Source organism: Bos grunniens, chromosome 2, assembly GCF_055505025.1.
Source record: "Bos grunniens cultivar Pamir isolate PY7600 chromosome 2, Bosgru_T2T1.0, whole genome shotgun sequence".
Taxonomy (NCBI): Eukaryota; Metazoa; Chordata; class Mammalia; order Artiodactyla; family Bovidae; genus Bos; species Bos grunniens.
In genome coordinates this window covers 52,167,717-52,713,157 of record NC_141166.1, presented here as the reverse complement: position 1 = coordinate 52,713,157, position 545,441 = coordinate 52,167,717, and the positions used below count along the sequence as shown (strand labels likewise).

The 545,441-nt window shown below is 38.1% G+C and overlaps 2 protein-coding genes and 1 long non-coding RNA gene across 15 annotated transcripts; 1 reads left to right on the top strand and 2 right to left on the bottom strand.

The window, feature by feature from the left end:
* The first annotated feature begins 116,189 nt into the window (after nucleotides 1–116,189).
* On the top strand, nucleotides 116,190–279,090 carry SLC39A10 (solute carrier family 39 member 10). Of its 13 annotated transcripts, none has more exons than XM_086366790.1 (14): nucleotides 116,190–116,577; nucleotides 151,555–151,629; nucleotides 155,517–155,620; nucleotides 185,002–185,115; nucleotides 222,285–222,393; nucleotides 239,828–240,852; nucleotides 242,739–242,946; nucleotides 252,174–252,343; nucleotides 254,608–254,796; nucleotides 259,758–259,878; nucleotides 261,101–261,469; nucleotides 262,579–262,659; nucleotides 270,768–270,958; nucleotides 276,315–279,090. In XM_086366790.1, the coding sequence occupies exons 6-14, from the start codon at nucleotides 239,839–239,841 to the stop codon at nucleotides 276,471–276,473; spliced, it is 2,502 nt and encodes an 833-aa protein (XP_086222916.1). In that variant the 5' UTR covers nucleotides 116,190–116,577; nucleotides 151,555–151,629; nucleotides 155,517–155,620; nucleotides 185,002–185,115; nucleotides 222,285–222,393; nucleotides 239,828–239,838; the 3' UTR covers nucleotides 276,474–279,090. The 13 variants fall into 13 exon arrangements, with proteins under 13 accessions (XP_086222916.1, XP_086222982.1, XP_086222957.1 ...); XM_086366782.1 differs by lacking the exon at nucleotides 151,555–151,629 and adding an exon at nucleotides 221,707–221,821 and having other exon boundaries at nucleotides 116,450–116,577; XM_086366856.1 differs by lacking the exon at nucleotides 222,285–222,393.
* LOC147378102 (uncharacterized) lies at nucleotides 148,599–162,825 on the bottom strand. Its single transcript, XR_015151313.1, has 2 exons — nucleotides 162,549–162,825; nucleotides 148,599–148,925 (listed from the first exon to the last, which is right to left on the bottom strand). It is a non-coding gene; the product is annotated as an uncharacterized LOC147378102 (long non-coding RNA).
* Nucleotides 279,091–279,199: 109 nt separating the features above from the next.
* Nucleotides 279,200–539,014, bottom strand: DNAH7 (dynein axonemal heavy chain 7). Its single transcript, XM_086366894.1, is given in 66 exon segments — nucleotides 279,200–279,487; nucleotides 281,920–282,023; nucleotides 285,619–285,796; nucleotides 287,580–287,732; nucleotides 290,802–291,032; nucleotides 295,434–295,571; nucleotides 297,719–297,904; nucleotides 307,249–307,410; nucleotides 313,175–313,375; nucleotides 315,502–315,663; nucleotides 316,372–316,548; nucleotides 323,194–323,286; nucleotides 327,499–327,693; nucleotides 328,635–328,761; nucleotides 333,263–333,598; nucleotides 334,333–334,466; nucleotides 338,533–338,723; nucleotides 346,992–347,146; nucleotides 354,732–354,895; nucleotides 364,522–364,707; nucleotides 366,975–367,155; nucleotides 369,566–369,912; nucleotides 372,343–372,673; nucleotides 378,022–378,251; nucleotides 380,203–381,075; nucleotides 384,253–384,472; nucleotides 385,688–385,814; nucleotides 388,099–388,267; nucleotides 389,003–389,158; nucleotides 391,493–391,690; nucleotides 394,755–394,979; nucleotides 396,511–396,642; nucleotides 397,134–397,310; nucleotides 397,671–397,853; nucleotides 399,963–400,112; nucleotides 404,753–405,001; nucleotides 411,359–411,457; nucleotides 414,661–414,873; nucleotides 424,804–424,931; nucleotides 425,052–425,154; nucleotides 428,249–428,417; nucleotides 433,277–433,386; nucleotides 436,691–436,818; nucleotides 436,821–436,902; nucleotides 446,041–446,181; nucleotides 448,399–448,597; nucleotides 450,991–451,184; nucleotides 460,621–460,807; nucleotides 462,683–463,368; nucleotides 465,024–465,170; nucleotides 467,561–467,785; nucleotides 472,504–472,582; nucleotides 474,815–474,942; nucleotides 475,961–476,233; nucleotides 481,997–482,176; nucleotides 482,781–482,964; nucleotides 486,025–486,144; nucleotides 493,679–493,804; nucleotides 495,579–495,654; nucleotides 497,826–498,006; nucleotides 500,077–500,164; nucleotides 511,410–511,557; nucleotides 512,294–512,402; nucleotides 517,508–517,570; nucleotides 534,364–534,426; nucleotides 538,754–539,014. Coding segments are annotated over 66 exon segments (12,072 nt in total). The 5' UTR covers nucleotides 538,769–539,014; the 3' UTR covers nucleotides 279,200–279,280.
* Between the last annotated feature and the right edge of the window lie 6,427 nt (nucleotides 539,015–545,441).

Here is a 545,441-nt window from a genome sequence, read left to right as displayed (position 1 = left end):
GGGGAAGGGTTCAGATCATATTCATATTTGTCCCCCTTCTTTTTAGCACATATCTTGGCACATAATAGGCTTTCCAAAAAATATTTGATGTCAGGATAGAGTTGTAAGTCAGAGACATCCACAGAGTATATCTATCAAGGAGCCAGTAGAATCAGTGATTATACTCTGGAGTCAGACTGTCTAGGATTAAATATTCATTCCATCACTTACTAGCTTTATGATCTGATTCATTATAGAAAAAAAGAGAAAGAAGTGGCATAAATACACTAAATTAAATGTGATATGTAATAAATTTAGCACAGTACCCAGAAGATAGTAGTTCAGTTCAGTTCAGTCGCTCAGTCGTGTCCGACTCTTTGTGACTCCATGAACCACAGCACACCAGGCCTCCCTGTCCATCACCAACTCCTGGAGTTCACTCAGACTCACATCCATCGAGTCAGTGATGCCATCCAACCATCTCATCCTCCATCATCCCCTTCTCCTCCTGCCCCCAATCCCTCCCAGCATCAGGGTCTTTTCAAAAGAGTCAGCTCTTCGCATCAGGTGGCCAAAGTATTAGAGTTTCAGCTTTAGAATCAGTTCTTCCAATGAACACCCAGGACTGATCTCCTTCAGGATGGACTGGTTGGATCTCCTTGCAGTCCAAGGGACTCTCAAGAGTCCTCTCCAACACCACAGTTCAAAAGCATCAATTCTTTGGGGCTCAGCTTTCTTTATAGTCCAACTCTCACATCCATAAATGACCCGTGGAAAAACCATACCCTTGACTAGACGGACCTTTGTTGACAATGTAATGTCTCTGCTTTTTAATATGCTGTCTAGGTTGGTCACAACTTTTTTTCCAAGGAGCATCTTCTAATTTCATGGCTGCAGTCACCATCTGCAGTGATTTTGGAGCCCAGAAAAATAAAGTCAGCCACAGTTTCCACTGTTTCCCCATCTATTTCCCATGAAGTGATGGGACCAGATGCCATGATCTTAGTTTTCTGAATGTTGAGCTTTAAGCTAACTTTTTCACTCTCCTCTTTCACTTTCATCAAGAGGCTCTTTAGTTCTTCTTCACTTTCTGCCATAAGGGTGGTGTCATCCACCCTTATGAAGATAGTAAGTACTCAGTAAATGCTGAGTTATTTTGTTGTTATTTTTTGTTATTATTAGTAGTATAGATCTCAGTATGTACCAACTTTAATCTTCATATCCTTGTGGCTTACAGAAAAAAAAAAAATAGGATGAATGATGGTTCTATCGGGTGAATAACAACTGGATAAAGATTGTATAAAAGAGTGTTGATAAATGACTAGAGGGAGATTGTAGGAGCTGTACTTCAGGGCTCTATCTTTGGTGTCTTCTAACCAATATTTTTATCAGTGACTTGGTTGGAGATTTTTCACATTAAAGACTATCTGACATACATGGTATAAAATGGCATCTAAGATTCCCTGATTCAAGCTTTCTCAGCTTCTCACTAATTTTAGTGAGAATCTGTTAAAAAAAAAAAAAAAAAAAAACAGCAAATTATCAAAATGGTAAAAACCGAAACTGATGATCCATGGATTGTGGGAATCCAAGAGGCATCTTCACTATCAATATGACTTAAAAAACTTTTATATTAATTTATCATAACCAAAACTTTCCTGAAATGTATTCATTTTACCCAACTAATGTTTATTGATTTCCCACAATGTGTTCAGCAGTTTTCTAGGAACTTGGGATCTATCAGTAAACAAAGATCCCTATCCTCATGGAACATTGGGATGAGCACACAGTAATCATAATTAGTAAATTAAATTAAATACATTGTGTTAGATGGTTTTAAATGCTATGAAATAAAATGGGAGGTGCGGTGGTGGATATGTGCAAAAGATAGGGGTTGCAGTGTTAAATAAAATGGTTAGGGAAGGAAGGCCTCATTGAGAAAGTGAAATAGGAGCCAGAGCTTAAGGAAGATATGAAGGAATTAAGGAAGTTGGCTATGGGGACAATTGAAGGAGGAACATTGCAGGTAGGGAGAAGAACTGGAGGAAATGCTATCAGGTGGAAGGAACAAATAAAACAAGATAAATTGTGTTTTTGCATGCTTTTCCCTAACTGGACAAAACATAAAGTGAGCCACAAGAGTCTGTTTTATTAACAGAAAAGAGGAATAATATGTACATTGAATAACAGAGTCAGAATCACAATTGAAGAAAGGCCAAACTGAATAAAATGAAATGTAATAGGGATAAATATACAGTATTGCAATTGAGTTTTTAAAAAAAGAAGTACTTAGCTATAGTCTCTTGGACTGGAAGGAAGTCCAACCAGTCCATCCTAAAGGAAATCAACCCTAAATATTCATTGGAAGGACTGATGCTAAAGCTGAAACTCCAATCCTCCGGCCACCTGATGTGAAGAACTGACTCATTGGAAAAGACCCTGATGCTAGGAAAGATTGAAGGTGGGGGGAGAAGGGGTGAGAGGGGATGAGATGATTGGATGGCATCACCCACTCAGTGAACATGAGTTTGATCAAGCTCTGGGAGATGGTGAAGGACAGGGAAACCTGGCATGCCGCAGTCCATGGGGTCACAAAGAGGTGGACATGACTGAGCTACGGAACAACTACAGTTTGTTAAGGACACAGCTCAATGGCAGGATGTATCAAAGCCCTTGGGAATTATAGTTGATTTTTTTCCAACCCAGTTAGAGTCCACACTGGGAGTAGCTGCCAAAATAGCTCTGATATTAAAATGCCTCACTACATTTAGTGTCTGAAAGCAGGAAATTGATATTTTGACCCACTCTCTGTGGTTGGTCAAGTCTGGAGTATATTAATAAATTTTGTGGTCCACACTTAAAAGTACACTAAAAGGAGTGCAAAGTGAAAGTGAAAGTTGCTCAGTCATGTCCGACTCTTTGCGACTCCATGACTATACAGTCCATGAGATTCTCCAGGCATGGAGTGGTAGCCTTTCCCTTCTCCAGGGTATCTTCCCAGGGATCAAACCCAGGTCTCCTGCATTGCAGGCAGTTTCTTTACCAGCTGAGCCACAAGGGAGTGCAACCAGAAGACTAACTATGGCATCTGATAAACAGTTTATGGCAATGAAACTGAAAAGGAAAGGCATGAGATAAAGATGAAAACATGTTTGGTGGTGGTTTAGTCACTAAGTCATGTCAAACTCTTGCGACCCCATGGACTGTGTGTTTCCTGCCAGGATCCTCTGTCCATGGGATTCTCCAGGCAAGAATACTGGAGTGGGTTGCCATTTCCTTCTCCAAAAACATGTTAAATTGTTATAAATAATAACTGCCTACATGGAGTACTTTGTTTTTCTTGTTAAATCTTCACAATATCCAGAGAGGTAATTGCTGTTATTACCACCTTTATTGTCACCTCTCTTTTTAAATGTTGAAAGACTCAGAGAGATTGAGGAGAGGCCAGGTTTGACTTGCTCTCTGGGGCCTGGCTCCAAACTAAGTGCACTCACTCAGCTTCAACACTGCCTCACAGAGTCCCCATTTAAAGCACTTCATTACCTTCTTGTTCCTGGATAGACAGACTGAGTCCCAAGTGTTCCTGGTTGCCAAATGACTGGCGATTAACTGAAGTCAGTCTTATTTCTTCCCCATTTACTTTTTTGTCTTCTCCTTTTAGCTCTCAATCCCTGCAACTTCCAGCAAATTTCATTCTTCCTTCTGCATCAAAAATATAATTATGAGTATCTATTAAGTACAGCAAGAGTTCCAGAAAAACATCTATTTCTGCTTTATTGACTATGCCAAAGCCTTTGACTATGTGGATCACAACAAACTGTGAAAAATTCTGAAAGACATGGTAATACCCACAACCTGACCTGCCTCTTGAGAAATCTGTATGCAGGTCAGGAAGCAACAGTTAGAACTGGACATGGAACAATACACTGGTTCCAAATCGGGAAAGGAGTATGTCAAGGTTGTATATTGTCACCCTGCTTATTTCACTTATATGCAGAGTATATCATGAGAAACGCTGGGCTGGAAGAAGCACAAACTGGAATCAAGATTGCCGGGAGAAATATCAATAACCTCAGATATGCAGATGACACCACCCTTATGGCAGAAAGTGAAGAGGAACTAAAAAGCCTCTTGATGAAAGTGAAAGAGGAGAGTGAAAGAGTTGGCTTAAAGCTCAACATTCAGGAAACTAAGATCATGGCATCTGGTCCCATCACTTCATGGGAAATAGATGGGGAAACAGTGGAAACTGTGGCTGACCTTATTTTTGGGGGCTCCAAAATCACTACAGATAGTGATTGCAGCCATGAAATTAAAAGACGCTTACTCCTTGGAAGGAAAATTATGACCAACCTAGACAGCATATGAAAAAGCAGAGACATTACTTTGCCAACAAAGGTCCATCTAGTCAAGGCTATAGTTTTTCCAGTAGTCATGTATGGATGTGAGAGTTGAACTATAAAGAAAGCTGAGCCCCAAAGAATTGATGCTTTTGAACTTTGGTGTTGGAGAAGACTCTTGAGAGTCCCTTGGACTGCAAGGAGATCCAACCAGTCCATCCTAAAGGAAATTAGTCCTGAATATACATTGGAAGGAATGATGTTGATGCTGAAACTCCAATACTTTGGCCACCTGATGTGAAGAAATGACTCATTTGAAAAGACCCTGATGCTGGGAAAGATTGAAGGTGGGAGGAGCAGGGGACGACAGAGTATGAGATGGTTGGATGGCATCACTGACTCAATGGACATGAGTTTGAGTAAACTCCAGGATTTGGTGATGGACAGGGAGGACTGGCGTGCTGCAGTCCATGGGGTAGCAAAGAGTCAGACAAAACTGAGTGGCTGAACTGACTCAATAATGGGATTGGGAGGTGTGAATAGAAATAAACATGAATAAACTATCATATCTTATATCTTAGAAATATATATATATATATATATCATTGGGCTTCCCAGGTGGCACTAATGTAGCAGACATAAGACATGCAGGTTCAATCCCTGAGTCAGGAAGATCTCCTGGAGGAGAGCATGGCAACCCACTCCAGTATTCTTACCTGGAGAATCCCATGGACAGAGGAGCCTTACAGGCTATAGTCCATGGGGTCACAAAGAGTCGGACACGACTGAATCGACTTTGCACACATGAACACACTCTGCAAGTTAAATAAACAGGATGACAATATACAGCCTTGTCCTACTTCTTCCCCAATTTGGAACCAGTCAGTTGTTCCATGTAAGGTCGTAACTATTGCTTCTTGACTTGTATACAGGCTTCTCAGGAGGCAGGTGAGGTGGTATTCCCATCTCTCAAGAATTCTCCAGTTTGTTGCAATCAACACAGTCAAAGGTTTTAGTGTAGTCAATGAACCAGAAGTAGATGTTTTTCTGGAATTCCCATGCTTTCTCTATGATCCAGTGGATGTTGGCAATGAGATCTATGATTCCTTTCATAAACCCAGCATGTACATCTGGAAGTTCTCAGCTCACATACTGCTGAAGCCTAGCTTGAAGGATTTTGAGCATAACTTTACTAGCATGCAAAATGAGTTCACTGGTATGGTACTTTGAACATTCTTCAGCACTGGAAAGAAATTGACTTTTTCCAGGCCTGTGGCCACTGTTGAGTTTTCCAAATTTGTTTACATGTTGAGTGCAGCACTTTAACAACATCATCTTTTCAGATTTTAAATAGCTTAGCTGGAATTTCATCTGAGCTTTGTTTGTAGTAATACTTCCAAAGACCCACTTGACTTCAAACTCTAGGATGTCTAGCTCCACGTGTGTGACCACACCATGGTGGCATCATTAAGATATTTTTGTATAGTTCTTCTTAATCTCCTCTGCCTCTGTTAGGTCCTTACCATTTCTGTCCTTTATTGTGCCTGAACTTGCATAAAATGTTCCCTGTGTATCTCCAATTCTCTTGAAGAGACCTCTAGTCTTTCCCATTCTACTGTTTTCCTCTACTTCTTTGCATTCTTCATTGAAGAAGGCTTTCTTATCTCTTCTTGTTATTCTCTGGAACTCTGAATTCAAATGGGTTTATCTTTCCCTTTCTCCCTTGCTTTTCACTTCTCTTCTTTTCTCAGCTATTTAAAAGACCTCCTCAGATAACCACTTTGCATTTCTTTTTCTTTGAGATGGTTTTGGTCACTGCCTCCTGGACAATGTTATGAACCTCTGTCCATATTTCTACAGGCACTCTATCTACCAGATCTAATCCCTTGAATCCATTCATCACCTCCACTGTATAATCATAACAGATTTGATTTAGGTCATCCCTGAAAGGCCTAGTGCTTTTCCCTACTTTCTTCAATTTAAGTCTGAATTTGGCGATAAGGATTTTATGACCTGAGCCACAGTCAGCTCCAGGTCTTGTTTTTGCTGACTGTTTAGAATATCATCTTTGGCTGCAAAGAATATAATCAGTCTGATTTCAGTATTGACCATCTGGTGATGTTTATGTGTACAGTCATCTCTTATGTTGTTGGAAGAGGGTGTTTGTTATGACCAGTGTTTTCTCTTAGCAAAACTCTGTTAGCCTTTGCCCTGCTTCATTTTGTACTCCAAGACCAAACTTGCCTGTTACTCCAAGTATCTCTTGACTTCCTACTTTTGCATTCTAGTCCCCTGTGATGCAAAGGACATCTTTGTGTGTGTGTATTACTTCTAGGGCTTTTAGGTCTTCATAGAACCGTTCAACTTCATCTTCTTCAGCATCAGTGATTAGGGCATAGACTTGGATTACTGCAATGTTGAATGGTTTGCCTTTGAAATGAACAGAGATCATCCTCTCGTTTTTGAGATTGCACCCAGGTACTGCATTTTGAAGTCTTTTGTTGACTATGAGGGTTACTTCATTTCTTCTAAGGGATTCTTGCTCACAGTAGTAGTTATAATGGTCATTGAACTAAATTCACCTATAGCTCAGTTGTTAAAGAATCCACCTGCAATGCAGGAGACCTGGGTTCAATCCCTGGGTTGGGAAGATCCCCTGGAGAAGGGAAAGGCTAACCACTCCAGTATTCTGGCCTGGAGAATTCCATGGACTGTGTAGTCTGTGGGGTCGCAGAGAGTCGGACATGACTGAGCGACTTTCACTTTCAGTTTCACCCATTTCCATCCAGTTTAGTTCACTGATCCTAAGATGTCGATATTTACTCTTGCCATCTCCTGCTTGACCAGGTCCAATTTACCTTGATTCATGGACCTAACATTCCAGGTTTCTATGCAATATTGTTCTTTACAGCATCGGACTTTACTATATATATCTATATGTGTATATATATATGTATGTGTATATCTACTTGCCTCTTTTCTTTTGAGTTGTCTTTCTCCTTATCATTTTACTTCCTTCTCTGTTCAGATGTACCTATCTAGGCTTTTACCCAACAGAGATGAGTTCTTGTCCTGGAAGGAGTAAATAGAAGACCCAGCTGGGAATACTTTCATCTGGATCTTAAGCTTTATTTTTCCCAGGCTTCGTACCTTTGTATCTTTGCCTAGAATGCCCGTCCCCATTGTCTGATATAAAATTCTTACCCATCCTTCAATATTCAAGTTAAACCAGTCTCTTCTAAAACACTTTCCAATTACCTGAATTAAAATTAAATTCTCCTTTCTCTCACTTTCTTAGCACCTTTCTCAATCACTCTTTTAGCATGCCTTGTGAAATTATCCATATATGTCTATCTTCCTCCTAAACTGATTTCCTCTGGAGACCGTGGCTTTTATTTTACATTATTTCTGAATTCCTCAGCACCTAACACAGGTAGCAGACTATAGGAGGTGCTCAATAGATGCTCTTTTAATCCTGAAACTTGATTCTCTGAAAGCTGTTTGATTTCTAAACACCACATTGCCTGGAGCCAATGTCTTTTTTCCACTCTCCTAACACTAGTTTTATGATCTGTAACTAGACCTATCTAGACTCTGAATCAATAGCTTGTCCCCCTCTCTTTCTTGGCAGATGTCTTCTGGCTTGAAATATCCATCAGCTCATTCCTGTCATAGCCCTCAGCACACCGTTTCATCCTCTGTGTGCGACATGTATGCGTTTCTACTTTCATACCAATTCTACTTATTTTTAATTTTGAGAGCTGTAAACTAGAGGTCAACATGATTGAACTGAATTAGACAATTTTTCAGAGTTATTTCTATGTTAATCTCAACATTCTCCATATATATAGTCTTGGCAGACAATATCAGCAAAAATTGATGAACAAGCTGCTTTTAAATGGATCTCCCAATTAATGGCAAGACTAGAAAGTTAATCAGGTTGGAAGAGGATTTACTTCAGGCTCTATGAGTTTTCTGAAAGTCATTCTGAATTAGCAGATAATGGGGCGCTTTCTTTCTTTGATAGCAAATTTGTAATTGAATTCAGCTGAAGAGTAACCCCAAAGGAAATGCACTTGTGTAGCATAATTCTGATCTTTTATAAACAGATAAGTTCTTAGGACCAGAAAAAGCAGTCCAAATTATACTTTCTCTCTCCATTTTCTTTCTGATCCCATCTTTCTGGGTTTACTTCTATCCTTACTGAATCAATCCTTTACTAGTTCTTTCCAAAAAATCTGTGACTGATAAGATAACACACTCTTTTTTCTAAAAAGTGACTTCTTTTACCTTGAAGTTTAAATAATGCTTTGATCTCTTTTGTCTTACATCTATTACTAACTGAAGTCTAGTGTCTATTTGATTACCATGCCTTTGGAAGTAACCTGTCTTTTTGCTCCATGTAGGTTTCAATATTTTCCACTTGTAAGTTATTTTCCCTTTTACTTTACATTTCTAAGTATAATTTTTAAACTTATTCTATTCATTGCAAATCATTAAAATCTTGTTTTTAAAAATTCTTCTAGATAACTATGAGGCATAAATTAGAGCTTAACAGTCTGATCTCCCTTGCTCTTAGCTATACTTTTTTTAAAAATCTTATTTTATATTGGTGTATAGCTGATTAACAATGTTTTCATAGTTTCAGGTGGACAGCAAAGGAACTCAGCCATACATATACATGTATCCATTCTCTTCCAAAGCTCTTAGACATATTTTCATACCTTCAAGTCTTTTTTTCTCTATGGTGTTCTGGGTAAATTCATCAGTACAATATTCCAATTTATTAATCCTCTGTTCAAGTTGTGTTCAATTTAGAGGCTTGATGTGTTCTGCACTTTTGATTTGCCGGCTTATTTTTAGAGATAAATATTCTCCCTCTCTCAAATTTACTTATAGTTTCCCAACCTAGCAGTTTGGGGGTCATCTGCACAATCTTCCAGGGAAACCAGCTCAGAAACTTTCATCAAAGGCTTAGAGCTCCTGCCCCGGGGTGAAAATAAATGCACAGCTTGCTCAGATCATTCCTTAATCTGTCTCCTCCTGCCTTCCTAGCCAAGCATCTGGTTTAGCCCAGCCCTGTAGCAACTGTCATTAGCAACTCTTTATAGCCATCCTAAGAGAGAACCATCAGGCCTCTAGTTTCAGTTGATTCTCCTGGGCCTAGTAGACTACCTTATGTGCTGTTTCATTCTTCCTGTATCCAAAAAACACAAACCCTGGCGGGCCCCCAGCTTTAGCGCCTCTCAATATTTTCATTCTGTTGTTGTCCTGCACCTGGGCACGTCTTATCTTGACCACGGTTATGTCATTTTAGTTTTGTTTTTACACATTTTCATCTCTGAGTGTGCAGCTGGAGTTAGGGGGAAGAGTGACTGAAGTCTGTCCCCCACTATCACCTTCACTCCAGCTCCTCTTTTAGCCATTCTGCTTCTCTTACCTAAAACTTCCCTTCCTCTACCAGTTTAAGTTGTGGGTATTAGCTTATGAGATTAGAGTTCCTGCCAAGGAGCCCAAGATCATGATATTGTTCCTTAGATGCGAACAATCACTCTTGTTTGTGTCCATAAACTCTTTATTCACAGTTAAATATTTGATAAAGGTGTGGACATTGTTCTCTACTGATAATAGGACAGTAGTATCATTTCACACAACCAGTCAGCAATTCACATCTATTAAATCTGACGAGTTAACAAGACAGGGGTGCATGACTCCTGTGTTAAGGGAATTTCACACTGCACAAGATCTGAGAAGCTTCAATTATGAAGAGCCTGACACTGAATTAGTTAGACAGTTGAAAGAGATGCATTTTCTCCTTTATGTTTTCACCTGGGGATATAGTCTCTTAGTGGAAACTGCAACATTTCAATAGATGGTAGATAGATACATAGATACACATGCACAAGACTTCTTAAAAGGGGAAAATGGGAACTTGTTTCCAAGTTGAATCTATATTACAAAAATACTATTTCTACATAGATTATATGTTTAAACTGGTAGAGTTTTAAGAAACCTGGTGAATTTGTCAGTAATTGGCTGGTTACAGAATAAACTGGTAACCCATAGCAACAATCACCACTCTCAAACAGCACTTTCAAAAATAATTAAGAATTTAACCACCACTTTTAAAATATTATCTAATTAATACTATGTTTTCAAATACTTACATAGATTTATTTGTATGGGAGAGATGAAAAAGAGAAACAGTATTAATGGAGAATGGAATTAGTTTAAAGCTCTGGTCCAGAATCTCCTACTTTAGTCTTTCAGTATCACTTCAAATGCATCACATAATTTCTCTGCCTACAAAGAAGAAATGCTAACATTTGCCAAATCATCAACTGATAAACACTCTTTGAACAACTAGGATAAAGACTCAGTGTAAATACAGCAGAGCTCTATTTTTACTAACATTTTTCAAAGCTTCTAAAATTTTTAATCCACTTGGAAATAATTGTTTAATTACCTGAAAAAACATGAATACCTGACCAAACTAAGATTTTACACCCTGTGGGAGAATTCACATAGAGTTGTCCCATGAATTTACAGGAGTAAATTGGACCCATAAACTTGGAGCCTCAGGTCAGGCTTACTCCAGTCTAAAACTTTTTCCAACTGTAAGGAGAATTTAGCCTTGTTTTATGAGATGAAAAAGTCATAAAACATACTGCTCTTACACAACTGAGTGACTCAAACTGCTATTTTCTCTCAGCAATTATCATATGAGCTGCTGGAATCAAATGAACTCAGGGAATGCTGTAGGCCACTGTAAGATGCCTGTGTTGGTGTTTAAATGAAATAGTTAAACACTGTCAAATGAAGAGCTGTGTTATGAACAGTGCTAGCATTTAAAATGGAACCATGCCTACTTATTCATCACCCACGCCTGTGTGTGTTGGAAGGGGAGAAGAGTGAGTTTAGACTGGCCCACATTTGCTTTCTTCATTTTTTACCACATGTTTATTTTTTAAACAGCTCTTCAAATGTCACTAATGATTGATGACTGCAAACTTGCCAAAATCAGGATTCTTTCCTTGAATTTGCAGCATAAATGTCTCCCTTTTCTAAAACATCTTATACATGTGTTGAGACAGAATACAGCATTTCTCAGATTCCTCTAATAACCTTGGATGAATCTTTCTCCATTTTTACATACTGTAAAGCTTCTTTATTCACTCTTCTCTACTTTGTTTCCACTGTCATCTATATTGAAAACTCCCCAAACTAAATATTTAGCCCAACCCCTCTCCCAATCTCTAAATTCACATTTCTAAAGTTTTTACTGATTTGGCCCAGAAATCCATCAATTCAACATTATCCCTGAGTACCCTATTATAAGAGCCATCTGATAACTATTTAATATCACTCTGTGTTAAGTCTTTGTCTAGTGCTTATTACAATCAAATCTTTCCTACTGGTTCTGTTATTGTTCTTGCTGTTGTTCATTGTTGTCTCTATTAACATGAGACCAGACATATTATCCATTGTACTCATCACTCAATTCTGAATCTGTAGAATATGTCTGGCACATGGTAGGAGCAAAATAAATATTTAGTTAATAGTTGGCTTCCCTGGTGGCTTAGATGGTAAAGAATCTGCCTGCAGTGCAGGAAACCCAGGTTTCATCCTTGGGTTGGGAAGATCACCTGGAGAAGAAAATGCAACCCACTCCAATATTCTTGCCTGGAGAATTCCATGGACAGAGGAGCCTGGTAGGCTGCGTTCCATGGGGTACCAAAGAGTCAAACATGATTGAGTGACTAACACTTTCACTTTCCACTGGCTAAATTAATAACCTTTTGTTAAAATTATTAATTCTTCTTTCCTAATGGCACTGTTATTTTTCTAGTCACCCATGTATGAAATATAGTTAATTTACTTCATCTTTCTCATTCTCCTAGTCACCGTATCACTTAGAATTGCATTCAACTACAAGAATCAGAGACCAAAATAATACTTCCTTTCACCCCCACAATGATTTTAACCAGTAATTTAAAAAAATTATATTTACCTAAGTAAATACTTGAAAGTGCACTCACTTTACTGTGTGAAATATGTACTTACATATACCTAAACTGATATGTCCTCAAGGAGCCAGGATTTCCCCCAGTCTTTCTGCTAAGTTGTCCTTGCATATGGCTTTTGTCTTGACCATAGTCTAAAATGGCTAGTCGAACCCCAAATACAGTGTCCATATTCTGAGCAGAAAAGATGGGTAGGGACAGTAAATGACAACTATGAATGCCCACTGTGTTACTTTCTTTTTGAAAAGTTTTCCTGGAACACCACTCAATTTTTTCTGGATACCACTATCTACAAGGAAGGCAAGGAAATATCAATTTTTAAATAAAAATACTGAAACCATTCCTCCCACAGTTGAAGCCTGTTATAAGGAAGTTAATGGAAATGGGTATTGTGTAGGCAACTAGTCACTGTTTGGAGTTGTATCAATTCTATATTTGCAATCTCCCCCTCTCAACCATTCCATTCTAATTTCACTTCAAAAGCCTTAATTCAAGTTCCTTGTTATTTCCCACCTAAACTACTTCAGTAATCTCTTAACTGATCCTAATGGCTTCTCTTTGCAAGGCTGAGACGTTCAGAACCTTAGGGATATGGCTCTGCCTTCCTGTTCTAGACTTGTTTATCACACTTCCTCCACACACACTTAACACTCCTATCAAACAAGATATAATGGTTAATTTTATGTGTTAACTCACCTGGGCTAAGGGATGCCTGGACAGATGGCAAAATGCTATTTCTTGGTGTGTCTTTGAGTGTTTCTTGAAGACAGCAGCATTTGACTCAGAAGAATACCCTCACCAATACAGGTAGACATCATTCAATCCATTGACTGCGGGGAGCCGGCGGGAGGCACTCCGCCCATGGCAAAGGTCATGAGGAAGGAGGCTCGACATATGCAAAGGCGGGATGGAGACTCAGGAGTCCCCCTGGAAATCCTCGAGCATCTACCCCCATAACCAGAGCCTGCCTACTTTACTACTTTGTACTCTCACCTACACCTCTGACTTTACAGGGGGCTGTCCTCCACCACCTCTTTTGGAGAAGGAGTTAACTTAGAGCTCCAGTTAATAATAATTCCTGGGCGTGATAGGAGTGTTTCAACCTACAAACTCCTCTGAAGGTTCTCTAGCCTGCCTGACAGGCTTGTCCGGCCGCATGTGATTGCTCACAGCCTCCCAACCATGAGAGGCACGAGATGCTTTAAACCTTCTAAAAACAGGTTCTTTAGAGAAGTTAGAAAACTATTAGTATAAGTATAGTGGGCTGATTAGAAATTGTATTGGTGAAGGGTTTTTCATTTGTTGAGCCAATGCTTACTGCTAAGTCTCCACATCCCCTGCCCTTATACACATTAATGAATATATAGAAGAAATAAGTATTAACCTTTGATATTAATCACGTTGGACCTTAGGCTAAGTGAATTCTTTACTTAATTAAAACCCACTACACCCTCACTCTATAGGAATGTAACTTTATCTGGTACCTTCAGAAGGTGGCATCTGTTTTAAGAATAATCACCCCTGGAGAAATAAGTGTTCTGGTTGACTGACCGCTGTCACAAGGAGAGGGTCATAAATTGTCAGCAGGCCCCCCTGGCCAGAAGATGATGTAACACCCCTAAGACCTCTGTATACATTTGTATGAAGCACCTGACTTTAATAAAAGTCAGGACTGCTGTCCCCGCATGACTTTTGTATAACATCTCAGTGTATAAAAGTAGACCATGGAAAATAAAGAATTGGGATCAGTTCCTCAAAAGACTGGTCTCCCCATGTCTCTGTCTCTCTCAAACTCTGGCTGAGTTTCTATCTGGAGTGCGGAGCCTGCCATGCTTACTAATTATGCCTGGGCTTCTAAGATCTGACCGGGGAGGCCTCAGTGTCTCCTCTCCTTCGGGAGAATGGAAGGAAGCCTGCGGCCTACGTAAGTGGTGTAAGCTTCTTGTCTTGAGGTTTTATTGGTTTCCCGCATAAACCAAGCTACTCAGCCTCTTTTCTCCACTGAATTTTCCTGCTGAGCTATCCTCATTCTATTACTCTTTATATCTCTAATTAATATCTAATTGAAGCTATTGTATCCTGATCCTCGCCGACGCAGTCCCCGCTTCGAATACCCTGGATCAGCCGGGGCTGGACCCTGGCAATTGACAGCTCAAATAGAACAAAAAGCAGAACAAAAGTGAACTCGCTCTTTGCTTGAGCTGACACTTCCTCTTCTCCTGCCCTCAGGCATCTATACTCCTCTTTCTCAGACTTTCAGACTTGGACCAGGGCTTACATCATTGGTTTTTATGGTTCTTAGGGCTACACCACTGGCTGGTTCTTCTGGCCCTCTAACTTTCAGGCAACGGATCATAGGACCAGCCATTTTCCTATCTATCTCTTTTTCCTTGGGCCTCCCTATTCCCTAAGACACAACAGTAGTGAAATTATGCCAATTTAATGACCTTTTAGTGTTCACATGAAAGAAAGAGTCACATGTCTCTCACTTTAAATCGAAAGCTAGAAATAATCAAGCTTAGTGAGGAAGGCATGTCAAAAGCTGAAATAGGCCAAAAGACAGGCTTCTTGGACCAAACAGCTAAGTTGTGAATGCAAAAGAAAAGTTCTTGAAGGAAATTAAAAATTCTACTCCAGTGAACACACAAATGGTTAGAAAGCAAAATAGCCTTATTACTGATGTAGAGAAAGCCTTAGTGATTTGGACAGGAGATCAAACCAGCCACAACATTCCCTTATGCCATAGCCTAATCCAGAGGAAGGCCCTTACTGTCTTTACTTCTATAAAGGCTGGGAGAGATGAGGAAGCTAAAGAATAAAAGCTTGAATCAGCAGAGATTGGTTGACAGGTTTAAGGAAAGAAGCCTTCTCCATAACATAAAAGTGCAAGGTGAAGCAGCAAGTGCTAATGTAGAAGCCACAGCAAATTATCCAGAAGATCTAGCTCAGATAATTAACAAGGAGGCCCCACTAAACAAGATTTTTCCATGGAAGAAGATTTAAAACTCTTATAGCCAGACAAGTCATTGTCTGACTTCAAAGCTTCTGAAGACAGGCTCACTCTCTTGTTAAGGACTAATGCAGCTGGTGAGTTGAAGTTGAAGCTAATTAATGTTCATTTACCATTCTGAAAATCCTAGGGCCATTAAGAATTATGCTAAATCTACTCTGCCTATGCTCTATAAATGGAGCAACAAAGCCTAGATGACACCGCACCTGTTTACAGCATGGTTTATTGAATATTTTAAGACCACTTTTGAGACCTACTGCTCAAGAAAAAAAGATTCATTTCAAAATATTACTGCACATTGAAAGCAAACTTAAAGTTACCAAAGGGAAAAGGGGGGCCATGGGAGGGATAAATTAGGAGGCTGGAATTAACATATACACATGACTGTATAAAAGATAACCAACAAGGATCTATTCTATAGCATAAGGAACTATGCTTAATATTATGCAATAAACTATGAAGGAAAAGAATCTAGAAAAAATATATATATATAACTGAACTGCTGTGCCACATACTTGAAACTTATATGATATTATAAATCAACTATACTTCAATCAAAAAATTTTTTAATCAGTTCCTAATCAAAAATTGTGAAAAATAACTAGTAAATGAATAAGTAAATATGATAAATTCATGAAAAAGTATTGCTCATACATAATGCACCTGGTCACCCAAGAACTCTGATGGAGATGTATTGAAGACTAATGTTGTCTTATGCCTGCTATTGCAACATCCATTCTGCTGCCCATGAATCAAGGAGTACTTTTGATTTTCAAGTCTTCTTTATGAAACACATTTCATAAGGCTATAGCTCAAATAGATAGTGATTCTTCTGATGGATCTGAGCAAAATAAATTGGACATCTTCTGGAAATGATTCACCATTCTATCAATAGATGCTATAAAGAACATTTGTGTTTCAAGGGAATAGGTCAAAACATCAACAATTAACAGGAGTTTGGAAAAAGTGAATCAACTTTAGATTAGAATCATAACCCTCATGGATGACTTTGAGGTGTTCAAGACTGCAGTGGCAGGACTTCCCTGGTGGTACAGTGTATAAGAATCTGCCTGCCAATTCAGACAACATGGGTTTGGTCCCTGGTTTGGGAAGATTCCACATGCTGTGGAGCAGCTAAGCCGGTGTGCCACAACTACTGAGCCCATGCTCTAGTTCCCAGGAGCCATGACTACTGAGCTCACATGCTTCGACTACTGAAGCCTACACGCCCTTGAGCCTATGCTCCACAACAGGAGAAGCCACCGCAACAGGAAGCCTGTGCACCTCAACAAAGAGTAGCCCCCGTTTGCCACAACTAGAGAAATTTCTCATTCAGCAGCAAAGATCCAGTGCAACCAAAAAATTAATTAATTAATCTTTTAAGACTTCAATGGTGGAGGGAACTGCACATGTGGCAGAAAATAGCAAAAGAACTAGAATTAGACGTGGAGACTGAAAATGAAACTGAATTGCTGAAATCTAATAATCAAACTTGAATATATGAGGAGTTGATTCTATGGATGAGCAGAAAGTAGTTTCTTGAGATGAAACCTACTTCTAGTTGAAGAAGCTGTGAAAATTGTTAAATAGGCAAGAGAAGGTTTAGAATATTACAAAAACTTATTTAATAAAACAGTGACAGGGTTCAGTTCAGTTTAGTCGCTCAATAGTGTCTGACTCTTTGCAACACCATGGACTACAACACACCAGGCTTCCTGTCCATCACCAACTCCTGGAGCCTGCTCAAACTCACGTCCATCGAGTTGGTAATACCATCCAAGCATCTAATCCTCTGTCATCCCATTCTACTCCTGCCTTCAATCTTTCCCAGCATCAGGGTCTTTTAAAATGGGTCACTTCTTCCCTTCAGGTGGTCAGAGTATTGGAGCTTCAGCTTCAGCATCAGTCCTTCCAGTGAATATTCAGGACAGATTTCCTTGAGGATTGACTGGTTGAATCTCCTTGCAGTCCAAGGGACTCTCAAGAGTCTTCTCCAACACCACAGTCCAAAAACATCAATTCTTCAGGGCTCAACTTTCTTTATGGTCCAATTCTCACATCCATACATGACTACTGGAAAAACCATGGCTTTGACTAGACAGACCTTTGTTAGCAAAGTAATGTCTGCTTTTTAATATGCTGTCTAGGTTGGCCATAGCTTTTCTTCCAAAGAGCAAGGGTCTTTTATTTTCATGGCTGCAGTCACCATCTGCAGTGATTTTGGAGCCCAAGAAAATAAGATCTGTCACTGTTTCCATTGTTTCCCCATCTATATGCATGAAGTGATGGGACTGGACGCCATGATCTTTTTTTTTTTTTTTTGAATGTTGAGTTTTAAGCCAACTTTTCCACTCTCCTCTTTCACTTTCATCGTGAGGCTCCTCAGTGCCTAGATTAACTCCAATTTTGAAAGAAGTTCTACTGTAGGTAAAATGCTATCAAACAGTAGTGAATGCTACAGGGAAACCATTCATGAAAGAAAATTAATCAATGTGGCATACTTCGTTGTTGTCTTATTTTAAGAAATTCCCACAGCTAGCTGAATTTTCAGCAACTACCACATGGATCTATCACCAGCAAGCAATATCAAGGCAAGACTCTCCACCAGCAAAAGGAGTATGGCTTGCTGAAAGCTCAGATGATGGTTAGCATTTTTAAGCAATAAAGAATTTCTTTTAAATATATATTTATTTATTTATGGCACAGAGGGACTTTAGTTGAAGTAGGTGGGAACTAATTCTCTGACTAGGTATTGAAGCCAGAGCACCTGCGTTGGAAGCATGGGGTCTTCGCTGCCAAAACACTAAGGTGGTCCCAGCAATAAAAATTTTTTTTCAATTCAGTCTCTCACTCATGTCTGACGCTTTGTGACCCCATGGACTGCAGCACTCCAGGCCTCCCTGTCCATCACCAACACCCAGAGTTCACTCAAACTCATGTCCACTGAGTCTGTGATGCCATCCAACCATCTCATTCTCTGTCGTCCCCTTCTCCTCCTACCTTCAATCTTTCTCAGCATCAGGGTCTTTTCAAATGAGTCATTTCTTTACATCAGGTGGCCAAAGTATTGGAGTTTCAGCTTCAGCAACACTCCTTCCAATGAATGTTCAGGATTGATTTCCTTTAGGATGTAATGGTTGGATCTCCTTGCAATCCAAGGGACTCTCAAGAGTCTTCTCCAACACCACAGTTCAAAAGCATCAATTCTTCGGCCCTCAGCTTTCTTCACGGTCCAACTCTTACGTCCACACATGACTACTGGAAAAACCATAGCCTTGACTAGACAGACCTTTGTTGGCAAAGTAATGTCTCTGCTTTTTAATATGCTGTCTAGGTTGGTCATAACTTTCCTTCCAAGTAGCAAGGGTCTTTTAATTTCATGGCTGCAGTCCCCATCTGCACTGACTTTGGAGCCCAAAATAATAAAGTCTGTCACTGTTTCTACTGTTTCCCCATCTATTTCCCATGAAGTGATGGGACCAGATGCCATGATTTAAGTTCTCCGAATGTTGAGTTTTAAGCCAGCTTTTTAAAACACTCTTCTCTTTCACTTTCATCAAGAGGCTCTTTAGTTCTTCTTCACATTCTGCCATAAGGGTGGTGTCATCTGCATATCTGAAGTTATTGATATTTCTCCCAGCAATCCTGATTCCAGCTTGTGCTTCATCCAGTCCAGCGTTTCTCATGATGTACTCTGCATAGAAGTTAAATAAGCAGGGTGACAATATACAGCATTGATGTACTCCTTTCCCAGTTTGGAACCAGTCTGTTGTTCCATGTCCGGTTCTAACTGCTGCCTCTTGATCTGCATACACATTTCTCAGGAGGCAGGTCAGGTGGCCTGGTATTCCCATGTCTTTCAGAATTTTCCACAGTTTGTTGTGATCCACACGGTCAAAGGCTTTGGCACAGTCAATAAAGAAGAAGTAGATGTTTTTCTGGAACTCTCTTGCTTTTTCAATGATCCAGTGGATGTTGGCAATCTGATCTCTGGTTCCTCTGTCTTTCATAAATCCAGCTTGAACATCTGGAAGTTCACAGTTCAAGTATTATTGAGGCCTGGCTTGGAGAATTTTGAGCAATACTTTACTAGCATGCGAGATGAGTGCAATTGTGTGGTAGTCTGAGCATTCTTTGGCATTGCCATTCTTTGGGATTGCCTTTCTTTGGGATTGGAATGAAAACTGACCTTTTCCAGTCCTGTGGCCACTGCTGTTTTCCAGATTTGCTGGCATGTTGAGGGCAGCACTTTCACAGCATCATCTTTTAGGATTTGAAATAGCTTAACTGGAATTCCATCACCTCCACTAGCTTTCTTCATAATGATGCTTCCTAAGGCCCACTTGACTTCGCATTCCAGGATGTCTGGCTCTAGGTGAGTGATCGTACCATTGTGATTATCTGGGTCATGAAGATCTTTTTTGTACAGTTCTGTTTTCTTGCCACCTCTTCTTAGTATCTTCTGCTTCTGTTAGGTCCATATCATTTCTTTCCTTTATGGTGCCCATCTTTGCATGAAATGTTCCCTTGGTATCTCCGATTTTCTTGAAGAGATCTCTAGTGTTTCCCATTCTATTGTTTTCCTTTATTTCTTTGCTTGATCACTCAGGAAGGTTTTCTTATCTCTCCTTGCTATTCTTTGGAAAGTGAAAGTGAAGTCGCTCAGTTGTGTCCGACTCTTCGCAACCCCATGGACTGTAGCCTATCAGGCTCCTCCGTCCATGGGATTTTCCAGGCAAGAGTGCTGGAGTGGATTGCCATTTCTTTCTCCAGGCGATCTTCCTGACCCAGGAATTGAACCCAGGTCTCCCGCATTGTGGGCAGATGATTTATCGTCTGAGCCACCAGGAAAGCCCCAATTCTTTGGAACTCTGCATTCAAATGTGTGTATCTTTCCTTTTCTCCTTTGCCTTTTGCTTCTCTTCTTTTCTCAGCTATTTGTAAGGCCTCCTCAGACAACCATTTTCCCTTCTGCCTTTCTTTTTCTTGGGGATGGTCTTGATACCTGCCTCCTATACAATGTCATGAACCTCCATCCATAGTTCTTCAGGCACTCTGTCTATGAGATCTAATGCCTTGAATCTATTTGTCACTTCCACTGTATAATCATAAGGGATTTGATTTAGGTCATACCTAAATGGTCTAGTGTTATGTGTATTTGTTTTTAGTTATGAAATAGCTAGACATAATGTTATTGTACACTTAACATACTACAGTACAGAGTAAACATAACATTTATGTGTCCTGAGAAACCAAAAATATCTGTGTGGTTTGCTTTATTGAGACATTTATTTTATTCCTGTGGTATGGAATGGGACCCACAATATCTCTAAATGTACTTTATAATGTTGATGTGCCATAGTTTATTCAATAACTCTCCTATATGTGTGTATTTAGGTTGCTCTCAAAATTCTGCAAGTATAAACACTGCTGCAGTGAATAGCCTTGCACATATATATTTTCTTATTGTTGGTGGTGTATCTTCAGAATAAATTCCTGAAAGCAGGATTGTTTGTCAAAAGTTAGACCCATATATCTTGCTAAATTTTCCCTCAGAAGGATTGTATCAGTATGTATTCCCAGCAGCAGTGTATGAAAATATGTGCTTCCCCACAGTCTTGCCAACATAATGTATTCTCAAACTTTTACTATTTTTTATTTATTTTTTTATCTATTTATTTTTGGCTGTACCACGTGGCTTGTGGGATCTTAGGTCCCAACCAGAGATAGAACCCTGGCTCCCAACAGTGAAAGCTCAGAGTTCTAACCACTGTACTGCCAGAGAATTCCTATTCTCAAATTTTTTAAATGTTTCCAATATTCTAGGTTAAACATGTTATATCCATGCTCTTTTGATTACCATTTATCCAATTTTAATAAGTTCAAACATTTTAAACATCGTGTAAGTAACCTGTTGATTTGTTTCATTTGTATATTGCCATATGTTTATTACTATAGTGTTAGCTAACACATCTATCACATCACATAATTATTTCTTTTTTGTGGTGAGAACAATAAAGATATATTCTCTTTGCAACTTTATAATACACTATTGTTGACTATAATCACTATGCTGTGCATTAGATCATTTTTATATCTTGTTTCTGTGTATGTGAATTATGTGTTCATGTCTGTTTCTCTTTTTTTCTGTCGGACCTTTTGGCCCTTTGTTTCTCAGTTCTCTCTCTAGTAGGAGTATTAACCCTTTATGGTACATGTTGGAGACATTTCCTCCAGTTTGTCAGTTGGCTTTGTCTTTTGCTTACAGCATTTTTTGCCAAGCCGAGAAATGCTTATGTAATCAAATTACCACTCTTTCTTTTATCACCTCCGAGTTTGAGCCAGTTAGAAAGCTTTCCTTGCTTTGAGGCAAAAGAGAAATTCATCCACCTCCTCATTCTTCTAATACTTTGTTCTGTCCTTTAGTTACTTGTTTTGATCTCCACTACCACCACCAATAATTTCTCCCTTCTTCTTTAAACTTCAAACTCACTGAAGGAAACCTCATCTTTATTTTATGATCCCTCAAGTAATTAACCCATCACCTTCTTTATATTAATCTTTAATAAAATAAAAAAGTTTAATGAATTGAATTGAATTTACATGAAGATATCAGCTATACTGAAACAAACACCGTATTTCAAAAGTTAGTGGAGGTTTAAACAAGTCAGTTATCAGATTCTCCAAAAGTGAATAGATTGATTTACAAAATAATGATTCTGGAAGGAAATGTAAAGAATAGCTTACTGAAGCCCTTTGTTTTGCAAATAAGAAAACTAACATTCATGTAGCTTAAGTGCCTTATCCCTATCTTATAGCCAGGTGATAAAGGATGGACTCATTGGTCTATGAAGTCCAATCAAATTCTTACTCTAATAATCTTCCCATCCCTACAGTCCCAAACTTTCTCAACTTTTCTTTCTAATTAAGTAAATCTGGTTTTCAGTATTTCACTAATATAGACTAGACATAAAGTTGATAAGGAGTAAAAGATTTTTCTAAAAGGTTAAAAGACGCTGCCAGCCTTTGAAATGCCTAGGTGTGGTTAGGTTGCACTTTGAAAAAACACCATGGATTTTTATTCCAACAAGAACTTTCTTCCAAATACACTCTTACTAGAAAGGCAACTACGTTGTGTGTGAAAGACAGGATTTCCTGTTGATAAATAAGGAACCAAGTGCTCAAACACAGCTCAATAAATATATTTCAAAATAGTGGCCACAGGCCAAATACAGCTAATAGACCTATTTTGCTTGAAGTAGTCTTATCCAATACTGAGCAATGTTATTTTTACATTAAGAAATTACTTATAAAAATACCCATGTTCACTGTTTCCTAAAAAATTAGAGGAACTGGCAGCTTTGAGCTCCCATTTCTGCAGGATATAAATCGGCCAGAATTGAAAAGTGACTGATTCTTTTGGACATATTATGAGCTCTTTAATTTACCACCATCTCTACCACTTCCCAACACAACCCACTTCATTCATTTCTGTTCTGCCTAAACCCTGCAAGCAATGGAATTTGCAATCATTGATTGGGAGTTTAGTTTGGATGCTAATAGGTAATTAACTCAGTTTTGATTGACATTATTTAAATAGTAGGTACCATTTATTAATCACTTTAGGTGCCAGGAATTTTTAAGTACTTTATATACATAACATAATTTAAATCTTACAAAAAAGTTCTGGGAGGGAGGTGAAATCCTCCTATTCCACAAAAAAGAAAACTGAGGCTCCAAGAACTTAACTTGATTAAGAGTATGCTGCTACAAAGTGACACTTTGCACAGGAATCCAAAGAACTTAGAGACAGCAGATGGTGAAAACAGACGGAGTGAAAATATAGAGGAGATTCAAGAAGTTTGTGCAAGAGAAGGTCGTGGAAAAACTAGAAAACATAGTAGAAAACTTACAAAAGAGTAAAATAGTATAGCAAAGTAAGAGAGCAGAATATGAAAGTAAAGTTATAAGAACACTCAGCAAGAGTAAAGCCAGAGCTGTAAAGTATTCAGACAAGCAGGAAGGTGAGACTAGAAAAGATGCTGAGGAGACAGCGAGATTCACGGCAAGAAGAGTGAAGTGGTACATCTGTCTTAGAGGAGGGGACCACAGGCACACTTGGCCCATTGGATAGAAAGCAAAGTAATTCTCTGGCTTCCTTCACACTGAGTTAATCATTCATGATCTGCTTAGCGAACCTGTTTCTAACTTCATCCACAGCAGTTGTGGATTTTCTGAAGTACTTTAGAGTGCAGGCAAACATCACTTGGTCCTGTTTGCTGCCCTATCTGCCTAAGCCAAATGCCAGCATTTGAAATGCCTAGGTGCAGTCAGGTTGCACTTTGAAAAAACACCATGGATTTTTATTCCAACAAAAACTTTCTTCCAAATACACTTATACTAGAAAGGCAGCTACATTGTTTGTGAAAGATGGTCACAATCTCGGTGCTAACCCACACTCATTCCTCAGTCATTTCCTGAAACCTATTCCCCTTCTGTTCCTAACCTTCTCAAGTTCAGTTTGCAGTTACCTTTTTCTTTTGCCATTCTTATTCTTCCTTTGTTTTCAGTGGTATGCTGTTCAAGAAACAAAGAGCAAGAGAGGATGGAGGAAGGCAGGGAGGTGGGAAAGTAAAAAAGAAAGGAAAGAAAGGAGAAAAGAAGAAAAGAAAGGAAGAAAAATAGAAATAAAATTCCTGGTTTGTAGTGTTTGCCTGCTCCTATATTTCAGCTGTTACTATTTCAGCTGTGGCCAATTTCAAGCTCCCTATGTGATGTCACTGAAAACCATGTTAGTGAAAGATGTGAAGTTGGGCTTCCCTGGTGGCTCAGCAGTAAAGAATCTACCTGCAATGCGAGGAGTCACAGGAGATGCCCATTCGATCCCTGGGTCAGGAGTATCTCTTGGAGGAGGGCACAGCAACCTACTCCAGTATTCTTGCCTAGAGAGCCTCAAGGACAGAGGAGCCTGCAGACTACAGTCCATAGGGTCACAGAGTCAGACACAACTGGAGTGACTTAGCATGCATGCACATAACACCTTTTATAGTATTCCCATCATACTATACACTATCTATACTCACATAGATACATCGAGTATAAATAGTAATAACATGCAATTGTAAATTGATACCCTTTAATATTTCATAATGGCTATGCTTAACAACCATCTAACAAAATACCTGAAAATGTCACAATTGGCTCTCTTGACCTAGCACACACCACTGCTTGTGTGTCAAACGTCTAGAGGACTTGAGACATTTAGGTGAGCTGCTGCTGCTGCTAAGTCACTTCAGTCATGTCCGACTCTGTGTGACCCCAGAGACAGCAGCCCACCAGGCTCCCCCATCCCTGGGATTCTCCAGGCAAGAACACTGGAGTGGGTTGCCATTTCCTTCTCCAATGCAGGAAAGTGAAAAGTGAAAGTGAAGTCACTCAGTCGTGTCCAACTCTTCACGACTCCATTGACTGCAGCCCACGTAGAGATCATATTTTAGAATTTTTTTATAATTAACTTTAATTTTTGACCTTGAGACCCTCTAAAAGAAAAACACACTTCTCCTGCATGCCTCCTCTACTCTCAGTTCTCTACAATCACAAGTCCAGGTTGGTATCTATGGTTCTTCCCAACTGACTGTAAACTGGCAATTCCCAGGACCTCCTTCCTCAAGTTGAATTAATTTCCTAGAGCAGTTTGTTGAATTCAAGAAAACAATTTACTTACTAGATGCTGGTTTATTATAAGAGAATGCAACTCACAAACAGCCCTTTGGAAGACATGGGGGCAAAGTATGGTGGAAGATGTGAAGCGCTTCAATGCCCAGCACCCTCCAAACACCCCTATGTGTTCACCAACCCAGAAGCTCTCCAAACCCCGTCCTTTTGGGTTCTTATGGAGGTTTCACTACATAGGCATGACTGATCAAATCTTTGGCTATCAGTGACTGATTCAACCTCCAAACCCTCTCTCCTCTCCAGAGAAGATAGAGGGGTGGGCCTAAAAGCTCCAACCCTCTAATCACATGGTTGGTTCCACTGGCAAACAGCTCCCATCTTTATAGACTTTACAGAAGTTACCTTATTAACATAAACTCAAGTGCAGTTGGAAGGGGCTTGTTATTTTTCCTCTTTATGTCTCTAGAGCTATTTCAGGAATGGAGGACAAAGAACCAAGTATTATAATAAAGGTGTCTCATTGCTCTCATCACTAAGAAATTCCAAGCATTTTAGGAATTCTGTGCCAAAATTGGAGATGAAGACCAAACATATATTTCTTCTTATAAATCACAGTATCACAGACCCCCAGTCTGTCAGAATGCAATAAGAAAGAGCAAATTTAATCTCAGTCTTTTCTTTGTACCACCTCTCCTATAAATTGTGTCACCCAGTTCTGAGCTCTTTCCAAGTATTTACAGGGAGACAACTGACCCATAAGGCACCTGGCTCCAACCATTCTCTGCTGCTCTGTGCCTTGACTGGAAAGCTAAGGGCCAGAGGTTTTTCAGTGACTTACCCAAGGCCACACCACTACCCAGCAAAAGAGTCTAGGCAGCAACTCAGGTCTTCCAGCTCTGAACCAACAAAGCACAGGAAGCTCTTTTCTATCTAATTCCTGCTCACATGCTTCTTTCTATGGTATTCCCCAGCTCTCAGCCTTGCTGGGTTTTTCGCTTATGCTGTTTTCATCACATGAAAGCCTTTCCCTCATTAACTTGCTCCCATTCTAAACAAGAGCTGATAAATTCCAACTGATCTTCCAAGTCATCATTTACTGAGGAGTCTGTCTGCTCCTTTGGACTTCAGTGCATGCTACTCTTAGTCCTTATCACATTTTATTGTCATTGTCTGTGTTTTGTCTCACCTGTTGAACAGTGAATTCCTTGAAAGGCAGAGTCAGTGTTTTGCTCATCATTAGCACAATGCCTAGCAGAAATATTTATTTTATTAAAATGACCTTAAAAATGGGTAAGTCTCATTTTGTAACTTTTAAAAAGGATCATTCATTGTATGAGTAATCTATTGACTACAAATGTAATCAGTGGTCTAGTTAAGGAAGATATTAACTGGATTTCAGCAGGTCACATCTACCCCTGAAATAAAACTTGAGGAATCACCCCAGTGCATATCATCTGAAACTACCTGCCATAAAGCAGGGGAGTGAGGCATTCTCTGTTTCCTCCTTCCCAGCAGCCTTTGCAGTGAATCCACCTACCCTTGGGTTTTAATCCAAGCTACTATTCACTCACTGTTTAGCTTATCAACAAAAATACACAAGTACCACCCACAAACAGAAGAAAGTTTTCTATTTTAATTATTAAGGAAATCACATTTTTATAATTCTTAAGATAGTTACAAGGAAGAACAAAGCCCAGCCAGAACACTTGACTAAATTGAGTCAAAAAAGGCTAATTATGATATAAGATGAACCAAAAGGACAAAGGTCAGTGGAAGAGAACTCTATGAAGGTGCAGACTATTTAAAGGTACAGTACACTGCCTGACTTCCAGTGTAATTATTTCTTGCTGAAGACTTGGGTTAAAGCAAAAGAAATTAACATGATCTATTTCCCATTTCTATTCTATCAGTACACACAGGCAAAGTCGTGTCTGACTCTTTGTGACCCCATGGACTGTAACCCACCAGGCTCTGCTGTCCATGGAATTCTCCAGGCAAGAATACCGGAATGGGTTGCCCTTCCCTTCTCCAGGAGATCTTCCTGAACCAGGGATAGAACCCAGGTCTCCTACATTTCAGGCCAATTCTTTACCATCTGAGCCACCGGGGAAACCCTTTCAAACACAAGAAAAGGAGCCACAGTGGACTGCTAAAACCTTTAAAATCATTTTCCTGCTCCTTTAATGTAAGATATAAAGACGTTTCCTATCTTATATCTCTTTTCTGTTGAAAGAAATCTGATAGATGTTTTACCAGCTGAGCCATCAGGGAAGCCCCTTCTATTCTATGATCTGCTGCTGCTAAGTCGCTTCAGTCATGTCTGACTCTGTGCAACCCCATAGATGGCAGCCCACCAGGCTCCCCCATCCCTGGGATTCTCTAGGCAAGAACACTGGAGTGGGTTGCCATTTCCTTCTCCAATGCATGAAAGTGAAAAGTGAAAGTGAAGTTGCTCAGTCGTGTCTGACTCTTAGCGACCCCAGGCTCCTCCGTCCATGGGATTTTCCAGGCAAGAGTACTGGAGTGGGGTGCCATCACCTTCTCCAATTCTATGATCATTGCCAATTAATACAAAAGTAGTGATAAATTTTTCATAGTGTCTAAATCAAGAGAGATGAAATGCATTTCTAATTTGTAATACAACAAAGTCAAAAGGCCACAAGAAAAAAATTCAGCAGGAAGCCCTTTATTGACTAGATTCACAAAAAATTGCATGTGGAAAAAACTTTTCTTCCTCCCTGCCCTGGTCAGAAACACATGTGTAATCTTCCCTTTAATCATCCCTTTGCTTCTTGTCATGGGTTGAATTGTATACCTCTAAAATTCAGACACTCAAGTTTTAACTCCTAGTACCACAGACTGTGGTCAGGTTAAAGTGAGGTCAGTAGGGTGGGCCCTAATCCGATATGGTATGCATTCATGTAAAGGGAAATTCAGAGACAGAAAAATAAACTAGGAGAGTGCCATGTGATGACACAGGGAGAAGATGGCCACATACCAGCTAAGGAGAGAAGCCTGGAGAATATCATTCCATTAAGGCCCTCAGAAGGAGCCAACCTTGTTAATACCTTGGTTTTAGACTCATAGCCTCCAGAACCATGAGTCTGTCGGTTCCAGGAAATGAATACACTCCTCCAGACATTTTTCTCCAAATATCCTTCATCCCTGTTCTTCCAACATCTCCCAGTATAGAAAAAAATGACTTCACATATGTATATTATACATCTTACATTTTCATTTGCCTTCTTTGAACATCAGTGTATAATTTTGCCTCACAAAGTTAGATGTCATATGGGGAAAACCTCTACAATTTTCAAACTCATGATAATCAAGTTCTATAATCAACAAAAAAGAAGTGTACAAAAGAAAACCAATGCTGAGGACTCCCATAAAGCAAGTACAAAGGCAGAAGACAAAATTGGCTGTGCACTATCATTAACTAGAGCTCTCACAGTCCTTTTGTCATCCTAAGCAGCTATTCCATGATCTTTTCACTTGCAATGATGAACTGAGCTTTTGACAAAAGAAAATATTTGATCTCCTTTTAGCCAAAAATCTCCCCTTTATAAGTTCATTTAATATTCTAGAAGGGCTTTCTTTTCCATTGAAGAAGTATAAGTTTGATATTCTGAAGGCATTTGTATTTTAAAGCCTACAAAAAGATTTTGGAGAGTACCTGGTAAAGTACTGACTAGCCTCTGTGGCTCCAAAGTTCAATTATTATAGACATATCACTCAGAATAGCATTTCTACCTTTTAACCTTCATCTGAATAATGTTCATTTCTCTTTCACTGTGATAGAGTTCAAGCCCTTAGAACACACTGTTAAAGTTATAGGAGATATACAATTGCATTTCTTTTCTTTGTTCCTGGATTTTTAGTGCCCGCCTATACCTCCAAATAAAATAAAACTTCATGTTTTCTGTAGATACAAGTTTCCCAAAAAGAGATCAGTACAGATTGATTGCAGTTCTCTCAGAGTATGAGAATGCATCATGCAAACATATCTTTTCTATTGTGTTTTTCATTTGCAATACAAGAAATAGATTTCTTAGTTTTGTAAAGCTGATTCCTCTAAAAGCATTTCTAAACTGTGAGAAAATTGTCATAGCAAAAAGGAGTGAGACTGTTTTTCCCAAATTATTTACATGATTTGCAAAGAAATGGCTCAAGCACATCTTAACAGGCAGCTTATATTTGTTGAAGGTGAAAAGGGCTACAGAAAAATGATTGAACATGACAAGACTCAGCTTTAGAAAACAATTTATTTGGCAACTAATAAAAAGAACTGTACCTACTTGATTCATGGCATTTTTCCCATATGAGAAGCAGTAAAATTCAAATGAAGTAAAATGAAGAAAGTTGACTAAGATGTAATTTGAAAATGTGGCTGAAAACAAATCAACAGTGGAATGAACTTGACTACTACATTGGTCAGGGTTCTTTGTTGGTAAGCAGCAGAAACTGACTCTGCCTAACTTAAACAGAAAGAAACTTAACCTTACAGGAAGAACATGGAGGAGCTCAAAAGAATAAGCCTGAAAGACAGGATCCAGAGTATCTCCAATGTGGGTAACAAGACCTAGTGGGCAGTTTGGCCTGGGCACTAACTACCCTGGCATGAATCAGATCCAATTGCTTTTCCACTAGATTAAGTCTGGGGAGATTCATTTTTTCAAACTTTTTATTTTGTATTGGAGTATAGTCAGTTAATGGGCTTCCTTGATGGCTCAGATGAAAAAGAATCTGCCTGCAACTAAGGTCCCCTGGAGAAGGGAATGGCAAACCACTCCAGTATTCTTGCCTGGAGAATTCCATGAACAGGGAAGCCTGGCGGGCTATAGTCTATGGTGTTGCAAAGAGTCAGACACGATTGAGTGACTAACACATACACACGTAGTCAATGAACAGTGTTGTGATAATTACAGGTAAACAGCAAAGGGACTCAGCCATACAGCTATTCTTCCTCCTCAACCTCCCTCCATCCAGGCTGCCACATAACATTAAGCAGAGTTCCATGTACAGTAGATCCTTGTTAGTTATCCATTTTAAATATAGCAGTGTGGACATGACCTTCCCAAACTCAAGTCTGGGGAGATTCTGATTAGCCTATCTTGGTCACCCACCTAAAAGAATTAAGAGTCTTTAGACCAACGCTGCTCACAATGTGGGAGAGGTAATTTCTCCAAAGAAAACTGTAAAATGTTCAAGAGAAGGAGAAATAGATGTTAGACTGAATGAGTAAATAAATGAATAAATAAACACTGTCCACAAGTAAGCTCATATAAGATCAACTATATACGCTATGAATTTTGAGAGAAAAAATTAGTCAAAATTCACCTTTGACCCAGTAATGACTTCATATGAAAGCACCTTTTACACACTCAAAAACCAATTACTTTCAGGTTCTTATATGTTTATAAGTTAGCATATATATATATATATATATATATATATACATATAAAACAGCTCCTGAGTGTACTTTTGAAGGTTTGTCACATAGAAAGACCTTTGTTTGTATACTTAAGAATGATGCTTCAACTATGCAAACAGTCCTCATAAAAATGCAGTCCCAATCCTGCCTGTTTTTTATCTAAAGTTTTACAAATAGTACCTGATCAGAAAGCCTACATCTAATTTTATGATGTTTATGTCTGTTATTAGGCAGCATGAATCATAAAAATAAATTTATTTTACAACTCATTCTGAGATTAACTCAAGACACCAGATAAAGATCTTTCAGTTAGCTACTGAAACATCTAATATTTCTGAACACACAAGCAAAATGTATGGAAATGTAGTATTGATCTTAGATGTTTAAAAACATACTAAATGAACAATTCAAACTGAACAGACGTTTCACATCAATCCTCCACCAAATTTTGTGACTGCAAAGATAAATAAGACATAGACCCTCCCCTCAAGTCATTCAAAATCAAGAAACCTGTTCATAAATAATTACAATGTTATGTGGAGAAGCAATAAATGAATTATGTGCAAGATGTTAGAAGAGTATAAAGAAGGGGAGACTTCAGAAGACATGGTCTTTGATCTGGAATTTGAAGGATGACAAGGCAATCAGAGTGGAATACAACTTGCTAACAAAGATGAAAAATATAAAGTCCTGAAATATTAATGAACATAAAAAGATGCAGAGAGGCAATAAATTTGTTATTGCTAGACCATAACTTCAGAGAAGGCAATGGCACCCCACTCCAGTACTCTTGCCTGGAGAATCCCATGGACAGAGGAGCCTGGTAGGCTGCAGTACATGGGGTCGCTAGGAGTCAGACGCGACTGACCGACTTCACGTTCACTTTTCACTTTCATGCATTGGAGAAGGAAATGGCAACCCACTCCAGTGTTCTTGCCTGGAGAATCCCAGGGACAGGGGAGCCTGGTGGGCTGCCGTCTGTTGGGTCGCACAGAGTCGGACATGACTGAAGCAACTTAGCAGCAGTAGCAGCAGCTGCAGATCATAACTTTGACATGACTACAGAACCAGTAGTTGGAAGTCAGGCACCATATTATAAAAGCTTTCCATACACTAAGAAATAGAAACTTGAAGTGGTCCATTTTCAAGACAAAGTTGAAGCCTGGACTCTTTAGATAAAGTTGAGACCTGGACTCTTCAGATAAAGTTAGGGTTGGGGAGGAAGATCAGACACATCCTAAAGAGCTGGGACTCCACCCACTGCCTGTGCCCTGGCTCTAAACTTGTCTAATGACTTGTGGACATGACATAGTTCATGCACCTGGAGGGTCCCTAAGCAAACAGGATGTTGGGGGATGGGATAAACTAGCAAGAAAGTCTTTGTTGAAAAATGTGAGTGTAAGTTGGGGAAGGAGAAAGAAGGATACCCTATAAGGAAATAATGAAACTTAGGCAACGTCGAGGAAGATTGTACACCCCATAGTACTCAGCCAATGAGGAATCTGGGGGAGGGACCTGTGAGTTAGGGAATACATTGCTTGTTGTAACTGCCATGGATGTGCCTGCCCACCAGACACCTGATCTTGCAAGACCATCATTAAAAGTTTCACTTTCACTGAGCTTCATGTCTCCGAGTCCATCCCTTGATTTTGGGCTGGTGAGCATATTTCTCACACATACCATAATAAGGAATACGAACTTAATCTTACAGATTGGCATTTCACAACTTCCTAAGAACAAAGAGCCTCTAGTCAAATAAGCTTGAGAAACACTACATATTAAAAACCTGTGCAGTGGTCATTACAGGCAGCTAGTTCAGTTCAGTTGCTCAGTCCTGTCTGACTCTTTGTGACCCCATGGACTGCAGCAAGCAAGGCTTCCCTGTTCATCACCAACTCCCAGAGCCTGCTCAAACAGGTAACTAACCATTTATTTCAGCACTCTTTCATTAAAAGTTTTAATGCAGTTTGAGGAACTGATTCCATCTTCAAAAGAAAGCTCCAATTAATGTAAGCAGTTGTAATATCCTTCTCCCTTACCCAAGACTGGTTAAAGAACTCTGGTCTAAGCTAATCAACACATGGCATTCCTCCTGGTGAGTTACCAGTCTGGAATTGAAAGTGAAAGCGTTAGTCCCTCAGTTGTGCCCAACTCTTTGCGACCTCATGGACTGTAGCCCGCCAGGCTCCTCTGTCCATGGGATTTTCCAGGCAAGAATAGAGGAGTGGGTTGCCGTTTCTTCCTACAGGAGATCTTCCTGACCCAGGGGTTAAACTTGGGTCTCCTGCATTGCAGGAAGATTCTTTACTGTCTGAACCACCAGGGAAACCCTGAAATTGGACCTAAACAATTGCATTAGACATAAGTACTATTGTTCCTTGATTGGGAAAAAGTGCTCTCTCTCTCTCCCTCTTATTCTCCCACCCCTAGGACTTATGTGAGAACAAAAGCAGCTGTCTTACAGCTACAGGAAATGCACAGAGATCCTAATGGCTACAAGAATAACCAACTTTAGAATAAACTCAACAAGGTAAATGCCAGAGCAAAAGAAGAAAAGCAGACCTTGATCATATCATTGAATTGTTGGATCAGGGCTGAAGATGGGAATAAAATCTGGTTCACAATGTCAAGAGTTTACTTTCAGGAAAGAAGGAATATATACAGTTATTTTGATACATTTTAAAAGTATTATTGTAGAAATCAGTACAGGCATGAAGCAATAAAGAGGAGATTGACTCTGCTAGGTAAAGACAGGGATAGTTTTCATGCTCTTCACCTGAGTCTCCAGTACAGAAATCCACAGTTAGTCTACAAATCCATTTTGTTTTAATACATTGATACACTTAGCATTTCATATTATACCCCCAAAAAGCCGTATAATTACAAAAAGAAAAATCAATTTTCAAAATGAATGTGCTGACAAATAGTTGACAAGTAGCATATGAATTATAAACAAACTAAACATAATTTATGATTCTCAGTAAACATAAAAGGATTAAAAGGGAGTTATTTTATATTTCTTTGGGCTCCAAAATCACTGCAGATGGTGATTGCAGCCATAAAATTAAAAGACGCTTACTCCTTGGAAGAAAGTTATGACCAACCTAGACAGCATATTAAAAAGCAGAGACATTACTTTGCCAACAAAGATCTGTCTAGTCAAGGCTATGGTTTTTCCAGTGGTCATGTATGGATGTGAGAGTTGGCCTGTGAAGAAAGCTGAGCGCCGAGGAATTGATGCTTGGACTGCAAGGAGATCCAACCAGTCCATCCTAAAGGAGGTCAGTCCTGGGTATTCATTGGAAGGACTGATGCTGAAGCTGAAACTCCAATACTTTGGCCACTTCATGCAAAGAGTTGATTCATTGGAAAAGACTCTGATGCTGGGAGGGATTGGGGGCGGGAAGAGAAGGAGACGACAAGAGGATGAGATGGCTGGATGGCATCAGTGACTCAATGGACATGAGTTTGGGTAAACTCCAGGAGTTGGTGATGGACAGGGAGGCCTGGCGTGCTGCGATTCATGGGGTCAAAAGAAGTCGGACACAACTGAGTGACTGAACTGAACTGACTTTATATTTCAGTAGTTGAGGAAGACTTACTACTTCCAAAATAAAGTAAATGATTTTAAAATATCTATCCACTTATTTTTCTGCATTTTAAATAACATGCTACAATTGTAAAGTCATAAATTATTCTATCCCCTATTTTCTCAGTTGCCCACTTGTATTATGGTTTACATATACCAATCTATTCAGAGGGATTTCACTACTGCAAGAGTTTAATGCTATTTCCCAAATACAAATGGCCAGTCTATGATACAATTTAAATTTTTGGCTAAGTGTTTTGTGATGGGCTATATGAAAAGTCAGGACTGGGATCCTTTGAAAATGTAGCCAAATTTTTAGTTCTCATAAATACAATAAGCTTATAATTACTGTTCAAGAAACTACATTTTTAATGTGGAAGTACCTACCCATCAATAAACTTCACTGTGCCATAAATACCATTCAGGTTGGGGTTTGCTTTTCTTAAAAGAGATGTATAAAAATTATCACTGATGATATAGTGTATTGCCTGAAAACACCACACCTAGCAAGTTTTGTTTCTCTACCTAATAATTTGTTGAGTATGCTTTTACCTAGAAACACCCTGATGAGCTTCTCATCACACAATAAAGTGTTACATTATCCTCATGGCTTGTTAAGACCAAAGAATTGGAAAGAGACAGCTTGAGAAAGAAAGCACATCAAAGTGGTTTTATTTCCAAGAATAAGATTCAGTCATTTAAATTTTTAAAAGCCCTTCAAATTTAATTGGACTTTTTTAAAACCTGAGTTGCTGAAGATGGAAACATTCTCAATCATTTTATCTTAGCAAAATGAAGATAAATGCAAACATATTATGTGCATTCTTTATTCAATGAAGACTCTTCTCTGTAAAGGATTTAGGCACAAAGTTCTTCATCTAATAGCAATATTTTGACTGTCTTTATGCTGGAATCTTCATTTTGACAGTCAAGCAGCTGTGGAAGTTTGCAGCTTCCCAAGCTAAACTCAAGAGGCTCTGAGTCCATGCCAGCTGTCTTTCAATTTCACATCAACTCTCTTGATACGTTGTCAGTTTAAAGCTTTTGCAAAGTTTGCAAGGCCTGAATTCATTAGATAAGGGAAATGGGTCATCTAAATCTTAGCCAATCTCAACTGCCATAGAGATTCACTATTGTAAATTTCCTTCAAGACTGAATTAGAAAATAGACCCCATGGGTTTTTGTCGGGTTTGGTATTTGATGATACTGTTGTAATCACAGCAGCTGAAGCTGTGTGTGCCTCAGTAAAAATTTCTGGATCAAATTCCCTTTTCTTTATATTTTCTATATAAAATTGGATACTGACAGCTGCAATAATAAGGACAAAAAGGTCATTTAAAGTTCAGTTTGCTAGGCACATGATAGGCAACAAATTCATTACAAAGTCACTTTTTAAAAATTATGGTGGTTATTAGAAGAAGAAAAAATCCATCTTGTTTCTAAAGAATTCTGCAGCATCCTAAAAGAGCTAAAAAACAGATTTTCAGGGATTGTTAAGGAAGTTGGGATACAAAGCTTCAGCCAACAAAAGGATTTGCTGATGCCTCTGAGAGTGAAGAACAGCCTTACTATCACAGGCAATCATACGGTATCTATAATTTGGCACAGTATGCATCTTAGATCTGCACAGACCCAGGCTTTGCCACATCTTGTTGCTATAAAGAACTATTTAAGTTCATAGTCTGTATTTTAAACTGAAGGGGAAAAAAGCTAAATAGTATTTGGAAAGGAAAAGATACGGGTAAAAATTCTGTAGCACTGTAAATGAATGAGTGCTTCATCCCACAAAAACTAAAATGTGTCTAAATTTTGCTTTCTGGAAGTAATTCCCAAGACAGTGAGGAAAGAAAGAAAGCATCAAGGCAGGAGATTTTATAGAGAAGTAGAAATTGCCTTCAACAGAATTTCGCATTATGTGAACCTACTTACATTTATTGCCAACTGCTTTTCTATAGCTCTCCTGTTATAGCTCAGTGTGACCTAAAGCATGGTCTTCAGAACTAAAAAAATTCACATTCAGATATGGCTCAGCCACTTTTATGATCTTGTATGTCATTCATCCTTTCTTATGCTCAGTTGCCTTGTGTGCAAAATGGGAATAATATTAATAATATCTAACACATAGCGCTGTTGTGAGGATTAGAGGAGATAAAAATGCATTATAGTACCTGGCATAGCACATATAGTACACAACAATAAGTGTTAACTACTATTTGTTAATGAATGCCATAGTGCAGAGAATATAAGTCTATTATGCTATCTTAATTTGTAATCCAGAGAAACTATTACACCGATTTTTCATAAAATTTGGGAAAATTAGAATGCCTATTGAAGCTCTCTCTATGTATATATTACTCTTTGCTCTCTTGGGAGGGGGAAGGAAGGAAAGCATATGTAGTCAAGAGTTTAAGGCACTTGATAAATCAACTAGATACCTACTAGAGAGGTCAAGCTCCGCAGCACTGCTATCCAGCAGTACTGTCTGGGATGATGGAAATGTTCTATGTCAGCACTATCAACTGTGGTAATCACTAGATACATGTGGCTAGTGCAACTGAGTAATTGAATGTAACTTAATTTTAATTAATTCAAAATTAAATAGCCACATGTGGCTAATGCTACCATATTGAATAACACAGCTTTATACTGAAAAGTACTTTCCATTAGACCTTCTTGGAAAATGTAAGAGAAAGTTAAGTCTCAGTGAATAAAAGTTTAACATAAGTATCAAGGCCTGCTTCCTTAATTCAATCTCTGAATCTTTAGAACAATTTTATTTACTAAGCTATGATGGACTAAAACGTTAAGAAAATCAAGAGAGTCTTTGTTGAGTGATATGAGAAAAACGGTGAGCTATCCGGATATCATAGTATGGCAGAGTTCATTGTCAGCTGCTTGATAAGATGGAAGACACCAGGACCCTACAAGAGCTGCAACTTTCATAAGCTTCCCAAGGAGGTATCCCTGAGGGAAGCCAATGCCAGAAGGAACTACCACCAGAAGAATCAATGCTGGAAAACCAACAAGGAATAGTTTTTAGGGTTGGCTTACAAAGATGTGACTTCTTGGAAATCCTCACTTCCTCTACTTTCAGTGGGATGTTTCCCTTGTAGAAAAATAAACTTTAATTTCCCTTTGCCATGTAGCCTAACATATTCACAGGTTCTGGAGATTATAACATCTTTGAGGGGCCATTATGCTGACCATTATGTACACATATTCTCCTGACAAAGTAGCTACGATGATGCTTTGGGTCCTCAGGTATCAATGTCAATTTGGATCCTATGTCCAACAGTGTTAGCAAAACATTCCTGTACCCCTTTTTCCAAAGTATATCCTAGTAAATAGTCTCAGGTGCCTTTCAGTAATGAATGGAGAAATCATTACTCTTTTTATATGCTGTTGGTGTTTCAGGGTCCTTTGTTTATGGGAACTTGGCTTTCCCTTAAGTAAATGAATTCTAAATCTGAGAACTGGCTCAGGTCTGTGAGCTGAGCAAGGGATTATGATATTTTGTTGGCATGCTTTTTCCTAGCTTCCTGATCATCAATACTTGATTTATTTTGGTTATATAGATTGTGAGATACCATTGTTGCTGCTGCTGCTAAGTCACTTCAGTCGTGTCCGACTCTGTGCGACCCCATAGATGGCAGCCCACCAGGCTCCCCCGTCCCTGGGATTCTCCAGGCAAGAACACTGGAGTGGGTTGCCATTTCTTTCTCCAATGCATGAAAGTGAAAAATGAAAGTGAAGTTGCTCTGTCATGCCCGACTCTTAGAGACCCCATGGACTGCAGCCTATCAGGCTCCTCCGCCCATGGGATTTTCCAGGCAAGAGCGCTGGAGTGGATTGCCATTGCCTTCTCCGACTTCCAGTCTATTGATATTTGACCCCTAGGAATGCCTTGCTCTCTCTCCACAGCTTTCTGTGGATTAGGCACACCATGCTTTCATTCTAAACTTAGATCTTGGCAGCAAGTACATCCACCTTGCTTCTGATAGCAATTAATAAGTATACTGCTTGATCTCTCTTATTTTAGGATTCTTTCATTCTTTTTGCTATCAGTTGATCCAAGATCTATAATAACATCTTCTTCTGCCAGTTCTGCCTACAGAGGAGAGCTGCTACTGATTTCAACAATACTGGTGCCTCTCTTATTAATGCAATCCCAATGGAAACCAAGCAGGATCTTCCCAGGGATAAGCCCCTGGTGTCCCCTGACTCTTGTTTGTAGAAAAACTTTAGCCTCCTAGGTCTTCCTCAAGTTCCAAAGAACAAATGTAGTCAGAGAAATGAGAAAATATTGACACAAAGAAAAACAGTCAAGCAAGACAAAATAATAATTTAGCCATAAAACAAACAAGGAATTCCAGTTCCTTTTCAAGGGTTATAGATATTAATAACATCTTCAACATCCTTGAGTTGTTTTGCAGATAATAAAATCCTCAAAAGGTGAAGGAAGTTAGCTGCTGACCACCAGCATATAGGCCCCAGATAGGTTAGAACTAGAAGGTTGATAACTAAGATTCCTGAAACATCATCCTGTTACTTCAACATCAGCCAATCAGAGAACTGTGCATGAGCTAATCACACACCCTGGGACCCTCTCCCTCACACTATCTTTAAAAACCCTTCCCTGAAAGCCATCAGGGAGTTTGGGTCTTTTGAGCATGAGCTGCCCATACTCCTCATTTTAACTCTCTGACTATTCTTAAAGAAAATTAGTTTAGGCTTCTAAAGAGATCTTCTGGCTTCAAGCCTTCCCTTTATAATTGTCATTAATTGCCCTTAGCCTTTATTGTCCTTCTCTAATGCAGAGGCAGGTCAGGTGGTCTGGTATTCTCATCTCTTTCAAAATTTTCCACAGTTTATTGTGATCCACACAGGCAAAGGCTTTAGCATAGTCAATAAAGCAGAAATAGATATTTTTCTAGAACTCTCTTGCTTTTTCAATAATCCAGCAGATGTTGGCAATTTGATTTCTGGTTCCTCTGCCTTTTCTAAAACCAGCTTGAACATCTGGAAGTTCACAGTTCACGTATTGCTGAAGCCTGGCTTGGAGAATTTTAAGCATTCCTTTACTAGCATGTGAGATGAGTGCAATTGTGTGGTAGTTTGAGTTGGTGATGCACAGGGAGGCCTGGCGTACTGCAGTTCATGGGGTCGCAGAGTCGGACACGACTGAGAGACTGAACTGAACTGAACTGAACTGAATGCATCAATCTACCCCAGCAACAGTCATGCAATTCAATAATCTTTAAAAACACTATTTCACCTGAACCTCTCAGATGCTTGACCTATCACACCTACCAGTGTATTTCCTTTCACCAGTCAAAGTTTTAACAATTACATTGCAAACTCATGCCAGGTTCTGTCAATGCTCCATCTCCCAACTCTGAATATACTTCCTAGACCAATCCTATACTTCCCATCTTAGAATATACTTTCTAAAACCAATCCACTTCTAGTATCAACTGCAGTCAATTTTTTCCCCTGGAAAATAGTCTCTAAGACTCTGATATTTACATACAAAATGTTCATTGATGATGTTCTTGGGAACAACTATAGATGGTGAGGGAAGAAGGACTGGGTAGAAGAAGGACTCAACCTATGAAGAATTTACAACAGCAGCCACAGACAGTGTCTCAGAGATGTCTGGAAATAAGACAGTCCTGCATAGTTGTTTCAGTTAAAGCAAGAGGCCTGAGCATTTGTTGTTGTGTTGTTTAATTTCTCGGTCATGTCTGACTCTTTTGCAACCCCAATGACTGTAGCCCCCCGCTCCTCTGTTCATGAGATTTCCCAGGCAAGAATATTAGAGTGAGTTGCCATTTCCTTCTCCAGGTGATCTTCCCAACCCAGGGATTGAACCTGCATTTCCTGCATTGATCAGGGGATTCTTTACTACTGCACCACCTAGGAAACCCTGAGCATTTGTACCCTACAAAAACCAGTCCTTAGAGATAGCTATGAAGGTGGGAATGAAATCAAGGTAAATAAGCTTCTTGCACTTGAGGACAGTTCCTAGAAAGGGACTCCATTGTAAGCCATCAACAAATTCTTCCATCAGCTGCAGGAATGAGTACCTTGATCCTGAGAGGAGGATCTGGGCAACACACACAGCACCCATTTCAAAGGGGTTCATACTCATTGGTAGGTGATAAATGGAAATAAGACTTTCCATTTATCTTGCAACATTGGATATAAGACTTTTCCTTGATATCTCATGAAGAAAGTAATGGCAATCCACTCCAGTATTCTTGCCTGGAGAATTCCATGGACAGAGGAGCCTGGCAGGCTACAGTCTATGGGATCACAAAGTCAGACGACTGAGCAACTAATACTTTTGATATCTCATGTAAACTAAGGACTCTAAAGTTCACAGAATTTTTACACCTGATCAGCAAGATTCATGGCACTCTCTTTCTTGTTTTTTATATCCTAAGCTTAAGTATGATGATGTTTCTGGGAATTTTGTGTGAATGTACCAATCTTATCTCAGCAATAAATGAAGAAGTAAGGGAAGTTCTGCTATAAACACCTAGAGTTTTGGAGGGGGAAATCACAAACTTTCAAAACCATGAATCAGAACAGTGGTAGCAGTAGAAAGTCAAGAGAAACCACAGAAGAAAATTAAGTCTATGACCTGAGATAGGTTCACCAGGGGATACTTCCTTCAATAACAACTGAAGGATCTGGGTTTCATTTTCATCAACTAAGATAGGCAATGGCAACCACTCCAGTACTCTTGCCTGGAAAATCCCATGGACGGAGGAGCCTGGTGGGCTGTAGTCCATTGGGTCACTAAGAGTTGGACACGACTGAGCAACTTCACTTTCACTTTTCACTTCCATGCATTGGAGAAGGAAATGGCAACCCACTCCAGTGTTCTTGCCTGGAGAATCCCAGGGGCGGCTCCGCCTGGTGGGCTGCCGTCTCTGGGGTCGCACAGAGTCGGACACGACTGAAGCGACTTAGCAGCAGCAGCAGCATAGGTTTTGACTTGTTATGTTTTCATTGTCATTTGTTTCTAGAAAATTTTCACTTCCCTTTTGATTTCTTCAGTAAGCTGATTGTTATGTAGAATCATGTCATTTAATCTCCATGTGTTTGTGTTCCTTACAGTTTTTTCTTGTAATTGATATCTAGTCTCATAGCATTGTGGTTGGAAAAGATGCTTGATATGATTTCAATTTTCTTAAATTTACTGAGGTTTGATTTATGACCCAGGATGTGGTCTATCCTGGAGAATGTTCCATGTGCACTTGAGAAGAAGGTGAATTCTGCATTTGGATGGAATGTCCTGACGACATCAATGAGACCATCTCAACTAAAGTATCATTTAAGACTTGTGTTTGCTTATTAATTTTCTGTTTTGATGACCTGTCCATTGGTGTGAGTGGGGTGTAAGTCTCCTACTATTATTGTGCTACTGTCAGTTTCTCCTTTTATGTCTGTTAGTGTTTGTCGTATGTATTGATGTACTCCTATGTTGGGTGCACAGGTATTTACAATTGTTATGTCTTCCTCTTGGATTGATCCCTTGATCATTATGTAGTGTCCTTCCTCATCTGTTGTAATCTTCTTTATTTTAAGGTCTGTTTTGTCTGATATGAGGATTGCTACTCCAGCTTTGTTTTGCTTCCCATTCATATGGAATATATTTTTCCATCCTCTCACTTTTAGTCTATATGTTACTTTAGGTCTGAAGTGGGTTTCTGTAGACAGCATATATATGGGTCTTGTTTTTGTATCCATTCAGCCAGTCTGTGTCTTTTGTTTGGAGCATTTAATCTATTTACATTTAAAGTAACTATTGATATATATATCCCTATTGCCATTTTCTGAATTGCTTGGAGTTGATTTTGTGGATCTTTTTTCTTCTCTTTTATTTCTTGACTGTAAAGTCCCTTTAACATTTGTTGTAAAGCTAATTTTGTAGTACTAAATTCTCTTAACTTTTGCTTATCTGAAAAGCTTTTTATTTCTCCATCAATTTTGAATGAGATCCTTGCTGTGTACAATAATCTTTGTTGTAGATTTTTCCCTTTCAGTACTTTAAATATATCCTGCCATTCCCTTTTGGCCTGCAGAGTTTCTGCTGAAAGATCAGCTGTTAAACATATGGGGTTTCCCTTGTATGTTACTTGTTGCTTCTCCCTTGCTGCTCTTAATATTCTTTCTTTCTGTTTAGTCTTTGTTAGTTTGATTAGTATGTGTCTTGGCATGTTTCTGTATGAGTTTATCCTGTATGGAACTCTTTGTGCCTCTTGGACCACTTGACTATTTCCTTTTCCATGTTGGGGTAATTTTCAACTATAATCTCTTCAAAAATTTTCTCATACCCTTTCTTTTCCTCTTCTTCTTCTGGGACCCCTATAATTCAAATGTTGGTGCATTTAGTATGGTTCCAGAGGTCTCTGAGACTATCCTCAGTTCTTTTTATTCATCTTACTTTAGTCTGCTCTTCAGAAGTTATTTCCGCCATTTTCTCTTCCAGCTCACTGATTCATTCTTCTGCTTCAGGTATTCTGTTATTGATTACTTCTAGAGTATTTTTAATTTCAGTCATTGTGTTGTTTGTCTCTATATGTTTATTCTTTAATTCTTCTAGGTCTGTTAATTGATTCTTGCATTTTCTCCATTTTGTTTTCAAGGTTTCTGATCATCTTTACTATCATTATTCTGAATTCTTTTTCAGATAGTTTGGCTGTTTCCTCTTCACTTATTTGGACTTCTGTGTTTCTAGTTTATTCCTTTATTTGTGTAGTATTTCTCTGCCTTTTCTTTCTTTCTTTCTTTTTTTTTTTTTTTACTTATTGTGTTTGCAGTCTCCTATTCCCAGGCTTCAAGGTTGAATTCTTTCTCTTTTGGTTTCTGCCCTCCTAAGTTCCATCCAGTGGTTTGTGTAAGCTTCCTATGGAGTGAGTGTGTGCTGAGTTTTTGTTTGTTTATTTCTTCTCTGATGGGTAAGGCTGAGTGAGGTGGTAATCCTGTCTGCTGATGATTTGGTTTCTACTTTTATTTTGTTTGTTGTTTAGATGAGGCTCCCAGGGAAGCCCCGAGCACTACCAAATGAAAGTCAACATCTCAGTCCTGTCTGACATTTTGTGACCCCATGGACTAGTTCTCAAGGCCAGATTTCTGGAGTGGGTAGCTTCTTCCCTTCTCCAGGGCTTCCCTGGTGCCTCAGAGAGAAAACATCTGCCTGCAATGTGGGACACCTGGGTTTGATCCCTGGGTCAGCAAGATTTCCTGGAGAAGAAAATGGCAACCCACTCAGTACTCTTGCCTGAATTCCATAGACGGAGGAGCCTGGTAGGTTACAGTCCATGAGATCGCAGAAAGTTGGAAATGACTAAGCAATTTCACTCTCCAGGGTAAATTTTGATGATTCTCTGAGGCATCCTGCACAGGGTGCTACTGGTAATTGGGTTATGCTAGGTCTTATATTCAACTGATTTCCTTTGTGTGAGTTCTCATTATCTGATTCTCCCTAGGGTTAGTTCTCTGGTAGTCTAGGGTCTTGGAATCAGTTCTCCCACTCCAAAGGCTCAGAGCTTGATCTCTGATCTGGAACGAAGATTCCACAAGTGGTTTGTTATGGCATTAAGTGAGATTAAAGCAAATATCCAAATGAGAAACCAAAAATGAATCGCAGACAAATGGCAGTTACATTATCAGGCAAATAATAATTAAAATAATGGAATATACGCATAATATATACACCCATGTGCAAAATCCAAACAGCCCAACAAAAATCAAGTACAGTAGACTGACCTGGCAAACAAAGGATATTTACCAGTTAAGAACAAAACTAACTAAAGCACAAACTGAAAAACAAAACTAAAGCAAGGTGCCAAGTGGGGAATAAAGCAATGAAAACAAAACTAACAGATATTTTGAGAGGAATGAAAGAAAGAAAGAAGATATGCAAAGTTAAATAGAGGTAGATAAAGAAGATTTATATACACAAAAGATTAACTGCAAAGGGAAAAGAACAATAGGAGAGGCAAACAAAGGAATAAATGTAGAAAAAATATAATAGACTTAAAAATTAAGATTATAAAAAAGAGAAAAGAAAATGGAAGAAGAAAGAAAAGAAAGAAAGAAAAGAAAACTCCATAGAACTGCAAAAGCCCAACATAGAGGCAATGGTTTATAACAACAATAAAAAGTATGACTGAATATACACATATACATATGCACCCATAACCAAAATCTAAACAATCAAACATAAAAAAAGTACAATAGATTGACCCAGTGAACAAAGGAAACCATAAATTATATCTACCAGAATAAAATTAACTAAAGCACAACTGGAAAACAAAACTAAAGCAAGGTACCAATTGGGGAATAAAGCAATGAAAATAAAATTAACAAATATGTTGAGAGAAAAGGAAAGAAAGAAAAGAAAGAAAGAATAGATAGGAAAAGTTAAATAGAGGTAAATATAGAAAATTTGTATACATTAAAGATTGCAAGGGGAAAGTAGGGAAAGCAAACAAAGGAATAAATATATAATAAATAAAGGAATAAATGTAGAAAAAATAATAATAGGTTTAAAAAATTAAAATTAAAAAAAAAGAGAAAAGAAAGAAAAAAGGAAAACTCCACAGAACTGTTAAAACCCAATGTAGAGGTAGAGGTTTATAACAATAAAAAAATGTGACTGAGAAAAAAAAGAAATGCTCAAAAGCTTAATTAGATTTCATAGTGCCAATAAAATTGACAACTTCAACAGAGGGGTGGAAAGGGGGAAGAAAACATTTTAAAAATCCAAAAGAATCTACAAAACAAATCAAAACATCTGAATAATAAATGTTTTTTTGAGTCACTGCTGTCAGAGTCCTTTCCCTCACTGGGAGTCACAGTCCACCTCACCTCCTTAAGATGCCCTCCAACACTGTGCTGATCTCTGGACCTGCTGTGGGGAAAGCTCAGATTCTAATCTGGTCCTACTCCTGTGTGTTCTTGCCTCCAATGTCCATAGCTATCAGAACTAGTGTGTTTTCTTTGGTGGGAGCTCTCAATGTCCTTTTATATATTCCATAGACACAGAGTCTGCCTAGTTGATCATGTGGATTTAATCTGCAGCTTATACAGCTGGTGGGAAGGTTTTGGGTCTTCTTCCTTAGCCACACTGCCCCTGGGTTTCAACTGTGGTTTTATTTCCACCTCTGCATGTGGGTCATGCACTGGGGTTTGCTCCTGAGCCTGCCCTGGAAGACTTGGGTTTGCCCCTGTGGGGGCCAGGTGTGGAAATGGTACAGATGTTTGGGTTGCAGGGGTTCTGGCAACACCAGGTACTCAGGGGAGTTGGCGGCTAGGGCAGCAGGAGATATAGCGCTCTAGAAGGGTATGGCAACCAGTATTGGCCAATATACGCCAGTATTCTTGCCTTGAGAACTCCCCCCCGCCCCCGCCCCCGCCCCCGACAGAGAAGCCTGGCAAGCCACAGTCTACAGCGTCGCAAAAAGATACTACCAATGCAACCCTGCATACGTAGACACAAGACTTTTTGCCTGTGGCAGCTCTGCCCCAGTAAGAGGTGAGCATGAAGGTGGCGCAGCTGCTTGGCTTGCAGGGACCCTGGCAGTGCCGAGTGTTCAGAGACATGGACTGCCTCCACCCCAGGGGTTATGGGCCTATCAGAGTCTTTTTTCAAGCCTCTTGCAGCTGGCAATCAGAAGGTCTCTTTGGCCAGTGTTTCTCTGTAGCTCTGCCCATTCAGGCACTTAGAGGGCTCCCTTACCTGGCGTCCTTGTCTGTTGTTCCACAGGTCAAGCACATAGAGGGGCCCCCCTGGGTGGGGTCCTACTCTGTAGTTCAGCGTGTCAGGCATTTGATGGCCGATTTCTCTATTGTTCAGTTGCCGATGCTGGCACTGGGGAGAGAGAAGCTATGGTGATGGCTCCACCTGCTATGCATGACTCAGCACTATTACCTTTCTTCCATGGCTGCCCGGCTTTCCTCCATAGGCATTTCCCCCAATAGTCTCCTCCCTCACATCCCCTTAATCTGTCTCTCCACAGTCAACCTCAGCCCTCGCTCTGGAATTGCTCCCTAAACTCCAGCTCCCAGCTGTTGCACCTTCCAGGGGACCTGTGTCCCTGTCTGGGATATGTAGCTGCGGCAAGGACTGTCTGATTCTCATTCCATTTAGACTGCCACAGATCAGCTGATTCACTTTCAGCCTTAAATGTTTCTCCTTTGGCTAAGACAACTGACCCAAAGTGGGGCTTGGACCCCTGCTTCAGTTCCCCCACCCCACAAGGGCAGGTCCAGTCCTACTAACACTCCTGTTTTTCCCCCTAGTTTCTTCTTCCTACCGAGTTTTGCATGATTCTGTATATTCTTTCCCACTGGTCAGGTACTCCTGTCTGCTTTCAGCTGGTGTTCTGCATGCACTTCTGTGTTTGAAGGTGTATTCCTGTTGTATCCATGGAGAGAGATGTACTCCACGTCCACCTACTCCTCTCCCATCTTGTCCTCTCCCATATTCTTTTAATTAATGAAGTTCTACTGTTAAGAACCAGTGCTTCCCTGATGGCTCAGTGGTAAAGAATCCGCTTTCCAATGCAGGAGGCACAAGAAACACAGGTTCAATTCCTGGGTCAGGAAGATCCCCTGGAGAAGGGAACAGCAACCCATTCCAGTATTCTTGTCTGGGAAATCCCATGTACAGAGGAGCCTGGGTGGCTATAGTCCACAGAGTTGCAAAAGATTCAGGCATGATTTAGTGACTAAACAGTAACAACTAAGAGCCACTGAGCCATTATTTCTTGACGAGAAAGCGGCACTGCAGAGGGGAGGTTGATTTATGTACATTTAGACACAGATATTTGCCCTCCTGGCTGAGAGGTTAGAATTCTGTTCATTTGTTTTCCCTTCATCAGTCATTTCTCCTTTCAAATAATAAGTGGATAAACATTTCATTCCGTTCCAGTTTAATTTCCAGTAAAAATTTCATGTATTAAAAAAGATGGATCTAGATTTTGAAGTCTCCCTCACTGGTTTTGAAAGAGTCAACAAAATATCCCTAGGAAATTTAGCAGTCAGCTATACTTTTTATAGCTGAGGTGAGGGAGTGGGTAGTGATAAAATCTGTTTGGTATTATCCAAATAAAGACCATAGGGCTAAGTGTCCTACAAGATTTAATTAAAAGCATATTATGTTCCTCTAGATTTTTTTTTACATCACAGTGATAAGCCTTATAGAATGCAGAAGATTTTGTAGTTTTTATTCAATTCCACATCATAGTCTCACTAACCATTCTGAAAGATTTGGTCCAGACAACAATGATAATGAAGGCATTCCATTTGTAATTTAACAAGAGGAAAGAAATAATTACCACTTAATTGTTGTCCAAAAAAAGCACATATAACTACTACTCATTATTATCTTCATTATTACATGTATAGTACTGCAAAACATAACTGACATCTGAGAGACTATTTGGAATTCCTAAAATTGTTTGAACATTGGAGAACTTCTACTCACCCCATACATATTCCATATAGAATGATGTTCAATTGTGAACAAGTGTAGTATCATACAATATGCATTTACCCATACTAGTTTAAGGCAGTAGAGGAACAGAGGTAGCAGAAAAGAGATTAACCAAAGCCTTTACACTAAATTATAAGGTTGTGGTGGTGGTGGTTTAGTTGCTAAGTTGTGTCCAACTCTTTCAACCCCATGGACTGTAACCCACCAGGCTCCTCTGTCAGTCCATACCATCACGAAGAGTCGGATAGGACTGATGAGACTTAACACACACACACACACACACACACACACAAACATATCAAAACATCTTTGGGTCAGTTGATTCAAACTTGGAAATAACATCCCTGAGAAACAATCGTTTAAGTAGTGGTTATGTCCCAGAACAGTTTATACAACTCACAATGTATTAAAGTTTACCATATCACCCTTTCACCATGCATGGTGCTGTTTTTAATAGTGTTAAGTAAATTTTAAAAGAAAACCATTAGGCTGAGGCAGCTTTCATGTCTTAGTGCCTATGTAAGCAAATGGAAACCCAAGTCTGTGATGCCTCAAGGTTAAGATCAAAACGCAAGGACAACCAGTCACAAACAGCCAACCAGACTGTCCCAAATAAGGTAATTGCTTTTCTTCCACCTGTTCTCCATAAGCATCTATTCCCAGCTTCTAGCAATGGAGCACTCCTAACCACTTACGGTTTGGCACTACCCTATTACAAATTTAATATGTCTCAGTTTTATCTCACAGAGAAGCCAATGGCACCCCACTCCAGTACTCTTGCCTGGAGAATCCCAGGGACGGAGAAGCCTGGTGGGCTGCCATCTATGGGGTCACACAGAGTTGGACACGACTGAAGCAACTTAGCAGCAGCAGCAGCAGTTTTATCTTAACAATAGTAAATCACATCCCCCATCCAGGTAGAGGATAAAGAATAGCTGTCTCAGCCCCACTGTGAGAGCAGGAAATCTGCTTGGTTTTTGTCTCAGTAGCTCAGAACAGGAATCAAAGGTTGTTCAGGAGGTAGAAGCACTGCTGCTCCCCCGGGAGCTGCCCCATCCAGGAGACACAGTCTTACAAGGGCTTCCACGGAGGCTTCCCCTCTGCTATCCTTAAAGCCAGCTCTCCAAGCAGCAGCCCAGGAGACCCTTTATCATGCAAACTAGATCTTGCTGCTTCTCTTCTCACAGCTTTCCAAAGTTTCCCATTATACTTTGAAAAAGATTCTAAGTCCTTATTCTGACCTTCATGATCTGGCCTCTGGCTGCTTCTCTGATCTCATTTCCTGCCACTCTTCCCCCTCTCACTCTATTCCAGCCGCTTGAGCCTCCTGACAATTCTTCAAATGCATCAGGCATGTTCCCACTTCAAGGCCTCTGCATTCGTTCGTCGTCTACCTGAATGTCCCTCCCCTAGAAGAGACACGGCTTGCTTCCCCGTTTAACTTCTGTCTGTGTGCTACGGTCACCTTCTTAGAGAGGTCTTCTCTGATGGCCATAATACAGCACTGCAGTCACTCTTAGCCAATCGCCCTCCTTCATTTTATTTTTTTTCCATAGCACTTAATACTCTCTAAGTTCCATGACATATTTGTTTATCTTCCTTGGTACAGTGCAAGCCCCATTAGAGCAGGGAATTAGTCTTGTTCACTATCGTATTCCTACCACGGTGAATGGCACACAGTACACATTCCATACGTATTCGTTAAATGAATGAATGAGAGGTATGACTCTCTGAGAAAATTGTTCACAAATCACGGCCTGCCCAAATTTGAAATTGGTTTCTATCATCTCAGTAAATACAAGATAAGTTAACTAAATAGGAATAGTCAGCTATACAATAACTACAAGATGCCTTTGAACAAAATACATTCTGCAAAATTAAAAACCAAAAATGTTTCTAAGTCAATATATGGAATATTTCATCTAATCACCCTGTGCCCTGATTATAGCCAAAAGCTCTAAAACTATCTACAACTGCACTCTCTACTCCTGTATATTTTCCAAACTGTGGGTATGTATATACTCCTCCAAGGATCTGGCTCAAATGTAAAATACCTAGGGCTACTAGCATTCACAGAGGCAACATCATCCTCAAGTTTCTTCAGCACTCAAAGCTTAATGAGACAATATACTCAGCAGGATTGATGACTACTGATCATGGAATGATAGACTGTTAGAGCTGAGACAACTAAGAAATGATTTTATCAACCCTCTAAATTACTATTTGAGTAAATAAAAGCCCAGAGAGAAGTTGCTGAAAGGCACCAGAATATGCCACTCCCAAAACAGTCTTTATGGCAGATGTATTATTTTGAGCTAAAGACCTTTGAGAACCAGCAGAAACAGAAAAAAAGCTCTAAAAACAGGGCACAGGTTTTCCTTTTGTAAAAGAAATTTACATTTATAAAGAAAATTTTATTTGTAAAGATGTCCTTCCTCTCCCATGCTAGGAGGAGGAGGAGTCTTAACTAGTCCCTTGGACTGCAAGGCCACCCAACCAGTTAATCCTAAAGGAAATCAACACTGAATATTCATTGGAAGGACTGGTGCTGAAGCTGAAGCTCCAATACTTTGGCCACCTGATGCGAAGAGCCTACTCATTAAAAAAGACCCTGATGCTGGGAAAGATTGAAGTCAGGAGGAGAACAACAGAGGACAAAATGGTTGGATGGCATCACCGACTCAATAGGCATGAGTTTGAGCAAGCTCTGGGGAATGGTGAAGGAAAGGGAAGCCTGGGGTGCTGCAGCCCATGGGGTCACAAAGAGTCAGATACAACTGAGCGACTAAGCAACAACAGCAAGAGAGTAGAAACCACTTCAGTCTGCATAATAAACCATAATAACCATTTACCGTTCATAACTATTTACCTTTCTTTTCCTGGTCACCTCCCCATAACTTGCCTCCCTCACCCAGCAGTCCAAAACTTCTTTTCCTTTATTTAGCCTAAGACTGTATATAAGCTCAAGTTGTAAGTACCCCTTTGGGATTCTCACTGAGTACTTCTGAAACAGTTAGATGTCATTTCAGGGACTCGGAAGAGCTCTGGTTCCACAGTTCTTTATGTCTCAGAGCAGAACAGAATTCAGTGAGAGGCAAAGTGATAGATAAGAAGTGATTTATTAGAATAGGATGGTTGTGAGGTTTACAAGTGGGCAGGTGAGAAATGCTGCATCCCAAGAACTTACTGGACTATAGTTTTATAACCAAAGGAAAAATTAGGAGGGGGAGAAGAATTTTGCCTTTCTTGAGGATGTCATGCTTCTATCATCAGCTCCTCCTCCAGGTTGAGTAGGGGAGTCTTCTTGTCCCTACATGGCCAGGGTAGATCCACAAACTATTGTTTTTTTATGAGTGTAGAGAGCATGTTCTAGAGATCATTAACCTATTGAGCACATGGGGCAGGATGTGGGTCTTAAGCCACCATTGTTTTATTGTTCAGGGGCATGTCTCATGCTTCTGCTGCATGGTTTTGTTGCTGAGCAAGCCTGCATGGTTTTGTGGTTAAGCAAACCTATTTTTTTGAGTAATCATTAACTTGCAGGGGACAGAGGTCTCCCATATTTTTCATTTACAATCCCCTAGTGGGTGGTGGTGGTGTAGTCACTAAGTGTGTCCAACTCTTTGCCACCTCATGGACTGTAGCCCAGCAGGCCCCTCTGTCTGTGAGGAATAACTGTTTAATCATCTACTTTGTCCCTTCACCACGTCCCTATCACTCCCATGTGTATGTATGATACACCTGTTAAAAAAACTTGTTTCTTTTTCTGTTAGTCTGCTTTATCAGTGTAATTTACAAAGTCCCAGTTGGAGAAACCAAAGTGGATAGAGGGAAAATTTTTTTGCCCTCTCTACAATGCTGATGAACCTATATCATTTTATTAAACACCTTCATGAGAGGTTTTGTTTCGAAGGCATTATTTATCATTTTCCCCATTCTTCTTAATTTAGGACATAAATTTGTGTTATATTACCCAGTTTTTTTCTTTAATGTTCAACTCTTCAGAATCTGGTGTAGTGGACAGTGGTTGACTTTTGCCTGCCCAGTAACCCTCCATCCCTCCCAATATACACACTTCTGAATTACTTACGCTTTCCTCATGCTTGTTTGGAATGCAAACCCTTCTGTGACTGCAGAAGTCAGCCTCTGACCCAAGCCTAGTTAACTGCAGCACAGACTATCCCTGACAACAGTAACTGATTCATAAATGGACACATGACCCAGTTAGATCTATTACAGCAGTCTGAAATCTTAGTTACAAGGGTAAAGAGGAGAGGAAAATTCACAAATATCTGCCTTGATTCACAGTCAGCCACAGAGGGAAAACCTTCCTGAAAAGTGAGCCAACACAATTGAAAGCAGAGTCAACAGACAGAAAGAAACTGAGACCAGATGACATTGTTAGGACCTTTAGATCCAGTTCTGCCTACAAGTTAGTTTTTCAGTTACTCAGGTCAGTGCCTTGAGCTGAGCTCTCTGTCATATGCCACCAAAAGTATACTAACTAACAAATAACTGTAGAGATTGTTGTATGAATTTACAGAGAGAATGCAAATAGCTGGATATTTGATACAGAGTTATTTGAACACGCAAGAATAAAGCATTTCACTTTCATTTACCGTCAATAAAAGAGGCTAAAGCTAGGAGCAATACAAATATATAGTTAACAAGTTTCTTGGCTCCAATTTAAAGCAAGGACCCTATTGCCTGAGTTTTTAATCATTTAACCCACTTTCTTCCATCCTAATCTCTAGCGGAAATAACTACCATAAATTGTTCAAAAGAAAACATCTTGTGAATCAGATTTCTATTTCTACTGGTTGATGAAAAAAAATTTTCATATAAAAACATAGTATAATAAAAAAACTATAGCACAATATATTAAGATCAATTTGAAGGTTTGTTTCTATTCTTAAGGCAGAAAAATTGATGACTATAACACCAACTGCATGCATACTTATCCACAGTTCTTGTGATCCCCAAATGTAGTTACAAAAAAAGTCATGCATACCAATTTTCAGCTAGAAGGAATACTAATACCAGCCAAAGGAGCTCAGTTTCCCCTCTCTCTGTGTGGGGTCACTCACTTAATATAACTGGCAAAACAAAATGGAAAAGCTACATTGAGGTAGAGTTCAACACTATTTAATGGAGGGAATATGGTAAAAAAAATCCTTTTTTAGCAACACATTTTTCCATCCTGAGGAGCTTAGAAAGGTTTCATGTGTTCCCAGTCCTTTCTGGAGGGCTATAATCCATGAGTCGTTTGGCTAAGTAATCTGCTTTCACCCAAAAACTCATACTTCTAATTGTATTTTGAATAGGAGACATAGGAGAGGGCAATGGCAACCCACTCCAGTACTCTTGCCTGGAAAGTCCCATGGATGGAGGAGCCTGGTAGGCTGCAGTCCATGGGGTCGTGAAGAATCTTGACTTCCCTTTCACTTTTCACTTTCATGCATTGGAGAAGGAAAGGGCAACCCACTCTAGTGTTCTTGCCTGGAGAATCCCAGGGACGGGGGAGCCTGGTAGACTGCCGTCTTGTGGGGTCACACAGAGTCGGACACGACTGAAGCGATTTAGCAGCAGCAGCAGCAGCATAGTTCCTTTGATTATTCATGCCTTTGTCAATACAGAAATAAAACTGTGCACATAAACATTAGTATATAAAATTAAATCAATCCAAAGAGTTCAGGAGGAAAAAAGGCACAATCACCTAATGATGAGGAAATTGATACCAATGTGCTTTTATCATGAATTAGATGAAAGTTTTCTCAATTCTTTACTTACCCAACAAAAAATGAATTAAATGTTCTATTGATTCAAAAGTAGCTTGATATAGTAAAGATGGCCATACTCCCCAAATTCATGTATAGTTGCAATTCCTAACAAATTCCCAACAGGGTTGTTGTAGTTACGGACAAGCTTAACCTAAAATGTATACAGAAAGGCACAGGAATCAGAACAGCTAAGGCAATTTTGCAAAAGAAGCGTAAAGTGGAAGACATCACTCTACCCCATGATAATTTAACTACATAGTGATGGTGATCCAGACAGTGTGGTGTTAGTAGAGGGATAGAGGCAAAAATTAAGGGAACAGAACAGAGAATGAATAAATAGACCCAAATGAATGTGTCTGAATTTTGTCAAATGTGCAAAGCCATTGATAGAGGAAAGATATATCCTTTTCAACTAATGTTGCTAAAGATATTAGACAACCATAGCCTAAAGAAAAAAAAAAAAAAAACTCTCTAAACCTTACACCTTATACAAGAATTAACTCAAAAAGATCATAGACATAAATGTAAAATTTTTTTAAATTTTTAAATTTAAAAACTTTGTTTAAAACTTTTAAACAAAGACATGGGAGGAAATCTTTAGAACCAATAACTAGGTTTGACACTTAAAAACACAGTCTGTAAAAAGGAAAAGGGTGATAAACTGGACCCCATCAAAATTTAAAATATTTTGTTGGCAGAAGAACCTGTGCAGAATATGAAAAGAAAAGCAGCAGAGAATTTCCAGACATATATATCTAGCAAAGGACTTTCATGTAGAATATATAGAGAAGCTCAAAACTCAACAATACTGCATTCCATTCACCAAATTATGGCTTAGGAGGCTCTGCAGACCTATTCCCCAGAGAAACTATCATAACTTGTCAAATTACTCCTAAGAAAAGTCTCTGGAAGAAACATTTATTCAAGAAAATCTGCTAAATTCAGTAAGAACAGCAAGAGTTTGTCAAATGAAGCATATCCCACTTCCCAGTTGCCCCTCTCAACTCAGCCTGACAGAATTGCCACTTTAGGTGGGTGCAACCAAGAACACAATTCCTGGAGAGGGTGTGGAGAAAAAGGAACCCTCCTACACTGTTGTGGGAATGTAAGGTGCGGTAGCCACTGTGGAAAACAGTATGGGTTCCTTAGAAAACTAAAAATAGAATTACCACATGATTCAGCAGTCCCACTCTTGGGCATATATCCAGACAAAACTACAATTCAAAAAGATACATGTACCACCTGTGTTCATAGCAGCACTATTCACAATAGCCAAGACATGGAAACAACCTAAATGTCCACCAAGAGATGAATGGATAAAGAAGGTGTGGTACATATATACAATGGAATACTACTCAGCCATTAAAAAAATGAAATCATGCCATCTGTAGCAATTTGGAAGCAACTAGAGACTATCACACTAAGTGAAGTAAGTCAGAAATAGGAAAACAAATACTATATATCACTTATAAGCAGAATCTAAAATATGCCACAAGTGAACCCATCTATGAAGCAGAAACAGAATCAGGGACATACAGAGCAGGCTTATGGTTGCCAAGGGGGAATGGATTAGGGGAGCAATGGAGTAGGAAGTTAGGGTTAGCATATGTAAACTTTTTTATGTAGAATGCGTAAACAACAAGTTCCTACTGTATGGCACAGAGAACTATATTCAATATCCTATGATAAACCACAATGAAAAAGAATATTTAAACAAAGAATGTATGTAAATGTATACCTGAATCACTTTGCTGTACAGCAATAATTAACACAACATTGAGAATCAACTATCATCCCTCAAGAAAAATATTTATTTTTAAGAAAAATAAATACATATGTAAACAAAAAATACATATATAAACAAAAATACATACGTAAAATGCATATGTAAACAAACAAACAAACAAAACCCATTCCTCACCCTCCAGCTCACATTCCAGGGCCGTGGTATCTCTCCCAGGGAGGGGCAGGCCATGCAGTCTGAAGGTCAGTGTGCTCGTTTCCACTCAGACCCCTTTGTAGAGTAGAGGCTCCTCTGCAAGCGGCGCACCTGATGCTGTGAGAATGCTGAGCAACTGGATCACTCCTATGTTGGTAATGAGAATGAAAAATTATGTAGTCACTTTGAAGAAGAGTGTAGTGGTTTCTTACATAACTAAATGTGTTTTATCATACAACCAGGCAATTGTACTCTTGGGCATTTATCACAAGAAAGTAAAAATTTATGTTCACACAAAAACTTGTACACGAATGTTTGTAACAGCTTTCCTTATAATAGACAAAGCTGGAAACAACCCAAATGTCTTTCCATAAATGAGTATTAAACAAATTGTGGTATATCATAAAATAGAATACTGCTCAGCAATGAAAAGGAATTGACTAAACTTAGACGGATCTCAAGAAAATTATACCAAGTAGGAGGAAAAAGCCATCTCAAAAGATTACACACTGTGTAATTCCACCTATCTAACATTCTTGACCTAAACTGAAAGAGATGAAGAACAGATTAGCGATTGTCAGGGATTAGAGGTGAGTGGTTATGGCTTTAAAAAGGTAGCACAAAGGATCCTGAGGATGTAATTGTTCTGTGTACCACTGTGGTTATGGTCACATGAGTGTGCCCATGTGATAACATTGCATAGGACAAAGTACATATACACACAAATGAGTGTTTGTAAACTGGTAAAATCTGAATAAAACTTATGGATTGCACCAATGTCAATTTTGTGGCATTGTACTACAGTCTAGGGGAGAATTTGCCACCTCAAAATATGTCTCTTTGGCATATTAATTATTTTAAGCTTGTCATTTTCTAAGAAACAATAGCCATGGGAAAACTAAAAAAGAAGGAGGAGTTACCCCTTTTAGGAAACATTTGCTTTTATTAGGGAAATCCCCACTTTTAAGGATGTCTCCCTGAATGTAGCAGGAAGAAGAGGATTTCCAAATCTATAGAAACTGTTATCAATAGAAAAGGCATAGACTTCAGCCTGCATAACAACCTTATCCTTGTTTACTGTGCTTTACCTGGTTTGTTGTACATTGTTCAGTTGCTAAGTTGTGTCCCATTCGGCAACCCCAAGGACTGCAGCATGCCAGGCTTCCCTGTCCTTCACTATCCCATGAAGTTTGCTCAGACTCCTGTCCAATGAGTCAGTCAGTGATGCCGTCCAACCATCTCATCCCCTGTCACCCCCTTCTCCTCCTGCCCTCAATCTTTCCCAGCATTAGGGTCTTTTCCAGTGAGTTGGCTCTTCACATTAGGTGGCCAAAGTATTGGAGCTTCAGCTTCAGCATCAGTCCTTCCAGTGAATATTCAGGATTGATTTCCTTTAGGACTGACTGGTTGGATCTCCTTGCTGTCCAAGGGACTCTCAAGAGTCTTCTCCAACACCACAATTCAAAACCATCAGTTCTTTAGTACTCAGCCTTCCCTTAACTGACTCTCCCCACTGTCAACATCCTGTTTTATCTTTAGCAGAGGATGGAATTTAAGATATCTGGCCACTTTGGTGAATTACTCAGTTTTCCTGAGTCTTTCCAGCATTTGTTGTTGGTGTTCAGTTGCTAAGTAGCGTCTATCCTGCATTGGCAGGCGGATTCTTTATCACTGAGCCACCAGGGAAGCCCTCTCCAGCATATACATGTTTTTAAGCTTTGGTTTGATTTTTCTCCTGTGAGTCTCTCTCATGTAAATTATATTCTTAAATCAGCCAGAAGAACCTAGAAGGCAGAGGAAAATGTCTTCCTCCCCAAGAGCAGTAATTCAGGAGTTAACTATAAGAGAAACTAGGCGAAGGGCATCTGGGATTTCTCTGTATTATTTCTGAGAGCTACATGGGAATCTACACTTGTCTAAAAGTAAAATGTTTTTTGATAAAGGTGAATTGAATGTCACAAAAAGTTGAATGATTTTTAGATAAGCTGAGCTGGGATAGTCACGTTGTCACCACTCCTAACCACCTGAACCTGATAATTTCTTTCATTTAACCATATTTTGACTCTTTATGACAAAAAAAAAAAAAACAAAACAAAAAATACAGTGTGTGAGAGCCTCTTTGTCCTCCTATGATCCCCCTGGTTGCTAACAGATTGAGAAATTTATTCTGGTTAGTCACAGGTTGTGCTGTAAAAGTGGTCAACACTGTGCAAAACACATGTCGTGGTGTCCTGGGCATGGGATCAAATCCTGTCTTTGTCTCCTGCAAGATCTGTGACCTTGAATATATTATTTACTCTCTCAAAGTCAGGCATATACAATGGTGTAAGAATAATTTTTGTGAAAATTAAATGTGATAAAATATGTCAATAAATGGCTTTATTAAAGGATCAAACAATTATTGCTATTAAGTAGAAATAAAGCCATAATGATATTTCTCAGCTCACCTAATCAAGTTCCTGAATTACATGAAAGAGAAATCTGAGGCCAGGAAAAGTGACTGTTGGAGACTAGACAGAAAGTAGCCTATTGGGTGAGGAACAGGACTCTGTCTTTGGAAAGCCAGTCCCATTTCTACAAAAGAAAGATTTTAAGTATCTGAAGAAAATCACCTCTTATTCTACTACTTTTTAATCTCCCACTGCACCCAGGTGATACTATACACAGTATATTTGTTTCATAAATGAGGACAGATTCAATTACCAAAGAAAATTGCTTAGGCAACTTCTAACAATATGCATTTATTTCACATACAGTTTTTTTTGTTATATTGTTAGTTTCAGATTAAAAACCAGCAACACTTTCTTCCCTCTATCTCAACAGCAATACAGCAAACTTCAGTACTTGTAGACATTTTTTTCTAAATTTTCTTAAGCAGCGAAACAGTCAAGCCCCTCAGCCAATTTTTATTTCATTAAAATCCAAATTGTGTCAGTATAGTCATTGTCTTTACTGGTGGAAAATGAGCTTTCTGGTTGTTATCCTTAATGGAAATTGACCTGATGTTAAAACTAGCAGACTTTTCCAGAAATATCTGGACATTTTATATTCTCATTCTATTTCTGTAAAGTCATTCTAAATAAAAGTTTTAGTATACCTAAAACTAATACAAAGTTCTGTGTCAGTTATATCTCAAACAGAAAAAAAAAAAAAAAATTCACCACAGGTGTAAGCTATGTTTGATGACTGATCTGTTCACTTCAGTTCAGTTCAGTCGCTCAGTCGTGTCCGACTCTTTGTGACCCCATGAATTGCAGCACGCCAGGCCTCCCTGTACATCAACAACTCCCGGAGTTCACCCAGACCCACGTCCATCGAGTCAGTGATGCCATCCAGCCGTCTCATCCTCTGTCGTCCCCTTCTCCTCCTGCCCCCCAATCCCTCCCAGCATCAGAGTCTTTTCCAATGAGTCAACTCTTCACATGAGGTGGCCAAAGTACTGGAGTTTCAGCTTCAGCATCATTCCCTCCAAAGAAATCCCAGGGCTGATCTCCTTCAGAATGGACTGGTTGGATCTCCTTGCAGTCCAAGGGACTCTCAAGAGTCTTCTCCAACACCACAGTGCAAAAGCATAAATTCTTCGGCGCTCAGCCTTCTTCACAGTCCAACTCTCACATCCATACATGATCACTGGAAAAACCATAGCCTTGACTAGACGAACCTTTGTTGGCAAAGTAATGTCTCTGCTTTTGATTATGCTATCTAGGTTGGTCATAACTTTCCTTCCAAGGAGTAAGCGTCTTTTAATTTCATGGCTGCAGTCACCACCTGCAGTGATTTTGGAGCCCAAAAAGATAAAGTCTGACACTGTTTCCACGGTTTCCCCATCTATTTCCCATGAAGTGATGGGACCAGATGCCATGATCTTCGTTTTCTGAATGTTGAGCTTTAAGCCAAGTTTTTCACTCTCCACTTTCACTTTCATCAAGAGGCTTTTTGGTTCCTCTTCACTTTCTGCCATAAGGGTTGTGTCATCTACATATCTGAGGTTATTGAGATTTCTCCCAGCAATCTTGATTCCAGTTTGTGTTTCTTCCAGTCCAGCGTTTCTCATTATGTACTCTGCATATAAGTTAAATAAGCGGGGTGACAATATACAGCCTTGACGTACTCCTTTCCTATTTGGAACCAGTCTGTTGTTCCATGTCCAGTTCTAAATGTTGCTTCCTGACCTGCATACAGGTTTCTCAAGAGGCAGGTCAGGTGGTCTGGTATTCCCATCTCTTTCAGAATTTTCCACAGTTTATTGTGATCCACACAGTCAAAGGCTTTGGCATAGTCAATAAAGCAGAAATAGATGTTTTTCTGGAACTCTCTTGCTTTTCCCATGATCCAGTGGATGTTGGCAATTTGATTTCTGGTTCCTCTGCCTTTTCTAAAACCAGCTTGAACATCAGGAAGTTTATAGTTCACGTATTGCTGAAGCCTGGCCTGGAGACTTTTGAGCATTACTTTACTAGCATGTGAGATGAGTGCAATTGTGTGGTAGTTTGAGCATTCTTTGGCATTGCCTTTCTTTGGGATTGGAATGAAAATTGAACTTTTCCAGTCCTGTGGCCACTGTTGAGTTTTCCAAATTTGCTGGCATATTGAGTGCAACACTTTCACAGCATCATCTTTCAGGATTTGAAATAGCTCAACTGGAATTCCATCACCTCCAATAGCTTTGTTCATAGTGATGCTTTCTAAGGCCCACTTGACTTCACATTCCAGGATGTCCGGCTCTAGGTCAGTGATCACATGATTGTGATTATCTGGGTCATGAAGACCTTTTTTGTATAGTTCTTCTGTGTATTCTTGCCATCTCTTCTTAATATCTTCTGCTTCTGTTAGGTCCATACCATTTCTGTCCTTTATCGAGCCTATCTTTGATTGAAATGTTCCCTTGGTATCTCATCTCTAATTTTCTTGAAGAGATCTCTAGTCTTTCCCATTCTGTTGTTTTCCTCTATTTCTTTGCATTGATCACTGAGGAAGGCTTTCTTATCTCTCCTTGCTATTCTTTGGAACTCTGCATTCAGATGCTTATATCTTTCCTTTTTTCCTTCATTTTTCACTTCTCTTCTTTTCACAGCTATTTGTAAGGCCTCCCCAGACAGCCATTTTGCTTTTTTGCATTTCTTTTCCATGGGGATGGTCTTGATCCCTGTCTCCTGTACAATGTCACGAACCTCATTCCATAGTTCATCAGGCACTCTATCTATCAGATCTAGGCCCTTAAATCTATTTCTCACTTCCACTGTATAATCATAAGGGATTTGATTAGGTCATACCTGAATGGTCTAGTGGTTTTCCCTACTTTCTTCAATTTCAGTCTGAATTTGGTAATAAGGAGTTCATTATCTGAGCCACCGTCAGCTCCTGGTCTTGTTTTTGTTGACTGTATAGAGCTTCTCCGTCTTTGGCTGCCAAGAATATAATCAATGATTTCGGTGTTGACCATCTGGTGATGTCCATGTGTAGTCTTCTCTTGTGTTGTTGGAAAAGGGTGTTTGCTATGACCAGTGCATTTTCTTGGCAAAACTCTCTGTAGACAGTCTTTAAGTCTTAGGAACCAAAAGAAGAAAAGAGTGTCCAAGCAGTGCTTCATGTCAAGAGCCACAGATCTTTAGAAAAATGATGGTGATGAAGCCAAAAGGGAGGCTAGTGAAAGGCAGATTAGAGAAGGAGGGGCTTACACGGTGAGGAAGACATGCCCTCAACCTGTGGCCAGAAGATCCTTTGTGGGAGGGAGGGTGAGAAGTTATACAGTTCTCATAAGAAAACTGAAACCATAAATGCACCTAACATTGTGTATGTTTCGCACATACATACTACTTCCAAGTGCACAAAATTCTGTTGAAATTAATAAAGAGAAGAATCCATTTTTAAAAATCAACATAGGGATCAAGGATTCATCTATTTTTAAAAAATTAGAATTTTGTTTTGTAGGAGTTTTAGTCCTCCAAGTCTATCTGTCTTAAGGCTTTTGTACTACTTTATAGACCTGAATTTTCCTGTTCTTACCTGAGCCAGTAATAAGAAATATATTTAAGAGAATGCCTTTTTCTAATCTCCTGTACTAGGACTATATTAATCTTTACTTATGCATGTTCTAATAACCTAATATAACTTTGTAGTCTTATTCTTTCACAAGTTTCATGAAGTGGACCTGCTGTAACAACAACTTTCAACTCCTTAAGGGGTTACCCTGCTATGATGTCAGCTTTCTTGGACTTGATTTTGTCACCACAGTTCCCCAGGGCTTTCTAATAATAAAAAATTCTACACCCCCAGCACTTCAAATTTCTCAAGCATCTTACTCCATATACTTTATCCTGTGACTCTTTATAGAGGGTTTTGTCTTTTGGGGTTTATTTATTTATTTATTCTATTTGAAAGTGAGGGTAAATACAGAAAAAGAGAGTGCCTATGTTTTCAGAGGTGGAGCTTGGACCTAAATGCAGGAGTCCTTCCAATCTGACTCAGCTCCTTCCCTAACTGGTAATCATCACACACAACCCTGAAAGCCCTGAGCTTTCCAGAAGGCTGCATCGGCCACTTCAGGACAGATATCACCTGGACAGTCTTCCAAGGTGACATGTCACATCTCAGGAGACCATGTACTCACTGCTTTATGTTCAAACATAAGCTGAATGACCTACTGAAGTGGATTCAGTCAAATAGGGGCTTAGACAAAAAGACTATGAAGTTCATTTCTAGAGGAAATCCTGTGATTATAACAAAATCAGTCTAAAGTTTAATTGTGTTTTAGTAGATTACTTTCTCCTCTTTTTTCTTCCTGAAAAATTATGATTTTTTAAAATATGTTGTGTTAAAAAGTATTATAGAGGGACTTCCCTGGTGGTCCAGTAGTTAAGACTCCGAGCTTCCATGCCAGGGGTCATTAGTTCCATCCCTGTTTGGGGAACTAAGATGCCACATGGCACAGCCAGAAAGAAACAAAAAGTATTATGGAATATAAATTTTTACCTCATTTTTTGAGTCAGTATCCAACTACATTAATAAATTTTTAGTTGTTTTTCTTGCTACCAGTTTTTCTGCTCTATAGTTCATCCTTTATATACGTAACTGTCAATTAGAAAGTCCTGCATTATGCCGTCCAGTACGGTAGCCACATGTAGCTATTAAGCTATATATGACTACAGTTATCAACTCATATGTTACTATTATTAATTTTAAGGCTATAATATTTTACAACACAGCCTATATGACTATCAAAGTAATAATTCTAAAAACAACTCTGCTCCCTTGCTTAAATACTCATTTATTTGCCCAAATCCATAGAATGTACAACACAGAGAATGAACCCTAATGTAACCTATGGACTCTGAGTGATAATACTGAATCAGTGTAGTTTCATCAACTATAACAAATATACCATTCTGGTGGGGCATGTTGATAATGGAGACAGCTATGCATGTGTAGGGCAGAGATCTATGGAAACTGTACTTTTTGCTCAATTTTGCTCAATTTTTGTTCCAAAAAGTAAAGTCAATTTTTTTGAAATTCTCCTGGATCCCATTTATACACATCAGTATTTCTGAAGTTTCTTCTGGAAACAGTGTCAGACTTTATTTTGGGGGGCTCCAAAATCACTGCAGATGGTGACTGCAGCCATGAAATTAAAAGACACTTGCTCCTTGGAAGAAAAGTTAGGACCAACCTAGACAGCGTATTAAAAAGCAGAGACATTACTTTGCCAACAAAGGTCTCTTCAGTCAAAGCTATGGTTTTTCCAATAGTTGTGTATGGATATGAGAGTTGGACTATAAAGAAAGTTGAGCACCAAAGAACTGATGCTTTTGAATTGTGGTGTTGGAGAAGACTCTTGAGAGTCCCTTGGACTGCAAGGAGATCCAACCAGTCCATCCTAAAGGAAATCAGTCCTGAATATTCATTGGAAGGAATTATGCTAAAGCTGAAATGACAATACTTTGGCCACCTGATGTGAGGAACTGACTCATTTGAAAAGACCCTGATGCAGGGAAAGATTGAAGGCATGAGGAGCAGGGGACAACAGAGGATGAGATGATTAGATGGCATCACTGACTCAATGGACATGAGTTTGAGTAAACTCCGGGAGTTGGTGATGGACAGGGAGGCCTGGCGTGCTGCAGTCCATGGGGTCACAAAGAGTCAGACACGAGTGAGCGACTGAACTGAACTGAACTGAACTGTAAAGGCTATAGAGCTATTCCTAAGGAGTTTGGGTGTTTAAGATGACATGTTGAAAATTCATTTAATGTCCTTATCCTTAAAATATGTATGATTTTTGCCCTCCTTTATGTGATGAGGTCAAATTTCTGTTAAAATATAAAGGTCTAAAATTTTTTGCCATCTTGGGGCAAAGACAATCTCTTTAATAAGTGGTTCTGGGAAAAATGGACAGTTATATGTAAAGAATGAAATTAGAACACTTCCTAACACCATACACAAACATAAACTCAAAATAGATTAAGACCTAAATGTGAGACCAGAAACTATAAAACTCTTAGAGGAAAACATAGGCAGAACACCCTGTGACATAAATCACAGCAAGATCTTCTATGACTCATCCCCTAAAGTAATGGAAATAAAAACAAAAATAAGCAAAAAGGACCTAATTAAACTTAAAAGCTTTAGCACATCAAAGAAACTATAAACAAGGTGAAAAGACAGCCCTCTAAATGGGAGAAAATAATAGCAAATGAAACAAATAGCAAAGGATTAATTTCCAAAAAATACAAGCAGTTCATGCAACTGAATAACAGAAAAAACAACAACCCAATCAAAATGTGAAAGGACCTAAACAGACATTTCTCCAAAGAAGACATACAGATGGCTAACAAACACATGAAAAGATGCTCAACATCGCTCATAATTAGAGAAAAGCAAATCAAAACTACAATGAGATATCACCTCACACCAGTCAGAATGGCCATCATCAAAAAGCCTACAAACAATAAATGCTGGAGAGGATGTGGAGAAAAGGGAATCCTCTTGCTTTGTTGGTGGGACTGTAAATTGTTATAGCCACTATGGAAGACAGTATGGAGATTCCTTAGAAAACAAGGAATAAAACACCAATTGACCCAACCCCACTACTGGGCATATACCCTGAGAAACTATAATTGAAAAAGACCCTAATTTTCATCACAGCACTATTTACCGTAGCTAAGACCTGGAAAAAACCTAGATGTCACTTGACAGATGAATGGATAAAGAAGTTGTGGTAAATGTATACAATGGAATATTACTCAGCCATAAAAAGGAATGCATTTGAATCAGTGCTAATGAGATAGATGAACCTAGAGCCTAAAGAGTACAGTAAGTCAGAAAGAGAAACACAAATATTGTATGTTAACTCACATATACGGAATCTAGAAAGATGGTACTGATGAGCCCATTTGCAGAGCAGCAGAGGAGACGCAGACATAGAGAATGGCTTGTGGACATGGAAGGTAAGAAGGAGAGGGTGGGACAAAGGGAGAGAATACTATGGAAACATACATAAAATAGATAGCCAGTGAGAATTTGCTATATGACGCAGGGAACTCAATCCAGAGCTCTCTGACAACCTAGAGGAGTGGGATGGGATAGAAGGTAGGAGGGAGGCTCCAGAGGAAGGGAACATATGTATACCTATGGTTGATCCATGTTGATGTATGGCAGAAACTAACACAATATTGTAATTACCCTTCAATAAAAAAATAATTAAAAAAAATTCTTACCATCAGCCAAAACAATAAAATCTCCCTACCTCCTTTATTGATTAATGGATGAAAAGTTAGTGCATTAATGAAGTCACTAATGAAATTAACTACTAACAATTTGAGAAAATCTGGCTGAATGAAAGATTACAACCGCTGCTGCTGGTGCACACTTCAGATTTGACACCCAATCAGTTTCTCTTCTGGGTATGAATGTCATAATATTTTGAGAACTAGGATTCACATAAGTATGTGGATACCGATGACAACAGTTTTTTTTTTTTAATTACTTTATGAGCTACATCAGAATAATTGTTGCCAGAATGTTGCCAAAAGTGTGTTGGATGAAAAATAATTTTAGGTACTTGTTGGTGGATATTTTTATAACTGTGCCAGTTTTCTGATAAGTAGAATCTCTGGCATCATATGGTCAATGATATAATGTCTTTGACTTTCAAAGGAAAGACTCATTAAATCACTTTTTCAGTGTATAAAGATAGTGGATGCTGTTCTTTACTTCATTATAAATATTGTCATTTTATCATGTAAATAAAAGATAAACTAAATGTTTAAATTCATTTGGATAATTACTCTTTTTCAATAAAATAAGTAATACTTTTGTCACCTGAAAAATTAACATTACACACAGAAGAGTAAGTAATCAGGTAGTGTTCTTAATTTCTATAATTGAATTAAACCACCTTGTGAGACCCTATCTCTCTGATGATGGGGACGGAAATTACATTTAAATTTTCCAATTAAAGGCAATTCGCATATTCCTGCTTCAGACTCGTTTAAGTGGATATTGAGTCAATTCAAGATATACATCTCTATAAAAACATTTCTCCCTCCTCCTTTATCCTACAATGGCTCTGCTTTCAAGGGAAGACTTTCAAAGCTTCATAGCAATGAAGCCAGAGTCTTAGTTTATCTGACCTTAAAAGGACTATCAAGCAAGACTTCATTTGAGTGGGGTTTATGCTTTTCATTACATAACCTCTAGCTATGATGTCTCTATTTAATTGAAAGATATCTTGTGATTTTTCCTTCAAAATCTGTGCTTTAAAAAATACATATATAGCATTGCAATGATAATGGCTACAAGAAGTGCTGTGTTTTAGACTCATTTGCATCTCCTCAATGACAGGCTTCACATTTTAAATAAACTTCTAAGTATATCTTTCTCTTTTACTGTCTCTTCTCATTTGGTTTCTCCATGCCTTTTTCTCACTGTGATGGGAGCAGCACCGCTGATAATAGTGCAAAATGTCTCAGGGACAAAACACACCTCCCTGGTCTTCGGTTGTTCTAAACTTTCCTCATTACCATGAATACTGTTACTGATCTCAAGCATCTTATTTTTATCGACTGATCCATCTTCCTAGTTGTATTTATAATTTTAAATTGTTACATACTTAAACTATAAATGGACTGACAGAAAAAATTGTCCAAAACTTCCCACAATTTCAATATTTCTTAGTTATCAAAGAACATACTGTAGGAAATGGAACTAATATTTCTTCAACTGCAGTCATAGATGAACTTTGATCACATTAGTGAACCAGTTATGTTTCCATATGTGCAGAACAGAACTTTAAGAAAAATGATAACATTGATTCAAATATTGTTATTTAAACAAGTTCCTCAAAATAACCTAACTCTGGCTGAGTCTCCTGGGACTTAAGAAGGAAGCTCATGTTGTCCCGCTAGCCTGTCTCGCAGACCAAAACCAGGTACATAACCTGTGACATTAACATACATGGTGGACACTGTGAGGCTCCCCTCAGGGTGCCCCCTTCAGGGACTTTTGGACCACCGGCTTCAGAGTCAGCTTCCACTACAAGGAGCTACACCCTTCCCAGGGAGAACCCCATAAGAGTCAGCCATATAGTACTGGTCGTTCCAATCCAACACAGGACAACGCTGACAGCATTTTAGCTCCCGGTCTCTCTCTCAGGTCTGCAGAGGTCATTGTGGGGCTGCTTTGTAGCTCGATTTCTCACTCAGCTCAATCCTGCTTCCTTTCCTTTCCTTCATAGTAAACATTCAGCCTGTCTCAACACCTGCTTCCTTGAGAACTCAGCTTGCGGTTACATAATCTTATCTTTCTGAAATACAAGAGACCTGTTTCTTACAGTGCTGATGCTGTCATCACACAAAATTGTCCAATTTTCCAGTCACTTACAATACATAAAATGTTATAACATCTGAGCCAGTGGTTCTCAATGACTTGGAGAATATTTTTTCTTTTTTTTTGTAATGCCAGTATGCAAACCAATTAACTCTGGGGATGGACCCTAGGAATCAGTATTTTTTTCAGAATTTCTCCATGGGATTCTGAACTGCAACCAGGATTGAGAACATTCTAGGCTTTCAGGAAAAACACAATTACAACCCAGATGGCACAGTGGGAAACAATCTGCCTGTCAAGGCAGGAGACACAAGAGACACGGGTTAGATCCCTGGGTCAGGAAGATTCCCTGGAGAAGGAAATGGCAATCCACTCCAGTATTCTTGCCAGGAAAATCCCATGGACAGAGGAGCCTGGCAGGCTATAGTCCATGAGGTTGAATAGAGTCAGACTTGACTGAGTGACTGAGCACACACAATTAACCAAGGTGGAAGAAAGGATTCTGCTCCATATTCTAGTGCTTACGAGTGCTAACACACCTTCCCACCGGATCAGCTGCCAGCCAGTCTACACACATGCACACATCACCTCTGTTTTTGCTCATGTTCTAGCTACTATCCCATTTCTTTGCTTCTCTTTCAGAAAAATATCTTCTAAGAGTCTATTTTAGAAGATAGACTGTGCTTTCTTCAATTCAACACCTTCCGTTCTCTCCTCAGCCTACTTTAATCAAGCTTTTAGCTCAAGCCTCCAACCAAAGCTGCTCTTAGCAAGATTACAGTGACGTCCACATTACCAGGTTCAGGGCTTAATTCTGTCATCATATTACATATCAGGAGCCTTTGACTCAGCCCCTCGCTGCCTCCTCATGACATTGTCTTCTTCTTTTTTAGTCTTTGTTTGTTTGTTTGTTTTTGCTGCACCACAGCATAAAGGATCTTAGTTCCCTGGCCAGGGATCAGACCCATGCCCCCTGCTGTGGAAACATGGAGTCTTAGTCACTGAACCACGAAGGAGATCCCTCTCATGACACTGTCTTCACTCGGAGTTCTGGAGAGCACACCATCTTGAGATTTCCTTCCTCTCATAGTGGTCCCTCCATCTCAGTCTTCTCTGCTGATTCTCTTCATCTTCTAGCTTCTACACATTACTTTACTGAAGAGTTCATTGCTTCACTTTGCTGTCTATAATCGCTGGTTAGGGAGTTATCCCAGTTATACAGTTTTAAATATCATATGTATGCTTGAAATTCCTAAATATATATACTCAATGTCATTTCTTCCCTGAATTCCGAGCTTATTTACCCCAACTACCCAGTCTGACTGTCATGTCACACTTATCATGCGACAAAACCAAAGACATTTCCTCCCCAAATCTACTTTTTAAGCTTTCTCAATCTCAGTAAACAGCAGTTCTAACCTCAATGTTTTTACTAAAATCTTTGAACTCATTCTTAACTGCTCTCTTTTTATTCCATTCCATAAATTGTTAGCTCTACCTTTAAAATATTCCCAGGTACGATCACTTCCCATTACCACTATGTTGCCACCCTAATTAAGCAACTGTCATCTCTTAAAATAAATCCCAACGTCTTAGGGGTTTCCTAAGGCACTCTCCTTGTCCCAGGCCACTGGCAGCCATCCTCCAGCTCTCCTCCATAAATAGCTATGACATAGAATGCAGAGCACGACCGTGCTTGGTAATGTCAGTCTCTCCCACCAGACTGTGAGCTGTTCTTAGTTGTTTCTCTGTCCCCATTCAGAGTGCAGTGGCTGAGCACAAATTTAAAGTTACAATAAATGGTCAGTGCAAGAATAATGGATGAATGATCCAATAATGTTACAATACTGACTGTAGTGAATAAAGGGGTATATTGATCGGCATGACAGAAAATTCAAGAAGTTATTAGCAATATTCACTGTGTGTTCCAACTGCAAAGAATTTCACATTTGCTTTGATGCCTTCCTTCTTCTCTTTGTCACAGTTTGTAGAACTGAATTGTCTTTCTTTTTATTAGAGACTGATTAAACAAAAGGGCACATATAGTGACCTCACAGCATGCTAAGTTAGTTGACTCCAGTAATCCAGTATGTACAAAGAAAACCTGTTGAAACAAGACAAGAGGTAACTAAGTCACGAAAATCAGTCCTAAAAGTTTTAAAGACCCCTAATAATCTATACATTTTTAATTATCTCAAAATTGTTCATTAAGCGATTATGTTACATATTCCTGGATCAGTCAGGTTAGAGGAATATAACCTTTTAAAAGTTTTGACCAGTTTTATTTTTAATTTAGATCTACTTGGTATTAGTTCAGAGAGGCTTACACCTGTCCAAAATTAAAATTAATGTGAATTTCCCTAATGAGCCTGACTTCATAATTTGCATTCCCATTAATTCTCAACAGGCTTGCCTAAAATTGTTTTGAATTGGAGTTTCATAATTAGGATTTAACATTTAAATCATATTCAGGAGACTGTGCATATGGTTAAACAGACTGCCAGAATAAATTATGAACTAACAAAATAGTAATCTATTACTTTAAGACATTTGGTAAGTCATACTGTAGTTATCCTTTTACATCTTCTTACAAAAATATTCTCTTAGGTTTCTTAGCCACAGTTCACTCCCCTCTTTTGACCTGAGACAATTTCTCACAGTGACGTCACCTTCACCATTGCTTCCCCAGGGCTTTAAACCTTAATGGTGTCCTACAGGCCAATGACATGAGGGAGAAATTATCTTTGCTTATTTTCTTACCTACCTGAGTCTGCTCTCTATTCCCCCAAGTATAGCTTACCCTCCAATAATGCTTTCTTCAATTTACAATGTCACCTTCCCAACTTTCTATTTATAAACTGGTGGGGGAAAAAAAACCCACGTAAGTGTGTACACATTAGTTTTAGAAATTTGAGCATCATTTTATTGGTTACCTTGCCATCTAAATTTTCCATCTTCTATTCCTTTCCAATTTTATTATATGCTAGCTAGATCACTGTGCCTCTGGTGTAAAGTTTCAAAACCTCAGCACTGTTGACATTTGGGACAGAAGACTCCCTGTTGGGGGAGGTTGGACTGTGCCCTATAGGATATTTAGCAGGACTTCTGGCCTCTCTACTTATCACAGGCAGGAAGCAAGTCCTCCTCCCACCCTGTTTATAACAATCAAAAAAGTTTTCAGACATTATCAAATATCCTCTAAGGAGGTAAAAGGAGGGACAAATTGCCCCCCAGTTAAGACCCACTGCTCGATAATTACTGAAACTAAAGCTCTTTCCAAATGACATAGCTGCTAAGGATCATGCATGCATGTGTGTGTGCTCAGTCGTGTCCAATTCTTTGCAACCCCAAGGACTATAGCCCACCAGACTCCTCTGTCCATGGAATTTTCCAGGCAAGAACACTGGAGTAGGTTACCATTTCCTACTCCAGGAGATTTTCCCAACCCAGAGATTGAACTCATGCCTCCTGTGTCTCCTACACTGGCAGGTGAGTTCTTTACCACTAGTGCCACCTGGAAAACCCTAGCCACTAAGGATCACCAGGATTCAAATCCATATCATTTTAAGTTATAGTTCATTCTTCCTCCTAAAATGAGAAAGCTTGCCCTAGTGGGGCATAGAGAGACCTCAATTTAGACACAATGTGTTCTGGAAGATCATGAGTATTGTGACATGTGATGCTTAATATTGTGTGTCAACTTGCAGGGTATTTTCCCATGAGATCAACATTTAAATCAGTGAACCCTGATTAAATCAGATTGCTTGCTATAATGTGAGTGGGCCTCAGCCAATCAGTTAAATGCCTAAATAGAACAAAAGGCCAGTCTTCCCGAACAAGGGGAGCAGCAGTGTAGAAGACTGGATGGCTGGCAGTCCAGCAGACTGCCTTGGAACTGGCAGCTCTCCTGGATCTCAAGACTGCTGGCCCACACTGCAGATTTTGGACATGCCAGTCTCCATAACCATGTGAGCCAATTCCTTATCATTAATAAATAATTAATTCCCCCAGAGACTTAATACATGACATAACTGAAATACTGTTTCTGCTTTTCTTCCCCTTCACACACACTCCTCCTGCAAGTCAGCAGAGACGTCCAAACTTCCACATGCTTCAAGAAGGATAAACAATGTTTACCTTTGACTTCTGAATGTTGCCAATGAATCAAAAGAGGAAGTTTAAAGAAGACCCAGAGGTTCTACAATAACAGAAAAATTATAAAGAAAGTAGAGGAAGTGAGAAGGGTGGAGCAAAACTTCATAGGGCACATTGAGAGGAGCAGAGCTAACACTCAAAGTCTGAAGAACTCTGTGGTGGAGTGGCCTGAGCTTGGGAAACAACCCATGGCCTGGAGAGACCATCTGAGGGAGCAGCTCACATCACATGGATAGAGAACCACATTAGCTTCGTCTCGTGACTAAAATGTGTCCGTGTATGTGTCCACAATAACTGCCCGTATGTTGCCTGTGGACTATTAGACTTTTCAGAAATCACTCAAACTGCCCAAAGTGAAAACAACCTCTCTATGGTCCAGAGCACATATAAACCTCTTTGCAAAACAAAGGGTTGGGTTCCTAGGTATTCAGAGGTAAGGAAGGGAAAGTGGCTGCACTGGTGAAATCATGAATGTTCATGTTGTGCCTGCTCATGCTGAGAGCAAAGGTCACGAGATGAGAAGTATGGTCTTTACTGAGTAAAACAGAAAATGCTGCAAAGCAAAACACAATAGAGAGGGAAGTAGAACTGCCTTCCCTATGCCCTTCTAAGTTTTGAGAAATCAAGCTTTCCTGTATCTACCTTGTTTTAAATCACAGAAAGTTCTGAATCAGTACTTGTTTTTTAAAAATATAGCTCTTCTTACATACAAAGAACACACCTATGTTATGATACCCGTGGTATATTTGTAAAAATAGAAGTATTTCTATCAGTAATACATCACATGAAAACAGCTAGACATACTTTATCAATTTTGAAGCATGGATCATAGGGTAAATCAACCTATATTTTAAGTCAGGTTATCCGGTCTGTGTTTAGGATGTGCTAAGTCGCTTCAGTCGTGTCTGACTCTTTGCGACCCCATGGACTGTATAGCCCGCCAGGCTCCTCTGTCCATAGGATTGGCCAGGCAAGAATACTGGGTTGCCTTTTCCTTCTCCAGTATTTAGGCTAACCTGACTTAAAATATAGATTGATTCACCCTATGATCCAGAAATTCCACTTATATTTATGTATCCAAGAAAAATGAATACTTGCATCCACTGCAAGGAGATCCAACCAGTCCATCCTAAAGGAGATCTGTCCTGAATATTCATTGGAATGACTGATGCTGTAGCTGAAGCTCCAATACTTTGGCCACCTGATGTGAAGAACTGACTCCTTGGAAGAGACTCTGATGCTAGGAAAGACTGAAGGCAGGAGAAGGGGACAACAGAGGATGAGATGGTTGGATGTCATCACCAACTCAATGGACATAAGTTTGAGCAAGCTCTGGGAGTTGGTGGTGGACAGGGAAGCCTGGTGTGCTGCAGTCCATGGGGTTGCAAAGAATCAGACACAACTAAGTGACTGAACTGATTGATCCACCAAAAAGACATGTACAAGCAGGTTTATGGCAAATTTATTACAATAGCTCCAAACTGGAAACAAACCACCTAGCCATCATGGGAGACTGAACAAGCATAGGCATACAGTGGAAAACTCTACAGTACTAAAAAGAATGAACTACATGTTGATACTACAACAACAATTACAATGAATGAATCTCAGAAACATGCTGATCAAAAGAAGCCACTCTGTGATTCCATTTATGTGAATTTCAGCAGGAGTAACTAACAGATGATTAGAGTCAGAATAGTGGAGGACTCTGAATGGGAAAAGGACTGACTAGAAAAGGCCTATGGGACGCAATGACGCGATGGAAGCATTCTACATCTTGATCCTGGGTAGTGGCTCTCAAGTGTTTTCATATGAAAACTTCGTCAGGCTATACATCTAATAATAGTGCATTTTACTGGAAGTATGTATGTATAACCCAATTTTTTTAAGTTCTATATATAGAGAAAGAGCTGTGTACAGAATTCACCATGAGGGGCCTCAGTGGGGGCAGTAACTAAAAGATGAAAGATGCTGTGCTCTGGTATAGAGCATCTGCAACTGAGGTACTTGCTGGCTTAAAGAATCATATATCACATGTTCATATGCTGTAATCAGAAAAAAATGATTCAAACATGACCAAATGGAAAATCATAGAGTGGCTATTTGAAACAGCAGACATTGATTTGCTATCCAGTTGCCTCTCACATAGTGTTTTAATTTTCTATTCTCACCGAAACTAGTTACCAAAACTTTAGTCCCTCAGTTTCTATAGGTTAGATGTATTCTAACCTATAGTTTGGCTCAGCTGGTTTCCCTGCTCCCAACTTCACAAGACCAAAACCAAGGTGTCAGCAGCCAGCTGGACTTATCTGGAGGCTCTGGGAAGACTTTATTTCCCAGCTAGTTCAGGTTATTGGCAGAATTCAGTCCCTTGTGGTTGTAGGTCCCTATTTCCTTGTTGGCTGTCAGCTAGGGACCATCATCAGCTCTTAAAGAGCCATATCTATTCCCTGCTGATGGTCCCTTGCATCTCAGAGACAGAAATGACAGGTCAAATCCTTCTCACACTTATACTCTAAGTTCTCTTTCCACATATCTCTTCTGCCTCCATCTGGAGGGACTTCTCTGCTTTTAAGGGCTCATGTGATTAGATTCTGCCCACATGGGTGATGCAAGATAACTCTCTGTCCTAATTCAATTTGCAAAGTCCTTTTTTCCATGTGGCATAGCATCATCACAGGTTCTAGAAATTAAGATGTGGACTCGTTATGGTCCATTTTTCTGCCTACTACACATGGACAGCTCTGGTGCACATTGCTGTGTGGTAGCAGGCATTTATTCATTTATCAGTGCTTATTGGCCTTCTTGAACAAGAAAAATAACAACTAACACACTTGCAGCTTGATAATTTTTTAATTTTATTTTGCTTTCTTGGCCATGCTGTGCAGCACACAGGATCTTATTATTAGTGTGGCATGAGAATCTTAGTTGTGTCATGGGGATTTAGTTCCCTGATCAGGAATCAAACCTGTGCCCCCTGCCTTGGGAGCACAGAATCTTAACCACCGGACCACCAAAGAAGTCCTGTAGTTTGATCATGTTTAAATGATGGCTTGTTCGTTTGAAGATGTTAGGGCATTCTTTGAAATATACTATCACTCCAATTTGCTACATTACAGTTACCAATTTTAGTCTTAGACCGATCTTGAAGAAGATTGTTCCTAAAGAATTACTGCTTCCCACAAACCTAAATAATTCTCTGCTATTAAAGACTCAGGTCCTGGGCAAAGACAAACCTTTAAGGTGAAGGATAAATTGTGCTCCAGGAACTATCCTCTCTCATCTTTCCTAGCATGGACTGGTCCGGAAAAGGGAAGCAAAGAGGAAAGAAAAGTGGCTTACTTTGACTCAGAGAAACACAGAAGGCAACGTATGCATCCTGACCATCTTATTTGTCAGAATTCTGAAAGTGAAAGTGAAGTGTTAGCTACTCAGTCAGTTCAGTCACTCAGTCCTGTCCAACTCTTTGTGACCCCATGAATCACAGCACACCAGGCCTTCCTGCCCATCACCAACTCTCAGAGTCTACCCAAACTCATGTCCATCAAGTCAGTGATGCCATCCAGCCATCTCATCTTCTGTCGTCCCCTTCTCCTCCTGCCCCCAATCCCTCCTAGCATCAGGATCTTTTCAAATGAGTCAGCTCTTCACATCAGGTGGCCAAAGTATTGGAGTTTCAGCTTCAGCATCAGTCCTTCCAATGAACACCCAGGACTGATCTCCTTTAGAATGGACTGGATGGATCTCCTTGCAGTCCAAGGGACTCTCAAGAGTCTTCTCCAAAAACATCAGTTCTTCAGCGCTCAGCTTTCTTCACAGTCCAACTCTCACATCCATACATGACCACTGGAAAAACCATAGCCTTGACTAAACGGACCTTTGTTGGCAAAGTAATGTCTCTGCTTTTAAATATGCTGTCTAGGTTGGTCATAACTTTCCTTCCAAGGAGTAAGCATCTTTTAATTTCATGACTGCAATCACCATCTGCAGTGATTTTGGAGCCGAAAAAAGTAAAGTCTGACACTGTTTCCACTGTTTCCCCATCTGTTTGCCATGTCCAATTCTTTGCAACTCCATGGACTGTAGCCCACCAGACTTCTCTGTCCACGGAATTCTCCAGGCAAGAATACTGGAATGGGTTGTCATTCCCTTCTCCAGGGGATCTTCCCGACCTCAGGACTGAACCCAGGTCTCCTGCATTGCAGGCAGATTCTTTACTGTCTGAGCCACCAGGGAAGCCCTGAGTGTTCTCAGACTCAGAATTCTGAGTGTGATTATAAAGTGGTGCCAGGATCCACCTCTGTTGTGACATGGGTAGACTTTGCCTTGGCCACATTTCTTTTCTGTTTTGGTCTTTACCTTGTATAGGATGTCATGGTTTGCAAATCTTTTGTCACACATATATTCTCACTTGAGGCTCCAAATAATCCTGCTAGGTAAACTAAGCAAGCGTGATCACTCTATATTTCAGATGTCATAGCTGAGGCTCAGGAGAATGAAGTGACTCCAAGTTCGCAGAGCTAAAGAGTGGCAGACCCAACTATGCATTCGGCAGTCTTTCTACCATGGCAATAACAACAGCACCAGTTGCCAGAGTTCTCTTGCTTTAATCTCTACCACTGATCAAAACCCAGCTCCTAACAAAGGATCTGAACAGACATTTTTCCAAAGACATACAGATGGCCAACAAACACATGAAAAAGATTCTCAACATCACTAATAATCAGGGAAATGCAAATCAAAACCACAGTGAGCTACCACCTGTCAGAATGGCTATTGTACAAAAGACAGCAAATAACAAGTGTTGACAGAGATATGGAAAAAAGAGAACCCTTGTGCACGATTGGTGAGAATGTAAATTAATACTGCCTCTATGGAAAACACTATAGAGATTCCTTAAAAAATAGAACTACCATACAATCCAGCAATTCCATTCCCAGGTATTTATTCAAAGAAAAGAAAAACACTAATTAGAAAAGATATATATAACCCTATGTTCAGTGTAGCATTGTTTACAATAGCCAAGACATGGAAGCAACCTACACGTCCATCAACAGATGAGTGGATCAAGAACCTGTATATATTACATATACACAACTGAATACTACTCAGTCATAAAAAAGAATGAAATCTTGTCATTTGTAACAACATGGATGGAGTATTACAACTAAGTGAAATAAGTCAGGTAGAAAAAGATAAATGCTTATATAATTTCACTTATGTGTGGAATCTAAAGAGCAAGACAAATGAACAAAAAGAACAGAAAGAGAGTCATAGATACAGAGAACTAACAGATGGTTACCAGAAGAAAGGGGGATGGGAGGAGTAGAAAAATGGGTGAGACAGGTTGAGGTATAGACTTCCAGTTGCAAAATAAATGAGTTATGGGTAAGAAATGCACAGAGTGGGGAATGTAGTCAATAATCAAGTAACATCTTTATATGGTGACAGATGGTAAACAGACTTAGCTGTGGTGATCATTTTGAAATGTATAGAAATTGCAAGTCACTGTTATATAACAGGAACCAACATAGTGTTTGTTGGAGTCAATTATACTTCAAAAACAAGCTCATAGAAAAAGAGATTATGTTTGTGATTACCAGAGTAGGGGAGTGGAAGGAGGAGGATTGGGTGAAGGTGGTCAAAAGGTAAAAAGGTACAAAGTCACTTTTAGTTACAAGATAAATAAGTACTAGAAATGTAATATACAACATTATAAATATAATTAACACTGTTGTGTGTTATATAGGAAAGCTGTTGAGAGAATATATCCTAAGGTTCTCATCATAAGGAAAAAATTTTTTCCAAAGTAAAATTAGTATGTTGTGCACCTTTGCTATATGTCAATTATACCTCAATGAAACTGAAAGTCTTATTCATAATAAAATGTGAGTGACTGATTCTTCCCAGGAGTGTCTGCATTTTAATATCAAAGGAAGCAAATTCATCACATAAGCTTTCAGATATTAGCAATCAGGTCAGGGAGAAATGAGTTGGGATTGAGAGGGCATAGGAGGACTGCTGCTGCTGCTGCTGCTAAGTAGCTTCAGTCGTGTCCGATTCTGTGCGACCCCATAGACGGCAGCCCACCAGGCTCCTCTGTCCATGGGATTCTCCAGGCAAGAACACTGGAGTGGGTTGCCATTTCCTCCTCCAATGCATGAAAGTGAAAAGTCAAAGTGAAGTCACTCAGTCGTGTCCGACTCTTAGCGACCCCATGGACTGCAGCCCACCAGGCTCCTCCGTCCATGGGATTTTCCAGGCAAGAGTACTGGAGTGGGGTGCCATTGAGGTACTCCTAATACTCTATAATGACACCCAGAAATATCTAAACGTTAAATTCAGTGCCAGACTCTTAATGAAGTTAAAAGATCAAATTATAGCTGCTTCAGACAAATCTCATTTTATTCCAAAAGTGAAGTCAATGTATAAATAAGAGAATGTGGGAAATTTAAAAAGAATTAAAGCATTGAAGTTATGAAGAGAGGATGTCAGACGCCAAAAGAGGACAATTATAACAATATCTAAAATTTTCAAGTTGTTACTGTTAAATCAGAAGTATAATATTCCATCAAGAAATGAACAAATTGAAACTATGGCTTTCTCTCCCAAATGATTAACTGCTATATTTATGCTTTTTTCTTTCTTGTTCATCAGAATAAATCGTCCTGAATTGAACTCAGAAGGACCTCTGAAGCCCCTATTAGAGAAAGGTGATCATCTTGGAAAGATGGCATGTACTAATCTTTGGAACGACAGTATACACTGAAAATAATATGTAAATTCCTACCTTTCTCTTTCTTTTCACTACAGTGCCTTCCCATTTACTTTCTGTCCTCTTGTTATCTCTTGATCTGTTTTATATTACAACTTCTCACATGTCTTTTAATAACATATAGGAGATTATCCACTTACTGTTTCCCTTTGTGAAACCTCAAGCTACCAAAAAAGATTAAAGTAACTGAGTCTCCTAAAATTAGATGAAAACCTTCTTTGAGGCCGTGCTGGGATTTTGCTTTTTTTCTTGTTTAAAATCAGAAAGTAACAACATTTTGTATGTTACTATAAAGATAAAAGAGATCTTGACAAGTTATCTAGTTTGTTACATGAATCTAGAAGAGACAAAATAAAAACCATCAAACAATATTACATACCCTCTTCTTATTTTCAATCTTTTGTGAAAATGACTTCATACAATGAAGTTATCTTCATGAAAAAATAATTGTGATCATGGTTATGATGTATGGGTGGGCATCTAGATATAAAATATGTTTTTTTTTCTTTTTCATTGTATATAGATATCCTGTTTCATGTGTAAAGCACATAAATTATGACTATGAATTGCTGTGTTTGTTAAAGAGGAAATAATAGATGTAAAGAACCAAGATTAACCCTCTCTTTAAAAAAATAAGCAGGAATTATACCAAGCACAGAAAGAACAGATCAGAATTTATAGTCACACCCAATAACTACATAGAAAGATGGTTCAAGATACTGTAGTGGGTTTAATTAGAATTTTCAAGAGAAAAGCTGCCTGTGTAGTCTCACTCCTCTCTCTAAGGAGATGAAACCTCTGAATGACCCAATTAAATGATGCCAGGATGATAATAAGGGATATCTCACTATCCTTCCACCAAACTTTATTGGCCTGGGAGGGAGATAAGGATGTGTTCGAGAAGAGGAGGGGATGAGGAAGCGGAGGAAACAAAGCAGGAATTTTATGTCTTTATTTTATGTAAACCAGACTCCCTGTTTTGTCCTTGGTCTCAGCCAGTCTCTCGAGCTGGAGCTCTCAAGCAGGAATAAAGTGAAAGTGCGGTGCTTGTCTCCTACTAGTTTACCAAGGATGACAGCTGATTACATGGGAATATTTGATAGAGTTAGATTCGGAGCCAGCGATATGACACTTCATAGAGATGTATCTCTTGGGCTTAAGATTGATGGCAGGGCTCAAGAAGCAGTACCACCTTATCACAAAACACTTTTGAAAATTATTATTCTCCTTTCCCTTGCAATAAGAGAACCTGAATATTTCAAGTTCTTTTCATTTATAATTGGAGTATGCTAGTTTAGAAAAGAAAGTGGTTTAAAAATTATTGACACAATCTTACTTTGATTATCTGATTATGCTTTTTAAATTCTTAAATCATTTTATGCTAGACATTTTCAAATAATAGGTAGGCAACTAATGACTGTAGTTTAATGAAATTAATATTCCAACTCCAAGATTCCTCTGGTCCTTGTATTAATCGTATCAACTGCTAGTCTTTGTTCATGGACTCTCAGCTGTGATGACAGAAAAGAGATTACTTTATAATTTACTAAGAATCACATGAAAAATATATTAATGATTTTATTATTAACAAAATGAATAGTGGCCTATAATGAGTCTGTGAGCTCTGCTCCAACATCCCTTTCAAATTTCTTTCATCTGGTGGGAAGAAATAACTTCATTCCCTGACATAGAGGGACAGGGATTATATATGATAAAGCATAAACAAAGTTCCAAATTACTTTAAGATTTAGACATGATCAGAATCACTCTCATTTTTTTTTCATCTTGAGCAAAAGGAAGACAGTGAAATAAAAGGGTGATCATTATAAACAAAAAGAAAAATATTCTGGATTTGTATACATGTTAAAACCAAAATTTAGCTTAAATTAATTTTAAATTTTATTATGACTGAAGAAAGCTAAGTACTATTTCTGAGTCATCATCTCCTATGATAATTATGCCTTCTGTCCCCTCATAACTTTTTCAAATATATTTTATCATTTTGACAATACAAAGGTTGACTGTTAGCTAATAAAACAGTATGAAAGCAGGAGAATCTGTGGGGTTTTTGCTTTTGTTTTTTTATAATAAATGGAAACACATCCCAGGAATCTGCCAATTACTCTTGAGTGGAACCAAGTTTTCATCTTACTTGAGAGGCTGTCTCAACTGGATCTGTTAGAAGGAAGATTTTTTGTTTAGGTCCATGGGCTTACAGACTCTATTTGCACTTTTTTTTTTTTTTTCATCATCAAAGAGAAGCAATTAACAGCATAATGCTTGAATCAACAAAGAGTACTTTTAGGTCTCATTTGTCTCACAATTTTTCTTCCATTAAAGTTGATTTCCTTTTTAAAGCAAGATTCCCATATCTAACTTACCTTTATTCTTCAAAGAAGGGATTTATATTATTCTGCTTCCACGACTCTATAATTCATATTGTTTTAAGCTACACTTTCTAAGCATACTTCTAGGCTCACAATATATAGAGAATCTAAAGGGTTATCACACTATACTGATCTTCTATCACCCTTTCCTACCTTCTGATTCCCCTTCTGGCCTATGAGAAACATGCATCCTCACACAGATACACATTCTCACTTATGCTCATGATGATAAACTCAAATGTAGTCGATAACCAAAAAACAAAGCAGAATTTCCAACATATGAATTCAATTGTCTATTTTGTTCATATTTCTATCAAGAGAATTGCTAGTTTATTTAAATAATTCCTGCTGTTAGTTCTCTACATATGATTTGCTTACCCAAAAAGAGAATTTATCATAAATATCTGCAATAGTTCTCATAATTGATGGCCCCGCTGAAGAATCGGATCCAAGGGAGCTTCAGGAGTACCAGAACATCCTCTCTGGAAATAAATTTGTTTAAACCAACTTCAATCTTTTCTGCAGCCAAAGTTTCACACTTATTGAAGAAATCTGATTAAGTATAACTAGAATCATATATACACTCCTCTGATTTTTCAAAACAGGAGGCTATTACTGAAAAAACAAAAAGGAATTGACAGTGATGGGACCATGATGGAACTTGGATGGCACAAAGGCACCTTTTGGGATAATAGAAAAGTGCTATGTCTTGATTGTGATGGTGATTATATGAGTGTACAAATTTGTCAAAACAAACTATACATTTAAAGTTGTAGTTTATTGTAGAATGAATATTTCAATATACATTACTTTTTAGAAAGACAACAAAAAATAAAAATAAAGTATTGTTAGCTAAAAGATTCTAAAACCATAATTTTAAAACCAATGAAAACTAAAGAGAAATGTAAAAGTAAGTCATTAAGCCCAACAGACTATAAAGGTTAACTATAGAAATTCGTTTTAGAAGGTTCCAGCTGTGGTGCTGGAGAAGACTTTTGTGAGTCCCCTGGACTGCAAGGGGACCCAACTAGTCCATCCTGAAGGAGACCAGTCCTGGGTGTTCACTGGAAGGACTGACGCTGAGGTTGAAACTCCAGTACTTTGGCCACCTCATGCGAAGAGTTGACTCATTGGAAAAGACTCTGATGCTGGGAGGGATTAGGGGCAGGAGGAGAAGGGGATGACAGAGGATGAGATGGCAGGATGGCATCACCAACTCGATGCACATGTGTTTGAGTGAACTCCGGGAGTTGGTGACGGACAGGAAGGCTTGGCGTGCTGCGATTCATGGGGTCCCAAAGAGTCGGACATGACTGAGTGACTGAACTGAACTGAACTGAACAAATATATCTACACACCATTAATAAAGGGAGAGCAAAGTGGCATCACCATCTGTTCACGGAACAATCTGATCATTTTAAGGTTAATACCATGTACACAGATGTAACATCCTCCAAGATGATTCTCATCAGTAGTTTGCTTTGTACCTGTTGAGCTGTCTGCGTTCTTCCAGAGGAATGATGTCATAACAAATTTCACTATTCTGTATATCCATATCAATTAGGTAAAAGCTGCTGCAATCAGTATTGCAGTTTCATTCGAGAATGGATATTTTTAACACTATCAGCAGATATCATACCTTAATTTTTATGCAGACGTCTGAAAAATGAGCTGATAATGAAACAATATGAAAAAGATTTACTTTCTAGATACATTCTTAAATAACCAACAAGTTGGGAAAATGAACAAGAGTAAGTGTTTTTATGGATATAGAAATAACACATGCCCAAATTTATTTTACCACCACCAAATGTAATTATTTCCAAGGCAGAGTATCAGAACATTGGTCCTACAGTTTGAACAGAATTGTGTCATCCAAGAAACATAAATAATGTGATGATTTACTTGAATCTGAATGTAGTACCTTGTGCTTATAGAAACACTACCAGGTTGTCTCTTAAGACCTGTAACTCTAAACAGATGAAAAACATCAAGAATGCCTATGTGTGTGTTTCAGTGTATGTGTATGTTCGCACACACTGTGAAGTAAAAGGAATTTTGCTGAGCCTATTCTATTTTCAAGCTCTCTTATCTTTATAAATAACTTGCTTTGTATAGGGATAGTAGGGATTATGGAGAGTTTTTCTTCAAGGGGAACCAGGAAACAAAGATGGGTGAAATGAAGAGGATTACTTCCTCTGCTACTCAGTGCAGTCCCTAGACCTAAGCTATTCTGAGGATGCCTGAATGTGGAAGCCTACAGAAGAAGCTATAGCAAACCCTTTGATTCCAGGATACTCTACAGAAACAAGCAAGACTCCAACAGGCATGCAGTGCCCACACCCGCTCTGGAAAGCAAATTTGTTATGCATGTGACACACCGCTGAGGTCTTCCAAAAATCAAGTCAAAGGGAATTTTTTTAAGGGATTAAAGGGCCAGACCCATTAGTGGGCATACTGAGCTAGCAAAAACTGAGCACCAATGTCATCTGCACCTCATTTTTTCATGGTAAATGGTGAAATCTGATGAAATTTGGATTCCTTAAGCCAGTTCTGATCTCTTTACTATGTCATGACAACCCTATCAAATTTTTTTTTAATTTTTAGTAGATAATCAACAGTAAACACTCCTATGCCTCTTTGCCTACAACTAAATATATGAAGAAATAAAATAATTTCCCAGATTCTTGCCAGTCTTTTTGTCCTAATCATTGCCTCCTGCTGAAAGAATACCAATAACAATGTGTATTGAATCAGCATGGTGTTAGTTGATTTAATGCTTTCTCTCTTTTCATTCAAAATAGATATTTGAAATACTCTTATTATTCCTATATCACAAATGAGGAAACTAAGTTTCTGAGGAATTAAATAGCTTGCCCAGGGTCACATGGCAAGTAAGCACTGGAGCCAAAACATGAAGAGAACGGCAAAGAGCTTCCCCCAACCCACTCCTGTATCAACTGCTTGTGTCAAAACAGATTTCTTGCCAATAAATTTGAGCCCCTTTAGAGGCCCACCTGACGTGAAGAGCCAACTCATTGGAAAAGATCCTGATGCTGGGAAAGATTGATGGCAAGAAGAGAAGGGGGCAACAGAGAATGAGATGGTTGGATGGCATCACTGACTGAAGGACATGAGTTTGAGCAAACTTAGAGAGATAATGAAGGATAGGGAAGCCTGGTGTGCTGCAGTTCATGAGGTCACAAAGAGTCAGACACTACTTAACTACTGAACAACAACAGGCCCAAGTTACTCCAAGAAAACAGATGTACAGCTATAGCCCTTTGTTTCCTTTTTCACCCATGAAATTCATAAAAGCTACTCAAGTAGCAACAATAACCAATTCCACACATTATTCTAATTCCTGCCAATTGTCCAGTGTATGGATCACAGAGGCTACCTTATCTGTTGGCTGGCCCTCTTCAAGGAAAGATGACAGTCTTATGCCCCATGCCTGCTTATGTTAAAAATCTTATATTAAAAAAAAAAAAAAAATTCAAGAGTTTAAGACAAAAAAGGGGAGGAGGGTAGAAGTACTCTTCTCCACAGAACACTGTTGGTACCTTGAGAAGTCCCACTTAGGACACAGAGGAAATGGCAGCCATGTTTTCTGGAGATGATGCCCTACCTAAGTATTACCCAGCAGGGGGAGCCTCAGTTGAAGGAAAAAAATGTCATTACGTGGTAGCCCAACAGACTTTCTCTTTCACACACACACACAAACACACATTTCCTGTGATTTTGCATGCCATAGTATATATTCGGTATAGCATAGAATAAAACTTAGAAAACTAAAAGTTCTGGTGTTTGCCCTGCCCTGTTACTCCAATTCAGTTCAGTTCAGTCACTCAGTCGTGTCCGACTCTTTGCGACCCCATGAACTGCAGCACGCCAGGCCTCCCTGTCCATCACCAACTCCCAGAGTTTACTCAGACTCATGTCTGTTGAGTTAGTGATGCCATCCAACCATCTCATCATCCTCTGTCATCCCCTTCTCCTCCCGGCTTCAATCTTTCCCAGCATCAGGGTCTTTTCCAATGAATCAGCTCTTCGCATCAGGTGGCCAAAGTATTGGAGTTTCAGCTTCAGCATCAGTTCTTCCAAAGACTATTCAGGACTGATTTCCTTTGGGATGGACTGGTTGGATCTCCTCACAATTACTCCAAGTAACTTAATTAACATTTTCTGGGTCTCAGCTTCCTACTCTTTTAAAAGAGGCAATTGGACCAAATATTACTTTAAAACCTTCACAGCTTTAACTACCTACACAGTTCAAAGAGCTACCCAGAACACTCTTTGCCAAGGGAATTGTAACATTTCTCTTAAAAGAACTTTGAATCTAACCTTAAAAAAAGTCAGAAGCATATTTCAACCTGTGAATATTCTAAATTAATGTTTAATATATTCGTCTTTTTTTTTTTTTTTTTTTTTTTAAGTAAGTGCTTCTTGTCCTTCAGGCAAAAGAAACTCCTTGTCCTCATCTGTTGGCTGGCCCTCGTCAAAGCACAATACGTCCCTAACTTCTAACCTTGGCATGGAACTTTTTTCCCTTTTCCTGTTGTAAGAGCTCCCTAAAGTCTTGTTTGCAGAATAATGAAGAAAACATTACTGTCTGCAAGACTGCTTGTCACCTCTGAATATACTCCATCAACATGCTGCCACTTCATCTTCTTTAGACTCATTGACTGCTTTGTAGAAGGACACTGGTGTCCACATCTATCTCCTTGAGACAGGCAGAGAAATGAATTCTTTTTCCTGTCTCAAAAAGAGCTGACAAGCTTTTAGTAGTGTTTATCTTCACTAAAGGGTGATAACCTTGAAAATGAAAGTTAAAAGAGACTGATACAATTAGGTACATAGTCTTCTCCATTCTATATAACAGTTGGTTTTCTTTTATAGTTTAACATGTCAATGTTTTCTATTGTCCACTTTGATTTTTAAATTTAGAGTTATTTTTATTTACAGAATGCAAGTGAATCATGCTGTGACTCTTTTGCAAAAGTGTAATCCCTCTGTTAAGCCTAAAATGGGTTAAAAATCCAGTTCCTTTAGTATTCTTCATCCTACCAACTTCTCTTCCTGTATTACCTGATATTTTTTCTTTTCCTTTGCATTTTTTCACCCCATATCATGTTATATTCAGAGTTGAGAGATTTCTTTAAAATAATTTTCCCTAATTTTAGGCAGAATCTTAGAATTCTGATTACTTACATTGTGCTGACTCAAGGACAGTAATAGTGGATTTGACACTTTAATTAATAACTTGCTGCTATAGACTAAATGTTTGTGCCCCCCCATCCCCCTCTCAAATTCATATGTTGAAATTCTAACACCTAGTGTGATGGTATTAGGAGGGGGCCTTTGGGAAATGACTAAGTCATGAGAGTGGAGCCCTCATAAATAGGGTTAGTGCCCTGATAAAACAGACCCTAGAGAGTTCCTTTGCCCCTTTCACCATGTGAGAATACTGAGAGAAGATAGCCCATCTACAAACCAGAAATGGGCTCTCCTAGAATCTGCCTGTGCCTTGAATTTGGACTTTCCACCCTCAGGAACTCTGAGAAATCCATGTCAGTTGTTTATGAGGCACCCAGCCTATAGTTTTCTGTTATATCAGCCCACGTGGATGCATACTCATGTGCATGAAAGGTCCCCTTTGATCTAGATTGTGCCCACTGCTAGGGCTCACACAGACATGGATATGTCTGGCAGGCTGGTAGCTGGGTCCTCCAGAAACCTGTTTGCATGAGGCACTCAGAGTCCCTTAGCAAAGGGCTCATCCCTAACAGAACAGGAAGGCAGGCACAGAGCTTTGGCCGTCAGAGAAAAGCAGCATTTCTGAGTCCAGTATTGTGTCTGTTGCTCTGCTTTGTCTCAGGGCTGACCCCCAAGGTATCCTTTCTAAGGCCCATGGTGAGAAGAGTCCATGAGCAAACACAAAGCGTAACTCAAAACTGAAGAATAACATTTTTCCCATTATGCAGCAAAGCAAGGTGCAGCTGTGGCCTCTGCAGGCTCCTGACTCAGTTACAATGGAGCTGGTGGTTCCTAGTGAATGACTGGCAGAAGATTCCCAAGAAGGGCAGCAGCCGGCAGGCACACACTGGTCCAAGCACAATGAATCCCACCCTGGGGACTCAGACACACTGAAGGGTCATTCTAGGAGAACTGAAGTTCTGCAAAAGCAAGGCAGACGTGCTCTACAGCAGCTCTGCTACTTTCCCCTCTCTGCCATTGCCACTAGCCACTCTCATGTGCCTGTCTCCATGGGTGAGCTTGCCAGTCTAGGATCTGTGGTAGGCATGACTGAATCATCAAGTCCTGGAGGATACTAGTCAAAGGGCTTGGGAGGCCAGGTTCACACTGGCCTCTCTCGTCTTCCTGCAGCTGGTTGGCGCAGGCAGAGCTCTGAGTCGGTGAGTCAGCATCCACCCACAGCTGAATGCTGTTGCTTTTTCTCAGTGGGAGTGAGTGCGGGCTAAACATCTTTGTGGGCTTAATCTGGCCTGCAGGCTGTATTTAGCCACCCCTGCTCCAGCACTAAATTACTTCATAGTGATACAAGGGTGTCTAAAAGTACAGTATCTGATTTTGGCGCAGAACTTGATATTATACCCTTAGTGTCTTATCCTAATAAAATACATGCCATCTCATGTTCTTTTTCATACCATCTACAAAGAGCCAATGATCTTGTACATGGAGGTCTTTCTTTGGCATGAATTGGCTTTTTATCTATCTATCTTCCACCTCCACAAAATAATTATCAAGCTTAATAGACATGCCAGGCAGCAGCTTTGAACAACCTAAATTACTGCTTTCCCTCAAATGCTGTTGTTGTTCAGTCGCTAAGGCCTGTCCAACTCTCCGCAACATCATAAATTGCAGCACACCAGACTTCCCTGTCCTTCATCATCTCCCTGGGTTTGCTCAAACTCATGTCCACTGAGTCAGTGATGCCATCCAACCATCTAATACTCTGCTGCCCTTTTCTCTTCCTGCCCTCAACCTTTCCCAGCTTCAGGGTCTTTTCCAGTGAGTCAGCTCTTTGCATCAGGTGGCCAAAGTATTGGAGCTTCAGCTTCAGCATCAGTCCTTTTAATGAATATTCAGGGTTGATTTCCTTTAGGTTGATTGGTTTGATCTCCTTGCAGTCCAGGGGACTCTCCCTCTGTCCAGGCAAGATTACTGGAGTGGGTAGCTGTTCCCTTCTCCAGGGAATCTTCGTGACCGAGGGATTGAACCTGGGTCTTCTGTGTTGCAGGCAGCCACCACGGAAGCCCTTCAAGTCTTCTCCAGCACCACAGTTCAAAAGCACAATCTAAAACATAATGATACTTAAACTCCATAACAAGGTTTTAGGATGCTTAGAACTATAGCACAGGGCTGGACATAGAGTAGCATATCAACAAATAATTTCTGAGTTGCATTTTGATGAAGAAAATGGAATGAAATATCTGTTTGTTTGTTAATTTGTTGGTTTGTTTGTTAAGAGCAAAGCAGTATCATACACTTGAAGAGAAGAAGCCTGAAAGATGCTTCTTTGAAGAAGTCACAGGTTCAAATCCTAACCCCCTTACACAATATATAACCATGGTAAAAAATCATAAAACAGAGATAATATAATATATCTCTCTAGGCTGTTGTGATGACAAATAAGTATGTAAATCACCTAACATGTTTGGCTCCATGGACATTAACTACTTTTTCCTTTTTAGTCTTAAAGAACTGATTTATGGCTATGTCCAATGATGATCAAAAGGTCAGCATCTGTCATTTCTCAGCCCTTTTCTAAGAGGAGATCATTGCTACTCTCAGGGATCTCTGTAAAAGGTCTCTCTTATTTGGAAACAATGTCATCTTTAATGTAAACACCAAGTTCTCCTTGATGGTGCCTGAGCCTTGTATTCTATAGAAACTGGCAGACATATTCCATTTTACTATCAAAGAAAAGTGTACTCAGTCCCTTGTTTAAATATGGCAGATACCATTTGACCTGAAATACCTGAGAGGAAGGCAGCAGGAAGACTACCCTGTATTCCAAGGTTAACTTTGACCTACTGAATAAGTCATAACATTTATCCACCTTTTAGCAGCTCATTACGGGGACATATGGGGACAATACTGGCCTGACAGGAATCTAAAAACACGAGATGTAGCACTGGTTTAGCCCATCCTAGCTGTGTGGCTGAGACAAGCTACTGCTTTAGTTCACTAAAATTCAGTCTCCTCATCTGAGAAACAAAATAACAATTCCTGTTCTTCCTATACTATCAAGTTATCGATTGTTATCATCTTTTGCTCTACCTCGGCTCCACCTATACTGTCTGGGATTAGTGAAGTGTCTCCTCAGCCCTGTGTCAGGTACTGACTTGTTTTGTTTCGTGTAATACTTATGCTAACCTAATGAGGTACCTGTGATTCCCATTTTACAGATGAGAAAACTGAAACCCTGAGAGGTTCATCAACATACACACTTAATTAGTGGCAGAGCAGGAATCCAGCTCCAAAGACCACATGCTGAGCCTTCCTTCTAAGCTGCCTCTCAGATACTAAGGTGGGTTTAGGGTGTCTGGCACTCATTCAACAGGCATATATTAAGGACTAGTTCCTGCCTCCAGGAGTTTATAACCAGAAGTGTATTTCAGAGACATGCAGGGTCAAATGGCCGTTTGCATCCACCCCAGAAGACTTAAGTGAACCCTGGATCTACAGCCAGTGGGGTAATTTCCTGGCAGGATGTCAGAGCAAAAGAGACACACCTACAACCCAAGTCACCCACACGCAGATGGGGCTACAGATAGTCAATCTGTTTCTCCAGAAGGTGCGACTTCTTCTCTGGTTTGTAGGCATCTCCCCTTCTATTTCTATCAAAGTAATATTAAAAGAAAGAGACACATATTTATTTTACCTCCTTTAATCAAAAGTAAGATTGCATCTTAGTTGGTCTTAGACTAATTTAATGCTACATTGCAAGAAAAACCTTTCTTGAGTTATAAAAATGTTAAATCTTTATTGGTATTCCTGATAGGCATATCACTAAACAGTATTTAATTGTTTCCACAGTTGTTAGAGCCTAGAATTTTAAAACTTCAAAGTAATTGTATAATGTCATTTTACATAAAAGGACTGAATTGAAAGCTAGGTCTCCTCACTCCCAGTCCTATGCTCTTTCCACTGTGAGAATGTCCTTCTTTAACTCTGCTGGATTTAATTCCCTGCCTGAAGGAAAAGAATCCTGTCCTTCTTTCTTTCTGCCAAATTCCTATTGATTGGTTGGTGATGAGCTAGTAAAAGCTTGATGAGAATGCCATCTAGGCCTTCAGTGTCAAGATCAAGGGAAGCTTATAAAGAGATGCCTTTCATCTTTTCCTAAAGTTGGTGCCTTAGGTAATCACTTCTTGTCCAGAGGCAATGAGTCCCCTAGATGAGGTGCCGTGACTCAGGGAACTCTGGCCCCAGCTTTGTCAGCTCATTAAGGATACGTTCTACCACAAAGTGACTTTTGAACACACTAAATAGGAAAAATCAAATGGTTTCTGCAGTGACAGGGTCAGCTAGATCAGAGCCTGAGCCTTGAAATAAATCAGATATTGAAGAAGTAAACAACAAAAGAAGCTGAAGACAGATTGGATACAGACATGGTGCTTTTATCTGTCAGCCAGCAACCTGCCAACTTTCTCTTTTGCAAACAGAAATAGTGCTTCTGTGGTGCCATCTTATCATATTGTGGGTCACTTGCCCACCTTGATTGCTGTTCTATGAGCTCTTAGAGAGCAAGGGCTCTGCCATGCATATTTTTATTCCATAGTTTGCAGTACCTTGCCTTTTATATAGTGGATGTTTGATGTACGAAGAAATAAAGGAAGAAAGGAGCAAGAACACTTTGTCCCATATCCTAAAGAAATTTACAATGAAACCTTTTGCTCTTCTTCCAGACTATTTAAAACCACAATAGAAAATAATGAACAATCATTTTATAGAAAAAAAAAAAAAAGAAAATGAGGAATAAGAGTGGTGAATAAAAAATGGAATAAACATTTGCTTAGGGGCTACCTTGTGCCAAACATTGTAGCAGATAATTTGCATATATCATCTCATCTAATCTTTACAATAGAACCATGAGTCAAATAGTTATATTTCTGTTTTTTCATGTTGCTATTCAGTTGCTCAGTCATGTCTGACTCTTTACAACCCCATGGGCTGTAGCACGCCTGGCTTCTCTGTCCTTCACAGTCTCCTGGAGTTTGTTCAGACTCATGACCATTGAATTGGTGATGTCATCCAACCATCTCATCTTCTGTTGTTCCCTTCTCCTCCCCTTTTTCATAGATAGATAAAGAAACCAGGACTCAGACGGACTAAGTATCTTGTTCAAAGTCATGCAACTGGTAAGTGACTGAACTGGAATTCAAATCACTAACTGCGAAGCCATATTCTTTTTATTTTATCAGACTGGTTACTATCAGCACAAATACCATTCCATAGCCATGACTAACAGAATTCTAGCAATAAGCATTTCTGCTATTCTAACATTGCCAGCACTATCACCTCCTCTTCTTCCCTTGACATGCTTTTTCTTTAAGGCACTAATTTGGAAGTTCTGCTTCCAGCAGAGATGGAAGCACAGGGAATGAATTTATACTCCTGGCTGTAACAACCAAAAAAATCCCACAAAACACATATAAACATATTAAATAACAGTTTCAAAGCATTGAGCATTAGGCAATGAAGAAGAGTGATTCTTGAGATATGGGAAGTAAGTGATGTGAGCCCTACCAGTGCTATGGCTTGCTACAGAGAGAAAATTTCCAAGACATATCATAAACGCAGTGTATCCTGGCACAGGCCTGAGTTGAGGAGATAATGCTGACAGTCCAGAAGACTCAAGGCAGGTAGATCTTGCCAGGCCAGAGAGGAGAGAGTTGCACAAAACAAGAACTCCAGAGATTTTTCAGTGTCCCACTAGAGTATTTAGAAGAGTGTTGATCAGTGTTAACATGTGAGGAAATTACTCCTGCCCAGGAAATAACCACTAGAGGATTAAAGAGAAGAGTGTCCTATACATAAACAAGACCAGGACTAGTCTCTACTTTCAACCATAATGGATATACCTTGTGATTTGTGGGGTTTGGGGTATATTACTCACTGAGTAGTGTTATTGTTATATTTCAGTTGCCAAGTCATGTCTGACTCTTTGCAACCCCATGGACTGCAGCATGACAGGCCTCCCTGTTCCTCACTATCTCCCAGAGTTTGCCCAAGTTCACGTCCATTGAATTGGTGATGCCATCCAACCATCTCATCCTCTATTGCCCTCATCTCCTCTTGCCCTCAATCTTTCCCAGCATCGAGGTCTTTTCCAATGAGTCAGTTCTTCGCATCAGGTGGCCAGAGTATTGGAGATTCAACTTCAGCTTCAGCATCAGTCCTTCCAATGAGTATTCAGGGTTGATTTCCATTAGGATTGACAGGTTTGATTTCCTTGCTGTCCAAGGGACTCTCAAGAGTCTTCTCCAGCACCACAGTTCAAAAGCATCAATTCTTGAGTGTTCAGCTTTCTTTATGGTCCAACTCTCGCATTCATGCATGACTCCTGGACAGACCATAGCCTTGACCATTCAGATCTTTGTCAGCAAAGTGATGTCTTTGCTTTTTAATACACTGTCTAGATCTGTTAGAAATTTCCTTCCAAGAAGCAAATGTCTTCTAATTTCATGGCTGCAGTCACCATCCACCATCAGGGTTATCTGGGTCATTAAGATCTTTTCTGTACGGTTCTTCTATGTATTCTTGCCATCTCTTCTAGATCTCTTCTGCTTCTATTGTGTCTTTACTGTTTCTGTCCTTTATTGTGCCCATCTTTGCATAAAATGTTCCTTTGATATCTCCAATTTTCTTGAAGAGATCTCTAGTCTTTCCCCTTTGTTGTTTTTCTCTATTTCTTTGCATTGTTTATTGAAGAAGGCCTTCTTGTCTCTCCTTGCTGTTCTCTAGAATTCTTCATTAAATTGGGTATCCCTGTCCCTTTCCCATTGAGTAGTACTCTTACCTCAGTAGTGGGGAATCAGTTCAGTTCAGTTCAGTCACTCAGTTATGTCTGACTCTTTTCGACCCCATGAATCACAGTACGCCAGGCCTCCCTGACCATCACCAACTCCCAGACTTCACTCAGACTCACGTCCATCGAGTTGGTGATGCCATCCAGCCATCTCATCCTCTGTCGCCCCCTTCTCCTCCTGCCCCCAATCCCTCCCAGCATCAGAGTCTTTTCCAATGAGTCAACTCTTCACAAGAGATGGCCAAAGTCCTGGAGTTTCAGCTTTAGCATCATTCCTTCCAAAGAACACCCAGGACTGATATCCTTTAGAATGGACTGGTTGGATCTCCTTGCAGTCCAAGGGACTCTCAAGAGTCTTCTCCAACACCACAGTTCAAAAGCATCAATTCTTCAGCACTCAGCTTTCTTCACAGTACAACTCTCACATCCATATATGACTACTGGAAAGTGGGGAATAATTAGACCTAAATTAAATACTGTACTGATTCTACCAACAGACATTAAAAATAAGATCCAATGGGAACAAATTGTTTTCAAGTAATTTAAGTGTATTCTAAAACAAATTTCAATAATATTTACAGGAATATGAAGATATTCAGTACCAAGATGGTATAATTCACAATGTCCATCAACCAATCATCCACAGAAACAGGAAAACAAAACATAAGAAAGCACAATTCATAATAAGTAGAAAATTAATTAATGCCAATCCAGAACTGACACAGATTAATTTGTAAAAAAAAAAAAAACTCCCCACAAACAAAAGTCCAGAACCAGATTACTTTGCAGGGGAACTTCACCAAACATAAATAAAAGCTAACACCTAAACTTCTAAAATATTCCAAAACATTAAAGAAGAAGGAACACTCCCAAATTCACTCCATGAAGCCAACATTATCCTGATACAAAAATCAGACAGAGACACTACAAAAAAAGAAAGTTATAGGCCAATATCTCTGATGAATATAGATGCAAAAATCCTTAACAAAATATTAGCAAATCAAATTCAACAATATATAAAAAGAATCAATATCTACAAATGAATCAATAGGATACATTGTTAACAAAGGATAAGATAACACAAACATTTCAATAGGCACAGAAAAAGCATTTAACAAAATTCAACATCCATTCATGATAAAAACTCTCATCAAAGTTGGTATAGGAATAAACTTAAGGAGATGAAAATAAACCAAGGAGATGAAAATCCTATACCCTGAAAATCATAAAATATTGATGAAGGAAACTGATGTTACAGAGAAATGGAAAGATATCCCATGCTCATGGATTGGAAGAATTAATATTGTTAAAATGTCCAAACTACCCAAAGCAATCTACACATTTAATTCAATCCTTATCAAAACACCCATGACATTTTTTTACAGAACTAGAAAAAATATTCCTAAAATTTATATAGAACCACAAAAGACCCCAAATTGCCAAAATAATCTTAAGAAAAAAGAACAAAAATGGAAATATCACTCTCCCTGACTGTAGTCAATACTACAAAGCTATAGCAAACAAAACAGCTTGGTATTGACATAAAATCGGACAAAAAGATCAATAGAGAGCCCAGAAATAAGCCCAAATATCTATGGTCAGTTGAACTAAGAAAAAGGAGACAAAAATATATGATGGGAAACCAACAGTTTCTTCAATTAGTGGTGCTGGGTATATGGACAGCTACACATGAAAGAATGAAATTAGAACATTTTCCTACACCACATACAAAAATAAGCTCTAAATGGATTAAAGACCTAAATGTAAGACTGGAGACCATAACACTCTTAGAAGAAAATGAAACACTCTTTGACATAAATTGTACAATGCTTTTTGGATTTTTCAACTAAGAAAAAATAAGCAAATGGGACCTAATTAAACCTGAAAACTTCTGCACAGCAAAGAAAGTACTGACAAAACAAAAAGACAACTTACTGAATGGGAGAAAATATTTGCAAATAATGTAACTGATAACAGGTTAATATCCAAAATATATAAACAGCTCATACAACTCAATATAAAAAAAGATCTCAATTTAAAAATGGACATAAGATTTGAATAGACATTTTTCCAAAGAAGATGTGCAGGTGTCCAACAGGCACATGAAAATATGCTCAAATTGCTAGTCATCAGAAAAATGTAAATCAAAAACCTCACATCTGTCTGAAAGGCTCTCACTAAAATGTCTAAAAATAACAGATACTGGCAGGGATGTAGAGAAAAGGAAAATCTAGTATACTGTTGGTGGAAATGTAAGTTGATGCTGCCACTATGGAAAATAGTAGGGAGTTCCCACTAAACACTAAAAATAGAACTTCCATATGATCCAGAAATTTCACTACTGGGAATATATCTGAAAAAACAAAAACACTAATTTGAAAAGTTGCACTTCAATATTCATAGTAACATTATTTACAACTGAGATGTAGAAGAAACAATAGGTGGATAAAGAAGATGTGGTACATAGACAATGGAATATTACTTGGCCATAAAAAGAATGAAATTCTGTCATTTTCAACAATGTGATGGACCTTGAGGATATTATTCTTAGTGAAATAAGCTAGACAAAGACAAATGCTGTATGTTATCACTTATATATGGGATCTAAAAATGAATGACTACAACAAAACAGAAACAGACTCACAGATATAGAGAACAAACTGGCAGTTACCCATAGGAAGGGGAGGAAGTCTGGGGTAGAGGATTAAGAGAGACAGCCTACTAAGTATAAAATAAATAAGCAACAAGGATACACTGTACAACCAGGGAAATGTCATCATTTTTTATATCTTCAAATAGAGTATAATCTATAAAAGCACTGAATATCTATGTTGTACATCCAGAACTAAATAATAATAAAGCAAACTACATTTCAAACAAACAAACAAAATGGTTAAAATGGGAATTCCCTTGTGGTTCAGTGGTTAGGAGTACTTGCTCTCACTGATGAAGGCCCAGGTTCAATCCGTGGATGGGGAACTAATATCTCACAAGTCACACAATGGTGCCCCCCCCACCCAGAAAATGGTTAAAATAGTAATATTTATGTTACATTTGGCCACAATAAAAAACTTATATCACAAAAATTCAATTAAAAGGCAGTTATTTAGATACTATTGAATCTGCATTACCTATGGTTTTGATCTTCCTTAGTTATGCTTTGAAACTCTTTTCATTTCCACTGACAAAGATTTTTTCCCTCTAGCATTATGTTCTGAGATGATTCTTACTTGTCTACCTCATAGCAAGGTACACTGTGCTTATTTGATGGTCTTGCATGCTGAACTTAGCCAAGGCAAAAAAGAGAACGCTTGGATTAAAAGAAAAAAAAAAAAAAAGAAGCTTGGAGCTCAGACCTTTCACATCAGATGTTCCTGCTGTCTCCCCAAGGTCTTGGTTTTTCAAGAACATTGTGCTATTCCTTGAAGATCAAGAATCACAATCGCATGTCCCTACCCAAGGATCCACCCATCAGGCATAGTCAGGCAGATGCTCTTTTACCAGCTTTCAAATGATCTGTATTTAATGCTGCCTCTTTATCCAAACATTGCATCACCTACCCTCTTCCTCAGTCCCAAGTGTGGCTAACCTCAGCATTGCCAAAGAATCTGTTGCCCACACCTCACAAGAGAGCTGATTCAGTGATTGAATGGTCAGTTGCCTTCTTATGGAGGCTTAAGTAATTTTCTAATGCTCTTAACAGAGAAGAGAAGGAAACACACATACGTACACATGTGCCAAGTCTAACTCAGGGAAGGGCAACCTGCTATGCTTGAAAATTCTTTCAGGACCTCATTCATCATGAAAAGAAGAGTTATGCAAACACATAATGAATTCTACAACTGGATGATGCCTTAAAACCAAAACCAAAACAATAATAATTTCAGCTAATATGAACTGAATGCTTATTGTGTTCTTTGTCTGTTACAATGCACTGTTTACCAAAACCAAACCAAAATTACTAATGAGAATAACAAAGGTAGCTAACATAAACTGAATATTTACTGCATTCTGGACACCATGCAAAATCCATTCCATATATTGTCTCATTTACTCCTCATCATAATTCTATTGTGGACTATTATGTCCATTTTCCATGGAAAACTGAAGCCTAGAAGGTACACAGCTGAAAATGATAGGGCTGAACCCCTGTTATAAGCAACTATGTAAGAATGTGCTTAAAACAATTCAGTGCAGCAGCTAATTAATGCATTTCATTCTAAAAACAAGAAGGTAGCAGATGTTTACCCTTCTGTCACTGTTGAAAATAGGCCCAATCGATTTACTTTGACAAATACTTATGGAGAGCCTACTATGTGCCAGGCACTGTGCAAGGCACCAGGAATACAAATGAAGAGTTAGTCTTGGCCCTGCCAAGGAACTCCCAATCTGATGGGAGATGGATTTTTTTTTTAAGGTAAAAAAAGGCAGTAAGGTCAATAAGTATATTACAGGAATAGAGAGTAGAACAGAGAAGGAAATGAATCATATCCTGAAAGGCTTTGAGAACATCAACATTAAGTTATACATTAGCTGGAAGAACAACAGAATGAGACTAAATGCAGTAAGACTATGAGCAGAAATGAGCATGAGGAAGAAAGTACATAAACTGAATCCTGAGGGTTTTATATCTTTTCAGGTTTTATGTATCAGTTTCCAAATTTAACCGAAGCATGCAAAGAGTGGTAATAAATACGTAGATAAAGGGCTCTTTTTATTTTATTTTTCTAAATAATTTTCAAAATTACTTGAGCACTTTATTTCACCTACCTTTTATCTCTATACCCAGGAAAGTCTAATTATCGAGCCAATATAATAATACATGGAACTACTGGACCCTCAGCAACTTCCCAAATTCCAAGTAGAATAAAGTAGAATTTTCAATGTGTATCAATGATGGTACCAGTCAGTGCATTAAAATTGCTGTAAGTTTTAGGTAGAAATTTTTAAATGCATTTTTCTTTTCCAGTGCAGTTGGTTTTCCTTCTCAGAGTGAATAGTGTATAAATCAATAACATATAGTAACTATTCCCCTTAATTCACTGAGGGAATCATTATGATTCAGATAACAGTACAAATTTTTTAGTTCTGCATAAGGAAATTCTGGATCAGCTAGAGTATCAAAAACGTCAGCTAAGTAAAGCAATCCCCATTTAGCATAATTGATACTTATTAAAAAGTAATTAATTGTTAGTTATCATCTACTACCAGGTATTTTAATGAACAAAATTGTGTTTGTTTATTCATTTAGTCAATCATTCTTTCTTCTATGCATTCATTTTCCAGTGCATTTTTATTGAGGGCCATTGTGTGCATGGAATAAGCTCATAGTTTTGCCCATTGAACTTATATTCTACTGACAGAGATAGATAATAGCCAATTTTAAAAGTAAATATGTAATATGTCAGGTGGTGATAAACTCTAAAGAAAAAAGCTAAGTAGAATAAAGAGCATAGAGAGAGTTGGAAGTTCATGGACAGAGTGTAACTTGAGTAAAAACCTGAAGGAAGTAAAGGAGCAATTCATGTATATGTCCGAGGAGGAGGAACAGCCAGTGCAATAGCTCTGAGGTAGGCGCATACCTGGCCTGTGCATAAAAAACAGAGAAGCCAAAATGGCATGAGTGAAGGAAATGACAGAATGAGTTGTAAAACAAAATTTTTAAGACAGAAAAGAGACTGGAAGTAAAAGAGTGCCTTATGGACCATTGTAAGGACCTTGGCTTTTGCTGTGAGTGAGATGAAATCATTGAAGAGTTTTGAAGGAAAAACCAGTAAGATGATAGAAGAACCAAGATAGTGGTTTATTTCAGAAGCCAAGTGAAGAAAGTAAGTGCTTCAAGAGAGAGAGAGAGATTGACTGTAGTCAAACCATCAAATAAGTTGAAGACTGGGTAAAAGCATTTGATTTTACAAAAAGAGAGTCAGCAGTGACCCTGACATGAACCACTTCAATGGTGCAATGAGAGCAAAAACTTGATTGGAGTAGATTCCAGCATGAAAGGGAAGAATATGAATTGGAAACATTTTCAGAGAAGTTTGTTATAAAAGGAAGCAAAGAAATGAAGCAGTAGCCAAAGGGAGATAAGAATCAAAGAGATTCATTTATGTTTTTTTAATCTAGGGGAAATTACAACTTGTTTGTATATTTCATCATTCAATAACAAACACTTCAAGGGCTTCAGATGAATTTGCCTATGTTCTCTTAGAATTTTCTTGATGTACAAAGTGACTCATTGATCTCTTGGTATATTATTTGCTTATACAACTTTCTAATGAACTACCTGACAGTAGTTCATATAATAAGAAACATATTCACGCAGAAGAATTGATGCTTTTGAACTGTGGTGTTGGAGAAGACTCTTGAGAGTCCCTTGGACTGCAAGGAGATCCAACCAGTCCATTCTGAAGGAGATCAGCCCTGGGCTTTCTTTGGAAGGAATGATGCTAAAGCTGAAACTCCAGTAATTTGGCCATCTCTTGCGAAGAGTTGACTCATTGGAAAAGACTCTGATGCTGGGAGGGATTGGGGGCAAGAGGAGAAGGGGACGACAGAAGATGAGATGGCTGGATGGCATCACTGACTCAATGGATGTGAGTCTCAGTGAACTCCGGGAGTTGGTAATGGACAGGGAGGCCTGGCATGCTGCTATTCATGGGGTCGCAAAGAGTCGGACACGACTGAGCGACTGATCTGATCTGATCTGATTCTACTGATTTGTTAGTCCATTCTATAATGCTACCTGCTCTGGATTCATCAGTTTAATTCAGTCGCTCGTCTGACTCTTTGCAACCCCATGGACTGCACCACGCCAGGCTTCCCTGTGCATCACCAACTCCCAGAGCTTACTCAAACTCATGTCCATCGAGTTGGTGATGCCATCCAACCATCTCATCCTCTGTCATCCCCTCTCCTCCTGCCTTCAACCTTTCCCAGCATCAGAGTCTTTTCAATGAGTTAGTTCTTCGCATGAGGTGGCCAAGTATTGGAGTTTCAGCTTCAGTATCAGTCCTTCCAATGAATATTCAGGACTGATTTCCTTGAGGATTGACTGGTTTGATTCTCTAGCAGTCCAAGAGACACTCAAGAGTCTTCTCCAACACCACAGTTCAAAAGAATCAATTCTTTGGCACTCAACTTTCTTTATAGTCCAACTCTCACATCCATATATGACTACTGGAAAAACCATGGCTTTGACTAGACAGACCTTTATTAGCAAAACAATGTCTCTGCTTTTTAATATGGTGTCTAGGTTGATCATAGCTTTTCTTCCAAGGAGCAAGTGTCTTTTAATTTTATGGCTGCAGTCACCATATGCAGTGATTTTGGAGCCCTCAAAAATAAAGTCTTTCACTGTTTCCATTGTTTCCCCATCTATTTGCCATGAAGTGATGGGACCAGATGCCATGATCTTCGTTTTCTGAATGTTGAGTTTTAAACCAACTTTTCATTCTCCTCTTTCACTTACATCAAGAGGCACTTCAGTTCTTTGCTTTCTGCCATAAGGGTGGTGTCATCTGCATATCTGAGGTTATTGATATTTCTCCCAGCAATCTTGATTCCAGCTTGTGCTTCTTCCAGCCCAGCATTTCGCATGATATACTCTGCATATAAGTTAAATAAGCAGGGTGACAGTATACAGCCTTGCCATACTCCTTTTCTGATTTGGCACCAGTCTGTTGTTCCATGTACAGTTCTAACTGTTGCTTCTTGACCTCCCTACAGATTTCTCAGGAGGCAGGTCAGGTGGTCTGGTATTCCCATCTCTTTAAGAATTTTACACAGTTTGTTGTGATCCACACAGTCAAAGGCTTTGGCATAGTCAATAGAGCAGAAATAGACGTTTTTCTGGAACTCTCTTACTTTTTTGATGATGAAGAAGGATTCTGCATATGTGTGTGTGTGTGTGTGAAAGAGAGAGAGATTTGGAAAGCAAACAGCATTTTACTTAAAGTTTGAAGTTTGTCATCCATTCTGACCAAAAGAATTCACCCAGAAAATTAGATTAAGGTTTTCTTTTGTATGCAGTAATTTATCCCCCTTAATCCCTTGAACTTTCCAAATTAACACATCCAAAATTAAATCTACTTTAGCCATGTATGATTTCTAGGATTCAATCCTGGTTATTTCCTGTGGAGATTTTTGAAAGATATCAATAAAATTTGTGAGTGTGAATCAATTTTCTGACCAGACCCTCCTCAAGGTCTAATAAGTTTTCAGACAAACAATTTATGTTTGGATAAATATATTGAGCAGTATGAGCCCTAAATATATCCTTTATATGTAAAACAAAAATAGTGCCTGTATACATTTTGGTTATTTTGGTGCTTGGGATATTTTTGTTTGGTTTGAGACATTGGATCTGTACACTGCTTTTCTGGGGCTATGGTTTTAAAAAAAAAATCATTGCAGATTTTCTTTTGGCTGATTTATATGCAATCTTTACCCATTGATATCCTTAAACTTATTTGTATTTTTATTAAATAAAAAGTGTTTGGATGAATAATTGGAATAAAATTATTTTAATTAATTATTTTAGAGTACACAAGAATTCTTAAAAGTTCTATCATCATTCTCTAGCAAGAGTTGGAGAAACATTTGAGGATCTTTGTTTTGCTTCCCTTTTATCTATCACTATAAACATCATAGACTTTTTTTTAAGTCACAAAATGTTCCTCATTATTATTCATGCAGATAATTGAGAAAAAAGATAGTGCAGAAGTTAACTTTAAATAAAAAATTATTCCTTCCCTTCCTCTACTCCCCCTATACTCTACAAAATGTGTTCTCTGGGACTAGGCTTTGAAAAGGTCAGTGCATATTAGTTTGATATGTATTACTGTCTATAATTTAAAAAGCTAATTTTTAAACACTATGGACTTCTAAATGCATGTGGGTGCTTAACTATGTTTAGATGATAATGGTGATTATGGTAGAAGTAAATATACCACTAAACTTTCTATTTCATAATTGGCCTAAGGATGGTATTTTCCTACAAAAATATATTCTGGGCACCAAATTCTGGAACTTTGTCAAATGTCAGAAAGTAACTATCAGACATTCTGTACAGCTCAGAAAGCTATTTACAGGCCACTCTTCCCTAGTGTAAACCTAGGAGGAGAATAAAACATTATGAGGAAAGTTCAGTTAATCTTCTTCCTATACTCTACCTCCAAACAGCTGAACAAGTTGGGAAATATAAATGTTTTTTAACTTTGAACTCATTCACCTCTCTGAGGTTTTCTCTTCTTGAAGATCACTAGAATAAAATAATCACTTAAAAGATCTTACCAGATGAATCCCAATATTATTAATTGTTAATATTATATTCATATTGATATTACAGTAGGTAAATAGATAAATTATTTCTAGAAATTGGATATTAATTGTATATTAGACTATTATTTATATAGAGATTTTTATTCATAAACATAGCTAAACATGGGAAAAAAGAACATCTGATTTTAAAAATTAGGAACCAAAGTTTTTGGATTTAGTTTCAACCCTGCCACATACTGTGACCTTGAGCAAATTAGTTAACCTCCTGGTGGCTTAATTTATACATCTACAGAAGAGTAAATTACCACCTACGTTATTTACAGAGAGGATGAGGATTTACTTAACATCGTAATTAGTAGGACTCTATCATTTTCATGAAATTCTAGCTCAGTTGGAAATCTACACAGATTTATGCTGAAATAACTACTAATGCATTTTTTTTTAAAAAAGAAACTATCCAACTGTAAAATTGGCAAAATATTTCCCTTAGGCTAGACAAATGAGTTTACCGTGTTGTAGCCAATCAGCTAACTGGATCAGACAACCAGACTACAGAGCTCAAGGTCATAGGAGTAGCTCCCATATTGCTCAGATACTTTCACACACGGAAAAACTGTCTGAGCCATGACTTCCATTGCATTCCTTCCTATATCTCAATCTACTGATTTGGAGAATATGGGTCTCCAAAGAATGTGGCCTAAGAACAGGGTTGTCTCAGTAATACATGCATCACCACTGAAACAAACAATGCAAAACCTGAATCTTACATAGATCAATAAAATCAGCTTTGTTTCGTTACAAGAATAAAGGCCTCAAGAACATAAGAGGTTTTTGTATGTTTTGTTCATTATCATATTTCTGGCTCCTAAAATAATGCCTGGTATACAATGAACAATACATATCTATTGAATTAATTGATTGATTATTACTCTCAATCAGGAATTTGGACCTCTCTTTCCTACCATTTTTAAAGGAACTATAGGACTATCTGGAATATAATGATGGAAAAGAAAACCCTTTTCTTGGATTTTTGTTTGTTTGTTTGTTTGTTATGTGCTATAGTAAAATTGACATATGCATTAAAAATATTTAGAAAGCATAAATATAGTATCAATGTAAGAACAACCCAGAAGCATCTCTATTCATCATACACCTACTAATGTGTTGCCACTTATAACAGTTTACCCAAAGACATTCCAATTCACATTTGTCAACCTAACACAATTACTAATAACACCTTCTTTTATTCCCAAGAAGTCCTACTTGGGACAACAAAATGTTTGCTTAACTCTACCTTCTGAACTAAACATACCATGAATTACAGAACCTAGATTCACCTTGCAACTTGACTTCCTCTACGTAAAGCTAAAATAAAATTCTGAAATAATCCATTAAAATGTCTAACAATGAAGATCAAAATGAACTGTGATATATTGGAAAGAATATTAAACTGGAAGCTAAAAAAAAAAAAAAAAAAACTTGAGAGATAGTCTAAATTGTGCCCACTAACTAGCTGGGTGGCTTTTAGAACAAAATGTTTAAATGGGCCTCATTTCATCCACTGAAGAGAAAGCCATGCACCTAAATGAGAAAATCTTTAAGAGTACTTACAGCTCTCCTATTTCATAATTCTTCAGTTCATCTGTTGCCTTTTCTCTTTTATTTTTATTATTTGTTGAAGTATAAATTTGACATGTTGATTTTTCTAATGGTCAAATGATTTGACAGATCCATTTCATCCACCTTTAAAAATGTAATTGGATTTTAAAAGTCTAGGTCTGCTATAGTTTGCACTAGGAAGCAGAAATTATAACTAGATGTAATGGAAAGCAAATGGCTAGACAATAATTTATAAGTATATTGGACTTTTTGAGGAGGAAGACTTGTCTGGGTAGAACACTGCAGTAGGTCAGCTAGAAAATTCTTCAGGTTATTTGGGATGCAGTAGCAAGGAGAAAAGAAGTCCGAAATCAAGAAAAGGAAAATAAAGGGAAATTTTCAGAATGTGTTTAGATGTAGCTTACCACATCTTCTTCCCTAGAGGCTAAGTCAGTTGTTAATTAATGACTCATAATACAGTTTAGTTCCCTCTTCATTTTTGTATGATGTCCTGCTCATTGATGGTTATGGTGATTTTAAAATATGTCCACAGATTCTATGATACTCCTTCTTTAAAGTAATGAGGCTTACTTCTTCCTCTTTTGAGTGTAGGCTGGACTTAGTGACTAGACAGAATAAACAGATAGTGAACAAACAGACTGTGGTAGAAGTAGTGTCTGAGTAGCAAGACTAGGTCGTAAAAGGCACTGTGGTTTCCTCCCTGCTCTCTCTCGAACAACTCACTCTGAAGGAAGTGAGTGCCATTTTGTGAGGATATTCAAGCAGCTCTCTGAAAAATTTCATGTGGCCTTCTGCCAACAGCTAAAGGCACTAAGGCCTTCTGCTTATAGCCATGTGATGAACCATCCTGGAAATAGATTCTCTAGCTCCAGTCAAACCTTCAGATGAATGCAGCTCCCACTGACATTTTGACTTCAACCTTTTGAGAAACTCTTAGCCAGAATCGCCTAGTTAAAATTAAGCTCATGAGTTCCTGATCCATAGAAACTTGAGATGATAAAGATTTGTTATTTTAAGTTGCTAAGTTTTGAGGGTAATTGGTTACAAAACAAGGCATAACTAAAACAGTGGTTCGTTTAGGTAAACAGCCTCAGAGAAGTGGGGTCAGGTCAGGGGAATGGTTGATATCAGGTGCTAAATGTGAAAAAAATAGTCTAATTAAACTGATCTACATGGGAGAGTCTTATTCTAGGAGTAAGATTTTATTGGACATGAGGGCCTTCTTTTACATAAGCCCACTAATATTCTTTGTGAGAGATACCTTCTGAAGTTCTTTGTAAGTGAAATGATAGGATGTCTAGATTTACTTAAAAATATTCTAGGGGGAAAAAAATCCAGAATAGGAAATAGGTGAAGCAAGATACCAAAATACTGATAATGGCTGATGATGGGTACATGGGGGTTCATTATTAAATTTTCTCAACTTTTGTGTATGTTCAAAAATGTCTATAATAAAATGACTTTTTTTTTTTTTAATGTTTGACCATGCCTCCTGGCTTGCAGGATCTTAGTTCCCCAACCAGGAATTGAACCTGAGTCCTTCTCAATGAGAGCACAGAATCTTAACCACTGGACTACCAGAGAATTCCCAATGAAATGACTTTAAAAATCTAAAAAATATCATTAAACTCTTGACACTAGTGCTTCATAGCAAATATGTTTTAGAATTATTTTAATTAAACTCAAATACATATTTATTTCAAATATGATTTCAGAACTTTAAAAAATAGAAGTAAATAATGCATCTTATCCTTATCCTCCTAGGTGGGTGAAGTCGGGGGAGAGAGTCTATGAAGCAGAACCCCGGTATTCCCCAGCCATCCTCAGCTCGTCACTGCCCTTCATGCCTCCACCCACAAAGCAGTGGAAAGGCCTATATGTGAGATTGGAGTGGTGTAACTACAAGTCAAGGATTGCCAAATGTTGTCAGCAGCTACCAGAAGATAAGAGAGAGACAGTTTCTCCCTCAGGGCCTCTAGAAGGAACGGACCCTTCTGACACCTTGATCTTAGATTCCTAGCCTCCAGAACTGCAGGAGCATGATATTTGGTTTGTTAAGTCATCAGGTTTGCGGTATCTTGGAACAGCAACCCTAAGAAACTGAAACCAGGAGCATCTCTTTCTTGCTTTCCTGTGTCTCCTTCCCACAAATGAGCCAAGAAATGTCTCACTTGGCTATGTGAAAATACAGGGAATCTGTCATGTTTTTGAACAGCTCACTGCTGATAAACCCTCACAGGACTAGATCCACATCAACACTCTGGGCTCCTTCACGCCTGCCTTTCGAATGTCATCATTCGCTGTCTTCATTGGTTCCATTCACAGTAGGATGTGGTTTACCCCTATTTCCCCACTTCTTGGAACCAGCGTATAATACATTCTTGTTTTTAAGGGCTTTACCACTGCTATGGCAGGAAAAACAGGGCTTTAAAATGATTAAAAGTATCACAAAATTACAGAAATCTCTAAAACAGAGAAGTAGTGGTATATATAGTTTTCTGTGCGATGTCTTCGTAGTTTGACTTGCCTTGTCAGATGGTAATTGTTCAGTAAGGATGACCTATTATTATTTCCAGAATTACTTCATGAGCCACTTCTGAATGTGCAGCCTGCATCAGGCCACTGAGAATAGGAAAATAAGAAGATATAGTCTTCTTCAGAGATCACACTTCAAAGGAGACCAACATATCTAAGTAAATAAAAGCAATAGATGTTAAGATTACAAAATATTGATATGTGTCATATTGAAGTGGCATAAGTTAGTTGTCATAAACAATTTCCATGTATTGATCCTGTTTTGAGGCTTGAAAATGCAGAATGGGAAAGGGCATTCCATCAGGAAGGTACAGAGATGGTTAGATAGATGGTTTGGCCATCAAGAGGCAGATCTCAGTGCAACAAAGCCACAGAAGCGGTGAAAGCAGGTCAGAAGTCAGAGTACAGCCCTCCTCTGCAGCCTTGTGCTGGTTTAGGCTCCCTGTATAGGTTCATAATGACTGTAAATAATTGTCCTAAACGGGAAGGTGTAGCATGAAGAATTAGCATTTTGTTTCAATTTAATCAACTTCCAGTTGTTCACAGGCTGGGAGAAACATTTCAAGTAGATAATATACATTTCACAAAATTTATTATTTATTCACCTTCCCCTGTCATTCAACATCACCTGCCCTTTTCCAAAGCTAGATACAGCAAAATAGTTTGTAGTACTTGATCCCACACTGTAGGAATTCCTACACAGATGTTGTTCTCTAGCTTTAGGGATTGTTAAATACACATCGTTAGGCCTCACACTCAGGGTTTCTGACTCAGTAGGTCTGGGGCAAGGTCCAAGAAACAGTAGTTCTAACAAGCTCCCAGATGATTTAATTCTGCTGATGCAGGAACCACACATTGAGTAGTTGAGAACTACTGCTCTTCAGCCTCATAAAATGATAATAGTTTGCTAAATCTGCCAGGAACATGAAGAAAATCAAGCTCTTTATATGTATTTTTAAAAGCATAAAAAGTGAAGTCATCGTGGCAAGTGTCATACAACATTATTTGCGAAGGAAAAGAATGATTCCACACATCAACTGCACCACGAGGTCTCACAGCCATTCCACATGGATCAAGGTAAAAACGAGCAACATTTTGTTCCTTCAGTTACATCACAGTAGTTTTGCACACACATCCCCAAACTGCCCTAGGAAACCATATATGAAATATGCAAGGGCATTGGGTTCAGCCCATGTCAAAGGACCTGTTTCAATTAAAGCATACTTCAAGGGAGAAATAATTTGAGGATTTCTTCTCCTCTCTAACTCTGGGATATTGTGTAAGAACCTAAAATAAAGATTAAGATAATGATAAAGGCTAACTGACTATGCTCATAAATGAGTCATACTTACATACTTGCATAATGGGTCTATTCTGTGCCTTTTTTTTTTTAGCAACTAGCTTAAAATTCCTTTAAAATGAGAAACCTGAAATAGTTTTTGTATGATGCATTTACTGTAACACACTAAAGTATAAGATTCCTTCATAATTGTGTATTTTTGTAATTGTGTAGTTGTACATTTGTACACAATTGGATATACTTTTTTCAAATATGTGTTATATGCTGACTTTCATATAAGGAAGTCTATCATGGGAAATAATGTGTGTTAGGTTTTCATATTTTTGTTGGAAGCATGTTACTTTAAATGTACAGGCTCAAGATTATTAACTATAATAATAACAGGGGTTTTATGAATGAGGGAGAGGCAATATTTACAGGTTTTAAAACATTTATAGCAATGAGAAATGAAGATTGTGACTATCAGTTACATAGTCACTGGTATATCTGAGGTGAATCTGAGACAAATAGATTTTTTAAACAAAATCACAGGTGATGAAATTGGAAATAAATACCATTTTATCTCCACACCCTCACCCTGGCTTAGAGAATGTTTGGCCTCACAGGTATTTTCCATGAGGGCCAGGTGATTCTGATAAAGCCACTCAGGTAACAGTGAGGTCTCTATAGCAAGGGGGTACCCCACCACTTCAGGAGCTAATGCCTGCTGCTCTGAGGTGGAGCTGATGTATTAGTAGAAATAAAGTGCACAATAAATATAATGCACTTGAATCATCCTGAAACTGTCCCCCTGCCTCAGTTCATGGAAAAATTGTCTTCCACTAAACTGGTCCCAGGTGCCAAAAAGGTTGGAGACCGCTGCAGTGTAGGTGCCCAGGGTGCTGCTACCGAGGAGACAAATGCCACGCTGTGACCTGCCGAGTAGCATTCGGCCCCCAAGTTGCCTTCTTCCAGGCTGCAGGAGAACACAAAGAGGATCTCTTCTTTCTTTAAAAGCAATCTATTTTTAAAATTATGTATATATGGTTTTAAAAAGTATGAAATGAGGAGATGGTTTCCCCGTCTCAGCACTCCAAGTTTCTCTTCCGAAAATTAACCACAGATAATAGTTGTGTTGTGTATATACATATAAAAATCTTTTATGTATATCCCAACTTACATACATTTCCATTTTATTATTTACAGAACTGCAGTCATACCACACATATTGCTCTACATCTTGTTGAAAAGCATATCTTGGACATCCTTCCCTATCTGCAGATACAAATCTTCCTCATTATTTTTTTTCTTAATTGCATAATATAGCATAGAATGTGTGTACAATAGGTTATGTGGTCATCCTCTTATTAACAAACATTTGGGTGGTTTCTAATTTTTGCTGTTATAAACAATAGTATAATGCAAGTATATCCACAGGGTAAAATCCTACTTGTAGAACTGCTGGGTCAAAGGGAATATGAATTTGTGATTTCAATAAGTATTGTCAAATTGCCTTCTTAAAGAGTTATGCCAAGTTTTACTCCCACTAACAGTAAATAAAAGAGCCCCAATAGCACTGATTCTCTGCTTAGTCATTGCTCCCAGCAACAGTAAGGGGAGGGGATCTATTCCAAACACTAGCAAGAAACTACCTCCTCTCTGTAGAAGTTTCCATTTAGTGCACCAGGGAATTCACAGAACTCTGGTGGGTGTGTTCAAATGCATCTCTAATTCCACTAGTCAGTTTATCAAATAAATAGATATTTAGCATATTTATCAAAGGATAGCCACCATATGCTAGTTTCCCTAGAGCTTGTTAATAATCTGGAATTTTTACATCTTTCCTACATTTTATTTTGTCCTTGGGAAATATATAGTCCCAGCATCTGGATAGTAATAATAAATAATAACATCTCTCTTATATGGGACTTTTGCTTCCGGAACTAAGAACACGTTATGCACATTTTTCTCCTTTATCATACTAACATCCCTTTAAGGAAGGCATTTCCATCTGTATTTCAGAACTTGACATGTCTTCATGAACTAATGGGTTTTATATATTCTGGTTTTCTGATTTGAGTTCAGCAAAGTTCATGAGAGAGGCTCTGAGTTATCTTTATTAAGGAAAGTCTCAATACTTTAACTATAACGAGCGAAACAGAACAAAGGTATCCAGATGAGATAGAGAAGGTTGTGAACTACTTTTCTCGAAGGATTTTACCTTCTTCCATTAAACAACTACACAGGGAATAGAAATCAGGCCACAGGTAGAGAAGATGCCACATTGTAGATTAGAGTTTACAGTAGGGAGCAGAAGTTTCTCGTGGTGGTGAACTAAATGAGACAACTGAATCAATGAAGCTTTATGAGCACCCTGAAGCTATAGCTAAATTGGAAAAGAGGGAGATAAACTAAAAGTTATGCTATATTTGACAGATAAGAATGAGTGTTTGGAAGAAAATCTATTAGATTGGCCAGGTAGCATCTCCAGGTGAGGCCTTAGAGCAACATCGGCAGATTCATGTCTGACAATAATACAAGTGGTTCATTCAATGCCTTCCATTCAGCACTGCCCTTGTGAAATCAGTGCACAGATTTCCTAGTTTGACTTGGGACAGTTGTCTATAGAAGTCCCTTGTGGACAAAGAGAAAAAGAGGCATGACTTTGGCATTTCCTCCAGGCTTACTGGATTGCCAGCTATAAGTATGCAAAAGATTTTTCCACTAGTGCATTTCTCTCCTTCTCTTATAAAAATTAAGATTCTGAGTATAATATCTTATACAACAGGGCAGAAATACCTTTTAAGCCAGGATCCTATGCAGGGATCTTTTCCTATAACTGTGAGGTCTTAGCAAAGGCTGTTAATGTCCTTGCTTGTAATTTGCAGCAGAATTCTGAAGCCTCAGAAGGGGAAATGCAGTATGATGAATAGAAAAAAATAATAATACAAAAGTCCTTAAATAGCTTCCCCCTTTTATCATTATAACTTAGCCATGAGTGACTTGTGAACCAATGATAGAGATCAAAAGACAACACAAAGACTTCTCCAGAAAGAGTGCTGGGGCAGAATTTTTTAGCATTTCAAATACTAAAATTGAATTCAGAAAAATAATGTGCAAAATACTGTGGGCTTTAGTTAGCAGAACTGATTTGCTTCATATAACAGCAAAATCACATGTGACTGTCTTCAATGCTCAGAAGAGTGGAACTTAACTGTGTGGCCCATATTTATGTTAATTTCAGGGCATTAAAAGGTTTTTGGTGTTTCAGACAGTTCAAAAATACGAATGCTTAAGTAGGTGTACTTAAAAGTTGTGCCACGTTTGGCAAAATAGCTTCTTATAACATTCAATTGAGATCTCTGACCCTTGAAATTTTATAAATGTGAAGCATATGAAACCGTCTTTGGTAAAAAGAGACAAGGTCAGCTCCAAATGTTCCTGTCTCCTGCAGGTTTGCCATTAGAGAATGAAGGCAAATTGCCAGTGCCTGTGTTCATGAATCTTCTTTATCCTCCTCTGTTTTGGTTGTGGGGCCAATCCTAGTGATTTTACAAGGTGCCTGCTGTGTTCCTGAGAAAATAAACTGTGCAAAACACACTTGCCTTCAGCTTGTCCTCACCCACAGGAGATATCCAGGGTGATTAATAGCCAGATTCCTAACTGCTGCTCAAGCCACTCCTTAGATAGTGTTAATCACAGCAAAGTTATCCTTTCAAGTGAAAATGCTGGCAGGTCCCTTTGGGCTTTATTGTACTCTCCAGATATTTGCCCTAATCTGAATCTTAAAGGTTAACTTCCAAATTTTAATTTATCTGATTTTTCAAAAAAAAAGTAATTAATACTGCCAAAAATATAAGTAACATTTTAAAGATCCCTTTAAGCAATTTCAGTGGTTTGGAGAACATTCAGGATAGGAATCTGTCTCTTCTCTAAACTGGGAGAACATGCATGGAGACAGAACATTTGGAGCTGACCTTGCCTCTTTTTACCAAAGACAGTTTCATATGCTTCACATCTATAAAATTTTAAGGGTCAGAGATCCCAGTTGAATGTTATAAGAAGCTATTTGGCCAAACGTGGCACAACTTTTCATTACACCTACTTGAGCATTCGCATTTTTAAACTGCCTGAAACACCAAAAACTTTTTAATGCCCTGAAATTAACATAAACTGGGAGAACACAATAAAATAATTTTAGAGCTGGAGAGAATCTACAAATCGTCTGAAACAAGCCTACCATTTTATCAGACAAAAAGTTTTCATGATGTGATTTTTTTTTTCCAAATCTATTACTTTTTTTAGATAAAGTAATATAAGCATATGGTTCAAATGTCAAAAGGCACAAAACACTGGGCAGTGGAAAATAAACATTTCTCACTCCCAGTCACACAGTTTGTGCCCTTGGAGGGGAAACCAGCGTTACCATCTTTTTATGATTTTTCCAGAAATAATTTACACTTAAGATGACACTATATCAGCAAGAAAACCAGACCTGGCAAAGCCAGAGAAGCCATCAATTAATCACAATTTAATAATTAACATAAAGCAGTAGTATAACTTTTAATTCCAATCTCAGTTCTGTCACTTACTCTCTTGGGTGAGTTAATCTCTCTTCTTCACTTCCCCACCCATATCATGGAATGAATGATCCCTACCAGGCAGGATCATCAGGATTAAGTAAAGTCATGTTCCAAAAACCCAGATACACCCCTTGATTTTGATTAGGAAAAAAATATAATCTTTTTTTCTATCTACCTGCATTTCAAATGCAGAGAAAGAAATCTTATCATGGTAGGAATGAAGGGGTCTATAGAATACATATGAAAAGGAAGCATGTGTTATGGTGTCTGTTTTCATAGCACTGCTGCTGCTGCTGCTAAGTCGCTTCAGTTGTGTCCGACTCTGTGCAGCCCCATGGACTGCAGCCTACCAGGCTCCTCTGTCCATGGGATTTTCCAGGCAAGAGTACTGGAGTGGGTCTACTTTTCCTGGTCTTGGTGACCAGGTAGGATTGTCAAGATTAAGTAAAGTCATGTTCCAAAAACCCAGATACACCCCTTGATTTTGATTAGGAAAAAAATATATTCTTTTTTTCTATCTACTTGCATTTCAAATGCAGAGAATGCAATCTTACCGTGGTAGGAATGAAGGTGTCTATAGAACACATATGAAAAGGAAGCATGTGTTATGGTGTCTGTTTTCATAGCACTATCACTCTACCTCTCCTGGTCTCAATGAAGTTGACTGGGTTCCTCCTCAATCACCCTCATTTCATTATTAGTTTCATCATTAGTTTTGTTTTCTTTTGTCTTCTCTAAGGCCACTTCATATTAATACAACCTGAAAGTCAGATGCCTCCTCCAAGCGTATGTACCACTTTCAAAGACTGTATGCAGAAAATATTATTGAGAGAGGAAGAGATTTTTTGTTTAATAATATTGATGATGCAACTAAAATATGCCAGGCACCTTGCTAGATAATGCATAACCAGGCAAACCAGGCAAAAATGGAGAAAATTGTGTTAAGAATTGCTCATCTGTGGGGCTGGTAAAATTCAAGGGACTGCTTGGTTTTCTGAGACCTGGAAAATTATTAGTCTCACTCAAATTTAAGATCCAAATATTGATAGTTTTTTTTTTTTTCTGAGTCAATGGCTCTTTTTTTTTTTTAATTTTATTTTTAAACTTTACATAATTGTATTAGTTTTGCCAAATATCAAAATGAATCTGCCACAGGTATACATGTGTTCCCCCTCCTGAACCTGATAGTTTAAACAAAGGATTTTATTGGTTTATATTATCAAGAAATCCAAAAACTGAGCAGGCTTTAAAAAACAACTGGTTCCATAATGTCAACAAAGACATACTTTCTATTACTGTGCACTTTCTTCTACAATGTGCTTTTCTGCTAAAATACTGTCTCTTCTCATGGTTTTAAAAAGGTCGTCAGAAAAAGCTATTTGCTGTTTGCTTCTTAGTTCTTATTTACCAAGACAGAAAGTACTTTTGAGGCAATTCCCATGGATTAGAGAGAAGAAACTTCCCCCAGAAACGGCCTGCAACTGTCTGCTTGACCTCACTTGTCTCTAATTCATTCACCTGCCTACTGTGAACCAATCACCTGGACAGGAGTATGTTATATTGCTGATTGGCTTAAAACAGTCAGAAATTAACCCTGCAGCTGGGCAAATCCACCGCAAACAATGCTGGAAAACTATTTAGAAAGTAGAACGAGGCCTGGATGACAAGGAGGGATCTTACAAATGTCAAATACAGCTCTTGTTAGCACCTTCTCTCTGCATATCTATTCTATGTCACTCTCTTAGCATGGCTCTCTATACAAGGTTTTTTAAATTTGGAATCCCTCATAAATTTGATTTACACATGGCTGAGGCTTGTTCTGGAACAACTCCCAAACCAAATACCTGTGATTTTGCAAATCCAATTAACATCACCCATGTAACTTTTTCAACATAGTTTAAAATTCTCAAATGATATCATCCAGTTGGCTTAGTCTAATGTATAGATGGACACTCATCATAGGCCTCTACACGCTGGTCCTCAACTCTTACAGCCCAAGGAATAGGGTCACCTGATGTAATCATGGGTGACTTGGCCCATCTGTTCAGCAGGGTCTGTGGGTGGGGACAGTTTCTTTTAGAAGGGGATGTGGGCAGAAAGGAAATTATATACATCTCTAACCAGAAAAATCCCAGGGGTGAAAATATTAGGAAGAAAATGGCACCAAATTTAAAGATAAAAGAAAAACTGCCACAAGGATTTAAAGTTCAACTGGGTGACTGATCACAGACTTCTGTTTTAATCACTATTTTAGCCTTACAATCTTGGAAATTTACTTTGAAGAACACTGAAACACTCTTCAAGCAGAAACTTTATAGAAGAAAACAAACTTTGATCAAAAATCCAGAACCTAAAAAGATATTTATGCTCGGTATATCTCAGGTAGTGAAAAGTGTGAATGCACAGCTGCATTTTGTGCCTTTCTTGCAGACGAACTTCCTCAAAATGAGTTTGCACATTGAAAGGGCTAACAAAACACCCCAGTAGAATTTCTCCCAACATAATGGCATTTCACTTTTAAGTACATTACCATTTTCATCTCCTGATTTCTAAAAGGATGTTAGAGATTCCCACCCATTCCCAGACTAACTCAGATGTGTTCGCTGCCAAAGGGGAAATTTCCAAGTTCTCATAGGTGCTTGTGGGTGGCTCTGAGGCAAGAAAGTGAAAATGATAGTCCTTCAGTCATGTCCAGCTCTTTGTGATCCCGTGGACTGTAGACCGCAAAGCTCCTCTGTGCATAGAATTCTACAGGCAAGAATACTGGGGTGGGTTGTCATTCTCTTCTTCAGGGGATCTTTCCAACCCAAGGATTGAACCTGGGTGTCCTGCATTGGCAGGCAGATTCGTTACAGTCTGAGCCACCAGGGAAGCTGACTTTAGGTAGTGTAGCAATATCAAATCTTGTTTTATTCATATAAATGTCTATTTTATTTTTCTCACTCTAACCATTCAAAGAATTTTTTTTACTTCATTTGGGGTAACTCCTTTTTTTAAAAGAAAAAAAAATTTTTTTACATCAGTGAAATAATAGCTAGACCTTTATTTATTCCCCTCAAGATTTTTGTTGATATTCTTAATTGCTGTTATTAGCGTCTGTGCTGCTGCTGCTGCTAAGTCGCTTCATTCGTGTCCGACTCTGTGCGACCCCATAGACAGCAGCCCACCAGGCTCCACCGTCCCTGGGATTCTCCAGGGAAGAACACTGGAGTGGGTTGCCATTTCCTTCTCCAGTGCATGAAAGTGAAAAGTGAAAGTGAAGTCGCACAGTCATGTCCGACTCTTAGCCACCCCATGGACTGCAGCCTACCAGGCTCCTCCATCCATGGGATTTTCCAGGCAAGAGTACTGGAGTGCGCTGCCATTGCATCTGTAGTAAGATGCATTTATTAGCATCTGAGGCAAGAAGCATGTGACTATCAGAGTAGTACAACCAAACCTCTCTGCTGGAGCAAAAGAGGAATGCTGGAAGCTGGAGAGAGATAAGTTGTTCTTCCCTTTCTTATAATGCATTCAGGCTCATTTAGACCCAAGTAACAATCTGACTGGTTACTATTTTAACTGTGAACGAATTAGAGAAAGGACTCTCCCTAGCTCCCATAAGTCTGGAATGGACTGGGCTGAGAGTATCCACACTTCTCTCTGAGACTTAGAGATTCCACCGAATATCTTCTCAACAGTTCTAGTATTTGAATTAAGAAGCCATGGCTTAGACTAGACCAAGATATCAAAAATAATAAAAGAAACTTGAACTCAGGGAAAATATAAGAAATTCAGAGAAAACACTTTTTAAAAACTGTTATTTCACCCATGGTTAATTCTGATTTTAGTTTAAAGGCAAAATGAAGCCCTGGGATAGTTACAACTAAACAATAGTTGAAAAGAAGACTTTAGACATAAAGGCTGAATTTTTTTTTCATCAACATTTCATGCAGCAGCTCCTGCACAGCCTTCCCATTTCTCAAGAGCTTTGATTTGTGGAAATAATGGTTATGCAATTTCCACACATTGTGCTCCAATCACAGCATGTAGGCAACAATGAAACGAAAACAACTAAACACACTTGAAGCTGGAGATTTTGATAAGCTTTTTTTTCACCAAGATTTTTTAACTTGATATTTTTCCAAGGCACCCAAAATATTCCTATTGAGCTTTAATCAGATATATGTGAACACAGCAAAGTATCTTGTTTTCTTATATCTATGGCAGCAGCACTGGTTAATCTAGCTGTAAAAAAATTAACCAAAAAGAAATTATTGGACTGTGAGAATCCCACAGTTGACAGATCTTTGGTCTTTCTCTTTAAAATAAAAATCTATGCCATATGTTTACAAAAGATGAGAAATGGTGGAGAAAATTAATTTCCTTAGGGCATAATGCTGCATACAGCCTTTCAGAGAGAGAGGTCTCTGGCATTTTCTGTGAGGACTTGGTACAAGAAACAGTGTAGCATTGGATCTGCACAGTCTCTGGCTGAGAAAAACAAAGATGATTTCCTCTGGTCCCTATTTTAGTTTTACCCTTTGAACTTTCAACAGTTTGTTTATTATTGTTGTTATCATTTTTAATTGGGCACAGATTGTTTCAGGAATCATCTTGGTTCCCTTTTTTGAAGCACTTTTTTTTAAAAACAAAACAAAGCAAAACATTTGTTGAGACTGCTTTCTAAAGGGCTCCACCTCCACCACCTGTCACTGTACCGGGGGCTGCAACGTGGACAGCACCCCTCACTTCTAAGTTCAACTGCAGACTGGATGGTGAAGGGCAGAAGCTGAGGAGGTGGAAGTGCAGATTTGGAGGTAGGTGACAATATAAAAATTCCCACGTTGCAGATCAGTGATAAATTTTCATACACCTGGAGAAACAAACTAATCTATCAAATGTAATTCTTTCAGAAGGTTTTTTTCCCCTTTACATCTAAAATCCTGGAAATTTCACCTCCTTGACCCATCGTTTCTAAGTGACTAATCATATGTTGATTATTTGTCACTAGATGGCATCATGCAGTGTTTCTTGACAGAAGTAATTAAGTTGGCAAAGTTGAAGCTTGGGCCATTTTTTGTTATTTTCTTTTTGGTATGAATCTAAGAATCTCAGTCAGATCCTGGGTATTTCATCTTTATTGGTTGTGTAGATTTGGCTTTGTAAAATTTGTACATTGTTTGAGATTCTTTTTCCTTGGTGTATCTGGGTGATACGGGAAGCCAGCAACTAGTCTTATATAAATAATAAATTAGTTCTTCCTCTAAATTCTCTTCCAAGTCACATACACAAATATTTACTTATAGAGACTTTGTAGAACTAAAATAAATGTCCTCACATTAAGATCTTTATCTAGACATGCAGGTAGGGAAAGCTATATAAGAGAAAGGTCAGTTGAAATCTAGTCATGGATAAGACATATTGATGGGAAAATATGATAATGATCAGTTGATGCTTTAAACCTGTGAAATGTATAAAAAAAATATGAGTGACTAAATAAGAAAAATGGTTGTAAATATGAGTTAATGATCACAATCTTTTATTCTCCCAGATGTGATAGGTAAGTATGACCATTTTTATTTGTTGTGTCCCAATGAACTTTATATTACTAAAGAATGAATTCTGACTTCCATGTTGTAAACAAAACAGGACCAATTCTTCTAAATTATAATTATGACTTAGTAACCTGAAAATTTATAAATAATAACATATAATAAATTGTATTATCTGGAATAAGACTAACAAAATAGATGACAGATAAAAAGATAGTGTCTAATACAATACTTGATATTCTGAATTGTCTAAAATCTAAATATTGTTGTTGTCTAAAATCTATAATATTGCTCTTTTATTTTCATTTTCTTATTTATTACTTGAAAAGGCATTTCTGTTTCAATTGTCTTACTTTATTTCATTCATTCATTAAACAAGTATTTAGCTGAGTATTTATGTTGAGTTAGATACTAGAGATGCAAAATAGAACACTGAATTTGCCCTCAAAAAACTTTTAATTTTTTATGTTGTTAAACATCCATAAAGTAAGTTTCAGAATCAATCATGGGAGGTTGGGAGGACAGAATGGGAAAGAGAAAGAGAGGGAGAGGGAGAAAGGCAAGTGAGAGAGAAAGAGAGAATACAGAGTCTTAAACTAGGAAACAAGATGTGTGGTCACAGCTCTGCCAGTAATTCATGCTATAGTCCTACTCTTCCCTTATTGAGCATTCAAATAAAATAATTTTACTTGAAGTGCTTTGTAAACTGTAAAATATTTTAAATTTAAAGATTTTTAAGATTTTTAATTTCTCCCTATAAGAATCCCACAATTTTTAAATATCAACTTAAAAATCAGTCTTTTATCCTGCATTTGAGTGTTTTCTCCCTTTTCAATTCCCATCTATTTCAAAATTCCTGCTGTATTAAGAAATTTCAAAAAGCATTAAATGTCCAACTCACCTTGTAAAACAAAAAGTGAACAGAAGCACCATGAGCTTGGAAAGAGAAAAGGTGAGGGGCTAAGCTAAATAGCCCTGTGACCACATCAGACTCTGAAACATGGAGCCTCTAGGATTACCCCCTTACCCTCTTTTAATGTAATCATTCTTGCTGCTTCTCTTGTTTTTTACATATTAAAAAATGTAATTTTAAGTGAATTCTGTTATAATAACACATGTGAAAAAAAGAGAGCTCTTGGGAGTTTCATTCAGGTCCTACAACTTCACCCCTTCCACATTTTGATGGTAGAAAAAAACTAAAGGTTCTAATTGATTATTGGATTATGAGATTTGGTACAACATCCCCTGTTCTTAGACTAGTTCAGTAGTTTTGCAAAATGCTCCTTATTTTTCTTTAAGGCAGAAAGTATCATATATTCTATGCTGGTAGATCAGAAAACTTTTTACTACAGGTTGTATGAAGAAATAAATACATAAGGAACTCTGAACTCAATATATTTAAGACCACAAAGAAAGATACATAAAATGGTCAAGTTCCTAACTGGATCTGAGTTTGTATAGAGACAAATTTTATCTTAGTTTCCTGGTCCATTATCTGGGGATTTTGTCTTCTATTCTGTACTGTATTTTTTTAACTTTTTAATTTTTTAAAATTTATTTTTAATTGGAGGGTAATTGCTTTACAATGTTGTGTTGGTTTCTGCTGTACAATAATGTGAATCAGCTGTAAGTATACATATTCTGTAGTGTATTAAACAGTATTTTTAGTACGATGATGACTTACCAGTAAAGACAAACTTCTAATTAAGCATCTGAGCTGAAAATGTTCCCTCAATCTATTATATAATATTTGTTTGAAATAGTTTTATTTAGTTAGGAAAACAGAAAAAGTGGCTTGGATTCATTTACCTGTAAAAAATGTATGCCTATCCTTATTTTGAATGATTAGATTTGTTTTAAAATATTTGCTTACCATAAAACATGGTCTAGGAGAAAATTTGAAAGATTGGAAATGAAAGTTTAGAGATTAAAACATCTACTTACCACATTATGTCTTTCTTCACCTTTATTTTTTAGGTTTATGACATTTTCATCTTTGTTTAAACTATTATTTCAAGCCAACAAGTGTTATAAGAATGACAATATTTGTGCACAAGGAACCTAGGAAATGGAATTCTACTTCACTAGTTCCAGAGTTCATAGCTCTTAAGGCTTTTACCATAAGTATATTTAGGTAAAATGATGGTCTTTATCATGAAAGTATATGCACCCACATTTAGGCATAGACAAAACTTCCTGGAAGGAAGCAAAGATTTTTTTTTTTTAAGAAATTATTTTGGGAAAGTGTGCTGAAGCTTTTCTCTAAAAATAAAATGACATTTCATCAGTACTGGTCATTTTTTAGCCACATATGACAAACGATCACAGATGCTCATAAAACTCTAAAAGGAACTGAATGTTGTTCTCCTCTGAAATGGCAAATATCTTTCCTTTAACTGCATTTTAAAACAAAACAAACTTTACCACACTGATTGAAGACAATGCAGGAAATCATATGGTCCCACCCAAAGTTCCTGCATTCAAAATGTCCTCATGGGTAAGGAGGTTCAAGATGTTTTTAAGAACAGAACTTTCAAGTTTCTCCCTGTTAACAATGGCACTTCCTGTTTTGACCTCTAACCATATTAGGATATCAAACAAGTAAGATGATGGACTTCTCCTTTTTGCACAGTGAAGAGTATTTACTCCCTCTCACAGTGTTTGTAGATTTCAAAGTGAACATTCAGTTCAGTTCAATCACTCAGTCATGTCTGACTCTTTGCGACCCCATGAATCACAGCATGCCAGGCCTCCCTGTCCATCACCAACTCCTGGAGTTCACTCAGACTCACATCCATCGAGTCAGTGATGCCATCCAGCCATCTCATCCTCTGTCGTCCCCTTCTCCTCCTGCCCCCAATCCCTCCCAGCATCAGAGTCTTTTCCAATGAGTCAACTCTTCGCATGAGGTGGCCAAAGTTCTGGAGTTTCAGCTTTAGCACCATTCCTTCCAAAGAAATCCCAGGGCTGATCTCCTTCAGAATGGACTGGCTGGATCTCCTTGCAGTCCAAGGGACTCTCAAGAGTCTTCTCCAACACCACAGTTCTAAAGCATCAATTCTTCAGCGCTCAGCTTTCTTAACAGACCAACTCTCACATCCATACATGACCACAGGAAAAACCATAGCCTTGACTAGACGACCTTTGTTGGCAAAATAATGTCTCTGCTTTTCAATATGCTATCTAGGTTGGACATAACTTTCCTTCCAAGGAGTAAGTGTCTTTTAATTTCATGGCTGAAGTCACCATCTGCAGTGATTTTGGAACCCAAAAAAATAAAGTCTGACACTGTTTCCACTGTTTCCCCATCTATTTCCCATGAAGTGATGGGACCGGATGCCATGATCTTCATTTTCTGAATGTTGAGCTTTACGCCAACTTTTTCACTCTCCACTTTCACTTTCATCAAGAGGCTTTTGAGTTCCTCTTCATTTTCTGCCATAAGGGTGGTGTCATCTGCATATATATCTGAGGTTATTGATATTTCTCCTGGCAATCTTGATTCCAGCTTGTGCTTCTTCCAGCCCAGCGTTTCTCATGATGTACTCTGCATATAAGTTAAATAAGCAGGGTGACAATATACAGCCTTGATGGACTCCTTTTCCTATTTGGAACCAGTCTGTTGTTCCATGTCCAGTTCTAACTGTTGCTTCCTGACCTGCATACAGATTTCTCAAGAGGCAGTTCAGTTCAGTTCACCACAGTTCAAAAGCATCATTTCTTCAGTGCTCAGCTTTCTTCACAGTCCAACTCTCACATCCATACATGACCAATGGAAAAACCATAACCTTAGGACTACCCAATTCTCCTGATGTTCTAGACACTGTTTTAGTTTCCCAACAAGGGTTGTGATTTTCAATAATTTATAGTTATCTAGTCATGAGCCTGGTATTGAAGTCAACAAAATGTGCAATATTCCTCCTCTCAAAAATATATAAAGCTACATATGCCTTCTAAACACCCTTTAACATATTCAGGACTCAGTGATTGCCTTCTTTTAAGCCACCTTTCTTTCAAAAAAAGAGAGAAAGTGAAGAGAAAAGGAAAGAAAGAAAGGAAAGAAGGAAGAGAGGAAGGAAGGAAAGGAAGGAGGAAGGGAAGTTTGAGGAAAGAAAAGAAAAGAAGGAAGGGAGAAAGGGAAGGAGGGAGGAAAGAAGGAAGAAATAAAAAAGTCAGAATGAAAAGATCATCTCCTCAAAGTTAAAAAGAAGCTATACTTGCAAGATTCAATACTCTGAGTACCTGTTGCTTCCCCTCCCCCCAAAAAAAAATTTTAAAGCAAATTAAATTCCACATAGTATAAAAAATGTCATGTTACTCTTTTTGAAGTAGATACAGATGACAGAAATGCTAAAGATGTAAGTGTACAAAAATAGAGTTGCCATATGATCCTGCAATTCTAATCCTGGGCATAAATCTGGACAAAACTACAATTTGAAAAGATACATGCACCCCTATGTTCACAGCAGCACTATTTAAAATAAACAAAACATGGAAAGAAACCTAAGTGTCCATCAACAGATGAATGCATAAAAAAGATATGGTATATGTATATACAGTGGAATATTATTCAACTGTAAAAAGAGTGAAATAATGCCATTTGCAACTATACGGATACACAAAGATTATCATACTAAGAAAAGTCAGAAAGAGAAAGATAGGACTTCTCTAGTGATCCAGTGATAAGACTCTGTGCTTCCAGTGCAGGGAGCACGAATTTGATCCTTGGTCCGAGAACTAAGATCCTATATGCTGTGCGGAGCAGCCAAAAAAAGAGTAAGAAAGAGAAAAACAAATATTGTATGATATCACTTATATGTAGAACCTAAAATATGATGCAAATGAACTTAACTATGAAACAGATTCGCAGACATGAAGAATAGACTTGTGGTAGTCGGTGGGGGCGGAGAGAGTAGGGGAGGATTGGATTGGGAGTTTGGGATTAGCAAATGCAAACTCTTATATTCAGAAAGGATAAACAACAAGGTCCTACTGTATAGCACAGGGAACTATATTCAGTATCCTGTAATAAACTAAAATGGAAAAGGATATGAAAAAAATGATGTAAGACATCAAATAACATAAGCATTTTAGAAGTTAATATTCTCAGTCTTTTTTTAAATAGTTCTATATATTGAAAAAAGGAAACTATTTTAAGTGGAAAAGCTCAGCAACTATCCTATTTTCTGTGTTATTGTGAGGATGACAGTTTATTAGAAGTGAGAAGATATTTCTTGAAAAAAAAAAACCTTATCTCAAAATTACTCCTTCAATTCTTGAGGGAAGTTATATATTTTTATGCCACAGAAAAGTGATTTGTCAACTTTCTCACCAAATCTTTCCCAGATTCTTTAAGACCTTCTCTGAATATATATGCATATACTACTAAATATATGTATACAATTTAAATGATATATGCATGGATATAAATGTTTTAGAAAGACTTATGTGACTGCTTTCTTTACAATATTCCAGTAATTGGGATAAATACAGTAAAATTAAATTCCTTCAGGCATTTATTATTATTATTAATTATTTTTGTATGGTTTTTAAAAAATAAGACACTCATATGTTTCAGATGCAAATTCCAGATTGTTTTGCATACTAAATGATACTAAAACAGTAAAGCATTTGTTAAAGCAGAAGATAAGCAAAGCACCCTTAAAGGATGCTATTGGTATAGCTAATAGCAAAGTTGTTGAGACTGCTAATCCCATTTGTAAATCTATGCAACTTGATGAGCAGATGTGCAGAAGATATTAGTGGGAGATCTGAGAAAACCAACAATAATTAGAAAAGTCATTTTTTAGCAGAATGCATTCTAGAGCAAAAATAAGTTTTAGATGCAGAAGACTGACACAATAACTTGATTAGACTTTCTTGACTAATATTCCTGTAAATGTATAAAACTGAAACAGAAATGGTAACTGTCAAAAACCAAAGTTTTCCCCTTCTTCCATAGAACAATAAATGCTTGGTAAAAATAACTTTTCTGTGAAAATGATCACCAGTACAAACTTTCCTTATAACATATTTTCCATTAAGTAAGCAAATGATAAATTATCTGATACTCTTGATTCATTATCAGTATCAATCACGTCAGGGAATTAGAAAGATAATTTTGTTTTGCTTGTGCTACTCTTTTTATTTATTTATTTAATGAAATACAATTGACATACAACATTATGTTAGTTTCAGGTGAGCAACATAGTGATCCAACAATCAAACACATTACTAAATGATCACAACAAAAAGTCTAGTAACTACCTATCACAGTACAAAATTACTGCAGTATTATTGACTCTATTCCCTGTATTTATCTTATACTTGCAACTTATTTATTTTATAGCTGAAAGTCTGTATCTCTCAATCCCCTTCGGCTATTTCACCCACCCTCCCCAACTCCCCCTCCCACCCTGGCAATCACCAGTTTGCTCTCAGTATCTCTGTCTGTTTCTGTTTTGTTTGTTTGTTTGTTTTTCAGATTCCACATATAAGTGAGATCATACAGTATTTGTCTTTGTCTAACTTATTTCCCTTAGCATAGGGCCCTCTAGGTCCATCTGTTGCAGCGAAGGGGACCCAAACTGGGCTCTTGTCTAACACTCGGAGAAGAATTGTCCAAGAAGACATGTGCTGACAAAGCAAGATATTTTATTGGGAAGGGCACCCGGGTGGAGAGCAGTAGAGTAAGGGAACCCAGGAGAACAGCCCTACGGAAGTCTCGGGTTTTATGGTGATGGGATTAATTTCCGGGTGGTCTTTGGCCAATCATTCTAATTCAGAGTCTTTCCTGGTGGTGCATGCATCGCTCAGCCAAGATGGATGCCAGCAGAGGGATTCTGGGAAGTGGAGGGACACCCAGTGTCTCCTTTCGACCTTTCCCAAACTCTTCTGCTTGGTGGTGGCTTATTAGTTCTGTATTCCTTATCAGGATCTCCTGTCATAAAACAACTCATGCAAATGGTTACTGTGGTGCCTGGCCAGGGTGGGCGGTTTCAGTGTGCTTCCCCTAACAACTCCCCCCTGAGAGACTTCAAACTCAAGATACTTCTTGGGAATTGGGGCGGAGGTCTCTTTCTTCTGTAACTTCTTCCTCCTGTGCATGGTCATAGTCCTGCCTAGCAGAGCAGAAGTCTCTCTCTACCTGATCTAAATCAAGGTATTTTTTGCCTGAAATCAACATTCACCCAAGTAATAACAGCAGTTTAGTTTGAAACTGTTGGCTCCTCTCAGAGATGAAATAGAAAGGGGCCAAATAGGAGACCTAACAGGATGGTCATCACTGGTCCCCAGAAACAGGAGGCAACATTTGGGGTGAGGGCTGCAGGGTTTATGACTTTTTTTTTAATTTTTATTTTTGGATTGGTTGGTGGTGAAGAAACAGAGCTGTGCTCCAGGAATCTTGTGTTTAGTCTGAAGTTACCATCCTCCACCTGGGTGGGGGCTCCAGTTCTGTAGAACTCAAAGACATTGTTATGCATATTTCTTTGAGTAGGAACAAGGAGCCTGTCTCAAGGCTGAACCACCATTTGATTGTTTCTCTTCTGTTTTTGTATCCCCTCCCTTCCCTGATTAGCAATTGTTTGAATACACCCATTGGAACTCAGGGAAGGTCAAGGAGGCTGAATGAAGCCTATATCCTATAGATAAGAAATGGAGAACACTTAACAGATCTGTACTCCAGAGCCCCACAGAGTGCTGCTCAGTTTTAATTTAGGGAACTGGGCAACTATGACTGTGATAACTTCCTGTCAAAATGGGGCATAGGACTGTCTCAGCTTGGAGAAGAGACACTGAATTGGAAGTATTCCTGAGTTCCAAGTCCTAGATCTGAGCCTTGTATGATTAAATCTCAATCCCTTGGTCTGCCATTTTGTTGTAACAGATCCAGTTAGAAGTAGCTGGAGGAGGGATAACTGGAATTTTAATAGACAAAGTAAATCTCATTTCTTTTTAGAAGAATAGGCCTGAAACCTAGTCTGGACCTGGCACTTCAGGGAGACTTGTAGCCAGGTAGCCAGTTGCCTAGTTTTATAAAAAGTAAGGTTGCAGTTACTAGCTTCCAGCAGACCCTGTTTTGAGAATGGTGGCATCTAAGCCTGACACGACTCAGAAAACTCAAGTGTTGAGCAATACAAGGTCTAATCTGAAATTACACCCATAATATCATTTCTCAGGATATCTAGGAAATAGTTATTTCCCAGGGTGTCTGAACCATTGCTACTCTATTTTGACTTTTAGTTGTAAAATTTTTCTTAATAGCCAAAGCAGATGTCACCATTAATAACATCAGTGTTTCTCTAGGTATGAGAAGATGCAAGAATTAGAACTCATAAAATCTTCTCCTGAAAAGATCTAACTATCTGAAGGCCTGTTCTGCCAGTTTTCCCCAGAGCACAGAGTGCCTCATTCCTAATTTTCACCCTGAACTCCTTTCAGGGGAATTGAAGGTCAGCAGTTGCAGTGGCCGTGATTTAATCTTTGTAGATGTAGATAGCAAGTGTCAGTTTTCAGTTGGCAGAGCCCCTTTTTGCTCATAAACTTGACCATGATTTTGAGGGGGCATTTCATGACCATTTTATCTCATGGTGCTGAGAATGTCCATTCTCAAGTTTGGCAAAGATTTTGTTGACAGGCCACTCAATGTGCTTTACTGCACTAGGCCATAAAACAGTATCCAAAATTCTCTGGATCACCTGTCTTACTAGCCTCTTGGTCCAGGAAAATATTTCCTCTTGTTGCTTCTTCCCATATCTAGAGTTACACTGTTACCATCATCGATCTCATATGGAACTATACATTATTCTATCAGAGCCCTCAGTCACGCATTTGGCAGTGTAAGAAACAGTAATTTTATAAAACAGGTGAAATACAAATAACATAGCCAGCAGTATTAGTAAAGTCACAAGTAAGACTTAAGAGCTTCCATTAGATGTAGCCCAGTATATCTCTGGTCATCTGACTTAGTCTACTCTGTAGAATCTTTATCTTCCAGGGAAATTATATATTGGCACCACCGTCTATAAGGCACATAGCCCAGTTTTCTAGTGTTACTAGACTGATTATCCTCAGTATGATTTAATTGTTTCCAACAGAGGAGACTTTAAACCTAAATTACCATAGCCTGGTGTTATCTATTTAATCCATCCCATAATTGTGGGAGATTTTTTTCTTCCTTTGCTGACAATTTTCTTGTTGCTCTGATTGAGCTTGAGTAATAGAAAAAAGCTCAAATTCATGGCCAGAGTCAGAGCAGGCATTATTAATTGGCCTGGTGAGGGGATCCCATCTAGTAATATCACAGTGACCTGAATATGACTGTAATTTTATTTTTTAAGTAAATTTTTTCAAGGCCAAACAGTTAGAGTCTTGTAGTAGAGAAATTTACTAATGTAACCCAGAACTAGACACAGGTAATTGGCCACAAACCCAACAATTGGATTGATTTCTAAAACTAGCATAGGATCAGGCCTATGATAGAAAAGCATTTGATTTATATACAAATGTCTAAGAAGTCAAGAAAACATTATAAATGATCATATGAATCAGGTCCACCATCTTGGGCAAGCTTTCTACCTCTGATGTCATCTTCTCATCCTGGCGTAGTGTAGTTTCTCCTGATAAGAAAAGTCCTTTCATCTAGGTTGGAGACAGTCCCTTAAATTATGCATTTTTCCAGTCCTGGTTGCAGGTCATGAGGCATCTGATTTTCATCCAAAGATAGATTACTGAGATAAGCTTCAGAAACAAACTTAGGGTGTTTGCTAAGAATTCAATTAAATTTTACATTAATATCACATAACAGCAAAGAACTATCCAAGAAATGAGTCTTACTACATGCAGACCTCCATTAACAAACTGGGGTTTAACATTTATTGAAACATCTTTTTCTCCCTAAAATTGCCCTCATTTTTATCAAATATAACCAAATTAAGGCTAGTTTTTTTGTGATATAGGTCTGTTCTCACTAATTTTGGCCTGATGATTTATATAACCATAATTGATCATAGACTTTTTATTTTGTTGAAACATTTATAGAGTCTCAGACTGAACTTTTAAAATAAAACAGGGCTGGGAAACTCACACCAAAGGCTTATCACAGATTTTGCCTAACAAACCTAAGTGAATTCTTTCCTCTTTAAGGTCTCAAAAATTCCTTGAGATTTTTGTACATGATAGTGAGATAACCTTTCTAAATCATTTGATAAACTCACTGGAAACCTAAGAGTTTCCAATTTTTCTGGAGGAGTTAGAGAGAAAATATAATTGTTTTGTTTATAATGTATAATTTTACCAAAGTATTGTCATAATTAGTTTGAGAGGAAGGTTTTCCCTACTCCCAGAAAACATAAGATTCAAACCTGTAATTTTTCAGACAGAAACTATAAAAGTTATAAGCATATTCGCTGGTTCATTCAGTCCTTTTGTTAGCTTTTGTGAAGTCATCAAGTTTTCCATTAGAATACCAAGACATATCAGAATGTTAAGAACTCCATATAATTTCTAGGATATCTGTATTAGTAATTTTACCATAAATTATAACATGAGTGGATTTATTACTCATTTAATAATTTTTTCATGTAATTTAACCGACCAAATAAATACAGTTTAATATTGCTCTTTGGGATGTTTCAGGGGCCCTCTGAAGCACCTCTAGTTAGCTAGAGGTCAAAACAACTTCAAAAGAATTTGATTTAGGAAGTTTTATCAAAAAGATCAATTAAAAGGGTTTAGAACATTTGGTCAGATTTAGTCAACATTGATGGGTGTATCATTTAGCTTGCTAATATGTCACAATGGGTGTAAATACCAAGGCTCAAGGTCTAGTGAAAGTCAGCTCCGCCATCTTGGACCTAATTGGCTCTAACCAGTTTTCTTATGGCTGTGTCATTCCTAACAAAATCTATTTATCTAACTAATTGTAATCCAATTTTAGAAAATCATGATCATGCATAACTTTTTAGTATTTTTCATACCTTTTTTTTTTTAACTGAAAACACACTTCCTACTTTCCTTTAGCAACCAAGAACTTTTATATTAGCCTTTTATAGATTGTTGAGCATAAAAACCAGTGATAATTTCTAAAACCCTTGCTTTTTTATAACATTTTAGGATAGCACCAAACATTATTCACTTATAGTCCCAAATCTCTTTGTCTCTCTGTAAAAGGAAATTAGTGTTTAGTAGTAAATGTTTCCGGAGAAGGCAATGGCACCCCACTCCAGTACTTTTGCCTAGAAAATCCCATGGATGGAGGAGACTGGTAGGCTGCAGTCCATGGGGTCGCTAAGAGTCAGACACGACTGAGCGACTTCACTTTCACTTTCACTTTTCACTTTCATGCATTGGAGGAGGAAATGGCAACCCACTCCAGTGTTCTTGCCTGGAGAATCCCAGGGACGGGGAAGCATGGTGGGCTACCATCTATGGGGTCGCACAGAGTTGGACACGACTGAAGTGACTTAGCAGCAGCAGCAGCCACAGTAAATGTTTCAAAATCTTATTTTATTTGGAAACGACCTAACTATTCAATAGACTTCTAACACTTAGCACACTTAACACAACCTTTAGAAATTCAAGTTACACCAATCTGGAGAGACTATTTTAGACAGATATTCCTAAAGAATAATTATTTTTAATAGAGCTTATCTAAAAGCTCATATTTCATTTACATTTTTTTTAGAAGTTTCTTCACTCGAGGTGATATTCTTGTTGACAAACTTGTAACTGATATGATAATATTTAACTTATATTAAACCTAGGTACAATGAAAATATTCTACTTAATGTTAATTACTCTAAGATATGTCTATATTAGATAGATCAACAAACAAACATTAATATCAGGTATTTAATACTGAATATTTCCCAGTTCATATGAACCTAAAATTTATTGTTTAATTCAGAATTATTTGATTTGTAAGTGCTTACCTTTCTTTAAGCCAATTAAATAGGGCTCATTTACAAATTAACCTCAAAAATATTACCCAGAGACAAAGACATACCAAGACATATTTAGACAGACACAGTGCGAGATTGAGCTTCATTTTCTAAGTTTTTAGTTATGAATTAGATATTACAATATAAAATTTACTAGTTTATAAAAAAAACAGTTGGAATAAATAAAACTTTTAAAGGCTTTTTCCCATTTTTCCTCAGTCTTAGGGGTTAGAGATGGTCTAGATAAGTGTTTCTGGGAGCAGAGCCAGAGCCCCGGTCTCAAGACACAGGGAAAGAAAATCAAGTTCTAACAAAATGGTGGCAGGTCTAAACCAAATGGTAGCCAGACAAAGCAAAATGGCCATCAAAAATCACAACACAGAACAGAGTTAAAACACACATAGAGACCTGGCAGTCCTCATCAGACACTCCCTTAAATACAAGAATCAAAGGGAGGAAAGGAAGCCAGGCTGAAAGAAGAAGGGGAGGAGCAGGGAGGAGGAGGGAGAGAGGGGCTAAAGACGCCTTACCGACGTCTCCTGCCGCACGCAGATACCCAGACGTTATGGGACTTTACCCTGGGCCTCCAGAGAAGGGAGGACTGGAACTCAGCCCTACCATGTTGTCACAAATGGCACAATTCATTATTTAGGGCTGAGTCATAGATAATTTTTTAATTAATAAATAAGATATACACTGTGGCCATGGTAATCCTTCCAATTCGAGGAGACACTGGACATCTAGGATTGCTTTTGTCTCGAAAAATCAATTGCTCAGCAAGCACAGTTTTAGATGGTGAGTGCTTTGGAGCAGGAACTAAGGAGTCAGTCTGTATTTTAATTATGATATGGTACTACAAACTTAAACTCCCAGAGCAAACTGTAGTTTTCTCCTGTTTAAACTTAGATGTTAACAGCCCCCACTTTGTAGGGTTGTTCAGAGAATTAGCTGAGATACTTCATGGTTAGTGCAAAGCCTGGGCCACAGTAGACATGTTATTATCAGTTCCAATAACATTGTTGTTGATTGTGATGGTGATGATGTATATCCTACAAAGATTCTGAACTTCTTCCTGAGGTTTTAGTTTTACCTGAGACTAAAAGATAAATCTCCCCCTGCCTCACCCCTTCATGTCCTTAAGAACTTAATACCTGCACAGAAGTAAAAGGTTAGAATTCCACTCTCCTGTTCCTAACACCTTCACACATCAGTAATGTTTACTTAAGGAGTATGCAGACACGAAGAAAGAAAAGACCATTCCTGAACATACGGGAACCCCACCTGAAGGGGAGAACCCACAGAACCAGCACTCTCTTCTTAGATTTGTTCACTTTGCAGTGAAAACAGCCTGCCAAAGTCCTGAGACTGGTCACTTCAAAGGTGTAAATATTGAGGTGGGATATATCTCAAACACAAAGACAAAATCCTGTAGAGTTTCATAAAATTATAAAGTGGAGTTTGGAAGTATCTGTGCTGAGGAAACCAAAGAGAATCAACAGGCCATAAAAATCACAAAAGCTTGAATATGCAGTGAAGTAGGATTGATGGGGAGCTATTGTTATACTATTTAGGAAAAGCAAACCCCTCCCAAAAGACCTTCTCAGGAAAACTTTAGACTGAGGCAGGCTGAGACAGTTTTGACCAAACTAAAAAGATAGAAGAAAATTTATTTAAGGTAGAGCAGAATTGCCTCCTTTCTTTTTGAACCTAGAGCATCTTGAAAAGCTGTTGCCAGGGTGAGTCTTATGTCCAACCCACTACAGGTTTAAGACATTACCAAGGACTTCCCTGGTGGCTCAAATGGTAAGGAATCTGCCTGCGATGTGGGAGACCAAGGTTTGATCCCTCAGTCAAGAAGACCCCCTGGAGGAGGAAATGGCAACCCAATCCAGTATTCTTGCCTGGAGAATCCCATGAACAGAGGAGCCTAGCAGGCTACAGTCCAAGGGGTCGCAGAGTTGGACTCGACTGAACAACTGACCTAATAACCCTCTGTAACCTGCTTGTGTATTTCCTTACTATTTAAAACTTTAAATTTGATGTCATGGGGTATGGCACTCAACCAAGATTCAGCAATGGCAGAGTACTTCCAGGGTATTAGTAAAATATTTTGTCGAAGACATAATTCTGAATTTCTACATTTTAGAAACTGAGTATCCAAGGAGAAATTTTGCCACCTTTGATTTTGAGATTCTTATACCTTGTTCCTTTTCTCTTTCAATCTTCTTTTTCATGTTTTTAACAGAGTAGCAAATCCAGGAACTATTAACTATAGTGAATGTTACCGAATCCAAGGTCTCTCTGCTGGGCACTTGAGAGGCCAATAAATCCCACAGATGAGGTGTTGAAGTAAGGCATATGACTTTATCTGGAAAGCCAACTGACTGAAAAGATGGCAGACTAATGTCTCAAAGTAACCATCTTGTTGAGGCCTGGGTGCCAGGTTCTTTCACGGATTGGAGATAGGGAGAGGTAAGGAAACAAACTAAAAAGACCATTTAATTCATGCATATATCTCCTAGAATGGCAAGTCTCAGCCAGAGGTATGTGTTAGTTTTCTCCCTTTACAGTCATTCACAGGTGGGCATAGTCAGATTATCTCCCTGTGAGCTAAACAAAGCACTTTAGTTTAAGGTCAGGCAGCGGGGACAGGATTCTCTGAGGCAGGCCATTATGTATGATTGTAATAACAAAAATGGCAAAAACAGGGCTAAAGCCTTAGCCTAGAGTCAAAATTAACTCTTCCCAGTTACATGAAGTTTAGCACATGGAAAGTTAAATTATTGATGTTTGTTGTATACACAGGGAATTATTTCATTTGAAGCTTTAAATTGTTTGATCTGTGTTTTTTAAAGGAGGTTAGAAAGAGTAACAAAACTCAAGTGACTAGTTCGTTGCATCTTTCTAAACAGTTTAAGTGTTCATCTAGGTATTAATGAATCAATAGTATAGTCCTACTGTAATTATAATTTTAAGGAACCAAATAATACAAAGATTACAAATTTGATTTTGAAACTGGTCTCAGATTGGGACTTGAACCTAGATGGAATTGGAACCCAGCCAAAATTCAGACTGAGACTTGAACTGGTTCTTTGTCTCAGTGCAGAAAGAATTCAGAGAGGAAAAGTGCTAGGTAAGAAGTAGGTATATTGAGAGAGATATTCACTCCATAGACAGAATGTAGATCATCCTCTCAGAAGCCAAGAAGCCTTGGAAGATAGCATTCCATAAACAGGAGCCCTGAAATATGGGGTGGTTAGTTTTCGTTGTTGTTATTATTCAGTTGCTAAGTTGTGTCTGACTCTTTGAGATCCTATGGACTACAGCACGCCAAGCTTCCCTGTCCTCCTCTCTCTCCTGGAGTTTGCTCAAATTCATGTCCACTGAGTCAGTAATGCTAGTTCATTTTTATGAGCTGAGTAATTTCATAAGCTAATGAATGAGAGGATTATTCCAACTATTTGGGGAGAAGGGTGGGGATTTCCAGGAATTGACCACTGCCCACTTTTTGACCTTTTATTGTTGGCCTTGGAGCTATCATGGACAGAGAAGCCTGGAGTGCTGCAGTCTATAGGATCGCAACAAGTTGGACATGACTAAGTGACTGAACTGAGCTGAACTTGGAGCTATCATAGCGCCTGTGGGTGTGTCGTTTAGCATATGCTAGTGTTTTACAATGGAAGTGTAATAATGATCAAGGTCTATTGAAAGTCAAACCTTCTGTCATCTTGGGTCTAATCGGTCTCATCCTCAAACAGTTATTCTTTTAAGGTTTGTGCTCTGCCCTCTTCCCTCCTGTCTCTCAAAATTTCCTTCAATTCTGAGATTCTAGGATGATGTAGAAGACTGGATGTATAACACAATTATCAGGCAATATTATATAATGTATTGTGCAAAAGTGCAGAAGAATTCATGTGTGTGTGTGTGTGACTTTGCTTCATGTGGGAGGAAAACTTCTTTTACCTTCTTAGTTCTGTGGCTGGCCTAAGAATTAAACTGACATAAAATGGCAACCCACTCCAGTGTTCTTGCCTGGAGAATCCCAGGGACGGGGAGCCTGGTGGGCTGCCGTCTATGGGGTCGCACAGAGTCAGACACGACTGAAGCGACTTAGCAGCAGCAGCAGCAGCAGCAAGACAGATTAACCGGAGAAGGCAATGGCAACCCACTCCAGTACTCTTGCCTGGAAAATCCCATGGGTGGAGGATCCTGGTAGGCTGAAGTCCATGGGGGTCGTGAAGAGTCAGAGACTACTGAGCGACTTCACTTTCACTTTTCACTTTCATGCATTGGAGAAAGAAATGGCAACCCACTCCAGTATTCTTGCCTGGAGAATCCCAGGGATGGGGGAGCCCAGTAGGCTGCCATCTATGGGGTCGCACAGAGTCGGACACGACTGAAGCGATAAGGAAAGGAAAGACAGATTAACAGAAGAAAAACATACATATTTATTTAATTTTTTTTTACATTTATAGGAGTCTTCAGATGGAAAATAAAAACCTGAAAAAGCCATCTATCCCCAAAGCTTATATGCCTTTTTACACAAAAAACAATAAATGATGGGGCTTGGTCTAGGGGCAGTAAGTTGTGGGACAGTGGCTAGAAATTAAATGAAATTAGTGGAAGATAAAGGTTATTAGGAAGCTTATACAGGTCCAATTCAGCCATAACTCCCAGTCTGGTGATAAAAATGTTCTCTTCCTGATACAGGGAAGGCTCCTTTCTCATTGGAAATTTTGCAAACTGCTTTTAGATAGAAAGGGGGAGGTCCAACAGTCTTCATACATCTGCTGTTTCTCAAGTACTTTCACTCAAAATAATCAATATGCCAAAGTGGCATATTTGGGGCTGGATGTTCTGAATCCCTTCACCTGATAAACTTTTCAAATCAAGAAAAAGGAAACAACAACAAAATCTTTTAAATTCTTACTATGAAATAATTTTGAATCCACAGATAGTGGTGCATATGTATGCTGATTGTTCGTAACATCATGGTAATTTGCACAGCAAACACACCACAATCCTTCAGTTAATAGCTGGATAAATAGACTGAGGCTTGTGCATAATTTAGTCAGCAAATAAGCAATTTGATCAACAAAGATTTTCAGGCTGATCAGAAAATTGTTAAATCAGTGAGATATGTAAAATTGTAATGAAAAAGATGTACTGCTGGCATGACTTATCTCTTTGAATTGATCATTAATCTCAAAATACTTAAATAATGTCATGAGGGAATATATTCAGAAAAATCAAGGGACAAAAGGCTAAACAGTACAAAATTTTCCTGTTATAAGCCAATCAATTAGAAGGTGTGATTTGATTTGCCAAACCCTTATGAACTAATGAAATGGAATAGTAAATGAACATCAAGTTTGGAAAAAACAGACAATGGAAAAAATGCAGATAAATTTCCATATAATGTAAAATATACACATTAAAATATTTTCAAAGCATGTGCAATGTTTATGATGCTGACATTAAAAGTGGAATAATCAAAAATAATACAAATTGTATAATACAAAGACTATGATAATGAATGATGAGGTTATTACACAGTTTTTGTGTTTCCTGGGAACCAATATTGAATTCAGAAGATATGTAACAGTTTTTCAATTCCTGCCTTATATAAATATTTTTTGCTAGAATTGTTTTGTGCTCTTCAGATTATTTTTTGTATGTGGCACCTTCAGATTAGCTGTGCCAAGAGTACAATTTTAAAAATAAAAGAAAATTACTTACAGGCCCAGACAGATCTGTGGGTGTTTCGGGTCAATGCCAACTGCAAAGTGTATGGAGGTGTCTGCTCCCTGGGATGGAAGCTCAGACTCCAGGCTCCTGGAAAGGTCAAAGTGTGAATTAACTCATGTGGATATGAACCCTTTGTCAACTTGAAACATCCTCAGCTCCCAAATGTAGGAGGCCAATCCCAAGTTTAGATTTTTGAAAACTTCTTAGAAAATACGTGATTTAGAAGGTTAAAACCCTGGGACTTCCCTGATGGTCCAGTGGCTAGGACTCTGTACTCCCAGTGCAGGCGGCCTGGGTTTGATCCCTGGTCAGGAAACTGGATCCTTCATGCCACAGCTAAGACCTGGCGCAGACAAGTAAATAAATTAAATAAATAAAATAAAATATATTTTAAAAAGAAGATTAAAATATTAAGGAGAAATAGTGTCCAGGAAATAGAGGTCAGGAAGAGCCTTACAGAAAGAAGTCTTGAGGGTTATTATACCATCCACAGAAACAAAGCAATGATGTGAGCAGACTAAATAAACCTAATATCTGTGCCACATCAATAATGATGGATATTTATAGGGTTTCAAAGTCTCAATTCTACCAAGATTCAATGAGGTTGTATTGTTCCAGATAATGTGAATCTTGAGTTTTGTTTTCTTCTATTGACATGCATGGTGGTGGCTTGTTTTAGCATGTTTGGCCCCTGATCCCAATCCTCAAGTTGCTTTGTCATAAAATAATTTTAAGAATTAAAAAATTTTAGGTTTTATATTGTTCTTAGTTAAGCTACTCAGTATAGCCAAGTAGGCTATTTCTTCGGAGAAGGCAATGGCAACCCACTCCAGTACTCTTGCCTGGAGAATCCCAGGGACGGGGGAGCCTGGTGGGCTGCCGTCTATGGGGTTGCACAGAGTCGGACACAACTGAAGCGACTTAGCAGCAGCAGCAGGCTATTTCTTCAGTCAATCAGTTCAGTCACTCAGTTTTGTCCCACTCTTTGAGACCCCATGGACTGTAGCACGCCAGGCCTCCCTGTCCATCACTAGCTCCCAGAGCTTGCTCAAACTCACATCCATCAAATCGGTGATACCACCAAGCCATCTCATCTTCTGTCGTCCCCTTCTTCTCCCACATTCAATCTTTCCCAGCATCAGGTTTTTTTCTAATCAGTCAGTTCTTCACAACAGGTGGCCAATCAGCATCAGTGCTTCCAGTGAAAATTCAGGACTGATTTCCTTTAGGATGGACTGGTTGTATCCTCTTGCAATCCAAGGGACTCTCAAGAGTTTTCTCCAGCACTACAGTTCAAAGCCACCAATTCATTGGCACTCAGCTTTATTTATGGTCCAACTCTCACATCCTTACATGAGTACTGGAAAAACCATAGCTTTGACTAGATGGACCTGTGTTAGCAAAGTAATGTCTCTGCTTATTAGTATGTTGTCTAGCTTGGTCACAGCCTTTCTTCAAAGGAGCAAGGATCTTGTAATTTCAAGGCTGTAGTCACCATCTACCGGAGAAGGCAATGGCAACCCACTCCAGTGCTCTTGACTGGAAACTCCCATGAATGGAGGAGCCTGGTAGGCTGCAGTCCATGGGGTCGTGAAGAGTCAGACACGACTGAGCGACTTCACTTTCACTTTTCACTTTCATGCATTGGAGAAGGAAATGGCAACCCACTCCAGTGTTCTTGCCTGGAGAATCCCAGGGACGGAGGAGCCTGGTAGGCTGCTGTCTGTGGGGTCACACAGAGTCGGACACGACTGAAGTGACTTAGCAGTCACCATCTGCAGTGATTTTGGAGCCCCCCAAAAATAAAATCTCTCACTGTTTCCATTGTTTCCCCATCTATTTCCCATGAAGTGATGGGACTGGATGCCATGATCTTCCTTTTTTGAATGTTGAGGTTTGAGCTAGCTTTTTCACTCTCCTCTTTCACTTTCATCAAGAAGCTCTTCAGTTCCTCTTTGCTTTCTGCCATAAGGGTGGTGTCATCTTCATATCTGTTATTGATATTTCTCCCGGCAATCTTGATTCCAGCTTGTGCTTCGTCCAGCCCAGCGTTTCTCATGATGTACTCTGCATATAAGTTAAATGAGCAGGGTGACAATATACAGCCTTGACGTACTCCTTTCCCGATTTGGAACCAGTCTGTTGTTCCATGTCTGATTCTAACGTTGCTTCTTGATCTGCATACAGGTTTCTCAGGAGGCAGGTAAGGTGTCTGGTATTCCCATCTCTTTCAGAATTTCCCACAGTTTGTTGTGATCTACAAAAAGGCTTTGGCATAGTCAATAAAGCAGAAGTCTTTCTGGAACTCTTGATTTTTCTATGATCCAGTGGATGCTGGCAATTTGATCTCTGGTTCCTCTGCTTTTCTAAATCCAGCTTGAACATCTGGAAGTTCTCACTTCATATACTGTTGAAGCCTCACTTGGAGAATTTTGAGCGTTACTTTGCTACTGTGTGCGATGAGTGCAATGGTGCAGTAGTTTGAGCATTCTTTGGCATTGCCTTTCTTTGGGATTGGAATGAAAACTGACCTTTTCCAGTCCTGTGGCCACTGCTGAGTTTTCCAAATTTGCTGGCATATTGAGTGCAGCACTTTAACAGCATCATCTTTTAGGACATGAAATAGCTCAGCTGAAATTTCATCACCTCCCCTAGCTTTGTTTGTAGTGATGCTTCCTAAGGCCCACTTGCCTTTGGACTCCAGGACGTCTGGCTCTAGGTGAGTGATCACTCCATCATGGTTTTCTGGTCAAGATCTTTTTTGTATAGTTCTTCTGTGTATTCTTGCCACCTCCTCTTAATATCTTCTGCTTCTGTCAGGTCCCTACCTTTTCTGTCCTTTCTTGTGTCCGTCTTTGCATGAAATGTTCCCTTGGTGGCCAAAGGAACACTAGTCTTCCCTGTTCTATTGTTTTCCTCTATTTCTTTGCATTGATCACTGAGGAAGGCTTTCTTATTTCTCCTTGCTATTCTTTGGAACTCTGCATTCAAATGGGTATATCTTTCCTTTTCTCTTTTGCCTTTAGCTTCTCTTCTTTTCTCAGCTATTTGTAAGGCCTCCTCAGACAACCATTTTGCATTTTTGCCTTTCTTTTTCTTGGGGATGGTCTTGATCACTGCTTCCTGTACAATGTCATGAACCTACATCCATAGTTCTTCAGGCACTCCATCTATCTAATCTAATTCCTTGAATCTGTTTGTCACTTTCAGTGTATAATCACTGTAAGGGATTTGATTTAGGTCATACCTTAATGGTCTAGTGGTTTTCCCTGCTTTCTTCAATTTCAGTCTGAATTTGGCAATAAGGAGTTCATAATCTGACTTGGACTGAATTGGACTTCCCTGGTGGCTCAGACGGTAAAGCGCCTGTCTACAATGTGAGAGACCTGGGTTCGATCCCTGGGTTGGGAAGGTCCCTGGAGAAGGAAATGGCAACCCACTCCAGTACTCTTGCCTTGAAAATCCCATGGACAGAGGAGCTTGCTGCAGGCTACTATCCATGGGGTCACAAAGAGTTGGGCACGAATGAGTGACTTCACTTTCACTTCAATCTGAGTGCCACAGTCAGCTCCCGGTCTCATTTTTGCTGACTGTATAGAGCGTCTCCATCTTCGGCTACAAAGCATATAATAAATCTGATTTCAGTATTGACCATCTGGTGATGTCCACATGTAAAGTTGTCTCGTGTTGTTGAAAGAGGGTGTTTGCCATGACCGGTGCATTCTCTTGGCAAAACTGTTAGTCTTTGCTCTGCTTCATTTTGTACTCCAATGCCAAACTTGCCTGTTACTCCAAGTATCTCTTGACTTCCTACTTTTGCATTCCTGTCTCCTATGATGAAAAGGACTTTTTTTTTTTTTGGTATTAGTTCTAGAAGGTCTCGTAGCTCATCATAGAACTGTTCAGCTTCAGCTTTTTCAGCTTTACTGGTTGGGGCATAGACTTGGATTACTGTGATATTGAAAGGTTTGCCTTAGAGATGAACAGAGATTATTCTGTTATTTTTGAGATTGCACCCAAGTACTGCATTTCAGACTCTTTTGTTGACTATGAGGGCTACTCCATTTCTTCTAAAGGATTCTTGCCCATAGTAGTAGATATAATGGTCATCTGAATTAAATTCACCTATTCCAATCTGTTTTAATTCACTGATTCCTAAAATGTCTTGCCATCTCCTGTTTGACCACATCCAATTTACCTTGATTCATTGACCTAATATTCCAAGTTCCTGTGCAATATTGTTCTTTACAGCATTGGATTTTACTTTTATCACAGGTCACATCCACAACTGGGGACTGTGTTCACTTAACTCTGTCTCTTCATTCTTTCCGGAGTTAGTTTTCCACTCTTCCCCAGTAGCATATTGGGCATCTACCAACCTGGGGAGTTCATCTTTCAGAGTCCTATCTTTCTGCCTTTTCATATGGTTAATGGCGCTCTCAAGGCAAGAATACTGAAGTGATTTGCCATTCCCTTCTCCAGTGGACCATGTTTTGTCAGAACTGTCCACCATGACCTATCTGTCTTGGGTAGACCTACATGGCATTGTTCACAATATCATTGAGTTAGACAAGGCTGTAGTCCATGTGATCAGTTTGGTTAGTTTTCTGTGACTGTGGTTTTCATTCTGTTTGTCCACTAATGAATAAGGATAAGAGGCTTATGAAAGCTTCCTGATGGCAGAGACTGACTGAGTGGGGGTGGGGGGGTAGGGTGGTGGGAACTGGGTCTTGCTCTGATGGGCGGGGCCTAGCTCAGTAAATCTTTAATCCAATTTTCTGTTGATGGGCAGGGTTGTGTTCCCTCCCTGTTGTTTGGCCTGAGGCCAAAACTCCTGGACACTCATAGGCAAGTCTGACTCAGTCTCCCATTGGCCTCCAAAGTCAAATTCTCTGGGGTTTCTCAGTCCCTCTGCCAGATCCCCAGGTTGGAAAATCTGTTGTGGGTCATAGAACTTTCTATTTCTTCAGTTCAGTTCAGTTGCTCAGTCGTGTCCGACTCTGCGACCCCATGATCTACAGCATGCCAGGCCTCCATGTCCATTACCAACTCCCGGAGTTCACTCAGACTCACGTCCATTGAGTCAGTGATGCCATCCAGCCATCTTATCCTTTATCGTCCCCTTCTCCTTCTGCCCCCAATCCCTCCCAGCATTAGAGTCTTTTCCAATGAGTCAACTCTTCGCATGAGGTGGCCAAAGTACTGGAGTTTCAGCTTTAGCATCATTCCTTCCAAAGAAATCCCAGGGCTGATCTCCTTCAGAATGGACTGGTTGGATCTCCTTGCAGTCCAAGGGACTCTCAAGAGTCTTCTCCAACACCGCAGTTCAAAAGCATCAGTTCTTCGGGGCTCAGCTTTCTTCACAGTCCAACTCTCACATCCATACATGACCACTGGAAAAACCATAGCCTTGACTAGATGGACCTTTGTTGGCAAAGTAATGTCTCTACTTTTGAATATGCTATCTAGGTTGGTCATAACTTTCCTTCCAGGGAGTAAGCGTCTTTTAATTTCATGGCTGCAGTCACCATCTGCAGTGATTTTGGAGCCCCCAAAAATAAAGTCTGACACTGTTTCCACTGTTTCCCCATCTAGTTCCTATCCTCTCTAAACCCTAAGGTGATCTAGTCTTAAACTCTCCTCTTATAGCTTCACACTGATTATTTCACTCCAGTCTCAGTTGTTTCTCACAGGATACCATCCAAATACTGACCAGTGGCCTGGAATCTCTTCTACCTCTTAAGTTTCCTTTCTTTTTACTAACATGCATTCTCTTCAACTCAGTTTTCAATTCTCAAATCCCTTTTCCCTCTTTTAAAATTACCATAAACAGGAGTACTTTTCAGTTTGCAATGGCTAATACTAAAATATTCAGGTTTCAGGAAATAGAGTTGAGAAATAAAGCTGTACATCATGGAAGTTCCCATAGGATGTCTCAGGTAGGAGACGAAGTACCCATCAATAAGAAAACAGCCCACATTTACTGTGAAACGCAAACAACTGAGGTTTCAAGGACTGCAGGGCAGATGTGTAAGAAGTGTGCCACAGACACAGCAGTCACTGAATGCAGAGCCTGAAGGAGGACATGAAGGGAAATGTTAGGGCCACTTGTCAGCAGGTCCCTGGTTGCTACAATACTTCAGTGGACCAGGATGCTTTAAATCCCTAAATTCACTGTTTAGGAATTCACTGTTTGAATCCCTAATTTTCAACACCTCTCTAGAACTCTACAATGGCAACCCACTCCAGTATTCTTGCCTGGAGAATCCCATGGACACAGGAACCTGGCGGGCTACAGTCCACGGGGTCGCAAAGAGTCGGACACGACTGAGCAACTTCACTTTCACTTCACTTTCACTAGAGCTTTGAGACCCACTCCAGTACTCTTGCCTGGAAAATCCCATGGATGGAGGAGCCTGGTAGACTGCAGTCCGTGGGGTCGCTAAGAGTCTGACACGATTGAGCGACTTCACTTTTTTCACTTTCATGCATTGGAGAAGGAAATGGCAACCCACTCCAGTGTTCTTGCCTGGAGAGTCCCAGGGACAGGGGAGCCTGGTGGGCTGCCGTTTATGGGGTCGCACAGAGTCGGACAGGACTGAAGCGACTTAGCAGCAGCAGAGCTCTAAAATGAAATGTGTGCAGGCTGCCCAGGGCTTCCTAGGTGGCGCTAGTGGTAAAGGAATCCGCCTGCCAATGCAGGAGACAGGAGAGACACAGGTTTGATCCCTGGCTTGGGATCAACTACTTGGGAAGATTCCCTGGAGTAGTTCCAGTAGTCTTGCTTGGAAAATTCCATGGACAGAGGAGCCTGGTGGGCTACAGTCCATGGGACCCCAAAGATTTGGACATGACTGAGCACAAGACTTAACAGTATTTAGTACTTCATTCTAAAGACCTAAAAGAGCCAAGGTTAGCATTTCATTCTTGGTGTTGTTTTTTTTTTTTTTTTTTAAATAATATATTAAACATGAACATTGGCCTAGAAATGAACTGTTTCTGGCTTATCATCTTATTGGCCAAATGCTTTGACTTCTTAGTTATCAGACATTTCTAGATGTACTAACTGAAGACTTAAAGTCCAAGGTGACAGAAGGGCAATGTATTGTTTTTGACTGAAAATCTGATTTGTACTCTTCTTTTCTTTTTTGGAGAGGACAACCAATTGTTAAAACATCATTTCCCCAAGGATGAAAAACTAATACTATTATATGTTGTGTTGTTTAGTCACTCAGTCGTATCTGACTCTTTGCCACCCCATGGACTGTAGCCCTCCTATCTTCTCTGGCCATGGGATTTCCCAGGCAAGAATACTGGACTGGGTTGCCATTTCCTTCTCCAGGGTAACAATCTGGTTGCTATACAAATAAAACCAAAACTTGGAGCTGCTGTAATGAGTCAGTTTCCAGACTCTTTTCAAGGTAAAATAACAGCCTTCCAAAGTGGGTCCTTGCTGGGTTTTGTAAAGCTGTGAGGTGAGGTGTTCCATTTATAAAACATAACTCCTCTAGGTATGTAACCATATTCATCACATTAAAAAGAGGAAAAGGTTAAAAAAAATTAAAAAAAACCTGAAAAGCCAGATCAGAACTACCTTCCAAAGCAAATTGCTGATGCCAGGATTTTGGCAGGGCTTCTTTACTTGGCTGCAATCATTCAAGGAAAGTATAGGTTCTTCCCCCATTCTCATCTCTTCGAAGAAGCCAGTTGAAGCAGAAGAATTAGCACCCATCTTCTCCTTATAGGACCCAAAGGACAGGATGGAGCTGTGTAATACAGTGATGGAAATAGGGTGGAACTCTTGTTTCTGTTTTTCAGAAGCTAATCTGAGGGTTGTCATGGTAACCAGGATATAAGACTATTGTCAGTTTCAGGGTACAATTTTGGGCTATATTCTTAAAAGAGGATATGAAGTGCTTACATTAAAAGAGTCAGAAAAAAAAGTCTTTTAGAAGTGTATCAAAACTGATTTCAGATTTTAGTTTGACTTTTAAGACAGTAGTTACCTTGGGAGAAAACAACATAAATACGTCAATTGGTAAATCTTGCTAAATCTTTGGTGGGGTGGGAGGAGGGTAGCAGAGGAGAAGAGAAGATTCACATGAGGGGAGTAGGACATAAAAGAAAGAATATGAAAGCCAAAAACTTCTGGAGGCACTTGGTAATTTAAATATGCATGTTCTCATAAGAATTGAAGATATAAAGAGGAATTGTGTTCTGCTTTTACCTTCTCTGTTGTCATCCTGGTGTCATGTGTGCGTGTGTGCTCAGTTGCTAAGTCGTATCTGACTCTTTGTGACCCCATGGACTGCAGCATGTCAGGCTTCTCTGTCCTTCACTATCTCCAGGAATTTGCTCAAATTCATGTTCATTGAGTCAGTGATGCTATAGAACCATCTCATCCTCTGCCGTCCCCATCTCCTCCTGCCCTCAATCTTTCCCAGCATCAGGTCTTTTCCAATGAGTTGGCTCTTTGCATCAGGTGGCTGAAGTATTGGAGCTTCAGCTTCAGCAGCAGTCCTTCCAATGAACATTCAGGGTGGATTTCCATTAGGATTAACTGGCTTGATCTCCTTGCAGCCCAAGGGATTCTCAAGAGTCTTCTCCAGCACCACAGTTTGAAAGCATTACTGTGATGCTGGTTTCCCTTGGAAATGAAGCGAGATCATTCAGTCATTTTTGAGATTGCACCTAATACTGCAGGTGCATTTTGGACTCTTTGGTTGTACTATGAGGGCTACTCCATTTCTTCTAAGGGATTCTTGACCACAGTAGAAGGTATAATGATCATCTGAATTAAATTCACCCGTTCCTTTCCATTTTAGCTCACTGATTCCTAAAATGTCGATGTTCACTCTTGCCATCTCCTATTTGACCACATCCAATTTACCTTGATTCATAGACCTAACATTCAAAGTTCCTATGCAATATTGTTCTTTACAGCATCAGACTTTACTCTCACCAGCAGACACATCCATGCTTGAGCATAGTTTTTGCTTTGGCCCAGCCACTTCATTATTTCTGGAGCTATTAGTAGTCGCCCTCTGCTCTTCCTCAGTAGTATATTGGACACCTTCCAACCTAGGGAGCTCATCTTCCAGTGTCATATCTTTTTGCCTTTTCATACTGTTCATGTTCATAGGATTCTCATGCTAAGAATACTGGAGTAATTTGCCATTCCCTCCTCTAGTGGACCGTGTTTTGTCAGAACTCTCCACTATGATTTGTCCCTCTTGGATGGCCCTGCAGGGCATGGCTCATAGCTTCATTGAGTTAGCAAGCTCCTTCACCACAACAAGGCTGTGGTCCATGAAGGGGCTTGCCACTTATGGAAGACTCCATTTCAGTGGATTTGATATTGCTATTTTCCTATATTCTTTTCATTCTGAAACATTGCTTTTATGTATTAATAACTTTATTCAGCTTTTCCCCTTTTCACAGAAAATCATAAATGAAAGAAGTTCATATTGCAGCAGTGTACTTTTATAACAATTATTCCTGGTGAAACTATTTAACTATATGGAATTCTGCGACCAATTTTTTTTTTTTTTAGTCTCAGGTCAGTTGTTCAGTCATGTCCAACTCTTTGCAACCCTGTGGATAGCAGCACGCCAGGCTTCCCTGTCCATCACCAACTCCTAGAGCCTACTCAAACTCATGTCCATTGTGTCAGTGATGCAGTCTCGTCCTCTGTCATCCCTTTCTCCTCCTGCCTTCAATCTTTCGCAGCATCAGGATCTTTTCAAATGAGCTGGTTCTTCACATCAAGTGGCCAAAGTATTGGAGTTTCAGCTTCAGCATCAGTCCTTCCAATGAATATTCAGGACTGATTTCCTTGAGGATTGACTGGCTGGATCTCTTTGCAGTTCAAGAGACTCTCAAAAGTCTTCTCCAACACCGCAGTTCTATAACATCAGTTTTTTGGCACTCAGCTTTCTTCATAGTCCAACTCTCATATCCATACATGACTACTGGAAAACCCATTGCTTAGACTAGACAGACCTTTGTTGGTAAAGTAATGTCTCTGCTTTTTAATATGCTATCTAGGTTGGTCATAACTTTTCTTCCAAGGAGCAAGTGTCCTTTAATTTCATGGCTGCAGTCACCATCTGCAGTGATTTTGGAGCCCCCCAAAAATAAATGCTCTCACTGTTCCCATTGTTTCCCCATCTATTTGCCATGAAATAATGGGACATTTTTTTAGTATGGTAGTGCTAAAACCTGCCTCTTTGGTTTCTCAGATTCAACTACCATATCCTTGGAAGAACAGGGCTTTGTGTAAACAGACATTGCCTGTTAGCTCTACTGGAGCATTAGCTTTACTTTTAGAAAATTGAGGGGAAAACAGATTATGAATAGAATGACAAATTCACAACAACATTTAAGACAAAAGACAGAACTAGAAAAAAATTTCCTTTTTGAGGCTGGACAGCTTTACACAACCTGTATCTCCCAGACCTCCCCTGTGATTCTATTAGTACTTTTGGGAAAACTTTGAGAAACCACCATTCAGTCAGTCTTTTGAGGATTCCTGAGGACAAATCTAAGCAGTGCAATGTGCCAGTAGCCCCAAATTACTATTTATTTACATCTGGTTTGGGGCCTTCTGGTTTGTCTTTTTATAGAAGTTCCAAGGCAGAGGGTGGCTTGGTGTGACTTTTAAGCCAGAGGTCAACAAGCTACTCCCCAAATGCTGAATCAGGTCCACCACCTATTTTTCTGCAGTCTACAGGCTCAGAATGATTTTTACATTTTTCCGTGGTTAAAAAAATTAAAAGAATATTTTATGACATGTGAACATTATATGAAATTCAAATTTCAGGCTTACAGTTTTATTTGGAACACAGCCATATTCCTTCATTTATGCATTGTCTGGGGCTGCTTTCTTGCCATAAAAGCAAAGTTGAGCAGGTGCCACAGAGACCATATGGCCTCAAAGCCTACAATATTCACTATGGATCCCTTCAGAAAATCTTAGCCAACCTCTAATCCAAGTCATGATCTTTACCACTGCCAAGTTGCAACCTGGCTGATTTAAACATAAAACATCAAGAAAATTATATTAATACACTCCAATAATGAAAGTTGTTCTGATAAGAGTTGCTGATCCTGCTATTGAAGCCTAAAAGTACAGAAACCAGGTTTCTCAATGGTAGTCAAGAAGAAAAGCTACACAAAGAGAAAACAAGAGTTATTGTGACACTTCTAAGTGATGTCTTCCAAAGGAAATGAAAAACTTTTCGATGCTATTTGCTGAGGTTTCCTTTTTCATTTCATATCAGAAACCAAAGTGCCCTAGTTTCAACCCCATGGAAACTGTAGAGACACTCCCACTTGATCAGCGGTTTTCTTTCTGAGGAATTAATGATCAGCATGCACAAGTTCAAACTCTGACCTTATTTGTCAAACTGTCTGAGACTGAATGTGCTGGGAAAATGACAAAAGGAAGGAAGCATTTTGATATATGTCTTCTGAGACTTCATCTTTGATTGCTGAAGAAAGCCATAAGAAAAGCTTTCTGGGCAGATAACCAGCTTGAATAAAGGTATTCTTTTGAATTAAAAATCTAGTTTTGATTCTATTTTAGCCAAGTCTCTTGTCTAACTAAAGTCTGGAGACTGTAGTGCTTTTTCATGGGTCCTATCCAATCTTTAAAAAAAATGAAGAACTGAATACATAATAGTATCATTTGCCTTATTGGAGTGCTTCTCAATTTTCCTGCCAATGCACATATTGGCTGATGTTCATGTGGGGTTGCTCAAGGTGATACATAATCCCAGGATCTAACACATGCAGACCCTCTTTTTACATTCAGGCTTGTAGAATACAAGAAAATATAAGGAAAGTTATCAATCCACTCATGTATATTTTAAATAAATCTCAGAACATTTACTGCAGTTTTAGGACTTGTGAACAAATTAGTTGAGACACATCTCACACAAATCAGTCACAACACCTCAGTGGAATTGAAACCATTTGGCATCACTTCAGGGTCTCCAAAGAGCTCCAGTATCATAGTCCTCTATGTCTCAACACAATACTTTGCCAACAAAGGTCCATCTAGTCAAAGCTATGGTTTTTCCAGTAGTCATGTATGGATGTGAGAGTTGGACCATAAAGAAGGCTGAGCACCAAAGAACTGATGCTTTTGAACTGTGGAGAAGACAAGAGTCCCTTGGACTGCAAGGAGATCAAGCCAGTTAATCCTAAAGGAAATCAATCCTGAATATTCACTGGAAAGACTGATGCTGAAGCTGAAGCTCCAATAGTTTGGCCACCTGATGCGAAGAACTAACTCATTAGAAAAGACTGTGATGCTTGGAAAGATTGAACTCAGGAGGAGAAGGGGATGACAGAGGACAAGATGGTTGGATGGCATCACTAACTCAATGGACAGAAGTTTGAGCAAGCTCTGGGAGTTGGTGAAGGACAGAGAAGCCTGCCATGCTGCAGTCCATGGGGTCGCAAAGAGTCAGACATGACTGAGCAACAACAGTAACAATGTCTCAACACAGAAAAGAATTCAGCAAGAGGCAAAGTGATAAGAAGTGATTTATTAGAATAGACACTTTTGAGCCTTACAAGCCAGCAGGTGAGGGGGTGCCATACCCCAAGAACTTACTGGGCTACAGTTTTACAATCAAAGGAAAAGTGAGGAGTGGGGAGAAGACCTTCTTTGACTTTCTTGAATAGACATCATGTTTCATCATTAGCTCCTCTTCCAGGTTGGGCAGGGGAGTTTTCTTGTCCCTACATGATCAAGCTAGGTCCACAAATTATTGTTTTTTTCTGTGTGCAGAAAGCATGTCCTAGAGACCATTAACTTACTGAGCTCACTGGGCAGGATGTGAGGCTCATGCCACCATTTGTTTGACTGTTTGGGGTCACATCCCATGCTTCTGTTGCATGGTTTTGTTGTTAAGCAAGCCTGCTTGTTTTTGTAGTTAAGGAGGCCTGTTTTCTTAAGTAATCATTGACTTACAGGGGTCTGCCATACTTTTTCTACTTATAATTGGGATTAACTATATTAACTATTTATAAGTGGGATTAACTGTCTAATTACCTACTTAATCTCTTCACTCTGTCCCTATCAGAATGAGAACTATGTTTAGGCAATATACCCAAAACATTGGATGCCTTGGACCTTTGGCCTCGGAGAGTAGTCTCAGGGCAGCAGTAGGGGCTTAGCATCAGTGTCATGAGATGAGGCTCCAGGAAGTCGAACTTGAACAGTCTAGTCAAGCCCACACTTGATTTCACCGCTGGCACGCTTCGCCTCTCAAACTCATTGCCCATCATTGCAGTGGCCTATTCAGTCCTATCGGACTTGGAACAAATTAGGGATCAACCTTTATCTCCGTGCCATCTCCCACAAGCCATCAAGGCTTCTCAAAATCCTCACAAACTGTTGGAAAAAAGGTTTGGTGACATCAGAATTATTTATTTCTGTGCCTGCTGTGCAGTATTTCAAGCATGTGTTTATTTTCATTAGATATAAAGGATGGTATTCAAGGTCATAGCATTTCAGAATCGTTTGCCCTGAAGTATTTAGGACAGCACGTACATCAGGAATGAGCAGCCCCCAAAATGACTGGGTGTGAAAAAACGATCATTTGGCACATAGTGCCTTCCTTTAATGAGTTTAAGAAATAGGAAAGTTCTGCTACAGTGGATTTAGGTTAAAAGGATTGTCACTTTTAAGGAGAAAACGAAATATCTTCAACCAATACACTGGCTTTAGATGTCCTCAGTTTTGGGCTTCATCAGATGTGAGCAGCAGGGTGGATCCGGCAGATCAGCAAGGGAGTGCCAGGCAGCAGGAATACGGCAGGATGCGTTAGGATAATTGTGAATCTGCGGGGAATTTTCACTCCTTAAAGAGTTGCAGGTCTAATTGCCAAAAACAGGGACACAACACTGGTCCTGAAATAAAAGAAACAAATCTTTTGAATATGAATGTAGTGGCTGCAGTGTGTTCTGCAGAAACAAGATGTCTGCTCTGAATATAAGACTTATTGTATTAAAGCTCAAGATCGAGTTAATATCAGATCTCTAGATAATCTATTCATACAATATATGTACAAACTAATTTCTGGAAATGGCCTACACTACTTGGCAGCCACAAACTCAAACTAAGGCTGCCCACAGAGTCCTGTCCATCTGGTTAGACTTTTCTACTTATGCCCCCTTTCTAGAAACAAACAGTCCTTACTTTCTGATTTTGAACAATATCCTTTCTCTTTATTTTTTCTTTTAACTGTCTTAAATATTTTCTATCAAAGTCATTTTTCTCACTTTTTCATTTTGTGTTTGCTTTCCCCATCTTACTCAGTAATTATATTACTTCAATTTAAAAGATGAATATGCTGCTTTTAAATATCCTCTTTCAAAAGAAGAGAGAGATTTGATAGATTTTTCCTAGTGTAAAAATCAATTTAGCAACATGTTGGAAAAAAAAAAAAAAAAGCATGTACCATTGATTATACTGGATTTTTCAAGTCATAGTTTCTTTTCCTTTTTTTTTTTTCTTTGCAACTTTATTGAAGTACAAGCTACATACAATAAAGTCCAATAATTTTAAGTGTATGTTTAGAGGAGTTTCAGTGAATGTAGGAAGCCTTGTAACCACTACAGAAATCAACATACAGAACACTGTCATCACTCTCAAAGACTTCCTTCCTGGCCCTCTGAAGTAAATTTCTGAGATTTCTGGATTGGAATTGTAACTGCTTTGTAATTGCAAAACCTATAAACTAGAGTTATAATTGTGTAGTCTCCAAAAGTGGTAGGAGAGTTATATTTCTCTTAGTTAATGAATCTAAATTAATCTACAAAAAATTGGTGCATTATTAATGTCCAGCTCTGCTTTCTGTCACTTCAGTTCTCTAAGAGAACTAATACCTATTTCTTCTTTTTTTATTTTAACTCCCTCCAAGGAAACCTTGATAGCAAATCAGGTCTGGCCAGTTTTGTTAGTTCTTGCCTTAAGTATAAGTGCTATCTTTAAAATCATAGAGTCCTGCTAGCAAGTCTGAGGTACTGCTAATTAGGCCAAAACATGTCTTAGCCTGAGAATTTATCTGCATAATTTTAAGTTTTAATATGTAAGAAAGCTAGCCAAGAGAACACTGTGTGTAGATTTTTTCCCCCCTTTGGTTATACCTCTTGAAAGTATTTTAACACAATTCTTTGTAAAAAACTTTCCTCTACCTCCCTGAAATCTTTTTCTTAGACAACTGCTGTAAGTGTACAAACATTACCTAACATTCTCGTCTTTAGCTCATGGTCTTCCACAATTTTCCCTTCACTGCTGCTGCTGCTAAGTCACTTCAGTCATGTCTGACTCTGTGTGACCCCATAGATGTCAGCCCACCAGGCTCCTCTGTCCACAGGATTCTCTAGGCAAGAATCCCGGAGTGGGTTGCCATTTCCTTCTCCATTCCCCTCACTTTTTCTTCTTTATTACTTCCACAGATTACTACAACCCAGGTGGGATTCTTTGTGGCTTGTTTTATAGATAATCAGGAAGAGTAATTCTGCTTTGGAATGAAGGAAAATTATTCCAAATCCAAAAACAACTGCTCTGTTTTGAGAACCTGAGAGGGATGCCACCCGTCACAGCTCTGGGGACTGGCGCTGGCCCACTGAGGCCAGTTGTGGGGACAGTTACTGGAAGTGGGTTTTGTGGGGACTTGAGCAACAGGGGCCCCAGCTAACATTCCCCAGGCTGCTACAGCCCCCAGGGTTCCACTCAGCTAGAAAGCCAGCGAGGACCCTGATCCCTCTGATGTCAAGAGGAAGAAATACATTCTTCCCCTGATAAGTGGGTTATAAATCATGATGCAAGTCTACAGTCATATGGGTCTTCTATGTCACCAATACTTAGAAATTCAGCTGGGATATTCTGGGATGGTACCTTGAGTCCCTAGTGCTAGCCTGCTTTTGAAGAACCTTTCACCTTTGTGCTTTCATTTTGAGGCTGCACAGGACCACTAACATGTTCTGCCTTGAAGCTGAAAAGTCATCCCTTCCTAAAAGGCAGGTGAATGCAGTCTGTGCAGGGCACTCTGCTGGACTAGCGTCCTCAGGTGGTAACAGCCTGTTCAAGTGTGTATGTGACTGCTCTGTAGCTACATCTGTGACCACAACCCTAGGGTCATTTTTGGCAGGAAATAATCTGTCCTGGATGTCTCTTGAGATCACCTCTGTATTATGATAGCAGATAGAGGGAAGATATAGGATGGATAAGTCTGGCAATTATCACAAGCACCATAGAGAAAGGCCATAAGCTGTGGAAACCATGTCTGCTCTTTCTTTGGCCTGTTAGCTTAAATTTCCCTTCCTTAGAGAGGTCTTCCTTTGTCAACACATCTAAATTAGAGTCCCATGTCTTTTCTTCTTACAAGTGACAATGACTGGATTTGTGTGTTTGTCTTAAGAATGTTTTCAACTATCTTTGTGAGGTATTCACAGTCTCCAAAAACAAAGCCACTACTTGATATAGTGTTGGCATTTAATAAATACTACTTGAATGAATGAATGTTTTTCGCAGCCTCTGCCAGTGGCATGAAGGTGATCTAAAATAACAAGAGGACAGAGAGTGAACAGCAGCTGAATTGTATCAAAGGTATGAATCTGTTTGATATCTTGGATTTCAGGGCTTTCCTTGACTCTGCCACCTTTTTATAGACATGAGATGCTGAGCAATTGATGTTCCAGTTTTTGTTTGTAGCTGACATCTACTGAGAATACCAGGCATTTAAGTGTTTTATTTACATATATTATGTTATATGACCTGCACAACAAGTACCCAATAAGTATGTAGAAGGTATAATTATTATTTCATTTTACATATAAGGAAATTGAGACTTGAATGTTGGGAAGGAGGTGGTGGCCACATAACTAACATAATAAATGACATAATAAATTACCTGAGTCAAACTCAGGTCTTTGTTGTTTAGTCAGTAAGTTGTGTCTGACTCTTCTGCAACCCCATGGTCTATAGCCCACCAGCTTCCTCTGTCCATGGGATTTTCCAGGCAAGAATACTGGAGTGGGTTGCCATTTCCAATCAAACCCATGTCTCTTGCATTGGCGGGTGGATTCTTTACCACTGAGTCATCAGGGAAATCCGAACCCAGGTCTATCTGACCCCAATTATCACACTCAAACATTATTAATTATGCCTTTATCTTGAACACACTGAGATGGAGCAAGAGATGTAAAATGCAAGCTTCTATTACAAACTCACTTAGTCTGGGTCTAATTACCCAGTCAACATTTGGTCTTTCCGGACAGTGGAGGATTTCCGGTTCCACCTATGTCCTAATCTAGCAAAATCACTGCCTCCCTGGCCATTATCTTATTTTCTTCCTTGTTGGTATTTACTCTTCACACTATGGGAAGAGCTATCTACCACATGGCGTCCACACCCTGGGGCCAGATTAAGTTTTTGTCACCCTCAGCAAGGCACAAGGGGTATGGTTATACAGTTTAACAACAAACAATCTTCAGTGTCTGGTCAGATGTTTTTTCCTAAAATTTTAATGATCCCTTAAAATTACCACCTTCTTTGCCTTTCAGTTTTGAAACCACTGTTATGATGGCCCAGAGCCCTTGGCGGCCTGGACATGTCAGCCACTTCCATATTGGCATAGGCAACTCCTCCTAGAACCTATTATCAGAGAAGTTTACTAAATTTCCTCACTAAAAATTACCAAAAAGTGTTTTGTAACCAATTTCATACATATCTGTGCTTCATATTTACTTGCTAGGTAGAACATTATGATAATTATATATATACATAACTTTTCCATATATGCAAATGACACTGTAACTTTTAGAATTCATTATTTAAATATGTGTGAAGGCCTAGGTGACAGGGAAGAAATAAAAGTAAACCAGTCAACTCCAAGAGGTTAAAGTCTAATTGTGATTATTCATCACAAGACCCAGATACAAGGGAATATTTTGACTTTCTGTTTCAAATCCTAATAGCCCGCCTCCCTTCATAAGCCAGTCAGACATAGGGACCTCCTACCCACAGGACGTTTGATTTATTTCTCTGTGTCCTTGTGGTGGTTTGGTAGCTTAGCTTGCACACGAAAGAACACAGGAACAAAGCAGGGGACAGAGGAGCACTGCAGAGGAGTCCATTCCCCTTCGCTGTCTCTGTCTTTCTGGATCTAGCAAATGAGGAAATTCAGGCCACTCAGTCTGACTTTTACAGATCTGAATGTGGGGTAACTTGGAAACATATAATCCAATGATTCACATAATTTTTTATGATTATGTGGACTACAAAGATATGGCTAAAGATGAACTCAAGTTTAAGCTGCATTTTATTTAGTAAAGTTTTTGTGAAGTGAAGTCGCTCAGTCATGTCTGACTCTTTGCAACCCCATGGACTGTAGCCCACCAGGCTCCTCCTTCCATGGGATTTTCCAGGCAAGAATACTGGAATGGGTTGCCATTTCCATTGTACTTGATATTTTTTGTGGGTTTTTTTTGTTGTTGTTGTTGTTGTTGGTTGTTTGTTTTTGGCCTCATTGTATGATTTTGGGGATTAGTTCCCAGCCTGCAGAAGTGAAAACACAGAGTTCTAACCATTGGACTGCCAGGTAATTCCTGTGCTTCATATATTTAAATCCTCTTGGTTATTATCCATGCTAATCAGAAAGTATTTAAAATCACAAAAACACTTCTGTCTGCACCTTGAGGCCTATACCACCAAACATTAAAAGTGGCTCATCTTTTAGGAAAAATAGAAAAAAAAGTTTTTTTTCAGGAAAAAAATACTAAAATTTCTTATACTGCAATTTGAAGTCAACCATGCTTCTCTTCTGTAGGTTGTTTTTGGTCACTATACAGTCACTGTGTAGAGTCAAGATGAAGATGTCACCTGAGACAAATGTTTTCTATGTAACCCTAAGCAAGGCCAACCCATTTATTTCAGTTCAGCAAAAATTTATCATAAGCCTAGGACCAGGCTAGGTGCTATAGGCAGAAAAGTAGACGCTAAATGAGGACCTGGGACAATATAGCAATGACGATATTATAGAGGAGATCAATTATTTAGATGAGAGAGGAAGACTTCCCCATTGGTCCAGTGGTTAAGAATCCACCCACCAAGTTCAGGAGGATCTCACATGCCACAGAGCAACTAAGCCCGTGTACCACAACTACTCAGCCTGTGCTCTAGAGCCCGAGAACCATAACAACTGAGCCCTCGCCAGGACTACTGAAGTCTGTGGACATAGAGCCAATGCTCCGTGACAAGAGAAGCCACTACAATGAGAAGCCTGCACGCTGCACCGCAACTAGAGTAGGCCCTTCTCAGTGAAACTAGAGAAAGCTTTCACACAGCAACGAAGACCCAGTGTAGCTAAAAATTTAAATAAACAAATAATAAATAAATAAATAAATGAGAGAGTATATTGCAGTTGGTGGTGGGGCAGTGGGAGGAGAGTATGATGGAGTTGGTGATAGAAGACAGTTATGATACCATTTCAATTAAGAATTCCTCCACGGGACTTCCCTGGTGGTCTAAGTGGCTAAGACTCTGAGCTCCCAATGCAGGGGGCTCCGGTTTGATCCTTGGTTGGGGAACAAGATCCCACAAACTGCAACTAAGACGATGCAGCCAAAAAAATAAGTAAATAGAATTCCTCTAGACCATGACTGCCTTGAAGGCAGCACACAGGACTGTATCAAGACCACTGGTTTTTGTTTAGGGCGTTGCTTCTCTCCCACTCAGGCTTTCTCCTTTTAGGTCTTGCTTCCCTCACCAAACGTTTAATGAAAGGGAAAATTCTTTCTCTTCAAATGCAAAATGTATTATTTGGCTAAGGGCCAGTAAGGTAGACAAACTATTCACAAAATACAGTTGAGGTAAGGACATAGTTCATGTTATGAGAAAGGATACAAATCTTTTGAGATTTCAAAGGATCACTCACAGGAATAAAAAAGGAAGGGGAGCAAGTAAAGCAGAAAAGCTAGCACATGTGTGTTGCCAGTTTAGTTTAGTCATGGTGTTAGAAAAACTCCATCCAAAAGACCTTGTTTTATTTATTTAATCAAGTAATCATTCTCTTTCTGAAACCTTTGGATGCAAGCACAGAAATGAAGGTATTCATGAAGTCAGACTTGTACTTGCCAGAAAATAGTAAGGAATGCCAATTTAATCTCAGCTACCTGAGTGAGTCCTAAGGGGAAGATGAGCTCATGAATGCATATACAGATCATTACAAAGCTGAATTAAAATATATTAAATATGGAAGTCGGATATGAACCCCTAAGGGTTATACAACGTAAAAAGGATAGTTGAAAAACAACCTGAAGATTTATAAGTGGGGAACCTAGATCCTCGCTGGCTGGGAAAACAGTTACTACTCACTCTTTAAGGAAACACATATAAAGCTTGGGATTTGAAAGCCCTAGCACTCCAACTGATCTAAATGAATGTAAATTTGCGGGGAGGACCTTCCCTTATCCTTCCTTTTGTGGTCTCCACAGCCTCTGGACCCGACAGGACCCTATAACTCTTATTAACTGAATTGGATGGAGCTAAAATAAAGACATAAACATCCTAAATCATCCACTGAAATCTTCTTAAAAGGGTAAGTTTCATTTATTTTCCAATTTTAAAAAAATTATATACTTACTTAGCAAAGTATATGCATAAGCTAAAATGTTGAATATTTATTTTAGTATTTTATTTTTGGGTGACATTGTCTTGAGCATGCCCACTCCACCACCCCACATGCACCAGAAGTGTCACATTCAGGGAGTGTGCTGTGCTAGAAAACTTTGACGTATTAATGAATTGCCATCACTAGGGGACTCAATGGGAACCAAAAGTTTACAGACTTGAAAATAAAATGAAGCGGCCGCCAATCAAAGTGAAGAAATATATAAATTCATACAAAAGAATAGGAAAAAATGTGAATTAAAGTTAAGACAATGCTGAGACTATGGAAAGCATTAAAAATTTAGGAATAGAAAGGAGATTTATGTGCCAAGACAGATTAAAGAACCATAATGTAGAAAAGGGTTTTTATATTTTTAAAAATTTTTAATGCAGGAGATAGTTGAAGATTCTCAAAAATAATACAAAAAGATTGGGACCCCCCCAAAAAATGAACTAATATTCATTAGTTCAACTATATAAATAATGAACTAACATAGACTTTTTTAAAAGTATATTTGATTTACAATGTTGGTTGATTTCTGCTGTACAGCAGAGTGACTCAGTTTTATATATATATATATATACACATTCTTTTTTCATATTCTTTTCCATTATTGTTTATCACAGGCTACTGAATACAGTTTCCTGTGCTATACAGTAAGACCTGTTGTTTATTCCTTCTCTAACCCCAAAGTCCCACTCCATCCTCCCACACTTCCTCCCTCTTGGCAACCACAAGTTTGTTCTCTATCGATATCGTTTTTGACAGGTAATGACTATTCTAAAAGTTGTGGAGAACCACAAAAGTAAACACTGAGAGTAAACATTTTGGAATAATGAAGAAAACATTTACACTGCACAGATATACATTATTAAAATTTCAGAAATATCTGCTTACTGTTTTAACTAACATGAAAAAATCAGGAAGACAAAATCTGGAAAGAAAGAAATACTGATTTGTTTCTTATACTCTTAGAAATGGACCTAACCAGACATGTTTTTAGTTAATGGAGATTAAATGATTATTTAAGAGTGGATTATTTAAGAGTGGGTCACAAGCAAATTTATCCTAGAGAATTCTGAAGCAAAAACTCAGCAATCACAAATACGAAAGAAAACCTGGATGATTCTACCTGAAAGACAAATGAGCCTCCAATGTTAAAGGAATTCCTTTTATTCTATGATATAATTTCAAATTCTTGTTTACTCTACATTCAGCAAACCGAGAATTCTACCAGTAAAAAGTAAATAACAAAGCACATCACCTTGGAATTCTGCATGTCTTTAACTGAAAAGAATCATTAGCAATACTGTAACTAAAGACCCAGGTACAATTCTTTCAGTAACAAATTCTGACTTAATTTGAAAGTAAATAAACTAATTTCAGACTGTAAGTTTCGGAAGGGATAAGGCACTAAGAATTTCAATCTTGTTCAGTGCTTTTCTTCCACAGAGACAAATTAAAATGAAATGGGGGAGAAAAGTCCTGGAAAGAAAAAGCATTTAGTACATTTTTTAGTTCTTTGGTGTAAAGAACTGGTCATCAGAGTGGAATTTTACTAATCATTGGATTCTAGTCCGCTTATTTAGGTTCCATCTTGTATAAGCAGAACATCCCATGTTTGTATGTTCTTTTCTTTGAAATAATTCCACAGTTAGGGTCAGTTATTCTTTGAAAGGCTTTGTGCTTGCTTGTTATTCCTGGTATAACAGAAATGTTAGCCAATGTACCTTTAAAGTTTAAAAGACCAGCAAATGTAATTCAATATGTGAGCTTTAAAGTTCTTTTTGTTATCTTACTTGGCATTTACCCATACTTTTTACTAGCTTCACTTTTTACTTAAATGAGTAAATTTTATTTTTTATGCGGTAATTTGAATCCATAATAACAATTTTGTAGATGCTTACACATGTGTGTGTGTGTGCATGTGTAACAGAGGAAATCAACATCTCTCTCATGGACACCTATTTAGAAGTATTCACTAACATACTGAGGTATTATCTATGTCACAGTAAAGATGAGTCATCAGCCTTTGCCTTCAAGGAGATTACCATCTATTTTAGCTGATCTAATTTACAATTTATATTCTTTTCATAGGATGAAAGATTAATTAAGTTTTTTATGTATTGAGTAGGGCACCTCTCCTGAGAGGTCAGGAGATAAAAGGATTTTGAAGTCCGATGGACCTGGGCTTGAACCTCAGCTATGCACTCTTAGGACTTTTGTTTACTGAAAGCTGAGATTTCCACTTATAAAATGGGGATGCTAATTTTTAGCTTACAGAGGTGTCAAGAATGTTGTGTAATAATAATACATATAAAACATCTATCACCATAGATGTGCTTAGTCACCAAGTCATGTGCAACTCTTTGTGACCCCATGAACCACCAGGCTCCTCTGTTCATGGGATTCCTCAGGCAAGAATACTGGAGTGAGTTGCCATTTCCTCCTCCAGGGGATCTTCCCCATTCAGGAATCTAACCCACATCTCCTTCCTGCATTGGCAGGTGGATTCTTTACCACTGAGCTACCTGGGAATCCCATCACCATAGATCAGATCAGATCAGATCAGTCGCTCAGTTGTGTCCGACTCTTTGCGACCCCATGAATCGCAGCACGCCAGGCCTCCCTGTCCATCACCAACTCCCGGAGTTCACTCAGACTCACGTCCATTGAGTCACTGATACCATCCAGCCATCTCATCCTCTGTCTTCCCCTTCTCCTCTTGCCCCCAATCCCTCCCAGCATCAGAGTCTTTTCCAATGAGTCAAATCTTCGCATGAGGTGGCCAAAGTACTGGAGTTTCAGCTTTAGCATCATTCCTTCCAAAGAAATCCCAGGGCTGATCTCCTTCAAAGCCCTACATTTTTAGCCTCTCCCATCTCCATATATGTTATTTAAATACTCAATTTGATAATTGTCCATAATTTCCTCCATTAATTTTGGTCCAGGATTTTTAAATAATTTCATAAATGCAGCCAGGTTGTAACTGGCTGTACTTTGGGTAGTGAATGAGGCAGCAATCCAGTTGTTTCAAATTCAAAGAACATATTGGAATGCAAGAGCCTGAAGCTCAAGAGCCCCACCACAACCCTCACACATCATCACCCCAGTCACAGCCTCCACTGTTAGAAATGGTCTGCCAGGGTCAGGAATGCCCCCAGGGAGAAGAACAGGAGAAAAAGATTCTTTGTGTTTCTAAAAATCCTGGGGAAATGTGGCTAAGGAGATACGGATTTGTTTTCCCAGTGTTCTCTTTAAAAAAGGGGGGCACATAAATTATATCAATAGAGTTTGACTAGAAATAAATATTGGGGCTTCTCAGCCTTCTGGCCCCAACATACCAGATCCATTGTGTAGCTTTTCACAGAGAACACAAAGAGAAGTCTTTTCATTCCTGGACAGCTCTCCCTCCTTTCCCATTTTATTGAATTCTATTGAACCATAAGGGAAGTAAGCCTAAGGCCAAACTTTAATTGTGTATCTGAAACCCAGATAGTCAACTTCCTTTTTGTCCTCCCGGTCACTCTTTGTCATGGTCTCCCTCAAAAGAGAATCGGGATACTTGCTATAATGATTGAGAAGACAGAAAGGTGTCCCTAATCAAGAAATCTTGAAACTTAACCAAAGTCCTCAAACCCTACTAGTCTAGGGGGAAGACTTTGTCATTCTTTAATTCTCCTCTTTCTACATCCGCCTGCAATATGGGAGACCTGGGTTCGATCCATGGGTTGGGAAGATCCCTGAAGGAGAGCATGGCAACCCACTCCAGTATTCTTGCCTGGAGAATCCCCATGCACAGAGGAGCCTGGTGGGCTATAGTCCATGGGGTCGCAAAGAGTCAGACATGACTGAGAGACTAAGCACAGCACACAGCAGGAAAGAACTAGGAAGTCCTGGGGTAGTGTGGGGTAGCTGTAGAAAGAGGCAGTGAGAATCACTGTGGTTGTTAAGTTCAGACACTTTTGGGCTTCCCTGGCGGCTCAGATGGTAAAGAATCTGCCTACAATGCAGGAGATCTAGGTTCAGTCCCTGGGTGGGGAAGATCCCCTGGAGAAGGAAATGGAAACCCAAGAATACTCAGTATTCTTGCCTGGAAAATCCTATGGACAGAGGAGCTTGATGGGCTAAATAGTCCATGGGGTGGCAAAGAGTCGTATATGACGGAGCCACTGACACACACACGATGATTTAGGGAATGTTAAAAAAGAAAATTCCATGGATGTAGGAGCCTCGTAGGCTATAGTGCATGGGGTCACAAAGAGTCGGACATGACTGAGTGACTTCAGTTTCAGTTTCAAAAAGGATAACCCTGGGTGAAAGGAAATTTTTATGTATTTTTCAAAATGAGACTATCTCTCACTTTTGTTGAAACTGTTGGTATTTTGGTGGAGAATTTCTAGCTTGTTTTTCCTCTCTGCATTGTGAGTTTTCTTTAAATTTCATTTAAGAAAATTTAAATGCAAATAACATACATAAAGTGTATAAGTCTTAGTGAATAACTCAGTGAATTTTTATACATTGCTGTATCTGTATAATTCAAGCAGAACAGTACCTTAGGATGTTTTTATCACTCATGGAAGGCTCCCTGAGTCACTTCCCAGTCAATAACCCCTCCATGATAAACATTCTTTGAACTACTTCTAAATTTTGCCTGATTTTGAATTTCCTAGGAATTAAACCACAACTGTACTTTCTTGGTATATGGTTTATTTTGAGCAAAATTAAGTCAATGAGGTTCATACATATTGTTTTATATATCAATAATTTGTTCTTTTGCTTTATAGTATTCCATTGTGTGAATATACAATTTATCCTTCCCTGTTGATGAATATTTGTGTTGTTTCCATTATTTGGCTGTTTTTAGTAAAGTTGCCTTGAGCATCTCCACTGTGGATTCTTAATTTTCTCCAGGCCTCTTCTCTGTAGGATATGTTGAGTAGAATTGTGGAGAGGATTTACAGGCACCAGTTACTCTTGTTCCAGGTTTATTCTTTGGGTTACCTTGGTACCAGAATTCAAATTAAAAGGAAAAAATAATAGGGAGGGAGGAAGAAAGAAAGAAAAGAAGGAAGGAAGGAAATGTGTAGGCATGTCAGTATAAAACTTAAACTCATAATTCCCACTTTATAGAGGTATTTGATCATCTTAATTTGCAGTGGCTAAATAAGTAATGCTTACATGATTACAGACATCTTTACCTCACTCTTGGAAATAATCCATGCCCTCTGGAAATGATTTAAAGAGCTTTGACATATCCCTTTAAGATGTGATAAAGTCATAGTGTCAAGTACAATTTCCAGAGCCAGGTTAACTAGGAAGGTTAGTTGACTTTGAGTATTTTTCCTAAAAGTTTTTTGTATTTTTTTTAACTTCAAGAAGAGTCCAAACATTTAAACAAACAAACTCCCAGGGAGACTATGAAAAACAGTGAAATGTAGTTAGTCACTCTTTTATGAAGCTTTATTGCTGACTTTTTATCTTTTGATTCCTTATTCTACTTCCCCCCATATTTTTCCACTTTTGTTGTTGCTTAATCTTGCTTCCTCAAATGTGAAAAGTCATTAAATGTTCAACTTAGTTCCCTTGAGCCCTAGAATCTACTACATTAATAAGTTATCTAAACAATTACCTAAACACTATCCCTTTTTAAATTTTATATATAGATCATCTTAGAAACTGGTCAGTTACAATAATCAGTGCATGGTAATTAGCAAATTAATTTTCAACAGTTTTTTCTTATTACAGAGAACTTCCTATCATTAGGATAGTTCTTAATTGTGTCTTCATTTTGGGAATGTTGGCTTATTTTTAATCGTATTCTTGTTCAGTTATGAGGAAATATACATATTGTATGTAACATCATCGCTCAGTGTTTGAAATCAGATTATAGTCATTTTCAATGAAGTTCATGCCAAATGAAGCTTGAGAGTTTTCATGAGAAATCGAGTTATATTAAGCCACAGAACCTCTTAAGAGAGCCACTTGGTACTGTACAATAAATTGCAAATGATATGAAAACAGTAACAAATAGCTGTGCAAACATGAGGAGCCAAATTCTGGACACCAACTCTTTAATTAAAAAGAGTTAATCTAAAAAAAAAAAGACAAAAGCAAAACAACAACAAGAAAAACTTGTTAATTTCAGGGTTTAGCAATCATGGGTAAAAGTTTAAAATGTGCTTAGAATTTGCCTATGACATTGGCCACCAGCATGTAGGGCTGGATAAGTGAAACTTTGAGTGTTTTGCCTCACCTTTGGAAACAGTTTTATTTAAAGAAAGAATGGAAAGTATACAGGCCAAAGTTAAGAGAAAAGTATTTGGGTGAAAGGCAATGGACATAGAACTGCATTAGATAAATATGGAAAAAGCTTGGCAAATCTTGTGTTGCTTCGAAGGACATTTTTGAGTCTCCTGTGTCTTCTTTAAAAACCACATTAGCAGAACTCTTTCCATCTGGGAAAGAGTTCTCTGTCCTAACTGACACAGCAAGGCCAGCTCTCAGGCTTCCCTTTGTATTAAGCTGTCAGGAAATAGTCCTTTGTTAGTTCTGTAGTTCTGGATCCAAAAAGGCTGAAGTGATAAAAATATAAATTGTGATTCTATTAAAAAAAACACTTTGGCAAGAGAGCTGGTTTTAAATTCCTATGATAGTTTTCAGCTTGTTCAAGGTTCCCATTCAACATTTACAATTGACTCAGTGTTAAGGAGAAAAAACCTGTTGATACAGCTCCTTTAAGAGCTTTGGTTTCAAAACCACCATGCAGATAGCACGCATTCCTGTGGCGGGAGGCTGAAGGCAAAACGGAAGCCTTCCCGGTTCATTCAAAGAAGGAGAAAGAAACTGAACTTACCTCCCAACAGGTGAAGTTAAGCATGCCCTGTAAGTGGATTGATTTATTCTTCACAGTGAAGTTCTGTTCACAGGGAGTTTGAGGAGTATGCTTTCTCACCCAATACCCTTCTATTCTGCTACTGCACTCGACAGCCCCCAGCTCACTGGGGATATTTATTCCTTCTTCAGAGATGCCTTTCTTCTGCCTTAATGATAGTACTTTTTTCTCTTTCTATTTAGCTCAGAAGGAGAATTTTTTTTCCCCTTTTCCTTCTGTTTTTGGTGGCTTGTCTGATACATTGCATTCTTTCTCTCTCTCTCTCTTTTTTTTTTTTTTGCTTTTTAGTTACTATGCTCAGTGCACATCTTAAAAACAAATGCATTATCAAAATAATACAAAATAAATGCATGCTCGAAAATAATAATGGGTTTGATCCCTGAGTTGGAAAGATCCCCTGGAGAAGGGAATGGCTGCCCCCTCCAGTATTCTTGCCTGGAGAATTCCATGGACAGAGGAGCCTGATGGGCTACTGTCCATGGGGCTGCAAAGAGACAGACACGACTGAGCGGCTAACACTTAAAATAATAAAGGGATAATATAACTGTTCTCAGTGATTATATTCTTTGAGCATTTAAAGTTTTGAAAGTGCTGAGAAATTTCTTAAAAAAAAAAAAACTGGAAAACTTCTAACAGAAACAAATTTTGTGAAGCTTTTAATTTTTGTCCTTATGAATTGTTTATAAAAATACCTACTGTTTCAGAAATATGAATGTTTTAGCATAGTGGAGGTTCAATAGATTAAGGCTTTGACTGATTTTGCATTTGCAATTACTCTGTACATTTATCTATGGAGTGACTTTTATATATTTAAGCAGAGGTAGATAAAAATGTTAGACAATGCAACAACTTAAAAAAAAATAAAAGAATAACATAACAGTTGCTGATAATCCAGTGGTTAAGATTGAGTGCTCCCAACGCAGGCGCCCGCAGATTCAATCTCTGGTCAAGGAACTAAGAAAGGAAGGAATAGTGCTCAGTCTTGTCTGACTCTGCAACCCCATGGACTGTAGCCTGCCTGGCTCCTCTACTCATGGAATTTTCCAGGCAAGAATACTGGAGCAGGCTGCCATTTCCTACTCTAGAGGGTCTTCCCAACACAGGGATTGAATCATTGTCTCTCTTGTGTCTCCTGCACTGGCAGGCAGATTCTTTACCACTGGGTCACCTGGAAACAGGGAACTAAAATCCCACATAAGAAAAAAAGAAAAAAAGAGTTGCTGATATTATTCTTTGAAAGTCATGTCCTAGTATTGCTATTTAAAATTTTTAAACTGTTATGAAACTCCACAGCAAAATTGAAACCAGAGGTGTGTGGTAACCAGTTCTGAATTACTCCCCCTCCCTGGGTTTGCTCTCCAGTCTCAGTGGTTCTTGATATTCAAAGACAGGCTCCTGAGCTGCTCGCAGTGTCCAGCTGGAGCCACGGGCTGATCTGACTCATCCACACTTTTATCTTCTGAGATCATTCATTTTAGGAACAGTGACATCAGTTTTCCAGGAGGCTGGCTGACTAGGATTACCACCAAAGGAATGAAATCAAAGGACTTGGAATAGTACTTGATTCATAGTAGGAGCTTGATAAGCATTTGTTGGATAAAAGTTTTCAACTTTCTTTTATACCAGTTATATTCCTAACCAGATCATGAGGGAATGAGTTTTCTTTTTTGTTTGTATTGCAGTTATAAGCCTCGCTTAAAAAATACGGTGACTTGACATTGTTCAAATTAAGTAAAAAGGTTTTACTCTAGCATTCCAAGCCCTCCAAACCTTCCTCGCTTTATTTTCATCTTATCCTTAAAATTTTGCTTCAGGGAGATGGGGAAGGAAAGTTGCTGAGCTGGTGGTGCTCCAAAATCCTGCCCACCTAAATCAGAGCAGAGTTTCATATTGAATTTTGTCACACATACAGTGTTGTTGACTGGGATGGTTTAACTGCTCAAAATAAAATTTAAGTAACTATCAAAAATCGACATTAAAAAACTTCTGCCTTAGAACAATATAAGCCTTAGACAAACCCTGATAATTCACTATCCCCTCTCTAGCAACTTGCCAGGATCCAGTCACCTTTTGACGGCTTCCACCTGATCTCAGTTACTTGCATTTTTGCCAGCAGTAGCAGTATAAGTGGCAAAATTAGAACGTTGACAACTAGAACATGCATGCCCTCTGGGAAATGCTGATACTACTTAATGAATGGTCATTCCCTTGGAAAAAGACAAAGTTGTTTAGAGCAGAGCTTCTTGAACTTGCCAGAGTGTACCAGAAGCACTGGAGGTATCTTCACAATTCGGATTCTGATTCTGTAAATCCAGGGTGGGGCTGGAGTTCTGCATTTTTAATGAGTCACTGGTAATGAGACCTGTCCTGGTCCACATTACTGTTACCCGGGCAGTTTCTTAAAACTGCAGATGCCTGGGTTCCTCCTCCATTTTTATCCTCCTATCCCCTTCCTTACCCCTGGTGAACTGACCTGCATTATGGTCTTAGCATAAGGATTTTTTTACTTTTTAATCTCCCAAGTGATGCTACTATCCAGCCAAGCTAATATACCTCTAGATCTTGTTTTTAACCAGTTCCACTTGGCAATCCATTCACTGGCATGCCTCAGCTGCCTGACCCCTGTACATATTTGATTTTGTGCATTAAATAGCCCACCCTTTCTTGAAGAAATCACATGGGTTTTTCAAAACCCCTTTGCAAATATTACTGCATTTATCAGATATATAACATGTTAAAAAAATTCTTCTTGCAGTCTCCTTGCTCTAAGTCTCATATAACTAAATTTGTAACTCCTAAGGCAATGACCTCTTTCTGCCTTATAATTATATGGGTGTTTATCTACCTCCCTAGTTGATAAGCTACCTAAAGGCAGACATTGTCTCACCACTTTTATCTTTCCCTGCAAGCAGGACTTCTCTACCCCCATCCCCACACAGTGCCCTGAGCACACATGTCTTCACTCAACAAACATTCATGAGCTGATGTGCCAAGCAGCCCGGGCTTTGGTGAGACAAGCAGAAGACGATGCATTCCTCCCTGCTTCTAGAGCTTCACAGTCAAATGAGGAAGACAGATATTCACAAGTAATTTGCAAAAACTAACATTAAGAGTTTGACTGAGACTTGAGGGAACCTGAACTTTTCCAGATTAGAAAGAATGTCTTTTGGAGGAAGTGATTAAGGCCTGACACATGTCCAGGTAGAGGTTGGGAACAAGAGTAAATAACATTTCAGAGAGAGAAAACTAGCATTTATATGATTTTTTAAAATAAATTACACTTTTTTCAACTGAAAAATCTTACTACCCCTAACCTCTGCCCACTAAAGTCCCCAGAGAGGTGCCAACTATTATTAGTGTCCAGTGAATCTTTTCAGAGTCTTCTCCTTAAGTATGTTCAAACAAATGTACACTAAGCACTGTGTTTTCACCTCTGAACCATGCTCTTTCCCCCTTCACAGTTTTTTTTCTGTATTTCTTCTCATTTCAGTACAGAGAGTGCTTCTTTAGTTTTCATAAGAAAACATTGTCTTTAAACTGAACAGTATTATATTGTGTGCATGTGTTAAGTATATCCCCAATAGATGTGTTGCTTGTAATATCTTATTATTGCAAACAATGCCACAATGAATAACCTCGTAATCTAGATATTTTTCACACAGGAAAGTTTATCTATAAGATAATTGATCCAAAGAGAAACTGTCGATTCATGAGCGTATGCATGTGTGATTTTGTTCTGTTAGATTGCATCCCATAAGTAATGTATCATTGTACATTCTTACCAAAAATATATAAGACCTCTTTTCCCTACCAGCTCTCATTAGTATGTTATCAAACTTTTCAATGTTTTTCAGATCTAACAGGTAAAAGTGATATCTTAATAGTTTTAATTTGAATTTCTCTCATGAGTGAAGTTCAACAGCTTATGTTTAAGAGCCATTTATATATATATATTTTCTGTGAACTTGTTTTCTTATTGCTTATCATTTTTATATTCAGTTGTTTAGTAATTTTCTTACTGATTTTTAAAGGCTCTTTATATTTTCACTTTTTGAATGTGAATACTAGTATCTATTAGTCTTTTGCATTTGTTTATAGTGTTGTGCATTTTTGTTAGTGTTTGCTTGTTTGTTTTTACCTTGTTGGATTTGATTTGGGAGAAATAGAGGAAGAAGAGAAGTGGCAAAAGAGGGGACTGAAAAGGCAGGAGATACATATTAAACGGTGGAGACAATGTGATTTTTTAAGGACAAAAATGACTTGATAAATGTTCTGAGAAAGGAGGGAACGACAGATTGGAAGCGAGAAGTCAAAAACTATCATAGTCTAATCCAGAAGTGTTGAATACCTGAACTTGGGTAGTAGAGTGAAATAGAAAGGAAGGGCCATTTTAAGAGATAAACTCAGCAGAACTTGGAAACCAATTAATTGTACATAATGAAAGAGAAGGTAGAAAAAAAATCTATTGATCTCTCAACCTTGGGCAACCTTGTAGTGGTGCTGAGACCTAGTCAGAGAACTTAAGAGAAGGAACAAATTTAGGGAGGAAAAGACAACAAAAAGAATGCTGCTGCTGCTGCTGCTGCTAAGTCGCTTTAGTTGTGTCCGACTCTGTGCAACCCCATAGACGGCAGCCCACGAGGCTCCCCCGTCCCTGGGACTCTCCAGGCAAGAACACTGGAGTGGGTTGCCGTTTCCTTCTCCAATGCATGAAAGTGAAAAATGAAAATGAAGTCGCTCAGTTGTGTCCAACTCTTAGCGACCCTATGGACTGCAGCCTACCAGGCTCCTCTGTCCACAGGATTCTCCAGGCAAGAGTACTGGAGTGGGGTGCCATTGCCTTCTCCAATAAAAAGAATGAGTTTGATTTTAAGCTTTTAGATATCAAAATGAGTTTGGTTTTAAGCTTTTAGATATCAGTACTATATTTGAAGCGTTTCCCTGGTGGCTCAGTGGTAAAGAATCTGCCTGCCAATGCAGGAGATGCAGGTTCCATCCCTTGGTTGGGAAGATCCCCTGGAGGAGGAAATAAAACCCACTACAGTATACTTGCCTGGGAAATCCCATGGACAGAAGTAACCTGATGGGCTGCAGTCCATGGGGTCGCAAGAGTCAGACACAACTTAGTGACTAAGCAACACTATATTTGAACTCTTTGCATTTACCTGCCACTGGGCAAAGATTCTGATGTATTTAGGAATAAATATATAATTTAATGTTGATTCATACAAGGTAATTACTTGAGGAAAGAAATTACATATAGAGATGCTAGAGAAAAGGTCTATGAATTCCCAGTATAAAAGATGACTGCCTCTGAAATTGTGGGAAAAGATAAATAGAGCATGTAATAATAAAAACAACAAAAGCTGATACAAGTCTACATAAACTATAACAGGAAGCATGAGGCAATCTTAACAATAATAATTTAGCCTTTGTTCCACATGCCAGTCCCAGCACATTATATCTGAACTTGGGCTCCAGGACTTTAGGCACTTAAATCCTGGTGAACATTCAAAGAGCAAGAAAGATAATTAAAAGGTTAGAAATAATAGCTGAGGCATGAAATAAATGTACTTGAGTTGGCCTGGAGAAGAGGAGAAAAAATGGTGACTCTATTCACAATAGATGAAGCCACTGGAGAAATAAGTATTTGCCCAGAGTTCAGAAAAGGAGTAAATTGTAAATTGATATACATGAGATAATGGGGCAAAACTTTCTGAGATGAAGGTTAAGTATTAGATGACAGTCACATTTAGTAGTACAAGTTATCTGGAGGTTGTGAAATCTTCTGTCTGTGAGTCTTTAAAGCATAGAGAGCTACATGGGAAATCTTCTATTTAGCAAATAACTCTGTACTTAAGAATCCAGTTCCTGATCCTGTCAGCAAAAATCCAGCACAAATCTTGTGCAAGTTGCTGCCGTAAGATCCCTATTCTAGAAGGCCATCTCCACCATCAGGGCCCCTTCAAGAGCCATTTATTTATTCTGTGATATTTTTAAATGATACACATGAGACATTATTTTGCATGCTAAGAATGGGCAGAGAGTGAATAAAAGAGAAGAAAGAATGTATCCAAAGCTGATAAAGTAGGACCCTGTTATCAAGTACTGAGCAACTAGCTGCTCACCTCTAAAACCCACTTTCTTGAAAAGCTATCTCTTGTCATAGTTCCCACTTCCTAGATCCTTCCTCTGATTCCTCCCAAATTCCTGCCTGAGTCTGGTATCTCAGCGGTCAGTGCAGGGCACTTGGGGATCCACTGCTCCAAAAATAAGTAGAAAATTCAAGAGTCTGGATTTAATATTTTTCAAATAGAACACAGACTGTCTGTAGTTTTAATTTGTCTCAGAATCATTCAAGACATAATTTATTCACTGAGCTTCCTTATTTCCTTTTGACTATCTGCTCTTTGACAGTCACCAGTGAATGTGACAAAAGATGGTGGTTTTTGAAGATTTATTTTAATAAAGAGAGTAAATTTTAATTGCTCAGATAGGCAAAATCAGAATATACATCGTGTAGGTACTCTGTTTATGTAATACATATAGATATGTATTTTTAGATGCTTAGTAATGCAAAATACTTGGAAGGAAAGCTGCTACCAGAATACATGTTTAGAAATTAGCTGAATGTTTTTTACAGGCGTATTTAGAATTGGAAATCGATTGCCATATGGATTGTGAATTCTTTGATTTCTTTGAAGATAGTATTTGATGGAGTTAGTGTCCTTGGCACTGAAGTCAGTGTAGGAGCACAGGACTGTTTCCATCTTTGGAGAAGTCAGCCATGCTGAAGTCAGCCATGCTGATTTATAAGTTACCTGTAGGACAGAAAGACATGTTCCCCCCATAATTTTTATTTACAGATGCCCTATATCACTTGATCCAATTCTCCAGATAGAGGGCCTGGCAGTAGCAGAAGGTAGGATTAAGGAGAAAATTGTAAGGTCAGTGAGATCAAAAAGATCATTTTACTGGTAATTTCTCCAGCATTCAGAGATGTGCAAACTAACCAGAATAAATTTGTAGCAGAAAGTAGGAAGCGACCTAGCACTGGAACTGAGTTTGGCTTGGAAACGATAGATTTTTTAACTGTGCATAAATAGGCAGACTTTGATGACTATTTGAGAACATAAAATGTAAAGTGTTGGGGGAGGGATCCAGAAATCCCCAAATTGTGTTTTTATAGAACAATTATTTATGACCATAATAAATCCAATGATCAATTTCCCAAGCATAGTAAAATATGCCAGGTGATTAATAAACATTAGCCAGTTAAATCTTCATAGACATTTTGCAATGTAAGGAATATTTACAGAAGAAAAACCTGAGGCTCAGATAATAATTTTCCCTACTTAGAAAATGGCAGTGCTGGCATTCAAACTCAAATTTATCTGGTTCCAAAACTGTTCTATGAAGACCTACAAGACCTCTTAGAACTAACACCCAAAAAAGATGTCCTTTTCATTATAGGGGACTGGAATGCAAAAGTAGGAAGTCAAGAAACACCTGGAGTAACAGGCAAATTTGGCCTTGGAATACAGAATGAAGCAGGGCAAAGACTAATAGAGTTTTGCCAAGAAAATGCACTGGTCATAACAAACACCCTCTTCCAACAACACAAGAGAAGACTCTATACATGGACATCACCAGATGGTCAAAACTGAAATCAGATTGATTATATTCTTTGCAGCCAAAGATGGAGAAGCTCTATACAGTCAGCAAAAACAAGACCAGGGGCTGACTGTGGCTCAGACCATGAACTCTTTATTGCCAAATTCAGACTGAAATTGAAGAAAGTAGGGAAAACCACTAGATCATTCAGGTATGACCTAAATCAAATCCCTTATGATTATACAGTGGAAGTGAGAAATAGATTTAAGGGCCTAGATCTGATAGATAGAGTGCCCGATGAACTATGGACAGAGGTTCGTGACATTGTACAGGAGACAGGGATCAAGACCATCCCCATGGAAAAGAAATGCAAAAAAGCAAAATGGCTGTCTGGGGAGGCCTTACAAATAGCTGTGAAAAGAAGAGAAGTGAAAAGCAAAGGAGAAAAGAAAAGATATATGCATCTGAATGCAGAGTTCCAAAGAATAGCAAGAAGAGATAAGAAAGCCTTCTTCAGCGATCAATGCAAAGAAAAAGAGGAAAACAACAGAATGGGAAAGACTAGGGATCTCTTCAAGAAAATCAGAGGTACCAAAGGAACATTTCATGCTACGGTGAGCTCAATAAAGGACAGATATGGTATGGACCTAACAGAAGCAGAAGATATTAAGAAGAGGTGGCAAGAATACACAAAAGAACTGTACAAAAAAGATCTTCACAACCCAGATAATCATGATGGTGTGGTCACTGACCTAGAGCCAGACATCCTGGAATGTGAAGTCAAGTGGGCCTTAGAAAGCATCACTACGAACAAAGCTAGTGGAGGTGATAGAATTCCAGTTGAGCTATTCCAAATCCTGAAAGATGATGCTGTGAAAGTGCTGCACTCAATATGCCAGCAAATTTGGAAAACTCAGCAGTGGCCACAGGACTGGAAAAGGTCAGTTTTCATTCCAATCCCAAAGAAAGGCAATGCCAAAGAATGCTCAAACTCCCCCACAATTGCACTCATCTCACATGCTAGTAAAGTAATGCTCAAAATTCTCCAAGCCAGGCTTCAGCAATACGTGAACCGTGAACTTCCTGATGTTCAAGCTGGTTTTAGAAAAGGCAGAGGAACCAGAGATCAAATTGCCAACATCTGCTGGATCATGGAAAAAGCAAGAGAGTTCCAGAAAAACATCTATTTCTGCTTTATGGACTATGCCAAAGCCTTTGACTGTATGGATCACAATAAACTGTGGAAAATTCTGAAAGAGATGGGAATACCAGACCACCTGTCCTGCCTCTTGAGAAACCTACATGCAGGTCAGGAAGCAACAGTTAGAACTGGACATGGAACAACACACTGGTTCCAAATAGGAAAAGGAGTTCGTCAAGGCTGTATATTGTCACCCTGTTTATTTAACTTATATGCAGAGTACATCCTGAGAAATGCTGGACTGGAAGAAACACAAGCTGGAATCAAGATTGCCGGGAGAAATATCAATCACCTCAGATATGCAGATGACACCACTCTTATGGCAGAAAGTGAAGAGGAACTAAAGAGCCTCTTGATGAAAGTGAAAGTGGAGAGTGAAAAGGTTGGCTTAAAGCTCAACATTCAGAAAACGAAGATCATGGCATCTGGTCCCACCACTTCATGGGAAATAGATGGGGAAACAGTGGAAACAGTGTCAGACTTTATTTTTTGGGCTCCAAAATCACTACAGATGGTGACTGCAGCCATGAAATTAAAAGACGCTTGCTCCTTGGAAGGAAAGTTATGACCAACCTAGATAGCATATTCAAAAGCAGAGACATTACTTTGCCAACAAAGGTTCGTCTAGTCAAGGCTATGGTTTTTCCAGTGGTCATGTATGGATGTGAGAGTTGGACTGTGAAGAAGGCTGAACGCCAAAGAATTGATGCTTTTGCACTGTGGTGTTGGAGAAGACTCTTGAGAGTCCCTTGGACTGCAAGGAGATCCAACCAGTCTATTCTGAAGGAGATCAGCCCTGGGATTTCTTTGGAAGGAATGATGCTAAAGCTGAAACTGCAGTACTTTGGCCACCTCATGTGAAGAGTTGACTCATTGGAAAAGACTCTGATGCTGGGAGGGATTGGGGGCAGGAGGAGAAGGGGACGACAGAGGATAAGATGGCTGGATGGCATCAGTGACTCGATGGACGTGAGTCTCAGTGAACTCCAGGAGTTGGTGATGGACAGGGAGGCCTGGCGTGCTGCAAATCATGGGGTCACAAAGAGTCAGACACAGCTGAGCGACTGATCTGATCTGATCTGAAAACTGTTCTTAACGTATGTCACATTGGTCCTCACTATTAGCACAGTTTTTTAGAAAACAAGTGAATTAGACTTTTCATCTTAAGTTCAAGCATTCCAAACATTCCTAGAACTGTTTTGGTTTAAGCAGACCTACTAAATTAAAGTGAGCTTTTCCAGTTTGAAGCAGTTATATGACATCACCAAAATGGTTACTAGTCAGCCATGCCTCCAAGACACAGATCAAGAGGATATTTTTAAGGACAGAGGGTTTAAAGAGAACTCAAGTGTTTGAAAGAGAAGTTGTGGTGAATGTGACAAAGGAACTTGTAAATAAAAGCCAAAAAACAGTTTGGATGTCATTGATGACACCTGTGTGAGAAACCAGCAAGGACAATGAAAATGTGAAAGTGAAGTCGTTCAGTCGTGTCTGACTCTCTGCAACCCCACGGACTGCAGCCCACCAGGCTCCTCCGTCCACGGGATTTTCCAGGCAAGAGTACTCGAGTGGGGTGCCATTGCCTTCTCCAGGAGATCTTTCCAGCCCTGGGATCGAACCCAGGTCTCCCGCATTGCAGGCAGACACTTTACCGTCGAAGCCACCAGAGAATCCCAGAAGGACAATAGCAGAGATTAATTAGGAAGGCTAAATCAGCTGAGCCCAGAAGGCATAATGGAAAGAGATACAAGGAAATTAAAGGTGAAAGTTTGTATGTTAATAAATGATGTCACTTTCAGGTAGAGTTTGAAAACCACTTAATAAAAAAGTATTGTATTCAGGGCTGTTCTGCCAGATTATATAAGGGCATGTGTTTTGTTGACATGATTGAATTTGAGTGTTCTGTTCCATCGATAATCAGACTTTTCTCCTAAGTGTAAGTTGTAATATTTAAATGTTAATATTTCTGTTTAACATTTGTTTAGAATTGCCTTAGTGACCTTAGAAGTTTTTACAAGAATAAAGTTTCCTTGCCTTCCCCTCACCCCTCACCACTCCAACCTTGCCCAGTATTATATAATTTACCTAAATAGATTACTTCTTTTTTATAATAATTTTATTTATTTTTGGCTATGCTGGGTCTTTGTTGCTACGTGGGTTTTTCTCTAGTTGTGGGGAGAGGGGTGCCACTCTCTAGTTACAGTATGCAGGCTTCTTATTATGCTGGCTTCTCTTGTTGTGGAGCACTGGCTTTAGGGTGCATGGGCTTCAGAAGTTGCGGCATGTGGACTCAGTGGTTGCAGTTCCCAGCTCTAGAGCCCAGACTCGATAGTTATGGCCCATGGGCTTAGCTGCTCCTTGGCAGGTGGAATCTTCCCAGACTAGGGATCGAACTGACATCTTCATTGGCAGGTGGATTCTTTACCACTGAGCCATCAGGGAAGCCCTAGATTGCTTATTAATGATGCATCTTTGTACTTTGGAGTGTGTCCTTTTGGGCTCAGTATACATTTCTTTAAACAAAAGAGGCCATATTAAAGCAAGCATTTCAGTTCAGTTCAGTCGCTCAGTCGTGTCCAACTCTTTGCGACTCCATGAATCGCAACACGCCAGGCCTCCCTGTCCATCACCAACTCCCAGAATTCACTCAGACTCACGTCCATCAAGTCAGTGATGCCATCCAGCCATCTCATCCTCTGTCGTCCCCTTCTCCTCCTGCCCCCAATCCCTCCCAGCATCAGAGTCGTTTCCAATGAGTCAACTCTTCGCATGAGTTGGCCAAATACCAGAGTTTCAGCTTTGGCATCATTCCTTCCAAAGAACACCCAGGGCTGATCTCCTTCAGAATGGACTGGATCTCCTTGCAGTCCAAGGGACTCTCAAGAGTCTTGTCCAACACCACAGTTCAAAATCATCAATTCTTTGGCGCCCAGCCTTCTTCACGGTCCAACTCTCACATCCATACATGACCACTGGAAAAACCATAGCCTTGACTAGACGGACCTTTGTTGGCAAAGTAATGTCTCTGCTTTTGAATATGCTATCTAGGTTGGTCATAACTTTCCTTCCAAGGAGCAAGCGTCTTTTAATGTCATGGCTGCAATCACCATCTGTAGTGTTTTTGGAGCCCAGAAAAATAAAGTCAGACACTGTTTCCACTGTTTCCCCATCTGTTTCCCATGAAGTGATGGGACCAGATGCCATGATCTTCGTTTTCTGAATGTTGAGCTTTAAGCCAACTTTTTCACTTTCATCAAGAGGCTCTTTAGTTCCTCTTTACTTCTGCCATAAGAGTGGTGTTATCTGCATATCTCAGGGTATTGATATTTCTCCCGGCAATCTTGACTCCAGCTTGTGCTTCTTCCAGTCCAACGTTTCTCATCATGTACTCTGCATAGAAGTTAAATAAGCAGGGTGACAGTATACAGTCTTGACGTACTCCTTTTCCTATTTGGAACCAGTGTGTTGTTCCCTGTCCAGTTCTAACTGTTGCTTCCTGACCTGCATACAGGTTTCTCAAGAGGCAGGTCAGGTGGTCTGGTATTCCCATCTCTTGAACAATTTTCCACAGTTTATTGTGATCCACAGTAAAAGGCTTTGGCATAGTCCATAAAGCAGAAATAGATGTTTTTCTGGAACTCTCTTGCTTTTTCCATGATCCAGCAGATGTTGGCAATTTGATCTCTGGTTCCTCTGCCTTTTCTAAAACCAGCTTGAACATCAGGAAGTTCACGGTTCACGTATTGCTGAAGCCTGGCTTGGAGAATTTTGAGCATTACTTTACTAGCATGTGAGATGAGTGCAATTGTGGGGGAGTTTGAGCATTCTTTGGCATTGCCTTTCTTTGGGATTGGAATGAAAACTGACCTTTTCCAGTCCTGTGGCCACTGCTGAGTTTTCCAAATTTGCTGGCATATTGAGTGCAGCACTTTCACAGCATCATCTTTCAGGATTTGGAATAGCTCAACTGGAATTCCACCACCTCCTCTAGCTTTGTTCGTAGCGATGCTTTCTAAGGCCCACTTGACTTCAAATTCCAGGATGTCTGGCTCTAGGTCAGTGATCACACCATCATGATTATCTGGGTCGTGAAGATCTTTTTTGTACAGTTCTTCTGTGAATTCTTGCCACCTCTTCTTAATATCTTCTGCATCTGTTAGGTCCATACCATTTCTGTCCTTTATTGAGCCCATCTTTGCATGAACTGTTCCCTTGGTATCTCTAATTTTCTTGAAGAGATCTCTGGTCTTTCCCATTCTGTAGTTTTCCTCTATGTGGTCCGCTGGAGAAGGGAATGGCAAACCACTTCAGTATTCTTGCCTTGAGAACCCCATGAACAGTATGAAAAGCAAGCATTTACTGTGGAACAAATAACCAGTGCTCTACACATACAGAGTCTTAAGGAACAATTTTATTTTGGCTCTACATCACTAAAATTTGAAGCAGCCCATTACTGGCATGCTTTAGCTCTCAAAAAGAAATTTGGCCCTGAAAAGAAAACATTTGGCTTTATAAAATAACTTATTATCAAATTTTAAATGGGGCAAAATGAACACACTATATTATATACCTTTATTTGTAAAATGTTTTTTTTCTCAGAAACTTGCTTTGGAAAGGAAAGAATCTGAAAACATTGTGAATGTACTTTGTAACAATGCGAAAGTATTTTATCAAAGTAAATATGTTTTAGTCATTCATTCAAAAAATCCAAATTCAAGCAAACAAACCAAAACCACCACACATGCACATGTATACACCCTCATAGGTATATAGATTGGGAAAAATTATACTGAGGATTTAAAATGTAAAATAAAGGCTTTATCATTTCCTGGAAATGTGTACTCAGGAAGAAAATAAAGATCACCTACTAGGGAGATCATTCACTAGCCAAAATCTGGTGACCCTTTCAGTTGTATCCAGATGTGAAGGAAAGCCTGTTGTGTCCACGCACTAAAGATATAAAATGTGGCAATTGCCTACCCAGAAGGAATGAAGGTTAGATATTATACTTATAAATTAGCAATTTATGTGATTATTAGAGAATAATCGTCTTTGTCCAATAAGGCATTGGCAGTTTAAAATTTTGTTAACAACTCCAATCAGCCAGTGCTCCATCTGCCCTCTTCATCACCACTTCTGAGCCATTTATGAGGCCCTTATTGTGTACGAGGCTCTGTGAGGAGAGAGGAACATGGAAAATGCATGCCTAAGATAAGATCTTTTGCCCATCCTGGACCTGCTTCTCAATGGACACCAGCAAAGCAGGGATGTGAAAAACTGAAGAGAGCTCAACAAAGATAAAGTGTCCGAATTTCTACATACAAAAAAATAACTGGAGAGAAACTCTTAATTTACATGCCATGTAAATTTTGTATTTTGCATTTTACAGTCTGGTGTTGACTTTATTTGAACAACACGTGAAGAATCACAATCTTTCAGAGTTCCAGACCTCAAAAAATTCTAAATGAGACCCTGTTCTTACCTCCTTTATCTTGAGATGAAAAACCTCTGATATTTTCTGTTACATATTCTTCTTTATTTTTTCCAAGAGACAGTAGCTGTGTGATCAGAAACCCTAAAATTTATCAGATTCCCTTAGGGATACAAAGGCCTCAGCAAGATTCAAGTAGTGAAAACCTGGTAGCAATAAATCTCATCCCGTCCTGATGGTCTGACTGTTTAGAGGGCAACTTTGCTATTTACCATTTCCTTCTCGATGCTTTGTTCCTGAAGCTTTGAGATGAGAAAGTAATGAACATTTTAATTTGACATATGAAAAAGAAAATAATACAAGTATTTATTTTCATGGCCACAAAATATACATTACTAATATATGTTTAAATTCTTAAAAAAAAAAAAACAGCAACAACAATCTTCTGTAATTCTGTGGAAATGAAAGTAAAAGAGCTTCCTTTTAAAAAAGAAACCACTTCTCGATTTTAGAGAGGGTTTAGATCTATTGCAGGGCATAGATGGTAGCTAGAGAGGGTCGGTTGGAGAGTAACTGTGCAAAGTGCAGATAAGGGTGAAGAGGACGTCAGGGAAAATATCATCAATGGGTAGTAATTTCCCTGAGTGCATTTTCCCCACAGAGAAGAGTTCTCTATACAGAGTTACTCATCTGTATCTCGGGCTCACAAACTGGCTGGCAAGTTTTAGTGGCAGGAAAATTGATAAATAGTTTTAGCCTAGAGATACAATTCCTCTCCTTGCACATAAATGTCTTCCCATGTCCCCTGGCTGTTTTTATCTTCAAGCATTAATCTGTGTTTCTTGGCAGAAATAAATTCATGATGATGCATCAGTAAATTCTCAACACCTCAAAGATTGCCTTAAAATTATATTTTAAAATGTTAAAAAAAATAAAATGTTACTGCATTACTGCATTAAATGAAGGGTTAACTGTTGCCTAAGAAATATAAAATATAAAAAATTGGGAGTTTTAAACCAAGGATATATGTTGATTCTAATTTTCTACGACTCTGGATAATTTATTCTGATCGTTCTCTCAAAACATTTGAAACAGTAGGTTTAGAAATCTGCATTAAAACCAAACCAAACCATCCTCTATGACTCATAACTGCCATTGTGATTCATTTAAACAGAATAGCTACAACTTCAATAATTGTCCATCCTTCTATTTTAAAATGGAGTAAACAATGAAGACACTCTTTTAAATAAGTGGCCAGTTGACGTCATTTTGTGTAGAAAGGACTACTGATGTGATTTGAGCAGCAGCAGCTTCCCACCATTAGCAACACACCCTAAAGGCAATTATATTACCCAAAGTAACAAACCCCAGAAAATAAACTAATTATATCAATAGCTGAAAAGTGAGGGAGACTAAAGACTTGCTAATTCTCACATTCTATAATTATCAGAATAATTTTTATTTCACAACCAAGTAAAAACACAACTGGACATTTCTTGCATAATAGGAAATAAGACCAGGACAGAATCGCAAACAAGACAGGTAGTAATTCTGAAAGAAGGAAAATGTACCTCTGCACATAGTGTACCGAATGACGATGCTGCATTGAGAGTCTGAGGGACAGCCAAAAGCCACTGATTATGGTAGAGGGAATTAGTAATGCCACAGATAGGAACAGATGGTTGTCAATATCAAATTTTGCAGACTTCATACTTCTGGTGGCTCTATGTATAATCTATTGTGTCTTGTGGAAGAAATCTCTCAGATGTATTAAAATAAACTTTAGAAGTGAACTTCTGGTATAAGGAACGTTTATAAAGATGTGAATATTGAGCAAGATAAGCAAAACTCGAGCAAAATCAATGTCATGTCCCCTTTATTCTAAAGTTATAATTGAAACGTATAAAGATGTTTCAATGTAACAATTAAAGCATGCTGCTGCTGCTGCTAAGTCACTTCAGTTGTGTCCGACTCTGTGCGACCCCATAGACGGCAGCCCACCAGGCTCCCCGTCCCTGGGACTCTCCAGGCAAGAACACTGGCGTGGGTTGCCATTTCCTTCTCCAATGCAGGAAAGTGAAAAGTGAAAGTGAAGTCGCTCAGTCGTGTCCGACTCCTAGCAACCCCATGGACTGCAGCCTACCAGGCACCTCCATCCATGGGATTTTCCAGGCAAGAGTACTAGAGTGGGGTGCCATTGCCTTCTCCAATTAAAGCATACATTAGAACAATAAACACATCTGGCCATTCATCATACACAAGAGAACCTTGAAGGAGAAGAGATTAGGATGAATAACACAGGATCCAATCTCTGGGAGTTTATGATAGAACACTTGTACAGTTGATGAATTGTTTGTACTCTGAGCATACAGAGTTCTCCATAAACATTTACATATAAGACCGTCAATAGAAACCCTCAGTAAAGAATGAAATTATAAAGTAAATTGCTTAAATTCTTTGCTATTTATTTTTTTCCTTAGAAAAGTTCAAGATAAATGATAATACCTCAAGTTGTTTTATATATGGTTTATATTTTAACAATTGCTAAATTTTTATCACCTCAACAGACTCATCTTACATTCACTCATTATTCACATCCCCTTTCTTTCATTACTCAATGCTTAGTATTTATATGTGCCAGGCATTGGGAATACAAATTAAAGCAAATGGCCTCTGCCCTGAAGCATACATTCATGAAACATACATTCTAGTGTAGAGACAAATACAAAATAAATAATCACAAATAATTCATTGCAAACTGTGGTAAGAACTTTGATGAAAACATATGGGCAGAGCATTGCCTAATGTAGATTAAGTAGTCCAGAGAAGTCTTTTTAAAAAAGTAAAAATTAGGCAGAGACCTAAATATGAAAGGAGTTAGATAAAAATAGAGTAGGACAATTTCTCAAGTTGTCCAGGCAGAGGTCCTGGGCCTTCTTTACATTCTACGCAGTTATTCTTGAGCAATCTTATCTAGTCCTGTGGTTTCATCTAAACACTGACAACTTCAAAATTAATTACCTGCCTCACACTTCCCTTGTGGTTCAGCTGGTAGGGAATCCACCTGCAATGTGGAAGACCTGAGTTCAATCCCTGGGTTGGGAAGATCCCCTGGAGAAGGCAAAGGCTACCCACTCCAGTATTCTGGCCTAGATAATTCCATGGACAGTCCATGGGGTCGCAAAGGGTTGGACATGACCAAGCAACTTTCACTTACACTTATCCTTGGAGCTTGAACTGGAAATCACATTACCCACTTGAAATCTCTACTGAGATGTCCTTTACGTATCTCAAACTTAAAATATCTCCAACTATTAAGTATTCATCCTCTTCCCCAGCCTCTACACCTGTCCCTCCTCCAGTCTTCTCACTCGTGGTAGAAGATTCCTATACAGTTATTCATACCAGAAACCCAAAAATTATCCTTGATCACCTTCCCTACCCTACACACATTCTTATCTGGTCTCATCAATTGATCAAGTCTCATCAATTCTACCTCCCAGATATATCTCAAATCTGATACTATTCTTGACATTATTTCTATACCAATATGTTTCCCTTGGATTACTGTGATGACAGTAATCCAAGGGAGTTTATAAATCAGAGAGTTTATACTTAACACCTATGCCGGTACAACCACAGCTGTGGAGCCACTGAATGAACATGTCAGACTTGTAGAGGAAACTCTTTCACTTAATATTTTCCAGAGTATCTTATGACAAAAGCTTTGCCCTTATACAAATGATCTACAATTTTTTTCAGATGCTAGTAAGGCTACCAATAATTTCCCCTGTAGCACCTGATTAAAAGGGGCAGTTTGAAGAAAGAAATTTCCATACTGCTGCTGAAATTATTAAGTTATCTCACTTGACATCTATTTTTAAAATGGCAAATTGAATCCCTGATTAGAACATTCAGTCTCTAATTAAAACACCAAACACATCTTAGCCCCAAGCTCTGCATATGCTTTAAAAATAATTAAAGGTGTTTTCTCAAAACACAACATTACTTCAAAGTTTAAAGAAACTTATTTTTAAAATTTATTTTTGTTTTTGGCTGCTCCATGCAGCATGCAGGATCTTAGCTGCCCAACCAACAATCAGGGATTGAACCCATCCCCCCTGCAATGGAAATGTAGAGTCTTAATGAGAGCAAGTCGTTAGATGAACTTTTAATAATTCATTTAACCATTAAAAAGTGGAGATATTACTTTCCTGACAAAGGTCTGTATAGTCAAAGCAATGGTTTTTCCAGTAGTCATGTATAGATGTGAGAGTTGAATCATAAAGAAGGCTGAGCACTGAAGAATTGATGCTTTCGGACTGTGAAGCTGGAGAGGACTCTTGAGAGTCCCTTGGCCTGCAAGGAGATCAAACCAGTCCATCCTAAAGGAAATCAGTCCTGAATATCCATCGGAAGGGCTGATGCTGAAACTGAAGCTCCAATACTTTGGCCACCTGATGCAAAGAGCTGACTCATTAGAAAAGACCCTGATGCTGGGAAAGATTTAAGACAGGAAGAGAAGGGGATGACAGAGGATGAGATGGTTGGATGGCATCACTGACTCATTGGACATGAGTTTGAGCAAACTCTGGGAGATGGTAAAGGATAGGGAAGCCTGGTGTGCCACAGTCCATGGGGTCACAAAGAGTCAGACATGACTGAATGACTGAACATCAACAACATTTAACCATAATTTACTTAAAAGTTACTAATATATTGTCTTCTGTTAGAACTTCAGAGTGGTTCAAAAACATGTTCAGATCAGATCAGTGCTCAGTTGTGTCCGACTTTTGGCGACGCCATGAATTGCAGCATGCCACGCCTCCCTGTCCATTACCAACTCCCGGAGTTCACTGAGACTCACTTCCATCGAGTCAGTGATGCCATCCAGCCATCTCATCTTCTGTTGTCCCCTTCTCCCCCTGCCCCCAATCCCTCCCAGCATCAGATCTTTTCTGATGAGTCAACTCTTCGCATGAGGTGGCCAAAGTACTGGAGTTTCAGCTTTAGCATCATTCCTTCCAAAGAAAGCCCAGGGCTGATCTCCTTCAGAATGCACTGGTTGGATCTCCTTGCAGTCCAAGGGACTCTCAAGAGTCTTCTCCAACACCACAGTGCAAAAGCATCAATTCTTTGGCGTTCAGCCTTCTTCACAGTCCAACTCTCACATCCATACATGACCACTGGAAAAACCATAGCCTTGACTAGACGAACCTTTGTTGGCAAAGTAATGTCTCTGCATTTAAATATGCTGTCTAGGTTGGTCATAACTTTCCTTCCAAGGAGTAAGTGTCTTTTAATTTCATGGCTGCAGTCACCATCTGTAGTGATTTTGGAGCCCAGAAAAATAAAGTCAGACACTGTTTCCACTGTTTCCCCATCTATTTCCCATGAAGTGGTGGGACCAGATGCCATGATCTTCATTTTCTGAATGTTGAGCTTTAAGCCAACTTTTTCACTCTCCGCTTTCACTTTCATCAACAGGCTTTTGAGTTCCTCTTCACTTTCTGCCATAAGAGTGGTGTCATCTGCATATCTGAGGTGATTGATATTTCTCCCGGCAATCTTGATTCCAGCTTGTGTTTCTTCCAGTCCAGTGTTTCTCATGATGTACTCTGCATATAAGTTAAACAGGGTGACAATATACAGCCTTGATGAACTCCTTTTCCTATTTGCAACCAGTGTGTTGTTCCCTGTCCAGTTCTAACTGTTGCTTCCTGACCTGCATACAGGTTTCTCAAGAGGCAGGTCAGGTGGTCTGGTATTCCCATCTCTTGAACAATTTTCCACAGTTTCTTGTGATCCACACAGTCAAAGGCTTTGGCATAGTCAATAAAGCAGAAATAGATGTTTTTCTGGAACTCTCTTGCTTTTTCCATGATCCAGCGGATGTTGGCAATTTGATCTCTGGTTCCTCTGCCTTTTCTAAAACCAGCTTGAACATCAGGAAGTTCACGGTTCACGTATTGCTGAAGCCTGGCTTGGAGAATTTTGAGCGTTACTTTACTAGCGTGTGAGATGAGTGCAATTGTGCGGTAGTTTGAGCATTCTTTGGCATTGCCTTTCTTTGGGATTGGAATGAAAACTGACCTTTTCCAGTCTTGTGGCCACTGCTGAGTTTTCCAAATTTGCTGGCATATTGAGTGCAGCACTTTCACAGCATCATCTTTCAGGATTTGAAATAATTCAACTGGAATTCCATCACCTCCACTAGCTTTGTTCATAGTGATGCTTTCTAAGGCCCACTTGACTTCACATTCCAGGATGTCTGGCTCTAGGTGAGTGATCACACCATCGTGATTATCTGGGTCGTGAAGATCTTTTTTGTAGTTCTTCTGTGTATTCTTTCCATCTCTTCTTAATATCTTCTGCTTCTGTTAGGTCTATACTATTTCTGTCCTTTATCGAGCTCATTTTTGCATGAAATGTTCCTTTGGTATCTCTAATTTTCTTGAAGAGATCCCTAGTCTTTCCCATTCTGTTGTTTTCCTCTATTTCTTTGCATTGATCGCTGAAGAAGGCTTTCTTATCTCTTCTTGCTATTCTTTGGAACTCTGCATTTAGATGCTTGTTTCTTTCCTTTTCTCCTTTGCTTTTCGCTTCTCTTCTTTTCACAGGTATTTGTAAGGCCTCCCCAGACAGCCATTTTGCTTTTTTGCATTTCTTTTCTATGGGAATGGTCTTGATCCTTGTCTCCTGTACAATGTCATGAACCTCATTCCATAGTTCATCAGGCACTCTATCTATCAGATCTAGGCCCTTAAATCTATTTCTCACTTCCACTGTATAATCATAAGGGATTTGATTTAGGTCATACCTGAATGGTCTAGTGGTTTTCCCTACTTTCTTCAATTTCGGTCTGAATTTGGCAATAAGGAGTTCATGGTCTGAGCCACAGTCAGCTTCTAGTCTTGTTTTTGCTGACTGTATAGAGCTTCTCCATCTTTGGCTGCAAAGAATGGAAATAGACTAATCCTTGCTAGGCTTTTGATTTGAAGTCACCTCTGAAAATAACTTTTGAAAAAATCTCAGTTAGTGATTAAGAATGTTTACCAGTATAGGAATTTCTTGGTGGTTCAGTGGTTAGGATTCATCAAGGGGGCTTGAGTTCAACTCCTGGGAGTGGAACTAATATCCCCCATGCCCTGTGGTACAGCTAGAAAAAGAAAAAAAACAAGTATTTACCAATATATAATATCTATGTCCTTTGCAATAGGAATATGGGAGAATACTGATATCGTCACACGATGAATTTTACTACATTTTGTTTTTCTTTTGGCCATTGCTGCATGGCACATGGGATCTTACTTCCAGTTCAGTTCAATTCAGTCAGTCAGTCATGTCTGACTCTTTGTGACCCCATGAACCGCAGCTCACCAGGCCTCCCTGTCCATCACCAACTCCTGGAGTCCACCCAAACCCATGTCCATCAAGTCGATGATGCCATCCAACCATCTCATCCTCTGTCGTCCCCTTCCCCTCCTGCCCTCAATCTTTCCCAGCATCAGGGTCTTTTCCAATGAGTCAGCTCTTCACATCGGGTGGCCAAAGTACTGCAGTTTCAGCTTTAACATCAGTCCTTCCAATGAACACCCAGGATTGATCTCCTTTAGGATGGACTGGTTGGATCTCCTTGCAGTCCAAGGGACTCTCAAGAGTCTTCTCCAACACCACAGTTCAAAAGCATCAATTCTTCTGTGCTCAGCTTTCTTTATAGTCTTTCTTTTCTTTATAGTCCAACTTTCACATCCATACATGACCAGTGGAAAAACCATAGCCTTGACTAGATGGACCTTTGTTGGAATAGTAATGTCTCTGCTTTTTAATATGCTGTCTAGGTTTGTCATAATTTTCTTTCCAAGGAGTAAGCGTCTTTTAATTTCACAGCTGCAATCACCATCTGCAGTGATTTTGGAACCCAGAAAAATAAAGTCAGTCACTGTTTCCACTCTTTCCCCATCCATCTGCCATGAAGTGATGGGACCGGATGCCATAATCTTGATTCTAGCTTGTGCTTCCTCCAGCCCAGCGTTTCTCATGATGTACTCTGCATAGAAGTTAAATAAGCAGGGCGACAATATACAGCCTTGATGTACTCCTTTTCCTATTTGGAATCAGTCTGTTCCATGTCCAGTTCTAATTTTTGCTTCCTGACCTGCATACAGGTTTCTCAAGAGGCAGACCAGAGGTCAAACCTGTGTTCCCTTCTGTGGAAGCTCTTAACCAGCAGTCTTAACCACTGGGCCACAAGGGAAGTCCTAATTTTACTACATTCTAAGGTAACAAGCAATTTTATGGATATGATGATCAATGTTTATAAGGTATAAAAGACAAAACAACTAGATTATATTTACGACACAGGATGGAAAACTTCAGTAAATGCAGAATGCTACTATATATAAGACCACTAATTATGCTTATAAAGCAGAGTTACTGAAGCTACTTTATCATTCAAAGGCTGTTACTTCATTTGGTGATTAGAAGATTACACTTCTCTATTTTGAAACATCTAAAATAATAGATCTTGATGTGGTAACTCTACTCATTCCAGAGCTAGTTTCAAGTAAAATACATAAGTAAATCAATGGCGCTTATTGTTGAGTTTAAAACATATATTTCTGTCATTTAGTTATAGAATTGTTATATTACTACATTAGAGGAATTGAATGTTGACTTTTACAGAGAGAGATAATTATTTCCCTAAAGCCATTCTTTATATGGTAGACTATATTTTCCGTGCAGAGGCAGGAATTCTGATCTTGCAAGGCACAAATGGCTGTGGGCCATTTCTACTTTTCCACTGACACACAGAGATGAAATAGATGGGAGAAATAAATGAAAGTGATAATAATTTTTCCTGTCTAGAAGACAGTTTGTTTCTCTTTTATTTCTTGGACTTATTTCCCTTTCTAAATCTCACACTTTGATTCAAAGGTTAAAGAATTTGAATTAGAAATCTTCAAACCCATATATAGGTATCAAAAGACGGGCCTGTTTTATCTGGAAAAGAACTCTTTACTGTAACCTGACAATTCAAAAATGTATTGTTACATCTCTTACTCATGAATACATCTTCAATTTTGGTGGTATATGTTTGTTGTGTTAACATAGAATAATGAATACTTCCTTATTCATCTGCTACACAATTTGAAATTTGATTTTTTTTTTTTTGCCACTTCACTCATTTTTTAATGAAAGGATAATCTCTTTACAGAATTTTGTTGTTTTCTGTCAAACATCAACAAAAGTCAGCCATAGATATATCCATATCCCCTCCCTCCAAACCTCCCTACTGTTTCCCTCCCCATTCCACCCTTCTAGATTGTCACAGGGCCCCTGTTTGAGTTCCCTGATCCATACAGTAAATTCCCATTGGCTATCTATTTTATATATGGTATTGTAAGTTTCCATGTTACTCTCTCCATACGTCTTACCCTCTCCCTTCTCTCTTCCCCTCCGTGACCATAGGTCTGTTCTCTATGTCTGTTTCTCCATTGCTGCCCTGCAAATAAATTCATCACTGCCATCTTTCTAGATTCCATATATATGCATCAGTATATGATATTTATATTTCTCTTTCTGACTTACTTCAGTCTGTATGATAGGCTCTAGGTTCATCCACATAACTTAAACTAACTCAAATGCATTCCTTTTTATGGCCAAGTAATATTTCATTGTATGTATGTACCACAGCTTCTTTATTCATTCATCTGTCAGTGGACATCTAGGTCGCTTCCATGTTCTAGCTATTGTAAATAGTGCTGCAATTTTCCTTTTACTTTTTATTTTATACCGGAACATAGTTGATTAACAATGTTGTGTTAGCAAAGTGATTCAGTTATACATATACATGTATCTATTCTTTTTCAAATTCTTTTCCCATTTAGGTTATCACAGAATATTGAGCAGCATTCCCTATATTATACTGTAGGTCTTTATTGGTCATCTGTTTTAAATATAGCACTGTGTACTTGTCAATCCCACACTCCTAATCTATTCCTCCCTCCACCCTTCCCCCTCCCATAACCATAAATTGTTCTTTAAGTCTGTGAGACTGTTTCTGCTTTGAAAATAAGTTCATTTGTATCTTTTTTTTTAGATGCCACATGTAAGTGATATCATATGACATTTGTCTTTTGCTGTCTGACTTACTTCACTTAGTATGATAATCTCCAGGTGCCATTTGATTTCTTGAAACTTGGATAGATTCCAAGTGTTTTGACTTTGAATGCCTGGTTGCTTTCTGATCCTGATTACTCTGTTATTCCGAAGTATTGTTTTTTAAGTCCCTCAGAGTTTGGTGTTATATTCTAATCCTTTCAATGGTTCTCATGTTTTTATTAAAATTCATTATCTTGTATTTGATCTGCCTCCATATAAGTGAGCTATTTAAATTGTTCAACTTGGTATGCCTCTTTCAGCTATTGTTAAATGGCTTGTAATAATTTTGTTTTGCTGCTCAATTCAGGGAGTTTGGAATGTATCAAGCTGTAATGACCAAACTTTTGGGGTCTTTTGAATAGTGATGGGTTGACAGGAAGTATGAATGAATGAATAAAGATGCTTTCATCTTTAAGGAACATAAGACCTGTCAAAAGGCATTTAAACAATAAGGGAAATTATGACTTCACATAAGAATTCTAGAGATAGGACAAAAGTTGAATACAGTAGAAGGTTCAACAAAGTTTAATAATTCAGTGATTTAATAATAACATCACTTTGCCCAGATGTTTTCCATCTTTCCATTTTCCAAATTCAGTGTGTTGTTTGTCTTTGTAAGCAGATTATTGCTAGACTTCCCATGTAGATAAAAAGTCCTAAGGCAGAAAGAGGAAATCTCTACTTCCACATGTCTTACTGGAAGGAAAAACCTATCTCAGAGGCCCTTTTGGCTTATTGACCAGAATTATGTCACATACCTATTCCAGAACATACTGGTAAATGAAATGGAATATCACATTGACTTAAGTCAGCAGTGTTTTATGAAACCCTAGAGCCCAGTGATTCTTTCAGGAAGTTCACAAGGTTAAAATTGGTTTCCCTAATAAATGCTAAGGTGTTTCCTGCCTTTTTCACTCCACTGATAGTGAAAAACAGCAATGGTGGGTAATACTCCTGGTTGCTTTGCACAAATCAAAGCCTGTGATATCAACATGTATTAGTAGTCATTGTATTCTTTACTGCCAGGCTCTCACATAAAGTTTGTTGTTTTCTGGTCCATACTGAAGTGCTTTTGTTATTTCAGTCTCATATTGTATGATTTAAGTTGTGAGCTTAAATGGCTGCTTTTTTCATGGAACGCTTAAAAAAAAAACCAAACAAAAAAACCAACCTAAAAGACTGACAAACAAAGTATGGTTATTCAGACATGGGTGTTTTGCTGACATTTTTCTTGAAAATGAACAAAGGGAGCCTGTCACTTCAAGGAAAACAACTGACAATATTTGTTGCAAATGATAAAATTCAAGGTTTCAGGTGAAAATTACGATGCTGGATAACTCATATCCACCACTGTGGACTTGACAGCTTCCCAGTACTCAAATATATTTTCTAATGATATTTATAGTAGTATTAACAGAAATGATTTTTTGATATGGTGTGATGAAATATGTCAGCATTTGAAAGATCTTCATAACTCAGTAAATCAGTATTTTCCCAATGATCACCGCATGTTATAAAATTACTCATGGGTGATTCAAAGACCAAAACAGACTAAAAGATTTAAGGGTAAAAGCATAAAATTTTATTGATCTGTTTCAGATTCTGTGTTGTAACTAACTTTTGAGGAACAAACATTTTTTGAGTTTGGGTGTAGTATCAAAGAATATCCAAAAGTATCTGAAGAGGCTATTAAAATACTTTTTTTCAACTATTTATTTGTATGAAGCTGGATTTTCTTAATGCACTCCAACCAAACAACAGAGTGAATGCAGAAGCAGATATGAGAATCTACTTTTCCTATAAGCCAGATTTCTTAATTTTTTATCTTGAAAAATATATTTTCCCCAAAATGTCAGTTATATTAATATATAACAGGTTTATTATTTTTATTTTATAATTAATATCTTTAAGGTTTTTGACTTTTAGTTTCTAAACTGGTAGATACTGATAGATGTGACTCATGTGAACAAATGTACGTTGTAATCTTCAGTACTTTTAAGAGTATAAAAAGTTACTGAAACCCCAACATTTGAAAACCACCTGGTTTAGTCCAGGGTTTTACCATTTGGGCCCTGGTAGATGATTTTATGTTGTCTCAATAAAATCTGGATTCTATTGACAGGATGGTTAATGGCTTCATTAGAAATCAGTGATCTGGCTACACTTGAAGCTGAAGGAGAACTTTTCCAGTGCCATCCACAAACTATGACTTGTCTTTGGGAAATGTTGGCAAAAGGTTCTCAGGTCTCAGGGACAGAGACCCCATACTGCAGTGCTCCTGGACTGCCAGATTCTAGGGGAACTCTTTCTTGAAAAGCCACACACAGAAAATAGAGATGGTTAGTTGTCTTTCACATCCATTGGGAATCAGCCTGAGTCTCTGGTCTGGCTCTCAAAAGCAGTGGTGTTCTTTGGTTCCAAGCTGGGGATGTTTCTTTCTTTCCCAGGGAACATAAAAAAATAACATCTCATATCACTGTCTCATCACAGGACTGGCAATCTCAGCTGTCCATGGACTCACCTCTAGGTTCTGCAAGTCAGCCAAGGCTATTTTGATTGTTAAATTGGTAATTAACTGGGAAGATCAATGCAGTAGAAATAGAAAGTGAAAGTGAAGTCGCTCAGTCGTGTCTGACTCTGTGACTTCATGGACTGTACCTACTAGGCTCCTCCATCTATGGGATTTTCCAGGCAAGATTACTGGAGTGGGTTGCCATTTCCTTCTCCAAGGGATTGTCCCAACCCAGGGATCGAAACTGGGTCTCCTGCATTACAGGCAGACTTTTTACTGTCTGAGTCACAAGGGGGCTTATTATCTGGGAAGATCAATGCAGTAGAAACAGAACTAAACAATATTCATATGAAATTGGAGAGGAAATGACCTGTTTATTGTTTAGTTGCTCAGTCATGTCAGACTGTTACCTGCCAGGCTCCTCTGTCCCTGGTATTTTCCAGGCAAAAATACTGAAATGTTGCCATTTCCTTCTCCATATTACATGACTGGACAATTATAATTCTCTTAATTGTGATTGAGAACAAAATAAGAGTCACAGAATTAAGGTTTAAAACAAGGGCTTCTTCTTTGAACATACTTATATTGATATCCCTGAAAGTCAGTAGGTAGATATGTCTGTTAGGTAGGTGAACTATGGTTTGGCTTTTTAACAGTTCATTTATTTATTTTTATTTTATTTTTGGTTGCTCTGGGTCTTTCATTGCTGCGTGCTGGCTTTCTCCAGTTGCAGACAGCTGGGGCTGCTGTCTAGGTGTGGTGCATGGGTTTCTCACTGATTGGCTGCTCTTGTTTCAGAGCACAGGCTCTAGGTGCATGGGCTTCAGTAGTTGTGGCACACAAGCTTAGTTGCTCCGTGGTATGTGGGATCTTCCCAGACCAGGGACCAAACATGTGTCCCCTGCGTTGACAGGTAGATTCTTATCCACTGTGCTTCCAGGGACGTCCTGGTCTGACTTGTAAAAGAGAGATTAGGCTTGGAATACAGATCTTGGAATGTTCATCATGAAAGTCATAGTTGAAGTTGTTGGAACTGGTAAGATTTCTTTCCCTGTGAGAGATAAAGTGATAAGATGAGGCAGTCAAAGGTAGAAATGTAGGAAATGTCAGGAAATGGGAAGAATAATCCACTATTAAAGACTGGAAAAGAGTGCTATTCAGGAAGAGAATAAAGAGAAGTATTAGTGAAGAGGCTAAAGAAGAGAGAGTTTACACTAGGTAATTATCCTACAGTACAGGATGATTATGAAAAGGCAATATTTTGCAAGTAACAAATAGATGATGACTTTTAAAACATCTGTTTTTAATACTTTTAGGTACATAGAAATGTAGTAGATACCACAGGGAGTTCTTACATAGCCAACATCTAGCTTTTCCTATTAACATCTTACTTTGGTTATGATGATCTGTTTGCTGCAACTGATGAACCAGAAGTGATGCACTGTTAATAACTAAAGTCCATAGTTTATTCAGATTTCCTTAGTTTTTACCCAATGTCTTTTTTTTTTGTCATGGTTGTTGTTTCAGAATCCCATCCAGGTTATCACATTATAGTCATCATATATTCTTAGGTTCCTCTTGGTTTTGACAGTTTCTCAAATTTTCCATGTTTTTGATGATAATAACAGTTTTCAGGAATATTGGCCAGGTATTTTGTAGAATGGTCCTATGTTTCTCCCATGATTTTGGCTGGGGTTATGGAGTTTTTAGGAAGGAAGATCACAGAGGGAATGTGTTATTTTATTTATTTATTTATTGGTTGCCCTGTGTGGCATGTGAGATCTTAGTTCCCTAGCCCAGAAATTGAACCCACACCCCCTGCCTTGAAGTCTTAACCACTGGACTATTTGCAAAGTCCTGGGAAAGTGCCATTTTAATCACTTTCTTTCAAAGGTACATACTATTCGCATGATTTATCAGTGTTGGTGTTTTTGATCAGCTGGCTGTGTTAGTGTTTGTTAGATTTCCCCGCTATGAAGTTACTCTCCCAGCTTCTCTTCATACTGTCCTCTTTAAAAGGAAGTCATTATGCATAACCCACAACTAAGATGAGGAGACCCCCTTCTTGAAAACAGAGGATCATATAAATAATTTGCAATTATTTTACAATATTTGTTTATTGAGATATTGAGATATTTGTTTATTCTCCCTCATTTTAAAATATATCTAATTATCTATTTATATCCATATGGATTCCTGGATACTTATTTCATATTTTTACATGTAATCCAAAACTGTATTTATTTTGTTGTTCAAATTGTTCCAGCCTTGGCCATTAGGATCTCTTTCAGTGACTCCTGTGTCTCTTTTATATATTCCAGTTCAGTGGTGACTTGAGTTAGCCATTTCATCCACATGGTGAACACAGGCATGAAAAATCTCAAAGTTTTAAACAAAACAAAACAAAACCCAGAGTGATCTAATTGGATGAACACTGAAGAGTCACTTAAATTTTATATCTGATGAGACTGAGAAAATAGTTATGATCTGTTCTTACTACTTTTATATTTAGAGCCCTCCCTTGTGACTCAGCTGGTAAAGAACCCACCTGCAATGCAGGAGACCTGGCTTCAATCTCTGGGTTGGGAAGATCCCCTGGAGAAGGAAGAGGCTACCCACTCCAGTATTCTGGCCTAGAGAATTCCATGGACTATATAGTTTTTATATTTGCTATCTGCTAACTTTTCCTTTTAACAGAGAGTAATGTGGTAAATGTTAATTATAATGTGAGTATGCCAGAATTTTTGATGTATTCAAAACTTCTCTGTGAATGCCAGCAGTGCGAGATTACAGAGAAAAATCATTTGATTTTAGGTCTTACTTAAATTCCTCCAAAGACTTGATCTTCAGAAATGGTATAAAAATGTTTTCCAATGAATAGGTAATTTTTCTCACAATGAACATCTAGCAGTAAAGCAGTTTAAAAATATTTAGAAGACAAAAGTTGTGTTCATTTTGTTCTCTGATCATTTGAATTAACTGATGACATTTAAAATTTTTACTAGAGTCAAGAGAGGCTTGGGGATGCTGTTTGATAGGGTGTGTAGACAAATTAAGGATAAAGTTAGAGTATTAGCCTATTACTCTTTCCCCACATACTATTAGCCATGTTTCATGGAAGTCATTTTCTACAGCCATTCCACTAGTATTTACTCCATATCTACTTTGAACCAAGCAATGTGCTAGAAACTAAGGATACCGCATTGAACAAGCCACAGTCCTGCTAACAAGCAATTGGGGTGCATAGGAGACAAAGATTGGGGTAGACAAGTAAACCACAAGTGCGGTACATTGCAAGCTATGTGCTGTTCATGCAAGTGTGTAGGAAGTACAGCTAACCCAGAACTGATTTGGGAAGGAAAAGGGGCAGGAAATTTCGTGTGTGTGTCATTGCTGAAGGACAAGTGGGAGGTAATCAGATGAAGGAAGGGAAAGGGGTACAGAGGAGAGGGGACACTTTAAGCAAGGAAAAGTGTAACTTTTAAGGGAGTAAGTCTTTCAGCTTGGCTGGATTATAGAGTTCTAGAAGTATAATGTGAAGCACCTATGTGATTTAAACATTTTTAGAAGTCACATTAAGAAAATAAAAGGAATCAGGTAAAAAATTTTAACAATATTTTATTTAGCCCAATGTTTTAAAAAATTGTATCATCTCAGCAATGTAACCAATATGGAAAATTATCAATGACACATTTTTACTTTTTTTTGGTACAATGTTTGAGAAATCTAATAGATGAATTACACTTAAAGCACATTTCAAATTGGACTAACCACATTTCAAGTGCTCACAGTCACATGTGGCTAGGGGCTACTATGTTGGACAGTATAGTTTTAGGGTGAAGTAATAGATAAATCTTCAGAGATAATGTGAAAGGGTGGTGTGAGGCTTTGAAAAGTTTTTGCCTGGGAGTGGTCTGATTGAGTTAGTGATGATTCCCATTTTCACTGTGGAGGATGGATCAGAGGTGGGCTTGAAAAGATGCCAACTAGTTTTAGGCTACTAGTCTAGCTCTAGGGGAGTGACTTGGATGTACTGAAAAGTAGGAGTCAAGAGTCATAAGGAGGATTTCTCTGGTGGTCCAGTGGTTAAGACCCCACCTTTCAATACAGGCAGCGTGGGTTCTATCCCTGGTTGGGTGACTAAGATCCCACATGCCTCGTGATGAGGCCAAGAAAAAATGTTATAAGGAGAGAATGAATTGAGAGAGGAGGCAAGAATGACTATTTCACTACTACTTTTTTCCCCCCCTTCTGGGAGTGAAGTAGAAAACTATGGGGGAAACAAGGGAAGAATGGCAGGATTGGGAGACAGTGTGTTCAATTTAGGACATCTTAAATTAGAGTTGCCTGAGATATCAAGCAGAATCTTTATATCTGAAAACAAGGAGACAGATGTCATCAACATATAGATAGTAACTGAAGCCATGGGATTGGATAAAATAATCTAGGTTGAGTGGGTAAAACAGTAATTCTCAGCCCTGATTTCTTAGTAAGAATTACCTGAGAGGTGATTTAAAATACAGATTTTGAGTTTCGTTCCCAAGATGCTGGTTCACTAGGGTAAGGGTGGTAAATTGCACTTTTCGTAAGAATCCTTATAGTCTCCAATGCTGATACAAGTCATCCTTAGAACTCTCCTTCACAAACACTGGTGTAGAATGATAATTAAGAGGACCCAGAAGAAATTGCTTACATGTGTGGGACTTTAGAGAAAAGAAGACCATGAAGAAGATAGGAAAGGAGTCTCTAGCAAGTTGATAAACTATCAGAAGTGTGCTGTCTTCTGTTAACATGAACGGGGAGGATTCTTAACTGAAGGGGAACAAAGCTGATGGTGGGACAACTAGACAGGTTTCTGACTTGTTGGGCAGTCAGTCTGGTAGAAAGGTACCACCTCTCTGGTTACTTTTCATGCTCTGTGTCCTGAGCAAGTCTTCTTCACCTATCATCAGATCCATCAAATTTCCTGAGTATTTGAAGGAGGAAGGGTTTTAAACTGCCTGAAAAGGAGCAGAGAAATGAAACAATACAGTTAAAAGTGAGCACTAGAGTGAGCAACTAAGGTGGCATTTGGGTAACCTGCTAGTGGTGAAAGCTCAATTTCAGTAGGTGAGTTGAGAAAGTGGGCTGAATGAGTTTGGAAAAAAAACAAAAAACACAACTTTTTAAGAATCTTGGCTATGAAAGGAAGGAAAGAGAAGTCAGAATGTATAAATATCCACTGTTTACTCATAAAATAATAAGAAATACATGCCCTTCTTCTGAAATGCATGCCCTTGTTTCATTTGTGTTGTGTGGATTGATTTGATACCGTAAATCTCCATTCATCTTTCATAGAAGATAGTTATTAAATAATATTATTTTGCTTATACATTAAAGTCAGCAAAATGATATTTGGTCATTCTATCACCTTTTATACAAATTGTTGGAATGGATAAATCATTTTTCAGAATAATTATTAATGGTTTGAAAGAAGTGCCAACTTATCGTAGGTTGGGGTTGGATGAGGGAGACAAGAAAGAAGAAACCAGAAACTTGAACCTGAATTTCTCAGTCTCCTTCTTACCTGTCCTCTACATGTCAATCGTGTTTCACTGGCAGAACTTGCCTCATCAGCCCCAAACTGGTAAGATTCTGTCATTCTTAACCATGGTTAGTCCACAAGTCAATTCACCTGTCGCCAATAAAGACAAGCTCACCAGAGCTTCATTGTTAAAGTAATTTGGGGTTAGCTGCTACACGTCCTCTCTAACTCTTAACACAATTCCCACTACCAGTTTAATCTAGAAGTGACTGATTATAATCACCAAACTTTTCCATTAACAATGCTGTTAAATTGTTATTTAAATTTAACAGTTTAAATAGTGCACATATGTAGTAAATACTTAAACGATGCCCTTTGCTTCCAGTATGGAATGCTAGAAAGCATAAAAATTCAAATGAAATATAAATAGGAGTACTAGAGTTTTGTTCTAAATACAGCTGAAAGTTTAAGTTAGATGCAAATTAGTTATTTTTTGTTTGTTTCCTTCGAAGAGGGTGGGTCTATTTTAGAATGGAGCCAAATAATTTGAAAGTCACATCTGCATCACTTTCAAGACATGCCCAGTTTGCCCCACAAATGACCAGTCTATTTGATTAAAAAAACAAGTGTTAGGCACAGGCATGACTGCATCATATTGGCTGATGTCTTTACTGATCCATTTTGGTTATCTCAGAATTGCTCCAGCTCTAAGGCTATTGTTAGTTTTTGAACTTCTTATTTAAAATAGGGAAAAAATACAGACTAATTCTGAAAACTTGTACTTAAAGAGCTCTACATTTATAAAATTATCAATGTGCCTATTTGGTCCAATTACTGGAACATTATAGACACTAGGTATATTTGGTTAATTTGCATTTATTACAGTGCTTCATATTTTACTGTTATTATGGAATTTTTAAAACACAAAAGTAGAGAAAATAGAATGAGTACCCATATAACCATCAACCCCTTCAACAATTTATACAGAAATAACCTTGCATCATCTGTACTCTCATTGGAATATTTTAAAGCAAAACTCAGACAATCTTATTTCATCTATTAATTCTCTTCTATTCCTCTAAAAGAGAAGAATTCTTTTTTTAGGCCCAATTTTATTACCATACATTTAAAAATTAATAATATTTCCTTATTATCAAACGTTCCATCAGTATTAAAAATTTCCTAGTTGTCTCATACTTCATTTTACAACTGAATTCTTCAAATTAGGAACAAAACAGGCTCCCATGTTGAAATGCTATATGTTGAATACTTTGGTTATAACTTCAACAGTCTAAAATGTCACATGATCCATACCTTCTAAGGGGTTATCTCCTCAGTAACTTGCCATATCATGTAAAGAATTTATAAAATCTATAAAGATTTTGATTAATTTATTGACTACCTTTTTATAAATAAATTTATTCTCAGGATTTTTTTTTTTTGTCTTTGGGAAGAATTAAAAAAAAAAAAAATCCACTAAAGTATTAATGGCCAGTCAGAGTTGGCTTCATCATGGCCATGCAACCTGTACAATCACATGGGACACCATGCTAAGAAGGGTCTGTGCTTGGTATATTGCTCTGTTGTTGCCATCTTGAAATTCTTAATAGTTTGGATCAAGGGGTCCCACATTTTCATTCTTCACTGGGCCCTAGAAAGCTTTATAGCCGGTCCTGCTGGCAGTATAAAGACTAGAAAACACATGTTGTTGTTGTCTAGTTGCTAAGTTGTGTCTGACTCTTTCGCACATGGACTGTAGCCCACCAGGCTCCTCTGTCCATGGGATTTCCCAGGCAAGAACACTGGAGTGTGTTGTCGTTTCCGTCTCCAGGGGATCTTCTGGACCCAGGGATTGAACCTATATCTCCTGCCTTGGCCGGCAGGTTCTTTACTGCTGAGCCACCAGAGAAGCCCAAAACACACATGATTCCCAGTTAATGTCTCAAATGAGTTAATAATTATTAGTCTACCTAAATCTCCTACCTAAACCTAGAAAAAGAATATTAAAATCTAACTAGGATTCAAATTACTGACCAAAGCAACTTTTGACCAAACCGGTCTTTTTTTGAAGTCTTTTTTTTTTTTTTAACCCATGCAAAACATGGGAATGGGTTTAAGAATACTTTTTCCCATATTTATTATTTGTTTGTTGACCATCAATAATGTAACTTTGGAATATTAGTGTCAGCACATAGTAAACACTATACTGTAACTGCTTGTTATAATTATGATTAATAATTATTATCATTTAGTATTGCATTATTTAGTATTTTGGCTCAGCATAGCTTCTAGATAAGAAGATTTGAAATGCTTCAAAGACAGTCTTTGACAGATACTAAATTAGGAACATAATTGCAAAGAGATTATTTTCTAAGTGATGGTTGGGTGCATGCATGCTAAATCACTTTAGTTGTGTCTGACTCTTTGCAACCTTATGGACTATAGCCTGCCAGGCTCCTCTGCCCATGGGGATTCTCCAGGCAAGAAAGTTGGAGTGGGTTGCTATGCAATCCTCCAGGGGATCTTTCTCACTCAGGCATCAAACTCGTGTCTCATGCGGCTCCTGCATTGCAGGGGGATCGTTTGCTGCTAAGCCACCGGGGAAGCCCAAGTGATGGTATAGTTTTCCAATTTGGGTCTCATTTCACAAGCACAAATACCATCTGGCCTGACACAGGCAATCAAGCTCTCTGAACCAATTTAATATTACACATATGGATTTCCAAACTTAGGCTTTCTAACTTCTTTCAACCTTTATTAAAAGTTACAGTGGACACAGTTACATGTTGGATCTAGTACCTAATTTGGAGGAGCCAATGTCTAGGACGTAGGGTATCATCTAGTCTTTGAATTGACTGGCTAGTTCTCCAGGGGTTTCATAGAGCAAAGCAATTTGGAAATTTTTATGATTCTGTTGATACCTAATTTCTATTTCCTACTCCCTTATGCCTATACAATTATAAAAAGGAAAATTAGGCCATAGACTACAATACAGGTGATTTATAACATCTCTTTTTGATGATAGCAAAGGTGCAAATATTTCCCAAATGTGCTCCCTATAATAATAAATATAGGAATAATAAATAATAAAACACCTTAATAAAAATGTGTAGAGGAAAAATCCCAAATATCTCTGCTACAAAGCTTGGTTATTTTGCAATCAGTATCATCTGGAATGGTCAGATACATTCTACTTACATTTCTAACATTGCTCACGAATCAGGTATTTTAAAAAATGTAAAGAACTGGGAAACATACAGGAAGAGAGGCTCATGCTAAAATCATAATCAAAAGTAGTTACTGTTTGATGTAAATTCTAGAAAGTTTAAGTAAAGACTAATGCACACACGTGATTCTCTGAAAAGATGATGTATAATGTTTGTTGTGGACTCTCTCCACCCTAAGAACTTAAAAGGCTTTCCTCAGAGCACACATTCCTGGTCTCTCTGGAAACACCCCACACATAAGGTAGAACAGGAGACACGTGATTTTGGTATTCTTCATGCAGAATCCTCAGTTTACTTGTGCCTCCAATGAGGCAGAGTGAGTGTGAGTGAAGGGGATTTTGTTTGGAACTTGTATAAAGCTAGGAGTGCCATTTAGCATTTTTGCAGCCATAGCAACCCATATTATCGCGAACACAGCCCTTATCACTCTGTACTGTAATTGTCTTTTCAATTACCTCCCTGACTGGGCTGTAAGCAACTTTAGGTAAAGAATCATATTTTATTTGCCCTAATTTTCCAGCTATGTAGTGGCCTGCACATCAAAGGAGCACAAACTTTTACCTGTAAATAGTTTCATCCCTTAAAATTTGCCTTTTTTCCCCAAGGTAGACTTGCAGAGGAGGTAGATTCATCTAAATCCAAGGACTGAAATGAACCTTTAATCCCCTAACTGAATTTTAGTTTAAATCTGCTGGGATATATTTGCCTGCACTTGACCAGTTCTTCATTGATTACCACATTAATAACTCATATATATATGACTGTGATTAAAGTTATTAACATACACCTGATTCTGCCTAATTTTTAATGACTTAACTAGCATGAATAAATACTTGAACAATTACATCAAGTCACCATAAAGACGGGAAAGCTTTCATCTAAATGTATAACCAAATTGGCTAATTAACATTTTAATTTAAGAAACTGGAATAATCTCCCTGGGAATTGATTCAAGCTAGTCAAGCTCAAAGATAAATCAAATGTTCACATTATAAGTATCTTTAAATGTTTTTATTCTCTATTCCATTTACAATTTTCATTGACCTGTTACATTTACAGCCTGGAAAACTACCACTTTATGGTTCTACTATTTTTTTTTTTATTACCAAATTTTGCAGAGAAAGTATGGAGATATTCTCAGAAAAATTGGGACCTGCACATAGTATCTAGATAAGAATAAAGTAATGTAAGGATAACCTCCAGAGCTAGACTATCTGGATTGGGCTTGTGGCTCCAACCCCTTGCTAACTACCTCAGTTTTCTTTATCCATGAAATGGGCATAATAATATCTACCTTGCAGGGCTGTCATAGGAATAAAATTAGTTACCATATTCACAGTACAGAAATGGCACCTGGCACATTTTAAACCATATATCTTCATGTGTTTAGGGTGGGAAAAAAAACTGAAATCTAACTGTTTAGAGAAAGCAACCATCATTGTAACTGGAATGAAACTTGAATGTGATGAAATCATTAGAGGCTATAAGTGAGATTTACAAGGAAAAGGTGAAGCATAGTAGGTTGCTAACTACTGAGTATGCCAGAATCATTCCTCACAAAGTATTAGGAAGTTTCAAAAACTTGTAAAGATGTATGCTGGTAAGAAGAGGTGATTTATGGGATTCTATGAAGAATGCAAAAGTGGCTTATTCTAATAAAAGTAAAATATGATTTGAGCTTTACTTAGAAACAGTGCAAAAATTTTCATAAATCGCTACAAGTTTGTTTTGACAATTCATTTACTGACTTCCCGAATATTTAGAATTTTGCTGCTTTCTTGCTGTCAGATTCTTAATAAATAAAGGTAAGCAATATTTGTTAAGATAAACCAAGTGTATCTTGGCTTTAAAAGGTGTATTTGATTATTTTTATAAATGTCATTAGTGGAATGAGTCCCATTATTAATTATTTGGAAGCCCTAGGCAAGATTTGAAATTTGCTCTCATATGATGACATTTTAAAATGAATTTTAAAATGACTTTATTAATTTAACTGGTTACATAAATGGACTTGCTTTTAAACATATTTACATGGTCAGTTCAGTTCAGTTCAGTCGCTCAGTCGTGTCCAACTCTTTGCAACCCCATGAATCGCAGCACACCAGGCCTCCCTGTCCATCACCATCTCCCGGAGTTCACTCAAACTCACGTCCATCGAGTTGGTGATGCCATCCAGCCATCTCATCCTCTGTCGTCCCCTTCTCCTCCTGCCCCCAATCCCTCCCAGCATCAGAGTCTTTTCCAATGAGTCAACTCTTCGCATGAGGTGGCCAAAGTACTGGAGTTTCAGCTTTAGTATCATTCCTTCCAAAGAACACCCAGGACTGATCTCCTTTACGATGGACTGGTTGGATCTCCTTGCAGTCCAAGGGACTCTCAAGAGTCTTCTCCAACACCAGAGTTCAAAAGCATCAATTCTTTGGTGCTCAGTTTTCTTCACATTCCAACTCTCACATCCATACATGACCACTGGAAAAACCATAGCCTTGACTAGATGGACCCTTGGTAACTTACTGTTAATTCATTTCCATGTTGATAATTTGTATTAAATTGAACCGTGAAGTGAAGTGAAGTCGCTCAGTTGTATCCGACTCTTTGCGACCCCATGGACTCTAGCCTACCAGGCTCCTCTGTCCATGGGATTTTCCAGGCAATAGTACTGGAGTGGATTGCCATTTCCTTCTCCAGGGGATCTTCCCAACCTAGGTATCGAACCCAGGTCTCCCGCATTGTAGACAGACGCTTTACCGTCTGATCCACCAGGGAAGTCCTTGAAGAACTTGAAACTGATTTTATTGAATTAGCTTACCAGCTTAAAATGATCTCACTTGCCAGGCATGTCAATCAAATTGAACCATTCAGTTCAGTTCAGTTGCTCAGTCGTGTGCGACTCTGCGACCCCATGAATCGCAGCACGCCAGGCCTCCCTGTCCATCACCAACTCCTGGAGTTCACTCAGACTCACGTCCACTGAGTCAGTGATGCCATCCAGCCATCTCATCCTCTGTCTTCCCCTTCTCCTCCTGCCCCCAATCCCTCCCAGCATCAGAGTCTTTTCCAATGAGTCAACTCTTCACATGAGGTGGCCAAAGTACTGGAGTTTCAGCTTTAGCATCATTCCTTTCAAAGAAATCCCAGGGCTGATCTCCTTCAGAATGGACTGGTTGGATCTCCTTGCAGTCCAAGGGACTCTCAAGAGTCTTCTCCAACACCACAGTGCAAAAGCATCAATTCTTCGGCACTCAGCCTTCTTCACAGTCCAACTCTCACATCCATACATGACCACAGGAAAAACCATAGCCTTGACTAGACGACCTTTGTTGGCAAAGTAATGTCTCTGCTTTTCAATATGCTATCATAACTTTCCTTCCAAGGAGTAAGCATCTTTTAACTTCATGGCTGCAGTCACCATCTGCAGTGATTTTGCAGCCCCCCAAAATAAAGTCTGACACTATTTCCACTGTTTCCCCATCTATTTTCCATGAAGTGATGGGACCAGATGCTATGATCTTCGTTTTCTGAATGTTGAGCTTTAAGCCAACTTTTTCACTCTCCTCTTTCACTTTCATCAAGAGGCTTTTTAGTTCCTCTTCACTTTCTGCCATAAGGGTGGTGTCATCTGCATATCTGAGGTTATTGATATTTCTCCCGGCAATCTTGATTCCAGCTTGTGCTTCTTCCAGTCCAGCGTTTCTCATGATGTACTCTGCATAGAAGTTAAATAAGCAGGGTGACAATATACAGCTTTGACGTACTCCTTTCCCTATTTGGAACCAGTCTGTTGTTCCATGTCCAGTTCTAACTGTTGCTTCCTGACCTGCATACAGATTTCTCAAGAGGCAGGTCAGGTGGTCTGGTATTCCCATCTCTTTCAGAATTTTCCACAGTTTATTGTGATCCACATAGTCAAAGGCTTTGACATAGTCAATAAAGCAGGAATAGATGTTTTTCTGGAACTCTCTTGCTTTTTCCATGATCCAGCGGATGTTGGCAATTTGATCTCTGGTTCCTCTGCCTTTTCTAAAACCAGCTTGGACATCAGGAAGTTCACGATTCACATATTGCTGAAGCCTGGCTTGGAGAATTTTGAGCATTACTTTACTAGCATGTGAGATGAGTGCAATTGTGGGTAGTTTGAGCTTGGGAGTGCTGTTAGCCAACTGGGATGGGAAACCCATGGAAGACCTCGGGGATCTCAGGGCTGCACAACTGGAGAGAGCAGCTCTACAAGACTGCCTTTTACATCTGAAGAAGTGATTCTTGGAGAAAAGACAACACAAGACCTGTCCTAGGAGCGGGGATCATGTTTCAGCAGCTAGGATGGTATCGGCCGTACGAATCTGCTTTTCCTAGCAAACTGGACAGACTTCTGTGTGGCCCCTTCCTCTTTGGTACTTTGCCTGCTGTATGAATGAAGATTGTATTCCTCTGGAAATATTTTACAGTCTAATATTGAGTGTAATTAAGAATATAATCATGTTATCAAAAATGGTATTTAACTCTGTTGTAGTTTCTTTAACATTCATGTGGATAAAAAGTCTATAATAAAAAAAACTGCTTTTTTAAAAAATGTTACAGATTTACTGTAATATTAATGTGGCTATTTATGTTACATGATAAATACATATTCCTTTGGAATAAGAGTTAAGGTTTGGAAAGTTGATTTCCACTGTGCTCCTGGAATTTCAAGATGACTGTTGGCCTCTAGGTCTCCTTGGTTGGTACAAGGGGCTGCTTACCAAGCCTTCTGTTTTTCTTCTTTTTAGTATTCTGTGAGTGAGCAAGGTAGCTAGAAGCAAGATTGAGAAGTTGGCAGTATGTCTGTTTTTCCTCCTGTGCTTTTTATACCACACTACCCATAAGAATCTGGATAATCAAATTTCCTCCCTTCTTAAAAACTTTCTCTTCAGTAAAGACCTTAAAAAGTATGTTCTCACTAGATAAGTAATAAAATGGTAGTAAACTTCCCTCAAAGTCTCTTTGGTTTCAAGGCCCAGGAACGAAGTTCTAAATGTGGAATTCCGGGGTTGGTGAGGACCATAGAGTAGATTTGAGGGAGAAGCTTTTCCATCATTGTCACATGGTCAAATCTGTTATTGGCCTGATATCCTTGCTCTAGCACTGAGCTTCTTGCTTTTGTTTATTCTTCTGAGTGGGTCTTCCCCTTTCTCCTAGGCTAGGTCTCATTCCTATTTTGAAAGGATTTGTCACCGCAAATCAGAGGCTGAAATCAGAGGTTCTAAGCTTCTACATTATTGTCTTTCTCCCAGTAGGGATATCTAATGTTAAGGGTCTTTTGTTTGTATCACAGTGAATTAAAACTAAGGGATCTGGCAAGTCTATTGTTAGCATTATCTAGGCAAAGCATATAAAAGAAAAAAAATTTTTTAACCTAATTTTCTACCCTGGCTGGGTGAGTTGCTTGACTTGTCGTTTTGTTTCATTTCTCTAATCTATTTTTATTTCTGCAGAGAACTTGAAACTGATTTTATTGAATTAACCTACCAGCTTAAAATGATCTCACTTGCCAGGCACGTCAATCGAAACGTGTTTCTCACTAGGGTGCCTTTCTCCCTGGTGCCTTTCCCTCTGCCTTTGTGTACCCTTTCAAAGTGGTGGGCTCTCTGGAAGAGGATGGCCTTCTCTATTTCATAAGTCCTGCTTTTCAGAAAGAGACACAGGGCTTCTGTGTTTCTCTCTGAGAATTTCCATGTAAGTTCTGAGGGTCTGTTTATCTTCCCTTTAGGAATGGCAAGGCTTTAGATGAGATAGAGCCATAATTCCTCAAGGGATCAGAAAAAGATGACCCCACAGGCCTCAATTCCCATCCTGACCCTAGCGTTGACATGTTTAGTGTCACAGAATGTTACAGGCCTTAAAGAACAAGGAGGGAAATATACCTTTTATATTTCTCTGGCTTTAGATCTAAAGCTGAAGCCTTAATTTCCAGGCTAAAATGTGGAGTCTCTAAAACTGAATAAGCAGTTGTTAATTTTGAGTCTAGATTTAGAACATATTCCTGAGATCTTCTTTTCCCAATTCCTTAACACCTATTCCTAGTACTTAGTGCTCTCCACATCAGGGCTATATACCAATATAATTTAGTCTTCCTTCTCAGGTATAAACTTGTCTGAACCAAACATTTTTGGTCATGTAAAAATCAGTTTAAACTGAATATGGATTTAAGGAGTTTATGTTATCTTTGATTATTACTAATTTTGATTCATGGAAAGAATTGTTGAGTTTGAAAGGCTTAATTTCTTAGAAGCACTCACATTTTTAATAAATTTAATTAAAGGCTCTTAATTTTGTTGTGTATGTTGTCAATTTTCTCCTCTACTAGAGGGGAAAAAAAGTTTTATGACAGATTTTCTTTATTCACAGCTAAAAATTGAGGTATGAAGCATGGTTCTTATTTTCTTTATTTATTGTAGCTGGTTCTTTTCTAACCCTCTGAGGTGCAAAAAAAGCCATTGATTTATTATCTCTTGCTTCACAAAGGTAGATTGGTCATGCTTGAAATTTTAGGTATGTGAAATAAAATTGTGACTGAAGCAAAGCAAATGAGGGTCAACCATTTACACACAATTCAATACTTTCTCTTCCCCCCACATATTGCAAATCATCTAAACTGTTTTTATAGTTCAGTTGAGCTTCTTTATGAATCAAATGAGATAACTGCAAAAAAAAAAAGTCTGACCTTTCAGAAAGTTCCATGATTCTAACATATTAGAAATTCCTTTCCCTAAAACTGATATGAATACGCAACTGATTAAAATAAAACATTATAGTGATATTTTGCTGCACTTCTCATTGTTTACCTTAGCAGATGATTTTGAGTAAGCCTACACATCACTGTCTGAGATTGCTTTTCCCAACAGGGAAAGCAATATACTGGTTTGCAACTCAGTCATTTATCCTACATAGTAATTTTCCTCTAACTCCTGCCCTAATCAATATGCTGATACTTGAGCATATATGAATGTCTGAGTGAGATGATATTTAAAATATATAAAATTAATAGAGCATAAAGACTTACCAATTAAAATAGACGTCTTTCTTAGCCAGGCATTAACTCTATAGTTTCTAAAACGTGGGACGTCTAGGGAATCCTGAGAGAAAGGGCTGGAACAGGGATGAGTATCATGGTGGAATTCAATTCAGCTGTAGCTGTTATTGAGTAACTTGTATATTTGGTCAACGGTCCTCTGTACCTGTGTGTACCAGCTGGATATTATTAGTCTTGTAAATACATAATTGGCAAAATCCATTGGATCATTGAAATAGCAAGAGAGTTCCAGAAAAACATCTACTTCTGCTTTATTGATTATGCCAAAGCCTTTGACTGTGTGGATCACAATAAACTGGGGAAAATCCTGAAAGAGATGGGAATACCAGACCACCTGACCTGCCTCTTGAGAAACCTATATGCAGGTCAGGAAGCAACAGTTCGAACTGGACATGGAACAACAGACTAGTTCCAAATAGGAAAAGGAGTAGGTCAAGGGTATACATTGTCACTCTGCTTATTTAATTCTATGCAGAGTTCAGTTCAGTTCAGTCGCTCAGTTGTGTCCAACTCTTTTCAAGCCCATGAACTGCAGCATGCCAAGCCTCCCTGTCCATCACCAACTCCCAGAGTTTACCCAAACTCATGTTCATTGAGTTAGTGATGCCATCCAACCGTCTCATCCTCTGTCATCTCCTTCTCTTCCTGCCCTCAGTCTTTCCCAGCATCACAGTCTTTTCCAATGAGTCAGCTCTTCGCATCAGGTGGTGAAAGTATTGGAGTTTCAGCTTCAACATCAGTCCTTCCAATGAACACCCAGGACTGATCTCCTTTAGGGTGGACTGGTTGGATCTCCTTGCAGTCCAAGGGACTCTCAAGAGTCTTCTTCAACACCACAGTTCAAAAGCATCAATTCTTTGGTGCTCAGCTTTTTTTATAGTCCAACTTTCACATCCATATATGACCACAGGAAAAACCATAGCCTTGACTAGACGAACCTTTGTTGGCAAAGTAATGTCTCTGCTTTTTAATATGCTGTATAGGTTGGTCATAACTTCCTTCCAAGGAGTAAGCGTCTTTTAATTTCATGGCTGCAATCACCATCTGCAGTGATTTTGTAGCCAAAACAAAAAAAACAAAACAAAGTCAGCCACTGTTTCCACTGTTTCCCCGTCTATTTGCCATGAAGCGATGGGACCAGATGCCATGATCTTCGTTTTCTGAATGTTGAGTCTTAAGCCAACTTTTGCACTCTCCTCTTTCACTTTTATCAACAGGCTCTTTAGTTCTTCTTCGCTTTCTGCCATAAGGGTGGTGTCATCTGCATATCTGAGGTGATTGATATTTCTCCCAGCAATCTTGATTCCAGCTTGTGCTTCTTCCAGCCCAGTGTTTCTCATGATGTACTCTGCATAGAAGTTAGATAAGCAGGGTGACAATATACAGCGTTGACGTACCCCAGCAACCAGTCTGTTGTTCCATGTCCAGTTCTAACTGTTGCTTCCTGACCTGCATACAGGTTTCTCAAGAGGCAGGTCAGGTGGTCTGGTATTCCCATCTCTTTCAGGATTTTCCCCAGTTTATTGTGATCCACACAGTCAAAGGCTTTGGCATAGTCAATAAAGCAGAAGTAGATGTTTTTCTGGAACTCTCTTGCTTTTTCGATGATCCAGTGGATGTTGGCAATTTGATCTCTGGATCTTCTTAGAAAGCAGTGAAGGTGTAAGTACCTTAAAATATTAATATCAGGAATGTAAGTGCTCTACCTTATGGAAATTTAGGAGAAAGATATTGCATATTCTTTAAAGTTCCTGAAATAATATGTTCAATAAAATAATTATAGCCTTAAAATATCAGGATAGATAATTTGGAAGCTTTTTATGCTCTGAACCCAAAAGAAGTACTCTATATTGATTTTATGAAACCTAAAGACTTTTGTTCTGATTTTATAAACTCTAAAAACTTCGGAATAAATTTAGACCAATTCCTTTAATTTATCCATGAATCTGAGGACCATGGCCATTGCCTCCCACAGTTAGTGACAATGGTGAGACCTGAAGCTAGTACTCAGACTTGATCTCTTTAAACCTCAGGACTTCTCCCTTTCCCTAATAGCAGCAGTGAAAACCTGCAGGAGTGAGGTGGTCAATGGGTTGGCTTTTTCAAAGAAACAAAGGGATATGAGAAGCTGAGTATCCTGGCAGTCAGTAGGCCTTTACTGAGCACCTAAAAGATACTGTTTATAGGGACACAAAACAAAAACAAAACAATCTTCCTCCATTAAATATACAGAATACCAGAATATGTAGTCCTAACTGGGTTTGGATCTCAACTCTCCTCCCTACCTGTTCAGTGGTCTTAGGCAAGTTACTCGTGTCTCAGTTTCCTGGGGCAGGATAATACCTACTTCTTTGTGTTATGAGGATGAAACTAATACACATGTAGAGCAAACAGGAAATACTTGCCACAGAGTAAATCTTGCTATTACTATTGATCATGGTTTTATGCACTCTGGTAGATATCAGTAAGGCATTCCTGTAACTCTCTGGCTGGATACAGAATCAGACACACCAGACAGAATAGATAAGTCTCACCATGAAGATCAAATGCCAAAAGGCAGGGTAATGGAGTAAAGGCAGCCACCTTTTAAGAAAGTACCGGCTGTGAATTGCTCCTGAAGAGGGGAGGAAACAATTCACATGTCAAGTATGGTGTGAGCAAATCAATGGGAGCAAGAATGAGCACATGATCAGGAGTCCTTGGAATTGCTTGGCTGAATCCGGAGGTTTTCCTATTGGGTGTTAAGAATAATCGATTAAGCAGTGGGAGGTAATGGAAGAGGTTAGAAAGTTGTCAGAAGCCTCGAGAATTCCTCTACGTGGGTGACAAGCTCTCTGGATTCAACTTTTTCTTTTAGGCTTGGAAGGCCCACAGGAAGTGCTCTTTAGAATAAACTGGGAGGTGGGGGTGGGAGAACTATGCAAAATACCTCGCATTTAGCACTAAATAGTATTAGTTCCTTTTTCCCCTCGGAGATTGAAAGGTTAGTTTAATAAAGGGGAAGGGTTAAATTAACGTAGATGTTTAACTCCTGTACAGATAAACATTTTAATTTATCAATCTGAAACCTGGCTGAAGCGTTTTCGTTCAGAGCTTCCCTTACTCGTCCGCCTCCCGCGGGCGGCAGCAACCGACATGCAAAGCCCGGGGAAAAGGCGAGGGTAAATGGTCGCTCCACGCATGCGTGAGAAGCCTTCTCAACTCCCCCGCGGCGTCTTTTCTTGGAACAAAACTAGCGCGGAGCCGCGGAGCTCCGCAGTTTGCGTAGACTCGAATTTCCTATTGCTCTCACGGTCCGTGTGGAATCCTCGAGTGGGGCAGTTCCCCTACGCTATTTGCGTTATTCGAAGTGAATGGCTGGGTGGTGCGTGTACGCCCGGAGCGTAGCGCCCATAGGCGGACGGGGTGCGGCTGCGCAAGGACTTGAGTGGGCTGTGTACGCCGCTAGCGTAGCGTGGTGTCCGACGCGCGGGTCTCCGCGACGCAGTTGGCGCAGACGGCTTTGGTGAATACACGATTTGGTGCAGCCGGGGTTTGGTACCGAGCGGAGAGGAGATGCACACGGCACTCGAGTGTGAGGTAACTATAAAACCCCGATTTGTTTACATTCCCTCCCCCAGAACCGGCCCCGTGCGCGGCGGAGACTGCGAGTCCCGGGACGGCGGGGGGGTGGAAAGGGAGACAGGAACCGGGGAGTCGGGGCTGAGTCCTTCGGGGATCGGGGCGCTGGGCTTCCCGCAGCTGCTGCAGTCGGCGGCGGCGGCGAGCCGGGCAGAGCGCGCGGTGGGCTGCGCGTGGGGCACCGCCGCTCCTCGTGTGCGCTCTGGGCTGCTGCCGGGTTAGCGATCGGGGAGCCTCCGCCCCGCGTGCGGCACCCGCGCCGGAGTCAGCCTCCTGCCGAGGCTGGGGAGCCGTGCGGGGAGAGGGGGAGTCACCGCTGAGCAGGCGGCGGCGGTTGGGGGGCTGCGCGCGGCCGGTTAGGGGCCGAGGTTGGCGTGGCCGGTGGAGGCAGGGACGCGTTGGCCCGAGAATGGGAGGGTCCGCAGTCCGGTCTCGGAGAGGCTTGGAGACAGGCGGCGGCGAACGCCCCCGATTCTTCCCCTCGCGTGCTCCCCTCCTGTGTGTCACCGGGATCCCCGGGAGGGAGCCTGGGCGCTGCTGTTCCGGCCCGGCTGGCTAACGGACGGTGGCGCCTCTGCTCCTACCGCGGGAGGCCTCGTGGGGGCTTACTTTCTCCCCGACCAACCGAAAAGCCGAGGCGGGGCGCGGGGGAGTTGATACTGAAGCCAGCTGGGGTCCCTGAAGCTGAGGGCTCGGGTGGGGCTGGGTCGGTGGGCGAGGCCGGGTGAGCCGGGAGGTGGCGCGGCTGCCTGGGCTTTGTTCGTGAAAGCCCTTTGGCGGAGAACCTTAGGGGGCCCACCAGGCTGCACTACGTCGGGGAACCTTCGTAGCCCCCTCTACGGGTCCAGGGATCTGCTGAACTCCTTGCTTCTCCCTTGGGATCCCCGAGTGCCCAGGCCTGGTGAGGGCGCAGGCGACATGTGGCTTCCTGTGGCTTCTCTAAAGAACTGTTCACGTGGGAGGGAGCCTGTCCACATGGCTGTCTTTATGAGCCGGGCACAAGGAAGAGAGATCTCCGCAGGATCCGCAGCCCTCAGTTGGAAGTGTCCCTCGCTCAGATCCCTGTTTTAAGTAATAAAGTAACATTAAAGCACATAATTTAAAAAGATGGTAGGTTATACTGTGGACTTTTTTTTAAAGTCTTTTACGCCGTTCAGTTCTCTAGTTTCACCTAGGAACTGAGTCATTCTTGATGGAGCAAAACGAGCAAGAGACAAGTTTACGTTCCTTTTGTGTGTGTGGTTTTTTTTTTTTTTTGGACGGGTATCTAAATTTACCTAATTGAGAACTAGCAAGTAATATATTGGAAAAACTGGAGATTTAAAATGTAGTTGATTGTAGTAATTCAATTGAAAGCCTGAAGATTCTTGTGTGCTGTTTTTTGTTAGGACTTAATTCTGCAGATGTTAAGTCATCTTGAGTCAGTCTCTTGTTCTAGACCTTGGGTCCATACCAGTTATCTCACATCCCTACCTGCACTAAATACTTGAAAGAGGATTATCAATGTATTATCTATCAGTGATGAGTGATTAGAAGAAAAGAATGATGTACTGGAGGAGCTTTTAAACTTTTGTATGGTGAAGTTCAGAATGGTGATTTTAAGTATACGGAATACATAAGATTCCGGAGAATCCAGTTGTACTGAAATATAATTACCAACATTTTAAATATTAATGGTGAATTCATGCTTTAGTAAAGCATTAAATATCAAGAGTAATGGCAGGTCATAATGCCTAATTTCAAACTAGTGAGGACTGTAAATATAGAATTTAATTTGAATGATTTATATTAGTAGTGTCAGGTGCTGCAAATTAACCGATTTTTTTTTTTTTGGCCTATATTTATAACTGAAGGGATAACTAAGGTTACTTTACAATATATCCTTCTTCCGCATCCAGATTCTCAAACCTGAATTTTATATACAGCTCCCTGGTTAATAACCCCTGTGTAATTTGTGCTACTTTAGAAGGAGTGGTTAGTTATGAGGCGACGTCAATATATCACCTGATAACTTTTTGCTTCCCAGGTAGATCAGCGATGAAGAAATTGGCTGCCAATGCAGGAGACAAGGGTTTGACCCCTTGGTCAGGAAGATACCCTGGAGAAGGAAATGGCAACCCACTCCAGTATTTTTGCCTGGGAAATCCTATGGACAGAGGAGTCTGACAGGCTACAGTCCATGGGGTCACAGAGAGCGGGACACAACTTATCCATTAAACAACAGCCTTTACTTATTCTTCATGTTAATTTGTATTCCACTAACAGCTTAAAAGTCAACACACTTCCTCCACTTTTTTGAGCACTTGATTTGAAGCCATTTTTAGGAGGCCTCCAGTTTGGTATGCAGGTACTTCTCTAAGTGGTGTTTTCTTTTCATTTTTAAACAGATTTATTCATGCATTGGAGAAGGAAATGGCAACCCACTCCAGTGTTCTTGCCTGGAGAATCCCAGGGATGGGGGAGCCTGGTGGGCTACTGTCTGTGGGGTCACACAGAGTCGGACACGACTGAAGCGACTTAGCAGCAGCAGCAGCATGAAGAATATAGGGTATAGGTGTTATAACAAGGGTAATTATTCAACAACAGGAATGATTATTTACTTTTAATTAAAAGAGAATTATGTTGTTACCATTCTATTACCCCACTTCCTCGACCCTTGTTTTGGCCACTATTGGAGAGAATGTAGGGCTTGGAGTGAAAACTGATCCATTATTAACTAGTTTGGTTGCCTTGAGCAAATTTCTTTATCTTAATCTTTTATCTGTGAACTTGGAAGTACCAGAAAAATCTATCTCATGGTTTACTGTGACCTTTAAATGACGTAATGAATCAAAGGGCTACAGATGATTCATTTTACCTTCTTTTCTACATACAAATCTTACAGTTCATTAGTGGTTGAAGGACTACTTTTTATCTTGATTCCAGAATGAGGTTTAATGGTTTCTACTGGGCTGCTGAAGAGGATACAATTGTTATTCTATTATTCATATGTAATAATCCATAGAATTTCTTATTTTGCATTTACTAACTTATAATTACATATGTCTTTTTTCTGCCAAACTAAATTCCTTGAGGGGCACATACTCCATAGCTTTTTGTCAAATAGTACTTGTGACAGTGAATGTACAAAACTCTTTAATCAAATTAAAAATGTTAATTGAGTGATACAAAATTTAAATTCAGTACTAATCAAAGGAAATACTTTGGATTTTTATATATCAGCCCTTATCTGTGTAGTGGCTATCTCAAGAATGGAAATGTTTTTGTATGTATATATCAAAAAAGGACTATCACTAGTAGTATTTTAAACTTACAAGTTACAAAAGAGTATACAGTAGGAAATGGAAAAGAGGTATAGGTGATCAAAACAGCTAGTTATTTTGCTTTATAACAGGTTTATAACCTATAAGGTCATCTTTCATTACCAGTAATTCTTATTAAAAATATACTAACTTTAGCTGTTTGAAGAGTTCGGGTTTGTCCTAACAGTTTGATGCTGCCCCCTAGTGTTTGATTCCCCTTGAAGTTTTCATTCCCTTCATCTTTACCTTTGCCTAAAACAAAACTAAAGTTGCAATTAGATTCTTTAGTGCTACTTACATAGTTTACTTTGAGATTTCCTCCAGCTGGTTAATGTTGCTATGAGTCATTTTGAACTGTTAAAAAGCTATTGCTTTTCATCCTAATGTTTCAAATAGAGGGTGAGTTTGAATGGAGATTGAACAGTATAAGTCCTTGTTTTCTTGCAAATTATGTTGGAGGAATTTTTCCGACAGAAAGAGGGCTGTATGTTAAATATGTATCTTTGAGATTAACTTTGTATATGAATAGTAGCAGTTACTTCAGTCTGGGTTTCTTCTGCTTTCTTCTGGGTTTCTTCTTTTAACTTAGTCCCATATAACTGTATTGCCTCCACTGTACTGAAAATGTTAAAATCACATAGCCTTTATTTTTTAGTTCAAGTTTTTTGGAACTTTGACTTTTATAGAATGACATTTGAAAAATAGTCTCAAGGACCTTTAATAACCATAAGATTTCATGTAGTCATTTGTGTAAACTCTTATATTAAAATGTCAAGTTATACCAGTTATCTGTATTCCAAACTACTTTTTTCATTTTCATTTTCTGTAAGTTCTCTAAATAGACCACACACACACAAAACAGGTTTTTCCAAAATAAGCAAAATATATAAGCAAATATTCATAACAAATATTTACTATAGCCAGAATATTCAAGTGTGTCAGTAAATATGAGGCAATTTTTAACTGAAATTGTAAAGTTTAAATAACAATAGCATTATTGAAATTATTTTCGGCTGTTTAAGAGACCATGTTTAATATTCAGAACACAATAATTTATTGTCAGCACATCATAGAACATAACAGTGTCAAACTCTTAATAGATTTTTAGTATTAGATTTTTCATGTGAAAAGGTATTATTGAATGGGATGATGGTTTCAGATTTTTCAGTTCAGTCACTCAGTCATGTCTGACTCTTTGCAACCCCACGGACTGCAGCATGCCAGGCTTCCCTGTCCATCACCAACTCCTGGAACTTGTTCAATCTCATGTCCGTCGAGTTGGTGATGCCATCCAACCATCTCATCCTCTGTCGTCCCCTTCTCCTCCTGCCTTCAATCTTTCCCTGAAGCAGGGTCTTTTCCAGTGAGTCAGTTCTTTGCATCAGGTGGCCAAAGTATTGGAGCTTCAGCATCAGTCCTTCCAATGAATATTCAGGACTGATTTCCTTTAGGATGGACTGGTTTGATCTGTTAGCAGTACAAGGGAGCCTTAAGAGTCTTCTCCAACACCTCAGTTCAGAAGCATCAGTTTTTCAGCGCTCAGCTTTATGGTGCAACTCTCACATCCATATGTGACTTCTAGAAAAACCATAGGTTTGACTAGATGGACCTTTGTTGTCAATATCTTTGCTTTTTAATATGCTATCTGGGTTAATCATAGCTTTTCTTCCAAGAAGCAGGTGTCTTGGAAGAGTTAGTCGTATATGATTTTGTGATTTTATATTTATAGACTTTCCTGGTGGCTCAGTGGTAAAGAATCCGCCTGCCAATGCAGGAGAAGGGAGTTCAGTCCCTGTATTGGGAAGATCTCCTGGAGAGGGAAACGGTAACCCACTCCAGTATTCTTGCCTGGGAAATCCCATGGACAGAGCAGCCTGATAGGCTATAGTCCATGGAGTCCCAGAGTCAGACATGACTTAGTGACTAAACAACAACTGTTATGGTTTATATTTACCCTTTATAATATATGTTTTACTGCCGAAAGAGAAGCTATCACATGATTTTGCATTAACATTTCATACAGCCATGAAGGTGAATCATTATTTTATTCTGTTTACATGTGAATAAGTATACTTTGTGCTTTGTTGTAGAAGAACATAGCCTCATGATGAAGGAAAGATTGATTTATGTACTGTATCAAGATATTTAGAGTAAGATATGATATGTTATTACTTTGCAAATCAGTGAGGTCAGTAAAAGTGTAATATTTGAAATACATTTTATGTAATTATAATGTAATTATTACAGAATTGTATGCATAATTACAACAAAATTGAGAACAGATACCATGTATTATATATAATGTATGTTGCAAAGCAACAGGATTATGTTTTCTATTTCCATGGACCTTGTTTAATGTAGAATTTCAACTGACTTCATAACTTGTTAATGTTTAGAATATATATGTTAAGATTTTTGTTTTAGATTAGCATACTCTTATTTTTTCAAGTAAGGTGAATTATTTGATATATATAGCAACAATAACAACCGGCATAGGTAAGTTTATTTTCGAGAAAATAATCATTAATTTAAAAAAAGAACTGAAGAAGGAAATCCACTAAATCAAATCACTGAAAGAGATTTTAAGAAAAAATGTTTAAGTGCATCGTAAATATAATATTATCTACAATATAATTTATGATTTGTATATAAACATGTTTAGAGCTTTTCCTCTGAAGATTTCTGCTTAAACACACATACTTGAAAGTTTTATTAAGGCTAAAATGTAAACTTCCTTAGTGAACAGATAAAAGACTACTGTTTGTTGGTTCAGCAGTTGTTTTATTTTCCCTAAAAAAGAAATGGATGTTATGGGTCATGTTAATTTTAATTACGGCTTTTTTTTTTTTTTTAAAGAAAACAATATTAAATATAGGGAGGAAAAAAAAACTTCTTAAATTGAAAAGTCATAAAGAAATTGAAAAAATATAGACATCAGTGCATGTACATGGAAACACATCTATCCATGAAAGAGAAAATATTGTAATCAAAGTAAAAAGGCATTGGACAGAATCGAAGATGTTTTCTGCAGAAAATATGACTTAGTAATGTTATATACAAAGTTCGTGCATGTTTATAAAAATATTGAGACACCAGGAATAGTTTGAAAATGTAAATAAGAATAAGGTAATTTTGTATTGTGTGTGTGTTCAGTCTTTTACAACCCCATGGACTGTAGTGTGCTAGGCTCTGTCCATGGGATTTTCCAGGGAAGAATATTGGAGTGCGTTGCTGTTTCCTTCTCCAGGGGTTCTTCCTGACCCAGGGATCAAATATGCTTCCTTCTTTTGCATCTCCTGCATTGGCAGGCTAATTCTTTACCCCTCTGCCACCTGGGAATTTTACCTGTTCCAAAATTAATAGTAGCAACTAATGAGAATACTATGACCATACAGCTGGTGGCAGTATAACCAAATTTAATTTGTCTAGAAAACAATTTGAAAGTATGTAACAAGACCTGCCTGAAAAGTATTCAGAATTTTGTGGTCTTTCCCCATATCTTGGACTTATCCAACCAAGCAGGTAACTAAAAACAGTAGCACAAATTGAAGTTAAAATGATTATATAATGTGATTAAAACTCTATAAACAAATGCTTGTGAAATCTTGAAACTGTAATTTACTTTCCTCCACATGTGACACAATGTGACTTTGTTCAACAGAAACTAAGATTTATAATTGCTGGATTTTAGTTTTTTCAGTCAGAATTATACATGAATATAGTTTAAAGAAATAGTTCTATGAAATTAAGGTTGGGGAAAGAAAAAAATCAGTTCTCTGTCTTTTACATTCTGCCTAGAGATATAAAGAACTCTTTTGGTTTCTTAGTTGTTTTGCTGTTCACTGCCATGTCTCCAATATATTCACAGCTTGTTGATTTTCAATTTTAGTCATTGCTTTGGATTTAGCACTCTTCCCACCTCTCCACGAACCCTCTCATTTCCTATATCCCAGTTTTTCAGTACAGTTATATTGTAATTCTGGTTTAGAACAGTAGTGTTATATTTTTATGGCTATAAAGGTTATCTGCAGCTGCAAACTGGTACTTACCCTGCACAACTTTTTTTCCCCCGGCATTAATAATTTTCTTATTTTTTCTTTTTCTAAATGTCTATATATCACAAAATCTACCCCAGTCTGTGTATCTGAATGTGATTCTTTAAGACAGAGAATGTGCCCTAAAACACTCTGTTTAAGAATTTTGTGTAGTTTTCTTTATACTGGAGAAGGTTGAACTTGATCATAAAGATGGATTGATAATTGATTAACGAAATTGGTGTTTGCTAGTAGAAATTAAGTAGTTTTGACATTTGAATTATAATTTTGTAAGATTCTGCTAAATGGCAGAACAGAACCATTTAACTTTGTTCAAACAACTGTAAGGACAGCTAAAATTTATCATAGAAAGCTTTCCTGGTGGAGAAGTAGTAGTCTGTGTTGTCAGCAGCATCAAAAAATGTTAATGTTATGAAAATGTTGCCTTGGAGATTCTGTGTTTTTTTCCCCCTAATCTTATGGAAAGGAAGGATCATTTTACCGGGCAGTGCTTATGAATGGTAAGTTGGTACAAAACTGGAGACGTGTAACAGTGACAAGATGCTGAAAAAGGAAAATAGGAACAGTGACAACGAATGGAGTAATAAAGATTTGAGGCAGTGGCAGTAACTATTCTTAGAATGAAGGCAACGGTCAGGGATGATGAATGGAAAGAGAACACAGCTCTGCAAGTTGAAAGGAAAAGGCATGTGTTTCTCATCCAGGTCCTAAGGTTAGCCCCTTGTCTTTAAGTCCTCTTTATGACCACATGTTGTGTAGGTGTATATGCATTTGTAGTGGAAAGAGATTGAAGCTCGAAAGGCTAACTAAAATTATAAACATTTTAGTAGCTTCAAAAGGCATCACAATATTTTGTGATTAATAAAGGTCAGCCAGCTCATACATTTATAAATCTCGGATGTTCTTTGTATTCACAAGCAGCAAAACAGACACAGGAATGTCAAAGGTTGCTTTCTACAATATGGTTCCAGATTCCCTGTAATGAATGCTTGAAAAGCAGAGACTTCAGATAGTTTGAACATTTAATGAGAAAATGCAGGTTTGTACATGAATGTTTAGAATACAATAATAGATTTGATGTGTAATTGCTTGATCTAGTACATTTGATCAATGCTCATGTTTATATTCTGTCTCTTGAAAAATAAAAGTGAAACAGAAGGAGCTCTGAATTTTGCCTGAGCTCCATTAGCATGCCTCTACTATTCTCATATAAATGAGTTGCAGGGTAAATATTAGAGATTGTGCTTATTTTGGTAATAGCTCTATTGACATTCCAAACTGAGGTAAAGTAGGGGAATGAAAAAGGACACCTTGAAGCTCTAAGAGGATTTAAGCGTTCTTGATAAGGACTCATTACTGAAGTAATTTTATGCCATGAAGTTTTATAAAGTCAGTGAAACTTGTATGTCATGGTAATTCATTGCAACTTTTTCTCAGTTGGACGCCTCCTGTAATCTAAGAGTTGTTCTTGGATGTACTAACACTGCATATGCTCTCGGAATATTTTTGATAGCATTCTTTGGAAGGAGTCAGAGCAAAAGGACCTTTTTCCCACTCTGGTTCTGTACTTTTTAGAAGTTAAGTGAAAGACGTGTAATCGTACCACATCAAATAGTGGTAATACTTCAGGTTAATAAACTTTACAGAGTACACATTTCATATACATTAATTCAGTTGGTGGATATATGAAGGGACTATTTCCCCTGTTCTTCCGAGAGGAAACAGTGACAATGAACTAGAGATGAAGGTTTCTGACTCCTGATTCTATTCTATGTGCATTACATTGGGTGGTTATATCAGAAATGGAATTTAAAATGGATCCAACTTCAGTTCAGTTCAGTTGCTCAGTGGTGTTCAACTCTTTGTGACCTCATGGACTGTAGCACGCCAGGCCTCCCTGTCCATCCCCAACTCCTGGAGTTTACCAAGTAAACTTGGATCCAGGAAGATCCAAGTTATATTACTATTAATAACTTGCACTTAAATAACATTTAAACATTTACAATAAAGTGGAAAAACATTAAAAATTTTTATCATTATAAAAAAAGTATACACATTATTTTACTTGGTCTTCATAATTACCGTGAAATAGAACAGGAATTAAAACCCCCACTTTATAGCTGGTGTAATAAAGAGGCTAAGTAATTTGCCCAGCATCTTATAACTGCTTCTGCTGCTAAGTTGCTTCAGTCATGTCCAACTCTGTGCAACCCCATAGACGGCAGCTCACCAGGCTCTGCCGTCCCTGGGATTCTCCAGGCAAGAACGCCGGAGTGGGTTGCCATTTCCTTCTCCAATGCATGAAAGTGAAAAGTGAAAGTGAAGTTGCTCAGTCGTGTCCGACTCTTTGCGACCACATGGACTACAGCCTACCAGGCTCCTCCGTCCATGGGATTTTCCAGGCAAGAGTACTGGAGTGGGGTGCCGTTGCCTTCTCCAATCTTATAGCTAGTAAGTGGCAAGACCAGGTTTCTGAGATCTTTACCTCTAGTCTCATTGCTTCTCATGCATTTTGTGTGTACTGCTGTTGAATCATAGAAGGAAACTAAATTGATGTCTGACTACATGGATAAATTTTGCTAAAGTAATTTAGTAATATACCAGTTGTATTATATTTATGTGATTCAAGATATAAACAAATTTCTGCCATAATAGTGAAACCTATCCCAAAAAATGAAGTCTTCTTTGAAATTAGGGTGCCATGTATATTATTGAATAGATTTTCATGTTAAGTTTACTTAATACATGATATATTTCTATAATCCAGGTTGAGGGTTTTAGTGATTTCTCTCTTGGTTTCCACCTTATTGACCTTTAAAATATCAATCTGGAACATTGAAATAGCTAGTTTTACAACATTGCTAAGTGACTTATAATATTTTTTCTCTGATTGTTAGTTTGTATATATATGTATTTGTATGTGTGAGAGTCAAGAACCTGAGACAGACATTAACTTCTGGTTCTTTCATTTGGCCTACATTTTCCTTTAAAAAAAAAAATCCCCTTGAGTAGAAGTTGTTTGCTTTGTTCTTAAACAAATGAATAAAGTATACACAGGATATACTTAGTTGGCCTCTCTAGTAACAGGAACCACATATTGGGAATTATTTTTCTTACATCAGTCAATCACTTTGTTAAGTAATATAGTGATATTAGGGCTTCCTCCGTGTCTCAGTGGTAAAGAATCCTCCTGCAAAGGAGATGTGGATTCAATCCCTGGGTCAGGAAGATCCCCTGGAGGAGGAAATGGCAACCCACTCTAGTATTCTTGCCTGGAGAATCCCATGGACAGAGGAGCCTGGCAGGCTACAGTCCACGGGGTTGCAGGGTCAGACACTTAGCACGCATACTCATAGTGATATAAACTTTTTTTTAAACTAACTGTAAATATTAGAGACCATTTCTTTTCCCTTTAAAATGTTTTGGTAGTATATTTTAGATGGATTGCATTAGTAGTTATCCCACAGTGTTCTGGTTTTTAAGATACACAGATATGCTGGTGTAGCAGAAAGAGCCCCTGACTTTCAAGTCAGGGGACTGCCATAAACTTGAAATATCACTTTAATCATATGTATACTTCTGGGTCTTAGATATCCATGTATTAAAAAAAAAAGTGTTTAGTTGATTATACTTAAGAATCTTTTCATCTTAAACTTTCTACAACCCTATTTTCATTTGTATGAAATAAAGATCATTATCTTTCTTGAGGCAAAATACCTATAGACAGATTAGAGTACTTTAGATATGTTCTTGATTAAAGTGTTTTACTTACTTGAAAATTGAAAAAATTTTTGCCATTTTACGTAGGAAAACTACAATTGAAAGCCTGTAATTAAAAATTTTTGTAAATCTTTATAGAAGAACTTACTATGGAGATTATCAATCCTGATTACTTCCTTTTAAAGTTTTAGTTAACCTTTTCCTTGGGTATAATCATATATTTTGTTAAGCAAGATTCTTGGTTACAAGTGGTTTTTTTTCTCTGGTTAAAAAATGGATTTTCTGTTATGGTATTTTTAGGAATGCATGCAAAACTGGTAAAATTAGCATAAGATCTCTAATTTAGTTAACAGTGTTATATCAATGTCAGTTTCCTGGTTTTGAAAGTGTACTGTGCTTGTGTAAAATGTTTTCATTGGGGAAAATTGGGTAAAGAGTACATGGGTAAACTGAACTATTTTCACAAGTTCAAGTTCTTGTGAGCCTTAAATTATTTTAGAAAATGTAAATTTATCTTTGGGTATGGTTAAGTATGGGTCTGTTTCTAGAAACTGCACATTACTGATTTTACTAATTGAAAGTTGAAATATGTATTCTTAATGGATTAAAAGTTATGTTTTGTCTGAAATATAGAACACCTCTAGAAAAGCACCCAGATGTTAAGTGTGAAAGTGAAGTGAAAGTGAAAGTGGCTCAGTTGTGACTGACTCTCTGTGACCCCATGGACTATACAGTCCATGGAATTCTCCAGGCCAGAATACCCCACTCTCCAGGAGTGGGTAGCCGTTAAGTGTAAACCTTGACAAGTTTATGAAGTGAACACATCTGGGTAACCAGCACCCATGGGTAAAGATAGAACACAAACTACAGCACAGAACTCCTGGCTGGTTCCTCTCATCACTTTCCACACCAAAGAATAACCACTAGCCTCACTGAATATTTAGGTCTGATGTTAGTGTTAAAATATTAGTGAATTTTATTAAAAATGTGGGTTTCATTTTTTCTTTGTGTCAAATGTAATGTATTTACATCAGAAATAGTGTACACAGCGCAATGACTAAAGTACTTAATTGTGAATTAAACTGACCCTTCATGTAGAAATTATACAATGAGAGAATACTTAAACCTTTCACTGTGATAGTAAATTGGAAATCAGTAACAAAAGATGAAATTAAATGTGTGGTGGCAACTACGAGTTATTTTCCAGAAACCATTCTTTTCTTATGCAGTAGGATTATGCATAGCTGTCTGTAGTACCCAGAAGTCTTGAGTGAATAACTTAATGTATATTTGCTGAATTGAAAACCAAATCAGTTATAAAACTAATACTCTTAATTCCCAAAACTTTAAAAACTGTGAGACGTAAGTGACAGCAAAAGATTTTGTCTAGGGCAAAACTGAGTCCTGTAAAGGCCAGTATTTAGGATTGAGTGGTAAATGGACTTGGGCAACATTTCCACCATTCCTGCCTCTACCACGAAGATCTTCTTTTTGCTATGGATAGAAAAGGATCCTTAAGAAAAGGATTCCATAGAATGCTTGGGAAACTGTAAGTTGTAGGTGAGACTATATTTTCCAGTCTCCTTATTTATTTGATTGATTGAGCCGACGTGGCTGTGTTCTTGCCAGTGAAGTCTGAGAAGTGATGAAAGCAATATCTACTTTATTTGCTGCTTTAGAAATTTCCGAACCTGGATTTCATTGTTTTACCACTGACAAGAATAGCCCTCATGTAAGATGGATGTGTCTCTGACTGACTGGGACTCACAAACCTGGAGCAGTCATCTTGGACGGGTATTAAGAGAAATAAACTTTCTTGTTTCTTAAGCCACTACCCTTTGAGAAAGGCTTCTTTGTAATAGCTGCTTAGTCTGTGCTGACAAATGCATACTTCATCCAAGTGATTCTTAGGCACATATCTGCTATAGCTGTTCTAAAGTTGCAAAGTTAATGTATGATTTACTTTTAAGAATACTTAGCACAGATTTAAATATTACCTGTATAATGTCATTCATGTATTTATTTGCCTTCCTGTGATGCTTTCTTGAATGTAAATGATTATGATTAGGGGACTCAAGATATCAGAATCTTTTCAGTAAACAAATTGAATACATTTAAAAAGTGTTTAAAAATGACAATTTAAAGCTCATATAGATCACTGACATTTTTTGTGTTGCATGGAGTCATTCATTTGCTGTTGCCTGATCAATATGTATGTATGTTTTATTTTCACCACTGGTACTTATTCATTTGACAGTGGGATAATATGCACTGAAGAAACGGCAAGACATTTACATGTCAGATGAACAGAGCAACGTTCATTCTGAGTATCGCCTTTCACTAGCATCTTCTAGTGGAAAACCAAGGTAATTGTAGGGTGTGTAATGTCCTCTTTCTGCTATTAATAGCAATTGTCTTAATTATCTATGCTCTTTCATTTTCATTAGTCTATAAAATTGATATGTTTTAAATGGTGACTTTATCCTTGAGACTATTATATAAGAAACTGAAGTGTTTGGATTAAAAACCAAAATCTCCAACTTAATGTAGCTTTGGGATTAAATATATTTTATAGATATTTTTCAAAATTCTTAACTCCCATAAGCCACATATGATAATTAAACCTAATTTATTCAGGTAATACTCAATTTAATTGAGTATCATTTGATATAAATGGGAGTGTTTGATAATTTACTTGTATAGGTAGTGTCTCAAACTTTAGCTAGCAACAGACTCAACTAGGAAGACTGGTTGACACTGCTGAGCCTAATCCCAGAGTTCAAGATTTAGTAGGTCTGGGTGGGGTGAAAGAATTTACATTTCTAAGAAATTCTCAGGTAATCATGATATGGCTTCTGCTGCTCCTCCAATATATGTTGATTAATCACTGATGGTGGTTAGGTATCAAACTTTAAAAAAGTACATACTGTACAGGTGACCTCTGACTTAGGGTATTTTGAATTTACAGTGGTGAAAAAGAAGTATGCATTCAATATTTGAATTTCAAATTTTTATCTTTGCCCAAGCTAGTGATACACAGTACAGTACACTCATGATGCTGGGCCGTGGCAGGGAGCTGTAGCCCACAGTCAGCTGTTCAATCACAGGGGTAAACAGGCATTCTGTATCGATTCATACAACCTTTTTTTTTTTTTCATACAACTTTCTGTTTTTCACTTTCAGTATTCAGTAAAGTTCATGAGATTATTATGAAACAGGCTTTATGTTAAATGATTTTGCCCAACTGTAGGCTAATTAATGGTAAGTGGTCTGAACACATTTAAAGTAGGCTGGGCTAGCTATGATGTTCAATAGATAATGTATATTAAATGTATTTTCAACTTAGGATATTTTTCAAGTTAGGATGGATTGAGGCAGCAGTGTAAGGTAGTTTCTGTTTCTTTACATCAGATTTTTGATTAACATCTGGTATTTTCAGGTATTAATTTTTGCCTCTTAATGTCTTATGTTCTTCTTTATATCATATACAAAATCATTGTTACTGATTCTTTTTCTGGACTCTGTTCTTTGGTCTATCTGTGTTATTTTAGTTATTGTAACTTTCTAAAAAGAAGTCTTTGTCATCTTGTTAATTTTCTGAACTTTGTTGATGGCCCTTCGGTTTTGCTCTTTCATGAATTTTTGGATGAGCTTATGCAGTCTCACGAAAAGTTGAAAGCTGCAGGATTTTGACTGACATTGAATTAGACTATGTATCTTAAGGTGTTTATTCCATTCATGTAAGTGGTCTTTGTACAGTTTTTGCAATTCTTCTTTACTGTCCTTCAACAGTATCTTATACACTTCTCCTTTTAATGGTCTTACTGTTTCTGTCTAGGAACCTAGTAATTTTTGTTTATCATTGTGTTTTCTAATTGGTTTTCACTGGATAAAATATGATATTTAAAAACTTTTTATTGAAATACTATATGTATACAGAAAAATAAACAGTATGATAAGTACAGTGAATTATCACAAAGTAAACATTACCATACCCACTCCAGTGTTCTTGCCTGGAGAATCCCAGGGATGGTGGAGCCTGGTGGGCTGCCATCTATGGGGTCACACAAAGTCAGACACGACTAAAGTGACTTAGCAGCAGCAGCAAACATTACCGTTACTGAAGAAAGAGAACATTATTACAATTTCCAATCCCAATTATTACCCCCTACCTTCCCTTCAGAAAATAACTATTAAGGCATCTTGGTTTAGTTTTGCCCATTTTAAATTATATATAAATAGACTTGTATTTATTTAAAAGTCAGTGTTTTATTTAGTGTTTATTATCTTTTTTTGTTGTTGTTCAGTCACTAAGTTGTTTCCAACTCTTTGCAACCCCATGGACTGTGACACACCATGCTACCCTGTCTTTCACTATCTCCTGGAGTTTGCTCAGACTCATGTTCATTGAGTTGATGATGCCATCTAACCATCTCATTCTCTCTTGTCCCCTTCTCCTCCTGCCCCCAATCTTTTCCAGCATCAGGGTCCTTTCCAGTGAGTTGGCTCTTTGCATCAGGTGGCCAAAGTATTGGGGCTTCAGCAACAGTTCTTTTAATGAATATTCACAGTTGAATTCCTTTAGGATTGACTGGTTTGATCTCCTTGCAGTCTTTAGGGACTCTCAGGAGTCTTCTGCAGCACCACAGTGCTATCAATTCTTTGGTGCTTAGCCATCTCTATGGTCCATCTCTCACATCTGTTCATGACTACTGGAAAAACCATAACTTTGACTATATGGACCTTTGTCAGCAAAGTGATGTTCAGGCTAGTCACATTTTAAGTGTTCAGTAACCACATGTGGCTACTGGCTACTGTGCTGGAAAGTATAGATCTAAAAGGTTTATTTGGGAGACTTAGCTTCAAGACCTTCAATATAGGATATAATATGCATTATAAAGGAAAGACTGATAAAATATACAGTTACCTTTTGCTTAGTCTCGATTTGTGAGATTCATTTATGTTAGTGTGTGAAGCTTTAATTTTATTTTCATTCCTGTGTAGTATTCCATTGTAAAATTGTTCTGTTTTATTCATTTATGTGTTTATTAACATTCTACTGTTGATGGACCTTTGGCCTTTTACTTGTTTTGAGCTATGATGAATAATGATTGTGTGAATTTTTATGTTCCTTCATTTCTTTTGGTGTTCCTGTACCTGGGTTTCTGCATACATCCAAGAGAAGTATTGCCATGTGAAAGGATATGCTTATGTTCATCTTCTGGTAGATCCTGCCAAACAGCTTTCCAAAGGTTACCAATCTACAGTCCCACCAGTAGTGTATGCAAGTTCTAGTTGACTCCATATTCTTGCCTACATCTTTTATGTTTTATTCATTCTGTTGGGTATGTGGTAGTATCTACTTGTGATTTTAATTTACAATTCTCTATTAAGGTTGAGAATCTTTTCATATGCTTCTTAGTAATTTGGCTAACCTCTTATAAAATACCTGTTCAATACCTATTTTTCCATTGAGTTGTCTCATAATTTTCATATTGACTTGTAGCAATTCCTTATATATTCTTGACTATTAACATTGCCATACTCTTCTGCCAATCTGTTGTTGCCTTTGTTTTTTCTCTTGATGAATATTAATTTCTTTATTTTAATGTAGTATATTTTATCAGTCTTTCCTTTATAATGCATGTTATGTCCTGTCTTGAAAGTCATGAAATTAGTTTCCCAAATAAATCTTCTAGGTCTATACTTTCCAGTACAGTAATTAGTAGCCACATGTGGCCACTGAGCATTTTAAATGTGACTAGTCTGAATTAAGATGTCTTTGGACACAAATCAAGCCTCAGTAAATTTAAGAAAATTGAAATCATACCAAGCATCTTTTCTGGCAGCTACGCTAAGAGACTAGATACCAATTACAGGGGAATAAACTGTAAAAAAAATACAAACATGAAAATTTAACAATATGTTTCTAAATAATGAACACATTACTGAAGACATTAAAAGGGAAATCAAAAAATTCCTAGAAACAAATGACAGTGAAAACATGACCCAAAATCTATGCACTGCCACAAAAGCAGTTCTAAGAGGTAAGTTGATAGCAATGCAATCCTACCTCCAGAAACAGCAAAAATATTGAATAGAGAACCTAACTTTATCCCTGCTGCTGCTAAGTTGCTTCAGTTGTGTCCAACTCTGTGCGACCCCATAGACGGCAGCCCACCCAGCTCCCTCGTCCCTGGGATTCTCCAGGCAAGAACACAGGTTTGGGTTGCCATTTCCTTCTCCAATGCATGAAAGTGAAAAGTGAAAGAGAAGTCACTCAGTCGTTTCTGATTCTTGGTGACCCAATGGACTGCAGGCTACCAGGCTCCTCCATCCATGGGATTTTCCAGGTAAGAGTACTGGAGTGGGTTGCCATTGCCTTCTACACTTTACCTAGAACAGCCTAAAAAAGAACAGAAAAACTCCAAAGTTAGTAGAAAGAAATCATAAAGATCAGAGCCAAAATAAATGAAAAAGAAATTAAGGGAACAGTAATAAAAATTAATAAAACTAAAAGCTGGTTCTTTGAGAAGATAAAATTGAAAAACCATTAGCCAGACTCATCAAGCAAAAGGGGGAGAAGGATCACATCAACAAAATTAGAAATGAAAAAGGAGAGAGATTACAGCAGACAATACAGAAATACAAAGGATCATAAGAGACTATTATGAGCAACTATATGCCAATAAAATGGACAAACTGGAAGAAATGGACAGATCCTCAGAAAAGTTCATCCTTCCAAGACTGAACCAAGGAGAAAGAAATTAAGAACAACCGAATCACAAGAACTGAAATCTAAACTGTGATAAAAAATCTCCCCCAAAACAAAAGCTCAGGGTCAGATTGCTTCTCAGGTGAATGCTGTCAAACATGTAGAAAAGAACTAACGCCAATACTTCTGAAGATTTCAGAAAATCACAGAAGAAGGAACATTTCCAAACTCATTCTATGGGGCCACCATCACTCTGATAACCAAAAACAGATAAAGCTATCGCAAAAAAAGAAAATCGCAGGCCAGTATCACTGGTGAACATAGATGCAAAAATCCTCAACAAAATTCTAGCAAACAGAATTCAGCAACACATTAAAAAGATCATATACCATGATCAAGTTAGGTCATACCAGGGATGCAAAGATTCTTCAATATATGCAAATCAATCAATGTGATACACCATACTAACAAATTGAAAGATAAAAACCATATGATAATAGATGTCAAAAGCCTTTGACCAAATTCAGCACCCATTTATTAAAAAAAAAAAAAAAAAAAAAAACCTTCAAAAAATGGGCATAGAAGGAACCTACCTCAAAGTAGTAAAGACCATATATGATAAAACCCACAGCAAACATTATTCTCAATGGTGAAAAACTGAAAGCATTCCCTCTAAGATCAGGAACAAGACAAGAGTGCCCACTCTTGCCAGTATTATTCAGTATATATTTGGAAGTCCTAGCTATGGCAGAGTAGAAAAAGAAAAGGAGTCCAGATTGGAAAAGAAGTAAAATTCTCACTGCAGATGACATGATACTATACAAAGAAAACCCTAAAGATAGTGTATCCGAAAATTAACTAGAGCTAATCAGTGAATTTAGTAAAATCACAGGATACAAAATCAATACACAGAAATCACTTGGATTCCTATACACTAACAATGAAAAATCAGAGATTAACAAATCAATCCCATTTACCATTGCAATAAAAAGAATAAAACATGTAGGAATAAACCTACCTAAGGAAACAAAAAAGCTGTATATAGAAAACTATGACACCGATGCTGGAAATCAAAGATGATATAAACAGATGGAGAGATATTCCATGTTCCTGGGTTGGAAGAATCAATATTGTGAAAATGACTAATACTGCTAAATGCAAACTACAGATTCAGTACAATCCCTATCAAATTACCAATGGCATTTTTCACAGAACTAGAACAAAAAATTTCACAATTTGAATGGAAATACAAAAGACCCCGAATGGCCAAGGCAATCTTGAGAAAGAAGAATGGAGCTGGAAGAATCAACTGTCCTGACTTCAGACTATACTATAAAGCTACAGTCATCAAGACAGTATGGTACTGGCATAAAAACAGAACTATAGACCAATGGTCTGAGCTACCCCATGTCCGAGGTCAGGCAGAAGCTGGGAGGACCCCGTGCCTGAGGGGCAGTGGCTGAGAGGAGCTACCCCACGTCCGAGGTCAGGGGCGGCGGCCGGGAGGAGCTATGCCACGTCTGAGGTCAGGGGCGGTGCCCAAGAGTGCCAGGCCGCGAAGCACAGGAGCAGCCGAGAGGAGCTACCCCCGCCTGAGGACAGGGGCGGCAGCTGGGAAGAGTTGCCCCATACCCAAGGACAGGGGCGGCGGCTAGGAGGAGCAACCCCACATCCAAGGAGCGGTGGCTGCGCAGGCGCAGGAGGGCCTAGAGGAGCTATTCCACGTTCAAGGTCAGGAGGGTCAGCGGTGAGGAGATACCCCTTGTCCAAGGTAAGGAGCAGCGGCTGCGCTTTGCTGGAGCATCCTTGAAGAGATACCCCACGCCCAAGGTAAGAGAAACCCAAGTAAGACAGTAGGTGTTGCAAGAGGGCATCAGAGGGCAGACACACTGAAACCATACACACAGAAAACTAGTCAATCTAATCACACTAGGACCACAGCCTTGTCTAACTCAATGAAACTAAGCCATGCCCTGTGGGGCCACCCAAGACGGGTGGACATGGTGGAGAGGTCTGACACAATGTGGTCCACTGGAGAAGGGAATGGCAAACCACTTCAGTATTCTTGCCTTGAAAACCCCATGAACAGTATGAAAAAGCAAAATGATAGGATACTGAAAGGGGAACACCCCGGGTCGGTAGGTGCCCAATATGCTACTGGAGATCAGTGGAGAAATAACTCCAGAAAGAATGAAGGGATGGAGCCAAAGCAAAAACAATACCTAGTTGTGGATGTGACTGGTGATAGAAGCAAGGTCCGATGCTGTAAAGAGCAATATTGCATAGGAACCTGGAATGTCAGGTCCATGAATCAAGGCAAATTGGAAGTGGTCAAACAGGAGATGACAAGAGTGAACGTCAACATTCTAGGAATCAGCTAACTAAAATGGACTGGAATGGGTGAATTTAACTCAGATGACCATTATATCTACTACTGTGGGCAGGAATCCCTTAGAAGAAATGGAGTAGCCATCATGGTCAACAAAAGAGTCTGAACTGTAGTACTTGGATGCAATCTCAAAAACAACAGAATGATCTCTGTTCGTTTCCAAGGCAAACCATTCAATATCACAGTAATCCAAGTCTATGTCCCAACCAGTAACGCTGAAAAAGCTGAAGTTGAACGGTTCTATGAAGACCTACAAGACCTTTTAGAACTGACACTCAAAAAAAGATGTCCTTTTCATTATAGGGGACTGGAATGCAAAAGAAGGAAGTCAAGAAACACCTGGAGTAACAGGCAAATTTGGCCTTGGAATATGGAATGAAGCAGGGCAAAGACTAAGAGAGTTTTGCCACGAAAATGCACTAGTCATAGCAAATACCCTTTTCTAACAACACAGACTCTACACATGAACATCACCAGATGGTCAACACCGAGATCAGATTGATTATATTCTTTGCAGCCAAAGATGGAGAAGCTCTATACAGTCAATAAGAACAAGACCAGGAGCTGACTGTGGCTCAGATCATGAACTCCTTATTGCCAAATTCAGACTGAAATTGAAGAAAGTAGGGAAAAACCACTAGACCATTCAGGTATGACCTAATTGAATCCCTTATGATTATACAGTGGAAGTGAGAAATAGATTTAAGGGACTAGAACTGATAGAGTGCCTGATGAAATACGGATGGAGGTTTGTGACATTGTACAGGAGACAGGGATCAAGACCATCCCCATGGAAAAGAAATGCAAAAAAGCAAAATGGCTGTCTGAGGAGGCCTAACAAATAGCTGTGAAAAGAAGAGAAGCAAAAAGCAAAGGAGAAAAGGAAAGATATAAGCATCTGAATGCAGAGTTCCAAAGAATAGCAAGAAGAGATAAGAAAGCCTTCTTCAGCGATCAATGCAAAGAAATAGAGGAAAACAACATAATGGGAAAGACTAGAGATCTCTTCAAGAAAATTAGAAATACCAAGGGAACATTTCATGCAAAGGTGGGCTCAATAAAGGACAGAAATGGTATGGACCTAACAGAAGCAGAAGATATTAAGATGAGGTGGCAAGAATACACAGAACTGTACAAAAAAGATCTTCATGACCAAGATAATCATGATGGTGTGATCATTCACCTAGAACCAGACATCCTGGAATGTGAAGTCAAGTGGGCCTTAGAAAGCATCACTACGAACAAAGCTAGTGGAGGTGATGGAATTACAGTTGAGCTATTTCAAGTCCTGAAAGATGATGCTGTGAAAGTGCTGCACTCAATATGCCAGCAAATTTGGAAAACTCAGCAGTGGCCACAGGACTGGAAAAGGTCAGTTTTCATTCCAATCCCAAAGAAAGGCAATGCTAGAGAATGCTCAAACTCCCCCACAATTGCACTCATCTCACATGCTAGTAAAGTAATGCTCAAAATTCTCCAAGCCAGGCTTCAGCAATACGTGAACTGTGAACTTCCTGATGTTCAAGCTGGTTTTAGAAAAGGCAGAGGAACCAGAGATCAAATTGCCAACATCTGCTGGATCATGGAAAAAGCAAGAGAGTTCCAGAAAAACATCTTATTTCTACTTTATTGACTATGCCAAAGCCTTTGACTGTGTGGATCACAATAAACTCTGGAAAATTCTGAAAGAGGTGGAAATACCAGACCACCTGACCTGCCTCTTGAGAAACCTATATGCAGGTCAAGTAGCAACAGTTAGAACTGGACATGGAACAACAGACTGGTTCCAAATAGGAAAAGGAGTTATGTGAAGGCTGTATATTGTCACCCTGCTTATTTAACTTCTATGCAGAGTACATCATGAGAAACCCTGGGCTGGAGGAAGCACAAGCTGGAATCAAGATTGCCGGGAGAAATATCAATCACCTCAGATATGCAGATAACACCACCCTTATGGCAGAAAGTGAAGAAGAACTAAAGAGCCTCTTGATGAAAGTGAAAGAGGAGAGTGAAAAAGTTGGCTTAAAGCTCAACATTGAGAAAACGAAGATCATGGCATCTGGGCCCATCACTTCATGGGAAATAGATGAGGAAACAGTGAAAACTTTATTTTTCTGGGCTCCAAAATCACTGCAGATGGTGATTGCAGCCATGAAATTAAAAGACGTTTACTCCTTGGAAGAAAAGTTATGACCAACCTAGATAGCCGTCTAGTCAAGGCTATGGTTTTTCCAGTGGTCATGTATGGATGTGAGAGTTGGACTGTGAAGAAGGCTGAGCGCCAAAGAATTGATGCTTTTGCACTGTGGTGTTGGAGAAGACTCTTGAGAGTCCCTTGGACTGCAAGGAGATCCAACCAGTCCATCCTAAAGGATATAGGTCCTGGGTGTTCATTGGAAGGACTGATGTTGAAGCTGAAACTCCAGTACTTTGGCCACCTCATGTGAAGAGTTGACTCATTGGAAAAGGCTCTGATGCTGGGAGGGATTGGGGGCAGGAGGAGAAGGGGACAACAGAGGATAAGATGGCTGGATGGCATCACTGACTCAGTGGACGTGAGTCTGAGTGAACTCCGGGAGTTGGTGATGGACAGGGAGGCCTGGCGTGCTGTGATTCATGGGGTTGCAAAGAATCGGACATGACTGGGCGACTGAACTGAACTGACTGATAGACCAATGGAACAAGATAGCCCAGAGATAGGGGGCCCATAGATGTGTGGATTTGTCTTTGACAAAGGAGGCAAGAATATACAATGGAGAAAAGATAGTCTCTTCAATAAGTGGTGCTTGGAAAACTGGACAGCTATATGTAAAAGAATGAAATTAGAATACGTCCTACCACCATACACAAAGATAAACTCAAAATGGATTGAAGAACTAAATGTGAGACTAGAAACTACAAAGCTCTTAGAGGATAACATAGGCAGAACATTCTATGACATAAATCACAGCAAGATCCTCTATGACTAATACTAGAGTCAGTTCCTAGAGTAGTAGAAATAAAAAAACAAAACTAAGCAAATGGGACCTAATTAAACTTAAAAGCTTTTGCACAGCAAAAGAAACCATAAACAAGGTGAAAAAACAACCCTCAGAATGGGAAAAAAGCAAGCAAAACAATTGACAAATTATTGATTTCTAAAATACATAGGAAGCTCATGCAACTCAATACCAGAATAACAACTCAATCCAAAGTGGACGGAAGACTTAAACAAACATTTCTCCAAAGAAGACATACAGATGGCTAATATACACATGAAAAGATGCTCAACGTCACTAATTATTAAAGAAATGCAAATCAAAACTACAATGAGAGATCACCTCGCCTGGGTCAGAATTGCCATCATCAAAAAATCTACAAACAAATGCTGGAGAGGGTGTGGAGAAAAGGGAACCCTCTTGCACTTTTGGTGAGAATGTAATTGATAACAGCCACTATGGAAGACAGTATGGCAATTCCTTAAACTAGAAATAAAACTACCATGTGACCCAGCAATTCCAATATTAGGTGTATACCCTGAGAAAACTGAAATTGAAAAAGACACATGTACCCAATATTCATTGTGGCACTGTTCACAATAGCTAGGACATGGAAGCAACCTAGAGGTCCATTGACAGATAAATGGAAAAAGAAGCTGAGGTTCATATACACAATGGAATATTACTCAGTAATAGAAAGGAATGCTTTTGAGTCAGTTCTAATGCAGTGTATGAACCTAGAGCCTATTATGCAAAGTGAAGTAAGTCAGAGAAAAAAAAATACTGTATATTAGTGCATATATATGGAATCTAGAAAAATGATACAGATGTACCTATTTGCAGGGCAGTACCAGACCACTTGACCTGCCTCTTGAGAAATCTGTATGTAGGTCAGGAAGCAACAGTTAGAACTGGACATGGAACAACAGACTGGTTCCAAATAGGAAAAGGAGTACGTCAAGGCTGTATATTGTCACCCTGCTTATTTAAGTTATATGCAGAGCACATCATGAGAAACGCTGAACTGAAAGAAACACAAACTGGAATCAAGATTGCCGGGAGAATATCAATCACCTCAGATATGCAGATGACACCACCCTTATGGCAGAAAGTGAAGAGGAACTCAAAAGCCTCTTGATGAAAGTAAAAGTGGAGAGTGAAAAAGTTGGCTTAAAGCTCAACATTCAGAAAATGAAGATCATGGCATCCGGTCCCATCACTTCATGGCAAATAGATGGGGAAACAGTGGAAACAGTGTCAGACTTTATTTTTTGGGGCTCCAGAATCACTGCAGATGGTGATTGTAGCCATGAAATTAAAAGACGCTTACTCCTTGGAAGGAAAGTTATGTCCAACCTAGATAACATATTAAAAAGCAGAGACATTACTTTGCCGACAAAGGTCCATCTAGTCAAGGCTATGGTTTTTCCAGTGGTCATGTATGGATGTGAGAGTTGGACTGTGAAGAAGGCTGAGCGCCGAAGAATTGATGCTTTTGAACTGTGGTGTTGGAGAAGACTCTTGAGAGTCCCTTGGACTGCAAGGAGATCCAACCAGTCTATTCTGAAGGAGATCAGCCCTGGGATTTCTTTGAAAGGAATGATGCTAAAGCTGAAACTCCAGTACTTTGGCCACCTCATGTGAAGAGTTGACTCATTGGAAAAGGCTCTGATGCTGGGAGGGATTGGGGGCAGGAGGAGAAGGGGACGACAGAGGATGAGATGGCTGGATGGCATCACTGACTCAATGGACGTGAGTCTGAGTGAACTCCGGGAGTTGGTGATGGACAGGGAGGCCTGGTGTGCTGTGATTCATGGGGTCGCAAAGAGTCGGACACGACTGAGCGACTGAACTGACTGCTGAGTAAATACACAGACATAGAGCACAGACTTGTAGACATCATGCTGGGAAGAAGAGGGTGGGACAAATGGAGAGAGTACCATGGAAACCTGTACCCTACCGTATGGAAATTTGCTCTATGACACAGGGAACTCAGACCGGGGCTGTGTGACAACCTAGAGCAATGGGAAGTGGGAGGGAGGTTCAAGAGGGATGGCTTAGGCATGTTGCTGTATGGCCAAAACTAACACAATATTGTAAAACAATTATCCTTAATTAAAAATAGATACATTTTTTTTAAAGTTCTGTAAGTATAAGATCTCCCACACTGTAGGCAGACGCCTTACCATCTGAGCCACCAGGGAAGTCCAAGTATAAGATGAACTCCCCAGGTCAATAGGTGCCCAATATGCTACTGGAGAAGAGTGGAAAACTAACTCCAGAAAGAATGAAGAGACAGAGCCAAAGCAAAAACAATGCCCTCTTGTGGATGTGACTAGTGATGGAGGTAAAGTCCAATGAGGTAAAGGACAATATTGCATTGGAACCTGGAATGTTAGGTCCATGTATCAAGGTAAATTTGGAAGTGGTCAAACAGAAGATGGCAAGGGTGAATATCAACATTTTAGGAATCTGAACTAAAATGAACTGGAATGGGTGAATTTAACTCAGATAACTGTTATATCTACTATTGTGGGCAAGAATCTCTTATGAGAAATGGAATTGTCATAGTCAACAAAAGAATCCAAAATGCAGTTCTTGAGTGCAGTTTCAAAACCAACAGAGGATCTCTGTTTGTTTTCAAGACGAACCATGCATTATCACAGTAATCCAAGTCTATGCCCTGACCAGTAATGCTAAAGAAGCTGAAGTTAAACAGTCCTATGAAGACCTACAAGCCCTTCTAGAACTAACACACAAAAAAGATGTCCTTTTCATTACAGGGGACTGGAATGCAAAAGTAGAAAGTCAAAAGATGGCTGGAGTAACAGGCAAATTTGGCCTTGGAGTACAAAATAAAGCAGGGCAAAGGCTAACAGTTTTGCCAAGAAAATGCACTGGTCATAGCAATCCCTCTGCCAACAACACAAGAGACAACTGTACACATAGACATCACCAGATGGTCAGTACCCAAATCAGGTTGTTTCTGTTCTTTGCAGCCAAAGATGGAGAAGTTCTATACAGTCATCAAAAACAAGACCAGGAACTGACTGTGGCTCAGATCATGAACTCCTTATTATCAAATTCAGACTTACATTGCAGAAAGTAGAGAAAACCACTAGACCATTCATGTAAGGCCAGAAATCAGATCCCTTGATTATACAGTGGAAATGACACATTTTCAAGGGATTAGATCTGATAGTGTGAAGAACTATGGATGTAGGTTCATGACATTGTACAGGAGGCAGTGATCAAGGCCATCTCCAAGAAAAAGAAATGGAAAATGGCAAATGGTTGTCCGAGGAGGCCTTACAAACAGTTGTGCAAAGAGGAGACGTCAAAGGCAAAGGAGAAAAGGAAAGATATACGCATTTGGATGCAGAGTACCAAAGAATAGCAAGGAGAGATAGGAAAGCCTTCCTCAGTGATCAATGCAAAGAAATAGAGGAAAACAATAGAATGGGAAAGATCTCTTCAAGAAAATTAGAGATACCAAGGGGACATTTCATGCAAAGATGGACACAAGAAAGATAAATGGTATGGACCTAACAGAAGCTGAAAATATTAAGCAGAGGTGGCATGAATACACAGAAGAACTACAGAAAACAAATTTTCATGACCCACATAACCACGGTGGTGTCATCACTCACCTAGAGCCAAATATCCTGGAATGTGAGGTCAAGTGGACCTTAGGAAGCATCACCATGAACAAAGCTAGTGAAGGTGATAGAAATCCAGTTGAGCTATTTCAAATTCTAAATGATGATGCTGTGAAAGTGCTGCACTCAATATGCCAGCAAATTTGGAAAACTCAGCAGTGGCCACAGGACTAGAAAAGGTCTGTTTTCATTCCAGTCCCAAAGAAAGGCAGTGCCGGAGAATGTGCAAACTACTGCACAATTGCAGCCATCTCACATGCTAGCACAGAAATGCTCAAAGTTATCTAACCCAGGCTTCAACAGTATGTGAACCATGAACTTTCAGATGTTTAAGGTGGATTTAGAAAAGGCAGAGGAACCAGAGATCAAATGGCCAACATCAGTTGGATCATTGAAAAAGCAAGAGAGTTCCAGAAAAACAGCTAGTTCTGCTTTATTGACTATGCCAAAGGCTTTGACTGTGTGGGTCACAACAAACGGGAACATTCTTCAAGAGATGGAAATACCAGACCACCTTGCCTTCCTCCTGAGAAATCTGTAGGCAGATCAAGAAGCAACAGTTAGAACGGGACATGGAATAACAGACTGGATCCAAATCTGGAAAGGAGTATGTCAAGGATGTATATTGTCACCCTGCTTATTTAACTTACATGCAGAGTACATCATGTGAAATGATGGAGTGGATGAAGCACAAGCTGGAATCAAGACTGCCGGGAGAAATATCAGTAACCTCAGATAGGCAGATGACACCACCATTATGGCAGAAAGTGAAGAAGAACTAAAGAGCCTCTTGATGAAAGTGAAAGAGGAGAGTGAAAAAGTTGGCTTAAAATTCAACATTCAGAAAACTAGGATTGTCGCATCAGGTCCCATCAGTTCATGGTAAATAGATGCGGAAAATTGAAACCATGACAGACTTTATTTTTTTGGGCTCCAAAATCACTGAAGATGGTGACCTCAGCCATGAAATTAAAAGACATTTGCTTCTTGGAAGAAAAGCTATGACCAACCTAGACAGCATATTAAAAAGCAGAGACATTAATTTGCTGACAAAGGTCTGTCTAATTAAAACTATGGTTTTTCCAGTAGTCGTGTATGGATGTGAGAGTTGGACTATAAACAAAGCTGAGCGCTGAAGAATTGATGCTTTTCATCTGTGGTGGTGGTGATGACTCTTGAGAGTCTCTTGGACTGCAAGGAGATCAAACCAGTGAGTCCTCAAGGACATCAGTCCTGAATATTCATTGGAAGAACTGATGCTTAAGCTGAAACTCCAATACTCTCTTCCCTGATGGGAAGAACTGACTCATTATAAAAGACCCTGATGGCTGGGAAAGATTGAAGGCAGGAAGAGAAGGTGATGACAGAGGATGAGATGGTTGGATGGCATCACCACCTTGATGGACATGAGTTTGAGCAAGCTCCAGGAGTTGGTGATGGCTACCCAGGAAGGCCTGGTGTGCTGCAGTCCATCGGGTCTCAAAGAGTTGGACACAACTGAGCGACTGAACTGACGTATAAAATAAATGCCAGATTTCAAAGGCATAGTATTAAAAAATGTTATAAATTTCATTAATTTTGGTTGCATGTTGAAATGATAATATCTTAAGATATAGTGGTTTAAATAAAATACAGGATGAAAATGACTTTGATCTGTTTATTCTAGAGAACTTTAAAATTGCTTGAATGACTCACTTACTTCCATATTCTGGAAATATGTTCTCTAGGAGAACTTTCTGTGATGATGGACATGATCTGTGTTTACCCTGTTTAGTGTGAGAGCCATGAGCCATGTACTAGTGTTGAATATTTAAAATGTACTTTCATGACTGAGAAGCAGATTTTATTTTATTTATTTTTTGGGGGGCTGTGCCATGTGATTTATGGGTTCTTAATACCCCAGCCAGGGATTGAACATCGGCCACTGCAGCAAATGCACCGAGTTGTAACCACTGGACTGCCAGGGATCTCCCAAGAAGCTGTTTATTTAAAGTTAATTAATTTTTATTTTTGGTTGCACTGAGTCTTAATTGCTGTGCTTGGACTTTTCTGTAGTTGCAGAGAGCAGGGGCTACTCTCTAGTTGCAGTACACAGGCTTCTCATTGTCTTGGCTTCTCTTGCTGTGGAACACAGGCTCTAAAAGCATGGGCTTCAGTAGTTCCAGCATGTGGGCTCAGTAGTTGTGACTCATGGGTTCTAGATCACATGGGCTGAGTAGTTGGTGGTGCATGGGCTTAGTTTCTCCTCAGCATGGGGAATTCTCTTGGACCAGAGATTGAATCCTTGTCCCCTGCATTGGAAGACGGATTCTTATCCAACGTACCATCAAGGAAGTCCTGTATTTAACTTGTTAGTTTAAATTTAAGTAGCTGCATGTGGCTACTTCCAAAAATAATGAATAGCACTCAATTCAATGAGAGTCTGCTAAAGTTTTGGACTATGTGAAATTAACTTGCTGCTTACGGGTTCTTGTTGAAAGGTACGTAATATAATTACATGATAACCCAATTTAAAGTATTTATGGATATTTGTAAAAAGCTACATTGTGTTAACTAATGATATCACCATATAAAACACATTTTAAAATACTTGTTTTGTCTGCTTAAGAGCAAACTAAGCCTGAGGCCAAGGTGCTTCTTAGTTTTTTTTTTAACGTACTATATTGGGCAGTACAGTTTTGGACCCTTTTATTACTCTACAATTTACTGTTTTAGATTTACATTTACAATCCATCTATAATTGATGTTTACATATGGTGTGAGGTAGGAGTCAAGTTTTCTTCTTCTGTATGGATATCTAGTTGACTAAGCTCCAAGGAAAAGAGAATTTTTCTGTTTTCATACTACATTATTTGTTTGTTCTTACACCAAATATCCACACTGTCTTTAGCAACTGGTAGATGAGTGTCTTGTTCATTGGCCCTTTCTGTTTCCATATAAACATTAAAAATACCTCATCAAGGTGTTTCCCTGGTGGCTCAGTAGTAAAGAATATGCCTGCCAATGCAGGAAATATGGGTTTGATACTGGTCTGGGAAGATCCCACATGCCACAGAGCAGCTAAGCCCATGTGGCACCACTATTGAGCCTGTGCTCTGGAGCCAAAGGGCTGCAACTACTGAGCCCCTGTGCCCTCAAACCTGTGCTCTGTAACACAAGTAGCCACTGCAATGAGAAGCATGCACACAACTGGAGAGTAGCCCTGCTTTCCACAACTAGAGAAAGCCCATGCACAGATATGAAGATCTAGGGCAACCAAAAAAAATAAATAAAAATTAAAAAAATACCTCATCAATTTTCATAAAATAACTTTTGGAATTTTAGTTGAGCATTACATTGGATCTCTATAACATCCAATTTTGAACATGATAAAGCCATCCATTTATTTAGGTCCTTCACTTCTCTCAGTAATATGTTATCCTTTTTTTTATGAAAAAGTCTTACACATCTTTTGTTAGATTTATTACTAGCTATTTGCTGCTATGAATTATAAACTTTCTAATTTCATATTCTAATTATTGCTGGTGTAGAGAAATACAGTTAATTGTCCTTAGGTCTAGCAATTGAACTAAATTAACTTATTAATTCTTACAGTTTCTTTTGTACTTTCTGCATACCCAGTCCTGCCATTTGTGAATAATGACAGTTTCATTTCTGATTCTTACACATTTTTTATTGTATTTCATCTTACTGCATTATTGTACTGGTCAGGATCTCAAGAACAGAAACCAATAAACTTTTTTGTAAAGGACCAGATAGGAAGGAAGCCAACATTTCCTGTATAAATGTACATAGACTATAAAGTATTGTGCTTAAAAGGGAGTCAGTAATCTTGCAAGTGTGTTTTAAGCAAACTTGTATTAATTTGAAGGGCTATACAATATTCTGATAAATTAAAAGGGGCTATTTTTATAGGGGATTGAATTAGGAAAGGATAATTCATAATCATGAAAGAAATGAGGTAAAACATTTACCTAGTAAATTGACAACTGCTGAAAAGCTGTGTTTATTTTTAATGTGCATAAGTATAAACTAATGTTTGTTTTTCTTTCCCTTTAGGAAAAATAGAAATGAAGGTACATATGCACACAAAATTTTGCCTCATTTGTTTGCTGACATTTATTTTCCATCATTGCAACCATTGCCATGAAGAACATGACCATGGTTCTGAAGAGCATCACAGACACCATCGTGGAATGACAGAATCGGAGTCAAGCGAATTTTCAGTGCTGGATGCTGAAAATGAAAAAAAATATTATATTGAAAAACTTTTTGACCGTTATGGTGAAAATGGAAGATTATCCTTTTTTGGTCTGGAGAAACTTTTAACAAACTTGGGCCTCGGAGAGATAAAAGTAGTTGAGATTAATCATGAGGATCTTGGCCACGATCATGTTTCTCATTTAGATATTTTGGCAGTTCAAGAGGGAAAGCATTTTCACTCACATAACCACCAGCATTCCCATAATCATTTAAATTCAGAAAATCAAACTGTGACCAGTGTATCAGCAAAAAGAAACCGTAAGTGTGATCCAGAGAAAGAGACAATTGAAGTGTCTGTAAAATCTGATGATAAACATATGCATGACCACAGTCATCGCTTATGTCATCACCACTGTTTGCGTCATCACCTTGATCATAACACTACTCGCCATTTTCCTAATGATTCCATTACTCACAGTGAGCATGGGGAGCCTAGCCATGAACCTTCAACAGAGACCAATAAAACACAGGAGCAATCTGAAAGTAAGCTACCAAAAGGAAAGAGGAAGAGAAAAGAGAAGAAAAGTAATGAAAATTCTGGGGTTATTACACCAGGTTTTCCCTCTAACCATGATCAGGGTGAACAGTATGAACATAATCGGGTCCACAAACCTGATCGTGTACATAACCCAGGTCATTCTCATGTACGTCTTCCAGAACATAATGGTCATGATCCTGGTCATGGACACCAAGATCTTGATCCTGATATTGAAGGTGAACTTCGACATACTAGAAAGCGAGAAGCACCACATGTTAAAAAAAGTGCAATTTATTCAGCTGCTAGTCACAAAGATCATAATGAAGATGATCGTCAACATGAGGTAAGCAGAATAAGGTAGTTGCTCTGTAACTCTCAGATGATTCTGAAGTACTCTTAGGTAAAAAGAAAAGTAACAGAGGAATAGACAACCGTATTTAAACTTGTTTCCAGTTACAAAATACATTAAGGGATAAAAATCAGATTAAAGATTTTTATCTGCATTTTTACTTGCATTGTTTGTTTTCACATTTGGGTTCCTTCAATTCTAAATGTTTAAAGGTTGTCAGGAAATATATTTCTTTTATTCCTTATTTTACTCTCTTGCTTAAGACTTGCTTTGACTCTCCAAGTTAGCTTATGTGTTGTTACTGTTAACCAGTTTCTAGATGCTTGAAAATTGAAGTCCTTTTTTTGTTTAGACAGTTTCTCTTTCAAAATAATTAACTTATTGAATTAACTACAGAGTGATTTCTAGTCACTGATCTAGCTCCAAAGTCAGGTATTTTGCACATGTGGTAGGTTTGTTTTCTCTGTCACTTTACCACAGGACCTACATGCTCAGATTAGTCTTTTCTCATGCTTTTGACAGATGAACACTGAATGCAAAAAGATATAATAATGAGAAATGCCAATAGCAATGGGATGGTTCTCTTATTCTAAATTTTTGTTCTCCTTTGAATACTTTCACATTTGATTTGTTACTTCTTGATTTTTAAACAGCTATTCACCTTAAAAACATTTTTGTTTCATTAAAGGTGTATCAATACACTTATTCTTATATTTAGCTCTCATTAAAGTGTAGGAAAAGCTGTTGAATTTATTATTGTTCAGATATATAAAAAGCAGCAGCACCTATTGTGGAAGATGACCTCAACCTTTGTTTTGGTCTCTTATTACTGAAATGTGTTTTACATCTAAGTAAATATCTTTGTTTCTTAACTAGACAAATCACTAGATATTGGGTTTTCAGCAAATTTTAAAATCTTAGTGTACTTTTAAAGAAATTGTTAATTTATTACCACGGGTAATATCCTAGAGTCTCTTGTTGATAATAACTAGACATTATCATAACTAAACATTAGTGTTTACTCTTTGGATTCTACTTGCAGGGTCTGGATCATCAATCTTATTATTTTGTATCCTTATAGGCCTGATGCATAATGGGGATTTTTTCAAGTTTTCTGGAAATGGTCTATGCATTAGATAGGGTAGTAGTACCTCATGTAAAGACTTGACATGACAAAAATCATTTGTATGTTTTGATTTTGTGTTTTTACATTATAGATACAGTAAGCAAGCATGCAACCAGAGTGCATATATGTGGAAAAGAGATATACTCCATTCCCTTAGTTGTAGATATTTGTATAGTGATGGGTCCAGATTTTTTTTTGTTATTTGTTTTCTTCTTAGTTTTTTTATACTTTGTACTTAAAAAGTTCTAGTGTATAAAGCTGCATTTTTTAATCTTGCGGTTTTAGCACTGGGATAGAATTTCACTATACGATATTCTTCTGGGGTACCTTAGGTAGTAAAAATGTCTGTATCTTTTTATATTTTAATATAAAGTTATTAAAGTACTCTTAAGTCTATTTAACAGTTTCACCAAATAAGAATCTCGAGCAACTGATGATTGCAGTTTGACTAGGGAAGTGATTTTTTTTCTTTACTCCTTCAGGATCTTGGGAATATAGTTCTAAATCATTAATGGCAGAAAGTCATTGTTTTTTATATGTTGCAGTGGAGAATGGTTAAAATCCATAAAAAGTTTGGGGTAATCAGGTTGAATTCTTTCCTCTCATAAATTCCTATTAAAAATCATTCTTTGTAGTAGATATTTATATTGCAGATTGTTTTAAAATTATATTTAGAATATATTTTACTATATAGTACTTTTTCTGCCTAATCTTCTTAAAGTACTCTTAATTTGTTTTATCAATTTTCTTGCAGTGTTTGAACGTCACTCAGTTGTTAAAATACCATGGTCATCGTGCCAACTCTCCAATCTCATCTGATCTATTTACATACCTTTGCCCTGCTTTGTTATATCAGATTGACAGCCGACTTTGTATTGAGCATTTTGACAAACTTTTAGTTGAAGATTTAAATAAGGATAAAAATCAGGTTCCTGAAGATAAGGCAAATATAGGGGCATCAGGTAAGAAAGATTTAAGTTCTTTCTCCTCAAAAGAGTCTCTGTACTTTTTTAAAAAATATAGTTGGAATCAGAAAGCAGTTCCAAATGATTGCCTTATTTTTGTGTCTTTCAGTATATTTTAATCATGTTTTAAGTATTTGTGTTTAGAAAAGATTGGAGGAAGACAGGCATAATACAGTTTACTCATCTCTTCTGGCATTACATAGGAACATTTTGTTGTGGACAGAGAACTAATAGATTGGAAAGGAAATGCAGGTTTTTCATGAATAGATTCTTCTTTATGGGCAAATGTTAATAAGGGGGCCATTAATTAAAGTTACATGGTGTTATAATTACTTAATATTTAGCAAGATGAGGGGCTCTAGTGAAAAGCCAAGATTACACAATTTTTAAAGACATGAAAAGGGAAGCTAGTGTGGTTAAACTCTAGGAATGTCTCAGAATGCCAGTGATTGGCACATGAACTTCATCATGGGCACTTAGTAAAACCAAATGGGTAAAATCAAAACTATTTTTAAACTTCTTTCTTTGTACTTTTTCATCATATCCAGTTGGCTACATTGCTCCACCTTGATGTTTACAGGTACCTCCTTCTGAAACTTCTATTCCATAAGAATTTGTACCTCTTATTGAATCCCAAATGTCATTCCAATTTATTCTTTTGATAAAATCTGAAAATCTTTGATGATTTTTCTCTATCTGTGGTTTCTGTTTTCATTTCCTATTTTCACTTGTATAATCAGTTGTTGAGTCCAGTTGAGTCTTAAGTATTTTCCAGTTCTCTCCACTCTGTCATAACTTTAGTTCATATCCTCCTTGGTTCTTTACTGAATTGTTTAAATAACTCCATAATTTTCCCTGCCTGTGTTTCTGTTCCCCTCATAGATCATGCTTAGCACTTAAGCTAGATTTATTTGGACACTCTGACATAGATTTTTCTTTTTAGTGATAGCCAGTATTTATTTAATACATGGACTTTTATTTATTTACAAACATGTATTGTAGGCACTGTTCTATACTCAGTTCATTTACTCCTTGTAACAGTAATATGAAATAGAGAATGTTACCCTAAAAAATTTCCCAGGGTCTTAAAACTAGTGAGTGATAGTGGTAGAGTTCAGTTCTGGGAAGCTTAATCATTTTGGTATTCATATGTGCAAAGTGTTTTACATACTTTTCTTCACTAAATTTTAATACTAATTGAATTATTTGAGGAAGCTATTATATGATTCTTGTTTTTATGGGTAATAAGTAAGGTAAGGTATAGAAAAGTTAGTACCTTGCCCACAGTTCCCAGACCTAATAAATGATAAAATCCGCCAAGTCTGAGGTTAATCACTGTGCTGTTTTCCACATTTAGGAAATTCTGATATCCCCTTTGTGATTTTTGCCATATATTGTTAATGCTACTTAACATTTTCATTAGATCTCTAGTATTTTTCTTTACATTTTTTAATATTGTAAGTAGTAGTAGCTATGAGGATGTGGATTTGATGTGATGTGCTAGGTATAGTTTTCCTCATTTATTTTAAAATACTGCATTATGCTATGTTCAAAGTTTATCATGCTTTTCAGAATATGATCCATGTCTACCTACTATCACATTTCTATTTTCCACCATTCATTTCTTCCCCTTCCTTCTAATTTTAACAAACCATGATAATAGATTATGCTGGTTTTCCTTGATTCTTCTCTGCATTTTTACTTTGTAAGTGTCTCTGCTTGGCTGACCACTGTGATTCCTCAATGATTGGTCTCCCTGGAATAACTTAATTGACTGTACTAGGTTTAATTAAGTCCCCTACCTTGACACCCTGTGGATATTGCCATCATGGTACAGAGTTCAGGGATCTTAATAATTGGATTAGTTATCTTTTTGTTTGCCTTTAGTTGCTTAAAGGAAGTGACTGGGTCTTTCATCTGAGCATCACTAGTGCCTAAGATAAAAGATACTTTGGACAAAAAGTAAACACTCATATATTGATTGAATGAATAAATTACTTAATATTAGTCTATAAGCTTTTGTTTCTAACCTAGAAAGAACACTTGTAAGTCAGCCTAGTGTACGTTGATAATACAGTGTTCTCAAGAAGAATGAGTAGTATTTCATGAACTTCATATGTGCAAAATCATGTTGCATGCACTTCTGGTTGAAATGCCTAAGATATAGTTGAAATGAAATGAAAGTCACTCAGTCATGTCCGACTCTTTGCAACCCCATGGACTGTCCATGGAATTCTCCAGGCCAGAATACTGGAGTGGGTACCCTTTCCCTTTTCCAGGGGATCTTCCCAACCTTGGATCAAACTGAGGTCTTCCACATTGCAGGCAGATTCTTTACCAGCTGAGCCACCAGGGAAGCCCAGGAATACTGGAGTGGGTAGCCTATCCCTTCTCCAGCAGATCTTCCCAACCCAGGAATTGAACTAGGGTCTCCTGCATCACAGGCAGATTCTGTACCAATTGAATAGTAATTAAAGTGACTAAATTTATGTGTATGAATATGAGCTTAAAAAAACAGAATTTTGATAAAATAGATAAAAGACTGAAAGGGCAGCATTTTAAAAGTTTTCATAGTGTAGAGCAGTAGAGCAATAAGGTAGACATGTTTATGAATATCACATTCTAGTATAAGAGTTCCGTTTGAGACAGAGACATTCCTTAATGCTTAAAAGAGTTACACATACAGGAGATGCTCTCAATACATAACTAAGTCTCTTAGGTTCCTACCTATTCTTGGTTAATTTCTTTGCAATAGGAAAATAATAACCTCAGAATGGATAAATTAATCATAATAGCCTGTATTTATTAGAGCCTTATTACAATGTGCTATTTTAAACACCACTTTTACAAGAGTTTAATTTGTTATTCCCATGAGCTAGACATTTTTCTTTACTTCTCTTTACTGAGGAAAGGAGGTTTGAGAAGTTAAGTAACATGCCCAAATCACAGAACAGAGCTGTGATAGAAACTAGAGTATTCTCCATCTAAAGCCTGTAATGTAACCACTGTGCTCTTTCCCTGTGCTATGCTCTACTGCTTCCTGCTGAAAAGGCTCTTAAGTGTTCTTGGCTAGAATGTAAGCGACAGGGAGATAAGGAGAGTTTAGTGTTTTGACAGATAAAGCAGATGTAGACAGGAAAGTGGTACAGGTAAATATTGATGTAAGTATTACTCTAAGTGTAGATTAGTCATTAAAAAAAAATCTAAGAATAGTCTTCTAGTAGACAAGCTGGGTTCAGTCTGATTAGATCTGAAAGGGCAGAGAAAGTGAGTCCACACACTAGACTTGACTAATGATCTTTGGATAGACAACATATGTCCCCTTTCTGGCTTCATGCTCATTGATCTTTGTAGATAACTAAACACCTTGAGAGCCAGTGCTCTCTCAGGCACTCATAAATTCTCACTGGCAGGAATAAAAGTATGTGCTAGGTCTAAGATTATTTATCTTAATTAAAAATAAAATTCATTTGTTCTTTACAGGGGAAAAATGGAGGCTGAAAAGATTGAGGCATCTAGAGTTAAAACTAATAGCCTTTTCTATTTGTGCAGTTTCTTAAAAAACTCTGGTTATTTATTTTCACATTAGCTGTGGGTTATGACTTAGAGTTGTCTATGTCATAGTATTGATACAATCTACATATTTTAACAAAACTGTTGACAGATGCTTAACTATAGTAATATTGAAAATTGCACTTTATTCAATCTAAAAAGCCTTAGAGAAAAGTGTACTTGCTTTGAAAACAAGTACATTACTAATAGTGAATATTGATTAGTTGTTTGCAGGTGGTTATTAGCATTGTCAGAAATGAAACTTGAATTAATTATGTCCTGATAGATGTTAATAATTGTTAGAATGCCCTGCTAGTAATTATTTTTAATGACTGCTGCACCATTTAAGAAGGTTAACTTGTTCTGTATAAATCTCCCATAGTGACACAGCTACTACCTCATTAACTGTTCAAAGACTGCTGTAAACCAAATATGCTATATACTGTGTATGTTAGAAATCATTTGTTTCTCAAGATTAGCTCATTTAGTCATAGAGTTGACCCTAGCTTAATTACCAAGGAGTGGGGGAGGTTGTAAATAGGCTGCTAAGCATTTTCCACCAATTAAAATGCTGAAACAGTGTAGAAAACTGCCATCTTGCACATGCTTTGAACCAAGTTAATTAGAAAGTTTCCGCAGATGAGCGCTTCTTTTTAAAAGAATGCATTTTCTCTCTAGATAATGAGAAAGGGAGTTGGTGAATAACTAAGCTTGAAGACCTTTAATGTTTTAAGCAACCTAATTTGCAGAATAAGTGAAGCTTGTTTCAGACATTCAGTGTTTTTTATTGCATATGGTATCCTGGGTACAAATAAAGAAAACATTTGCTAGTTGTACTTAATAGTTTGCATAGTGTTAGGTTGGTATAAATTTTACAAAAATTCCTTTCATTGTTTATCATTTATTGTTATTTTGGGTTTCTTTTGGCTTTATACCAAACAAATTGTGACTTAAAAAAGACATAATTTGGTTGGAAATCAAAACAATTTTATTGGCTTTTTTTACATCTAGGAAATTATGATATTTGAACTTTAAATGTATATGTTATTAATTGTGGAAATATGTATGTACTTAAATAGCGTGGGAAAGTATTTCAAGGACAGTAAATTCAAAACAACTTTTATTACTCATAGGTCAAAGAAATAGTAATTTTCTTATAACTTGTTAGGAGAATCACTATTCCTTAAAGTTTTGTGCTAGGAAGCTAAAATTATTATTTAAAATTAACAAGAAATCAGCATAAGAAAACACGTATGATAACGTAAATTTACGGGATAATAGGGCTGTTTTGCTAATGAAACAGTTGTGGTGGAATAGTTGTAATCTATAGAAAATAACTAAAAAATTTCTGAATTATCTGAAATAGGAAATTTGGCTCTAGCTTTTATTTCTTGGCACTGGCAAAAATAAGTAGTAGATATGTGAAATTAATTAGCTTTACGCTTACATGTATTTTCAATGGCATATATTCTGAAAATCTTGTATAGCTACAAGTTTGGTAGTAATCTTGTGTCCCTCTTCCTCTGTCCTAATTAGCTCAAATTTTGAAAGAGTGATTGCCATATGGATTAATAAAGTTAGTATTTCTTCTTATTTTCATGTTTAATTATACTTATTTTTCATGTAAATCCTTTTATATGAAGCTGTCTTCCCTTTTATATAAAGCTACTCCGAGAGAGACAAAAGTGATAAATGAGTTACTTGGCCAAGAATTCTCTGAAAATCGTATGATTTACTGGAAATAACAATGGATTAAGAGGGGACTTTGGGTTTAGTTTTGACTTTGCCATTTTAGCTATTTAACTATTTTATTATGCTAAAATATATATAACATCAAATTTGCTGTCTTAACCATTGTGCATTTGTTACACTCACAATGTTGTGCAACCATCACACTATTTTTGTAACTTTTTGTTTTAACCACCACCCCAGATAGAAGCTGGGCTTCCCTGGTGGCTCAGCTGGTAAAGAATATGCCTTCAATGTGGGAGACTTGGGTTCAATCCCTGGGTTGGTAAGATCCCCTGGAGAAGAGAATGGCTTACCCACTCCAGTATTCTGGCCTGAAGAATTCCATGGACTGTATAGTTCATGGGGTTGGAAAGAGTTGGACATAACTGAGCAACTTTCACTTCAGATAAAAGCTATGTAATCATTAAGCAATAATTCATTTCCCTCTTAACCTCAGCCCCCGGTAACCTCTAATCTTTTGTCTCTGAATTCGACTGTTCTAGAGAGTTCATTTAAGTGGAATTATACAATGTTTGTCTTTTTGTCTGCTTTATTGTGAAATACTTAACATAGTGGTTCTTTTCCTAATGTAGGAAATTGTTTAGTTTTATTTTTGTTTTTATAAATTTATTTATTTATTTTGGCTTTGTTGGATCTTCACTGCTGTTCAAGCTTTTTTTAGCTGTGGCGAGTGGAAGCTACTCTCTAGTTGCGGTGCATAGGCTTCTCATTGCGGTAGCTTCTCTTGTGGAGCACAGACTCTAGGACACTCGGGCTTCAGTAGCTGTGGCGCTTGGGCTCAGTAGTTTTGGCTTCTGGTCTCTGGAGTACAGGCTCTATAATTGTGGTGCACAGGCTTAGTTGTTCTGTGGCATGTGGGATCCTTCTGGATCTAGGATGAACCCCGCATCTCCTGCATTAGCAGGCAGACTCTTAACCATTGAGCCACCAGAGAAGCCCTCAGTATAATGTTTTTAAGGTTCATCTATGTTATAGCATGTATCAGAACTTCATTCCTTTTTATGGTTGAGTAATACTCCATGGCATATATACACCACATTTTGTTAGTTCATTCATTCATCAATGTATGCTTGCCTATTCTGAATAATCCTCTAATGAATACAGGCATGCATGTATCTGAGTTTCATCTTGGAAGTTGGGCAATGCTGTGACCTGGGATTGATTCATGTAATGCTTTTGCTTTTGAGGGATTATGTTTTCTTGTATTCTCTGAGTTTCAGATGTCAGCACAAATACCAGTGATTTTCTAATCATTAAATGAGCTGCTCTCTTTCAGACATCTCTTTTAGTTTACAGATTTGCTTTCTAAGGTGGATGAGAAGGAGATATAATTATCAGCACTGATCAGTGAGAAATTGTACCTGGGAGTGTGTAATATGTGACATATACCCATTTGTGCACACATGAACTTGTTTACCCTTTAACACAGACTCTCCTTTAATTACATGTGTAAACACTTGTCTAATTTATATGTGTATCAATCAGCCAGTGATTGGTCTTCAGTTATAATGTATTTGGTCTTCCCTGGTGATTCAGACAGTAAAGAATCTGCCTGCAACGCAAGAGACCTGGGTTTGATCCCTGTGTTGGGACGTCCCCTGGAGGAAGACACGGCAACCCACTCCAGTATTCTTGTCTCGAGAGTTCCATTGACAGAGGAGCCTCACAGGCTACATACAGTTCATGGGGTCTCAGAGTCAGACACAACTGAACCACTTACACTACAATGTATTTAGCTCACCTGTTAGCATACTGGCGATTGATTTTCACCGAATTCGATTTTGATTTATTTGGTAACTTGAGTTTTGACTAATTGACCAAAAGTCACTTGAGATTGTAAATCATCATAGAACATTTTAAAATGTTTATGGCTTCATAGACTCTTTATTCTGTGCTCTTTTTCTTTAATTTCTTGATTAAAGTATCTTTTAGATTGGCTCTTGAGATATATTGCCTCTAAATTGGATTATAGACAAACTAAGGAAAAATATATTTGGGAAGGGAGAGTTGTATATTAATATGTAAGACATTTTATCTTCAGGTTTAATGTTTTCATTATTAGCCTTGGTGTTTCCCTTTTAGTTATTGTATCTTTTGTTCTCTCCCTTTTTAATTATTTTCCCGCCAGTAGTTTGATTGGAGCTAGAGAGTTGCAGTAGTTTTGACAAACCTTTTTTGGTTTAGTTGACCAGTAACTTTATTGTTTCCTTGACTTTATGTATACTTAGTCTCTTTTCTCCAACCAGGCTCTCCCACCCATTGATTTGATCCTTCCAATCTTTACATGGGGCACACACAAATAAAGTAACTTAACTTGGTCATCATTACGAAGTCAGTCTTTAAACTTGTTTGACCTTATATTTTTCTTTATACAACAGGTTATTTTTTGTTTGTTTAACTCCAGTTCCCTGTGCCTGGTAGTCCCAACCATAGTTGGGAGAAATCTCCTTATTTTTTGGATCCACTAACCAGGATGTTGCCTTTATAATGAATCTTTCCCTGACCTTGATTCTTTGAGAATTGAATTTCTGTTCCTTTATTGCCCCCAAATCCTTAAGAAGGATAGAAGCCAGTGTATTCAGTCTCTGGCTGTGTTTCAATCTTTTTTGACCCTTTAGCTTCCCAGTGTTTATATCATAGTAATTATCTGTTACATTTAGCATAAATCACAGTACTTCCATTAATAACAGATGACCTATTGTTTTATTCAGAACTAATTTAGCTAACGAGAACACTAGCTGTAGTGTTAAGGTTATTGGATAGTGTGACTAAAATGTCCAGTGAATAAACACAGTTTTATTGATAGTTTAGCATTTAGCAGGTCAATTAAAGTTTTTTTTTTAATCTATCTTTATTTCTGTTTGTCTTTCAAAATTTTAAGTTATCTTGATAAAGAAATGCATTTTTCCTTTGTTCATTTATCATAAGACTTAACATAAAATCTTTCAGCAGATTTATAGTCCTATTAGGTTTGATTAGGAAAATATCATTTTAGATTAAACCTTTTCAAAATTATCACTCTTCAGTGAAATTTGCTGTAAGTATTAAAGTTTAACACATTTGTTTAGGCCATTAAAAAAAGTAATCTCTCATTTTAAATGAAAATGCCTCACTCCTTGAACCACTGGCATTAATTTGTGATACCTACTTATGAATAGCCTAGAAAAAGAAATGTGCACAAAATTCCACCTGTTTCTTACAAGTCATATGAAAACATTTCTCCTGTGTTCTGATCCAGTTAAAACTATATAGTGAAATTTTAAAAGTAGTAAATTGTACAGAAAATTAAATTGGGGGAAAGGGAATTTGTAACTGGGTATGGAAGACAGATGATACCAAGGAAAACAGGACTGAATTATCCTTTGTAAAAATAAGGAATACAATAAAGCAACCAGTAATAAGGCTTTTTTTGGTCTTACCTGAGTATATTTCTATTTGGAGCTGATATTTAAAAGTTTCTTAGACTTTGTATTAGAAAGATTTCCATAGATTATAGTGTGTTGGATGCTTAGATTCTTTAATGCTCACAGGAGAGTTTTATAATTAGAGTCTCTAAGTAAACAGTTTTATTGCTATGACTGTGCCTTTAGACATTAGCAAAACTTTATTTAAATCTAAATAGTGTAAGTGAACCACAGCCTTAAGTCATTTTAAGCCCCTGTTTCTAATAAGGTGGACCACTGAAAATACTATTTCTAACTTGGTCTGAGTTTAATTCTTTTTTTAAGTATTCAAGGTAACCACCTTGAATATAGTTGTTTTGTTTTTAAACACAGTAGTGCCAAAATACAAAGTTTCTTAAAAAACATAGTCTGGGTAGGATAATCAGTCTTCCATGACTCATTTATCTTATGTTTATTCTTTGGAGCTTTTTTGTTTATAATGGCATACTAATATTGATCATTACTTTCTTCCTACAGCGTGGATTTGTGGTATCATTTCTATCACTGTCATTAGCCTGCTTTCCTTGCTAGGCGTGATCTTGGTTCCCATCATTAACCAAGGATGCTTCAAATTCCTTCTTACATTCCTTGTTGCACTAGCTGTAGGAACAATGAGTGGAGACGCCCTTCTTCATCTACTGCCCCATGTAAGAAACCTTTTAAATCTTTTTAAGAAGTAAAAGTATTTCAGCTAAAAGGGTCCTTTATTAGCAAGCTGTAGCATACTAATCTAACATTTCTGTTGTTTTATTGCTTATAGGATGAAGTATTTTTTCATTTGTACAGTTTTAAATTAAGTAGTATTTTTAAAATTGAATTTATTAGATTTTAAAGTAGCAAAAACTGATAGTGTCAGTTTTATCTTTACTTGTTACAACATATACATATTGTATCATCACAATGCACGTTTTCACTCTCTTACAATTACATATGTCACTTACACCTTAGTGAAGCTGAAGTTTTAAAAATGCTCTATGAGTTCTGAAAGTGAATATTTAGTGATCAGTGAGTGTTTTATTTTTGTGGTTTCTCAAGAAAGCCATTAGAAGAAATGTATATAGTATTTTATAAAGGGCTTCCCTGGTAGCTCAGACGGTAAAGCGTCTGCCTACAATGTGGGAGACCCAGGTTCGATCCCTGGGTCGGGAAAATCCCCTAGAGAAGGCAATGGCAACCCACTCCAGTACTCTTGCCTAGAAAATCCCATGGACCAAGGAGCCTGGTAGGCTACAGTCCATGGGGTTGCAAAGAGTCAGACATGACTAAGTGACTTCCCTTCACTCTTCATATGGTATTTTTTAATGATTGTACACATAACCAGTGCTCCACAGGCATCTTTATTTGAGCAGGAATAGGCAGACATCTCCAGTTAATGATTTTAGATGTTTAAGCTCTTTACTCATGGGGCCGTTTATCTTTTCACCTGGTGTACCACTTGTGTTCTTCCATTTGGGAACACTTCTAATGATATGATCATAAGTCCACACTCCTGGGTTTCTGAGCCGGTGCAGTGGTAAAGAATCCACCTGCCAATGCAGAAGACGCAAGAGACACAGGTTCCACCCCTGGGTAGGGAAGATCCCCTGGAGGAGGAAATGGCAACTCACTCCAGTATTCTTGCCTGAAAAATCCCATGGACAGACGAGCCTGGTGGGCTAAGAGTCAGACATGACTGAGCACTTGTACAGGCACATGCATCACACTCCTGTTTCCTTGCTTATCAACCTTTTAAAAGGTTTATCACCAGTTAAGAGTGTTTGAACCAGTATTACTGTCTGTCCTTCAAATTATGAAAACAACAGAGCTTTTTTCTTTTCTGAATGTAAAATTATAGATTTGAACATTTATGTTCTCATCTCTTCCCTTCTGGAGTATTTGGAAGACAGTATTTTATTTGTGTGTTGTGTACACCTGTTCTTCCTTTCTGCACTCCTGGTTGAGAATTCCCGATCTAGTGTCTAGAACAGTGTATGGCATTGCCTTTTAAAAAATTAATATTAAGACTGTGAATGTGCATTTTTTTTTTTTGCTGTTGATTCATTATATATAACTTATTTTCCCATTTATTTTAACCCCTTGCCTGCCCTTTCTCCCCAGCCACCAAGCATAGCAACAGTCTGCTTCAGAACTGGGCCAACAGTTGAAGTGCAAACAATGTTTAAGTGCTGTTTAACTTATTTTCTTAAGTGTTAATTAAATGATGCTATTACCTTTTGTAATGGTCTTATCTTCTTTAAGAGGTTTAGAAACCTCTTCTGTTGACCACTTGCAAATAAGGAAAGAATGTAAATAAATGTTACAAAGAGGGAAAATACTGAGGACCAGTTTTCTTTTACATTCTCTAAGATTAATATGATAGAACTTACATGTTTTGCAGTTTTAAAAGAGCTTTGTTTCTGTACACACATTTATTTTTGCTAAAGATTTAAAATGTAGAAAATTAAATGCATGTTTAAGTATATACTTTTGCTCATGTTCAACAGTATGTGCAGACATAACATCTCATCACTTCTTTGAAATAATTAAGAAAAGAAAAGTATTATAAAAATTAGCTTAAGAGAAAGTTAGATTATAGGGAGTTAGAAATGGTTACCTGCTGGTGAATTAGTCTATTTTAGTTTTACTTCAGTTTACAAAGGACCCATCATTCCCTCTGTTCTTACTCCTGGATTGATTCTTACTATAGGATGTATTAATATTTTAACCCCGATAGCTGTTTGAAATTTTTGGTCTTTGTTTTAGAGTTACCATGAAGTGTAGTACTTTCCAGGCCATTGAGTATAACAAAATTAAATGGAAGACTACTTATATTCAAGTGATGTAACAGGGGATTTTTTTCTTTTCTGGAGATTATATTCACAAAGTAGCATTGAATTGCTGGTTTAGAAGCTTTTCTTATTCTCATTAATAGTCTCAGGGTGGACATGATCACAGTCATCAACATGCACATGGGCATGGACATTCTCATGGACACGAATCTAAGAAGTTTCTGGAAGAATATGATGCTGTATTGAAAGGACTTGTTGCTCTAGGAGGCATTTACTTATTATTTATCATTGAACATTGCATTAGAATGTTTAAGCACTACAAACAGCAAAGGGTAAGTATTTTTTAATTATTTGTTTTCCGAAAGGTAGAACTCAAAAACCTTTATTTTTGGGAAGGCCTTGTTTTTTTCTTAATCATGGTGTTGGTATGTATTAAATATCATTGAATAAACTGTCTTCAGAGGAAAAACTGATCTTTGCCAGTTTTTTTTGTCATTACATTTGTTTTAGCATTTATAATCAAGCTATAGGAGTCCAGTTTCAGTTAATTTTGTGTTGCTTCTTATCTAGTTAACTTAAATAGTTTGGAAAAATACTGACCAATTTATGGTTACTAAAAATGCAAAAATATATAAATAGAAGCAAGTCTAATTGGTCTTCATAGGTAATATTTTCAAGTTTTAGAGGCTTTCACTGACATATCTTTTAATGAAAATGTTTTCACACAACAAATTTCTATACCAGAAATACCTTGCCAGTAGTGTAAGTAAGTACTAAAGGTAAAAAGAATTTAGATTCAGAGGGCTTTGTAGGAAGAAAATATTAATGAAATTAAGGATTTGGTGGTTCATTTAAAGTAACAAAACACTTCGGAGATGGTACTTCGACTATTGATTAAATGCCCTGTTTGTCATGAACTGTCTTTTGGGTCACATTTACTAGAATAAGACAAATATCTAAAAGAATTTTTCCCACAAGAAAATAAGATACTGTCATTCACTATGATTTACACACTTCCTATTCACATCTGTCTCTAAGGCTGTTCTTGAATACATCTCATTAAAATGATTGTGATATTGATGCTAATTGTTTTCAGTATATTTTGTTTAAGTAAATCCTAGAGGACATTTTTAGAAAGCTTCACAAAGTAACAAGTTAGAAAATTTTTACATTTTCTTAGTTAGCTACAAATATTAAAAAAAAAAAAATCTTCAAGAACAGTGGATAGTCATTGTCATCATAATATATACAGTCCACTCTTATAATAGAACTTTAATGCTGTTTTTTTACAGATATATTCTTGTTTGTGTATGTATGTGTTTTGTATATATCCTCTTGGGACATATGGCTTAGAACAGAACTCTGAACTGGGATTCAGGAAAAGTGATTCTGTTTCTTGTTTAGCCACAAACTAGCTCTGAAACTTTGACTCATGCATCATGATTTCCAGTTGTTAACTAAATGCATAGGGAAATAAATTCTACTTCTCATCTGTATTTTCATATTATATTCCAAGTAGTGTATTTAATTTTAATGGCCATATTTTAGTCAGGGCATTGTATTTAATTGCTTCTAGAGGAGATTTGATCAAGATGGTGCATTCAGTGAAGTGTTATCTCAGGAATGGTCAAAGGACCTGGGAAGGATCAACTTAGAGAAAAGTGAAAAGATCTAACAGCCTTTGGCTTGTGAAGGGCCATGTGAAAGGCCATGTGGATAGGTGAAGAATTGACAATGGTGGGAGGGATGCCAAGGTAAAATTGACTGGAAGGAAATGAATCAGAGATTACTGCAGGATATTTAGAGGAAAGGTGAAGAGGTCTTGAGTCATGACATGGGGAAGAGAATGTGATTAAGATAATTATTTAAATGAGAGAATCCAGAAGAAGTTGATAAACAATTTAAAGTCCCTCTCTGTAAATAACAAATTTAGAACACAATACAAATTGCAAGGTTATAAAAAAGTTTTGGATTTACTGTGAGGCTCTAATTTTCTTCGATTGTGTGTACTAACATTGATGCAAAGAAACAGGAAAACAATAGAATGGGAAAGACTAGAGATCTCTTCAAGAAAATTAGAGACACCAAGGGAACATTTCATGCAAAGATGAGCACAATAAAGGACAGAGATGGTATGGACCTGACAGAAGCAGAAGATATTAAGAAGAGGTAGCAAGAATATACAGAAGAACTATACAAAGAGATCTTAATGACTCAGATAACCACGATGGTATGATCACTCACCTAGAGCCAGACATCCTGGAATGTGAAGTCAAATGGGCATTAGGAAGCATCACTAGGAACAAAGCTAGTGCAGGTGATGGAATTCCAGCTGAGCTATTTCAAATCCTAAAAGATGATGCTGTGAAAGTGCTGCACTCAATATGCCAGCAAATTTGGAAAACTCAGCAGTGGCCACAGACTGGAAAAGGTCAATGTTCATTCCAATCCCAAAGGCAACACCAAAGAATGTTCAAACTACTGCACAACTGCACTCATCTCACATGCTAGTAAAGTAATGCTTAAAATTCTCCAAGCCAGGCTTCAGCAATACGTGAACCGTGAAATGTAGTCCTTTAAGAGAAGTTCAAAGTAAATAAATTTTTATAATTTAATCTTGAACGCGTTTTGAACCTAGACTTACTGACAAAATTGAACACATTTTTATAAAGCAAACTGATGGATGAGAAGAGAATTGTCAAAACATGGCAATTTTTTATAAATTTGAAATTGTGGGAAGTAAAAATCTATGTGGCATTCTAAATGTAATAGTAAGGAATTCTTCAAGTATACCAGAGAGTCTAGGTAGATAAATCAGTTCACCTCCTTTATAATAAATAGGACAATAAGTAACCTAAGATGAAAAAGTATATAGTGTTTTTTAAGAAAGGCAATTAATGATACTTGAGTAGAACAGACATTTGTTGTTCTGTGTAGATGAATCAACTATTGGAAGGAAGCTTTCAGAACACAAGTAACATACCAGATGCTGACTAGTTTCAGCAAGTTGGGGCTTTGTGGGTAGTCACTTGGCAAGTTTTTAGGAAAATCGACAGTCAGAAACAAAGCAGTTAAACAGACTCCCAGCTGGTGGTTTACTTTCTATATCTGTCTCATTGACTTTTGTATTGTTGTTGTCTTTTCCTTCCTTTTTTTTTTTCTTCATCTCATGTTAAAACTGCTGTTTCTTTTCTTCTCTTTAGGGTGTCTCCATATTACTTTCTTTTGAACATTTTCTGTTTCCTCAGTTTCTATTACCTACTGCTATGAAGCAGAACAACCCCAAGCCCCCAAAATAGGCAGGATTCAGTGGGACAGTTCTTTTGCTCCACATGGTGTCAGCTTGAGTGACTCACTCAAACTCCTCTGGTCTGGGTTGACTAGGGCAGTTCAGGGCTGGAAAGGTCTCAGAATGCCTCAGTCTGTTTCTGCATCTTGGTACTTCTCCACATGGCCTCTCTTCAGAGTCTAGACTGAGCTTTTTCATAGCATAGTGGGCAAATTCCCTAAGGAAAAAGCAAAAGGTGCCAGGCTTATCTCAGACTAGGCCAGAACCGGCACAGAATAACTTCTGTTGGATTCTCTTTGGTCAAAGCAAGCCAAAAGACCTGTGAAAATTTAGGGACAAGGAATTCAGTTCAGACACTGTTGTGTCTGACTCTTGCGACTCCATGAACCACAGCACGCCAGGCCTCTCTGTCCATCACCAATTCCTGGAGCTTACCCAAACTCACGTCCATTGAGTCGGTGATGCCATCCAACCATCTCATCCTCTGTCATCCCCTTCTCCTCCTGCCCTCAATCTTTCCCAGCATCATGGTCTTTTCAAATGAGTCAGCTCTTCACATAAGGTGGCCAAAGTATTGGAGTTTCAGCTTCAACATCAGTCCTTCCAGTGAACACCCAGGACTGATCTCCTTTAGGATGGACTGGTTGGATCTCCTTGCAGTCCAAGGGACTCTCAAGAGTCTTCTCCAACACCACAGTTCAAAAGCATCAATTCTTTGGTGCTCAGCTTTCTTTATAGTCCAACTCTCATATCCATATATGACTACTGGAAAAACCATAGCCTTGACTAGAGGGACGTTTGTTGACAAAGTAATGTCTCTGCTTTTTAATATGCTTCCTAGGTTGGTCATAACTTTCCTTCCAAGGAGTAAGCGTCTTTTAATTTCATGGCTGCAATCACCATCTGCAGTGATTTTGGAGCCCCCCAAAATAAAGTCAGCTACTGCTTCCCCATCTATTTGCCATGAAGTGACGGGACCGGATGCCATGATCTTAGTTTTCTGAATAGATTCCACCGTAAGATTCCTTATGGATGGAATAGAATACTTATACAGGGAGAAAAGAAATCGATGGTAACCATCTTTTGGAGACTCTACTGCATGTTCAGCTAGCCATAACAAATCTACTTACGCAGCAGTTAGAAGATTTAAACATCTGAAATGTAGTTCACAGCCTATAAGCAAAACCAGCAAGGATTTACTTTTATTCTGTTCTAAAATAGTTATTTACTTTTTAAAAAGTGAACATTGATTAGAAGTATAAATTTAAGTCAGAAGAGTTGTTAGTGATAGACTGATGAGAAGAAGCCAGACTATTAAGAGATAATGTAGGAAAATTCAAAACAATGAAATATAACAGACTTTATTAGTAGAGAACAGATTAAATGAAAAAGGAAAGTTGTCTTTATTGCAAAGCTGTTAAGTCAGTAATTAATTGGTCATTTTCATATATCACCTCATTTAATCCTTGTAAGAATCTCATTTTCATTTTATAGATGAATATTTTTAGGGTTAATAAACTTAGCTTGTCCAAGTGTCATAAAGGTAAACTGTAGACTTAAGATTTTAATTCAAGTTTGTCTCTATTATTGTCACATATAGGGGAAAGTGACATTGTGATAAATACAGAAAGAAATTAAAAGGAATAAGCTTTCATTTTTTAAAATTTCCCATTCTACACAGTATTAAATGAGAGCAATATTACATATATTTCATGCATTTTGTTTGGGTTGCACATAATAATACAGTACTCTTTACCCTATTCTTATCTTGGAAGTATATGAATTGGACCATTTAGTTGAATATTTGAAAAAAAAAAAAACATGCAACTTTAGTTGGAGTTTTCATCTGCTTAGGTCTTTTGATTAATTTCTAAAAGTTTTTTTCTCCTTTTATAAATATTTTATAAAATTACCACCATTTATTCCCATAGATGTTAACAGTGAATACTGTTACTAATTGTGCCTGCAAATTTAATGCTCATACCAGATTTTTCTTTTTTTCAGGGAAAAGAGAAATGGTTTATGAAGCAGAACACAGAAGAATCGGCTATTGGAAGGAAGCTTTCAGATCATAAGTTAAATAATACACCAGATGCTGACTGGCTTCAGCTCAAGCCTCTTGCCGGTAGACAACAGTTCTGACTAAAGAGAAACCTTTAAAATATAAAAATTGAAATTTTGCATCTAAACTGTACCTGTGTTGTTTGAAATTTGTCTTTGTGGCTTCTCTAATATTAGTTTCTTTTATTTCCTTATGTGTCTCAACTGATTTTGTTCATGTTATGATTATTTTCAGCCTTATTTATTATACTGGGATATAGGGCCAATTCATTATATTACCAGGCAAGGAAGATATTGCACTTTTTACTTTACAGAAAAAAAAAAAAAAATGAAACAAAACATCTTTAGTGTTTTATTTCTTGGTAATGCAAAAATCTCTGTGCCCTCCATATATGATTGTTTTCATGTGAGAAAAGGAGAGTAGGCCTTTGTACTTAAAGGAGAGTGATCTTGTACATAAAAATCTGCTCATCCATTCATCTATTGTGTTTTGTATTGATGTAATGAGGTAGCTTAAAATTTTCAGGAAAACCTAATATTTAACTATAATTTTTCCTGTTTGTGAGCTTATATTTTCCCCTGAATATTACTAATGATTTTCTGTAGAAGAGGCAACCGTAGACTCTGCCCCAAAATACGTTTGTGAAGCAAATCTTTGTCATATAATAGCTTTTGTAAACTAGGTGAGAGGCCAACTTTCATTTAAAAAAAATGTGACAGATGTTATCACTTATGGGTCTTTTTTTTTTTTTCACTTATGGGTTTTTAAACTTCATTTTCATAAAGATCTAGAAATTATCTTGTTCAGATATGTAAAGCACCCAGAGGAAGCAAGTGGTTTAACTTTTCTTTGTTTTCTTAAATGATAAGAGAAAGTTAGAGTGGGTAAACTTTAAGGTTCCTTTGTTCTCTGAAAAATTATGGGTTTATTTTGTTACCATGGGAATTCTACAGTAACTTTCCACTTTTATTTTCAACTGTTGGTGATGTGTTCCTTAAGCTTCACATGTCTTCATGAGTGCCAGTTTCTCTCCTCTCTGCTATTGATTTCAGTTCCCTTCATTTACTTCATCTGATTCATCTTTTAGACTCTCAAAACCCCAGTTTATGTGTATGCATATGTATATTTCCTTATTTATTTGGTTTTTTAATATCTATTTAGGAATTATAAAAGACTTTCACCTAGGAAATTTTCATTACACTGCTATTTTGTCTGGGTTTAAATTAAGCAAATATGCATTCATGTACTTGTTGATAAAGCATATCCTTTGCCATTATAAATATAGGAACTGATGACTCGGTTGTTTCTGAAGATCGACTTAATGAAACTGAACTGACTGATTTAGAAGGCCAGCAAGAATCCCCTCCTAAAAATTACCTTCGTATAGAAGAGGAGAAAATCATGGACCATTCTCACAGTGATGGAATGCATGCCATTCATGAGCATGACCTCCATGCTGCTGCACATAACCACCATGATGAGAGTAAAACTGTGCTGAGGAAGCATAATCATCAGTGGCACCACAAACATTCTCATCATTCACATGGTCCCTGTCATTCTGGATCAGATCTGAAAGAAACAGGAATAGCTAATATTGCTTGGATGGTAATCATGGGAGATGGCATCCACAATTTCAGTGATGGGTTAGCAATTGGTAAGTAGGCTTAAAACTTGGGTTATAATTTGTTATTCCTTAAGACCATTTTCTGTTTTCCACTGTTTTAGTACTAATCTTGGAGCTTAACAAGTATACTATTATATATTAGTCCTGTCATTTGGCTTTTCCAAAGGCGATGTCAGCGTCTTTGGTAAGTTTACTTGGGGGCATAAAGGTATACTTTCAGTGGGTTTTTCTTTGAACATGTAAACAAATGTCTGCAGTATACTTCTTTAGTAACTTGATTTCTTATTGAAGGGATAGTTACCATATTGAAAAAGCTACCTTAACATATTTTCAAATACATTTATACATTTCCGAATGAGAACAAATGAATTTGAATCTTGGGTTTAAAAATTTTTTTATACTTTAAAAAGTGAAGAAAAACTTTACAATGGTAAAAATCCATTATATCAAGTTCAAATATATGTTAGAATCTTGTTAATATAAACTGATGTTACCAGTTTAGGAGAACATTAAAAGTGATTAATACATAATTTTCTTTTGAGATCCAGACTATTAAATAATTATTCAGAAGTAGGCTTTGGTTTCTTTCAGGAGAGACCATATTTTTGAAGCTACAGTGGCTGTCATTGTTAAAGAATAAAGAATTTTACTAGTAGTAGCAAACGCATGTATACCTCTGATTTCAGTTTTCAGGACATACTGACAAATAATAATTTATACCATTCATGCTCTAGACCTAGAAAAATTTGGATATAGATGCTTTTAAATATTTGAATATCTATAAATATTAGTTTGTAAGAACAAGCGCAGTTATAGACTTACGTGACTTAAAATTGAGGTCAGAGATTGAAACACTAAAACTGTTACTGCTCTGACACTGTGGGTGAATTAGAAGATTACACAAATAGAGAATTTAATTCAATAGGGTATATTTATTTCATTGATTAGCTTTCTCTGGTTGTCACATACCTGTTGTACTTTACTCTCTGTGTGTTCAAAACCTATAGTGTATGAGATTAGTGAGTCACTCATCATTATGAAATTAGGTAAAAGAGAATGCACCTGCCATTATGAATGAAAATAGAAAAAGAGAAGATCAGTAAATGTCACTTGGATTTTTTCCACCCCCCTGACCTTAGGAGCGGCTTTCAGTGCTGGATTGACGGGAGGAATCAGTACTTCTATAGCTGTCTTCTGTCATGAACTGCCACATGAATTAGGTAACATGATCTTAAAATTTATCAGATTTCATCAAATGTAAGAGTTAATATAAATGCATCTAAATTTTAGAGATGTTAAAACATAAAAAATGGCTGATGGCAAGTATTCAGTATCATCATTCTCTTATTTACTGAAATTTTTGTTAATGTGCTTCCAAAAGTGTGTATTGTTTTTATGTATTTTTATTTTATATAAACAATATTGTTATAGCCCACTCTGTTTCTTATTTACTAATCAGTGTATTTTTAACTCCATGAATTAATTTAATGCTGTTTCTGCCTAGTACTTGAAGGTGTGTATTTACCACACTTTTACATACTTAGCACCCAGTAATTGGACTTACCATGTATCCTGCCACCACAGATAATGCTGCATTGAACATCTGTAGACTTGATGCTGAGAGACCCTTGTGAGAACATCGTATGGGGTATATACCTGGGAACAGAACTGATGGATCCTAAGATATGCATGCCTGAGAGTATCATATCACTGTCGAGAATGACCAAACTAATGTCCTCTCTAGCAGTAATAACTGAGAATTCCTTTGTTTCTTCATCCCTGGTAACACTTAGCATTAACTCTCTAATTTTTGCCAATTTATAAGGTGTACAGTGATATTTCTTTATTGTATTAATAGGCATTTTTTGATCCAGCAATCATTTTTTAAATTTCTCTTATGTTTTGGTTTCCTCCTATAAATTGAAAAATGGAAGAAAAAATATGAACATACATTCACATAGAAAATATGAGGGATATGAAGGTGACATAAATTTGAAAGAAAAAAAACTGCATCTCTTGAGTATCCAAGGAATTTCTTCATGTGCCCCTCCTTCTGACTGAACTGTCTATCATTTTGACTGTTTATCTTGATTGGTAGTATACTGATTGGCCCACTTTGAGTAGAATTAACATATAATTTTCTTAATTACTAACTGCTCATATAAAGTAAAAAAAAATCTCTTACTGCTTACTTGGTGCTGATTCTTTAGGACTTGATTCCCTATAGTTTTATTTACCTTGTCAACATTCGGCATATAATCATATATCTTGTTTATGCCCCATAATCCTTTATCCAGACCCTTCATTGTCTTTTCCTTGGGCATTTTCCTTAGGGAGTACTTATAGTTCTGGTTTCATTCTGTTCCAGTGTATCTTATATACCTATTTTCTTGACATATGCCTATGTTACTCTATGACTAGATGTGACTTAATCAAAATCTTTCAGTCCCCTTCCTTTACATATAAAGTAAAAGCTGAGAGGCATTAATGTTCCTTTCAGTGACCTTCACATCTGGCTTCCAGCTACCTTTTCAGCCTCACTCACCGAATTGCTGTTACTTGTTTTCGACTTCACCCAAACACAGTTAGTTCATCAAACCTGCACTCTGGGTGCCTGACCTATTTCTTTGCTTATTCCCTCCTAATTGGCTTGTCCTGCTAGGGCTGTCCCTAGTGTAGCATGTTAAGTCTTTTTCCCTCTAACTTCAGTACTGCCTTCCAGTACACCATGCCTCAGGTTTATCTTTCCTCTAAACTTTATCACTTACTTTCTCTAGGTCCTTCTTTTAATGCTTAGTATATTTCCCTTTTAGACATCCTATTTGCTTATAATGTAGGTTTTTTTTGTGTGCAGATATTATATCTCACATTGTGAGATATTATATCTCAGTTATATTTAACTGCTTTCCTATGCTAGTAAGAGAATGATGTACCAAATAACTTCCTTGCATTTCAGGAGCAACACAAATCAAGACTGTCTGTCAGTTTTTATATATAAGAAACATTGCCTAATTGTTTTAACCCTTTTTTTTTTAAGTTTGCTTAGTAATAAACTTGGATAGTCACATGCACATCCATAGTATGCCAGGAAAGCCTTCAGCTTCCTTCCTACCACCCACTACCCCCTAAAAGGAATATGTCAGGCCACTTTATAATTAAGTATGGTTATACCGAATTCTTCTTAACCACTTGCCATGCTCCATTTCAGCACAGAATTGACAGCAGAGATGTTGGAAATGAGGGAGGGTTGCCTTCCTCAACCTTACTCCTTTTTCCCCCTGTACTTTCTTATTGAAGGAGTGACACACAATGATAACTACACATAAGACAAATGTAGTACATAGCTTACTGGCTAGGTAAGCCCTTGTTTACCCAGTGCATTGTTCTGGTGAAAGCCTGAGCCAAGACACCTCAGTGAAATATTGAGACTCCAAATCTCTACCTGTTCTACCCCACAAACCAGAGATTAAGATGATACTATTTGGGGCTTTCCTCGTGGCTCAGACAGTAAAGAATCTGCTTGCAATGCAGGGGGCCCAGGTTTGATCCCTGAGTTGGGAAGATCTCTTGGAGAAGGGAATGGTTACCCACTCTGGTATTCTTGCCTGGGAAATCCCATGGACAGAGGAGCCTGGTTGGCTACAGTCCACGGGGTCACAAAAAGTCGGACACGACTGAGCAACTAACACTATTGCTGTAAGAGGAAACTCCAATCCAGACGTACATCTGCTCTGCCAGGAGAGGAGACATGAAAATGTATGTTTTCCCCAGTGCCTTGTGCTAAGTTGACAAACTGCCCCATGCTAGTTGCCTAAGCTCCTGGGAAAGGAAGATCCTAAAGAAATGACCCAGCTTCGTCCTCTGGAGTGGGCCTGAAGGGCTTTGGCTTTTTTATCCATCTACAATGTGGAGATGGTCTAAAGGAAGTTTTTACCTTTAAGACACAGTAATGAGCACTTTGGTAAAACAGGGCCAGATATATGTCTCTACTATGATTAGATTATCCATACTTATTTGGAGAAGAACAGAAAGTAGAGAGAGGCATAGAAGCTTCTGAGTCAGAATTTCTAGGCAAAGAGAAAAACCCATGCCTTTGAGGCTGCAACAAACACTAGGCAGGTGGATAGGGACAAATTCTCTTTCCACTTAGCAGTTTAAGATGTTGGCAAAGCAGCCTAATATGTCACATTCTAGGATACTTTGATATAAAACCTGTTTTGCCCTAGCTAAATTTTTGATTATGAATTCTTAAAACTATTCTGAGATTTTTATACTAAATTGATACCCTAAGGGAAAAAACATGTACAGTTGACCCTTGAACAACATGGGTTTGAACTGTGCAGAATTTTTTTTTCTGTAGTATATGAAAGTGAAGTGAAAGTTAATTTCTCATTCATGTCCAACTCTTTGGGATCCCCTGGACTGTAGCCTGCCCAGCTCCTCTGTCCATAGGATTCTCCAGGCAAGAGTACTGGAGTGGTTGCCATTTCCTTCTCCAGGGAATCTTTCCTACCCAGGGATCAAACCCAGGTCTTTTTGCAGGCAGATTCTTTACCAACTGAGCCACTGAAGTTACACAACTGCCAAGCATCTGTCTCGGCCTCCAAGGGACTGGTTTTTCTCCTTGTCTAGGAATTTTGACTCAGAAGCTTCTATGCCTCTCTCTACACTCCGTTTCTCCAAATGAATATGAGTGGATAATCTAATCAGTAGAGGCCCTATTTTACCAAAGTGCCCATTACTGTGTCTTAAAGGTCTATAGTATATACCACAGTGTTACACGATTTGCAGGTGGTTGAATCTGCACATGTGGAATAGAGTATATGAAGGACTGACACAGATTTTCAACTGGGCCCCTGCGTCGTTCAAGGATCACTTACATTCTAGTACCTTGGAGACTGATCCTCAGTCCACCCAGTAATTCCAAATTTTGATGTTCCTCTTCTGAACAGATTTCTCTTTCTCTAATTGTGTTCCAGGTAGGGTTTTTGTATGTTTGGGAATGTATTATAAAAAAAACATGTACTTTTAAACCTTAGAATATAGGGAGGTCCCCTGAAAGAGGTGTGCAGAAACTGAAGCCATCAGAGGAAACAGAAAACCCAGATTTCTCATTTCATGTTTGCTGTGGTGTATGAGATTACCTGATTTATTACTCCTTCTTCTGTTTTTGCCAAACTTGTGTAGCTGAATTTAAGTAAGTTGCAATATTATTCTTTTGCATTCTTTCCACTTTTTTGTACCCTTTTCATAAGGAGCTATATTTGAAACATTTGAAAAATAATTTATAAGAAAACCTATATAAGAATGTATAAAGGGGAAGTGAGGTTGAGGATAATCCAAAAAGGTAGATGATCCAAACTCTTTTCTTGACATTGAGCAATGTTTTAACTTAAGGAAATAACATTTTGATAAATAAATGTAACTGTGTTACTAATACATTATTGACCAGAGATGTATTAATGCCACAGGCATTAGTTTTTAAAAAAATCCCTGGTCAATAATGTGTTAAGACTCAGCTTAGAGTGGCTGTCTATAATACTGTCCATTTTTTCCTTCCTTCTCATGAGTATTAAGAATTAAATAAATTCAAAATAAGATACTCATAATGTGCTAAATAAATTGTCCAGGGAAAATTGAACATTCACTGTTTAGATTTATACATGTGTATACATGCATTAGTTAAGACAAAAAAAAAACCTTACAGTATATACTTAAAAAAAACTCAAAGATTTCATATTAGCAGATATTAACATTATAACATTGGATTGCATTAATATAACAGCTTTGGTAGGCACACCTCATTCTTTGTGCTAATGATATCCATTGTCAGCAGAAAGGAAGGAATATTGATTTGTCAAAAGATGAATATATTTGCTTATTCAGTGTAAATTCCAGCTGAGGATTCCTTTATTTTTCAAATGTTTATATAGGTTCTTACTGAGAAGAGAAGGGTAGAAAAATATGCAGATAACTTTGAGGAAATTATAACCTGAGATAAAAGTAGGACAAAGATAGATTCTTAAATGATTCATCATGATATAAGAACATCATATAAAAGTCATTTATACTGCTATATACTAGCATTGAACAATTAGAAATTGAAATTTTTAAAAAGTAATGTTCACAGTAACACCAAAAAATACAAAATACTTTGGTTAAATCTAACAAAATATACAATAGAATCTGTATGCCGAAAACTACAATTTGCCAACAAAAGAAATCAGAGGAAACTTACGTGAAGATCTATTGTAAGTTTATGGACCAAAAGACTTAGCATTTCTAAGATACTAATTCTGCCTATAGATTCAGTACATTCCCAATTGAAATCTCAATAGACTATTTTGGAGATAAATGAATTTTTTACAAAAACTTTCATGGAAAGGGAAAGGAATGGCCAGAAGAATTTTAAAAAGTAAACCAAGGTTAAATTTAAGACTTGTAAATCCACAATAATCAAAACAATTTATATTAGTTAAAAAATAGGTACATAAATCAGTGGAACAAGGTATAGAATCCACACACATATAGCAACTTATTTGCAACAAAAGTGCAAAGGAAATCCCATGTAGAATGAATAGTTTGTTCAACAAATGTTTCTGCAATAATTGGATATCTACTTGCAAAAAAAAGTCCTCCTACCATAGACAAAAGTTAAAAATGGATCATTGATCTAAATGAAAAAAATTTTAAATATAAAAGAATTTTAGAAGAAAACAGAAAATCTTGTGTATTTTGGATTAAGCAAGTTGTTCTTCTATACAACACCAAAAGCATGCTCTACTAAGGAAAAAAGTAATAAAGTGGACTTCCTAAAAAGTAAAAACTCTACACAAAAGACACTTAAAGAGAATGAAGAGACAAGCCAAAGACTAGGAATAAGTATTCGGAAAATATATATCTGATCAAAGTCTTTTGGGAAGTTTAAAGACCTCTCAACTCAGTAATAAGGAAACCAACAATTCAACAATTTAAAAAAAATGGGTAAAATACTTGAACAGGCATTTCACTAAAGAAGTTATGCAGATAACAGATAAACACATGAGAATTCAGTACTGGATTTGTCATTGTGGGCTGGAAAGGATCAGGAGCAACCAGAACTCCTGTCTACATACAGGAGACAAAAATTTTGGTTGATACAGAAATTTATTTATGAATGTGTACAGTGGCTTTATTCATAATTACCAAAAATTGGAAACAACCTAAATGTCCTTAAGCTACTGAAGGGATAAATAAGCTATTGTTCATCTATGCAATATTACTTAGTGGTAAAAAGCCATGATTTTCTGATATAAATTGTAACATGGATGAATCTTAGATCACACTAAGTGAAAAAAAAAAAAAAATCCAGACTCAAAGGACTACATAATTTATGTGATGTTCTGGGGAAGACAAAACTGTAGGGACAGAAAGCAGATCACTAGAAGTGAGGGGCCTAAGGAAATTTGGGGGTTTGGGCAGGTAAAGAAACAGAGTCTGATAGTTATGTTTACATAATATATATACTTTTTTTAAAATATATACTTTTCTTAAAACTCAGCATCACAAAAGGGGAGGATTATATATGTAAGTTATACCTTAATTTTAAAAAGTATTAACTAAATATCTCATCTGGAATCTTGTCTAGTTAATTCATGCTGTTTTGTAGTTATTCAGGGATGAAAGTAATCATCTTCCCACCCAGTAATATCAGGAAGGCATCAGAACTGATGTTTGTACTTAACAATACTTTGGTTCAATGAGTATTCAATAATGCTCCTTTAAAAATTCTATTTGAAATTATAAAAGGAAACACTGTATTTTATAATCTAAATGTCACTTCTGTAGTCTCATTTTATATTACCTAAACCCTGCTAAATGAAATTGTCCCTTTAACACAATAGATGGGTGAATTATTGAAAGTATGGTGAGGAACTCTGTAAAGGAAGAAGTTAGGGAACTCTTTCCCTAGAGGAAGCTGAGGAAGAAAGGCCAGAGGAAATTAAAACTCTAGAGAAGAGATAAAAATTGACATTGAATCCAAGTCTCAGCAGGAGAATTAAGTATTTAAGATGAGAGAGAGAAGCTATAGGATGTATAGCAATATTAGGTGGAAACTGGAGAATGGCAGTTTAGAAGCCGTTGGTAGGTAATCTCGATTGTATTATCTTTCCCAATAATGTTGCAGGATGTAGTTTATAGCATTTCATTAGAACATGGAAAATAATGCCTTGCACTAATTTCTTTGTTGTTAACTTCTACTTATCTATTATAAATGAGAATCATGTAATCATAACTTACACACACACACACCTAGATCATGTGCTTTTAGTCATGTAAGGTACCTTTCTCATGGGAAAGAAACAGTATTCTTCTCATGGGAAAGAAATAGTTATTCTTCTCATGGGAAACAGCCCTCAGTATTCTGTATAGTAACTTGCATCTACTGAACATTCAGTAATTGACTGGATGTTTGTATATTTAGTAGCTAAAACAAAAAAAAGTTACAATTAATGAAACTATTGCTTTTGACCCTTTAGCTTCAAGACTGTTAGTTCTAGCAACATTTTGCCCTTCTAGTAATGTCTCTCTAATCAATATTTAATCCTTTATTACCAGCTTTAGACAGATGAGTGAGAAAAGTCTCTCTATTCTTTTTACACTTTTAGGATTTTCAGAATTAAGATTTAACTTTTCTTTTGGAATAAAGAAAACATAAATGTAAACTGCATACAATATACTTAGAATCTGTTACCTCTGTTCTTTCTTAGCCCATTTCCCTTAGAAGGGGCAGACATCAGAGTAGAGAGCTTTATTTGTTGCTCACAAAAAGTGCTGTGGTGAAGTTCTTTTTTCTTATGTCTTTTTGGTGTTCTGTAAATTTTCATTTCAGTTATCAAGTAACATTGACCTTGCTTTTTGATATACAGTTCTTTGAGTTTTAACATGTATATAGATTTGTGTCACTGCTACCACCATCAAGGATAACAGTTCCATCATCTCAACAAACCCCTTCATGCTGTCCCTGTGTAGTCACATCCCTTTTCTATCCTTGCCCTTTGGTGACCCCAAGTGCTCTTCATCACTATCGTTTTATCTTTTTGAGAATATCATATAATGGAATCATATATAACCTTCCAGACTATTTTTCAACATGATGCCTTTGAGATTCACCCAAGGTTTTGCATGTATTAAGGTTTAATAAGTAAAATTAAATTTCATTATAAAATTTCAGTTATAAAGGTATATCTTTTAATGTCATTCTTAATTTTGTTTTTTTGTTGGTGTTTTCCTGAATTTGTAAGTAAAATCCTGTGGTTTTAAAACTTACCTTATGTCTTAACTGCAGGTGATTTTGCCGTTCTTCTTAAAGCAGGCATGACTGTAAAGCAAGCAATTGTATACAACCTCCTCTCTGCCATGATGGCCTACATAGGCATGCTCATAGGCACAGCTGTTGGTCAGTATGCCAATAACATCACACTTTGGATCTTTGCAATCACTGCAGGCATGTTCCTCTACGTAGCCTTGGTGGATATGGTAAGACAGCTCATTTTATATTTTTGTTCTTACACTAAACCTGTAAATAGAATGAACTTCCAAAAATGGAAGAACTCTTTGGATGTAGTTTGAAAGACTAATAAATATAACCCATTTTAAAGACATATGATATCTTAAGTAATCTATTAGGACATTTAAGTAGGAGGATTCCTTCTTTGGCAACCAGTTATCTTGAAAGTTTTTGATCAAATAATATTACTATTCAAAGTAACCATCAATAATATTTAAAGGTATAATTAAAAAATTACTATAGTACTTTGAAGGTTTTGTAATATTGAGGTGGAAGTGTTTTTTTATGGTTAACAAAATAATTCTTTGAGCTTGCTTAATAGCAAATAGGAAGGAAGTACTATGTTTCTCCAGCCTTCTGCAGAAAATGGTTTATATTCCAAGGGGTTTATGTAATTGCCCTTATTTCTAACTTCAATTTAAAGTTAATAAATCTGTAACACTAATTAGTTTAATTTTAATTTTACTTTTATACCCTATATGTGTTAGGCAGTGTGTTTGCAAAATAATTTGGTTACTTTCTGTTTTTAACTAGATAACTGTGTTCACTTTTCTACCTAGTAGACTCTATTAGATAGTCTCGTTTCAGTTATATAACCTAAATTTTTAATTACAGAATATTTATTATAGCAAGTTTGGACAGTAAGAAAAAATAATTTTTATTTTATATCCAGAAGCAGCCATTTACCTCCTCTCTCCTTAAGCCTCTAACACCTCACTTACTGTCCTCATGTTTAGCTGATGACCTTACCTCCTATTTCATGGAGAACACTGAAGCCACTGAGACAACTTCCCACTAGTTCCTGTCACCATTTCTACTCATTTCCCTGTGTCAATGCCTGTTTACCTTTGTCCCTGTTACTATGAAAAAACGTCTGTGTTCCTACTAGATCCAGCTTCCTTCAAACTGTTCTCTAGATCTTATCTATCCCCTCTCTCACCCAACTCCCTTAAATTTCTCCCTTTTTCCTGCGTCATTTATTTTTCCCTCCTGCTGGATCATTCCTATCAGTGTATAAACCTCGTGTTACTTTTCCTATCTTAAAAAGGTAGGGTGGAAGAGGATCTTTTTAAATTCCAGTTTCAGTTTTAGCTACTGCCCTATTTATTATTCTCCTTCCCAGTTATAGTAATTACCCATTCTTGTTTTTTAATTCTTTTCTCTCATGAGTCTAGCTCATTAGGCTTTTTTCCTGACTGTTCTGCCAGGTTACTTTGTCAGATCTACCATTCACCAGAACATTGCTGAATCCGCTGGTCACTTACCCTGTTCGTCTTCATTTCACTTTTCCTAACAGCAGCATCTGGCTGTTGATCATGCTCTTCTCTTTGGAATATTTCCTTGGCCATTGGCTTCTGTACCACCACCATTTCCTGAATTCCCATGTTTCTGGCCTTTTCTTAGTCTTTTGCTGGATTTTCTTCTCTTCCCTTACCTCTGAATGTTGATGAAAGTCCTCTCAGTAATCTTACCTGGTCTCATGGCTAAAGTCTCATGGCTTTAAGTATTTATTGGCTGATAATTTCTAACTTTGCAACCCTCACCCTGTGGACCAAGGAGCCTGATAGGCTACAGCCCATGAGGTCACAAAAAGTCAGGCACGACTGAGCGACTGAGCACACACACACAATGAGGGTGTATCACATCACATTTTTTGTGCTTCTCTGGTGGCTCAGACAGTCAAGAATTGGCCTGCAATGCAGGAGACCCAGGTTTGATCCCTGAGTTGGGAAGATCCCCTGGGGAAGGGAATGGCTACCCACTCCAGTATTCTTGCCTGGAGAATTCCATGGACAGAGAAGTCTGGCAGGCTACAGTTCATGGGATCACAAAGAGTTGGACATGACCGAGTGACTAACACTTTCATTTTCTTTACATCTTTAGCCCAGGCCATTTCCTTAACTCCAAATTAGCATTATCTACCAGCTTACCTGAATATCTAAAAGGTGTTATAAACTTAATATATTCAGAAACCAGCTCTTGATATTTGCCAACCCTACTCCTTACACCAGCACTTCCTTTAGAATCCTCCATCTATTTTTTTTAAATCCTCCATCTATTAACAATAACTTTTTTCTTCTTCTTTATTCTTTCTCAGATCAAAACCTTGAGTATCACTCTTTGACTCTCCTTTTTCTGTCCCTTCCACATCTACTGGGGCTCCATCTCCTCATCACCTATACTCTAGTCTCCTTCCAGGCACCATCATCTCTTTTTAACTGTTCTCCCTGCTTTTTTGCCCTTGTCATAGCCACCACACTCTATATCTATCACCACACCTTGGGTGACTTTTTTTTCCAAGTGATCCTTGTAAGATTAGATTAGATCATATCACTTGTGAGCTTCAAACCCTTCAGTGATTTTCCATCTCATTAAAGCAGAAGCACAAGAGTTCTTGTTTTGATCTTCAAGGTTTTTTATCCTCCTTTTCCATCCCTGATTTTCCTAACCTTACCTCACTTCTGCTCCCCCAGGAGGCACACTCTGCCTCAGGGTCCTGGCTCTCGCTGATCACTCCTGTGGAATATTTTCCTGAGACATTCTCCCGGCCAGTTCCCTTACTTCTTGAGGAACCCTATCTAAAATTTCAGTCTCCACACCAACATTTCACATCCTCTATTCCTACTTTACTTTTTCTCATTTGCACTTGCATCTAAATTTACTAATAACACACTGAACATTTTTTTTATTTATTGAGTTCATTTTGTGCCCCATTAGGCAATCAGTTCTCGGAAGGCAGGCATTTTTATAATATTTCAGTTACTGCTGGAGATGTATAATTAATTCATAATTAATTGAATGAAGAGTGGATGAGCTAATTCTTATATTAGAGAGCTAAACTTGTAAAAAGAACAAGAGTGTCATTATAGTAAGGAATTAATAGTCTAATGAAGAAGAAAAGTAGCCATCAATTACAATCTTTTGTATGCACATTATGATAGACTGATGTACCATGTTTGTGAAATTAGAGTCTAGCTAAAAAATTGGGAAATAAAATTAGGCAAGTTTTTCTGGAATGGGAAATTTGAGCCAAGTATTTAAAGAAGGTAGAAGAGTTTATCAGAATCAAGAGGAAAGGGCATGTAAGAAATAACATCATTTCTTTTACCAGTCAGTCTACTCCTGGGACTATATTCTGAGGAAATAAAATGATTATTGCTAATAAAGCAAGCAAATAAAAATGAAATCATATTTCATATTTCAAAAAAAAAAACTTTTTGCAGAGTAGTTATAATGTCTCAATTGAAAACACCTAAGTATTCTAAAAGACAGGGACAAACTATCAACATATATTTTAGGACTCATTTAGGACATATATTAGGTAATATATCTACAGTGACATTAATTATGTAGATGGTGATCAGATCATGAGTCATACAATTTTCCATGCTAAAAAGGTTAGTCTATCTTATGAATTTTGGGAGACCATTAAAAGGTTTAAGCAACAATGACAGACAGTATCTCATTTTTGTTTTATAAAGATCACTTTAGCTAAAAGGAAGAAGTTTATATTGATTTATATAGTCATTAAGTAAGACAGCATCAATACCAGTAGTTTTAGTTTTAGACAGATAACAAATTGGAAGTTTCTGGTTTTTGGAAGCTTTGGATAGCACCTGTTTATCAACAAGCACTGTTGCATGTTAACACCTGTGGTCATACAGGTAGGTACTGGCTGGCTCTTAACTGGTTATGACAGACAGTACTGGTGTTAGCATTCAGGACAGAATTGAGTGTGAGGGAGGCACTATGGTGCCTCTTCTTGTTGGTATCTGCACATGTCTAGAGGGAATATTTCTGTGAAATGTACATTGTTTATGTTTAAATACTAAGGACAGTTAAAAGTTTTTGTAACCATAAAATCTTGGGAAAAAAGTTTTTGTAACAATAAAAGTAGTCTTCTTTCTAAAATGATAGGTAAGAACCTGCCAGTTGTAGTCTTAATCTAGGGGTTGGCAAACCACGGAGTTTAAATATTTATTATTTCTTTTACTTTTCTGTAAAAGAAACAATAATAAATATTTAAACTCTGTGGACCATATAATGTCTGTCACAGTTATTCACCTTTGACATTTATAATGGTCTCTACTACTTAATTCTGCTGGATAAGAACAGTAACCTCCATTAGCATACACTACTGCACAGACTTCTATAAACCGAACATATAACCAGCATGAAGTAGTTCTTAAATAGGACTCTCAGGAGATTGTTAAATATACTGTAGCACTGTCAGAGCATGGTAATTGGATTAATTGTACTCATTATTTAATAATGAATAATGATATTTCTTCCTTGTAGACATTATGTACTTAACACTGCATTTCTCCTCCCTAAACCCCAGAGTACCAAGATACTGTTTGGAGTAAAAGCTTAGTGTCAAGTAGAGTAGCATATCAGTGTCCTGTAGGTATTCACTCCAAACTTGAAAAACAAACAACAAACAAAAATGAATATGAGAATTGGAAATAGTTCTTTTTAAATTTTGATTATGTTTGGGTTGGAAGAATGTATGCTTATAATAATGCACATACATTCATTCTTCAGCAAATCCTTTTTACTTAGACACATTAAAGATTTTAGTTTTATACTTTTCTATGGATTATTTTTAAATGTGGTATATGCTTGTGCTTTAGAAGCTGAACTATACTTTTCAGTGTACTGTGCCTTTAAAGATATTGGAAGCTTTCAAATTTTAAAAATGTTACCACTGTTAAGAGAATAGAATACCTTGTGAAGATAGCATGCATAACTTGGTAGTACTGCTGCACAGCCTTGATACACTATTTCTGTCTATTATTGGAAGAAAAATAATGGCTTTTAAGAGCATAAAGGTATCAATTTTGGAATTGTCTTGTTACTGTGTATCCTTGATGAAATGTGCAGTTGGAAATGAGAATTTAGATGGAAAAGGGTGAATAAATGATAGTTTTGAATGAAATATCCCCAAAGGAATCTTACTTTCTCAGTGAGCTTAAGATATATCAGTAAGTGTGGGAATGGTGGTGTTTTTTTCCCTGAGTTTCACTGGCAAAACTGCTAAAGTTTTATACTTTAGCAGAAATGTTGGCAGACAGTAAAACTTTTAAAAAGTAACTAATACATATATGATGTGTTCTGTTGGGAGGTGAGGAGGGCACAGATTTAGTCTTTATTTAGTACATAGCTAGAGCATAAAATTTCTAAGTGTTTGACTAAAATATGGTTAGCACCATGTTCAAAAGTATTAGTAGTTGTGCTTTAGTCACTAACTTCTTAAATAGGAAAATGTTTTAAAAAATGAGATTATACAAAATTGTTTTAAAATATTTAAAAAATATTTTTTAGCTTCCAGAAATGTTGCATGGTGATGGTGACAATGAAGAACATGGCTTCTGTCCAGTGGGGCAATTCATTCTTCAGAATTTAGGATTGCTGTTTGGATTTGCCATTATGCTGGTAATTGCCCTCTATGAAGACAAAATTGTGTTTGACCTCCAGTTTTGACCATTCCCAGCAATCACTGCTGATGATGAGAATGTTACCATGCAGCTTTGCATCTGTTCCTTGTACTGTAAGCACATTGCTCAAAGAAAAGTCAGTGGCTTGCACTACTTACAAGTTCATAGATTTGAGCCTAACCACAAAGACCAGTGCTCAGTACTGTTTTCCCTGCATGAAGGGGTCTTTTAAAAATATAAAACTTGTGATAAAGAAAGGAGAAAATGGGACTCCATGAACCAATGTTGATATAGGTTTGATTAAGACTTTTTATAAAGAAATAATCATATAAAAAACACTAAAGTAGTCTCTATTAGTAGAAACTTCTGTGGCTATGCAGAAATAGAAATTGAACCAAAAAGAAAAAAAATCACTTAAACTTTAAAAATATTTTAAATGGACTTCGGGCAGACTTTTCTTTGTGCTAAAAGTGAATTGTAGTGTCCTTTAATTCAGCTACATATGGGATCAACATGACACAGCTTTGAAGCTGCATAAAGTAGGACTGTAGCACCTAGAGGAAAGCTCAGGCTGCATTAGAGTATGGATTTAGCATTGGGAAAAGGCCCTTATTCTTTGAATCTAGAGTTACTATTTTTGTATATATTTGCATAGGGTTTAAACTTGCAGCCTAAACTACTGAAATTTGTGACTGTACATTTGTGTGAGCTTCAGTTTAATGACAGATTCATAATGGTTCTTTGTATTAATATTATACTTGGTGTTTGGGCTTTTTTTTTTTAACTTTTATTTTTGTTTCAGGTTTTTTGGTGAGGGTAAGGGGTTTGGAGCGTGTGGTAAAATGTTTTTTTTTTTTCCTTAAAATTGTAACCCTTTAGAATATATCAGCAAAATGAAGAACCCAAACATGGTCTAAATATTCAGATTCCCTACTTTAACAGAAATAATTAGTTATTTGGGAAATTTAAGTTTTAAATGTACCCAGTGCTCTACCAGTTTGGCACTGGGAGCTAGAGCACATGCTGTGGCTGGCAGTAAGGCTGTAAGTCAGCAAGTTTACCATGTCCATAATCTGTACGTTGAGTGTAAGAATGGTTCTGAGGGTGATCTCCATTGATGCCCTGGCTGTCATGGTACCGGGTGACTTGGAAGATGCAGTTAAGTAACTCGGCTGAAATCACTTATCATTTTGTGCCAACATGTGCTTTTCGTGCCTGGTAGGAATTAGTCTCTTTTTTAGGTGCCCTGTTCTCCTGCCATAAATGGTGAATGATTTGTGAGAAGTGCAAGCCACATTTATCCTGAATTTTGACCTAATAATTTGTAGTACTAATCATATGCATGTAGCTTTTCTGTTTACATCTTGTGCCACATGGTCTTCATTTATGCCAGGTAAACTGTATTTGAACTACCTGCGGGCAGCTTTGTTTTGATCTGCTTGGCTACCTGTGTAGCGGCTTTAAAAATCTTACTGTTCAGATATTTAAGAGCCAAACTCGTTCCATTCCATTTAAAATGTCTTCAGTTGGTCCTCCTCCTTTCCCCAGTTCCTTTTCTCTTACTCCATGAACTTTAAAACAAAACTGAGCAGCACATGCATCCAGGTATTAAGAGTATTGCCAGTGTTTCTCCTGTATGGTGTAAGCAAGGGGTTCATTAGGTGTTAGTTCCTTCATTTATGCTTGAATTTGAAAAATTATTTCTTGCTTTCTTCATGGCTTTCTATAACAAGTAGGAGTTTTATACTTAGATTACTTTCAGCATTGGGCACTGAATTAGGACAGTCCTCATCTCATTGCTTGACCCTTCAAGCAACCTAGCTAAAAGGTGCTGATATTTTATTTAGTACTGCCAACTTCAAGTGATTCAGATATCTTGCTTTCTGAACCAAGGTATATTTATAGTTCATTTTGGGGTCTTTATGCCCAAGGAGAATTCTGCATTCCAGCATTAAATCTGCTTAATTTTAAAACTTTTATGAAAAGCAACAGCTGGAATATACTCCCAGTCTTAAAAACAAATGCCTGATTTAAAGCAAATAGGTTATGCTGAAGTATATAAAGTTTTATATTCTCTCAAAAATGGTAGTATCTTTATTTGCTAGATTTTTTTTAAACTTCTAAGAGGGCTGTAACAGTTGCTGCTAGTATTTTTCTTGGGGTTCCACCAGTATTTAGTTTTTACATCATCCTAATGTATAATTTCAAGTCTTACTAGACAATCTGAATTCCACTACATTTCTGTTTGGCTCCAACATTCCATTTAGCTTGACCAGTCTAATTTAACATGTGTTTGTTGGAGGTCATTAATGTTACTTGTACAATGCTGTCACTGTGTGACATTCATATGAATTTTGGTGTATATCACATTGCATTCAATCAGCTGTGATTATGCTTAGAAATACTATAGTAACTAGATGCAGTGTGAATTTTTTCCATTAACAGTAAGTCAGTGGCTTAAATGTGATTATGGTCCTGCAAGGTGATACTTGCTAAAATATCTAAACTTTTTTTTGTTGTTGTAACGGAATCATTTTTTAAAAATTTATAAAGCTGGAAATGATCAAATGCTGTTTTTTCATTGTCAACAGTGGTGTGTCATTTTATGTATGTTCCTAATGCTTATGGAACGCTCCCCAAATAAAGTTATTCAAAAAGAGCAACTATACCAGTGTGTCTTATTTAATCTGTTAGAATAGTTCCTAACTTTGAAGTATGAGTCATTTTAAATATTAAGTATAACTTTAGTCAAATTGACTTAAACCAAATAACTTCTTTAAAAAGTAAAATATATTTTCTACTGACTCACTCATCTAACAACGAATACGAAAACAGGGAAATGACACCTTCTAATTATGAATTAAGTTGACACAGCAGCGCTACACCCCGTCCAATCCAGTGTTCCTTGGGTTGGTCAGAGGGAAGAATCATGGCAATCACAAAATTCGTAGAATGGCCAGTGGTTGACAGTGTTCCTCTCCGCTCACTTGTCTTATACAATGGGGCAGTGTAACTTGGTCGTTCTGGTATATCTGTTCTCTTACAGGGCTTTAGCCACATCTAGAAGGAAGTAGACAAAATTTAAGTCAAGGCTGTTTGTTATATTTATATATATTTGAACTTAATGTGGGATTACTGGCATAAGGTTAGTTATGTCTGCAAATTTCTATGGGCTAAATTGATTTTATTTTTGTCAGCAGTGCTGCCATTGCTCAAAACATTTAGAGCTCTCAGAATTATCTTCAGAACCAGTTTAGAAGCTAAATAAGAAAAAATAGTGATCTACTCTAAGAAAGCATACTACCCATCTATTCATCATCTCCCTACCATACCTACCTGAGGATGACTTTTGGTGCTTACACTAATAATAAAATCAGATATACTTTTCAAAGGTGAGAACTGCTACCACTGATATTCAAAATTATGTTGCTTTATTAAAGGCCAATCCCAAAATACTCTGAAAGGATTTTTATCAGTGACTGTTGAACTAGATCACCTCCCCCATGTTAGGTGACTATTTTAAAAGGGCTATTATTTTGTGCTGTTTAAAACACAGTTGCTTTTATAACTGCAATACAACTCTATGATTATTCTTAAAGAGTCATTAGTCAAGTTCCTAGAATGTTAAGTATAGTTGAACCTCACTAATCTCAATAAAATTTTAGAGCAAGTTAATTTCTGAATATAAGAGTAAAGAACAAACTATGATCAAAAAGGGGAAACAGTGTTTCATTTTTAGAACTTGAATACCTTTGTCCAGTACTAATAGCAATTCTTGATGTCCCCACTGTTTGGAATTCCTTTTTTTGTTGTTGTTTCTTAGGTTTAAGCACAAACTGTGTAAAGGCGCTAATAAGGGTACTAGTCTCTCTGCCACATAATTGTGGAGATCTAGAAAGCTGTTCTTCAGATACTGTTGAATACAAGGACTTCACACTCAAGTTGGACATGGTTTGTTTCAACTAAGTGGATTTTTTTAATGGGAGTTTTTCTTACTAGTGACTTCTTTTTCAGAAGATTATCTACTTAAAATCCTATTCACAAACTTGAGTTTCTATATGAAAGAAAAAAATTGATCCAGATCGACTCCTGAAATTGCAGACATTTTGCCCTTGTGACTTTCAGTTTGGGTCTCTTATTTGAAACTTTATCTGTCCACAGTATCTTGGTATATATATGGCAGGTTTCTTGCAATCGGCCGTCAGCTGGTCCCTCTCTGTAGATTAGAACTGCTGCTCTGAAGGATTATTGCCTGTCTTTGAGTGGCTCCCAGTGTCCCACAAACAGAATTCATATAAGTTCATGTAAAACTCAGCCTATATTTTATCACTATCCCAGACTGACCCTTCAAATTATGTGAAAATCTCTCTAGCCATCTTCTCATAATGCAGTAACAGCTGGAAACTTAGTATTTATATAGCTTAGTATGCCCATGCTAAAGACTGGTGCCTAGAAAACAATTTTTTTAAATGGATGGTTTTCATATAACTATCTTTTAGTCATCTCATGAGAAGAGTTGACTCATTGGAAAAGACTCTGATGCTGGGAGGGATTAGGGGCAAGAGGAGAAGGGGACGACAGAGGATGAGATGGCTGGATGGCATCACTGACTTGATGGACGTGAGTCTGAGTGAACTCCGGGAGTTGGTGATGGACAGGGAGGCCTGGCGTGCTGCGATTCATGGGGTCGCAAAGAGTCGGACGCGACTGAGTGACTGATCTGATCTGATCTGATCTTTTAATCTGCAAGTTTCACATTTTTAGGTCAATGTATATGTAAGAGAAATCATAAACCTATATGTGGATGTGGACACATGTATACAGTCAGTCCTCATTACTCCTGGATTCCATATTTGCAAATGTGCCTGTCACTAAGATTTAGTCCTAATCCTAATATCGATATTCTGTGCTTTCATGTTCATTCGTAAGCATGCCAGAGCAGCAAAAACTAAGTCACCAGCAAGCATGTTCCCAACTGAAGTTGAACCTGGTGACATTCTGCCACCTTGTTTCAACTCTTGCAACTATAATATAAACAAGTATCCTTTCGATGCTAAGCTTTTTGCATTTTGTTTTTCGGTTGGTAATTGTTCTGTTTAAAAAGGCCCCTAAGTGTAAGGCTGAGGTGCTATCTATGTTCCTCATACAAGAAGGTTGCGATATGCCTTATAAATACTGTTTAGGAATGAGTTATAGTCCATGAGTTCAATGTTAATGAATGAACAGTATATACTAAATAAGGTATCTTTAAACAAAAGCACAAAATAAAGTTATATATTGATCAGTTAACAAAAATGTGGCCACCTGATTTTTGCCTAGGTGTTTCTGCCTAGGTTTTTTGCAAAAACCTTATATTTTGCCTAGGAGTTCGGTATTCACTAATGTTGGTAGCAAGTTTATAAAACATAACTACTGTAAAAAGAGTTGACTGCATATGTGTATGTACGTGTATAAAATAGCCCCCCACATATATATCATTAGAAAATACTAACCACAGGCACTGTATCATAAAGAATTTTGGGATGTGATTCTGCAAGTTTCTTGATCTTTCTATTCCAGGAAGCTCCGTCCAGAAATAGTCCGTGAATGAAAACACCTAAATATAAAAGAAGCAGGTTAATACAACACTTTGCATATACATACAGATTGAGATTGAGTTGTGAAGCTGAAATTCCTACAGGTGACTACTGTCCAAGTGACACTAGTTCAGCAAACGAAGATCTGCTCTAAAGTCAGTTTCTGAGTTTGTGTTAATATTCTTAAGAATAGCTATACTTTGCCTAGTAAAACTTGATGTGGGAGACAAAAAGAGGAAAGGAATTTTAAATTAGTTTACATGAAGTTCTCTGTTTGGGTAAACATTGGTTTCTATTTTAATTGACCAATGACTATAATGTCGAGTCCACAAAATCTACAGAAGTTCTTAATGTCATTGTAGGGACCCAGTGGCTTCTAGGCAGCATGGGAACAAAACACCCTTCTGCTGATGTCTTATGTCCTGAGAGTTAAATTTCTCCTCCCCTTTTAGAATCTTCTCACTCCAAGGCTGCACCTCAGTCTGTATGAGAATCCCAAAGGCAATGTCATACATGATCAACTGAAGAACAAAAATTAAGGAATCCATGAAACCTGGATCACATCCCTGGCTATCCACTTGTGTAAAGTTTCATGAATTGAATATGGGTATCTGCACACAAAAATATTCATTGTAATTTGTTGCACAGATATGAAGGGAGGCCTTGAAGAACTTAGGAAGACATAGGTGAAGAGTTCCTAATGTGAGGTGTGATCTTGAACAATTCATTTAACTCTATATCTGTTTTTTTATCCAGAGAACAATTGGAAGATATTTGTAAAATAATAACGCCCGGTGTGCTGCAGTCTATGGAGTCGCAAAGAGACAGACACAACTGAGCGACTGAACTGAACTGAATGTCTGTTTCTATCTTGTACAGTTAGAATCAAATCAGCTCTCCTGACGAAAGCAGTTTGTGAAAATAGGATATGAAAATCCACTTGGGCAGTGCTGTCCAATAGGACTTTCTCCAGTGATGGAAATATTTTATATCTATGTTTTCCAATATGATTGGCTATTAAAACATAGAAAACATGGCTAGTGGGACCAAGAGATTTAAATTTAATTTTAGTTATAAATTTAAAAGGCCACATGTGGATAGCCCAGTGATGGATGTTGAGGGGAAGACTTACCCTCTGTTCTCTCTAGGTTTTAACTGACGGAAAGAATAGCTGGAATAAAAGGTCAATTTTATTTGCTGGTAAAGCACTCATCCAATAACTTCCCAAGAATAACTCTAGTAAAGCTGAATTGCAAAATGCATCTTGAGCCTGGAGCCAGGTCAGGGGTGGATCTGCCTGAGGGGGCCAGGGAGATCTGCAAGCACATCCTACATGCCCACATCTCCAGCCAGATCTTAGTCTGCAGGCCAGTCACAATAATAGATGGGAACAGAGAAAGTAGAGGAGATTGCAGTCAGGTCCCAGAGAGCTTTTAATACTCTGACCTTGCTGACTGGTAAGCACAGCCCAGTACATGTCTGGCTTTAACTAATGGGTGATCTATTTCTTACTTGGAAAAGAAAGATTATGTCAGAGGGAGTAAAGAGAAGAATTCATCTTAACCGCTTAAGAACAGCGGCAATGGGGATAAAAGTTCCCTCCAACCTAGCAACAATTTTATAAGAAATGTGATGGGGACAAATAAATTTTTGTCTCTCACGGGCCATATGGAAAACACAAAACAAAATGACAGGAGATACTAACTGGGTCCTGTTTTAACAGCCCTTCCTGGTCTGTGGGGCTTCCCTGATAGCTTTGTTGGTAAAGAATACACCTGCAATGCAGGAGACCCTTGTTCAATTCCTGGGTTGGGAAGATCCCCTGGAGAAGGGAAAGGCTACCCACTCCAGTATTCTGGCCTGGAGAATTTCATGGACTATATCGTCCTTGAGGTCACAAAGAGTTGGACATGACCGAGTGACGTTCACTTTCATGGTCTGTGAGTCACTTTGCTTCTGTGAGTTGTGGTCAGCACAGAGTGGAGGTGGCAGCACCCCCAGCCCTTGTTCACTCCTTCCTGCCCGCTTCTTGCTTTGTAGTGCTTTTCCCATTGATACCTGAACTACTGGGTGCTAGAGGGTGATTCAGTTAAGACAAATCTTAGGCAAACACATGTAGAATATATGATACTAAATCTAGATAGATTTACAATGGCATTGTGGCCACTTTAAAAGTCACTTTAAGAGTGAGTAGCTTTTTTCATGGCCCCAAAATACACAAGACCCCACAAAAGACCCTGAATAGCCAGAGCAATGCTCCCTGACTTAAGACTGTATTACAAAGCTACAGTCGGCAAAACAATATAGTACTGGCACAAAAACAGAAATACAGATCAGTGGAACAGGATAGAATGCCCAGAAATAAACCCATGCACCTATGGTCAATTAATCTACAACAAAGGAGGCAAGACTATACAGTGGAGAAAAGACAGTCTCTTCAATAAATAGTGTTGGGAAAAGGACTGCTACATGTTAAAAAAAAATGAATTAGAACACTAACACCATACACAAAAGTAGACTCTAAATGGATTACAGACGTAATAATGAATACTAAAATACTCTTAGAAGAAAACATAGGTAGAATGTAGAAAACATTGGTAAAAAACATAGGTACTCTGACATAAATTGCAGCAATATCTTTTTTTGATTCATCTCTCAGAATAATGAAAACTAAAAGTAGAGCTACCATATGATCCACAATCCCACTCCTGGGCATATATCTGGAGAAGAACATGGTTTAAAAGGATACATGCACTCCAGCGTCCACTTCAATACTGTTTACAATAGCCAAGACATGGAAGCAACCTAAAAGTTCATCGATACATCGATGAATAAAGAAGACATGGTACATGTACACAACCACTAAAAATGAAATAATGCCATTTACAACATGATGACCTGGAGTTGTCATACTAAGTGAAGTCAGAAAGACAAACACCCTATGATATCACTTATATGTGGAATCTAAAAATATGACAGTAATGAATCTATCTATGAAACAGAAACAGACTCACAGAGAACAGACTTGTGATTGCCAAGGAGGAAGGAGTTGGGGAAGGGGTGGAATGGGAGTTTGGGGTTAGCAGATGTAAGCTATTATATATGGAAAGTATAAACAACAAAATCCTATTGCATAACACAGAAAGCTATATTCAGTATCCTATGATAAATCATAATGGAAAAGAATATAAAAGGATGTGTGTGTGTGTATATATATATTCATAAAACATATGTATAATATATACATATAATATGTGTAACTGAATCATTTTGCTGTACATCAGAAATGAACAGAACATGGGAAATCAACTGTATATCAATTAAAACACCAAGCCATAAAAAGATTATGGCTGATTATCCCATGTAATGTTAATTTGATGATTACTTTCTAGCCAACACATTTTTTTAGAAATAACTTCAGAATTACAAAGTGTAAAACTACAACAATGCAAGGGACATATACTCTTTATTCAGATTCATTTCATCCCCATTTTTTTCTTATTCTTGCTCTTTTGCTCATTCTGCCTTTTTAACAGCTGAGAAAATTAAGCAAGAAGGTGACGTTTTTGTTCAGTGTCAAGATATAAGCCAACTCACTGCACTGCTGCCGCTTACCATCTTCTGGAGCATGCTTGTATTCTTTGTCTTCCATTACTTCATAGTCAAACCCGAGAAGGTCAATGGGGATGGTGTGTTTCCTGGCATAGTTTTGCTGGGCACCAGTCAGGAAAGCTTGTGTGAAGAAGAAGCCAGAAAGCCAGAAGACTGGAGGAGGCCCGACCTCGTACCATTGCTGTGGTATCAAAGCACAAGTGTCCAGACGCTAGAGCCTTTCAACTTCGAATACAACATTGCTTAATAAAATTTGCCCCAAACACTCCCCCTGTTATTTTCTAGTAAACTAATAAGCTAACACTTGGAGGAATAAAAAGCCATACTCTCAAAGTTTGAAAAACAGCCAGCATGTTCAGCATGTGTTCTGGCGTCAATTTCGTATCCATTGCACCAGCTTGTGCAATGATATGAATGCATATACAAATGACTGTTTTATACATGCCCAGTGATTGTTTTGGGCTTCCCAGGCAGTGCTAGTGGTAAAGAATCCACCTGCTGATGCAGGAGATGTAAGAGACATAGGTTCGATTCCTGGGTCCAGAAGATCCCCTGGAGGAGGAAATGGCAACCCACCCCAGTATTGCTGGGAGACTCCCATGGACAGAGGAGCCTGATGGGCTACAGTCCATTGGGTCACAGAGAGTCAGACATGACTGAGTGCAGCACAGTGATTCTTTCAGAAAAGCTCCCTACAATAGTGAGTGTCTAATATACATTGTTGCCTACTAGATCATGTTTAGTTGGATAAAGGAAGATCTTCCTACAAGGTCTGATTAGATGATAATGTTTTTTCACTTTTTTCTTCTCTGGTTTATAGTACCCGGTAGAATATTCCTTTAGAAGTTTTCCCTTCTACTTCACTAAAATACAATGAATCTAATGTATGAAGACACTATATTGTACAACAAACTCCCAGAAGATACAGGGTAGTGAGAGCTTGAGATCTTTGTAAGTATCAAGATACCTGGGTAATTCTGTTCATATCATATAACAAGTAGTTGACTATTGACTGACTAAGTGGTAAATTATAGAAGTCAGTCTGAAGAAGTGAATTTGAAGAACTTTCCCCTATAAGCATCCAAGGTAGAGTCTTCATTTTTCAAGAACAGTCTTAATTCTTTAGTACCAAGTCTAGTACTACAGAAGGCCTATATTATGGAAAGGGAGTTTAGTCAGTCCATCCCTGGAGAAATTTCCTCACAGGCAACTTTTGATGCATTATATATAGTACTTAGGAAATTAATACTTCTAACAAATAGAATTGTTAATAAGAACATAGTTAAGAACCAATATTGCCAGGTAATTAGGAAGCAGGCTTCTGCCCACTCTACATTTCCAAGACAATTGGCCCATTACTGACTTGGGCTGAAATAGCAATCTAGTGATTTCATGACCTGGAAGAGTGCTGCACAAGGAAGAAATCATTTTCCTTATTAGTAGCTTGTCTGGCCTTGTAGGATGCTCCATTGTAGGGATCTCTTAAAGCTAAATATTCAGTAGAAATATCAACACAGAGAGTCCCTTTTTCTCTTCAAATGTCATTGATTTGAATTTCTAATTTCACTGAACATGAACACCTCTCCTAAAGAAGCTTCCAGAGATTCTACTTCCAATATTTGTATTTTGACAATTTACTGCAACAGTTACATAAACTATATGTGATATTGAGTAGTGGTCATTTATGCTTGGGATACACATAAAAACTAGACAATAATGCTCGTTATGGGCTTCTCTGGTGGTTCAGATGATAAAGAATCCACCTTCAATGCAGGAGACCCAGGTTTGATCCCTGAGTCGGGAAGATCCCCCGGGAACAGGAATGGCTACCCACTCTAGCATTCTTGCCTGGAGAATCCCATGGACAGAGGACCCTGGCAGACTCCCGTACATGGGGTCGCAAATCCTAGTGAAGAAAATGAAATCAAAAGAAACCTAATATATGAGCATTCGGATGACCTCACCTGCAAAAACTTTAGTCTTGCAAGGAAGTCATTCACATAGCTCCCAAGTGGTTTAAGGCTTGGGTATGATTTCCCCATCCACATTCCTGGGATCTTGACATTCAGAATACTGCTAACCACTTCCTCAAGATCTGTAGACATCACTACAAGCCCCTGAAACACATTTAACCATTGTTTGACATGACAGTATTCTAGCATTTGAATAATTTTATAATTAAACTTGTTTACAGTTACGATTAGTTAAGTATAGCAAAAAAAAAAAGGGAGAAAGAAAAGGTATTTTCTTTGACTCACAAGACATGGAATCTTTGAATTATTTCTTAGAAAAATATTAATTTTAATCTAATCAAATTTTAATGGAAAGCTTCTTTTATTGAAATATAAATAATACTAACATACAGTATTAGTTTTAGATGTATAACATAATGATTCAATATTTGTGTATATTGTGAATTGTTCACTACAATAAGCCTAGTTAACATTCATCACCATACATAGTTACATTTTTTTGTGTGATGAGAACTTTTAAGATCTACTCTCTTAACAACTTTCAAATACGCAATACAGTATTATTGACTGTAGTCACTAAGCTGTACATTGTAACTCCAGGACATATTTTGTAACTGGAAGTTTGTACCTTTTGACTACCTTTACCCATTCGGCCCAGCTTGGAAGATCTTAATCAACACTTGGCTCCTCACTGCCTATTAAGTCACAGCCTAACTTTGACTTAGTTTATTTATCTATTAAATAGACAACTAACATACCTCTGTCCTGGCCTTCTTAAAAGGATAGTGATAACTATAAAATGAGCAAAATGATACAAAGTGCCTTGAAAGGTTGAATATCCTGGATTGCAACTGTGAACTCTAATTGATTTTATCCCATTTTGAAATGTAAAATAGATCATTTTACTTCATTGCATAATGAAGACTTCCCTTTACCTTTACACTTTAGAATAAAATTGAAGATCCTAACAGATGGTAAAACTTTGAAGCCCTTGAAAATTCCTATGTGATCTTGCAACTGGGCCAGTTGCCATCATTTCTGTTTTCTCCATAGCTGACAATATCATTCCAACTAACATATGGAGAAAATTTTAGAGTAAATTTAATGGATTAAACACCCACATTTCATTTTCCTCATTCTCCAAACCCTGAAACAACAGTAAAGGAATTTTTTTTTTGTCTTCTTTTTTTTTTATTTTATTTTTAAACTTTACAAATTGTATTAGTTTTGCCAAATATCAAAATGAATCTGCGACAGGTATACATGTGTTCCCCATCCTGAACCCTCCTCCCTCCTCCCTCCCCATACCATCCCTCTGGGCCGTCCCAGTGCACCAGCCCCAAGCATCCAGTATCGTGCATCGAACCTGGACTGGCGACTCGTTTCATACATGATATTATACATGTTTCAATGCCATTCTCCCAAATCTTCCCACCCTCTCCCTCTCCCACTGAGTCCATAAGACTGTTCTATACATCAGTGTCTCTTTTGCTGTCTCGTACACAGGGTTATTGTTAGCATCTTTCTAAATTCCATATATATGCGTTAGTATACTGTATTGGTGTTTTTCTTTCTGGCTTACTTCACTCTGTATAATAGGCTCCTTCTTAAAAGCACAAGCCTAGGAACTTTCCTTGTGGTCTAGAGGTTAAGACTCCATGCTTCCACTGCAGGGGGCACAGGTTCGATCCCTGGTGGGAAACTAAGATCCTGTATGCTGTGTGGTATGGCCAAATCCACCCCCTGAAAACAAAAAATACTACACCTCCAAAAAACCCCCATAAGCCTACAGGTGCAGGAAGAAGCAAAACAATACTGGGAGCTAGAAAGCATGGGACTGTTGGTAGCTGACTTAGTTGTCAGGAGAAACTCGATCCTAAACTGGTAGAGGGCAAAGCTGAGAATCAACTAGGATATTCCAAATATTTGGAAGTGATGGCCTTAGCTAGGGAGGAGAAGAAGGTGGTGCTAAAATGAAGACTGTTGAGATCTGCCTTAAAAAACAGACTCCTGGGTCTTTCCCCACAAAACTACACATCACCTACTTTGAATGAAACCTGGAAAGGAAAATGAAGAAACCCTTGGAGGGGAAGAATGCCAGCCAGGCTTAGTTGGTGTCAGAATTCCCATACCCAAACTGGGATTTAAGTGAATCCACGTATATCGGCTGCCGAGCTCCCTCGGGCCTCTTTCCCCTTTTATCTCCTAGAATGTGGAAAGCCAGGCCTTCATTTTGCAGGAAGGAAATAGGGAGAACCAGGTTAAGGAGAAACACAGGATACCGAATACTTAGCCAAACAGCCCTGCCAGGTCATACCACAGCTGGCCAGATAGACTCCTCTTTCAACAATAACTCATATCCAACCACTCTCCTCCACCTCCACTGCTCCTACAAGAAACCAACTCAGCTGGAAGACCTCTATCTTATAATTGGCTTCTGCCTATGTTCTGGTTTCCCTACAATCCGTTCCGCTGAGGTCAGAGCAATCTTTAAAAATACAAAACAGGTCATTTCACTTTATTGCTTAAATTCCTCTGAAGGCCTCCCTTTGCCTCTACACTGTAGAATAGAATTGAAGATCCCAAACTTGGCCGACAAGGCCATCGCGAGCCTGTGCCTTCCTCTCTCTGTTCTACCATCTCCCTTGTGCTCACTCCACTTGAGCCAAGCCAGCCTTCCCCACGGTACCCCTCGGCCATGCCAGGCTGCTGCTCTCAGGGCCTTCCTGCTGGCTCAACCCGCTGCCCAGACATTCCATGGCCTGCCCCTTCCATCAGGCCTCTCTTCAGAACGGCCTGACTCCAAATGACTGCGTTTCCCATCTCTTACCCTCCACATCCTTATCCCATTTTATTTTTTTCCATAGAATTTACCATTGACTGCAAGTTTATTTGTTAATTGTTTGTCTCCCTCACTAAGGTAGGCTCAGTGAGGGCAGAAGCTTTGTTTTTCTTACCTCTTAATGTTTTCTGCCTTCTGAGCATGTATCTCATCCAGCAAATGACTGCTTTATGTACCATACTCTATACTCACTTACCCACTTATTAACTGCCAGCCCCAGAATTCCATACACATTTTAAGGGCAGGGATTTTCTTTCTATCCCAGAACCAAGAAAGGTGCTTTCACAGAATCTGTGCCCAATACATGCTGGCTGAGTAAATGAACGATTTGTTTATTTCAATGAAGTTTTTCTTGGTGGACTTGCCCTTACCTTGATTGCTTTCTGGATGTTAATGCACGAGTCTCTTATGGTCTGCAGCAACTTATTGAACCGTCCCATTTCTTGAACAAGCACTGTGTTCATGCTCTGAGTGTAAGTGGTTGGGTATCTCCTCATTGCAGACTCAACATCAAAGTTGTTTGGAAGTTTACCCAAGATGTCACCAGCAACCTCATCCACCACTTCATCCGATGATTTTGCACCAGCATCTGCTGAACGAGACTGGGAAGAGTTCAAACAAGAATCAGAAATGCTCACAAAGGTCTAAGAATTGCTGGATGGGAAAATTCCTAAAGTAAAGTTTGTAAGAATGAGTACTACTTTGTTATTTTAGCTATGATTCTTCTCCACATAAGATTTATTGACGTGATGGTAACAGGCATGGGAATGAAGCTTCAGGAGGAAAACAACTGTTAGAAGGTTATGTACAATGTTCAATGGCAAAAGGAGGTCTGGAGGAAGCACTATGCTCTCTAGGAATTGAGGGAAGGGCAGATGCTGTGGACAGAGGGAGCAAAAGCATTCACCATGGTGGGGTGGTCAAGTGATGATGGGCATCAAAGCCCAGAAGGAGGAAATCTGGTTTTGCTATGAGAAAGCTCGCCAAAAATATATTTGCTAATAATAACTCTGGTGCCTACTGGTTGCCAAAAACAGAGATATAGCTTTCTCCTTGAACCCAAGAGGGCAAAGAAAATAAGCTCTAATCTTCCAAGCAGTTGGAAGAGTTATAGAAATAGAGCAGACTTTAGTAATTCACACTGTAAGCAAGGAAGGGGAATTTCATTTCAACTTTTATTTCTTATGTTTATAGTGGCACCATATAAATGAATCTATATTTTCTGAGAAAACCTTTTAAATCCTCAAAATAAATGTGTGTGTGTGTGTGTGTGTGTGCATGGAGAGAGAATACGCACTATTAGAATATAAATGAATGCATCTCATATTTTTTCAGCCCCAGGAAATTGTGTTTAGTTTTATTTCAGATTTTATATTTTCTAGTTTCTATATTGGATCTATTCCATACATATTGACAATAACTTCTACTTAAGTTTCTAGGAAGATTTTTAGTGGTACCCTAACACCTTCCTATAAAAATGTGCAATAAAAAATTAAACATCAATAACTATTACAGAAATGCACATCAACAATACAAAGAGGTTTCATTCCATACTGGTCAGAATGATCCTCATAAAAAATATACAAACAAAAAATACTGGAGACAGAATGTGGAGAAAAGGGAACCCTGCCACAGTATTGGTGGAAATATAACTTGGTTCAGTACCATGGAGAACAGTATGGAGGTTCCTTAAAAAACTAAAAACAGAGCTGCCGTGTGATCAGCAATCCCACTCCTGTTCATATATCCAGAGTAACAATAACCCTGTGTACGAGACAGCAAAAGAGACACTGATGTATACATCAGTCTTATGGACTCTGTGGGAGAGGGAGAGGGTGGGGAGATTTGGGAGAATAGCAGTGAAACATGTATAATATCATGTATGAAACGAGTCGCCAGTCCAGGTTCGATGCACGATACTGGATGCTTGGGGCTGGTGCACTGGGACGACCCAGAGGGAGGGGAGGGGAGGGAGGAGGGAGGAGGGTTCAGGATGGGGAACACATGTATACCTGTGGCGGATTCATTTCGATATTTGGCAAAACTAATACAATATTGTAAAGTTTAAAAATAAAATAAAATTTTAAAAAAATTAAATGTTAGTATTAATTACAAGCTAGAAAAAAAAGGGGGGGGGGACTATGCCAATATAGTAATCCTTTACCACAATCCCAAAGTACTAGGTTTACAACCAAATATATAAAACAAATTACAGATAACAAAGAAAGTAATGAATATTTGGTCAAAACTAGTGAAATACCTATTTCTGTTGCATTTGAAGAATGATATGCTGATTTCTATTTGTATTTTGATGTGCATACAATGTACTATAAACTCATTTAAAACATTTCTGTTTTCCAACAAGAGCTGCACCTCCACCAAACCCCCCAACCACCACCCCCCAAAATAAATCCTAGGCCTATAACCCTTCAAAAATGTAAGAAAAATATTTTAGTAACACACATTCCTATACCTATTTCTCACACACCAAAATCACACAGTTGGGGAGATACGTGTTAAAAGTAATATCCAACTGATATTGAGAATTAAGAGCAAAAGGGTGTTATTTGTAATTATTTAACTTGGGTTCTTTTTTAATCGTCTTTTAAGAGTTTTCACAAATACCACTTGAAATCTTCTAACAGTTGTTTTCCTTTTATTAATCAAATAAAGATAAGTGGGATCCATTTTCAAGGAGACATCATGGAATTCAACCTTTCCATTTCTAGTTTAACAATATTTTAGGTTGAAACAATTTTCTTAGTCAAAAGCAAGTCAGGCAGTTCACCATAGGTAAGACAGCTCTGCAAAAGTAACATTCTCAACCTCACTAGCTCCTCTCACTTCAAAAGATATTTTATTTCAATACACAATGTGAAGGTCCTGTCCTCATGACCTTGCTCTGCTGTTTTGGTCTATCTTGTTGCCTCTGAACTGTGGTAAACTCAATGTAGAATCACTGAACTCCTGCCTACCCATTACATTAATTTGTATTTGACAATTTGATTTGGAGAATATTGAAAGACGTTGTTTAATCACATACTAAGAAAATACCCCAAGTGTATTTAAACTTGTTTGTTTGATTCTGAGTCATTTTCTGTTGGAATAAGACCACTGCTTTATGTATTCTGTAATATGGCACAGTCCATCAAGTTTAAAAAAAGCCAAAGACTCTATAACTCTCCTGTTGTCAGACTATTGCATACTACATGCACGAATGTTGCTAAAGATCTACATATTCTTGTCTGTATATGACTTCATGCTCGAGCAATAACTGATCTTAGTGGTATTAACATATAAAAGGGACGTTAAAATATGGTCTTTGTCCTTTCTGCCTTATTAGCAGATGTTATTTTACAACAGACCAGAGCCAGAAGTTCCATGAACTCTTCATCAATGATAGCACACTATTTCATTCTCCTAATCTGGTTCTTCACCATTTGAGCCACCAGAGAAGTCTGGTTCTTGGACTTACCTGGTATCTCAGATGGTAAAAAGTCTGCCTGCAGTGCAGAAGACCCGGGTTCAATCCCTGGGTTGGGAAGATCCCCTGGAGAAGGCAATGGCAACCCACTCCAGTATTACTGTTGGAAAATCCCATGGATGGAGGAACCTGGGAGGCTACAGTCCATGGGGTCGCAAAGAGTCAGACACAACTGAGCGACTTCATTTTCTTTCAACCCGGTTTTTTAACTTTCTTTCTTTCTTTCATTCCAGTTCTTAGTTCCCCTAGCATCTCTGGTTATCTGCCTTTGAGGTTTATTCCATTTTTAGAATCTAGAAAGAGTATCGCACAGCTTAGAACACAGATTCTGGAGCCAAACTAGTGGGACTCAGACTATTTGGTTCAGAGTCCTGGCTTCAAATTGTACTAGCTGACCTTGAGTTAACTGCTTAATCTTTCTGTGTCTGTCTTTTCGCTGCAAAATGGGAATAATTAGCACCTTACCTCACAGGACTGTCGTAAGCATTACACTGTTATGCATAAACCATTTAGAACAGTGCTCCCATACAAGAAGCACTATAAAATAATTAACCATTATTATTACTTTGAGATTCCATAAAAATAAAAAAAGATTAGCTTGAAATCAGTTAGGGGAATAATTTACTTGATGAATAATCATCCTTAACTTACTAAAATTTTGTGTAATCATTAAGGGAACTCACCATTTGGACTAATTTGCTTTTAGAACTAAAACAAACAAGCATATCTTCTAACAGAAAACAATACAAGAGAAGATCTCTTAACAGACAAGTAAGATTAAACATCTTTCATTCAAATGAACTAACCTGTGCCATGGCATGCTGAATCCTGGTGCCTTAAGAGGTCGTTTTCTGATGTGGCCCTACATTTATGCTCTCACTAATAGAGTTGCATGTCTCAGAGGCAATAGTTCTCCTAAATCTTTTAATTCATTTCATACTTACTATTATATTTTAAATATTATATAATCTGATAAAATATTGATGTGAAAAAAACTATGCAAACTAGGTTAAATGTTCTGGAACATTGATAAAGATAAGCCATTAAAAACATTGCATTAGTAAGAGACTAGAAAATAGGGAAAATTCTAGATTAATTCTGGCATCAAACTGCTTCCAGGCACCTTTGAAAGTCTTCTTCCACTTTAAGAAATTTATAAAGGACATATTATATGTTCTGGGGCATGATTCAAGCCAAGAGAGGCAAAATGGAATTCCTAGCAGCAGAATGATATCAAAGAATACTCAGAGATAATGCTACTCAAAGAACTGCTGGCAGCAGAATGATACTCAAATATGCTTTCCAAATCAAAAGCCTGATGAAAACAAAGCTCACACATTCATTTACTCTATGTTTAAACTTATTTTTAAGGTACGTATTTTCTTTTTCTCTTTTCCTGAAAATGGTTCTCCACTTGAACAGATGTAATTCTGTGCCTGGACCTCTCCCGTGTGGGCTCATGCTGCTTGGGGACCATCCTTTCCAGCCTCAGAATCCAGCTGCTGCACAGATCACACACCTGTGTGAGAAGAATATTGTCGAACAGCAGTTGAGTTTCTGACTGATCTTTAGTGATATCAGCATTGGCATTCATCCCAAAGATTTCTGGAGCTGGGGTCAGAGGCAGTGTCTTTGTGTATTCAATGTAGCTGTTGTGCTGCAAAGATAAATAACAAGGAGCCAGGAGGTTAGAAATCAATTATCGTGTAGAACGTGCTCACTGAAAAGAGGTAATTTTCAGTACTCAGGTTATTGAGTGGATGAGCCTGTCAGACTGGACACTGAATGCTTTCATTTTCTTTCATCCAGGCCCAAAGCATTAAAAAAAAGCGGGGCAGGGGAAGATATGGATACATTTAGAAAGAGGAAAAAAATGCCCCACTCAGTTGAAATGAATTTTTAAATGGAGAGAGGAATATTGTGGCTACTTCATTTAGAAATTTCTTCCACAGAAATCTTTCTGTGCTGCATTTGCTGATGACTGTTCTTAATTTACCACAGTAGTTTCTTTTTCAGCTTTACTCTGATTTTTCTGTTTACTCTTATTATGATAAATCCACTTAATTCAGAAAAGTAAAAATTATCTGAGATTTTATCATGAGATAACCACCATTAATATAAATCTTTTATACTCATGCACACATATTTTATATTTACATAAACTTCCAACAAGATTCCATGAGTGTTGAAAGTGTTAGTTGCTCAGTCGTGTCTGACTCTTTGAGACCCTATGGACTGTAGTTTGCCATGCTCCTCTGTCCATGGATTTCTGTAGGCCAGAATACTGGAGTGGGTGCCATTTCCTTCTCCAGGGGACCTTCCCAACCTAGGGATCCATACTTTTCTTTAGAGCACAGGGAACTCTGCTCAATGCTATGTGGTACCCTGGAGGGGAGGGGAGTTTGGAGGAGAATGGATACATGTACATGTGTGACTGAGTCCCTTTATTGTCCACCTGAAACTATCACAACATTGTCAATCAGCCATACTCCAATATAAAATAAAAAGTTTAATAAAAAGATTTTTAAAAAAAGATTCCATACTTCTCTTGATGCTCATATGCGCTTAGTCGCTCAGTCATGTCCAACTCTTTGCAACCCTGTGGACTGTAGCCTGCCATGCTACTCTGTCCAAGGGGATTCTCTATGCAAGAATACTGGAGTGGGTTGTCATGCCCTCCTCCAGGGGAACTTCCCAACCCAGGGATCGAACTCAGGTCTCCCTCATTGCGGGCAGATTCTTTACCATCTGAGCCACCAGGGAAGATATGTATAATCAGGGAAGGATATGTATAATTATACACATTCATATATATACATATACAAATATATATACACATATACATACAGTAAGGTGGGGAAATTGGTCATTGATGATTTTTCAATATGGAGCTAATTACACAACCTGACTTTATCTTGCCATCTTCTTACTTTCCGATTCACTGGAAATCCTGTTACCATGACTCCCTGTGTTGACTTGCCCCACCCAATCTGTGACCTGGACTCTGGTACTGGTGTTTCTCTTCTCTCTCAGTGTCTGCCCTCAGCTAGAACTCTTCCAAGTGGATGTGGAGTCAAGGTATGCGCCTTTGTTGCCTGCGGCTATGTGTTTAACTTTCAATATGTGCCCTTTTGACTTCTGGGAATAAAATGAGAACCAATTTAATTATACTGGCAGTCCCCAGAAGTCTACTTGTGATAATCTGAAGGCAAATGCATCTGTTAGACAGGACTGGAAAAAATAGGAGCCGACAACCTTGGTCTTGTGAAGCAGATGTGATGCTCTGTCCCTTTCTACCTTTGGGATCTTGGGCAAGTCATTTAAGTTTAGTGAACTTACTTTCTTACTTGTAAAAGAGAAGGAATAATAGCATCAATGTTAATTTGATGCTCTAATGAGATAATTACATGTAACTGCTTTGTAAATAATTAAGCATGATCTACATATTAACTATTACTGTTAATACTATTTTGTAACTCCCTTCTCATGTGTATTTCCATTTTAATTGGGGCCAATGTCTTTTTACCCAAAGGACTGAATTCACAGTAAGAATTTCAGGTCACCGAGGAAGACATCCTTGGGTGAGGAACGTTTCTGATAGTCCTCACATTACAGCAAACAGGAAACCACTAACTCCATCTTTGCATAGTGTTTGCTCTGTCCCTGTAAGACTGAAGGACACACAATGGTTAAGCAAAACAAAACAAAAAAAAAAGGCCACTGGAAAAAAATTCACCATTTTCTGTATCAGAGGAATTTCATGCTTTACGGCTTTCAGTTTTCTTGAAGAGCATATGTACTTACATCCCCAGAAGGAGGCGCAAAATAGATGCCACTGGAGTCGAATTTATAGTGCGGATTCTGAACTAATTCCGGGTTGAAGAATTTGTTTAGGATGCTGCGCAGCGTGCGCCGGTCCCAGTCGTCAGTCACGCGGCCGCCATAATTGCACTCGCCGGTCATGTAGCGTAGGGCGTCGTAGGGCAGTTCCTATAGAGAGCTCGAGTTGCTCAACCAGGCAAGACTTAGCAGTCCCACATCATACAAAACAGTGTTTCTTGTTTGCTCACGTTATTAAACAGTTTACAAAACATTTACATCACCACAGTTTCCCTTTATATGTTCACTTCCCAGCTAATTTGCTGTAATTTTTCCCAGGGTCTCTCTCTTTTTGTGGTCTGTCATTTTCAATCCGTCAGTACAAAGAAAAGAAATCCTCTATAACTTGTGATAAAGTGAAGTCGCTCAGTCGTGTCCGACTTTTGTGACCCCACGGACTGTAGCCTACCAGGTTCCACATCCATGGGATTTTCCAGGCAAGAGTACTGGAGTGGGGTGCCATTTCCTTCTCCAGGAGATCTTCCGGACGAGGGATTGAATTCGGGTCTCCTACATGGTAGGCATTGTAGGCAGACGCTTTACCGTCTGAGCCACCAGGGAAGATTCCTAACTTGTGAACTCACCTACTATTCGACCAGCATTAGTGGGCCACCTACTATGTGCCTGATGCAAAATAAATTAGAACATAATCCCATCCTTGAAAATCCAGCACTGCTAAGTGACGTTCAAAACCAATCAAATCTGAGATAATCAGTTTTAATTTCCTTCACCACCTTTTTATACCTGTATATATTGATATTTTGGCAACTGGAATCATACTGTATGTACAATTTTGCATATAATTTTTCACCAAATCTCATTATATATTTTACTGTTGCTTAAAATAGTATATGAAAATATTATCTTAATGAAGTGAAGTGAAGTCGCTCAGTAGTGTCCAACTCTTTGCGACCCCATGGACTGTAGCCTACCAGGCTCCTCCATCCATGGGATTCTCCAGGCAAGAATACTGGAGTGGGTTGCCATTTCCTTCTCCAGAGGATCTTCCTGACCCAGGGATCGAACCCAGGTCTCCCGCATTGCAGGCAGACACTTTAACCTCTGAGCCACTGGGAAGTACTATCTTAATAATCATATTCTAACATTAAAGACTTTAGTGGCTCCTAATTTTCTACTTTGTGAACTTATGTTTCACTAAATATACATTTCTTAAATTTTCTAATGATTCTTTAGTCTAGATTCCTAAAAAGGAAATTACAACATCAATGGAAAGGAATTTATAAAAAGCAATTGATTAATGTTATCAAACTACTTTCCTGAAAGACTAGTGTAGCAAGCTTAGCAAGTGTAGTTGCTAAAACAGTTCTAAAATCTTTGATAATTTGATTGCCCAAAGATAATACTATGTTCATTTGCATTTTCTAAAATACTAATAAAATTTACGATCTTTTAATTTCTAATAACATTTGTTCTTCTATGAAGTAGCCTACTATCCATTTTTTCAATTAAAGTTTTAATAGTTTTATTTGTATAAACTCTTTTATAAATTGACCATCAAATTTGTAGAGATATTTTTCCCTGTTACTTTGCTTTCTTATTGTATTCACTAATATACATAATTTCTAAATGTTTATGAATGCAAATAAACTGATTTTTCATATTGCAATTTTATTTAGCTTAACCATAAATACTTACATGTGTTGTGCTTAGTTGCTCAGTCATGTCCAACTCTTTGTGCCCCCAGGCTTCTCTGTCCATGGGGATTTCCGGGCAAGAATACTGGAGTGGGTTGCCATGCCCTCCTCCAGGGGATCTTCCTGACAGAGGTCTCCTGCATTGCAGGCAGATTCTTTACCAGATGAGCTAACAAGGAAGCCTAAATACTTACATACCCACCAGAAATATAAAGAATTCTCTCTCACTGCTCACAACAAAACTGTTATCATTTAGATAAAATGATAATTAAGCAATAAAATTGTTTTTAATTCTTAAATTAATTTTTGAGATATAATTGACATATAACATATTTGTTTCAGGTATGCCACATAATGATTTGGTATTTGTATGTACTGTGACATGATAACAACAAGCTCATTTAACATTCATCATCACAGTTACAAAAATTTTTTTGTGTTGAGAACTTTTAAGATCTGTTTTCTTTAGCTACTTTCAAATATGCAGTATAGTTTAACAATAGTCACCATACTGTATGCTACATATCTTAATTTTATTTTTGATACTGACATTTGAGAAATATTTATTTGCCACTTGTATTTCTTATTGTTAAATAATCCACTTTTTTCTTTTGTTTTCCTCACATAAATGAGTATCTTTGTTCTTATTATTAAAAGTTCTATAAAGATATAGAATCAGTTTGTTATACAAATTTTAGATATTTTCTCCAAGTCGTCTTGTCTTTTGTTTTTATGATGTTTAATTGTTTATGGCTTTTTATTATAGCGATGTTTTTAAATGTTTGCTACTAAAATATAGAAAATTTTTACTTTAGGATATTTTCCTATCGCTTTTTTTTGTTGTTGTTCTACACATCTTCCTGCAGTTATCTGCTAAAGGTTTAAGTGTATACATCGTACATCTCAGTGATCCACTTTGAGGGATCCTTTCAACAGAAAAAAATAGCTTTTGGAAAGAATAGGTGGTACTAATTACACAGGAAGAATTTACTGAATTCAGGGTTGGGAATTTTGAGACTAGTTCTCTGGTAGAACTGGAAGGGAAGGTAGTGAATTTAGGAGAACACCTCAGGACCAAGACTTGGTCGAGAAACAAGCAGAACCAGGAGGGAGAAGCCGGCATGGTGATGAGGGGAGTTTGCAGATGCAGGCACTGCTTGGGTTTGCCTTGCTGATAGGTCATAAAACTGTGGTTAAAAAAAAAAAAACTCCTGCACAAATTAAATAGTTAGTATATGAGGATGAGTTGGCCCCTGGGAGTGCTTTGTGAGGCAGACATAAAATGACATCTGGAGAGGGAAGAATTTGATTTACGTATAAAGGGTTAAACCTGCCAACATTCCCCTGAGAACTGATGGGTAAACTGGTGTTTATCTCAGCTGCTTCATCACAACAGGGCCAATCAATCAAACCCAGGAATGTGTTCTCTTAGAGGCCCAGGTCCATCGTCTGGGGTTGTAGAAATAGCAGCTCTATGCTGGGACTGCTTCCCTGCTCCATTGTAAAAAGAGGGTTGAGACCATGGACTGGGAGAGAGTGTAGAATCAGGCAATGAGTATGCAAGGTTATATTAATATATGAAGTTACTCATTTTAACTCTGCTTATTATTGAATAGTGGAGGGCTTCCCTCATAGCTCAGTTGGTAAAGAATCTTTCTGCAATACAGAAGACCCAGGTTCGATTCCTAGGTTGGGAAGATCCCCTGGAGAAGGAAATGGCAACCCACTCCAATATTCTTGCCTGGAGAATCCCATGGACCGAGGAGCCTGGCGGGCTACTGCTCATGGGGTCACAAGAGTCAGACACGACTTAGCGACTAAACCATCACCACCATTACTGAATAGTAAGAAATAAAAAGGAAATAAAATCCTGATAGTCAAAAAGGAGAAGCTGTGTATGCAGCCATTGAGACAAAGATCTCTACTATGATTGTCCACAACATATGTGAGTAAGAACAGCAAGCTGAAAATGATATGCAAATACGATTATGTTTTTGAGGAAAATTTGTGCATATACTATACATATGTATATATGTTAACTATTTGTGCACAGGAAGTCTGGACAGGGCTTACTGTGAAACTGGTTGCTTTGGGGTGAAGTTAGGGTGACAGTGAGGGGTGGGACTTTTATTCACACACAGTCACACACACACAATGACATACACACACCTCTGGGAATTACCCATCAGCCAAGTACATTATATATACCTACTTGCATTTTCTTCTTTTATAATTTTTCCTATTCACTTAAAAAATTAATATATATATATAAAGAATTCATACAGCTCAATAACAAAACCCAAATGATCTGATTAAAGGATGGGCAGAGGATCTGAATAGATATTTTTCCAAAGAAGACATACAGGTGGCCAACAGGCACATGGAAAGATACTCAGCATCACTAATCACCAGGAAAATGCAAATCAAAATCACAATGAGATGTTCTTTCACATCGGTCAAAATGGTTATTATCAAAAGACAAGAAATAATACATATGTTGGTGGGAATGTAAATTGGTGCAGCCATTGTGGAAAACAGTATGGAGGTTCCTCAAAAAATGTTTTGAAATAGAACCACCATATGACTCAGCAATTCCACTTCTGGGTATTTATTCAAAGAAAATGAAAGCACTCATTTGAAAGGCTATATACACCCCTATGTCTATTGCAGCATTATTTAAATAGCCAAGACATGGAAGCAATGTAAGTGTTCATTGATGGATGAATGGATAAAGGAGATGTGAACTAGATGTGAATACACAATGGAATACTACTCAGCCATAAAAAGAATGCAGTCTTGCCATTTGTGACAAAATGAATGGATCTTGAGGGTATTAAGTGAAATAAGTGAGATAAGACAAATACTGTATGATTTCACTTAAATGTAGACTCTTAAAAAAAAATGAACAAAACAAAACTTACAGATACAGAGAATAGATGGATGACTACCATGGGGCAAGGGGTTGCGGGGAAGGCAAAATGAGTAAAAAAGACTAAGACACACATTCCAGTTATAATTCAGGGGATCTATGTACGGCATCGTGACATTAGTAATATCATATTACAAATTTGATAGTTGCTAAGAAAGTAAATCTTAAAAGTTTTCATCACAAGAAAAATTTTTTTTTAGTTCTATGGTGACAGATAACCAGAAGTATTGTGGCAGTCATTTTGCAATATATACAAATGTTGAATCATGTTGTATACCTGAAACTAATAGAATATTGCGGGTAAATTGCACTTCAATACAAAGAACAAAATTTTGATTGCTGAAGAAGAATCACATTAGATTCAATATCAAAGGGAACTGTGAATCACATTCCTCAAAAAAAAAAAAAATCTCTGTATCTCTTGATGGGTTATATGAGATGAGTGCATAGCAGTTTTGTTCGGTTTGTTGTATGATTACTCTGTTGGAGGAATGGGAAGTGCTGCTCAATTGTCATTTAACAGCAGGAATCCGGTCAGTCAGTCCTGTATGTCAGTGAGAGAGTCCCTGTAGCATTTGCTATGACAGACAATCCCTGATATTCCTTATTTACTCAGCGTGCTCTCTCCCCTTTTCTTCTGGCTGCTCTGTCTGCACTTTCCATTTCTCCTGTCCTCTCTCCTACTACTGACACTGGATGCTCACCAGCAGTCAGGCTTTAGTTCATTTTTACTCTACACGGCCTTTCTTTTAAATCTCAGGTGTTCTCAGGCTTCTCCCTACACATTAACAACTTACAGCTTTCTATTTGTGCTTTCTTTTCCTGGGCTTTATATCTATATGCCAAAAGCCTATCAAATATCATGGTTATCAACCTAGATATCTCAGATGTATAAAATGTACAAGACTAAATTATTTATCCACTCAACCATCTCCATTTCACTAACCCATCTACTATACAACTATTAATTCCTGGTACTATTTCCTGTCTGGATAAATAAGTGGATGGACCACCAACTGAGACCTAAAACATGACTTTAAGAGACTTCTTCCTAACCCTTTACCATTTAATATCTAGGTCATTTCAATCCTTGTCCCTACATATCTATTATATCTCTTCCACATTTCCCATCCTAGTCCAAATGATTTAGTTTAAACTCTCAGCATCTCTTGCATGGGTTATTGTGATGGTCTTCTGTATTAGTTCCCTAGGTCTCCCAATAGACGGCTTAAAACAAGAGAAATTCATTGCCTGATAGTGCTGGAGGCTAAAAGTTTGAAATCAAGGTGTTGGCAGGGCCACACTCCCTCCAAAACTTCTAAGAGGATCCTTTCTTGCCTCTTCCAGCTTCTGTAGCTCCAGGTGTTCCTTAGTTTGTCACTGCATAATTCTAATCTCTGCCTCTGGCTATCTTTTCTGTGTACGCAAATGTCCCACTATGAATCATACACACACACACACACATACATAATACACACACAATATTTTAAAATTTCATATTACTAATTATCTTTCATGCCCACGTTCATTCTCAAAGTGTTAACAGTTTTTTGACAATAGTTTATTTGGTCACTCTAGCTTTTTAAACTTCTGAACACAAACAAGGAGGTAAGAACTCACTGGATGTGATCAGGGAAGGTTTATTTACGATATCAGTCATATTCTATTAAGGATCCACCCTACTCCAGTATGACCTCATCTTAGCTTACTTGATAATATCTGCAACAACTCCATTCCTAAATAAGCTCACAGTCCGAGGTACCATGGATTACAACTTCAACATATCTTTTGGCATAGGGGACACAATTCAACTCACATCACCCAAAACTAGCCTGTCATCTAAGTCCACTCTGTTGCTACAGTGGTCCTTCTAAAATGCAAATGCTCTCCTAAGAGGAGACCAATAACAATATAATAATTCCCAATCAGTTAGCATGGCATACAAGGATGCTCCAAATCACTTCAGTTCAGTTCAGTCACTCAGCCGTGTCCGACTCTCTGTGATCCCATGAATCGCAGCACGCCAGGCCTCCCTGTCCAACACCAACTCCCGGAGTTCACCCAAACTCACGTCCATCGAGTCAATGATGCCATCCAGCCATCTCATCCTCTGTTGTCCCCTTCTCCTCCTGCCCCCAGTCCCTCCCAGCATCAGAGTCTTTTCTAATGACTCTTCGCATGAGGTGGCCAAAGTACTGGAGTTTCAGCTTTAGCATCATTCCTTCCAAAGAACACCTAGGGCTGATCTCCTTCAGAATGGACTGGTTGGATTTCCTTGTAGTCCAAGGGACTCTCAAGAGTCTTCTCCAACACCACAGTTCAAAAGCATCAATTCTTCAGCTCTCAGCTTTCTACACAGTCCAACTCTCACATCTATACATGACTACTGGAAAAACCATAGCCTTGACTAGACGGACCTTTGTTGGCAAAGTAATGTCTCTGCTTTTGAATATGCTATCTAGGTTGGTCAAAACTTTCCTTCCAAGGAGTAAGCGTCTTTTAATTTCATGGCTGCAATCACCATCTACTGTGATTTTGGAGCCCAGAAAAATAAAGTCTGACACTGTTTCCACTGTTTCCCCATCTATTTCCCATGAAGTGATGGGACCAGACGCCATGATCTTAGTTTTCTGGATGTTGAGCTTTAAGCCAACTTTTTCACTCTCCACTTTCACTTTCATCAAGAGGCTTTTTAGTTCCTCTTCACTTTCTGCCATAAGGGTGGTGTCATCTGCATATCTGAGATGATGGACATTTCTCCTGGCAATCTTGATTCCAGCTTGTGTTTCTTCCAGTCCAGCGTTTCTCATGATGTACTCTGCACGTAAATTAAATAAGCAGGGTGACAATATACAGCCTTGACATACTCCTTTTCCTATTTGGAACCAGTCTGTTGTTCCATGTCCAGTTGTAACTGTTGCAAATCACTTATCCTTCACCAAACCTTTTCACCTATTTGTACTTTTTTAAACCTTTTTATTGCTGCTTCTTTATATCATCTACCTGAAAACCTTCTATTCATTGACTCCTAAGCAACTCCTCGTCTCTGGAACCTTCCCTGATCACATCCATTGAGTTGTTTACCTCCTTGTTTGTGTTCAGATGCTTAAAAAGCTAGGGTGACCAAATAAACTATTGTCAAAAAATTTTAACACTTTGAGAATGAACGTGGGCACTAAAGATGATTAGTAATATGGAATTTAAAAGTAGTGTGTGTGTGAGTAAATCTATTTTCATACTGGCAGACCTGTAAGTGGTTCTATTCAAACACTGATTTTAAAATTATAAAGAAACTGAAGACAATCATTATAAAATTTCTGCTTCATATGGTCTCATAGATTTTTAATTTTTAAAGTAAAACTGTCTATAATGTTTTTCAAAGTTTCATTTTATGGTTACTTAATTTTAAATTGTTGACACTTTTAATTGACTCCACTATAGGTTTATAATATTTTAAATTAGAATATACTCTACAGATTTTTGAACAAATTGCTAAAGGAGCTCCTCGTTCTTTCTGTTTGTATTGAAAACTCTATTTTACCTCAGATACTTCCACATGCACTATATCATTATACTTTTTGCTTCCATTCTTAGTATAATTTTAAAATAAATATTATTATAAGAAAGAAGTTCATCAAACCTATGCTTCTTTTGAATGCTTCACCAAATTTTAATGCTGCAAAATCAAAGGCCTTCTCAACTTATTTCATTTCAGTATAGAATACAAATTTGTCCACAGAAACACAGAAGACCAGATAAAATGTTCATTTTAGTTTAGATATGTTATTTGAACTCTTGTTATTTATCTTGCTCGATTTTTCCTTTGCTTTATAGAAAAAGAATTCAGTGACTTCCTGTTCATAAACCTTTTTTAAAAAATAATCACAATTCACTAAAAGTTTCAAAAACTAAAGTGTTTTTCTGATACACTTTTGATTGATTTAAAGATTTCCAGATAATTCTGAACAAAAGTCGTGTAGGACACTTAGACTGACTTACCCAAACAGTTTTTTATTTTTAATTCAAACATTAAAATCCAACTGATAAGTAGCAAAGAGAGAAAAAGCGTGTGTGCACATGCCTGTGACAGAGAGAGAACAAGAGAGACAGACAGAGAGAAGAGACAGAGCAGGGAGAGCAAGGGGGCAAAATGTGGTTGATATGACAACATGACGCTGTGGGCTTCTTCCCAGGATCTATACCTCACGTTAACACCACTGGCTTAAGTAGTTTGTCTCATCTGGGACAAACGGCCCAAACCCTAGAAAAATAGTATTATGACATTTCCCTCAAAATAAAGCCATGAACAGAGGGAAATCAGTCTTTTTTTTTTTCTTTCTATTTTGGAGACTGGCTGATGTATGGTCTTCCCAAACCCTTTACAAAATACGTACAGTATTTTCAAATTGCCATAGGTGTTTATGTATCAAAATAAATGATAAAATACATATTGTTAATAGATAAACTAACATCCTACCTACCTACTAGGGCATTTATAATATCCTATTACAACAAAATCCTATTCAAAGAAACTTTGGGAAACTATCCTGCTATTCATTATTTTCCCCCTCACGGAAAAATCCTCTTGTTCATTTGTTTAAACAAAAATAAACTGCACAGGAACAATTTTAAATTCCAAAGAGACAGCAACTTTGTTTTAAGGCTGCAGTAGCTGATACAGCTTCTCATTGCTACCTAGGTCCCACCTCCTCTGTGGACCACTGCGATACATTCAGAACCCTGTTAGCTAATGCATATCCTGCTATTCATTCTATAAAAGGAGAAATTAATCAGACATCCCTGCTCACTGTACAAACACTCTGTGATAAAGTGCACAACAGGTAATGTCCTTGCTGTAACTGTTATAGTACCTCATACTGATTCAGGAACATGTGCAGCTGCTGTACGCTGATTCTGAGATCAGTCTCGTTGAACTCATAAGGAATATTCCACCCCAGGGGGCCAAACTTCCGTCTCTCTTGTACCAAAGCATGAAAGAAACAGAGGCCATATAGTAGTTTCTTGAATTCCTCCTGTAATGAGAAGAAATGGTATAGCATCATTCTTTCTTCCCCAACATTGCATTATGCTTATCATACTTTAAAACCAAAGTAATTACTTTTGCTTATAAATATATCCATGTCAAAGTGAAACTAAAACAGAATTAACTTTTTCACTGGCTATTTAGGCAAAAATATGCTCATTTGTATACATGCTCAATTGACACACACAGCTTCCACGTACACCAGGTTTCAGAAAGTATAGTGAGCTTGTCTAATTCAATGTTACCTTATATATGTGTGTGTGTGTGTGTGAAGTCACTCAGTCGTGTCTGACTCTTTGCAACCCCATGGACTGTAGCCCACCAGGCTCCTCTGTCCATAGGATTCTCCAGGCAAGAATACTGGAGTGGGTTGCCATTTCCTTCTCCAGATATATGATTATATATATGATTTTGGAGGATTTCAACTTAAGCACTGCGAGGCAAAAGCTATGAATTCCAATGTTTGTTCCCAGATCACCATGGAGAAATTTCAAAGGAGATAGTTCAAATCAATAGAGAAACTCTATAAGCACTTTTGGATAGAAGTTTTGGGAGCCTCACAGTGTTTATGTTACTCCAGAAGTCCTATGTGCACACGTGTGTGCATGTTCAGTCGCTTCAGTCATGTCCAACCCTATGTACTATAGCCCTCCATGCTCCTCTGTCCATGGGATTCTCCAGGTAAGAATATTGGAGTGGGTTGCCATGCCCTCCTCCAGGGGATCTTCCCGACCCAGGGACTGAACCCGCATCTCCTGTGTCTTCTCCATTGGCAGGTGGATTATTTACCCCCTGAGCCACCTGAGAAGCCCATAACAGTTCTAGAGTCACTGTCAAACAAAAATTCAGTGTTGATTCAGAAATCAGAATGTACAATGCAATATGTTAATTATTTGTACCCTTCACAAGGATATAAGAATGGTCAAACTAGAGCCTGAGAAAGGATTTGTGAAGAGATTTCCTTGGAAAGTGCAGCTGCTGTACTGGGAGTCCCCTTGTCCTTATATCCAGGAAGAGAAGAAGAGTATGTTGGGTCCAAGCTACCAGGAAAGAATTCATGGGGCCACTCAGAGAGCTGATACATGCACCCTGCATCTGGGATAGAGTGCTGCTGCTGCTGTTAAGTCGCTTCAGTCGTGTCTGACTCTGTGCGACCCCATGGATGGCAGCCCATGAGGCTCCCCTGTCCCTGGGATTCTCCAGGCAAGAACACTGGAGTGGGTTGCCACTTCTTTCTCCAATGCATGAAAGTAAAAAGTGAAAGTGAAGACACTCAGTCATGTCCAACTCTTAGCGACCCCATGGACTGCAGCCTACCAGGCTCCTCTGTCCATGGGATTTTCCAGGCAAGAGTACTGGAGTGGGGTGCCATTGCCTTCTCCATGGGATAGAGTGGAAAAATGCAAAATTCATGCCTAGGAGTATGGAGCAGCCTATGGCCTTGGACTGTGGACTTTGGTGCAGAAATCAGTAGCTCTCCTTCACATGATGGGCCAATCTGGAGTGAATCCCAAGGAGCAGACAGGGAGCTGGACTAGGAATGTCAGCCAGTGGTCATTTCAGTGCTTTTCTTCTCAAGGGGACTTATGTCATGGGGCAAGGAAATCCCAACAGTAAGAGCTGGTATCAAGCAAAGGCTGGAGAATCAAAGGCTGAGAGGAGACAGTCAGATGAAGGGGAGGTGCTGCCGAGGTGATGGAGTCACAGAGAAGTCAAGCAGCAAAGGGAGCCAAGGAAGAACCCCTGAGAGAACTCACAAGGCAGAAACAGTCAGCTTCAAATCCCAGCAAAGTCAAAAGGGCTCCAGGCACATGAAAAGATGTTCAACATTGCTAATTATTAGAGAAATGTAAATCAAAACCACAATGCAGTATTATCACCTCACACCAGTCAGAATGGCTATCAAGTAACAACAAGTAACAAACGCTGGAGAAAGTGAGGAAAAAAGGGAACCCTCGTACACTGTTGGTAGGAATGTAAATTGGTAGAGCCACTATGGAAAACAGTACGGAGGTTCCTTCAAAAATTAAAAATAGAACTACCATATGATCTGGCAATTCCATTTATGGGTATATATCTGAAAGAAAAAGAAAATTTTAATTCAAAATGATATAATACGTGCACTCTTTTTACAATAGGGTTCATGGCAGCCCTATTTACAACAGCCAAGACATGGAAACAACCTAGGCTTCCATCAACATATAATTGGCTTAAGAAGATATGATGTATACATATACACAATGGAGTATCACTCAGCCATGAACAGAATGGAATATTGACATTTGCAGCAACATGGATGAAATTAGAAAATATTTTACTTAGTGAAAAAAGTCAGATAGAGAAAAACAAATACAGTATGATATCACTTATATATGGAATCTAAAAAATAAAACAAATAGATCTATCTACAAAACAGAAACAGACTCTCAGACACAGAAAACAAACTAATGGTTACCAAAGAAAAGAGGAAGGAGTATGGGATCAACAAACTAGTAAACATAAAATAAACATAAATCTCCCTGGTGGCTCAGATAATAAAGAACCTGGTTGCAATGCAGAAGACCCAGGTGTGACCCCTGGGGGAGATCCCCTGGAGAAGGAAATACAACCCACTTTAGTATTCTTGCCTGGAAATTCCATGGACAGAGGAGCCTGGTGGGCTACAGTCCATGGGGTCACAAAGAGTCAGATACGGCTGAGTGACTAACACTTTCACTTTCAAACATGAAATAAACAACATGGATTTACTATATAGCACTTAGGAATTATATTCATTATAATAACCTACAATGGAATGTAACCTGAAAAAAACTTAATCATTTTGCTGTATACCTGAAACTAGCACAGTATTATAAATAAACTACACTTCAACAAAAAAAGAGAAAGATGCCAACTCTATCCTTTTTCCCCTATGGTATGAAGCCTCACCAGGCTCAAGGTGAGATACTAGAGAGTAGAAACCTGTTTTTAATAAAAGTTGAAATATCAATTAATATATCATGTTGCACCTTCTGACTTCTGATTCAAGACTGGCTCTGCAGTTTAAAATGACTCTAGATCATTTAATTACCTGACACTAATCAGGAAAGCCAGGAGACTGCCCAAAGTTTTAAACAAGGGCAGGGTGAAGGTTGCCCCCATGGAATAAAATTGAAAGGGAAAGTGTGAGACGAGCGGAAAGGAGCATAAGTTTAACCACAGAGTGGGGAGAAGCAAAGTTAAACATGCTGTGCTGATTCTGCAACTCTTCTGGATATATTAGAGAACTGAGCAAATCAATAAATGTGTTGAGGTGGGAGCCAGGCTTCTCACCATTGAAGAAGGGACATGTGAATATGGAATGAGGAAAAGCTGAAAAGAACCCAGGGTAGAGCAACAGAAATTGGAGGTATTGTAGGAACTTGTTACTTCTAAAACATGTATATGAATGTCTGTGTGTGCATGGGGTTGTCTGTATGCACTATATGTGTGTATGTAGATTTGCATACACATATTGTGATTACATGTATATATTTCAAAGTTCTCTCTAAAAGGATAAGAACTACAGACAATAAATGCTATATGTCTAACACCCAAATCTTGGTCTCTGATACCATTCCCCATGAAACAGGAACCAGCGCTCTTCAGAAAAATGGCTGGTTCCAAGACTGGGGTACAGATCAGCCTGGAGCAGCTTATAACAGAAAGAGAAATAATAGTAATAAACAACGGGACCTATAACAAGGACAAAAGCAGCTCCTGCTGACCAATTCTGGACAAAACTTGAGCAAAAACCTTAGGAATAGTAATGAATTACTAACCACTGGAGAAGATGTAAAGAATTTATGAGTTCACACCTATAAAAGATAAATAGATGAGATAGAAGGGAAGGCCGCTGCTGACAACCCCATGTCAAGTGTCAAATGCGGAGGGAGTTCTGGAGTTGGAATCACCAGAGGAAATAAGTGGGTCCAGCAAGAATTATCACTGACTACTAAATCTGGGTCCCAGGTAGATTTTGATGAGGAAGAGGATATCTTCATGATCCAAAGTGTCTTCTCACAGATTATTCGTTGCAAGGGACAAAGCAGTTATTATAGAGTGAAGAAATCAGACCACACTTCGTCTGGGGGATCAAAATTAGTATCATCAGTGAGAGATAAATGGGCATTGCATGCCTCCCAGTCATGCCTCTGAGGACATGACTTCACCCCAGTCACACTGGGGCTCGGAACTTGTAACCTAAAACTAATCTCAAGGAGTGAGACATGTTCTATTAAAAATAGTCCAGGGAGATGAATTCTTCAGAAATGTCAGGGCCATCAAAGACAAAGGAAGGCTGAGGTAATGGTCCAGATTAAAGGAGACAAAAAAGCCATGGCAACTAACTGTGATCCTAACTCTGAACCGATCCCCTGGTAAATCAGGGAAAATGTTCTAAAGGACATTACTTCATCAACTGACAAATTTGGGACACAAACACAAATTTGGGTAGATTAGATACAATAGTGTATCCCTGCTAAAATAATACTACAATAATAACTGTAATAGGATAAGGTAATATCTCTATTCTTAAGAAATAAGAAGACTGAAATATTTATCTAGGAATAAAGGGCAGTGACATATCTAACTTTCCTGCAGATGGTACATGTTAACAGGAAGCAAATATAAGTAAAGGGCACAGGGCTGTTCTTTATATTACTTTTATATTTGCAACTTTTCTGTGAGTTTAAAATTATTTCCAAATGAAAAACTAAAATATATGAACTATGGTGTGCTGTTTCGGCATTTGAGATTTTTGGTTTGAATTTCAGTTCATAAATGTCTGGACTTCTCATGTTTGTGACAACTATCGGAGAGACCTATGGATCTAGAAGGAAGGGAGTGACATTTTGCAAAAGGGCTTCTGTCTAGCTATCACGTGCAGAAATGCCCTCATCACCTACCTGGGAGTAACCTGCTCTCTCTGGGCCAAATCAACACAAAAGTTTGTCATACAGCAGGGCTTGAACTATAAGGGTCTGACTTACATTTAAATATGGGCTCCCCTTTTTTTATTACCCCAGACTTTTGTTTAATGAAAGCACTTCTTTATTCTTAATGTTTTCTTTTGATGTGTATTTAAAACATATTCCAACATCAAGAGTGTGGGTTTTTTAATGGCAAAAACTTACCAAGGTTCATAACCCTCTTAAAAAGAAGTTCTTCCATTTTTAATTATGGCAAAACACTGAGAAACAATTTTAGGTCACAGACATTCACACACAGAATTCTAATCATGAAAGCAGTGGGTGGCTTCCCTGCCTGCCTGGTGATGCTAAAAAAAAAAGGACCCTTATGAGTCCCATCAATCAGGGAGTAAAATCATTTTGGCTCTCATTATAGTTATATGGAGGAAATATTTTTATGTTTTAATTTAAAGATATGGCTTCAAATAGCAAAGGGCTCAGCTAATATCCTGAAACAGGATTCTCCAACCTTGCAGATTTGTATGGCGAATGGCTTGCAGCTGACTTTCTAAATAGAAGGCTGCATAATTAATAATACCCCACTAGATATCAGCTGAGCAGGAATGAGCCTAGTGGTAAGATTAAAATAAAATATTAATAAAATTGACTTCGGCACAGTCAATAATCAGTAATCAAAACCAACTGCACCGCAGTGCACGAGGCCTATTTAATTTGCAGTTTCACTCAGCACACACATCCAGGACCACCGGGGGCCACTTGAGTTGCTTTACGGGGCTGAGGTAACAAGACTTAGCCATTACTAACAGGCTTTTTGCAGCTGCCAAAGAACTCGGGGTCAGAGATCGGGTCCATGAGGTAGGAGCGAATGATATTGGCCCGTAAACCTTTCGGTGCTTCATTGGTCATTTTCACTCCATTCTGCAGCACAGACACGGGGAAATTTGGAGATGGGTAACTTGTCAGCCAAATTCGGAAATCTGGATGCGTTGTTTCTATGCTTAACTCCTGCAACAAAAACAAAAAGTCAGATATATAAGATACATAAAATGGAAGGAAAATCTCTGGATCATGTGGGCCAGAAGTGGGAGGAAACAGCTGTACAAAATAGGGGTTACTGCTGCAATTGAAGGCAAAAGCCTTAAAATCTAATACTGCCACTGAAAGGACATACGTCACTGGGAAGGCCCAGCGGGTTGCCACTCTCCCTGATACAATTAAAACACATGACCATAAAGTTTACAAAGGTATTACATAATTCAGAGTTGGCCATGACAAAGACTAAGACATTCAAAAAATCTTGTGTCTTCACTGCTGTTGCTGAAATATTTATAGAAATACTTCTCTGCCCCAGAGCCATATTAAGAATGATGTCCTCTTGCTGTAGCCAAGCTGTGAGAATAAGCCACACACTCAGATAAATCAATATTAAGCCAAGGAGGGATGAACAAAAAGGGGGAGGTTTGAAAGACAATAACTGGTGTATCCTGAAGCACTAAACCACACCATTATTAGTGATACTTGTTTATGGGGACAGTAAGGCCTGCTAGGAGGATAAAGGATGACAGAACGCTCATGACTGTTGTGAAGGCACTATCAGGCCTTGGAATAATATCACCGGGCTTTCCCTCTCTCCTGTTTCACTAACTCCTCCAAACTGTCCATGTCAGTCATATCTGTGCTTTTTAAATTGCAAATCTCTATCAGTAAAAAAAAATTTTGAGCATTCATGTGGTAAAGGGGTGGGTGGGGAGATTGGAAGGATGCTTTTTAATGAACAGTGAAGGTGCCATCCTTTTCTCCTGCTGGCTGGCCTATGCCTGGTGACTTAGGTGGCATGACTCATGGGACTTTGGGTCAACTTCACTCATCATTGAAGGCAGCTCTTGTCTCTTGCATTGACTCTCTAATGGGTATATGATATGATTTGACAGGCCAAGAGAACAGCCCAGAGACAGAGGAACTGTGAGGAAAGAGGCACAAACATAAAGCCTCTAATATAAGGCCTAAAGCATGAGAAGATGTTAGTAAGGCAAAAAATACTAAAGAAGTTTTTCAGATAGAAATAAGATTTATTATGGAGGCCTACATTCTCAAGAAAGCATGTTCTCCCAATGAACGTGAAAAAAAGGCCAAGTGGCTGGAGCACAGAAGTCAAGACAGAAATGCCTGAGAAGCAGGCAATGCTCAGATGAAGAAACCATGATGGGGGCATGAACGTTGTCTTCACACAATGGAAAGCCACGGAAAGGCTCTAAGCAGTGAAGCATTATTCATTCACAAGTTCAGTAATTATTGACTGATTATGTCCCATGAGCCAGGCATTATTCAAGGTGCTAGAGGTAAACCAGGGAACAAAAACAGTGCATGCTTACATTCTAGTGGGAGACAGACAAAGCAAAATGGTGACAAGTGGCATAAAGAACACCACAGTCTGCTCCTCAGCGTCAGGTGGATGTCTGGATAATGCAAGTTCTATCAGTTTAAGCCTGAAGGACTGGAAGTGAGGAGAGGGCTAGAGTCATGGGTAATTATTTGGACACATTTTTCTCTGTTGAAACCAAGTGCCAGGTTTTCTATTTACTCAGCTGAGCTACATGGGGTTTTCTTTCTGGAATCTCTGACCACAAAGAGAGGGAAGTATCATGACCCACTACAACAGGTGGGTGGGAGGAGTGCTCTTCTGGTTTCAGATTCAGCCTTTGTGGCAGAGTGACAGGCTGTGTGGGTGACAAGTGAATTTCAGAAAAGTTACATCCTGAAGCCTTCCAGTTTAGAGGGGCCACATGAATTTCCCCCGAAAAGCTTTTTTCATTGTTTTTGCTCCACTGCTGTAAAAAATTGCTTTCTATTTGCCCTGTGGTTTATTCTTATCTTTGAGGCTGTGCCTCTGGATGAAGGATATTTCTGACCCATGGGATGAGAACTCGCCCTTAGTAGGAGGAATTAGGCAAGGCCTGGCCATGGGCTGTCCTCCCGCTCCCAACTTGAGCCCACCTCCCCTAAAATCCAGCCAGGCCACTAAACCTGCAACCCACAAATCACAGGACAGGAGTGGAGTTATTTAAATGGTATATGCATCACTAACTACACTGGGAGATGACCATCTCATCAAAATAAGCTTGCATTTTTACCTCGCAAACTTTCTCGAGGGTTGGCATCCAAGAGGTGGCAAGGTGACAGTTCTGAAGAACAACCCATGTGCCTTCTTTGACAGCTTTTTCTAACATCTTCATTGCTATGGGCCCTTGGCCTTGACCAAGAGATAAAGAGCTAAGTTTTGTTCCTCCGTATCCCTGTATGAGGATAGTGAAGATGTCATTTAAAATCAAATTTTGAAGAAGAATCAATATTATCATCACAGGAAATGCTCATATTAAATACATTAAAATTTAATCATGCTGCATCCCTCAGAGCTCCCAAGCACACACAGCTCTAGAAAACTTTTCCTGATTAAGAAGCCAATAAACAGATACAACACAAGCCAGAGCATGAAGGAAACAGTCATGGCAACGAACAAAACATCCTGTAGGGTCTTTGATTGCTGAGATCAGAGGCAGAAAAAAGTTAAACAGACTTTCAATATGAGGAGATGGACCAGCCCTGCTACCATGCAGCAACTCCTAAAATTCAAAGCTGAAAACTATGAATAAAGAGATGAACTTACCCCAGTCTCCTCCAGATCTTTGAATAATTATATCTTAACTAATTTGGTTACTTGCATAAAGTTCAGGTAAAAATGCCTATAGCCTCTAATTTCCATTCAAGTTCATTTAAGGAAATCTGTGGGAATGTTTGCCTGGAATTCATTTCTCCTATATCCTTATTCATCTACACTTTTGGGAGATGGTGTCTGTGACTCCCATCTATTTCTAGAACAATTACCATCTGAATGCCACAGTAGAAGGGTCCTTGAGTTATGGGAGCAGTAGAGGAGAATGCCCTGTCTGAATAGCCACAGTTTATTGACACAAGCAGCTGAAAACAATAGAGTTTTAAGGTACCTGATCATCAGCAAATTTCAGAAGGGCAGCCATGGGATCCGCTCCAGGAGACAGTACGAATATCAGGGGTGCGCAGCAGTTACTGTCTGCAAATGCCTTGGAGAGATCAAATGGGGGTGGTTCAATGAATGCACGCCCCAATCTGTTGGTTATAAATTCTTGCAGCATTGGAATAACCTAGAAAGGGAAAAGAAAGGATTTGAAGGAATATTTGAAATCTGCCTAAAACCTTAAAAACTTATATTCAAAGGTATTTTATAACAAAAGACTGTCCATTTGTTTGTGTATTTGTAACCATTGATAAAGAGTCAAAGGCACAGTTGTCTTTTAGATGGAAAGTATACATTATTTAAACAATAAAAGGTGGGTGATATATATACATATACATATATACATAATATACCTTAAAAACAGTGTTGGTCCTGATGTAGATATATGTGCAGGTAAATGTGTGTATTGAGAAACAGGGAGAGAGGGAAAGAAAGACTAAGTGTGTGAGGGTTGTGTGTGAGGGTTGGGAGACAAGAAACAGTGAAGGAATATCTTTACTTAAATATCTTTACTTAAATGTTTTTAATGTCTCCACAATTAGATTCATTCAAACACAGGAAGGTATGAATAACCAAGACATGGAACCAACCTAAATGTCCCTTGACAGATGAATGGATAAAGAAGATGTGGTACATATCCACCCAAAACTATCACAACATTGTTAATCAGCTATGTTGTTGTTTTGTTCAGTTGCTAAGTTGTGTCTGACTCTGCAACCCCATGAACTATAGCACATCAGGCTTCTCTGTCCTTCACCATCTCCCTGAGTTTGCTCAAACTCATGTCCATTGAGTCAGTGATATCATCTAATCTCTTTTCCTCTGTCACCCCCTTCTCCTCTTGCCCTCAATTTTCCCCAGCATCAAGGTCTTTTCCAATGAGTCAGCTCTTTGCATCAGGAGGCCAAAGTATCGGAGCTTCAGCTTCAACATCAGTCCTTCCAATGAATATTCAGGACTGATTTCCTTTAGGATGGACTGGTTTGATCTTCTTGTAGTCCAAGGAACTCTCAAGAGTCTTGTCCAACACCACAGTTTGAAAGCATCAATTCTTTGGCACTCAGCCTTCCTTATGGTCAAACTCTCACATCCATACATTACTGGAAAAACCATAGCTTTGACTATATGGACGTTTGTCAGCAAAGTGATGCCTCTGCTTTTTAAAACACTGTCTAGGTTTGACACAGCTATTCTTCCAAGGAGCAAGTGTCTTTTAATTTCATGGATGCAGTCACCATCCACATTGATTTTGGAGCCCCCCAAAAAGAAATCTGACACTGTTTCAAAATTTCCCCCATCTACTTTCCATGAAGTGGTAGGACCAGCTATGTTCCAATACAAAATTAAAACTTTTCAAAAAGATGTAGTACATATGTACAATGGAATACTATTCAGCTATAAAAAAGAATGGAGTAATGCCATTTGCAGCAACATGGAGGAGCCAGAGATTATCACACTAAGTGAAGTTGGAGAATGGCAAATATCATATGCTATCACTTACACGTGGAATCTAAAATACGATACAAGTAAACTTATTTGCAAAACAGAAGCAGACTCACAAACATACAAAACAATGTTATGGTTATCAAAGAGGAAAGGAGGTGAGAGAGGGATAAATTAGTTCAGGATTAGCTGATACACACTGCTGTATATAAAACAGATAAACAACAAAATCCTACTCTATACCACAGGGAACTATATTCAATATCCTATAATAAACCATAATGAAAAAGAATCTGAAAATGAACATATATATATATATGTATAACTGAATCACTTTGGTGTATACCAAAAATTAATGCAATATTCTAAGTCAACTGTACATCAATACAAAATTTAAAACTACAGAAAGGTATAGAAGAGTGATAACAAATGTGTAAATGCCACAATGGCATGGATATACCTAAGGAGATTACTCATATATTGTTCCTATACAATAAAAATCTACTGTGTAAATGAATAAATTAGGATGTTCTCTTTTATGAAGGTGGGACTCTAATTATAGAAATTCTAAAAAATATTACTGAACAATAAATTCACCTATGCATAAAGTTTCTATTCCAAGGAAATTATTTCATGTTTCAGATATTTTGAATGGGAACAGATATCAAGCTGATGGTAGAAAACTGAAAATATCCTCACTTCCTGTCTCAGGCCTTGTCCTTGCCCTTTTCCCTATTATTCTTTTCCTATGGCTGTCTTTTCTCCCTAGGTTAAGAACAATAACAATTAACAAAGAAAAACAAAATAGTTTTTAATAACCTCTCTCCTCTCAAGGCTAACCTCTTCACTGAATTATAATTTTACAACAAATCGAAAGCACATGGCTTTTAAGTACATGGTTTCACTTTTAGGAAGTCTGAGCTCTGAGTGTTTCAGGCCGGGGTCATTCACTGAATTTGTGCAAACATGGCAGATGGGAAGTGAGTCCTCTCGTAGTACAGGAAGACCCAGTTAGGGGTGCTCAAATGATAATTTTCATTGTTTTATTTTTAACATTAAAACTGAATAAGATCATAGAAATTGTGGACTTGTGGATACAGTGGGAAAAGGAAAGGGTGGGACGAATTCAGAGTAGATTGACATATATACAGTACCCTGTGTAAAATAGCTAGCTAGCGGGAAGCTGCCGTATGACACAGAGAATTCAGATTGGTGTTCCGTGATGACCTAGAGGGGTGGGACGGGGGGAGGGAGGCTCAAGATAGGGGGAATATATGTATACTTATAGCTGACTCATGCTATTATAGAGCAAACACCAACACAACATTGTAAAACAGTTGTGTGTGTGTGTGTGTGTGTGTGTTAGTCGTTCAGTCGTGTTCAGCTCTTTGTGACCCCATGAACTGTAGCCTGCCAGGCTCTTCTGTCCATGGAATTTTCTCCTCCAATTAAAAAAATTAAAACACAATAGTCAACACAAAAATTAAAAAACAAAAAAACAACTGAATGAGACCAGCTGTTCCCAAGACTAAACAGTAACTTCTGAGGCAAATGAAACTGCAAGCTATTCAATTTGGAAGGTGATGGAATTGGGTTTGCTTCTGCAATCTGATTATGCAAGTGTAAGAACTATAAAATAAAATCTGTCAGGAACAAAAATTACAGACTAATTTAGGAACCCATCTTCCCAAAGGCAGAAAAGAAGTTTGTGGTCTTCTATGTATGTTTTTCTGTGTCTTTCAAGTTCCTACAAGATTTATCTGAGGTTAGAGAAACATACTAGCTTATATTTGACAAGTTTCTTATTAAAAGCTGTTTAATTTGCTTTTTGTTTACAGTCCAGAAGGAGAAAACTGGCCAGAAGCTCTTCATTTTGTAAATGGGCTCAAAACATTCCATACCTCAGTATTTATACATCTGATATGCTTTTGTCAATAAAGCAGTATAAACTATTGAAATCCAAGGAAAGTGCAAACATTTCATTTTTCCTACTGGTGGTTTAGTGAAAATCTTTTACATTTTTCCAAACTACGGCATTAGAGAACCTAGCATTTGTGGCTGCTTACCATGGGATGGAGTCGGTTTTTGAAGGGAGAGCCGTGGAAAGGAGACAGAAAAAAACTACGGTGACAAATAATACATATTTTATATTAGAGATCAAACAATTACAGATTTCCCTAGTGGAGATATATATCTCATGACTTACAGATAGCAAAGAAATAAAATCTATTTATGTAGTACTAGCCCAATTGTTGGGAGAAGGCAATGGCACCCCACTCCAGTACTGTTGCCTGGAAAAGCCCATGGATGGAGGAGCCTGGTGGGCTGCAGTCCATTGGGTCGCTAAGAGTCGGACACGACTAAGCGACTTCACTTTCACTTTCCCCTTTCATGCATTGGAGAAGGAAATGGCAACCCACTCCAGTGTTCTTGCCTGGAGAATCCCAGGGACGGGGGAGCCTGGTAGGCTGCAGTCCTGGTAGGCTGCAGTCGCACAGAGTCAGACACGACTGAAGTGACTTAGCACCAGCAGCAGCAGCCCAATTGTTAGCCTTATATAGCACTGTTCCTTTCTCTGGCATGCTAATACCATTTTTACTTTGGAAAATTATTCTTTTCAAAGCATAATACTATAGTCATATATCATTTTTAAATACATAGTTCCAAAATCAGTGATTTATGACTAGGAATTAAAGTACCTGGTAACAGCAAGATTGAAGGGTTTGAGATTGCAAGTAATAAAAGAGCATACTAATAATTATTTCTATATTAAGGATTGTAGGTATGATGGTATAGATAATGGTAACTAGTTTCTTTACCATCTGACCCATGAAAGATGTCCAAAAAGTATTAGTCACTCAATCATGTCTGACTCTTTTGTGATCCCATGAACAGTAGCCTTCCATGCACCTCTGTCCATGGGATTTCCTAGGCAAGAATACTGCTGCAGTGGGTAGCCATTCCCTTCTCCAGGAGATCTTCCCAACCCAGGGATCGAACCTAGGTCTCTTGCATTGCAGGTGGGTTCTTTACCATCTGAGCCACCAAGGAAATCTGATAATTATTTATATATTAAGGATTACAGGTATGATAGTAGAGTAATTAACTAAATGGTAACTAGCTAACTTAGGATAAATTGAACTATGCTATAGTAGCAAACAGCTTCAAGATTTCAGTGGTTTAACACAACAAAAGCTTACCATCTCAGAAAAGTCATCTGAGTGTCCAGGCAACAAACTCTCCCTGCTCTGACTCAGCATTCCAGCCTGTTTATGGCACTTAAATATCAACATGTGATTCCACAATTTTGACGGCAAGAGGAATATTCTGGAGAATCTCACAATGATAGCTAAATGCTTCCACCCTGACACTTTTGTTCACATTTTACTGGCCAAAACAAGGTTAATGGCCACAATGCCCCCACCTCGAGTATACACAGGAGAGAACCAGGAATATTGCTGAGAAGTATTAGTGTTTACACTCTTCCACCCATGCAAAGGAAACTCTAGAGGAGACATGTAAACATATAAGAAAAAGTTACAACACACAGTGCTAAAGCATTCTGCAGAGGAGTTAACAGAGTTAAGAGAAGTAGGACTGTAAGATTAATCTCGACTGATTCAAAAAATGAACAAAAGTCCCTCAGCTTGAATATCTAAATTTCCCAGCTCCCTCATACTCACTTGAAAAAGAGAGTGACTATGGAAAATAATATTTGATCTATTTGGTACTCAATGTATTTTCAGATTAAAATGTCAAATTTTTAAAAACAAACTGGGGAAAAGAAATTTATAGATGAAACTGCTGCAGTTAGGAAACAGCTCATTAATCACTTTTAACTAAACAATATAGACTATGATCAGAAACTTCTCTGTCAAATATTGAGGGAAGAAGGTTAATGGTACACAAAGAGCCATTTAGTGTAACAGTTTTTATCTTAGAAAACAAAGTAAAAAATCTTTGAAAATTAAAAAAAAGTTTTAAAGGAAGAAGTCATATTAGACAAGTTTGAACTATTTCATATTCTTTCATATTTAATATTTGCAGTGAAAACTTCTGAGGCTTAACACTAATAGTTTCAGTGAAGATTTATTTTTAAAAGGGCCCCCAAGCTGCAGTTAAATAATGATCAACAATGAGAACTATTTCCAACATCTAAAAGCTGGGCAGCACTATGACATTCAGGGACCCTTGGCACATTGTGGACCCCTTCTTCCATCAATAAATAGAAAAAATGTATGTTTCAACTGTTTTTGTATAATTAAAATATAACAGACTGGTATATTTTCTCATTTTACTTTCATGAACTCCTAAGAGTATCATGGACCCGAGGTTCTATGCTTAATGGATACTCTGGCCCTTGGTTAAGGCCACACTGCCAATTCAAGAAAGAATGACAAGTGTTCATCGAACAGACCCTGACTTACAGAGGAAAGAATGCCTCTATCTTGTATTATCACTGATGTGTAGAAAATTTTTTTTAAAAATAAAGACTGTCTTCATCATACAAGTGTTGATCTTTCTATTGCTGTTAGAATGGAAGCATTATTTTATATCCTTAGCAACTCAAATTGTGAATACAGTAAATTTTGAAGTAATTATGTATACTTTTACTCGAGTAGTAACAGTGGACAATTAGAATATATTTTCAGTTTTTCTTCCAACATTCCCAATGTCTACAGGTCCTCAGAATTATGTGGATATCTCTGTGGATACGTGTCTTTACACTTAAGTGAATAGTTTGTTTTTTTAAATAGAGTTTAATAATACAAATGAGGACATCAGTGAGTGCTCTCATTTGTTGATATGACAGGTCAGCTGATCCACTGGTTATATAATTTATTACTTAAAGAAATGAAAATTAATAGTGTTGACATTTTCCTTTGTGGTAAGCGATTATGAACATCTTAAAAACAATATTCTACTAGCTTTCCAAAAGCCGATAAAGAACTATGTACAGGATAGCATTTGAGGAAACAGAAGGTGTAGTAAATCAGCTTCATGTAAACAACATTGACCAATTTCATCAAAACAGTAAGAACAAAAATGTAAAGGAAGTAGATTGTCCATTCCCTTCTCCAGGGATAACAGGAAGAGCTGTAACATAAATAAACTATTAAACATAATCTGGTTAATTACTAATTTAATACAGTTATAATAAATACACACTTTTTACAAAATGACTGCATTAGAGGGAATTGGGGTTATTTCCTGCAGACTCCTTTACCACCCCACCCCCAAGGATTACTTAAGGAAACACATGTTTGGCTGGTATGTGGAGCTAGGAAGGTCTGGAATTCACTGAGCAGCTTCCAAAGACAGCATTTACCTTGTCCGGCCTCAAGCAACGAATGATAAGCATCCGTTGAAACTCACTCGTTTTATCTTCCCAATCGTCAGGAAAAACCTCATGATGTGGTTCCTAAAATGACAGTGGATATAATTCAATATTATTTGGAAGACTTAATAAAACCCCAAAAACCCAGTATTTTGACTTTTAAATTGAGTTTAAAGAAAACATAAAATGATTAAATGAAATTAAGAATGCTAATGTAAATTTTATTAGGTTGGGGCAAAGCTATGAAATAAGAAATAAAAAGAAAATTTTAACTGCCACATAAAATCAAAACTAAGACATTAAATAAGTAGGTTAGTGTCAATATGAACATTAATCAATAGCACAAATGCTTCCTGTTACTACAATAAATGTGCATTAGGAGAATTTTTCCCATTATTTCTCCAAAGGCATTTCAAACCCTGCCAACTAACTACTCTCATTTAGTTCAGTTCAGTCACTCCATCGTGTCTGACTCGGTGACTCCATGAAAAGCAGCACGCCAGGCCTCCCTGTCCATCACCAACTCCCGGAGTTTACCCAAACTCATGTTCATTGAGTTGGTGATGCCATCCAACCATCTAATCCTCTGTCGTCCCCTTCTCCTCCTGCCCTCAATCTTTCCCAGCATCAGGGGCTTTTCAAATGAGTCAGCTTTTCGCATCAGGCGGCCAAAGTATTGGAGTTTCAGCTTCAGCATCAGTCCCTCCAATGAAGACCCAGGACTGAACTCCTTTAGAATGGACTGGTTGGATCTCCTTGCAGTCCAAGGGACTCCCAAGAGTCTTCTCCAACACCACAATTCAAAAGCATCAATTCTTCAGCTCTCAGCTTTCTTTATAGTCCAATTCAAACATCCATACATGACCACTGGAAAAACCATAGCCTTGACTAGACAGACCTTTGTTGTCAAAGTAATGTCTCTGCTTTTGAATATGCTGTCTAGGTTGGTCATAACTTTCCTTCCAAGGAGTAAGCGTCTTTTAATTTCATGGCTGCAATCACCATCTGTAGTGATTTTGGAGACCAGAAAAATAAAGTCAGCCACTGTTCCCACTGTTTCCCCATCTATTTGCTATGAAGTGATGGGACCGGATGCCATGATCTTAGTTTTTTGAATGTTGAGTTTTAAGCCAACTTTTTCACTCTCCTCTTTCACTTTCATCAAGAGGCTCTTTAGTTCTTCACTTTCTGCCATAAGGGTGGTGTCATTTGCACATCTAACGTTATTGATATTTCTCCTGACAATCTTGATTCCAGCTTGTGCTTCTTTCAGCCCAGCATTTCTCATGATGTACTCTGCATGTAAATTAAATAAGCAGGGTGACAATATACAGCCTTGACGTACTCCTTTTCCTATTTGGAACCAGTTTGTTCTTCCATGTCCAGTTCAAACTGTTGCTTCCTGACTTGTATACAGGTTTCTCAAGAGGCAGGTCAGGTGGTCTGGTATCCCCATCTCTTTCAGAATTTTCCCCAGTTTATTGTGATCCATACAGTCAAAGGCTTTGGCATAGTCAATAAAGCAGAAATAGATGATTTTCTGGAACTCTCTTGCTTTTTCCATGATCCATTGGATGTTGACAATTTGATCTCTGGTTCCTCTGCCTTTTCTAAATCCAGCTTGAACATCTGGAAGTTCATGGTTCATGTATTGCTGAAGCCTGGTTTGGGGAATTTTGAGCATTACTTTACTAGCGTGTGAGATGAGTGCAATTGTGCAGTAGTTTGAGCACTCCTTGGCATTGCCTTTCTTTGGGATTGGAATGAAAACTGACCTTTTCCAGCCCTGTGGCCACTGCTGAGTTTTCCAGATTTGCTGGCATATTGAGGGCAGCACTTTCACAGCATCATCTTTCAGCATTTGAAATAGCTCAACTGAAATTCCATCACATCCACTAGCTTTGTTCGTAGTGATGCTTCCTAAGGCCACCTTACTTCACATTCCAGGATGTCCAGCTCTAGGTGAGTGTGAGTGATCACATCTTCGTGATTATCTGGGTCGTGAAGATCTTTTTTGTACAGTTCTTCTGTGTATTCTTGCCACCTCTTCTTAATATCTTCTGCTTCTGCTAGGTCCGTACCATTTCTGTCCTTTATTGAGCTCATCTTTGCATGAAATGTTCCCTTGGTATCTCTAATTTTCTTGAAGAGATCTCTAGTCTTTCCCATTCTATTGGTTTCCTCTATTTCTTTGCATTGATCCTTGAGGAAGGCTTTCTTATCTCTCCTTGCTATTCTTTGGAACTCTGCATTCAAATGGGTATATCTGTAAGGCGTCCTCAGACAGCCATTTTGCTTTTTTGCATTTCTTTTTCTTGGGGATGGTCTTGCTCCCTGTCTCCTGTACAATGTCACGAACCTCTGTCCATAGTTCATCAGGCACTCTGTCTATCAGATCTAGTCCCTTAAATCTATTTCTCACTTCCACTGTATAGTTATAAAGGATTTGATTTAGGTCATACCTGAATGGTCTAGTGGTTTTCTCCACTTTCTTTAATTTAAGTCTGAATTTGGCAATAAGGAGTTCATGATCTGAGCCACAGTCAGCTCCCGGTCAATATCACAGTAATCCAAGTCTATGCCCCAGCCAGTAATGCTGAAGAAGCTTAAGTTGAATGGTTCTATGAAGACCTACAAGACCTTCTAGAACTAACACCCAAAAAAGATGTCCTTTTCATTATAGGGGACTAGAATGCAAAAGTAGGAAGTCAAGAAACACCTGGAGTAACAGGCAAATTTGGCCTTGGAGTGCAGAATGAAGCAGGGCAAAGGTTAACAGAGTTCTACCAAGAGAACACACTGGTCATAGCAAACACCCTCTTCCAACAACACAAGAGAAGACTCTATACATGGACATCACCAGATGGTCAACACCGAAATCAGAGTGATTATATCCTTTGCAGCCAAAGATGGAGAAGCTCTATATAGTCAGCAAAAACTACTCTCATTATCTATTACAAAAATAAACATTTATTGCAAACAACGAAGGCTATGCATTACTTTTTATTTTGATAAATTTTGATACCTTTTCAAGAAAGGAATATTTTCAAATGTGTATATTAAGGAAGGGGCTTCCCAGGTGGCACAGTGGTAAAGAATCCACCTGCCAATACAGGTGACTCAAGAGACTCAAGTCGGATCCCTGGATTAGGAAGATTCCCTGGAGTAGGAAATAGCAACTTGTTCCAGTATTCCTGCCTAGAAAATTCCAAGGACAGAGGAGCCTGGCAGGCTACAGTCCATGAGGTTGCAGAGTTAGACGCGACTGAGCACATGCGCGTTCCTTCCCCTTCCCCCCGCCACACACACAATGTAAAGAAGCAGCCAAAGAATGTTATTACAAATATGCAAGAAGAGATGTATCAAGATCCCAAGAGGAGGAATACACATGGGAAAATAAGACCCTTGTGTTTTTGAAACAGCTGGGAAAGCTATAGTATCTCAGGTCAGAAATCTCCATGCTTCAGCATAGGGAAATTTCTATTTAAACTAGACTCAACTACATACAAAAACATATTTGCCTCTGGAAAAAGTATTTTTATTATTAACAAGGATCAATCCAAAAGAGATCCAAACCAAAATATTTAAATTCATGTGCAGACACATTCTATCATGTATAGTACAATAAACAGGTCACCAAAGTGTTCTCTATGCATCCTGCTTTTTCTCCCCTCCAACCCCCACCCCCCAAAAGAACTGTTGCATATTAAGCCCAAGGAAAGAAAAATATCAAAAAAGTAGAAACACTAGAAAAAATTAACCGGGAATCACAATGTTAGCCTTTGTGCTAAGGAAAAAAGTGAAGGAAGGCAACAATTTGTTTATATTCCAGAAGGGAAACTGAGCATCATGGCATATGTTAGCTACAGTAATCTCCAACTAGCAAGATCAGGTCTCATGAAAATTATTTGGGAACTATTATTTTTTCCCTCTCATCAAATGACAAAAATATTTATTAGTTTGTGCCCTGTGTTCAGAAAATCTAAACAAAACCTGTTCTATAAAATTTTAAGTCATCTGCCATTATGACTGCCAAAGCCTAAGTTGATAATAAAAACCTGGCATGAAAATCCAAAAAGAATACTTTTAAGGACCATGCAACTTTTTTGCATCTTTACAGATTCCATGGAATTTAAAGAGAAGTACAAACAGTACCAATTAGAAAGTGGGGATAGCCTAATCGAAACATTATATTTGACGAGCTGTTTAATGCTTACTTACAGACAAGAATAAATTATTTGACATTATTTTCTCCATTTAAAAACTTTGAAACAAGCAAGAGAGTTAAAAGCATACCAAACTGTCATATACTTTTTTCCATCCATCCTTTAAGCGCATAAACTCCCGACGAATGTTTTTGAAGGCAGACAAATCGTCCAGTCGACATATTTCATCCCAAGATTTTTGAGGAAGCCATGTACAAGGGTTGGCATGAGGATTATCCAGGCCAATGCCACCAGTTAACAGAAATCTCCACTCAGCTTTATTAATCTTTGGAAAACAAAGTAGCGTGAAGAGTCAGAAATGAGTTCATCATATACACAGGTAACTTACAACCATTTAAAAAAAATTGACTGATTTTCAAGTTTCAAATAGTCCCCCATAAAATTCTAGTTATTGGTATAGGTCAGTATTGATTCATAAGAAATCAATGTATTCATTATAACTAGTTTTCAAAATAGTTCCATTTTAGAGAGCTACTTGATAATTTTCCTCCAGAATTTCTGATCTAAACATGGAAATCTGAATTTTATTCTTTTTTAATATATGCCTTCCAAAATGCTAAGAGTTTTATTGTCTGTAAAAGTTGTGGGAAGACAGAAAGCCATGTATCTGCCATGTTTTCAATTATTTTCTATAAAATATAATGAGTTACTGCTATGAAATTTTTGCAAGAAATACTAAAATGTTTCTTCAAAATTCAACTAATACTTTGCCATATGAACTTAATAAAGCTTAAACACATGTGTATAAAATAATGAATTTACACACCTCTCTTCCATTCTTAAAGCGCTTCCCATATTTTAAGTAAACAGATTTGAAACATAGCTAAAATTACTGAATGGTATTGTTAAGCCCAATGGTTAGCTTTGACAAACTTGCAAAAGTTCCTAAAAACATGACCATTTATCCTATTACTTGGGATACATATATCAATACATTTAGTAAGTTTATATGCATCCTTATATATGAGATTCTGACAGAAACTATTTTAAGCTAAACCATACAAAAATTTAAGTAGTAATAGTTACATAAGGAATTCTGCTTAATTTATTTTTCACCTCTGTGAAATTCAGTCTAGTTGTGATATCTTGCCTTCACTATAATAATTGCTAACTACTAACAATCCTTTTATATATATTCCCACACAAATTCATAAATTAATGAATTCACATTAATACTTTCTCCCCATAAATTAAAACAGTACTGACCAATCGCTCATGTATCAGCAGATTTACAGTTAGACAAAAGGAAAAAAGTAGTTTATCCTTTTCAAAGAGGGATCGGCAGACATTAACATAAAGGGAATAAGTGAAGTGATCCTTGAGAATTTGAAGCCTAAGGGTCAACAGAAAGAAAAGTAAATAAATAAAAATGCATTATTCTCTCAAAAAATGCTCTTGGGGAGACCTATTATAAACCATTTAGATGTGTGTTTTTCTAATAAACTTTCTGGTTAATTATTCCCAGAACAAATCAAGGATTCTCATTAACTGGGGGCACCAATTTGAGAGTTACACAATGTAGGAATACTTCAGTAGAATTGCATTTTTACCATCAACTGACTTTTTTTTACAAAACTTAATCTTCCTTTTGGAAAAAAGGTCAATGCATGGTATATTAATCTATTACATTTAACAGTTTTTGGACTATTTAAAACTATAAAACATTTCTTGGGGTAATACTGGATTTCCATATTTCATAAACTTTTACATATGTTCTATATGATATATTATTATAAATGAACAGACTAAAGTTAATAGTTTCTTTATTAAATTAAGTTTAGACGAAGGCTACTCTGTTTATAAATCCATAAAAGCTGGACTAATAATACAACTCGATAAACTACATTTTTATTTACCACATAGACAAGTCATAGAAATATGAATAATCACAATATTTGCAACTAACAACATCCTAGTAAATGCTAACTTGTGTGATTGGTATTCATAGTAAGCCTTAACATGAGAAAAATTATTATTTTCAATGCTGATGTGTGATACAGTGTTTAAGGTATTCATGCTCCCTCTGATGAATTTGTTCATTTGAATAACCTTACAGAAAAGGAATTTATATCAAGAATCTGAAAGAAGTGAACACATTTGTTCTAATTTGGGGATTTAGCCAAAGGAAAAAATTGATGATGGTGACATTTATATTTATTACTGTGTTATTTATAATACAAAAGCTGGAGACTACTTGCAAATCTTACAATAAGAAAATTATGAAGAAAATTATGGTGCATTCATTAAAAATATATTGTACAGCTGCTAAAAATTATATTTCAAAAGAATATTTAATAACATGGGAAAATTATCTTGACAGAAGTAGAAGGGAAAGAAAAATTTCTGTGTGTGCACACAGGCATATGTGATCTTGCATGTATTTTTGAGAGTGAGAGTCAGAGAGATTGATTTCAGTGTGGTTCCTGTAATAAAGTTATATTCTAGTTAGATTTTTGTTTCTGTATTTTTTTGCTACAGTTATTTATTTTCCATAATAAATTCGAATGCATTAAAATTTTATAAAGACAGATGATTCCAATTATTATGGTTATTTCATAGTATATACATAATATTTATATATTTAGTTATAACATATGTTTGGTATTATTAAATAATAATTATTATGAATAGTAACTATCAGAATACAAACAAAAAAAGATATTTTTATCTCTCATGAAAGAAAATTAGAAATAATTTTAGACCAATATTAAGATTCTCCAACAATTTAGTAGTCTACTGTTAATAGTCATATCCTTCCTATGCTTTTGTTTTAGCTATAAACTAATCATTGCCCAGAGACCACAGGTTACCTAATGTTTTTTTGTCCAGCTTTATTGAGGTATGATTGATAAGTAAAAATTGTACATATTTAACAGATTATCTGATTTTTATCAATGACTGACAAATAAAAAAATGATTTCTATGAGAACTCTAATTTCTGAATGAGATCTTGCTTCCTCCTACTTTTTACTTAAAAATAAAAAAAGGAAGATTAAACAAGATTACTAGTAGAGTCTCCCTTGTGGTAGCCATTTTGGAATTCTATTTGGCAATATTTATTAAAATTAAACATATATATACTCTGTTATGATTAATTCCACTCCTGGATATGTACTTACCAGATAAATGTACATACAAAAGCCACATACAAGAGTGTACAAAACAGCAAAAATTCATAACAGCTCCAAACTGGAAGCTACCCAAATGTCCTCAGCAGTAGGATGAATGAAAAATTTGTGGTATAGTGAAAGGACAAATAAAAATAAGAGGCCCAATCTTTTTATACTGAAAATGTTAAGACGAGATTTCCCTCTCCTCTTTTTCCTTAGAGCATTTACTTTTGAAAGTTTAAAATTATAAGTACCTTCTCTTTGAAATATAGGTAGGCTTTTTGTCAACTTTACGACCCAGGAATGTCCCTTCTAAAGATCTGAGAGCCATTTTCATGGGCTAACTTCATGGGCACCTGACTCTAAGCTGCCAAACTACATCCTATCATAAAGATAAGACATTTGTTTTTCCTCTGGATGAAGCCAGTTTGCTAAAGTCGGGAAAGTTAGATTTCTGTCTTTGTACTCTCTTAGTGAACTGCTGCTGGTGATGCAGATCACATTCTAATTTAATACTTAATCAGTAAAAAATTGTTTTCTTTCTCAACTACTTTGTGGAGAAATTTTCTGGATTGGGAGAAGATTTGCTTTTACACTTCCCCAACAATATAGAAGCATAGGGAATGCATCCATATTTAACAATAAAAGTGAATAAACCACTTCTTTGCACTGTGCAAAAATATAAATTTCACAAACACAATGTTAAGTGCAAGATGTCAGATAAAAAAGAGCACAGACCATGTAATTCCATTTAAATAGCATTCTAAATTAGGCAACACTCATCTCTAGCATTGAAAAGTCAGGACAGTGATTACCTGGGGGGATGTGGGTTATAGTGACTAGAAGGGGACACGGAGTGGTTTCTGGGCCGTTGATAATGTCCTATGTCTTGACCTGGGTGTTAGTTACACAGGTGTGCTCACATAAAATTTTATTTTGCAAATGCTTCTGATTTCTGCATGTTTCTCTATGTATAGTAATAACTTCAAAGTTTTCAAATGTACTTTTTAATATTTACTCTTTGGTTCCAGAATTATATTTTTAAGATCACTGTAGTCATAAATATGATTTTCATTGTTTCCAAATGAAAGGATTTTAACTAAAAAGAAAAAGGCACATTTTGTTTTCTGGACTTCATTCAAATCTTACATCTGGGTAAAAGAATTTGATTTTCTATAAATTGTAAGGGGTTATATTATAGTTATGAAGAAAGAGATATCATATCTGTGAGTAAATACTAATTTCATATAAATGAGATAGTAAAGGAACCAGTAACTATTTTAAAAGTCTAAAATTGTCCAAATTTATAAAACTTATATACAAAATAGGTCTTTAAGAGAAAAATCAGTTTTTCTCTAGACTCCAACAGATTTTAAATTAATTAAAATGATAATACTCTGGTAGTCTTGTTTTAATCAAGATAGAAATTAAGAACTGCAATGAAAAGCAGAACATCATTTACTGTGTCACTCTATGTGATTAGCTCTGTGATAAGTTCTAGATTCTAGGAATATTAAAAAAAATTATTGCCTCAGGGAACTCAGAATCTAATGTGAAAGCCAGACATGCTTGTTCAAGTAAGTAACATAATGCAAATGGCTGGGAACTTTCATAAGAAAGGTCACTTAAATTTCTGTTTTCTGTATTTCAGTAATCCTTGCGCACCTTGAAAATGTCAGATACTGAGAGAAATATTTTCAAATTTCATAATATAAAGAGAAACTTTTAAACTCTACCATCATGCATTCCTTCCCTAAAGATATCCTCTTCCTCCCTTTCTTCTCTTTCTCATGGGCAGGTATTTGAAAAGTCGTTTGCTAAGCCAAGTGTCAGTGTTACACCTTCATTAGTCTCCTATACAGGCTTGTAAAATAATGAATGATACTAACCAAAGATTATTCAGTCTAAGAATATTTAAAATTTAGCAAAATTTTACCATGATAAATGAAAGAGTTCACTTTAGACTTAGGAGATGAGCATTTCGGACTTCTAAAAGGTAATTCTTAAATGTGAATGATATTAGTAAATTGACTTTCCTTTGTGAGTATGAACAGCTAGAAAACTGAAGTATCTAGCTCTGTGTTGATCAATAAAGTTATAAAGGGCAAAGATTGTAATTATTATCTTGTTCAAGAAATAATTTAATGTTAGACTCTATTAAAAACATGTTTTAACTGAGCTAAAGTATATCTCACTGACAACAAAAAAAATGAAATTTTTATTCTCTCATAGACTATTCCATTACTTATTTCAATAGCCAACAGAAAAATAGGTATTTATGAAAACAAATATCACAATCGCAGCAGAGTGCTTTTTAAAACTTTTTTATCTGTCAGTTTTATATATGTGTATATTAAAATGTGAATTTGTAACTTTTGGAATGCAAGCTCACAGAAAGTAAGAATTGTATCTTTTAGGGATATTACTTCCTCTTTCCATACCTCCAATCATAAATACATTTTGCAAATGATGAATAACGCTTCCTCTTTTCAGTATTACATTATAATCCCATATCTCTGTAAACAATTTCCTGGCAGACTGAATTTGGACACATCTGTTCAATGTCTAACCCTCAAATTTATTTCTGTTCCAATGATTAATCAAGTGCATTCTAGCTATATGGCTGTAAGGTGAACACCATGCTGAAACAACAGTGAAGGCCACCAATTACTACATTTCATGCATTAGTTATTATTTGTATTAATTAGTATTGCTTTTACGTACCTTTTTGACAAAATTTCTGACTTCTCTGAATTTTCAATAGACAGGATGAAAAGGTTAATAAACCAGGTCAGTGAGTATTGGTACATGGGCTCGATGTTTGCTAAATCAGCAATAGAAAAAAACAGGATGGTGGAATGAACGGCAATAGGTCGATAGCCCATGCGGGTGCTGTCAATCTTCTTCTCTGTCTCTTCGGCTACTTCCTGCTTTTGAGAAATCTCATTAGCCAAAGCCTTGGAGGAAGATAATATCTTAATGGCAGTTTCATCTTCTAATATATTGCCTTCCGAAGATGAAAGAACTTCTAAAATCTTGTCTTCTATTTCTTTTAACTGCCTGGAATAAAAAAAAATATTTCTCAGAAGAAGAAATCATTAAAAATCACTTCATGTATATATTCTTTTATAAGAAACAGAGAGCATGTAATCTAAAGAAATACATCACATTGTGACAAATATCCGGAACGGTGATGCCATATAATTAATTTCTTATCTTGCAAAATGTCAAAAAGACAGGCCTTTCTGCTCCACTTCTCTTTCTAATGATCATTTATGTGGTAACTAGAGAGAGATAGTAAGCCATCTACTCCGCCATCAAGTAGCTCAGCTCCCAACTGAATAGAAAGTATCACTCCATTTATTTTCTGAAATTTTTCATGACTTATAGGGCATTACCCTTTCTACCTATGATATAGATATTACAAGCAGAAAGTGATATGCAACATATTCATTCAGACTATGCTCCAGTAAAAACAGGTATCCTCAGCTACATAATGAATACTAACATTTCTGTGGTAAAACTTCGTGGAATAGTTGAAAATACATTGCCTTGACTTGTGGCAGGCCTTCTAATCCTTTCAGTGCCTGAGAACTTGTATGTAAAAATATACTCTGCAATGCAATTTTCCAAATTAACATATAGACTGTAATACCTTTTATTTTCCACTCAAATCTTTTCATTCAATGCACTTATTAAACCTAACAACGTAGATCTTTAATATGTACTTTAATTGATTCTAAGTGATCTTGAAACAAGTTAAGAATAATTCTGTATTTTATAATGTATAAAACCTTTTGTTTTCAGCTCCTTGTAATATTAAGGCTTGCTTTTCTTCTTCAAGATCTGGCCTTTCTCGTGCTACCACAATTCCCAAAAGCTGATCCTGCATCCCCTCAGAAGTGATCATGAAGTTTAACAGCGTCACCTGTAAATGAGAGTAAACAACAATTGCATCAATATTTCTGTTGAGAAAGCCTCTGCTTATATGCTTCAAATTCTAATCTTAAAGTTGACTCTAATCTCATAGTAGTATACATGAAGGAGCTTCCATGATGGTTCAGCACTAAAGAATTCACCTGCAACGCAGGAGATGTGGGTTTAATTCCTGGGTTGGGAAGATCCCCTGGAGGAAGAAATGGCAATCCACTACAGTATGCTTGCCTGAAAAATCCCATGGACAGAGGAGCCTGGTGAGCTACAGCCCATAGGGTTGCACAGAGTCAGACATGACTGAGTGACTGAGCACAGTATATATGAAAGGTAAATTTGTGGAGACTGTGATTAAGGATATAGGCAAACTGGATTGTTGAATTAAAAACCTGCAAAAGTTTCTCATGGTCATAAATGTAATACTTCAGAGAGTTGTGTTTGGTGATCAGTTAATTGTTATTTCAAATTCGTCCAACTTCTGACAACCCATTAATCCTAAAATCAGTCAGAATCAGGCTGCAGGCCAACCTACATATTGGCTGGACCAGCTGATTTATGTTTTAAGGAGCCTTGTGGTGTCCAAAAGCAGAGGAGATAAGAGAAACAAACAGATATAAGAGAAAAAAGAACACAGTGATGACTTGTCATGAGTATATATTAGGTTTGCCAAAAAGTTCGTTTGGATTTTTCCTTAAGATATTTCAGAAAAACCTAGGGGCTTCCCAGGTGGCTCACGGGAAAAGAACTGCCTATCAAGCAGGAGACCAGGGTTCAATCCATGGGTCTGGAAGATCCTCTGAAGAAAGAAATGGCAACTCATTCCAGTATTCTTGCCTGCGAAATCCCGTGGATGAAGGAGTCTGGTGGGCTACAGTCCATGGGGTCACAAAGTGTTGGACACAACTTAGTGACTAAACAACAACAGCAACCACAACATACTATAATATAATCATATCACAATATAGCACATTATATTGTATCATGTTACAATATGATACTCAGCCACTGTTATGAACAAAGGAATACACAGTTCACCAGCATCCCTCAAGATGCAGTCCGCTAACCCTGCTTCATCTCAGCATTTAATGGCTCTTACACACAGGTCTCTGCTGCCTGAGTCTTAAAGTTACCTCTCTCCTGAGTCTTTCCTATAAGTGGGAAAGTAATCATGCTTAGGTCTCTCTTTGTAAAAAGCAAAAAACAAATCATCCACACAATCTCCTTCAGCTCTTGAAGGATCTCTCTTTGTGCCTTCGTAACTATTAAATGCATAACTGAAAATGTTATTTGTATATTCTTTTGTTTCTGCCTCACTTCATTCCTTAGCCCTCTACAATCTGCTCTCATTCCTGCCTCGACATACCCATCAATACTCACAGCAATAAATTATAGCAACTTTCTAGCTCTGGTCACCAATGGATCCATAAACCAATAAACACCTGATCTTGGCTTAATTTGACCTCCCTTGTTCCCCTGCTTTTTTAAGCATCTATTGTGCAGTCTTCTGCCTTCACGTCTTGAATTAAGGTCTGCACCTGTGTCCTGAGCATCACTTTCCACTTCTCCCTTTCACATGCCTTTCAATGTACCTACCTTGAACTGACTGTGAAATCTCAGACACGCAGACTATAAACCATCTGCATATGCTTCAGCCCTGACTGCTGAGCTGGGACAACTTGTGTTTTCCCACCTTCCTTGTAAGAGAATTATTTCCTCTTTGGAGACAGAGTAATTCTGTTTTTGTGAGAAATTTCCTACCTGCGAGCAGGAAGTGTAAAACAGCTCCTTGATGTACCCCTGTGAGGGTGACGCCCTCCTCCACACACAACCAGGCACCTTCTCCACGGTACTGTCTTCCAATTAAACCTCTCCCCCAGCTTGCCCCATGGCAGGCCTTGGATTCCACTAAGTGTGATTACATAGGCACTTGTAATCATACATTTATATGGAGTAATAAGCAACACTCCTTTAAATTGAGCGATTAAAAATGATTAAATGTTGTCATGCAACTCTCTACTGCTTCAGAATTTAGTCATGGAAAAATTACCATTAATGTTTCTAAGATATTTTCCCTGTTAGGCTGAGAAACCAAGTATACAGATTACATTCGTTTCAATCCCCAAACCAGTGTCACAGTGCTCAGAGAAATGTCTGTTTGACAACTTTTACCTCAGACACAAGGAGGTATTCATTCATATCCCATTCATGTTAGATCTTTTGACATCAAGATTTTGCAAATCTAGCCATTTTGCTAACAAACATTTAAAACCATACAAATATGGCTTCAAATTTCATTTTCATTTAGATTCAAATGAATTATAGCAGCACAGTATCATCCCCTGGGTACTTTTGAAAGCAAAAGGTACATAAAAGATCCTAAAAATAAGATCAAGAGGAAGTATTTTAATTTGTAAATGAAAGCAAGTAACTGCCTCACTATGTTTTCTAATCCCTCTTTAATCAATCCCAGCAATTAAAAATAATGAAGCAATAAGACACTCTAGGGATCTCAAGGATTTCAATCATAAAATAGTTCCCTATCCACAGTGGTTTATGACTTCAACTATAACTAGTTATTACTGTACATAAATTGTTATTTATGTTATCTGTGATCTTTTCATAAATTTTACTGAAAAGTAAAAAAAGATATTCCATGTGATTTATTAAAAAAGCTTTTTGGTAATGCAGCTTCAGGATTTTATTTTCTTTTATGAGTCATTCTTTTCCACTTAAATTTGAAAGTTAAATAATAATTCTAATAGTTAACAATCGTACTACTATTAGTGGGTCTTATTATAAGCATTTTACATAGATTATTTAGTCTTCACATCACTCTATGAGCTAGACACTAATTATTCCCATTTTATAGATGAGGAAACTGAGGCACAGAGAGGTTAAACGACATAGCCAAAGCCACACCACTGGTAGGTGACAGAGCCGAGATTTGAATCAAGGAGGTCTAACTCCAGAATCCGTGCTCTTCACTACTAGCAGATGTTGCCTCTCCTAGTAGTACTTAACACAATTTTTAAGTGTTTGGATAACATATTTATTTTAATAATTAAAAACAGTGGCTAAGAATTTTCATATTTTAACATTATGTTTTAAAAACTAAGCTCAAGGGTCACTCCACCTTCCCCTAGTCTTCCTGGCTTCCCTGAACGTCCAGTCTAAAGTGTGTTTCCAACTCTGAGTCGCTCTATGCCTTTTTAGTCATAAAAAATGTCACTTGACATATACATTATTTACAGTGTAAGCCTCTTGAGAGCTTTTTACCTTTCATGTATTTTCACCTTTGAGGGCATGAATTATTTCATCTTCGTGTTTTCTCTGGCTCTATAGAGAGATGCCTATGTTAATTTAAATATTTCTAATAATGAACAGTGTTTGAATTCTCTGAATAAATCTCATCTCTATATATGTTTCTTTCAAAATCTGAATATTTCTTAACGTCCTCTCCTCTGGGCTTCTATAAATGAAAACTATCCTTCCCTCCCTCATTCATTCATTCTACAAAAATGTGTCAAACATCAAATGCCAACCCGGGCTAGGAACTGGGAATAATGAATGGAATAAGCTCCTGAAGCTTGGTTACAGTTCAACATCTCAAGTCATTTTAGTCACTGACTGTAATTTTAACTTTACTTTTTAAAGGAATGTTGAGTATTTTAAAAGTTCCTTAAAATCAGATAAAAGCAACCTTATTCTGAGAAAGAATGAAGCTCTGTTCCTGAATCCCCATTCTAAGAATTAGCATATTATCATTTATGGCAAAGAAAGAATGTGCATGTGTGTCATCTATTTTTAACAGTGAAAATCCAAGAATAATATTGATTGCAGAAATTAAATTATCATGGTCTTTTTTCACTGCATACTGAAGGCTCCTTTATTATTGACATGCACACACAAAAGCAACATTTGGAAATTATTATAGCAATTTCAGGAAATGCCAAACAAGGACAAAATCCATTTTACTTAGAAAGACCTGTTTTCCTCATGGCTCAGGAGGAAAATACAGACTTGCAAAAGCTGGTAAAGAAACATTTATTTTAGATACTGGCCTTTACTGAAGTTTCAGGAAGATAATGAGGATTTCTTAGCTTGGTAGTAATATAAAAGCGGAAGTCTGGTGAATATTCAATGGTAGAGTCCCCAAGTCGTATGCATGTACTTCCACCCTGCTTAAAGGTCTGTTTTAGTAGAAGAGGTTCCAGGATCGGATCCAGTTCTTCTCCCACATTTTCTAGCAACACTGGAATAAAATCAGAAAAAGATTTCATGTTATTTTAAATAGTGACTATAAACTTCCAACTCTCAAAATTCTTTCAGCCTTCTAAATTGCTGCTGTTTCTGGTTGCCCATAAAACTATTTTTGTCTTCTGAGTATAAAGAAGTGCGCCATACCATCATTAAAAAGTCCACAAATAACAAACGCTGCAGAGAGTGTGGAGAAAAGGGAACTCTCCTTTGCTGTTGGTGGGAATGTAAATTTGTGCGGCTACTATGGCAAACAGTATGCAGGTTCTCAAGCGATTAAAAATAGAGTTGCCATATGATCCTGCAAATTTGAAAAGATATATCCACCTCAATGTTCATTGCAGCTCTTCTATTTTTAAACCTGTTTTATTCGATATCACTGTACTCACAAACACTAGGCATCATGTTGGCCTTTTCTCGTCATCCTCACAACTTTGAAAAGCATCAAATATTATTACCCTAGTTTTGCAGATGAGGAACCTGAAGCAAGGTGACTGTAATAAAGTTTTCATCTAGTGAATGACAAAAGCAGGAACTTGAACCAAGCAATCTGTCTCCTTACACAGCTCTCTTAACCACCATGTGATACTGCAAGCATTCAAAACTACATTCGTGACTTCTATAATTTGATAGGTAAAAAATACTATCAAAATGTGTATTTTGGGCTTGATGCTTTAGGTGCTCTTTGCCTAACTATACTTTTTCTTCTAGAAACTGTATGCTAAAATATTTGCCTATTTTCCTGTCGTGTGGCATGTTTTCACCATTAGGTTTCGCTGCAAGTGATTAAAAAACCCCAAGTACTAGTGACACAGCAAGAAGGAATTTATCTCTCATGTAAAGGGGAGCCTGAGGTAATCGGTCCAGGACTGAAAGCACAGTGGGTTTAACTCTCAGAGATCCAAGTTCCTGCTATCTTGCTGCTTCACCATTTTTGGCATATGGCTTTATCTTTTGGGCCAAATTAGTCTTTCAAAGAAAATGCACATTGCAGCCATCAGAAAGAAAAAAAAGAAAGAAAGAAACAGAAAAGAAAGAAGCATCATTTAAGGGATTTTCTGGGAATCACAAATGGCACTTCTACTTACATTCACAGAAGTTAGGAAATTTATTCCTTTACTTTGAATGGAACGTGCCCAGGTAAACACAGGAGACGCTAATAGTAAGGAGGCAAGAATGATTATCAGGGAACAGTGGGCACCGAGTGTCACAATGTGCTAGCTTTTAAAACTTGATTTGTATTTTTTAATATTGTTTGTAGCAAACATCACCCCCAGTTTTCTGCTTGGTTTTAAATCTGTTTATATTTCTTTTTAAAAGTCAACTTTTTGCTGTAGAAATTTCCAAACTTTTTTTCAGAGGTAAAAAGGATGGTATACTCTTGCCAATGTCACCCAATCCCGTTTCATCTATTCCTTATCTCACTCCGGATTATTTACAAACAAATCCCAGTCATCATAAAACTTCATCTGCAAATAGTTGAGTAGGTGTCTCTGAAAGTTAAGGACTCTTATTTAAAAATTAATATATCTTAAAAATTATCAGTAATTCACAATTTCATCAAATATCAAGTCAGGGGATATGTTTACCCATTGTTTTAAAATACTTTGATTAGTGTTGGATTGCTAAATTGGGATACAAATAAATTCCATAAATTGTGATTGATATTCTCTAAGTTTTTTTTATATAATGTTTCTTGGCTTAAATTATAAATTTGTAGAGTCAAATTTATTATTTTTTACCTTAAAAAATGTTTTTCTTAGAAAATATTTTCTTAGAAAGTTCTTTTCCAAAGACAACTGTTATTCCCTCAAGTTTTATTTTAGCATTTAGGTCTTCTCTTTTTGTCTTTCATATTTAACTCTTTAGTTCACCTGAAGCACATTTTGGTACAAGGTGAGACTATGATTTGATCAGTGAAAAAACAATGCCTTACTCAAGTCTTTTGTTTTGTGTGTGTGTGAAATTTTGTTATTTCTTTACTCTGCATGTTAATGTCATCCTAGGTTTTTGTTTCATATGTGCAGTGTGCTAAGTCACTCGGTTGTGACCCCATGGACTGTAGCCCGCCAGGCTCCTCTGTCCATGGGGATTCTCCAGGCAAGAATACTGGAATGGACAGCCATTTCCTTCTCCTGGGGATCCTCCCGACTCAGGTCAAACTCAAGTCTACCGCATTGCAGGCGGATTCTTTACCACTGAGCCACTGTAACTGACGTCGTTTGTGTGTGTGTGTGTGTGTGTGTGTGTTTTTTTAATGAATTATCTACAATATAGTATTCCCTGCTGGCTCAGATGGTAAAGAATCTGCCTGCAATGCGGGAGACCTGGATTCAATCCTGGGTCAGGATAGATCCCCTGAAGGAGGGAATGGCAACCCACTCCAGTATTCTTGCCTGGAGAATCCCATGGACAGAAGAGCCTGGCGAGCTACAGTCCATGGGGTCGCAAAGAATTGGACATGACTGAGCTACTAACACTATACTACTATCTACATTATCCTATGTGAGATTTCAAATTAGTAGGAAAAAAGTTGCATACTGTGTTCAGCTGTGCAGCATATTACATTCAAAGTTGATTAAGCAATTACTGGGCACTTACTGACTACCCTCAAAGAGCTGGTGTTGAGAAACAATTATATACAAAACACTAAAGTCAGTTGTAGAAATCTGCAAATGTTTTAATCTTGGCACTTGATTGAACAGCTTGAGAGAGATGTCATAGAAAGAGATGTTTGAACTGCATATTAAATTTGAAGGAATTCACCAAAATTATGGAAGAGTACAGATGAAAGCTAAGAGATGTGAAAATATGTCATTTGTTACATGTACTGCCAGCTGCCATGTATTCCCATCTAACCCTCATCCCATGCATAATCTCTGTATCTCTCTTTAAACAAATAAGCTCAAAGACAGCAGAGGCCAAGTCTGTATTTTCATGCTGTGTTTTCAGTGGCACATGCCAGCTGCAAAATAAATATTTGTAAGATGAATGAATGAACAAAGAAATGAGAAAATGAAACAAACACTGAACCAGAAGTAGTTCTGCCCAAGGAAGGCTCAAATAACGATAAGTTTTGCTCTAAATGCAAAGAATTTTTTTCACAGAGTTAATGCAAAGCCATTAAAAGCCCCTCTAAAACTGATTTCTTTTTTAAAAAATTAAAAAGTATTCTTTTATTTTTCCAGCTTTATTGAAGTGTGAACTGGTTAACTTATCAGAATATTAACATGAATAACATTCTACACACACCTTGACCACTGGTGTAGCTAATACAGATGTACCTTTATTTTCTAGAACATTGGCTTTCAAACTTTTTATTTAAGCAGCAGGATACTTTTTTCAAAGAGGATTCTATCTTAAAGCTCAATATAAACAACAAAAAAGGGAGGTCTGCAGAGGCAGGTGGGTGAAGGCAAAACCTCTGCCTTCTCTACCCAGCCCACCTGGCGGGGATCAGAAGTCACTTTCCTGGAATAGGTCAAAACTTAAAGAGAACTTCTTAAATGGAAGAATCTTTAGTTGGTTCTGTTTTAAAATTATAATAGTAACTGATTCTTTTCCTTGAAGGCTAAATATAAAAACAGTTATAAAATCTGCCATCTGTTTCTCTTTCTATAATAGATTTAAAACTTTTCATTTCTCCCTGATGATTAATGGTAGAAGGCATTGTGAATAATCATCATCCATTTTTAAAGTATTTCATTCCAAAAAGTAGGTTAAAGCAACTGTGAGTGACACAGAAAGCACTGGACAAAGGCAGAAGATTTGGGGACTAGTTTTAACACTTCCCTTACCTGAAGACACAGTCTTAGTTAAACCACATAACTAACATCCTCTGTCATCTTACTTACCTTGTTAATAAAATGTAGTGGTTATTAGAATTACGAGGTGGCAAGAATACACAGAAGAACTGTACAAAAAAGATCTTCATGACTAAGATAATCACGATGGTATGATCACTCACCTAGAGCCAGACATCCTGGAATGTGAAGTCAAGTGGGCCTTAGAAAGCATCACTACGAACAAAGCTAGTGGAGGTGATGGAATTCCAGTTGAGCTATTTCAAATCCTGAAAGATGATGCTGTGAAAGTGCTGCACTCAATATGCCAGCAAATTTGGAAAACTCAGCAGTGGCCACAGGACTGGAAAAGGTCAGTTTTCATTCCAATCCCAAAGAAAGGCAATGCCAAAGAATGCTCAAACTACTGCACAATTGCACTCATCTCACACGCTAGTAAAATAATGCTCAAAATTCTCCAAGCCAGGCTTCAGCAATACGTGAACCATGAACTGGCAGATGTTCAAGCTGGATTTAGAAAAGGCAGAGGAACCAGAGATCAAATTGCCAACATCCGCTGGATCATGGAAAAAGCAAGAGAGTTCCAGAAAAACATCTGTTTCTGCTTTATTGATTATGCCAAAGCCTTTGACTGTATGGATCACAATAAACTGTGGAAAATTCTGAAGGAGATGGGAATACCAGACCACCTGATCTGCCTCTTGAGAAATCTGTATGCAGGTCAGGAAGCAACAGTTAGAATTGGACATGGAACAACAAACTGGTTCCAAATAGGAAAAGGAGTACGTCAAGGCTGTATATTGTCACCCTGCTTATTTAACTTATATGCAGAGTACATCATGAGAAACGCTGGGCTGAAAGAAGCACAAGCTGGAATCAAGATTGCTGAGAGAAACATCAATAACCTCAGATATGCAGATGACACCACCCTTATGGCAGAAAGTGAAGAGGAACTAAAAAGCCTCTTGATGAAAGTGAAAAAGAAGAGTGAAAGTGTTGGCTTAAAGCTCAACATTCAGAAAACTAATATCATGGCATCCGGTTCCATCACTTCATGGGAAATAAATGGGGAAACGGTGGAAACAGTGTCAGACTTTATTTTTGGGGGCTCCAAAATCATTGCAGACGGTGATTGCAGCCATGAAATTAAAAGACGCTTACTCTTTGGAAGGAAAGTTATGACCTACCTAGATAGCATATTCAAAAGCAGAGACATTACTTTGCCAACAAAGGTCCGTCTAGTCAAGGCTATGATTTTTCTAGTGGTCATGTATGAATGTGAGAGTTGGTCTGTGAAGAAAGCTGAGAGCCGAAGAATTGATGCTTTTGAACTGTGGTGTTGGAGAAGACTGTTGAGAGTCCCTTGGACTGCAAGGAGATCCAACCAGTCCATTCTAAAGGAGATCATTCCTTCCTTTGGAAGGAATGATGCTAAAGCTGAAACTCCAGTACTTTGGCCACCTTATGCAAAGAGTTGACTCATTGGAAGGAGTCCCTTGGACTGAGAGCCGAAGAATTGATGCTTTTGAACTGTGGTGTTGGAGAAGACTGTTGAGAGTCCCTTGGACTGCAAGGAGATCCAACCAGTCCATTCTAAAGGAGATCATTCCTTCCTTTGGAAGGAATGATGCTAAAGCTGAAACTCCAGTACCTTGGCCACCTTATGCAAAGAGTTGACTCATTGGAAAAGACTCTGATGCTGGGAGGAATTGGGGGCAGGAGGAGAAGGGGACAACAGAGGATGAGATGGCGGATGGCATCACCGACTCGATGGACATGAGTTTGAATGAACTCCGGGAGTTGGTGATGGACAGGGAGGCCTGGTGTGCTGCGATTCATGGGGTCACAAAGAGTCGGACACGACTGAACTGACGGATTAGGATTACAATTAGATTTTAGACTTTTGTGGTCACAACTCCAAGTAAGAAATACATTTTAAATCTTGATCTACTACACACATGTGCATATAAAACTTTAAAAATTTCATGAAATAATGCTTACTCTATGCTATATAGCTTAATATGTTTTACTCCACTGCATTTCGTTTACAAATGCTGGTCTTGACCCACTATGTTGGTTCTCTCTCCTACAGTTGTGACCCATAGTTTAAGAAACAGTGGACAAATTGTCTGTATGCCCTTTCTCATTATACAAACTATATTATATGTAACTATGTATGATTTTAATGTAATTAAGAGATAATATATGAAAAAGTTGGCTTAAAACTCAACACTCAAAAAACTAAGATCATGGCATCTGGTCCCATCACTTTATGATAAATAGATGGGCAAACAATGACAAACTTCATTTTCTTGGGCTCCAAAATCAGTGCGGCTGGTGACTGTATCCATGAGGTTAAAAGACGCTTGATCCTTGGAAGAAAAGCTATGACAAACCTATTAGAAAGCAGAGATGTTACTTTGCCAACAAAGGTCCATCTAGTCAAAGCTATGGTGTTTCCAGTAGTCATGTATGGATGTGAGAGTTGGACCATAAAGAAGGCTGAGCACCAAAGAATTGATGCTTTTGAACTGTGGTACTGGAGAAGACTCTTGAGAATCCCTTGGACTGCAAGGAGATCCAACCAGTCCATCCTAAAGGAAATCAGTCCTGAATATGCATTGGAAGGACTGATGCTGAAGCTGAAGCTCCACTTCAATACTCTGGCCGCCTGATGCAAAGAACTAACTCACTGGAAAAGACCCTGAAGCTGGGAAACGTTGAAGGCAGGAGGAGGAGACAACGGAGGATGAGATGGTTGGATGGTATCATGGACTCGATGGATGTGAGTTTGAGCAAGCTTCAGAAGTTGGTGAAGGACAGGGAAGCCTGGCGTGCTGCAGTCCATGGGCTCGCATAGAGTTGGACATGACTAAGGACTAAAATGAACTGAACTGATACATAAACCACATAATAAATCCCAAACAAAAAAACTAATATAAGTTGATTTTATCAGACACTGTCATAAGTACCCAAATTACAGTAACTCATTTCTTCCTTGCACAAAATATAAATGGGGAAATTGAGTCTCAGAAAGGTGACTGAACCAAGTTCTGAGTAAAAGAGGCAGGTACTCTGATTCCAGAGCCAGTGCACAATGGTCCTAACAAGGGTTAGTGAAGTATGCTCAATTTATACTTTTATAACAGATATATTGTCTGATCCTGCCCATTAAACAAGCAAAATATCTGATACAGAGATCAGGTTGTCTCTTTTTTGGTAACTCCATTTCATTATACTATAAGAACACCAGTCAGATGAATGAAATACTACTTGTGTAAGTGTTTGTGTGTGTCCATATATATAAACACAACATTTTATAGGTAGACTTAGATTTTTTCATCTCATTCTTATCCAAACCAAGCCTAAAATTGCAATTAATATATTGCAAAAATAAATTAATATAATGCAAAAATAAACTGTCAGTAAGTCTATTTGGTATATCTGTTTTTATTCTTTCCGTCTGTCACTGGTTCTATTACAACTGGGATTTGCTTAACTTGTCCTAGGGCTAAACATGTTGTCTTTTCCTAATGTTGACAATTTACTTGGTCAAGTAAATAGTCAAAATTTGATAGACAATATGGATTCAAAATGTGACTAATAACCCCAACGTACTCAAATCATAAGTACTTTGGTTTACATAGACAAGTGTGGCCTGTGTTTAGAATTTCATTGAAAAATTCTTGGCATGTTTTTAATTTCTCCATTATAAATGACAAGTCAGACACATAAAATGCATACCCACTTCTCTGCCACTTTTGTAGGATAAGTAGAGAGAAGAATAAAGAAATATTTGGACTAATGTGTTAAAATATTTTTGGCATATCAAGTGGCCCTTTTCGTTGTAGAAGTAGAGCTATCATGAGAACTAAGGAAGGGCAAACAACAGACAAAAATTACAACAGCTAAATTAGCTATACTAGAAATCAGCTAATTTAAATTAGAAGACGCATCCCAAATGAATCTTGAGAAAAGAAAAGCATCCTAACTTGTTAGAGCTATAATCTCTAAAGTTCTCACTTGATTCATTATCAATAAATAATGAAAGATATTAACAAAGTAATCATTTAAGATGAGCCTGATTCAAATACCTTAAAAAAAAAACCCTATGCCATTTTGGGTTTAACTGTGCCCTTTCCTGGAGAAGGCAATGGCATCCCACTCCAGTACTTTTGCCTGGAAAATCCCATGGACAGAGGAGCCTGGTGGGCTGCAGTCCATGGGGTCGCTAGAGTCGGACACGACTGAGCGACTTCACTTTCACTTTTCACTTTCATGCATTGGAGAAGAAAATGGCAAACCACTCCAGTGTTCTTGCCTGGAGAATCCCAGGGACGGGGAAGCCTGGTGGCCTGCCGTCTCCGGGGTCGCACAGAGCCAGACACAACTGAAGCGACTTAGCAGCAGTGCCCTTTCCAGATATTTCTGTAATTCATGCTTATTGTTCAACTACATACCAGGGGTACCAAATTGGATGCAGTTTTCCAAAGTTCTGACATAGTCAGGGTCACTTAATTTAATTAGGTGAAGACTATTGGTTTTTTCCATGTTCTTGATCCATTTATTAGCCTGACCTTGAGGATCTATCATCAGAGGCCACCTTCTTGCATTCCTGAAAGGGAAAGGAAGACAATGCTGGTCAAGTCACAATTTGTCTCTATTTAAAGATGCATGTATCACTTTCTTACAGTTTATACTTTACAGTGTTATTTTGTAACTTGTTTTGAGAAACTGTGGTTCTTGAAGCAGAGACATTTAAATTGAACAGGCTACTAGAATGACAACTATAAAAGCCATCTGGCAAACTTAACACAAGTTCTTTTACTCCTTTTGGAAAATTACAATTTCTTAAATGTTAAAGGATATTTTTGAAAATGTTTGCTGTTCTTGCTACTTAAATCACAATGATAACCGTCAAGAGGACCAGAAATCAGGAAACTCCAATTCTTCACTAGGCCCTGCTGTTTATCAGTCCTGTGACCTTGGGCAAGCCACTTCATTTCTTCATCTTCTATCTGCTATCATTTGTACAAGAGGGAAAGAGAAAAGATGGGGACATCATATCTCTTTGAAATTTAGACCATTAAAGATATAATGATCTAAAAAAAAATATGTGAAGCAAAATTTTGTTTCATCTAATCTTCATAATGACAATCAACCCTTAAGTGTTAATACAGTTGTTGACCCAGTAACTTCCAGCACTTGTAAACTTAATGTCACATTTATATTGGGTTGGTCAAAAGTTCATTCGAGTTTTTCATAAGATCTTATGGAAAAACCCAAGTGATTTTTTTTTTTGCCAATCCAATAGTTCACTACATACTTGCCCAGAGAGTGTGAGCTTCTTATTGACTGAAATATATTCTATGAAAGTCAAGGTTTGCCCCATGAGAGAGCTCATACTTATTGCTTTATTCTCACTCATATCTCTTTTTGGGATAAGAACAAGAGCAGCGAACCACCACAAGGCACCCAGTTTACAGTTCAGGGTGTTGTTGGGTCACAAAGAGTTAACCAGTTTCAGCCATCTGGACATAGTATCCAACCACATAGCTTTCTGCTTTCTGTGAAACGTAAACAGCATTAAGATAACCATTCTTTTTCTTTTTCTTAGAAGTTTCAATAAACACGAGTTGTCACTTTGGCCAGTTTCCCTAAAGATACTCTTTAGGCAAGAGTACTCTTCCGTAAGTCAGCACAGCGAATTCATGCAGAGCATCAGAAGAGCAGGAGGAGGAAATAAAAGGTGACTGGGACAAAAGAAAAAAAAAGCTTGGGGTGAACCAGAATAATATATTCATTTCCATCTCATTATAATACAAACTTAGAATTTCATTGGATAATTTGTCCCAAATGGAAGCAACCACAGTTCTCCAATATTAGCATTATATAATGTATTAATCCGCCTGGGCAGCCATAACAAACTGCCACAGACTGTCTTAACAGAAACTTAGTTTCTAACATCTCTGGAGGCTGGAAGCTCAAGATCAAGGTGCTAGCAGAGGTCTCTGTCCTTGCTTTGCAGAAAACACAGACCTCTTGCTGTGTCTCAGGTGGCCTTTGCTCTGCACGTATGTCCACGGTATCTCTCCTTCTTCTTAGGAGGACACCATTCTCACTGGAAAAGGGTTCTGCACTTATGACCTTATTTAACCTTAACTATCACCTTGAAGGCCCTATCTCCAGATATAATAACACAGTGGATTATATCTTCAACATACGGTTTCGTAGTGGGTGAGGGGACAGAACTCATGTTATAATATTAATTACATTGAGGAAGAAATGAGACCAAAAGAATAGTGCAATATCTTAGATGCAACAAACTAATAAAAAGGGGATCCTATCCATAAGAAACTAAAGGAAGTGAGAGGGAAATTAGAAACAAAACTTACATCTAAGAGTTCATTCTGTTACACACTTTAGAAATATATTTAAGGTTGGAGGATTATGTGAGCGTTAGACAGCATTTATGCTTCCCTAAAGAAACTAAAATGACTCACTCTTCCTTCTGTTGCTTCCACATTTTTTTAGGTACAATACCATGTTCATGCTGTTTCTTTGTCCAAAATGTACCTTTTCCCATCCTCTCATGTTCAAGTACTACCTACATTTCATGGCAAACTCAAATGCTATCAGTCCACAAAGCCTGTCTTGATATCTTTTGTCATGGAACTTCTTTAGCCATTCATCCATATTATATTTATGTACTTCCCTATAATGATATTTTATTATGGTAATTCTATAATTTATTAGCTGCATCATTCAACTAAATTATATATCCTGAGGGAGGAACCATGCTGACTCTTTTTTATCCTCTTTCCCTAAATCAAATAAAATTTGCATGTGATAATCCACTGAAGTGGCAATAGCAAAAAAAAAAAAAAAAAATCTGATAAAGACCATACAAGTTAACACATTCTAAAAATGAACAGTTTATAAGAGATTACACCTGAATGAAGAATACTGGTCCAAAGAACACCATCTCAAAATCAGAAGAAAGGACTTCTGGTGTTGACCAAACCTGGTGAAGTTCATTAAAGCCTGTATCTGTCACTGATTACACTGAAGACAGTAGGACAAAATACAAAAATCAACTATTTGCAGATTCTAAAAAGTAAGTAATAAGAAGTGAACGGAAGAAAAGTTAAAGCTTGAGGAATGACGGATAAGGGAGTGGTGACCTTCTTGTACATGTGTGCGTGCATGTGTGTGTTTTCTGTCTTCTGGTTTTGATCTGAGAATAGGCCTAATGCAGGGATCCGTGCAGCAGGCACAGGTAGCAGAAACTCAAAACAGAAGACTGAGAAAATAATCACGCGTGAGCCAGAGAGCACTGAGGGGATCTCTCTGTTCTCTCTCCCCTGCCCGCAGGTCAGCCCTACCACATTACAGCATTACCACAGCAGAGCGCTCGTGACGCAGTCACCTAAAACACTGAGTGAAAATCTCTCTCTCTGGATAGAAGAGCTGGAAAAGGGGACCTCTGTTGTGCCTAGAGTCTGAGGGGTGTCATAACCTGTTCATGCTGCTATTACAGGATTCAATCCAAAATTACTCAATATACAAAGCACCAGAATGTGACTAATTCTCAAACACCCGTGGCAGATTCATGTTGATGTATGGCAAAACCAATACAATATTGTAAAGTAACTAGCCTCCAGTTAAAATAAATAAATTTATATTAAAAAAAAAGGAATAAAGGAAAGCAACGATAAATTTGACTTCAAAAAAGAACCCTTTAAAGCAGTTATTATAACAACACTTCATTTGGTAAAGGTGAGTACTTTTAAAAACAAATGGAAAGAGGTATTCTAGCAGATAAATAGAAAGTATGACAAGATCAAATGAAAATTTTAGAACTGAAAAGGAAAATATCTGAAATAAAAATTTCACTGTAAGAACTCAATAGTAGACAATCAGTGAACTTGATGACTTATGAATAAAAATTATCCTATTTGAATAATAAAAAGGATAGTAAAAAAAGAAATAGAGTCTCAAAGACTTGTGAGAAAATATTAAAAGGTTTAATGTTCATGTCATTTGGGCTAGAAAGAAGAAACAGATTGGTGTGGAAAACATATTTTAAAAAACTGTTGAAACTTGCCTAAATTCAGTGAAACACGTAAATTCACAGCTTCACAAAACTCAATTCTGAAAAGGAGAAACTAAAAAACCAAAAAACCCCCACCCACACCCAGCCTCATTATAATCAAACTGCTGAGAACCAAAGATTTGAAAAAAATATATTTTTAAAGCATCAGAGAGTAATGATATATTACATTTAGATGTCAATTATTCAAAAGACTGCAGATTTTATATCAGAAATCATGGAACAAGAACACAGTAAAACATATTTAAAGTGTTGAAAGAAAAGAACGGTCAACCCAGCATTCCATGTCCACCGAAAATATCCTTTAAGAATAAAGGCAAAATGAAGATGTTCTCAAAATTATGGGCCAGCAGATCTACTCTAAACAGATGCTAATGCTAAAGTTCTTCACCCTTAGGGGAAATGATGCTACAGTGAATTTTAGAAATAAATGAGGAGCAAAAATGGTAAATAGAACAGGCTATTTCCCCCTCTTAAGTTCTTTCAAATGTATATGAATACTGAGGCAAAACACTGAGTGTGTGTGGACGGGCAGAGTTTCAATGCATGTAACACATATGACTGCTACTAAGTTGCTTCAGTCGTGTCTGATTCTGTGCGACCCCAGAGACGACAGCACACCAGGCTTCCCTGTCCCTGGGATTCTCCAGGCAAGAACACTGGAGTGGGTTGCCATTTCCTTCTCCAATGCATGAAAGTGAAAAGTGAAAGTGAAGTCGCTCAGTCGTGTCCGACTCTAGCGACCCCGTGGACTGCAGCCTACCAGGCTCCTCCATCCATGGGATTTTCCAGGCAAAAGTACTGGAGTGGGGTGCCATTGCCTTCTCCAATACTTATGACTACAATAGCATAATCAGGGGAGGGTGGAGAGGACTTGTACAGTTACAAGGCTTCTACGTTTTAACTGAAATGGTATAACATCTCTAGATAGATTGTGAAAATTTGTACTGAAAAATAATGCAAAGTATTATAGTTAAAAATTGATTAATTAAAATGGGATACTAAAAATGGTGGATCATTCAAATATTCTAAAATAACAAGAAATGGGGAAGAGGGCAACAAAAAATCAGATGTAAAAACAGAAAAATAATAATCTGTTACATCTAATTTCAATGATAGCAACCACACCATGATTGGATGGCATCATCAACTCAATGGACATGAGTTTGAGAAAACTCTGAGAGATAGTGAAGGACAGGGAAGCCTGGCATGCTGCAGTCCATGGGGTCACAAACAGTCAGACACGACTTAGTGACTGAACAACATGATGATATATGTAGTCTGCATGGAAGGAAGGAATTTAGATATATAGCAGTGGTGCATTTCAAAGGATTTTGCTGTTTTCCTCTTTACACACACACACATACATACACAAAATTAGATCAAAACAGACAAATAAAGGTGGGTGTTCTTCTCAGTTATTATTGCTGCTGAAATAAACCTAATTTATCTGACTCCTGTAGAAGTTAAAACTTAAAGACATTTTTTAGAAGCAGAGTTATATTCGATATAGGTATGACCTACTCACCAAGCTGCTAAATAATCCCAATACTTTCCCTGTGAAACATTCAGATATTATCCAATTACATTCAGTGTTATCACTAGTCCTTGAAATTCTGATCAGCCAAGGACCTTCAAGTGTCAGTAGCTCTAAAAGTTAAGTATGTTCTAACTTGTCCAAATTTTATATATTCTTCCAGTTTCCTAAATTATTGACTCCTCCTTCAGCTGAGATAGTATGTGAAAAGTATCTAACACAAAATCAGGTCTTTAGTAAGTGCTCTGTATTAGATATTATTATCAAGTAAGTATCTCTGGGGAAGGAAGAAGACACTGACAAGGAACACTTATCTGACACTTCAAAATGATCAAGCATGCGCACTCACTCCCTCAGTTGTGTCTGAATCTTTGTGACCCTTTTTGGGCTGTAGCCCGCCAGGCTCTTTTGTCCAAGAAATTTTCCAGGCAAGAATCCTGGAGCCTATTGTCATTTCCTACTACAGGAAATCTTCCCAGTCAGGGATAAAAACCTGTATCTCCTACACTGGCAGATGGATTCTTTACCATTGAGTCACTTGGGAGACCCTCAAAATGATCACCTTAACCTATTTCCTGAAACCTCTCAGTAAAAGATTACCAAAATCATTGACAAAAAAAACCAAGAATGAAAAATGTTACTATTTCCTTCTTAGTAAGGTTTCTACCATTACTTCTTGCTAAGAATACAACACTTTTACAAACAAATAGCAAACACGTAGGGGTTATGGCTCATTAAAACTATTTTTCTACTTCCTGAAATGGGAGTTCATCTTGAAAAATAATCACTGAAAGATTTGGAATCTTAAAAGTGGAAATACTCATCAACAGTTCCAGTATTATTGAAATATGACTGGACCTAAAAGAAAGGGTAGTTATTTGCTGGAAACTAACAAGTGTATTATTCTCCACTGAATAGATAACAGTTATAGGAATAGGTTTAGATGTCCTACTAGGTAGAACAAAGGAATATAAATCACAAACCAAAATAATAAATGCATAACTACTACTACATGGGACATTATCAATTATTTTCACAACCGTTTGAGAAGAGCAAAGGTTTTTTCTGAGGGAAACAGCAGCAGCAGCAGCAACAACAACTGGACTATTATTGAGGCTGAAGATAATCGGTCCAGCTGGACAAGGTAAAAGGTAGACTTCTTTATATTTCTACCGAAATTTTTAAAATAAAATTTTATTATCATTGTTACTTGTATAATATTACATTTTGACTTCTGCAGGATGCTCACCACCAAAGGATTAGTTTCCATTCACTACCAAACCTTTGATTCCCTTTACCTATCTCACCTTCCCCTCACACCCCTTCCTCTCTGGTAACCACTTTGCTCTCTGTATCCATGTGTTTGCTTGTTTTGTTTATTATTGATCTACTTACTTATTTAATATTTCACATAGGAGTGAAAACATACAGTATTTGTCTTTTTCCATCTGACTTATTTCACTTAGCATAATACCCTCAAGGTCCATCCATGTTGTTACAAGTGGCAGGATTTCATCTTTTTTGTGGCTGAGTAGTATTTCCTGGGAAAGTTTAGTCCTTTTACAATAATCCAGTAAATAAATGCTATAAAAATCCATACGTCAGGATCATTTGCTGAACAGTTAAGAAATTTGTTCACTATAATTTTAATTTGTAGAATAATTTTCATAAATATTACTCATAAAAACTTAATAATAACTGGTTTTTACCCATGGTGGCTAATTCTGTTTTAAACATTTACATGCCTCAACCATTTTTACTTTAAGTAATATCATATCAAGTATTTTATCAGTAGTAAACTAACAACTAATCAAAACATGTAACACAAAACCGAATGTTTGCTACTGATGGTTTACTTGTGCTATTCCTAACATGCTAAAACCTCCAAGAAGACTGGCCCAGTGATAGAAGACCCTTCATAATGTGACCTTGAAAATAACACAATTAATAGTTGTCCTTACAGTAGGGCAGGGTGAAGTTCTTGGCTACTGAAAGGCAAGACCCCAAGGAAAGGTAAGGATGGATGAGCCTCCAGTATTCTCCCAACCTCATCTCCATGGGTTTTATCTACTAACCAGGAGATTCTAGGAATAGCACCACTTTTTGAAAAGCCCCAGTCAGTCCAGGACCCAGAAATATATCCATACCACTTAAGGTGGTCCCACACCCAGCAGGGACTAAGACATCATCACCACAAACTTACCCCTGGATGTTTCATTAACCTACAATAACAAAACCCTGTGTTCTATGAGAATAAAAATTTGGGACTTCATTCACTTATGGCAGGGTTTTGCGCTATTTGCTAAAAATTGATTAAAAATTAAGCAAAAGTCGTCTGAGGTTTTTAGTTTAATTACTACTGTCTCCAATACTCAACTGCTCCAACATTAATTGGAGAAGGATGTGCTCATCCATATTTAATTTAACTAATTTATTAAGCAATTTTTTCAATACTATAAAAGTTTACTAGCTGCATTAAAAAAAGGTATACAGAAAAACAAATCTATTGATTGACAGAGAACATTTGTGAGAAAAAAAAAATTTCCTTACATTATGATAATCCCATTATCAATAGAAAATGAGTCAGAAGGTAATCCAGCAATATTCCAGGCTCGAATTGTCACTGCTTCTCCCAGGATATTCATAAGGGAATAATCTTCAGAGCAGGGGATATCTCTTCTTTTGCACAAATTTGTCCACTCCTTGATTTGGTTCTTTGAGACATACACAAAGAGATATAAAAATGAGGCTGTTTTGTAAAGTCCTCAATTATACTTTGAGCCAACAAATCATGGCTGAAACTACCTTAAAGTTGATTTGTGTTCATCATATTTTTAAGTAAAATTATAATTCAGAAGCTCTACTATGTATTCAAATGAAAATTATATCTACTGTTAAGGTAAAATTTAGATAGATCACTTACTAGTGAATTCAGAACTTCGTATATGGAAAAAATAATTGCCAATTATGATTCTAAAGCTTCATTTGACAAAGTAGATGGAGGTTACCATGTTTTTCTATATATTTTCTTTAAGTTATGAAAATCAGTATTACTATAATATTGTGGTACGAAAGTAAATCCAATTTGAACCAGTAGGGGACACAGAAAACATCTGTATCAGACTCTCACTTATTCTGGGGGTGGGACTATAGCTGGGCTCTTAGGCACAAATAAGAATCAGGCCACACACTGGAGTTTTGCTTACCCCACCTGGGGCACAGTGTGCTAGGATGCTCAAGAATACAAAACGGTGCATCAAGCTTAGGTTCATACTCAGAAAATCAGAAATCAAGGTCCAATATGAGGTTACAGACCAAAGGGTTCAGAAATAGTGAAAAACATGACTGGAGAGAAAATAGGTTAGGAAGGGGCATATATATGTGGTATTGATACCAGTCCATGGGCAAATAAGGATGCTGTGTGTGCCAAGTGTGTGCCTAGCCAAGAGGGCATGGTAGGCACTACCATCTCCCTCAGGTTCCTGCTGAGTAGATTGGACCAATATTCCTTTGGTACATGAAAACGCTATGATGGTTTGGGGACAATTGATGCCTTTCATGACCTTGATTACCTGGTTATTCCCTAGAATGGCCCACAGCTGTGTCTGTGTGATGTTCTCTCAAGAGTCAATTCAGATTATGAACCTTTGTCAGGAATATCGACAAAATGATACTGTGTTCTTCTCACTGCAGCCCATCCATGGCCCAGAATTTCACACTGTCCATTTATAGATGATACTTTTATTTTGATTAAAGTGTTTCCTACCAGGCTTTTCTGTCATAATTATATGATCTTAGGTATGATTAAGGCTTTCTTGGATGGTGGGACACAACATAAAGTCACTCATTAGATGAGAGGCAGAACTCCATTACTCAAAGCTCCAAATAAGAGAAACCTCCCCAACAGGAGGCTACACCTGACACAGGGTAATAGTGAGCTTGAACTGTAGCGGGCAGTTTACAAATGTCAAGCAGAGTGGGGTGGAGTTGGCTAGGTTTCCTGGGCTTCCTGAGGACTGGTCTCTGGAGTAGTTCCACAGGCACTGGAAAGAAGGGACTAGGTATCTGGGGGGTTTCTGGAAGTTGTGAAAGTGAAAGTCACTCAGTCGTGTCCGACTACTTGTGAGTCCATGGACGATATAGTCCATGGAATTCTCCAGGCCAGAATACTAGAGGGGGTAGCCTTTCCTTTCCCCAGGGGATCTTCCAACCCAGGAATTGAACCCAGGTCTCCCACATTGCAGGTGTATTCTTTACCAGCTGAGCCACAATGGAAGCCCTCTGGAAGTTGGGTATGTGCCTATTGTAACCCAGGATTATCATAGCCTGATAAGGGAAATGGTTGAGGTGAGGGCTTAGCAAACTGCCCATAAAAGGGAATCCAGAGTTGTTAATCATGATTCAAGATTGAGTTAAGACAGCACACTCATGAATACTTAATAAGCATCGTCTGCGTTTTTTATTTCCCATGAAGTGATGGGACCAGATGCCATGATCTTTATTTTTGGAATGTTGAGCTTTAAGCCAACTTTTTCACTCTCCTCTTTCACTTTCATCAAGAGGCTTTTGAGTTCCTCTTCACTTTCTGCCATAAGGATGGTGTCATCTGCATATCTGAGGTTATTGATATTTCTCCCGGCAATCTTGATTCCAGCTTGTGCTTCTTCCAGTCCAGCGTTTCTCATGATGTGCTCTGCATATAAGTTAAAAAAACAGGGTGACAATATACAGCCTTGACAAACTCCTTTTCCTATTTGGAACCAGTCTGTTGTTCCACGTCCAGTTCTAACTGTTGCTTCCTGACCTGCATACAGATTTCTCAAGAGGCAGATCATGTGGTCTGGTATTCCCATCTCTTGAAGAATTTTCCACAGTTTCTTGTGATCAACACAGTCAAAGGCTTTGGCATAGTCAATAAAGCAGAAATAGATGTTTTTCTGGAACTCTCTTGCTTTTTCTATGATCCAGCGGATGTTGGCAATTTGATCTCTGGTTCCTCTGCCTTTTCTAAAACCAGCTTGAACATCAGGAAGTTCATGGTTCACGTATTGCTGAAGCCTGGCTTGGAGAATTTTGAGCATTACTTTACTAGCATGTGAGATGAGTGCAATTGTGTGGTAGTTTGAGCATTCTTTGGCATTGCCTTTCTTTGGGATTGGAATGAAAACTGACCTTTTCCAGTCCTGTGGCCACTGCTGAGTTTTCCAAATTTGCTGGCATATTGAGTGCAGCACTTTCACAGCATCATCTTTCAGAATTTGGAATAGCTCAACTGGAATTCCATCACCTCCACTAGCTTTGTTCGTAGTTATGCTTTCTAAGGCCCACTTGACTTCACATTCCAGGATGTCTGGCTCTAGGTGAGTGATCACACCATCGTGATTATCTGGGTCGTGAAGATCTTTTTTGTACAGCTCTTCTGTGTATTCTTGCCATCTCTTCTTAATATCTTCTGCTTCTGTTAGGTCCATACCATTTCTGTCCTTTATTGAGCTCATCTTTGCATGAAATGTTCCTTTGGTATCTCTGATTTTCTTGAAGAGATCGCTAGTCTTTCCCATTCTGTTGTTTTCCTCTATTTCTTTGCATTGATTGCTGAAGAAGGCTTTCTTATCTCTTCTTGCTATTCTTTGGAACTCTGCACTCAGATGCTTATATCTTTCCTTTTCTCCTTTGCTTTTCACTTCTCTTCTTTTCACAGCTATTTGTAAGGCCTCCCCAGACAGCCATTTTGCTTTTTTGCATTTCTTTTCCATGGGGATGGTCTTGATCCCTGTCTCCTGTACAATGTCACGAACCTTATTCCACATAGTTCATCAGGCACTCTATCTATCAGATCTAGGCCCTTAAATCTATTTCTCAATTCCACTGTATAATCATAAGGGATTTGATTTAGGTCATATCTGAATGGTCTAGTGGTTTTCCCTACTTTCTTCAATTTAAGTCTGAATTTGGCAATAAGGAATTCATGGTCTGAGCCACAGTCGACAGGTATAGTATGTCATCACAGATAAACTCTGGTTAGAAATTTAAGTGGCTCAATTCAACATCTATAAGAATGTAGCAGCAGAGAATAAGTTAAATTAACATGAGGGCCTCTGAACGAGCACATAAAAATACAAGCCAAGAACCCTGGATAATAATCAGGTGGCAAAATAGATGGTGGAAATGGAAAACTGACCATTCAGGGTGATATCTTGTTTGGAAGAAAAGCTATCACAAACCTAGACGGCGTATTAAAAAGTAGACATTACTTTCCTGACAAAGGTCCGTATAGTCAAAGCTATGGCTTTTCCAGTAGTCATGTATGGATGTGAGAGTCAGACCATAAAGAAGGCTGGACACCGAAGAATTGATGCTTTTGAACCGTGGTGTTGGGGAAGACTCTTGAGAGTCTCTTGTACAGCAAGGAGATCAAACCAGTCAATCCTAAAGGAAATCAACCCTGAATATTCATTGGAAGGACTGATGCTGAAGCTGAAGTTCCAATGTTTTGGCCACCTAATGTGAAGAGCCAACTCCTTAGAAAAGCCCCTGATGCTGGGAAAGATTGAAGGCAAGAGGAGAAGGGAGACAAGAGAGGACAAGATGGTTGAATGGCATCACCAGCTCAATGGACATGAGTTTGAGCAAGCTCCAGGAGATGGTGAAGGACAGGGAAACTGGTGTGCTGCAGTCCATGGGGTCACAAAGAGTCAGATGTGACTGAGTGACTGAACAACAATTTGGTGAAAGTATGTACCACCACCAGAGCAGTTTTGACTTTGATTATCGGTAGGGAAAAGATCTCTTTAAAATTTCAAATTAAAACATGTATAATATCATATAAGAAACGAATCGCCAGTCCAGGTTCGATGCAGGATATAGGAAGCTTGGGGCTGGTGCACTGGGATGACCCAGAGGGATAGTATGGGAAGGGACGTGGGAGGGGGGTTCAGGATGGGGAACACGTGTACACCCATGGTGGATGCATGTTGATGTATGGCAAAACCAATTCAATATTGTAAAGTAAAATAAATTAATTAATTAATTTAAAAAAAAGAAAAATTAACATTAAAAATAAATTTTAAACCTCCCCCCCCCAAAAAAAAAAGAAAAGTTCAAATTAATTCAACTCCAGGGCCTGTATGTCCTTACAGCAACGTAGAATTTTGTCTTTGAGACTGGCATGGGCATTACAATCGAACATGTGGCCCCAGTAATGTCAGGAGAATTGGAATTTTCTACATTTTATCATGAGGAGTACTAGAAAATCTAAAAGGGTGGATGAATAATTGACAACTACTCAGGTTCAAGACTGGACAGAGGGGCTGTAGCTACTTACTATGGGCTCTTGGTATCCAAAACCTTTGATGTTAGAGCAAAAAAATAAAAAAACCAAGATTGTTTTAAAGCCTTTTGCCTCACTTGGGTTTCCTAGTAGCAGACTCTGACATGAAGATTTATGTGAAGTGATTTGTCAGGGTCCAGCCCCGGCTGATCCAGGGTATTCGAAGAGGGGACGGCATCGGCGACTTATTTAAATATTAATTAGAGATATAAAGAGTAATAGAATGAGGATAGCTCAGCAGGAAAATTCAGTGGAGAAAAGAGGCTGAGTAGCTTGGTTTACGCGGGAAACCAATAAAACTTCAAGACAAGAAGCTTGCACCACTTACGTAGGCCGCAGGCGTCCTTCCGTTCTCCTGAAGGAGAGGAGACACTGAGGCCTCCCTGGTTGGATCTTAGAAGCCCAGGCAAAGTTAGTAAGCATGGCGGGTTCCGCGCTCCAGATGGAGACTCAGCCAGAATTTGAGAGAGAGAGAGACATGGGGAGACCAGTCTTTCGAGGAACTGATCCCAATTCTTTATTTTCCAGAGTCTGTTTTTATACACTGAGATGTTATACAAAAGTCACACGGGGTCAGCAGTCCTGACTTTTATTAAAGTCAGGTGCTTCATACAAATGTATACAGAGGTCTTAGGAGTGTTACATCATTTTCTGGCCAGGGGGGCCTGCTGACAATTTATGACCCTCTCCTTGTGACAGTGGTCAGTCAACACTTATTTCTCCAGGGGTGATTATTCTTAAAACAGACGCCACCCAAATAAAGTTACATTCCTATAGGGTGAGGGTGTAGTGGGTTTTAGTTAAGGAAAGAATTTACTTAGCCTAAGGTCTAACGTGATTTATATCAAAGGTTAATACTTATTTCTTCTATATATTCATTAATGTGTATAAGGGCAGGGGATGTGGAGTCTTAGCAACAAACATTGGCTCAACAAATGAAAAACCCTTCACCAATACAATTTCTAATCAGCCCACTATATTTATACTAATGGTTTTCTAACTTTTCTAAGGAACCTGTTTTTAGAAGGTTTAAAGCATCTCGTGCCTCTCACGGTTGGGAGGCTGTGAGCAATCACATGTGGCCGGACAAGCCTGTCAGGCAGGCTAGAGAACCTTCAGAGGAGTTTGTAAGTTTGGAACACTCCTGTCATGCCCAGGAATTATTATTAACTGGAGCTCTAAGTTAACTCCTTCTCCAAAAGAGGTGGTGGGGGACAACCCCCAGTAAAGTCAGAGGTGTAGGTGAGAGCACAAAGTAGTAAAGTAGGCAGGCTCTGGTTATGGGGGTAGATGCTCAAGGATTTCTAGGGGGACTCCTGAGGCTCAATCCCGCCTTTGCGTATGTCGAGCCTCCTTCCTCATGACCTTTGCCATGGGCGGAGAACCTCCTGCCGGCTCCCCGCAGTGATTTATTAAGGAAGAGATATTAAGAGAGTCAGTATAAGGATGGGGAAGAAGCCAATAAAAGGTGGTGGATTGGCCAAAGTTCTGCACAGGTAGTTTCAGTTTGATCCTATAGTGGGTGTAAGTTATTCCATGGATTTGTGTCAACCAGAAGGAAGAGAGACAGACCTTCAGGCTCTCACATCTGTCTTTCATTAAGGCCCATCTCAAAGGGAAGTAAATTCCCAGGCAATTTTAGCTCTCCAGTTCAGTTCAGTTGCTCAGTCGTGTCCGACTCTTTGCGACCCCATGAATTGCAGCACGCCAGGCCTCCCTGTCCATCACCAACTCCCGGAGTTCACCCAGAGTCACATCCATCAAGTCAGTGATGACATCCAGCCATCTCATCCTCTGTCGTCCCCTTCTCCTCCTGCCCCCAATCCCTCCCAGCATCAGAGTCTTTTCCAATGAGTCAACTCTTCGCATGAGGTGGCCAAAGTACTGGAGTTTCAGCTTTAGCATCATTCCTTCCAAAGAAATCCCAGGGCTGATCTCCTTCAGAATGGACTGGTTGGATCTCCTTGCAGTCCAAGGGACTCTCAAGAGTCTTATCCAATACCACAGTTCCAAAGCTTCAATTCTTCAGTGCTCAGCCTTCTTCACAGTCCAACTCTCACATCCATACATGACCACTGGAAAAACCATTGCCTTGACTAGACAGACCTTTGTTGGCAAAGTAATGTCTCTGCTTTTTAATACGTTATCTAGGTTGGTCATAACTTTCCTTCCAAGGAGTAAGCGTCTTTTAATTTCATGGCTGCAGTCACTATCTGCAGTGATTTTGGAGCCCCAAAAAATAAAGTCTGACACTGTTTCCACTGTTTCCCCATCTATTTCCCATGAAGTGATGGGACCGGATGCTGGGCAAAGTGGGTTCTAAGAACCCAAGGGAAGTCAGCCAAAGTAAACCACAGGCACTGGTTGTTTGATGTGAAAGCACAGGAAGCCAGGTGGGGATCTGGGTAGAGAACTGAAGTTGCTACTATTACCCTTGTGTTTAGAATCAAATGGGAAACTTTTGATGAGCATAAATTGCCAGCTGCCCTGACCCAGGAGAAAGAGATAAATGATTACAGTGTAGGATGTGGAGAATAAATTCAAAGGAAGGAACAGTGACAGTAGAGACTAGATAAGTAAAAGCCTAGGTTGCTACAGTAAAACAAGGAAGAGATAAAATTGCCTTCAAGTCTTCTTAGATGGGATGGGATGATGTGTCTACTTGAATCAGAGGTGGGGACAGTGGATGTGAGTTCATGGAAGAAGCTATGAGCTTAGATCTTTTGTCTAGCTGAAGTGTTGCTTTGCTTCTGTCAGTAAATTTCAAGGTCTCAGGTCTGGTCTCAATGCTTTTCAGAAGCATTTGTGTGGGTGGTCCAACTGGTAGCCCTCATTCTAGTGGAAGCAGGTGACTAGGGAGTGAGCACAAGATGCTGTGTTTTGGAAGGAGTCATTGGAGAGGGCTGGATTTGGAGGGGTGCCCCAGAATGCTGACTTTCAGCATGGCACTGGAGCCAGTGCAGACACTCAGGGTACGGTGGGGACTAACAGAGAAGTGTAGGAAGCGCTGCAGCTGCTTCTTCCAGTAGTCCAAGTTGACGTAGAAGAGTAGAAAGAGGGCTCAATGAAGATTCGGGTGATGACAAGTCTCATTTCCGCTCTGTCACTAACCATCTGTGTGGTTATGAGCAATTTTCTTAATCATTACAAGCCTCAGGCTCTAAAACTGTCAAGCAAACAAGTCTAAGACTAGGTAAATAGTGTCATATTAAATGTTAATTATTTGAACTACAAGATGTCAATGCTATCAGTTCAGTTCGGTTGCTCAGTCATATCCAACTCTTTGTGACCCCATGGACTGCAGCACACCAGGCCTCCCTGTCCATCACCAACTCCCAGAGCTTACTCAAACTCACATTCATTGCGTCAATGATGCCATCCAACCATCTCATCCTCTGTCATCCCCTTCTCCTCTGGTCTTCAATCTTTCCCAGCATTAGGGTCTTTTCCAATGAGTTGGTTCTTCTCACCAGGTGGCCAAAGTATTGAAGTTTCAGCTTCAGCATCAGTCCCTCCAATGAACACCCAGGACTGATCTCCTTTAGAATGGACTGGTTGGATCTCCTTGCAGTCCAAGGGACTCTCAAGAGTCTTCTCCAACACCACAGTTCGAAAGCATCAATTCTTCAGTGCTCAGCTTTCTTTATGGTCCAACTCTCACATCCATACATGACTACTGGAAAAACCATAGCTTTGACTAGACGAACCTTTGTTGGTAAAGTAATGTCTCTGCTTTTTAATATGCTGTCTAGGTTGGGCATAGCTTTTCTTCCAAGGAGCAAGCATCTTTTAATTTTGTGGCTGCACTCACCATCTGCACTGATTTGGGGGCCCCCCAAAATAAAGTCTGTCACTGTTTCCATTGTTTCCCCATCTATTTGCCATAAAGTGATGGGAACAGATGCCATGATCTTAGTTTTCTGAATGTTGAGTTTTAAGCAAACTTCTTCACTCTCCTCTTTCACTTTCATGTAGAGGCTATAATCGTAGATAGTTGTTCAAACACAAATGAAGACAGAAAGCTAAGAAGAATATGAAACTCATGTGCCAGGACAAGGGCTTCAAGAACCCAGAAGCCTGAAGACAGAAGCATGATCAATATGAGGAATTTAAACCAGTTTGCTTAAAAGCAAGCAAACAAACCAAAATAGTGGCCTCCAAGAATCAACCCTACTTAAGAGAAATCTTGAAATCAAGTGAATCTCAACTGAGACCATGAACAAAACAAATGCTTTGTAAAGTGACAAAGCCCCACTTTAGAAGTGGGTTTTCATTTTTCTCTCCTCCCTTGACACCAGAAGCTATTGCCAAATGCTTCAAATTTCTCTTTATTCTCATTGCCTTCTTCTGCTTTGGAAGGGCCATGTCCTGGGTTGTATTCCTAAAGAGAGCTGAAGAATACGCTGGGTCTCATTGAGAAAGAAACCGAAAAGTGGAAGAAAAAAGCTGGGAGAAGAAGTAGGGTTAGGAGTGGGGTCAAGGATAAGACTGAGGCAGAACTCATCAGAGGGGTAGGAATTTGAAGCAGGGAACTTGGTATTTATTTTCTTAGGAAAGATGCCCCTGATCAATTGTTTTTAGGCAGGCTCATCTTTTCCTAAACTAAAACTGAAGGTTTAAGATGCTTTAGCTTCTGAAATCATTTGAAAATGATTTATTATTGAGACTCATTGAGAGTAGTTGATTAAAAACATCAAAAAAAATCCTGATACCTTTATACTTGTTTATAAGAACTAAAATTTTATTACTAGGGCCTACCATTTCACATGATGTGCTAAAGTAGATCTTTTTGTTTCTAAAACAATTATAAGAGTATTTAATATAGTATTTTTTTGTCACCAAGCTAACTTACTGAATAATTAAAATACACAACTAAAAATCACTTGCGAACATTTTTCTCCCTCATACTTAGCAAGAAATCCAAACAACAACAACAAAAAATCCAAGATTAATGTTGGGTGTACCAGGAGGATCAAGAGGAGACCCTAGAGGTGGACAAGTATTTCCTACCTGTCGATAGTTAGATGTGAAGGCTCCAAGGTAAGCCACGACCCCTGAAGAAACAAGGATGTCCCCCGTCAGGTTGATGTACAGCTGCCCCAACTCCAGAGCTGTCTGGCTCCATCGTGTTTTCTCACCCCCAAGGCCTCCGATCAATTGTTCAGCTCGTTCTAGCTTTTTGCTGCACAGGTCAACCTCAAAAATAGAAGTAAACTTTTATCAACACCTACAAGTAGAGTAAGTTAAAAATTCTGCCAGATTTTAACCCCAGGGATACATTTTTAAATTACAAAGTTACACCTCGAGTTTTCCTTTTTTAGCTCTCTGTGGAAGAAAAACCTGCAGTAGTAGTTCACTGTGAAGACTGGAGAGTCCATGATCTTTTAGACTTTTTTCATAGTAAAGAGAGTGTTTTAATCTAATTTGTGAAACTCATAACAGGTATTTATCATATAACACAAACAACTGCTCTATTTAAGGAAATGAGCTACGGTTATGAGACACTGAAAGTTTTACCCTCCATTTTAATAATCAAAGTGCATTTTATTTTAAATATTCTATGAACGTTTCCCCCTAATTTAACTTACAGTTGATTTAATGATAATTTTAAAGGTTAAATGTTTAAAGGTTTTAATAATTTATGCTTACTTACAAAGCACAGTTTCCAAGCTGCTAAATTGTGTCAGCCTACTCAGACACTTGCAATTAACCTTAAATTAGGACATCAGTCAATAGCTGAGAGCCTACTTTGTGCATAAGGCTGTCAACCAAGTTTGATTATACATAATTAAGCAATGTTATTTTCAAAAAAGAGGAAGGATAATTACAAATGTGGAAAACTTGGGCAAAAGTCATTTTAAACCATGCAATAGCAATGTTCCAGTGGAATATCTGAATTATTTTGATTAATTATAAGTGACTTATCATTATTTTTAGAGGATGACAAGATTAAGTAAAGGTTATCTTAAAGTTCAAAATAAAATAATTTACATGAAAAGAAGTAAATTATTGATAAAAATAGAGACATTTAGATTATTTTAGAATGAGAATTTGGCTTGTACTTTTTCCTATGCTATTAATATTTATATTAATAATAACAAATGCCTTTAGTGTTAAACATATAGAATATCATAAGAGTTTATATAAAGATGGGTTTAAAAAAAGCAGAAGGTATGTAATTAGTAAGATTTTTGACACTTCTTTAAAAACCTTTCCTGTTAATTTTCCCTCTTTTTTTTTTTTTAATTTTCCCTCTTTTTATTACCTTTTGCATCCTGGTTTCTTTCTTCACACATTCTTCTCTCAACTAAAATGTTAAATCAGGTCTTGGACCATAATAAAGTTGTCATCAGAAACTACTATGTAAAAAATTTTAACCAAAATTTCTCTTCCAAAAGCAAGCTTTTAGTACACATATTCATTTTACATTACCATAATTTTATAACATTTTATTATGAAAAACAAATAATTTCAAACATACAGCACAGTTGAAAAATGTTTACAGTGAGCAACCACATATCTATCTGTTAGTTATATTATTTAAACAAAAATTGATCACTTGAAGACCATGTCAAATAATAGGACACATTTTTAAGATTAGCACAATATCACAGATTGTACAAATACAGAATTTGTGCACATATTGTACAGAAAGAAGCAGCCTAGTAGGATGGGAAAGAGAAAAGTATTAGAGTCAGATTGCCTGGACTTGGATCTAAACTTAGAAACTGGGTTGACCATGAGCAAGTTGCTTAACTTTTCTGTGCTTTAGTTTCTAGAAAATAATCTAAAAAGATTACCTCCCTCAGAAAGCTTTTGTGAGAATCAGTAACATAATATACATTGCTCTCAGAACAACAGTGCCTTGCACATGATAAGCACTCAATAAATGTTGACTGTATATCAAGATACTTGGACTTTTCTGGGGAACATAATCAGATCCTAGCAATTACTTTTTACAAAAGGTATCACTAAGTTGGAGTAATGATTTTAGTCTTAAAAACATTTCCAGTGGACACAGTATGGTTCTGGGTGTTGAGTTCTAATCTCAGCTCTGCCATTAACTTTCACATAACTGTTACTTAACAGTTTGGTTTTCCATTCTCTCACTCATAATGAAGAATGATTTAAATAATTTAGCTCAATATTCTAGTAATCTATAGTAGAGATGGTTGGTGATTTTTTTCTTTTTGTGGGATAAAGAGCCAGAAGATAAATATTATAGGCTTCATGGACCAAGAGGCAAAACTGAGGATATTATATAGAAACTTGTATAATCATTTAAAAATGTCAAAGTTATTATTAGCTTGTGGGCCATACAAAGGTGGGTTTATCCTGTGGTCCACTGCTTGCCAACTCCTGACCAGGAAGAAAACAGTATTGCTGTTTTTGTAGCTGCGTGAACATTATTCTTATTTAGAGTAACTGAAGATGTGCCTATGTCTTTCTGTATTATACTATACCTGGTTTTCTAAGTCAGCTTTCTTTTGTTTATTTAGTTCGAGTGTGTCCTGAAGCCTGGCCAGCTTGTCCTGAACGTCCCGAAGTGCTGCCTGCTTCTTTTTGAGACCATCCATAGCAATTTTAAGCTCCCCTTCAGCTGCAGCCAGTTTTATCTTTTTGGGAGCTACAATTTTTGCCACTCTGCCAAAAGTAAAATTGGAAAATTAAATACATGTTTAATATTCTAGTGTACTTTCCATCACTGAATTTACTTTTTAATTTTTTAAATTATGAAAGAATGATAACACATTTACAAGAAACTTGGAAAATACAGAACAAGATTATGTATAGCTCTACTATATATTACAATTATTTTAAGTAAATACATTAAGATTTTTAGGTAGAGTTTCAATATCAAACTCCCCAAATTAGTAGAACATACAGAAAGGTAGAAGGATATAGTAGACCTGAAGAGCACTGTGAACCAATTCAACATAATTAAGATTTACACAATTTTCACACAATAGTAGAATACATGAATTACTTTTCTAAAATCCTTATTATAACTCAAAACACATCTTCACATAAAACCTATACTGATTTCTATATCTTACATTTAACAAAGTTAATACCAGCAATAAAATGAGTCTCAAAATAGATATCAAATATATATAATATTTTCAAATAAGTGATTGCATATGTGTGTTAGTCGCTCAGTCATGTCTGACTCTTTGCGACCCCATGGACTACGGCCCGTCAGGCTTTTCTGTCCCATGGAATTCTCCAGGCAGGGTATCTTCCCGACCCAGAGATCGAACCCGGGTCTCCTGCATTACAGGTAGATTCTTTACTGTTTGAGTCACCAGGAAAACCCCTAAATAAGTGATTTTTTTTAAACCATAGATAAATATTAAATTGTTGCCAGTGTCAATTTTGGTGATTTTGGAAAAGGAGAATAAGCACATACATGTAAAATATTACAGTGTTTATGTAAACCAGTCTAACTCATTAAGGCTTAATAACAATGAAGAAAGGAAGGGTATTTTATTTATGTCATTTTGTTCTTTCATTTTAATTCTTATTATTTTGTAGATTAATCTTATTATTTTATTTTCATCTCAAAATAGTTAAAATGATACTGTATACACCCACTTCTTCAGTTCCCCAACTCTTTTGTTTTTTCTCTTCTAGGCTTATTATATACATATAACAATGATGCTCCTGTCTTTATATTTTACTTTTTTTCAAATATCAGAATATACCCTTAACTAAAACCAGATATCTTATAAATATGTATGTCAGTAATAAAAGGGACTATATAGGGGAAATTACAGATCTAAATTCTCTTCTAGAAAATGGAATCAGCGGGGTTACCATTCTAAATAAATGTATGTGTGCATGTGTGCTCAGTTGCTCAACTGTGTCTGACTCGTTGTGACCCTTTGGACTATAGCCCACCAGGCTCCTCTGTCCATGGGATTTTTCAGGCAAGAATACTGGAGTGAATTGCCATTTCCTCTTCCAGGGGATCTTCTTAACCCAAGGATCTAACCTGTGTCTCCCACATCTCCTGCATTGCAGGCAGATTCTTTACAGCTGAGCCATCAGGGAAATCCAAATAAATGATAAAACACTAAATTAAAATTTATCATTAACAGAATACATCATTGTCCAAAACATATATAGCATGTAATATAGATGTACACATCTCACAAATAGAATTGTGAGATTTAAAAATATCCTGTAATAGTTGCTTTTCAAAGGAATAACCAACAGTTTTTACTGTTTTGTATATGATATAAATGTTTCTCATATAATCATCCATATAGGCTGTTTGTTTCATCAAAGACTGTACGTTAGGTGTTGTTTTCAAAATGTGGTCCAAGACATGTCCCCTCCCCCTCGGGACTCCAATGAGGCTCTCCCTGTCAACTAAACATCTGTGTGAGGCTGTATTTTCTTCATATACTTTAGTCAAAACAACAGCCCACCACAGATTGAATGAAGAAGCAGATCTGAGAATCCAGCTGTCTTCTCTTAAAGAACATAGTAAAGAGATTTGCAAAAGTATAAAATGCCACCACTTTTCTTCCAAAATTTTTTGAAAATGTGGACTTTAAAAAAGAAGTATTTATGTAAAGTATTTGTTGCTTTTTAGAAATGAATCAGTAAATAATTTTTTTTAAATTCTCACTTTTAATTTCTAATATATTGATAAAAAGGTTGGGGGTCTATAATCATTTTTTAGAGTGTAAGAGGTTGAGATGGTTAGATGTCATCACCACCAAATCAATGGACATGAGTTTGAGCAAACCCTGGGAGATAATGAAAGACAGGGAAGCCTGGTGCTCCTCAGTCCATGGAGTCGCAAAGAGTCAGACATGACTTAGCCACTGAACAAAAACAACAAAATGTTGCTGAGTCCAAAAAGTGTAAATATCATTGTGTTATACTATGTAGTTGGTATAATCTTGCCTCCAGTAAACATGTCAGAGCAGACATTAGACCTGACTTTCTGAGGAGTCTCTCACCTATGTAGTTCATAGGTTTTATATTACCTGAAGAACCAACCTGAAAAAAAAAGTTTGTTTTCTTTTTTCTCACTACTTACTTATCATATGAATCCATTGCTATGACCCATTTGCACAGACCTTCGGCTGCTGTGGAAGCATTTCTTATCTTTTCTGGAACAAAATCTGGATTTGGAATATAATTTTTTCTTATGATGTTCATGTAAGCTGGAGGAATACTGTCCTTGTCATATTCATGAAGTGACTGCAGAAATCGAATGTCACCCAGAAGTCTTTTGGCAGGACCCCAGAAATCCTCAATCTTTTTCCCTGTACCTGTTGGGTCAGGGATTTTGTCGGCTTTGATGCCTTTCAAGATGCATATAGCTTCCATAACAAGCTTGACACCAGCGGGAGGACTCTTCATGGATTTTACCACTGTAATGTCCTTGAAATAACAACATGCAAGAATTGTTTACATTGACTTGTGTGGTTCCTATTTTCAAACTAAGCCATAAGATAGAAACTCGCTACTCACTGACAGTGAAGTGTCAGAAACTGCTGACAGTGATAGAATTGTATCATGAAGTGCTGAGAAGTTTATCTCAAAGGCAAAGTTAAAAATAAAAAAGAGTAATGGGAAAATACCCTGAGATCACTCACGACATGAAATCCACTTCAAGAACACATGAAAGAGCTTTTTATTGACTGTCCCAAAGTAAGAGCTTTGCTGCTTCTTAAAAACTATACAAGTTATAGATGCAAACAGAGAAATATAGAGAAACTGTACATATGTCTCCTGTAAAACCAATCACATATAGTTAACTCCTGTAAACATCTTACTTTATATTTCTCTACATCTTTTTCATGTGTATATGCTATAAACCAGTGTATCTGCCCTATTTTAACCGGTGGAATCATAGTATATCTAATATACATGCTGTTTTAAACTGTTCTATTTTAATAATATATAATAAACATACTCTTGTGCTAGTAAACATTTACATCATTTTTAATGCTGCATAGCTTTCTGATGTATAGATATGAACCATAATTCTAACACTCCATGCCTTTTTCTTTTTTACTATTACAATTAAAATCTTAATTTTTTTTAAAGCTTTTGACAAATATTGACAAACTGACCTGCAGAAAATATATAAGGGTGCCTGTTTTATTACATATACCCTTAACAACACGGGTAAGCATTCTATCAGGCAAAAGAAATTTTATTTTGATTTGTATTTCTTTGGGGGCTTCCCTGGTAGCTCAGCTGGTAAAGAATCCACCTGCAATTCAGGATACCCTGGTTCAATTCCTGGGTTGGGAAGATCCGATGGAGAAGGGACATGCTACCTACTCCAGTATTCCTTAGGCTTCCCTGGTGGTTCAACTGGTAAAGAAACCACCAGTGGTTTTACTGGAGTGGCTACCCACTCCAGTATTCTGTCCTGGAGAATTCCATGAACTGTATAGACTTTAAATACAAGTGAGATATGATGTATTTTCATACCCTTATTAACTATTTGTGTTTCCTCCTTTTTGAATTGGTACTTCTTTATATTATTTACTATATTATGTTAGAGCTACTTTTTTCCCTTAGTGATTTGTAAGAGCTTTACACACAGAAGTATATTAATATTTTATTTGCCATGCAGTTGAAAGATTTTTTCCCTTAGTGTTTCTAAACTTCTATCCATGGTGTTTATATGAAATAAAATGTGTTGATTTTTAGGTACTAAATTCATTACTTTTTTTAGGTACAAAAATGTACCATTACATTTTTAGGTACAAAAATTCTCTTATTTTTGAAAAATACAAGAGAGTATCCAGAGCACATATATTACAAACAATATTGCTTAGTGTTTTCTTCTCTGATTTCTCTTATACCAAAGAAATCTTCAGTCCTAGTTTATATTCCACAATTATTAACATCTGACCTACATTTGATACTATTTTATAATATAATATAACTATTTATATTTAAATTTCTATCTGAAACCTATTTTGGAGGAAGGTGTGAAGAAAGGATCTAACACATCCTCTCCCGTGTGTGCATGTGAAAGTCATTCAGTTGTGTCCAACTCTTTACCACCCCATGGACTATAAAGTCCATGGAATTCTCCAGGCCAGAATACTGGAGTGGGTAGGCTTTCCCTTCTCCAGGGAATCTTCCCAACCCAAGGATTGAACCCAGGTCTCCTGAGTTGCAGGTGGATTCTTTACCAGCTGAGCCACAAGGGATGTCCCATCTTCTAGTAATTTACGCAAAAGTTTAGCTGAGATTGCCAACGCTATTTTTCAAAATTCATCTTAATCTTTCTTAAATGAAATGTTCCCTTTCATGTTTTAATTTTTAATACTGTCAAAGCTATATTATAAAACAAAACATTTTGTTTTATTTTATAACATTATAAATTTTATACTAACAATTATTATAAATTATTAAAAATCATACATAACTTGTCATATGTATCACACACACAAAAAACCCACTGACAAACACTGACACCCCACCTTACCATATATACTGTAAGGCATATCTAGCTACAAGTGTCTAAATATGAGAAAGTGTACATAAAATAAAAGTGTATATTCATGCCCCTGTCAATTAAAGTTGCTCTGCAAAGTTCCTGAAATAATGATTGTTGTATGGTTGTTTAGAACATTTGGAAACTTTCTTTTCAAAACTGTCTTAGTCTTGCATGTCCATTTCTTTTTCCAGGTCAATTAGGGAATCTTTTGGCCAATTTGAAAATGATTTTAATCACATTCAACGTGGAGACTTTGGAAAGATAGACCAAACTGCAGCACACAATGGTAAGCACTTCCTTAAGTTATGCTAACAGGTCTCCCAGCAAGCCCACAGCTGTGCTCTTACCTGTGCAGTGAGGGTGTCAAGGGCTGTCAGTGCTGACTCTAATATGGGCAAAGCCCCCGCCAGGTCAGCATCACATTCATCTTTAATGGCTTTGGCAGCCATAGCTTGTTCATTTGCTATTGTTTCATCAGCTTTCACGATTTTTTCAGTTTTGGAAACTTCTACCGATTCCCTCTCAATGATCAACATCATTTCATCAACCTCTTTGCTAGCAACTTTTAACTGAGGATGTAGAGCCTCTAACTCGAATTGCATTGTGGCTACTTGAGATGCAGCAGAATCCAGTTTATCCAAACCCACTTCATACCTCTTTTTCATTTTCATGACTTCACTGAAAGCAAAGAGATAAAACAAGGCTAGCAGTCAGGCTCTAGGCTTCTTCTTCAAGGAAAAAAATAAGTATTCTTTAGCTTTTCAGATTTTTTTCAAGGCATAACTAAAGAAGTGGACCTACTGTATAGCACAGGGAACTATAATCAATATCTTGTAATAAACTATAATGGAAAAGAATCTGAAAAATCACACACACACACATATATATAACTTAATCCCTTTGCTTAACCCCTGAAACTGACACAACATTGTAAATCAAGCATACTTCAACTTTAAAAAAGTGGTTTGAAAGATTTTTGCATAAATCAACAGTTGGTAAAAAATATGAACTCTAGAATTTTAGATTGTGTACAATTAAAAGCAGACAGTATGTCTTGGGGTTTTGTGTACTGCCAGTATTATCACAGTATCCAGGCATATAACAAATTCAAAAGAAAAATATACTAAGTATAAAGCAAGGAACCTCCTCCATCAAGATGAATGATGTGCCTCTGTAATTAGTCATCTTGGGAAGTTTATTCCAACAACAATATTTTCCTTAAGATCTTTTTATAATCAATTATTTTAAATAAACTTCAGTACCCAAAATATATTGTTTGAACATTGCCAAATGTGGCACATAATTTTAATATGTGTTAAGTATCTTGAAATAGGAATTTTTCATTTAAAATACAAGTGGCCAAAGAATAAAGTTCAACTCTTTTTTGGTACAAAATTCTTATAAAGTAATAATAATTGATTTCAAAATAATATAATATTTTAATATACTTTAAATTTTTGATTTGCATTCATATATGTTACAGAGATAATTACACATCATGAGTAGAAAAAATGCTTCTTTATAATTTGTTTCATTTTAAATATCTGAGATGCCATAATGTCTCAAAGTAAAAAGTGACGCATTTTAGAAATTCTCTTCAAAAAGTAGGTTGGCATTGGTAACTAACCAACCCGATAATTGTCTAAAGATGGAAGCATACTCTTCAACTGAGTGATTAACTGGTTTGAGCCAGAAAACTGAAAAGGCTGTCACTGAAAAAAAAAGAAAACATTGCAAGTTAGGACCTGTTACACTTCTGTGATAAGTTGATTCCTCTGAGCAAAATATGTTACAGCAATGTGAACTGAGGAGACTCGAGAGAGGATACCATATAATCTGTGAGTTTGGTTTCAGTGGAACCCTTGTGGAGCAAGCACAGGAAAGGTCTGGCCCCCGGCCACCATGAAGCAGTTTCAGTGTGGTGGCTCAACCCACGGGACCCCTTGTTGGCTAAAACACTGGTTTCCTGGGAGGGAATCTGAGCGCTTGCTTCTAGGTTACAATACTGCTGCTGCTGCTGCTAAGTCACTTCAGTCGTGTCTGACTCTGTGTGACCCCATAGAAGGCAGCCCACCAGGCTCCCCCATCCCTGGGATTCTCCAGGCAAGAACACTGGAGTGGGTTCCCATTTCCTTCTCCAATGCATGAAAGTGAAAAGTGAAAGTGAAGTCTCTCAGTCGTTTCTGACTCTTCGCGACCCCATGGACTGCAGCCCACCAGGCTCCTCCATCCATGGGACTTTCCAGGCAAGAGTACTGGAGTGGGTTGCCATTGCCTTCTCCGAAGGTTACAATACTACTTGGCTATAAAGATATCTGAAGACTTCAGCTATTAAGGGAAGAGTAACTACAGGGTTACTGTAATTGGAAAAGGTCAGTTTTCACTCCAATCCCAAAGAAAGGCAATGCCAAAGAATGCTCAAACTATCGCACAATTGCGCTCATCTCACACGCTAGTAAAGTAATGCTCAACATTCTCCAAGCCAGGCTTCAGCAATACATGAACCGTGAACTTACAGATGTTCAAGCTGGATTTAGAAAAGGTAGAGGAACTAGAGATCAAATTGCCAACATCTGCTGGATGATCGAAAAAGCAAGTGAGTTCCAGAAAAACATCTACTTCTGCTTTATTGATTATGCCACCCCTTTGACTGTGTGGATCACAAGAAACTGTGGAAAATTCTGAAAGAGATGGGAATACCAGACCATCTGACCTGCCTCTTGGGAAATCTGTATGCAGATCAGGAAGCAACAATTAGAACTGGACATGTAACAACAGACTGGTTCCAAATTGGGAAAGGATTGTGTCAAGGCTGTATATTGTCACCCTGCTTATTTAACTTCTATGCAGAATACATCATGAGAAATGCTGGGCTGGATGAAGCACAAGCTGAAATCAAGATTGCCAGCAGAAGTATCAATAATCTCAAACATGCAGATAACACCACTCTTATGGCAGAAAGCAAAGAACTAAAGAGCCTCTTAATGAAAGTGGAAAGGAGAGTGAAAAAGTTGGTTTAAAACTCAACATTCAGAAAACTAAGATCATGGCATCTGGTCCCATCACTTCATGGCAAATAGATGGGGAAACAATGGAAACAATGACAGACTTTATTTTGGGGGGCTCCAAAATCACTGCAGATGGTGATTGTAGCCATGAAATTAAAAGATCCTTGCTCCTTGGAAGAAAAGCTATGACCAACCTAGACAGCATATTAAAAAGCAGAGACATTACTTTTCCAACAAAGGTCCGTCTAGTCAAGGCTATGGTTTTTCCAGTAGTCATGTATGGATGTGAGAGTTGGACTATAAAGAAAGCTGAGAGCCGAGAATTGATGCTTTTGAACTGTGGTTTTGGAGAAGACTCTTGAGAGGCTCTTGGACAGCCAGGAGATCCAACCAGTCCATCCTAAAGGAGATCAGTCCTGAATATTCATTGGAAGGACTGAAGGTGAAACTCTAATACTTTTGCCACCTGATGCAAAGATCGGACTCATTGGAAAAGACCCTGATGCTGGGAAAGATTGAAGGCAGGAGGAGAAGGGGATGACAGAGGATGAGATGGTTGGATGGCATGACCAGATCAATGGACATGAGTTTGAATAAACTCTGGGAGTTGGTGATGGACAGGGAGGCCTGGCACGCTGCAGTCCATGGGTTGTAAAGAGCTGGACACGACTGAGTGACTTAACTGAACTATATGGTGGGGAACTCTAGTAGAGGCAAAGGAGAACATTTTTAAGAAGAGGAAATTTGCAATGTCATCAAGAATATATAAAAATGCCTAGAAAAGTATTATTTTCAACTTTTCTCTGTTTGTATCTCATTTTTACAATCTTTCTTCCAGTTAGGGTGGCCTGAAATACTGTGAGCATATAGTCAAAGAGAGATATAAGTGATACCTCCCAATTAATCAGACTCTCCAAGAGGTTTTGATCCTCCTGGATAGGAAAATACTGGGGGAGAAAAGCAAGATTCCATTAGGTTAAAATCCTAAGATCTAAATGGAAAGATAATATCTTGACAGTCAAAGAAATAATAAAATTCAGTCAAGTTATGTAGTAGCCTTGGGTGGAACTTGCAGATTTCACTAGGAGATGGAAAGAATGCTATTGGTATGATTCAATAGCATGGTCCATACCCATGTGGACCATGATGCATGGTCCAGGGTGGGTGTGGACCATGATGCATAGGAAGCTATGACACCTCTGCTGTAGAAGGCATTACCAAAGTCACTGTAAATATTGCTGAAAAGTTTCCCACCAGTCTAGATAGCATCTTAGATAATACAAGAAAAAGTACTTCAAAATGCCTGAGATAATGAGATAGCCATAGGAAAATTTAGAAAGATTTACAGTTAATATGCAAAAATTAACTTTTTTTTTTTTTTGTCAAGGACTCTGTGCACATTTGGTGTTTCAAGTATATTTAATATTTAAAGGACATCAGTCCTAGGTGTTCATTGGAAGGACTGATGTTGAAGCTGAAACTCCAATGCTTTGGCCACCTGATGTGAAGAGCTGACTCATTTGAAAAAACCCTGATGCTGGAAAAGATTGAGGGCAGGAGGAGATGGGGGCGACAGAGGATGAGATGGTTGGATGGTATCACCAACTTGATGGACATGAGTTTAGGTGAGCTCTGGGGGTTGTTGATGGACAGGGAGGCCTGGCGTGCTGCGGTTCATGGGGTGGCAAAGAGTCGGACACAACTGAGCAACTGAACTGAGCTGAACTGAACTTGTACCTCAATATATATATATATGTGTGTGTGTTGCTCAGATGTGTTCAACTCTGCAACCCCATGGACTGTAGCCCTCCAGGCTCCTCTCTCTATGGAATTCTCCAGGCAAGAATACTCAAGTGGATAGCCATTCTTTTCGCCAGGAGACTTTCCTAATGAGTCTCCTGCACTGCAGGGAGATATTTTACTGTTTGAGCCACCAGGGAAGCCCTGATAATTGAGCATAATTGAGCAACAGAGTTAATTTGTATTTTTAAGTAAAAAAAAAAAAATCCCATCAAGTCTATAGGTAATAGTCAAACACTTAAAAAAACTTAAGGCTTACCATATGTGTAAGTTTAACTTACCAGATTTTATATAAATTAAGTACCTAGGAAAGTTCAGTTTGTTAAATCAGGGTAATAATAATATTAAAATTTATAAATGTAATATATAAATTGCTTAAATAAATTTCACTAGTAAAAGACCTCCTTAAAGGTGGTTAGTAAAACTTCTAAACACCTAACTTTATAAGTAATTTACTTTTACATCTTATAATATATATGTGTGTCTGTGTGGAAAGTGTGTTATGTGCTCAGTCATGTCTGACTCTGTGACCCCACGGACTGTAGCCCACCAGGCTCCTCTGTCCATGGAACTTTCTAGGCAAGAATACCAGAATGGGTTGTCATTTCCTCCTCCAGGGGATCTTCCTGACCCAAGGAGACGGAGTATTAGTTTTTAGAATCAAAGAAACTGTTGAATCAACTTTTCTGCATGTATAGGTTAACGTCAACAACATCAAAAAAGCTCACATTGACACATTCTATAGTATATAAGTTTACCGATGTTTGTATTGATGTTCTCAAATAAGAGTTCTCAAATAAAGAAGGAAAGCTAGCTATGTATATTGAGTGACTGTCTCTAGGTTCCAGCTGTTCAGTACCTAAAGAGAAGGTTTATTTATTATCTAATTACTTATTGAAGAAAAATTACTCACTAGTGATGTTTACCCAATACACTGCCAAAGTACCCTGGGGCCTTACTGCAGCTCTGAGTGGCATATCTTCATTCCTTAAATATGATTATACATTTATGACGTGCTAGGCAATCATGTGCACAGAAGAATAAGCCTTGCTCCCTAACCTAAAAATGTTTGTGGAGTAAATCATTAAATGATTCAACAAAACTCACAGTATACACATATATGAAATAAAAATATTCATTTTTGCTATGTCATTTTTGTCCACATAAATGTTTTAAAACCACCATAGCTTACTTAGGAATAAGAAATTTCATTTTTACCTCCTTTTCTTTTCCAACAACAGTTTGAAGGTAGAGATTAATTCAAGATAAGAGGTAGGTGTCACATAATTGTATCTTTGAAGTTCAACATAGAAGGATGTGGATAAATCTATAGTAGAAGTGTGGAAGCTTTTACACATCTCAATGCAGCCATCTCGTATTTCCTCTGACATTTCAATGTCTTCCAGGAAGCGGGAGGCAACTGCCTGTAGTGCGTCTTCAGGCCAGGACTGAATGTAAGATAAACGCTTTAGTATATCATCGAAGTTACTGACAGGAGTCTGTTACTACTGAGGTCCTTCACAGATGGTGGAAATGCAGGGGAAAGGATGAGGAATGGGGTGGGACAGAATCTCAGGAGAAACTTCCCCCAAGTACTTGACTGTAGGACAGGGAGCCAGTAGCTAATGCATGTAATGTTGTTAACTCTTTCTGGTTTGTTCAGGAGTTAGAGAAATTGTACATGAGTATTGCAGGAGAAAGGAAGAAAAAAGGAACCAAATTTATAGAATGTGTATATTTTTGCACATTCTACTATTATCTCATTTATTTCTCCCCAAATTTCCGAGGTAAATGTTACTATCCTCTACCCTAAACTCCAGAAGTTGATGAATAACTGCCTCCTTGATTTCTTTCATAATTGCCTCAAACTCAACAAGTCTGAATCATGGTCATATCTCCCCCCAAATGGTTGTGATCTTCCCAACTTAGTAAACACCTCAATTCTATATCCATCTCAAAATCCAGTTCTATGGGCACCATCCCTAAAATAGCTTCCAACTCTTTTCCTTCTACACCTATAATCGCCATCGCAGTTCAACTGTTATCGTTTTTCTGGAATATTTCAACAGTGTCCTAACTGTCCACCCTGCTTGTGTGCTCTGTGGAGTTGCCAGAGTGATCTCATCAAATGCAGATTATTAACAGCTAATTCACACTCTCAATTTACAACTGTTTGAAGACTTTGCAACATATTCAAAACGAAATCCAAAGCTAATCTGTAAATCTCTACTTGATCTGGCCCTTTCCACCTTTCCAACCCCACTCTATGTAATTTCCCCCTCAGGTTCTATGCCCTTGTCCTGAGTTTTTCTCACTCTATTCAATCTTCCTATGAAGCTCCTTGTCTTCACTAATTTCTTGTCTCTGACCAGATCCTCTCAGTACTGGCACTTTTTGCCCTTTATGTTTCCTCCTAAAGGTCATTGATTCAGAAAACCTTTTACTCCATTTACGCTACCCTGTATGATGGAATTATTTTTCACTAATTTGCAAGCATGTAAGTAAACTCAAGAAAAGCAGAAGCCTAGTCTATTTCATTTTCTGACTCATCTCCAGCTTTAGAATAAGATCTGCTACAAAGCAAGGGTTCAATAAATATGTTTTTTCATGAAATCTCAGCAGAAATTGGAGGGACAAAGGGGTTATGTAAATTCCCCAAGGTCAAAAATTCCTATGTGTTAGATCTCCCTCACAGGATCTCTGCCACAGCTCACAAACTTCCTACCCTATGCCCTTGTATGTTCTGTACTTCTGATACTGAAATTTATTAGAAAAAGTGGTCACTGGGAGTTTCTTCCTTTTGACTTTCTGCCAGGTTTTCTACTGGAAAGAGACTGGAGGGTGGGAGAAGAGAGAGGTAGAGGCATTTCTATCCCTCTTGCTTTCTAGCAGAAGCTGAACTCTAGGTTTGGAGTTCCTGATCCCGTCAGACTTTCCTACTTCCACAGCTTCAAGTTCCAGTAACACATTTTCCTCCCTATGCCCCTTTAAACCCAGCTGTAGTAACATCTTCTTGCTATGCTCTACCATTTCCTGCCTCACCATCCCTCTCAAGTTCCTTTAATCCTGCCTACACCTTCATGAACAGTTCCTTCATTCAACTTTCATCAGTGAGGCCTTCCCAGGTATTCTTTCTTCCCTGTCAGGAACCTGACAGATATACAACTTTATCCTAAAACTTTCTACAATAAATTGATGTCAATGACTGTATACACTAGTAATAAAAGGTTTTTCTGTTATAATGATTTTTGAATTTTAATTTCATAAAATATATTATTATTGATCAGAAAGTTCTGCTGAGCTACAATTGTGGGGGGTGGGGTGGACTTTAAAATAAGTCATGCTGATGATGGAGAATCAATATTTCTAGAAGTCTATCTAAAATTTACATGACAATACCTGAAACCAGTCAATGGTACAGCAGTTTACTAGAGCAGGGAACTTTCTAAGACGAATCCGAAAGGCATCTCCAATGGGACTCATGGCAAGGACAACATGCAGTTGGTTGCGGCAGCGGTCAACAAACATGTTGAAAAGAGCTATGGGGCTTCCGTCTGTTTGTTTGGTTTTATCCCGTTGGCGATCTATCTGACGCATCTTATCACATATCTCCTGTTTCTCATCCAATGCAAAGAGATTTGGAACCTCCCCAGCATTTAGCAGATTGTTGACATCTTCTAGAAACGACTCCTTTTTAATCTGAGTATCTGTAAATAGGAAAACACCCTGCATCTCCCCTTCAGCACATTTTCTTAAGATCACTTTTAAATCTTCATGCCACTCAGAGTTACCATAGCCCTTGGAAATTTCAACCTGGAATACTGAAGAATCAGCCATGTGGGCAGCTAATCTGGTGACGGACTGCCTTCCACTCCCTCCAACACCAACCAGAAGAGCATGGCTGCGAGGCTGTTTCAGGATCCTAGAAATCCTGCTGATGTGCTCGATGGCAAACCGGAACAAGACAAGGTTCATTGTTTTCTTGCTCATGTTGTTGTATTCTTCTAGGTGAGCTTCTGCTATCACCCGGAGAGCATCCACATCTGCAATTTCTCTGTAGTTGGTATCCTCTCTCTTGGGATCGTGGAAATCACAGAACATTAAGCTGCGTAAATCATCTTCTTCCACTATCCCATCATTATCAAAATCCAAACTTTGAAAAAGCTCATGAAAATTTTCTTCCATATATGTTTTTAAGATTTCTTGAATGTAGCTGATGAGCCAACTTCTGTCTGCATTATCCAGAAGGCGATCATAATACACTCTCAGGACCTGTACAATAATTAAAAAGCAGCTTTAAGAAGTGATTTTCCTATTTTAAAGTGCTATTTCTGTGCTAATCTGAAGTAAATATAAAAAGTACTCTCAAGAGATTTCCATGGGTTTTATTAAAAGCACATCTAAACAAGGAATGGCATAATATTTATTTTAAATATTAAATTTGATCATATATTTGGAATAAAACATAGTTACATTGTTACCGATAAATGAAGGTAGATTAGGGAAACTGCAGCAGATTATAGAAGTGTTAAGGACTAAGGTGCTAAGGACTAGAGAAGGGGAAAAAAGACTAGAGAAGGGAGGTGACTGCCTTTGCTGGTCATACAGATACAGGTAACAGAACTGGGCCCCGGTGTCTAGGGTTTTGCAACTCCCTTGCAGTGATTGTTTCCTTTTCCCAGCCATATAATATTTTGAATTTATTAGCAAATCTATAGATATTACTGTCTTTATAAAAGCATATTTTATAGAAAACGTAAGAATGTCTTAGATGGATAAAACTTTGTTTTGGACATGTTAATTATTTTTGTTGTAAGTAAGTGCAGATGCAATGTACTAAAATAGATCTCCACTTACATGCACATGTTGAGAGACTGCAAAAATAGTTAATCAAGTTTGCTACATAACTATTAATACTTCCTTAAAGTGGTATGAATATCTCTATAGCTCAGTCAGTAAAGAATCTGTCTGCAATGCAGGAGACCTGGGTTCAATTCCTGGGTCAGGAAGATCCCCTGGAAAAGGGACAGGCTACCCACTCCAGTATTCTTGGGCTTCCCTTGGGGCTCAGCTGGTAAAGAATCCCCCTGCAATGTGGGAGACCTGGGTTCGATCCCCGGGTTGGGAAGATCCCCTAGAGAAGGGAAAGGCTACCCACTCCAGTATTCTGGCTTGGAGAATTCCATGGACTATATAGTCCGTAGAATTGCAAACAGTATGACACAACTGAGAGACTTTTACTTTCACTTTACAGTCTGTTTTGGACAGAACTGTTTCCCCTGTGCCCACATCCGTACATTGAAGCCTTATCCCTTAATGTTATTGTATTTGAAGAGAGGTCCATTAAGAAGGTAATTAAGTTTGAAAAGGTCATGTGGGTGGGGCCCTAATCCTACAGGATTGGTGCTCTTGTAGGAAAAGGAAGGGACACTAGAGCCCTCATTCTCTCATGGCAGGAACACAGAAGAAAGACCTTGTGAGGACACTGAGAAGGAAACCCTCTGTGAGCCAGGAAGAGAGCCTCACCAGAAACCCACACAGACAGCACCTTCACTGTTTTACTTTTGGCCTCCAGAGGTATGGGACAGTAAAATTCTGTTGTTTAAGATACTCAGTCTGTGGTATTTTTATTATGACAACACTAGCAGACTAATACTCATATAATACAAGCAAAGCATATTTCTGTCAGCAAAATTTCTAACATTAATCCTGTCTGCATCAGCTTCTTCACCTTATAAAATAGAAGTGGTAATACTTGCCTTGCAAATCTCATAGATGCATGGCAAAAATGAAATGACAACAAGTCTGAAAACACTAAGAACTGAGAAATAATTATTACAAACTGCCTTGGAATCAGCCTGATTATGTTTAAGAATAATGATTTTAGTATTTTCACTGCTGTCAAGTTGACATACTAGTGTCATCCCTTTTCATAACACCAGTGGCTGCATAAATGATATGATTGAAGCTTCCCACTTACTCTGACCAAGTAGTCCAAAAGCTATTACTCTCCTGGACGACTGGGTTTCCCAAAATATGACAACAGTCACTTCCTCAGCTTGAGACACTGAAGCCCCCTTTCTTTTAATGAGGAAAGGAAGCTAAATTAAGCCAACCACATGTATTGGGCATCGGTGTTTAAGCATGAATCAAGTATAATATTATCTAACTGCAATTAAGCGAGAACCCAAGACAGTGTTTCTCAAAGACAGTCATCACACCTGCATCTAGGGCCCCCTTCTGTATCTGCTGACTTACAAATTTTGAGGATGATGACTAGGAAGATTCCTTTTCTTTTTTAAAATTTCCTTACCATAAGGTACAAAAATCTTCAGTGTACACCTCCAGGAACGTTCACACATTATACACCCACATAACTGCCACCAAGATCAAGATATAGCACATCCTCAGTACCTCAGCAGACTCTCTCACTCTCACTTCTGTGGATAGCTGCCCTCCTGCCTCCCCCACAGGGAACTTTTATTGTACTGCCATTCTTTATGTTTTTAAAAGTTTCCATTATAAATATAAACCTTTGCAGGGAAGAATTTATCCTGTATTTGTGCTTTGAACTTATTTATCTTAAAGTCTTGATTACAAATTCTTTTAATTATGTATAATTTACATATCATAAAATTCACTTTTAAAGCATATAATTCAATAGCTTTTAGAATATTCACAATGTTGTGCAACCATTACCACCATCTAATTCTAGATCTTTTTCAACACCTCCCAAAGAAACCCTATACCCATTAGCAGTCACTCCTTACTATTTCCTACTCCATGTCCCCACAGCCTCTGGCAACCATTAATCTACTTTCTATCACTATGCATTTGCTTATTCCAGACATTTCATATAAATGGAAAAATATTATATTGTATTGGCCTTTTGTGTCTTGCTTCTTTCACTTAGTGTAATGTTTTCTAGGTTTGTTCATGTTGTAACATATATCAGTATTTCTTTTTAGGGCTGAAAAGAGCTCCATTGTGTGTATGTATACACACACACACACACACACACACACAGAGCCCACATTCGTTTGTCTGTTCATCAGCCAATGTATATTTGAATTGTTTCCACTTTTTGGCTATTATGAATAAGTCTGCTAACACTCATGAACTAACAAAAAACAAAAGTATTTCTGTCTCAAAATTATTTGTAGTCAAACTGAAAGGATTAAAGTCACTTAAAGGAGACTTAAAATGATAGCTCCTTTGAAACAGCCTATAAATCAATGGAAAGTCCTGAAAAATCAGAGATAAAGCATCTTAAGTGTCATAGAATATGTTAGTGTGAAGTATTTTTAAAAATTATCCTGACCATTGACCTTCATAATGCCAAATAGTGGAATGCATTTCAACAATTGCTGGATATTTCTTCACCCAGTTTTTGGCATGGTAAAATCTTTGTTTCTTGCATAATCATGTTTTAGTAGCACAGAGATTTACCTCATGAACCCAAAGACGTTTAATCACTTCTTTGGTCTCTGCTGTTTCTGGTCTTGACAAACATACACCCTGAATGACACGGGAGAAATCTCGGAGGTTGAACAGGTAGTGAGATTTAGCTGGAGTAGGCAAGAGATTCTTCATTGCTTCTTTATACAGAGTCATTGTACCATTTACAATTTGTGTTGTCAAATCTAGAAAGTCATCTGGAAATTTATAACTTAAAATTTTTTTAAGTGAAGAGAAAGAATATGTTAGCAAACATAGACTTATGATACATAGTGATATTTAGTACAACTAACATGAATTTTTCTTATATTACATCAATTGATTTAGTTTACAAAATTACCCTTTCTTGCTATAATAATAATAATAGAGTTTTTGCTTCTTTTAAAGCTACTTTCCATTCATTATTTTATGTTCAAAGGAACTCCATGAGTAAGCAGGACCAGTTTAATGAGCTTAAAACTGCTTAAATAAATGGGCAGAAGAGCCAGCCAAGGAACCCATATTATGTAACTTAAACCCAGGATCTACTAGATGATGCTTCCTAACCTCTTCCACTACCTGGCATTCTTAGCTGCATATAGATAGGATCCATGAATAACACTGGTGAAATGGGTATTTTCAGAGAAAGGGAAGGGAGAAAAAAAATCAGAAAAAAGTAAAGAAAGGGGAAAAAGAAAAAAGAGAGTTAAAACAAAGTGAAATAGTGAACCAAGATTTCTTTTAAAGGGCAAAGGAATGATTAAGGTAGAAGAACCTGGGGAGAGAATATCCATTTGAAAAAATTGGCTTTATTTCACTTCTGGCTTGATGAGCAGTCAGCTTTCCCTTCCAGCACCATTGCATAAGACAAGGAATGATAATTTCCTAAGAATGGTGTCCACGTCGGGGAGCCAACACTTGTACTGCTCAGGGCCACTTGGCTCCCTACCCCCAAGAATCTTATGGAGAAGTGCTGAGTGTCCAGATTTAGGGAGCAACATTTTCCCAGGGCACAGGCTCCAAGGCTACACTCAAACCTAGACATGGACACCCCTGGGGAACTCAAGAGTTTTACTAGAGGCTGTCAAAGTCACAGGATAAACCTGGCAATCTTTCCAGCATTAACTGAACTACATGGCAAAAATTCAAAATATTCATCGTTCCAACATGGACATATTATAAAACGGGATGCAAAATGTGTATGAATTTTTAGGTTAAAATCTAAGACTTCAGACAAATAAAGGAAAAAGAGAAAGATCCTGCAGGCTTTTTGTGTTCTATTCCCATTCCTGGAGATGGGAGCAGAGGGAAGCAACTGCTGCCTGTTACCTTCTTCCTTGTCTAGAGGTGCTTTTGTGGAAGTTTGAGAAGCACTACTTATACTGACATGTTCCCCAAAGATTTTATACCCACTAAGGAAAAAACAAACACACTTTCAATTACTTACCAGGTTTTTAAATGCCAGGTTAAGATTCTAGAAAATATTGTAAACATAGATTTATCACTAAACTCATTGATTGTTATAATATTGAAATGCCGCATGTATCGAGGAGTTACTGGATTTCGACCACCACCTAAATATCAAAAAGGACAATCCTTAACGCTGCTACTCATATATAACAGAGTATTTTCTCTACACTTTACAGCATAAAACAGCGTGAAAGATGGACAAATTTATGGCACAAAGAGAGAAGAAATCAATTATTTGGATAAAATTGATCTTAAAACAGTTTTCCCCCTCAACCTCAAAGTACTGTTTTCTAGTTGAAAATGATCTGTATAAGTTCAATCAGATATAATCTTGGTCAGGTCTATTTACCAAAGGAAATCCAACCAGACAGAAAGACCCAGTGTCCACCTTCTCCATGATTCATACACAGCCCAAGGTAGTAAACTGTCAAACATTCTCATTACAATACAATATTAGGACAATACTATATAATATTAATATAATATTGTATGCAATGTTAATATAATCCTGATGGTTGTGATTGACCGCACTGTAAGGTCATTTTCACATGGATGAAATTCAGCATGACCTTGACATACAGCCTCATTCTTCCCTCACATCTTGAAATAAATTTCCCTAAGACTAGTCTTTGTGGTTCACATGGCCACTTCACTGGCTGCTTTCGATTTTAAAAACTGGAGGAATATCTCATTTTCACAAAATAATTATTATGATTTCAAATATGAAATTTTAAAAACAGATTTAGAATGTAAAACCATTTTATAAAATTGGTTTATATTATCATCCTCACATGTATCAATAAAATGCACTGTCTCTTTAAAGGGATTCTAACATGAAATCTCCAGTAAAGAGTGGTTTTAAAAATGAATAATATCTTTAATATATATTTTGCTTAAAAACCTGTAGGTTCAGGTTTTATGTTTGTTTTAAACCAAGTAAATCTGTACTTTACTTTTATCACTGCATTATACTGTGCTGATTCTAAAAACATAATGTGTGAAAGCATATTAACTAGTAGTCTACAGTTATAGATCAAAACAGTTAGGTATTGCTATGTATTTAGAAGCTCATAATAAACACTGATTTACCTGGGCAAGTTTAAGGAGATGGAGAAAGGGCTACAGAAGGAAAGGTGTAAGATCATATACCCAGCTGTGTCTTCAGCCTTTCCTCCCAGAGAACACTCAGAAATGGTGGTCTTTTCTTAGAAAATGAGGTCCAAGAGGAAAAGATATCTCATGGATTCAGTCTGCTCCCCTGTCTAGTCCCCGAAGAGGCAGGGAAAGTAGATACTTACTACAAATGACTGCTGGGGGATGGGAAGAGGCAGAGCAGAACTGAAGCCTGGGACCCAGGAGTAACAGAATTAGAAAAAAAAAGAAGGGGGAATAGCAGTCAAAGTGGCCCCGAGAGGGTGCTGAGAGCAATTACTCAGAGCAAACTGTATGCATTACAGGTCAGATAAAGGTCAAGAGTTCAGAAGCAACTAGTGGAGAAATTCCCTAAGACATGGCACAAAAAGGGAGTTATCAAAAATATAGAACAACAGCTTGAGTTCAGGAAAAGAACAGTTAAAGATGTCCAGTTAGTTAAATCAAGCTATTTCAGATATTCTAGAATAAAAGAAATTTTTTTCCTACATAGAGATCTCTGAGTTTATAAACTTCCCTTGAAAAGTATAAAGAATATCTAATGATCCATTCTTTTCATCATTTCCTACTTAAATTCCCTCCACAGTCTGTCTAAATCCAGGGACTCACTAAAATGGGAAGTGATTGGGATAGGGGAAAGCAGGGATGTTTCATACAGCTGAAACTTTAAGGAATGAAACAGAGGAAAATGAGCTTCTGCAGGAGAATCTGGATTTTCAGGGGATCTGAGACCTCAGAATGCAGGAAGAGGAAACGGGGAGCAAACATGGAAGAGAACATGGAAGAAAAAGGATTTGGGAGAGCCGTATGATTTGGAGAGAATCGCCCCAAACAGGGCTTCTCTGATGGCTCAGCAGGTAAAGAATCTGCCCGCAATGCAGGAGACATGAGTTTGATCCCTGGGTCAGGAAGATCCCCTGGAGAAGGAAAGGACAACTCACTTCAGTGTTCTTCCCTGAATAACTGGATGGACACAGGAGCCTGGCAGGCTACAGTCCAGTGGATTGCAAAGAGTTGGACACAATTGAGCGACCAAACACAGCGTACACAGCACAGACCACAAAGAAGGCAATCCACTGTGCAGCGCTGATCATTGCAGTCACTGTTAGGTCACAACAAACAAAGAGACATAGAAAATATGTACACAAAACACTGTAACTCAGGTTGTCTGACAGGATTTCTCTTTCTCCTGATCTTTATATATAGCCAGAGTGATCACAAACTCTGAACACATACCTGGAGGTCCCATAGCACACATAATTTGAATATCCACTAGTTTAATCATAGAACAGTCTTTCAGGTCATACCAATTCCAGTGATCTAACCATTGTCTAAGTAACTCGATGGGAGGCTGGGCGCCATACACCTCTCGAGCAGGCATATTCACATCATCTACAAAGACAACCTGAGAATGAAAGGAGAAAAGGTATTAGAAAACATTAGCATCTTAATATAGTGTCCTGTGGTGCAAACAATGTTCAGGCAAAGAATAAGTTTCCTTTTTGTGAAGTGCATAAGTGAGAAGTGATGATTTCTTTGCACATCAGGACTATCTCTTAGCATCCATGTTACCAAGGAACAGGGAGACAGTCTTATTACTCACATTTATAGTTAACAGTTTAGAACTTATTAATCCTCTCATATAACTTGTTTCTCAATATGCCTTCTCTTTTTCCTTGTACAACTTCGATACATTAAATAAATGAGAAAGGTGTGATCTTCAAATGATTATAAACTCTGAGTGATAAGAGTAAGGCTGAGAAGGGTATTCTTGGCACAGGAACACAGAAAAGTCAATTGATAGCTTGGTTATTTAAAGGCCTAGAGAGCAAGCAGCAAAGACTCTGCTGAGTAAAAATGTTAATGAGAGAATTAGGAAGGTAGATAATTTCCCAGGTGAATATTCTACTTTGAATTCAAAAGGCAACTGCTTGTTTTTAATGTCAAGTTGCCAAATGCACATACAATATAAAAACACTTTTAAGAAGACTTCTTAACCAACATTTGTGATACATTAATAAAAACTGTACTACAGAAAGATGTCAAGTCCTAGTATATCTGGTTTCCTTGTTCTGAATGTAATAATGCCCAGGAATAGCGAAAGTGCTATATTATATGTATAGAAACAGAGAGTAATTACCATTTTCTTGCCCAAAGGAGGACCAAAAACTCCCTTTCTTCTTTTGTCCAGTTTTGACATGATAATATTTTGAGTTTGAGCTGCTGTAGTTTGTGCTGAGAAGTTAATCAGCAAAGGCTTGTAGATATCTTTATTGAGTTGATTTAAAAGAAAATTCTGTATAATAGCAAGAAATAATAAGATAAGCCATAGTTGCCATTATGTTTTGACACTTAAAAATAACACTAAGCATCATTGTTGACGTACTCAAATTTAATCTTCAAGTGTCATAATGTGAAAAGAGATGGAATCAATAGACATAACAGTTACCAAGTCAATGGAATGTCTTTATCTGTCCAGGCCCTAGGCACATGGCTTCTCTGATTTCTAAAAACACCATGCAGAGTACACACTCCTGCTGCTGCTGCTGCTGCTGTTGCTGCTAAGTCGCTTCAGTCGTGTCCGACTCTGTGCGACCCCATAGACGGCAGCCCACCAGGCTCCCCTGTCCCTGGGATTCTCCAGGCAAGAACACTGGAGTGGGTTGCCATTTCCTTCTCCAATGTATGAAAGTGAAAAGTGAAAGTGAAGTCGCTCAGCCGTGTCCAACTCTTAGCAACCCCATGGACTGCAGCCTACCAGACTCCTCCATCCATGGGATTTTCCAGGAAAGAGTACTGGAGTGGGGTGCCAGTTCCTTTTCCAGTACACACTCCTACTCTCCATAAAATCATAGGGACTCAGAGCTTAAGAAACTTGGCTTAAGGTCTCAGAAATGAGACAAGAATTTAGACTGCCACTTGTCTCTCTGCAGATCAATGTTCTCTGTAATACAGCTTATTATCTTTCTACAAGTTATCTGACTATAAATTAGGAAGCTTACATAATATAATTTGTACTTTCAAAATGGAATTTGCTGGAAAGCAGGTACAATTACAATGATTCTTAACCAAGATGTTGTGTTCTACAAATCATCTTGTAGAAGAATAATAAAACAGGAAAGTATTTACAGTACATTAAGAAGAAAAAAATCAGATTACAAAATAATATGCGAAGTATGTTTCCAATGTTGTGAAAAGTAATTTTTTTGGGCCTGGGCAGTTTATTAGCTGGGCTGCCATTTGATGGGAGTACAAATGACAGAAGGCTTTATTTTTCCCCACCCACCTCCTTGAATCATGTCTTCATTTCCTAACTCTTGATAGTATCTTAGATAAATCCTTCAGCTTTCTGTACACTTATTTTTTTTTTTAATTCAGTCCAACTCAACACCTTGATTTAAAATCTCAGTCCAAACTTCTTTGCTCCCCACTCTTGGATATTCCCTGATGCATACAGCATTTAGTACAAGAAAAGCAACATTTCAATCTGTTGGGGAAGAAATTATTCAACAAATAATACCAGAACAATTATTTGACTATATAACCCAAAGGGCGGACTGTATTAAACATAGAATCAATAAAGAACTATAAACAAGTACTACCACAATTGGAAAAATAAGAATTGACTGGGAACCTGCAACGGGGGAGGGGCCACTAACAGGCCCTCCCCTCTCCTCCACCTGCCTCCTCTATCTTCTTCTTATCCCACAGCTGGGTAGTAAGCACAGCTGGAGGGAGTAGGCAAAAGTCCTATTCATTGGGGTCATTGTGATTCCTCCTGATTAAGGCTATCTTGCCTGCTCCCATGGAAGCTTCCAAATGTTTACTCTCTGAGAAGAGCAGATGGGAAGGTTCCTTAGATACTCCAAAGGAACATTCACATTGCACAGTTTGCTGACCTAAGAGGAGTAGTGGCATTCCCTCCCTGCTGTGGGCAGTTATATGGAATGGAGGCCCAAGAATGATCAGGTTCACTTATATTTCACATTGTCCAACTGCCCCGGGAGAAACTTGCACTAACTTGCCATGCCAAAGGCTGGAGGTGCTATTCACTCTTAGTTCCAGCCAGCCTTCTGCTTTCAGAAATCTGAAACTAGAGGCAAGAACTGGTCTTTGATTAGTATGACCCCTTAAACACAAGAGAATTCAGGTTTCATAAAGGTACTGAGATTTGGGCCGTATCTTTTATAACAGGTAACAATTTCTTAACATACAGTGGGTATGATCCCACAAATTATTAAAGAAAATCAGTCTTATTACCACAAAGCAATGTTCACATATTCAATAATTTAGAAAATTAAATATCAACCAAAACACTGTTTTTTTAAGGCAGATAAAATTCTTTGTCTTATATAAGCTATTTTCATTAAAATACCTTTTAAATGGACAATAATTTAGTGATATAAAGTAGCATATCTTTAATAAATTTCCAAAGATAAATTCTCTTTGGAAAGAGACATTTTGGTAATTTTGATAATTTGATAATTACTCAAAAATTCTCTATGGTTCCAACATAGAAATGTAGAAATGCATAAGTATTTTAAAAACACTGCCTGTTCAGGTCATTAAAGAAATAATATTCTTTGGACTATTATGCACATTTTAATATGTGTATTTCTACAACACTTACAATAATGTAAACACTCTTTCCCGTTCCTGTTGGTCCTACAAATATTGAAGGCTTTTGATGGGTGGTCAACAATTCCATTAGTGCAGAGTATCGAATTGTGTCCAGAGTTGGCACAATGATTTCATTAAACATCACATCCTTAGGAATTGGAGGAGCTTCGGCTAACTTCTTTACCCATGGTTCCCATTTTCCTATTCCCTGTTTATAACAAATAACCAAATAGTGAATGTCATGTTGTAAAATACGTTCAGAAGCTCTGTACTTCTGCATCACTGCAGAAAAGATGAAAGATCAAGACCAACAATCCTTAATATGTACATATTTGTTTTTATCCTTTAAAACTCTTCACTCTAATTTTTTAAATTTTGTGTTAAATTAAAGAGAAATTGGGGTTTTGTATGGATAAAAATGAAATGGCAATGATGTAATAATTTGATGTCCTGGAACCACTGATTATATCAACCTAAAGATCAGTTACTTTTGCCAAATATTAGATTCTTTAACAGCACTGAGAAAACTGATCTAATCAATGTGTTAAAGAGTAAAGAATTTTATTCAACAAATGTTAACCAGTATAGAATATTTTTCTACACAGACCACCAGCTGCATTTGTTTGACTTTTATAATGGTACTTGCAACATCAGCTTATTATTTCAAGCAAGATTTCTTTCTCTTTTAAAAAAATTTTCTTTAAAAAAATAAAAAAAAATAAAAAAATAAAAATAAAAAAGATAAAAAAATTTTATTGGAGTATAGATGATTTACACTGTTCTGTATCTGCTGTACAGCAAAGTGAATCAGTTACACATATACATATATCCACTCTTTTTTAGATTCTTTTTCCATATACATCATTAGAGTACTGAGTAAAGTTCCTGGTGCTAAATATAGGTCCTTATAGGTTATCTATTTTATTTATGGTAGTATGTCTCCTTTTTTAATTGTAGTAAAGAAAAAACACCTAAAATTTACCTTCAACCATTTTTAAGTGTATGGCTCAATATTATTAGCTAAATTCATGTTGATGTGTAAGAGATATTCAGAACAGACAAGATTTCTTAATATGAGATTATTGTTATTATGAAGTAACATTACACTGTATCCTATTAGCATTGTGAATTAAGTTTTCATTTGCTAAGGCAGTATCTATAACAAAAATTTCAAATATACGTTAACTCTCCTTAGAAAAACACCACTGCCCTCTCCATTCTACAAAATCCAGTTTAAGCTCGTGGTCATTCAAAGTATATTAAAATTAAGACCCATCTTCCTTCACATCTTCAAGTGTCCCACAACCCAGCCTCACTGATGAGTCTACTGTTTCCAAAAATGCCCCAGGTCCCTGGATCTTGACATATGGAACTCTTTTGTCCTAGTGTATGGATCATCAAAAAAGCAAGAGAGTTCGAGAAAAACATCTATTTCTGCTTTATTGACTATGCCAAAGCCTTTGACTGTGTGGATCACAATAAACTGGGGAAAATTCTGAAAGAGATGGGAATACCAGACCACCTGACCTGCCTCTTGAGAAACCTATATGCAGGTCAGGAAGCAACAGTTAGAACTGGACATGGAACAACAAACTGGTTCCAAATAGGAAAAGGAGTACATCAAGGCTGTATATTGTCATCCTGCTTATTTAACTTATATGCAGAGTACATCATGAGAAATGCTGGGCTGGAAGAAGCACAAGCTGGAATCAAGACTGCTGAGAGAAATATCAGTACCCTCAGATATGCAGATGACACCACCCTTATGGCAGAAAGTGAAGAACTAAAAAGCCTCTTGATGAAAGTCAAAGAGGAGAGTGAAAAAGTTGGCTTAAAGCTCAACATTCAGAAAATGAAGATCATGGCATCCGGTCCCATCACTTCATGGTAAATAGATGGGGAAACAGTGGAAACAGTGGCTGACTTTATTTTTCTGGGCTCCAAAATCACTGCAGATGGTGACTGCAGACATGAAATTAAAAGACGCTTACTCCTTGGAAGGAAAGTTATCACCAACCTGGACAACGGAAGGAAAGTTATCACCAACCTGGACAACATATTCAAAAGCAGAGACATTCCTTTGTCAACAAAGGTCAGTCTAGTCAAGGCTATGGTTTTTCCAGTAGTCATGTACGGATGTGAGAGTTGGACTATAAAGAAAGCTGAGCTCTGAAGAGTTGATGCTTTTGAACTGTGGTGTTGGAGAAGAGTCTTGAGAGTCCCTTGGACTGCAAGGAGATCCAACCAGTCCATCCTAAATGAGATCAGTCCTGGGTGACTTAAATACAAGAATACTCCCCAAAGCACTAAAACTAAAACAACAAAAACACTTCAATGTGCAAGATTAGGAAACTGAATTGATCACGGTCCACTGAAATGGTAGAATATAGGGAGTTTTAGAAAAATAAGCTTTATTAAAGAAGCATCAGTGAGATAGAGTTGTTCTCTTTATTAAGGGAAGAAGAAGAAGGATATGAAACTGCCCGGTGAGGATATAGAGTGATTCCAATTTCACTAAAATCTGCATATATTTAAATAACGCATGCATGCTAAGTCACTTCAGTCATGTCTGACTCTGCAACCCTATAACTGTAGCCTAGCAGGCTCCTCTGTCCATGAATTTCTCCAGGAAAGAATACTGGAGTGGCCTACCATGCCCTCCTACAGGGGATCTTCCCAACCCAGGAGGGACAGAATTTGCATTGGCAGGCAGGTCATTTACCACTAGTGCCACCCAGGAAGCCCATATTTAAATAACACGTATGCCTAAACTTTGCCCTCAATTACTGTACTGCCTAAACAAACAAGTGAACAAACACCACCCCAGGGTATACTGTCCATTCTGCTTGGGAAGTGCTGAATTCCTAACAATCCATCTGTGGTCCTGCAGGAACTCAGCCTGTGATGTGCTAACCTTCACCATGAACCTCCCAGAGGTGTGTCCTTGAGCAGTCCTCACCTGCTGCTGGACTGGATGTCCTAGTGTGTGATTTTATGCAATGGCACAACTGGCCCAATCAGCACTTTTATTTATCCCATTTTATCAATGAGAAAAACAAGACTTAGGGAGATTAAAAACCAGTCCAAGGCTATACAGAAAGAAACCAGACCCAGATGTGCCTGACTTCACATCCAGCACACCGTCTCCTACTCCATGCTGTCTCTTAGGCAGACAGTGGTGACAAGGTGGCCACAGAGCCATTCTGTGCCATGTGTCTCCCAGGGAAACCCTGCCTGATTGACAGGTGCAGATGTTGCTTCAAAACTCTTACCTCAGTGATAAACTGATAATCATAAATTGTTCCTTTTTCAGGGAATGGAACAGTTAGTCGTTTTGAAGATGTTTGTTCAGTTCCACTCAGTAATTTAAATCTATTTCGAGTTATATCTGAAATCGGGCCTTCCATTAGTTCTCGAAGAATCTTATTAAATTTCAACCGATCATCATCTTTACAAGAAGCACCGACAGACCAGATCAAAGAAAACAGAAAAATGCCCTGATTTGGAGAGATGAGAAGATAGAATGCATTAAAGAATAACTTTAATCCATCCTTAAAGCTTAAATCAGATCAGCCAGATTAATATCTTTGAATGGAAATGAATAAACTGATACATGGTAGTAGGTAATCTAGGGATTTTGTAATAATTAGTTTTTTCTATTAAGTTACATGTCATAAAATCTGACTATCAGAGAAGACAATATAATGCAAAGCATAAATTCTAGGCATAGTAAAAACTTAGAATGATTAGTCTGGTAAATCAGGTGCTAATTCAAGTATACAGCTGAACTTTGATATTAAAAAGAATATTGAGATAACTTTTTATTAAAGTAAAAAAGCATATTTTAATAAAGAATAATCAACTCACAATATATGTTTATTAAATTTTGATACAATGTTTTATAAAGTAAAACAAATTCATATACTTTTATTTACCTGTTGTAATAATTACCCGAGCATTGACTATATCATTAGAACCACAGTCCTGCAAGCTTTCTTATCAAACTCAGGCAGAGGGAACAGAACAAGACACCGCTCAAATAAGAAGGTCTGTTTGCTTGTTTTAAAATCAAATCTCCTTTTCCATGCCAAAGCTAAAACAGTTCTGACTATACTCATAAAAGTTGTGAACTCTGGCTTGACACCATTCATCTACTCCTAGGTTATTCAGACTCTTTTTGAAAACTATTTTAAATGAAATTTAAAATGCATTTCATAAAAAAAATAAGCAGAAAAGTAACACTGACTACATTAGAAGTGCGACCATTAGCAATATGTAGTTTTTTATTAAAGAAGATTCAAGGTCTGTTGATAATTTTATTGCTATATTTAAAATAATATAGATTATATATCTTCTTGCTTTCTTCATTCTTAATATTTATATACACACATATATTTTAAATATTTATATCTCATGAGAAAGGAGAAACATTAGGGAAGAAAAAAAATAAATTATAATTTGGAGGTTGAAGAGGGAAGTGAATCTTGTTGTCAAATGGTCATTGACATTTTGGGGACTGATCATCTTTGCCGTGTGCTGTGCTCAGTTGCTCAGTCTTGTCTAACTCTTTGTGACTCCATGGACTGCACCCCACCAGGCTTCTCTGTCCATGGATACTCTCCAGGCAGGAATACTGGAGTGGGTTGCCATTCCCTCCTCCAAGGAATCTTCCCAACCCAGGGATCGCATCCAGGTCCTGCACTGCAAGCAGATTCTTTACCAACAGAGCTGCCATCATCTTTGAGACTGGGCCAAGTGATTCAAGGTATCAGTAGCAGATCTGTGGGGGTCACTGGGCTCCACCCAAACTTCATGATTTAATACAACACCAGGCAAGGAGTTTTCCTATCAGCACCTGGTATTTGGGATCTGATTCTTTCTCACTTTTCAGCTTCCACCCATTATCCAGCCTCCAATTCCAGGAAAAATAAGGTTAATTACTTAGGAAAATTTACTGGGGAAAGCAATCAATCCTTTTCTATTGCAAGATTCAAAGACTTATCTCATGTAAAGAGTACATGGACTTACCTCAAGTAAAGAGTAAGTTTCTCGATCATTTCTCTCTCTTACTTTGACTTCATCAGCAAAGTCACTCATAAAACAGTCTATCAGATTCATTAGGGATCGGACTAAGTTTGTATCTGAAGTAGGAGATAATTCCTGAAAAATCAGAGAAAAAAGTCCATGAAGCAGTTTAAATGAGGCACTAATTGAAATAGTATCAACTAATTTTTATTGAACTCATTTAGTTATAACAGCCATAACATCTACGAAAAGGTGTTAGTATTATAATTCTAGTTTTACAAGAGGGAAACTATTTTTAAAATGATAGTTCATCAGAAATGAGAGATCATCTTTTAGAATATTTTCACCTAGATGTGATTAGGTAGGACTTCAAGTTTGTTTTTTTAAGGGAAAAGATTATCATCCATACATTTTCTCAAACCATAAGATGCTTTGTTTAAAATACTTTTTTGAGAAACTATATTAATTAAAAATTTTAAACTTTAATATGAGTTTTTAATCAAAATAATTAATAAATTATTTTAATATCTGGTAGTTGACAATAAAGTAGACATTAAAATGTATATATATGGCTAATTTGGATTTTCCATTTATTTCTTAAATCTTAAAACTTTCATCCCTCTTACCTTTGTATGTTTTCTAATAAATTCAACAGAAACAGGAACCATTCTGTCAAATAAGCCTATTATAAATTCCTTCTGAATAATAGTGATTGTAGCAGGTAAAAGATTTATCCAAGACAACATCAGCGGTCTCCAGCCTAGCATATGAGGCTCCATGTATATCATCCCACATCTGGAAACCTGGAAAAACAATCACTGTTTACCACCAAGGTACTGCTTATAAAAGAAGGATGACTCGGTACATCTATTTCTTACAGTTTTCAGGAAACTCGTGGGGGAAAAGGCATACTTTTATAAAATTTCCTCATCTAAATTTTCATGTATGACTTTACCAAATGGTCCTAGACAAAGAGGGAAATATCCCTGACTCTTATTACTGTCAAAGTATGTCAACAGACATGTCTGCCCTTGGAGAATCACAGATGGCTGTTAAAATGAATTCTATAAATACTTTTTTTCAGCTAGAGTCAAAATTACTAAGCAATAAACACATTTAAAACATTTCAAATTTATTAGCAGATGTGAAAATTGAGAACTTACAGTGGCAGGAGAAGCAACTTCTAAATCCATCGGCTCAAAAATAAGATTCATTTGTGGCGACATTTGGATAATCTCCCCGCTCATCAGACATAGCTTTTTGTTGTCGTCCAGCACAGTGTTCATATTCTCAATCCATACTGCATCTACTGGCCCATCAAAAATTAACCACTTTCTATCTGGTGTCTGGTTCATTCAGATGGTGAATAAAGGGCAAAAATGGTTATGGAAGGAAACAGTTCATTCATGTTATTTTACAATTTTAAAATGTATCTCCTAAAACTAATTTCACCATCAAAATGTAAAGGCACCTTTGGAATAGAGTGTATATGCGTGTGAATATACATACATATTCACTAAAGAAGCCTATATGTGCCATGGATGAGACACAAATTATAACATCTTATAACAAATTATAACATGTTTTCTAATGTCTCTGAAATCATATACAACATATTTTAGAAAAGTGAAAAAAAATGCAACTGCCAGGGAAAACAATTTTCATTGAGACTGTCTGACTGTATAGACATTCTATTTAGTATTCATACAGATCAATTATTCTTGTGTGTTAAGTCAAATTTTCTGTTCCCTCCACTGAATGAATTCACCCACATACACATCCTTCTTGGGCTAAACTGTCTTGTGGTCGTATAATATCTGGCATTAAAAATCAATATAATGTTCACAGTCCCACAGTGAGAAAAACTGATTCTCTTTTCCAGACCCTAATGAAGAAGCCATCCTGTGGACACAGATGATGCCTCGGGTTCACCTTCAGCAAATGCACACTTGCGTTGAAGTAGTGAGGGATTTGAATCCACCTCAACAACTTCATCCTGTGATCAAAAGCATTAATCATACCCACACTCAGAAGCTAGCTCTGGCCATGCTCAGGAAGCATGGAAGAGTGCGTTGTCTTGGAGAGAAAACCTTCAGATCAACTTTTCCTCCTGCTGTTGGGTTCTTAAGCCTGTTAGGCTCCACTCTGAGAAACACTCCCCTGGTGGTGAGCAGGTGGGCCCTGCAACAACTGAGTGACCTCACTTTTAGTCTGGCTTTACTATTTCCCAGCTGTGTGACTTGGGGACAGCTACTTAACCTTCCTGAGACTAATATTTATGGGATATAGCTTCCTGGAAAATATAACACATACTATGTAGCTAAATATAAAATGAGAGGTATCTCATGATTATTTCTGTATAAATGATGCAATAGCACACATTATCTAGAGACTTCACACATTAATCTGGGCCAGAGCACATTTACTGTGACAAGAAAGGATCTGAGAAGTTTCATCAGTGGTCCCAGATCTCTGTGTGCCCCACCTATGCCTCCTGACACTGCACAAGATCTCTGCCCCATTAGAGCCGATCCTCATGTTATTCATGGCTCAAGGTCCTTTAGGAAAATAAAAGTACAGCTGTGATTTAATGCTTTTCTGTCATTACACTGACTCATGACTGTCTTGTCCTTAAATAAGTAGACGAGTAGACAGCACCAAATTTAGGATGTATGGTAGTCAGAATAAAGGTTAACATATATATATATATATATATATATATATATATATATATATATGATTTAACAAAACAATTAAATGTCTCTAGCCTAGGCCCCTTTTCCTGTAAGACTAGCCTTAACAAGCTGTCTCTATCTGATCATAGTCCATGGAGAGACTGCTAACACAACAACCAAGTTAGCATTTATTGGTCTGTGACCTTTCTTAGAGTGGGCAGCAGCCCCTCAGCAGGGTATGCCAGGAAGGGGCAAGTCCCCACTCCCCTTCCCAGAGGTCAGCAGCTGGCACGTCCCTCACTTTTTCTTTCCACAGACAGCTCATGCTCTCCCAGCACACTAGACGGAAGTACTGGAATTGGTCTGCAATTTGCTCTTTCAGCACTAGAGTCTATCTAACAATTAGTAGGTGTGACAGTGACAGCCAGCTGAGCAGCAGGGCAAAGAATGTTGCTGATGGATCAAAAGGATCCTGTTATTCAGATGCTCCCCTTGCTGGGTCACCTAGCCTGGAAAATGAGCACCAGAAATGCTCTCCTCAGTCTCCTTTCCTTGTGCCCTTTCTTCTGTGCATACTGAGGAGGACATGCCTGCCCCCATGGTCTCTGGCCATCTATTTGTAGAGACTCACAAGTGCTCTTCATAGAAACTCTGCCAGACTATTCAGTACTGCACTTTAAATATGTACCTTGAACTATAAATACAAAAGTTTACTTGAAACTGAAAAAATCAGAGCTCTCACAGCCTTTCCAAATAGACATGCAAAGTGTTAGCACTTACCGATGAAGCAGCAAATGCTCTGAAACTGACAGCAAGGATCCCGTCGGACCACTCATGGGACACTAAATCAAACTGTCCATACAGCTGACCCATGGTGACGGACTTAGGATTTAAAACAGTAATCTGAACCTTGTTTTCTTCCATTAACCCCTTAACAGAAAACAATTATTTATTTATTTAAAAGAATACTGTCTTTATTCATGGAAAACATGATGGTGTATGTAGATAATCCTAAAGACTCTAAAGGAAACTATCAGAAGTAAAAAGTTCACTTAACAAGGTTCCAGAGTACAAGGTCATTATCTAAACATTGATTGTATTTTCTAAATAATGTCAATGAAAAACTTAACAATAAAATTTATAAGTACAATTTACAATAGGATTTAAAAACTCATAAGATACTTAGGAATAAATCAGTAAATGTTGGTCGAGATCTATAAACAGTAGTTATTATATGCTTTACAGGTTAGATATTCTTTTCTGTTTTTCCTTACAAACCTTAAAAATGTTAACACCATTCTAAACTCACTGGCATTACAAAAACAGGCCTGGGGCTGAATTTGCCCCATGGGCTGAACTTGGATGATTCTCGCTGCAAAACATTCTTTGAGTGAAAATTAAATAATTACAAGATACGGAAATATGTACCATTTTCATGTTGTGAAAAAGTTTATATTGGTAAGTTGGCAGTTTGCACTAAAACCTTGAAAACCATTATGTGGAATTAATAAGAGATATTAATAGACCTAGGGCATAACCTTTTTTATGTTTCTAACTGATAGATTTTTTAGAAGAGCTTTAGGTTTACAAAAAAATTGAACAGAAAGTACTGTATATATATTCATATATATTCCCTCCACCTCCCACCCCACGCACAGTTTCTCCTATTATTAAAGCCTGGCATTGGTGTGGTGCATTATTATGAGTGATGAACTGATACAGATACCTTGTTATTGACCAAATCCCATGGCTTACTAAGCTGTACTCTTTGTATTGGACAGTTCAATGGATTTTGCCAAATACATTATATCATGTATCCACCATTACAACATATACAGAATAGTTTCACTGTGCTCTACTTATTCACAACCATTTTCTTTTTCAGTTTGGTTCAGTTCAGTTGCTCAGCCATGTCCGACTCTTTGTGACCTCATGGACTACACCATGTCAGGCCTCTCTGTCCATCACCAACTCCCGAAGTTTACTCAAACTCATGTCTATAGTCAGTGAAGTCATCCAACTATCTCATGCTCTGTCGTCCCCTTCTCCTCCCACCTTCAGCCTTTCCCAGCATCAGGGTCTTTTCAAATGAATCAGTTCTTCACGTCAGGTGGCCAAAGTATTGGAGTTTCAGCTTCAGCATTGGTCCTTCTAATGAATATTCAGGACTTATTTCCTTTAGGATGGACTGGTTGGACCTCCTTGCAGTAAAAAGGACTCCCAAGAGTCTTCTCCAACACCACAGTTCAAAAGCATTGATACTTCAGCGCTCAGCTTTCTTTGTAGTCCAATTCTCACATCCATACGTGACTACTTGAAAAACCATAGCCTTGACTAGACTGACCTTTGTGGGCAAAGTAATGTCTCTGCTTTTAAATATTTTGTCTAGGTTGAACATAGCTTTTCTTTCAAGAAGAAAGCGTCTTTTAATTTCATGGCTGCAGTCACCATCTGTGTGACTTGGAAGCCCAAGAAAATAAAGTCAACCACTGTTTCCCCATCTATTTGCCATGAAGTGATGGGACTGGATGCCATGATCTTAATTTTCTGAATGTTGAGTTTTAAGCCAACTTTTTCACTCTCCTCTTTCACTTTCATCAAGAGGCTCTTTAGTTCTTCTTCGCTTTCTGCCATAAGGGTAGTGTCATCTGCATATCTGAGGTTCTTGATATTTCTTCCAGCAACCTTGATTTCAGCTTGTGCTTCATCCAGCCCAGCATTTTGCATGATGTACTCTGCACAGGGGCGTATTCATGTTGATGTATGGCAAAACCAATACAATACTGTAAAGTAATTAGCCTCTAATTAAAATAAATAAATTTAAATTAAAAAAAAAGAAGTTAAATAAGCAGGGTTACAATATACAGCCTTGACTCACTACTTTCTGATTTGGAACCAATCTGTTGTTCCATGTCCAGTGCCAACTGTTGCTTCTTGACCTGCTGCATATAGATTTCCCAGGAGGCAGGTCAGGTAGTCCAGTATTCCCATCTCTTGAAGAATTTTCCACAGTTTGTTGTGATCCACACGGTAAAAGACTTTGGTGTAGTCAATAAAGCAGGAGTAGATGATTTTCTGGAACTCTTGCTCTCTCAGTGATGCAATGGATGTTGGCAATTTGATCTCTGATTCCTCTGCGTTTTCTAAATCCAGCCTGAACTTCTGGAAGTTCACGGTTCATGTACTGTTGAAGCTTGACTTGGAGAATTTTGAGCATTACTTTGCTAGCATGTGAGATGAGTGCAATTGTGCAGTAGTTTGAGCATTCTTTGGCATTGCCTTTCTTTGGGATTAGAATGAAAACTGACCTTTTCCAGTCCTGTGGCCACTGCTGAGTTTTCCAAATTTGCTGGCATATTGAGGGCAGCACTTTCACAGCATCATCTTTTAGGACTTGAAACAGCTCAACTGGAATTCCATCACCTCCACTAGCTTTGCTCCTAGTGATGCTTCCTAAGGCCCACTCAACTTCTCGTTTCAGGATGTCTGGCTCTAGGTGAGTGATCACACCACTGTGGTTATCTGGGTCATGAAGATCTTTTTAATATAGTTTTTCTGTGTATTCTTGTCACCTCTTCTTAATATCTTATGCTTCCATACCTTTTCTGTCCTTTATAGTGGTCATCTTTGCATGAAAAGTTCTCTTGGTATCTCTGATTTTCTTCAAGAGATCTCTAATCTTTCCCATTTTATTGTTTTCCTCTATTTCTTTGCATTGATATTTGAGGAAGGCTTTCTTATCTCCCCTTGCTATTCTTTGGAATTCTTCATTAAGATGGACCTATCTTTCCTTTTCTCCTTTGCCTTTTGCTTCTATTCTTTTCTCAGCTATTTGTAAGGCCTCCGCAGACAACCATTGTGCCATTTTCCATTTCTTTTTCTTGGGGATGGTCTTGACCATTGCCTCCTGTACAATGTCATGAACCCACATCCATAGTTCTTCAGGCTCTTTATCTATCAGATCTAATCCCTTGAATCTATCTGTCACTTCCACTGTATAATCATAAGGGATTTGATTTAGGTCATACCTGAATGTAACAACATACTAAGTTCAACTCTCCCACACTGCTTTCTGCCCACCAGCAGTGGAGCTTGGGGCATGAAATACCAAACTGAAGAAAAGATATGGGAATAATAATATGAAGCAGTAAAATAAACTCAAGGTCATTGCTTTCTTCTTTGTTCCCAGGAAGGGAATAACAACATGTCATCCTTAATTCAGAAGCATGGGAAAGCTCCATTAGAATATCTCAGTCAGGACAAAGTTGCTGCCATCAAAGAAAGATTTTTGTCCCAAATGCAGCAAAGCCAGTGTGAAGCTGCAGGTTGTAGGCAGTGACTATGAAGCCCCATTTACCTGACCACAAGGTCACTCTTAGAATTTCCTGGTAATGAGTCACTTTGAGGCTTTATAGTACCAGAATACATGGTCATAGCCTTCACCTTTTTAAATCTTTTAGTGGCACCACATTTGGCTTTTAGAGATTTATTTTTTATAGCAAAATAATTAGTTCATATAATAATGAAACAACAAAGGAGGAAGAATGCAAACAAAAACTCAGCGAAAGAGGTCAAGACGGATAAAGGGAAAGGAAGGGAGGCGAAGCGAGGAAAGCACATGTAAGGATAAAAGCATAGAGGGAGAGATGACAGAAATAAGTACACATCAGTTTGATAATAAATACAAATGAATCTAAATTCCCCAATGAGAAGATAAAGGCCATCAAATGGAGAAAATAAAAGTCAAACTATTTACTCCCCATAAAAAAGTAAATCACAGTGACAGTCAGAGTCACAATTACAAGCATGGGCAAATATGTATCCAGGGGAAAAGCGGGGGTTGCAATACTGAAATTAGACACAGGAGATCCATGGCAAATAATACAAGTACACAGTATTATACTGGCTGAAGGGGGGAGGCTCCACAATGAAGGTATAATGATACAAATCCCATTTGGCTACAAACATTGACATATATGTGCAAAAATTATTTGAAATACAAAGATAAGTAGACACAAATGCAGTATTAGTCGGAGAATTTAAAATAGCCTCACTCCTTTAGCATATCAAAGTAGATCAAACTGAGTCAACTAAGACAGTAATTTTGAATAATATAATTATCATTATTTACTATGCTTATATACATATTATATTATGCATACACACAACACACACACTTCAATTCAATACCACTAACAGACAGCACTAGAGGAAGTTTGCATTGAATCTGAATTTGAATCTTAACACCAAGAAAATAAAATACACTCTCCTATGAAATTATAAAATACTCTATGAAAGTATAAGATTTTTTCACATTTTCAGACTTTTTTATACAATGAACATGTTACCTTTATAATTAAACTTTTTAAAAAGGAACCTAAGGCTTTGAGGCAAATATGTGGCATATTCTTTATATGCTGAACTTCCTACTTGAATCATATTACTTTTCTATTTTCTCTGTATTTTGATAATTTTAAGTTGCTGCATTAAAGTATCCTTTTAAGTGACCATACATTCTATCCTACACAAAGCTGATTATTGGTAAATTAATGGATTAACACCACACTTACCTTTTCACATAGGTCATTTAATGCTCCAGCTAAGACGCGATATGCACTGGTTTTTCCTCCAAATGGTTCTCCAACAATCATAAAGCCATGACGCACAATCATCATTTCATATATCTGAAGAATCTTCTCAGAAAAGAATCTGGTCATTTGCAAATTCATGGAGTCACAGTTGTCTTTGATAGCTCCCAGCAAATCGTTGTAATCTGGTTTTGGTAATTTCACCCCAGGAAACAAATCTGAAGTAATTCCCTGATGACAGATGATTCAGATGTTTATATTAACATTACATAGCTATAAACTCTCATATTATCTCTCTATATATGTTTGCATGTATATGTGTACATCTATACACATATGTATATGTTTATAAACTTGATAAAATTTCTCACATCCTCATATTTAATACTGATGAAAATAGAGCCATTAAATAATAGCTCAGTATTTTTAACACCTTCATAGAGGTATGACTGACATACAATGAACTGCTTATATTTAAAGGGCATAATTTGATAAGTGAAACCACCAACTCAATGAAGATAATCAACGTATCAACCATTGCCACAAGTTTCCTTATGATCTTTTGTAATCCTCCTCTCTCCTCTCCCTGACACCCACCTCCATCCCCAGACAATCAACACACACACTAATTTGCTTTCTGTTTCTATTTTTATTTTCATTGCCTAGACTTTAATATGGATGAAATTACACATTATGTGTACTACTTTTTTAAATCTGGCTTCTTTCACTCAGCATAAGGATTTGAAATCTCAAACACGTCACTGCATATATCTATAGTTCTTTGCATTGAAGTCCACCATACTGAGGTGCCGGTTTTTAAACCCATTTTCCTGTTGATGGACATTTTCATTGTTTTTAGTTTTGGAAATAAATAAAGATGCCATAAACACATACACACAAGTCTTTGCATGGACAAATGCTTTCATTTCTCTCAAGTGAATACTGAGAAGTGGAATACTTGGATAGTACACTCGGATGGTAAAGAATCTGCCTGCAGTGCAGGAGACCTGGGTTCAATCCCTGGGCCAAGAAGATCCCCCAGAGAAGGGAATGGCAACCCACTCCACTATTTTTGCCTGGAGAATTCCATGGACAGAGGAGCCTGGTGGGCTATAGTCCATGGTGTCGCAGAGTCAGTCACTAATGAATGACTGATACAACACAACAATGGCAGGTACGTGTCTAACATTTGAAGAAACGGTCTGCTTTCCAAAATGGTTGTCCTATTTTAAATTCCCCTCAGCAGTGTGAGTTTCAATATCTGGTATAATCAGTATTTTTAATAAGTGTGTAACAGTATCTTGCTATGGCTTCAACTTGCATTTGCTAAAGAGTAACACTTTGGCGTTACTTTTGTGCCATATGTATGTCTTCTTTGGTGAAATGTTTGTTCAAATTTTTTGTTGTTGTTGTTCTTTAGTCACCAAGTCATGTCCAACTCTTCATGACCCCAAGGACTGCAGCACACCAGGCAACCCTGTCCTTCACCATCCCCCGGAGTTTGCTCAGTCTCAAATCATTGGCCTATTGTAATTGGTTTATTTTCTTCATGGTAAGTTTTGACCATTTGTTAAGCATTCTACTTACAAGTGCTTCACCATACATCTAATAGGCAAGTGTTTTTTATACCTCTAACTTGTCTTTCATTCTCCTACAGTATATTTCAAAGAGCAAACTTTTTAATTCTGATGAGCCTATTTTATCAATTTACTGTTTCATGCATTGTGCTTTTGGTGGTGTATTTAAGAAATTTTTGCCTAACCCAAATTCACAAGGGATTTTTCCTGTTTTCTTCTTCAGATGTTGTGGTTTTACATATTTTCCAGTTAAAAAGTTAAAAGATGAACATTATCTGATTTCAAGGCTTATTATAAAAACAGTATCATACTAGCATAAAAACAGACAAAATATAACAATGGAATAGAAGAGAGAGACCAGATATAGATCCAGACACATATGAAAACTCATTCTCAAGCAAAAACAATCCAGTAAAGATTAAACAAATAGTCTTTGAACAAAGTATGCTAGGATACCCGGATTTATCAAAATAATGAACTTGAATCCATACCTCATATCATATATAAAAATAAGTTTAACAGTATTTTAATCAGTGTAGTGGGTAGTATGTTAATCCTTTTAGTGTTCCTCAAAAATTTATGTTAGAATGTCACCTTGTCTGGAAATAAGATCGTTGCAGATGTAATTAGATCAGATGAGATCCTACTGGACCCTAACTCCAGTGACTGGTATCTATACAACAGAAAGGAGAGGAAGATGCAAACTCAAGCACACCTGGGAAACAAGGCCATCCTAGTGATGGGGACAGAAGCTGAAGCCACCAGGGAACCACCAATGACAAGCCAAGGAACATCAAAGATCGTCAGGAGCCATCAGAAGCTAAGAAGAAGCAAGGAAGGGTTCTTTCCTAAAGAATCTTTACCTTCTTTCAGAGGTAACCAACAGCTTATTTCAGACTTTTTTCCTCCAGAACTGTGAGAAAATAAATTTCTGTTGTTTTAAACCACCAAGTTTGTGGTTCTCTGTTATGGAAGCTTTAGAAAAATAATATAATCACATAATATAGGATTGGAAAGAATTATAATTCCACATATAGTTTATATGAGAATATAAAGTCACTTTCAAGGACTAAGAAACATTCCTTTATAAACCACTAAGGCTATTTCATAAGCATTATAGCAACTTAGGGCTTCCCTGGTGGCTCAGTTGGTAAAGAATCTGCCTGCAATGTGGGAGACCTGGGTTCAATTCCTGGGTTGGGAAGATTCCCCTGGAGAAGGGAATGGCAACCCACCCCAGTATTCTGGCCTGGAAAATTCATGTCTGCGGAATTCATGTCTGGCCTGGAGACCCCAGTCCATGGGGTCACAGAGAGTCAGACACAACTGAGCGACATTCATTTCACTTCACAGCAACCTATGTGGTAAAGCATCTGTCTGCAATGCAGGAGATCCGGGTTTGATCCCTGGGTTGGGAAGATACCCTGGAGAAGGAAATGGCAACCCACTCCAGTATTCTTGCCTAGAAAATTCCATGGATGGAGGAGCCTGGTGGGCTACAGTCCATGGGGTCTCAAAGAGTCGGGCATGACTGAGTGACTTCACTTCACTTTGAAGGAACCAGATGCCATGATCTTAGTTTTCTGAATGTTGAGCTTTAAGCCAACTTTTTCACTCTCCTCTTTCACTTTCATCAACAGGCTCTTTAGTTCTTCTTCGCTTTCTGCCATAAGGGTGGTGTCATCTGCATATCTGAGGTTATTGATATTTCTCCCAGCCATCTTGATTCCAGCTTGTGCTTCCTCCAGCCCAGTGTTTCTCATGATGTACTCTGCATAGAAGTTAAATAAACAGGGTGACAATATACAGCCTTGACATACTCCTTTTCCTGTTTGGAACCAGTCTGTTGTTCCATGTCCAATTCTAACTGTTGCTTCCTGACCTGCACACAGATTTCTCAAGAGGCAGGTCAGGTGGTCTGGTATTCCCATCTCTTTCAGAATTTTCCACAGTTTCTTGTGATCCACACAGTCAAAGGCTTTGGCAAAGTCATTAAAGTAGAAATAGATGTTTTTCTGGAACTCTCTTGCTTTTTTGATGATCCAGAAGATGTTGGCAATTTGATCTCTGGTTCCTCTGCCTTTTCTAAAACCAGCTTGTACATCTGGAAGTTCAGGGTTCACGTATTGCTAAAGCCTGGCTTGGTAGCCATGCCCTTCTCCAAGGGATCTTACTGACCAAGGAATCAAAACCAGATCTCCTACATCACAGGCAGATTCTTTATCATTGAGTCACCAGTGCTTAGGAGTAACTATTCATAAAACTCTTAGAACAGGGTCAGGTACATTGTAAATGCATACTGTTTGCCAAGTAAACAAAAATATCTTCTCAGATTGTTCAAATTATTTATGGTTAATCTTAAAGAAGCAGACAATTCTAGATCATATCTGGTAGCTAGTGGGTCTCAATCAAGACCAGTTCCTTTCACCAGTTCCTCTCTGCCAGGTAGAGAGTTGGGAATACATGGAGTTGTCCTTCTGGTTGTATTACTGTGAAAGTCCAGAGACACTGGGGGGACCAGGGATGCCAAGAGTTTGTAGCATATGGGACAGTCTCTCAAAACAGGGAACTGTCCTATTTGAAAATGCCAGCTATGCTCCATTTGTGAAATATTGCTCGAGAAATATTTGCTGAATGAATACACAGCTATAGGAGGACACATCTAAATGAGATATACCTCTACTTCATAAAAATAAATAGAGCTTTACTTATATTTATTCCTGGAAAATCTGTATAGTGTACTAGTACCAAAGAAACTGAGGGAAATTTTTAACAAGAAATTTTGAACCAATTCCCTGAAAACTTGATCTATAAAATATTTGCACTGTCAATTCCAAATACTAACGGGAGCTTCTTTCAGAATGATGAAACATTGTTCCTATGGATAGCTAAGGGCACTGGGGCACACCACAGTGGCAGTGCCACTTCTGTCCTCCCTATGAGAGTCTTCTGATCTCAGTCTCTACACATCGGAAGCTAACTGTCCATACCTCAAGGCAGTGCAAGACAGAGTAACTCTCCCATGTGTCAGCAGCCCACTACCCACCACCCCCAGGCACTTCTACGGAGAATGGGGAAGGAAAAACAGTGACATCACATGGCAATACAGGAACTTTAACCATCACTCTGTAATTCTTTACTACTACTTATAATCTAATTTTTAAAATATAACAATATTACTAAACCTAGTTCTTAAATTATCCTGAAAAAAAAAAACCAATTTCATAAAAGACACTGCACTCTTAAGCTTATTTTTCACTTCTTCGATCATTAATTTTGACAAACATTTGCAAAGTATCCCTCTGTGTAAAGGATTCAATGGTGTGTTTCACCAATTACTTTCCTCCATGGAGTCTATTTCCTAGTGAGATTTATAAGCAAACTTTCTGTGACTTTTGGATGCTTATTATATTCTGCAGTAGAAAAAAAGTACTACTTAAAAAAATCCCAAGTTGTGCTGGGAAATCTGGTCAACCACGTGTAAAAGAATGAAACTAGACCACTTTCTAACACCATACACAAAAATAAACTCAAAATGGATTAAAGATCTCAACGTAAGACCAGAAACTATAAAACTCCTAGAGGAGAACATAGGCAAAACACTCTCCGACATACATCACAGCAGGATCCTCTATGACCCACCTCCCAGAATATTGGAAATAAAAGCAAAAATAAACAAATGGGACCTAATTAACCTTAAAAGCTTCTGCACATCAAAGGAAACTATTAGCAAGGTGAAAAGACAGCCTTCAGAATGGGAGAAAATAATAGCAAATGAAGCAACCGACAAACAACTAATCTCAAAAATATACAAGCAACTCCTACAGCTCAACTCCAGAAAAATAAACGACCCAATCAAAAAATGGGCCAAAGAACTAAATAGACATTTCTCCAAAGAAGACATACAGATGGCTAACAAACACATGAAAAGATGCTCAACATCACTCATTATCAGAGAAATGCAAATCAAGACCACTATGAGGTACCATTTCACACCAGTCAGAATGGCTGCGATCCAAAAGTCTACAAATAATAAATGCTGGAGAGGGTGTGGAGAAAAGGGAACCCTCTTACACTGTTGGTGGGAATGCAAACTAGTACAGCCACTATGGAGAACAGTGTGGAGATTCCTTAAAAAACTGGAAATAGAACTGCCTTATGATCCAGCAATCCCACTGCTGGGCATACACATTGAGGAAACCAGAAGGGAAAGAGACACGTGTACCCCAATGTTCATCGCAGCACTGTTTATAATAGCCAGGACATGGAAGCAACCTAGATGTCCATCAGCAGATGAATGGATAAGAAAGCAGTGGTACATATACACAATGGAGTATTACTCAGCCATTAAAAAGAATACATTTGAATCAGTTCTAATGAGGTGGATGAAACTGGAGCCTATTATACAGAGTGAAGTAAGCCAGAAGGAAAAACATAAATACAGTATACTAACGCATATATATGGAATTTAGAAAGATGGTAACAATAACCCTGTGTACGAGACAGCAAAAGAGACACTGATGTATAGAACAGTCTTATGGACTCTGTGGGAGAGGGAGAGGGTGGGAAGATTTGGGAGAGTGGCATTGAAACATGTAAAATATCATGTAGGAAACGAGTTGCCAGTCCAGGTTCGATGCACGATGCCGGATGCTTGGGGCTGGTGCACTGGGACGGCCCAGAGGGATGGTATGGGGAGGGAGGAGGGAGGAGGGTTCGGGATGGGGAACACATGTATACCTGTGGCGGATTCATTTTGATATTTGGCAAAACTAATACAATTATGTAAAGTTTAAAAATAAAATAAAATTAGAAAAAAAAAAAATCCCAAGTTGTTAAAAGTTACTTGTAACAACAAAGCTAGCTAAAAACATTTCAAATAAAACATGGAGTGACCTACCTTTCTCTGTTTTCTACACTGGAAGTTTCTCAATGGGACTTGAAAACTTGGACACTTGATAAATACATTATTAGAGGAGTTTTGGTACATTAGAGTAAGAAATGTTCTTACCTCAAAGAGTGGTAAATCGTGGGATAAAAATTTCGGCAAATTTACATCAATAATAGATCTAAGCAGCAGAATTTCTTCATTTTCATTTGGATATTTCAGCTGAAAGAAAATATAGTCATGATGACATCTGCATCTGCTAACCGCACTCCATGCATGTTCATACACACAAGCCCCCAGGCCCCAGAGGGCATTCAAACCCATGCAAAGATGTTATTTATTTTCATTTCACTGGGCTGTTATTAATTTTAGAAACTGATGATTATACTTGTTGAATTTTATACTAGTTTATAATGAAATTTGAAGTTTAACTAACTGCCTTCTCACAGATGCTCTGGGTAAAAAGCTATTGGTCATGATTTTCAATGAGTTTGGGAGTTGCCATTGCTTCTATCCTGGGTAAGACCTTGCTTGTCCTATGCATTCAAAACCAGCAGTCAGTTGATAAAGTGTAAATAATCATTAAAAATGGGGACTCATTAAAAGATTTAAAGTTAAAACATATAAATATTCACTTATTTGCCCATATTTTGGTGCCAAGGCTTTTTCTCTGAGGGTGGAGTTCTGCACAATTTTTCTTGTACAAAGCAAAAACAATCAATAATGAGTCATCACTCTAGTTTTTTGTTTTGTTGTTTCTGTTTTTTAAAGATAATCATTCTCTTCAAAGATACTTAGGAGACAATCTAAATGTAGCATCCTCATGAATTGTTGTTTTTCAGTCTTTCTTTTCTTATCCACACCTAACTCCAACTAAACTTTTTAGCATTTCATCTTTACTCAGTCTTTCTTAAACAAGGAACTCAGTTTTCATAAATACAAACCTCTTCTTTTCATGCTCATATACCATCAGTTTCAATGACAATTAATTAAAGGACATAACAATAATAACATAACCAACTAGCTTCAGAAAGTTTTGGGAACAAGCCACCTGACCATAAGTGGGAGGGCAGGGTGGCATGCCACCTTCTGACTGCACACTTGGTACTAGCATGCTTGAGGGTGTTCCCCCAGCAGAGTGGAGAGGGCTGGTTAATGCACTGTCACTTGAGTGGAGGATGCTTTGGAAAATATATATTAAATTCCAAAACACCCAGGGTTTACTAAAAACGTGGCTGAACTCAATTTGTTGCTCATGCCCATAAGATGGTTCATGTAATTCACAAAAAAATTTGAACTCAGAAATGTTTCTCTCAACTTCTATACTTTATTCAAAATTTCACACCAAAGCTATTCCCGCCATCATCAGTTTAGGTTTCCAGAACCCTCATCCTGTTCTCTGGAATCTTTCTAGTAAATTCCATACTTCTACTTAACTGGCTTTAACTGTACAAAGTCAATGATGCCTGGCAGTTAAGTCCTGCTGTCTCTGAATTACCAGAGCTCCCAAACCTAAAGCTGGCTCTGCTAATATGGACTTTGTCTTTGCATCAACCTAGAATCCCAGGGATGGGGCGCCTGGTGAGCAGCCGTCTATGGGGTCGCACAGAGTCAGACACGACTGAAGCGACTTAGCAGCAGCAGCAGCAGCAACCACACATCAATTATGAAGTGTCAGAAGTCTGTTTTGTCGAAAGGCTGTCATCTTAAAACAAACATTTAAATTGTTTCCTGATAAAATAGAAACAAACTTCAAACTATTCAAGCCAACACATTCAACAATTCTAAATTAGCTTTTGACAAAGAATGATAGGATTCATTTGCAGAATTCATTTGCTGCATAACTTTAATAGTTCAATTCCACAGTCAAGATGTCAGGGATGACATACAATAGGACAAAGCATTATCCTTCCCATTATCTGACCACAATGCAATCATGACACGTCAGGTTAATACAAATTGTTGCTTCTAGTTGCATTTGTTTATTACTAAAAATAATGACTTGAAGTCATGTTAGACAAATGTGAAATAGAATATCACTACTATATATCAGAATTATTGGTAACATCATCTAGAAGTCAAAAATGCATGCCATTGTTTTTAATCACACAGGATATATTTTAAAATCTCCCAGTCATGAACATGAAAATTTTTATAAGCTACAAGGTTAAAGTTTGCCTTTTGCTGTTAATTAATCCCATGGACAGAGGAGCCTGGCAGACTACAGTCCATAGGGTCTCAAAGAGTTGGACACGACCGAAGCGACTTAGCACACGTGGCCTATCTTGCTTACTTTCATAAAGAAAAAACAAGAGTTATACTTTATGTTTCTACAAAATACTTCCAATGAAAAGTTACCCAAATCTTAAAATATTTGGCCTTTTTATCAATATAATTATGATTCATACTATCTTAAAATGCACACATTATACTGCAAATCCATTACAGGTGGTATGAGTGTGTGCATGCTCAGTCTTGTCTGACCCTTTGCAACCCCCTGGACTCTAGCCCACCAGGCTCCTTCCTCTGTCCATGGAGTTTTCCAGGAAAGAATACTGAAGTAGAATGCCATTTCCTACTCCAGGGGATCTTCCTGACCCAGAGATAGAGCTTGCATCTCTTGTGTCTCCTGCCTTGGCAGGTGGATTTTTTACCACTGCACCTTGCAAATCCATTACTGCTAGTCCATAGTTATTAAATAACAATGTCTAGGAATTTTGTACGTTTGTATTAATTATACATACATTGTTTCTTTTAAAGTTACATATATTCACATAGACTAAATGCTTTCAAAGTATTTCTCAGCAGCAAGGAATTTTATTCCTCAGTAGTACTCAGTTTCATATAATTAAAACTGTGGGATGGAACTCAAATCACTAATCACATGGCTGCTGCTGCTGCTGCTGCTAAGTCACTTCAGTCGTGTCCGATTCTGTGCGACCCCATAAATGGCAGCCCACCAGGCTCCCCCGTCCCTCGGATTCTACAGGCAAGAACACTGGAGTGGTTTGCCATTTCCTTATCCAATGCATGAAAGTGAAAAGTGAAAGGGAAGTCAGTCATGGCCGACTCTTCTCAACCCCGTGGACAGCAGCCCACCAGGCTCGTCCCTCCATGGGATTTTCCAGGCAAGAGTACTGAAGTGGGTTGCCATTGCCTTCTCCAAATCACATGGCTAAGGTTTTACAAATCATAAAATTTCCTTTTTCATGTATGCAAATGATCAACTATTTTAGTACAATAGGGAACTTTTTTTCCAGTTGATGGAACCAATCAGTTATTGGAGCTCTGTAAAGACACATGGTCCTGAGATTTACAAACAGGAAATGAATGAGTTAAGAAGTGGCAAAACCAATACAATATTGTAAAGTTAAAAAATAAAATAAAATAAATAAATAAATAAAGAAGTTACTTGAGTTTTCTACCTTTAGATTCCCGGCAGCGGTAAGCACTGACTTCACAGCTCTCATTCCATAGTCATAGTGATGCTGTGACGACAACTGCTCTGAACACAGGCGATATGTAGCCACAATCTTCACTGACAGTGGCCGAGCTGTGACAAAGCCACAGGAGTACAGGACGATTTCAGCAATCATAGCGTAGTCAGGCACCATCATTGCTACTGTCCGAAAGAGCGCCTATGGGAGTGGAGAAAAGGTGCTTTATAAACAGGCCATCCTGAAGATAGCTCGACTCTTTATAGCATGCTACAGTGTTATAGCTTTTTTGTAATAATATTGTTATAATATCCATATCCTATAGATAAAACATTTTAAAATGTGACTTCTTATTATTGTTATATAATGAAGAAACCATTAACTTTTATCCAAATATTTTTTCTGAAATTATGCTTTGAGAACACTTCAAATTTCTGTCATACCTGGGGCTTTGGTGAATTATCAACTTACTTAAGTATTAAGTATCCATTATGTTCTATTCCTTTGTAGAAAGTGACATGTTACAGGGAAAAAGCATCAGACTCTGCTAAGATGTTGGGTTTCTCATTGGAGCTGTTAGAAAGTGGCTGGTATTAGGAGACTATGCTCTAAGTGAAGATCTCTAGATATCTAATTGATTAAGGTAACTCCTAATAACAAGGGTATGTTACATAAGTGATGAATTTTGAGATATTTTTTAACCTTTTTGAGTCTTCAGTCACCATGTCAGTTCAAGCATAATAAAGGGAAAAAAGCTGAAAACAAGTATAGGACGATTATTATTAGAGATAAATCCATTTTCCTAATTCTAAGATAATTTTTCCTCATGGTATTTTAAATGTTGTGGGACAAATGTTGTGTGATGGAAGGCAAATAGAAAACGAAATATATTTGGAAAGAATAAGAAAATTTAACTTTAAAAGGTGAGTTTCAATCAGAACTTATTTCAATAGCTCAAGCATGAAAACATGGTTTTCCTATACTAAAGCAGGAGAACAACAGTGTTACATAAAATTACAATTATATTCAAATAATGAATAATAATTGTACGGAATTACAGTCACATTCAGACAGGTTATAAATACCTTTTGGGAACTAGCTAAGTTACGGAAAACACAAGGCAGGTTGAGAATAAGGACATTTTGCCTTAGTGATCTGTTATGACACTTAATTGAGAAGAAAAGACTTGCATCAAGCAAGATCCTTCCAATGCATTACATTAATTACTAGCTAGAGGTCTTAGCATTGCTATTTTATCAATAAGTTTAGAATTCAAGAAAGGAAATAATAAAATATTAAAAGTATAGAGCATGAACAAATAATTTGTAACAGAGATGTTTAAGCACGTGCTTAAAACTACTACATACCTGGGGGGCGGGTGGGGAATGCAAGAGAATTACTATAAAGTTGGTACCTCTTTTAAAAGGTAGGTTCTCAATAACTTTTTTTTAATCAATAAAATAGAGAATGAATGAATGAACTAGTGATTTAGCTGGTCAATGCCTAAGTTAGGGTGATACAAACTTTCTTTTATCTTATTCAGTCACTAAGTCATGTCCAATTTTTTGTGATTGCATGGACTGTAGCACGCCAGCCTTCCCTGTCCTCCACTATCTCCCAGACTTTGACCAAATTCATGCCCACTGAGTCAGTGATGCTATCTGACCATCTCATCCACTGCCTCCCCCTTCTCCTTTTGCCTTCAGTCTTTCTCAGCATCAGGGTTGGAGCTTCAGCAAGAGTCCTTCCAATGAATATTCAGGGTTGATTTCCTTTGGTATTAACTGGTTTGATCTCCTTGCTGTCCAAGGGACTCTCAAGAGTTTTCTCCAGCACCATATTTAAAAAGGATTAATTCTTCGGCACCCTGCCTTCTTAATGGTTCAATTCTCACATCCGTACATAACTACTGGAAAACCATACCTTTGACTATAGGGGGCCTTTGTCAGCAAGGTGGTGTCTCTGCCTTTTAATTAGCTGTCTAGGTTTGTCATGCTGTCTCGGTTGGTCATAACTTTTCTTCCAAGGAGCAAGTTTCTTTTAATTTCATGGCTGCCGTCACTACCTGCAGTGATTTTGGAGCCCCAAAAAATAAAGTCTGTCACTGTTTCCACTGTTTCCCCATCTATTTGCCATGAAGTGATGGGACCAGATGCCATGATCTTAGTTTTCTGAATGTTGAGTTTTAAGCCAACTTTTTCACTCTCCTATACAGCATATTAAAAAGCAGAGACATTACTTTACCAAGAAAGGTCCATCTAGTCAAAGCTATGGTTTTTCTAGTAGTCATGTATGGATGTGAAAGTTGGACTATATAGAAAGTTGAGTGCCAAAGAATTGATGTTTTTGAACTGTGGTGTTGGAGAAGACTCTTGAGAGTCCCTTGGACTGCAAGGAGATGCAACCAGTCCATCCTAAAGGAGATCAGTCCTGAATACTCATTGGAAGGACTGATACTGAAGCTGAAACTCCAATACTTTGGCCATCTGATGCAAAGAACTGACTCATTAGAAAAGACCCTGATGCTGGGAAAGACTGAAGGCAGGAGAAGGGAATGACAGAGGATGAGATGGTTGGATGGCATCACCGACTCAATGGACATGAGTTTGTGTAAACTCCAGGAGTTGGTGATGGACAGGGAGGCCTGTTGTGCTGGAGTCTATGGGGTCACAAAGAGTTGGACACGACTGAGCGACTGAACTGAACTGAACTGAGGTTTGTCATAACTTTCCTCCCAAGAAGTAGGCGTCTTTTAATTTCATGGCACAGTCATCGTCCACAGTCATTTTGGAGCCGAAGAAAATAAAACTTGTCATTGCTTCCACCTTTTCCTTCTATTTGCCATGAAGTGATGGGACAGGATGCCATGATCTTAGTTTTTTGAATGTTGAGTTTTAAATCCGTTTTTTCACTCTCCTCTTTCACCCTCATCAAGTGACTCTTTAGTTCCTCTTCACTTTCTGCCATTAGAGTGACATGAGATACATATCTGAGGTTGTTGGTATTTTTCCCGGCAATCTTGATTCCAGCTTGTGCTTCATCCAGCACAGTATTTCACATGATGTGCTCTACATATAAGTTAAAAAAGCAGGGTGACAATATACAACCTTCTCATATTCCTTTCCCAATTTTGAACCAGTCCATTGTTCCGTGTCTGGTTCTAACTGTTGCTTCTTGACCTGCATACAGGTTTCTCAAGAGACATGTAAGGAGGTCTGGTATTCCCATTTCTTGAAGAATTTTCCACAGTTTGTTGTGATCTATACAGTCAAAGGCTTTAGCATAGCCAATGAAGCAGATGTTTTTCTGGAACTCTCTTGCTTTCTCCATGACCCAACAAATGCTGGCAATTTAATCTCTGGTTCCTCCGCCTTTTGTAAACCCAGCTTGTACATCTGGACGTTCTCGGCTCACGTTTTGCTGAAGCCTAGCTTGAAGGATTTTGAGCATTACCTTGCTGGCATGTGAAATGAACACAACTGTATGGTAGTTTGAACACTCTTTGGCATTGTCCTTCTTTGGTCCCAGAATGATAACTCACCTTCCCCAGTCCTGTGGCCAGTGCTGAGTATTCCAAATTTGCTGACATACTGAGTGCAGCATTTTAACAGTATCATCTTTTAGGATTTGAAATAGCTCAGCTGGAATTCCATCACCTCCACTAGCTTTGTTCATAATAACGCTTCCTAAAGTCTACTTGACCTCACACTCCAGGATGTCCGCCTCTAAGTAAGTGACCAAACCATAGTGGTCATTAAGATATTTTTTGCTTTCCTTATTTGTATTCTTGCTACCTCTTCTTAATCTCATCTGCTTCTGTTACGTCCTTGCCATTTATGTCCTTTATCATGAGCATCCTTGCATGAAATGAAAGGGTAATTTAGTGCTTTAAAAATTAATTTGGATTCTGGCTTACCCCATGGCATACTTTCTTGTGTGTAAAAAAAAAAAAAAAAAAGAACAGGAAAGTATAGATCCAGGTAAACTGCCAGAGCTTGAATAAATTCCAGTACATGTAATCAGTGTTAGCATTACCCTCCATGTTTACCTCAGCAGAAATAAACGATTGAGAATAATTATTCTACTGCCTCTGCCCTATAGGGTGGAAGAAGAAGGGCAATACATAAGGAATTATAAATACTTCCTAGAGGAGGCTTTCAAAGAACTACATGTTTGGAAGAACAACAACAAAATCTCAAGCAGTAACTTGTTACCATTTCTTCCTTTAGAGATTAGAAATAGATTTCATAATGCTGCGACCTGTTCAGAAATGAGCTAGGTTTTGCTTGAGTGAAATGGAGGATTCAGGATCTATTTCACTTTTTTTCTCTGTACTAACGGAGTGTTTCACACTGCTTGCTCTGAGGAAAGCTATGTATCAGAATGTGTTAGCATCTGCAAATCCTCCTGACTGTAGAACAAAACCCTCAATGAACCCCTGACTTCTTGTTCACCTGGAACACCAGACTCCCTCAAATCTCCCCAGACGCTCACACGTCCTTCAGCTCCTACTTCTGTCTTCTGTCATGCAAAGCAGCCTTGTGTCACAGAGGCCAGGCTCTGTCACTGGAACTGAGCCCAGTTTCACTTGCATTTTCTTCTTCTTGTGCCTTTAGAGTTGGATGCCACAATGTATCATGTTATTGACTTTGTGACATCAGAAGATATAGAATATGCCTATTTTCCATACTACCCAAAGCAATCTATGAATTTAATGCGATCCCCATCACATTACTCATAACATTTTCCACAGAACTAAATCCTAAAATTTATATCACAAAGAGTGTGACATGACTTAGTGACTGAACATAGAAGACTCAGAATTGCCAAAGCAATCCTGAGGAAAAAGAACAAAGCTGGAGGCATACCCACCCAGACTTCAGACAATACTACAAGACTCCATTAATCAAAATAGCACAAAAACAGACATATCAATGGAACAGAATGGACAGCCCGGAAGTAAACCCACACACCTACAGTCAATCTTTGACAAAGAAGGCAAGAATATACAATGGTGAAAAGATAGTCTCTTTAGCAAGTAGTGTTAGAAAAGTTAGACAGCCACTTGTAAATCAAAGAAGTCATAACATTCCCTCCCATTTTACAAACACCAAAAGAAAAAAAAAGTCAAAATGGCTTAATGACTTAAATATAAGACAGGATATCATAGAACTCCTAGAAGAAAACACAGGCAAAACATTCTCTGACATAAATTGTACCAATATTTTCTTAAGTCAGTCTTCCAAGGCAATGGAAATAGAGGCAAAAATGAACAAATGGGAATAATCAAACTTAAAAACTTTTGCACAGTAAAGGAAACCATAAATAAAATGAAAAGACAACCAACAGACTGGGAGAAAATATTTGCAAACAATGCAACCAACGGGGGCTTAATTTCCAAAATATACAAACATCTCATATAACTCAACAGCAAAAAAGCAAAAACCCAATCAAAAAATGAGCAGAAGACCTAAATAAATATTTCTCCAAAGAACATACATATAGCCAATAGGCACCTGAAAAGATGCTCAACTTCTCTAATTAGTAGAGAAATACAAATCAAAACTCCAGTGAGGTATCCCCTCACAGTGGTCAGAATGATCATCATATAAAGGTCTACAAATAATAAAAGCTGGAGAGGGTGTGGAGAAAAGGGAACCCTCCTTCATGGTTGGTGGGAATGTGAATTTGTGCAGCCACCATGGAAAACTGTACAGAGGTACTCCATAAACTAAAAAGAGTTGCCATCGGCTCCAGCAATCCAACTCCTGGGCATATAGCTAGGGGAAAAAAATGAAAATTCTAATTTGAGAAGATAAATGCACCCCAATGTTCACAGCAGCACTATTTACAACAGCCAAGACATGGAAACAACCCAACTGACCATAAGCTGATGACTGAAATAAGAATATGTTTTATATATATATATATATATATGTTTAAGAATATGTGAGACATATATACATCATATATTTATATAGAGAAAGAGCTATCACAATGGTGATAGGTGAAACATTGCAGTAAGACATGTAAGAGAATACTGAAGAGGGGTGGGAGCAAGGCATGGCCATAGCACTGGCCAGGAACAGCAGGAGTTACAAGACTGGTTTTGGTAACTGGCTGAAAATGCTGGGTGAAGAAGAGGGAAGCTTCAAGGATGATCCTGAAGACATTAAAACACTTTCTGGGTCTCAGCAGGCTTTAAATAGATAGTTTTCAGACATTTAATCATGTCTGATTGTCTGCAGGCCGATGCATGAGCTGTAGCCTGCCAGGCTCCTCCATCCATGGAATTTTCCAGGCAAGAATACTGGAGTGGGATGCCATTTCCTACTCCAGGAAATCTTCCCAACTCAGGGATCGAACCTGTGTCTCTTGCTTCTTCTGCATTGGCAGATGGATTCTTTATCACTAGTCCCATCTGGGAAGCCCATACATTTATATCTATATATCTTTCATTTCAGGCTAAGACATTTTTCCAAATTGTTAGGCACTTCCATATATACTTGAAAAGACATGTTTTATAGCAGCTCTAACCAAGAAGACTGCACAAAAGGAACAATGCAAACAACAAAAACCTATTCGAATTTGAGAACAGCTTTTGACCTAAAATAGAAAGAAACTATTCCAAGCACCACTGTTTCAAAATGCACAATAAATAAAACATGGAGGAGTCCACACAGGGCATTAACAGACTCGACCCATGATGGCCCCAGATATTTTGCCTTTACGAATACTTATGTATTCAGATTAATCCTACTGAATAAAAGAAAAACATGAGTGAATAAAAAAATTAGACCAAAAGAGCTTTCCAAATGTATCAGTTCAGTTCAGTCACTCAGTCGTGTCCGACTCTTTGCGACCCCATGAACTGCAGCATGCCAGGCCTCCCTGTCCATCAACAACTCCCGGAGTCTATCCAGACTCATGTCCATTGAGTCGGTGATGCCATCCAACCATCTCATCCTCTGTCGTCCCTGCTCCTCCTGCCCTCAATCTTTCCCAACATCAGGGTCTTTTCCAATGAGTCAGCTCTTTGCATCAGGTGGCCAAAGTACTGGAGTTTCAGCTTCAACATCAGTCCTTCCAATGAACACCCAGGACTGATCTCCTTTAGGATGGACTGGTTGGATCTTCTTGCAGTCCAAGGGAATCTCAAGAGCCTTCTCCAACACCACAGTTCAAAAGCATCAATTCTTCGGCGCTCAGCTTTCTTTATAGTCCAACTCTCACATCCATACATGACCACTGGAAAAACCACAGCCTTGACTAGACGGACCTTTGTTAACAAAGTAATGTCTCTGCTTTTTAACATGCTGTCTAGGTTGGTCATAACTTTCCTTCCAAGGAGTAAGCGTCTTTTAATTTCATGGCTGCAATCACCATCTACTGTGATTTTGGAGCCCAGAAAAATAAAGTCAGCCACTGTTTCCACTGTTTCCCCATCTATTTGCCATGAAGTGACGCGACCAGATGCCACGATCTTAGTTTTCTGAATGTTGAGCTTTAAGCCAACTTTTTCACTCTCCTCTTTCATTTTCATCAAGAGGCTCTTTAATTCTTTTTCGATTTCTGCCATAAGGGTGGTGTCATCTGCATATCTGACGTTATTGATATTTTTTCCCAACAATCTTGATTCCAGCTTGTGCTTCCTCCAGCCCAGCATTTCTCATGATGTTCTCTGCATATAAGTTAAATAAGCAGGGTGACAATATACAGCCTTGACGTACTCCTTTTCCTATTTGGAACCAGTCTGTTGTTCCATGTCCAGTTCTAACTGTTGCTTCCTGACTTGCATACAAATTTCTCAAGAGGCAGATCAGGTGGTCTGGTATTCCCTTCTCTTTCAGAATTTCCACAGTTTATTGTGATCCACACAGTCAAAGGCTTTGGCATAGTCAATAAAGTAGAAATAGATGTTTTTCTGGAACTCTCTTGCTTTTTCCATGATCCAGCGGATGTTGGCAATTTGATCTCTGTTCCTCTGCCTTTTCTAAAACCAGCTTGAACATCTGGAAGTTCAGGGTTCACGTATTGCTGAAGCCTGGCTTGGAGAATTTTGAGCATTACTTTACTAGAGTGTGAGATGAGTGCAATTGTGCGGTAGTTTCAGCATTCTTTGGCATTGCCTTTCTTTGGGATTGGAATGAAAACTGACCTTTTCCAGTCCTGTGGCCACTGCTGAGTTTTCCAAATTTGCTGGCATATTGAGTGCAGCACTTTCACAGCATCATCTTTCAGGATTTGGAATAGCTCAACTGGAATTCCATCCCCTCCACTAGCTTTGTTCATAGTGATGCTTTCTAAGGCCCACTTGACTTCACATTCCAGGATGTCTGGCTCTAGGTGAGTGATCACACCATTGTGATTATCTGGGCTGTGAAGATCTTTTTTTATACAGTTCTTCTGTGTATTCTTGCCATCTCTTCTTAATATCTTCTGCTTCTGTTAGGTCCATACCATTTCTGTCCTTTATTGAACGCATCTTTGCATGAAATGTTCCCTTGGTAGCTCTAATTTTCTTGAAGAGATCTCTAGTCTTTCCCATTCTATTGTTTTCCTCTATTTCTTTGCACTGATCGCTGAGGAAGGCTTTCTTATCTCTTCTTGCTATTCTTTGGAACTCTGCACTCAAATGTGTATATCTTTCCTTTTCTCCTTTGCTTTTCACTTCTCTTCTTTTCACAGCTATTTGTAAGGCCTGCGCAGACAGCCATTTTGCTTTTTTCCAATATATATTGGAATGTATATTTTTCCAAATGTACATTGGAATAAAAAGTCGCAAAATGCTTCTTAGATGACGGAGGATTTACCAATTTGCATTTTTAAATCATACTTTCCTTCACAAAGGCAAAGTATTAAAACATCACATCAAGCAAAGAAAAGTCCAAGGAATAGAAATACCACAAAAATTCTTGGCAGCAGTTGGTCCAATCAAAAAATTTTTTGGTGGAAAAGAAAAATACCTCACCTAATCTAAGAAGCTGTCATTCTAAAAATGTGAATAATGGAAGGAATGTAGGATTTAGAGTCAGAAAACTTGGTTTTGGATCTGCAATTACCACTGTATTATTATTATTCAGCCTTTTTTCTCCATGCACTAGCCATAAACTTGCAGTTCACCAGAAAAGGATATAAAAGGTCTAACAAAGATATGGGGGAAAGATCATATTTCACTAATAAGCAAAGTTTTTTTTTTTTAATGAAGATTCTAGTCTAGTCAATTAGTTATTTTGTTCTTATAAGAAAACAAAATGCTAGGTATTAAGGAGAACTGAGAATTCATATGGGATGTAAATTGTTTCAATCTCTGTTAGAGGCAATTCAGCAACACAGCTCTTGGTCCTATGAATCTCCTAATGAAATACCTTAAAATAGAGAAAAGCCTTAAGTAAAAATTTCCCATTGCAGTATTATCTATAAAGAAGGAAAACTAAATGCAATAGAAATTTCAAACTGTAAACACAGTTCAATAAGCTTATTTACGGTTTGAATCATGTTCATGAAGATAGAAAAATGCTCATATTATAATATTAACATGAACAGACCTTCCCCCAGTATTCACAATGGTCTGATTTCAACATTTAATATTGAGGAATACCATACAGTAAACAGTACTCTTGCCTGGAAAATCCCATGGACGGAGGAGCCTGGAAGGCTGCAGTCCATGGGGTCGCTAAGAGTCGGGCACAACTGAGTGACTTCACTTTCACTTTTAACTTTCATGCATTGGAGAAGGAAATGGCAACCCACTCCAGTATTCTTGCCTGGAGAATCCCAGGGACAGAGGAGCCTAGTGGGCTGCCGTCTATGGGGTCGCACAGAGTCGGACACGACTGAAGCGACTTAGCAGCAGCAGCAGCAGCAGCAAACAGTAGAATGGGTACCTTTTCCAATATTTCCTATGTTTTCCAATTTTTATACTTATCATCAGTTCTAAAATAGAAGTTCTGGAAATTGCATATTTTTTAAAGGTAATCAAAGCTTTAAAATTTTTCTAAAACAGTTGTCTAAAATATAACATCTAAAAGGAAATGTTTTATGTAAAATTCAAGAAGAGCATGTTCTTTTTATATATTAACTTTGTAAATCACAGCAAGGAAACAGATTATATAATTGCCTTTTCTGTACCTTTAGATTATCAGGCAGTTCTGATCGTCCAGCATATCCAGGGTTCATTGTTATAAAGACAGCACATGTGGGGTCAAGTTTTAATTCAGTTCCTTCAAACACGAGTAAATCAGCGCCTGCATTAATACCTGTGGGTAATCAAGAATGAAATGACTTAGCAATTCCACATATAAATGTGACTCGTGCCATTCATTATGTCCTATATTTCTACTGTTTTCACACAATGCAGAGACAAACTAGTCCGTTACCTCTTTGGATAGTAAGAATTTGTTGAGCAACCACAGACAGCACTTCCAAATCAATTCTGTTAAACTCATCGAAGCAAGCCCAGGCACCACAAGATAACAGTCCCTGGGAGAAAAGAGTAATGAAAAATTTCAATTTTATCTGATTGAATATTACATTGAAATGTTGTATTTTCACCTCATCTCCTCACAGATTTAATATCCTATCAAGGAAATTGCTTATTCACCTTTATCTTTAAAGACAGCTTACTCTTTTATTACCAATTCATTATTCTGCATGAATAAAGAGTTTGATGAATTGAAAAATTTTCCAATTGATTTTTTTTTTACTTTCTCTGTGTATTTTTTGGCATTTAGATGTATATCTATAATTTCAAAGCCTTTCTTATTTTTTAGTTACAAGTTGATTTTATTCGCTTTTTCCTTACGGACTCCATAGAATGGATTGTAATAATCCTTTAAATAAGGTGACCCCTGTTGTCAATGAGACTACCCTGTAACCTGAGTACCTTAATGACCAGCTAACGCTGTCGGAGGCCCCAGCTTGCAATTCTAACTTACAGCTACCTCACAAGTAACTATGTGCCATGTGGTCATAGGAAAAACTGGAAAGTCAAACTTGAGTAGCTGAGTCCAAATTCAAATTAAATTTTTAAGAAATGCAAAAATGATTATTGAGTGTACATCCTCCAGATTGTATATGTATGTATGTGTATTTCCCTAAGTACCTATAATATGCAGGACATGATGCATGGCACTTTGTATATATCTTTTATACAAGGAAACTAGGGCTATGTCACATAAGATGTTAAGTATTTAGTACAATGCCACATATCTAATAGTGGCTAACCTTGGATTTATGTACAGTTCCATCTACTCAAACACACTGGATTAAACATGAACACCATGCATGTCAAAGAATAGTACATTTTCACCATTTAGTGAAGACTCTAAGACTTAGAAATCTAACACATGATATAATAAAAGGATTAGAAATCACAGAGAACAAAATGCTTGTGAATTCACGTCTTTAGAGTTATACAGATTGTGAGGTTCTAGTAAGATCTCTGTCTTTTTAATTTTGTACCCCCGTTATTCAGCATGATCCTAATATGAATTGTCCATATAGGCAATACTTATCAATAACAAAATAATATTTTTTTTATTTTTAAACTTTACATAATTGTATTAGTTTTGCCAAATATCAAAATGAATCCGCCACAGGTATACATGTGTTCCCCATCCTGAACCCTCCTCCCTCCTCCCTCCCCATACCATCCCTCTGGGTCGTCCCAGTGCACTAGCCCCAAGCATCCAGTATCGTGCATCGAACCTGGACTGGCAACTCGTTTCACACATGATATTTTACATGTTTCAATGCCATTCTCCCAAATCTTCCCACCCTCTCCCTGTCCCATAGAGTCCAATATTTTAATATATGAATCTATTTCAAAGAATTAAGAATATTATTATATAGATTTGAAAACAGTGCATACCAGAATTTTCTTGAAACATTTAGGAATATAATGGCTATTTAAAGTACACAGAGAATCTTTTAGATTTGCTGTTTATTTCTTTAATAATCATTACAGTGAGGTTGTATCTCATTATAGAGGATGATTGAAATAGTTACTGATCATTCAAATGTTTTCTTCATATTTTACTTATTATAATATTTTCCTTTCTTTTACTATTATTCTAATTGTTTCAGTGTCAAAAATATAGAAACTTCTTATGTTCCAAATCTTTTATAAAATGACTAGGCCATATTTCAGTCAGGAATAGTTTACTCATAGGGTACGGTTGTTATGTTTTGTTAGTGTGAGTAGGTTTTTTTTTATCCTAAAACATGTTTATTTGTTCTTTATTTATAATGTTTTTATACTGTGGGATAGCCTAGTAATTTTTTTTAATTTGTTTATTTTTAATTGAAAGACAATTGCTTTACAATATGGCATTGGTTTCTGCCAGACATCAACACAAATCAGTCATAGGTACACAAATGATTTGAGTATTTTTTCAATATTAACTTTTTCTGGAGCTTCTTTGAAAATTAAGGATTAAAGAATCATTAAATTTTAATTTAAAAGTATACAAAAATAGAAATTAAAAAAACAAGCAAGTGGAACTCATAATCCCACATGGATAATTTTGTGTTCAACTGTGCCACCTAATATTTTAAAGAATAACAAACTATAGCAACAAAGCATCAAAATGACCAGATGTTCAAAGGTTACTCAGTGAACTTAGCCAGGGACTTTATATCTTTCACTCCCCTTTTTGCAATCTTACTAACTCGTAAGAGTGGGAGTCTGACTCAGAATAAGAAAAAAACAAAAGGATTTCAAGTTCACCAAAAAGATTAAATAGAATGTGTCCATAAAAGTAAATTATTGAATCATAACTTATTAATAATGAAGTCTTTAGAGAACTCAGTATTTACATGATGCAATATAGCTCAGTTGGTAAAGAGTCTGCCTGCAATGTAGGAGACCCAGGTTCAATTCCGGGGTCGGGAAGATCCACTGGAGAAGGGATAGGCTACCCATTCCAGTATTCTTGTGCTTGCCTTGTGGCTCAGTTGGTAAAGAATCTGCCTGCAATGAGGGATACCTGGGTTCAATTCCTGGGTTGGGAAGATCCCCAGAGAAGGGAAAGGCTACCCATTCCAGTATTCTGGCCTGGAGAATTCCATGGACTATACTTATGGGGTCACAAAGACTCGGACATAACTGAGCAACTTTCACTTAAATTAATGGTTCTCAAACTTCTAGTTGTCCAGTGTTTTGAAGGGATACCACTCATTCATTACTATCAGGAATACTGACCCTTTATAAAGCAAGGACTGAAGAGGGAGGTAGAAAGTGTGAAAGTGTTAGTCAGCTCAGTCGTGTCCCACCCTGCAACCCAAAGGACTGCAGCCCACCAGGCTCCTCAGTCCATGGAATTCTTTGGCAAGGATACTGGAGTGGGTTGCCATTCCCTTCTCCAGGGGATCTTCCTGACCTAGGGATTGAACCTGGGTCTCCTATGTTGCAGGTGGATTCTTTACTATCTGAGAGGGAAGTAGAACTCCTTCTCAAATAAGCTTTTGATATAACTCTACTTACAGGAAGTCTTTTATATGCATCAAATTATGTTTCATTATAAAAAGTCTTTCTGAGAAGTTATCATATCATAAATGAGGAGTAAACTCAAACCTTAAAGAATTTTCCTAGAGCCAGATAGTCCAACCCATCAGAGCAGTTGAAAACAACACACTGCTTGGCTACAGCTTTGGCTAAATCTTTAGTAGTTTCAGTCTTTCCAGTGCCAGCTGGCCCCTCAGGTGCTCCTCCAAGGTGCAGATGAAGGGCTCCAAATAAGGTTCTGAAATATAAGAAATAAACAATCTTTGTATAATAATGTGATTTTTATATACATTCAGAAAAAACTTTAAATCAAGAGCCAAATTTTATACTTCCTCAGCAAAAATTCCTTCCTTCCTAACCCATGAAAATCTTTGTCTGTTTTATATTTTACTTCTGAATAGCTGTATATGTGACAAAATCAGAACAAACTCATCTTTGAAATTCAATGCTGACTTCTGGAGAATTCAGTTGATCCTGAACCATGCAATTACCCTACTGCAAGCATATGGAAATGCTACATAAAAAATGATAACTTTGGAAATATAGAACCATTTTTGAGAGAATGAAAAGCAAATTATCAAAGAAGAGACAATGCATAGCTGGAAAAGTAATTAGGTGATAAAGCTGTAGAGATGCACATTGGTTTGGAATTTGTAAATAAACACAGTGCATTTATACCCACACAGAAACAAAAGTTCTTAGAACTGAGCAAGCTGAGGAGCTGGATTCACTATTTAAACCCAGAAGATTTGAAAGGTTGCCTTGGGTATAAATGGGAACTAAAATTACTTTAGCAGCCTACTCAGGAGACAAAGAAGAGTCAATGAAGGGACAGGAAGCTTATACTTCATGCAGTGCCCAGTGAGAAATCAACAACATTCATAAAGGGTGCCATCAAATTTCCATTCCCCGGTAGCTCAGCTGGTAAAGAATCCACCTGCAATGCAGAAGACCCCAGTTTGATCCCTGGGTCAGAAAGATCCACTGGAGAAGGGAATGGCTACTGATGGGCATATGAACCCAAACTGAGAAATTAACATTAAATTTCTGTTCTGGACCAGAGAAAATCCTAGAGCCCTCCACAGAGATAAATGTAAAACTGTTCCACATGGACACCTCCACAAATGAGAAATGGAAGACCACCTGGGGAAACAATCCTACTAAAATGAGCTCACAGTTAAAACCAGAAAGAGAGATCAAAATTAAGAATCAGACTTGCAATGACAAAGGCAGTTAGGCAGTTGGACAATGGTCTGAGAGGGCTACTGTATATATGGCACTCTGCCTTCTTTCGTATCCTGGTGGTTTAGGAAGATTTTAAATAAAAAGCAATAGACATCAGACAATTCTGAGGAAAAAAAGAAGTCAATCTCATAAAAGAGGAAACTTGAAATTTAGCAATGAAAAACATAATATCTGAACTTTTGAAAATTCAATGAACAGAATAAATAGCAGAGAAAACATGCAGAAATAGAATTATGCACACTAGAAGATAAGTAGGAGGATATCACCCAGGGAAAGAGGCCAACAATAAGAAAAGTTAAAGACATAGAAAAAAGAAGGAAAAGAATGGGGAAAAGGCAAAATTCTAAAAACAATGGCTGAAAATTTGCTAGAACTGAAGAAAGATATTAACTAGAAAAAGTCCCAAGTAGGATAAATAAAAACTCCTTCACATCTAATAACATCCAGTGAACATCAACAATAAAGAGAAAACCTTAAAAACTACAACAGAGAAAGTTACTTATAAAGGAATAAAACTAATAATTAGAATAACAGACTAATCAGCAGTAGCAATAAATGCCAGTAGAATAGTATCTTTGGAGAGCTAAGGGGAAATTACTGTTCATCTACAGTTTTACACCTAGCTAATCTATTGGAAAAGACCCTGATGCTGAGAAAAATTTAGGGCAGGAGGAAAAGAGGATGAGATGGTTGGATGGCATCATCGACTAAATGGATATGAGTTTGGGCAAATTCTGGGAGACAGTGAAGGACAGGGAAGTCTATTGTGCTGCAGTCCATGGGGTAGCAAAGAGTTGGACACAACTGAGAGACTGAACAACAACAATCTAGTGAAGACCAAGAAAAAAAGAAGAGCAAGAGGCATTTTAACTTATATGCAGAGTACATCATGTGAAATGCAGGGCTGGGTGAAGCTGGAATCAAGATTGCCAGGAGAAATATCAATAACCTCAGATACGCAGATGACACCACCCTTGTGGCAGAAAGCAAAGAGGAACTAAAGAGCCTCTTGATGAAGGTGAAAGAGGAGAGGGGAAAAGTTGCCTTAAAGCTCAACATTCAGAAAACTAAGATCATGGCATCCGGTCCCATCACTTCGTGGCAAAGTGATGGGGAAACAACAGAAACAGTGACAGACTATTTTCTGGGCTCCAAAATCACTCCAGACGGTGACTGCAGCCATGAAATTAAAAGATGCTTACTCCTTGGAAGAAAAACTATGACAAACCTAGATAGCGTATTAAAAGCTACAATAAACCTATTGAAAAGCAGAGACATTACTTTGCCAACAAAGGTCCATATAGTCAAAGCTATGGGTTGGGAAGATCCCCTGGAGAAGGAAATGGCAACCCACTCCAGTACTCTTGCCTGGAAAATCCCATGGACTGAGAAGCCTGGTAGGCTACAGTTCATGGTGTCGCAAAGAGTCGGACACGACTGAGCAACTTCACTCACCTACATATTAGTTGTAAAAATGTGTAACAGTATATAAATAGAGATCAGCTTGTATTAGAATTTCGACTAAACCCCCAAGCTGAGAGCTTTAAAATATTTAGTCAAGAGGATGCCTGCAGTTTCTGCTGATGGCAGAGTAGGAGAAAACAGGGACAGTAAGAAAGATGCACTCTTACTGATGGTAAAACACATGTATCATCTGACAAGGTCTAGATCCCACTGGTAGGGAGCCAGTCTTGAGTTAAGCTGAATGGGCCCAGGTGCAGTAGACCCACGTAGAATCAGAGAAGACCCCAGGAAGAGGGTCTGTGTGTAGTCGACCTCAGTAGAGGCTGAAGCAAAAGTCACCAGCAGCCAGCCAGAGAAGGCATTTTCCACAGGTGGGAGGATCAGGTGATTGGGGGCTTCCCAAATCCACATAAACATCCCTTGGGACATCTGGTACGTCTGAACTTGTGCCATCATGGAGGGCACTAGACAGCAAAAGGTAGTTGTTACCCAAGACACCGGTCACCTGTAAACCTACCTCTCCCTTTCCTTCGCCTCTCCTCTATCAAATTCCAACACGGGAGAGGCCAAAAGAAGGGCTATTGAGGGGAGGGTGCAATGGATAGGGATAATAATGACAAAAGATTGACCACGTTTATCAGTACCTTCCCAAATGCAGGCCACAAGCTTGAGTCAAGCTTGACCTGGGAGGAAGGGACGTTTTAAATTGGATGAAAAATAGTAACTGATTTTATACCTAAATGGACTTTTAACATCTGAAAAGAATAATTCTATTTATTAATATATTAGAGTCACCAGAAAGAGTAGGGAATATCTGAGAAACAGTAGAGTATCCTAGATTTTATCCATAAATGGGGATAATATTTGATAGAGCAAGTTTAAAAGAATAGTGATAAAAAAGGATAAAACTGCTTTCTGCTTGCATCCTGAAATTAGTAAACTAGTTACATTGGAAGAAAATGAAAAAATGAAGTTTAATTTAGTATTTAACAAATCTGGAATATGGTGAATGGAAACTGGAAGTTAAAAATAAAGGTCTTTTATTATTCAGGACAACAGAAAATAATGTACATGTAAACACCTATGAGATATATAATGGAGATATCTACCAGTATGTGTGTGGTGAAACCTTACAGGAGAGAGGCCTTGGCTGGAGGCACTGGTTTGGGGATCTTCAGGATGTAGGCTGTTAAAGCCTAAAGAGTAGAGACTTCCTTGGTGGTCCAGTGGCTAAGGCTCCAAGCATCTCAATGCAGATAGCCCTGGGTTCAATTCCTGGTCAGGGAACTAGATCCCACATGCCACAACTAAGAGTTCTCATATCACAACAAAGATCAAGCCTCCCACGTGCCACAACTAAGACCATGTGCAGCCGAATACATAAATAAATAAAATTTTTAAAAAGTCTAAGAGTAGATGAGAACATTCAGGAAACCATGAAGCATGACACAAAGCACTACATGAAAATACAATTTAAGGGATGAAACAGGATGCCTCAAATGATCCAAAGGAACAGTCAAAAAGTTTCAAGAAGGAAGGAGAAACTAACAATGTAAAAAAGCAATAGCACTGCCCAACAATACTTAGGGCTGAGAGGTCTAGAGCCGAGAGGAAGAAGTCAGCAGAGAAAGAAACTGAAGGTCCCCAATGTTCATCGCAGCACTGTTTATAATAGCCAGGACATGGCAGCAACCTAGATGTCCATCAACAGATGAATGGATAAGAAAACTGTGGTACATATACACAATGGAGTATTACTCAGCCATGAAAAAGAATACATTTGAATCAGTTCTAATGAGGTGGATGAAACTGGAGCCGATTATACAGAGTGAAGTAAGCCAGAAAGAAAAACACCAATACAGTATACTAATGCATATATATGGAATTTAGAAAGATGGTAACAACAACCCTGTATGCAAGACAGCAAAAGAGACACAGATGTACAGAACAGTCTTTTGGACTCTGTGGGAGAGGTGGGGGGGGGGATGATTTGGGAGAATGGCATTAAAACATGTATAATATCATATAAGAAATGAATCGCCAGTCCAGGTTCGATGCAGGATACAGGAAGCTTGGGGCTGGTGCACTGGGATGACCCAGAGGGATGGGATAGGGAGGGAGGTGGGAGCGGGGTTGAGGATGGGGAACACGTGTACACCCATGGTGGATGCATGTTGATGTATGGCAAAGCCAATACAATATTGTAAAGTAAAAAAATAATAATAATAATAAATATAAATTAAAAAAAAAGAAATTGAAGACCAAGTTGAGAAAAGAATAGTCCAGGAAAGATAACGGAGGATATATTTTGGTCCTTAAAAAAATTAAGTGATCTAGAGATAAGTGAAAGCTTTTTTTCCAATTAGATCTTTAAATTAATGAGTTTACCTGTAACATCTGTCAGTGAGTGGAGTAATAACCAGCCTAGGGGAATTGCCCAGATATTCATATCCATATCGTAAGCCAGCATTGATCATCTTTGTTTCTAAATTATTTTCCTAATATAAATCAGATAAAATGAAGTTAGCTTAAACTGTAAAATTTAAATAATATGAAATCTCAAGCTCTTTAATAAATAATAGCCATGCTATAAACAATATCTTTAAAATTGACTTTTCAGACATCATTTAATTAAGTAGAACAATTCAATATCTAACTTCCTTGGATAAGATTTGAAGTTACTGGCCTCAATTTTTCCCATAGAACTTTGGAAAATATATTTGTTCATTCTCATATTTTCTTTAAGTTTGCTAACACTATTTTATTAAGGTATAATTGACGTACAATATTATATTAGTTTCAGGTACATAACGTAATGATTCCATTCTTATATTTATTACAAAATGATCATCATAATAAATCAACATTCATCATCATACATAGTAACAGAATTTTTTTCCTGTGAGTTTCAAGCATGCAAAACAGTATTATTAACTATTGTTGTCATGCTATATATTACATCCCCATGAATTACTTGTTTTGTACTTGGAAGTTTGAACCTTTTGACTCCCTTCACCCATTTCTCTCACCTCTCAACCTGCACCCCCAGCCTTTGGGAACCCCTAGTATATTTTATATATCAGCTTGTTTCGTGTTGTTCTTTGTTTTATTTTCTTTTGTTTTTTAGATTCCACATATATGTGAGATCCCATGGTATGTGTTCTTTATTTTGGATTTAACCTCTTATCAGATATATAATTTGCAAATATTTTCTCCTTTTCAGTAGGTTGCCTTCCCATTCTGTTGATGGTCTTCCTTGATGTACAAAAGGCCTTTAGTTTGATGTAGTCCCACTTGTTTGTTTGTTTTTTTTTTTCTTTTTTTTGCTCTTGTTGGCTTTGATTTGGGTGTCAAATTAAAAAAAAAAAAAATCCCTATCACCAAAGTCAAGGAGCTTACTTCTCTAAGAGTTTTATGGTTTCAGGTCCTACACTCAATTCTTTAATCCATTTTGAGTTACTTTTGAGGTATGATGTAAGATAACAGTCCTACTTCATTCTTTTGCATGTGGTTTTCCAGTTTTCCCAACACCATTTATTAAAGAGATTGTCCTTTCCACATTTTATAGTCTTGGTTCCTTCATCATAAATTACCATACATATGTAGATTTATTTCTGGACTCTGTTTTGTTCCAATGATCTATGTATCTGTTTTTATGGCAATACCATACTGGTTTTATTACTTTAGCTTTAGCTTAATTTATTACTTTAGCTTTGTAATATAACTTGAAATCAGGAAGTGTGATGCTTCCAGCTTTGCTCTTTCTCAAGACTGCTTTTCTATTTGGGGTTTTTCCTGTTTCCATAAAAATATTAGGAATGTTCTGTTTTTTTTTTTTTTTGTGAAATATGCCATTGGAATTTTGATAGAAATTGTAGTAAATCTGTAGATTGCTTTGGGAAGTATGGACATTTTTTTTTTATTTTATTTTTTAACTTTACAATATTATATTGGTTTTGCCATATATCGAAATGAATCCGCCACAGGTATACATGTGTTCCCCATCCTGAACCCTCCTCCCTCCTCCCTCCCCATACCATCCCTCTGGGTCGTCCCAGTGCACCAGCCCCAAGTATCCAGTATCGTGCATCGAACCTGGACTGGCAACTCGTTTCACATATGATATTATACATATTTCAATGCCATTCTCCCAAATCATCCCACCCTCTCCCTCTCCCACAGAGTCCAAAAGACTGTTCTATACATCAGTGTCTCTTTTGCTGTCTCATATACAGGATTATTATTACCACCTTTCTAAATTCCATATATGTGCGTTAGTCAGAATGGCTGCGATCCAAAAGTCCACAAGCAATAAATGCTGGAGAGGGTGTGGAGAAAAGGGAATCCTCTTACACTGTTGGTGGGAATGCAAACTAGTACAGCCACTATGGAGAACAGTGTGGAGATTCCTTAAAAAACTGGAAATAGAACTGTCTGATGATCCAGCAATCCCACTGCTGGGCATACACACTGAGGAAACCAGAAGGGAAAGAGACACGTGTACCCCAGTGTTCATCGCAGCACTGTTTATAATAGCCAGGACATGGAAGCAACCTAGATGTCCATCAGCAGATGAATGGATAAGAAAGCAGTGGTACATATACACAATGGAGTATTACTCAGCCATTAAAAAGAATACATTTGAATCAGTTCTAATGAGGTGGATGAAACTGGAACCTATCATACAGAGTGAAGTAAGCCAGATGGACATTTTAATAATGTTAATCCTTCCAATCCATGAACACAGATCTTTGCTTTTATTCATGTCTTAAATTTCTTTCATTAGCGTCTTACATTTTTCAGTTTATAGGGCCTTCACTTTTTTGGTTAAATTTATTCCTAGGTATTTTATTTTTTTGAGCAATTATAAACGGGATTGCTTTCTTAATTATTCTTTTAGATAGTTCATTATTCTTCTATATTTTCAATCATTTGTTCCATGAGTTTTCACTGTAGAGTATTATCATCATCACCATTTTATATCTAAGGAAGCTGGTGCCTGAAGAGAGCAACTTAACTTTCCAATGTCACACAGCTGGTAAGGGGAAGATATAGCATTAGAAACTATGAATGCACAGTCTGGGCTCCTAACCACCATGCACATAGCCTCATATAGTGTTCCAGGGTTCTGGTTCTTTTATCTCTTCTCCTTCCACTGCATACATCCCCAAAACCTTTCACAAAAGTGACTATGATGAGAATTTTCGAGTCTGTATCTCCAATCATCAGCTCTCTCTTCCCACTCTCAACAGGCCCAAGCTTGTTCACTGTACTGTTCCTGCTCCTCCCGCTTCCCTGATGGTGACTGCCATCACCAGCCACCCAGATATGCTGATAAAAGCCTTCCTCCAGATCATATTTTAGGTTCCTTCAACTGATCAATATGAGAAAAGTTTAATGACTAAATCAGACTAAAACATTCTGATTTGTATATTCTTTAGATGTATCAGGAATCAAAAAAAAATTTTAACTGATTAGTTTCAACATTTTGCAGATTCAGCAAGCATAATGACTAATTTCAACTGAGTAAGTTTTTATAATTCCTCATAGTTTGTGTGTGTCTATATTATTTCTATGTAACTATGTATTTGGATATAGATATACACATAGTTTTCATACACATGACATACAAATTTTGGCTGCCTTAATCTTCAATGTGGTGAAGGCTTGTTTGGGTATAGTTAGCCATCAGCAAGAAAAATCCTGTATTACCAATACTATCACCTATGTGAGCTAGCAAGCACAAATTAAACAGGTGTGATCTGAAATTGCTGTGTAATAACATTCAGTAATATTACTTACTTGCCAATAGTACCTAAGCTGACTTAACCATTCAAAGTCCGAGTCATCATTAACTTTCTTTTTAACAAGTGTTGTGAGAACATCTCTAGCATGGACATCCAGCACCACAAGGGCTCCCAGAGTAACACATTTTGCTTGGACAATTTGCCACGAACCAACGTGACAATATCATCAATTTGCTTGTTACATCTTTCCAAATATTCCTCAAGGGCCTGAAAGAAAATAAGATATAATTACTCAATGTGGTCAGAATCCCTTTGAACAAAAATTTTTTGACCTAGCACATATACAGAGTAGAGTATTATCTACATTTTTATCATAACTTGCAATACTACATAACTTAAAAATAATCAATTTCTTTTTACTACAAAGGTATTAGGTTTTCAATGGCAACGATCTTTCAATTGAAAAATCTTTCAGTGGGAAAGACTGAAGGCAAAAGGAGAAAGCGGCAGCAAAGGATAAGATGGTAAGATAACATCACTGACTCAATAAACATGAATCTGAGCATACTCCAGGAGATAGTGGAGGATAGAGGAGCCTGGAATGCTACAGTCTATGAGGTCACAGAGTTGAAGATGACTTAGCAACTGAACAAGAAAAACAAATTGGGTGAACAATCTCAATCAGGCCAGATTGAGTAAACATACATGGTCTGTGGCTATCCAACACCCTTCCCTTTCCGCTTTTCACGCCTGTATGTTCTGTGGTTGTGGTGAGCTGTCAGTCATATTGTCCCATCTCCAAAGCAACACGAAGGAGGGTATGTGTGACTAACCAGAGCGAATCACAATTCTTTCCAAGGACTACTATACTGATAGGAAGAAAAGTGCTTTTCACAAGACTTGGAAGACTCTGAGTACACCAATCTGAAGTTACTGAAAGCCTTCACCCTCACTGCAGAATAAAGCCCATAGAGACCAGCAGAGATGAAAAACAGACAACAAGAGAGAAACTGCAACAGTGATGAACAGAGATTCTAATTCCAAATGCTCCATCTTAGATCCCATGAGTCCTTCTAGTACTCACAGGGAGCTGTGAGTACCAAAAGCTTCTGAGTAGGATTTCATGCTGGGAAAGACTGAGGGCAGGAGGAGAAGGCAGCGACAGAGGACGAGATGGCTGGATGGCATCACTGATTCAATGGACATGCGTTTGAGTAAACTCCGGGAGATAGTGAAGGACAGGGAAGACTGGTGTGTTGCAGTCCATTACGTCACAGACATGACTTAGCGACTGAACAACAAGAATCTACTATTTACATTAGCAGAATATATTTTTTCTTTACTAGAAAAGCCAAACTTAGAACTAAAATTTAGCTTCAAACTGTGATAAATTAAGTTCTTTAGGAACTATACCATATGAATCAATGAGAATTCAGATCAGCTAAATTGAAAAAATCATGATACTAAATTGTTTTTGTTATATTTTCTTCATTGTAAACTGTTCTGTACAGTAAACTAATGAATCTAAAAATAACTACTGGTCTTACGTTTAGATCTTTAATCCATTTTGAGTTTATTTTTGTGTATGGTGTTAGAAAGTGGTCCAGTTTCATTCTTTTACAAGTGGTTGACCAGATTTCCCAGCACCACTTGTTAAAGAGATTGTCTTTAATCCACTGTATATTCTTGCCTCCTTTGTCAAAGATAAGGTGTCCATATGTGCGTGGATTTATCTCTGGGCTTTCTATTTTATTCCATTGATCAATATTTCTGTCTTTGTGCCAGTACCATACTGTCTTGATAACTGTGGCTTTGTAGTAGAGCCTGAAGTCAGGTAGGTTGATTCCTCCAGTTCCATTCTTCTTTCTCAAGATCGTTTTGGCTATTCGAGGTTTTTTGTATTTCCATACAAATTGTGAAATTATTTGTTCTAGCTCTGTGAAGAATACTGTTGGTAGCTTGATAGGGATTGCATTGAATCTATAAATTGCTTTGGGTAGTATACTCATTTTCACTATATTGATTCTTCCAATACATGAACATGGTATATTTCTCCATCTATTAGTGTCCTCTTTGATTTCTTTCACCAGTGTTTTATAGTTTTCTGTATATAGGTCTTTAGTTTCTTTAGGTAGATATATTCCTAAGTATTTTATTCTTTCCATTGCAATGGTGAATGGAATTGTTTCCTTAATTTCTCTTTCTGTTTTCTCATTATTAGTGTATAGGAATGCAAGGGATTTCTGTGTGTTGATTTTATATCCTGCAACTTTACTATAGTCATTGATTATTTCTAGTAATTTTCTGGTGGAATCTTTAGGGTTTTCTATGTAGAGGATCATGTCATCTGCAAATAGTGAGAGTTTGACTTCTTCTTTTCCAATTTGGATTCCTTTTATTTCTTTTTCTGCTCTGATTGCTGTGGCCAAAACTTCCAAAACTATGTTGAATAGTAATGGTGAAAGTGGGCACCCTTGTCTTGTTCCTGACTTTAGAGGAAATGCTTTCAATTTTTCACCATTGAGGATAATGTTTGCTGTGGGTTTGTCATATATAGCTTTTATTATGTTGAGGTATGTTCCGTCTATTCCTGCTTTCTGGAGAGTTTTTATCATAAATGGATGTTGAATTTTGTCAAAGGCTTTCTCTGCATCTATTGAGATAATCATATGGTTTTTATTTTTCAATTTGTTAATGTGGTGTCTTACATTGATTGATTTGCAGATATTGAAGAATCCTTGCATCCCTGGGATAAAGCCCACTTGATCATGGTGTATGATCTTTTTAATGTGTTGTTGGATTCTGATTGCTAGAATTTTGTTAAGGATTTTTGCATCTATGTTCATCAGTGATATTGGCCTGTAGTTTTCTTTTTTTGTGGCATCTTTGTCAGGTTTTGGTATTAGGGTGATGGTGGCCTCATAGAATGAGTTTGGAAGTTTACCTTCCTCTGCAATTTTCTGGAAGAGTTTGAGCAGGATAGGTGTTAGCTCTCCTAGAGGAGAACATAGGCAAAACACTCTCCGACATACATCACAGCAGGATCCTCTATGACCCACCTCCCAGAATATTGGAAATAAAAGCAAAAATAAACAAATGGGACCTAATTAACCTTAAAAGCTTCTGCACATCAAAGGAAACTATTAGCAAGGTGAAAAGACAGCCTTCAGAATGGGAGAAAATAATAGCAAATGAAGCAACCGACAAACAACTAATCTCAAAAATATACAAGCAACTCCTACAGCTCAACTCCAGAAAAATAAACGACCCAATCAAAAAATGGGCCAAAGAACTAAATAGACACTTCTCCAAAGAAGACATACAGATGGCTAACAAACACATGAAAAGATGCTCAACATCACTCATTATCAGAGAAATGCAAATCAAAACCACTATGAGGTACCATTTCACACCAGTCAGAATGGCTGCGATCCAAAAGTCTACAAATAATAAATGCTGGAGAGGGTGTGGAGAAAAGGGAACCCTCTTACACTGTTGGTGGGAATGCAAACTAGTACAGCCACTATGGAGAACAGTGTGGAGATTCCTTAAAAAACTGGAAATAGAACTGCCTTATGATCCAGCAATCCCACTGCTGGGCATACACACTGAGGAAACCAGAAGGGAAAGAGACACGTGTACCCCAATGTCCATCGCAGCACTGTTTATAATAGCCAAGACATGGAAGCAACCTAGATGTCCATCAGCAGATGAATGGATAAGAAAGCAGTGGTACATATACACAATGGAGTATTACTCAGCCATTAAAAAGAATACATTTGAATCAGTTCTAATGAGGTGGATGAAACTGGAGCCTATTATACAGAGTGAAGTAAGCCAGAAGGAAAAACATAACTACAGTATACTAACGCATATATATGGAATTTAGAAAGATGGTAACAATAACCCGGTGTACAAGACAGCAAAAGAGACACTGATGTATAGAACAGTCTTATGGACTCTGTGGGAGAGGGAGAGGGTGGGAAGATTTGGGAGAATGGCAATGAAACATGTAAAATATCATGTATGAAACAAGTTGCCAGTCCAGGTTCGATGCACGATGCTGGATGCTTGGGGCTGGTGCACTGGGATGGCCCAGAGGGATGGTATGGGGAGGGAGGAGGGAGGAGGGTTCGGGAGGGGGAACACATGTATACCTGTGGCGGATTCATTTTGATATTTGGCAAAACTAATACAATTATGTAAAGTTTAAAAATAAAATAAAATTAGAAAAAAAATAAAATAAAAATAACTACTATTATATAATCTGCCAAAATGAACCTGGTCTGGAATAAAATACTTTTATCATACCTCTGTTCAGTTCAGTTGCTCAGTCATGTCTGACTTTTTCTGATCCTATGGACTGCAGCACACCAGGCTTCCCTGACTATCACCAACTCCTGGAGCTTGCTCAAACTCATGTCCATTGAATTGGTGATATGCACAATGATACATTTACTCAAAATCATATAGATATTTTCAATAACCCAAGTTTTTATTACTTCATGTATTTTTAGCCCTCTAATGCCTCATACTGACTAGTTCCACAGTCAATATTCTTTGAATAAATAAATGGAAATGGATCCAGAGGGGAACAGGTCCTCTGGGAGCAGGACAGACAACAAGGTGCCATTATAGCATTAAGCTCTAGACAACTTGGGGTGTCTGCAGTGAGTGGAAATGCCTAGTCTTCTCTGAGGCTGCCAAGAAGTCTCCAGCTACTCAAGTAAAGTCATCGGTTTCAGATGTGAACCACACATTAATTAGGGGAAAAGTTATCAACACATAAAATACAAAAACATATGCTATCCTCCCAAGATAGAACTACATATGAAATTTTCTTAAATCATCAATGCTTTTGGATCCTAAAACATGTGCCCCTCCTGATGCTGCTACAGAACTTAAATAAGCCAAATATGCATGTGATGTGACAGGGACAAGGCACACAGGAGCAGATGAAGGGCATACTCATGCAGAGTATTCACAAGCAGAGGAAAAAGAAGAGAATTTTTAAGGACACATACAAAGCCTAATTTCATTCCATGAAATTTAGCTATGTAAAACACCACAAAATACAACAGAAGAGAACAATCTAGCAAGCAACGGCAAAGACTCTCTGCTGCTGCTACTGCTGCTAAGTCGCATCAGTCGTGTCTGACTCTGTGCAACCCCATAGATGGCAGCCCAACAGGCTCCCCGGTCCCTGGGATTCTCCAGGCAAGAACACTGGAGTGGGTTGCCATTTCCTTCTCCAATATTGGAGAAGAAAAGACTCTAAATCCCACTAAATTACAGCTTTAGAGGACCTACATCTATGAAGCTGAGTTCCCCTGGAATAACAGTCACTCAAGGCATGGATTCTCCTTTTGTCTTTCTGTGTGAATGGTTCTATATGTGTACCATATTAAGTGACAGAAAAAATGAAGAAAACTAATAAATGAGTGAATAAATAACCTCATCTCAGTATCAGTGGATACTGATGTAAACCAAGGGCGGGGGGAAACCTATTTGTATCTTTATACAATATGGTAAGAATTGCAGGCAGATAGTTTCACTTTTCACTTTCATGCATTGGAGAAGGAAATGGCAACCCACTCCAGTGTTCTTGCCTGGAGAATCCCAGGGACAGGGGACCTGCCCTGGTGGGCTGCCGTCTACGGGGTCGCACAGAGTCAGACACGACTGAAGCGACTTAGCAGCAGCAGCAGCAGTTTTGAGCAGAGGACACATTGAAATGGAATGACTTGAATTGTGTGTCTCTTGAGATTCAAATTATGCTTGGGACATAAGTAGAAACAAGAAAGGTTTACACTTAAATCCTCTACTTCAACTCCTACCAGAGAAAAATATGGTTTTGGCAGACGGGTGCAGTTTAATTGACACATTTAAACTGAAGAAACATGGAAGATGCCCGTGAATTTGCCCAATTTGTTCACACTTGTTCCTTTGTCCCCTCTATTTTCCACAACAGTGAATGAGAAAGCTGTCCTGGTGGTTTGGGGACAGCAAGGAGTAAGAACCAGAAGGCTACACGTATCCCCAGTAACCCACACTGGCAGTGGAGGAATCCCTTTGTGTGGGGAGGTGGCTGAATGGTAGCTTCAGAGTGAAAAGACGAAATGAAGTTTCTGGACCCACTGGGTGAAAAAGGAAAATGCACATGGAGACAGAGAGCCAAGACTCCAGGAGTATCCAAGGGCTTATTGCAGTAAGAGAAACCCTCACTCCCGCGCTTTGATTTCCAGGAAGAAAGACTTTTCCCCCTAAAATCCCCGATTTCCTGCCCCACATCTTCATTTTTCCCCAGAGGAGAAATAAGTGACTTGTTGGTAAGTTGGAATCAACTAAGCATGTGTTACTCAGCTCCTTCCTCTATGACATCTGCTTGCTTACAAGGAATACAAGACTCTCAAACCCAACACTCAGTGTTCCACAATACCTTACACACAATAATGCCAAACTCCATGTAAAAAAAAAAAAAAAAAGTTTAAAACTCATGGTTTTAAACAACATCTGCAATTGCTGGATTCTGATTGGCCCATCAGTCAAGTGAAAGTTGATCTGCTTGAAATCCTACTTTAAGGATAAGAATGTTGCACTGAAGGCAGTTTCTGTTTTTAATTAATAATAGCAATTCAATTAATAATACTATATTCATATATCTTCTAGAATAATTAAAATCAAACTTCACTCAAAATGTTAACTAAAAAATAATACAAAAAAATAAAAATAGTCAAAACAAGTCCATTAATATCTTCTCTTCATAGGGCTTCCCAGGATCTCCTTGCAGTACAAGGGACTCTCAAGAGTCTTCTCCAAAACCACAGTTCAAAAGCATCAATTCTTCGGTGCTCAGCTTTCTTCACAGTCCAACTCTCACATCCATACATGACCACTGGAAAAACCATACCCTTGACTAGACGGACCTTTGGTGGCAAAGTAATATCTCTGCTTTTCAATAGGCTATCTAGGTTGGTCATAACTTTCCTCCCAAGGAGTAAGTATCTTTTAATTTCATGGCTGCAATCACCATCTGATTTTGGGGCCCAGAAAAATAAAGTCTGACACTGTTTCCACTGTTTCCCCATATATTTCCCATGAAGCAATGGGACCGGATGCCATGATCTTCATTTTCTGAATGTTGAGCTTTAAGCCAACTTTTTCACTCTCCTCTTTCACTTTCATCAAGAGGCTTTTTAGTTCCCCTTCACTTTCTGCCATGAGGGTGGTGTCATCTGCATATCTGAGGTTATTGATATTTCTCCCGGCAATCTTGATTCCAGCTTGTGCTTCTTCCAGACCAGTGTATCTCATAATGCACTCTGCATATAAGTTAAATAAGCAGGGTGACAATATACAGCCTTGACATACTCCTTTTCCTATTTGGAACCAGTCTGTTGTTCCATGTCCAGTTCCAACTGTTGCTTCCTGACCTACATAGAGGTTTCTCAAGAGGCAGGTCAGGTGGTCTGGTATTCACATCTCTTTCAGAATTTTCCAGTTTATTGTGATCCACACAGTCAAAGGCTTTGGCATAGTCAATAAAGCAGAAATAGATCTTTTTCTGGAAATCTCTTGCTTTTTCGATGATCCAGCGGATGTTGGCAATTTGATCTCTGGTTCCTCTGCCTTTTCTAAAACCAGCTTGAACATCTGGAAGTTCAGGGTTCATGTATTGCTGAAGCCTGGCTTGGAGAATTTTGAGCATTACTTTGCTAGTGTGATTGCAGCCATGAAATTAAAAGACGCTTACTCCTTGGAAGGAAGTTATGACCAACTTAGATAGCATATTCAGAAGCAGAGACATTACTTTGCCAACAAAGGTCCGTCTAGTCAAGGCTATGGTTTTTCCAGTGGTCATGTATGGATGTGAGAGCTGGACTATGAAGAAAGCTGAGTGCAGAAGAATTGATGCTTTTGAACTGTGGTGTTGGAGAAGACTCTTGAGAGTCCCATGGACTGCAAGGAGATCCACCCAGTCCATTTTAAAGGAGATCACTCCTGGGTGTTCTTGGAAGGACTGATGCTAAAGCTGAAACTCCAATACTTTGGCCACCTCATGTGAAGAGTTGACTCTGAAAAGAGTCATCAGAAAAGACTCTGATGCTGGGAGGGATTGGAGGCAGCAGGAGAAGGGGACGACAGAGGATGAGATGGCTGGATGGCATCACCGACTCGATGGACAAGAGTTTGGGTGAACTCCAGGAGTTGGTGATGGACAGGGAGGCCTGGCGTGCTGCGATTCATGGGGTTGCAAAGAGTCAGACATGACTGAGGGACTGAACTGACTGACTGACTTATTAGTGTGTGCTGCTGCTGCTGCTACTGCTAAGTTGCATCAGTCATGTCCGACTCTGTGGGACCCCATAAATGGCACCCAACAGGCTCCTCCGTCCCTGGGATTCTCCAGGCAAGAATACTGGAGTGGGTTGCCATTTCCTTCTCCAATTAGTGTGTGGGATGAGTGCAATTGTGCAGTAGTTTGAGCATTCTTTGGCATTGCCTTTCTTTGGGATTGGAATGAAAACTGACCTTTTCCAGCCCTGTGGCCACTGCTGAGTTTTCCAAATTTGCTGGCATATTGAGTGCAGCCCTTTCACAGCATCATCTTTCAGGATTTGAAATAGCTCAACCGGAATTCCATCACCTCCACTAGCTTTGTTCATAGTGGTGCTTTCTAAGGCCCACTTGACTTCACATTTCAGGATATCTGGCCCTAGGTGAGTGATCACACCATTGTGATTATCTGGGTCAAGAAAATCTTTTTTGTACAGTTCTTCTGTGTATTCTTGCCACCTCTTCTTAATATCTACTGCTTCTGTTAGGTCCATACCATTTCTGTCCTTTATTGAGCCCATCTTTCCATGAAATGTTCCTTGGTATCTCTAGTTTTCTTGAAGAGATCTCTAGTCTTTCACATTCTATTTTTTCCTCTATTTCTTTGCATTGATCACTGAGGAAGGCTTTCTTATCTCTTCTTGCTTCTTTGGAACTCTGCATTCACATGGGTATATGATCCCCTGGAGTAGGAAATGGCAACTCACTCCAGTATTCTTGCCTGGAGAATCCCATGGACAGAGGAGCCTGGCAGGCTACAGTCCATAGGCTTGCAAAGAGTCAGACATGACTGAAGCAACTTAGCACAGCATACTTCATAGTGTAGTTTTATTGAGGGCATAAAAGAGAATTATATTATGTAATTCCTCCTAATCCTTCTAAGTTTAGGAAGTTTCTTTGTCCTACTATCACTATTTTTGAAAGCATAAAAATGTATATAATAACAAGATTGAGGCTCCAGTATCCTTGGATTTTGGGTGGATGGTCTTAATTTTTTAGAATAATTGTATTTTGGCAATAATCACTATTAAAGAAATGCTGAAAAACCTTGGGTCTATAAAAACTTACCTCTTGTCCTTTTGCAATAGCTGTCTGTACTTCTAATGTCCAAAAGGTTTGGGATACACAGAGCACTGTTTGTCCAGGCCACTGTCTTACCCAGTTAATTCGTTCATTTTGTGTATAGGCAAGAATTGCATCTTTAATTACCTAATTGAAAAAGAAAATGCTTACAGGTAAACAGTTTCACACTTTACTTGAACAAGCTAAACAATGAAGAGCTAACTCCTAAATGGATTAACTTGTACTGCTCTACTTCTGACATTTTAGCCAATTATGAATATTCAAATCATGTGAGAAGACTATTTAAAGTTTTTTCATACACCTGTGAGCAAAAAAATATTTTATATAGCATTTTATTTTGCTGATATATAATCTATTTGTATGAACTATACTGTATGAAATATTTCTTTGACCAGCCAAAGATGTCTTAGATACTTTTGGATTGAAAAACAAAGGCAATTTTATTACAAAACGTAAGTTCAAGTAAATCCAAAATGAGATCCTTCAAATTCAGATAATTACTTACTTTGAACTTAATCAGATCCCCACTCAGCCACGCGCACATGTGTACATGCACACTAGGCAAACTACATAACTCCTCTAAAGTTTTTCCTATGTTTCCATATCTCGCTCCCTTTGATGACAAAGGCTATGCTGACAGGGTGGATGTAGACTTCATTCACAGAGAGTTGAGAGTTGCAAATTCAGGAAGTCTAAGTCATGTGCTTTGCTACATATGTTTTCAGTGGATCCATAGATCCACTTTTTCAATCAGTCTAATTTATTATATCAACCAAAAACAGTAAGGGCCAACAAAGGTCCGTCTAGTCAAGGCTATGGTTTTTCCAGTGGTCATGTATGGATGTGAGAGCTGGACTGTGAAGAAAGCTGAGTGCCGAAGAATTGATGCTTTTGAACTGTGGCATTGGAGAAGACTCTTGTGAGTCCCTTGGACTGCAAGGAGATCCAACCAGTCCATCCTAAAGGAGATCAGTCCTGGGTGTCCTTTGGAGGGAATGATGCTGAAGCTGAAACTCCAGTACTTTGGCCACCTGATGCGAAGAATTGACTCACTGGAAAAGACCCTGATGCTGGGAGGGATTGGGGGCAGGAGGAGAAGGGGACAACAGAGGATGAGATGGCTGGATGGCATCACTGACTCAATGGACATGAGTCTGGGTGAACTCCGGGAGTTGGTGATGGACAGGGAGGCCTGGTGTGCTGAGGTTCACGGGGTCACAAAGAGTCGGACACGACTGAGCGACTGAACTGAACTGAACTAAGGGAGAAGTGGGAAACTGTCCAAAAGATTTTATACCTCTTGAAAAAATATAATTCAAGCAGATACTCAAATTATATTTGAGAGAAAGGGGCATTAAGGTACATGATGTATATTAAATACGTGGATTCCAATGAGTTTTTCAATAATATATGACAGAATTTGAAAACTTAGTGAAAATTGTGTTGATTAGGACCTGATGCCATGCTTCCTTTTAGTTCTTGCTCTCAAGCTTCCCTGATGAATCATGATTTTTACTCCTGGTAAGGAACTTGCATGATAAGTTCACACTATGGTAAAAAATGAATTTAACTGCTCAACTAATGTCTATTTGCCTCCATGACTTAAAATTCTCTAGTAACAAAAAAAAATATTACAAATGACTGAGATGATAATGTGTTAATGTGAGATGTGAAGTAACTGTTAATGATTTTCTAACATTTTGGTACATATGTTACATATGCACAGAACAAAAGAAAGCACCATCGAAACTGATGTGAAACTGTAGAGAGGTGCTTTCTAGACAAGACTAAAGATAGACCATGTAGATTAAAGTGTGCTACTACTGCTAAGTCACTTCAGTGGTGTCCGACTCTGTGCGACCCCATAGACGGCAGCCCACTAAGTTCCTCTGTCCCTGGGATTCTCCAGGCAAGAATACCGGAGTGGGTTGCCATTTCCTTCTTCAATGCATGAAAGTGAAAAGTCAAAGTGAAGTTGCTCAGTCGTACCCGACACTTAGCGACCCCATGGACTGAAGCCTACCAGGCTCCTCCGTCCATGGGATATTCCAGGCAAGAGTACTGGAGTGGGTTGCCATTGCCTTCTCCAGATTAAAGTGTATCTAATATCAAAAGCACAAGAAATGAGACGGACTCAAGACTAAAACCCAAGTTTTTTGTAATATGCATTGCTTGTCAAGTGAGTCATTACAAAAATAATACCACAGACCATATCTTTGCCTTCAATCTATTATAATTGAGTTGATAATTTATGACTCAGTTTCTAAATAACAGTGCATTTATCAGTAATACATTAACATTCTATCATCTTTACTAGAAATAATAATAAATATAGCCAGCTACCTTGTGGATGGATTTAATCATAACTCTCTCTAACTCAACCAACCACTTCTCCACTTGACCTCTGGCTTTGGCTGTTGAAATGGTGTCTACGAGTTCCACCACCTCTCCCTCACTACTTTTCATGTGAGTAATGTCCAAACTTTCTGTAAATTCCACCTTTGCAATTCCTTCAAAACATTTCTTCAAGTGAGGTTGCACTCTGTCAGGAAAAAGAATATTTAAAAGAATTAACCAAATAAAAGAATTCCCTAAATATCAATGTTCTGTGTATTCCAAACTTTATTCAAAATTCATAAATGTGCATTATGCATGATGTCCCTGCTAGATGCTGCAGATGAAGTGTTGAAGGGAAAAAAAAAACATATATACAGAATATACATACATGAGTCAAGTGGTAGGTCATCATTAATTGAATAATCACAAAAGACCTATAAAATTACAGCTATTATAAGAGCTACATGAGGCTTTGCTTCGAGCACAATGAATTGAAAGACATTAAAAGTAATATAAGGATCAAATCAATCTTGACCAACAGATAAAACACTAATCTGAAGAATCTTCAAATGCACCAAAGTATGTTGATATTTCAACTGGGATCTTCAGAGACTGCTTGCAAATTATACAACAGGATTAGAACTTTAAATAAATCAACTACTTGGAAGGTGCCCAACTTTGGTCTACACACTGTAATGTAGATGGAACTGACTAAATTCCTCATTTTTGGCATGTTCTGGATTACTTATCTCTTACTCTGAAAGCACAAGACACAAAACTAAGGATTGTCACAAATATCTAATCACTGTCTGATATATACTAGATACCCTTTTAAAGAGTCAAGAATCAGCTGTAGGGAGAAAAAGGTAAAAAACCTCAGCCATTATGGAGCTTATGTTCTGTTGGAGGAAATCAAACAGTAAGCAAATAGGCACATTATAGAGTAAGCCAGATGACAAAAGAAGCATGCTGGAAAAAAAAAAAAAAAAGGCAGAGAAGGTAATCAGGAAAGGTGATTAGTGGGTGCTGGAAGGGGTTGCAATCTAGTGACCAGGGAAGGCCTTCCTGAGTGGCAGGTATTTGAGCAGGTTTTGCAGAGTACATCATGTGAAATGCCAGACTGGATGAAACACAAGCTGAAATCAAGAATGCTGGGAGAAATATAAATAACCTCAGATATGCAGATGATATCATTCTAATGGCAGCAAGTGAAGAGGAACTAAAGAGCCTCTTGATGAAGGTGAAAGGAGAGAGTGAAAAAGCTAGCTTAAAAGTTAACATTCAAAAAACTAAGATCATGCCATCCAATCCCATCACTTCATGGCAAATAGATGAGGGAAAAATGAAAACAGGGGCAGATTTTATTTTCTTGGTCTCCAAAATAACCGCAGATGATGACTGAGCCATGAAAGTAAAAGATGCTTGCTCCTTGGAAGGAAAGCTATGACAAACCTACACAGTGTATTAAAAAGCAGAGATATCATTTTGCTGACAAAGGTCTGTATAGTCAAAGCTACGGTTTTTCCAGTAGTCATGTAAGGATGTAAGACCTGGACCATAAAGACGGCTCAGCACTGAAGAATTGATGCTTTTAAACTGTGGTACTGAAGAAGACCCTTGAGAGTCCCTTGGACAGAAAGGAGATCTAACCAGTCAAGCCTAAAGGAAATCAATCCAGAATATTCATTGGAAGGATTGACGCTGAAGCTGAAGCTCCAAACCTTTGGTCACCTGATGCAAAGAGCCAACTCATTGGAAAAGACCCTGATGCTGGGAAAGATTGAAGGCAGGCAGAGAAGGGGATGACAGAGGATAAGATGGTTGGATGGCATCACTGACTCAATGGACATGAGTTTGAGCAAGCTCCGGAAGATAGTGAAGGACAGGGAACCCTGGCGTGCTGCAGTCCACAGGGTCACAAAGAGCTGGACACAACTTAGCAACTGAATAACAACAACAAAAGAAGTCTTGTGAATATTTGGGTGAGGAGGATCCTAGGCCAAGAGAACAATATGCTGAGAGGAGGCTGACTCTTCTATGGAAGAACTGCAAGGACTGTAGCAGAATAAACAAGAAGAAAACTAGTGGGGGATGAATAGGAAGGATCATGGTGTAGCACCTGGTGAGTGACTGCAAGGCACCGAGAGGGCACTAACTTTTCCTCTGCATGGGATGCAGAATAGTGATGTGTTCTGAAAAATCTGTAAGACAATATGTGATAAAAAGAGAAACCCACCCCAGACTTAGAAAAATATCATTCAATGGTATTTCTTATGTTTTAATCATCAAATAAGTTGATTACAGGAATGATTTACAACAGTCTTAAGTTATTACATAAACATAATCATATATAACTGGAGAAGGAAATGGCAACCCACTCCTGTATTCTTGCCTGGAGAATCCCATGGACAGAGGAGCCTGGAGGGTTACAGTCCATGGGATCGCAAAGAGTCAGACACAACTGAGCGACTAACATAAACAACAACAATCATATACAAATTCTGCATTATTCTGAAAATTAAATTTAAGCAAGTCAACTTAGCCATGTATGATGTATGCATTATGATATATATAGTAATATTGATATGCCTTACTTACCTAGTGGGATCTTTAGTCTCAGATAGGATCTCAAGAAGTTCATCATTAGACAAGAAAAAGAATCTGGGGAAGAAGAGACGTTTCTTTTCCAAATATTCATTAAGTCCTTTAAGAATGAGTTCCAAAAGCTCATTAGATTTTTTCAGCCTCTCCAGCATCCTCTCAATAGTTACAACTGACAGAACATGTTTATCCTAAAAATAAAAGAAAATTCACAACTCAAAAATGCTAGATACTGACTTCATATTATATTTGAGATTGCATGGTTTTAATATAACAAAGGTTACACAAATTTTAAAGTGAATACTTTTTTTTTTTTAAAAGTGCTCTTGCATGGTGTAGATCTAACCAGCGTCTTTAATTACATAAAAGCCATGTTAACTGGATCCTCAGTTAACTGAACTTATTTTTGGTACTTAGCCAAAGTGAGTTTGCTATTCACTGAAAGATCAATCAAAAATTTCAACTGTAAATTGTTTCATACAGAAATTTGATTCCACTGCAGGAAAATGTTTTTGTTAATAGATTTTCAATGTGACTGGAAAGAAAGATAATTTTCTGCTTTGTTTTAAAATATAACAATATAATGGGAACACAGCAATTTAATCAAAGAACAAAATAATTATCATTAATACCTGTTTTTTCAGTAAAACAGGTTCATATGAAATATGCAACACATACAATTCACTTATCTTTAAAGTGGCGCAATTTTCTAAAGGCATTTTATTATATTTCCTAAGAGTTTTATACTTCAAATAAACATTTTAAAATGCACACAAAAGTCAGCATGACAGAGACTCAGGAAAATAATTTAATGTGCAATTCATTAAAAAAAAGTATGGAGTAGTATTCTTGTACTTCGTTTAAAAAACTAAAATGATGTTCTTAGAGTGCCACCTTCTGGAGAAGTATGTTTTTCTTTGTTGGGGGAAAAAAAAAAAGAGTTGTTAATAAATGCGAAAAATTTTATTTTCAGCCAAAGAATATACCACAATTTGCTATTTTAGATCGGAGATTTTAAAGTTAAAAAATTCAGTTATTTAAAACAACGGTTCATATTTCTTTCCCTAAATATTATAATTACAAAAGAAATACTTCTGGAAACACTTAGCATTTGAGCAGGAAAAAAATTTTATTGAATTCCTCAGGTGAAACCTATTAATCTAGATCAGCTTAAGACTCTGAACCAAATATGCTAGTTCTGAATGAATATATGTGATAACCTATGTACCTTGGTATATGGTCTTAAGAAAAAAATATAGACAAGTAATCATTATCCTGACTAGGAACTCTCTTTCCATGAGAAGGTAAACAGAATAGAAACTGCATCTGATGAAGGAAATCACAGCCTTGTTCCTAACCGACATCCTTCTTACTACCTGTGTGACCTTGGATCATTTAACCGGAGCCTCTGTCTCTTTATCTTTAAAATGGGGATAAAAGCCGTCTCTCAAAGTTGTTATGAGGGTCAAATTAGACAAAATATTGGAAGCACCTAGTATGGTGCCTAGAACACACATACACTAGAAATCACCCTTTCCATTTCACCTTCTACAAATGCCTCTTGAAGAAAAACAGACAAACAGACACTACCCTGGGGGAATGGATGGAGCGAGTCACTTACACCCTGCTATCTATTCAATGGAGCTAAAATGAACATTTTATAAACTGCCTTCCTTCTGGTGAGATAATTATCATAGTGAAATAAAACTGGCTTTAAGTTCCACACTGGCACTGCCACAACATTCTGGTACAGAGTAAGCATTCCATAAATATCTGTTGACTGACTGAGTGAATGAGGATGAGTTCAGTTCACAGACACACAAAGCAACTCAGTTTTTCTGTACCAACAAAAGAAAGTTTTGAAGTTTTCCTACTGTACCAACTCATTAGCTAATGCTGTCAAGATAGAACAGTAAGATATTAAAACAGGAAGCTACCAGAAATGTGAAACTAAGTGCAACTCCTTTGACACTTTAATTACTTTTCATCTTCTGGAGAGGAAAAGAAATTATTAACTACCATTTTTTTTTTGGTTAAAGGATAATTCTACAAATTTTAGGTGTCTTCTTTTGCTTCCCAAGTATCACCACTCTCATCAGCTCAAATGACAAGCTACTGGCTAATTTACATTTCTAAACCAAACGCCGGTGATATCAGGGCCCGAAACTTTAATTGGGGGTATACAGAGGGCATTCTAATTACTGCTGCCATGAGAGGCTGCATAGAAAGTACACTTAATGGAATTAAGCTCAAGCCAGTTCACTAAACTTCCAGAAGCATAAACTTCCTAATCAGAAACCCCTAGACAACAGAAAACTGGTCAGATCTTCACTAAACCTATTAAGTATTAGAAAGGAAACATGGATTCACCAAGTAGATCTTTCTGCTCTCTTACAACTTTCAGATCCTTCGACCTCACCAAAAATAGAAATCCTTTCAAGATGCAGGATGTTTCTAGGATTACTCCAGCTCTTAGGACTCAGGACTTTGAATTTTTAGAGAAGGTTGTTTAGAATGAACTCAGAATTCTTAGAACTAGCAATAATTCAAGGATCAATCTCAATTTAATTATTCATTCACTCTGGACAAATATTTTTGGAGAGCCAGCTTTCTCAGTGCTTGGGCCACAACTGTGAACAAAGCAAAGACCCCAGCCTCCAAGAGGAGACAGGTGATAAATAACAAAATAATTCATACATCATATAGTCAGTTAGAAGGTGATGAATGCTGCAAACAAGAAAAGGGAGCATCAGGATGGCCAGAAAAGGCAGAGGCAGGTTTCAATCTAAACACAGTTCTCAGTGTGAGCCTCTTTATAAAGGGAATAGTTGAGAAAAGACTCCAGGAAGCAAAGATACTCATCAGCTCTGCAGATATTTGGAAGAACAGGGTCCAGTAGGTACAAAGGTTCTAGGGTGGAGTAGGTTTGGCATGTGTGATTCAAAAAAGGAAGCTAGCATGGCTAAAATAGAGTAAGTAAGGTGGAAAGTTTTAAGGACAGAGAGGTAAAAGGGTAAAGTGAGTAAATCAAGAACTTCCTGCTCAATGAAACTACTGCTATGTCCCATATAGAAGCATTTATCCCCTGGATACTAAGATATTTCAACTAGCAAGACCAAAAGTTGGGAAGCAGAACTGTTGTGAGTCGTTTATTGGGTGAACTAGTATGAAAAGTCAACATCATTTTCACTCCTTAATTCCCAGATCCATGAACTGTGCCTATGGGAGTTGGTTGAGAATATGGGCTATGTATCCTCTAGAACTGCATGCCAAACTCACAAGCTATTTTCTTCCTGCTCATATAGCAACTGAGTCTTCAACATGAGACATTCCACTTTTTATAAGGTCAATGTTCACATTAGGATCTGTAAATCTTAAAGAGTATCAGTCAATTGCCTCATTTCCTCTGTAGTGTGAATTCCATAGCAGAAGCAGTATCGTATGGAAACTGAGACAATAAGTCATTCAGTAAGTCAATGAATGACAGTGTTGGCAGAAATTTGGAAAAGAAAGGAAAGTCCTCTGGTGCAGACAAATCACTGATCCCTTCTATTCTGAAACAGGTGCACTGTATTTAATTCCTTCTAAATGGCTGCCTGGTCCCTTCAGGTGTGATCCTGTGTCAGAAGCATTTTGTTCGTTTCTGATGTTGACAGCTTGGATGCTCTGCAGTGTTGGGTAAGGGACAGCCCATGATGACAAATACTTCCATAATTCCCATCTCTGCCATTATGACTTCTTTGCTTGTAGCCTGGGTGACCACATATTCCCAGTTTGATGCGGAGAGTTCTGGCTTATGCTTGCTTTCCTGGCTTACTTATTAATTGCTCTGACTTTCAGAAGTTCTGCAGTTTGGGCAATATATTATGTGATTTTTCCATTTCACAGCTCACTGTGCATACAATGGCGTATGCTGGTTGACATTCACAAACAGATCAACTGGTCAACTCTATTAAGTGCCTCCTTTGGCAGCACTACCTTTTATTAAACATTTACATGGAGCACAAATATACTCATATTCTAGTCTATTCTGTGATTCCTGATAGATCTCCTTATTACCAATCTTTCAATCTTGTTTCTTCTAAGTCCTTGATCATATAGCCAAACTGCTTACTACTGACTATGATCAATGTAGATCCATATTTCTGACCATCTCTATAGGCAAGGTCAAAAAAAAACCCCAAACAACTAATATTAATTGAGGTTGTACCCTCTGAAAGGATTCCCTTCCTACTACGCTTTGAGTCAATCCCCTAAGGTGGGGAGGGGTTGTAATTTTTGCTTCTGAATAATGCAAGCATATTTTGCAGAAACCTATAAACCAGTCTTTGTTTAAATCTTATTAAGGCAGGTTTTGGCAGAAATAAGTAAGTAAACAGAATGACTCACATCTCCGTGACTAGCTCATTGAAACATGAATGTCTGGTAAGTGCAGTCACATCAGTCCATTAGACTGCATCTAACTTTGGTTCTCCCCAGACAAGCACTATTACAATACAATACCTCCCACACTCCTTAGAATTCTGAAAAGGCTTCTGGCAAGGGAAGCTCTCAGTGCGAGAGTGCGAGAGTCAGGGCAACCAGAGTTCATCAAGTTCCCTCAAATATCCCCAATTCTCAGTTCTCACCATCCCACTCTTTCCCAATAAGGAAATTATCGTTCGCAGAACAGATCTGACAAGGCTGTGAATTAAATTACATTGTAATTTGGCAACCTGCTGGATCAGACTGTCATTTTTGGCTATGTCAGAACTGTAGCTATGAGAATTAAGAGGCTCTCTGAGGGCAATCATAGAAGCATCTTAATCCTCTGACCATATCTTGAGCAGAGAATTTAAGCCTTTAATTAGACCATTTCTTTAGTTTTCCCAGGGTTTTAGAAAAAATTCCGCCCATCTCACATCCCTTGTATTTCAAATTTGTACTGTATTGACCTGTTCCAGCAGCCACTTGGTCCACCGAAGCATTGCTTGTGAAACAGACTCTCCACGAGACTAGTAGCATAATTTGAGTAAGTGAATTTTGCCCCGCCTGCTAGGTACCACCAGTGTGCCACTTTCAGATGGTAACTAGATTTTAACCACCCTAAAGCCCAAGTGGGTCAGGTAGACAATCCTAGATCCCAACTTTGAGGTTTTGATACCTGTATTCAGAATTCAGTGCAGGATCTTTCTAGGTAATTAAGCAAAAACGAAATTTAACATAGGGAATTAAGTGATTAAAAAATCACTAAAAGGTCTAAGGGAGCACACTCCAGTCTGGTTTTCCAGAAAAACTCTGAGAACCCTGTGGAACTGATCTTCCGGAAGGGTTATTTCTGCCCCAGTAAGAACAAAAGGACACCACCAGTGGGACAACTGCATTCAACAACACACCGTGGTGGCTGTGATTCTAGGATCAGAGAGCAGGGTCAGGAAGCCACCACCATCATCATCTTTAAGTACCCATCAAACTGGTGGCCAGACATTTAAGAAAAGGAAAAAAAAGAGACATTTTTTGACAGCAGAAATAGCTAAAATGGCAAGAAGATGGCTGTTGTATGCCTTCCAAATCCCCACCTAACCATCAAAATCAAATTTATTTCCAGAAACTTAGCTGTTAAGGAGTTTGGAAGACATAATTTTTAGCTTTCGAGCTCCCTAGAAACTGGCGAGATACTTGGTGCCAAGTCATATTTATGACAGTAAAAGGAAAAATAAAAATAATGACCAAAAAATAATGGCCAAAAATATGATTTTGGCCTGAAAAACAGAAACAGTAGTGTTCATATTTATTGAGATGGGGTTAGACTATAAAAGGAAAAAGTTTGGGGAGAATTTCAAGAGTGTCTTTTCCTGCCTTGTATGAAAGGGGCCACAAAAAGTAAGACACAACTGAGCGACTGAACTGAACTCAGGAAATAAAAAAGATTCATGTGGATCAAAAGTAATATTTGGATAAATGCAAATGATCATCCACTTCTTTCAACTCCAAATGATATGCAATTTGTTGTTCCCATATTAGTTCCCACATTCTCTCTTCTCAGAGAGCCCCTAGAAAACTTTTCAAGTGCATGTAAAGACAGAAGGCTAATGTCTTCATCCAGAAGTCTGTGCTATCACCAGTCTGCTGACCTGCTCCAGTGCTATCAGAACAAAAAAAGGCTCTGGGAGAAGGTGGTGTGGTGGGATGACCAGAGAGGTAAGGGCCATGCGCTCAAGGTTACTAAGAGGTAGAGAAGATGGATCCCACGTGCTGCAGACCCCAGGTGGAATTAAGGGCTACAAACCTGTGAAATACTGCTGTAGCATGGGGTAAAATACATATGAGAAGAACGTGGCAAAAGCCATCACTGGTCAATCAGTGTGAAGATGAAGCCAAGGATGACAAAACCTAGGGGAGATGCTCAAGGTAGAATCTCTTGGCAACCAGAACTTGTCCGGGGCTTCACCTGTGCACTACGAGTTAATCTGTGGACTTCACCTGCCCATAGTTGGTCAAAAATCTAGACCAGTTGTGATGACCAAGAGTAAAGGCACAACGTGAGGGCATCAGAGACATGATGTCATCCAAATCATGACCACCAACAAAAAGAGCAGATAATTTGGCTGGATCAGTTACACCAGTGAATTTTTCTTTCTCCCTTTATTTTTTTCCTTTCCTCTTTCTACTTTCTCCCCCTCCCTTTACCTCATCCATACCTCCTCCCTGTCCCAGTACCTGGTGATAAGAATAGGAAAGAGAAAAGCAGTGCAGGACAGCACAGTCCCCACCCACACACTCCAAAGAGGCCTCAGGTGTACCTGACTATGTGGAAGAGAAGAGCTCTAAATATAACATGAGACTGAGGTTCTCAAATAGGTATAGCTCAGTCTTCAAAGGCAAAATTATCCTAACCAAAAGTGGCTGGAAAATTCTGGAATTACACTGAACTTTCAGTAGGAGAGCCTTTCCCAGTGAGAAACAGCCTTTGGCCAAGCATAGTTGGGAGAAGATACCAAAACATAAAATTATTTCATGTTTATGCCATGAGGAATCAAAACAACCTCAATCAAGCCATTTATATTAACAATATCATTTACATTGTTTTTAACCTCTGAGCCTTTTCTCTTGGCATAATTCTAAAAGGACATTTAGAAACCCCATCACTTCATGGGAAATAGATGGAGAAACAGTGGAAACAGTGTCAGACTTTATTTTTGGGGGGCTCCAAAATCACTGCAGATGGTGATTGCAGCCATGAAATTAAAAGATGCTTACTCCTTGGAAGGAAAGCTATGACCAAACTAGAAAGCATATTCAAAAGCAGAGACATTACTTTGCCAACAAAGGTCCGTCTAGTCAAGGCTATGGTTTTTCCAGTGGTCATGTACGGATGTGAGAGTTGGACTGGGAAGAAAGCTGAGCGCTGAAGAATTGATGCTTTTGAATTGTAGAGTTGGAGAAGACTCTTGAGAGTCCCTTGGACTACAAGGAGATCCAAGCAGTCCATTCTAAAGGAGATCCGTCTTGGGTGTTCATTGGAAGGACGGATACTAAAGCTGAAACTCCAATACTTTGGCCACCTCATGTGAAGAGTTGACTCATTGGAAAAGACCCTGATGCTGGGAGGGATTGGGGGCAGGAGGAGAAGGGGACAAGAGAGGATGAGATGGCTGGATGGCATCACCAACTCGATGGACATGAGTTTGAGTGAACTCCGGGAGTTGGTGATGGACAGGGAGGCCTGGCGTGCTGCGATTCATGGGGTCGCAAAGAGTCAGACACAACTGAGCGACTGAACTGAACTGAAGGGTGAAAGTGATGACTTTTTGTACCAAGCACTTAATCCAGTGACCTCTGGATTGTACAGATCATCCTCATTAGCCTTCCTAAGAGAATATGGACTTAGGTTTATTTTTAAGGCTTTGGAGAGTATAGACAAAAGCTGTCCTGATGCTAACATACTGAAAAAAAAAGAAAATGTAAAGGAAGTTGAGGAAGATAATCAAAACTTATAGCAAAAGTAAATGAAGTGTCATGCAAAGAAAACTGTTTATTTGGGAATGAGAGTAAGTAATGCTTTTTTGTTAATATGTTTTTAATTCAGCAGTTTTATAGAATTAAAAGTCTGTTTCCATTATTACTAGTCTCAGTATAGCTGCTCTTTCAAGGCATTGAACTATTAAATTTTCTTAGCAATATGAATTTTGAAGAGCATTTTGGTGAAATGCCTGATTCGGATTCCTTGGTGGCTCAGCCAGTAAAGCGTCTGCCTGCAATGCGGGAGACCTGGGTTCAATCTCTAGGTCGGGAAGATCCCCTGGAGAAGGAAATGGCAATCCACTCCAGTACTCTTGCCTGGAAAATACCATGGACAGAGGAGCCTGGTAGGCTACAGTCCATGGGGTTGCAAAGTGTCTGACACGACTGAGTGACTTCTCTTGATCAAATGCCAAAAAAAATTTTTTTTAACTTTTAAAAGTATATTAACTAGAAGAATACAAGCCTCTGCTTTATTCTTTTGGGGGGGCAACGAAAATGGGGGGCAACATCATCCTCTTCCAAACAAAAACATATACATGTTACAAGGATTTTTCCATGTTGTAAGGAAACAATATATAAAAGGAGAAGCTAAATTTACAAAGCAAATTAATTAGAAATGAATAAAAAAAATGTGACTTATCAGTAGGTTCTTTAAATATGGAATTCCAATGGGATTAATTCTACAAAATTTTGGTTTATACAATGTTTTGCTTCAAGTATTATTACATAAAATAAACTTATTAAATAAACAGACCCATGTCCATCTTATGGGATATTTTCCTATCAAATCACATAGTTGTCATTGTTACAATATTATCAACATTTAGGATTATAGTCACAATTTTAAAAGTTTAAATTATAAAAATAAACATATTTCCATTTTAGGATAGAAAAAAATTTAAGATAATCCTCTCCCTACTTTATAATAAACTTGTATCAATATTTGATCAAAATACCAATAGAGAAGTTCACATTCATTTAATGATATAATAACTAATATTTCTTCTATTTTAATCTTAACATCCACTAACACACAAACTATGCTTTGCAGGCATGTCTTTTGAACTGAACATAAACCATACTTTCTTGAGTGTTACTGGTTTTCATTAAATTCTCTTAAAGTATAATTTCTCCACTGTATCTGTGTGTTGCTTGATTGATAGACTGCATTTTGTTTGTATTTATTGGGCTCTTTAGAGATATATATATATATATATATCTTTGCAGCTCTTTTTTTTTAAGTCCCTACAGAGAAACTTCTTGATTGAGTGATTGGCATGCTGCTTTCTTTCTCACCGCAGAGCACTTCAGAGGTGGTGCAGCCATAATGTGGGAGCCAGAGAATAGACAGGACATCCCATGCTGCGTATGCGTTGCTATCTTTCTACCAGAGCATCTGGTTAGAACCACTGTCATTAAATAATGCAAGTTCAATTTGGACCTCAAGAAGTAATCAGGACAGAACACCTATTTTCCTTTTGATGTTTCTTGCTCCTGGGATTCTAAAATAATATCTAATATGGGATATTAGATATGTGGGGGAAAGACAATGGCTTACTTGGATTGTTTTGGAAAAAATGTTACTTCAACAAAATAATCATGTTCTCACAGATTTGTACCTACTTGTAGGACACTTTTCATTATATCTCTCCATGTTTTATCCACCGTTGTAAATCGCCTCCCTTCCTCAGGCATTTGAGACATAATGTCTGGAGAACTAAAAATGGGCTCCAAATACAGCCACGTGGCTTGGACCTTGAGCCATTCATCCAGAATCTCCTGAAGCAGCAGGAGCTTGCCCTCCCACTCCCTGAGGAGCAAAACACAGTGGTGCTTATCAATAGCAAATCAAGAAATGTTTCACACAATAAAACTCAAAACTAGACTGTTAACAGTACATGCAATGTTGTTATGCCAATTTCCATTCATCTACCTACAATCAAAGATAAATCACTAGATTGGCTCTATAAAGTCTGTATCTAAATAATAGCATCAACATTTATGCTAATACAGATGCACCTATCTACAAATGGATTGGTTTCTATATATGTCATCTCAATAAACCTTTCTGCAATCCAATTCCATGCCAAAGAGTATGAGTTAAGAATGAGATTTTGGAGATAGTAATGGTATTCTCAATCAAAGGCACTCTGAACTTCTTCTTAGGAAAGGTAATTACATCCAAGATTCATTCTGGATGAATGAATTCTGTTTTTTCATTTTTAAAAAAATTTTGGACCCATAACAGCTATCTTTCCAAGAGAAAATATTCAATTGATAAGATATAACAGGCATTTAAAGAAAATTCTACACAATCATAAGTATATTCTGTTCTGTTCAGTTGCTAAGTCGTGTCTGACTCTTTGTGACCCCATATATTCGTGTGGCATTTTTGAATTAAAATGAATTATTGGCTCATTTATAAATACAGAGAGAAAAATGACTAAATTTCCTTAAGAATAAATATTATAATTACAGCATAAACTAACAATTTTACAATCACAGTTCTAAGGTCTTTGTGTGTATTTGCTCTATCCTCACAACAACCCTCAGAGGCAGGGTCCAGAATGTAATATTTATTTACCAGTAGGGATATTAAGGTACATAGAGGTAAGCATCAAGCTAATGAACAAAAGAGCCAGATTTGAACCTAGACAGTTGTTATCACTATGCTATGAGATAACACAGCCATAAAGAAGAATGATTGGTTAAAGGCAACAAAACTTAGATATGGGATGGCTTTATGTGTAGATTAATACATTACTCATCATTTATAAGTGGCGATCTGTAATTTTAGACTATAAACACCAAGAAATGTATATAGGAGTTCAAAAAGTCAGCAGGCATTTTAAAATGTCTTTTAAAAATGCCTTTCCTTTCCATGTTCATCAATAAATCTGTCTTTCACACAAGGAAATGAATGCCTTTGCTTCCTTCTGGTGCTCTTCTCTCTCTCTCTATGTAATCCCTGCTAATGCAGAAAATTTCTTACTAGCTAATGAGCTCATGCATAATTCTTAAAAATAGAATCTAGACGTGCCAATTTCAAAGAAGTTCAAAAATTACTCTTGATGAACACATTGGAGCAAGCTGGGCAGGAGGCAGAGCAATCAGAGACTGAGCCAACAACAAATGCTGGGCAAGCTCAGGTTTAGGATAATGTACCCATAACCAGGGGCTGATATCTCCAAGCATATAGCTTTCCCTTGCCATGTAAATTCACAATAAAGATGGCAGTCTGATTTGGATTTACTCTTTTTTAAGGTAAAATATAAACTGCTTAATACAGATTACAAAAACTGAAAAAAATTGACAGGATAAGGGTCATCTACACCAAACTAATTAGTCTGGAAAAATACATAATATCTTCAATTTATTGTTTATATGTTCTATAAACTATGTTCATAGGCACAAGATTATTTTTGAGCATCAAATATATGAGATCAGACTGTGGGCAATAAAAAAGAATATATCTGGACACTGTCTACTACCTTTGCCCTAAATATAGATGATAGCAAAAGTATAGACTCTTCTAAAAGAAATAAAGGTTAATATCCCTTTCAATGTACTATTTAAAATATTAAGTATAAAGTGCAGACTCAATTTTCAAAAAGAACTGTATATTATATATGAGTGATAGTTTTGATAACATACTACAAACACTGTCATAAAAATATCACGTTACCTCATTTGCTTTTCATAAGGCTTAATGAAGGGAGATCCTCGCATAGTTTGTGTCTTAATAATGTGGTCATCCAACAACATCTGAATTTCATCAACTGATGACAAAATAGATGTCCCACTTTCTCTATAAGGAAGAATGACAAATTCCATTGCATCCCATTCATTAATCATCTTCTCCATGGCCTTTTCGAGAGAATATTCTTTGCTAGCTGCTTCACTAATACCCTCAAACCTATCTAAATATGGCTCCAGATTCATATCTAAGAAAGAGAAGACAGTGGAATCATCTGCTGGCTGCAGCGGATAACCAGCGATGCTGGACATGGCCTCCCAGTGCCGGGGGCGCAAACCAGGGTTACAAATCACTTGAATGAGAGGAATGTGCTGCTTGAAGTCGTCCACCTTTGCTCTTACTTTTTTGGTCATTGCCAACGCACTGGGAGAATCGTGAAAGGTTTTCTCCAGCTTATAGAGTCCTCTCCAGTAATTTCCAACGTCTGTTTCTACTTGGTCTGGATTCACCTTGTTATATGGTCCTTCTGTCCATGCTCTATATTTGGTGCTAAATTCTACAGCAGTTTCATAGAGACGGAGATAAGGGTTCAAACCATCTTGGATTTTTTTACGCTGAGGATATATTGAAGGTAGCCAACCAAATGCCTCCTCTTCAGCATTAAACTGCTCAATCTGGAAGGACAAGTATTAAACACACTACTCTGAAAGGGAATGATATTCAAAATTAGGTTTTAAAAATATATCCAATGTGACCCCCAAAATCTCTCATCAAATGCTGAAGGTAAACTTAAATTAGGCCATGCCTGGAAAATAATAATCTCTTTTTCCTATGTATTTCGTTTGTTCATTTTTTCTGTTCCTATTTCTTTTTTATTACAGTTTTCAGAGAACAGTGACTTCTTAAGTTAGTTAAAATAGTAAATTTATACATATAAAGAAGCCTCTGCCCATCCAGATATACTGAGGATATAGCTTCTTTTATTAATTAATAAGAATTTAAATACTTTTAAACACACAGCATTGTGTTAGGTACTATGGAAAATAGAAAAAAAAGTATATTGCAAAGTGCCAATTTCAAGGAATTAGTAATCCAGTTGAGTTAAATACCAGTTTCTTACTAAATAAGCAACAGAAGAAATGCCTTAGAACAGTAGCCATTTAATATAAATTGAATAGTATATTTTTTTTAAATGCTATCACTCAAAGACAAGAGAGCCTTCTGAAATAGCACAATCATAGATGCTCCTGTAAAGAAGTTACAACTGAAGCTGGGTCTTAAAGGTAAGTAGGATAAGAGATGCAAAGAAAGCATTAATTTCCTCTTAGTAAAGTAGTGAAGTTGTAAGGATGTAGGGGGTATACAGGAGTAATCTACTGATTTGAAAAGAGTGAGCTAGATATGCAAATTATGCATGTTACTTAAAATTTCAGTGGCATCAATTTTAAAAAAACTACAATGTTTCTTTTCTTAACATATATTTACACATCTGAGATTATTATAAACTCTTTAATTACCTGAACTAAAATATCAAAATCTTGCAATATATTAGAAATGTTAGAGAATCGTAATATGGTCTGTTTTCATATTTTGTTGTTCAGTTGCTAAGTTGTGTCTGACTCTTGCAACCCCATGGGCTGTAGCCCACCAGGCCTCTCTGCCCATGGGATTTCCCAAGAAAGAATACTGGAGTGGCTTGCCATTTCCTGCTCCAGGGGATCTTCCCAAGCCAGGGATTGAACCCACATCTCCTGCATTGGCAGACAGGTTCTTTACCACTGAACCACCACAGAAGCCCGTTTTTCTGTTTCCCCTTTTTATAAAAAAAATAATTAAAAATTTCAAACATCTTACATGGCAAAGAGTATGGCTTTTCCCCACCCAGCTTCTAATTGAGAAAACTGGTTTCCGAGATAGTGGTATTGGAAACAAAGTGGCTTGATGGGAGAAAACAATGGACCATTAAAACACAGCCATGAACTCTAAGCTGGCTTCCATGAAGGTGGGAAATCTAAATAGTAACCAGGCGCTATCACATAATGTAAATGATCAAGTGACACAAAATACAACTTCAAAAGCAGATGCACATACAACTCTATCTGTAAAATAAAAGAGGAAGGCCCCTAAAATGTTATCACTATCAATAGAAAACAGCAATGTTGCTTCTCTCTGAAGCACGGCTATAAAATCTATTTGTGCCATATATGTTAATCTCTAATTAAATGTCATTAAATTCTTTGAATCCATTTCTTAAAGGTGAATGCCCAATACAAAGTCAAATGCTCTTTCTGTTGAACTAATTCAGCCTAGAAGAATTTTTAAATTATACCTTGTCTGCTGCTAAATCCAACTTTCCATTCAGTGTCTGAGCCTTTTTCAGGTACCGTTGTACATCCTGAAGATCTCCAAAGGAGTAAAATTCTTCTGACTGTTTAGCGTAACTTTCCAATTCCTCCACAAACCGTTCACACCGTAACTAATAAAAAACAACTTTTTGTTACTATTTGTAAGAGTAAAAACCCTTAAGCATCAAGAGAAAGTTTTGGAATTTATAAGGGTTATCAGAATTATTACACTTCATCACTGGCAAAATATAAAGAAAGGGACGATCTTGAAGATGACTGGGATCCAAAACATGTAGAATTTTTAAGAGTCTGGATTTAAAACTAATGGGTTAAAATTCCTATAATTCATAAATCAGAGAAAGTTTACCCCTCTTATCATCAATGTAAGAAATTCTAACTAATAAAATGTATTAGAACAAACAATGGTATTCTTTAGTATGCTAATATATATTCACTTGAAAAAAATCTCATGATAATCAAGTATGGGACTAAGAGAACTCCAATTTTTTAAAGACTTATAAAGGCAACTGCAGCATTTTTTACTAACTGGAAAAAACTGAATTTCTTTATTTGCATTCTAATATTTAGATATCTCTTCAATTAGTAATGCTAAAACAAGGCATTCTGAATTTATTTTTCTTGTCCCCATGAGTTCACTTCACAGGAAATAAAGAAAAGAAAAATATATACAGATTTAAAAGCCTAAAAACTAAACCCTTCCAGTGTAAAACAAACGTGTGTGTTTTTTTAATGAGAGGTTTCTTACAAAATTGTCATTGGAAAGACATTCCAAATTAAATGGTTCTTAAGAGCTCTTGATAAAACACTCAAAACTCAAATCTAGGTTATTAAAAATAATTTTATATTTTATAGATTATCTAGGTTGATTTCTGTCCTCTTTAGTTTCCTGGGCAATTTATTGCTCTGGCCCAGTGAGAGAAGGAAAATGAGAAAAAAAAATTCATTAATGTGAAGTATAGTTTGTAGAATGGTGTACATTGCCACAAAGTATAGATAATTCTGGGTCACCCAGTGATTTCCTAAGAATCTATTACATTGTAGCATAAGCATCTAATATTCATGATGTTTTCTACAGGTTTTAAAAAATTTTAAAGTAGCCTAAATGTAAAACAGAAATAAATCCTTAAATATACCCTTACAGTTTAAAATGAAGGATTAAGAAATTTTTAAGTCTATATTTTATGCTCCAAACATATTCTGCCAATAAATTGTATTTGCTATAGTGTGGCAGACAGAGGCTAGGCTTGCTATCAAAGAATAGCTCTACTGGCTGACTTGAAACAAGTCTGTTTACCTTCACCTGGGAACCTTAAGTCTCTTCATCTGCAAAACGAGACTGAAAATACGGTGTCATTTATTCAGATCATAGCTGTGAAGTGCTCATGGCATTTCTGTGTGTCAGGCACTGTGCTAGCCAGGAGGGTTAAAAAATAGAGAAAAAGTAAAAACAAAAGTCCTTCTATCAAAGAGATGACCAACTAGTGGGAGAAAAAACTGAAAATAATAATATAATTAGCCCAATGGAGATGTGTTAAAACTACCATGGGAGCAGAGGAGAAGAAGCATTGAGGTCTGACTGAAAGGGCTTCTCTGGAAGTCAAGGACTTTGCAGGATAGACAGGCGTGTGTGAGGGACAGTGAGGCACTCCAGATGAAATGGGGGGTGTGGGGCTTCCCCGGTGACTCGGTGGATAAGTATCTGCCTGCCAGTGCAGGAAACACGGGTTTGATCCCTGATTGGGAAGCTCCCACATGCTACAGAGCAACTCAGCCCATGTGCCACAACTACTGAGCCTGTGCTCTAGAGCCTGTGTGCACAACTGCCAAAGCCAGTGCATCATGCAGTCTGTGCGCTGCAACAAGAGGCCACCACAGTGAGAAGCTTGTGCACTGCAACTGGAGAAAAGCCTGTGCAGCAATGAGGACCCAGCGCAAGCAAGTGAATAACAAACATTAAAAAGAAGAAGAAGAAATGGAGAGTGTGGGCAAGAGATGGGAGGTGTAGGAGAGTGGGTACCAGAAGTTGCTCAGGGCTACTGAAGAGACAAGAGCGAGGAGTGGGAAGAGGTAGGAGATGAGGCTGGACAGACAGGGCGAACCACAAAGCATCTTGTTTGTAGGACACACACAAAAGGTTCAAATTACTGAACATTAGAGTTGGTGGAGTACTTAGGCAAGTTGGCGATTACACAGTGTGAAGGCATACCTCACCAAGGGAGCTTTGGCCTTAACAAAAGTAAACTCAAGAGAATACTATAAACTGTGTAAGATAATATTTTTATTAATGGTCATTTGTGGGGAGTATATTAAAAAGTTTTCTCCCTTGAAAAATCAAGAAATGGTGCCACATTCATCCAATATGCATACTATCTTCTACTAAGATTAATGGGAAGAGAGAGCTAAGATATGTGAACTGTGAAATAGAGGCGCTGACAGTGCTATGTAGGAAGCTAAATATTTCCAGAAAATGAAAATAATTTAAAATATCCACGATGCCTACCTTAAGACCTTCTTGATACTGTTCTGTTTTCTCCTTAATGATTTTCCTATGTTCGTCAAAAATTTCTTCCATTCTTCCATACCACTGGAAGACATTATTATTTAGCCTAATGTCAGCTGGGGAAAAGTTGGTACACTCAATGAGGAAGGTGAGGCAGTTTTTAGAATCCACCAATCTTTGTCCCAGTTCAACCATATCAACTGTCTCTACTTTCTGAATATAAGCCTGAGGGGGAAAAAATTACAGATGGCATTTTAAGGAATAGCTCATGTCAAAAAATAGCCTGCAGAAATACATTGCATAAATATGTACAGACTTGTTAGGACAGACTTTTGGTTTAAATAGGGGACTGCAGCACAGTCTGCTTCTCATCCGTCCTGAAAACCTTTACTGACAGAGCAGGGGTTGGGGGGGGGACAGAAATACTAAACAACAGACAAAAAGCACTGGAAAACCAAGGAATGCTGTAGTTCTCTGGAACATAAGAAGCAGACGCTGAGTGATACCATTAATTCTTTCAGAATAGCATTTTGTGGCACCTACTGTATGTCTGATACTGTGCCAAGTGCTGGCAATTCAGTGTGACAAAAACAGACCTGGGCTTTGCCCTCAGAGAGCTTAAAGTTTAGTGGAGGAGACAGTCACATAACCATCGTTAACAAATGTAAAATTGCAAATCTGCATTGGACAAAAGTGCAGCAAGACTTTAGTTATAAAAACTAAAATATGGACTTTCCTGGTGACTCAGACAGTAAAGAATCTGCCTGCAATGCAGGAGACCAGGGTTCGATCCCTGGGTTGGGAAGATCCTGTGGAGGAGGACTTGGCAACCCACTCCAGTATTCTTGCCTGGAGAATCCCATGAACAGAGGAGCCTGGTGGGCTATAGTCCACGGGGTCACAAAGAGTCAGACACAGCTGAGCAAAAAACTAAAATATAACTATAGACAAATTTAACAAGGAATGTGCTAAACCTATTAGGAAGACTATAGTACTTCATTGAGGGACATTTTTAAAGCACCAAACAAATATTGAAATACATATTAAGACATAACATTATAAAGATGTAAATGGTGGCTACAGTAAAGAATCTGCCTGCAATGCAGGAGACCTGGGTTCGATCCCTACAGAAAGTGAAAGTTACTCAGTTGTGTCCAACTCTTTGTGACCCCATAGTTACAGTCCATGGAATTCTGCAGGCCAGAATACTGGAGTGGGTAGCCTTTCCCTTCTCCAGGAGATCTTCCCAACCCAGAGACTGAACCCAGGGTTTCTGCACTGCAGGCCGATTTCCTTAGTCCCCAGTGGACTTCCCTTGTGGATCAGCTGGTAAAGAATCTGCCCATGGGGTCGCAAAGAGTCAGACACAACTGAGTGACTTTCACTTTCACAGTCCCCAGTATCACATCTGTAAGAATCTTCATCTCTAGAACACAAAAATATCTCAAGAAAGCATGTTACAAGATAGTATATATAAGCAACAGTTTGGCAGAATTCTAGTTTATATCCCCCAAAAACAGAACAGATTTTAAATTTCAAAAACAACAATTAGTTTTATTTAACATGTTACTTTACTATTTAAAATTCTTTACCAGTTAAGCCACAAGGGAAGCCCAAGAATACTGGAGTGGGTAGCCCATCCCTTCTCCAGGGGATATTCCCAACCTAGGAATTGAACTGAGGTCTTCTGCACTGCAGGTGGATTCTTTACCAACTGAGCTATGAAGGAAGCCATTCCTCAGGAGAAGGAAATAGCAACCCACTCCAGTATTCTTGTCTGGCGAATTCCACAGAAAGACAGAGGAGCCTGGTGAGCTACAGTCCATGGGGTCGCAGAGAGTCAGACACGACTGAGTGACTAACAGTTTCTCCTCCAGTCTAGAAAGTCAATGCAATTTCGATCAAAATTGCAAGGGTATTAAAAGAAACTAAATTTGATATGATTCTAAGTCTCTGAAAGTACTCAAGAGTAAATATTTGAGAAAGAAAGAAGTCGCTCAGTCATGTCCAACTCTTTGGGACCACATAGACTGTGGCCTACCAGACTCCTCTGTCCATGGGATTCTCCAGGCAAGAATACTGGAGTGGTTGCCATTTCCTTCTCCAGAGGATCTTCCTGACCCAGGGATCGAACCTGGGTCTCCCACATTGCAGGCAAACACTTTACCCTCTGAGCCATCAAGGAAACCCAAATACTTGAGAAGGCAAAGATAATCATGAAAAAGGGAAATGATAGAGACTAGCTCTGCTAAACAGCAAAATGCACTATAGATGCAGTAATTTAAAACAGTTCCTGTTTGGCTTCAGGAGTAGAGAATGGACAAGAATAGAGCTCAGAAATAGATTTAAGTATACATGGAGATTTACTGTTGAAAAAGAGGCATTTCAAATCAGGAGTGAAATGACAAATCATTTAATATATTGTACTGAAGTAATTGGCTATTGATTTTGGAAGAAACTAAGAGGCCTATTTACTTAGTAGAAGTACAGAGAAGGTACATTATTAAGTGAATAAAATAATTTGTAGGAGTAATGATTGTATTTTTGAAAAAGCAGATCTCTTTTTGTGTGAGTGGGTGAATACATAGGTGTGTGTGTGTGTGTGTGTGTACACATGTGCATGCACATGGAAGTGCCCATGTGTATGTACATATATACATGTGGTTCTCTCAAAGTTCTTTTGAACCATTAACTTATGCATACATCTTAAAAATATAAATGGTGAAGGAAACCTACTACCCTACAGAAAAATGAGAAAACTGGCAATTACTTATACCAACCTATGTTATACCCCATATCTCCCTGTCCAGGAAGTAAGTACCTTTTTTTAATGCTTTTAAAGTTCTTTTAAATTTCTTATAACCAGCTCTCTCCTGCTCTTCCTTTTTGTCACTCTGCTATCTATCTATCTACACACACATACACATAATTGGAGAGAACCATTACCCTCAAAGAAAGAAATTATGGAAAAGAGGAACTTTTATTTCATACAATTCCATATTATTTTTCACTTTTATAAATAAAGAGAAAAAGAGAGTAATATGGAAACATACATTACCATATGTAAAATAGATAGCCAGTGGTAATTTGCTGTATGACTCAGGGAACTCAAACTGAGGTTCGGTAACAACCTAGAGGGGTGGGATAGGGAGGGAGGTGGGAGGGGACATGGGTAAATCTATGGCTGATTCATGTTGATATTTGGTAGAAATCAGCACAATACTGTAAAGCAATTATCTTTCAGTTAAAAAAAAAAGACATTGTCTTGAAATCTTTCCATATGTCATTCTAATTAGGCTGTTTTTTTGTTGCAAATCCAAATAAAGGTCTAATTGAAAATACATTGTTGCAATTTGGTTAATCAGCTTTCTAAGCAGTCAAACAACTGGATTTTTATTTCCTCTCACTGATAAAAAATGACTGACTTCTGTATTGAGTAAAATGAGATGTTTATGACCTTACAGAAATAAACTTTTTCAAGATACAGAAATATAACATCAGTAGTGAGCCCTACTTGCTAATTCTGTTAAATGTTGCTATAAACAGAAATTCACACCAAATAGCTCCAAGTTCCTACATAATTCCAGTGATGGCTAAGGGCGTAAATAAGTAACACTCTTCATACTCAATATTCATTATTTTTCAAAGGAATTTCCAGCTATGGAACTCTCTAGCTACCTTGAAAATCATTCATATTAAAATATCACTTTTACAAGAACTAACATAAAATATAAAAGATTCTAAAAAAAATACAATATGTATGTTTGTATTTGATACACACACATACATTCAGGTGCCAAGAGCCCCAATCCAAGTATAAATACTTGAAAAGGAAATAGAGGAATTATATACAGAGGCTGATATATAAAAGATGGTTCTAATGATTTTAATAAAATTTTCTTTAAGTGATTAATTTAATGTACAGAATCATATGAACTCCTTTTGTAATTTCTTACCTATACAAACTTTTGAATGATTTTACGTGTTTTGCTGGGTTTGCTTAAATATTTTAAAATCTAGAAACACAAGGTCTATTTTGGATCTTGCGACTGCTAGAAAAGGAAAAAAACTCCTATGAAAGCTTAACGTTACACAAACGGAAAAGATGATTAGCCAGGTGTCTTATGTTATTTTACTCACCATCAGGCAGACCTCAAGCATAGGAGACTTATCTAATATTTTCAGTACCATAAGTCCTATGCTCAAAATATTTTTCAGCAAACTACCACAGAAATGTTTAATATATGATAGAATAAAAGATAATCTATAGAACACAGAGCAAAACATTATTTAAGGATTAAACATTCATTGGTTTAAGAAATGAAGGATGACCACATATCTCAGGTTTCCCAAGACAGCCCTGGTTTATGCCTGTTAGCGTAGTAATGATTATTAATAGTGCTCTCAAAAAGATCCTTGTAGACAGACGACCGCACTAATAACTCCAATAGTTCACCTCTTCCACTATCTAGTCTTAGAGTGTCCTCTCACAGACTCTGTGGCCATGTGACTTGCTTTGGTCAATAGGTTACTTGCTATTCTGACACAAGTAGAAACTTAAAAACCACATGTACAATTGGGCTTGCTTTTCTGTCTCTATCACTCCATGAAAACACGCGCAGGTGAGACTGCTGAAGTTTGAGAGGAAAGTGGAGCAGAAGAAAGTTACTGAAGATAATGATAATGGTCAATCCATCTGAGAACTAGTTGATCTAAGTCAGAACCATCTAGGAGTATCCAGCGTGCATCACCAAGCTTCAGAGAGAGACAGACAGAGAGAAACAGAGAGAGACTGTATGTGTGTAACTTACAATTTTAAGCCTCTGTTTTAACTTTTGGAGTGATTTGTTACTATATATCATGTCAGTAATTATAAAAAACTGGGAAAAATAAGAAAAACAATTTACTCACACATATGACTATACAGAGATTATAAACAATACCTTCATTTCCATTAGTTCTGCTGTATTTGGAGGTGTGCTAAGAGCTTTTTCAGATATCTTTTCAAATTCCTCACATAATCTGAAAAACCAGACAAAAGCCATTTATATAATTAAATTTTATTCCTAAATATATTCATGTATACTATTTTAATATTCCATTACATGAAAAATAGATTATCTTATGTATATGACATCTAATTAATTAAAAGCAAATTTGTGCTCACTTAGTTATTCATTCAATACACATTTAATCATTCATCATGTTCCTAACTACTGTATTAAGTGACAGAGATACAGAAACGTGGAAGATGTAGTAATGGTTCTCAGACAGTCCACATTCCAGTATGAAAGACAAGACTATGAACAATCAATTCCAACCTAGAGTTTCAAGGATGCTACCAGAGATTTAGTTGAGAGGGCACAAAAAGGTGGTCTACTTGGAAGGCACAGTTAAAATGGGCTGGTGTGCTCAGAAACTTCTGGTAGTATGTAAATATTTCCTACTGACTTGAGTTGTGGGCAATACAAATAATGAACTTACCATGAAATTAAAAAAAAAAAAAGTTGTGAGAGGTTAAGAAAGTTGAGATAATGTGTAGAAATTTATTCAAGAAGAATGGCTGTGAGGTGAAAGAGAGGGAATGAATGGTGGTGATGTTGAGTTGAAGTGGAGGATGGAGAATGGAAGAGGGTTTTGAACATGTTTGCAAATTTCAGAGGCAGAATCACCAGTGAAGGAGAGACTTAAGATGAGACACAGAGGGGACAACTCAAAAACACAGGTCCAGAGAGATGGGAGGCAATGAGGCTGGGCTTATGGGTGGAGACAAGAACACTGAATGGTTGCCAGACTCTTGCCCTGTGAGAATGTGGGGAGTCAGACAGGAAGGGGTCTGTGCAGAGGTGAGTTGAGACACATGAGAGCAAGGAGTTGAGGGTATTTGTACCTAACAGCTCCTGTAATAGTCCTGGTATGTCCTCTGTACATACTGTGAGTCTGGTGAGAGGCATACTTAGGAGAAAAAGGGAAAAAGTAGGACCAGCATGAGCTCTAGGGGCAGCTAAGAGGCAGGGAAATAGCTATGAAATAAAATATTTCACTCAGCATGAAATATTATAAGTAAAAGACATTCACTATTCTACACTTGCAGAGGAAAGGGTACTTTAAGATGAATGTATGATTCTGGGTCTTAGATAAGCCACCCAAGTCCTGGCCCTTTTGCATGTGGTGCCACCCTCTTCAGCCTCCCCTCGACCCCACCTCTCATCCCTCACAGTATCTGTGAAAGCAACATAACCCACTCCTTGTTCCTGGAGCACATCATGCCATTTCATACCTCACTTGCTTCTATATACTATATCCTCTAACTGGAATTCTTTCACCCACACTGTTCACCTGGTGGACTCAACCTTCAAAAGGAATTCATGTATCACTGCCACTTTTCAGCCTTCCCTGATTTTCCCCTCTCCTCCAACCTTCACTGTGAAGGAAATTGATCATTTCCTTCACTACTGTTCTTCTTCTGTGTGGTTCAATACATCCTGTTGTAATTCACTGGATTGGGTGTCCACTTCTGCAACGTAACTTCAGCAGCTTTGTTCATAGTCTATGTCCCTAATGCTGTGCCTGACCTTCTTCCAGGCTTCTACAAAGGCTAAAATAAATATTCTTTTTAATAATATTTTCTCTAACACTATAACTATCAAAATTCTGATTTTGGGGGGGTGGTTTATTCCATGTAACTGATATCACGAAAGAGGCTCATGGAGCCACATTATCACCAGTGTTAGAAAACTACACTAATTACACTTCTAGTCTTAAATAGGTATTCTGCTTTACAATCAGAATTTTTGAGTTTACTTAACAAGCGTTAGTTTTCCTTAAAATCTCCAAGTTGAACAACAAATGAGTTTGTAGTTAAGATAACATGTTCCCATGGACATGAAGGATAATTACAGTAAAATGATGTTCCAAATTTGGGATCCTTGACAACTACTCTGAATATCCACTTTGAAAACTCACTGTGTACTGATTACACAAACTTAAAAATATGAAGTTAGATAATGTCCACATGACTTGTACAAAAGAAATGCAAACGCATTTTAATATCACCTTAATTCAGACAACTGGGAAGACATATTCATGGTGAAAAAAAGATACTAAATAGATTCAAGTAGAAGTAAGTCTGGCTTTATCTTTTCTTTAAGGTCATTTATGACACTGCTTTATCCAGTACTTTAGGTGACAGTTGATTCTATTTAAACCGCACCCCCTCGCCCCTGCACCAAATAAAAGTATTACACACAATACCTTGTATTTACTTCCTGATGATCTCTGAACATTTTAGCAATAAGTTTTCCACAAATGACATCTGCTCGCTTCACCAAAGCTCTGATTAATTCCTCACAGCGCACTTCAAACATTCCTAAACGAACAGTCTGCAACGTTGGGTATTAAAAGTTTAATAAACATGAAATGACATAAATGATTCCCACAATTTTGCCTTTTCCACAATATTGATTTTGTGTGTATGATCTAATACAATTGAGTTTTTTTTTAATATGATGTAGGCTGGGGTTTTTAAATATGCTACCACTATCTTCTCAGTAAATCTCCTTGAATAGTATATCTTAAGCCAATTCTATTTCAGGACAATAATGGCTATAAAAACTTCGGAGAACTAAGTTATTGCTATATAGACAGTGCAAGATTTAAATGTTATATTTGCTCTGTACAAAACGTAATGAATGTTCATGGTAGTAATTTTGGAAAATATTAAAAAAAGGACAAAAGTAGAAAATGTTTAATTACCAGTCTTCTACTAAACAGAAGTAACCACATTTTGGTATAATTACCATTATTTTCCAAAGTATTTATAAACACCAAAGCAATTTAAAAAATTAGTTCTTGATATTTTTGAAGGGTCAAACTAAAGAAAGTACTTAAAAGTCAGGCTTGCAGGGTAGACCTTCAGCTCTCTGAGCAGAAGAATCTTGTTCTGTCTATTTCCATTTCTTTGGAAGGAATGATGCTAAAGTTGAAACTCCAGTACTTTGGCCACCTCATGCAAAGAGTTGACTCATTGGAAAAGACTCTGATGCTGGGAGGGATAGGGGGCAAGAGGAGAAGGGGACAACAGAGGATGAGATGGCTGGATGGCATCACTGACTCGATGGACGTGAGTCTGGGTGAACTCTGGGAGTTGGTGATGGACAGGGAGGCTGCGATTCATGGGGTCACAAAGAGTCGGACACGAATGAGCAACTGATCTGATCTGATCTGATCTGATCTAGCCAGGGCTTACCATATACTTGGCAGATAGAAAAGTCCAGTACATAGTTGTCTGTTGACATTAACAGTCTGATTCTTTCACTGTACAGTGTAGAAATACATCCTAATAAACCAGGGAAAAGATCACTAGGTACAAAGACCAGCTGTACAAAATGGGAGATTTACCTTTCTAGATGTGTACTGTATATCCTCTATGAGTTTTTGGTATTTGCGAATTTCTTGTATTATTTTCTCATAATGATGATTTTCTGCAAGGAAAGCATCAGCATCTTGCTCAGCTTTTCTGGTAATTAAAAAATCATACTTGTCATAAAATCTGAGGTGCTCAATGGGTGCCACGCTCTCACGCATAACCACCTCCTTAATCTTTTCTTTGTGAGCTTCGACAATTTCATTCAGAATTATTGGCTTCAAGATTGTTGGTTTAGACTTACTTTCCTAAACAAAAGGATAAAAACCATATGAGTCATTTAAAATACCTTAAATTAAGGTAACCATATCATTTGTGTTGTGCTGTTTAGTCACTTAAGCCATGTCCATCTCTTGTGCAAGACCATGGACTGTAGCCTGCCACAGGCTCCTCTGTCCATGGGATTTCCCAGGCAAGAATACTAGAGTGAGTAGCCATTCCCTACTCCAGGGGATCTCTCTGGCACAGAGATCAAAGACACATCTCCTGCATTGCAGGCGAATTCTTGAGGGCTGAGCCACAAAGTAAGCACACCATATCATTTAGCCATATAAAAATGCCCATCTTAGCAGATTGTCTTTTTACTCTCAAGGTACTCTGATTTTTCTAATCTATGTCTACAGAAGGAAATTCAGTCTAATCACAGCATATTTTAAATACCTAGGTTTCATATAATGTTTTGTTTTTCTTAGAGGCTATCTAGGTGTATTTTGTTTTTCTGTATGGGTCAAAGAGCAGTCACTTGAGAACATGCACAGATTAAGATTTAGAATATCAAAACAGCAAAATTCACATTTTATTTGTGCAACTGTATACGCTAGCTTAAAAGGTAGTGTTTGCATTGTACATTATTTTTTTTTTAAATAAGTCAGTTCAATGTCATTTGATTATAGTCTTTGGTCACAATAGTTAGTCACCTTGAGGAGTAATCTATCTGGAACAAAGAAAGACTGTTTACTCATTGATTCGACCCTGAGTTTTGATTCTGTGAACAGCAACTAGAACAGACTAAAATCCCTAGTTGCAAAATTTGCATTCTGCTACAACCATTAGAATAACATGGACAAGAATGTTATCAGACAACAATTTTAAATAAGCAAACAAATCTCTACAGACAAGTAAATGTGCAAATATGGTTTATTATCTTGAACCAAGATATACTTTAAATACACACACTGTCTCTCTCTCTCTCTCTCTTTGCCTGTTTTCCAGAGAAGGGATGTTTAACTATCACAAACAAAAATCATTGCCAGTAGTGAATATCCTACAGCTTTTAAACTGATAATATCAAAGGATTCCTCAGCGAACTGGGTAATTTGGTCAGGTATCCAGGGTGCGTTTGCCCACTATGTCCCCTAGTGGGCATTTCAAGAAATCACACTTTTTAAGAACTAGATGCTTCATGAGAATATTAGTGAATCCCACCACCTTCACCATCATCTCAACCCTACTCTTGGGGCACAATAGATGTTTGGTGTCATCCTTTCTGAAAAAGAACTTTAGGATAAATAAATACATATTGTAAAATTTATGCAATGTGTGATATGCATATGCAAAATTTATGTGAAATTGTTGGGTCTAATGTGAAGCTTGTCCATTTTAGTTTACTGATTCCCTTATATTTACTACCATGGACAAGAGTCTTTTAGAAGAAATGGAGGAGCCCTCATACTCAAAAAAATAATCCAAAATGCAGTACTTTGGTGCAATCTCAAAAACTACAGAATAATCTTGATTGGTTTCCAAGGCAAACCATTCAAAATCATAAAAATCCAAATCTATGCCCCAACCACTAATGCTGAAGAAGCTGAACTTAAATGGATCTATGAAGACCTACAAGTCATTCGAGAACTAACACCAAAATGGATATCGTTTTCATCATAGGGAATTGAATGCAAAAGGAGAAAATCAAGAGATTCCTGGAGTAACAGGCAAGTTTGGCCATGGAGTACAAAATGAAGCAGGCTAAGGGAGCTTTGTCAAGAGAACACACTGTCATATCAAACACCCTTTTCCAACAACACAAAAGACTACTCTGCACATGGACATCATCAGATGATCAACAATGAAATCGACTGCAAAGAATACAATCAATCTGAAGATGGAGAAGCTGTATACAGTCAACAACAACAAAAAGACCAGGAGCTTACTGTGGCTCAGATCATGAGCTCCTTATTACAAAATTCAGGATTAAATTGAAGAAAGTAGGGAAACCATTGGGCCATTCAGGTATGATCTAAATCAAATCCCTTATGATTATACAGTGGAGATGATGAATAGATTCAAGGGATTAGATCTGGTAGACAGAGTGCCTGAAGAACTGTGGGTGGAGGTTCGTAACACTGTACAGGAGGTGGTGACCAAAACTAGTCTGAAGAAAAAGAAATGCAAGAAGGCAAAGTGGTAGTCTGAGGAGACCTTACATATAGCTGAGGAAAGAAGAGATACAAGAGGTAAAAGAAAAAGGGAAAGATACACTCAACTGAATGCAGAATTCCCGAGAATAGCAAGAAGAGATAAAACATTCTTAAGTGAAAAATGCAAAAAAATAGAGGCGAACAATAGAATGGAAAAGACTTGGAGATCTCTCCAAGAAAATTGGAGATACCAAGAGAACATTTCATGCAAAGATGGGCACAGTAAAGGACAGAAATGACAAGGAACTAACAGAAGCAGAAGAGATTAAGAAGAGGTGGTAAGAATACACAGAAGAAATATACAAAAAAGGTCTTAACAACCCGGATAACCACAATGGTGTGGTTACTCACCTATAGCCAGACATCCTAGAATGTGAAGTCAAGTGGGCCTTAGGAAGCATTACTATAAACAAAGCTAGTGGAGGTGATGGAATTCCAGCTGAGCTATTTCAAATCCTAAAAGATGATACTGTTAAAATGCTACACTCAATATGCCAGCAAATTTGGAAAATGCAGCAGTGGCCACAGGACTGGAAAAGGTCAGTTTTCATTCCAATTCCAAAAAAAGGCAATGCCAAAGAATGTTCAAACTACCGTACAATTGCACTCATTTCACAGGCTAGCAAGGTAATGCTCAAAATCCTTCAAGCTATGCTTCCATAGTGCATGATCCAAGAACTTCCAGATAAACAAGCTGGATTTAGAAAAGGCAGAGGAACCAGAGCTTAAGTAGCCAACATCCATTGGATCATAGAGAAACCAAGGGAATTCCAGAAAAACATCTAATTCTGCTTCATTGACTACATGAAAGCCATTGGCTATGTGGATCACAACAAACTGTGGAAAATTCTTAAAGAGATGGGAATACCAGACCACCTTACCTGTCTCCTGAGAAACTTATATGTCAAGAAGCAACAGTTAGAACCAGACATGGAACAATGAATGGACTGGTTCAAAATTGGGAAAGGAGTACAACAAGGCTGTACATTGTCACCTTGCTTATTTAACTTATATGCATAGTATATCATTCGATGGAGAAGGCAATGGCACCCCACTCCAGTACTCTTGCTTGGAAAATCCCATGGATGGAGGAGCGCAATCCACGGGGTCGCTAAGAGTCGGACACGACTGAGCGACTTCACTTTCACGCACTGGAGAAGGAAATGGCAACCCACTCCAGTGTTCTTGCCTGGAGAATCCCAGGGATGGGGGAGCCTGGTGGGCTGCCATCTATGGGGTCGCACAGAGTCAGACACGACTGAAGTGACTTAGCATAGCATAACACAGCATAGCATTCAAAATGCCAGGCTGGATGAATCACAAGCTGGAATAAAGATTGCCCAGGAGAAATATCAACAACTTTATATATGCATATGATACCACTCTAATGGCCGAAAGTGAAGTGGAACTGAAGAGTCTCTTGATGAAGGTGAAAAAGGAGAGTGAAAAAACTGGCATAAAACTCAATATTCAAAAAATGAAGATCACAGTATCTGGTACCAGGATTTCATGGCAAGTAGATGGGGAAAAAAGTGGAAACTGTGACAGATTTTATTTTCTTGGGCTCCAAAACCACTGTGGACACTGACTGTAGCCATGAAATTAAAAGATGCTTGCTCCTGAGAAGAAAAGCTATGATAAACCTAGAGAGTGTATTAAAAAGCACAGACTTTACTGACAAAGGTCCCTATAGTCAAAGCTATGATTTTTCCAGTAGTCATGTATGGATGTGAGAGTTGGACCCTAAAGAAAGCTGAATGCCAGAGAATTGATGCTTTTGAACTGTGGTGCTGAGGAAGACTCTTGAGAGCCCCTTGGATTGCAAGGAGGTCAAACCAGTCAGTCCTAAAGGAAATCAGTCCTGAATATTCACTGGAAGAACTGATGCTGAAGCTGAAGCTCCAATACTTTGGCCACTTAATGCAAAGAGCTGGTTCACTGGAAAAGACCCTGATGCTGGGAAAGATTGAGGGCAGGAGAAGGTGGCAACAGAGGATGAGATCATTGGATAGCATCACTGACTCACGATGGACATGAGTTTGAGCAATTCCAGTAGATAGTGAAGGACAGGCAAGCCTGGTGTACTCAGTCCATGGGGTCACAAAGAATTGGACATGACTCAGTGACTGAACAACAACAATGTGAATCTTAATAATATTCATCATAAAATAAGTAAGGTGGGAAGTCATAACTGGTATCCCTACAAAAAACCAGGAACATTGAGAGGTGACACAACCTCAAAATGCAGGTTCTCGGGACATAAAATTTCAGAATGCTGCAAGTTGAGGGGGCAATAAAGAGAAAATGTCTTATCTGGGCCTTGTTTTTCAGTGGAGAAGAAAAAGAGTGGTTGTCTTAAGAATTTGTAGCCACAGACCTGTTCTCATACAGATTTGGGTAAATGTTCATACTTCCAGTATTGTCCACCAAATCCTCAGGCAAAAGTTTTGTTTAAAAGGGTACTGGGTTTGCAGGGGCCTCAAGAGCACGTATCAATATGTAAATTCCAGAGGAACCAATTCAAATCAAGGCCTCAAAGACGTCCTGCATAAAGTTCTCACTTGTACAAGGCCACAGTAATAAAGGAAAGGCACTTACAGAAATAAACCACCAGGAGCAGGACTCAGATCAGCAAACAGAGAAGAGTAATGAATATATAACCAAGTACAAGAGACTATCAAAAATGATCAGGCTTATTTGAAAAAAAAAAAGTTAATGGGCCCTGAGAAAGCAAAAATAAACGTTATATCTATGGAGACAATAATATTCTCAAAATGAATAATGTCACAATCACAATGTTAAGTAAAATAAAACAAGTCATGGACTATTTATAAGATGACTCCATCTATACAACAATATGGAAAAACTAGAAAGAAATGTAATATGCAGCTGTGTATTGATAGTAAGTTTATCTTTAAAAATTCAGAATAATAACTATAAAATGCAAGATAGTGAATCCTTTGCTAGAAGGTAGAAGAACAGAACTAAGAACAGGGAAGGACAACTGAAGGGCAGAGTTTAAAGGTCACAGTCATTGTATGAGTCAGATTGAAGGCATGAAGGTGTTAACTTTATTACTACTTAAAACTTTAAACATTAGCCTTAAAACTTTAAAGAGTCCTGTGCTCTTTTTATGCATGAAATAGTTATAAACTATTTAAAAAATAAAAAAGGAAAAAGAAAGCTAACGGTTGGACTTAGGAAACTTGAAAAGCTTTTAAGTAAATGAATTTTCAGACATGCTCATTTCATATACTAGATTGCAATAACTACTGTTGAAATATTGTAGTTCAGCAGAATGTTGCTAAATATTTGGCCAAAGAGAGAAGGGAGGCCAGACCTGATCACAACTTTAATTCTTCCCCCTCAGAAAGTTTTCAGCTGAGTTCAATGAAAGACTGTTCTAAGAAACCGGTATTAAAGAGAAGCTAATGGGAAAATAGTATGTTTTCAAGCAAAACTGCCTTATAAGCCAATGTGATTAAGTCATTTATGTTCTGTTAAGTGGAGGATACCAGTCTACACCTTCTAGAAGTTATTTGAAGGAAATACTGTCATGCAAATTCAAGCAATCAGAATATCGTTGCTACTTACCCATTTGGAATACAATTTTGTCTCAACTCTTGGCACAAAATTTACAGCCTTAATCATGACATCATAAACATTTAGAAGGATGTCTGTATAATCATTGAAATCAGGTTCAAACTTAATGGTGTCGTTATCAAGAATCAGCCTCATGACAAAACCTGGATGTTCAAAGGCCCTAACAGAATCCTGCAACAAAGAAATTATATAAAATATATATATATTATAAAGTATCCATAAATATGCATATCAATTGTGAGAGACTAAGGAGGGCACTGGTCCAGTTAGAATACACCCTTCCTCTCATGACCTAGACAGTTAACCCAAGGATGAGCTGTACCAAAAAAGATAAGAGCCATTCCCAGCTAGACTTGTTGGTATCTACTATAGGGTCAAGATGCCAGAAAAAGGAAGATGTGTATAGCAGTGGGGCTCTAGAATCATGCAAGAAGGAGCCCAAGAGGAGAATATTCAAATTCCCAGACTGTTCACCCTGTATCAGGACCTTCTTACAGTAAGAAAAGAGTTGTTTGAAGAAATCTTCCCCAGTCATCATGACCCAAATTTCCCAATGATGGGAACTTTCACTTATTCCCACTAACCTCACTAATATAATAATAATAATATATTCTACACATGTAGGTTGACATTAAGTCTTTTTTAAAACAGGTAAGTGTAATAGGTCTAAAGATACACTTTCTGATCTCTCACTGGTAAAAGTTATAATTATCCACTCTCAAAGAACTGAAAATAAATTGGTAAGTGAATATTGGTATGACTGAATCTTACTTACTGGAGGTTGTGCAATTAAGTCTGTGTAATCTTGCATGGAAACCAAAGCGAGTTCCTGCAGCTGTAAAGTCATAAGTGTAGCAGCACAGTTGAAAAAAGATTCCATTTTGGCACTGCTGTCACCAGTTGGCAATAGTTTTTTTTTATTACCTTGGTAATAAATATTCTGCACTTCTGGAAACCACCTTCAAAGAACAAAAGACTTTTAAAAGTTAATACTTTCAGTGAATTACTCCTCTTACATTAACAGTAACTTCTGAACATCCAAAGGTCTTCATAGAGAGGTATATTGCCAAGTGACATTATCCACTTTCCGAAATGTAAGTGCTAGCATATTTCATCCTTCCTAAGAAATTTTAATCATAGACAATGGAAAATGGCTCAATGACATGATGCTGTGATAAAAACGTAACTTGAACTCCATGTATGACACTCTTTGGATATTATAAAAATTATCTTTACTGGATATTACAAGGCATGCCTCCCATGGATTTGTCAATTTAAAGCTAAAATATGAGTAACATTAAATCAAGGGAAGCCTTTTTTGGTTCAACCCACTTGATATTTTATGCTATTCTATTTCACAATGATAGCTGAAAACAAGATACAAAACAACAAAATCAAGTATGTTCTTTTCTTATCCTCCTTAATGAGAAATTCTAAAAGAGTGACTGATTTAAAACAAGTTTCAAATGTATATGCATCCTTGTAATAAAAGGAAAACAATGAATTTAATATTCACAGACACGTTGTGATAAGCCAAGTTTTCAGTTTACAAAACCACTGCCCAACACTAAAATTAAGGAATATTTGTACCTCTTTTATAAGATAGAATTTTTAAGCAGTCAGTATAAGTTCAGGAGTTGCCTGAATGCTCCCAGAGAGATCAAAGTTTTAAATGTATGTATTTGTCCCTTTAACAAATACATGTTTTGTGCCTCTGTGCTAGGGACAGTGCCTCAGGAGATATGAAAAATATGACATAATCCTTTATCTTTAGAATAAGGAAGGCAACGTGTCATAGCAGAAAAGCAGATACATTTGAAATCAAAGGATAGAGTCATATTTTCTACCTAGGTAATAGAGAAGAGTTTTCTAGTGAAGAGGGCAATTTCACTAAAGAATAGATAAAAATGAAGCAAAGACAATGAGAAAAGGATCTGAAGTACAAGATATGAAAAATAGGTGGGAGAGGTAGGGCTAATATATCTAATCATTTTGCTATCCGTATCAGAGCTAACAGACTAGAAAATCGGAATAAGTAAGTGGGGCAAAGTATGCAGGACTTTGCAGAACTTCGGAGCTAAACACAAGAACTTGGGACAAGCTTATGTTCTATGAATAAACAGCATATCCTTCTGCAATGGGGCACGATTGCTAAAGCAACAGGTAAAGAGGATAGGTAGCAAATACTAAGGGGAGAGAGCAAAGCCAGATACAGCAGATACTAAGGGGACTGAGAAGTTTCCAGTAGCTCAGGCAAGAGATGAAGACAAGTGAAATGTATCTCAACAAAAAAAGAACAGTTAGAGATACACTGAATATGGCTAGAGGCAGCCTGGGGATGGTGAGGATGTAGATGATGAGTAAAAGAGATAGAAAAAGTAAAAAACTTTTCAACTTGGCCTGGGAACGGTCCAGAAGAAGAAGAATGGCAGGTCTGGAATAAAGAGTAAATACTGATATGGAAATGTCGAGAATCAGGTGCTGACATTTCATTCAACTGGAGATATACAGTAGAAATTTTATAAGAGGGACACAGAGCTCAGAAAACATAAACTCTTAAGACAGCTAAGAGAGAAGAAATCATGAAACTGTTGAGAATATAGAGAAGAAAAATGAAAGCAAATACCTGCACAGCCTCTACTCTTAGAGAAGATAGTAAGATTAAGTAGAGTCAGAAAAAGAGATCAAAAAAGAAATAGACACAGGGACACAGAACAGAGACTTAGAGAAGGCGGTAGTGATAAACTACAGCAACTGCTGAATAGAAGTGAAGGATGAGGACTAAGAAGACATTAGGGTTTGGCATAGATGTCACGATTAATCATTTACTAATTGTTTCTCCACTGTGGTGAGCCGATGTTCTGCCTTTCAGCCACGATAAAACACATTCTGGATCCCTATTTAAAGTATGGTCAGAGCAATCTTCCCTCAGAATCAATTAAGCAGCATCAAGAGATACAGTTAATCAATCTACATCTTTCATCAAAATAATTCAATAAAGGTTTATCCTCTACTCTTTTCTTTGACATCCAGTCTACTAAAATTTGCAGTGGAAATGTATTCCTGGAGTAGAACCTTAAAGTTATAGAATAAGTTATATTTATTTTTATTCTGTGCTTATGAGGTCATATTCTTCTCTGCAATTAATTATGAAGTTTCATTCCACACTTCTCCTCTATTTTTTATAAGAAATAAATACTAATATTATATAAAAGTCTAAAGTTCTTTCAAGTAATATCAAACAAAGAATTTGCTTCTAATGTATTAGTGAAGAAAAAACAGAAAGGAAAGATTTAGCCATAAGCTGTTAAAAGATACCTTTATAAGTACCTTTCAGAAATCATAAAACCAAGCTGGAGTTTCATGTCCTCTGTTATCTTAAATGTGATCCAATTTCAATGTTCTATTTGTAATAACTTAATGACCTCTAACAGAGACAATTTTCCTGTATTGTTTCAGAACATATTATCTGGCACCAGTATCAATAATTATCATATGTGGCTATTGCATTTTGAAGGGCCAAATCAAAATGATGTTTAATTCTCATTTGATAGGTCTAACCTCCCAGTACAACTGTAAACTCCTTTAAAGAATATTTTCCCCTATAATCGTCTTTAAACTCTTCTGTATCCTCCATTCAAAATCAAGATGTAATAGGCATATTACTTTGCATGTATTCATAGCAGACTCAAAGAAGTATCTGGAGAACGATTAGTTGATGATCATTACCCTCCCGCCCCCGTGTTATCCAACCCTACACTCAGAGGAGAGGGTAGAAACAAGACACTGGAAAAAAAACATCAATTATAACCATCTTAGTTTCTATACTATCTATGCTGCATAGAACATCTGGATAGACATCACAGAGCAAGACAGTTAAAGACATCATATTTAACTCTCAATCAGAAATGATTACAAACTTGTTAAAATGAGATTTTCTGAAAGCAGTTAAACTATAGTAGCTCAATCATCACATTTTAAAATGTATGTTTTTTGTACATGAAATTTCAAAACTTTACATTTTCAGTAGAGTCTCTTTGGCAGATTCCATGTGTTTCATGACAATTGTCTGAAAAGTTGACAGCTCCAATGCATCCTGACGATTGTGAAATTCTTCTATATCAACTAACCGTAACTTTCTGCAAGAGATGTCAATGAACAGTGATATATGTATGAGTGGCTTTGTTTGGTATTTGATATTTTGCTAGTTGGTTGTTCCCTTCTCAAAAACAATATTCCTAGGTTTTATCACTAAAATTTGTGTTTCATAAAAATATTCTAGAACATAAATTATTTTAATTTTAAAATAATATAATTAAATTCAACAGGAACACAGTTTGATATAATGAAAGAGTGCTATACAATAGAAGGATATAATAACTGAAATTTTATGCCTAGTTAGACTGACTTTTTCTTCAAACTAGAATAATTATAACAGGAAAAGAGGTAGGGCTCAAAGCTTACAAGGTCCACTCCTCCTAAAACAAAAACTGTACCCATTCTGAAAAGAGAACAATCCTGATATTAGAAATCCATGAGGTGAGGGAGTTCTCACACCTAATTATGACCCAGTGTATAAAAAAATATTTTGAACTTGTGTGATTTTTATTTTTATTTTTTTTTCAGAAAACTGTGTTTACTTCAGCCAATAGTTTTCAGTTCTGACTACAACACTATGATCCTTGTTACAAACATGCTTCACTCAAGAATTTTCTCTAGCACATTAAAGAGCAATAGTATCTATTAGTATCATTGTTATTCACCTCAATTTAACTACAGATTACTTTCCTAAAGAAATTTCTTTTCAATTTCTACATGATCAAATGTTTTCTATGTTATCTGAAAGGTAGTAAACACTACTAAAACATTACATTTAATTTTTGCTTAAAGACCAATATAAAATGTTGGTTAGTAAATAAAACACTTTTCACATCTATTTATATTCCTTTCACAAGTGGAAGTCCATCTCCTAGATTATAATGAGTTCAGTACATGACATCAGTGATATATTATGCTCAAAGTCGGTAGAGCCATTGCTGAAGAATCATTGGTAATGTGTTATTCTGGACAACTAAGCAGAGCAAAGCAAAGTTTTACATAAAATATTTCTAAAATGTAGCATGACGGCACATACTAAACATAATCTGCTCTCTTTAGGCTTCTAGCTCAACATGTTCAACATGACTTTCTGCTTTAAAGCGGTAGTTATAAATCAGGGTGCAGGGGCATGCCATGTGAAGCAGCCCTGAATAAGGGCAGTTGCTAGGGCAGGAGCCCTGGAATCCACTGTGCCATTGAGCAACCAGACCAATTTTCCCTGCATTTCCTTGGTGTTTGATTTAGAGACAAGAGACAATTCTAAGCACAGGGCACCCATCTTTCCTGTTTTGAGACTGACAGGCTTTTACAAAAGTTTTATAGAACTTTTCCCATGAAATCCCTGATAACGCCCCCTATTTGGTCAAAATGCTGAATTGTTAAGAAGATGGGAAAAATACTACCGGACATTAGTCCTACTTTCTCAGGACAATTCCTACAACAATCTAGGAGTAGAACAATAGTTTTAATCACTGGTTTAAAACTACAAAAGAGTTAGGAAAAAAAAGATACTCAACAAATAACAGTCCCAAATCATCCAGACTGAATGTCGGGTTCTTCTCTGAACTCTTCCTATCCTTTACCTGCTGCAAGCAAGCAGATGTCAATTTCTGGAGACTCAGCAGTCAGTCATGGATCCCTCCCATCCTCACACCCGCCACTTGATGCTCATCACAGTCTGTAACCTACCCTGATTCTTGGATCCATCACTGATTTCAGGCAGAAGGGTCTTCAGCAGTCTTGGCCCAACACTCTAGACTTAACATCAAGTCAGCCTCTGACTTTGATTTCTGGTTCTCAAAGCTAATCTCACTTCTTCGTGAAGTCACTCAGTCATGTCCGACTCTTCGTGACCCCATGGACTGTAGCCCACCAGGCTCCTCCATCCATGGAATTTTCTAGGCAAGAGTACTGGAGTGGGTTGCCATTTCCTTCTCCAGGGGATCTACCCAACCCAGGGATCGAACCTGGGTCTCCCACATTGCGGGCAGATGCTTTACCGTCTGAGCCACCAGGGAATTGCTACAATCTCACTTCTTACTGGGCCCAAGTTGCCTCTTCAATCACACCCCAAGTGCTCACGTTTCTTGCTTGCTCCATGAATTTAGAAACATGTTGTGCTCTTGCCAGTTATCCTCCTTTGTTGCATTCGAAGTAGCACACTCTAGGCAGTGCTCTGCACTTGCTTTCTTCACTTACTAAAACATCCTGGAGACCTTTCCAGAGCAGCACATTGATACTGTTCTCATCTGTATTTCATGGCTGTATTCCATTGTGTGACTGTACCATCATTTATTGAACCAGTCTACTATCAATGGTTACTTGGCTGTTTCCAGGCTTATCCTCTTAACACCTGGCACAATAAAGAACCCTTAATCTCTATCACTTGCTATATTTTCAGGTTTTCATCTGTAAGCTAATTTCCAAGAAATGAGATTGCTGGATTCAAGAGTAAATGAATTTATAATTTTGATAGATATGACCAGATTCCCCTCAAAAGGGTGCCCATTTCTCCAATCTTCACTAACAATGCATGATGTTAATATATTGGAATTTTGTCAATCCAATGGAAAATAGAATGATATCTCAATGTAGTTTTTATTTCAATCTCTTTGTATTTCTCTTATTATGAGTTAGTTTAAGCACCTTTTTAAGCACTCTTAATTTAAAGGGTAATCAAGTTGTATCCTCTCTGAGTACTGTACAGTAAATTAATCCATGGTGTTCTAGTAATATTTTATTGGGCTCACCTTGGTCAAACCATGAATTTAAAAAATCCACTTTATCTTTTCTTTGAAATCCTCTGATTTCTACTGTAATTTCTATGATAATTTCTACACTAATATATACACTGTATATATATATATGTCTGTGTCCCCCTGCATACACCATTTTTCAAACAAAAATATCTGGATGTTATGTACATTTTTGACTACATTATAAATACCATTTTTGACATTAAGTGGGTTCTATAAGCCTAAATATTGAATGGCAAGAATTTGCACATTTTCATCTAGAGAGCATCCCTTTAGGGTTCCACATTCAGGCATTTTAGAGTCATTCCGATGATTTTCTGCATTACCATTCCCAACTCACCCCTTACTCATTGTTACACAGAGCGTGTATGCTTAGTCACTCGGATCTCCCACTGATTGGGTAGCCATTCCCTCCTCCAGGGATCTTCCCAACCCACAGATCAAACCCAGGTCTCCTGCATTACAGGCAGATTCTTTACCATCTGAACCACCAGACGGTCACACAAAGATGGCCTATTTTTTCAAGACCTGCTGAGATTCAGGGCAGACTCAGAGTAAGGATGCCCTGTGTGTCCAACACTGGCTTCTACTCAGAGGAGCAGCACTATGACAGCCCAGCCCACTCTTTTTTTTTTTTTTTAATTAATTTTATTTTATTTTTAAACTTTACATAATTGTATTAGTTTTGCCAAATATCAAACTGAATCCGCCACAGGTATACATGTGTTCCCCATCCTGAACCCTCCTCCCTCCTCCCTCCCCATACCATCCCTCTGGGTTGTCCCAGTGCACCAGCCCCAAGCATCCAGTATTGTGCATCGAACCTGGACTGGCATCTCGTTTCATACATGATATTTTACACGTTTCAATGCCATTCAGCCCACTCTTAATATTCACACAGAGTGAAAATGACTTACACCAACAAAGGCAACATAGGAGTTGGTAGGGCTGTCTTCCCACCCACAGACCACAAAGCTCCTTTCTCACTTGTCCTTGCTTTAGCTGCTACAACTAAATATATCTCTGCCAATTTTATCTCTGCCACTACAACCCTGAACACTAATTTTGGACACATAACATATACTATTTACTGGAGAAGGCAGTGGCAACCCACTCCAGTACTCTTGCCTGGAAAAGCCCATGGACGGAGGAGGTTGGTAGGCTGCAATTCATGGGGTCGCTGGGAGTCGGACACGACTGAGCAACTTCACTTTCACTTTTCACTTTCATGCACTGGAGAAGGAAATGGCAACCCACTCCAGTGTCCTTGCCTGGAGAATCCCAGGGACAGGGGAGCCTGGTGGGCTGCTGTCTATGGGGTCGCACAGAGTCGGACACGACTGAAGCGACTTAGCAGCAGCAGCAGCAGCAGCATACTATTTACTGTTTTCTTATCTCAGCTTTGTTGTTTTTACTTCTTCCCCTTCCTCCTTTGATTTTGTCTCTTGCCTCCTTTCATTGTGTAACAGACAAAGTCTAGCCCTTTATGGCCAATATTAGGCAATGATGCTCATCCTCCAGTGTCAGCCCAGTGTATTCTGGCAGCTCCATCTGTGAACCGGTATTTTTAAACGTAAGACCAGAAACTATAAAACTCCTAGAGGAGAACATAGGCAAAACACTCTCTGACATACATCACAGCAGGATCCTCTATGACCCACCTCCCAGAATATCGGAAATAAAAGCAAAAATAAACAAATGGGACCTAATTAACCTTAAAAGCTTCTGCACATCAAAGGAAACCCCTCAGCAAGGTGAAAAGACAGCCTTCAGAATGGGAGAAAATAATAGCAAATGAAGCAACTGACAAACAACTAATCTCAAAAATATACAAGCAACTCCTACAGCTCAACTCCAGAAAAATAAACGACCCAATCAAAAAATGGGCCAAAGAACTAAATAGACACTTCTCCAAAGAAGACCTACAGATGGCTAACAAACACATGAAAAGATGCTCAACATCACTCATTATCAGAGAAATGCAAATCAAGACCACTATGAGGTACCATTTCACACCAGTCAGAATGGCTGCGATCCAAAAGTCTACAAATAATAAATGCTGGAGAGGGTGTGGAGAAAAGGGAACCCTCTTACACTGTTGGTGGGAATGCAAACTAGTACAGCCACTATGGAGAACAGTGTGGAGATTCCTTAAAAAACTGGAAATAGAACTGCCTTATGATCCAGCAATCCCACTGCTGGGCATACACACTGAGGAAACCAGAAGGGAAAGAGACACGTGTACCCCAATGTTCATCGCAGCACTGTTTATAATAGCCAGGACATGGAAGCAACCTAGATGTCCATCAGCACATGAATGGAAGACAGCTGTGGTACATATACACAATGGAGTATTACTCAGCCATTAAAAAGAATTCATTTGAATCAGTTCTAATGAGGTGGATGAAACTGGAGCCTATTATACAGAGTGAAGTAAGCCAGAAGGAAAAACACCAATACAGTATACTAACGCATATATATGGAATTTAGAAAGATGATAACAATAACCCTGTGTACGAGACAGCAAAAGAGACACTGATGTATGGAACAGTCTTATGGACTCTGTGGGAGAGGGAGAGGGTGGGAAGATTTGGGAGAATGGCATTGAAACATGTAAAATATCATGTATGAAACGAGATGCCAGTCCAGGTTCAATGCACGATACTGGATGCTTGGGGCTAGTGCACTGGGACGACCCAGAGGGATGGTATGGGGAGGGAGGAGGGTGGAGGGTTCAAGATGGGGAGCACATGTATACCTGTGATGGATTCATTTTGATATTTGGCAAAACTAATACAATTATGTAAAGTTTAAAAATAAAATAAAATTAAAAAAATAAAATAAAACAAAACAAAAACCACACTGTGATAGTGTTTTGAAAATGTACTACTGCATATAAACACCCTTTGTGAAAACAATATACTATATTGTATGATCTTATCATTGCATACAAAATTAGATCACAGGCCTTCTCCAGGAGAGATATCTGAGTACCAGTACCCAAAAGAAAGGAATGAGAAAAGCACAGGGCAGGGAGATGGCCTCTTCCTATTCCTATAAGACAAATTCAAAAAGACAAATAAATCCACATTACACAACGGAAAGTTGAAAAGATATCATTTCTAGCAGTTAAGTTGTCTCACTGACAAAGCCCAGTTTTATGTCATGTATGCAACGGCACCTCACTCCAGTACTCTTGCCTGGAAAATCCCATGGATGGAGGAGCCCCGTAGCCTGCAGTCCATGGGCTCGCTAAGAGTCTAACACGACTGAGCGACTTCACTTTCACTTTTCACTTTCACGCATTGGAGAAGGAAATGGCAACCTGCTCCAGTGTTCTTGCCTGGAGAATCCCAGGGATGGGGGAGCCTGGTGGGCTGCCGTCTATGGGGTCACAGAGTCGGACACGACTGAAGTGACTTAGCAGCAGCAGCAGCACGTATACACATGTGTGTGGCCACACATATACATTTGGCTACAAGAGCCCAGAACAAAAAATGAGAGAAGATGCCCCACTAATGCTTAGCATGTCTTTCACTGGGTTGGTGGAAAGAAGGGAAGCCATGAGGAAAAGAAAGTCCAGGTTGGTGAAGTCAGGTAAAGTAAAGAACAATGCACTTTACATATGTATCTGTACAAAGAGATTAAATTAAAATTTGTTAAACAAAGGAAGAAGGGGAAAGAGGAACAGATGGAGGGTTGAGGAGGGGCCTCAGATACCGCAACCCACATTCATCTCACAGGTGGGAACTGGAAAGCCTCTGATGGGAGGGTGGCAGAGCTGGGGTGATTCTGGGTGGCTTAACTTCCTGGTTAGGGTTAGGTGCTCCTGTGTGCTAAGGATCCCAACTTCGGAAGGAATTCAGAGAAGTTGGTCAGCGAGGCCTCCCCAGTGTATGTCCAGGGGGCTTCCCAGAACAGAAACAACAGCTGCACTTCTGTAGCACACAGAGCTCTTAGCTTTCCCTTCGCTGGTCTGCAGGAGGCAAGAAAATGTGCTCATTATTGTGCCCTCATAACAATACCTACTATTAAGAACCAAGAGACCCTGGAGAGCAGATTGCTAGTAAACTGTGGCAGCTTTGGCTGGGAGGGTGAGAAAAGGTTCACGGACCACCCTGGAGACCTGGGTGCCGTGTCCTCTAGACAAAGATCCACCCAGGTTTTGAGAGGTCTTCTTTGAGAAAAATAATATAAAACTATATTACTTCTGCATATTTTATAAATACATATGTCCACGTGTGCCTATTGCTAGGATGCCCCCCAGTGCCTCAGAAGGGATGGCACAGGGGAAGCATACAAAGCTCGAGCTTCTAAACTGTGAGGTACACTGTCCTCAGCCCTAGGGCCAAGACCCTTAGCACCACAGTGCCCCCCAGTGTTCACACCATGACATCACCCACACAGAGAGGTATAATCTCCAACAGTTGCCCAGAAACTTCACCTCATGCCAGTCACATGGGCAGTACTTCCTAGGTCTCTGAACAATACAGATTATTGTAGCAGCTAATGTTCCATGGGATTTAAAACAAGGTATGGCAATTCGGTCCTTTAACTATGACTACTCCTTAAAATAAATGTGGTAATTGGGTGGGGGGTGGGGAAGGGAGAATTGGATTAGAGATGATGGTGATGCTCACTTATTGCTCTATATAATTCTATGTTATTTACAACCATGTTTAAATACTTAGGTTAAATTTGCAAGACTTTTAAAATTTATAGTTAAAATAATAAATGAAATAATTAAGATAGAATAGCTTTCATCTCTCTTAAAAAAAAGACAACAAAAAAAAACTTCAGTAAGGCCAGAAATACTTACTTAAAAGTACTGTGCCACAAATCTAGCACCGACAACATTGTAGGGTTCATTGCATTCAAGTGATCCCGAATATAAGTGCTTGCAGCTAAAAATGATTTCCTCCAAGGCTTTGGAAGAATTTCCATCCTGAAAACAGAGAAAATATTTAATTATCTTCTTTAAAAATCAAAAAATATTCTAATATTCAAAATACTTTTTGAATAATATTTTTTGAGTTTAATTTAAACGATCCCTCATGGTAATAATAAAACATGTTATATAATTACACTTTAAAGTATATAAAGGTCATACTCATTATGGTTTAGCATACTTTCTAATGCATATAAAATTAGATTTGAATTTTTATTATATAAGGACATTTTTTCCCTAAATGATTGATCTGATGGAGTCCACAAATAACTAACAGTAATTAAGCAGAAAAGAATAGCCAGCTATGTTTTATGTACATCTTCAAAGACTTTTTTAAAAGGAAACATTTAAACATTTTATACCCCTATCGGTTTTAAAACATTTTAAGAATATAGTCTAGCCTGGAAATCTCCTTAAATTTCACCTCTGACTTAAAGGTCATTACAAAATCAGGAACACTAACATTCTATTTAAAGACATGTATTCTGTAACTGATGGCTGGATGGTAAAGAATCTGCCTGCAATGCAGGAGACCAGGGTTCGACCACTGGGTCGGGAAGAACCCTTGGAGAAGGAAATGATAACCCATTGCAGTATTCTTGCTTAGACAATTCTATAGACAGAGGAGCTTGACAGGCTGTAGTTCATGGAGTCGTAAAGAGTCAGACACGAATGATAGAGGGTTTAATAATAATATTTTGTAACTCCTCCAACTTGAATAATCATCTTTTATATATTAAAGATGGGCCATCTTCATCTTTCAGAGTGTATTTAAACATTTATATTCTATGCCTGTAATTTTTTTACTCATTAATTTTAAACACTTAGTCTAGTTGTAATATATAGTAAGTTTAATTCAGTTTGTCATTTGTGGCCATACCACCTTTACAATTACAAAGGATAATTTTTGTCTATACCTGGGAGAAAAATATTCTCCATAGAAAATATATTGACTCTGTTTTTAGTTGTTAAGATAAATGATTTGGGGCAATTTTAAATGATATAAAAGAAACAAAGCAAAATTGAAGTGGTTACTTAATCACATAAGTTCTATTGAAACTATTTAAGAAATGTATTCCTAAAAACGCTAATTATTTTAGGGAAAATATATAGCAAGTGAATTTTCGTATTATGCATTCTATATTTTAATCCATGTAATAAAATGAAATATGTTCTATATTTGCATATTTTCTGTAACATTCCCAATGTGCTTTGAGGCATTCAAAATGCCATCAAGCTTTCATGTCTGCATCATATCTGAAGCCCATGCTTGGAGCTGTGCAAATACAAATAACTGTATCAAGTTCTTTCACCAGCATACTTATATTTTAACCACATAGGCATTCATCTGTCAGTACGTCTGCTTGTCTATCCATTTGTCCAACAATTTGTAAACATAATGTGTTTGTGTTTAGTCATGTCTGACTCTTTACAACCCCATGAACTATGGCCCGCCAGGTTCCTCTGTCCATAGGATTTTTCAGGCATGAATACTGGAGTGGGTGGCCATTTCCTCCTCCAGAGGATCTTCATGACCCAGGGATGGAACCCCTGTCTCCTGCATTGGCAGCAGATTCTTTACCACTGAGCCACCTGGGAAGCCCAGACATAACATATTAGGGCTTAAATACATAAAGATAATACAACCACTTGTATAAATGAAGTACACATATAAACATATATATGAGAAAATATAACCAGTGTATAAAGATATCCACATACACAGAGATGATCGCAAAGTCAATATTCTTAGAGAAAATTGATTCCTTACTCAGCACGATGGGGTGGAAGTTCTTCTACCTTTTTGTCATCTTCCTTTTCTCTAGGATCTTTCAAAACAAAATCAACTAAAAGAAAATTGAAAAGTTCCTATCAATAATCTTACAGTAATTACAGTATTTCCCAAACAACTGCAAAATTAACTCCTTTAAAATTGTTTACATTAAGCTTTTTAAAATAATGAGCAACGTGTATATTTATAAACACAAGAGATTTTTAAATTTTTTTTGAGAAAATCTATGATGTCTGTGTCTTTGAGAATGTATGTACTCTTTCTTAATGATGTCCCATTCTTTCATTTGAAAATCATTTCTTGTAATACTATATTTTCCTTTTGAGCTATGTACCACTGAAAGTAGTCTTATTGAATTGAAAATCAACAATACAGAGCAGTAGTTTCCCTTCAGTGAGGAAAGATAAATATTGCTCTGCTCTCTTTTAAATTGCTTAAGAGCATAGAACTATCTTGTTAAGAAATCAGTAAAGTGAGCTCCCTCTGCTTCTGTGGTCCTCAATTCAGTTAATTCTATTCTTCCTACTTTTCTTTGAAGATGCTCTTTCTAAAATGCAAATATGTTACTACCCCTCTGCTTAAAATATTTCAGTGACTCTCCTTTACCCTCAAATGCTTTTAAGAAGTTGCCTTTTGTAAGCCCTTAATATTCTTTCCTGAAATGCACCCTTTTCTTGGGCCACCAGAAGGGCTTGCAAGCCAGAAGAGCCTTTCACTTTTGTCTACTATTATTCCCACCACTTCTTAGGCCATGCACGTTTCCTAGTACATGTTCATCCTTCATGACTCGGTCCAGGTACCCCCGAGTCCTTCCTAACAAATCAGACATGGCCTCTTCTCCCTTAGAACATGTTCTCGATTTCTCTCCTCACTGTACTTGCTACTCCGCTTTATCATTTAGTAATCTGTCCATCCCTCTTATTACATTATGAACTCTTCAGGGGCAAGAATTTGGCTCTTGACATGACTGACACACTCAAAGCAGTCTTAAATGCAATGAATGGTCTCCTCCTTGAAGGGTTCCCAGACCATTTCAAAGCAATATGATTTCTCCCGCTCTGACACAGAGTCAGTTATATCAGGCTTACCACCACAAACAACTGGAGAACCTTTCTTTAAAAAAGCATAGATATGAAAGACCTGCCTCCAGAGGTTTTAATTCAGATGGGTGCAGAAATGAGCATTTTTTAAATGATGCTGATTATTAGTCAGTCTTAGAGTCTATTGGTTTATACCACGAGTCAGCAAACTTTTATATAAAGGGTTAGATTGCTAGTATTTTCAACTTGTGAGCCACAAGATCTCTATCACAACTACTCAGTCTCTTACGGTATAAAAGCAGCTAAAGACAATATGCAAGTTAATGTGTGTAGCTGTGTTCAGCAAAACTTTATTTACAAAAACAGGAAGTGGGCCAAATTGGGCCTGTGAGCTGTAGTTTGCTAACCTCTGATCCATTGCAATAATTTTGTAATTGATCACACTCTACTTTATGATATCAGTAATATTAAGGCTATGGTTTTTTCAGTGGTCATGTATGGATATGAGAGTTGGACTGTGAAGAAAGCTGAGCGCTGAAGAATTGATGCTTTTGAACTGTGGTGTTGGAGAAGACTCTTGAGAGTCCCTTGGACTACAAGGAGATCCAACCAGTCCATCCTAAAGGAGATCAGTCCCGGATGTTCATTGGAAGGACTGATGCTGAAGCTGAAACTGCAATACTTTGGCCACCTGATGCGAAGAGCTGACTCATTGGAAAAGACCCTGATGCTGGGAGAGATTGGGGGCAGGAGGAGAATGGGGATGACAGAGGATGAGATGGCTGGATGGCATCACCAACTCGATGGACATGAGTTTGAGTGAACTCCAGGAGTTGCTGATGGACAGAGAGGCCTGGCGTGCTGTGATTAATGGGGTCGCAAAGAGTCGGACACGACTGAGTGACTGAACTGAACTGAACTGAATGCTAACTAACATTAAAATTTTCAGTTATGTTCTTTGTTGAGGGGATATACCCCTACAAATAGAAAGACTGTTTTGAAATTTTTTTGCTACACTTTATTAATGAAATTTGCCTGAGACCTGAAGCAATATAACAGCAAAACAATAAACAGCATAATAAATATAATAAATAGCTTCAAGTATAGATGTCAATTTTAAACTTTCAAAAATTCATCTTTAATATGATACATTCAAATCATAAAGCAAAGAGAAACACTGATTTACCTATGGATTTTTTTACACTAAGAAGATAATCTTCTCTCATTTCATCAGACAATGCAAGTATGCTGTTAGTGAGGACCTTCAGATGCTGGGGGACTAAATTCAACACATGCTCCAGCCAAGAGTCTTCCATTGGTGCTACATGGTCCGTATCAATTCCATGGTGGATATAATAGTAATATCTCTACAGAAAAGAGAGCAAGAAATGGAGACGGGTTTAGTACTATAATGGGTTTCCCTAGTGGTTCAGATGGTAAAGAATCTGCCAGCAATGCAGGAGACTTGGGTTCATTCCCTGGGTTGGGAAGATCCCCTGGAGAAGGGAATGGCCACCCACTCCTGCTGGAGAATGCCATGGATAGAGGAGTCTGGTGGGCGACAGTCCCTGGGGCTGCAAAGAGCCAGACATGACTGAGCAACTAGCACTTTCACTTTAGTACTATAATAAGAGAAGTATTTATCAAAAATAAAACTACTTAGCAAAATTAAAGTTTTAGAACAAATAATTTACAAATTATAAAAAATGGTCTTCTGCAATTTGTATTGCCATTATTTGTGTGTGCTCTGTTTAGTCATTCAGTCGAATCCAACTCTTCATGATCCCATGGACTGTAACCTGCCAGGCTTCTGTGTTCATGGGATTCTCCAGGTAAGAATACTGGGTAGGTTGCCATTTTCTACTCCCGGGGATCTTCCCGACCCAGGGATCCAACCTACTTTCCTTGTGTCCCCTGCATGGCAGGCAGGTTTTTTACCACTGTGCCACCTTAGAAGCCCTGGTATTATTTGATCTCTCCTATTTGGGGCTTCCCTGGTGGCTCAGAGAGTAAAGCATCTGCCTGCAATGCAGGAGACCCGGGTTTGATCCCTGGGTCAGGAAGATCCCTTGGAGAAGGAAATGGCAACCCATCCAGTACTCTTGCCTGGAAAATCCCATGGACAGAGGAGTCTGGTAGGCTACAGTCCATGGGGTTGCAAAGAGTCGGACATGACTGAGTGACTTCACTTACTTACTTATATTAAAAAGATGATTTTTATCTCATGAAAGTCAAAGCTCTTATCTTAATTCATAACTATGTTATAAAACATGAAGTTCAGTTCAGTTCAGTTCAGTCACTCAGTCGTGTCCGACTCTTTGCAACCCCATGAATCACAGCATGCCAGGACTCCCTGTCCATCACAAACTCCCGGAGTTCACTCAGACTCAAGTTCATCGAGTCAGTGATGCCATCCAGCCATCTCATCCTCTGGCATCCCTTTCTCCTCCTGCCCTCAATCCCTCCCAGCATCAGAGTCTTTTCCAATGAGTCAGCTCTTCGCATGAGGTGGCCAAAGTACTGGAGTTTCAGCTTCAGCATCATTCCCTCCAAAGAAATCCTGGGGCTGATCTCCTTCAGAATGGACTGGTTGGATCTCCTTGCAGTCCAAGGGACTCTCAAGAGTCTTCTCCAACACCACAGTTCAAAGAAGTTAGATTACCAAATATGTAATACGCTAAACAGAACCCACGTGGAAGTAGAATTGTGTGAAAATTGGCTTTAGGGACCTTGTATTATTGTCAATCAGAAGTAGATATTAAAAGCTGTAAGTGAATCAATATTCCCTATTCATTAATCTCAGAAATATTATACCATAGGATTTATGAAATTTCCAATTGGCCTATTGGTAGTCCATACCATAATTTTCAAATGTTGTTAAATGTGTGCATGAGAAATTCATTTTAAGATGTGACAGTATTTCTCTAGTAATGGGCATTTAACTTCAATGTATTTTCACAAGCTTTTACAAGTCACTTAGAAAAGAATTCAAATATCAAAATACTTTCAAATTAGTAATGTTAAAGTCTTTGATATTTACTTTTTAAAATTTTTATATTTGAAATCCTTGAAGAATCACTTTTTTTAAAGTAAGCTAAAAAAAAACAAAAAAATAAAGTAAGCTGATATGGTTTGTGAAATGTACATTACATAACTAAGATAATTTCTCATAGAATAAAGACATGGAAAAGCTATACATGATGAGGCTAGCTTTAACATAGGAGCAAGGAGACTTGAGATTCTCTGTGGTCTTAGGAGACAAGGGAGAATACGATTTCCTCCATTCATCCAACAGAGCAATTTTATAGAACTTCATATTTACTCTCACATTCACATAGTTCCATAAGGAAGAAGTGCAGAATAATCTCAAAAGCATAAAAGCACCTTCAAGGTCTTCCTTTACTTTTAATTATACTGACAAAGAAATATCTTGTTACCAAGATGTCTTTCTCTATTGCAGAAGTGGTTAGTTTTGGAAGTGTGCTTTCATCAGGAGTCGCTGAGTCTAAGGCAGCATCTTGTTGCCTAAGAAAATGACAAACACACTATTCAAATGTATATAAAGGTCAGTTAGAACATATATCAATAGATTTATCAGACTGCAGTCTATAAAAATAAGAAAAGTACATTACCGAACATTTTTAAAATAGTAAAACATTTACTTGGTACCATATTCCTCCCAGATTACTTTCTCTTTATTCATAGACACAATGTCTCACACACCCAGGTATACTAGAAGTGATTTGAAATATCTAAATCAGAGGCCACATCCTTTTTGATAAGCTTTATTCATTCTTCTTCACTGCTCCAAAATCATCTCTCTCCTGAAATTTTATAGAAATGTTCTTGCATTATTCCTGAAATATGTATGACTAAAATCCCATGGACAGAGGAGCCTGGTAGGCTGCAGTCCATGGGTTCGCGAAGAGTCGGATACGACTGAGCAACTTCACTTTCACTTTTCACTTTCATGCATTGGAGAAGGCAATGGCAACCCACTCCAGTGTTCTTGCCTGGAGAATCCCAGGGACGGGGGAGCCTGGTGGGCTGCTGTCCGTTGGGTCGCACAGAGTCAGACACGACTGAAGCGACTTAGCAGCAGTAGCGTTTATAAATGAGGTTTAGAAAAGCATGGATGGGAAAGACTTTGAGTATAGTTTTGCCAAAGACACAGATATATTCTTCCAAAGACCATCTCTCAGATTTCTCGGGCCACATTAAAAGTTAGCAACAAGTGACATAGAAGTTCATACACTGCGATGTATTTATTGTTGACTGATTGTTCATACAATACTGTAATGTTTCTAGCTATAATTTACTTCAAAATCTGTACCAGATATGATCCACATTTTGCGACTTCCTGTGGGGCTCCTATGTTCATATCTTCAAAGCAATAAATTGTTCTCAAACAGCTTTATCCTCTTTATCATTGACTGTATCATGCTGCAGATCCCAACTTCATCTGGGATGGATACAGGTTAGTGACAGTGTAATAAAATACTTTTTCCCACTAACTGTCCAGTGAGTGGAGACAGGTGGTTTATTAAATATCTGTCTTAAATATCATACCAAAGTAGGTACTCAGAATGGATCTTATGACTTATTTCATCTTTTGAAAATCTAGGAATCCACTATTCTGTGAGCTTTACACTTACTCTTTTCAATTAAATGGACCAGAGAAAAGAGTCAAGGCAATGTCTCAAGCAGTGTCTCAGGTAATGTCTCAGTTTAATTCAGTATGTAGATTTAGGAATGAAATCTGCCTAGGAGACTCCTGAAAGAGGTCAAGACTTGCAGTCAACAGGTACCAAGGAAGGAAATGAATACAAAGGCTAAGAACAAGGAAGTTATCTGAACAGCTTTATGCCAGCAAATTAGACAATTTAAATAAAAAGAACATATTGATGCTTTTGAACTGTGGTGTTGGAGAAGACTCTTGAGAGTCCCTTGGACTGCAAGGAGATCCAACCAGTCCATTCTGAAGGAGATCAGCCCTGGGATTTCTTGGAAGGAATGATGCTAAAGCTGAAACTCCAGTACTTTGGCCACCTCATGCAAAGAGTTGACTCACTGGAAAAGACTCTGATGCTGGGAGGGATTGGGGGCAGGAGGAGAAGGGGATGACAGAGGATGAGATGGCTGGATGGCATCACCGACTTGATGGACATGAGTTTGAGTGAACTCCAGGAGTTGGTGATGGACAGGGAGGCCTGGCGTGCTGCGATTCATGGGGTCGCAAAGAGTCGGACACGACTGAGTGATTGAACTGAACTGAACTGAAATCCTTTAGGATTTAGGATTTTTGTCTTTTAAGACAAAGTAATAAATGTTTATCAAATGAGGGAATAAGCGTATGTAAGGACTGGTGAGAGCATCAAGATATTCTGTGGTTGGAAAGGGAAGGGTTATTTTAACGGCAAAAGAAATCACCTTATTATTCTGGTGTTTGCATAGTAAAAAGATACTACTGACCATCATGTTCTTCAGGAATCAGGACATCTGGGCTCAGATTCTGCCACTATAAAGTATATGACCTTAATAACTGGGTTGTTTTTCTTTTTAATGGCAGAAATGCTTATCTTATCTAATTTGCTGAATCCTGGCATTCAAATTTCATCCTCTATGAGAGTAACATGGACCTAAAAGGATGCAGCAAGGTTGGGAGAGGGGAGGAGATAGGAGGCTGGCGGCAACAAGAGAGGCTGCAGAAATTCTTGCCATCAGAATGAAGATCCTTTCAGCTCTAACACTCCATGACTCTATTTTTCTGTGGCCACAGGCGAAAATTCTGCTCACTGGAGACAGTAATAGAAGCTCTTTACTGATCACCTAGTCAGGCCCTAAATAGTTCCACATATATTTTCTCTAAATCATACACCTACTATTACAGGGCACAGTGATATAATTATTCCCACTGTATAGATGAAGAAACAATGTCAAAGAGATTAAATAACTTCCCCTTTACACATCATTAATTAAATATAAAAACAAGGATTTGATTATCCATAAGTGCTTCTACAGTGCCATGCTCTTTTCATCAAAGCAACATCCCTTTCAGAAATAAATCAATCAATGCTAGAAACACTGTACCTGGTTAAAGGGAAAATATGGTGTATTTTATTTTACAAAAATGAAAGAACAAAATTGATATTTTTTTCTCTTTATCAATAGAGATTTTTGATTCAAGATAGTAACACAAACATCTATTTTTTCAAGTTTTTCTGTGAAAATGGTAGTAATGTTAGCCCATGATTGTGAAGCAACTAGAGGGTCATCAGTTGAGGAATTATTTCAACAAATTTCTGGAACATGAAAAGAAGACACAGAAGAGTTGAAACAATTTAAAACACCAGAAACAATAACTCATGCAGCAGAGACTGAAATCTGCCTTAAGAGACTCCTGGAAAAAAAGGTCTGGATTTGCAGTCAACAGGTACGAAGGGAGGAAATGAGCACAAAGGCTAAGAACAAGGAAGTTATCTGAACAGCTGTATCCCAGCAAATTAGACAATTTAAATAAAAAGAAAATATTCCTAAAAGGCAAAAAAGTACTAAACATGATTCAAGAATAAATAAAAAATATGATGAGATCTATATCAAATGAACTAATTGAATTAGTATGTATGGATGTGAGAGTTGGACTGTGAAGAAAGCTGAGCACTGAAGAATTGATGCTTTTGAACTGTGGTGTTGGAGAAGACTCTTGAGAGTCCCTTGGACTGCAAGGAGATCCAACCAGTCCGTTCTGAAGTAGATCAGCCCTGGGATTTCTTTGGAGGGAATGATGCTAAAGCGGAAACTCTAGTACTTTGGCCACCTCATGCAAAGAGTTGACTCATTGGGAAAGACTCATGCTGGGAGGGATTGGGGGCAGGAGGAGAAGGGGACGACAGAGGATGAGATGGCTGGATGGCATCACTGACTTGATGGACGTGAGTCTGAGTGAACTCCGGGAGTTGGTGATGGACAGGGAAGCCTGGCGTGCTGCGATTCATGGGGTCGCAAAGAGTCGGACACGACTGATCGACTGAACTGAACTGAACCTTTTTACAAATAAAAGTGCAGGTCCAGATGGTCTCACTAATAAGTTCTATCAAACAGGTAAGGAATAACTAATGCAAATTCTACACAAATTCATTTGGAAAATAGAGTGGTTGGAAACACTTCCCAACTCATTTTAAGAAGCCAGTAGTGCTCTGATACCAAAGCCAAAGACAACACAAGATAAGTACAGTCTCATATTATTCATTTGTAGACGTGAAAATCCTTAAAAGTTTAACAAATGTATAAAAGGGATTACACAAAAATAAACAATGACGAAGTTAAAAGAAATGCAAGATTTCTTTAACATATACAAAGCAATTAATGTAAAGGAAACAGTGACAGACTTTGTTTTCTTGGGCTCCAAAATCACTGCACATAGTGACTGCAACCATGAAATTAAAAGACGCTTGCTCCTTGGAAGAAAAGCTATGACAAACCTAGACAGCATATTAAAAAGCAAAAACATTACTTTACCGACAAAGGTCCATTTAGTCAAAGTTATGGTTTTTCCAGTAGTTATGTATGGATGTGAGAGTTGGACCATAAAGAAGGCTGAGCACTGAAGAACTGATGCTTTTGAACTATGGTGTTGGAGAAGACTCTTGAGAGTCCCTTGGACTGCAAGGAGATCCAACCAGTCCATCCTAAAGGAAATCAGTCCTGAATATTCATTGGAAGGACTGATGCTGAAGCTGAAACTCCCATACTTTGGCCACCTGATGTGAAGAACTGACTTATTGGGAAAAGTCCTGATGCTGGGAAAGACTGAAGGCAGGAGGCAAAGGGGACAACAGAGAATGATATGGTTGGATGACATCACTGACTCAATGGACATGAGTTTGAGCAAACTCTGAGACAGAGTGATGGACAGGGAAGCCTGGCGTGCTGCAGTCCATGGGGTCACAGACTGACTGAACTGAACTGCCATATTTAAAAAATAACAAAAATCAAATGATGATCACAATGGACATCAAAAAAGCATTTGACAAAAATCCAGCACCCACTCATGACAAAACCTTACAAAAAACTACCTTAATCTAATAAAGAATATCTTAAAAACCTACATTTAACATGATAGATAAATGTGAATGACTGAATGCTTTCCCCATAAGATTTGAAATTTCATTGTCACAAGTTTTATTGAACAATGTACTGAAAGATCTACCAAGAGCAAAATGGAAAGAGAAAGAAAAGAAAAACATCTAAACTGAAAATGAAGAAATAAATCTATATTTGCAGAGAACATGGTTGATATGTAGGAAATTCTAAGGAAACTTTTAAAAAGCTCCATAACTAGTAACTAGTAAGGTCTCATGGTACAAAATTAACAAGCAAAAGTCAATTTTTCTATATACTGACAAAGAACAACCAGAAAATGAAATTTAAAAACTTCATTCACATCAAAAAGAGAAGTAGAAGCACTTAAGAATAAGTCTTTCAAAGTCTAAGATTTGTACATTAAAAATGTAAGACACTATTGACAGCAATTAAATAAAATCTAAATCAATAGAGGGAAATAACATGTTCATGGACTGGAAGGCTCAATATTATCGAAATGGCAATTCTCTCAAAATTGATTTACAGATTCAATACATTGTCTACTATACCTCAGTATGCTTTTCTTTTTTTTATAAAGAAGATGACAAGATGATATTAAAGTGTACATACATGGAAATGCAAAAGACCTAGAATAGCCAAAACAATTTTGAAAGAGAATTTTGTGGAATTAAACTACCTGATTTCAAAACTTAATATAAAGCCATAGAGATCAAGACAACACGATAGCAGTGTAAACACAGACAGTTGAAGGGAAATAGAAGCCTATACACAGTCAAATGATTTTTTACAAAGGTGCCAAGGTAATTTAATGAAAACTGTCTTTTCAACCAATGGGGCTGAAACATTTGGATATTGATATGCAAAAAAAAAACCCTTAAACACTTACCTCACAACATAGATACTGAAATAAAGCATACATATAAATGTGAGAGCCAAAACTAAAACTAGAGTTAAGCTAAACATCTAAGAAAACATAATATTTACAATATTATGATAGGAAAAGGTTCTTAGATATGACTCTAAAGGAATGAACTATTAAAAAATCAATAAATCAAGCTTCAAACTTTAAACTTTTGCTTTTTAAAAAATTCCATTAGGAAAACTAAAAGATAAACCACAGACTGAAAGAAAATAGTTTCAAAGGATATATCTGATAAAGAACTTCCATAGAAAATATATAAAAAACTCTTACAGTGCAATAATCAGACAAACAACCCGATTTTTAATAATGGGCAAAAAGTTTAAAACTGAAAAACAAAAAGATTTAAATTGACAATTCCCCAAAGAAATTATGTGAATGCCAAACAACTACAAAAGAGATGTCCATCGTTATTGGTCATTAGAGACATAACAACTTAAAGCCGTGATAAGATCCAACAGTACATTTACTGGAATGACAAAACACAAGACAAAGCATGGGCAAGACTGTGGAGAGATTAGAAACTTCTTTATTCATTCTTATGGGAATGTAAAATAGTATGATGATTTGCAAAAGAAAATTTAGAATTGTCTTAAACATATACCTCCTATCAACACATAACACAGAATTTCTACAACTAGGTATCTACCCAGAAGTGAAAACATATGTCCACGAAAAGACTTGCATGCAAAACTCATAGCAGCATCATTTATAATAGCCCCAAACAATAAGCAAGATGGATTTCAAATACATACATATTGTACAATTCGATTTATGTGAAATTTTAGAAAAGATAATACTACAGAGATAGAAAGCAGATCAATGATTGCCTCGGGCAACCAGTGGTAGAGAGGATTAATTGAAATGGGCAAAAGGGAATTTATGGATGACAGAAGTATTCTAAAACTGGATTTTGGTGAAGGTTGTGCAACAATAGAAATTTACTAAAATTCATTCAATGTACATTTAATATAGGTGAGTTTAATGGTATATAAATTATATCTTAATAAGGCTATGTTTCTTAAAGCCTGTATAGAAGACTATGAAAATATAACATTCAGGGGAAAAAAGGAAAAGACAAACTGCACAAACACAGACTGCAAAATAATAACAAATAAAGCAACACAGGCTTCTCATCAACAATAATACATGCCATTATGTGGCTATAGAAAATACCGTGTTGTGTAAATAAAATTTGCTAACGGAGTAAAACTTAAAGATTCTTATCAAAAAAAGGGAGGGGTTTAAATATGTCAGGTGATGGATGTGCTAAATTGACTGTAGAAATTCTTTCACAGTGTATATTAAGTCATCACATCATACGCTTTAATTTTATTTGTCAATAAAGCTAGGGGAGGCTTCCCTTGTAGCTCAGTTGGTAAAGAATCTGTCTGCAATGCAGGAGACCCACGTTCAATTCCTGGGTTGGGAAGATCCCCTGGAGAAGGAAATGGCAACCCACTCCAGGACTCTTGCGTGGAGAATCCCATGGACAGAGGAGCCTGGCAGGCTACTGTTCATGGGGTGCAAGAGTTGGACACTACTTAGCAACTAAACCACCACCACCAAATGGGGAAAATGTTAATATTTTTCAATCTAATGTTTTCCAGATTTGTAGGGGAAAATTGCTATTATCCTTTAACTCTGCAGCCAGCTTACTCATCATTTCAAGAGAAAGGCAAAATTAGTGGAGACCTTTATAAAATGAAAGTTTTGGGTTTACTCTCTACAGATTCTCACTGGAAGAGCTACTAAGGGATGGACTTCAGCAAGAAAGAAAATGAACCTAGAGGTAAGAAGCAGAATGCAAAGACTATTTTCTAAAAAACTAGAAAACATGTTAGTAAATCTAAGTAAGTGTTAACTTTAGGAAAAAAAGAGAATGGGGAATTTAAGGACTTGGTAAAACTAAAATATTATAGAACTATTGGTAGAAATAAAATAAGCAATCACATGAAAAATGCAAGGAAAGTTCAGAGCTAAGCTAAAGTACTCCAAAGTCCTTTCATATTATTCAGGGAGAAAATGAATCAAATGCATTTTAAACTTAAGAAAATATAAATTACAATGTGTGTGTGTACTTGTGTGTGCTCAGTTGCTCAGCTGTGTCAGAGTCTTGTGACCCCGTGGACTGTAACCTGCCAGGCTCCTCTGTCCATGGGATTATTTCCCAGGCAAGAATACTGGAGTGGATTGCTGTTTCCTCCTCTGGGGATCTTCTGGAACCCAGGGATCAAACCTGCATCTCCTGCATTAGCAGGTGGATTCTTTACCAATGTGCCACTTGGGAAGCCCCCTATAAACCGTAATACATGGTTTCAAATGCTTGGGTAACCACTAAAACAATAAAAATACATTTTATAACTTTTAAGACAATAGGAATAAAGGAAGAAAATAGAAAATTCGATTCAATAGAAATAATAAAAAAGATTAAATAAAGCAACACATAGTAAAAAAATACAAAATAAGTTGTTAGAATTAAGCTTACATATATAAGAATACCAATAACTAATATTCGATTCAATAGAAATAATAAAAAAGATTAAATAAAGCAACACATAGTAAAAAAATACAAAATAAGTTGTTAGAATTAAGCTTACATATATAAGAATACCAATAACTAATAATGGGATTAAACATGCTACTGAAGTCCAGAAACTCAGACTGAATTGTAATTAGTCCAACTTACCTGCCTCCTGAGAAACCCATATGCTGGTCAAGAAGCAACAGTTAGAACCAGACATGGAACAACAGACCAGTTCCAAATTGGGAAAGCAGTACATCAAGGCTGTGTATTGTCACCCTGCTTATTTAACTTATATGCTGAGTACATCATGTGAAACACCAGGCTGGATGAAACACAAGCTGGAATCAAGATTGCCAGGAGAAATATCAACAATCTCAGGTAAGCAGATGACACCACCCTAATGGCAGAAAGCAAAAAGGAACTAAAGAACCTCTTGATGAAGATGAAAGAGGAGAGTGAAAAAGCTGGCTTAAAACTCAACATTCAAAAAAGTAAGATCATGGCATCTGGTCCCATCACTTCATAGCAAAGAGATGGAATAAAATGGAAACAGTGACAGAGTTTATTTTCTTGGACTCCAAAATGACTGCAGAGGGTGACTGAAGCCATGAAATTAAAAGATGCTTGCTCCTTGGAAGAAAAGCTATGATAAACCTAGAAAGTGTATTAAAAAGCACAGACATCACTTTGCTGACAAAGGACTGTCTAAAAGCTACGATTTTTCCATAGTCATGTACAGATTTGACAGTTGGACCATAAAGAATGCTGAGCACCAAAGAACAGATGCTTTCAAACTGTGGTGTTGGAAAAGACTCTTGAGTCCCTTGGACAGCAAGGAGATCAAACCAGCCAATCCTAAAGGAAATCAATCCTGAATATTCATTGGAAGTACTGATAGCTAAAGCTCCGATACTTTGGCCACCTGATGGGAAGAACTGACTCATTGGAAAAGACCCTGATGCTGGGAAAGATTGAGGGTAGAAGAAGGGGACAACAGAGGATGAGATGGTTGGATGGCATTACTGACTCAATGGACGTGAGTTTTATGGCTAAAAAGATACTTCTGTTTCTTACAACTCGGCAGAAAAGATAATCTGAAAAATCTCCCTGTACAATTCTATAAACACTGAATGTCACAAAGTTCCTTTGAATGCATAGCCAAGTTCTCAAGGAAAAAGGAAATACTCAGGAGGAAAAAGACGGAATGATAAGGCAGAGAACAGCCAAGCCCTGAGGTTACAGCTGCCCTTGTGGGAGAGAGCCTTGGACTTTAATGTTCATGTAGGTCAGGAGATGACTTTGTAGGCTAGAGTTAAATGGAAAATTCAAACCCACACCCCTGTATAAAGCTGCAACCCCAAATAGGCTCTATCTTCAACCAGGGGAGGGCCAAAAATGACAGGCACAGGAACGTAGTGTCAAAAAGACCGTCTGTTTTGACCAGGACACTGGGAAGTGAAAGAGTCGCTTCTAAGAATTTGTAACCAGAGGCCTACCCACCCATGGCTTGAAGTGTTGATTTTACAGTTTGTGTGATCTGAGAGAGCTTAACTGAAAAAAGGTGGTATAAGTGGGCCAAGCTGGTAATGTCCAGTGGTGCCTGGCAAAAGCCAACTCCTAGCCACTCCACAGAGGCGCCTGCCTGGGTTCTAACTGCACAGGAGCCCACGAGACTGCCTTCCTTTCGTAGCACACAGTGACCACTGCCCTCCCCTCAAGATGCCTATCCAGCCAGTAAGATGTCACATGGGGACAGTAAAACGGGGCTTTCCTGGGAGTGACAGTGTAATGTGTCACTAAACTCTTTTCACAAATGGCAACGTGTGCACCTTGAGTCATACTGAAAGAAACGGGCTACTGAACAACTAGCACCAAGCAATGGAAAAACAAAACAACAAAAAAAACAGGCAAAGAGGAACTGGTAACTTGCATCTGTACTGCACCCTGTAAACAGATCTGCACTTTAGACTGGGCAAGCCCTGCCCTGACCATGCTGTTGATCACTTTACCGCAGTTCCTTCCTTTTATGCACAAAAAGATCTACAACTACAGGGAACTCACCTCATCACCTGAATAAAACAAGATGGGGGAAAAAACTGCCCTAAATCTTCCACCAACCACCATACCTAAAACCAGAAAGCCCATTGAGCCCATTCTCTCAACCAATAACAAGTATTAATATTGACACCTGACAGAAGAAATTTTCACATATTGAGGTTCAGGGAAGTCATTCTGGCTTATACATGATTTGGCTTGAACTTCATGCTAACTCTCAACAGCCTGTCTTATGCCCTACCAAACATGCGTTGTACATCTGTTTTAATCATTAAAGAGAAGACTGAATTTCTTAAAGAGAAGACTGAATTTAAAAATCTAAATGGAGTAACTGTTTCAGGCATTTAAAACTGAGCCAGGTGCATGTGGTTTCAGACATATTCCCGCATAACTGAGGACCTGTATTTTCTGAACTGTTATCAACCTCAAGGATACCACCAGTTATGCTCAAAGAAGGCAATGGCACCCCACTCCAGTACTCTTGCCTGGAAGATCCCATGGACGGAGGAGCCTGGTAGGCTGCAGTCCATGGGGTCACGAAGAGTCGGACACGACTGAGCGATTTCACTTTCACTTTTCACTTTCATGCATTAGAGAAGGAAATGGCAACCCGCTCCAGTGTTCTTGCCTGGAGAATCCCATCTGTGGGCTGCCATCTGTGGGGTCGCACAGAGTTGGACATGACTGAAGCGACGCAGCAGCAGCTGTCAGCTACAATTCCTTGTAACTATGCAACTATTCTGTACCCCAACCAATCCTTACTGAACAAGCATCCTTCCTTTTTGCCAGTTCCAAATATAATTCTTGATTTTTGCCTTTTTAAGCCTCCCCCATTTTGTAGTCTAGAGGACTACGAATTCAGATGCATATTGAATCTGCATCTCCCAGACTATAGTCCTAAATTTGGCTTGAGTAAAACTCTCTTCTACCCCTATTACAGAATTTCACTGATCATTCTCATCAGCATACCTTTTCAGCTCATGATATTTAAAAATGGGACACCTTAATAGAGTTAAGCTTAATCTTTCATTATTTATAACCTAACCTCATTTCAACAAGGCTTTCAGGAATCCTTAGAGATGCACAGAATTCTTGTAATTTTAGATTAAAGAGTTTCCAAGGACTCTAACTAGGGTAACACACATTGGTTAGCTCACAGAACTTACATGATGACATTAACAAGGGTGCTTCTGAAGTTCTCTCGTTCTTTATGTGGAGATTTGCTCTTTCCTCTGGAAGTAGATGGTCCAGCATGACTATCATCAATCTGGTCAAGTAACCTGCCCTTTTTCCCAAAGCGTTCCTTGTATTCAGCTTGAATTAAGAAAAAAAAAAAAAAAGTGTAAATTAGTCATCTTTAAAAGTAAGTTAAAATGTTTAAGAGGTTAAAATAAAACACTGAAGTATCTTTTAATGAAAAAACTACATTCTTTAAGTTCTTAAGTAACCACATTTCCTTTCTTGAAGTTAAACTAATCTCAATCTCCTTTGATGCCATCATAATAGAAAGCTTTATTTCAAGAATACTCAATTAATTTTATATTTTGATAAATGCAAATAAACTCAAATTTTCAACGATTTTGCATAGAACCTTCTTAAAATCATTATAAACACAGAATGTAAAATTATTTTAGCAAATTTAAAGAACTATGAGGAAAAGATGTTAACATTTACTGTAATCAATCTAATAAGTCAAAATAAAAATATTAATGTAAATAATTTAGAAGTAATGTTTACAACCTATTACAATCCCCCTTAGAAAAAATATTAGTCTTTGACACAGAGGCAAATTCTGAAAACAGTTACTCAAAGTTTTATTATAAACATTGCAATTCCTAAAATATCAGCCTTTATAGCATTTGCAATAGTCTGAAACAACTAAGACGTGAAATCAAGTATTTTCTGAGGAAACACTTTTGGGGTAAATTTTTCCATTTGATATAAACATAATTATAACTTTCCACTTTCATTGCTTTAACTACATGTTGTGATTTTTTTTTTCCCTCCAGGAAATTTCTTTAAACCTAAGACAGAATATTAGAGTTCTTACCATATGACTGTTCATTTTTAACACTAAACTGCTCTGGAATATCTTCATCCTGCTTTACATTCAAATGGAACGATGGAGCTGCCTGCTGCCACTGGGGCTTTGTACTCACCTGAAATATGAAATTTTAGATAGCATCAACAAAACAAGATAGAAAAAAGGCTTTTTTTTTCATGAAATGCATAAGAATGTATAAACACAGACATTTTCTCCAACAAATTAGGACATCTTATATTCTTTGCAGCCAAACTTGAAGAAGCTCTGTACAATCAGTAAAAACAAGACCGGGAGCTGACTGTAGCTCAGATCATGAACTCCTTATTGCCAAATTCAGACTTAAATTGAAGAAAGTAGGGAAAACCATTAGACCATTCAGGTATGACCTAAGTCAAATCGCTTATGATTATACAGTGGAAGTGACAAATAGATTCAAGGGATGAGATTTTTAGAGCGCCTGAAGAACTATAGACAGAGGTTCATGATGTTGTACAGGAGGCAGGGATCAAGACCATCCCCAAGAAAAAGAAACGCAAAAAACCCAAACGGCTGTCTGAGGAACCCTTACAAATAGCTGTGAAAAGAAGAGAAGTGAAAGGCAAAAGAGAAAAGAAAAGATATAAGTATCTAAATACAGAGTTCCAAAGAATAGCAAGGAGAGATAAGAAAGCCTTCCTCAGCGATCAGTGCAAAGAAATAGAGGAAAATAATAGAATGGGAAAGACTAGAGGTCTCTTCATGAAAATTAGAGAAACAAAGGGAACATTTCATGCAAAGATGGGCACAGTAAAGGACAGAAATGGTATGGGCCTAACAGAAGCAGAAGATATTAAGAAGCGGTGGCAAGAATACACAGAAGTATACAAAAAAAATCTTCACGACCCAGATAATCATGATGGTATGATCACTCACCTAGAGCCAGACATCCTGGAATGTGAAGTCTAGTGGGCCTTAGGAAACATCACTATGAACAAAGCTGGTGGAGGTGATGGAATTCCAGTTGAGCTATTTCAAATCCTAAAAGATGATGCTGTGAAAGTGCTGCACTCAATATGCCAGCAAATTTGGAAAACTCAGCAGTGGCCACAGGACTGGGAAAGGTCAGTTTTCATTCCAATCCCAAAGAAAGGCAATGCCAAAGAATATTCAAACTACCACACAATTGCACTCATCTCACACACTAGTAAAGTAATGCTCAAAATTATCTAACCCAGGCTTCAATAGTACATGAACCATGAACTTCCAGATGTTCAAGCTGGTTTTAGAAAAGGCAGAGGAATCAGAGATCAAATTGCCAACATCCACTGGATCATCGAAAAAGCAAGAGAGTTCCAGAAAAAAATCTACTTCTGCTTTATTGACTATGCCAAAGCCTTTGATTGTGTGGATCACAAAAAAATATGGAAAATTATTAAAGAGATGGACATACCAGACCACCTGACCTGCCTCCTGAGAAACCTGTATTCAGGTTAGGAAGCAACAATTAGAACTAGACATGGAAGAAAAAGAAGTATGTCAAGGCTGTATATTGTCAACCTGCTTATTTAACTTATATGCAGAGTACATCATGAGAAATGCTGGGCTGGATGAAGCACAAGCTGGAATCAAGATTGCCAGGAGAAATGTCAGGAACCTCAGATATGCAGATGACACCACCCTTATGGCAGAAAGTGAAGAAGAATTAAAGAGCCTCTTGATGAAAGTGAAAGAGGAGAGTGAAAAGTTGGCTTAAAACTCAACATTCAGAAAACTAAGATCATGGTATCTGGTCCCATCACTTCATGGCAAATAGATGGGGAAACAGTGGCAGACTTCATTATTGGGGGCTCCAAAATCACTGCAGATGGTGACTGTAGCCATGAAATTAAAAGATGCTTGCTCCTGGGAAGAAAAGTTATGACCAACTTAGACAGCATATTAGAAAGGTGAGACATTACTTTGCCAACAAAGGTCCATCTAGTCAAAGCTGTGGTTTTTCCAGTAGTCTATGGATGTGAGAGTCAGACTATAAAGAAAGCTGAGCGCCAAAGAATTGATCCTTTTGAACTGTGGTATTGGAGAAGATGCTTAAGAGTCCCTTAGATTGCAAGGAGATCCAACCAGTCCAACCTAAAGGAAATCAGTCCTGAATATTCATTGGAAGGACTGATGCTGAAGCTGAAAACTCCAATACTTTGGCCATCTGATGTGAATAACCAACTCTTTTGAAAAGACCCTGATGCTGGGAAAGATTGAAGGTGGGAGGAGAAGGGGACAACAGAGGATGAGATGGTTGGATGGCATCACCAACTCAATGGACATGAGCTTGAGTAAACTCTGAGAGTTGGTGATGGACAGGGAGGCCTGGCATGTTGCAGTCCATGGGATCTCAAAGAGTCAGACATGACTGAGTGACTGAACTGAACTGAAAGAAGGCATAAACACACAACAGCAAATCACATTAAAGCCTGTGAATGGCATGGTGTGTGACATTTGGAATACATTAGCAAGTGCTCGCTCTGCTGTTGGTTTGATATGGGTGCCTATTACCTAACATGGGTGTTTATTCCACAGAGTTTACTCAGCCCCAGACATTGGCAAGTGATTTTTCAGCCTTCTATCTTGCTGGACCCCAATGCTAATGAGTTTCTCTACATTCCAGCTCCAGAGGATCTTCCTATTCTCATGACTTTATCAACTAGATTACCCTGGCAACTCACACGTTCATTCTATCATTTAAGGCAGGGGTCATAAATTCTTATACCTACACAGTTCTGGCAAGTATCATAAAAGAGGGAGTAAAGCTAGTGATGATAGCTAATCAGCACCCAGCTTCAGTGCTAGGAAACGTTACAGGGCCTTGGGGACTGTGGCCTAGGGAGAAAACCTCTGTCTTAAAAAAATGCAACAGATAATTAGCTCGAGCCAGCTACTACAATGCCAGAATACAGACCCACTATTGCTAGAACCTACGGCTCTTCAAGAAACCCAGATGGGCAGCCTTTGAAGTAAAATGTACTTATTTTTAAGCACTGACAATTGAATCTGTGTCTTCCTTTCATATTCAGAACTTGATAGCCCATGTTTGCACTGGCTTTTAGTTTTACTCTTCCCAATCCTTTATTGCTACTTTTAAATAAACTACCTGCACACAAATCCTTTTTTCAAGCTCTTCTTTCATAGGAAAGTAAGCTAAGACAGTAAGTCAATGCTTTTCCATCCTTTCATCTGCCTTGCCAATCTTCTGCTGTGATCTTGCTCCATAAAGGATTTCAGGTGAGTGAGATGTTCACAAAGGTTTAGAATCAGGTCCCCAGCTCAGAGAGGATCAGAGCCCCCAGCACTGGGTCACCCTTGATTTCAACAACAAGGATCACCACCAGAAACAAAGGCCTGGAATGAAAATCACTACTACAGTAGTTTTAACTACTGCTGGAAAATTTTATCCAAGAACAAATTTTAATATTCAAATAAAAGTTTCTTAGTTGTTTGTCAGTGAACTTTTTAAAATCTCTTAAAAATATGATCTCCCCTAAAACACATAAAACTCAAAGAAGGCTGAAAAATGCAAGATATGGCCAAATAAGAACATGAAACCAGGTTTAAATAGCCGAAAAAAGCATTTCAGACTAGTATATGCCAATGACAAGAAGGGATTAGTATTCAACTCAGCCACTGACTAGTAAGTCAGAAAATTTTAATTGAGTTTACATCTCTAAACCTGTATACTAACAAGATGCAACAAACTGAGGGTAATTTTGTTTTTAAATTTATTAAATTTTAAACATGTGTCTAGGGGAACCCCAGATCAGGGTGGCTGGAGCCCAGCAGCTGCGGACGGCAGGGCCCTGGCCCTCACAGGCAGAGAGGGTGTAGACACATAAACTGAGCTGAGAACGTGTGGTGAGGCGATGCGCAGCAGCAGGGGCTGATTTTAAAAAAAAAAAAATAAATAAATAAACATGTGTCTATTCCATTTCAAGTCCTGTATTTTAAGCTAGAAAATTTAAGATAGATTTTATAGAACCACAGAAAAGATATGCCTCAATCCTATAGAACTTGGCAGCATAATCTGGCATTATTAAAAAAATTTTCAGTTAAAATGTATATTTTGAAATGTTCATTTACTTTATCTAAGAATAGTAAGTCAAGTTTTATAAGTGAAAAACATCCTCCATCTTAAATTATCAGGAATCTTTCTGTATAAAGCAACATAAATTCAATTTTATTAGTTTGTTCTCAGCTTTTAAAATATCTTTCAAAAAATAATCATTTGGACGAAATTTGAGAGTATTATACTAAGTGAAATATGCCAGACATCAAAAGATAAATACTGTATGATTCTACTTACATGAGGTACCTAGAATAGGAAAATACATAGAGACAGAAAGAATGCTGGTTGCTGTGGACTGAGGAGAGGGCAAAACAGAGAGTTAGTGTCTAATGGGTAGAGTTTCAGTTTGGCAATATAAAAAGAGTTCTGAAGACGGATGGTGGTGATGGCTGTACAACAATACAACTGTGCTTAATATTAATGAACTATAGATTAAAAACAGTTTAAATGATCAGTTGTATGTTATGCATATTTTATCACAATTTAAAAAAAACAACATTATTTGCACTGAACCTCCACTTAAGCTCAACTTCCAGGAGTTACAAGAGCACACTGAATGTCATTAAATTCAATGTAACTACTAAATGGAAAAATTTATTACAGTCAAGTATATCTTTCCCAGTACTTGTCAACTGAAAATGTTTGTTAACTGCCTCTTCCACAGAACAATGACAATTTATAATCATAATGATAAATTTTAAAAAGATGGTAAATTTCAGTGTTGGAAGATGCATCTCAAAAATCAATAACCCTTCTTACTTTCAAACTCAGAAACTGAGGCTCAGAGATGTATGTGACTCCCTTAGATGGCAGAGTCATTAGTGACAAGACATAACCCCCAGCTTCACTCCCTAATTCCAACACTGAAATATTTCTGCTAGACCACCTTGGAAACATTTCTATCCAGAATATTCAAATATTCAGTAGAGAATAGTAGGAAATTATAGGTTACATTTATTAAGATAGTTATTTTTTATTTTATGTGCACCTCAGAATTTCTCAAACAGAAAATAATCAAATTGAGCACAAAATTAAAAATCATAATTTTAGTTACTTATTTACGAGTTTGAAAACGAATAACATTTTAAAAAGGGCTAAAACCCAATGGGAGTGTACATGTAAATTACCGTAGCCAATTGTGGTAAAATTCTTCCTGGTGTCTTAGGTTTTTCTTTGCTGGCTGATTTATCCTACATGCAAAAAAAAAAAAAAAGGTTTACTCTGTTAGAGCTAAAACTTATTCTCACAATCAAATTTTAGAGTAAAGCACTTAGTATCCAAAATATTCATTCAAAGGCATACTCTACTATTTTTTTAAATTCTCAATGTTTGTCTTGGAATATGGCAAGGCAAGAAAGGAAAATCGTATCCAACAATACCTATCAGAAAGCTTTAAAAATGTGCAAAGCCTCTGGTCCATTACATCATCTCCTTGGAATTTATCTGAATCTCATTAGTGTCCAGGTCTTACTCTGCTCCATCTCCCTTCTCTATCACTAAAATACCATTTTTGTCCTCTGATAACCAGAATGCTCCACTTACTAAGCTGATAGTGTATTCAGGTTAACGTATCCTCAAGTTACTGGAAGTAACATGTACTTCTTAGCAGCAACTTTCAGGAAAAAGTGCTGATCGTTTGAGTAGAGTATGATTCCATGGTAGGAATTTCACTTAGTAAGAGAAGGCACTATCGAGAATCATACTTCCATCTATAAAGCAGATAATATAAGTTGTGCTAATTCATGTTGATCTATGGCGGAAACCAAAACAATTTAATATTGTAAAGCAATTATCCCTTAATTAAAAATAAATAAATTTAAAAATACATATATGTTATGCTTTTTGCTAATGGTCATTTTATTTGCTCTCAGCTCCAAATCTACCCTTTTTGCCTTCCTTTGTGATTCTTGAACAGGACTCTGAACATCTGTCTTTTGCCAACCAGAACTAATAAAAGGTATCAAAACAACTCTGTGAGAGGAGGGGACTCTCTTTCTGGTTCCAGGGTTTTATCATTGTTTCCATGGTATGGCTGCCAGTTAGCATCCTTGCCCATGGGCACCTTCCCAGCCTGTGGTGTGTGGCTGACCCAGTGGCAGACCCCCTCCAGCAGGGTGGCAGGTTTTCATGGGCATCCCTAAGGGCAGCTTTCCAGAAAGTTGCCCTTACATGGCAGAGGGAGATTTCCTTTCAAATTCTTCCACATGCAAGCACATGGTTTTCTTACCTCCCAGCCTAAGCCTACAAAACTTCAGCAAATGCCTTTGCCACCCAGGTGGGCCACAGCCATTTCCTCTCCAAGAGATCTTAATGTAGGCTTCAGAGAAGGAATGTATCTTCCAAGTCTCTTCCCTGAGCCTCTCTCCCACAGTCCCAGAAGGAATGGCTTTGTATCTGCCATTTCTATGTTTTCAGCTACACTATCCAAAACAGCATCCATTAGCCACCTGGAGCCACTGACCACCTGAAATATGGCTCATATGAAGTGAGATGTGTTTAACAGTATAGATTTTGAAGATACAGTACACAGTACAAAAATAATTTTAATTATCTTGTCAATCTTTATATTGATGAGAATATATTTTATATTGATCACACCATGTGCTATGTATTGAGAAGTTTACAAAAATTACCTCATTCAGTTCTCTTTACAGCTCTGTGAGTAAGTAGTGTACCACTTTTGTGAGTATTGCATGCATGAGGACTTTTTAAAAAAATATTTATTTTTCTGCATCATATGGGATCTTTCGTCGTGGTGCATGGATTCTCTAGTCATGGCACAGTGGCTTAGTTGCTCTGGGGAATGTGGGGTCTTAGTTCCCGACCAGGGATTGAGCCCACATCCCGTGCATTGCAAGGCAGATTTTTAACGACTGGACCACCAGGGAAGTCTCCATGAGGACTTTTCAATGAGGTAGTCTCTGCCTCCACAAAGTACACAGTTCAGTCAGTGTTAAAAATTATATGCTTTCATGCAGGATAGGAGATGGTGTGGAACACAGTATTCAAAGAAACTTCCAAAATGAGAAAGGATGGAAACTTAGCCTTGAGTCTCAACTGCATCTCCCAGAGTGGCAGCAACAAGCTTACTGAAGACAGAGTAGCAGCAACAAGCTTACTGAAGACAGCAACAAGCAACAACAGTAGCACAAATGATTATTTGGGAGGGGATATTGGGGTTGATGGTGAAGTAGAAGGTATGACAATTTTCTTATTCAGTTCAGTTCAGTTCAGTTCAGTCATTCAGTCATGTCCTACTCTTTGTGACCCCATGAACCGCAGCACGCCAGGCCTCCCTGTCCATCACCAACTCCCAGAGTTCACTCAAAGTCATGTCCATTGAGTCGGTGATGCCATCCAGCCATCTCATCCTCTGTCGTCCCCTTCTCCTCCTGCCCCCAATCCCTCCCAGCATCAGAGTCTTTTCCAATGAGTCAACTCTTCGCATGAGATGGCCAAAGTACTGGAGTTTCAGCTTTAGCATCATTCCTTCCAAAGAAATCCCAGGGCTGATCTCCTTCAGAATGGACTGGTTGGATCTCCTTGCAGTCCAAGGGACTCTCAAGAGTCTTCTCCAACACCACAGTTCAAATATTAGAAAATGATTTACTGAATTCCTACCATGTGTCGAGCTCTCTTTAAGGCACTGGATATGGACAAAACAAAGTCCCTCCCCTGGTGGAGCTTACATTCTAGTGGGGATAGAGATAGCTACTTTAGAATAAATATAACACAATTTCAGGAAGCGGTAAGTACAAAGGAAACAATAAAACTGGGTAAAGGGATTGAGTGCGGAAAGACAGAGAAGCACTTGGTTAGATTACGGTAGTGAGGCCTCTTTTCAGACATTTTGTTTGAGTAAAGATGTAAATCAGGGACAAGAAAGGGCTGGATAGGGTTGCTGCTATATTATAGAAGACATGGGCTTGGAGGCTTGATCGGCCTGGCTGGCAGCAGAGAACCATCACTGTCTCCTCTTGGAGTAACCTCCAGTCCCGGTTTGCTGGAGACAGTCCCGGTTCACACCTCTTACCTAAGCATTAGCAGTAGCACTTGCACCCTCAATGGCATCACAGTTTGTGTGATAAATTACACCATCGTGGTATTTATCACGCAATGACACACAAAGGTGTATTAACCGTCCTGGTAGCAATAAATAAGGTCAGTGAGAAGGAAACCAGAGTCATTACCAAGGATAGTTCAACAGCTTTTAATAAACCAGGCAATAGGAGATAATGGACCTTGATTTGCAGAAAATGCTAGCGACTGAAGGTCACATAACCTTGTTAAGACACAGCTCTGAACCTCTGCTCCCCTGGTCAGAAAGATCAAAAGGCCCTGTATTAAAGTAAACACAAGTCTTCATCTTGGTTTTCAAAGCCTCCTCAATATGCTCTAAACTTTTCACTTCTCAGCATCTGTTATAGTTACTTCATAGCCTTGTAACTCTAATCAGCCAATGAAAAGTGACCACCACATCAGGTAGTTTAAGAAGAGGTGTGCCTCATTCATAGCAGTCTCATTCCTGCCACAGCCAGTGAGGAGGCAAGTGTTTCTGCCAGTGTTGCTATAAGGTGAAGGAGAGCTAACTGATTCTCATCTGACTTCACATGATCAAGGGGTAATCTCTGTTAGGTTAAGTCTCTGAGATTTGAGGGTCTGTCTGTTATTTCAGCTAGTATTAAGTACCCTAACAGAGCCACCAATGTGTCTCTCAATATCCCTGTTAAAATCAACACTTTCTTCAAGACCAATACTAAATTTAGATTTTTAAAAAAACCCTCCAATTGCAGGTGAGCAATTTTTAAATATGTATAGCACTCTCTTGGTAATTCTCTTATTGTTTAAATTCTGTCTGAAATATAATTTGTGTATGTATTTATCCTGCTCTCCTACCCTGATAATCTGCTCCATCTCGGCCTACTAATAATTCAGTCTTACAGAGTTGGATAAACTGACCTTAAAATAATTGACTTTATCATAATAAAAATTATAAATTGGTTAACCAAGCCTTTAAAAAGTAAAGAGAAAGGAATTAGGGCCAAAATGGCAGAGCAGGAAAACCCTGAGATCACCTCCTGCCATGGGCACACCAAAATCACAAATAGTTACAGAACTCTCAATGAGAATGACCTGAAGACTTATAGAAACATATTCTGCAACTAAAGATATAAAGAAGAAACCACAATAAGGCATGTATGAGGGACAGAGATGTTACATAGTCAAGTGACTCACAAAAAGGAGAATAATCTCAATTGCAGAGATTCTCCTGAAGGAATCTCTCTGAGCTCTGTATGAGGCTCTCCAGCCAAGAGGTCCTCCAACCAGTGAGGCAAGCCCCTGGAATGTTTGGCTTTAAAGGCCAGCATACTTGTTTTTGGGAGAGCCAGAAGGCTCTAGGAAACCAGACTTTACTCTTAAAGGATACATGCAAAATCTCACACTCTCCAAGGCCCAGGGCTGAAGCAATAATTTGAAAGGAGCCTAAGTCAGACCCACTTACTGATACCAGACAGCCTTCCAGAGAGGAAGGAGGCAACTGGGACTCAACTTGGAGACACAAATGCTGGTGACAGCCATTTTGGGGAGCTCATTCTACCATAAGGACATTGGTGCTAGCAAGTGCTGTTGTAGAACCCTCCCTCTAGCTTACCAGCACTGGTACACAGCCTCACCCACCAGCAGACTAGATGCCATCAACCCCTTTCAGCTCCCAGCCACCTAGAAATTTGGCCCTAGCCATCAGAGGGGCCCAGGAACTGGACCACTCACCATCAGGCAGACATCAGATCCCAGATCCTGGACCTTGCAGACAGACACATCAAGAACTGGCTTTACCCACCAGGGAGGCAGCATTAACACTGGGACCTGGCCTCACCCACCAGTGGAGCCAACAGCAACTCTGGGACCCTCAAAGCCAGAGATCCTGAGATGTAACTCCAACCACCAGTCGACCAGCACTAGCAACATTACACTGCCTCACTCAACAGCAAATGAACACCAGTCCCAGGAGCACCCTCAGTCCTGGAACCTTGCCCACAAGTAGGCTGATATTAGCTCTGGGACACCAAGACTTGCAGCCAGCCCCCCTCAAGACCCCACTCCACCCACCAGTGGGCTGGCACTAGCTCCAGGACTGCCTGGAGCTGTGCAACCAGCCTTCTCATGACCCAGCCCTGTCCACCAGTTGTTGGCAGCCTCCATACTTGGTAGGGCCTGGCAACCAATCAGTCTGGAGAAGAGGTAGTCAGTAGCCACCCTGCCATGGTAGAAGGGCCCACATAGCCCACACAGAGGGCACCCTAGAGCACTGAGCTCTTGTGACCAGAGATGAGTATGCTGCTGGGCCTCACAGGGGATCTCCTACATAAGGCCACTTCTCCAAGATTGGGGAAAGTATCAAACTTACCAATTATATAGAAATAAAAATACAGAATTAGGCAAAATTAGGAGACAGATGATATAGAGGAATAGATCAACACTAGATGACAGAGTAATGGAAATCATTCAAGCTGAAAAGCAAAAAAGTTTTCAATAAGAAGTTTATGAGTTTAATGTTGTTCTCCAGGACAACATTAAATTTACCAACACTCACATTATAGGGGTCCCAGAATAAAAGAGAAAGAAGAGAACACATTTGAAGACATAATAGCCAAAAACTTTCTTAATCTGGGAAAGGAAATAGACATTCAGGTCCAGGAAGCACAGAGAGTCTCAAACAAGATCAACCCAAAGAGAGGGCCTCAACATTACACACTGTAAATTAAAATGGAAAAAAAATTAAAGATAGAATATTAAAAGCATCAAGGGAAAGGCAACTAGTTATAGATAAGGGAACTCTCATAAGGCTATCAACTGACTTTTCAGCAGAAACTCTGCAGGCCAGAAGAGAGATGGCATGATACAGTTAAATGGATGAAAGGGGAAAAAAGCCTACAACCAAGAATACTTTATGTGGCAGAGTCATCAATCAGATTTGAGTGAGAGATCAGTTTTACATACAAGCAAAAACTAAAAAGAGTTCAGCATCACAAAACTGACTTTATAAGAAATGTTAAAGGGAGTTCTTTAAGTGAAATATGAAATAATGAAAGGAAAAAAATCACATACACAGTGAAGAAAGATCAACCACTTACAAAAGTAGAAGGAAGACTAAAAGGTAAAATAGTGAGATTGAAAGTAATGATAATAGGATAATAGTAAGGGACTTTACGACCTGACTTAATCAATGGACAGATCATCCAGACAGAAAAAGTAATAAGGAGACACTGGCCTTAAACAATACATTAGACCAGATGGACTTAATAGATCATATATATAGAACACTCCAACCAAAAGCAGCAGAATACACATTCTTTCTAAGTGCATATGGAACATTTGCCAGGATATATATCACATGCTAGGCCACAAAACAAGTTCCTATAACTTAAAGAAGAATGAAATCATATCAAGCATCTTTTCTGATCATAACTGTAGGAGTCTAGAAATCAATTATAAGGAAAAAAAACTGAAAGAAAACCCCACAAATACATGGAAGCTAAACAATATGCTACTAAACAACCAATGAGCCACTAAAGAATCAAAGAGGAAATAAAAAGTACCTGGAGACTAATGAAAATGAAAACACAATCCAAAATCTATGAAACACAGAAAAAGCAATTCTAAGAGACAGGTTTATAGCAATACAAGCCAACCTCAGGAAATAAGAAAACCTCAGCAAACAACCTAACCTTATACCTAAAGAATAGAAAAAGAATAAACCCAAAATTAATAGAAGAAAAAAAAAACAATGATTAGAGCAGAAAAATACAAAATAGTTCAGTTGCTCAGTCATGTCCGACTCTTTGTGACTGCATGGACTGCAGCACACCAGACTTCCCTGTCCATCACCAACTCCCAAATCCTACTCAAACTCATGTCCATTGCGTCGATGATGCCATCCAACCATCTCATCCTCTGTCCCCTTCTCCTCCTGCCTTCAGTCTTTCCCAGCCTCAGGGTCTTTTCCAATGAGTCAGTTCTTTGCATCAGGTGGCAAAGGTATTGGAGTTTCAGCTTCAGCATCAGTCCTTCCAATGAATATTCAGGACTGATTTCCTTTAGGATGGACTGATTGGATCTCCTTGCAGTCCAAGGGACTCTCAAGAGTCTTTTCCAACACCACAGTTCAAAAGCATCAACTCTTTAGCACTCAGCTTTATTTATAGTCCAACTCTCGCATCCATACATGACTACTGGAAAAACCATAGCTTTGACTAGACAGACCTTTACAAAACAGACTCAGAAAAAAACAAAAAATAGAAAGGATCAATGAAACTAAGAATTTTTATCTTTGAAAAGATAAAATTGATCAACCTTTAGCCAAATTCATCAAGAAATATATAAATAAAATCAGAAAATATAAAAATAATATAAAATAATATAAAATCAGAAATATAAATAAAATCAGGCCCAATAAAATCAGAAATGAAAAATAAGTTATAACATATCACAGAAATACAAAGGATCACAAGAGATTACTATGAACTGTTACATGCCAATAAAATGGACAATCTAGAAATGTACAATCTCCCAAGACTGAATGGAAGAAATGGAAAATTTAAACAGACCAATTACCAGTAATGAAACTGAATCAGTGATAAAACAGAAATTCTTCCAAACAAAATCCTGGACCAGGCAGCTTCACAAGTCAATACCAAACATTTAAAGAAGAATCCGTACCCATTTTCTCAAACTATTCCAAAAAATTGCAGAAGGAATACCTTCAAACTCATTCTAATGAGGTCAGTATCACCCTGATAACCAATCCAGCACAAAAAAGAAAGACACCACAAAAAAGAAAATTACAGGTCAATATCACTGATGAATATAGATGTAAAAGTCCTCATCAAAATTTTAGCAAACCAAATTCAACAATACAGTAAAAGAGTCATATACCATTAACAAGTGGGACTTATCCTGGGGATGCTAGGATGGTTCAGTATTTGCAAAATCAATCAACATGATACACATTAGCAAACTGAATAAAAACCATATGATCATCTCAATAGGTGCAGAAAAAAAGTCTTGGACAAAATTCAACATCCATTTATGATAAAAACTCTCAAAGTGGGTGCAGAATGAATATAAGTGAAAGTGTTAGTCACTCAGCGATGTCTGACTCTTTGCAACCCCATGGACTGTAGCCTGCCAGGTTCCTCTGTCCATGGAATTCTCCAGGCAAGAATACTGGAGTGGGTAGCCATTCCCTTCTCCAGGGGATCTTCCCAACCCATGGATCAAACCAAGGTCTCCTGCATTGCAGGTGGATTCTTTACCATCTGGGCCACCAGAGAATATGCCTCAACATAATAAAGGCCATGTATGACAAGCACACAGCTAACATCATACTCAACAGTGAAAAGCTGAAAGAACTTCCTCTAAGATTAGGAAAAAGACAAGGTTGCCCACTCTCTCCACTTTTATTCCACATAGTATTGGGAGTTCTAACCACATCAATCAGACAAGAAAAGAAATCCTAATTGGAAAAGGAAGAATGGAAACTCACTGTTTGCAGGCGAGATGATACTATGTATAGAAAATTGTAAAGATGCTACCAAAAATTACTAAAACTCAATGAATTTGGTAAAGTTGCAGAATACAAAATTAATACAGAAATCTGCTGTTTCTATACACTAAAAAACCATCAGAAAGAGAATTTAAGTAAACAATATTTTTACAATGCAATGAAAGAATAAAATATATGAGAATAAGTATAAGGAGGCAGAAGACTTGTACTTGGAAACTGCAAGACACTGATAAGAAACTGAAGACAAGGAAATGCAAAGATACACCATGCTCATGAGTGTGACTGGACCAAACTAACTCCTTTTTGTCAACTCTAACTTAGGCCCACTGTCCAACCCCCTCTCCTTTATATAGGATTAAGCTTTAGCCTAATTCACAAGGAATATGCCCAAGCCAGATGAATTCCCATTTAACTTTTACCTTTGTCTTCGTCTGATACCTGAAAACTGGAGCTATGTTTTTGCTGACACAGATGGTTAATGGTCATAAGACATCCAGGTGGAGGGAAAATCCCCAGTTCCCATTTGTGTTGACATGCTTCTCTCCAGTAGTCAGATTCTGTCTTTGGCTTTGGTCCTTTTAAACTCCCCCGCACCCTTTCAGTGGTCTAAGTGCACCTGTGAATGCCTCTAGACCATTTGTTCAATATTTCCTGCCTGTGTGTAAGATACCCACAATATACTTCCTACCTGCACTTAATGAATTGCCTGCCTCATTTTCAACCTCAAAGTTTCTTCTCAGTTTATAAGGTATTATTCAGTATCTCTGATTCCCAATATCATGGATTGGAAGAATTGTTTTATGTGGAAACACAAAAGACCCTGAAGAGCCAAAACAATCTAAAGAAAGAACAAAGCTAGAGGTATCACATTCTGTTATTTCAAATTGCACTGTGTGTCTGTTTTTGACTACTGTAGTTTTACAGTGCATTCAATTGAAACAACATTCAATTAATCTACAGCAAAGGAGGCAAAAATATGCAAAGGGGAAAGGCAGTCTCTTCAATAAACAATATTAGGAAACTGAACAAAGGAATCAAACAGGACTACTTTCTCATACAATATAAAAGAAAAACTCAAAATGTATTTAAAGACATAAATATAAGATCTGAAACCGTAAAACTTCTAGAAGAAACCATAGGTAGCATGCCTTTTGACACCAGTCTTAGTGATACATATATATATTTTTTCTATGTTTCCTCAGGCAAGGGAAACAAAAGCAAAAATAAACAAGTGGAGCTACATCAAACTAAGATGCTTTTGCACAGCAAAGGAAACTATGAACAAATGGAAGGCCTCTCACTTCCAAAATCAGAGAATTTGTTTGTAAATGATGTATCCAATAAGAAATTAATATCCAAAATATACAAGGAACTTATAAAACTCAATGCTAAAAAACAAATAACCCAACTTTTAAAATGGGCAGAGGACCTGAATAAACATTTGTCCAAAAAAGATGTACAAAACAAGATTCCCCTATGACCCACCTCCTAGAGTAATGGAAATAAAAACAAAAATAAACAACTGGGACCTAATTAAACTTAAAAGCTTTTGCACAGCAAAGAAAACTATAAACTAGGGGAAAGACAACCCTCAGAATGGGAAAAATAATAGCAAATGAAACAACTGTCAAAGGATTAATTTCAAAAATATACAAGCAACACATACAAATCAATACCAGAAAAACAAACAACCCAATCAAAAAGTGGGCAGAAGACCCAAACAGACATTTCTCCAAAGAACACATACAGATGGCTAGTAAACAGATGAAAAGATGTTCAACATCACTCATTATTCAGTTCAGTTCTGTTCACTCAGTCGTGTCCGACTCTTTGTGACCCCATGAACCGCAGCATGCCAGGCCTCCCTGTCCATCACCAACTCTTGGAGTCTACCCAAACTCATGTCCATTGAGTCCGTGATGCCATCTAACCATCTCATCCTCTGTTGTCCCCTTCTCCTCCCGCCTTCAATCTTTCCCAACATCAGGGTCTTTTCCAATGAGTCAGCTATTCGCATCAGGTGGACAAAATACTGGCGTTTCAGCTTCAACATCAGTCCTTCCAATGAACACCCAGGACTGATCTCCTTTAGGATGGACTGGTTGGATCTCCTTGCAGTCCAAGGGACTCTCAAGAGTCTTCTCCAACACCACAGTTCAAAAGCATCAATTCTTCGGCACTCAGCTTTCTTTATAGTCCAACTCTCACATCCAAACATGATGACTGGAAAAACCATAGCCTTGACTAGATGGACTTTGTTGACAAAGTAATGTCTCTGCTTTTTAATATGCTGTCTAGGTTGGTCATAACTTTCCTTCCAAGGAGTAAGCGTCTTTTAATTTCATGGCTGCAATCACCATCTGCAGTGATTTTGGAGCCCCAAAAAATAAAGTCACTCATCATTAGAGAAATGCAAATCAAAACTACAGTGAGATACTACCTCACACGGTCAGAACGGCCCTCATCAAAAAATCTACAAACAACGCATGCTGGAGAGGGTATGGAGAAAAGGGAACCCTCTTGCACTATTGGTGGGAATGTAAATTGATACAGCCACTATGAAGAACAGTGTGGAAATTCCTTTAAAAACTAGGAATAAAACCAACATATGACCCAGCAATCCACTCTGAGGCATATACCCTGAGAAAACCAAAATTGAAAAAGACACATAATGCTCATTGCATTTATTTACAATGGCTAAAACATGGAAGCAACCTAGATGTCCATCCACAGTGAATGGATAAAGAAGCTGTGGTACATATATACAATGGAATATTACTCAGCAAGAAAAAGGACTACATTTGAGTCAGTCCTAATGAGATGGATGAACCTAGAGTCTCTTGTACAGAGTGAAGTAAGTCAGGAAGAGCAAAACAAATATTACATACTAACACACATATATGGAATCTAGAAAGATGGTACTGATGAACCTATTTGCAGAGCAGCAATGGACAGAGAACAGGACAATGAACATATGAACACAGCTGCAGGGGGAGGAAGGAGAGGGTGAGATATATGCAGTTGTATCTCAACAACATAGGAAGTGAAGAAGAAGGAAGTGAAAGAAAACCGCAATGAGCTTCAAACAATACTTCCCAAAGAACAAACACCAAATTAGGTGACTGTTTCATGCATATACCATGGTATACCACAAATGACTCTGTTTTCTTTAATCCCCAGTAGGCTATAGGGTATAAAGGGAAACAAGGGCAAAACATATATGAGCTAAAAGTGCAACAGGTGTCCTCAGAGTGAAAGGCTTCCCTTTGGAGAGAATGCTACTGCTGCTGCTAAGTCGCTTCAGTCATGTCCGACTCTGTGCGACCCCATAGACTGCAGCCCACTAGGCTCCCCCGTCCCTGGGATTCTCCAGGCAAGAATAGTGGAGTGGGTTGTCATTTCCTTCTCCAATGCATGAAAGTGAAAAGTGAAAGTGAAGTCGCTCAGTCGTGTCCGACTCCCAGCAACCCCATGGACTGCAGCCCACCAGGCTCCCCCGTCCCTGGGATTCTCCAGGCAAGAACACTGGAGTGGGTTGCCATTTCCTTCTCCTTGGAGAGAATGAGGATGTAGCAAAAGCCTAAGAGTACAGCTGCAAATGATAGAAGGAAAGAAATACATAGTCCAAGTTCCCTAAAATTATCATACAGGGATACAGGGGCAACTCAGATGAGGTCTATTGCATTAGAGCTACTTCAAAAGTACAACAGAGATAAGCCCAGCCTTGTACACCAATTCCCATACACTTGACTTCTTGGAATCTCTACAGCATCCCTTTGCACACTGAACTACCACCCCATTCTCAGCAGCACCCCAGGTGAAGGGTGGTGAGAGCCTTCATGTTTTTCTCTGCCCTGCATTGCAGCAAAAAATTATACATATACATATAATATTTTATAAATAGTGGCCCTCTGGCAAACCAAAAAGAGCAGCCACGCATTAGCCAGAATATCATCTAGCTAAGTAATGCTGATCTTCAATAAAATCAGAGGGGTAAATTGTAAAGAAATATCTACATATTTTTAATGCTGATAAGCAATTCATGAGATGACTTAGACATATGCCACTCCTTCTCTCTGCTTTGTAACTTTTGAGAGGCTGGACTAAGAATTCCATTGATTTTTCCATCAAGACAACTCTTGTTACACTTTCTTTCACATCCTCTTGGCCTCACCTCTTGATTTCAGACGTGGCTGCAATGAACAGTTCTGTACTGCCTTCAATTCATGTAGAAAGAGCAGAGCTGCTCAGAAAAGTGTCTCATGCTTTGTGCTGTGAGGCTTCTTTGATGCTATAACACGGGGGCTTCCCCGATGGCTCAAGTGGTAAAGAATCTGCCTGCAATGCAGGAGACATGGGTTTGATTCCTGGGTTGGAAAGATTCCCTCGAGAGGGAAATGGCTACCCAACTCCAGTTTTCTTGCCTGGAGAATCCCATGGGCAGAGGAGCCCGGTGGGCTACAGACCATAGGGTCACAAAGAGTCAGATGTGACTGAGTATGCATGCACAAGACCCTCAGGGTAGCCCATTCTGCACTCACACATGAGCAGCCAGAAGTAGGTGGAATATTAACATCCTCAAGAATAACCTTCATCAACATAGGATGAGAGCTTATGGGTTAGACGCTACCATCCTCCACCCTAACCATCCTCAGATGGATGAAGTTCAGGCAGGATCATCCCAGCTGCCTCATATTGGTTTCTCCTAGTTTTACTCTCCGTGATCCTTTACTCCTGCTTTCTGGGATCACCTCTTCAACTGCACACATGTCCTATCTTCAGGCTCTTTCACAGGAAATCATCCAAGACATCAAAAGCAATGCTCTTTTATCCTTCCACCTCTCTCCACTCTTTCACTCTCTCCTTCCTCTCTAAAGGATTTCAGATTCATGGGAGGGCTCTGAGTGAGGTGGGCAGCAAGGGTGAGAGTCAGGTCCCCAGCTCTGAGAGTCTGGCAGCTACCAGTGCTGGGCACCCTTGATTTTAACAAGGATCATCCCTGAGAGCATGAAGGTCTGTAATGAAAATCATTCAAGGTCTTTCAGATAGAAAGGCCTTATATGCTCAAGTACTCATTGGGGCTTAGATGCCTGGGGCTTATTTTTTCATCGAATTTATGGGATGCAAATCTGTAACTTTTTAAATACCAGCAACTTCTGCCAGTTGTGAGAACTCCAAACTTTTGGTCATCACACAGTATGCTTAAAAACTTGCTGGATGGGTGGAGCACACAGTACTAGAAGCTGATTTTGGAAAAAAGTGGGTGCTCTACCAGAGACCACAGGGCAAGCAGTCTGTTTCTTTATGACCCAGGGTAATCAGAGCAGCGCCGAATACCCCAACCCCACTCCCAGCACCTTTCTTCCTTTAGTGAAAGAGTCTACTGTCATGGAAGCTATGAGCGTAGAATCGGCTAAAAGAAAAACTGCTGGTAACTTCAGTGTTTTCTGCAATCCCTCCCCACACCCACACCCACCACCACTGCCCCCCACCCCCTCACCCCTGGCCAAAAAAAGAAAAGCTATGTATTCCTAAACTAGCCTGATGGCTCCAATTCTACCATTTGCTCTTCCAAACATTTACAATGTCTATTATTTAAGAACACATCAGTTTTTACCAAAAATTTAAACAAATGTAATCAGTATCCCCCTGTCCAAATCTTTAATGTCAGAAAAGTTTGAGTGCAAACCTTAACATTGAGATGAAATTTTTTAAAATAAAGGAAATAACTTTCAAATATTATTTCTTCAGTTCAGTTCAGTCGCTCAGTCGTGTACGATTCTTTGCGACCCCATGAACCACAGCACGCCAGGCCTCCCTGTCCATCACCAACTCCCAGAGTCCGCCCAAACCCATGTCCATCAAGTCCGTGATGCCATCCAACCATCTCATCCTCTGTCATCCCCTTTTCCTCCTGCCCTCAATCTTTCCCTGCATCAAGGTCTTTTCAAATGAGTCAGCTCTTCACATTAGGTGGACAAAGTATTGGAGTTTCAGCTTCAACATCAGTCCCTCCAATTAACAGCCCGGACTGATCTCCTTTAGGATGGACTGGTTGGATCTCCTTGCAGTCCAACGGACTTTCAAGAGTCTTCTCCAACACCACAGTTCAAAAGCATCAATTCTTTGGCACTCAGCTTTCTTTATAGTTCAACTCTCACATCCATACATGACCACAGGAAAAACCATAGCCTTGACTAGACGGACCTTTGTTGGCAAAGTAATATCTCTCCTTTTGAATATGCTGTCTAGGTTGGTCATAACTTTTCTTCCAAGGAGTAAGAGTCTTTTAATTTCACGGCTGCAGTAACCTTCTGCAGTGATTTTGGAGCCCCCCAAAAATAAAGTCTGACACTGTTTCCACTGTTTCCCCATCTATTTCCCATGAAGGGATGGGACCAGATGCCATGATCTTCGTTTTCTGAATGTTGAGCTTTAAGCCAACTTTTTCATCTCCTCTTTCACTTTCATCAAGAAGCTTTTTAGTTCCTCTTCACTTTCTGCCATAAGGGTGGTGTCATCTGCATATCTGACGTTATTGATACTTGTCCCGGCAATCTTGATTCCAGCTTGTGTTTCTTCTGGCCCAGCATTTCTCATGATGTACTCTGCATAGAAGTTAAATAAGCAGGGTGACAATATACAGCCTTGACATACTCCTTTTCCTATTTGGAACCAGTCTGTTGTTCCATGTCCAGTTCTAACTGTTGCTTCCTGACCTGCCTACAGGTTTCTCAAGAGGCAGGTCAGGTGGTCTCTCAAGAAGACATAAAACTCAAATGATACAAAAGAAAAACTGCAAGATACAGTCAAATATGAGCACAGTGTAAGGTTTAAATCAGCCAAATAAGCATTTTAAACAATTATATGCTTCACAGGCTAGAAAGGATTATTAATCTCGGCCATTGAATACTTATTCAGTAAGTAAATTTAAGTTTAGTTGATATTTCTAAATCTATAAACTAATAATATCTTTTTAAACTAGTTGCCATATTATTCCATCTTAAAATTTTTTAAATTTTTAAAGAGAAAAATGTCCATTCCATTTTACATATCTTTGTCTCAACATAGAATATTTTAGATATTTACAAATCTAAAAGAAGATGCTATGATTTTATACAACATGGTGTGATAATCTTAACATCATCAATACAAATAGGTTCACAATTAAAACATGTACTTTGAAATGTTGAAGCACATTCACCTAAAATATTTCTTTGGAGTTTTTTTTTTAATCTGAAAGAATCCTTAATTTCAAAGTATTAGAAATCTTCTCTGTATGAAGCCACTCACATTCCATTTCATAGTTCATTCTGAGATTTTCAAATATGTTCCAAAACAAATAATGTTTGCTTTGAACCTCCAGTTACACTCAACTTCCAGGAATCACCAGAATATAACTCAATGATATTAAACTCAATATAATTATTTGACAATAAATCTTACTGCAGTAAAATCTAATTTGTCCAGCACTTGATCAGCTGAAAATGTCTCTTAACTAACTTTTCCACATGACAACGATAATTTAACATCAAAATCATGAAAAAGAATGCCAAGATCTAAAAAATCTCCTGTAGCTAAAAGTGCTAGAAGAGACATCTCTTCAGAAACCAAGTTAGCTATTCTCATTTTAAACTCAAACTGGGGCTCAGAGAGATAAGTGACTCTGCAACAGTCATAGAGCCACTAGTGAAAAACCTGTAATCCAACTCCGTGTTTCTCAACTCTAGAACTACTTCTGCTAGCTCATCTTCACAATTCTTTTGTTCAGAATACTCAAGTATTCTGCACATACTAGGTAATTACAGCTTACAGCTCCTTTGTTAAGACAGTTATTTTTCCTAAGATATATACCTCCTAGGTATTCTCCATCAGAAAAGAAATGGAGCACAGAAATTTTTAATCAGAAATTCAGTAACTTATTTGCAAGTGTGAAAACTAGTAAACAACATTATTACAAAAGCAATAAAATACGTACCATGTGTCATATACTAATGCATATATATGGAATCTAGAAAGATGGTCCTGATGAAATTATTTGGAGGGCAGCAATAGAGACACAGATACAGAAAACAGACTTAGGGACATGGGAGGTAGAAGGGAGGAGGAAGGAGAGGGTGGGATGTATGGAGAGAGTAACATGCAAACTTACATTACCATATGTAAAATAGATAGCCAATGAGAATTTGCTGTATGATTCATGGAACTCAAAACAGGGCACTATAACAATCTAGAGGGGTGGGATGGAGAAGAGAGTTGGAGGGAGGTTCAAGATGGAGGGGACATATGTATACCTATGGTTGATTCATGTTGATGTTTGGCACAAATCAACACAATTCTGTCAAGCAATTATCATTCGATTAAAAAATAAGTAAATTTAAAATTTTTTTAAGTGATGCGATATTGGTAAATTACCGTAGACAACTGTGGTAAAAATCTGACTTGCGTCTTGGATTTTTCTTTGCTGGGCGGTTTATCCTGCATGAAAACACACACACAAACCAAACTGTTACTCTCTTAATGCTGAAATTGATTAATTCAACCAAATGTTATTGAGTGTTTAATATAAAGTAAAACACATTACCATCTAAAATATATTAAAACATACTTTACAGATAGCAGGATATTGTGTACAGAAAATCATAAGAAATCTACAAAAGATTATTATAGTTAATGAATGTTCAGCAAGATCACAGGATTCAATATTAATACACAAAAATTGTATTTCTAGATGCTATAATAACAGTGAACAAATAAAAACTGTATTTCCAGATGCTAACAATGAATAATCCAAAACTGAAATTAAGAAACTAATTTACAACCGTATTGAAAAGATAAAATATTTAGGAATCAATTTAGCAGAAGTGCAAGACCTAGGAATGGAGAAGACTTCCTGTTATTAATCCTTAAGTGCCATCTTATCTCTGTTGGCTTCCTCCCTTAACCTTGCCCACACCTCTCCAAATGGTCTTTTTATAAGTTTTCTTCAATTTAACCCTTCTGAGCATGCCATCTGTTTCCTGTTGGGTTCCTAATATAATTTTACATTACCAGAATTAAAACTGCTTAAGAGTTAAAGTCTTCCTTAAGTGGGCTTTTAGTTTGATTTTCAGATACTGGTCTATTGGCAGAGATATTTTAAGCCTGGTATAATCCAAATTTAACCATTCTGATGAAATGACCAGAATCTATGAATGTGCCTGGTTAAAATCAACAATAATGTTATGAAGTTGTCTGGTTTAATCAACTACCATCTCTCAAAATTTAATAAGGTTGGTTTAAATATAGTTATAATATGTTCTGAGTTATGGTTGTTAAAATTATCACCAAGCTGTTGGCTTCATACCCAACTGTTTTACTCTCATCTCCTTTTTAAAGTAATACCATCAAGAAGATAGGATGAAGGAAAACAGAATGAGCATATAAATGCAAAACTACTTAATTTAACAACTAGAAAAAGCACTTGGGCAGAGATGGGCTGACAGTTTTTCCCTCTTCTTTGCCCACAATCTGTAGTGGATTTTTTTTTTTGGGGGGGGGGCTTCATGCTCTTTGGATATTTGTATTTTTAAACACTGGAAAGTTCTTCAACTGAAACTCAAAATGCCTTATGTTTTAAGTAATTTTAAAAATGAAATGAGCAGTTGCGAGAGATTTATATTTCTGGTAAATACCTAATTTAAGAGTTAAAATTGCTATTCCTGAAAAATGCCATATCACTCTAAACCTTCCACTAATGAGCTGAACATATTAAAATCTCCTTCGACAAATATGATTTTACCACCTGCTCACTTTTCAAACTAAATGAATACATAAGTAAATGTCACATAAAAATGGCATTTCCAAAAGTTTAATCCATTCTGTTTGTTTCAGGTTAAAATATAAAAAACTTCCACCCTTTCAAAAGGAAAACTATACTCAAACTTAGCATAAGTGAAAGTATCAAGAGTTTTTAAATTATAGATCAACCAAAGCAGTGAGACAGGGACCTCTGCTGTTTAAAAAAATATAGTATATAGAAAATGTGAATAATTCTAGACAGGCTTATGCCTGTTCTTTCAAAAGCCCACTGCTTTTTCAATAATATAGGTTCTTTTGCAGGGAGGGAAGTATAATTTCCAAACATCACTTTTATTAAGATAAAGCAAAACTTAACTGCCAAATGGTTTTTAGTGGAAGCTTTTTAGTTGTAAACTGGTCAATTGCGGCTTTGTGAAATAACAGCTATTGAGAAATACCACTGAAAATATCCTAAATGTGTATTTTAAATTTCTACACCATAGAATATGATTCAAGATTAGCTCAGAGACTGATGCAAGCATCAAGAAAATATTGATTCATGTAATCTAGAACTCAATGTTACTTTTAACGTTTTCACAGTAAACTCTAACACTACCACCACCACCCCCCACCTCAAATACTATAAAGCCTTGTAAAGGAAAGAATTACAGTTCAGTGTCAAACCAAGAAGCTAAGCAAAGTTTGCAGGCTTAAAAGCAACTGTTTTCCATTCAGTACCAGGAGGCTTAGAGGGCCTCTTCCATACAAGCGGGGAGTTAACCATTGTTTTCTAGCAAGCCCAGAATAAGGTCCACACTTAACATCTTCCTATTCTCTTCTGACACTTAAAAGTTGGATCATTGTTCAGCACTTGTTTACAGCTACTCCTCAATAAACAGTTCTGTAAAGTAACTACTGCAACTATGTCACAGAGCAAGGTTCCTTGGCCACAGGCAGAACAAGCCAAAACACTGAGACTGGGAGGTTTGTGGCAAAAACAGGGCTTAACTCACAAGGCAGCCAAGGAGGAGACAGGACAGCAAATCTCAAAACTGGGGGGCTGGGGTATTCATGGGATAGCAGCAGGGCCTTCGGAGGAGGCCCGGGGAGCCTAGTGCCTTAGGGAAAGGCGATTGGGAACTGGTGTGGTAGGCGTCATAATTAGTTCTGTGCGTGCTAAGTTGCTTCGGTCGTGTCCAACACTTTGTAACCCTATGGACTATATAGCTAGCCCGCCAGGCTCCTCCTCTTGCCAGGATTCTCCAGGCAACAATACTGGAATGGGTTGCCATTTCCTCCTCCAGGGGATCTTCCCGACCCAGAAATGGAACTTATGTCTCCTGTGGCTCCTGCATTGCAGCCGGTTCTTCACCACTGAGTCAGACACGACTGAGCGACTGAACTGAACTGAACTTCATCATTGAGCCACCAAAGCCCAATTAGTTCTTCAAGGTGTAACTAAGATACATGTGATGAACAGGATCTGGGGCTTCCGAGGTGGCTCAGTGATAAAAAATCTGCCTGCAATGCAAGAGCCACAGGAGAGGTAGGTTCCATCCCTGAGTCGGGAAGACACCCTGGAGAAGGAAATGGCAACCTATTACAGTATTCTTGCCTGGAGAATCCCATGGACAGAGGAACCTGGTGGGCTTCAGTCCATGGGATCACAAAGAGTCGAACAGGACAACATACTGACTCAACAAGAACAAACAGGGTATAAGGGTGGAGTTGTCAGCCCTCTGATGTCAAAAGGTCACCAAGCCAGATACTTGCACATGGCCAGTTGGAAGGTCAGGGAGCCTACCCAGTCTTAATTAGCTCATCCATAAATAGACACAGCTGATTCCAATCTCCTGGAAAACAACTCTGAGCCTGCAAGTCTTTTGTGGCAAAAATTAAAAGGGAACTTGATGAGTGAAGCCTGGTAAAATGGATTTGACTAAATGATTAGCCAAGGTTTTGATGCTTTTGAACTGTGGAAGACTCTTGAGAGTCCCTTGGACTGCAAGAAGATGAAACCAGTCAATCCTAAAGGAAATCAATCCTGAATATTCATTGGAGGGACTGATGCTGAAACTCTAATACTTTCGCGACCTGAATCAAAGAGCCGACTCACTAGAAAAGACCCTATACTGGGAAAAATTGTAGGCAGGAGAAGGGGATGACAGAGGGCGAGGTGGTTGGATGGCATCACTGACTGGATTGACATGAGTTTGAGGAAGCTCCGGGAGATGGTAAAGGACTGGGAAGTCTGGCGTGCTGCAGACCGTGGGGTCGCAAACAGTAGGAGACGACTGAGCGACTGAACAACAAAGTTTTATATTCTGGGGAAGGGAATGGTAACCCACTCCAGTATTCTTGCCTGGAGAATCCCATGGACAGAGGAGCCTGGTGGGATACAGTCCATGGGCTGGCAAAGAGTCAGACACGACTGAGTGACTAACACAAGGTTTTATATGCATCTTTTGTTACATGCCATGGGAATCTTGTCCTAAGAAGAAATTCCATTTGACACTGACCACACCATGGTATCTTATATTTTTTGAATTTCATAATATCCTTAGAAGGAAAGAAAAGTTGTTCTGATTCTTCCTTTTTGCATAAAAGCGAGAGAAGACAGAAAGATCAAGTGATTTGCCCAAAATTGCACCGCTATGAAGGGGATTGTATTCCAGTCCTAGAGCCCAAATCAAAGGCAATTCCCCACCCGGAGCTTTCCCTAGCCAAACACACACACCATTAGTACAATGGGAGCACTCTGAAACTGTACTTTAAACTGCTGACGCACTGCTCCACTAATGTGTTTGGTTGTTATGACAACACCAAGTACAAACAACGGTTGGAAAGAGTTCATATAAAAGTTTTCACCGGAAAATCTCTGTATCCCAGAGCACAAGCGCGATAAAGAAGCTGTAGCCCGCGGGGTCACAACTGGGAAGTCCGGAAGACCTAGGCTTCTATCACTTTTGAAATACTAGGGAAGCTTCGCCGCGGGGAGGAGCCTAGCCAGGAGCCAACCTCTCACCTGCTCGCTGCTCATGGCTGCAAGGACGCGCTGGCGGCACCGGGTGGCTCCTGGATCCTTCCTGCCAGCGCCCCCACGAAACCCCTCGGAGAGAGATGCGAACCCCGGCCACACGGCAGTCTCTGCTCCCTCCGCTCGGGGGCCGTCTAGCGTCCCGGCTGCGTTCGTTGCTAAGCAACAGACCGGCGCACGTTCCTTTTCCGGTCATGGGGTGCTCCTGGGACCGCACTGTGGAACTAGCAGTGCGTTCCCGTGGGAGGCACTTTCCAAGGCGCTGGGTGGCACCTGAGCCAAACTGGTACTTCCGCAGCGGGTGCATTGAACAACTAAAGGCGGTGGGTGCTCCTCCTTCTGCCTGGAGAAGTAAATACCCTTTGATGACTATCACACTTTGGCAACCTCCTAACATAGCTGGGTGCTCCAGGTCCCTGCCTTAACTCCTGTTTTCCTATTTAACTTTGTGCCTAGAAGGTCTCAGAGGACTACTCATGGAATGAAATGATTGCAAATTTCACTGCTGATGTGGGCCAAAGTAGGAGAACAAAGCATGCAAAGTCTAGAACAAGTAAACACCTTTCTTCTATTTTCCATGGGTTTCCAACTCCCCTTGTTGACTTTTCCCACACACTGGAAAACTATCCCTTGGAAGAAATACCAGAAAAAGAGCCATCAAGAATTCATTTCAACCAACATTCCTGGATAGTCTACTGAATGAAAGATGCTGTGCTTGGCACTAGGAGTACAAAGTTACCAAGGTGCCATCCCTTCAGCACAGGCTAGGGGAGTACTGAAATAAGCAGTTAAAATGCAGTGCTCTCAACATGGAATTGCGGTCCTCAAGGAGAACACAAAATACAAACTTCTTAGTTTCCTCCTGAAAATGTGGAAGGGATGTGAAAAGTGCATAGCCAAACTGTGTTGAAACACAGAAAGCAGATTTTATATATATATATATATATTTATGCATACACACATGTGCACACATGTGTATATATATACACACATACATTCCAATCCCAAAGAAAGGCAATGCCAAAGAATGCTCAAATTACTGCACAATTGCACTCATCTCACAGTAATGCTCAAAATTCTCCAAGCCAGGCTTCAACAATACGTGAACCATGAACTTCCAGATGTTCAAACTGGTTTTAGAAAAGGCAGAGGAACCAGAGATCAGATTGCCAACATCCGCTGGATCATTGAAAAAGCAAGAGAGTTCCAGAAAAACATCTGCTTTATTGACTATGCCAAAGCCTTTGACTATGTGGATCACAGTAAACTGTGGAAAATTCTTCAAGAGATGAGAATACCAGACCACCTGACCTGCCTCTTGAGAAACCTATATGCAGGTCAGGAAGCAACAGTTAGAACTGGACATGGAACAACAGAGTGGTTCCAAATAGGAAAAGGAGTACGTCAAGGCAGTGTATTGTCACTCTGCTTATTTAACTTATATGCAGAATACATCATGAGAAATGCTGGGCTGAAAGAAGCACAAGCTGGAATCAAGATTGCCAGGAGAAATATCAATAACGTCAGATATGCAGATGACACCACCCTTATGGCAGAAAGTGAAGAAGAACTAAAGAGCCTCTTGATGAAAGTGAAAGAGGAGAGTGAAAAAGTTGACTTAAAGCTCAACATTCAGAAAATGAAGATCATGGCATCCAGTCCCATCACTTCATGGGGAATAGATGGGAAAACAGTGGAAATAGTGGCTGACTTTATTTTTAGGCTCCAAAATCAATGCAGACGGTGATTGCAGCCATGAAATTAAAAGACGCTTACTCCTTGGAAGGAAAGTTATAACCAACCTAGACAGCATATTAGAAAGATGAGACATTACTTTGACAACAAAGGTCCGTCTAGTCAAGGCTATGGTTTTTCCAGTGGTCATGTATGGATGTGAGAGTTGGACTATAAAGAAAGCTGAGTGCAGAAGAATTGGTGCTTTTGAACTGTGGTGTTGGAGAAGACTCTTGAGAATCCCTTGGACTGCAAGGAGACCCAACCAGTCCATCCTGGAGGAGATCAGTCCTGAGTGTTCTTTGGAAGGCCTGCTATTGAAGCTGAAACTCCAATACTTTGTCCACCTAATGTGAAGAGCTGACTCATTTGAAAAGACCCTGATGCTGGGAAAGATGGAGGGCAGGAGGAGAAGGGGATGACAGAGGATGAGATGGTTGGATGGCATCACCAACTCAATGGACATGGGTTTGGGTGGACTCCGGGAGTTGATGATGGACGGGGAGACCTGGTGTACTGTGGTTCATGGGGTTGCAAAGAGTCCGACACAAGTGAGCAACTGAACTGAACTGAATTGACACATACATACATACACACACACATACAGAGAGAGAAAGAGCCTTCCACGGTGGCACAAGTGATAAAGAACCCATCTAATAATGCAGGAGACTTCAGAAATGCAGGTTTGATCCTTGGGTCGGGAAGATCTCCTGGAGGAGGGCATGCAAACCCACTCCAGTATTCTTGCCTGGAGATTCCCACGGACAGAGGAGCCTGGCGGCTACAATCCGTAGAGTCACAAAGAGTTAGACAGGACTGAAGCAACTTAGCACACAGCATATAATAAAAGGCCCTAAACAAGGGTGGATGGCTGTTGGAATAACTGAAAGTAGTTCTGAAAGTTTGGAGAGTAGATGAGCAATTTAGAGAAAATCTGGAGATGAAACTGAGGTGACACGCAGGTGCTGTATTTTAAAGGCCTCTCTAAAACAGGATGTAATAGTGAAAAACAAATCTGACTCCATTTTGGATTTGTTTCTTTTAACTTTTGTGTTCTATTGTTTTCACTACAAGTTAAGAATGTTGTCTATAGCCTGAAATGCACAGGATAGCCCATTCTCAAGGCTCTGACCTGTAAAGGTGTAACAGTTTCCATTCATACAGAGAGTAAAAAAAAAAAAAAAAATGTTGCAGAACAGAAAATAACATTTGTGTTGTGGGAGCTTTCCAGGAACATCATGACCTGGTCTACCCGGACAGCTGCAAGAACAAAGAATTCTGACACCATGAAATTTGCAACAACAAGAACACCCTCTCACCTTTGAGTATAAAGAAGACTTGAATTCTAACTTGGTTAAGATGTTTCTCTGCAACACTAGTCCACCATCTTCCCTGTCTTCTGACTTTCCAAATAAAGTTGTTACCTTGCCCCCAACAACTTATGTCTCTATTGGCTTGTCATGTGGTGAATGGTATGAGCTTGGACTGAGTAAGAGTGCATGTATGTGCCAAGTAGCTTCAGTCATGTCCAACTGTTTGCAACCCTATAGACTGTAGCCCACCAGGCTCCTCTGTCCATGGGATTCTCTAGTCAAGAATACTTGAGTGAGTTGCCATTTTCTCTTCCAGCGGATCTTCCCAACCCAGGGATTGAACCATGTCTCTTACATCTCCTGTATTGGCAGGTGGGTTCTTCACTATTAGCACCACCTGGGAAGCCCCTCTAACAGTGGTATGGAGTTTAGACTTCAGGGATTAATGACTGCCATGGAAAATTGTTTTGTTCGGAAATAAGACCTCATCTTAAAATTCATAAGGTATTTCAAGGGGCCTGGAAGAGCTAGAATACTCTTGAAAAAGAACAAAATTGAAGGACTCACACTTCATAATATTGAAATTTAGTAAAAACCTACAGAATCAAAAGTGTTCAACAGATAGAGCTGGGAAAACTGGATACTCACATGTTAAAGAATGAAGCTGGCTTAACACTATATACAAAAATTAACTAAAAATGGATCAATGTCCTGAAGGTAACAGATAAAAATATGAAATTTTTAAAAGAAAACATAGAGAAAAATCTTTATGCTACTGGATTTGGCTATGGTTTCTTGGATATGAAACCAATTGCATAAGCAACAAAAGAAAAAATAGACAAACTAGACTTCATCAAAATTTAAAACACTCGTCCATCAAAAGACACTATCAACAAAGTGAAAATATACCCAACAGAAGGAAGCAAATATTTGCAAATCACACATCTGATAGGGATTAATAACCAGAATATATAGAGAATTTCTAAAACTCAACAGTAACAATCTGAGTTTTTAAAATGGCAAAGGATTCAATAAGACATTTTCCAAAACGAGATTTACAAATGGCCTATAAACATGTGAAAAGATGCTTGACTCACTAACCATCAGAGAAATGCAAATCAAAACCATGAGATATGGAAAGATGAAACACTTGGATATAGACGATATGGAAAGATTGGAACACTTTCACACTATTGGTGAGAATGCAAAATGGTGCAATCATTATGGAAAACGGTATGGCAGTTCCTTAAAAATTTAAAAATAGAATTACCATATGATCCATCAATTCCACTTCTGGTATTTTCCTAAAAGAATTGAAAGCACAAACATATGTGTACACCATGTTTATAGCAGCATTATGCACAATAACCCAGAAGGTGGAGGAAACCCAAGTGTCTATCAAAGGATGAATGAGTAAACAACATGTGGTAATACAATGGGAAAGTTTTCAGCATGTGCACACTAGTATTTATTTTTAAAAGTTATACAGGCACATGAAAAGTTCCCAAATAGAGCAAAATTTTACACGAAAATCTGTCTCCCTAGCATTCCTGACCCATCTTTCACCTCTCCAGAGACAACCAGTGTTACTACTTTCTTTGGCAGACCTTGAGAAATGTCTATACACAAACATATATATCTCTTTCATTTGCACAAATGCTTGCATACGACACAATCTATTCTGTAATTTGCTTTTCCTACTCTCAATATATCTCAGAGATGGATCCATATCAGGCACTCATTCTTTTTGATACTGCATAGTGTTCTGTTGCAGTTTCTCCACAATTTCTTAAACAATTCATTATTGATGGCCACAATAGTAATACATTCAGACTTAGGATGAAAGGAAATTCTGACACATGCTACAATATGGATGAACTACAAAGGCATTATGCTAACTAAAATTAGTCACAGAAGGACAAATATGCTATGCTTCTATCCACATAAGGTATACAGTCAATTTATATAAACAGAATGGTAGTTGTCAGGGGTTATGAGTAGGGGGAATGAGATACTATTTAGCAAAGGGTACAGAGCTTCCGCTTTGCAAGATGAAAAAAGTTCCAAAGATGAATGGCAGTGATAGATACACAAGGTGAATGTACTTAATGCCACTGAACTGTACACTTAAAAACGGTTTAAAAATATAAATTTTGTGTTATGTATATTTTACAATGACTAAATTCTTTTTTTAAAAAAGAAGAAAATTGAAGCCAAATGAGGAGGAGGAAGAGGAGAAATAACAGGATCATATTTGCATTTCTGAAAGAGCACACTAGCTTCATTATAGTGAAGAGGGAAATGTGAGGTGAAGGCAAGAAGGGGTCCTGATAGGAGGCTATTAGGAGAGTTCGCAGGAAATGATGGTGGCTAGAACTGGGCTCATAATGGAAGTAAAAGAGAGAAGTAGACAAATTCAAGAGATATTTAGGATGCGGTTTCATTAGAATGTGAATGCTTAAAATGGAGAAATAATGTTGAGGATCATTTTACTGCTTTGTATACCCATATGGAATGATGAGGTAGAGAAAAGAGGAAGAGAAGTGGGCTTTAAAGAGAAAGTGATGAGTCCAGTGAGGGACATGGCAACCATGAGACATCTGCAAGACACGCAAGTGCCCATATGGCCAGTAGATAATGTACATAGTTGGGGGATTTCCCAGGTGACATGGTGGTAAAGAATATGCCTACCAAAGTAGGAGATGCAAGAGACACAGGTTCCATCCCTGAGTTGGGACTATCCCCTGGGGTAGGATGTGGCAACCCACTCCAGTATTCTTGCCTAGAAGATTCCATGGATAGAGGAGCCTGGTGGGCTAATGTCCATGGGGTCACAAAGAACCACACACACCTGAGCACACAACTCATTATACATAGTAGTCAAAGCTCAGAAGATAGTTTGGGAACTAAGGACATGGATTTGAGACTCTATCATGTAAGTGATATTCAATCCATTCATCCATAGATGAGATGACCCAGGGAGTGTATAGAACAAGAACAGAGGAGAATCTAGTATAAAAAAGCAAACAATGTTAGACAGAAGGAAGCCTGGGAAGGAGAACTGAAAAGTGGCCAAAGAGAATTGAAAACTGAGAATATAGACTCATGAAAACCAAAGAGAAAAATATTTCAAGAAGGAGAATTTGGTCAATACTGTCAAATGCTTTGGCACATAGATTCAAAAGTATCCACTGGATAAAGCAATACAGATGTCAGTGGTGAATGTGGCAAAGGGATTTCAGGGGGATGTGGGTCCAGATACCAGAGGTGGGAGAATGAAGCGGGGGGAGACTGTCAGTTTAGACAAACATTTGAGTTATGAACAAGTGAGATAGAGTGGGGATTGTGGGAAGGTATGGATGCTGCTGCTGCTGCTAAGTCGCTTCAGTCGTGTCCAGCTCTGTGCGACCCCATGGATTGCAGCCTACCAGGCTTCTCCGTCCATGGGATTCTCCAGGCAAGAACACTGGAGTGGGTTGCCATTTCCTTCTCCAAGAAGGTATGGATACAAAGACCTTATTTTTTCAAACAGGAGTGTTTTGCTTCTATTTTATGAAAATAGTAAGGGAGAGGATGAAGATGAAGGAAAAGTTAAAAGGAGATAGAATTACTTCCAGATGAAGAGACAC

Bases quoted from the DNA above. Each gene is read 5' to 3' on its own strand.
- SLC39A10 (XM_086366856.1), top strand. From the start codon at position 239,839: ATGAAGGTACATATGCACACAAAATTTTGCCTCATTTGTTTGCTGACA. The intron at 242,947-252,173 runs GTAAGAAAGATT...TTCTTCCTACAG, and splicing joins GGCAAATATAGGGGCATCAG to CGTGGATTTGTGGTATCATT. The intron at 261,470-262,578 runs GTAAGTAGGCTT...CCCTGACCTTAG, and splicing joins CAGTGATGGGTTAGCAATTG to GAGCGGCTTTCAGTGCTGGA.